The 576,716-nt window shown below is 39.6% G+C and overlaps 3 protein-coding genes across 9 annotated transcripts; 1 reads left to right on the top strand and 2 right to left on the bottom strand.

Moving 5' to 3' along the window:
- Positions 1-5,849: 5,849 nt before the first annotated feature.
- Positions 5,850-55,481, bottom strand: VIPR2 (vasoactive intestinal peptide receptor 2). Its single transcript, XM_065731218.1, has 13 exons — positions 55,452-55,481; positions 53,816-53,918; positions 42,471-42,578; positions 38,273-38,370; positions 26,374-26,471; positions 22,167-22,308; positions 20,193-20,343; positions 19,232-19,292; positions 17,302-17,371; positions 12,931-13,022; positions 10,403-10,532; positions 10,280-10,321; positions 5,850-9,415 (listed from the first exon to the last, which is right to left on the bottom strand). Exons 1-13 carry the CDS (start codon positions 55,479-55,481, stop codon positions 9,245-9,247), a joined length of 1,296 nt encoding a protein of 431 aa, XP_065587290.1. The 3' UTR covers positions 5,850-9,244.
- Positions 55,482-184,102: 128,621 nt separating this feature from the next.
- On the top strand, positions 184,103-284,318 carry ZMYND11 (zinc finger MYND-type containing 11). Of its 3 annotated transcripts, XM_065731523.1 has the most exons (16): positions 184,103-184,325; positions 224,500-224,634; positions 241,032-241,191; positions 254,543-254,587; positions 257,338-257,499; positions 265,404-265,481; positions 265,876-265,968; positions 267,411-267,498; positions 268,665-268,720; positions 269,371-269,448; positions 269,992-270,110; positions 271,796-272,003; positions 273,937-274,005; positions 275,822-276,094; positions 277,148-277,333; positions 281,925-284,318. In XM_065731523.1, the coding sequence occupies exons 2-16, from the start codon at positions 224,519-224,521 to the stop codon at positions 282,045-282,047; spliced, it is 1,854 nt and encodes a 617-aa protein (XP_065587595.1). In that variant the 5' UTR covers positions 184,103-184,325; positions 224,500-224,518; the 3' UTR covers positions 282,048-284,318. The 3 variants fall into 3 exon arrangements, with proteins under 3 accessions (XP_065587595.1, XP_065587596.1, XP_065587597.1); XM_065731524.1 differs by lacking the exon at positions 254,543-254,587 and having other exon boundaries at positions 184,104-184,325; XM_065731525.1 differs by lacking the exons at positions 254,543-254,587; positions 257,338-257,499 and having other exon boundaries at positions 184,105-184,325.
- A 5,877-nt stretch (positions 284,319-290,195) lies between these two features.
- Positions 290,196-574,007, bottom strand: DIP2C (disco interacting protein 2 homolog C). 5 transcript variants are annotated; one of them, XM_065731518.1, is made up of 39 exons: positions 573,728-574,007; positions 424,641-424,712; positions 421,180-421,347; positions 411,691-411,801; positions 396,116-396,241; positions 395,271-395,480; positions 389,291-389,422; positions 387,805-387,924; positions 386,697-386,894; positions 377,231-377,322; positions 373,021-373,131; positions 365,642-365,765; positions 364,871-364,980; positions 363,457-363,559; positions 363,011-363,075; positions 361,122-361,215; positions 360,885-361,004; positions 359,972-360,086; positions 355,502-355,641; positions 354,109-354,245; positions 351,711-351,919; positions 350,979-351,093; positions 348,451-348,652; positions 347,633-347,742; positions 346,768-346,848; positions 343,074-343,197; positions 341,330-341,451; positions 339,374-339,485; positions 339,153-339,262; positions 336,260-336,390; positions 327,166-327,334; positions 326,028-326,198; positions 318,993-319,022; positions 317,267-317,328; positions 300,981-301,038; positions 300,193-300,267; positions 298,892-299,066; positions 297,628-297,751; positions 290,196-293,459 (listed from the first exon to the last, which is right to left on the bottom strand). In XM_065731518.1, exons 1-39 carry the CDS (start codon positions 573,810-573,812, stop codon positions 293,207-293,209), a joined length of 4,866 nt encoding a protein of 1,621 aa, XP_065587590.1. In that variant the 5' UTR covers positions 573,813-574,007; the 3' UTR covers positions 290,196-293,206. The 5 variants fall into 5 exon arrangements, with proteins under 5 accessions (XP_065587590.1, XP_065587591.1, XP_065587592.1 ...); XM_065731519.1 differs by lacking the exon at positions 318,993-319,022; XM_065731520.1 differs by lacking the exon at positions 421,180-421,347.
- Between the last annotated feature and the right edge of the window lie 2,709 nt (positions 574,008-576,716).

Here is a 576,716-nt window from a genome sequence, read left to right as displayed (position 1 = left end):
TTTCGTCTTTTCTGTCTTAGTTCTCCAAAATCTTATTCTTTACTCAGAAGAGCTTTAGTTTTCTCATATGCAGCATGCCAAAAAATGGCCTATATGTCAGATGAAACATATAAGATTTCTATATGAAGGAGAGAAATAGTGAGCGTCAGTCTACAGGTGGATTATGCTTAAGTATCTGAACTATTCAGATTGTGTAACTCACAGCAAATTTGAGCAAAACTGTTCAGGTTTTATATACAGTGCAAATTTGTGGAACTTTAGCTTCATGCCATATGCATGTGGAAAGTGCTCTGAGTTCCCTGTGAAATTTAGCCCCAACATTGACTGATTCAAGAGGGCACTTCAGCAAAGCTATCACACCCCTCTTTTTTTCCCCACCTCCTGCTACGTGTGACCCCCCCCCCCCAGACCAGGCTTCCCTCAGCTCTTCCATTTTACTACCACAAAATCTTATTGCCTTAGACCCTAGCTTCAAACCTATTTATTCTCTAAATTCATATCTTTTTTTCCCTTCCAATCTCTCAAAAATCATTCTGCACATTTCTCTTGTAATATACTGTTTTGAGTTGATCTGAACTAAAATAAATAAATAAATAAAACCCACTAAAGCAGTCAACTGTAAGTCAGTAAGAAATGTCAGAAGCCACTTTCCACTCTGTGAGCCAACCAAACACTTGAGTATCCAGACTATCCAAATAAGTCACTATTTTTCAAAGCCGATGACACATTTATTGCATAAGGAAAGTTTAAAACTACTCAAAACCATTGCCAAATGCAGAGAAGAATAACTAAAATGCAGAGGAAACAAACTATTCAACAAGGACATTTTTGGGACGTATATAGAAGTAGAATTGCACTATTCATGGACCAGAATATGAATAGGTAATTGGAAGAATTTTTCTGGGCTAGTGATGAATACAGAGCACTATAAAGGGAAAAGATAGCTAAGCTAAGACTTAAAGTCTCTTTATAGGATTCAAATTTTCTTCCATAGTATTTTTGTCACCAGTGCTGTCTGTTCATCCAGGCACAACAGAACCATGTCAGACTGAATCTACAGCTTAAGCAAGTATCTGAAATAGCATTAATAGAGCATCTTATGAAAGCAATTGGCAAAGTATCAAAATTGAAGGATTTTTGTGATTCACTTATGTTTTAAACTCTCTGATTTGGAAAATTTTGTAAGTTCTTTCTAATTCATTCTGTTTTTTTTTGTTGGTGGTGGTGTTTTTTTTTAATCCCCCAAACATCATACACAGTAATACAGTTAAGATCCTGTGGTCATGTAGGAGTGCAGAGCCATGGAAGGGCCATGAGGCCTAATGCCCTAGTGTTTTAGACTTGTACCATATTACCTCCTCTAAGCCATATAAAGAAAAATCTAAAAGTGATTTTTTCTTCAAGATGCTATTAGGCTTTTTAAAAACTTCAGTCCTCTGATGAAATAGTTTTCTAGTTTCCAGATAAAATTTATGAGATACCAACCAATTCCTGACTTTCCTATAAAAATGTGCCAAAGTAGCAGAACAAAAAACCCTCCTCAAGCCATCGTGTGCCCCTGAGATCAGCTACTCAGTGTTAATCCTTTCAAACAAAATTGTTCCCTCCTCAATTAAATATTTCTGCACAGAGAGGGTAGAGTTTTAAAGTACCTTCCTACCAAACATCACAGGAGTGGGACAATACAAGTGGTGTACTGGTTTAAATTAAGTCACGGATAAAGTGTGGGAAAACCTGAACGTATCTATAGTCAGTGAAAGGGAAATGTGCCTGAGGGGCAGAGGCAGTGCAGGGCTTGCTGACCCCAGCACAGGGATATGGCTTTCCTTGCTGCAGTCCTCTCAGGTCCTTAGTGCTTTGGGGCAGGATGGGCTTTCCCAGAGGCAGCATCCCTGCTCAGGCTGGATTTCTGGCTTTGCAATCAGCCAAAATTGGGTTTTATTAACAGAAGGCTTAACTGAGGTGTTTAAAGTTAAATAAAAACAAAACTGAACTATAAGAAGTCAGTATTGCCTGTGTCTGCCAAGCTGGAGTCACTTTAATGTCAGGGCTTCAGGTAAGCAGAGCTACAGACTGTGCAGGGCTTTTAAAGGCTTGTTTTAAACTCATTAACAGTATATTAATTCCACCTGTTACAAGTCAAAATGATACTTCCAAGAATCCAGGCTCATTAATTTCTGTCCTGTAGTCACAGGACAGGATGCTATGGTCTTTACAGGCAAAATCATTACAATGATTCAAAATCACTAAAATGATTCTCTGAAGATGATGTGTATGTGATAGAAGCAGTGCTTTTCTTCATGCTCTTATTGAAGAGTAAGGGCAAGGTAAGCATTGTCTAAGAGAGGCAATATGGTTGGGATACTTGTCTGAATGACATAAACTAGAATCTGCAGAAATGACTTAATGATCATTTTCTATAGTGCTTAAATTGTATTTTAATTCTTAAATTCCTTCTCATGAATATAGTGCTGCATAACACAATATTTCCCTGTAGTCAGGACCCATTATTAATTATATTGTTATAAACTTGCTTATTGATTCCTTCATTATTGCAAAGTATTTTCATATCCTACAGACATAGGCAGAAAAAGCCCAAGGCACTAATTAGGAGCAGATGAAGAATGTAAGCAGGAAACCAGGGACAAGCAGTGGCTGATGGTATTGCTGAATGAAGCCCTTCAGAACAGAGCAGCTCACAGCCCAATAGACTTGTATTGAAAGCAGTGTCAATTACAAAGGCACCAGCTCAGAAACAAAGGACTTCAATGCCAGGCATAGCTCTTAGATTTCATTTTCCAAAGCCAATATTCACGTTTAATTGCATAACCCAGGTCACTGATCATATTTGGTGGCATATATCTAGAAAAATCTTTATTTTGACTATGCTAAAAAAACTATAACTAGTTTGATTCAATATATGTTTACTTATTAAATGCTTTGATACAGTATTTCAACATAAACTTCATGTCAAATAGGTCACTATATAGCCCAGCCTATGTTATTAGGAAACGATGAGAATATTCAAATGCAGTTCATTATAAACAATAATAGAAGATAATTAATAGTGAGAACTTTATTTTCTTTGTATGAACACGTAGGATCTGACTACTTGGACCTTGCCATTAACACAATAGCATGTGCAGCACAAGGAACTCCCTGAGAGCAAGGATAACTTCTATTTCCCCATGAAGGTACTGCCCAAACTCTACTGAGGGTGCAGCACTGTAGGAAGGCTACGCACGGTCTCTGCCCTATGTAGCACCACACAGCTTTGGGTTCAGGCTGCTGCTTTTCCTGAGCGAGGATTTGGTTCCTACCCAGTGTAACTGAACACAAAAGTGTTCAGCCTGATATGCTGACCACAAAGGTTTATCGATGAGCCAGGAGAGGATGAGAGCTCAGCTCTCTCGAGGGTCAGAAGACCCCTCCCAGTGACAGAAATTTCTGTGATGCCCACAGATAAACACAGGAGTAGAGACTCCCCGGACCACGAGGGACAGCAAAACAGCTCTCTTATCATTTGTTGGCACAAGGTATTGTTGCCTGGAGGGGTACCACGCTTTGCTGGAGTGGCTTTTGCACATGCTCACCTCTCCTGTTGGCACCACTGTGTCCTGCTCCCACTTATCCCTGTCCATGTGTCACTCCCACAGCAGGAGCAGCCTTAGCTTTTCACTTCCCATGCAGAAAAATTCAATTTTAATCACACTGCTGAGAAACCCTCAACTACCAAGGCCAGAGAACAATTTTCAGTTCTGAAGATCTAGTTTCTGAGTGCACTTGGTTTTCTAAAGAAGACACACTATAGATACATGAATACTATCTCTTTAGGGTAAGAAATACATGATATACAGTGCTCCCTCTACAGAAGAGGTGCCATAATCTTTATTGTTGTCGTAGGCCCTTTAGGTGGTTGTAAAGGTTGTCAAAATAAAGAGACCACTGTGAACAAGGAGGTGTTACAAAAGGAGGAAAATGAGTGCTCACCTGTCTCCAAAGATCTAGGTTCACAAGGAAGAAATTCTAAAGGAGGGATTTCCAACAAGAGATCCTTCCTCAGTGGCAGTCAGCCCTTAAATGAGGTCTCAGAGGAGTGGAGCCTGGCTGATTCTGGAACCTGAATCACCTTCACCTGTGTTCCCAGGGCTGACCACATTTTCCCTTCAGGTGCTCATTCAGTGGTTCAGGCTTTGACTCAGCAGTTCCCATACAGTGGTGCTTCTCAAAGACAACCAGACAGCACACCTAAGCAAGATACAATTTAAAAATAGCTGCCAGCTTCACAGGTATTGACATATAAAAGAAGTTCTGTGCAAAATCTTCAAAGTTTTTATTCTCTGACTCCTTTTCAGTTCATCATGGTGTTATTAACTACTATTGTCACTGTATAGCATAAAGATGTAAACGCTTATTTGTTCACAGCTTTATATACAACATCACAGAGAAGGCTGTTATGTGTTTGACACTGGAAACAAAAAAGAACAGAAGAGTAAAACCAAAGAAAACATACAGTGAAGTACGAAAAGGAAATCTATTTACACACATTAATCTGTACATTATCATATTCTGTACATTTTGTAAAAAATAATCGCATTCATTTACATCATCTTCAATCGTTACTGTAATCAACAGATAAAAAGTTATAAAGACAATGAAAGAATTTCAAAACAATACTCATTGTACTAATGCTCCAGGAGAAAAAACAAAAACAGAAGCTGCAGGTTATAAGAAATTTACTACAGTGCTCTGGGAAATAAAGGATCTGGGGACATCTCAGTCTCTGTTTTAGCTGACAATGGAAATGGTACCAACTTAGTGTCATCGCTGAGCAGAACCAGATCCAACACAGAATGATTAAACCAGATCAAAGAATGCTATTTAAAAAGCTGATATACTCCTACACCACACATGTCAGAATTTATTGTTTCAGTGTTTTTTATTTGAGCAACAGAACAGTACTGTATGCTACCTGCTGCTATGTGGTTACGTTGAGGTGGTAGTACTGACAGCCCGCAGCTTATCTAGGCACTCATGGTAATGTGAAGGAACTTTTGTTCACGAAAGTATTTCCTGTATTACTTTGCACAGACAACAATTGCTCAAACAATAACCCTAACTACGAAGTAGCTTTCTCTACAGGCTCCTTGCCAGTTGTAATATTTAATGTTTAATGTTCATCAAAGTTGTCTGAAAAAAAGAATTGTAGAAATGAGCGCATACTTCATTCACAATCTCCTCGCTAAAATGGACAAATTCAGTGTCAACAGGAAAAGCTTTTTAGCACTCACAAAAACAGGAGACAAGTAATGGCACTGTCTCATCTCAGCCTTCATGCTTGGTGCGTGAGACACGTGCACTTGGCAATGACTCATTTCACAAGCGGTCAGACAGACTGCCCAGGTTGCTGAGCAACTCTCAGCTCTCCCCTTCATCATGTGAAAGGCAGAGAGAAGCCTGTCTGGGTGTGTCAGGATGTGAAGGGCTTCACAGTGGGCAAGCTGCCTCTGACTTGACTCTAGAAGGCTTTTTAAACTGCCACTTTTGTGGCTAGCACATTATTGACACTACAGTACAGTCCCAACAGACGCTTACACTGGGTATCCTCACTGCCTACACACAACGCCCATCACCACCATCACCACCACCACTGTTTGGGTGCAGTCTGTTGAGCTCACGTGCTATGCACGGAGTAGCTACTTAAATACATGTCAAAGTCAACATTTCATGGAAACCAGCACTGCTCTGAGTGACTTAAAGGATGCTTTCCACAATCTTAATGTTATTTTGCAAAGCACATTGATGCACCTGAGCCAGACTCCGAGGTCAACATACTATAACAATGTTACCAATTTATATGGGGAAAAATCAGGCCAGCAATATTCCCACGTTATGCCATTAAACCAGATCCTGCACAGCAGCTGAAATGCCTGCACAGATAATGGTATGACCACGTCAACTTCGAGTGGGAGTGAGAAATGCGGCTCTGAAGAGATACACCAGAATGTTTCACTTTCCATGGATGAAACTATTCTAAATTTGAATGAGGCACAGAAGAGAAACAGGCAAAAACATCTGAGAAAATGCCACGTACTCAGAATTTTAGAGATCTGATGTTTAGTTTCTCAGAAAATTAAAATGTTTTCAAGAGCGATTCAAGTGATTTCACTTAAAGAAAATTTCTCATATTCAAGAGCACTTTGGTTTAGTGTATGACCCATCTACAAAAGACAAAATGGCAAACACCCAACACAAAACAACTCCTGAAAGCTGAACCCAAGCAAATCAATATAGGTCATAAGGCCATTGGGTTTATCATGGAAGGCAGTCAACCACCGGGACACTCCACCAAATGAACTAAGGATCCTTCACTGCCTTCATGCGAACATTTATGGGAAGATAAGTATTGTCAATCAACTTAGGAGTATCTAGGTATCACCTATTAGAAACACAACTAAACAGACTCTTCTGGAGAGAATCAACTGTAGACATGGGGTGAGAAATCTAAGTTCTGTTCAGTTCAATTCATTTCAACTGAATTCTACTCCACTCCACGCTACCCTACCCTACCCTGTCCTCAGACCATTTTATGGTAAATACAGAGAAAAGCGTGATTCAATTTATGTGCCCTAGATGCACAGGAGAACATGGGATGAATCATCAACTATTTCTTTATGTCCAACATGGAAAGCACTTAAAACAAGCCTTTAGCTTAGAAACAGACATTTGGCTTTTTAAGGACACAAAGAAGGGCAGATAAATTTCCCCTCAATTCATCAAGCACCTAGCTTAAATCATCATCTCTGAAGAGAAAAATTTAATCTAACTCTATGTATTTAGAGTCTGGTCACAGTCAGCAACTGGAAAGTAATCTGTCCATGCATCCCTCAGGCATCAGCAGCAGGTAATGCTGATAAAAATCACTCAAAATGAGTGGTGTTGCCTGCTTGGCCCCAAGGCAAGGAAAGTTCAACCAGTAAGCACAGTACAAGAGTGAATCTTCTCACCATTCTTGTTCAGTTAACCCAACAGCACACACGATGTGCTACTGGCTTTTCAGTGGGAATACAATCCAGCTGGGTTCCTGCTCTGAAGCCTTTATAACTCAGTTTGGATCCTGATGCAACCGAAGTGAGAAAGGCAGTAAAGGAATGTGGAGGAGGAGAACTAAGTGACAAGGCCATATGGGCAGGCATATGCACACCTGCATTGCTTCCTCCACTGCCTTCCCTGATTCTACTGAGTACAAACTGTGTTCAGGAATGAGAGTCAAATGTTGTGTTGTTCTTTTGATTCAGAAGACTCACCAGCAGGCTCATTTGACTCCACAGCGTTGTGCAAAATCTAATGCAAAACAAAGCTACTTCTGTGCATTGTAAAGATGTGAAACACTGAACAAACACTGGAACAAATCATCAAATTGATTTTCAGTTTTTGCATACACTTGAGCATACAGTGCACCTGTGTGTGAAAAGGCAGATGGAAGTGAAACAAGTTTAATGATGATGGGATGTTTTGCATAAAGCTATATGGATATGGGAATCTTCTGGAAGTAGAAATAAGTGAGAACAGTGCCCGCTTGGTCATTACAGGAAAATGCTTGCATAAAGCACTGAGAAGGTTGGTGTCACACAACATTGATGAGTGCTGCCCATGGGGCAGTCATGGGGCATGTCCTGCCTTTGATCTGACAGAACCATGTATCACTCCAGGGTAACTCCTTTACAATAAATTGTGTTTGACCAACGAATAACTAAATCAAATCAGAACAAGAAGTGTACAGACATTCTGATGACTGCCAACAGTATTCCCAGTAATATTTTCAGGAGTGTACATGAATGACTGCCAAGACATACCCTTGCCACTATTCTTCCCTTTCCCTGGCAATATTACTGACCTTGGATTCTGCTGGCTTCATATGAACTATCATCTGAGATATCAGGGCAACTGCTTTTATCAGTCAAGAGTGCTCATGCAAATCTCGTTATTTAAAGTTGACATGGTTAAACATAACATGAGAAGTAAACATCACTGGGTTTCTTTCTTTTAAAACTGCAAATGTTCTATGTGTATTTGTAAGAACTTGTCAGATCCCTGTCCTTTTTTTACAAAGCAGCTGCACAGGAGGCTTGGTGTTACTGAGAATTCCTTCTATTTATGCCTTTTATGGTCAGTTTTAGGGATTGCATTTAATTTTATTTTTTTGAGTCACGGGCACAACTGAATTTTAAATGAACTCAGATAGATACAGAATAGAATCACACTAAGAGAATTTATATTATTCCTTAAATGGGAGCTCTAACACTACTGCAATATTTCTTGTTTCAGCTGTGAAGTACGTAGTTCCAGAGATATAATTCAATGAAACTATTCAATAAAAGTGATATTTTTAATGGGTAATGCTCTTCAAGGGTGTTTATCTTATGACAGACTGCTCTAGCAATAAAGCACCTCTTTAGAAAACTGTTTAATAAGAGATCAACACAAATCTATTTGATTTTAAACAGAAGAGTACAACTGGTGATTAGAACAGCACTACTGGCAAATGCTGATGTTTTAATCAAAACAGTAACAGTAGCCTTGGACTGCAAATGCAGCCTTAAGTTCTGCACCAAAACATAAAAATGTGCACTTTCAAAGGGGACAACAGGTTAGGAATTGAACTCTGGAGAAAGTCCTCTCTACAATTCATACTATTAGCTAAGAAGCTTTACTTTTTTTCCTCTCTGTATAAAGTTAATGATTTCCTGGCTTAGCACACTAAGCTTCCAGTGTGGTTAATTATAGACTCACATTTCTTTCTTTTTCTTTAGCTTTCCATAATTAGGAAAGAATTTCCTAATCCTTAAGGAAAGAAGTATTACCTTAAGTATAAAGAGAATGTAAGGTATTTTCCTGCTCCACATCATAACCTTTTCAACGTAGACCAAAGCAGTCTGCACTGAATAGGGTCCCACACATCTGTTTCACTGACTTGCTGGAGGCAAAAGGGACCTTCATAGTAAATGAGTTTTTGAAAACTTATGGCTAATACAAGGCAAGAGAACATCAAAATCAGTATGAATGCCACTAAAGAAAAGAACAGAGAGCATGTATGGGGCAGGCTGACTGCACAAATTGATTTCCCAGGTACCAACATAGAAAAAAGCAAAGCAATAAATGGTACGTTTCAGAAAATACCACATCAAGCTGCATATAATGAATATATCCCACAGTGTTCACATGTTTTGGGGACCTAGCTGATTTATATCATGGTGGTCTCTGTCTGCATGAATGACTGAGCCCTTGAATTCCGATGCAGCTGAGAAACGCTTTCTGATCCATTTCGAGAAATCGAGCTGTGCAGTCTGTAGTCTCTGCCTGCTGTCTGCTTCCAGCACAAACTCCGCCATTTTCTTTTCAGCTCTCCTTGGACCTGTGTTAAAAAGAAAATGAACAAAATGAAAACATACCTTTTACCTGAGGAACTTTTCCACATTTATTGGCTACAAAATGGGGACTTCTGGGAACAACTTCTAACCTGTTTTTACAAAACAGAGGTGAAGACTGCACCTACAACGTTCGTAAGGAGAAGCTCCATGGCCACCTTTACATTCAGATTTATATCACCTGCATTGCCATTAGTGGCTTCTATTAAAATAGAACCTAGCTATTAATCACTTGTAATTAAAACATCAAATCATGTGATTAGCCTCAAATCAGGCATCTTATGAATATCGAAGATCAGAAGAGCAATAGACTAGAATGTCAGTTCCCAGTGCAAGCAGGTGTCTTCTTCAGGCAGATTCCTCCTGTCACACACTGAATGCTATTTAACAAATAACACACCTCAAAAAGTAGCTGACATGCTGACATCAGTAATAATTCCTTCCAGCATCCTCAGTTGAGATTAGAAAAGCTGAGGACTTCTGAAAATCTGCTGTTGTTTTGGGGTTAGATTAGCTCAGAACATTAAATGCTTACTAAATTATGTTACAAGTTTTGGATGAATTTCTAAGCTTATTGCAACTCACTTGGACAGTTCACATAACTTGTGCCAGGGCTAGAATCAGATCACATTAAGTAAAGATGCACTGCCATTTGCAAGGAATTAGATTTCAAATGGCTCATAACTCTTCACCCAAATACACTAATTTATCCTGCTGCACAGAAACGTGTATTCTGTAAGTAGGAATGCAAACATTGTCTAAAACAGCTTCATGTTATGTACAGTGTAATTACAGAGGTGCTTATTTATACATTTACTAAAAAATATCCTCAGTAGAAAACTGAGACTTACCTCACTGTTCAAAAAACAATACAGGACCGCAACAATCAACCCCTAGAAGCAGAAAATATTCATAACTTGATATGCAGCACTAACCTAAGTCATTAAAACTTGAATAAAAACTTGAAAATTTACCTGAAAAGATCCCAAACACAGCTCAAAGATTATTTTGTAATTATTGGAACTGCGGTCAGGAAAGAGAGCAAACACTGTGTAGTGAACTCCAAATAATGGAATAAGCAACAGCGTGGATTTTGCAAGTCTCCTGGGTAGATGAAGCAGAAAAAGCCAGAGTTTAATGATGAGCTCTTGCTTGAGTAAGATAAGAACCTCATGCAATGTCATTTAGATAAATCTTATATGACTTCCATTTTATGAACAGTTAAAAGAGATATTTACTAAAAACTGTTTTTCTTCAGACCTTATGAATTAATGTCTGCAGCTCTACTTGAACTTGCTGACCTTGTGCTCTTCCAAAATCTGGTGGAGGCTCCAGGAACTCTCTAAATCTAAAGACCCTTTTTCCACTGACCCCTGGAAGCAGCAGGGTGTAGGACCTGTCTGCTGCTGTGCCTCTGACACACATCAAGTTCCCAGCCTGTATTCATGTTACATTTTTGGGGAGGGAATTTTTACAGCATTTTTCAATGAAAATGTTCACAAATTATCGTGAGCCTCACAAGAGGTTACCAGGTCTTTAAGGTCACCTTTTACCTTGCATGAAGTATTGAGAGTGGAGAGGAATACTTCCTTCCTGAACAATTTTACAGACAGTTCTTGTGTAAAGGTAAATTCTACATGCTAAATTAATACTTTTACATTCATTTCTTTTAAATTTCCAACTGTAAGGCTGCTTGTACAATTCACATGCAAAGTATGCAAGGAAATGCAGTCCAGAATAATCTCAGCTGTGAGATTTTAATCAGAAATTTTTGATTTGCCCCCAGGTTTACAACTATAACGATAGTCAGAAATATATACCCATGAAAAAAATTTAACATCATAAATTACATAATGCAATTAAGCACGAGACACTACTGAAGTTAAGAATGAGAACTTTTCATTATTAAGTACGACAGCTTTGACAAACTGCCTGTGAAACCACTGAAATGATGAATTGCTAATTATCCCTTATCTGTCACTCATTTCACTCTAATGACATCAGTTTTATGTATTGTGGAGGAACAGTCATGCATGATTATGAATGTCTGGTATCAGATAAAATTCAAGAAGTTGTAATGTTGAGTACCATAATTCATCACTGTCTTGGTGAATCCAACTGGATTCAACAATGAAAAGAAGCTGCTGAGATTTCACCTGCTTTATTAGAATAGTCAAGGTATTAAAAGCAGTTTTGTTTTTTCTGTGTCAGTCCTCATGCCCTTCCTTCACTCACAGGGTTCCAGAGACTGCATCTGTTCTTGTGGAAATAATCAGTTCTGACAGCAAAACTTCTTAAGAATAGTAAAACACCTCATACTTAAAAGTGATATCAGTAAGTGGTAGCAACAGGGTTTCTCTGGCAGAAGTTCATTTACAAATTTTCTGGATTTCCAAGTGAAGTGGAAAATGGATTTTATTGCATTACTTTCTCTGTTTTATTGGAGGAAAAAAACAGACAAAAATAGCCTTATTCTTCACTGTATTTTAGAAAGCACATTTGCATTGAAAAATGAGCCTTCCAAAATTTTAAATTGCCCTGTAGAAACAGAACTTCTTGAGAAGGTTAATCTGCTGTCCCCATGACTATCTGCTAAAGACTACCGAATCCAAACTTAACCAGGCAATCGATTGCTAACAGCAAACAATTTGCATGGCTGAACAACGAAGGACAAGGTTGCTATTACAGAACTGGTAACACTACAGTAAACTATGGAAAGATAGGAAGGCAATGCTTCATTTTCATAAAATACATAAATACCACAAGGAAACAGATGAACATTAATACAGGGAAACAAAATTTCTTCTCACAAGAAAGAAACTTGAGCAGATTTCCTGCCTATATAAATATATACATATACAGATTTCCTGCTATATATATATTTATGTATCTCAATGTGCTAGACAATACTGTGGTGACTGTGTAATTTCATCTAGGTTGATTTAGTTCTCTCATGTGTTCAGTTAATTCAATAAAACAAAAACAAAAAAGGAACTGTGTACATCTATGAAGCACATTTCCTTTAAATAACTTATGGGAACAATTTCCTTCCAACTTCCTCTAAAAATATATATAAATATTAAAACAAAAAGTGTTTTGTAAATGAAAAAAACAAAGTTTTTAAATAGGTTGAAGTAATACATTTTGATATTTCAACAACTTTTATGTTGTTAAAGGAAATATTATGCCTCCTATTTTTTTTTTGCATGAGCATATTCCTCCATTGAATTAAACTCAAATTCAAGAGTAGCTTGTTGGTTCTTTATGAAACTGCCTATTTTTTACTGAATTTGATTGAAAAAAATGTTAACCTCTATTTCAACACAGTGTTAAGATCTTCATTATCTTCTATGATTCTATGATTAAATCATGTCTAAAATTAGGAGGTTTGGAATTAAATGTAATCATACTTTCACAGCAACAGCTAGTAGCAGGTTTAAGCCCAGTAGATCTCATAGATATTAGCTTGGTTCTATATAGAATGCCTAAGAATATGACTCACTTGTACTGTGACTGGTCATTTCCTCCAACATCTGGAGATCTTAACTTCTGGAGCAAGATCCTTATAATACTGATGAAAAGTATAAAATTCACCTGCAAAGAAAACAAATATAATGGTGATTTCAGGCTTCTCCATTTGAGATGCAGCACAAAGAAATGCTTATCAAGTCAGAGTAATCAACTCAGCAGTCAGCATTGTATACCTCCTGCCAGAACACATTTACAAAGTTAAATTTATTGTCTGTTTGTTATGTCCAGTGCACTTCTACATGGCTATTAGTTCTTGTCTGGCAAAGCCTTTTAATGCTCCAGTTGTCCGCAATGCCCTCCATCTGAAATCTCAACTGAAGACAGTTTTCTTGAGAGGATGGGATACTGGCTGGGATCTAATGCAATCAATGATTGTCCTGAATTGTCATTTGGATCTATGATTGGAAGCCAAAGGACGACCTGAGTCCTGTACACAATTCTGATCCCCACTTGCCTCTCATCTTGACATTTATTATTTTCTGTCTGGATAAGGAGGATAGAACGTTGTTAAATAGGCAATCTGTCCACTTCCATCAAGCACGGAGAAAGCATCTCACATATATCTGTCTGTCTTGGACACTGATGAATACATTATGACTAATGAAACAAGACCCTTGCAGTATAACATTTTATCCTCCTAACAACATTATAGTATAGAGCAATAGGATTATCTTCTTTCATGGAAAGAGAATGGAGGAGGCACTTGGATTAAAAAAAAGTTATGATCAGACCCTGATCAGTCTAGAACATCCAAGACTAACACTCAGAAGGATTCTAAATCTCACTCACACAGTTTTTTCATTGGCTTCTGGCATCTTGCATTCCCTACCTGTTCTGTTCCTGGATATTTTGATATATTAGAAAATATAGGGCTTTAATGAAGTAAACACACATTTTTCAGGCAGATGATGAGTTTGAAGTTTGACTTGATTACTTCTCTAAATGTAACAGATAGCCGCCAGTACTCTCGTCAATTAAATCCATGGAATTAAATACCACAGTATAGCAAACAGATCCAAGGATACACATTAAGTACAGGTATTTGCACTGGAGCTATTATTTGAGAACAAGAACAGAGCCTCCATTTCCTTGTGCATTTGTTAGCCAAAAACAAACAAACAAACAAACAAACAAACAAAACCCAGGAGAAAATAGGAAAACTATTTACATTTGCACAAAAGCAGAATTACTTTTTGTTCTTGACGGACCTCACTAATTTCTACCATAATAAACTGTCATCCTTTTGTTTCCTGAAGCATCAGATCACCTGCAAAACTAGATGAAGTTGATTCATATTCTTGACTGTCACACACACATTACCTTTATGCCTATTTTCAAATGTGTCACTTTCACTCTATAAGAACAATTCTGGATTAATGAAAAATATACATTCTTGTTTGGAGTCTGTAACATTCCTTGACACTACTGCGCTTGCAAACCCAGACAAAGGTAACATAGTGTCCTCCAGAGGTCCCTGTCATCCTTAATCATTCTGAGATTCTACAAAAATCCTTTGAGTCTGATGTCTTCAAATAGGATATAATAATGCATACCGTTTAATGAATATCTAAGAATAGTAAAATAAGAATATAATGTTCTTACAGAAAACTGTAAAACAAAAACATCTTGATGCCTCTTTACTGGAGTACTATTAAGATGCTGCTAATTGTTACTGGCTGACTTGCTGTCAGTTTTTGAATCTACACACATTGCCTGAGTGATCATTTAAACTGCCTTCATGTTGCTTCTTTCTGCTATTTACTTTGTTAACACTAGTTGTGATATGAATTAACAGGATGAACATTTTTCATCTGCTTTGAAATAACAGAAGTTCAGCTTCCATCTGAATACCACTCTTTCTCAAATGAAAGAAGTTTATTACAGTGGAAGTATGAAGAAGGCAGTTGTGGAAGCAATTTGCCAAATGGGTGGTACTCCAAATTAACTGCCTGGAATAGGAATCTCTAATTAAACAACTCTGAAATGTGTACAGCATGAAGTATGGAAACCTGACAGTTAACTTTTCTAAAGCCAAAACTGTCAGGAGGTGATGCCAGAGAAGGCTTCTGATACACTGCATTAACTGCAGCTATTCCCACTTTGAAAAGTGACTTCAAAACTTGCTCTCACAAAACTATTTAGTATTGGATAATAAACCTTCTCACTAGTGAAATGTGTTTGGAGGTAACACAGAAATCAATGGAAAACAGTGATGATTTTCAGCACCACCTATCCTCTGTGCTTTCCTTCCATGTCATCATGTAAGACAGTCTGTAACAGTTTTGAACTGTTTGTGAATGACGCAGGAAATCATACCTTACTCAGAAATGCCAAGACTTTTGCAACTCCTTTTCCAAGAATTTGCAGTGATCTATTTTCACTGATGAGCAGCCCTGCCTGAACTCATTATTCTAAGACTTAGATCTTCCTTTTTTTTTTTTCTTGAAGGTAAATGGAAATACTTATTTATGTGTATTGAAAATGCTTTTCCATGAATGCGGTATTTTTATGCATCAATGACCAATTCTACATTAAATTTCACTATCTACTTTTACTCTATGAATCTATGAATGCACTCTGCACAGTAGTAAACTTGAATGGCATTCTAGATGCCACAGTGATTGTAATGACTGTAGGTTGACATTATGTATAGGTAACAATATGTGTTACTTATCCGTCAGGAAAGGATGAATATCACTGTCTTGTATAACTCTCTGTACTTCTGAAATCTCCTGTCACAGTTTCCCAAATGCAAAATGTAGTTGAACAAACTGGTAGAGAACCATCTAATTAGACAATAAAGTGGTTTTACATTGTAGATGAAGAGTCACTTGTTCATCGTTTATTGCTCTCATCCCTAAAACATGCTGCCTAAGACAAGAGACATCTCTAGAAGGTGACAGTGGACTCTAAATATGCACACCTGGCAAGCCAGATAAGGTCATCTAGAAAATATGTCTTTATGCCTTACAATCCCATTGTACCATACTAGCAACAGAAGCAGTAAAAAAGACAGCATGGCTGTTCCCTTGCCTCCATGATTCTGGTCCACATGTTATGATAATCTGGACTTTTACTGACTAACTAGTACTCCACTTCCTTATGTCCCAACGCATTTCCTATTCATCTGGAATTCAAGTCTTCAAACAAATACTTGGACAACTTCTGTCTCCTCACCTATGACTTCTTTGGAGAAGTACTGCTCTCTGGCATGTAGTCACAGCTCAGATAGATGTTTGAATAGGACCACCATAGAATAGGCTTGTTCAGGTTTCTGAAAACACCAAGTGGTTTGTTTTGCTTTCATCTTTCAGTGTAATTTGTTTACTCTGGACCATCTCCCATTCTCCAGCTCCTCTGAGGTACAAATATGTCCCCCTCATGTTGCAAGTTCTGTTTCATATCTATTTCTTATATACTAAAACATTATTTTTTTTACTTCATGCCATTTCACACTACACTGCTTTCTATTTAAACACTATAGAATAGAATAGAATAGAATAGAATAGAATAGAATAGAATAGAATAGAATAGAATAGAATAGAATAGAATAGAATAGAATAGAATAGAATAGAATAGAATAGAATAGAATAGAATAGAATAGAATAGAAATTCTCTCAAAATGATTTTCAGTGAGCACATATTGCAAGGAAAGCCCAAGTGTCAATTCTGGGCTAATTTTGACTCTTGAAATTTCATATAATCTAACAGTGCCTAACTTATCTGACTAAAATTTTAAAACTAAAGCATGTGCTTTAAATGAATTAATTTGCATTGTGACTATTTTCAGAAATGGACACAAACAATAGATTATTATGCACAAATTTAATTACACAGTCATCACAATGAACAAGAATTTTATTATGCTACTCCAGTAATTCTAATGAGCTCCACATAAAGCCCCATGAAGCATTCTCAAACAGTATTCTTTTGCATTAGGCTACCAATTAAAGAAAGATATACACAGCTGTATTTTTTATGGTTGCAGTGATATCAGATTCTCAGTTGCAGAGCTATCTATTTACAAGCAAAATCAAATCTGCAATTCATTGAAAAGTGTAATTAGATTTTTGCTTCCCCCAGGCTCATAAAGAGGAGGGATGTTAAAGAAAGAACAACACACAAATAAAAGCAACTGTTCATTTAATAGGAGGCAGATGAATTTTGAAGGCAACAAATCTTAATGGCCTCGGCATCTTACATTATAACATGTCTCCGACTGTGAATTTCTTCTCATTAAAACAGTACTCTTGCTTGTTTGTAACTAGCAGTAAAGAATAATGGCTATATGCACTGCACAGTGCTGAACTGATATATAATTCATGCTTCAAAGTTTACTTACTATAATAGAAATTAAAATTGGTATTCGTATAACCCACCAAGGACCACCATGCTCATTTGTATCCCAGCAACTATAAAAAAAAGAGGGAAAATTGTGTTGACACTAATACCATCTGGCAAACAAAATCTATGAAGAGAAGTATTTGCTATACACAAGTCCAAAAACATTAAAATCACAAATCCTAGAATTTGTAATTTAACCTTTTTTGCTTTTTATTTTTCTTTCTCTGTTTTCAATACATATATTCAAATCAGCTCTAACACTAGGGACCAGACCATTAGAAATTATGGAAGATGTTGATCAAACCAAGTTAGTTCTACTTTGTGTCTGAACACTTTTCCAGTAATCACTTAACAATAACCTCAAGGTAGCAAGAAGATCTAAAGCAACTGACAGATACAATTTAAATGACATAATTTCCCTGTGGGATATTTAGGTTATGGATGGCTAGAACCGGTTTAGGAAAATATGAGACTGAACCTGAAACCTTGTCTGAAAAACTGAAAACTTAATTTTCACTGTCAGGTCAGCAAATCTGTTCTAAATACTCTGAGAATGAATGCTCTGAAAAAGTAATTTTCAGCAACAGTAACAACCCACAAAGTTTCTCTGAGATGGTAAGGATGGATGAGAAAGGAGTTACCCTTCAGTTTACAAGTTGGAGGTCTTGCAAAGAAAACGAATTATGTGGGATGTGATTTTTCAGTTAAAAAACAGTACTGAACAAAAAATATCAGCCAGATCCAAAAAAGTGGAGCATGATAACTATCTGTCTCACTAGCTAGGAACGATGCCTCATTCCTTAGGGTGAGTGGAAGCAAGTCCAATTTTCCTAAAATTCTGAATCTCATCTTCCCTTTCCATGCCAAGAGTCAGGCCTAGCCCTAGTTAGTCATAGCTAGACCTAAAGACATGTTTCTTACTTATGTTTACATTACATCACTTCTCTTCCGGGAATATAATTTAGAAATAGTGAAATAATTCTATATTCAAGCCTATTGCATTGCTAGTTAGTAAATTCACCTATCTAGAGAAACAGTTTTTATAATCTGTACCAATTATCAGCCCTGTTTTCTCTTATGTTTCATGTATTGCCCTCCATCTAGTAAAGTGACTTGTTAAAAATAATGTTCTAACTAAAATCATTGTTAAAAATATATCCTGGGGGCAAAATATCTTGGGCAAGCTTCATGGAAGAAAAGGATCTGTTAATTGACAGCCAGTTGAACATAAGCCAGCAGAGTGCCCAGGTGTCCAAGAAGGCCAATGGCATCCTGGCTTGTATCAGAGATACCATAGTCAGAAGGACCAGGGAGGTGATCACCCCTCTGTACTCAGCACTGTTGAGGTCACGTCGTGAGTACTGTGTTCTGTTTTGGGCATTTCACTACAAGAAAGACACTGAGGTTCTAGACCATGTTCAAAGAAGGGCAATGAAGCTGGTTAGGGGTCTGGAACACAAGTCTTTTGAGGAGCAGCTGAGGAAAGTGAGACTGTTTATTCTGGAGAAAAGGAGGCACAAGCGAAACCTTATCCTTATCTACAGCTTCCTGAAAGGAGGTTGTAGAGAGGTGAAAGTCACCCTCTTGTCCTGCATAACTAGAGACTGGACAAAAGGTAATGGCTTTAAGTTGAGTCAGGGCAGGTTCACATTGGAAAAATTTCTTCTCAGAAGTGGTGAAGTATTGAAACAACCAAGGAGGTGGTGGAGCCATATAACCCCTAACCACTCCCGCACTTTGCATTTCAAAATAAAGAGCATTTCAAAATAAAGAGGAAGCACAGACGGCATGCTGGAAAGCTTCTAAACATCTAGCATTTTGTCTCCTTTGAAAAGCAAACTACTTTTGTATGGATGCCTCCACATACAAAACATGACCAGTATTGGCACAGCTGAAGGCTTTAAGTTTTTTCTCCCCAGCATACTTACCCAGTGTCCTCTAAAATAATCCGTGTCACTGTCCATGTAATAATGAATATGGTAGGAATTCCTGAAATTGAAGCAAAGAGAACAATCATAAGAAAATAAGTTCAGACTAGTAGTAACCATTTATTTCCTAAATATTCAGCATACAACAAACAGTTTAGTGAGGGAAAGAGACCCATCCGATGAGCTAGGATGTAAGCAATGAGTTAAAATTTTAGCAAAAAAGTAGTTATATTTCTTATAAATATATAGTTTAAATCACTAATACACAAACCACATGCCTTTCTTGGGTGTCTTTCAAGCTGTCAGAGCTGTAAGAATACAGATACAACTTATGCATTCCCAATGTACTTGCAAGGGCTACAATACAAAACTGAAGAGTAGATCACTTCATAAGGATCCATTCCCACATAGTGGCTTATTGTAATCTCCAAGCAATACCTAATGTTTCAGGATCACTTATTACTGAAAACTTTATACTACTCCACCCATAAATCACTGCACTTTCTGTAAATTAAATGAACAAGTGTTTTTAGAAACAGATGGAAAATACTATTGGGCTTCTGAAAAGGCAAGCAGCACAGCACAATCCATGGCAGTGCAGCTAAACTTTCTCCTCCCAAATCAGGACAGTTCCACATCATCCTATTCCTTAAACAGCCCCTGGGCACTGACAGGAGCACAGACAGGAGCACAGACTGGCAGAGATCAGAGATGACCAAGAAGTAAGCAAGCAGTTAGCATTCTGCAGGACGGATGAGCATGGAGGCTCTGTACTTATTCCCCCAACCATGGCACAATGGCAGTACCTACTCTGAAGCTGAAGAGGGAAACTAAAGTTTCCAAGGAGTCATGCTCATGGATCAATCATCCAGCAGAAACTATCATTACATCCATGTGTAATACCGAACCCAATACCCATATTAAGATATATTATTTAATTGAAAGGCATTTATGTTCTTACCCCATCCAATCAGCAGATAGACTGTGAAGTGTCTGTTGGGGGAGAATATTAACACAAGGAGGATGTGGAGGTAAAGTCCTTCAACTAATAGCCAATAAAAGTTTGCCATAACACCATACTGGAAAAACACCAAAATAGCTTTGCAGCCCACCTGAAATGTGAAAACGTGACAAAGTTGTTGCACAAAAGATGCTATATTATTCTGCTATTACATACTATGTATCTTAACTCTCCATGTAATGCTACTCCCAGATTCAGTAGATTTCTTTTGCCTCAGCCATAATCATAGCAAGCACACTGAAAAGTTTAGAAAATATCATAATATAAATGCTGTAAAAGACAGTGGTTATCAATAAATGCATAAATTTTCAACTGTTAATGAATGGATATTAGAATAAGTGATTGTCTACTAAGCAGTTAATAAATTAAAATTCCATCTGCCTTCCTAACACAGTAAAGAATGAAATTGCTTTATGAGTTTTTAAAGCTAAACCCAAAATTGAGAGAAAATTATAACTTTATACACTGAATCTTCTAAGCAGACTTAGAAGAAGAAGCTGAACAGACTTTTAAAAATATTTCCCCTTAGAAATGATACAGTGTCTTAATTAATGAGACACATAAAATGAAGTCCCAGTATACTTATAGTCTCTGTGCTAATCTTCTTCAGAATTAATTTTCAGAGGTCTGCTCCACTGACGTTTCACAGTGCTGGCTGCTGCTACTTTAGCCCTTCTCAGCAGGATTCTGGAATGTGTGAATTGAACATTACAACGTTTCTGCTGAGACTGAGCTGAGAAATGTGATGATATAGTGAATGTAACAGACTAAATAAAAAGGACTAAATGAAACTTAGTTTCTGTCTGCTTTACTTTTTTCCCTTCTTTAAATACTAATCATATCTCTGCTGCTTTTGTTAAAATTCCAAGTACATCAAATACCTAGGCAGGTAATACAGGTTTAACACATCGCACAGCTGTACATGGGACTCTCCCGCTTTCATCCTACCTCAGCATTTTTTTTTGCTGAGCATGAATTAAGGAATGTTCTTCTGGTCAGGTGAAGTCAGCTGTACCAGGGATGTCCCCTCCGCTCCTCTTACCCATACACAGCCTTCTGGTCTTGTGGGAGTGTTGTAGAGAGACAGCCCTGATACTGTGTCAGCACTGCTCTGTTATAGCTAAAACACTGGTGTGGTATCACTACTCTAGCTAAAAGTGCAAAGCATAGCACATCAGCAGGGTAAGTTAAGTGTGTCCCAGACTTAACTCCAGTTAACTCCCACCCAGACTTAGCATACTTACCAAGAATGCAAGTAACAATGCTTCTGCCACATCCAGAAAGTATGATAAAGACAACTGCAAATATCTACTTCCCTGACTCATTTCATTCCTGGACCCCTGACGGAGATGCTGGAACATTTCCAGAAAAAGGGCCTTTTACACTTCTCAGCAGATGGCACTCCTGTCTGACTGAAAATCTCCCTGGATTAATGTAGTGGCTTTATTTAGCTATAGCTGGCTGTGATTTGTTTTGGTAGATGACCTGCTGTCTGTCTGCACATAGACAAATGAAGCAAAAACAACCTCTCTTTCTTCCACTTCTCTTACTTCTGTCTACTTCTAACAAATCACTTATATTCTCTATAGACCTGCCTACACTGACAGCTTGGTATTCCTAAATATTTACAAGCATCAGGAGGACAATTTAGTGACACAAGAGTATTAAATCAGGTACAGAATCACAGAATCACAGAACTGTAGGGGTTGGAAGGGACCTCAAGAGATCATCTGGCCCAACCCCCCTGCCACAGCAGCTCCCTAGCCCAGGTTGCACAGGTAGGCATCCAGGTGGGTCTTGAACATCTCCAGAGAAGGAGACTCCACCACCTCTCTGTGCAGCTGTGCCAGTGCTCCATCACCCTTACTGCGAAGTGAAGGTACTGTGAAAGTAACAGTAAATAAGGTTTGTTACCCATGAGGTTTGGTCCTCTGGACAATGAGCTGTGTTGGAGCTGGAATACAGAATATCATCCTTGACTAAAACAGAGATTGCTCTTAGAATGAAGGAGAGGAACAGGTTCAGATGGATGTAGTTCCGAGTACAGTGAAGTTTTCTAAGGAGAGATTTAAAAACAGTCATTTTAGATATCAAGACAGAAACCCTCTTGAACAGACTTCTACTCATTTCTGGTTGTTTCATAGTAATAAGTACCTCAAGTAAAAGCCTACCCTTCCCTCCTCCATCACATTATCAGAGCTGCTGCATGTTCCTTTAGCATCATCTCAACACTGTACAAGATAAATAATCTCTTACTCCTTTTCAGTATTGAAGACCAAAACATCCAAGTGGTGTTTCTCCCTCACTTTATCATAAGTTGACAGTAAGCACTGATTATCAATTCATTCTGCATCTGTGCTGTTTTTTTTTGCAAATAAAACTTTTATTAATCTGTATAAATTTCAGACACTCTCTCATCAATTTTTTCTTGGTTTTATTTTTTTAATTTCTTTAACTCCCGCATTTCTCCATATAATGCCTTTTTATCTTATAATGTGTTTCAGTGCCAGAACAATCAACAATGCATGCAAAGCATTAAAACGCCTACCCTTTCTGTCCAGTGAGACGTAAAAATTCTCTTCTTTAGTTATGTTTAGTATTCTTTAGCAGCCACATGGAAGACTCAGAAACAAATGAAAATAAATATTCCAATTTACTGAATGAAGGTTCAGGGGAACTTAGTTCTAAGTTGAAGGTTTTCCAGTTAAAACTCACTCTTTTCAAGATATTCCCTTGTAACAGAAATTTCTTTTATCAAATCCCAAGAAAGCAAGCTATTGAGAGGGGTTTTTTTGGGTCCAAATCAGAACTGTGATCTGTATTTGGATATTAACAAAAAGCCAGGAAATTTTAGGAAGCTGAGCAATGAAAGAATGAAGATGAAATAGGATTTTACAGCTAGCACTGTGGTATGCAATGCCAGCTTCTAAGTGGTCTTCATGTTTTCATTTTTAAAGAACACTTCTCCAGAACACCAAATAACATGCTCTGAAATGACTAATGCAAGCACAGTTAGAGAGAGCATTGGGAAATAATTGACAAATCCATCTTGCTAGCCTGCAGTTTGGCAAAGGACATAATACTAGGCTGAACTTAGAGCTGTTGTTAAAAAAACACTGTGGCTATATGTGTCCTTTGCTAAAATTGGTTCTGAGAAAAACTGAAATACTACTATTATTTTGGATAGCACCACACTTTTTTACAGAACTCAATACATGCAAAAAACATACAAGATGGGAGTGGAAGAAAGTATTTTTTGTGACTTAGATTATTAGCTTTTCATCCTCTTCAGTATATGAAATTATAACGTTACATCTACAAAAGGCTGTCAAATCAACATTTCAGAGAGGGTGGTCAAACAATCTTTTTTATTTAGGACTAAGTATGATGATTCAGAGCATCAAGGAAATGCTGTTTTTAACAGTGAAACAAAAGCTGCTATCCTGTTCCCTGTGACTCATGATAGAAAACTATCCTGAATCTTGACAACTAGTTGATACACATGAAAACACATCTTATAAAAACGATTCTTATTCATACTTTTCTTCTTGGTAAGACACACATATTAGAGAATCTGACATATTTTTTTTGTAAGGTCTTGCTATACCACATTAACTTTGAAGGAAGTATTGTAAGAGACACATAGTAAGTAACTTCAGTCTAAGTGTTACACAAAAATATTCTGTTCAACAATTTGTTTTTACTCTGAGTTGGAAAAATAAAGTGAGATGCATCTTCAGAAGAAATTTAAAAAGAGATGCATGAAACTGCAACTCATCCAACAGTTCTGTCTTTTTTTTTTTTTTTGCTTATAGCTGGTATTTCAAACAATTTTAGCAAAGGCCTGAGGCTGTATCTGTTCTGCCAGATATACTATATAATAGAAGGTGGAAGTTAAACAGTAGTACCTGACAAAGAATTTCCACTTTGTCATGTCCATGTTTTCATTCATAAAATAACACTGAATATATTTATGATTAAATGCAGTATAATTAGAACATACATATACAAATCCAGAAAAGCATAAATTTAATAATCTCTGGTTTTAGTAGTATCAAAATTTAAATCCTAATTCTGCTGAATGAAGTCAGAGTTTTCACAACCCTACTGCGTTAGTGACATCTGATTTTGAACTCACTTATTAACTACCCAGCCTCCTTTAGTAAGGGTGATTTGGGAAAGTTGTCTGCTGTGCTTTTTAAATTTAACAACGACAGTTGCAAAGGGGAATGTATTTCAGGGGTGAGTGAACTGCCTTTACAAATACTACATTGAAAGCTCCTGTAAAGAACCATTGGACCTTTGAGGGCCAAGTATGCTTTTTGGACAGGAGGTGTAAACAGTTGAGTAGGGGAAAGTTAAACCTTACAGAATTGTATTTTCCAAACTCTGTTCTTAAAAAACTAACCAAAATGCACAGGTTACCATATGTGTCAGAGATACACAGAGACATATAGCCCTTTACGTTCACTTTTGTCATTGACGCTTCACAATTGCATCAGCTGCAGTCTAACACAAGAAGTGTCTCTGCTACATTCAGATGTCTGTAACATAATAAAGTTTGAAATGTGTTACAAGGCTTTAGCAATTTTGAAAATGCATTATTTCTGTATTAGAAATAGTGTAGCCAGCAGGAGCAGGGAGGTGATCATCCCCCTGTACTCAGCTCTGGTGCAGCCGTACCTTGAGTACTGTGTTCGGTTTTGGGCCCCTCACTACAAGAAGGACATTGAGGCCCTGAAGCGTGTTCAGAGAAGGGCAACAAAACTGGTGAGGGGCCTGGAGCACAAGTCTTATGAGGAGCGGCTGAGGGAGCTGGGATTGTTTAGTCTGGAGAAGAGGAGGCTCAGAGGAGACCTCTACCACTTCCTGAAGGGGGGTTGTGGTGAGGAGGGGGTGGGCCTCTTCTCCCTGATAAATAATGACAGGACAAGAGGGAATGGCCACAAGTTGCGCCGGGGAAGATTTAGATTAGACCTGAGGAAACATTTTTTTTCTGAAAGAGTGGTCAGGCACTGGAATGGCCTGCCTAGGGAGGTGGGTGAGGCACCATCCCTAGCGCTGTTCAAGAAGCGTTTAGATGAGGTGCTAAGGGATTTGATTTAGTAGTTGGGTAGGGATAGTGATAGGAGGGTGGTTGGACTAGATGATCTTGTAGGTCCTTTCCAACCTAATGTACCTATGAACCTATGATCTGCCTGTAGTGTGTGGTAGTAGAAACATGACAGAGACTCCACTTCCTTCAAACATATTACAAAATATAATCATGGGTCACGTACTCACCCTCTAAATATTTAAATATTGAGCAAATTTTACAGTGGTTTGTAAAATTTATTGCATGCCATAGGAACAAGTTAGTCAGAGTACTGAGACTATGCAGTCCTCTCCACCTAGCATTACATGTAATTTTTTCTGCTTATCTGCGAGATGCATTCTCTTGTTCTTCTGTGAGTGGAAATGGAAAGTAATGTAAGGTTAATAATGGAGAATATAAAGGCTTTTTTATTAGACAGAATTGAAACATAAGGGGCATGAAGGTTGATAAAATAAAAAAAGCTATGATATCAACATTTTCCTCTTCCCTTTGACAGCTGAGGATTGCTTTCCATCTCAGAAAATACCCAGAAATGAGGCAAAAACAGCAGAGAGTACTGCCTTTCCCAACACTGCCTAAGAAAAACAATGCACACCCAGCAATATTCTTCAGCACAATCACCCACACCTTTACAAACTCTCTTGGACTACATCTGATGCCTGGAGACCACTCAGAAGTTTCTGGAAAGTGTGGCTGCCCACTTGTCTGCTGCTGAGACCAGCATCCTACTTATTTTCAAAGCAATTTAATGTATTGATTTTTAAAATGCAATAAGAATTGTTTTAAAGATTGATTCCTAAATGATTATTTTTTCTTTACATAGGTTGTAATGCCTATATATTTTTAAAGTGCTTTGATTTTTTTAAATTGCTGGTGCTAGCAAAAATCCTGTTAGCATTACGTTACTGTCAGACGTCTGAGAAAAATGAAAAAATGATATGTTTTTAAAAAGGTTGAACAATCAGTTAGAAGACAATGATTAAAACTGTCTTATTATTGGTGTATTTACTAATGAAAAGTACATACCTGAAAAGGCAAAGAATTATACTTCCTGTTGTAAGAGCAATCAGAGATACGCTGTGACCAAGGGTATAAATTGCCTTCACCCTTACATAGAAGTTGACCTGCACAAAAATACACATAAGCGGAAACCACTTATTGATATGTTGAATTGACTGAAGTGATATAGTTTTCTATTAAATAGCCTTCAAGACTAAATAAATATCATTATTTTCATGCTTTGCTCTATTGTACATGATGAGAATGCATTACACCTTTATTCCACCATATTTCTGCAATGCAGTGTATCAAACCAATTGATACACTGAAAATTCAGCCTAAGAAATTCACTCACACAAGTTGGTAGAATTTCAGCTTATTATCCCATGTCAATGAGGTCACAAAAAAGTAACTGATTAAAAAATGTTCATAGACAACTGAAATGGAAAAATGAGCCACAGTTTGAAAGAATGGATTATCACTGAAAGAGACAATCTCTCAGTCCTTCTGCTCCAGTGTACTTAGTCATGCATTTTTATATGAGTTTAATTTTCAGGACGAGTTTAAGACCCATTTATTTTAAAGACATGTTTAAATTCCATTCACTTCCTAATCTGTATGTTCAAATACTTGTCACCCAAACAACCCTTTCTCATTCCTTAGTTTGTAAAGTTAGTTGCTGAAACTTGGAATTTATCAACAGAGGAAAAGCAGACTGAAGTGTGCAGACTGACCATTAACTACAGTTATCAGCAAATTTGCCAGCAATGTATTACATTAAAACCCATTCGGAACGACAATGATAATGCTAACTACTCTCAGAATTAAACTGCTTGTTCACTTGTGCCTACACTGAAGTGATTAGATTGACAATATCTTCCACAAAACTAGATAAAATACTGAAATTATAGCATTTTTTTTGGTGTGTGAAATTGAAGTTTTTAACAGAAATGTAGAATATGTTAAATAAAACAGACAGAATTGCTATTTCTACTCTGAATATTTACAGCACTCGTTATATAGCTGCATCTGTACGAAGTAGTAAGAAAGTGATACCTGTAAATAAACTGTTAGAAAAGGGAAAAGCAAGTGACATATTATTTATTTTTATAGCATTTAAAAGACCAAATGAAGTAGAAACTTCAGCAATTACAACTCGTGATGAAATTAGCTGGACATTCATTTAACAAATAGACTAAATAGAATGTTAAATGAAATGATGACTGTTGCAACTGCAAGATGTGATTAAAGGGAAAAACAAGAGAAACATCTGCAGTAGTTCTTAAGAGTATTTGCAATAATTGTTTTTATTTGAGCCAAAAGTAGTACTCAAGGTGTCACAGGAAACAGAAATCCCTCTTTTTTTTATCAGAGTAGGAAACAGTGATGACCTTTAAGACAACAGTCCTAAAGTATTAAATAATGTATTAAATGTGGACTTTATGAAGTTTCCAGTGCAGTTGGAATGACCATAAGGAAGTTTTTCAGTTAAAATCCCAATGAATAAATAGTGCTATGAAAAACAAACAAACAAAAGGTAAAAGGTTTTTTTACTGCTTTCTACTTGACTATAATGAGTATACAGAACATTTGGGGAGAATAACTGCCTTCCAAGAACACTCTGTGGACATACAGTGTAGCCCTATTTTATCAGGCATTAGGTGTCTATACAGAGAACATCAACATCTAACAGGATCTTACAGCATCTTACAGGATGCGCAGCATGTACCTATGTAAACAATCAGCAGAGAGCACAATGAATATATTTCTGCTGCCAATGAAGACTTCCCACAGTGATTAATTCCAATGTAGCTACCCAGAGGCTACCAGCCTGCACTTGGACGGATGCAGATCACCCAGCAAAGATTCTTTCCTTTTCCACACAAACTGTTTTTGTTAAAGAGGACTCTAGTTCAGTGTTTCTTGAGGTTATTTCTAATGCATATAATAAAGAATATTTTTGGACAGCTCTAAAATCTATGTCCAGAGACAAGCACTTCCAAGCACTCCTTTTCTTTCTTTTTTCTTTTTCTTCTTTTTTAATTTTATTTTTTATTTTTTTGTCATAGAAAAAGGAGATATTATCCATGCATTTTTCTAGTAATAACATCATAAACATTTCAAAAGCAACTACTACAGCCCATGGTTCCAAGAATGCTGCAAATACACTGGACACTCTCTTTTATTCAACGTGCCCTGCCCTGCAAAATCATGGAAGAAGAATGCTCCAACAAATGACTTAACAATTTGGCAGCCTCGTGATCTATCATCAGTATTCTAGGAGGTGAAGAATTTTATTCCCTGACCCTGTGCCCATCAAGCGTTGCAAAAACACTCTGCAAAGCCTGGACTAAAAACACAGCAGTTCCACAATATGTTATTCTATTTGTTATTGTCTCATTGGCATTTGCAGGCCCCATTAAAATACTTTTCTATGGAACTTACAAACAGAAATCTGGAGGGTCTCTAAATCAAAACTTCTTAACATCCACCATGTAAATATTGTAAATTTGAAGGAGATAAATGTCACTTGCAAAACAAGTTGCAATGACAGCAAATCTGTGCTGTTTAAATACTGAGTAGAAGTTTTCGCATTCGGTTTCTCAGAATAAAAAGATTAGGATTAGCAGATACGCCCTTTAAATAGGAACACTGATGCTCAACTAAATAGAAGTCATCACATTGCAGAAGAGCAGCAATGAAGCCTCTTCTAGTATGATAAAGCCATACACAAAACCTGGTAAGAGCAGGGAGACCACACGGGGAATACTTTACAACGCTCTCGTCTTCTTGGGAACCACAAAGTAACTTAACAAATCCTGTTGCATTAAAGCAACCATTGCCCACGTGTAATTTGTATTTGCTAATACTCTTCAAAGGGTATCTTCATTGACCTACTTCCTGCATTCAAAAAATCTAATGTTGACATTTTTATTAGGCTTTAAAATACTTTTTCTGAGAAGCCCATAAACAACTCTGCAGACATATGAGACATGGGAAAACTTAGGAAGCTGACTGTAATAGAAATACTGTTATTTTGATGTAAGAATCCATAAAAATATTTTAATTACTGAAATACATTTGCTTGCAATAAAGATACTAGCAATTGTGTTTATGTAGTTCTGTTGCTAGTGACTACTTATCCCACATTTACATGACAGATCAGAGTCCAGTAGCTACAAGAAGTAATTTCAACTTGCACATTTCCTTTCAACAATAAGGTAGCTATTCTTCAATGTTTGACACTTTTGAGAACTAGTTAATCTGGTAGCTGGCTTTTACCTGACACTACATATAACATTAGTTTCACAAAAATGAATCTTAATGGTCTTTACTGTTACTTCACCCAAAGGTTTTCCAGATTCAAATGCTATGAGTATGTGTTTTTATTCTTTTGATTGACTAATCCAGGCTCTGTAATGCACACAAATGCAAGCATTACTACATTACTTACTATCACATATATAAAAGTACATTCATGTAAGCTGTATCAGTACCATCTTTTTTAATGTCTTAAATCATAGTCAGTTGAAATTGTGCATTTTACTCATCTGTATAGAATACTTCCGTTAATTAATGTGTCCCTTCTAATACATAAGGGAAAACCAAACAGAGAATAACATTCTAGCTACAAAATATCAAAGCGTTAAGAAACCTGTTATTAAATCACTTTTTTGCTGGCCAGACTATCTAAAGTGCGGCTACAAATTCATTACATCGCAGTGAGCATGCCAAATTTAGCACCAGCTGATTTAAGATCAGTACATGAGATAAGAACAGTCTTGTTGACAATTGTGGATGATGATTTACCAAGTGAGACAGGATGAAGATATCATCTCATCCGCCACAATCCCATGTTTAGTATTTGACTTTATCATCATGCTTAAACAGCTATTCTGACACTCATGGCAACACATCAGCCCTCCTTCCACATCCAGAGATACCGATTACAGGAAAAACTCTAGACAAAAGAGACATTCAGTTCACCCCTAAGTAGACATCACTTTCTGGTCAACACAATTGCACTGACATAATTAATAAACAATACCTATTATCTAAATGTAGTCGACTAGTTCTATTTGAGATGCCCCTTGCTATCTAAGACATCTGCTTGGCAGATATGTCATAGGATCTCTTTGCTGTAATGACAGTGACGCCAAATGGTGCAGTCACATCATGCCATTTCCACATACTAGTGGTAAGTTATATACTTCTCAAACATACCTACCCTTCAGAATTTTGACTTGCAAGTTGAATTTCGCCTTTTAAAATAAAGTGTTTAAAATATATAGTAAGTTTATGTAAACGATTTAAAGAATTCAATCTGGTTAACTGTGCTGGTTTGGAAAAGATCCTAAACCCCAAGAAATTTGTTCCAGCACCAGCTCTAACATTCTGATCAATCAGTTCAAAACAGGTAAGAAAATCCACTCCGTAATGTGGATGTTTTCATGTCTGACTTCCATTCTGAAGAGATAAGAAGAAATACCTTAATTTTCAGATCAGTTCTGATGCAATTCAACAAATTAATTGCTTATAAAAATGTCAACACTTGTGTCATCATCTAATTCACATCTATGTTTTGTATTTTTCTGACGTTCCTACTCCTTTAAAAGGTCCAAGTGCACCAGATCTACAGAGAGACTGTATAGCCTCCTTAATTTTTGTCTTGACTTAGAAGTATTCGTTTAGAAAATATGTAAATTGTTTGGTGCCAAGTATATCACATGTATAACTATGTTTAGTCTGCATTGCCTTTGCTCATTTTTTCCGTATCTTTGCCCATCTTTACTTCAGAATGATTTGCACTGGTCAAACACTTTACGCATCGTTCCTATCCTGGACACACAATTCATTACGTTTGCACAAATACAAAAACACAGAATCAACTGAGTTACAGACTCTAAGGACCCATGGTCATTGTACTCTTTAGATGGCATGCACCAACAAGTTTGTAGGAATGATTCTGGACCAGAATTAATTATTGGGTAACTGCAGCCAGACTAACGTTCCCGCAGGAAAGTCTCAGTTCTGCTTATATGTTCTGCATTACTTCATATCAAGAACAACTTGAACTCAATATATCTTTTCCTTTCTCTTTTATTGGAATCATAAGGGATTCAATTACACACAGTAACAACTCTGAAATTTATCTGCTTGACAAAATTCAACTGCTATTTTTTAATGGAATAAACTTTTGCAGAGCTGTATGAAGTTGATATTAGGATAAGTTTACTTTCATGTAAACATTCTTAATGTCCAGGAACACAGAGTTACTGTTTTCTTCCTCAGTATAAGCTAGAAACAAGTGCAGGACAGTACAGTAAAGCAAGAGATACACTATGCCATCGAATTTTGCAGGGATGAGTTCATCTGAGCAAGTTTTCTTTATCACCAAGGAATAAAAGCAGCAGTGTTATTCACCTTCTCCTACAAAATATCTAAAATAATTAAGAAGGATAAAAAAGTAAAAACACCTAATTTTTCATCATTAAACACAAAGGAAACCAAAAAGTCCAGAGCAGATGAAGACTGTAGCAGAGTCTAAAGTTGGGCAATATTTCTCTGACTCAGGTTTTCCTCCACTGACTTGGTTAGCTTTTCATCAGGCAATAAAAGCATTACACATTCTCAGGTTTTATTCCTATTAAAAGTTTTTCCTTTTTTTTTTAATTTTTATTTTTTACAAACTTGTTTTAAAGGCCAGCATTTGAAACTTAGCACTTTCTTGCTTTTGTCTGGAATTTTTTCAACTGAGGTTCAATGCCCACAGGAATTCAGATACCATAGTTCTGTTTTCCCAGTAATAATACCATGAAAAAAAACAGCTCTAATGTATTTGTAAAAAAATAAAATCTAAATAGCACCCAGTGATTAGGAGAAATGAATAAGGCTTCCTTTAGCTTAATACATATAACAATGTTATTTAATTCTAAAAGGTATGAAGCTCAACAGAACTAGTCATTCTCTCTTAAGACAGTCAATGGAATAGAATACACTCCTCTATGGTATGATTCATGTGCTTCATTGTGCTTGTGATGATTCAAAGAAATCATGATGAGACGACTTGCAGCCAGGCTCCAAAGACTACATCTCCTTTGATACTACAGAAGGCATGGGCTGTCTGGATTATATGCAGATGAGTACACTGTACAGTCTAGTCAGATAAAGTTTGTCTGAATTTTGACTGTTAGTCACATGAAAGAGTGTAGCTTTCACTTACTATTAAAAAAAATCTCAGCTTGGCAGTGAGTCCATATGTTACCAGCTGTCATTATTATTATTGGTAACTACTCACAGCACTGTAGTGCTGTCAGCATATAACAGAATGAGCATGTATCTAAAAGTTGGCAAAGACTAATGAAAAAGAAGATGCTACTGTTTGTTACAAAGAAATTACATGGAAGTGAGAGAGGACGAATTTTTTTAAAGGAAATTTAATGAATCACAGAATTTCTTGAACTGGAAGTGACTTTTAAATATTAGCTAGTCCAACATCCCTGCCATGAACAGAGACATCTACGACTAGATCAGGGTGCTCAGAGTCTGGACCAGTCTGACTTTGAAATTCATACGAGGACCCAAAATCTGGACACTATACTACAAATGAGGTTTCACCAGCACAGAGTAGAGGGGCAGGATGACCTTTCCTGCCCTGCTGGCTACTATTCTTTTGATGCAGACCAAGATATAGCTGTATATGTGGGCTGTGATGGCACATTGCTGGCTCGTGTCCAGACTGCCATCCACCAACACCCCCATAATCATAGAGTAGCCTGAGTTGGAAGGGGCCCCTCAAGAATCATCGACACTTGGTGAACGAAGTCCTGAAACATCAGGTGCCAGCAACAACTTATTAAGCTATGCTTTTTATTTTTTTGTCACAGAAATTTACAAAAAATATGGATTTGTGTATTTTGTTGCATAATTCATACAATATATGGGGGCTATATATAGTGGTGTACACACACGTTATGTATATTATGTCAGTTATATTCTAAGGTAATTCAAATAAACTTGTTTTAAATATAATTAAAGACAATGCTCTTCAATTCAGCTTAGTACAGAACAACACAGTTTAACTGATTAAAACTTTTGCATAGACAGAGTTTGAGACTGTTTTAATTCATTTTGTTCTGTTGCCATTTACATTCATTCCAGGTAAGACACTGGTGAAAGGACCTGCCATTCTCACTGGATCTAAAATGAGCACAGAGCACATCACGAGCACAGCTCCAATTCTAGATGGTGTAATTTTCAGATGTTGTTAATGTTTAAAATATCCAGTGTTCTTCTCTTCAAGGTATCTTCCAAAAGACAGTACTGCAGAATGGTATTACAGCACTGTTAAAGAAACCCATTATACGTATTCCAAATTTGTTTTTTTCTTAATAGCATGCTACATGTGTTCAAGGAAAAGTTTTTGATAAAAAGGGTTAAAAGCACTTCTCTAACACGTTTTTTATCTTATAATCAATGTCTTACAGATATGTTGCCTCTTAGTATCTCAATATGTTTACTTCCAGAATTGTGCCTTCAATTTCCCAGTACATGAATCTAAAACTTAAATAGGTAGATGATGAGAGAACAGTATCTTTATAAGGTATTTTTTTATTTGGTATAGAGGTGTATTTTATTTTTACTCCTTCCCATAGGAATAAAATTCTATATGTTGTTCTTTTTTTTAACCAATAAAATACTCTACATGGAGTTCTTGACTGAACTGTTCACAATAACGCCTCCACAATTTCCTAGGGATTTGGTATCTAATTCATAAGCTCTCAGTGTTCTTTGTTGAGGACAAACTTTTCCTTTCAACTAGCCACACCAACAGAGAACCTACTTCTCAAACTAATGCATGACTAATGCATGCTTTAAGTAACAGATTAATGCTAATCTTTTTCCAACAGGGTTCTCTTTCAGTTTGCTTTAATCCGTGGACAATCAACACATAATAAAAGAAATTCCCACTGTCCTCCCACAGGAGAGTATATTAGCTTACACACATGCCCCATCTTTCTCACTTGAAGAAGACTGAAGAAGAAATTTGAATTCACTTTCAGAAATACTGGTCTGTAATCACATCTTGTGAAAAAGTAATGAAAAATGCAGAATGTAATGTAAACAAAAATAGCATGAGTCACAGGCACACAAAAAAGCATTGGCAGACAGCAACTATGCATTACATTTTCTTGAAAGGTACAGATTCAATTTAGACTCAGGACAAACTATCCATTAGTCCAAAGCAATGGTCCACTTCACAAACAGTAGCAATGCACCTGTTTTCTAAAGGCAACTACAGACATTCATGACAGTGTTTGTCTGAGTCAGTGCTGACCTTGCTGCCTTGACTCCAACTGTTTTGGGAAGTGCAGCCAGGGTGGCATACTCAGGGTGTTATCTGAGGCAGAAGCCAAAGAATGCATGCTTCAAGATGCAGCCCCTTTCAAATGGAGGATAATTCTTTCACAGATGATGCTTCCACATAGGCACGTGCTGCAATAGTTTCACTGTGTGTAACAGCACTGAGGATTTTCCTCTCAGTGAATCTGTCTTTGTATGACTCAAGTGTTTGAATCATATAGCCTGTGATTTAATAATTGTTACCACAATTCACACTAAGATTAGACTAAGTTGTATTAGCTGACCCAGTTGTTTTTTTTTAAATAAAGTGGCCACATTTCAGTCCTTTGCATTCATGAAGCAGTTTGATTTATGTTAGTAATGCTGACAAAGGGCACAATACCCTCTGAGGACAGCCTGGACTCATGCATCTAAAAAAAAGGTCAGAACTGTCGACATGAAATTAAAGGTTATAGTGAGGTTTGGGCTGGGTTAACACACCTTGACATGTTTTTCCAGTACAGTCAAATCAAGTTACTCATTTTCCCACTGTGGTGCCACAAGCTCAATGGAAATATACAAGAATTAAAAAAAACAACAAACAAACAAAAAAACACACAACACACATTTGAAACAACAAGATGAAACTAAAGTTGACCTTGAAGGTTAGCAGTAACCAATTTTCTTATAGGAAAAGGATTGGAAGTATATAATAAAGGTTTAAATACACAATTTTTCGTGACAACAACTGTTTGTTCAGAGATATACTCGTCAAAGTGGTCATCTATAAATACAGACAAAAGCACTAAAGGCTACAAATGGAAGATTGAACCAAAAATTAAACATTCTATCTAAAGATTCTGTATCAGCAAATCATTGTCAATTTCAAAATGTTGAGCTAAATCTATCCTTATAGAGCCTGCATATATACCACATGACATAAAATATTCAAAGTTTTGAGTAAAATAAAAAAAATTATGGAAGCAGTCAAGTTCTTCACATCCTGAACAATATCAGTGAACTTAGAGGATAACCTTCTTATGGCATCTTATTTAAACTTCCTTATTCAAGTGCAATTCCAACCTAAACATTTAGTCCCCATTAATTAATTAACCATTTGATACTAACTCATTCATCTCTTTCTATCAACTTTCTCTGGAATAATCATATCAATATATGCATGCATGCATATATTAAATAATATCAAATATGTACAGAAATATACATATTTTAAATATATAAGTATAGAAATATGCATGTATCCTTTGAACTAAAGATACAAGTGTATATCTTAAAAGACTGAAAAAACACCAGAATAAAATCTTAATTGAGTCTATAGTGGAAACTAATTCAGTAGGGAAGATGCAGGCACCAATCTGTAAGAGAGACAGTTTCTACCTCCTCTGCAAACGTTTTCTTCAGGGAAAGAATATGGAAGAATATTTAAGGCTTATTATAAGAAAAGTATTTTTACATTTTTCCTAAAATAATATTTATGTATTTACTGTAACTCTGAAAGTAACCTCAAGCATTGCCTGAAAAATACATTGTCACTCAAAACTTTTATGTCCAACTTCTTTTGTTATTTCGAGAGTTAGGATTTCATTTTTAACTCTTTCTGTTGAATTTCTGTGTCAAATACAATTGAAATATACTGATTGAGGAAATGCTTTTTACTTAAAGATACTACCACTAACTGATAAAATTTGAATTCAAGAAAACACTTCCTTTCTGTGTAACAGTTGGCATTTAAATGCCTTCTGAAATCTCAGTACTGAATGATATTTGCATTTTTTATATTCTCTCCCATTTAAACATTTCACTTTCTGTTTTACTTTTCAGATATTATTTTGATAATTTCATCCTTTCTTAATTACAAAGAAAAACAACACCACCACCATGCCCAAAACAAACCAAAACCCTAAAACAACTGCATATTCCTATTGTAGTATTTGCACTGAATCAGCTTCTCGTCTGATACGTCTGCACTCTTGTGTGGCTTTTTTTTTTTACTTGTCAGTTTTAAGGTTAAAAAGGAATTACTGTTATGTCTCACTGAATTAACCAGTTATGATCTTCAGGCAAAGAACATCCTCTGAGCAATGATAGTGATACTTCAGAAAAGAGGACAGTGGCCCCCAGGCCAAGTTGCTTGAAACGCAATCCATGCTTGCAGTTCCACTTTCCCTCCCTGGAACATGCTATGTATTTATGTTCTATGCTATCTATGGTAAATGGCTAGGATATTCTCTCAATCGTACTTTTGTGAACCATTTTCTCCCATACTTGCTCTCCTCATCTGTTCTGATTTTCATCTTCCATGGTTTCTTATTTATTCTTTATCAGGTTTATTCAAATGTCACTGCTACTACACACTTCCAGTTTCTCTAGCTTAATTCCTCTAAGTACATTAAACTTGCATTTCAAATTGCTCCTTTAAATAAGTAATAACTACTTCAAACAAGATCTGCTTTTCTATTTATACTACTACTTCTCTTAATTATGTACATCTCACTAATTGAAATTTTGTCATTTGTTAATTTGATTTTTAAGTCTCAACCTATTTTGACTCCTTGTGACAAAGTCTGGGTTGACAACATTGTTTTAAAAGGCTTATTTAGCAGTAACATGCAATTGATCCCAAGCAGTCAGATTATAACAACATTTTGAAATGTGTCTGCAGAAATGATAGGAAAGCAATGTATTCTAATCACTATTGCTCGTGTTCAACTACAGGTCTTTAAAATACTGAAAGAAATGGCAAGAACCACGTCTTAACTAGAAAGCCAGCACATCTCTGCAATTCAGCTGGATTAGGTCTGTTAGAGTTGTTCCATATACATACTACAATCCAGGAAAACCCAAACAGTGCAGAATGTTTATTCATGAAACTACTTCATGTGCTCATGATAACAAAACTATGATACCATGATCTCATACTTGTAAACAAAATCTTGTGCTGCTAGTGTCAGCAGAAAAGTTGGTAGAAAATAGGTAAAACATAATGGAAAGAGTATTCCTCTCAGCAACAAAGGGGAAGAAATAGTTTCTACAAACTGAACAAATTCATTTTTCCATTTGTATTATGTTTACGATGTCTTGATAGTTTTTTAAATCGTTTCTAATTGCCAATCCAATTTTAAGTCTAAAATAAATCTGCAATAATTCCAATGACCTATATTAATTCTATTTTACTCATGATAACTTAAGACACATACCAGCAATCAAGTGGTTCACATGTTAACAGATTTACTACAGCACTAGCATTTGTTATAATAGAAACTTTTGTAAATAACACCATGCAAAACATGTGCACAAGCCCTATCAGTATTAGAAATGCAAATGCATTACTGCACTTAACAACTGACCATAGACTTAACTTTCAAGTAGAAAATTCAACATTTCTGCTTTTGTCCTATATGACATTTGCAATCCAAGCACATGACAGTCAGTGCTACCAAAAACATTTACATACTGTTACTAATTCTGTCAGAATAAAATAGGAATTATTTGGAAGCACATTATGTCTCATAGCTATTTTGAGCATCAGCATTTAAATGAGTTAAAAGAATGCTCTTCCTACCTTATAATCGTCCTCGTAGTCATTATATCCACAAGTACTCAAGATATCAGGAAAAATATCTGACCACCCATTACTGGTACAATTTTTGCTAATATTTCCTGTAAAGCAAAATTTGAGAGTTTAAATCAGAGGGATTCAAAAGGCTACTCAACAATGAATGTTTAGCCAATCTAATTTTGTTATCCTCTGGAAACATGCTGTTAATATACTCTATTTCCTAACTCTCCTATTAAAGCAACTCATCTGTTTGCTCTCATATGCTCTTCATTAACTTTGGCTTTTACCATTGCTCTGAGTAGCCTTTGCACTAAAGATATATTCCAAGTTGTGATGGCAGGCTTTTGCTCTGGTACAACAGCTATTCCTAAATGTAAACAGTTACATTTGCAAAAGCCTGAAATATTTTGCTGTATTGTCTGAAGTTGTCTGGAAGGAGGCTTTCAGCTCACTTTTTATAAAGAGGATAACTTGTAGATAAGCTAATATGACAAAGAAGTAATTTAAGTGAGAGTTATTCTAACCTGTTACTTAAGCTTTCCCAAGAAGGCAATACCAAATGATCTCCTGAAGAGTTAATAAAGCTCTTAGATATTATGGTAGTGAATTACTGCTACAGCAAACATCAGTAGAGTTGCAATTTAAAGGTTGAACTATGTGAAAGGTTGAAGAACAATGGCATAAATACATATGCTGAATCTTACCCTTTGCACCAGTTACTGACGTAGTTATGGAAGGTACAGAAAATGTGCAAGTATGATTGGAAAGGAATTCTGAACAGTTTCAGAAACGATTTTTTGATCGAAACTGAGAAAAGTTGACTTCTTTCCCATGTGACGTTACTCAAATGAGATTGGGGCTATCTATAATACTATTCCTTAATCTAATGTATATATACTAAACATCATCCAATATGGAACAGCTTCAGAAAGAGAAATCTGAATAACCTGATGTTAGAATAAAGAAAGTCAATACAATTATTATAATTAACTTTTACAATGTTAAATCACGAGCAACTGCCCTTCATCTTTCTTACAGCAATTTTTATATCCATGATACTTGTATTTTTAATAACATATTGTTATGGTTTGGAGTTTATTCCTGGTCTATAACTAACTTGAAGATGCCAGTTTTCCATCACCCAGGGGCAAATTAACATGCCAGAGATCACTTTAGTTCAAGAATAACCAAACACATTTGTATACATTCCAAACTAAAACTTCTGTGACTTCTATCCTGTTCCTCAGTTACTTCTTTCTTTGTCTTCAGCTGAAAGTCGTACATATGCGACAAAGGGTTAACTGACAAACCACAAAACCTCTCTAGCTTATAACCAGACCTTGACATCAAACCACAGCATCTTCCTGAACTGCAGGACCACTTCTGCAGTTTGGCACAGACATATTTTTAAAGGAAAATGTGACCTATTTATACAATCTAAGTGCCTTTGCTTTACAAATACATCAAAATTCTCTAATTATGCAGAGCAGAGGAATACGTTAAAAGAAGCATGAACTATGTCAAAGGCAGTTTTGCAATAAAAACATTCTATGTACTCAAGATGGCTAACATTTTTTCTTCTGTAAGATATAAAGGCTATCTAAATTAAAGATAGTTAGACAATGTTCTGTGGAAAGCATTGGATATTTCAATATCATCTTCCCATGCAATTAATATTTCAGATTTTTCAGATTTAAAACAAGTAACTTAATTTGCCACATTTATTTTAATCTGAAACACTACTGAGTTACTGCATGATATTCATATACTTACACTGTCCTGTAATACAGGGGCAGTACAGGAAAATACAACTGTTCTTACAATAAAAAGTGATTCAATATGAAGTGGAGAATTAATTTTGTGGCATGCTTACACTATAATCTTGATCACTGCAGAAGAAATTAACAGCCAGTTCTCCTAAAGCTGTAAAGATGAGCTCACAGAATCACGGAATTGTAGGGGCTGGACTTCTGGATATCATCTAGTCCAACCCCTCTGATAAAGCAAGTTCCCTACATTAGGTTACACGGGCTGGTTTTGAATATCAACAAAGAAGGAGACTCCGGAGCCTCTCTGAGCTGCCTGCTCCAGTGCTCTGTAACCCTCAAAGTAAATATTTTTTTCCTGATGCTTGTACGGAACTTACTATGTTCCAGCTTGTGCTGGTTACCATTGTCCCATTGCTGCACAACACTTAAAGTCAGCCTGAACCACTTGATTCCTACCCATTAGGTATTGATGAGCACTGATAAGATCCCCCCTATCTTCTCTTCTCCAGGCTGAACAGTCTCAGGCACCTCAGCCTTTCTTCATAAAGGAGACACTCCAGGCCTCAAGTCATCTTTGTAGAGCTCCACTGGACTTCTAGAAGCTTTCTGTCTTTCTTGAACTTAGGAACACAGAACTGCACGCAGTGCTCCAGATGTGGTCTCACCAGCAGAGGAGAGAGAAAGGATTGCCTTTCTCACACTGATGGCTGTGCTCTTTTTAATGCAGCTCAGCATTCTATCAGCCTTCTTGGCCACAAGGGCAGGCTGTTGGCTCATGGCCAACCTGTTGTTCACCTGGACACCCAGGTCCTTCTCTGCAGAGATCCTTTCCAAAAGGTCAGTCCCTAGCCTGCTCTGGTGCATGTGAATCACAACTATTCCTTTAAATTCAAAGTTTAAATTAAGAAATCTGTTTAAAAAAAAAAGATACTTAAAAAGCCTACTTGTGATTTGGAAGACTTTCATGAAAAATAAGATAATCTATATATTCTCGTAGAAAAATTTGAATTCCTTATAAATTCTGAGAAAAATCAAAAATACATCTCACTAACATGGCTAAATAAAGTTAGATTTCTCATTTAAAGATATTTTGATCATTTCCTGCCAAAAGAATCAGGAATTGGAATGTCTATAAAAAGTAAGTAACCTTTCGGTCCTGATGATCACATGCCAAGTGAGATAGGGTTTAAAGTATTGTGAAGAGTTTAGAATTAAATATTTACTGCAGTTGTTTCATAGGGAAAAAAATGTTATTGCAATATATGATAGTAACAGTTATATATTTATTAATATCAAACATTCAAACTCCACAAAGAGTAAGCATGCTCTAGATTCTGGCAAACAGAAGCAGCATGATTTAAGTCACATAAAAAATTTGTAATGTTTACTGGTTTGCCTTGTCTCATGCTAGGACCTTAATATCTTCTACCAAGTAAGTTGGATACTCGATTTCTTAAGCTTTTCATAAGTTCTGGTGAAGATTACACAAATTTTCCCCTTTATAAACTGTTTAGATCGTCCATGATAAACTAATCAAGATTCACCAACTCCATGAATGAAAACCTTTGCTGATCTTTAGGTCATTTTAGTTATCTGTTTTTCACAGGAAAAAGAATTAATCAACAGCTTTGAGAACAAAGATATTTTAGTCATATCTCAAGTTACTGTTTATGTAAAAAGTTCTATTTTTATAAAGGTCTCCATAGAGATCACAAAGACAGAATTAAATCACAATATAAATTTTTGCATCTTTCACCACTTTTTCATGACAAAGATTTCTCACCTGAGCAATAAGGATAGGAATTTTCCTGCTGCATTTTGAGATACATACGTGAAAAGCTATGTGTGCATTATCTATTTTTAAAACCCCACTGAAAAGGTAAAAGAGGAAAATTAAACTGCAGTCACATGTATCAACAAGATGGTGCAAAAGATGGTAGTCTTAGAATAGGTCTTGGAAATCTTAGAGTCTGAGGAACTAATTTCAAGTTTCATTAAAAAGCAGCATAAAAGGTTTCATAATGATTCCCTTAAATCTTAATAATGATAATTTTAGCTATTATGTGTTAACATTGGCTCCTAACTCTCATGAAGGCAAAGCAGAGTGCCTCGCCTAAGGACAGAAGGAAAAACAGGTATGTAATCTGATGGCAACTGTTCAAGATGTCAGTCAGAATCAGCTGCATTACTTATTAATCCATTGCCTACAGCTTTGATGAGCTGCACTGTATCAGAATTTACATATGTTTAGCACCTAAATAAAAGAATACCAGATGGATCACAAAAACAATTATTTGGCCTTTTCATGATGTATCGTGAACAGTTCTGTTGAAAATCTGTTATTTAAACTTTTTAAAAAACTAAACATTAAAAAGAAACAGGAAAAAAAATCGAAAGGAAAAAAAAAAACAAACCACTTTAAAGTGAAATACCTGGTTTTCCAGAAAAAAGGCTAAATATTTTTGGGCAAGGGACAGTGACAGTCTCTCCAATCTTTGCAGGACGCCAACAGGTGATGTTATCCCAAACTCCAACACATCCTGAAACAAAAACAACAGTAAGAGACATGAAAGTTCAGCCTGGTTCTAACACACTATATTAGCCATACTGATAAGTATCTGAGACTGGAAGCTTTGGGTGAGTACTTAAAGACAGACTAAAGAAAGTCACAGAGATTATATTTTCTTTGAAGATATTAGGGGAATTGTAAGACTCTAACAATTAAACAGCTTCTTTTAAATCAGTCAATATACTTGTTTGCAAAATGTCCAATCGAAACCATGTTGTGCTAAGGAATGATAAAGAATGTAGTAAGTAACTTCTTAGTATTAATGTAATCTAGGATCAATTCCAAAATTTTGAGCACCCCTTAATCAGTTAAATGAAGCTTTTTATGCACAGTAATTAGCAAACTGAACATCATAAAGTATTTAAGTAACTCATTGGACTCAGCAATACTAATATGATGGAAGTACACTGTGACTGGAAAATTTTTGGACCAATAGGTATGGAATTATAGAATCTCCTAAAATAAGAGATTCAAACAAAGAATGCTTCTGTATGTTGAATTCAGGAAGGGGCCATAAAAGTTCATAGGCATATCTGATGGTATATAACGACTTGTCACAAGTAGATAGTATTTGCTAAGGCTTTGCCCATGCTGATGTCTGCATAAATGTTCTCCAGAGAAATTGCTTGCTCATGGATATTTCCTTCACTCTTAAAACTACACAGCTCCTACTGAATTCGGGAAGATGATGACAAAAGTAGGAGATTACTAATAGGAATACTTCACAAACTTTACTGTGCAGGTAAGTTACATGTAATGCCTTATCCTCTACTGCCTTGTATATTGCAGCAACGTTTCTATCCCAAAAGGTATGCAACAGATTTATTATGTTCCCTGCATCACACAACTTCCCAATGTAAAGTGGGAACCTGATCAAGAAAGCCAAATAAGTTTCCATGGTAAGCTAGATCCTCTCCTACATCCTGCCATCATCACCTACTACTCCATTTGTAATAAAGAACCTGCTTTTTTTTTTGCTTTATAATGCTTGCCATGGCAAGTCACTTTACGTCACTTTGTCTCTAATGGCAGCTGATAGGCAGGTAAGAAAAGGGCAAAGAATTATTTCTTGATTATTCCATCTCCCATCTTCTGTACTACCTCATAGGTAATTTACCAACTGCTAAAAATTGTTTGTGGGCAACTATACAGTATGTCTCCTGTGAAGTAGGCTGCAAGGTGGCACTGAGTATCCAGGCTGTCCTCCAGAAACACATGGCTCTGAGCACAGAGGTTCATCCACTGTACTTAAGAGTAAACCCAACTTCAATCGCCTCCACAGAATGTACTGTACAGACTTGTTTAAATACATGTATTTCTGAAGCAGACTCCTAATAATGCTCAGAGGAATTTCACCCTCAAAACATTTACTTCTTCCCAAGAGTCTGAAGTTGTTGATTTAGTTGCAGAATCTAGTTGTTAAGTATTTGTATTTGTTCTAATCAATCCCACCCTAATTTGCTTAATGCTGACAAATGTTGGTTTGTCAAGATTTCCAATTACTTTGAAGGGGACTATTTACTTCAGTTCATTTAATAACTCTTGACTCCTCGATCAAGAGATCTGAATTCTTTCAGCTTTACCTTATGGTAAGGGAGACTTAGGACTAGGAACTATGAGAATGGCACTCTTTCCAGCTGCACTCCACAGCCAGCTGAGAAGTTCCTGTTGACAGCTCTTTCAGGTTTCTGGTCCTTAGAGACTGATGCAGAGTGTAAGAACTCCCTGATCTTTGTAATCACTCCTTCTTTTTCCTGATAATCCCACAGAGTTTGTCCTTTCCAGCATATCTGCCCCTACAGCTGGTTCACACATTTTTGGCTTGTGAGTTTTTCTAAAATCTGTTTTACCTGTATAACTTATACTCCCTCTGGATTTTGTGCCTTTTTTTTTTTTTTTTTTTTTTTTTGACTTGTCCTTTTATACATAATTCAAAAAATAAGGTTTCGTATCTGAGCAAGTCATCTTCATACCCTTCAGATTCAACAGAACTTAAAACATGTTTGGGTGCTTCCTGAGTTGCTGTACTGGATTAAAATTATGCCTTACTCCTGTGATCTAACGCTAGGACTTATGCAAAACAGAAGAATGCAAACCCCAGCCAAATCAGGTCATGCTTCCTTTCCAATTGATTTAAAGCCAGAAACAACATCAACAACATCACATACAAGTAATCAGAGAGACAAAGAAACTGTTTTCTTCATCTGCCACCACTCAGAACTGTAGTGGGAAAATGACACTCTTTTGGCTTGGATGGATGCACTGCCTGAGCCAGCATAAACAAGTTCTGGAATACACGATAATAATCAGCAACTTGTGTGACTTCAGACCTTTTTATTTCACCCCAATTTTCAGTAACAAGTGAGAACCGAGACATCAAAGCATTCATGCACATCCATAAAAGCTGACTACATTCCCAAATTTTCTCTTCTGTTTAATAAACACTCTGTAAGATGGTGGATCTGCTATAGTAATCAGCAAACAGCTTAGAAGTCTTTATCAATTTGTACCATGCTACTATATGGACGAGGCAAAGCTTCTGCTAAAAAGGCAGCTGAACAATGTGAACCTCAAAGTGCCATTAGTAACTTTTTACACACACATACACAAGAACTAAACAACAACCAAATCACTAAACTCTTATTCCAGCTTCACAACATAAAATCTCTGGTCCAAGTATTATTCCCATCACAATCAATCAGCACAAGTTGTATCGCATCTTGAAGATAGCTTGGTAGGAAGTAAAATGGCATGCAAATTTTTGATGTTCAAAATGCTACAAGTCACAAACAACTTTCAGGGAATGTATGTTTTGCCTCAGCTCTTCCTCAGTATTTTAGGACTTTAGAGACATTTACTGCAGAGAAAAGAATGATAGTTTTTTGTACTCCTTCAATCAAATAGATGAAATAACACAAAAGATGCACTTCTACAGAAGAATACATTCAAATGCATCAACATCATCAGAGTGAAGCTTGAGAGCCTCTCATCAGAATTCCAAGAGCATTAAGCCTATATTTACGTATATTGACAAGTGTATTTATTATTGTACAGGAAATCTGAAAAAACTGCTTAAATGTCCTAGAAGCATTTGTATTCACTGATTGACTGTAGTGTGATTTTGAAAACTGGTCTACAGCTGAAAGCTGAAATGCTCCCGTTACTGCACACTGCATTGCTAGGCCTCTAAAGTACAACTGTTAAACAATACACACTTTTCTGGGCTCTCAGCTCACACCTTTTCCCATTTCCCTTTCCAATTACTAAGTATTTTTAACAATATTGCAGTTGTATATCATTTTCTTACCAAAACTGTTTTGCACAGGCAGGATATAGTGAACAAGTCCATAAGCTTACTAAGCCTGCCTTTTCCCTGCCAGCTTTCCTTCATTGTACAGCATAAGCTTAATCTTGCACAAGTGAAAAGTGCAATTAGTTTCCTGCTGACCTTGGAAATTCAGAGTGCATACCTAGTTGGAATTGCAGGACTTTAAGGAGATACTGCTCTTTACCACTGTCTCATTTTACAGTTACCACTGAGATACATGAAATACTGTCAAGAGGGCGACAAAGCATGACTGACTTCATTCCAGAACATCTGAAAATTGGTCAGATTAATTGGTCTTTACCTGTTTTTGGCCCATGACTTTAGAGCAGCCCATAGTGCCATAAATATCTATGCAATTGGAAAACAAACATAAGGTATTGGATATGTTTAATTTGCCTCTGTACATACAGTATCTGCCTTGATGAGTTGCTTTCTTCACTATTTTCTGTCCAGCCATTAAGACATTCACTATTAGGACTTCTGGAATATTATCCATCTCTGCCACACTTCAGAAAATTGTTTGGTATGTTCATTCTCTGCAAGGTTTGCCCATCTCCTACCATACATAGCCTGATTCCTACTGTCTCCAAAGGATATTAAGCAATTCTGATATACATTTCTAGGTATATAAGAAGGTTTTAAGTTTTAATTTTACCAGTAATTCCAGTAAAAATTTTTAAAAGTTTATTAGAAGCATCTCACATTTTAAATAAAACTTTCCCATTTCCATGATCTCTATCAGAACTCTCTTGCACCCTACATATAACAAACTCTTTCCAACCTCTTCATTTTGATTATTTATTTCCCTGGTGAGACACTATCAGAATATCCAAGGAAATAATCAGTCTTCCCAGAAAACCTCTCAATGACTCCCTCATCAGCTTGGGTACAGTGTCACTACTGTAATGCTCTTTATTCTTCCTCCAGATGGTATTGCTGATTATATTCTTTGCTAGTGGAAAAGATGTAATTTACTTGATTTGAATGTTTCGTCTTTAATGCTTGTGATATATCTGCAGATGCCTCATAATGAAAGGAAATTTAAAAGACTATAATCTAAATTTTGTTTCTCATTTGTTTGCTGCTTTCATATAGCCATATTCATCATCGTCCTACCTGAAGCTTGGTCTTTGAGCAAGACGTTTGCTTATAAATATCACCTCTCACAATGCAACACTAGGTTTGCACTCCAAAATGTTGTACATATATATACATCACGCGCATATAATAACCACTAGATGGCACTTTGCATTTGGATTTAAAAATTGCCAATAGAGAGAAGTTTAGCTTTTTTTTTTTTTTAACTAAGTGTTCATGATACATGAAACAAAGTGAAAGGCCTTTGAAAATCTGCCAGAAAGTTGTCAACTACTCTATGGTTTGTTTTTCAAGCAGGGAAACATTTTGATTTTTGTACTTAACTTGACAAAGCAGAAGCAATCTCACCTCTTATGGGCAATGTTTTCTAGACTGTAGGTCTGAAAGACACATCACGTAATTTAGGCCACAAGAGAATTTATGAACATATACAGAATGAAATTCTTTCTACATTTTAATACATTTTAATAATAAGAAAGAAAGGAAAAGGAGGGGGTTGAGAAACAATGAGCTAGCAAATTGGAAGCAAAGAAAACAGAGCAGAACAGCTTAAAGGAGTAGTAGGAAGACAGTGACAAAAGCCTTACTGCTCAAAGTTACTTTGCTAAATTTTTTTCCATGTACTTTTGCCTAGGACTTGAATACATCACAGAGCCACCTCAGCTGGGGATGCCTCAAGTCATCTGAGGAGGGTACCATCCCAGCTCAGACCTGGGCTTTCAGCTGTGCTGCAGGTGCACACCTTCTGCTTCCATGCCCGCGTCTGCCTCCACCTGGGCCCTGACTCACTGCTGTGGCCCTGCCTGGCTATTCTAGAGCTGTCTAACGCTAGTTCCCAGCACCAGGCTTGCTCCTAACTCCCACCTATGGCCTGATGCCCTCCAAGAGGTGCCTGATGTCTGCAGCTTGCTCTGCTCTGCTCCATGGCTAAAGGAAGAACAGGGCCCAGGAGCTGCAGAACAATGCTCGCGTATGCTAGAAGACAGGCTGCAATGCTGTCCAGAAACATCTCCAATACGCCTTCAACTAAAATACTGTTGTGAAACATGCACAGTGTATAAAAGCTCTGGTTAGTCAGCAACACAGGAAATGGAAACGTAAACTCTTTAAATTACTGATCAACAGAAAGGAAGCATGCACAGCAAGCAGAATTTTGGAAGTTTACATAGACTATACCAGATTTAACTAATAAAAATAAAACAATAGATCTTAATTCCCTACTGACCTAAGATTTGCCATTTACAGATTCTTAAAAGCCAGTCCTATTACTGAGAATATTAAAAGTGGAGTTACTGAGGCTTCTTGGAGGATTACTCAAGTTTTCACTGAATGGAACATGTAAGAAGTACATTATTTCCTTTCTGAACAACAGTTGCCACCGGAAAATCAAAAATCTATACGTCAATTTTATTTTTAAGGTAATTAACATATTCTTAGATTGATGTAATGAAATATGCAAGCTTTTCCATTCAAATTTTCTACAAAGTAAAACTCACTTTCCAATTACTTACAATGCTCTTTGGAAATAACAGTACATGTTTCTGTGTAAGCAGACAGCATTGCCATTTCACTATATGTAAATAATTGTCCAATATATTGGAAAAAATATTTTTTTTCCAATATATTTTTCCAATAATTTTTTTTAGTACATTCAGATAAAGTACTGCATAGTCAGAGCTGCAGTATCGTTAAATATCAATCTTGTCTTCCTAGAAAATTCAACAGAAGATATTAAAAGTAAAGTACTGGAGCTATACATTTATGTTAGTTAGGATTAATTCTCATCTATGAGCTATTTGTTATACTAATTGGTAATTTTTTAGAGCTTTGGAATTCAGAATTGCTTCCTCATGGTATCTGGATGTCATGTAGAGTAGCCAAAAATGTCTCTATCAGGAATCAAACACAAAACTATATGGAGTAGATGTTTCTTTAAGAATCTTCCAAAGAGCAGAATTAATTCCCTTATGGCTGTACAACTTATTTTTTCAGGGCTCCAATTATCAATATCCATTGCTCACTTTCTACTTACCTTTCGGAGCACAGAAATTTTAGACCTTCAAAACTGCAGAGTATACCTGTGGCTACTTGATGCCTCCCTCCTTTGAAGAAATGTTTGTCACTGTCACTCTTAGGAACTTCATGATGTAGGGATTGGAACAAGGTTGACCAGGACATTTTCTTGGTCTTTGCCATTTATTACATGCTGGTTAGTTTTCAGTAGGAAATTACACTTCCCATACCTTTTTTCATTTGAAGTGCTTTCTCACTTATGGTCTATCTCCTCATAAGACTAGCCAGCTATTTTCTGACCTAAAATAATAAAGTGTAACTTCCACCAATGGCCAGATTTTGGTAACACCATAGACAGAGTTTTACATGGTTCCATTAACAATGACAATTCAAATAAATAAAACCATGAGGAACCAAACATTCAAAGCAGACCCCTCAACTCCTTAAATATGTTTAAAAACTGCATGATCCAAAAAGCAGCACACGTGTACTACAGCAAGAAAGGCAGCAGCTCAGATCTGAAAAAGCCATAGTGATCCTTAACAACCTAATTGTGCTGTGTGAAAGAAGTTCTGCAATCCAGTTATCATTAAATTCTACACAGAATGCTACCTAATATATATAATGCTAAATAACTGTAAGCAATGCTGCAGTCTAACTGAGTCATAACCCGAACTACTGAGCTGATGACCCTGCCCATGGCAGCAGGTTTGGAGCTTGAGGATCTTTATGGTCCATTCCCACCTAAGCCACTCTAGGACACTACTGATCTTACCTTGCAGAGGGAACAGCTACAAAAACAAACCACCTGACAGAAGACCCTGATGAGTCTGGGAGGATCAAGAAAGAAGGAACTTTGAGGTTCCTTTCACACAGCAAGAGAAAGACCTCATCCAGCTTTATGTAAGTCTCCACCATATGCAAGAGAAGAGATTGATCTTCAGGTTGGCATAGTTACAGTCAGTCCTTCATTTGTGCAATTCAAAGCTAAACACCTGTTCATGTGTGAGTTTGAAATGCAAGACAGGCACCTTCCTTACTGGAGAAATAACCATAATAGCAGAGGTCAGTTAGACAAACTAGCTTTCAGACCATTAGAACATTCACCCCACCATTCTGAAGAGCTTACAGAGAAATCTGGTGTTGGAGTCACTGCATGAAATTCTACTGGCTGTGTAATTCAGGTGATAAGACTATATCTTATTTATATATAAATTTAAACTTCTTTTTCCAAAGCCATTTCTCTTTCCATCAGCATTCCTTCCCCAGTTTTAAGATGTCATATCTAAAATACATATGCTGTCTGGCAGATAGGTCTCACAAAAACACATTCTGGAACACAAGATCCAAAAGGACTCATTTAACAGGATAGCCATTCAGTCCAAAAATAAAGTTAAAAATATCTGACTTTTTGTTGTAGAATCCTGTTACTATTGATTTTTTACATTTTTTTGATTGCAAGGCTTCATTTTTCTTTTAAATGAACACAAATGAATGAATCATCTGCCCTCCAAAAACAAGATCACAAAATACCTTACCCTACCTGTTAGGCTTCCAGCTTAGGTGCATCTGTATCATAGGTGTCAAATTTTAGAAATAAACAAATGTGGATGGAAGCTAATGCTGTCTTCATTAAATAAACAACTCAGTTTTCTAGAGATCACTACACAGGCAAAGGCCATGACACAGATCTTTGGAGAGTGACTTTTTTTTCCCCTACATGGAGCATGGTGCTTTGCACTAACAGAAGACAGGCTAAGGCCTGAAATTCCCCCAAAGGGTGAGAAGTAGAAAGCCAAGTGCTTTTAATAACATTGTTCAAAGGATATTTACAGAGCATTCACACAGTGCTTCCATGCAAAACCCACTGTTGCCTTATTAAACCATGAAGTGAGCACAGTCTTTGTGGACTTCATAGCCAATCATTTTAGACATACTATGGAAATTATTCCATGAAATTCTACAGCATGTTATGAGGCAAATGACTACAGCATCATTATATGATGTAAAAAATATACCAATTATCATTAAATCTTTCCTCTCTGTGTCCCTACCACACAGCTGAGAATCTTAAGTATATATACCTTACGTAATACCTGTCCAGACCAAAGGAAAAACTGCCTGTGCCATAAAATCCAGACCCTCCTAAATTAATTAGTGGCGAAATTTCAAGCTCAAATTCTGGAGCGTGTTACAGAGAGATGTGAAGGTTTCTCAGCTGTTCCGAAAATGAAGAGAAAAATTTTAAGAACTGATAATTTGATAATTGGTTCCCAATCCTCCCAGTGAACCTTCATTTCCAAATCCTAGATGTAACCTTGGGTTTCACTGCAACTTTTGTGAAGCAGGTAGCATTTACTGAAGTCAGAAAAGTTTGACAAGGATTGTATAATCATCTTTCTCATTCAGGAAAAACTAAAATGGATTTTGTGGTTTTATCATAATAAATTATGTTTCAAGTGCAATACAAGTTTTTGGTGCAGAGCTAGGGCTTGGACTAGTTCCAGCTTGCCAATTTTCATTAGTAACTCCTCTTTATCAGCAGTCAGAGTATTGCTGTGACAATCTGCATGTCTCTGTTTTAATACTTATTACATCTCCATATGAATACAGAGTTTATTAGGAAAGTAAGGACACAGAAAGAATTAATATTTTAGGAAATACAAATGGATGCTTTCGACACAGACTTGTCTAGACAAGTTCTTAGTAAAGGTATCTATAACATGAAGCACAGGATACATTCTATCATACCAAGCATACAGTTTCTGAGGGTTCATTACAATAGGGGCTTCATTCCAATCTCCTATGAAGTGGAATAGTCCATTTGTTTAAGCCAGGCATTCAATTACATGTATAAATCCTTCCACTGACATATTATCTCTACCTGCAGGGCTGAATCAACAGCATCAGACATACAGTCTTCTTCCAAAATGCAAAGTTCTTACAAAGCATTTTGCCTTCAGGAAGCCCCTCTCTTCCCTGCTCTAGCAGAATTATTTCCAGAAAAAGCTCTTTCTTCCCCAAGGAAACCCAAAATAAAACTGGTCTGCATGACAAGGATTCCCTTGGAGGTGCCTAGTATCTGGATCACAAAAATGGATCTGGAAGAAAGCTTGACTTTCAAAGCCTTATGATAGCTAATAACGCATCTATTAATTCATCATTTAATTCATTAAGCAGGCCAATAATTATTTCTCCATCTGGGTTTACACTTGTATTATTTGCGTAACAGCCATCTCTATTATCAGTCATGTAAAATGTAAATGATTTATTTTTATTATAAATTGTTTTAATTACTGATCTGGATTCATCATAAATAGCTTGTACTAAAATACTAACTACTGATGATCCTTTTAATTATTTTATTGTACATAAACTGGTATTAGAATATTCACTGAGGAATTCATGCTTTCAAATCAAGAAGAGGGGCAGAGAAGGGATCCTGATTTGAGATTTGTGTTTATACTCAAAAGGGACTGCTGATGGCAGATCCTTGAGGTACCACCTTCAGACAGAATTCAAAACAGATTATGGAAAAACAAATGTACTACATATCATGTAACAGAACCAAGGGAAAATTACTGCACTATAAGAGCTGTGGTCTTCCAAGGAGCCCAGTTATTCTGATGACATTTACCTGGACCACAAGGAAAAAGGCAATACACAAATGAGGCATTTCAACTAAGTTGAAATGATATACTTCCAACCACCTGAAAAGCAATTGACAACAGAAACGTAATTATGTGATATCACTTTACAAAAACAAAATCTTCTTTTGGACTTAAAAACATGCAGTTGCTCTTAGATCTAAAACCTCCTGCCTCTTTTTCTACACCTTGCTGAAAACCCACCCTTCCTTTCAACATTTTACATGTTACTAGGGAAGTACTGGACAAGTGCAAAAGCAAATGCAAGCAAATAAAGCATTTCAAGAATAACTTCACCTTTTTCATCAGTAGAGGTACAAAAACTGATTACTGCTCATGTGCTCTGGGATATTGTTTACAGAAGGTAGCAAATCATAAAACAATAATACTTTTGCTAGTTTTAAAAACAAAGCAAACAAACAAAAACAACACAGAAGTTCAATAAATGCCAACTTCCAACTTTCCTAAACAGCCCAAACTTTTAATAAAGTCCTACCTCTCTTTTAGATAAAATGTGAACATGAAAAAAAATAATTATATAAAATAAAAGATAAACATTTTCTTCCCATTTCAAATTATCATTGGTTATATCTGCAGAAAAACTAAAAACACTACAGTAATATAGTAAATTCATTTTCTGAATGTAAAACTACTGTCTAATCTTCCCTTTCCGTGACTATGGTCTTCCTGGGGTCAATGTTACCTTTTGCCTACATTATCTTCTGCCTGGTAAACCCAGCAATCCTGCCACTACTGTTTTACTTCCAACAAGCTCTTGAGAGAGACATTTGGATCCAAGGCTTTTAGCTTTTCCTCAGACTTGCTCTTCCCTGTCACCACCAGCCTGCAGCTCCTCTCTCTGTGAAAAATACTAGCAGCAACAGCCTAAAGCATGAGCACAAACTTTCTCCCACCCAGTGCATGCCTAGCCTTGTACAACTCTCACCACATGCTTGCTGCAGCTGTAACTTTAAAGCTAAAGATGCATGTGTTCCAGAACACACAGAAATTATATGCACAGTACAGAGAAATGTGGCAACTGCAACTGAGCTAGCAAAGGAGATAAAGAGAGAAAAATGTGATGCTCTTGTTTTTTGTGCACTACAGTTTATCTTTTCTTACCTTTGTAGTCCACTGGTTTTGCATGCTTTAGAAGTTCCATGCACTTTGTTTCCTCCTTGTGAATCTCCAGCTGAAATCTGCATTCTGGATGGACACCATTCACCTGTGTCAAATAACAAAGAGGCCAGGGTCTTAAAACTCAAATCAAAATGCTTTGTGAAAGATTCAACTACTGGTAGTGAAAAACACAAATTGAACTGATGCTATTTTTACCCAAATATGTGCTGGGCATTGAAATCAGTGCCCATTTTAGCTTCTCACATACAGACTTCTCAGTACAAAATATTAAAGTAATGTAGCAGAGCATTCAATAGCTCCTTCCTGTAGCATTCCAAGGCCAGCTGTCATTTACACAAAAATATTAAACTATCTAGTGAATTCACCAATGCTGTTGCTTCTCTTCCCCCAGAAAAGCAATTAACTAAACTGAAGCAAGAAAAAAAAATAATACAAAAACAAACGTGCTCTTAATAGATGAAGTTAGGAAGCTGAAAGTTTAATATGAGTGACAGAACATGAAAACTGATCAACCTGTATTATCTTTGACAGGGTACATTTTGATTTTCTTCTTTTTTCCACCATTTACACTTTATCTCCTCAAGGTCTCAGCACATGATTGTTTGATTCAAGCAAGTGCTACCTGAGAAAAAAGCCTTCCTTCTAAAATCCTATTTTTAAAACAGTATTCCTTTCACTCACTTATGGCCCTGCCTCTGGTTATTTACATTGATGGGAACAGACAGGGATGGAGACTGGAGAGATAAAGAAGACACCAGAGACTGTGCTGATATCAGCTGGATTCTCAGAGATCATAATGAAATAAAACTTCAATATGTGTACTTCAGTCACAAAGAAGAGTGGTATCTTTCCTCCTTATTCTAGGAGATAATAGCAGAATCTGGTAATAGTCTACGATTCATCAGACATGATTTTTCATGATCGCAATAATTAATGAATTAGTATGTGATTGTAGATCCAAGACCCTTGGACTCAGAGTCAGGACCGAGCACCTGTTGTCCTACAGGCTCCTGGTACTCAGCTGCACAGCTGTTTAAATTGCAGCGTGGTGGCCATAAGCTTAGTAGGAGCTGCTAGAAATCTCATGCAAATGTCTCTTCTCCTCCAAACTTCTCATTTCACCACCTACAGTATCAGAACCTTACCTCCTTTTCCCATATGACGACTATTTTTATTGTATACTTTTGAACAGATTTATTCTAAGGAGTTTGTATAGATCCTTAAATTAAGATTTCTAGGAGTTATCATATAAAGTTCAGAGTTAAATTGAAGATAAGACTTTGCTACATGCTATCTGCTCTCCAGATACCTCCTATTTCTAACACGAGGCTTGAGTAATCCTAGTGGCTTGCGTGCATTTCCATTTCACATAACAGATTTTGAAAAGAAAAAAAAATGTTTTCCCAATTACAAACGTGCAGTAGATCTCTTACTCATCAAAAAGTGCTACAACTAACATGTCTGAGAAGTAAATCAGGGATTAGGAAAACTTGCAAATCTGTGACTCCGACCTCAGCCACTTGTGGAGTAATTTTAGGCTTCCTGCTATCAGTGATCTATAGCGAAGATTACATTGAGAACATAAATTTGGTTGCACTCAAAGCTAACGCAGCATCACTTTTCCAACACGGAACGTGTGCCAAACCATCACACGCTGCCCTAACGCAGAGCCCGGCTGCACCTCTCCAGGATGAGGAGATGGGGGTTCGGGTTCAAGCCCGACCGCGCCCGAAACACACACCCAGGACCCCGGAACGAGCGAGTGCTGGAGGCACTCGGGGCCGGTCAGATAAGTGCATCGCTCTGCTTTCCCAAGCGCAGGTTATTTGTACGCAGGGATTAGACAGCTTAAAAACGCAGAAGGGCACCTTAAAGATTTGCACATTCTGACTGGTTTTTACAGCAGTGCCCTCGAGAACACCCCGGTCCCAGCGGGGAACGGGAGCGCCTTCTGCCCCATCCCCTTGCAGGGACGGCCGCGCTTCTCCGCACAGTCCCCGCAACTCCCTCGCACGAGGCGCTCTCCCGCACCTGCTCCTCCTGCCCGCCGACTTACCCGGCCCAGGTTCCAGATGAGGAAGAGGAGGAGGAAGAGGAGCGGCAGGTTCCTCATGCCAGCCGAGTGCCGGCGGGCAGCGCTGCCCCGCGCCGAAGGCGGCGAGCAGCAGCCGGGTCCCGCCGCCGCACCATAGGGCCCGCGGGGCGCCCAGCCGAGCCCCTGCCCCGCGGGCGGCCGCCGCCCTGCGGCTGTAGGCAGCTCCCACACCTGCCCCCGCAGGCCGCCCGCTCCTCCGGCTGGCAGCTCCGGGCCCGACTGAGCGCTGCCCGCCGCCTCGCAGCGTTCAGCTCCTCCTCTGCTTTCCGCTCGCTTCTCCTCAGCTTTTCTCCTCCTCTTTCTCCCCGCCGCTCCCGCTGCCCCAGAAGAGGTGCGAGCCGCTGCCCTTCGACGGGACGTCCCCCCGGCGCCCTTCAGGTGCTCCCCGGGGCTCCGGGCGCGGTTCCCGCTGTCCGCCCCGGGCGTGCTGGGTGCCAGCAGCGGGCACAGGCACAAGCACAAAGCCGCACGCCGGTGCGGGGTGTGCAGAGCAGCCTCACTGCCTCACAAGATGTATAAAATACTTAAGTTAGTGAGATTCGTGTGAGCCCATGTCTGCTGACACTGAAAAAGCAGAGTTCATGAGCTGGTTTTGAGCTGAGAGTGAGAATAAATTAGATTTGTCGTTTCTGCTGTCTTTGTATGTGCTGTAATTTCAGTGGTATATATTGAGAGGGGCTGAGTGGGCTACGTAAAACTCCTCGCAGTCTTATGCCACCCAAATTAATCAGCTATAAGCAGAACCCAAGGCAATTCTGAGACAAAGCTGAAGAGAATATTGATATTTTTAAAATCCATTTGCAAAAATGTTCTTCATATATTAATAACAAACATCTGATCATAATGTCTGTGATACCATTACAAAGAACACTACTGAGCAGTGTTATGACCTGTCTGCTGAGAGTAGAGGGAAATATTAATGTAGAAATAAAGACTTCTTGAAGGGTGGCATATCATAAAATAATGGAAGTATTTTCATTGTAACAGAACACTTTGGATGGAATTTGATCTGTACATTACAGGTGGACTGAAATGTCAGATTGCATTCACTCCTAAAACAGCAGCTTTGGAGGGGAACCTCAAGCCGTTACCTCTCAGCCTCTGGGCAGAGTCTCAGGTCAAACCTCTTGGAAATGAGGAACTGCACATTGCAAGGGGGAACTAGATGATCTTTGAGGTCCCTTTCAACCCAAGCCGATCTACGATTCTGTGATTCCTGGGATTAGTGTCTGACGTTCCTCTTTGGTTTCCTGGTGGTTGACTTAGGCTAACTAGGGGTGCTCTTTCTTCAGAGCTATAAGGTATTCCTAAATAGCAAACTCAATAGCTTTTCCCCCTTATTGCAGTAATATGATGTCTCATCATTATTTCAAGTCTTTGAAAATCCTTACTTCCTCTTTAGAAGTTACCACACTTCATGATGAATGACTCCCTGCTAAGAAAACAGTCATTAAATACAATTGCTGGGTGAAATTTCAAAATCTCAAGGCTCTTCAGGTACTTCAGCAGTAAACCTGGCAGCAGACCCTTATGTAGTGGAGCTGTCAAGCACTGTTGACCAGCGGATCTGCCTTAGCAGCTGACAAAAGAGATGCCAGACACCAAAACCCAGTGTTTGATTCTTTGAGCAAATGATTTATTAGACTGCTGCAGCTAAGAGTCCTGGGGAAACCAATTAACAAATTAGTGTTAACATTTTGTGTAGAAGCATTCTTGGAAACTGTCATCATTATTCCTTCTGTGGAATGACAGAAACTTGTATCTTGGGCATAAGGCAGCCCACATGTTCTGGAACTAGCAAAGAAGTTTTGAAACTTGCGTCTGTTCTATCAGAAGATTGTCCAGAGTCAGATTTTTGTGATATTTTGTTTTCAAAGAATCCATGTTTTGAGACAAAAAGAAAAATTATCAGACATTTTCCAGACATTGCTTCTGTCACTATTCCCAATGACTCTTTGACGTGAAAGAGACAACAGATGAAAGAGGGGCGCATCAAATCCTAATATTTTCATTTAGATATAGCTAAGTATTATTTTATTATTTTTTTTTCCTGAAGAGGACAAAAAGTATTCATGCATGAAGTCTGGAAAATGAAATTCAAGTTATTTTTGCTTAAACATAGCACTGTTTAGTGCCCTGTTACGGCAGCTGAGGATGAAAAAATGAAACAAAAAAAGAACTGAAACAGCTGTATGTATGGAGATATATAGAAATTAGACTGATACTCTTATGCAACTAAGAGTGGATAGTGTTAGGAAAGAAGTAAAGAAAGGTATGGATGTAGGCAGTCAGTGTAGACTTGTCATTTCCAGGAATATCCTGGGAAATCTGGAGGAAAGATTAGAGAGATTTTGTGGAGGCTTTGTAGGTACCCTCCTGGCACAGACTACATAGATGTGGAGGAAGATGATGAAGTCCAAGAAAGGGAGAGAAATTCCTCCTCTTCAAATCAGAAATGATAGAAAAGTTTGGTTTAATTGTATATTGCTTTGAATCAGCAAGGCCTCGATGTTATAGAACGACAATAAAATAATAAAGGAAATTTTAGCAGCAGATAATGGTCCCATCAACCAATGTGAAGTTTCTGCAAACTCTCTCTGCTCCTGTAACACTTAGAAGAACCAAAAGTTTTTCTCACATTCCAGATGTTGGAAGAATCTGCCTACAAAGAAAGATTTGTATCAGTAGTTACTGTACCAATAACGAGTACTTTCTGTTCTGCCTGGCCAGCTGTCTCTTCAGGAACCTCTGATACATTGTGCAGGCAGTCAGTAGCTGGGCAGATTTTTGCAGGCATGTGGAGAAACTGACAGCTTTCTGTACTGAGGTGGTTGCATCAATCCCCTTTGAGCTGAAGCCTTATTTGATTGTGGAGTTCACAATGTTTGGAAAATGTCTATCCACAAATCATGCTCTTGTCATTGCTTTTATTGCTTAAAAATTTTTCTTTTCTTCAATCATCTAAAGAATATTGTTTATGGAATTCATATCATACAGTTGCCAAAATACCCAAACAGCATGAACAAACTTAGGATTTTCCTCAGAACATGTATACAGGCTGACTTGGACAACATGACTTTTTCAGGACTGATGATCTTAAGTTATTGTACGTTTTACCAGTTCTACTTTCTAGACCTAAGAAAGATCTTTGTCTTAGTGTAGAATGCAGTACTAGGTCAAAGTGGAAAATGAGTGCTCTTCACACCAAGTCTTCATGAGATATTCTTAAATCTCTCAAGGTGCACTCTGCTGTCATCTTGTATTGTGTTAGACTTTGTTTTCTGCACTGCATGTATTTAAGGGAAGATTAAATCAGCAAAGGAAATAGTATTTAGAGAGGGTTTCCATGAAAAAAGAAAAATTTTCTTGTGCCTTTCAGGAACTGCTGTTTAGAGCTTTTATATTGTAGAAAATTAAAAAGAAAATCACATCAATATTTATTTTCTGAGCCGCTAAAATGTGATATTATTGAACCTGTTTCAATTAATAGATTGAAGCACAATAAAGAAAATGCCTTTCCTTTGTATGGACTTTCATGCCTGAGTGTGGTCAGCAGTTTGTGTTCTGCTCATGCCCATGGATATTGAAGCCTTACCCAGGCTCCAGGGGGCTGGTGGCTGCAACACCACCCTATGAAGAGCATCATCATGTTATTGCATCTGTACCAAATGTAGTAGCTGTGGTCAGAGGTGAATGTGATGTGCAGATTCTCTGAATAAACTAAAGGAACATTAATCATTGTGTCTTATCTACCACTCCATCAGATATTCACATTCAAAAGGTCCTCCTAAGTATTTTGAACTTTTGCAGTGTTGCTGGTCATTGTGTATCTGCAGTACCCCTAGAACCCCACACTTGTTTCTTAAAGAATCAGTGCTATACAGAAGGGAAAGTTTTCTTAGGAAAGGCTGTGCTTAAGCATCATCAGTGCCCTGCTGTCTCTAGACATGAATAGTAGCTCTTCCTATAGCTTCAGGCTGTAGCTTCATGGCTGTTAGTGGTAATGCTGAACTGCTCCACCAACTGCTTTTTGTTTGTTGGTTTTCACAGTGGCCTGCCAAATGGTAGTTTACCAACAACAGTATAACAGATACATCCAAACAGTAAGCAACAAAATAATAACATGAAGAAGTCTTCGGAGTCTTCCAAGAGATCTTTATAATTTGCAAGTAACTTGGCTACTGAAGAATGTGTTTCCACACATTAGAAAGATGTTCTTTAAATATAAAGGCCGGGGGGTGGGGGGGGGGGTGGAGGAAGACTTAATTTTGCTATATATTAACTTCAGGACTCTCATACTTCAAATTGGCTTGATTAAGGAGGTGCCTGTAATAATGAAGTCTTCAGTCTGAATATAGCACACAGATGCTGGTCATTGAGGACTTTAGTGCATAGTGTATAATACTTAGTGCAAATTATGCAATTTCATACTCTCTCCCTAAAATTTGTAAGAATCTCAAGTCTTCTCTGATTTCAAAAGAGTGGAAGAAAATCTTTTCAGTGCAAGAGAACTTTTCAATTTTGTGACTAGGGTATTAGTTTCTCCTATTCCATTGTAAGCAGATTCCTTTATTAATATCTATTTCATGTGTTAAATTAATGGGTATTCTGTTGTATTAACATGGCTAGAGGAAATACAATCTGGTATTTAAACTGTACAAATAAATGTAAAATAAATAAAATAATTTGAGTAGTGGACATGCTGAAAAATACTTGACTAATGCCTTGTCACACATGATTTACTAGGTTTGATTGGTTATTAATGATTTTTGCTGATCATGAGGAAATATTTTCATTTCTGAAAATTGAAAGTAATTTTTATTCTACCACAACAAAGGACAAATTGCCTCTGTTGGTTCAGAGATATTGCAATGGTTAATTATTATTAAAAAAATTTTTTTGAAGAGATATAATTTAAATGATTAAAGTAAATGATTGACTTAGACACAAAACTCTAAAGGTAAACCCAGAAAAACTCAAAAGCTACAGAAAAATAGAATTGATTGAATGGCAGACATCTTTAGGAAAGTGAGGAAGAGTAAGTGCATAAGGGAAGGGAAATGAAAAGTAGAATCTGATTGTTTACTGAGACGTACCATCTAAACATGCATCCAGCTTATTCTAGATAGCAGTTAGTGAAGCATTTGATACAGTGTCATATAAATTGTTAGTTAAAAGTGAAATGATGGGGCTTAATGAAAAAAAAATAGCTGTTTGCCAATATGGGATTAAATTAACCTGACAAATAATGCAGATATGTAAATAGGTGGATAAAAAGAAATAACTGTGAAGTTTCTCAGAGGTCAAACTGAGGTCTTACCTTATTAATTTCAATAAGGTTTTTTATTTTTGACAAAACAAAATTCTTCTGCGATTCAAGATGCCAGGATCTGGATATCTTATGAAACTGTATCACCTGGAAATGAATTACGACAAAAAGGCTGGAAATTTAAGACAACAAAATGGAAGGTCATGCTAGAGAATAATGAACAATTTTTTCTACCATAGGCTTAAGGGTAATAGTGGGAAGTCCTGTATGTACAAGACAATGTATGACAAATAAGAATATTAATGTGAAATGGCTGTGATAAATAAATGTGATCTTAGGACATACAGGAAAGAATCTTACTGTGGAATTAGAAATGTGATGATAGGTGACACACAAATGACTGGTCAGATCTCATCTGTAGTGTTGTATATAATATTAGTAACCCACAGTCAAGGAAGATGACTTGAGCAGTGCACCTGCTCAAAGAAACGGAGACTTAAAGATTTTAGAGTAAGTTTGGTTCAATATCTTCCTAAAATACAAATCTGATGTAAAATACATTACCAGGGAAGGAGCTAAAGAAAATTTGGTGGAAAGATTGGATTATTCAATGACTTCTACTATTCTACAATCCTAGGTAGAATTTATATCCAGGTAACTGTTTAGGACAGATATTTTAACAGTGATGGAAAATAAATTGCTTTGCAGGGTAGAACTTGATCAGCCAGTGAAATGGATTTGGTGCATCAACAAAGTAGACCAAGTTTTCTAGAGGTCTTTTGTAAGTTCATGTGCTATTTTGTGGTGAGTAGTCCCTCTCCAAGCCTTTCCATCTAAATTACAGTTCTGTAGAATACTGAACACTGAATTCCCTGGCTTGTTACACAGGAAAAAAGAGTTTTTTTTTAATATGAAACACCTTTCTTTGAGGAATATTTCCAATTTTCATTAAAACAAAAACAACAACCAAACAAACAACAACAACAACAACAAAAAAAGAAACTAGGCTGTGTGATTAAGTGTTGGGATAGATAAAATTTTCAATTTAAGGAAACCATAGATTTTGCTGGAAAGGTAAAAAAAGTGTCAGTCTTTGCCTTCTGAAAACTTTTGTTTTAGCAAAACCTTCAAACCAAAGCAGATTTTAGGCTAATTGACAAAAATTGGATCTGGGTCTTCATTTTTTTGTAATCTGGATGTATTTTTATTAGGAACTTTATACTGAGCTCTTCTCCAGCAAAAGATGGTGAAATGAGACATTAAGACTTGTACTGAAGGATGATATAAAAAAGATGAAAAATCCACACCACCTCTTGTCTTGGTAAAGGAAGAGGAGGAGAAATTGAATTAATGTATCAAAAGATTGAGTGCTATTTTGCATGATACAAAATCCTGAAATAGAGCCATAAAAATATGTAGTGAACATTTAGTTAGAATAAGTTACAGTTTGAGGTTGTATTGATTATGAGTATTTGTATCTTTAGGATAGAATGTTTTTTATCCTGTGTGGGTTTTTTGTTTATTCGCTTATTTGTTTCCTTTTAGATACTTCAGGAGGAAGACAGAAGCTTAGCATACTTCAAGAATTTAGAACACCATTGTGTCAAACTTCTAACAACCTCCAGCCTAATGGGGTATATTAAAAGCAAGAATTTTAGAAAGAAGGGATATGAGATTTCAGTATCATTATCAATATTAGACTGGATTTCTATTGCTTAACACAAATCTACACAGGAGATATGAAAGGAGAAATTTCATCTTTAGTGTAATCAAACTTCTAAACAGTCTAAAATTGCTATTTCCATTAACAGAAAAATTCAATAGCATATGACAGTAAGAGCATTGTCCAGCGTAATATGATTTGAATGACGCTCTAATCAGAGGTGGATTACTGATGTTTGTATGTGGAATTTCCCCACGTAGGAGAAAGAAGTACATGTTGACAAATCAAACTCCTGTAATCCACAGGAATGTTTCACACACAAAATCAATGCCACCCACTATAGTTGCCCAAGTTAAACAGTAAAGTAGGAGGAGGCAGGGCAGTTGTGACACAGGCTGCCAGTGTTAATGGGTGAGGAAATACCAGCATTCCAGGTAAGTGGGGACATAGGAGCAGATGTGTGCTCTGTTCTTTGCAGCTTACTTGCCTTTGTCCATTAAGGTCCAGATAGCTTTGTGAAAAACAGAGGCCTACTTGAGCAGAATTCATTTCTAAAAAAACCTTGAAATCTGAGTAAACAACATTAGGGTAGGAAGAAGTAGCTATGAACCTTGTGGCATAGTAGTGCCAAGTTTGCTGGGGACATTGTTTTCATCTACAGCTTTCCCAGAGAGGTGGTGGAGTCTCCTTCTCTGGAGACGTTCAAGACCTGCCTGCCTACTGTGCAACCTGGTGTAGGGAGCTGCTTTGTCAGGGGGTTGGTCTTGATGATCTCTAGAGTTCCCTTCCAACCCCTACAATTCTGTGATTCTGTGAATCCATAGTCTGACCTGGATCAAGGCCATTACTGTGACTGAGCAGGAGTGGGACTGAAGGTTGGGTTAGATTATGCTCTTCTCTGTCCCTCAGTGGTGGTGACAAGCAAGCCTCTTTTCTATTTGGTTATCCATTTTCACGAAAATGGGAGGAAATTTACATCTTTGTTACTTTCTGTCAGGTTGAGATAGGCTGTTTTAAAAGTTGTTAGAAACAGATGGGCAGAAAATGACAGCCACCCATAGTTAGATGCTCACGTAACCCTGAGTTTATAAGAGAACTAGTTTAACAAAACAAAAGCAGGTCCAGGACTTCCTGCCAGCCAGCTGATGGTATGGAATTCTCCAGGGCACGTCTGTAGCTACATGACTGGCCAACTTCAGGAGGCCACATGGAGGATGACTTTGAGAGAGAGATCCTGGTGGACTGGTTGTATCTAGGCTTATGTGGCCCTGGACACATGGATTTTTCACTTCCTGGAAAAGTGCATTAATTTCCATAATGTTACACAAAATATGGGTATGATACAAAGCATTTCTGAGCCTGAGTCATAATTTTTTTTATTTTTATTTTTTTCAGAAATATATGTATATGGATTGGATCTTGTCTCATATTCTCTGACTCCTTCTTTAAGAAGTGCTAATCAATGCCTGAAAATCTAACTTCAAAATTTCTTTCTCTGACTCTGCAGAGGTGTTGAGTATCCTTGGGTTGAGAAGCTAGAGTGGATAATGAGAACGCTCAGACTGGAGTCATTGGGCACTCAGGAGAAACTGATTCTCATCCCTTTCCCCTTAGCCTTGCATTTGTGGCTGAACCCTGTTCTCCTTAAGATCAATGGCAATAGTCTCATGGACTTCAGCTGGGAGCACAATGAAGCACTTGTCTGTGGAACCATGTAAATACTTCTCAAAGCTTAAAGATCTATAAATCATTCTGTGGTGAGCAAATAGCTGAGTTATGATCAAAAGAGAAATGATGGCACAGTTCATCTCTTCTACATATCTTTGACAGCTGTAGTGTGGGACACCTTATATGCTCAGGAAAGACAAGGACTAACTAAACATGCCAGCAATTAAATAATTAACCACTGAAACACTAGTTCAATTTTTCCCTAGTCAGAATGCTATTTTGGATTAGAAACATAGAAATTAATACTAAGAGATTCCATTTCCCTGCTTTAATATATACTGTTTTTAATGGAATTGTGCAGAATGATTAGTGAGAGGCAAATGTCAAAATACCAGACAGAAACTGACTCACCAGACTCAGGACTTAAATTAAGGTCAGACTATGAAAGTATAATGCATTGTCTTTATTGCTTTGCACCTTATGTAGTGATTTACATTGGAACAAAATGACTGAAGTGGATTTAATGAGCTATTTTTGTAAATTTGGTAGTATTTAACATATTTCTTCCACAGTTGTTAGAGATGACGTGGCACAAGGCAGTTAAAACAAGACAAGAACCAAAAACAAAGAAAGCAGCTCAGATTGTCCTAGACAATGATTAAGGAAAATTGGAGAGATACTATTTTATTTTTTTTATAAGGCCAGATTGTGATGCTGGAAAACAAGCACAGTGTTTGCCTTCACTTCCTAGTCATTCTACATTTATCCTCTTTTTTTTTTAATTTTATTTTAAGTGCATTTGCATATACCACATGTCAACAAACCTTTAATGTTGATAGATTTTCTTGTAAGGCAGCTTTCATCCCTCCATCCCAAAGCTTTGATTACATGGACTGCCCTAAAGTAAATGAGCTTCAAATTACATTATGCTTAAACTAACTGCATCTACTCACTTTAAGTATTTCAGTCCACAGTGGCAGAAGACAACATGAAAGGTTGTAAGATCAAATGCTAACAGCAGCTTTAATGCTGTACTAAACTTACGAGTGGATGTTATTACTCTGTTACTGAAACAGCCCCCAGCTCAAGTCCTGTAAGTCTTTGGTGCAGTTCTGTTCCTTAAATGCTATCCATCATGCGCTGCCAGTGATTTGCATTTTGGATGTAGTATGGTGATGAATTACAGGGTTTGGATTCCAAGTATCATCAACTTGTGCTCTCACTGTTTCTTGTTGTTTTGTCTTCTGACCTTTCTGCAATGCTGTCTATCCACAGTGTACTAACAGGACACTAGTTAGCAAGTGGCAGTCATTTTACTTTTGTTTCCTTAGCAACTTTTTAAGATCATTAACCAACTCCCACTTGTCAAGCGGTACTGCTAACTTACCAGGTTATATCTGGATTTCAGAATACCTAGTAGATATTGTTTTGGCTATGATAGACACAGCCACTTCATTACTACTTGATTTTGAATGTATTGCTCATAGAGGTCACTTATCTAACAGAGTTGGAAATGAAGAGCTTTTCTGTTGTTTCTGGAAAAAATAAAAAAAAGAAGTGTTTCTGAAAATGAATGTTATGTTCTGCTTTTTTGTAGCTACTCTGAATGTAAAGGGCTTGCCATTCTGCCAAGATCTGAGTGCACTGATTATGTTAATGATGTTGGGAAAAAGGATGCAGACATGACACTGCAGAAAGGCTGCATAACAGAGTAATCAAATTCAAGGTGTAAGCACAGAGTTGGAGAAGTACGTGATTGGCCATGGAATGATAAGATGCAGTTAATGTTCATGGAATTATGAAGTATGGACAGATTTTTAGAATGATCCTCAACAATATTCCAGTTTCTATGGAATGTGATGCCCTTGAACCTTATAGATTAAAGAATCTATGATGCCTTTAGGAACATCCTCTATACTGATGTATTTGAATTGTGATAAAAGCTACGTAAATGAAAATAAATCTGTTATGGCTGTACAGAAGGATTGGGAAGTTTAATAGGAAACACAGAGAACCCTCACAAGGAAGAAACAAGCCCAAATGAGAAAAACCAGAAAGATCATTAAATTCTGTGGAATGCACATGAACAATCAGAATAGGACCAGAGATGAATTTCCAGATGGTAGCAATACTAATAGAAAAATCTTTTCCAAACATTTCGGAAGCAACAACATCCTTTAGAGCACCAGTACAACAAATAGATGATTAAGATATATAAACATTTTAAAAAAGAGAATCCATAGAGAGAAAAAAAAAAAAGTAGGTTATTTATAGCTATCTTCTCACCAGAGGAGTCTAGAGAACTCCTCTTGACAAAAGTTTCATTATAAGCAGTGCTTCAGTAAAATCAAGATTTTGGTAGAAAATCTGTAACAAAACCACTACCAGAGGGTTCTAAAGGAATTCCCAAGTGAAATTTTCTCACATAAAAATTTTTCGGTGGAGAAGACTGGCAGTAAGTTAATACAGCACAAATTTTTAAGCAGTATTCCAGGATAGTCATGCTGGTAGCATAAAGATGAATACTGAATGACTGGTGGTACTCTGTCTCAAAAAAAGACACGGGGACATAAAATTACAGTATCAAACTAAAGACAGGAGTAACTTTTTTACACGCATTGCATGAACAACAGGTGGACCTTTCCAAAGGATCATAGAAGTTCGGTATCATAAAATGGCCTGGGTTGGATAGGACTTTAAAGTTCATGGAGTTTCAACCCCCCTGCTATGGGTAGGGTCGCCAACCACTAGACCAGGCTGCTCAGAGCCACATCCAGCCTTGCCTTAAATGATTCCAGGGCATCCCCAACCTCTCTGGGCAACCTTTTCCAGTGCATCACCACCTTCTAAGTGAAAATTAAACAGTCCATCCTTCAAATCCATACCTCTTCAATTTAGAGAGAAGGATGTGTCCAGGAACCATGTCAAAGGCTTTGCAGAAGTCCATGTAGATGACATCCATCACTCTTCCCCTGTCCACTAATGCCGTCACTCCATCATAGGAGACCTCCCGATTGGTCAGAATGTGAGAGTTGATAAAATTTAGTACTGATTAAACATTTTAAAACCTAATGGAATAACATCCTATAGTGAGTTAAGTACAAATATGTTAGAAAACATAAATGACTGGATTCTGAGGTCTCTTATGATTCTGAGGTCTCTTTACTTATGAAAGACCAACTATCTTTGTCCCATTCTTATGCTCTTCTGTACATCTTTGCTGTTTTCCATTGTCCAGCACAAGATGTTAGAATGGCATGGAAGTACTTGTGTTAGATTTTATGTTCCAACAGTTTCCATGTGAAAATATATCGTTATTGGTTCATCTGCAAGTATTTAACAGTAAGAAGGCAAAGAAGACAACATTCCTTCTCCAGAATCCTCCTCGATATCCTGCAGCAGTGCAGGATCTGGAGAGGTGAGAGGCAAATGTATGAGGCCAGATTCTTCTCAGTGATGTGTAGAAATAGAACAAGGAGTAAAATAGAACAAGGAGCCTAAAACTTGAACAAAGGAAATTCCATACAAACTTGTGGAAGAACTTATTTGTGGTGAGACTGACAGAGCACAGGAACAGGCTGCCTAGAGACGCCGAAGAGTCTCCTTCTATGAAGATATTCAATACCCATCCGGATGCTTATCTGTGTGACCTAATTGTAGGGAAGCTGATTTAGCAGGGTGGTTGGACTCAGTGATCTCTTGAGGTCCCTTCCAACCCCTGTGATTCTGTGATTCTGCAATTAGCAGTGGTGCCCTGAGAATGAACAAGTGAGGAAATTGCTGGATTTTTACGTTCTCTGCAATTCTACTGCAATATGTTAGAAGAAACTGAAAATGGATAACGAAACGGAGAAGGGCAGACAGAGTAAAAACTTTCATGTTGGTTAATTTTATTTTATTTCCTTTTTGTTTTAATCTTCATTTGCATACACTTTTTGTAAATGTGAAGACATGAGGAAAGATCTTGCTTACTAGTTCAAAGTGCACATTTATTTTTGACTGTCAAGACTATTCATAACTTTTTATGAAATTATGTTTTCCAGTTCTTTAACATAATGTTTTGGTGTCCACTGAATTGAAAGCTGTATATATGTATTTATAAATATGTCCACAAGGATTATCACCTGCAACGGAGCTATCTTCAACTGAATACCATCAGTGATTTGGAGAGTCAGTGAATGTAATCCTTAGAAGGCTTGTCATAGCTTTACAAAAAACTGGAAGGTAACTGGTTTGGTAACACCAAATTAATTACTTGGGAGCATGTAGCTTTCTACAGCGATTAAGTGACATAAGTAACATCAAAGAACTAATTTCTTCCATATTGGTATGGGAACTTGGGCTACTTCTTCACAGACCTTAACATTTCACAGTTTAAGCTGGTATACCTAATACAGAAATGGAGGGTATGGAGTGTTTTAGGAAAGTCTGTGCACACAGCAAAAAGGTTATTTACTTCTTTGAATTTTTTTAGGCAAATGTGTATTAGGTGAAATCTATTCCTACATGAGAACACTGTATGTTAGGGCCTTCTTAAGAAGTGTAATAAGATATTATAAAATGGTTATTTTTTAATCTTCATTATGACAGTGTGACTGACTTTGATTCGATTTTTTCTAAGGACTATCCAGATCTCTCAAACAGGTTTGTTTGTTGTTTTATTTTTAAATTAAGATCAACCTGGCAGAGCTTAACTTTAAATAATATTGAATGGCTAAAAGGAAAATTTTAAAAAAGAAAGAGTCCTCAGTCCTACTAGGGAAGAAAAGAGAAAATGTAGTTCTGAAAATTCTGGGCTCAGGTCTGGTACTTGCTGACTGCACCAATGAGAAGAGTTGGTGTATTGCCAACTCCTGTTCATATTCCTGGAAAACCGTGATTTGCGTAAGCTCTTGACAGTGTATTTCTAGGCTTTGGCCAAGATTTTAGGATTCCATACTAAAAAGGTGCTGCAAGGTGAATCAGCCTTAACACCACAAAACTGGATTAGGTCCTAAATCAAGGGGTCAAACTGTTTACTTAACTTCAAATATTTATACTTCAAAAATGTATTTCAGTAAGAAGTGGTGTATTATTTAGTAAAGTTTTCTCTGAAATCGCCCAGAAAACAGAAATAAAAATTAAGTTCCTGTAAGGTCAGTATTGCTAAGATGAATATATATCCTTCTTTATTATTTCTGTTCCAGACTGCTTCATTCCTTTGTAACAACTTTCTCTGAAATATATTTCTAATTTCCAAATCCTTCCTACTGAATTATAAACAAATTGGATAAACAGCTCTAAAGCCAGTTCCATCCACAAACAGAAGATGGAGAATTTCTCCCCCGGATTTCAAACCATATATTCATGTATCAGGTTAAAGAAGATTAAATGCATTCCTTAATGCTAACACAGGTCCTTGCTTCCAGTTCCAGTTTCTAGATGAAATGAAATAGTACCAAACTTTCAAACAGAATATCTGGGCTAATGACTGATTATAGGAACAAAGATTAACTACTGGACAGCTTTCATGCCTTTCTTCCTGATCTGCAGTCACTTCAAAAAAAGTATGGTAGACTGAATACTGCAAAATTCTCATATTAACACTTTGTTTCATAGCACTCTATTTAATTCACATTAAAAAAAAAGGCAACTGCCATGCCAAAAGTTCGATCAAGTCATTCTTAGTTATCAGTACCTCCAATGCAACTTCTGTTGCAGCTACTGTATTTCCATACAAACCAGTAGGGAAAGAAATATGCAAAGTAAACTTTCTCTTAGCAGCTTCCAAAATGAGACTGCACTATTTCTTGTGTACTGCTTTTTATTTCTTTATTTCATTGCATATACATAGGCACACAAGTGAGCGAACTTGGCATTTAAAATATCCTCCACTTCCCATCCTGGTTTGTGAAGGATCCTCTCCCCACTGCTTCCTTCCCCAGAATGCATAAACATATGAAAACAAAGTGAATTAAAACTATGAAATTAGTAAGATGGCATAAATTCAATACTGTCTCAACATAATTTTCATTATGTTGCTTTCAGTTTCACATCATCTGATCTCAGAATAATAATAAAAATTGTTTTCATGGTTCCAATTCATAGCGTACTACCTTGACATTTTTATTTTAGGCTAATATCTGTATGGACATTTCTTTATAATAATTTTCACTTACTGACGCTGGAGAGAAACATTTGTTCAGTTATAGCCCGTAAAGCTTATGTCACCTGGGTCTTAGACATTTAAGTAAGAAAATTTCTCATCTCTCTTGAACTCACATACTATAATTTAATATGAAGGCTTATCTGGAGATACATCTGCAAATTTGAAGCCCATTCATTCAATTTTAGCTTGCAAAAATTATATCTGTTTCTCTAAGGCTATAAGTTCTTTGTGACAGCATTGGTGATATGGATCTGCTATCTGACATTTGTGAAAATGAGCATTTTGGATGAGGGTTATCTGGGGACTTGGTTTGTCTGTCATTATTGTCCTCTTTAGAAACTCCCATAAATATCAACTCTTATCTTGTTGTCTTGTTTTGTTGGTCATTATTTTTGAGAGATTAGTTTTTTGTTCTAAGCTGTTAGTAATTGTTGCTTTTTTGTTTTTGTTTTTCAAATGAGATGACAAATATTTTTAAAGGGTTAGTCAGTTCTGCAAGTTAAATAAGGAATAATAAAGAGCCATGAAACCCATAGAGTTCTCTTTGGAATAGTTCAATTTTCACTGCCTTAGGTCTTGAGATTTTGCTTCTGGTCTAGGATGTGTCACTACTCATCTTTCCAGATGTTTTTTACAGTCTGCTTATGTTGGAATAAAAGGGATATAACTTCTGTTGTTGTTGTTGCAACTTCATTAAATCCCCATAGTATAAAGAGAGGAACTTCTATTTTAACTCATTCTATCCAGCAGTGCAAATCCTACAGGAAGAGCTGAGGTTTCCCATAAGAATCTGGTGTAACTGATTCAATTGCTTAAACATGCCCTATTGAAACAGACAACCAGACTTCCCAAAGTACAAAACTTTTATTCTAGATAAAAGTATGAGCTTATAGGACTTTAAAATTTAAATAGGATCTTCAAGAAAACAAGTAACAGCAGGACCAATGGAAGAGATTTAAATAAAATAAAAGATTTTTGTCAGGATTTGTGTTTAGATTTAAATACAAATATGAGTGCAGGGAACACCTGTGGAAGGAAAACCTTGAGTGCATTCATCAGTGCATAATATGATAAAGTTCCTACTGACACTTTCCCCATGGTTAGAACACTTCTAATATTTCTTTCTTCTTTGTAGGGAAGCCTGAACTATGATAGCATTCTTCTCCTATGTTGGATGATATAGAAATTTTTCCTTTTTAATTGAGCTCTCTGTTTTCATAAAACTTTTTTGAACTGAGCAACTTCTCATAGTTGTGACCTTGCGGGATTGTACTTGAATGCAAAAACCTCTGTCCTCAATGTGCTGTACTGCATACAAAAGTCCAATGTAAACAAAGGTAAAAATGGCAGGAATCAAAACATTTTTCTGGATACCACCTTTTTAAAAAAGTGAGAGAATTGATCTATACTGCTCTAAAAATACACATCCTCATCTTTAGCTTTATTTTAAGCATTTACCTTAGATACCTACAAGGGCATATGTCCTTTGCAGTTTTTGCTTTCAGAGCTCGGCTGAGAGGTAGTTAAGGTAGACCCATTCCCTTGGTGTGACAAAGGAGAGACTGAAATTAAGTGACAAAAGAACAAATTAGTAAAATAACAATAGCAAGAAAATCTATTCTGTGGAAGACAGAAACCATATAAAAATGGTGATCCTGAAAACTCAATTTCAGCCATAACTTACCTTTGAACAGAGAGGAAACACAGTCTGTATTCCTGATTATGTGTTCCCCACCTCATGACATTTTGTTTCCACTGTCCATAGCATCTGAGGTCTTAATGCATAGTATCTGAGTGTTAAGCAGCTTTGTGAAGCAATTGTCCCAAAAGCCATTCCAGATTCAAAGACCAGATGATCTTTCATCTATTGCCCTTAATGTTGAGAATCAGCAAAAAGCAGTAAGTTAGTCAGTTTTGTTTATTCTGAAGAAAGAAATGGAATGTGTGTCCCAAAATCCACGCAAAATCAAGCTTTTCTCCATTTTCTTGATACCTTACCCAAAGATAGATAAATTCTTTGGAATATCATATGTTGCTTCACTGTTCAAGAACTGGGAACCTTCTGGCTCCAGGTCATAGCTTTTGTTTCTGAGGCCTTGAACAGAGTATATCTGAGACAGTTAGCTGAGGGAAAAAAACACATTAGTAAGAGTATTAGTGAAATATAACCTATTTTGTCTAGTTTCTATTTTATCCAGTTTTTATATTTTTTCACATTTTTTCCCCACAATATTTTGTATATAAATGCTCTAATAGGAAATATTTTGGCTTTGGTGTAATCATCATTGTGTGCCAGAAACTGAAATTCCATTGCAATTCACATTTCTGTTTGTTTCTGTGAGTGGAGCTTTGAGATGCATTTCTCCCATGACATACTATGCTGTTTCTGAGAAAAGTTAAGAACACAGTGCATCTTGAAAGTTATAATTCAACCAGGTAGCCTTACTTATAGAAAAGAATGAAAGAAAAACATACTTGAAATGCATCCCCTTGATAAAGAAGTTGGCCTTCACAAATCAAACTGTACATTCAGTCTCAAATTCCTTTGTCAATAAAAATAGTATTTTCTGACCTTTGCTAGCAGCCATCTACTGAATAGCTCATTTAGGAATGGGGTTGATATCCTGAAGTAAAGGCTGATGTTCATCTAATAGGATTTTTGTTGGTGGTGGTGGTGGTATTTTTTTCTGAAATAAACGTGTAGCTGAACTGAGACTTGTTGATTTAGAATTTGTTACCTGTTCAAGAGGTCATGCACTGATGATATTCCATTCATTAAGACATAACCTGATTTTTAGTTATCATTGAGATGCCATTAATATACTTAAAGTCATCACAGAGGTTCTAGGGAAGAGAATGGGAGGTGAAGAGCTTGTCTTCTTTGTAATTTAAATAAAAGCAACCAGAATTTCAGAACTGCTGAGCTTTCACCAGCGCCTTCAGTGTGGTGCTTTCTCCACTGTCACTTTAAAACATATGGAAAAATTATATTTAGGAAGAATAACTAGGGGTTGGCAAATTCTACCAAATGTTTGCTAGGAGATTCAACAGCCTAAATGTTAATAGGGAATAACTGTGTGACTGTGTCACCTAGAGACCTGCAGTCACAGCTCCAGCCCAGGGCTCCATGCTGTTAGGCACTGCTCAGACATTCATATGAAAGAACTGCCTGCAAAAAGAAATGAAGTGGCTTGTGCAAGAGCACGTGGCACATACAAACTCTCTGTACCCATTTGTGAACAGGCTTTAGAGCTGTGTTTTTGCTGCTCAGTTCCCTGAGATGGCTGTGGGTGAGGCGTGTTTTGCTTCCTGTCTGTGTGGCTGCCAGGCAATCCAACTCCATACCTCAATATTATAATATCTAACTCTTCCCTCACTCAGACCGTTAGCACTGTGTAATGATTTGCAACTATAATTTTAAAACATTACTTAAGCTATTAAGTATATCTATATGAATCATTGGCCCAAAATCTCTCTTGTTGCCCTAGGATTTTTTTTTCCTGGTAAAAAAATAAGCCAACAAGCTTAAACTGTTGCTTTGGTTTGTTGTTTTCTGAGTCCTCGATCCAAGTCCTGCTGGATCTCAGCAAAACTAAAGATGAGAGTCACTCAAATGCTCAGTGCACTGGAGCGAAAACATCTGAGGATTCTGATTTTCTAATTACACAACTTAGAGTACTAAACAAGATCTGGATGATACCAGGCTCTGAAAGGCTGGAAAAATACAGTAAATTTGAGATGCTTGAAAGTATTTGCTGTTAGTTTTATGTGCAGGAATCACTTTTATTGTGACAGAAAAAGCCCTACACATTCAAAAACAATGTTCTAAAAATCAAATCAAATAAAAAAACAGAGGAAAAGGGAAAGAGAAGAAAGGAAGTGAGGGAGGAAGGAAAGAAGGAAAGACAAGAAAGAATAAGAGAAAGAAAGTGAAGAAAGAGAAAGTAAGAAAGAAAGGGAGAGAAGGAAGGAAAGGAAAGAAAAAAAGGAAAAGAAATAAAAAAAGGAAGAAAAGGAAAGGAAGAATGAAAGGAAGGAGAGAAGAAAGAATGGAAGGAAGAAGGGAAGAAGGAGAGGGATGAAGAAAGGAAGAAAGGAAAGAAGGAACCGAAGATGCACTCAGGTAGAAAGACAAGTACTCAGAATGTTCAAAATGGAAGACATAAGGTTGCCTGTAACAATTTTTTTAGAATTCCGTGGTGTACATTACAGTTCATTATGTAATTATATTTTTTCTAATATCTTCTTCATTCTGTGCATAGAAATATAATATTTCCTCTTATTTTTGTGACCTCAGAGGTCTTACATAATTCATGCTGTCCAAACCCTTCTCAGAACAGAGATTTGTCAATTTTCTCAACATCTGTTCTGATGTGCTTGGTTTCAGAGTGTTTGGATACTACACAAATGTAATAGATTCATTTTCATAGGACCCAGCTGAGGTGGGAGGAATTATTATTAGCTCTTTGTAGGGACCTGGAGATAAAGGTTAAAAGCTAACTAATTTTGTGTGCCTGGCTGAGATGATGGGATTCTAATTGCTTCAGACTTCTTACAGTACATTCTAGCAAACTACATACTGCAATTTTAAGATGCTTTGATGACAGTGCTCCAATAAAATCAACATGGAGTTTGAAGTGATTCACCAGCCTTTTGTATCAGAAAGAAGGAAGCCAGGCTGTACTTCAGCCTCACGACACTACTTATTTTCACTTCTACCTCAAGGACCCATTTGCACCTTGAACTGCTTGCAGGCCTGTTCCTTCAATCTCAGCTCTTTTAAAAGACAACAAGAAGAGAACTCCACTCACACACAGTACACAGTGGCCCATGGTCATCATCTTGTTGGAGAGCACTTATCAGCACCTCACACAGTCCACTGGTGCTAGCAGTCAGGGAATCCTTTGAGTGTATTTATGCATGTGAAGAGTGTGTTTGGGAGAGAAGTTTTTATTGCTCCACCCTAGACAGAAAAATTTTGATCTCACCATTCAAGCATGACTGTAGAAAGAGAAGAAGCACTTTCAGTCATCTTAAATATCATTCATTGCTTTGCTGCTACCTAGAAGCTACTTTCTTCTGTTACCTAAGACATCAAAACAACCACCAAGTTCTAGCTTAAGCCTCCCTTTACTTGTAGCTCAGCCTTAATTTCAATCCAATGGCTTGCTTCTTCTTGTTAAGCTGAACTGGATAGGAAAAGGCAAGGCAAGTAAATCTCAAGTAATATAAAATAAATTGTAGCAGACCCCCACCAGCCCTTGGTTGTTCTTATCATTCAGTTTACACAACTCTACCTTCAGAGCTGTCATAAAAAAGCTTTGGGAATGCCTTTAGGACAAAATGTTCCTGTGATGAATATAAGAAACGATCCGTAAGTAATTTGTAGGTCTTGACTCACCTGGATTTAAGCAGTCAAATTGAGAAGAAACGAGCATAAACTTTGCATAATGAGAGGGTCTTTCCTTTAGTGGCATGATGAGCTTGGGAAGTCTCAAGATATCTGTCTGTGATAATAATGATTAAAAAAGAACAAAGGAAAAGTATTTAGTGGATAGAGGGTTGAATAAAGGATGAGTTGATATGTGTAAGTGTACAAGAACAAAATGGTGAGGAAATAGCCATCACGGTGATCAAAAAGTTACGTCTGAGGGGAAGGAGCCTGGATACATGGTGGTTCTGCCTGCTTGGAGACTCCAGTCTCAGCTGTAATTAGAGCCAGAAAAGGGCTGGTGAAGCTATAGGGGAATGCAGGCGTATGTGTTCCTGCCCCCCTGTGTGGGATCAGTGAGTTCTGGTGGGGCCCTTTGGTAATCCATCAATAAAGAGTGGACAGTATTAGGTTCTTCAGTGAGATATAGACCTCCTGGATCTCACCATAACAATTATGTATGTAACACCTCCTGACATCTTGTGTTTATTACCTCTAGAAGGCTTGACTTTTTAACCATTACATAAGATTAATTTTAGATGTCATTTCAAGTTGTGAATAAGGTAAAATAACATCAATAGATGTACCACAGGGAGATATTCCCTTAATAACTTAATTGAAGTGTTTGCCAGGAATTTCAGCATGTTCTTTTGGCATAAATTCAGGATTCAAGATTCTGGTGTTTTGGGGTTTTTTTGCTAAATATTCATCATACTTATATTATGTTCTGAACATTTTTTTCTCAATTTCTTCTGTTTCTTCTTCCATACTGACCCTCTATCCCTCTCTCTCTCATGCCATTACTTTTTCTTCCACAGAGTCGGCATATTGAAAGAACAGAGAAAATAAGGTAATGCTTTCAGCACCACCAAGAGAAATCGCAATTGCAAGGAAAGAACATCTCAAACTGTGCAGGTAGGGATTGCAATGTATGGGGTACAAATAAAATCTCAGGAGAATTACCTAGCTATTAAATACTAGCAACTTTCTCTTGCTGACTCATTTATCAGTACTTTGCAACATGTCCAAATTTTGGAAGACTTATTTGGGAATGGAGCCAGGACAAACCTCCAAACCACCGGAGTTCTTTAGTTTCTCAGTGGAAGGGTTCTTTTAATTTCAAATTGTGAAAGGCAAAATGTTACCAGGAACCTCAGAGTTTTAAATGGAAAATGCTGGTCACTACTGTTCTGACTGCATTAATCTCTGCTGGAATAGTTAGAGAGTTGGTTTTGTTTTTAATTTTACTAATACCACTTAGTCTTATTATCATGACATTGAAGGACTTCTAACAAGCAAACTGGTTCATTTGCACTTTTTATTAAAAAGCTAGTAATTGCAGATCATGGAAAGTGCTGGCGTTGTCCTTAGACCATTACAAAACAATGATGAGTTTGCTTTATCTACTCTCCATGTACTTCTGCTTCATTTGCAACTGGTGAGTTGCAGAGAACTAAAAGCAATAAACATCTTGTTGAGGTAGAATATAATCAAACAAAATCACTGTGGTCTGAATATCAAGAGCATTATGTTTATGGATAAATTCTGTACACGATTGAACAAGATCAGCTGCTTCTGAAGATTGTGGTGGTGAACCCAGATTAGATGGCAACTATAAAAAGGAGCAAAATAGATTTTTCCATATTGGATTTGGAAAATGAACATCCCTAAGGGCTTCAAGAAAGCAGGCATTTTCTTGTTTCAGCAGTCTTGCACAAGGAGCAATCCTTGTCACTGGTCTAGTTTGATCTCTAGTGAATATTTTCTGGGATTCAAATCATCATCATGCTGTGGCAATGCTCTCAAGGAGGTTGAGAAGCACACAACATTTTTAGTCAGTAAAAAATTCTGTGCTGAATATTTCTGTTCTATTGGAACAGAGAATAATAACCTTTCCAAATATACTTAAAGCTTCATGGAGAACTTTCCAGTAGAGATTAGATTATCAAATTAATTCTGTAAAACCTTTAAATTGTGCAGAAATTGTATATTTTAAAACTTGTTGTATAGTCCTATTGTATTCATATAACCTCCCCCTTTCATTCTTTTTAATGTAATTAAATTCCATGAGATTTTTTCATAAAGATTATTGAGCTATTTCCAGAAAATTAATTGTTAGTTTTACTTCAAACTGTCTGGACGGTTTTGTTCTAGTGTTGGAAATCCTATTCTCTACTATTTCTACCTCCACATTGAGCCTAAGTATGTATCCATGCATGATGGATGTTTTTTATAACTGTTTTAAACTGGTGGAATATTTATAAAGACGTAGAGGAGAAAAAAAATGTGTCTTCTCGGTGTTCTGCCAACACAGATGCAGCTATTAAGAAGTGATGCTATTTATGAGCACAGTAGGGTGTACTTTTTCTGGCTCCAGGTGCAAACCAGAAGGATTTCAAGTGCATCCTCTCATCGCCTGTCCCAGTCCTGATACCTGCAGTGTGAGTACAGTCAGGGATGGAAGAGGAAGAGGACGTGGAGGAGCAGGACCACGTGTGAACAGTGTCAATGACAAGTGGATGCTTCTTGTGAGAGCCGGCATCCTGGCTGCTTTATATGCCCATGTGGCAAGCCAAGACTTCAGTCTCAGTCGTTGGCTCAGTAACACAAAAAAGAAGAGCTGAAGTAGTGGAGTCAAGTTTTAAATGAACTGCTGACTTTTATGAAAGAATACAAATCATTTTAAAGCCTTTTCTCGAGTTCACGAATAGGCCAAGCTATTTGTTCTGACATAGCTAATGTGTTTTCTTTTCTTCCCAAAGTGAAGGTTTATATGAAGACATCTGTTAGCTGGACCCAAGATTTTGCTCACACAGCCTGCCTGAAGTCAGAAGAAGAGGTGTAGGAAGAAGAAAAGCTGGCAAAATGGGAGTTAAATTTTCTTACATAATATGAGAAGGGCTTTTTAAAAGGCTGATTTTCACAGCTTCAGGCTGTAGTAAACCCTCCTTAAACAAAGAGCTGATTTGCTGGATTGCTGACTGCTAGAGGTTGTTGATTGCTGCTTCAGTGCTTGCAGACTACATCTTCACTGCCATTTTGTAAAGAGGAAAAAAAAATCTTTTTCAGATACTATGAAATATTGATGTGAAATATATCAAGAAACTTCTGCAAAATCTCAGGGTTGCATATGATGGAAGTCAGTGCAGCTGAATGTTACTGTCCCACCTCAAATATTTCCTAATATAAGTTCACAACTACAAGGTACCCGTGTAAATACTTTTTCCGCAGCCCATTCATCACCATTTTGTCTACAACATGAAATGATGAAGAATGCAATGACAGTCTGAAAAGAGGGAGAATTATGTTCATTTCTAGCTACTGTCAGCATGGTATTATTTTTTTCCACATTCATTTAAGAAGTGTGCTTGTACAAAGCACTTGTAATTGCAGATTTAATTCAGAGAAAAGTTGATAATAAAAAATTAGTACTTATTATGTATATTATTATTAAAAGTCATTAACATGTTATCTCCTATTAAGATAGAAGGAAAAGTTGGGGGTGTGCAGTAGCTTCTGGCCTGAGTCTCCAGTGCTTTAATCCAGATAACGCTCACCAGAGCACTTATTCCTTTGCTGTTAAAACATATGCAAAAGGATTTGTCATACAAATTAAGAAATTATCAGCGTTTGTATTATATTTGCATTGCAACAGCTCCAGTCAGAACAAGATCATTTTATCACACTAACTGTACACACAAATGTTTCTGACCTGCAGAGCTTACCGTCTAAATTCAGACACAGTAAACAAATAAAATAAATGGTGAGCCTGGAAAAGAGGACAGGAGGGAAACAGTGATAAGAACACTTAGTTGCACTGACTATGTACATGCATAATTGCAGCTCTATTTATAAGCTAGAACTAAACATGAGATATTAATGAGGTTAGTAATCCCTGCTGGCCAGCTGCCTAGCCATTAAAGGAAGGACAATTTGTCTGGAAGGAGAGTATTCCTACACCCTGCTGTGTTGCTGAGAAGGATTGTATAAATGCCAGCAGGTTTATTCAGTTTCTTCATACTGCTGGCCTTACCTTCTTGAGTCAGTTATGCAAAGACAGCAGTACTACCTCTTATGGCCATATATTCCCTTCCATCCCCTTTAACACTGCAGCAAAATTGGACAGGTGGTTTTGCCTCTGGATAGTGAGAGTGGCCTCTCTCCCTGTTGGTCCTGCTCTCCTGAGAGACAGAACTCTTCTTTTGTTCGCATGAGCTGGTACCTGAATACAGGGAGAAATCAGTAGTTAAGGACAGCAGTCAAGAGGAGGGAATTTCAGCTCCCATGGTTGCATCCACCCTTCCCTCATTCCCCTCAGCAGTTTTGCAATTGTATAAGGGAGGGAAAAAATAAGACAAACCGCCTCTCAGTACCCTTTGCTGATGGTGGCTTTCTGTACATGCAAGGATCAGTTCAGAGCAGCAGATGTTTGAGCCATACAAAGAAAGCTGCTGGTAGGTGGGCAGTGAATTTGGAGGTGGAAAGAAGATGTGCAACAATTGCAGTCTCCCAGCAATTCCCATGGGAAGGGACTGCCCATCTCCTGGACATTCAGTGCTCAGCACAAGTATGCCATCCCAGTTTGAGAAAGCCATAAAATGTGAGCCACTGGGAGCAGCCCCAGGGAGGCATGAATCTGTGTTTGTGCTGTTCTTGTACTTTAAACTTGGCATCTGCTTCTGGTTGGATAGCAGGCTAGACAAGTCAGGTCTGCATGGGGCTGTTCTTGCATTTTTATCGTCTTGTCTTCTGACATGCTAATTTCCTATGCTCAGGAAGTCATCTAAGATCAGATAACTGACCTCATTATCTGCCTTACTCTCCAGCCTCTCATTCATGCACCTCTCTTTCAACTTTAAGATTTTAGGCAATTTTAAAAATTATTTTCCTTTTATGTTTTCACACTGCCCTGGATCTCCTGGGACTAGAATAGGAATAACTGAAATACTATGAGAAAGCCTTTTCTCAGGCTATTTACAGCTTATCGAGAAGCAGAAAGAACTAAAAAAAATCATAAAAAAAATAGTTCTCACAGGACTGTCCAACCTCATTTAGCAGATAAAAGGGACTTGAACTATTCAGACTTTTGATATGTTCTCAGGCCTGACCTTTTTCAACAGTTTATGGTTTACTAATCACAGTATTTATTTTAGATCATTGTTAGGAGAACAGTATTTGTTTCTTGCACAGTTGTCTGCATGGAAGTAAACATTATTGCCCATTCTGAACATACTATTTTATTTACAGTCAATGAAGGTATGTGCCTGACTTGTGTTCATTGTATGGTCTTCTAGAGCCATCAGAGATGACACAGGTGTTCATGACACCTTCCTCAGATTTAGAGTTTTGAATATTCCTGTGAGCCTCGGTGTAACAAAAGTCTTGCTCTAAAAGTGGAAAACTCACTTTGGAAAGTCTCCATACTGTGTTTCCATTCAGTGATTGGAAATTGCTCTGTGAGCCATAAGCAGAGCTACCTATGAAGACAAAGACAATCTTTGACCATAAAAACTCAAGAAAAGATCTATGCATACCAAAGACTTGTCCAGCCTGGTATCCAACCAGCAGCAGATGCCAAATTAAACATACAGCTCCTCCATAGTGGCTTTTCAGACAGATAGCTGAGAGGTTGTCCAGAAGATGAGAACACTCTTCTTTTGTACATTTAATGCCATACTTGGAAGCTGAAAGGAAATTGGTGCTGAAGAGGATCCAGTGCAGATAAATGCTTTAGCTCCTACATTTTCTCCAGCAGAAAATGCCTAATCAGGTGTAGCAAGAGCAGGTCCAATGTTTAGATCTTCAAGACATCTACAGTACTCAAGGTGCAACATTAGTCACAATAAATTCAGTGAAAAACTCCCATTGCATTTAGCTGGATCCATCTTTCTCTCTGGTATTTTTCCTCTGGGGCTTCTATAAAAAACAAATTTATATTACAGACTTTTGAAAGACTGACATAATTCTGAGGAAAATCCAGCCTCCTTCCACCTCTTCCTCCACCCTAACCAGACAATCGACCCTAAGTCCTTGAATCCTGTATAAAAGTGAGCTTTTACTCCTAAGTTTTGAGCAGGGCAGTTGCTGCCTAGTCAGCACCATTTTGGTACTCTTGACTGAGTTTATCCTGGTGTGTCAGGTCTTAACAAAGGTTAATTTGTCATACTGAGGATCACCTGCTATGCAGTCATACCCATTGCCTTCAGCCACATATGCGCAACTGATTATCAAGAAGAATAGAATGGACCACAAACAGTATAGGAGCACTTTTTAGCTCTACAAATCTCTTCTTAGTTATTTATGTAATGCAAGAGTGTTAAGGGCGGAGTTTTAAAAAACTAGGCCCTGTGCAATTCATCACTACCCTGTCCAGGCTCTAAAGAAAAACAGTGTAGAAAGCCAAAATGCAAGGACAGAAGGGGAAACAGCAGTATATGGTTTCAAACAGCTGAAACTCATACTGAAACAAAATAATTTCCTTTTAGGTTACAACTCAAAACTTCCCTGTTTGCAGCTAGTGCTGTCAGTGCCCACAAGCCAATTGTGTTCCCAGCAAGTCAAACACAAGCCAGTTAGCAGTGGAGCTGGGGACCTGCTCTCTTCCTTTGTCTAACAGCATAGCAGCATGGTTTTCTGAGACAAATTATCACAAAATCCTCTAGGTGTCCCTTTACGTAGTGCTACTATGTTGGGCAAAAATTATTCCAGAAGAAAATCAAGGGGTCTTGGCAGTGACAGAAAGAGTAGACAGCCTGACCACATCTGACCACACGGAAGTCTGCATTTGCAAAGATCTTTCATTGTGTATACAGCTGGAACAGAACTGGGGAACGAAAAGCAGGGATGGGAAATTTCAATGGAAATTAATGGAGAATTAAAAACAAATTCCCATTGACCTTTTTTCTTTTTTCTTTTACTTCTGAGTTGTTAAGAATTGTCCTGAGGAATGAGAAGCAGTCCCTTGAGGTTACAGGGTTACAGGCAGGATTTTCCGAAGGGAAGGTGGCAACTGAGTGCAGCAGTGGAGTGAAGAAGGACAGGCAATGAACCACAGACCATGTGGAAGCGGGGAGGAAATGCAAAGGCAGTGTGGGTAATGGCAAATAAATGTGAAAAGATGGCAGTCAAAATATGGGAGTCATAGAAAGGTTAGGCTGCATTTGCACATATTGAAACTAAGGCAACTCCCATATTTCCTCTCTGAAGATGAGCCATAGTTCTGTTTGATCTTACACTGTCCCAAGAGAAATCCTTGTCCTAATGATATCTATTCTGCTTTATTTATAGTATTTTTTTAGTTAAAAAACAGCTAAGACAGGAAGGAGTCATTTAAGGTAAGTAGCTTGCTTATGAAAATGTCTTTACTTGTTTCTATGTAATTTTTATACACAAGCATACACTTACATGTGCATAGCTGCATCTCACAAGCAGCTTTTCTCCTAAAGAGGCTCAGTAAAGCAAAAACTAATAATACTTTCTCACAGCTTTGCTTACTAACAGTGTTCAGAACAAAGAGCCCAGTGGAAAGCCCATTGAAGTTGGTGGACAGATGCCCACTGACTTCATTGAGAGTTGGATCAGGTCCCAAGTCTCTCCCTATTTAGAAGCTGGAAAATAGACTACAAATTCTCCGTATATACAGGACTAGCTGGGACTGAAACTATGAGTGCAGAAAAGCCCCACATACCCACAGTTGTACCTTACAAATGAATCTTTTGTTTTTGTCTGCTCACGGATCACTGAGTTCTTCAAAGTCAGTCAATCAAATAATGCTTCTGGTCATTGGATTTTCTGTCCTTACAAGGTTTGGCAGCTCTCAGAGTTGTTATCTGAAAGATGTAACCACCCTTTGGTCATGCCAAAATACAAATTTGGTCTTCTGCAACAATGAAAATTAATTTTATTTTTTTTTGGGAAATCGGTGGTGAGAGAGGAATTAAGGACATATTGTGAAGAAAAATTTTAGCTTCTCTTCTTCAAAATACATATTCATCAGTCCTCCAATAATCTTGAATAAGAAGAAGCATCTGTGGATGCCTCTAGGGATTAACACAAATTGGGATTAACACATTTTGGAATGCCTTGGGTTTAACACAAGTTTCCTCCTACAGCACAGTTTTACCAAAACAGGTTTGCAGAAGTTTAGAATGAATGACCAGCGGAACTTTTTGCATGACTGGGGAAGTGTTGACCGTGCTGATTCTCTTCTTGAGAATTAATTACTTTAACTATCTTTATACCCTCTTTTTTTTTTTTTCTAGACATGAATATGAGTAATAGGCAAGAACCTATCTTTCTTCTATTAAGAGATCTGAATTTTAGAGTAACTGAGAGTTTCTCCACTGATTTCATTGTGAATTTTTTTTTAATTTTAGGCTCAAGAGATGGGCTGACAGGAAGCAAAGGTAGCTCTAAAGTGGAAGTCTGAACTCTTATACATTTGCACTAGGGGAGTCCATTCCAAATCTGTTATTTTATGCAGTGATACATTAATAAAGTGTTGGAGACGTTCGAGGTCAGGCTGGAAGGGGCTCTGAGCACCCTGATTGAGCTGTAAGTCTACCTGTTCAGTGCAGGGTAGCTGAACTACATACATTTTAAGAGTCTCTTCCAACTTAAACAGTTCTATGATTCTCTGAAGGAGAAACAGAAGAAAAACCAACAAATCAACAAACTCTGTTGGTAGTCATCTGTTTTGTTCCCATTTTAATTTTCAATCATACTCATAAGAGAGCTTAATCTTCTTATCTTTAGTACACTGAAATGGCATTTTAACTGTTTTAGAAAAATTATTAGCTCTTTCACATCTTCATATTGATCATGAGAAGAGTATTATATGCTAATTGTAATGAATGAACATCAACAGGGTATGTGTGACTACACATATTATAAATGAAATCAGAATATTGTACAATATCTGGAAGACAGTCTAAGAAATAACATTTTTAATAGCATGTTAAGGAGCACGGTGACTAATATATTCCTTCAACTAAAGAATCTCTATGCAAATACTGGTTTTGTCTACTGTCTTTCATGTAGCCTGGAAAGTGTAAATGAACTGATTTCTGTGCTAGTTCTGCCTAAATGTAATGAGTCATATTTAAAGACATCAGCTGTACTCTGGTGACAGATAGGATTGAAATGCAATGAAGCCTAATATATCTAGAGCATGAAAAGCTCAGGATTGTAGTCATGCCCATAGTCATTATGTGTGAAAAACAAGCCAAAGGCTGGGAAGGAAGCTCATCACCAGCTCCAAGATTTTGAAAACTGGTCCAGCTTCTTCCAATTTGTTGTGCACAGGAGCTCACTTTAACCATTTTCATCCAAAAAAGGAATACAAGATTTTCGTTGTTGCTCACATTTATCCCACTCCTTCCTTGATGTTCTTCTCATTGCAATGCTAAAAGAACAAGGCTCAGCTCTGCATTAGGAAGTTCCTGCAGATGGAAGTGCAGGCTCTCAAGCAATCTGCAACTCAGAAGGTCAGAGAGAAGTCAGTAGACTCATTTCTAGTATAAGGAATTAAAGGGGGGGGAGAGGGGAGAAACATAATGTTTCTCCATTCAGATATCTGATTTCATAATATCCCATAAACCACAAAATAGGCATGTTTGTTACAGACTCCAATACAAATGTAGGAATTAACTCATTAAGACATTTCAGAATAAACCTCTTCAAAGCCCCAGTGTATAAATTAAAGCAAACATCACTAATCTAGAACTATCCAGTATCTACCTAGAAATACAAATATTCTTCATAATAAAGTCTTCACAGTGAGAGTGGTGGAAACTAATCAGTTCCTGCTGAACTCACTCTTAATTATCTTCTAATCAAGCTCCATTTGCTAAATGCATAATTATTGGTGTGGTTGACAAGATGGTATTGGAAGCTTATTTTAGCAAGTACCTATTAGCATGTCTTAAATATAAGGTAACATTACTGACCTTTGTTTTCACAGGCTTTTTTGTGAAGGTTTTCTTTTCAGGATGCTGATGTTCTTCTGTGTCTGAAGGGGATGTACTTTAATAGAGTTTGAAAGTACTAATGAATTAGTTAAGAGTGCTCACTCTGTAAAAATACACTTTATTCCAAAACAGCATGGGTTTTACATTAAGTACATATATATATATAGCTATATTAAGCTGTCAGTGAAGACTACACACTTACTCTGCAGGACTATTAAGTACTGGATACCAGAAATTGCCAAGTGTGTTCATGCTGCAAAGAATAGTTCTTGGCTGGAAGTGTACAGACTGATTTTGTATAGCTGAACATTTAGAATCATGAACTTGGTATTTTATTTGCATGTCATGGATCCAAGTGATGACAAAACAAAAACATCATGTCACTGAACATAGTGTTTGCCCTCAGTGCTGAGATGCCTCACTAGAGCTCTGGCCTCATCACCTCTTATGATCTGAGGAATGTAAATGGAAAAATTATGTGTCTGTGTGCTTGTAATCCTTCTTGGAGAGGAGCAGTCCTCTTGAATATATGTCTTGAGTGTAGTATCAGAGCAGTGTTTTGTTCATGAGTTTAGGGGTTATTCCTCTTCCCCACATTTTGCTGCCAATAATACAGAGCAAACACTGAGACAATAGGTTTCCTTAAATATTTCATCTGATCTCTTGATAAATTTCATCCTCACAGAGAAAGGGAAGCGAGAGTGCTGTTCATCTTTGCTTTTCTCTGTAAAAATAATGATTTATTTTGGTAAGAAATAAGATCATTTGGCAGAAAGACTTCTAGGTCATACTAGACTCGACAAGTTAGGACAGTAATAAGAATATCAACAAGAAATTGCTGAGGAAATTTCTTAGCATCTGATGATATTTTCTTAGTCTTCTAGTAACAAAGTATGTAACAAAGACTGATTTAATGGGATCCAGAGTTTATCAGGACTTGTAGGTAGAACTGTTAACACTTATCTGGAAAAACTATGACTATAATAATAATGTTGAGAGGGTCTTTAAAATACAAAACTCAATACAAAGTTTTATTAGAATGCAAACTAAAACAAGGTAACACTAAATTGATAAAATTTTGGTTTGATAGATAGGATAAAATGGTGATAAAAATGTATTAAAACCCAATTTCTGCAGAGCAGGTCTTTTACTCCAAGCTTGTACTGAGTCCAGCAAGTTTTAATTGGTAATGGGTAGAAACAAGTGCTGCCCTTCTTGGTCCCTAGGGAGGCCTTGTTACATTTTTGGAAGCACATTTATGAATTTCTTCCCTACATCTTTAAGTCATCACCAACCTTTGCTCCCTCATCTGTTTTCTGTGTCTTACACCAACCATTCAAGCCCCCATATTTAGTAGCAAAGAGGACCATACTCAGCTTTTCCTTCCCAGAAAGCAATACCTCATCACCTTGGGGCACTCCTGATAACCCATTCCAACAGGTGTCAACCAAAACAAGTATTACAGGCAACCATCCCTTTTTGCCTCCAAATCACAAGCTTTTGAATACCATCCTAATACTGTCCTAGTTCAAGCTTTGCAAGAATGTATGGCTTCAAAACAATAACATAACATAAAGATTTTGTTCTTGATATATTTTTTATCCCCAGACCAACCTGTATCTGCACAGTGTCTTGTACATCTGTATCTCACTGACCTTTTAATCTTGTCAGTTTTTTAACAGACAAACAGTCCTGGGAGGTAAGGCCAGACCACACATCTTCCATTGTAGTTACAGATCTTCTTCTGTATTATTTGTTGCTCAAATAATTTTTGCCTTCCTTTTCCCACAGTAATAGTAAGTCTACCAGAGAAAATGTTTGGAAGTAGGTGTCTTTCATGAGACAAATTAATATAGATGGGAAAACAGTTTTGGGAAAAGGTTACTTTTTAACAAAAAAAAAAGCAAGAAGTTCCAAAATGGTTAAACTGTACCAAAACACACAAAATGTTAACTGTACTTAATTTAATATTTCTACAATTACCCATTTTTTCTCTGTGTCTTGGTATTTTTGATGAAGCAATCTTGAGCTGAAAGGATGTCATTTTTTCCAGATACATAATTTGCTCAGATAAAAGTAGACAATATCTCTAACCTGTTTTCTGTGCTTTGGGATAGATTCAGCTGGAACACTAACAGCTTCCTATATGGTGGAAATGAATGTCAGTACAGAGCATTAAGGATTTCCAAAGGTCTGGTGGGCTATTGTTTTTGTTCACTAATGAGATCTACCCAGTGTGTTAGGCATATTGCTTTCATCCAATTTTTATTTTATTTGATTATCGAATGTTTTTCCTCTACAATGTTTCACATGTGAATAAAGTTATTTTTTTCAGAGAAAGATGACTATCCTTAGAGCACTGACAACCAGCCTCTGTTTACCTTTCCAGCAACTTACTGCCTTTAAAAATTCCCATAGCTACTTGATATTTATGGCCACAATTTATCATCCAAAGCATAGATTTCTTTTGGGAGGGCACACCAATGTCCTGCATAACAGAATTTCTTTTTCTATTTTCTTTCTTTCTTTTTCTTTCTTTCTTTCTTTCTTTCTTTCTTTCTTTCTTTCTTTCTTTCTTTCTTTCTTTCTTTCTTTCTTTCTTTCTTTCTTTCTTTCTTTCTTTCTTTCTTTCTTTCTTTCTTTCTTTCTTTCTTTCTTTCTTTCTTTCTTTCTTTCTTTCTTTCTTTCTTTCTTTCTTTCTTTTCTTTCTTTCTTTCTTTCTTTCTCTCTTTCTTTCTCTCTTTCTCTCTCTCTCTTTCTCTCTTTCTCTCTTTCTCTCTTTCTCTCTTTCTCTCTTTCTCTCTTTCTTTCTCTCTTTCTCTCTTTCTCTCTTTCTCTCTCTCTTTCTCTTTCTCTCTTTCTCTCTTTCTCTCTTTCTCTCTTTCTCTCTTTCTTTCTCTCTTTCTCTCTTTCTCTCTTTCTTTCTCTCTTTCTCTCTCTCTCACTTTCTCTCTTTCTCTCTCTCTTTCTCTCTTTCTTTCTCTCTTTTTCTTTCTTTCCTTTTTGGATTCATCCTCCAATATTTCTATGAATTTATTAATTTTAAATAGGAATAACTTCACCTAAGAAGGTTGGTGTCAGCCATTGTTTCCATTCTATCAGCAATTAATAGTAGCAAACACTCAAGAAGAAACAGTTCATCCCAGCTATCTGGGATATTTGAGGAGAATCTTCAGAGGGTTTTTTTTTATCCCATCACTGAAGAAAGTGTTCTGTTTTAAGCGCATCTGGATCTCTATTGGATCAAAACTAGTTAAAAAAATCAGATTATCTAATCACCCCAAAATCTTTTCCAATGACAATGTTCATGTAAATCTGAGCATTTCTGCAATGGCCTGGAGTCTCCATTTTACACTGATTGCCCTGTGTGAGACGGGAGGTTATCATTTCTTTACTTGCACTGAAGGGAACAAACTTTCCCTATGCAAAAGAAAAAGCAGCAGAGGGATTCAGAACTGGCAGCAATGACATTAACACAATATCAGATGCCCATTGCACCCAGCCACAGCTATAGTTTTGCCTCAGTAAGCAAGAAAGAAGAAGCCTGAATATGCCTGACAGGAGTTTTTGGGCTGAGTATCTGGAAATTTGATGACTAAAGCAAATCCCCAAGTGTAGATTTTTTTCCTCCTTCCTTTTTTTCTGATCATAAAGGCTGTGGATATCTTGTGCTAATACATTCCCCTTGGGCTGTTTTTTCCAGCATATTGGGCTTTGTGCCCTGGGACTCACAAAATTTCTGACAAGGCCTCAACACGTAACAGCCCTTTGCTATTAGGGGCAGTCTACTACAGCATTTTTTCCTTACCTTTCAAAAGGTCGTTGAAACTCTTGGCGGTCGTTACTGGAGAATCAGTCTAGTCAGTTCTCCTACTGCTGTTTTACAAATCAATTAAAGCTTCATAGTAAATCCAGAAGTGTTTAAATCCCTGTACACAACCGACTTTCAACAGCAAGAGGATGAAGCAAGATCTGTTACCAAGACTGCATTTACTAAACAGAATGGGATGCCCTTTGCCAAAAAAGCAGAAAAAATAAGCAAAATAAGCACCAAAAACATTAGCTGGATTTTGTTCTGAATTATGTAAACTGAAAAGAACATGAAGATTTTTCTTGCATTTTCAGCAAGTAAACATAATTTGCGTACTACATTTTGAGATGCATAACCAACATTCTATTTGAACAAGCTTTACAAGAAGATCACAGAATTTGTCACATTGATACAAATGCAGAAAGTCAGAGTTTTGGGACACAAGTAGACAGAAAAATTCCTAAAGCTCTCAGCTTTGTCCAACTGTCCAAACTGTCAATAGAACTACTACAACACTGCATACAATCAAGGGTGTATGAATAGATTTCTTCCTCTTTATTCTCTTCATATACTCTCTTTGAGAGAAACAGAAACACACAGAGCATGAATAAAGTTTTTACTGCCTTTCATGTTTCCACTCTTCAGAAACTGGGCAAGCATTCAGCCTTTGGCTGCCTGTTACTAACTTTAGCTTGTTTAGTTGCTTGTTAGTGCCCAATTAACCGATTTATCATGGGAAATGCTCCATGCTGGCTCCAGAGCTGGCACCTCTGAAAATATTTACTTCCCCATTTCTTTTGTTATTGTTTAGTCTCCTCTATTATTTTCAGAATCGTTTTAGACAAAAGAGATAGGCTAGTCTCCTCAGTGAAGTGAATGACTGATATGGGAATATGTGTAAAAAAATCTGAAGTGGCAACTTCAGAAGTAGATACTTACTGTTCTGATTTTTTCATTTTTATTTTTGTCCTTTTTTATTTTCTGTGGTGTGAGAACAATAGAATATGATAAACATAGAATCACTCATGTTGGAAAAGACCTTAAAGATCATTGAGAGATACCTTCAGTTTCATCATATACTTATTTAGGCTCATTTCCTTCAGAAAGCTGCGCAACTTGATTCTGCATCAACAAAAAGTTCTGGAATTGTAACTTGGATCCAGATTAGTCCTTAAATGTGGTTTATCTGAAGCAAGATCCATTCTCCTTTTTCTAAAAAGTAATATCTGAACCAATACGTTAACAAACAGAAAGAAAAGGTTGCAGCTGAGGAGAAAAGATTGACTTGTTTATCTCTAAGGACCAGATCTTACCCAAGCCATGATCCTTCAGAGAACTGCGCAGGATTATTTGGAAAATTCTAAACATGCCTTAGTAGAAATATGGTACGTGTACAGCTCAATGTAATTTTTTGTGCTCAATTTCTTCTTTTCAGTTCCTTCTCTCCCTCTTCATAAGAAGCCTGATAGAAAATACAATAGAAATAGCAGAATTTAGTCAAATAATATTTTCACAGGGAAATAAAAAATAAAGAAGTTATCAGGAATGAAGAAAAACTCAAATAAATTAAGTAAATATAATATCTTTCCAGATTGGAAAAAGGAAGAATGTCAAAATAATCCATTCATATTCGAGCCATATGGCACAAAGTGAAATAAAGGATGCATCATGACATATTTATGATCTAGAAACACAGGAGTTTCCACATTTTTCAAGGCTATTCACATTCAGGGACTTAGCCCTGGAGCTGGGTATATATTTATAGATATTCCGTAGAGTCTTCCAGCACAAAGTGGAACACTAGGCATACTTTCTTTATTACCATTGCAAAAACTGATGTATTCAGGGCTGATAGCAGTGATGTAAAGAGAGAAAGTCCCTGAAATAAAGTGTAAACAAGCTCTCCAGTCAGTGTGTTCAAATCATTCTGTCTCAGCTCTAGGCACAGGGATTATACATGCATAACACTTCGACTTCAAAAGAGGCAGTAATGCCACCTATATTTACTCCTAAATAAGCAGAAGATCACTTTTCCTGAATAGGGAACTCCTCTTGGAATTTAGGCAGAAAAAGAAAATGGATGATCTCTTGAAGGAAGTTCATGCTTCACAGGGCTATTACAGAGCTGCAGTTTGTGCTTATAGGGAGAAAATAAGAAAAGCCAAAGCACTACTTGAGTTGATACTGCCCACTAACAAAAAAGACTTAAAGCATGTGAACAGCAAGAGGATGTCTAAGGAAAACGTTGTACTGATACTTGATGAAGATGATCACCTAACAAATAGGGATAAGGAAAAAGCAGAGGCATTTCATACCTTTTTTTGGTCTGTTTTTAGTATGAGTGATAGATCTTGGTTTAACTGGTGCTCTGAACTGAGGGAACAGTGACTTTCCATCTGGGACCACCAAAATTGTAAGGAATTGGTCACATTGGTTCAGAAGTCATGGTGCTGATGGGGTTTCAAACCAGAGTACTGAAGGTGTTAGTGGAATTTACAGCTGAAACTCTCCTAACAATTTACCAAAGACCACAGGATTCTAGGGAAGCCCCTGCTAGATGGAAATAAGTACATTGTTCATGCAGACCTACTTTCAATCCATAGTACCAGATCAGTATCAGATCCATAGTACCTCTCAACAATGCAGACACCATTTCATTTGTATTCTCCTTCTCCAAGACTGAGGGACTTTCAGATCTAGTAATTTCTACAGGGGAAAAAAATGGGAAAAAAGAAAAAGGAAGCAAACATAAATACCAAATGAGACAGGGAAGAGGTAAACTGCAGCCATAGTGATTTATCAGTCATGCTGTCTGCCAGTAACAGAAAAGGTGGGAGCATTCACTTTGCTTCTGGTGTTAAGAGAAGTTACCAGCACCACCACCTTCTGGCACATACCTAATGGGCAGTGCAGCAATGAGCACATTATTTTCAGGGCTTTGAAGCAGAAGAAATGAGTTGTAGCCACATGGTGGTTTTAGAGAACTTCATCTGGGCCTTGAAATTACCCTGTTTAGCAGGCTACCTGCCATGATACCTCTGCAGTGGGTTTGTCTGGATATCCTGATTCCCACCCACTAGCCGAGTGTCATTTTGGGGCTGGACTTTAACACTCATCAACAAAAACTGCTCTTCTTGTCTGAATGCAAATATTTGCAGGAAGAGAGAAGGGATAGTGAGTTCTTCATTTCCAAAAATAGTTTTTCAAAAAGATAATCTAACCCAAATGATTTTTCAAAATTGCTACTTAGTAATGCCAGTAGAAGAGGCTAAGAACTTTCTATAGGAATTCTAAACTGCTACTTACTAGAATTATTACATAATTCAACCATTAATTCAGTTTTCCTAGGTATAAATTCAGGATATGATGTGTAAAAAGACCCAATTCAAGGAACATGTGAATGAAATTGGAAGTGCAAGCATGTGTGATTGATTCTACCACCATCATCAGCTTGATAAATGCAGGTTCAAAATGCCCAAGGTCAGTGACTCTGTTAGAAGGTTGAAAGGAAACTATATTCATGAAAAACAATACCTTCACAGTTGTAATGAGGGATTTTGTGAGAGGTATGCTTCTTTCAGAAATTAGTCTTCCACAAGGCATTAAAGGTAATGATAAAAGTGTAATGATCTGAGTGTCAAAACAGTCAATTATTTATCTGAATCTGAATTCTTCCATACAAACAGACAAGAGAAAGGAAAGAGCTTTTCCATTCCCGTTTCTTCATCCCATCTTGAAATTCTGTAAGTTCCCCTGCAAATTGCTATACCACAAGTAACACTGCTCTTTTCTGTATTTTCCTGTTAGGCACTGATATGTCTGTCATAACATCCCTATAGTTTAATTCTCAGAACATTAGAATTAGTGCACTGTAGGACAAACCTACACAGTTGTTAGAAATTCTTTTCTGTTCAACATTTGTTATTTTCCTGAGGCACTTGCTTTTAAATTTGTGCAACATTCATATGTAAATGAGGAAATTATACTTGAAATAAAGATTCATTTGGTCTTGAGGTCCTAAATTTGCACATGACCAAATTTCACTCAGAATGGATGATGAGTTTAGCTTCCCAGTTCATAATACAGTGTCCATGTGTTTATTCCTTTCCTTGGATCAGTATATTACATATAAGATACATGAAAGCAAGTTGCTTTACTACTCCTTGCTCTCTAATGTAATGCTGAAATCAGAAAGTAAGTATTAGCTGCATTGTTTTTTTATGACTGCTTATTAACATTTTTTTTTTCTTCAGGGATGAAAACTTCTATTCAGTTGGTCTGCTAGCTGATTGTCTTGCAAAAGACCTGTATCATTAGCAAAACTCAAGTAATGTTCTGCTGTCAGGGTAGTCTGTTCTCATTTAGTCTGTCTTAAAATCTTACAAATTCAGTGCCAAACACTGTGTTGAGAGAACCTCTCTGATATCAGTGCCAACATTGTCTGTCATTGTCTGGCTGCTTTGTCTGTGAAAACTACACTCTTAATAGAAAACCATTATGTATATATACATATATATACATATCTATAAATATATATGTATATATATACGTATTTACATATAGGTTATATAGTATTAAACGTAGGGCCTATCAAATATTCTCTTAAAACGCGTAGTACATATTTTAAACATTTACTGTATCTTTGGTTTGCTTTCTATGGTTGAGAATGTTGAAAAGCGGTTAAAATCTACCCTGCTCCTGGTAAGCTTTGTCTTTATTCTCTTAAAATGGTTTTGTTTTGTAGCAACTTTTGTTTAATTCTGTTGCTTTTCACAGTTCGAACTTCAAAATTTATTTAGCCATTATAAATTAAAATATTATAGATGAGTCTAGCAAATCTTGTTTACTATCATCTCTTCCAGTAGTTGTCTCAATTTCTGTATAATTCATGTAAATACTCTTGGATTTTTCTGTACTGCTTTTGAATTTCAGTGATTTTTGCTACACATTGAGAGTTGCAAGTTTGTAATTCTTGAGTGTTCTTGAAAAATGAATGTTCATTTTGCCTTCTTCCTTTTCATTGGGAAGAAAACTGTGTTTTCTCATTTTCACGTGGGGGGGATTGCCTCTCTAGAAACTGGGTGTTTTTTTTCAATGACTTATGATACTGTCATACAGATAATGCTTCAAGATGACGTCATGTGATAATCTGAACCTTGCTGCATGTCAGCTCTTTGGTTTGAAACTGCTGCAGTAAACGACACTATTTTTAGTCTGTTGTGGTCAGCTCTGCTTTACTTTACAGGGTGTTGTTTTCTCACAGTACATGCTTTCTTATCACATAAAGCTCGTTATATTTAATTCCAAGGATCTGGATATCCAGATATTCATGTATGTTTTTTTTCCCAAATATTTATGATACCTGATAGCTCTGTTGGGAGAAGACCAAATTACTTCATGAATATCTTTATGAAGTAAAAGAAATAATTCATGAGTCCCAGTGCCAGAAACAATTTGGACATCTATGCATCATTCTAGTTTGGAAACTCATGCCATATTTGTACATTTATTTCTATTTGTTTTCCCAGCCACAGGGTTTGAAGTTCCTCATTAAGCAATTTGCTGTAAGCTTATCTAAATAAGGGAAGGTTAAAGCTTATGTGAAAATCTTGCCTAGATTTTTTATTTAGTTCAGATTTGTTTTTTCTTGGTTTTCATTTGTTTGTTTATTTTCTTTCACTTTTTCCTTAAAAAAAAAAAAAAGTTCCCCACGGCTAGATGTAGTTCTAGGTACTATCACAAGGATGGAATGAGGCACTAAAACTTATAATTATTCACTCTCAGTGTGTTTGACAGTTACATGTTTATTCATTAATAGCATTTTTAGAGATGTAACTTGTAAACAGAAGGTCCCTGTGGCATGATAGTGAATACTGGTATGAGGTGTCGTGTGGTGCAGTGTACCAGCAGCCCAGGTTTTGTTACCAGTAGAGCCTCTCTGCATGTTCTCAGTGTTGAGTTGTGCTTAAGCTTACAAAGTGAACATTAATCTCTACTTCGTAGGAGTAACCAGTGTTTCCAGTTCTATATTAAAACGTAAGCTTTGGTTTGAGTGTAGAGGTGAATTGTATTTTTGTTCTATAGAGGGACCTAGTTGGTTGTTACAAACAGAGGTAGATGGCAGAGGTACTGTTCCCATAGCTAAGCTATTTTCAAATATTTTATAACTTTTTTTAGTACCATATTTTTGATATGAACTAGGGATTAGAAGTACATGTTTTTGTTTCTCTTATTTCTTGTGACCAATTTGTATTTCAGCTACTGCAGTGTATGACAAGAATGAACTGCCATTTATTGAAAAGAGAGTTAGATCAGTGTAAGTGAAATTGTAATGAGGCTCTTCAATATAGTTATGTTCACCATGGGGTAAGAATTATTATTATTGAATTTACAAAGGTAAAGTATTGTTTTAAGATAAAACATTTAGAGAAGTCTTCTTAGAATTCTAGATGCCAGAAAACAATTTATCCAGATTTCTAATCCCATAAAGGCCTTTTTGACCATTAATCAAGCCATAGTGGCTTTTGCCCTTCACATTTTTCTTCAGACTAATCCAAAGATACAAGCAAATAAATTACATGTTAAAATTTATGAGTACCACCTTTTCCTTTCCTCTAACTAATGTGTGTGATTTTCCCTGGAGAAATTCCCTTCTGCATAAGAAACTAAAGCTTGTAAGCAGAGAATAGTTCTACTTTCAGGAAGAAAAACAAAACCATTGCCATGGTCACATTATTTTCAACTTTTTTTTTGTTTTGAATACTATGTTTTTCATACAAATGAGGGCTTAGTAGCATATGTAACCACAGTTATCTCCTGACTGCTGCAGCTATATAATACAGTATAAAGATTTTTACTGGGTTAAATATGTTTTCTGTCAGCAAAAAAAAGTCCTGTGATAGAGTATTCTTTAAAGAATCCTCTAAAGAAAGAAAATTCACTACACAGCAGAACTTTCAGTTCTTTTGATCTCCTGGTAGATGCAATCAACAATTAAAGAGCCTATGAAGGCTTTGACTTCCATTCCCATCATTTATTTTTGAAGGAGATTGCCTGTTTCTAGGGAATGGTCAGAAAAAATAGATGTAGACTTGAGAGGGCTGTCTCAGTTTAGATGAAAATTTTCCTCAGTTTGTGAAGACTCCGCAAAGCTCAAGATAGTTGTTATTTTAGTCAAGAGTAACACTTTGGGGTCAAAATTGACCTTTTGAAAATCACAAATGAGAAGATGTTAGCAGCACTGCAGACACCTGCTTACCTGAGAAGTTGCAATGGTATTGCTGGTGGAAGTTATTGCAGTGTAGTTCTTAGCAGTATTTCTTGCATAATATTCTTTTCAAAACCAGATTGTTTGTGCAGAAAAGAGCTTTATCTTGTCTTCCAAGAATATATCCATTGCACGGTTATCAGCTACACTATAAATACATATTTTTGCAAGTGAAAGAAAGCATAATTGTCTACTGCCAGCAGAGCTGATAGAAGATAGTGATTATTTAAGTCTTGATTAGTTCTATATAAAGCCAAACTACACTCTGCCTCAAACGCTTAGTCAAGCAAGCCTTAGTTTTAATATAATATATGTAAGAATGTTACCTCTATACTGCCACTGTTTTTCCTACCATAAAGTGCTACAAAGGAAGGACCAGTCCATGGTTGCTGAAATTCCACCTGTAATTTCCCCCACATGTTAAACATGTATGTTTGGTGGTACATTCCCTGCAATGAGACATCACAAAATAGACAGCAATAGACTAGCATCTCTTTGCAATCAACTTGTTCAAGTTAATTAAAGCTTATTATTACTTAGATAGATTCATTTTTCGAAGTGGCTGAACAAGAGGCACTACATTTTCTTTGACTTAACTGGGAAAAAAAATCTTTACTGAGATCAGCTGGATATTATTTATGGAAGAAATAAAGGAAAAAAAATGCTAATTATGGATTAGGTTTGAATCAACCCTGCAGTAAGCTGGCAAAAGATTTTATTCTGTACAGCACAAAAAAAGTTTGCTCTTCTGATTTAGAAAAAATAGAATGAAAAAACGTCATTAGAAAGCTTGTACTTTCTCATTTTATCTTCAAGAGAGCTTACCTGTTGGAAGTTAACTTTTCTAAAGTAGGGGGTATTTTAATACTGGATTTTCAGAGGAATTACAAAAATGTTTACTTACCAGTTGGGTGCAAAAGTTAATATTTAGAATGGAAAAACAATTCATTTGTTATAAGCAGTTCTAATTATTCTTAAAACTACAGGATTCAGCATGTTACTTCCCTTTTGGTTGTGGCTGCTCAGTTCCAACATTTCTATTTCAAGGCAAATTTTATTTTTCTTTGCAAAGCAGAGCTTTTCCATGAGCTACAATATTCAGAGGAGAGGTTGTATTGCTCTAGAAATGAGTACTGGCCCTTTCACTGGAACCTTCAAACTATGCTTGGTCTCTGAACATGTTGAAAAAATGTGGAGGATGCGAAAATCTCTCTTGTGTCTTGAGTTAGTTCCTGAGCTTTCACCCGTAAAGAGATTTAATGGACCCAAGAGACAGTACAGCTTCATGCACTTGAGGGGAAAACAGTTTTATGGAAGGAGAGTTTTTGCTTTTGAAGTAACTCAGTGACACAGTGGAACAGGCTGGGACTAAAATGATCCTTCACAGCACAAGAAAAGAGATAAAGGAATGGAAAGCCAAATACTTGAATAAATTCATTTGACACAGCTAGATTCTCTGCTGAACTATAGACAAATACAATCACATATCTGAAAACAATTAGAAGTACATTCATTTTCTATATTTCTGTCCTTCCTTATCTGTTCTAAAAGCTGAAGAACTTCAGAGATTTTGGATGCTTAGACTTAGCCAAAATTTACTGCCAAAATTTTGATGCCTATCTCACTTCAAGTATTGGAAAAAAAAAACACCCCAAAAAACCCTAAAACATTATCCTAGAACTAAACTGGTACTACTTGTTCTCATAATTTAGAGGAGTAAGGTGAGGAGGAGTTGTTATTTTGTTCTGTTTGTTTGTTTGAAAACTTAAATATGAAAATTACCGATGACTGTGGAAATGGGAACTCATAATAGCAGCATTTTGTGTTCCTCTTCACAAGCCTAATCAAAGTATCTGATTATAACACTTCCCTTAGCACTTCATGTATTGTCTCCTTGAGAGGACAATAGATGTAATTTCACTCTTTCAGAGTAACTGATTTTCATGCTAATTTCATTGCCATTATCCATCCCACATGTGGTGGCTTTTCTATATAGATGTGTCTGACCCATGGCTTCTAACAGTTATCTGAAAAAAGTAGCTTTCAAACATAAGAAAAGGTAGAAGTCATACCAAAGAGAGTTAATAACAGAAAGTACACATAGATACAAAAGAACAACTTGGACACTACATATTTGTTAAACAGCAGCCGAGTTAGAGGAGGGTTATGAGAGCATACATGAATAATCTTCAGTGGAAATAATTCTTTTAAGCATATAATAAATTTTAACTCTTGCTGTATTATTATGTTTATCAAAAATTTCATTTGTGTAAATGTCTGAGGTTATCACAGACCTATGTAGAAGATTAAAAAAAAATGTGAATTACCATTCTCTCTGCCATTCAAGTATTACAATTACAGAAGAAAAAAAAAAAAGTGGTACCTAAAACATTGAGAGAGCAGATTGTCCCATTCAAGGAGAGCCAGCAGAAACCAGTAGTCCAGCTGGTTTCTACTAGATTCTACTGGTACTTATGGGAGAACTGTCAGTGTTACTGCTTGGGCATAGTCAAGTGTATATACCTTACAGTACATTGTCTTTTTCTAAAACACAAAGCTAATAAAGTAGAGTTGCATAAATAACGTGTGGAAGGCATGGTGAGACACTATATACAGTATAAAAATTCCTATTTTATTTTTTTATCCACTATTCAGCTACGATAAAGGAAAGAGAATTAAGTTTGGAAGGGCCCTTACTCCAGAGGAATTCAGATTTCAGGATTCCCTTCACAATGCATGAAGTTCCCATGGAACAGTTGACCTGCGCTGTTTCCTAACATCTCAGCTAATTTGGGATATGGCTGGAATCGGTTGCCTGGAGTAAATCATCTGCATTTGTTCATGTTTCTTGTAAGACAGACCCTCCCCTGATGAGAAGGCTGGGACTCTGGGATGTGAACTACATCTAGAAAACAGACTTGTGTTGTCTGTCTGCATTCATTTTGCTGAAATTTAAACCAAGATCCCCACCATATGAGATGTATGTACCACAAACTCTGATATATTTGGTTCTCTCTTAAGCTGTTCTTAAGTGAAACACCTAAGTGACTGCTGGCCAGACAGCACTTGAGAACAGTCACTGAGTGATAACTTATATGTGGGCTAGAAGACACAGGAGTTAGTTTCTGCTTCAATTTAGGTAAAAAAGGAACAAATAATCATCCTTCTTGAGACTCTTTCCTCATTCACTTTACAATACTGTTGCTACTAAACACTTCAGAAACATAATTGTCCCAAACTTCTTTTGTAATTCTTTTTGTAATTTCTCTTTTCACTGAATGGGTATGCTGCCTTGTCCATTACACTGATAGGGTTGGCCTTGTAGCATACCTGGTGGCATATAATTAGGAAAGACTAAAATTAAGTTCATATTGCATCTAAAATCTATTAAAGGCCTCGACAACTTCAATGTCTTTTTGTGCCTGTTTCTGTGGAATTGTTTGTTGTCTGTTTAGGCTTGCTATCTTGAACATGGGCTGTAACCAGCACTGCTTTTTGTGTGCTCTTGGCCCATCTCTTTCAGAAGTCTTTCTGGAAAGCAGTCCTTGCACCTTGTATGGGTGAATATCTAAGCAAGGCTAGAAGACATGAGGTGTCCTGGTGTACTCATAGGCCCCTTGTGACAAACAACTAGCTGTCACTATCTAGTCCATAGATGGGACTGTTGTCATGGAGACAAAACTACATGGAAATACTAAAAATAAAGCTGGCCAGACAAGCTTGATAGATTTTTAGGCAGAAAACCAAAGTGAGGGATTGCCATGGATATAGTTGGATTTCAGACAAGTATTTGATAAGGTAACATATGATAGTCTAGGAAGAAAATGAAATAAATTTGGATTAGACAACAACACAATTAGTCCAATCAGAAACTGGCTGACAATGGAAAATTATAAATAATTCATTAAAGAGAGAAATCAGCTGATTATTGATATTGAGCTACCTGGTTAATGTCTGGATAAACATATCTACAAAACTGTACAGAAAATAAGGTATTTTCCAAGATGTGCTTAAAAGAAAAAAAAAAACATCTGAGTGACTTCACTAAAGTAGCAAGTAACTAACATGTATCAGCATGCTAGTTGCTGAGAGTAGTGTGTGTTGAGAGGATTGGTGAAAATGCATGACCGAGTTTTCCAGCCTTCCCAACATAAACACCTTGGACTTTTACCTGCCAGTGCAACCTTTATGCAGGTAGGCCTGGTCTTATGTTCTCCCTCCAGCACAATTCAGAAAATAGCTCAAATAATTGGTTTTTAGTTTTATTTGATGGAGAATCTCCAAATCCCTTTTTACCAGTTTTCTTACCTTCAGTCCTATGTTTCCTAGCATTTCTTTCAATATCAACCAAGCTGAGTAGCATCATAACATCAGCCCAGCACTGCAGGTCCTTGGGCTGATAGCCAGCCATGTTAAGTAGTCACCCACACAAAACTATTCTCCTTTACCAAGTAGTAAATCAAGATACAGCACAACTTTATCCAACTGTATGACCAGACATGATTAAGCTAGAATCCTGATGGGAATGTCTATAGTAGAAAAAGTAATTTTATTTTTTTATTTTCTCCACAATGAGAGACTTTTGCCTAGTCTCCCATATCAACATCTTTATGGTGGAGAGCACTGTGCTAATAATGTACATAGACTACAGAGAAATATTTGGGGTAGTTGTAAGGACCCAGTCTCTCACTCTACAATTAATCATTGAAGTCATCCAACTTTTGCAAACATGAAGTAAAATAAGCACCAGCAGCCAAACTTATAAATACTTCAGCAGTCAAGACTTGTTTACATTTGAAAATGTGGTGAGATAGCCAGAATAACTGTTTCAATGTAAACCCTCAAACTGCTACTATCTTAAACAGTTATTTCACTTAATTTCTGGATAGAGGCAACCACTGAGTCATCAAACTACCTCTCTTATCACTGAATGGGGTTTTCAGACAGCCAGTTTTATTTTAGATCTCTTCCTTACGGTCTGCTGATTTATCTATTATTCACATAACTACATATTCCTCTGTCCTTGAATAATTTAGACTGTTGTGCATCTGGAAAAACACTCTTTCCAGTCTTTCCAGCAAGATCCTATTATAAGCAGATATTTGTGTCTAATCACACCTATTAGTCAACTTTAAGTCTTAATAAATCTAATATTAATACATTCACTTCAAAAATCCATCAATATTTTTTACAAAATGCTTAGAGCTTTCACTTTACACTTTATTATGTAATAATGTCGTTATTATACTATGAGAACATTCCCCAGATTAACTTGTAGAATCTCAGGCTGAAGAAAAAAATATTTGTGAACTAAAACTGCCTTCTTACTCAGAGTGTTTATTACTCTAATGCTTCATAATACATTTCTTAGAGGTATTATAAATATGAATCAATTTACAAGAATAACTGATTCTCCTAGGATCAAATTAATTAAAGAACTGAAAGATGCTTAAAAATCAACCTATTTCAAGTAGCTATTTCAAAAAGTTGAGTGTGGAGTCATATATCAGGACACAGAGCTACACAATGCACAGCTCTGCATTAAGCCTCTGTCTCCCAGGGAAGAGGGACCCATTCATCTGCCTCTGCAGGCAAGGAGCATCCTCCAAACCCACCTTGCATGAACTGTGCGCCTCTGAAAGGGCTCACTTTTCTTAATGAGCTCTGAAGCTTTAAGTGCCACTGTGCTGAATCAGTCTCATGTAGCTTTGTATCAAATTCTTGATAAGGTAATTTGTAATTCAGGTTACGTGACACTGTGCACAAACAGGAACTGATTTGAGGTATCTGAAAAATGATCACTTAATACACATCCTGCAATTCCTCTTCTTCAGTTAGATGAAGTTATGAATTTTTTAATTTAAGAATTAATTGCTTAAGGGAAAAGCTGCACAAGTTCATTCACAAGTAGATTCAGGTTGGATGTAAGGAAGAAGTCTTTTACAGTGAGGGTGGCAGGGCACTGGAACAGGTTGCCTAGAGATGTGGTGGAAGCTCTGTTCCTGGAGACGTTCAAGGCCAGGCTGGATGGGGCTCTGAGCACCTGATCTAGCATTGCATATCCCTTTTCATTGCAGGAGAGCTGGATTAGATGACCTGCTCACAGTAGGGGGTTTGAAACTAGGTGATCTTTGAGATCCTTTTCAACCCAGGCAATTCTATAATTCTATGACATCTAAAGGTCCCTTCCAGCTCTAAGGATTCTCAGATTCTATGATTCTATTCATATACCATTATGAACAGAAAACACACAAAGCAGTATGATGTAAATTTCTGGTTCTGGATTGAATGGGAAGTTCTGAATTTTATGTTAGGTCTTCCTCTTCCAGAGCTCTAATCTGCTTGGAAAACTTGACAGATTATTTGAGAAGAATTGAAAGAAGTAACTGCTATGTACTAAAATGTCCTAAGTGTGGAGTACCTAAAACAAGAGAAACCTGTACCATGCTGCATGCTTCAAGCATTAAATTAAGGGTGAAGAGGTAAGTGCAAAGTCATTTACACTAAAAATTATCACAACTTCAGTAGAATATGAACCAAAAGAAAACATTGCTTGCAGCTGGCCTCCTCTTGGTTGGATATCATGTACTTTTAACTCAGCGAACTGCAGAGCTGGTGTTGATCTGGGCCAACAACTTTAATTCTTGGGAAAAGCAGAAGAGAGCCCGAATCCACTGAAGTGAGCGCATAGCTGCACACCTGTTTTTCCTATTCACCGTAGCAGTTTTCAATCACTATTTTTTTTATGTGGCAGAACTTTTTGCTTTTACTGATCTGTTGAAAACTTCAGTGTTGACAGCAGTATTATGTCATTAGTCCTTTAAAATTATACACAGTGCAGGCGCTATTTGTTGCTTCAGACCATTACAGCGTATATGCAGGTATATTTCTCAATCTGCATCTAAGAATACTTAGGAACCAGTTGCTTATTGCTCAAGATAATATTATTCAAATATGAAGGATTTTTGTATAGTATTTGCAATGCAGTTTTTCACAGAAAAACTAACAGTTTTAATCTTTTCACTTGAAATTATTTATGGGACACTATCCAGAGGACCTTCTACCTCCAAAGATATCCTGCTTGTGCCATTTATCAATTGAGCTGTTGACATCTCCACTTCAGTGACCATAGCATTATAGGTGTATTGTTTATCCTGTGACTCTGATTTAAAACCATTCCATACAACTTCATATCGGACATAACTCAGCATAGAAGTAAAATTTGAAAAATACATTAACAGTGATACATACTCGGATACAGAGAGCAGAAAAAAATGATGGAAAAAAGGATTTTTGGTTTGTGCATCAAAGCTATTTTTCTGTGAAAATAAAAGGAATCTTGGAGATTTCTAATAACAGATAATTTCTGATGTCACTTGTTTGCTGAAGGCTTACAGTCCAAGTGTTGTTTGAAGCTGTAATACTATGAGCATAGATATCCACAACATCATATAATGCCTTCTGCATTATGAAACATGTTTGTTGTTCAAAAGTCATTGAATTTGCGGAAAGAGTGGTCCAAGTCCAAGACAAAACAGTGATGCTCCTCTCAACTAAGTATCATCTACAATGATAGCTGTATAGCGGCCTCTACTCACATTTTAAAGATTCTTGTCTTAGAATGAAGCACCTCTTGAAATATATAGAATGTACAATTATTATTATTATTAAATCAAGATTTAAACTTCAACTAAGTCATGTTTGATCAGTCTGATATGCTTCTATGATGACATGCCTAATGGGTGAGAGTAAACTAATGGATCTTGTCTTCCTAAAGGGTAAATCCTAAAGTCTCCCTAAAAGACAATTAGAAAAGACTGTTCTTTCCCTATTGGTTGTCTGCATTTATTTTTTTTTCATATAGACTAGTACATAGATTTGCATGCAATATTCTCAGCAGTGTTCCAGCCATGCCATGCATGGTGTCATTAAAACTACTCTGTCTCTAAAGAAAGTACATAGCTTCTAGAAATCCTACCACTGTCCTTCATTTCTGATAGGTGCACCATAACAACAGATTAAAGTCATTCTGTGATCAGCTAATTTAGCCAGATTTCTTTATATTTTAGTGCAAAGAGATGAACAGCAACAGCCAGTGAGCTAGTTTTTGTTACCTGTACTACAGTACAGTGTGCATTCAGCTTTCTCCCAGATATGCCATTTCAGCACTGAATAAAGAAGTTAAAAAACTGACAACCACTGTAACCAACTTACATAAAAATGCAAAGGAGACTGAATGTGGAAAGCGAACAAAAGAAAGTAAAAAAAGGAGACATTCATAGCAAAAGTTGCAAAATGCTATTTACTATGATGGTATCTTCATATGCCAAACATTATTGTACAGGTGATAACATAATGCATTTGTAATAATATATTTATAATCCCAAAATGGCATATGTATGTATGTAATGTAAATGAACTACAAGGTATTAGAAGAAAAAACATCTGTGCTAAATATTAAGATTCCAAACCCGCAGCCCTGTGTTCAAAGGAGTTCAGACATTTTTTGTAGAAATATAAATGATTCACTGTTGTATAATACAGTACACAAAGATTTCAGAGAAAAGTGCTATTGTAATGCAGCAAAATACTCTGTTCCTTTGTAATTAGGAAAACATTTTGAAATTAGCTTCCTTTGTGGCATGAGCAGTCACTAGTCTAAAAATAAACGCATTTTGGCTTTCAAAGCAAATTATGCCCTCATCTTAGAGCACAAATTGGTGTAAGTCAGCCTGTAGTTCTCATGCACTTGTGTGATACTCTGAGGTATTTGTATCCAGTAAGGAAGAAACAAGTTTCGTTTCAAAAATATTATTGTTCTCAATGACTTTCCAAAAAAACATGACAGTATTTGTATCCTGAGTAGTCCATTTCAGGAGAAAATCTAAAACTCTGGGCCTTAACATTGACTGAAAACTCTCATCACTGCCTATGTTACCAGCAGTAGTCCAACCAAGGTTTAGTTCACTGTTGAACTAAAGAAGGAAAACAAGGATTTCTATTTTAAGATGCTCACGAACCTTGTTGGAATTAAAATACACTGCAAATGTAACCCCTGAAGTGGTGGCAGTCTTTTAAATAATTTTCTGAAGTTTCAGTGAAGATGCATATATGTGTAATTACTGTTACTGCAATTCTGTCAACCTCTTTTAGGTAAAATCCAAGTTCCCTACATATTTGCAAGAGGGTACCAGGTGGCAATCAGCACCTAAAGCAGTTTCAAACTTGAAGACCCCACAGCTTCTCTGCCAAGAAGTCTTGCAGCCAACTACACAGTATTTTTAGCAGAGAAGAACATCAGACTTAAAGTCTGAGTTTTCCCAAAGTTGAGCCATACCTATAATTTTGATGTGGATTTCTCTTTATTCATGTAATGCAGAAAGAATAATTTGCTCATATACCTGGATCAGACTGCAACTGAAAGGTTTAATCATCTCATAGTGAGAGGAAATGACATTGTTAAGAAATCCTAGGGCTGCATGTTAAAAACAGAACAAAACAATCAACGTCTCCCACTTCAAGAAATTCAGAAATTAGCGGGATATGCACTTGAATCAGCAACTGTCATTGCTGTAAAACTTCATTTCAGTTTATCAATTATTATGCTGAGAAGAAGAGAACCCTGATTCCTAATCTGCACTGCTTGTTTCAAGTTGAACAGCTTAGTTTCTCCCACTGGAAAATCTTTCCTCATTGCCTGTGACGTCTACATTACAGAACAGTAATATATGGGCAACAACTTGTTCTAACCAGTTTTATTCCTGCTGCATCGGAAATACCATCCAGCCCATACTTTTCAGGAGTTTTTAACTGCATCCAACGAACAGTTAAGCAATTTTTCCCTTTTAGACTGCTGCCTTAAAGACAGAGATAGAAGACATGAGAGACAGGCAGGATGGAAAAGAAACAAAGTGCGTACAGCCTTCATGGAAACAATTGCTCATGTGCACCGTACATGAGATATGGCATAAAATCTGAGTGAATCAGATTTTGCCTTGCCATATTATATTTCACCGAGAAACATTGCATGCTACAAAATGTGGCCTTGGAGGAAACAGAGTACATTGGTTCATCGTAACAGAGCAGATGGGGCTTGCAATGAGAAGCAAAATGAATTAGAAAGTTCTGCTAAGGACCAAGAATGGCTCTGGCTTCTGCTGTCTGTTGCCTCCAGGAAGACTATCTCCATGCTCTGCAAGGTGATTTAGGATCCAGTATTTTCTATGGTCCCATTTTACAGGTATGGAGATTGAGTTCTGGAAAAAAATAAAGAATTTGCTCAGAAACTTGATCCATTCCTCAAACTCTTCTTATTCTTGCCTCTACTTCTGACTTCACAAATATATATATATATATAACTCGTCTATAAATTCCAAGAGAAAATTGATGAATTCTAAAATGTTTCTCCCTTTATGCTCATCTCATCACATCTTGTCCTCTTTTTTGTGTTTCTCCCTATTCTCTAATTACTGACTTCGGTAAACAAACACTTTTAACTCCTACTTCTTTTGCTGTTCATTCAGTGCGTTCTTATATAAATCATTGTCCTTTTCCATCCCCTTGTGAGGATCCTCTAAAGGTCTGTCTTTTCTGTTTATGTCTTATCTAAGTAAATGTCATCTACAAGCACTAATTCTTCCTCCACTCCTGTGCCTGACTTCTTCTCTGTAGTCTATCCCTGTAGATGGGTTTCATTTCTTTGAACTCAAATATTCCTGAATCAACAAACACAAGCAATGTGGAGTCTGAAAATCAAGCCAAAAATATTCAAAGAACTGTAGGGTTCAACTCATCCTACTGCTAAAGAGCATCCATAAGATAAGGGTATTGAATCATGTCCTAAATGTCCTTTTTTCTTCATTTACTGTGAAGAGTAATATCTATATTACAGCTATATAAATGTAGGTGAGATAAATCCTACCCTTGTCCAAACTAAATTCCTAGTCTGTCTCTAACACTTCGTAGATGCTTTGGCTCAACATGGCTAATATAAAACTAACATTTGCTGCTTATTTCTTCTGGGCAGAAGTATCAACCACTTGATTATGTGAGAACATGACCTGACCATCGTGATCTTGAGAATTCAGTCTAATTCTTACAGTGTCTTGCTGTCTGACATCTTTAAATATACCATTTCTGATTCATTCACTCAACTCAAACTGTTATCAGGTTCTTATCTCATGGATATGGCGTGCTTTATTATTATCATGCTTTATTATTATCATGGATGTGGCGTGCTTGCCCATGTGTCAATTAAATATCTTTGCATGGACAATTAAAGTTTGTTATTTACCCATGCCATTAGTCTGTTTCTATCTCTCTCTGAGGTTCCTCCTCTCTATTGTATCTGAGAAGCTTTCAGGGAACTTCCCAGCCAATAGTATCCTTTCTTCCCCTCAGTTTTGCCCCTGAAGCTGTCCTACAACACCAAAGTTGCAGCATGTATTTTAAGTATATCACATCTGCTCCTCCACTTGAGCAAATGTGCCAGATTGCAGAGAATTTCTGTACTGGAAAGTGCCAACAGACATGAGGGTTTTAACCCATGTTTTCAAGAAGCGTCTATGTTATGCCAGGATTTATTTATTCATATTTATTTCCTTTTTCAGCTGGAAAGAAGTTGCCCTTGCTGTGCAGAAGAGACTGTTAAAGTATAAACGCTTGAAAGTTTAAAAGATCTATCCTAAGGCAACGGACATTGAGGGAAAGGGTACTTAAGTATTAATGTGACTTTAAGGCACAAGGAAACCCCATGTTTGTTTAATTATTTTTACTTAGCCTTCTTTTACATTCTTGATTAACCAAATCCAATAACAACAAAAATTTGCTGTGAATATTATCCAGCTACCTTGGAGGTATAGGGATAATATTGCAGGTGGATTTTCTAATGTAATTTCCCTTGTGGAAACAAAGCTTTTAGTGCATAGTACACTGAAGCAAAACAAAGGTAGAAACAGATGCTTTTAAAGTGTTTCTTAAGCATACAAATAGCTTTTGTAACACAGTGCAGACTCAGAGAGTTATTCAGCAAAAGCCATGCAAAAACTGTAATTCAGCCTTAGCTGGGGGAAGCTGGAGTTCCAGTTCCCTCTTGTGAGGCAAATTCCTGATGGTAATTAGTTCTGAAAAATATAAAGTCCTCACACAGGAGCATTAAGTTGCTACTTCAGCACTGAATAACAATTGTAGAACATGGCTACCAGAATGGGCTAATTAAAGGTGGATAGAATGATTTAAAACAAAACAAAGCAAAGTATCTGTTGCTTAGCTAGCTTCAGCTTTTGAAAGCACTGCTTCAAACAATAAAAAAAAAGATTAGTAAGAGGCTAAAAGGATGTATTGGCACAAGAGACACACTGTGCTTCACTCCTTCCTGTGTCTACTTCAAAAGCACTGTGGCTTGCTAACTCTGGCTTATTTCTCCTCCTGTACTGCTCAGAAAGCTCTGATGACCAATTGGATGGTAGTTATTTCTTTTTCCTTTGATTCTGTGATGTGTCTATACAGGTGTAATGCTGCTTTCGACCTCATTACTCCCACTTTATCACAAGACTTACTCAAAACAAGATGAATTCAAAGCAAATTGAGGAAGCCTGTTCTCCTCCACAAATCAGGCATGGATGATAAACTGAAGTCATTATAACATGAAGGCTGGTATAAAGAAGAAATTAAATAAAGTTCCTCTTCAAAGAAATCAAAACACATTAAGGCAGCAAATGTAAGACAGACAAATGTAGGACCAAAATAAGAATATTTCTTCCTGGGAGAGAACTCACAAAGAGGAATTCCTTTTGGCACACTTAAGCTAATTCAAAAGCAAGAGAAATAAAATGTTCCTGCAATCAGAATAGGACCACTGAATGTTGTCACAGTGGCATAGGTTTACAATTGTGCTAATATAGTGTGTGCCATTTTCAGATTTAATCTGTTTGGATTTTCCTCAAAGTAAAGTTTGCCTTTCTGAGCTCTTAAAGCCAAGGTAAGTAGTGATAACATGGATGTAGATCCATTGCAGAATGTCCAAAGCATGTTCAGAGGGCTGGAGTACCTGACCTATGAGAGAGTTGGAGTTGTTCAGCCTGGAGAAGAGAAGGCTCTGAGGTGATCTGATAGAGCCTTCCAGTACTTAAAGGTGCCCTACAGGAAAGCTGGAAAGGGACTCTTTATCAGGGTGTGTACAGACAGGACAAGAGGAAATGGCTTTTAACTAAAAGAGAGTACATACAAATGAGACATCGGGAAGAAACTGCTCATGATGAAGCCAGCGAGGCCCTGGAACAGGCTGCCCAAAGAAGCTGTGGATGCCTCATCCCTGGAGGCATTAAAGGGCATGTTCAATGAGGCCTGGGCAACCTGATCTAATGGGAGGTGTCTCTAATCATGAACAGGGACAGAACTGGATGGACTTTAAGACCCTTTCCAACCTAAATTATTTTGTAATTCTCTGATTATACAAAGGTTTTGTTGTTGTTTTTCTCACAAATATGATCTTCATGCTCTCAAATTTATTACATATTAAGTGGATATGTGTATTAACATTAATATCAGTGTTTTAAGAGTCCTACAAGAGGTGTAAAGATGTGCATGATGTCCAAGAATGGAAAGATTAATTTGTTTCTGATATGAACAGAGGGATAATAATTTTCAAAAGAGGAAATACGGTTATCTGAGATGGAATCCCACCATTGGAATCTAGCAGCTCAGAAAGGCTGAGATTGTTGTTTCTTTTTCTGGAGCAGTATAACTACTATCCCACACTTATTTTCTTGTTATCCTTTTTGTTGATAACATTGTTCATGTACTGGTATTGAAATCCAAGTTCCCCAGATGCTGAATTTGAACCCAGAGAAATCAACTCATCTCTGAGTTGGGCTATTGTGTAACTGGAATTGAGTAAACTGAGATACCGGGCAGCACCACATAGTGCAGCAGTAACTAGAGGACATCTGTCATGAAGACAAAATATAACTTACACACTTCTAACTTTCTTCACCAATGCTGCTTGGCCATCACTGTTTCTACTCCTGTGTACTGGCACTGCAACTCTTTTGCAAACTTCGTGTCCAGGAGATTGAATGGATTGAAGGGATTTGAAATTGAGCTTGAGGTCTTATTCTGTTTTAGATGAGTAATTATTTGTTCCTTCAAGTAAGAACAAATCCTGTGTTTCAGTAAGAGAGCTATTGAGAACTGTATTTCAGTAAGAGAGCTATTTACAGTAGCCTAGGTGATTAGATGCTGTGTGTCAGCTACCTGAAAATTAGGCAGGCACCCAGCAAGGAAAGACCTACAAGTCCATTTGTCTCACCAGAGGCAGAGACACTTCAGTGTGTGGGGGCTCCACTGGGCAAAACTTGAGGATGACTTCAGTGACCAAAAGGTCAATGTTTTCTTGGTGGCTCAAGGAATGTGTGGGCAAGGGACTGCACCTAAGTTCCTTTGTGAGATACACTTTCACTGAAGCAAGGAATGAGAAAAATTGGCCCTAAATTCAGTGATTATCAAGCCCCAACCACAGATCCAGCCAAGCACTGGATACCTTCTCAACATGCAAAAGCAGAGGCTGAAACTACACGAGTATACTGAAATACACAAGATGTAGAAGATGGCAAGACTCTGTTTGTTGTGTTGCATTCAGTCAATTGTTCTTATCTGTAGTCTTCCTGCATTTAATGTGGGTGTTTCTTTTTATGAACACGTATGTGATTAGCCTCTGAGCAGAGCACACAGTGACACCTCTGAGGATGTAGCATGCTACATGTGATTTCAGTTCTTTAATATGATCATTATGAAGCCAAGTGGCAGGAGGCCAGCAATCGCTAACCAGGGTCAATAGAGCTAATTACAACTATCTGCAAGATGAACAGTCACCAGACAACAACAATTCTCTTTCATTATGGCTGAGCCCCATCCTGAATTTCATTTCAGTGCAATCTGTTCTGAACAGCAAAAAAGTTGGAATGCAACAAAATCCTTTCCAGGGTAGTTCCTTAAGCACCAGCTAATGGGCTCTTCCCAGCTATGAGATTCTTCCACTGGTACAAGACAGCCAGGACTTAAAGTGCTTCACATAAATCCAACTGACGTGTGGGTTCATTACCCAATATAACTCTCTCACTGTCATACAGACGCATCCTGACCAAGCTTTAAAGATTAACAAATTATGCTAGCATGACCTTTCCTGCACTGATCCTCAAACGCTTGGAGTTACCAAAGTGAGCAAAAACTAGATGTTTTTACACAGATGAGCTGTTCAGCTGAGATCTATAGGACTTTATGAGCTCCAGAATAATCACCAAAGTCTCCACTGGGACTCTTGGGTTAAGGACTGAACTCACTCTTGATGCATCATCATAGGTTCAAGGTCATTTCAAATTATACAGTTCCAAACCCACTACTCCCTCTGTCTATTGCAAAACAATTCTGACATATATAAAATATTTCCACATTTATGTATATGTCACAGACATAGGAAGCTCTTTCGCTATATATATGACATATTTTTTAATACATCAATGTATTAGGATGTAGCACATTAAATTAAATACACAAAACAGGACTAGCAGTCTCTCCATGTTACTTTTTTTTTTTTCTAGAAGAATCCAGGGGCCTATCTGTAATCATAGATCTAAAAAGAAAAAGATGGAACAAATAAACCATCTATTAAAAAACAAACGAGCAAACAAACAAAAACCAGCTTCATCTGCAAAATTGGGATCAGGAAGGGATATATACCAAATGCAAAATAACCTGTCTCTAGGGAGTCAGCTTACTCCAATTCTCAATGTCATAAAGAGAAAACTCATCTTCAGTGCTAGCATTTCCTTTTCAGTTCTTAAAAAGCACACAGTCAGGATAAAGAGGATACATCTTGGGGCAGTAGGCACAGAAATTGCAGCCCTGCTGAACTGGAGCCCCACAACACAGCCCCATTCTCTCCTCAGCTCTGCACAGTGCTTGATCAAGGTGCCTGAACCTCCTGGAGCTCCTACTTGCACACGCTGGCTCAAGTGCTCAAGAGTAGGTCCCATGTGTTATAATCAAGAGGATCAGGCTTAATCGAGAATAGTTTTAAAATCCTCAGGACTCTAGGGACACATCCTCTACTGCAACAACTCTTCAGGGCCAGAAGAACATGGCTCAGTTTACATCAAAATACTTTAAAACAGATGCATCTTTGCTTGGCTTCCCCCTTGCTGTCTGGAGATCCCTCTAGAGGCCTCTTAAATGTTTACAATTCCTGTTGCAAAAGCAAAGCGGGAAAAGGTGTGAGTCCAAGAAGTACAATGCAGATTCTTGCCATACACGTACCTATAGGAAACTAGTTAGTCCAGTGATTACAAGGTGACCATGGGCTGACCCAAACCTGAGAATGGCTAGTTGAGAGCATTTATAGGGGATTAAGGGAATGAATGCACATTCACCATATTTTCTGTCTTTTAGGCCAGCATTCATATCATATCACTGTCTGAACTTACAGCGCTTAACAAAAAAATGTGCTTATTAACAATTTATGTTTGTTTTTAATATGAATCAGTAATTAAGGAAGAAACAACCATAGAATCATAGAATCATCGATTTGGGTTGGAAGAGACCTCAAATATCATCTAGTTCCAACCTCCCTGAAGTATTCAGTGTGACCTGATGCAGGAGTTTGATTTTTATGAGCTCAATATCACAACTTACAAGCTTTTTTCTCAGAAGTTTTCCAACAGATGGAAAACAGGGGATGCAATACAACTTCTCAAAAGAAGCTGAATTTACTGTCATCTCAACAAGGGTGACAGGACCCTGGGGAACAGAACACTTTACGATGCACTAACAGTAGACCCTGAAACGACAACAATTTTACCTGGAGTAGCGGTAGGGTTTTTGTTTTGTTTTGTTTGGTTTGGTTTTTGTGTGTTTGTTTTTTGCTGTTGATGGAGGTGGCACTTTTTTGGCACTTAGTGCCCTGTAAGCAGGAAAAACAATTATTTTTTTCTGGAAAGTTTTTGTTTACATTTCCAAGCAGTCAGGGCTTGGTCACACATTTTAGTTTAAATACTGTGCACAGGACTTTGTTAATGGAAGTCTGCTCCTATTGTTTCAACTGTTATACCAGGTGAACTGAATCATTCAGTAGGAAATTTTGCATTTGTTTTCCTCTTTTTGATGTGTTTGCCTGACAGGAAATAGCCATACTGCCAGGGTAGAATATAGCATCTGGAAAACAGAGTAAGAAAGAAAAAAAAATGCTGCAAGTCTGTTTGGGAACGTTGCTCTTATGAAAATGGAATCAAAATAGTCCTCCATCTGGATGCATCACTGAAGTGCAAGGAAGTATCATTCCCTGCATTTTTTAAGCTACAGCTATATTTAAGTAATAAAACGGGAGATTACTGAGCTCATTGTTTTCTGTTTATTAAATGCTTTACTGAAAAAAATGGATTTCAAAGGTAATGAGAGTTGAAAGGATTTTCTTCATTGATAAAAATGGGCCTTTCTTCCTCTGTTTTCGGTTGATGAGTGCATATGAGGTTTTGAAAGACAAAACACACTGTAAAAAGTACACGCCTTCCACCTGACGAAATCCCACTGCTGCAGAGACAGGTGGCTGACCTTGGCCAGAACATTTTTTAGTAAAATTAAGCCTTTTTGCTTTAGCATTCTCCCTTCAGATTCTACTCACATCACTCACAGATCATGAAGACATCAAACCATGAAGAATCTAACAGAAAAGCAGTCTACTTGCTTCTGAGTAATCCATTTTCCACTTCAACTTTACCAACTTAAATGTCTTTGAGGATAATTCTCTGCATACTGTTAGATTGAATCCTCTCTAAAACATGTATATGGTTTAATCACTCATGTAAACAGTAAATATAGCATTTAATGCAGCTTAGAGACAATGGAAAAGGATTTAAAGGATATTTATTGACTCTGCAAGGATGGTGTCTGGACTCAGTGATATGAAACAAGTAAATGTAGTGATTATAATAACACTCAGATATTCTCTTTTAGCTTCCCACAGCCCAGAAAAGGAAAACGGTAACCCAAGTTCGGTTTTCATATGATGTGATTGTATTGAAAGATGTGTCTTGGAACTTGGCAAACAGTCCCAGGTCACAAGACTCTATGACCACAGTGCAATGTGAGTAGTTCAACTGACTGAAATAAAAATAATCATTTCCTATCCTTTAATCATAAAATGTTCATAAATAGAATACAAATAATTTCTCCAACATGCTACAGAGCTGCAGTTCAGATTTGTTAAGCGTGAGCAGAAAGAAAGCACGGAGCTCAGTGGGTTTTAGGATAAGTGTGTATTTCCAAGCACAGCACCAGGTTGAGCCATTCACTTCCACAGATGAATGAGGAGGACCCTGAAGGCGCCCTCATGGCTGTAGAAGGCACTTCCCTGGTCATATTGTACCTACGTTGGGGATCTGCTACCCTGGCTTCCAGCTGAAGGAGGAAAAGCCTGGAATATTTTGAAGTTTAAGCTACTGTTTGGATGAATCCCATTGGGATGCTGAAGTTAAGTTGCTTTGTAGTCTTTGAAAGATATTATTATCTCTACAGATCCCTTCCCACTTTGAGAAGCCAATAACTATTAAGGTAATCACCTCACTATGATTTGAGGACAGGCTGATTGCAGCTTCTTGCAAACCATGTAGAATGGGAAGGGTGGGAAAATTCATCTGGGCCTTAATTACAGAAAAAATACTGCCAGAGTTTAAAATACATTTAGCAACAAGGATAGTGGATGGGCATTTATAGGATTGTTTATATATTTATTTACTTCTAACAACTCAAAGTATTTCACAAGAAGAGGGATTGCTTTGGCCTGCATGTAAGCATGTCATGACAGCCCTGTTAATCATCCTGAAATCATCTGCTCGGGACACTGAAAATAACAGGCAACTGCCCAGCTGGTTCTTGGAAGCAGAGCCCCTGTGTTGGAACAGTGTGAAACCACAAATACTATCCATGTGCAAACAAATGTGACTTGTAGTTTATCATTTATATTCAAGCCGCCCTGAAAATGTCTTTCCTCTTCCTGAATCATTAACTTCTCTGAAAAAAAAATAGAATCAGACACATATTAGAGGTCAATAGAAAAAAAGCAAATGACAAAAAAAATTAAACAAAACAATAGGCTGTGTTATGTTTCCATGGAAAGGCAGTAAAGGAAAAAAGAAAGGCCAAAAAAAGAACAGTGAAGGAATTAAACAGAACATAACCAATATTTCGGAAAGTAGTAGTGTGTTTCTTTTCCCTCTGAAAATGCCTCCTGTGTGTCAGCAGTCAGGCCTCAGGACAGCAGGTGGGTCGTGCTGGGGGAACTCAACCCTCAGACACCCCCACTGCACACAGATGGATTTATTCTGTAAACTGCATTGGAGATCATTCTTTTCATTTCTGAGGACTGCGCTCAGAATTGCGTTAACCCAAGTGAAAAAAGATAGCTACTGCCTGCTTACAGGAGGGACAGACACCCAGAACTGTCACTGCAGCCTATATCCCCTGCATTCTGAGTTGTGGCTGACTGATTTGGTGCTTGCCTTTAGATGGAAGCCTTGACAAAGCAGCTAGGGAAAGTTACACCTTTTTTTTTTTTTTTTTTTTTTTTTATGATACTAAATTGGGAGCAGCTGTTGACTCCATTGAGGATGCTAAGGACCTGCAGAGAGATTGAGATGAACTAGAGAACTGTGTAATTGACAGGGCCTGAAGGAAAGGCACGGAGCCATCAGGGGAGGGGCTGGGGGTGAGGGAAAGGCTCTGCCCCAGAGGGCAGTGGGCATGGAATGGGCTGCCCAGGGCAGCGCATGGCCCGGAGTGCCAGAGTGCATTGAGACACCACACTCGGACACAGGGTCGGGTTTGGGTGCTGCTCTGTGGAGCTGGGGGTTGGACTCAATGATCCTTGTGTGTCCCTTCCAAATGTGGGGTATTCTATGATTCTATGCTAACCTGGTGTCTGCTGAAATGATGAATTGTCTAAAATAGTAAAAATAATACCACAGGGCAACCATAGCAGGGAACTTGTTGGACACCGCATGGTATAATAACTAAGAAAATAGGACCTGATGTGGTAATGACAGCAGATACTCAGTGTTGTAGTCTAGTGGTCCTTCTTGTTACACCTGGAAATACTTTCATTTTTTCTTTTCCGTGTTTCGAATGTGCTGCTGTCACTTTGTACATAGCATTAATACAATTGTATTTTGAAGATAAGGAGCACACTTCACATTTTTTCCACATGCACACAGTTTTGGGGGCTATTTTTATGAAGAAATAGAGTCATAATACAAACACCATTCTAAATATTTGTGATTTTTTTTTCCTGTGCTGCATTTCTATATTTTCTTTTATATTTGATTTCCATTCTGCTGGAAATTTCCCATTCAGAAAAAGAACAAAAGAGAAGAGAGGATGACATACAGCAGATACCATAAAAAAAGCAGATTGTGGTTTTCTTGCATTCTATTTTTGTCTGTTGGCTATGTAGAAATAACTCTGGCAATAAAGATTTATCTTTCTATATGAATTACAGTGAAAAACTGATGCAAGTTTGCATAGAGTTGTCGTCTTATTTACTGTGGAGTTTTTTTCCAAAGGATAAAAGAGGTGGGGTTTACCTGCTGTTCTGATAGCATCACAAAGGCATTCTTAATGAAAAAGAGAAAATACTGCACCTCTCAGATGAGGAAATGGGCTGTCTCTACACACTGTCTCTGCTGCAGCCTTCCAAGGGCTGTAACCCAGCCTGGGCACTGAGAATCAGCCCCAGTAGGAAATTCCCACTCTGCCACTGCAGTTAGAAAGGCTTCTTCATGTCATATAAGGTGGCCTTTGGCTTAGAAAATGTTGAAAAATATGTACTATTAGAGTGAACTGATCCAAATACCTACATGGAATACCCTTTAAAAGGAGCTGAATATCAATTATATCTGTTATATAAATAAAATATCTGTTCAAGAAGCGTTTAGATGAGGTGCTAAGGGATTTGATTTAGTAGTTCAGTGGGTAGGGATAGTGATAGGAGGATGGTTGGACTAGATGATCTTGTAGGTCCCTTCCGACCTAATGAACCTATGAATCTATGAATTACTGTCTGATCCACAAAAGCTTTTCGCCAGGACTAAAGGAAGTGGATGATTTTAAACATTTATTGTGTAAAATGAGGATCATACGTCTAATAAATAACTTAGCATATATTGTAGATGGGATATTCGAATTAATAATAAATGTGACAAACCCACAAATTCTATGCTGGGCAGAAGGTCGTGCTTAGTAGTTGCTGTATGACTTAATTACTGGGGCAATTTCATGTGATTGCTCATCTCAGCAGAGCAGGTGTTTGTTTCTAGGATTTTGTCAGCACAGAAAGTGAGGAGGTTCTTTCTGGTGTAGCACAGTAAGCACTTCTCAGCACCGTGGGAATCTTCAGATAAACTTATTTGAGTTACAACTGTGGACTGGCACTGGCACATCTGGTTTCTGTCATATGAGGTCTTTTCTCTGGTCAGAGTCCAGAGACACGCACATAGTGCTGTACCACAACCATAGCAGGGTGTTGGAGTGATGCTAAGAGAGCATTTGTGTAACAGAAGGTGAGGTGGGGGGTGGAAGAATGAGAGGGGCTGCCAGGAAACCTCTGCAATCACGAGCTGTCCACGCAGTGCCTTGCATGAGGAATTCAGCATCTTGGACCCATTGTAAGGATGCTGTAAACTGTTTGGTCATTTAATGTGTGAATCAGTTTGGCCAGTGCCTCTGCCACATAATGGAAACACAGTTTTAATAACAATTTTTATTTTAATATAAAAGTTTTTCCATAAAAATCCCAACTTCCCTGCATCCCGTTTTGTTTTCCACTGTTTCCCTTATGGACACAAAAAAAGCAAGAAGCAATCTTACAGACCAGCAAGAGACAAAAACTGTAAAACAACTGGTAAGTGGAATGCAATCACTTTGCTGTTTTTACCAGGATTCAGACCAGTCCAAAGCAGGTGAATAAATCAGCTGCTGTTCTGGGAGCCCTCCCCAAAGAAAGCAGAGCTCAGAGGTGTTCTCTCCCTAACTGAAGGTACTGATTTCATGCATTAAAAACTTGGGATATTATATCATTTTAAAAGCACAGCTTTTCTGATTTTAATCTAGATGGATGGCACTTTACATGATTGCAGCTTTGGTGGAGAGGAAGAAGATTAACATTTCTGTAATGGTTTTCGTGATCTCTATTATGCTATTTTTTGCTTGTAATCTTAAAAAAGCACAGAGGCACCAGCAAAACTGTGTCAGCCCCACATCTCCTCCCACGAGTATCCAAAACCCCGATCCCATCACCAAGGTGTGGAGTTACATGAGATGGCCCAAGCACATCACAGGGCATTTCTGTATGTAATCAGAGTGACCCACACTCAGGTGCTGTATTTAGCACTGCTGAGTCCTTACAGGAGCATGTCCTGATATATGATGCTTCTAAAACACTAGCTAAGGCAGTGTTTGTAGTAATTAATCTACACTGGCACACCAACACCAAAACATCGCACCATAGCTACCAATTATGTTTAAAATAATTGTAACTAATGATTTTCTAGAAGGATTCAGCTCTATAAACACCAGGATTGTGTCACAGAAGACAATTTTACATGCTCCAGTAACTGGTAGATGCTGAGAGAAGCGCCAGTGCAGGTAGCCACCAGACCACTTTATAACTAGAAAATTTTCTAGTTATAGGCACAGAATGAAGTAAAACTGAGACCAGTCCCTAAGGAAGATACAGATGCAAGAAACCAAAAAGCACATTGGTGATGTTAGCCTTTCTCAACTGAGCTGGGGTTACTTTGAAAATGCCCACATCTGAAATCTGAAATCCCCGCCCACCAGCCTCCAAGGGAGGACACAGCTTTTGAACACAGCCTGTCCCACCCCTTCCAAGGCAGTTTGCCAATGGCAGACACAGTGACAGAGAGGTATGCTGGATGCTTTTCTTCTTAGCTTCAATCGCTGTTGAGTTTGAAGCTCCCACAAGAATCATAGAGCGATGCTGCTGATGTTCCTGTTCTCTTACTCTAGAGCAGAGCTCAGCAAGCTGCCTACATTGCTGTTCTGACATGGCCTCAATGAAGAACTGGATACTTCTATTTTAAAATTTCAGTGCTGATCAACTGCAAACATACTTGAACTGAGATGCTTGTGTGGGTTCTCAGTAAAATAGCATCTTATTGACAACTGCCCACAGGAGACGTGCTTCAAGAGTTCCTGTCTCTGGGTGATTCATGCATCTCTTATAGGAGCTCCAAGTTAATAAATCCTGACATTAAATGTTTTGTCTTGGTGAATGTGATTCACTGCAAAGCTCCAGTAATGGCTCAGGAAATTCTTTACCTCTTCAGTCTCTGTGATCTTTCTAAGGCCACTGAAGCAACTTTAAAGGAATGAGGAGTGTGTACGGAAGGGGGTGGGTGAACTGCTTGGTGTCCCTATGGGGCTGAGGCTCTTCAGTTCATCAGGCTCTTCAACTAGAGATTTGAGCTTTGTCTTCATAAATTTGTGAGTGCTTCATTGTGTATGCTTGTGTACACCACTTGCCAAATTCAAATTAGAAGATATCTGTAATCTTGATTTATATATTATAAGCACCAGATCATAAACAAAATGCCACACTAGGTGCACAGTAAGAACATGAGAATGCTTCTACTACTCATTTAACTCAGTACCTGGATGCCAGTTGCTACTGACAGCACACACCAAGGAATGATTATGGGAACAGAGGCAAGAATAACATCCATGTACCTGTGATGTGTTCTCCTGCCTCCCAGCACACTGCAGTTTTGGAATTTGTTGACCCAGGGAGGTTTTTCCATCTCATTAAAAAACCTTTGAGGTTTTTGTCTCATTGCTTTGTGCTACTTAGCTATTCATAGTCTTGAGGCATAGACATATCATGAAGGAAAAAACCCAAATGATTATTCTTTGTAAATTCTGAATCTGTTACTTCCTAGTACAAGAATTAGGGGGCATTACTGCAACTGAGAAGAATGATTAGAAACAATTTCCTATTTATCTACATGCACTTCCTGATTTCATATTCTTTTTTTATGGAAAGCTTTTCCAGACTAGCAAATTTGTTTATTTATTCTTTGCACTGGGGCCATTCCATAGCTTTTAATATACCTCTAATATGTCTATGTCCTTTTCAGACTGGGACTATCCAAATGCCTGAAAGCTCAAATGATAAAACACCTGAACAGCTACAGATTCTTAGGAACGGTGCTGAAGAAGACAAAAACTGCAACAACATCTCTTTCTTGATTTGCAGTTTTTCTAGAAGCTTTAAGTCTTCAAACTCCAAGAATTATAAGGCTGATATTTTAACAGCACTGAAAGATACAGTTCCTTAGGTGAGCCATCAATGTTGCTCCCCAACTTCATCTACTGATAGCAGCTGCACTGCAGTAGCCCCCGAAGAGGGATTCATCAGGGTTTCATCTCACCAACATTTGATATCTACTTCTACAAGTCTCTTTCTGATCTGGTAACTCAGTAACTTTGTAGAAACAGGAAAAAAACAAAGCAAACAAACAAACAACAACAACAACAACAAAAAACAGAACAAAAATACCCAGAAACTACTAGGAAGCATTTCATTCAACACAGGTGAGATTCCTTCATTCAGACAAGTTAAAGTATGCAACCCTCACCACTTCATCTGAGTAACCCAGACCATTATGTCTGAATTTGGTATGCCTTGCCTTACTTCTTGTATCCTTAAAGGCCTGTGAAAAGTTTTAGTCTTAATTGTTATGGCCATACAGCAGTGAGGCATTGTACTGTAATGCCTTGTCTGTCTGTTCTGCTTGTTTGCTCACACCCACTTAAAGAAAAGAAAAAGGTTTTCCATATATTCATGCATTTGTATGACAACAATCGATGTAAGTTCTTTAGATCAAATAAGAGAACCTTTCATTTTATATATTGTCCCACATAACATATAAATCATACAATAGTATACAAATCATAGCAATACTTTGCACAGAGCAAAGTATCCACCTGTCTTTCTCAAGGCTGTCTGTGAACCTTCTTTGCCATCTGTAACAGTAAAGAAACTTGGTTCAAAATACCACTGACAATGGAGGGAGGAGTAGGGATCAACATCTGTTCACTGCTTCAACTTTCATTCATATGAACTAACATTTCCAGATTCTTGGCCAACCAAAATCTGGAGATCAGTATCCATATTATGAGGCTTTCTTTTTTTTTTTCTGCAGGAGCTGAAAAGCCCTGCAAAAAAAAAAAAAAGCTCCCTGACACATGATAGAATGATTAATTGAAGTGCTTTTCTTCTATCTATTCATTTTTGTTTCAACACGTTTTGTTTAGACCATTGCCTCTCATCCAGGAGCCATCTGTGACTTTCATGAATGACAAGTGAATTCCCAAAGAATAAATATGAAAGTGTTTATTCACTACAGAATTTTCAATCACATCAATTTCATTTACTGACTTAAATTGTAACCTCTGAGAAAATAAAGAAAAAAGAAGAAAAAAGTCAGGTATACTAATGCTGAAATAAAGATGCACAGAGAATATCTGTTTCTATGCTTGTGAAAATATTGGGAATGAGTCACAGCAGAAGCTGTTAAATGTTACTTGAGGAGATGAGGGTTCTAATAAGGGATGGATCTAATGGGTTATGTGCTCTTAATTCCTTCCTCTTATTGTTTCTTTGTCCTAAAACAAACCTGACAGTATGTCTTCTGATTATCAGGTTAATGAATGATGCATGCATTGTAAAGGTCAGATAAGGCCTCTGGTTAAAGAAGTTTCAACACAAAAGCCTGAGGCAATCTGAATTTTTTCTTGTGCTTCTGATTTCCTAACACATCCACTAAAGAGGCAAATAGACAAATAAAAATGCTCAGGGCTTTTTGTCCACAGTTGTCAACTGCTTTTTTTTCTGTAAAAGCCCAGTGGAAATAAAGGGCTTTAAACAGTCATTTTGTTAACCAGAATTTGGATTTAATAGGCACACATCTGCACCCAGAGGCACCTTTTGCACTGCTCTTTGTACACTGAGAATCTCCCATATAAGGAATGTGCAATAGACATGTGGGAGCTCATCCACCTTCCTCTATTGGTTACGCTTCTCAAAGAGACTCCTCTTTAGCAGTCATTAACAGGAGCACAATGTGAAAAGGTTTTTTAAAACAAAGAAGCAGATGATTTGAAGTATTCTTACTTGCACCTTTCCTAATGAACTTTATGTCTCTGAGTGCATACATCAGTGCATCTATTTTGAGTTTTTTTTAAAGCTTAGAACTATCAAAGCAGAAGGAAAAATATTCATCTAATACCTCCATGAACATTATTTAAATCAGTGGTTTTACAGACTTCTCAGGAGGAAGAAAATAACTCAGTGCTTCATTTCCCATTTTCCTTTTCTTTTTCTTTTTTTGAAATGCTTCTTGGTTTCATTCATGCAGAAAATGAGGATACATAAAAGCTGGTCTATCTATTGAGAATAGTGGTTCTTTCATACTTTCCCTTTTCTCCTGAGACAAGTGTCAAAAGCAGGCTCAAAAACCCAGATAGCTATGGATCTGGTTGTGGTTGGGTTTGTTTGTTGTGTGTCTGGGTTGCTGTTTAATTTATGTTATGTTATATTTATGTTATTTATGTTATTTTTGTTGGGTTTTGTTGTTGTTGTTGTTGTGTTTTTTTTTTAAGGTTTAGTGCATGTTGTTGATCTTTTTGAATAACCAACTGCCAGAAAAATACCAACTTACTTCTGCACTTCAGTGGCATTCAGGAAAGTGTTCAGAAGCATCCCAGGAGCATGAGACAAAAAGTGGAGAATTTGCAGACTGAAGGCAAGCAGCAAGGAATGAATGGGCTTTGAGATAATTCCCTCTGTTCGTAGCATACTATAGCTAAGATTAGCGTTTACAGGGTTAGACATTACAGTTTCAAACAATGGTTTACACACTAAGGAAAAAATACTGCAGAGACATGCTATACATGGACTTGATATATTCAGAACAGCTTGATTTTGGTTGTTTAAAATTATTGGGTTTTGTTCTTTAATGCAATTATCCAACCCGTCAGGACAGACTCTAGCACCTGGTTCCCCATTCAAACTGGAATATGAAACGTAGTCAGGATTGTAAGATGGCAGTGGCTGTGTTTTTAATGCCAGTCAAGGTTTAGCAAGATGTCGACAGAGAAGTGTCTAAAAAGAAATCTTGTCCTTAGAGAGTAAAGCCCATCATTATATATGAAACTGGTATCAGGCAAGAACATTTTTCCAAACCGGGTCTGTAGCACAGAGGTATTAGAAGGGCACTGCTAATCTCTGCTAGGAGAATGAAGTAATCATTACTGTAATTGAACTGTAACATGGAAAAAAAGATTCAAAAATGGTATCTGGACTTTTAAGGAAAACTTTAAAAAGTTAAATCAAGCTGTTAGATTGATTTACAAAATGAAATAAAATAAAATTAACTATATATATATAAAACTCATTTTCTTAAGGGTAGGGTTAGTGATGATTTGCAATTTTGACCTTGCTTCTTCTGGGATTGCTAATGATACATTACCATGTTTTCCAAAGGAACTGAATATTGCAAGAGCAATAGCTGAAAATGGCCTTCAGATCTTCTACCTCTGGTACTGGAAGGATAAGATTGTGACCTTGGGTCAAGTCAACGGATTGTAAATATATTGTGCTTAAAAAGTGCTGGAGAAAATCAAGGAGAGAAGAAAACTGACCCAGTGTCTAAACCTCTAGATCTGTTTTTTCTTGCACAGTAGCTCATTATATCTACCTGAAAAATGGGCACCAGGATTTATCCTTATTGAAATGTGTCCTAATTTTTAAGCTTTATTTTTTTCTTGTGATGGCCATTTCTATCTTTTTTTTTATCATACTGAAAAACCTCCAGCTAGCTCCTCACACCTTCACATCTCCAGCCGTTTAATTAACGTTCTCCCTTTCCATTCTTCCACAGATAATAAGCACAGGCTGTGAAGCATCCCCCCTGATTATCAGAGCAGAGTACCAGTTTCCATCCTGTTTTACACTTCAGCCTATCATTGTTCCATTTAGAAACTTATTTCCAAAGCTTGCTCATGAGAACACTTTATAAAGCAGTGTTAGAGCCTTGTTATAGGCACAGAGTATCTTCTTCCTCTCTCTCATTCACAGATCTGCAGAAGAAAATGTGAAAGGTCTGAATCTCATTCTTGCAGAGCCCACTTAGCCATCCCTCTGCTTTTCCCTCAGCTCCCATCATTCTTACTCTTTCCCGGGCTCCTGGGCTCTCACTTCTGCAGCCCTTCCACACAGGTCCCTTCCTCCGACAAAACCCTTTGCTCTCCATGGAATGTCTCCATCACCCTCCTGATTTACGCTTTGATTTGCATTTCTTTTTCTGTCCCATTTCCAAACATTGAAGTGCTTTTCTATCTGTTCAGACAGCTCATTTAAAGGTTCTTGTTCTTTGTGTCTAATTATATTCCACCTCTCAGGATCCTTCCTCAGTTTTCTTCTCATTGCTGTGCCTATGTTTCCCCTCTGCCTCTAGTCCCTCAGACCACCCTCTGGCTTTTCCTCTTCTTTCTCTTCTTCCAAGACCCCCACTGCTATTTCTATCATATCCTCTTGCCATTCTTGCTAATTCAAACCAACAAAGAAAAAATGCCACTCACTTCATCTGCATGAGATTATCCTCCACCACTGCAAACTGACAGATAGAAACCTTTTAAATATCTTTGTGGCTTTTGAAAGTGAAAAGGAAAAGATTAAGCTGCATTTACTGATTTAATTTGGAACTCATGAGTACTACCATAATGCAGGATTAAGTTCACAGTTATTTTTTAAAGTGCATAACAATATTCCTATTTGCTTGTCTAACAGATCACAGCAACACTGTCATAACTTTTTACAAATGACAATGATCCTAAGGCAGAAGCCTTCAAAATAAAACCTTTCTGAGTTTCCAGCTCTTGTAACATAATTATGTCTTATACTATATATACAATGGAAATGGATGAATTCAGTCTAAAGAAATAGTTCTTTTCAGAGGAAATCAGAGCAAGGGAAGAGTCTCTGCAATCTGAGAATTCAACAAAGGAAGCAGCTGATCTTGCCTACACAGTGGGAATTTCTTTTAAAGGGAAAGGTCTAATTACAGCTGGCACTTTGAAGCCAAGTAATTCTACATTGCTGAAAAGTGACATGATTCTTCTGACACTGCAAGCATGGGGCATGATGCACAGTAGTCCCCATTCTCTCACTTCTAATTCAAATTAAATAAAATATTATAGGATTATTTTAAATTTTTAATGTCAGAATTTTGAAATTTCCTTCTTGAGCATTTTGCAGGGGAGAGAGTATAGAGAATGATCAGGCCAGCCAAATGGATGGAAACCAAAGGTCTTGTTTAATCCCTTCACAATGGTAATAAACTGAGCACTCGTATCAATGATTCAATAGTATAATTTGAAGAATTTGCAAATGGTAATTTTAAAATCTGACAGACTACCTTGGGAGGTAAATTCACTTAAACAAATCATATCCTCTGAAAATAAATGTCATTCTCCCTACTCACAACAACATTCACTTTAACGTTTCCTATAACACTCCAAAGTCTGATCCAACTGATGATGGGGTCAGAAGTATGTCTGAGAAGAAAAGGCAGACCTGTATTATCTGTGAGGAAGGTTCCTTGCAGGTGAGAAACATGACAGCTCTTCAGATCATTGCGGTGAGAATGAAGTGAGGGCTGCCTGTATGGCCTTAGTCTTAGGACAGAGAGCTGTAATGTATTTAAAGCTCAGACTCTGAGTGATGTTACCCTGTAGTTTCACCTACTTTCTAGCAACCCAGAGCATGGAAGTAAACCTCCTGTTGCTCCTGAATTCCCTATTTGCACTCAGATTTATCACCAAACATCAGCTTCCATTTTGCATTGATCGATGCTTCGCAGCTGAAAGCATACTGAATGGCAGAGTCAGCCTATCTCTGCAACCAGGCTGCTTCTGAGCTGCCTGAAAAGCAATCAGAAGTACATTGTTTGCAGAAGTCCAAGCTTTAAAATATCTTCTTGCTCCTTGACAGTCAGACCGTCAAACAGCTGCACAACATCAACACAAGAGAATTGTGAAAGTTTATGTTCTTTCAGGCTGATAATAGCAAAAATTCATTTTCTTTCCCGCCTTCCAGATTTATCTATCATGAATGACAGAGTGAAAGAGCAGAAAAAAAAAAGAGAGAAATAGAAGGAGAATTGTCTTCTCTCCATGTACACAACTCAACTAAAGTATTTTGCAGTGTGGCTCAATGCCAGCACCAGAGGTGCTCACTCCGAGCAGTGCAGCCCCTAACTTGGGATGGGGTATTTCCACGAGGCAGTTTATAACTTGCAAGCCCTATGCACTATTTAAATTCAAATGCTATATATAAGCCTCTCAGACAGGTCTATAAAAAGGTTGATGCTTTTGCTGAAATGGAACACATTTATATATAAATTCAGATGCCACATCCCCTTAAGAGGGAGCATATTTCATAAGTTTCCTAGTTCAAACCAAGGAAAGTTTTGGAACTAAATTTGGAACTGCTTTCAAAAGGTGCATGATCATAACTAAGCAGTACGTCCCATTGGTGTTTTGGTCATGCCCAGAAAATTATGTCTCAATAGAACTGAAGAATTACATGCTTAGCTATCACAAGGTTCTGAAAACTGTCCTGAGGTTTCAAATATATGGAATTCATTCTCTGAAGGCTTCAACCTGTCCAGACTCGTGCAGCACCCAGTGGTAGGGAAGGCATGTCCATAGACAGAGATGAGAAGCAAAGGAATTCTCCTCTGATAGCAAATTTGAACCCAGCTCTTAAAACAGATAGTCTTAAACCTTGAGATTGTAAGATAGACTGGGTTATGACCTGTGGAACAAGTGCCTAGTTATATAATAAAATAAATAAAATGCAAATTTACACAAATGATAATGAGGAAAGAAAGAAAAGGAGAATGACTTCTCATCCTCGTAATTCATCCCAGACAAATGCCTACTGGTATTCAGTCCCCACTCCCAAGAACATCCACATTCTGTTTCAAGATATGGCTGTTTTGGCTTGTAATAAAATGTGATTTCAAACCCAAGAAGTGTTGGGTTGGATTGTACAGTGAATGTGCACTTAAAATTACTGCATTTGGGATGTGATCATTTTTAAAGAAGATAACATCTGTTTGAAAGCTGAACAAGAACTGAGCTCATGAATTTGTAGGAACTTATTAAATAACAGAAAACAGATTACACGGAAATTACAAGCATTACAAGAAATGGAGTCAAAGGTTGCTAACACTTCTGCACTACGGAGAGTACAAAAAGTGTTTGCTAGTATTTGTCAGATCAAGCTAGTGGTGATGTGTCCATACTGAAACAAAAATTTATAAAAAACATAAATTACTATATTATTTCTCCCATCTTAGCAGCTTTTCTCTAACAGTTTGCACCAAAATATCACTACATTTGAGGTTTCTTCCTCACTAGTCTTGGGGACCTATGACATTGATGTGCCTAGAAATGAAGTGCAAGATGCCTCCCAAGCAAAAATAGCCAAGGTCTGGGATGGGCACTGCAGAATAAAAGCCTGCTGATAACTTGTTGGCTTAGGAGCATCAGCCCTGCTGGGAACCAGAACTTGGGACCTGTGATAGATCCAGGGATGAGAAAAAATGTGAAGAAGGACAAGTTTGTTTTAAGTACCATGATGAATAGCATTAATGGAATGAACAGCCATTGAAGGTTCAGGTCAAGTAGAAGAGTATGCGATAGGAAGAGGTGGTGAAGGAAGAAGGGCAAAAGAGAAAACTGATACAGTCAAGGCCACATAATAAAAAGGATGATAGCTGCCAGCACAGAACACCCTTCAGTGCTGGAGAAGTTGATCACAGTTGTGCAGTTGCGCAGTGACTCTTCATACTTTATAACAAACAATGTCAGCTGCATGTAGTGACCATGTCTGCAGCTCTCAGGATTTGACCATTTTCTCATCAGAAAACAAAAATACACATTGGATAAGGGCAAACTAGAACTTGCATGTTAAGGGAAAGGGATTTCCCACTTAAAAATAGTAAATGATAAAATAGATGTTAAAAACATATTTTCTTCTATTAAGTACTTTTTATTGCTAAGATGGTCACTAACAACATGTACAAACAAATCCAGCAGTCACTTGTACTTTAATTCACTCTGTCATGATGACTGGCAAGATCCACCTTCTTCAATAATGTTGCTCTTAAATCAGTTAGTTTATGAAAACTCTAGTGGTATGCTCTCACTGAGCACTACAGGCATTACAGCTTCTATGGGACAATGCCATACTGGGTTATATTTTACTTTTTTTGCCAAAACTAAGTGTTTGTTCATGAAATGCCTAGCATTATTCGGGTCATGTGGAGAAGCAAAAGGCTTGCTTACTATTCACCTACCAGTATTCTGAAAGTCAGATGGTCAACTCTTTAACTCAGGCACAGAAAAAAGCCAAGAGATCCCCTCCTTCTCACAACCCTGTGTCTTTTCTCCATTATTTGAACCCCTATCCATTTCATAACATGTTATGCTTAGAGTTGTTACCTTTATCATGACTCTGTTTAATGGCAGTTTGCCATTTTGAGGGATCTTAAAGCACATCATAAGCCATAGGACAAATTGTTAATTGTTACTCTTTTAAGCAGCAGAGGCATCTGTTTCCTAAGGGAGTTCATCCTTTTCCATTATGTCAATTTGGGCCTAACAGCGTTGATTTTTAAATTTTGTTTTCATGAGTCTGAGTCTTAAAGTGAAAATACTTAGCAGAATGAAGAAAATTTGGTCTCTGAACATGAGATTACATGTATGACACTACTGTATTTTGGAACACAGGATTGTAAAAAAATGCACGAGCCTGGTAATATAAACAACAGAAGCTAGTTCTCCCAATACATCTTTAGATGTATTCCCCAGGATAGAGATAAGGGAACTGAAATGTCAAGAAATCTCTATGCAGATGCTGTTCCTAAAGCAGTTTGTCCTATACTGTTGACAGCAAACATTTTCTTGTTTTCCTTCCATCTATCTCTGCATTAATCCAGTACTTGATACCCCAAGGGGTCACTTAAACAGCTTTGCTTTTTAATGATACAAATACAACTGTTTTGTGATGTCTATACCATAGAGTACCTTTGAAACTTTCACAAACCTTGCCTCTGAAGTTTTTGAGTAATGACTTTGAAGATTGAAAAAAACCATAGGCCTCTTGTTGCTACCAATGCTATTTTTTTCTATCAACTTTCACTATTTTCCTGAATTCCTAGAACACTGCAGTTATTCTTTCAAAGTAGTTATCTACCACGTGAGCAAACCTTGCTGCACTTGCTAAGTAACAACTCCATTTGATTGCATGACACAATTATTTTCCTGTTAGTTACATAAAAGTCTGAAAACTACATCATGATTCTCACCCAACTGAAGCCACAAGTGTATTTCCAAAAAGAGTACAATGGTGAATTGCATTTTGTGGTAACGTTGTAGATGGAGCTAACATCTGAATTTTTCTAGGCCATGAGACCAAGAAAGGTAACCTCCCATTGGTCTGGTATCACATATCACTATTTAACGATGAATCAAAAATCAAGTTGCTTTTGAAAAGAAACTTAATCTTTGCCTAAACAATTGAATTTAAGACATATAAGATATATATCTGTATATATAAGATGAACAAATTAATCAGTATTGGTCCCAAGTAGAAAATTTACAAAATTTCCTGAAAGTGTGCCTCCAAATGCACTCTGAACTCCAGTTCTCCAGCTGAGAATGTCTGCAAATAGCATTTATTCAAGTCTGAGTCCATTATTTGGGAGAAAAAATGTCTTCCTTGTGTGTCTGATTCAGGACAAGTGCATGAGAAGCCCACGCTTCGGTCAGCAGAAGTTAAACATATACTACACAACATAAATATATACAGAAGCAATTGTAAAAAGTCTTGAATTGAGCACCTGTGTTGAAGGGCAGAATAATTTCATCTTAAAGCCCTCCATCAATTTCTACTGGATGATTTTGCTGATGGTGACTCTACATCTCTTTCTTTGTCACACTTAAATATTTATTTAAGGCAAAGCAATTTAGGTGCCCATCAAAGCCAGACAGCAATATTTAGGAGCTGCAGTGCTGAATATGCCATTTAATTTTTTATTCTTTTCCCCTACAAAATCAATTTTGCTAAAGGATGCTGTGACTAGGAGTTATGTAATTGGTCCCCTGCAGTAGTCAGCCTCTCTAATGCATAAATACGAGCTATCTAGACTGCCTGCCTGCCTGAGCCTTTAATCATCCATTTTGATTCTGCAATCCTACTGCTCTCTCTAAGACAATTGCAAAACGGACTCTATAACTTTCCTTGGCTATGTGCCTTATCAAAGGAAGAGGTGGTTACTAAACTTCATGCAGTTCCATGACCTCTCCAAGACTACCAGCATACTGCTGGTGCAGCTGTCAGCTGGCTGGTTTGTGTTCGGCTAGAAGTGCCAGTAATAATCAGCATCTGTTGCGGGTCCTCCACTACTGGGCAAATCTTCAAGTGTGCAGTACAGCTCTAAAAGAAGGCACTTAATTAGCTGCCTAGATATGGGTGAGGTGCTTCCCTTTTTGTCGCTGTTGCTGTGGTTTTGCTGTTTGTATGCATGAGCAGCAATGCCTCTTCCTGCCTCTTCTGACCACCTTGGACTAGACTTGACTAACTTATGGCTAAGAGGAAAAGCTAATCAATGCAAACTAAAAATTCGAGTTTCAATTAAAATGATTAAATTTTAATCCACAGTGAACTCACTGTCTTACATTTAACTGAGTTATGTTTAATCAGTATTTGTCCTTTCCCTAGAGAAGATGAAGTCTCAGGGAAGACTCTGCAGAGTGATGACTGTGCTGCTTATCCTTTGTTCTTCTTTAAAAACTCACAAAATTTAATGGAAGAAACTGTTGTATTTGCTTGTCTGATGTTATGTATAGCAGTTTTCACTGAAGATTTGAGGATATTAAAGACTGAAATAAATTCCAGATAAAATGAATGGCACAGGCATAACAGAATGCACCAAAGTCCTCAAGCTTCCAAAGTGGTAAAGAACCACCTAGGTCAGATCTTCACTGAACCTGAAGACAGTCCACACCCCTGTGAGTACAGAAATAAACATGGTCACTTACAAATTGAGTGACCAGAGAACTATAATGTGGCATTAGGGCAGAGATAGTCTCCCACCCCATGCAGCTGCCACTCGAGCATAAAAATTGTTGTAAAGATTTGGTACCTCAGGAAAATATTTCTGACAAAACAGATGTTTTCTGATCTCCCTGAGATCTAGGAAGGGTATACAAAGATTTCTGGGGTTTCCACAGGTACCTTTCACTCTCCTGCACTGAATAACTTCTTTCAGATGCCAACAACAGCATTGAAAAAAATGTCTTTAATGTCCCTGAACTCCCAGTAAGACAGCCAGCAAGGTCATCCTCTCTTTTATTTTTCGTGCTTGAGTCAGTTATAGTGCTCAATACAGAGCAGGGTGTTATAATGCTGTCCACTGGCATTCAGGATCTCCATCATGCAGGGACACCCCAGGTGACTCCAATCACCCTTTAGCAAGCCACTCAACACCCACAGCATTCACCATCCCAGAGAAGATGTTACATCCATCTGTTCTGGATCATTATGTTTTGAAAAAATGCACCAAGTATATAATTTATTTTAAAGTAGAGTGACCCACTGCACAGGAATGATTTCTGGAGAAACTCCCTCTGTTCCTGTGAACTGCTATTCATCCATGGAAGTCCCAGTGCATGCAGTATAAATTTATTTCACCTCAGTTTCTGCTATCAGGGATAATAATACGACACCTGGACATAAATGGAAAAAGAACACACTTTAAACTCAGACAGATTGCAGTGCTGTAGGAATACGCTGTGCTCAAGCACTACTTATTGCCAGGATTCAGTTATGTAATAGACCTTAGCTTGCTTAGACAAGGATTCCTGTGATATTTTTAGCCAGTTTTTTTTTTTTTTCCCTTTTAGTTCAGAGATTCAGAACTCCTGGTGTTTTTAACCTCTGGGTAGGCTTCCTCCCCTTGTCTTTCTCCTTTAAATAAGAACATTTTCCTCCCCTTTTTCCCTTCTGCCTGTTGAACAGTTCCTGTTGACTGGTTGTTAATTCAGTAAAACAGAAGATTGTAAAGCTCTCAAGCCATAGCTAAGCCACTTCACTCATAACAAACATCATTAAAGCTCCTTGCAGATTGAACATCTAATTCCCACAGCATTCTTAAAAAAAAATAAGAGTACAACTGTTCTAAAAATCAAACCATGCTGCATTCAGTCTTCCTGCTGCACACTTACCGCACAGACTCAGATACAGGTGCATTGCTAGCCAATGTGAAGGCCATGGAGATTAAAGCAAATGACAAGTCATTCAACACTTACACATGACCTGTATTTCTCAAGATAGCTTAAGAATCAGCATCCTACCAACATTTTATTTACAGAGATGTCAGAAATACTCTAATTTCAGGTTCGGTAATTTTTATCACAAGACAGTTTTTTCATTACCATTTTGACCATCAAAATGACAAACATCTTCAGATTCTGAGCTGAGTTGGTTCTGAGCTAGGCACATTCTTCTGATGTTTTACCCTTTCAGGGAATTTGGTTTGAAATCTTTCATTCTCAGGTTTGGGGCACTGAAAGCGAGCAATTCCCAGGTGCAACGTCTATTAACAGATCAGCTCTAAAACTGCTGTACTACAGTGAACCTGGCTCCTAGTTTCAGTATTCATTTCTTGCATATCTTGCATTATTATGTATATGCAACTATGACCATTCTGTTTCCTTCTGTACTGCTTTAGGATCTGTGACTAGCTGAATTTTGGACACTGGCACAGGTTTCCCAGGGCAGTGGTCATGGCACCAACATGACAGAGCTCAAGATGTGCTTGGACAATACTCTCAGATGTATATTCTGATTTTTGGTGGTGCTGTGTGGAGCCAAAAGTTGGACTCAATGATCTTTATGATTCCAACTTTTATCTTCCAGCTTGAGATATTCTATGATTCTGTGACTCCAATCAGCGCTCACTCACTTCACACCAAAGGTATGTTACGTCCTCTGCTATTTATGAGAACACTGCATAAACTAAAATAATAAGACAGCTAAAATAAAGTGTTACAAATCTTAATCTCTGAAAGTGGTATGAAATATTTTCCAGTAAATAAAAGCAGAAAGAACTGATGATCTAGAGCTTTCATTTTATTTATAAGAAAGACTAAAATAAACCTAGACACTCAACTTTGATGAATGATAAAATTGTGTGGTCTCGAAAATAGCTAACATAACATATGCATATGTTGGACTTAGCTGAAAATGTGGACATTTGTTAGTCTCACTTTGGTGAGGGGATTCACTGCAGATTGGGGGGCTCCATGTTAACTTCACAGGAAACGTAGCTATTTCTGTTTGTTATTACAAGAAATCATTTATAGATCTAGATTTCTCTGGAAAGAATGCTAAGAATTCAAAATGTCTCAGAGCATTATTGACATACTCTTTGGAAGAGGATCACGTTTTGTTTAAAATACAGATTCAAGAGCAGTATTTTGGCAGGCATAAGAGATTTCTTTCCAGGTGAAGACATTGAGTAATTAGTATTTTTTTTGTGGTTTTTTTTGTTTGTTTTTTGCTTTTCTATGTATAAGATAAATGTGGAAGAATAAGCACATTCCCCTTCCCATCAGAAAGAGGAAAAAGATTAGGTTCATGATAAAGGTTTTGGAACTTCTTTGGAAAACCTACCTTCACTATGTGGATCATATAAACCCAGAAAAAAATATTCTTAAACCTTGGATACTTGTGACTGAGAGAATTTTTCCTAGGACACAGTCAGATCCCTCCTAAAGTTAGCTCAGAAAAGGTGAGGCGGACATCAGGACAACGGTATGCAGAGGAGCATGTGGACACAACAGGCTTTATGGCCCACAGGACATCTTCAGCTGAAAGCAATGAGTGCTTTTGACAGCCATCAAATGGTGTAGGTTGGAAGGGACATTGAAAAACATTGAGCTCCAACCGCCTACAGTGCGCAGGATTGCCACCCACCAGCTCAGGCTACCCAAGGCTCCATCCAGCCTGACCTTGAACACCTTCAGGTGTTGACAGTCTCTGAGTCAAACTGCTCCTGAGCAGCACCAGCATCAGACTGAATCTCCTAACATCAGGCAAACATTTAACAGCTGGTTCTAGCATCAGATACTGGCTCGACACAAGGGGTAGACAGGGTAAGAGGAAATCCAGGATCCAAGTGACACATGATCCAACAACCTGCCAAAGTCATAGGTTCATAGGTTCATAGGTTCATAAGGTTGGAAAGGACCTACAAGATCATCTAGTCCAACCATCCTCCTATCACTATCCCTACCCAACTACTAAATCAAATCCCTAAGTCAACACAATACTATGTATAAACCTCATCTTAAAAATTAAAAAATTAAAATATATATTACAAATTATATATTACAGTGGTATATGAGCATTACATTCATACTGGTTCTTATCAGATGTCCATTCTCCATCCATAGATACTGATGGTGAATCTCAACACTCAGTTCAGCTGCCAAACTGTCAATTTGCTGTGGGATATGAGATGGTCCAGAACACCCCAGACACCTGTACAGGGCTGGGAAGACCTGTGGGTTTCCCATGCCATTTTGAAGCCAGACAGATCTGGGGTATCCCAGACATCACTACACATCTGTACATAGGCAACTTTGTTGAATGCTGTCAGTATTTTAGGTACAAAGTAGAATTAAAATATGTATATTTTTAATATAATTTCAAAACATTTTTCTTTCAAGTGGTGCACTAAGAGTCTTGGATGGTTTGTATGATGTCAGTGACGAACTGAAAATCTTGTTGAAGCAAATTCCTTCCCTTGTACTTTTCAGCCATTTGCCAGTCTTTGCTGCCTTGCCAGATTTCATGCTCACTGTCATTTGTTCTTGGCTCAGCAGATGAAGATTAGTTTAGAAACAAATGAAAGAAGAGTAAAATGCACGTGCTAAATAAAGTAATGTATGTTAATGGGCATCCTACAATTTCTTCCACTTTAGCCAAAATTTTCTTGAATGGTGAATGAAAGGGAGAGGATGGGAAGCAGCTGTTTCTACTGTCTGTAGCAATTGATTGTAAATTGGCCTGACACTTCTCCCAAAGAGTTTGTCACAGACATTTGATTCAGCGAATCTGCCCCAAACTCAGAGCTGAGGCACTGATCTTTCAGTTCCTCATTACAGTGACCATCCACTGGACATTCAGGAGTATTACAACCAGACAATCAAATAGCATATTTCAGATTAACTGAAAGACATTCATTTCACCACAGGTGAAGAATTTAAATGCTTAAGTAAATGTGTGGAGTAGTGACACCTCACATTGGTAGCACAGGGAGTTAGCTCTAGACCTCCATGGATCAGGCTTCAAGCAGACATGAAAAGAAAATAATAATTTGTCTCCTAGAGAAGATATTCCCCTTTAATAAACTGTTCTCTTCATGAGGTGCTGCCACCTCTGCTCAGATGTGGCACAAGGCAGATATAGCAGATGCCACAACCCAACTGCAGGGCATGCACTCAGCTAAATGAAAGGAGAAAATAAAAAGAAAAAAGTTAAAATTTAACTAATATTTAAGTTTAAAACTGTATTTTAGTCATAATTGGGTTTGACTGAAATGAGATAAAAGTAGCATCTATTGTTAGATTAGAAACACAAGTTAAGGAATTAAATAGAAAGAAATTATTTTAATGCACCAATGATTTTAAGGCATAACAGAGAAGATGTAAAGAGACACCACTTCAGTTTGTCAAAAAAACAAATTGGAATAAAAGTCATACTTCCCATAAGGAAGATTAAGGAGAACCTAAATGAGTAAATTGGTTTTCCTTTCTCAAAGGAAAACTGAGAACCATATGTCCAGATTTTGAAGTATGAGGAAAAACTAAAATAGCTGATGAAAGGATAATAGAAGATAAACAGCACAAAGAGAAAAAGAGTAAAGAAATGTATCATAAACTGCATTGCCAGAAGTTGCATAACGAACACTGGTATGAACAAACAGAGCTGGAAATGCACTCCTGCTTTCCAAGAAACTTCCAATGAGTCAGGACTGCTACATGACAGAAAAGGGGGACAGCCTTTTCCCTCTGAAGCAGTGAGCACTGGGAACTTTCTGTACTCTGAGGAGCACACGTGCTCCAAAAGCTTTTCAAACAAGCTCATGTTTCAGTCATTTTCTGTCATCTCCATGGAACTAAGCAAAACACTTTAAAAAGAGAAATAATATATTAAATAGAGTCTGGAATTATATTTATTTTTCCCAGTAAATTTGAGTGCTAATTTCAGTCACGTTTTGTTTTCCTGCATTTTCTCATTCTTCTTTTCTTTCTCAAATGAGGTAAGTGGGAAAAGAAAGAACCCATCAAGGAAGGAGGGGCTGTTCACCTAAACAAATACTGGATCAGCACTTGTCATGCCCTGAGGTACAACCACAGTGAGAGCTATAAGAAAATCAAAGGAAGATTGAGGTTAGCTACCAAAACTTGCAGCAGCTCAGTCCCCAATCTGTCAGAGAAGAGAGGAGAGTTTATTGCTGCTGGTGCAAGCATAAGAGTTGTGTTCTCCCTCCACCTGCTCCACATTCCCTCCTTGCAAAAAAATTGCTGGCTGGAAAACATAGCTCCCAGTGGGCATGAGCACTGCAGCCAGTAATTATAGGATGTTCCTGAAAGGGAATTTCTTGTGGTACATTGTGGTACAGCTGAAGGAGCTCCCTCAGTATCCAAGCACCCACCAAGTGCTCCTCTGCTTGGGCAAACACACATACATCTTTGTGCCTGGACCATGGCCGACCCATGCAGGATAGCCTGTGGTGGGGTTGGCATATCCCAAAGTGATGTTTGCAACAATGGAAGAACATCCCTGCAATGGCTTGAGAGCTGAAGGGGAAACTGTGTGCTGGATTAGAGAAGAGTTGGCTAAAGGAAGGCAGAAGAATCAGGGAAGGAGACGCCTCAAAAAATATGGGTATTGCACATCTTAGGATGTTCCTCTGGCATGGCTGGGAAGCATTTCCATTGTCTGAAGCAATAGATTCAGCGTTTCATCCAAACAGAAAGTTGCCAAAAATTTAGCTTCAACATTCCAGTTGACTGTGGTAGATTTGGCTTAGTTAGACGACCTGGCTGTTTATGTTCAGTGTTATTTGTGCTGAATTTTGCCATCTCTATGAAGCATATATGGACTTCCCACACGGAACAATGTAATTTCTTCGGAGGTGACAGAGCAGTTGGTAAGGATGTGCAAAAACCCAAAGCTGCAGGTATTCACCAATTTCTGCATTACTCAAATATTTCCATTGAATAGTAGCCAAAAATGCCTAAAAATCTACCAAATGGACAGTGGGAGAATCATTCCCAGGATCACTTATAAGAATCTGAAATGGCAGTTCTTGGGGTCTATATTGGTAGAGCATTTACAAGTTCACAAAGGAGATCAGAGCAGGCACCAGTGTGTAGCTCTCTTCCCCTGGCTGCAGTAAGTGGCAGCAGATTCCTTGGGTCAGTGCAAGAACCACAACTGAGAGTTTCATAAATTAGTTGTAAGCTGAATGAAGAAAAATATTATTTTTTCAATATCAAGGAGTTCCAGCTGTAGAAATGAAGCCAGTCAGAGTGGTTAAATATTATTCTCCAGTGACTTTCTAAATACTGTCTAATGCAACTCTGAAATTTACTTCTGTACAAACAGGATACGGACTGAGCATGGTACAGGTGATTCCACTAGTCAAGTGCTTAAACCTTGCACAACGCATCTATGTGTAAAGAGAGGTGTGATGTGCTATTCACAGGCTATAAAGAACAAGAATGGAATATGGACTCTATTATAGTGCCATGTAACGCAGCGTAAGCATATACTCTAAGTACAAAATAACACGATATAATAATGATATACAGTCATTGACACCATATATGTGTACAGTGTTATTCTTTCTCTTTTACTGCTAAGCAGTAAGAAATGTAGCAGTGAAGAATCCATCCAAATTAGAGGAGATTGTGTCTGAAAAGTTAGAGCAGTCAAAAAACAATGTCAGCTGTAACTGAACAGCTATGTCTGGAGGGCAGCAGAGAGGGCAAGAGGTGCAGACTCATGAAGCAAAGAGGGACAGCTTGCCTGGAAACTAACTGGGGATAAGTGATGTCCACAATGATGGAGGTGATGAAACGAGAGAACATACAGCATCTACAGGGAAGACATCCTGTTCTCAGGAGGTTTAAAGAATTAGATGAGTGCACTAGCACAAACTCGGGGTCTACTTTCCAACAGATTCAACAGATGCATATTTCCTAGTAACAAATGACTCTTAAGAAAGAAAGAATGAAACAATATGCCCTGGATTAAATTTGTGCAGACAAAGAAGGCAGCTGAATGGAAAGCTGGAGCACAGTGCAAATCAGGGATGGCAGGGAAAAGGAAAAAAAAGAGAGTGATATGATAAATGCAGTGCAAAGGGAGACTGACTAGAAAAGTCTAAATGATGCCAGGTGACATAATTAGTGTGAATGTAGATAAAAACTAAAGCCATTCTTCAAAATGTGAATACAAAAGATATATACATTAATGTTCCTAGCTGATGTTGTATACATAGCTGAGAAAAGGTAGCTGGAGGTAGGAAAGAGTGGGAACCTTCTGAGGGCAGAGCCAAGGCTGGGGAAAGGTAAGACTCAGCAGGGTAAGATATGAATTTGCATGCACAGAGGAGCACAGAGCTGGCATCAGGAATGTGCTGCTCACAGGAGGGAGAGGGGCAGCTGCCCAGCACTCCTCTGGTCATTGCATCCCACAAAAGCCTTTTTCTCCCACCAGCACAGCAGGTACAGCCATATACCCTACAGCTGCCTTTCCAACTTGACTTGGTGGTGGCATTCTCTTGGACAGATGTTTTACAGGTTCTCAAAGAAGAGTAGACAAGATCTTTCCTGCCGTTTTCTTACACCCTGGATCCATTCACAAGATCTTGCCCTGAGATCATCTCACAGCTGCTTTACAAGTTCTGTAGATTATTACACAAATATTTACTTTTTTGGAAGGAGAAACCAAATGCATAAGACTCGAGTCTCAAAAGCTTTATTTCTTCCAGTTTTCCCCTGCGGGGGTTTGACAGGATGAAACTAATGAGAAAGACGAAGATAACACTGAACAGCACTTCGTGCCATTAGAAGGACAGAGCATCACCTGGGAGCTGCAGTGCTGCAACATCCCAGCAGCCAGTAGAGCACAGGGAGATGATGCAACAAGGAAATGCTGTGTTGGGGACCTGTCTGGCCCAGCACTAAGCGCTGTTTACAGCAGTCATTTGAAAGCAGCCCTTAGCACATGTCAGTTCAGCCCACATGAGGTTGGGAAGCATGCCTTGCCCTGTAGGGAGGTACATCCTTACCCAATGACCTCCCTGACTTCTGCCTCTTCACAGAAGAATAGGGTTGAAAATTTTCAAGATCACTGTGCTGCTTAGGAGCCAAAGTTTCATCTTGAAGGCAATTTTATACTTAAAACAAGATCTGAGGAGTGCTTTGAATTGAGGGTTGGACCAGGTGAGCTCCAAATGTCTCTTCCAACCTCAACCAATCTGTGAACTTTGAGCATCTCTGAGTCACTGACAGCAAACAAATGCCAGCTCTGAAAAAGCAGGACCCACTCAAACAACTTGAGATTGCACAGACACTCAGGCCCCAAAAGACTGCTGACTTCTTTGGAAAACTTGTGGCCAAGTCACTGTCTGCCTTCTGGCTGTAATCACACATCACGTAAATCTGAATCAGAAAACAATACTCTTACCACACAGAAAGGGGTCAGTCTGAACTGACTCCAAGGGCTACATTTAGGTATTTCTCTTCATTTAAACCATGTGGAAGCAACATGATCTCAGATTGCTGTGAGTAAAGGCAACTTGTAGCATGCAGTAATGGATACAGTTGATAGGAGGATTGTCAATTGCTTTTCTTTCTTAGGTAGATGTGCTTATGTATTTAAAAATAGATAAAACAATTAAATTGCTATTATGGGCTATGTAAATGTCATTTTGTCTCTCACTATATCAATACTCTTCCACTGCAGGCAGATTGAATTCTACTCTGTAAGTTAACAGCACCAGGTGTGTGGCAGTGCATTACTGGGTGGGTAAAAGTGAGAAGTTCCAGCATGGTTTTAGGGGGGGCTCACAGTGGTTGCTTCTAGAGGACTGATTTTCAATTTGAAATGTCAACAAACTTTATAGTGTGATCAAATGAAGATACTACATTAAAAAAATGTATATTTTAAAATCTCTTTATTAAATTCATGCAGTTACAATGTTGTAAACTCCTTTAAATAACTTCCCACAGAACCATAAAGTCGTTTAAGGCATCCAGTAGATCTGACAGTAAAATAAGTAGCATCTTCCAGGTCAAGATAACTGCATCACCATGAAACTAACGGCAACATGAAACTAACGGCAACAGGGGTGGTTATTTCATAGCAGTCTCAGCAATTATCTTCTCAAACTTCATACAAGTATGAAGTGTAAGTGAGCCATATGCTCACTTTTATGTAACTTCACTAACCTGAATACTGATGTTTCCAACTTTATTCACATATTCTCTTTACATGAAAATACTGGTATACCATATCTTCTCAGCTAGGACAGAAGAGCTGGAGACAGAATTCAAAGTGCCACATTCAGAATAGGGAGACAAACCACTAGTCAGTCAGCTGTGAAATGTAAATAATTTTTGCCTTTCAGAATATCCTCCCTGCTTCTGTCAAAATCCATCACGCACAACTGCTTGTTCAAGCAAAAAGTAGAACAAAGTAATGCTAAAAAATCCCCAAATTTACAGCCAACCAGTGAATAGCTGCATTTTGATCATTCTTTTCATGACATCCTTACAAAAAACACTGCTTTACCAATATCAAGCTGTCTTGAGCAACATAATAGTACATGAGCTGCGGTTCAAATCCTTTCAAAATGAGAAGTTCAACTTTTTATCTTCTTTAAAACTGTGAATTTGAAGCACCTGCAGTAGCCTCATGAAGTAACCTAGTTCTTAACTGTCACCAATTAATCTGCTTTACAGGAGACTCCTACAGGTAACTGGGAGACTCTCCTTGATTTGTTGAGGTGGGAAAGGGAGAAGAGCAGCAGCAATAGGACAGAGTCAAGTCATCTAACTGCCACTGAAATGGAAGAAACTTCTGTGTAATCTTTACTGTCATCCCCCTAACAGAAAACAGCAGGGCAACATGGCTTTCTATGAGCCTGGACAAGCATGCTTCAAGAACTGTTTTTTCTCTGAATCTTCAGTCTCTATTTCCCACTTTGGATTCCCAGGCTGGCTTCTTAGAGAAATTAATTTGATTGTATTTCAAAGATGTAAGGTGCATAATAAGAACCAATTTATGCTTTCAAAAATCTAGTCCAATGGAAGCCAGATGGCCAGAAACATAGAGAAACACTTCAAACTCCTAAACTGAACATAAACTAGAAGTATGTGCACAAAATAATAATAAGTAATTATTCCTATCACTAGCAAGATAATACATAGCAAGAGTATGAGCGTGAGGTGATTGTGGATGGAATGATGATTGATTCAAGGTGATTGTGGATGGAAACTGAGTTTCACAGAATATTTATTCTAGACTCACCAATTTCAAACAAAAAGCAGTTTCCTCTAAACCAAATTTGGATTTTTTAAGGAAGAAAATACATGTTTGCATGCGTTACATGAAAGGTATAAAGGCTATAAAATCCTATTAAATTTGGATACTGCAGCATTTTTAGTAAAAAAAACGGTGCAAGCAGCTAAATCTGTTAAATAATTCATTGGGAAGATAGAAGACAACTTAATCTGAATATCAGTCCAGATATTAATGTCAGAAACAATGCCTGCTTTAACAGACAGATAAACTGTGTTGAAGCATCACTACAATAACTGCGCATAGAGCCAGTTTCCTAGATGTTAGAACTGAGTCTGCTTGTAGCCTTTCTTTTCCATGTTTGTCCTATTAGTTAGTGCCCCAGAGTATCTTCCCCTGTTACTGACAGGCTCTGGCAGGGTGTCCTTACAGGAGCTGTCAAGCTTAATGTTTTGATCAGTGACAGTGTACGCTTGCTTTAATCTTGTGCCATCAGAAGGGAAGCAACTACCATGTCCCAGAGCAGCAGCAAAGCAGCGGCTGTACATGTTAAGTGTGACTGCTGCCAACAAATTTCAGAAAACCACTTTTGTCCTGATTGTTTTTGTGTCATTTTCATTGACGTGCACAATATATTCATATGACCTACCAGTGAGTTCTGACTGGCACTTTTAATTAAGGATATTATTGTACTGACGACCATCGGAACAAGTATGGCTATCTTTTAAACAGAAACAAAGAACAGAGACATATATTCTAAATGAAAGCATTTTTGTTTAATGGACAAATTAATTGCTTTAAATTCACAGAATCACAGAACTGTAGGGGTTAGCAGGGACCTCCAGAGATCATCAAGTCCAACCCCCTGCCAGAGCAGCTCCCTAGCCCAGGTTGCACAGGTAGGCATCCAGGTGGGTCCTGAACATCTCCAGAGAAGGACACTCCACCACCTCTCTGTGCAGCTGTGCCAGTGCTCCCATCACTGCACTGTGAAGAAGTTCCCATGCACATCTGAGTGGAACTTCCTATGCTTTGGTTTGTGAAGCATTCATTTTAGAGACAAATTTATCTTCCCTACCCCTTGCTATTTGTCTCCAGGCACAAAAGTTAAATCAGGCTTACAAATCAACTCCTCTTACCTGCTCAGTCATCCCCTCACTTTAGTATTTCTGGCTCCCACAGCTGCTGTTAGGGCTCCCTAGCTGTGGTCCATCCCAACACTGTGCAACTGATTAACTCTGAAATTAATACAATTCTTCAAAAAGTTTTCCAGTACCTTCCTAATTGCATATGCATATGATTCTGCTTAACCGACAAAATAAGTTTTCATGTTTCCTCTGTGAATTAAGATATTTTTCCAGTGTCAAGGTTACCGTTATACTGTGCTTTTTTTTTTTAATAATGTTTTTAAGACTGCACATTACAATTATATTTTAGCAAGAGCTCTTAGGCTACAAACATTTTGGTCACTGAAATCATTAGAAGTTCAGGTGATGCTGGAGTTTGGAGCAGACTTTGTTACTGAACATCTTTTGCTACATAAAATCAAAGCAATTCAACCCTGCTGACTGATTTCAGAAAAAAAAAAAGGTCCACCTTCAGACAGGAGCAGCTGTGTTGAGTTTGCCAGTGTTGCCACAGGTAGTTGCTGTTGGCTGGTAGAAAAGGCAAACATCATGCATCTAAACTATGTTGGTTTCCTCCCCTCAGATGAATGGAGAATCAGATTATTTAAAAATAGAAGTCCAGCTGGATAATTCTTTTTGGCTAGTGTTAAACAACCAGATTATAAAATTACTCTTGTTCCTAAATCCACCATGGCCAATCTATTTAGTCATGGATGAGATGGTGGTGGGCAGAAAGCCAGAACCACAAAATTAAGCTTTAATGCAGCAAGAGTGTAAGTAATTGTTTTCTTCTTTAAGGGTAAATTGAAGTTTGAAAATTAGTATTAGTTGGATTTTTTATATTATTTTTGTTTTTATTATGAAGCAACCACGTTCATGTCAATATTGTAGTTAAGAGTTTCAGTGAGCTTGTGAGAGATTAATTTAGACAGAGACTGTGTGGGGGATTGATCACAGGTACTCGCTGTTTCCCTCTTGTTGTTTCCCCTCACTTCTATACAGTACCTTAAAGGCCTCTTGGGTCCTGACAGATTCAGTGCTCTGCTGTGGTCCTCACCACCCTCCTCTTTAGGTGATCTCAAGAACTCAGAAGTTCTCCCTTTAGACACGAGTTCCCAGTACCAAAGCATGTACATTTGCTCCTTAAGGCAGCAGCAGATGAGTGTACAGAGAAAGAGAGAGAAAGAAATGCTTCCCTTGCACAAAGCTGCTTGTCTGCAGCAAAGCTGGCACAAACCATGCTTCATCTGTATTTCTGCTGAGCAGTTTACCATGGAAAAAAGAGAAAAGCAAACTGATGGATTGCTTTGACTACTGCAGGCTACATCTAGGTTCTGGGTGCAGACATAAGAGGGCACCCCCTGCAATCCCAGTGCCTAGTTCTGGGTGTCACAAGGGCCTGCCAGGGGTGCTGCCCATCTTAAATTTAATTACACTTTAATTATAAATTTAATTACAAGTTATTTTCTCCTCAGTTTAAGTATGTAATTGTAATCAGAAATCAACCGCCTTTAAAGTATTGCTTCTATGCAGTTTGCAGTGCAGAGGCCATCCACTTGTGCACCCACATCAGATCAGGGAGCTTCAAAGTCATCATAACAATGCTTGGCATTTTCTGTTATTTTATTTTTTTCCCAATTGTTGTGCAACCACTCACTAATTAATCCTCATAACAATGAGAAACAGAAACGTTAAATTTATTTGGCACTGTACAATGAATAAGATGGCAAGCTGGGATAGGATTTCTGGGGAAGTGGTTCTCAGTCTTCTGCTCAATTAAACTCCTTTTAATTTTCCTCATAATTTAGTTGTTAATTTTTCTCCTAATTCTTTTTCTTTTCTTCTTTCCTTTTTCCCGCCCTGTAATTACTATCAGCGGGTTTAGTGCCAGCAATGTTGTTGACACGTTCCAGACATACAAGCATGACAAATGATTTTTACAAGGCTGCCTATAAAAATATATTGCATATCTGAGATTTGATTTAATGAGGCCGGGGCATTTTAAACTCTGCTATGCACAATGTATTCAGTGTAACTGTGTAGATTGGTAACCACAAAGTTCATCTTTTTTTTACTTGTGCTCGATATGACTGGAACTTGCTTCTTCCTGTTGCTCAGTGCAGGACTCCCAGGGTTTGTAAATGGGGGTGTCCCTGACCATGGACCTCTTAACATTGTATGGTTTTCCCCATTTCAGAGTTTGATCCTTTCCTCAATCACAGTCTCCTACCTGTACAGTAGAAAGGAAAGCACTGTCAACTTATGTTAATGAGAGGGGAATACGGTTCAGTTCTTTTTATGTCTGTTATTCGCAGGTCCTTGCTAAGGCCAATTCAAAATCAAATCCAAATTAATTTTTTTGTACTTACCAGAAATATATATTTACACATGCACACTATAAATATATAGTCACTGTGTACATGTGTTCTATCAATATCTTTATATTTAAATAATTCCAGATGTGTATGTATTTGAAAAGATAAATATAGAAAATCCCTAACAAAAATATCAGCACTAGCTGCTCCTCTTGAATCAGGCTGTCTGGCTGCCTGCAGATGTCTGTTCTCTTCTGCCCTCGTGCGGTTATTATCGAAACACATACACACAGCACTACAAGGAGATGCTCCTCACCTCTGGGGTCCCCTGGGAAAATACCTTCTCACTTCAAAACTCTCTGGCAAGAGGTATGAAACGCAACGCTCCTCCACCAGGCTGCAGTCTGCATATTCCCAGGGACCGTTCCTGCCTCCAGCGCTGCTGCTTTTTCAGCTGAGACTGTGGGGCTGCTATATGAACGTGTTCTACATATGCTCTGTTTAGCTTAGCGTATTTAATCATATCTCCCTGTGATTTATGCTTCTGTAAAAATATATCCAACATCAGATATATACAATACAGCCACATGAAATACAGGATCTTTTGTCTTTACTCATTCTGACTCAAAGAATTCCTGCAAGTTCATGTTCCTCTAGTGGGGGCCTAAAAAGAATAATAACATTTTAATTAAACTTTATACATAAAAAATAAATTTAAACTTGCCATCCCTCAAAAATTCCTGTGCAATGGCATTCAAGTTGCTATAGTTTTCCCCATAACTAGCAGAACAGAAAGTTGATCCATCCTTTGGATAATACTGAAGGAGTGTTATGCAACATCAGTGCACAAGGCCTTTTAAATCCTGCATTTGAGGAGTTGGTGTGTGAGGGTTTCACCCTCATATAAACATTAGCACTCTGGGCAAGTGCATATTTTGTCTTTCTATTGAAAATAACAAAAGAGGAAAAGGTAAACTTATGTCTTTTCATTAAACAAAGGATAAAATAATGCCTTAGAAACAGGCTGCAGAAGTTTTGTGGGTTTTTTTTTCCACCCTGAATATATCCTAAGTTTGTAAATAGTTAATATTTTCTTTAACACCAGTTAATCTATAAATATCTTTTTTACATCTGGATAACAGCAGGCTTAATACATCAGAGTGTCAAACACTGCAAGTTTCGCTTTGATTCTCCCACTTTAAGATAAGCCATCATGTGTGCCAGACAGCTGTTTTTTCTCATAGCTTCCCACATAACTAAATCTTCTGCATAGTTACGAAGCAAAAAAATGACACCAGAATCACAGAGATATATGTGCATTACTCAGGTCGAAATGGCTTCTGCTTACTTGCTTCAGCCAAGTATAAACCATGAAAAAGTACACTGACCTTGCTTCTACAAGCAAATTTCTTGTCAGAGTGTTTCGTTCCAGTAGTAAACACTCCATGCCCAGATTTTTCCACCTTTGCTGCATGTCTGAAATAAATAGCAGAAATTATGCAACTTTTATTTAAGGTGGTAAATACAATTGGCATCCATAGTTCCCTCACCTACAGAGACTGCTTTCCACAGCCTGGAGTCATTATAATTAACACACATTTTACGCTTACTAATTGGTCACAAATTTTTTGTGAGAAGTAGCAGAGATCTCTGTGTCTGCTTGTGCATACCTGCAAACACTTTGCAACGTTTACGCATTAACATTATAAAGGTTAACTTTTTAACATCCCCTAGAACTACACGGGTAAATTATTGTCATCTTACAAATATTTAGGACAAGGAGACTATGAAGCTTGCATGCCTCCTGTTTAGGCCTTGCAGAGCCTAAAAACGAGGTAGCTAAAGTCAGAAGATGATTTGAAGCAGCCAGAGGCTGCTCTGCACTGTCAATGGGAACAGTCAAGCCCTTCTAAAAGCCAATGTTCAGTGACTGAGAAGAATAAGTGCCCTCAGAGAGTGTTCCACAAATGTGGCTTAGAGGTAGATGCTTGATAGAAAGCAGGAGGAAAGAGGTACAGAAAATGCAAAGACTGCTTCGGCTGGGGAAGCGTTACTAGGAAAAAAAATTTGGCTTCTGGGAGATCTAGGAATGTGTAGCAGAAGTAAGAATTGCTTTTGAAAGTCCAAAAATAGTTTATTAGTATGAGTCTGTGTCTTGTAATTTAATTTGGATGACCAGAAACTTGGGAAGACTTTTGCAGGAGCACACCATTTTGAAAAGATGTTATCAAGAGCCTAAAAGCTTTGTAAACTCATTAGGACCTACGTGATGTCAGAAATCCAGTAAAATGGAAAGGAAAAGCAGAACTATTCCATCTGTACCTTACAATATATACAAATGTGTACAAGAAGTATTTTTTTTTTTTTAGAACTTTCACCAAACTGGTAGGTTTTACATCTGTTCATCATACTGTTCTGCCAAATAAGTGGAATGTTTAAGAGGGATCATAACTTATGCCAAGGTTTGCTGATCAAAAAGGCTTTGCCTGTTTTAGAAATAAATGAAGCTTGGTCTACTGCATGTTTTCTGCATAAGGTTGTAACTTCATCTCAGTTTAAGGAGATAAACAAAGAAATATTAATAGGTGTTAATTAATCCTTATGTAATCTCAGCAGAACGTAAGGCTCAATAGGAAGCCAGAAGCAGCCTCATCTGAGTGAGAACACTTGGGCTCTACTCACTGCCAGCACCCTAGCTCATACATTTTACATGCAATCAGTATTACATTAAAAAAAAAAAAAAAAGGTGACTAAGAAACACAAAAACGACAATTCCAAAACCATAATGCCAAACATTCCCTGCATTTCTTGTGTTAGAGATTACACACAGCTCAATTTTAAGGGGAATGCTGTGTTGTGAAGCCTCGTCCAAAAGCTGGTGATTCAGGTAGGCTTCCACACTAAGTGGAGGAAGGCTGGCATCTCATCTTTCTTACTTTCTTTGTGGAATCAACAAGGTTGTTATGAAAAGACATGTAGTGTAATCTCCTCCAACCCTCTTCTGGAGAGAAAACAGAAACAGTGTCCATGTGTTGCTGGATTCCGACTCCCTGCTAAGCATTGTGATGATCTGAGTAAGCCTTAGAGATGTGGTCTTTGATGGAGAAATGTAGGCACCTGCTGATCTGAATCACAGCAAGGAGGAAGACATGTTTTTACCCAGGGGTAAGATTACTGAAATGTTTGACTCTTCAGGCCAAAACATTAGCTCCCAAGATATCTGAGGATCTCTGGAGCATAGGTTACTGACGCCTTCTGTGAACTTTGGTCAAGAACTACTGTGGGCAGCCTTTTGTTCCCACCCCGAGTGATTTGTCCTCGTCTGTAGGAGTTGATCTTGAGTTTGGCTGGCTCCTGAATTTTATTATTCTCCTTTGCTTTGGGCCTGATACCCACTTCATTACTCTTACTCATGTTTTGTTTTCCACAATGTCAATAGAGTGCAGGGAAACTGCTCTGCAGAACTCCACCTTCCAGGACTGAATGAATAAGTGAAACCTGCTAATGCTACATTACTATTATTATTATTTCTCCAGTTCCCAGAGCTATGGGAACTTCTGACAGCTCATGCAGAGCAAAAGACTGTTAGTATTTATCTTTCAATTTAATACACTAATGAGAAAATTTCTCATAGATCTCAACAAGAATGTTTTGTTCCTCATAATGTAATGTTGACATATTTGTGGGCTTCTGTTCTGGGCCTGGATGTCAAAGCATATTAGACTTGTACATCGTATTCACAAATTTGTTTGGTAAAAAATAAATTAACACATGCTTTCTGCAGTTCTAATTGTTGCTGTGGTATTTTCAGTTTCACTGAAGTTCCACATTTACAATCAAGAACTTTGAAACTATATATATATTTTCACTAAGAGGGTGGTGATGCACTGGAACAGGTTGCCCAGAGAGGTTGTGAATGCCTCACCCCTGGAGGCATTTAAAGCCAGGCTGGATGTGGTTCTGGGCAGCCTGCTCTAGTGGTAGGCAGCCCTGCTTATGGCAGGTGGGTTGAAAATAGATGATCTTTAGGTCCTTTTCAACCCAGGTTATTCTATGATATTGGCATAATTCAGTTGAGGTTGTCTCTGTTACCTGAAAATCACCAAGTATCTCAAAATCCATTTAAAGCTCAGGAGTATACTTGAAGACAGACAAGTTCACCTGTGGGTTCTTATCCTAACTCTTTAATTTATTAAGTACTTGGAAAAACAATGACCTGAGCCATCTCACTAACTACACAGATTTAAAGACAATTTGACTACACAGATTTAAAAACAATTTGACCATCTGACTTCAGACTGTCAACTATGACTGTTTCTGCCCTCAGTCATAAATTTCACGTCAGAGTTTTCATGTCATTTCACCCTAGGTAGTAACCCCTGTAGGACTGTGAACACAAAGTCCTTACCTGCAGTGCACAAATACATACAACTCTTTTCAACTGCAGAAGATATAGTATGTTGTCAGTTGTGTACATGGTAACTAAAACCAGGATCTACTCTGACAGTAATGAGTTCTGACTGTGAAGCAGTAGTTATTTCTGTCCTAAATGACAAACTGCCATGTCCTATTATCTAGAAGCTTTAAGGCCTGACACACCCTATTTCATCTAATGAAAACAGCTTTAAAGAAGAAGGCAAGTTAGCATATGCCACTAGGAATGGATATGGTAGCCAAGAACTAAATACCACTGATTTTTTATAACCACAGCTGTTCAGCTTATTTCAAGGTGTTCTTAAATTTCAAGGAAGTACTTGACTTAGCATCCTAGTATTACCTCACCTTTCCCAGAAGATAAAAGAAGGCCATAGTTATCACAAGGATTTACCTCTAGCTGAGGAAATATTCTACCAGAAGTGTGGTAACCACAATTTATTTTCAAAAAGAAAAAAAAAAGTGAAAACTAATGCCTTTGTGCTCCTGTGCTAGGAAAAGGTGGTTGGTACCAAGGATCCAGAAGTGTAGTTTAAAGATGCTCTTCTGGAACAAGGCTTTGCAAAGCTTCATGTTTTCCTTGTCAAAATTGCCTATGCATGTCTTTGGACAAGAGAAAATTATGTCTTGCAAAAAATCTGTATGCAGAAGCAAAGAAACAAGTAATCATACACCACAGAGAAAGATTAACACTATTCATGCTGGGTACCCGACTTAGTAACTAGCAACTCATTTCTTCAAAACTCGTAGTATGAATATAGCAGCTCAGAGCCCAAGAGCAGCACATTAAATCACCAAAAATGTAGTAACTACCTTCAATTATAGGAAAAGAAACTTCTAGACCTTACCTTCTGTGTCTGTCTATATCAGAAAGACCACATCAGAGTCTACAGAAGTCTACTTCCTGCAATTGAATTGAACCAGATAGGCCAAGACTACTGGATGGACAGAATATAAGTCCTTGTGTCAGGATACAAGTCTTCAAAATGATGTTAGTTTTTTGTTTTGTTTTGTTTTTTCTTTATCTGTAGTGGAAGGGATAAATTCTGACTATCCAGGACACAATTTTCAAAAGCCCCTGAAATGTTTTTGAAAAGGTTTCTTTTACCTAACTTTTACCTTTAGCAAGCTCTACACATTACTGGTGTTAAGAATATGAAACTTACTGGGTCATATCTTCATCTATCCAGTGTGCTCTTATTTTATCAAGGTATTGAATAATTCTGTTCAAAAAATACCGACTTTGATTTGCCTTTTTTGAAGCATTTTGCTTCATCTCCAGATAACAGTGTCTTTGTTTCCATATACAGTATTTCTATTTCTATCTATAGATATTTTGGCTCAGAACAAAGTTGGCAGCAGCAATACTGTGGAGACAGTGTTAAGGTATTACATGTGCTGAAATATAATATACATCCTTCGCACATGTCATAACATACAAATTCGTTCTCTGAGACTCTGCTTGTTTTAGTTCATTTCCGATGCCTGGATTTGCATGCCCTTTGCTGGACAGACATAATAATATATCAGCTCTGAATCTGCAAATGGCTTTACTAGGATTTTTAATCAGGTTTTATATTTACAGTAAGATTCTATTGTATACTTGCATTCGTGTTTACCATCTGTGTGTTAATCAAATAACTCAGCACCCTACTTGCAGAGCATGTGGGCTAGTACAAAAATGAACACAGCTGCGAAATGCATTATTTATCTGAAAGAAGAGTCTAAGTCATAACATTTATACTCTGATCTGAATTTCCCTGTTTTTCAGGTGATGCAGACGTACTGCTGGTTAAAACTTTCATCCCATTTAAATAGCAGTTTCATTTGTGTGTGAATTGCTTGCTTATTTTTTAAAAGACAAAATAAACATCTAGGACTCAAATGAGTTTTCATAGGATTCATTAAAGAGCAAAGAATAAATCTTCCTCAGCCACAGCGATGGGAAACATCAAATGTTCTGGCTACAACTTTAGACTCTTCATACCAAGAGGTTGCATTAGATCCAATGCTCGGGGACAAATCCAGGCTCTTTTTCCACGTCCCATGTGTTCAAGAACAACAATAATTCAAGACATATGTGTTTAGCTGCTGGAAATCCAGGGACAGCTGTTTCCTCCCTGTGCGACGTGAGTGTTCCTTTCGGTCACACAACTGTAGGACTTGCTGAGGACCAAGACAGAACAAATGAAGGATCAGAGCATGTGTGTTATTGTTTGCTGTGCATTGCTCTCCCTGGTGTTTTTTTAGGGATTTGGTCTTCCAAAGGAAAATAATTTTATATTATATGGAAATACGAAATACTTACTAGTCTGTAGTCTGAGGCCAAAGAGTGTGAGAGCCCAAATGTGTAGGTGCATTTCAGAGAGTTCTGCTCTCTCTGAACTGCCCAGCAGCAAGCAACTGCTGAGACACAGTCTTCAAAGTGCCATTGCAATTGGATAGATTTATATATAAATAATTCTATTATTTCCCTTTTGAACCCTTTTTCTTTGTTGTTTCTTATTTCAGGACCATAAAAAGAAGTATATAAGAAAGTAAAACACAAGTTTTGCAGCTGTTGTTGCCAGGAAAGCCTGCAGTGAGAAGCAGAGACCAGATATGTGAGATTTTTTGTAAAGAAATCGATGCATGGTGGGGAGAGAGGCAAGAGGGAAGACAAGACTTGATTGTTCCTTACTCTGCCAGGGAAAGAGTTTGAAATAGACAGCAATTATCTTCTGGAGAAGGGGTATAGATGGGAAAACCACAGAATTATTAGAACCTCTTATTTCTCATGAAACTTAATGATAACGAGGGTTAGCAGGGCAGTAATACCACCAAGAAATAGCTCTCTCTATGAACTCTGTAAAATGGTGTTCTTGCACTGGGCCAAGCCAGCAAGAGAAGAATAATAAAGAAACCAAAGGAAAAGAAGATTAACGGAACATCTTTCCACCAAACTATAAGTGGAAGAAGTGAGCAAATAAGCTTGTATTACTGAGGTCATATTTTAACCAGCATCATTACACAGGACATCACTTGTATCCTGCTTTCTGAAACAGCTGGAGTAAATCACCCAAGAAGCAACTCATTGAAATGCAAACAAACAAAATCATCTTATGGATTGACCTGATGTATTATGACATAAAATATTTTGGCTTCTGCAGTCATCATCACTTGAGTTTACAAACTGTCATCTACTTCCAAGGTGTAAGCTTATTACCTCGAGAATATTAAAGTTCCAGAAAAAGAATATGTCTAAGATGTTTGAGCAGAATATTTATAAAAAGGACTGCTGGCAAAGTTGCTGTTGTTCATTTTATGCCAAGGAGGTTTATGGGTGAAAACCTGTCTAGTTTTTTGTGTGTATATTACATGAGAAAGATTAGCTAAATATCCTTTCTAGAGATGGATTATGTGAACTCTTAAACATTCTTAGTATTCATTTAGCAAAATAAGTCTGACATGAGAGTGCCATTAATATCTCTGGCTATATATACACCAAAAGAAAGAGAGGGAGAGAAAAACACCACAAAAAAAAAAAAAAAATGGTATTCATAATCACTGCAGCAAGGATAGGAATTTTACCTTTTCAAGCATTCACTAACTCCATCAGTGCTCAGTCTCCCTATGGAGTAGTATTTCTACCAAGTGACCTCAGATTTACATAGAAGCAAACAAGAGCAAAATATTTTACAGAAAACAGTGGCTTTGTCCCACCAGGCATCAAGAAGAACAAGAACTGTTTATCAAAACTCCCAGTTTATTCTCCTGTGAGTTGAGCGTTGTTGGGAATCTTTATCTTAACAGTGATTACCAGCTGCTGCCACTTTCAGCCTCTAAAAATATCTGGTTCTTGTCTACTCTTGCTGGATGAGCTTGCCTGTGCAGGACCAAAACCCTTATAATTTTATTCCAGATTAAAATATATATATATATGAAAGCTCTGGTTTTGCACGATGTCTGTATGAGGAGGACACACACATTCCCTTGTGAAGTCCTAAGCAGTGCAGCTGAGAGTGCAAGGTTTTCAGATACTCATGTGTGAGGAATGCAGCTCTCCATTAATTCAACTGTGGGGCAGATTTGTCTTTTGAGATTAAAACTCTCACTGATCTGATGGGAGCATATGATTTCAAAGAGTGTGTCCAACTACAACGAAAGGCACTGCTGCATGCTGAGCACTGATGCTGAACGCTTCAGCAAAATGCATCTTGCAGACATTTTTCTTGCTGTAAATCCCTGAGTTTACAGAAGTCTGCCACATAGCAGGTCACATTCTAAAAGTTTCGTGAACATAGGATGACTTATCTGGTTTGAGAAAGACTGAGCAACATTCTGGCCCCATGGATGTTAACAGCTTTGTCATTGATTTCAGCAAGGCCAGAATTTCAACTCAGTTGACTTAAGGGATATCTGCAAAAATAGGAAGTATTTAACCAGTTACCACTTTGCACTGGCCTGGTCTCTGTGTGGCTACAGATTACATCTAGAGTCTTTGTGAAACAAAATATACTGACTTAAAAGTTCTCAGTTCCTTCAATGGTACTTTCCATTTTCACCAGTAAGACTATATAAAAACATAGGTGTTTGAAGCCAGGCTGGATCGGGCCCTGGGCAGCCTCATCTGGTGCCTGATTTAGTGGTTGGCATCTTTGACCACAGCAGGGAGTTGGAACTTGATGATCTTTAGACCTTTTGAACCTAAGCCATTCTCTGATTCTATGAATGTTCTTTGAAAATTTAGTAAACAGAACAAATGAATACGAGCCTTAGATTTTATTCCATGAGAAATAAGTGGCATTAAGTGTTGCTCTATTTTTCTGAACACAGTTGCAGAGTTTCTTCAGCAAATACAGTTTCCAGCAGGAAAAAAAAAGCACAATCTGTTGAGTTGTGTGAAAACTTGAGGGCTGGCTTTATCCTCCCAAATGTAAATCCTGCCTGCCCTCTTCAGCATCTCTGAATCTTAGACAAAGTGAGTTAAGATGATCATTTACTTTGTGAATATTTCACCTGTAATACAGTAGCCCTGTCCTGACAATTAACAAGGGGAGCACCTAGTCAGATTTGTACATTAAATTCAATGGCAATAAACACCCTGAGTACTTGGAGTGTGGTCTTCCTGCAGCATGGAGATTCCACTGAGTGTTCCCCACAAGCAAGATTTGAGTTGCAAACAAAAGAGGAATAAAAAGACTCGTGTTTTTTTTTTTTCTTAAGAAACACTCCAGAGTCCTCCCTCCCAACAAAGAGCCTGGCATTCAGGACCCCTGTACACAGAGAATGTTGTGTTCTTAGGCTTGGTTTGTCTTCAAGGTTATAATGTGATGTGGGTATTTGCAGGCATTAGACTGTAGAAATAAATTACTCCTGTCATAGTAATGCTTTCTCTAAATTCAGAGTTAGTCAGACACGTTGCCTCAAGGCTCTGAAAGTTCTAAAAAAAACAGAGCATTCAGGAATAGTATTAGGGACTCAACTGCTGTTTGCTACTTTCCCAAACTTTCCCTGAAATAAATGCTGTCCCTCATAGCATCTTCCAAACAGAGTGGAAATTAATTTAATGTCAGCTACAAACCTGATAATATCAATACCAAGAAATTGGATTGGACATTTTCGGGGAAAAAAAGATTCAGTGTATAGTGTATTTTTCATCCTGTTTTTTTATCCTTTTTCTCTACGGAAAGTATTCTCATCTTGGCTCCTGACTTAGAGAAAGTTTCAGCATGTGAAAGGAAAATGATATGTTTTTCTGCTATTTTCTCTGTTTGGGTTCCTTTTAATCCTACTTGGAGAACTGATAAAACCTTTGTTTTCTATATTTTTGCACTCAGCTCAAAGATCTGACAGTGACAAATGGCCACAATGAAAGCTCCTTGGAAAATCTGATGGTATCACTCCTGCCTCTATTGGAGAGCTCCTAGACTGCAGCAAAGATATAAATGCTTTCTCCTTATGACAACAGCTCCAAGAAGAGATGGGGGGGAAGAGAATTATGAAAGAAATATATTGAGCTTGGTATTTCTGCGATGAAGATTCGTATTATTCAAAGCATTATTGCTTTTCTGTGACTCTTAACTTGAAAAGTGATGTATGAAGAATTAAATACAGCTAATCAGTGAAAAGTGGCTTCAAAAGCATAACTAGCTTCATGACAGTAATTTCCCTCAGAAAGCAGGGGACACAGAAGAAAGGTAGGCAGTAAGGATCTGATTTTTTTTTTTTTTGTGATTAACTACTGGTCTCAGTGATATATTGTAGGCATTCAAACAAGCAGAACCAGCATTGACAGGATAACTAAATGCAATTAAAAGTGCTCACAATGAAAACATTCCACACTGTTTACAACTCATGCTAGGATTTCAAACCTCAGAGAGAGAGAGGAGTGACTCCAGCGTCAAGCTCTTTTGAAACTGTGATAGACATTCAGACTTAAAAAGGTGCACATTTTTATTCTGGTTCAGCTCCCATCAATAGGTGTGGGCTTTGAGCCTGTCAATTTCTGGCATTTTGAACATCCTCTTAAATGTATCTTCCCAGAATGTAATGAATTCACAAAAAATGTGTGAAGAAGCACAGAGTGTGTGGTCACTATAGAGAGCTACCAGGGTACCCACAGCCACGCAGAAATCCCGAGCTGGCAGATATCCACCTGCCTCAGAAACTGATCTTCTACCTTGCCATCCCCTTCCAATACTGTAGGAGGTAGCTTCAGAGAAACTAGCTCTCCTAATTCTGAGAAGAATTACGCACTGGTTTAGGCAGCCCAGAGGAGAGGTAGGATCTTTTGTGCAAAAATATGATTTGGCTAAGCAGTGCTCTGGAAAACATCATTATGGCTTGGCTTTCGGCTGGTGGTTGGAAGAGATGATCTCCAGAGATCCCTTCCAACCTGGAATTTTCTGTAATTCTACCCTTGTAGCTCACCACTTCTGTTATTTGCTAAAATGCGTTGGTAGTACATAAGAAACATTACATTGTATAAAGCGCATATGTACCTGACATATGAAATCATGTTAGAAATAAGATGATTAAATTATATCCATGGGGTTCAGACAAATAAAACTGCTTGAAAGTCAAACACTCATGGAGTGAGAGTCCAGAAATACCAGTCCCAGGGCTATGTCTATCCCAGCTGAGCCTGGCCATTGCTAAAGCACAAGTCACTTTAAAAACAAAATAGCAAATTGTTAACTCGTGGAACAGATGTGATGAAAGCATCTTATAAATCTGTACAATGTAAAATTCTGGGTTATTAATGGCTTAATTAGTCAAGGAAGAGTGGGAAATTAAACAAACAGAATGTCCTTTCTGTCTCCAATGAGATAAATTGCCTGCACGAGTACACTCAGTGTTACGATGGAGCAGTGCTATCAGTTTGACTCACCTCTCTTTTTTTTTCCTTGGACTGGAGTCACTGTTAACAACACTCTGTAATGTCCTTGGATATTGAGCTTCCCCTGAGAGGAAACCTGTGTGCTGGTGACAAAATAATCTGCTCTGTGGTGCAGAGAGAGTATATTCACACATGGCCATCACATTCCCCTGGCACTGTCGCAGAAGTCCCATTGTTCCTGACATATAGGCAGAGCAGTGAGCTGCAGAGCAGGATGCTGGATGCTTTGAGCCACAGAAATTCAGTCATCATTATACACAGTGGCAGAATTATTCTCTGAAGCTCTATCCCTCATGGAGACCTTTGAGGAAATTCATGGGGACCTTTGAGGCTGCCCCTGGGACACCGGAGCATGTCACCTGCCACAGGACGATACAACAGCTCAGCATCATTGAACATGGATGCAGCTCAAAGCTTTTTAAAAGACACCCTCAATGCCACTTACTTCAAGGCAATTCAAGAAATTTAAAAGCGGCCTTTATGAAGGTCAGGGCTGCCAAACCAGGATCTAGCAACACATCTATAACACTTCACTGCCTCCAAAGGGGATGTGCTGTCACTGTAGGGTCAGTGGGCTTGGTGGGCTTAAGAAAGGCATAAAATCATCACAAAGTCCAAAAAAAAGCTATGAAGATGGTGAAGGCTCTGGAGGGCAAGACATATGGGGAGTGGCTGAGGTCTCCTTTTGTACAGATCAGAAAAGAGGAGACTGAGGGGAGACCTCATGGTAGCCTGCACTGCACTTGACTGAGGACTCAGGGAAACAAGGGTAAGTATTCAGACTGCACTTAGGGGTCAGTGAGAGATAGTCAGACAAGTGATATCAAAAGAGGCACAGCATCCTGAGGTGGGAAGAGGTATCCAGAACCACATAGACCCATTCATTTCCTCCCCATTCACAGTACTATACGTACAAGGGATGGAAGTCTCTTTAGTGCAGGAGTCACACTCTCTGTTTAATGACAGCTGTACAAATGGCATCACAGCTTTGTTCTGTGTCAGTCACAGGCAGATGTAGGCAACAAATACTGCATAACAAACAAACAAAAGCTGTGTCTGTCTAGCAGGGCAGCTTGTGTGGAAGCTCCCCATCCTTCTCCCACGACATAACATGTTGTCTGGTTATCATCTGCAAGCTGGTGATAGAGAAGATGGGGAAACAAATATTTCTTGTGTTTCCATAGGAACAATAGCCACAACCTGCATACCAGTTGTGTAGAAGAGGAGGCTCAGTGGAGACCTTATTACCCTCTACAACTACCTGAGAAGAGGTTGTGGAGAGGTGGGGGTCAGCCTCTTCTCCCAGGTAACAGCAACAGGATGAGAGGGAATGGCCTCAAGTTGCACCAGGGGAGGTACAGCTTGTATATTAGGAAAACCTTCTTCAAAAAGAGTGTTTGGGCACTGGAATGGGCTGCCCAGGGAGGAGCCACTGTCCCTACAGCAAGGAAAAGTTCTATGTGACACTAAGGAGCTATTGGGCAATACTGGTGGTAGGTGGATGGCTGGACTGGATGATCTTAGAGGTCTCTTCCTATGATTTTATGTGGCAGTTAAATGGTCCCCTGGTTTTCTGCACAACCCTCTTAATGCACCTTCTGTTCCTGTGCTGCAAACTTCTGAGGGCACCCTTCATCTTGTGCCATTAAACCACACGAAAGCATCATGAGCAGACAACAAGAAGCTGGCAGTCCAAAAGGGAAGGCTGAAGACAAGGGGAACTGGGCAAGCTGGGGACATGGACAGGTCCAGATCATTGGACAGGTCCAATCTCAAGATAAAACAGAGTGAAACAACCAAGTGATGAGTTGGGGGTGTCTTGTTGTAGTCTCAGGTGTTTCAACAGCTTCCCACCTGTATGTGCCACATACTCATACCAATCCACTCAGCTCAGGAGATGCAGACATAAATTCTCCCAAGGCAGCTGCTCAGGGGTGGGGAGATGTGGAGGAGGGCCCCAAGTGATTGGAGCAGCTTTGACAACACAGTGATGGAAACACCACAGTGTAGATGATCACTATAGTAGCATGTGATGATATCTATCACTGCTTTTAAACATCTCCAACAGTGTTTGATGTAGCAGGAGGTTCTCAGACCACACACTACCAGAACAGACTACAGAGACACAGCAGTAATGCCTTTTGCAGTGTGAGGACTTCCACACAAACTTGACTTTTGGCAATGCCCACTCCATCTGCATCTTTTACAACTCATCAGCAGGCTCAGGATACTAAGGCAGCCTGTGTAGTGGCCATCTGTACCGTGAAATGAAGAGAATTCTACACAGCTAACAGGCTGCCCTCACCAATGGGCTTCCTAATAGCCTGAGCTCAAGAAATGTGAGATGATGTGCCAGGTTGACTCAAAAATTCCAGGTTGACTGCATAAACTTTGAATTTTATATAGGCTTCGTGTACACTCATTATGGCATCCATTCATCTCATGAGCAATCAGTGGGACTCTACTCATATCAGGCCCAGCACTTTATCTGGTGTAGGGAACCTGCTTTGGTAGGGGGGTTGGACTCGATGATCTCTTGAGATCCCTTCCTACCCCTATGATTCTATGATTCTATGTTATGAACATGGAACAGAACTCTGCACGCTTCCCTTAGTCCCAGCACTAATTTCAAGAGAGGCCTCATAGACAGCAGCCTGCTGGCAGCCAGAATGCTCACTCATGGTCAAAACCCCCTCATTGAGACAGCAGTGAGACTGTCAGGATCTGAAGGATAAATAGGCAGTACTTCGTGGCAAAGGAAGTGTGCAGTGTGCAGGTACAGTGTGTGTTCTCACAGTGCCATCTTGTGACAGACAGAGGCAAAATCCGTGCCCTCACATTGTCAAACAGACCAGATGTGGTAGAACTATTTAAAAATAGTACTTACAAGCAATTTCCAGTGATATTCTACTGAAAATTACTGCATGGGGGTCAGTCTGCTAATTAGCTACATGTCAGTCATTACTTTTAATTTGTCCATCTGGAATACAGAAACTCCATGAATCACTGCAATTTTGAACATGATTCAAATAAATTCAGTGGCAATAAGAAAGTCACATAATCTCCACAAGTGGCTGTATCCCACTCTGGATCAGTGTCAAATCTGGGAACAGCAGATTGATTTCCAGAAAGAAACATTCCAATTAAACAAAGCCATTTAACTTTTCAGTTTGTTTTGTCTTTGAGGGGAGAAAGCTGTCAGAGTTTGAGGACTCAGAATGCCTTACATTCACTGAAAAAGACCTTTAAGAGCACCATTTCTCAGACAGGATCAGGCCACTGTGTTCAACAGATCTCCTGGAAGTTTCTTTGCACCCTTCTAGCTGCAAATGCTTTACTTCCAGCTCTCAGATGCTGATCTCATGCTCTATGTTGCTCTGATGGGACACTGCTAATGTAATAGATGGAAATATAAGGACTTCATTCTTAATTAACTTGAGGGGCCTGAGTCTTGGGTTGACTGTTTTGAAAACTAACACTAAAGCCATAAACTGGTATTGGCTGTAAGCCAAAGGAGGGAGCACAACCAGGGGCTACTGCTCTTACTGTGACCTAAGCAATGGGAAAGGCTCTGTATCAGCTTCTCATTCAGATTCAAATACGAGTAACCTGTTGTTTTTCAACACATGAGCAATGCTGGGATTTGAAACACTTCAGACTAAAAAACAGTAATAAATTGAACAGCAAAGACAGTCTCAGATTATGAGATGACTGAAGGCTAAAATCTATGGCCAACTGTCAATTGGTAACTTCCAGACTATTTTTCTCTACAGGAATGTATGCCTCTATTCTTAATCAGCAAAATTAGCTGCAAAGGTAAAATGATACACTTAAGAAATCAGATCCTTTCATCAGTACACCTGGAGCACTCTGAGATGTTAGACATATCCAGCCTGTCCTATAGCTCCTGCTGCTTCTTCTGAACAAATTCTTTTTTTCACTGCCAAAAAGACCTAAGGGTGCCCTGCCTTCAGACCGTCAGCAATGAAAAGTGGACTGCCCCATCCCAGAAACTCAAGTGGAGGGACTAGGGAGGAATGCAGTGGGTCAGCTGCGGTGCTCAAATACGTAGGTGCTGATGTAAAGCCCAGATGGATGAAGGCTGACTGCCTTCTGCTTCTTCAAAGGTCATTTAGAAGGACAGTCCTGATAATTTATCCAGACACTTCCCTCCTTATTGAATTCCACATAGACACATGATTTGGAATACCTCTATTATGAGATCTTAAATGGTAGAAAATATGTGAAGAAAAAAAAAAGACTTTTGTAGTGATCATTATCTTTGCAACATATCTCTGGTAATATAAATTTCAATATTCATGGTAAACTTGTACAAGTAATAAGATGTGTTTCATTACAACTTTTCTATTGACTTGAAAAAAGGTATCTGACATCTATTCTTTATATGTGATTAAAATTTCCAGCCATGTAGATAAAAAGAACTTGTAAAGTCATCTACGTTTTTAGTGGTTGTGTATACAGCATCCACCTTTCCCTGAGGCAGAATGAATATTTTGCAGACCTGAGTTATGTGACTCTTCACTGATGTAATATAAATGGGAAAGCTAATATCTGATATAGAAGAGCATAGGATTTGTCTTTTCTCACTCTCCCAGAAATCTAGAAAATTTATTGGTCTCTTGATGTCACTTGACAGTAAAATAAGGAAAATATTGTCACATAAGAAGTCCTAAACTTTCAATAGAGAATACCTGAAAATAAGGAAATCATATTCAGGCTTGACATATGGCATTCATCTCATCCAATTTCAGTTATCAGGAGTGTAGGTATTCATAGCTAAACTAGTCCATCCAGAGACATTTTATAGGGATGTTGTTCTCCTGACCTATTTTAGCTCTCTACCTGGAGAAAGACATGAATTTCTACCCAGACCATACTGACAAAAGTAATTACTTCTCCTCGGACCCTGGTAACTAGCTCAAACACAAATCCACATTTAGTTCAATGAATGCCATCCTCACTGTACAAAGACAACAACACTGATACATTAAGTAGCAGCAAATTAGAGAACAACTCTCAGACTTCTTTTAGTCAATGTTGAATCACTGTAACATCCTTCAGTTTTCTCAAGGCCTGTTGCAAAGCTTATGCTACCTAATTAGGAGCCACACTCCCAAATTCATTTCTAAAGCTTACTACAAAGGTCATTCATAGTCAATATACAGTCTTGCAACATTTTCCCGTATCTCAGTTATCTCAGAAAAAGAAAGGACATATTTGCACAATGTCTTATCTGCTTCAGTAGTGTGGGTTACAAATCTATTGAAGATTTTTATTTCTAAACAGAGAACTCTGTTTCTGGTGAGTGAAAAAGGGTTAAGGGAGCATCTTTTTCTCATCCTTTGGGAAGAAAGAGGTTTCAGAAGATAAGTTATTAAAGAAATAGCCTAATCTACTCTTTATCTTGAGTATACTATGAATATTGTAAGATTGCATTTGACAGTATTTAAACTGTAGCAACTGGCTCTTTTTTAGAAATTTTTACAGAAATGCTTTGCTGTCAGATGCAGACCACAAGAGACTGCCCGTGCAGTTTAGTGTATTGTCTCCTCCCCTCCCCTCCCCTCACTCCTCTTTGCTTTTCTTTCCTTTTCTTAAACTTTTTCTTATTTAAAACGAAAATCCCTTCATCATAATAAAGCTAAAAATGCTGTAATATTATGATCCTCATATAAAAAAAAGATCAAAATTGTTCTCACAATTCAAACAGCAATTACTGCCTTTATAGATAAATGTAGATATCCAGTCCTGAATTTCAGTTTATTAATAACTTCTATTTGTGTTGATTTTTGCAGTGGAACCTTTTGACCAGCACTCAGAAAACTGAGCAAACATAACAAATTCAGTTTCACTTCTCACCTTCAGAATTAAATGGAAACACTAACTAGATTCTAGAGGCTGGAAATCTGGAAGAATAGTCTCTTGTACTTGCAAAAATACAACCTAAGTTTTCATTTTGAGTTATGAAATCAGGTTAAATAACATAAAGCAACGCTTGAGTCTGGACAGTTTGCAACCTTGACATCAGTTTGCAGATCAAGATAAGTTCCTAGATACAACTTTGACTTGATCTACTAATTGATGTGAACACCAAAAATGGAGTTTAGCTCTCTGTAGAATTTCATTGCATTTGAGTTGACTCAACTAGCTGAAGCTACAATCTGTAAAGAATCTTTGTCCTGATAAAACAGCAGCCAGAGTTATTAAAAAAGAACATTTGTGATATGTTCACTGTCTGCAATTCAGGTTCAAGTCACTTGAAACAACAGTGCTTAGCAGTCTACAAATGGTTAGACAGAAATCTAAGATAGAATTAGGAAGATTCCATCTAATTTCCTGAAATTCAGCTTCTGCCTTAAGCTCTGTGAAGCTGTGTGTTACAGCACCTGCTGAAAGGTTTTTGCTGCTTCCAGAAAAAATCAATAACTGAAGTGCTGATTATGTAAAAACATGGTCTCCCATCTTTGAGCCAACTATTTTCCTTCCAGTACACACGTCATTATCTCAGTAATACTAATGGGATTTAGCAACACAGAGAAAATAGCTTTCTTTGGTAACTCTTTATGAGAAATCAAGCATCAGCAATTCTCATTGACCTTACCAAAAATTATCTAGTTTTGTATCTTGAACAGCATTTTTTAGGTTGCATCCAATAGCATGTTGTGGTAGGAAATCTGATGTGTGTAAAAGAAAGTGGAAATTTTTTAAAGAGATCTAAGCTAGATCCCACAAACCTTTCTGCATGCGTGGTTTGTATGTTTGCAAGTAATCACACAGACAGGAAGACTGCACAATCAGGTGGTGTCAGAGAAGAAAAAGAACAAAATGGTAAACAAATGAAAAATCACAGTGCTCTGAAAAATTATCAGTAGCACATTTTATGCATTTTTTTAAATTCCCCCACATTTCCACTCAATTCCTAATTCTTTCATCTGGTAGGGTCTCCCTCCCGCTCCCTCTGTCTGGGATATGAATCTAATTCTTCACGTACTTTCTCTTCCACTTACTTTTCAACTCTGTCCCCAAAGCTCCTGAAATTTCAGTGATTAATTGAACAGAACCTGGAGAGCTGCCAAGCCTACCTTGCTCTCATTGGTTTGACAATGTTCCTGTGCTCTGGTCATTAGTACAGCATGACCCTGCAGAACTAACTCAGCCATGAAGCAAGTTAATCAGTAAATGAATAGAGTTCTTTAACAGGGAAGTTTTATCCTGAGTTCACCAAAGCAATTATGTGTTAATTAATTCTCTGCCAGGCACAAAGTAAGACAAATATAGGAAGTATGATCTTCAGAGAAAAAATTTTTCTGGGGAGAAGGTCAAATCCTAAACTGATATAAATTGCCATACCTTACTTTACTTACATTGAGCTATTATGATTTACACTTTCTGAGGATCTGGCCCTATTATAAGAGGATTCACTATTTTAATTTTATTCCTAATCCTAATATCCAACAGACTTTCAATGCCAGCTGAGCCTTTCTTCAAAGAAATATTGAGCTTCCTCAGAAAAGTTAGTCATAAGACTAAAATTGTAAATAACAAATGCAATATGACTCTGTTTTTTATATATGCATAGCTGTCTCTTATTAGATAACATATAAATATATATCTAGTTCCTGACCTTTTTAATGTTAAATTCCTTACAAACTTATACATGTAACCTGATAAAAAAGACAGCTTTAAAATCCCTGGGAATATGTAGGCTAAGACTTGAAAGAAAGCTTTGGATTTTGTATTTCTTTATATTTGAAAAATTAACTTCTTTGAGCATAACTCAAGCATGAGCAAAACAGCTTACAAATCTCAAATGGAAAAAAATCAAGAATCTGGTTTTGTTCCTATTTAACTCTGTAAGATTTGTACTATTGATTTAAAGGGGAACCAAAGTGATTTTTAAACTGAGCAACCCCTACATAATTTTACAACCCAGTTTTTAAAAAATGTACACTAAGAGGGATATTCCAGATACCAGATGCTCCTTTTGTGACACTTTGAAGGGACTGAACATTCAGAGGATTCCAAAGTTTCACAAATAATCTCTAAAGGCACCATTATTTGAAATCACTGGAAGCAAGAGACCATCTAATCTACCAGCAAAACACTGACTGCACACATCTTGTATGTGGAATCACAGAATCATAGCACGGTTTGCTTTGGAAGGGACTTTTAAGATCCTCTAGTTCCAATCCCCCTGCTGCAGGCAGGGATACCTCCCTCTAGACCAGGCTGCTCAAAGCCCCATTCAGCTCAGCCTTGATCAGAGGTTAAGTAAAAACTGATCACTCCCAGACATACTTTAAAACAAAAGCACTTCATATACTGACCATGCCAAAGGTGCTGGCTGGTGTGATTGTCCAGGTACTGTATTTTCTAAGGAAGAAAGATATCACATTTTTGTACTTAATTTCCACCAACATTCAGTTTTATTGCTCTTCCATTGTGTTTTCAGTTCCATAAACATAAGTATGTGAAAGTGATATGAGAAAAGCATTACATACTGGACTCAGCTGAATTGCAGGAGTGTAGCTGAATGCACACTGCTTCATGCCAAAAATTAATATAGGACGTGCCTAAGGGCATATGATTAATAAAAGCTTCTCAGAAGTGAAACCCAGAAATAACTTCACTGAAAAACTGGTTGTAAAACCTCTAAACCAAGCCAAGCCAGGTATCACATAAATATAAAATCTGTAATTTTCCAATAAAATCTGTTGTTACCTTTCAATATTTTTTCTGGTTGGGACAGTCAAACATGTAATGAACAGTAGTGACAGATGTGTCTTCTCAGAAGCTGTTATTACTTCCAAGCTCACTGAAGTGCCCACAGAATGCCTATTCCAGATTCCTATCTCTGTAAGACAATGGGAATGGTACTGTTTGCATACAGAACAGAATGAAGGTGAGACAGAAAGATGTAATACGTCTATGCCTGTCACAATTACATACATGCCTGTCACAATTACATACATGCCTGTCACAATTCAATATGACAATGTGCCTATTAAAATTATTTGGATTGCATTTGATGAGGTGGATATTTTTCCCATTTCTGGTGATATCCAACAAGTAATATTTATCAACTGATGTTCTTCTTCACCCTTCATTTGCGATTGACCTCTTGTTAAAGGATGGAGTTTGCTAAGGAAAATAGTGTTCTGAATTTTAAGGTATACAGAGAGAACTATGTAAAAAAAATTAAGCACTCTATAGCCCTTCTTTCTTTAGGGTAGGAAACTGTGTCTCTAAATAGCCAGGTAGATGTATGAGTGATCATTATAGAAGTTTATCAATATACACAAGCAGTTTGATGCACAGTGGAGCTGTTTCCTGTGCTTTTTGTAAAAATGTTCCTCTAGTTTGTCTAAGGTAAGGTGTTGCAGATGCTCCTCTATCCATCCTGCCATGTACTTTCACAACTTGTAACATTTCCTTACTCTGCCTCTCTTACACACTCAAAACATGATCATATCTAGTTTACTTAGGAAAAAGAGGCAAAAAAAAAATTAGGATTCATTTTTTGTAAGGATACATAAGGGGGGCAAGAAGTATTCAAAAAGCATTTGGGAAGGAAAGCATTGCATAAAGAAAATAATGAAATGGTAAGAATAGCTTAAAAACAGTTTAATTAAATCCAAAACTGGAGTTGCATTAGTTCAGTGCATTCAGTTGCATGAATCTTTCCTTCCTGCCTTTTCTATCTCTAACCCTGAAACCAAGTAAGATCTTCAGGGAAGAACAACATTTTCTATATATTCTCAGAATTTATCACAATGTGGGCCTAATCCCTCTACGGCTTTGGAAGTAAAAATAACACATAACTCTTAGCTGTAGTAAAGTGTCAGTGTAGTAAAGTGAGCTGAAGCCAAAGAAAAGCCAAGAATATTTACAGAGACTGCTCTGAATAGAAGTCAACAAGTTTTTTGGAGTTCTATTTGGTAATATGTGCCAAAGTCTCATGTTCCTGCTTGTTTATAATTTGCTTAACACAAAAGCATTATTTTTTTTCCATAAACTTCTGAAATGGCGTGCCTCCTCTGGGCCCATACCAGCCTGCTTTTGTGTATCAAACTACTATGGTAAAGAAATGAAATGCCAGCCAGACTTTTTTCCAACTGTAACACTTTTCTAAGCAAAGGTAGTGGAAGATACTGAAAGTCATTGTTCCTTCTCTACAACCCTGTTATGCTACTAAAATAACTGTTAAAACTACTTGCTTCTATAGCAAGTAGGTTAAAGCACATTCTAGGCTCCTTCTGCTCCTTGACCATGCAATAAGCAACCTTTCACAATATTTTTTCAGAAGAAAATATGCATGTTTCTTCCAAACATTGTCAAGTTTTCTTCCTTACCAGATGGTTAAAGTAGTTCTTATCATATATCCTCATCCTCTAAATTCTTAGCAAAACATTTTGGCAAGTCAGGAGTTATAAACAAAAATGCAGACATTTACTGAAAAGCGCATAATTGAAATAAATCATATTTATGAACGTCTGGCTGTGCAGAAGAATTGATTGCCAACATATAAGCTTTAGGCCTGGGTTTGTTATCAGATGTTTATCTTGAACTGGAAAACACAGTGTGTGAATTACTTATCTATTTTTGTACCCTGCTTCTCCTATTTCTTAAATTCTTCTAAATCACAAAAGACTGAAAACAAAAAAAACCCCATCCCTTTGGAGTGTATTGGTATGCCCATTTTTTGTCACGTGGGAGCTTAAATAATTAAACAATCATCATTTGCAAATAAATCAATCAAATAAACCCTAATTTGCTCTTCAAGCAATGGAATACAAGAAAACTCTCACATTGCAACATGGGGCTCTCAAAAACTTGGCTTTTCACGCTGACAACAGTGGACTGCAGAAGCAGGAAACCTCTGCTGAGTGAGCTCTTGTTTTCATAAGTTCATAAGTTCATAAGTTCATAAGGTTGGAAAGGACCTATAAGATCATCTAGTCCAACCATCCTCCTATCACTATCTCTACCCAACTACTAAATTAAGTCCTTTAGCACCTCATCTAAACGCTTCTTGAACAGCGCTAGGGATGGTGCCTCACCCACCTCCCTAGGCAGGCCATTCCAGTGCCTGACCACTCTTTCAGAAAAGAAATGCTTCCTCAGGTCTAATCTAAATCTTCCCCGGTGCAACTTGTGGCCATTCCATGAAAGTTTTCACCTCTCAAGAAAGAGAGGTGCTCCAGCAAGGCAGACAGAAGCGAGTGCCTTGCTGGAACACAAGATGAGCAACCATCTCTCACATCTTCAGACTCAGATGATTCTTATCCTGCAAGCCACACTGGCAAATTCAATTAAGTGCTTTCACATTCTCAGCTTCAGTGCTGTTTTACTCAGGCTGACCTTGATTACTTCACTCACATCTGCACTGTCAACGACTGAGCTGGTACAACATTTCCAGCATCTGGAAGAAACAGAGGAAAAAACACGTCACATTGTCAAGACTGAGTAAAATAATTCTGCTATCATTGCTAGTAGCTTGCAGGACAAGTAGTCGATACACCTGAGAAGAAATTTCAAACAGTCTTTAACTTCTATTAAAAGGACAAAAGGAAAAGGAATCTGCCAAGATCATACCACTATCCTCACAAGAGATCAGAAACAAATCTTCAAACCACATAGTGAATGGATTTTTATAACTCATTTTCATAACTGCAGTTATGAAAGGAAAAACACAGTTTCTGAAGATGCTCGTTCAATTAAGGTGCATCTATTTTTTTTAGCATTAAATGATATGTTCATAGGTAGCAAACTCATATATCCTTATGTGCAGATATCAGACTCCATATCAAGATTTGATTTCCTTCTCATTTACATTTAGATATGCCTACTGAAGTGGATGGAGTACTCATTCAGCAATGTCTCAGCCTGCTTGAAAACTTTACTCACTGTTTCCCCCTTCAATATATACCTACTCTGAAGTCCTTCTCTATTATAACACTTCCATAACTGCAAAATGAGTATCTCCTGCTAAAGTCCCCCTTCGTCCCCAGCTGCAGTCCCTCATTGTATTATAGCCTTTGTATAAGTATTGTTACTGAAAATATTACTCTTCCAAAAATACAAATTCTGTGGGGTGTTTGTGTTGTTGTTTAGTCCTGCTGTGCTTCTGAAATAACTTAAAAAATTATTTCACATTTAAAATAAGATCCACCTTAAAATGAATGTATTACCATTGGTTGAAGCTATTTTAAAGCTAGAGGAGCACACTTTTCTTCAATATTTAAATCTCCAAACAGCAAAATTAAATCATATTATTCTCATCTTCATGTGAATGGTGGCTGAAAATGTTGAGAATGTTCTCGGAGGCAATGAGTTTAACCAATATTTAAAGACACATTTCAACATTCCTTTTTTAAAGAATGCATTTAGAAGGTCTGCACACAGAGAGCATCACCAGGAGCTGTTTCCTTGGTTAGCAAACTAGTCCCAGACTAAACAGCTGCACAGGTGGAGGAGTCAGCACTCTGGTCTTTACCATGGAGATCAGAGGAATCACTGGTTTCTGATCCTTACTCCCAATACTTTTACGGAGGGTGCTGCTGAATATACTTGCTAATGGATTTGAGAGGCATGGTGAATTATAATAACATAATCTCTAGTACTGCCTTTGGCTGGGATTATTATTTTTTTTTCATGGTAGCTTGTACTGTGCTGTGTTTTGGATTTGTGATGCAAAATAGTGTTGATAACATTGGGATATTTTAGTTGTTCGTGAACAGTGCCAAGGCCTTCAGTTACAGAGCCCAAAGACTTCTCTGTTTCTCATACTGCTCTGCCAGTGAGGAACTGGGGGTGCATAAAAAGCTGGATGGGGATAAAACCAGGACAGCTGACTCCAAATAACTAAAGAAACATCCCACACCATGAGACGCTGTCATCAGCAATAAAACCTGGGAGGAAAGATGGAGGAAGTTTGGAACATTTCAATAGATGCTATCTGTCTTCCCAAGTAACCATTACACATGATGGACCTTGGTTTTCTGGAAATGGCTAAACATCTCTTGCTGATGGCAAGAAGCCAATGCATTCCTTGTTTTGCTTTGCCTGTGGGTGATGTTTTGCTTTACCTATCTCAAACCAGGAGTTTTCTCACTTTTACCTTTTCTGGTTCTCTCTGCCATCCCGCTGGTGGTAGCTCTGTAGGGCTCAGCTAGGTTTAATCCACAGCATCTCAAAATGACAAAACCACTCATTGTGATAGAAAAGTATGCAACCATTTACAGACAGCATAATAAGGTCAGCTTTCTATTTTCAGTGCCCCACTACAACACTGCAAACAGTTGTTTCAAATGCAGACCCAGTGACAGCTTTTCACACTTCTGAGCAAACTAGGAGAATGATATCACAGGCTGTATGCACTCACTAGGAACACCCCATGCTTTATGGCAGTGAGCTCTACCAGTACTTTTTCTCCAAGATGCTCCCTCCTAGTTTGCTTTTAGCTGTTCCTGCATGAAAGTCGTGTGATTTTCTTTCTGTGAAATTCAAGCAAAGGTGCTTGGAGAATCATATTTATGTGTAATGAAGTAGAAAGCAGTGGTTTGAGATTACTGTGGCAGTATGTACTCCATGTTTGCCTGTGAGGCATGTATTTTACATTTTTCACAAACATACAGTGCTTTGTACAAAGGCTGAGACCTCCCAGACATCCCAATAACTTGCAAAATATTAAAAATAAATAATAGAAAACAAAATACTGACCCCACTGCAGGCAAATGTTTTTAATGTTTGAAGCTGTGGGAACTCTCAAGGCAACAGCATTGTAACACGGATCCCTCCTGACCTACATCCAACCAGGTGGGAAGGTTTGGGCTTCCACAGCCCTTCTCTACCCTTGAGGTCCTCTTTTAAGTTCACCTGTGTCATTCCATACGAGACACAAAATGAAAAGCATGTATTATCTCCAAAAGCGGGCATATGAATGTTTTCTTCTTTAAGAATAAAGACCCTGTTCTTGTTTCACGTGAGAAAAGTGATATATACGATTTGTGATCTTTACTGTGAGTCAGCGGACTCCCCTCACACAGTTTCACTGGAACCAGACCAGGCTTTTACCATAGCACAGTGTGGTTTATTGCTTCTCACATTCATTCAAGCATTTACAAAAGCTTATGAAGGTAAGAAGCAGGCCCCAGCTCATTTACAGCTCAGAAATTCAGCAAACTTTGGAACTTAGGAGAGCTGGAATGATTTACTGAGTTTGCAAGAAGAAAAGAAAGGACTTTCCTGTTCTGACATGCTAAATCACTTCTGTAAAATATTAAAAGTGGGCTCCTATTTCCCTTTTGCATGCCTGCCTACAAAAACAACCTGCAGTATTATAACAGAATTTTTCTAGGTTTCATTGCAAACAGAAGAAACAGAGCAGCTTTCTGAAGGCCTCACTCAAGCTACATTTTCTTAACTTCAAAGCTTAAGCTTCAAAGTCCTCTGAATTCAGAACTGTAGAGTGCAGCATCACAGAGGGTCCAACAGTACAGCTGCAATGGGAATAGGAAAGCATAAGGAATCATATGTGATTCATTCTTTTGACTGTCAGTCATACTTACAAATTTTGGCATTGCAGAGACATTAAAAATGATAAACTTCTACAAATGGTTCTCTTCAGATAATAGAAAGCATTTTAAAACTCACTGTGACTTGAATTTGCTTGGTGCCTCTCTGCCTATAGGTCTTGCTTAGTAATTTGACATCTCAGTTAATGGCCAGAAAGTTTTATGTGATTCCTTAAACTTAAAATAGTTATACCTCTATTTAGATATCTAAGTAGCACAGTCTCTGTGCATAAATGAAAAGTGGATATGCACTTGTTTGATATGTGCAGACTGAGATGTCTGTCCCTTTTTTCCTATTGCTCCTATCTTGAATTTCAGTAATATTAAGACTTCTTGTGCCTTCTAACTGAATATTTAGACTACATTGAAAATGCTGTTTACCAAAAAGATGCTATTTAATAGGAAAAGACTGATGATATTTCCCTGTGCAGAAACAATCACTGTGATTTCTCTTCTATTGTTAAAATAAAAAATTCACAAATATGCTCCTATAAGCCACATGCATGCTGAACAGTAATCTTTCAGTGCCTGTGGGTGGCTGAGACAGTTCTAATATGGCAAACACTAGCACAGCTTCACTATCCCCTCTCTATTTCATAGGACCACAGGAAGAACTCCGTATTTGTGGCCTCAATGTTTAAAATCTGTAATTTGTTGGATAAAATGTCTTACCTGCTTCCTTGCCAGAACAGTTCTAAAGAAAAATTTAATCAATTTTAATATCCAGCAGAGACAAAAGATGCAGGTGACAGCTGTTGCTATTACTACAGACCCTATTATTTATTTTCCATTTGTTCCTATTGTGCTCTTCTGAGAAATAGGATGTAGAGACCATAGGGTTTTATTAGCTTTTCTCATTTATAAAACTTACTTTCATACATTTAACATCTTCACTGTTAATGAAGGAAGGCTGTATAAGCAGAGTTAAATAAATTATTCAAATATTATCGTGCTTGCCAAGTTAAACATGTCTTGACAAGTTAAAAAAGCTGTTTAAGAAGTAGTTGCTACTACTACATTCAAATCGACTTCTCATTGCTTGACAGACTTGTAGTTGCTTTGTAGTTTGCTCACGTTAGCAGTAACAAGCTTACTTCTTTAAGGTGATGGTTACAGGAAATCTGCTTGATTTCAGGGTTCTTAATTTAATCTGAATTAAGAATGTGTAGAGTTACATAAAATTGAGCACACAATAAATCAGAACATGAAGCTAGCATAAATAAAAAACGTCTATACTGATAAACAAAGTGCTAAGGTCCAAATGCAGGCACTAGCACATGGTCACCAATTTTGTTAAATAATTAACATGGTTTCTGAAGAAAAAAAAAGGCCAAGAAGGCATCTGGGTCAGTATAAGCCAAACACTATTTCCAGTGAGCTATTCAGATGAGAACATCATATTTTGGAGGTGACAGAGTTCAGCCACCTGAATGTGAGCCATGCTGTGTCAGTGGTTTCAGGTTAGGGACACTTTTACTAACACAGACATACAGTTGTTGGTATGATCAAAATACTAACCCAAACTAACCACTCCTTTTGAAGCCTTAGCCACAACAGATTCTTGAAGCCTCTTAGCAGTATCCATGAAAACTATTTAAACCTTAAATCAATGGCTAAACTGTATTTACTGGCTCAAGTAAGGTAAATAGATTTTGTATCTAATTCAGCCTTCAACTTCATACTCCTCTTCTAACCCATTCTGCTTTACTCATTGCAATAACATCCTCTTTTCATTAAGCAAGTGTTCCACTGGTTATCCAGCACAACCACCAGCTACTTTCACAGCTACTAAACTATTGAATCATGACACATATTTTCTAGTCTGTGACCTGTGTTCCCTGCTTCTGGAAGAAAGAATGATTTATTTTCATTAAAGATGGGATGAATTGTCAGACACATTGGAATCTTTACAATACTTACAGCAACCTTGGGAGATTCCTCATTTTTAAGGACCTTGTTATAATTTTCAGTATCACACTTGATCAGGTATTCCCAGAAGGATAATATTACACAGCTGCAATACATATTGAGCTCAGGTTTGACTTTTACACTCCCAGTAGCACAACGTTAGAATTCAGAAGAATTTTTTCAATCTGTATTGTGCCATGTAAATCCAGTAGCTGTAACAAAGGTAATCAAAATGTCGAACCTCAGGAGGTACATTTTCTTAGCATACTTAGTTTCTGTGACGGCATTCAGACACACTGCCACCATTGCTTCCTGGCAAGGTCACTGCTTACAAATAGCTCATGCCTCCCTGCTTTCCTTCAGCCTGAGAGTTCAAGAATTCAGATCAGACTGAATGAAAATGCTTGCAAATAGCTTAACAATACAATTCATATTCTGCAAGAGTCCTGTGGATTATATCTCCTTCATCTGTGGACATCATGTTTCACAAATCTGTTCTATTTTATCTCTGTTATCATTGGGAGGCCTTGGATGCTTTCATTTGCAGTAGTGAAAAAGCAAGAGAAGTGCACTGCTACCACTATTATCATCTATCATCTGGGTGGGTTTACTACACTTGATCTCAGAATTCAAACAGATTAAGGTGCATAGCAGACATACAGCTATCACAAAAATGCTTTGAGATCATTCTCTTGGGAAAGATTTTTCTTTTATAACCCTTGATTATAATATTTATACACATCGGACATTACTTCCATATGGACAGAATGGGTTAATATTTTTCTTCATTTATCCTACATTTGTATAAAGTATTTGGGAATGACTTCATCTGAGCCTTCTGGCAGTTCAAGTTTTTAGTCTCAGCCTTAGAGTCTTACAGGTGTTAATTTTTTTCCCTCTCCAAATATCTCCAGATCACCTGTTGGACTTCACTACCAGGAAGCAAATACATCTTCATCTGTAAATTGTCACCTGCTAAGGAAATTCATTGATATAATTGATACAATGTTTTGTCTAAAACCTCTGCAAAATTTTCTTACTGACACAAAAAACAGTATTACTTCAGGAACATAATTCAACCATAGACATTTTTGAGAGTTGATTTGCCTTCTTATATTACTAAGCCCTACAGATTAAATTCTAAAACATAGCATATTAAAAAAGAAGACCAGGGGAAACTTACCCGTTGTCAAATAAAGAATATTTTTGCTAATTCAATCATTTTTCCAAGTGATATAATGAATTTCACAATGCTTTACTGCTAAATGTGTCCTGAAGGATACTCCCTGAACTTTCTTGAGAACTTGAAACTTCCTAAGTTTTTATTGGCAGAATGGTATTATTCTGTAACTTTTCTGAATAATACTAGAAAACTATTATAAATAGAAGAAAAAGATGACAATTTATCACCATTTCTGTCATTTTGGTTCCCAAGAACAATTCTATTTTTGGCATTCCACACTTACTCATTTTCTGTCATCCATGTTGTATTCTTATTTAAAAAGTACCAAAAATTGCTTAGACTCTAAAATGTTCAGACATTTCATGTTTAGCTTTGTCTTACATAATACATTTCTACTCATCCAAAACCAGTGCTGATACGTCTGTTTGAGGAGCTGAACTAAAGCATAACATGTCTACGTCTGTGCAACTACATCTCATACAGTGGAGATACAATGGAGATGGTGGAATCAGGAGATGGGAATGTCTCAATAGAAAAAAAAATTTGGAATTCCAATGATTTAGAAATCCTGTTTGGTCCAGAATAAAGCCGTCAAAGTTCTGATCCCAGGGGTTCTGAACTCACTGGGAGCCTTTCCAGAGTCTTCAGTGGACTTCGTATGCTTTGCCTGAGCTCTGCTCCTCTGTTCGCAATTTTGCATATAATAATAAGTTTAAATGCTTGAATGAGAGAGACACCAGTATTTTATTCACTTGAAACCTAGTAGTTTTGTTGCAAGCATGAAAGAGTTCTTGCAAGATCGGTGGCTACAGACTGCTCCTTTAGGATGACACCAAACCTTCATTCATCCACATTTGCTGAGGGAAATATTAAATAGCTGTGATAGTCCAAGGAGACTGGTGGGCTGGATTTAATGGTCTCATGGGGTCCCTTTCAAACCCTCCAATTCTGTGATATACATACTGGACTCAGTACTCTTATTCTGATCCACAGTCTTCAGAGAAATGTGCCTATTCCCAGACTACATGAAGATTTTTGCTTTTTTTTTCTTGCCATTTCTTTTTGTTTTGTTTTGGTGGGGGTTTTTTGCTTTTTTTTTTTTTTTTTGCTTTTTTTTTTTCTAAAAAAGGTAAAAAAATAAAAGGAACACATTTAATTTACATTTCAGCAGAATTCCTGAGATCTCTAGAGATTTATGGGATAAAGAAGGAAAAATACCATGGTATTTGTGCCAACATCTTGATGCTGTGCTAAATGCCTCAAACACATTATTTTCTATATGAATTCCCTACATGTGAATGTAATAATCATCATCTAGAAGTTGTCATCTGTCATTCACATAAATAACTGAAATGAAAAGGAATTTTGACCTACAGGCAAGAATTCTAACATGGAAAGGATAAATCTGTCCTTTTATATTAACAAATAAACAAAATTAGCAGTAGTCCAGCACTAAGGAGACTCTAAAAAGCAGAAAAATACTGGAAAAAAATATGTTGGTTTATTTCTTGGTGTGAAAAACTGTAAATGTAGGTATGGAACACAAAATGTATCATCAAGATTGCCAAACAACATAGATAGAGCTCAGCATATCAAAATCTGATATATTTCTTTAAGTATCTGTTTTCAAGATAGAATTCGAAGGAACTTCTGAAATTCATTTTGGGATATTCAAGGTTCCTGTTTCAGTGGAAACAGTTCTTCAGTTACCCTGGTAATAGCTAGCTATGATTTTTGAATAGCGTTCATGGTTAACGTAGGAGATATGACAAAAACTACATTATTGTTAATACGATGTTAATAAATTCCTATTTTAATAAGAAATATTTTAAGTCATTGCATTGCCATGTGCTGTAGGGCAAATACTATGATATAGGGTAAAACAGAAATATATATTCATTACTTATAAATTACACTTATTACATACCCTGAACTACATATAAGATCAAAGAATCTATGATATATTTCCTACTCTTCTCAGATGCCATCTTTTCAAAATGCCTCAGTTTAAATTCCATTTTCATTGCTTGTTAGGACATTGTCTTTCAGTTCTGCTAGTGATAGAAGGTTGTTAGTAAAAAGAAAATTATATTACAATTGTTTTTGAGCAGGTGATACTGGATGAGAACTGATTTATTTTACCCACTGTATTATCTTCAGCTCTGAATAATAGAAAATGCTTTCATATAAGGAGCAAAACCACAGAATGGCAGATGTAGGGTTTTATTTTATTTTATTTTTTTGTTGGGGGGGGTGTTTTTTTTTCGTTCCTTCATTAGCTTTCATCTTGACCATAATGGTTCAAAACTGACACAAATGTTGCAACTAATTATGGCTATCCTGTACAGCCAATCAGTGATATTTCTAGTAGGTTTATTCAAGCTGCAGATGACATCAGGGTACATCAAAGCTGCATATACATCAAGATGGCTTCATGCCAGGCCGGCTTCAGCCTGCTAGGGATCTTCAGCTCAGGCAATGTGTTTGATTTGAGATTCTGCTCCAGAATCAATTTTGCCTCTTTTGCGTAGCATCACTATTGGCATAATAAACTATGTGAGACTGGAGCTAATGCCACACAAAACACTGCTCCTGGAAATTGGAGCTTGGGAAAAAGCTGCACAGAGCCACAGCTGGATAGCTCTGCATATCATCAGTCTGGGTCCAGCAAGGCTTATTAGCTTCAGTTCAGTACTAGCGATAACCTATTACCTCTTTCAGAAACATTTTGATGTCTCCGTTCTGTACACGAAATAATTCTGTTTACAGGGAAGGCTTGTTAGTCCCAGTGAAATGCCACATGAAAGAATGAACCAGCTTGGGTCCAGCTCTGTGTCGACTAAGAAGCCAACTTTGAACACAGAAGGCTTTGAAGCGCAGGGTAGAGACAAAGTAACTCTGCAATAATTAGCTCAAAGCCACTGCTGGACGAAACCCAATCAAGCCTAGCTTGACTTGCACTCACTCAGTGCAAAGGCTCTTGGAAGTCTCTGAATGCCCCTAATGCATGCTGTGATAGCTCCTTTACCCATGTTTTTCCACTGTCTGGGAATGAGAAATCCTATTTACATAGAACATATTTTTTTCCTATTATTGGCTATGCTGGCATTTAATGTGATGCATAATGTAATTAAAATTTCCCTGCAATTGTGACATTCGCAATGTCTCCTTGCATAAAAACTCTAATTTATAATTATTTTCAGTAAGAAAATATACCATTTATTTCCTCATATAAATAGCTGTTTTTCTGGCAAATGTTATATCTCCAGTCACTGCATCCTTGTAAAAATAACCATAGATCCCATCTGACTCCTTTTCAATGCAACAACAAATTTGAATTCTATATTCTGCAAAGAAAGAAATTATTTCAGATATCACATCAAGACTAGACAAACCTGTGTGAGACAAATTCAGTATACCATTTGGAGGTACACATTAATGGCTTTTTTTCATTTCCTATTTTGCAGCACTTGCTCCTGAATCTAAATTACAATAGCCACATGACACAAAATATGATGCTGGCACAATCTCACTCTGTTGTTCTGAATTAGTGAAACAAAAAAAAATATTGAGTTTAGTTTCCTTTGGCAGACTGTATGCTGAATCAGGCATGCAGTTTTCATGAAACATAATGCTGGCATAAACACATGTCATGTCATATGTCATAAACATATGTCAGTTTACTCACAGGTAAAATTTTTAGGATAAACCCCTATTCCCAGCTGCACATGAAAATCTGAGGTGAGAACACAGTGAAGAAAAAAAAAAACACATTTTTTTTATCTCAATCTGCATCCGTATTTGGCAGTCTTTTCTATCCGAGTTATTATCAGTTATAATACCTATAAGATACTCATGCCAGTATAAGAGCAACCACAGAGGGTCAGGCCAAAGGTCCAGCACTCCTCAGTGTCCCATCATAAACAAACACCCTCAGTTCTGACTCCCACAGATATTTTTTTTTATTTGCTTGAAATTTCCCTCCCACTATTATTTACATTCTTCCCACCAAGTCACAGAATCCCTCATCAAGCTCCTCTGAGAGCTGAGCCTAGCTAGCACGGAATTATAGAATTGTTCAGGTTGGAAAAGACCATCGAGTCCAACCACAACCATTGGGTGGCCAGTCTGCATGACAAGGGCAAAGCCAGAAGGAAGCTGAAAAGGGAGGATCCTGGCTGCTGTGGGTGCCACTTCATTCCTCACCATATCCTGGTCTGCAAGAACACACCTTGAGGTAACATTCCTTCCTTCCTTGGAGAGCTGCAGTGAACAGCAGATGCTGAGGTTCCTCTGACCTGTGTCCCTCTCCACAGCCTGCTATTTTCTATTTGATGACTGGGGAAGAAAAGGAACAGCACAATCTTCTTCCTGTGAGTCTCCCATCCTCCAACTGTTTTCAGCTTGGTAGATTTCCTGATTCTGTTTTTATTAAGGCTTTGTTCCCTTCCCCTCAACTTCCTAAATTAAGTACATTGCTGAGATTTTTCCTGGAAAGAAAACCATGTTGCTAAGCTTTGTCTGATGAAAAATTTACATCAATTTGCTACATCAATACTTTTCTAGCACAGAAAGATCACAACACAGAAGCCCTGCCTCTCAGGAAACATCTTTAAGTTGTGTTTCTTTCAGCATGGCTGGGAGCTGAGCACATAGTGAAGCGTGTTGGCACCGACCTCTCCCATGAAGCCAGATACAGATTTGAGCTCCTAAATGGGTAGGTTTGGTTCAGTCAGGAGGATGGTAGAAAGTCCTGCAGGAGACGGCTGGACTCATTCATTAGTCTAGCAATGCGTTACAAAGCGCAGCATTCAAATGATGTAGCCCCGAGTCCAGTATCTGGAACCATCCAGACTCACATTTGTTGCACCTCTGAACCAAGAGAAAGGCAAAAGAAGAATAAAAATTCCTGTCCATATGTGACAGCATTAACTAGTGCTGGAATTCAGAGCGAAACAATCTCTTGGGAAGGAGTAGTATAATTTAAAAGTGTAGGCAGCAGAATTTTCCTCATGTCCAGAAAGTGTAAAGTGTAGTGGCCAAACAGGGCACCACTGGGACACAGTGCCAGCCAGACGTGCATGGTGTTTGTGCCCGCAAGTGTCCCAGCCTCCGGCTGCTTTCAGCTTCGGGACTTCCTGCACCACGTGGCTCCAACCTGTAATGGACCTCTTTTCCTCCAACCTGTTTAAAGACACCCTTTACTCAAGGCAACAAATCACATTCTGTGCTCCTGCTTTAAACTGCTCCTCCTGCCCTCTGAACTGTTTTCATGTGAAACAAAGACAACCCAATTTATGATAGACCTGACCACCACAGCAAGACTGGCAGAAGTCTAAAGAGCACGTGTAGCCTGATGTATTTCTATTGTACGTACTTTCTGCCTGAAACAAAGCGACTTTATCATGTTTGCTTTCTAACACCACATTTGTGGTGCATCTTCTTCTTCCACAGCCAAGTAAGAAAACAGATGTCTGGAACCCTTAGGATTACAGCACGAGCTGCTGGGTTTTGATCAGTACGCTCGTTCGCAAATGGAACGACTTCAGCCTGAGCCGTACTCATCTTGCTGCAGACACCCAGCTCCGTGTTTGTTCGCGTTTCCAGGGACCTTCAAGGCCGAAGACAGAGGAAATGCCTGAATTTCCCCCAGCCTCTCCTCGCCTCTCGGCTGCCTCGGCAGCCAATCCTCGCCCTGGGGAGGGGGGCTGGACACAGCCCCAACACAGCGTTTGTTTTAACAAACATTTCTCACTGCCTATGAGGAAACATGCTGCTGCCCAGCGCTCGGGGAGGGTGGGATTTCCTTCCTATTGTCTGCCTGGCTCAGCCCGCTCGGCTTCGGAGCAGAGTTCTGCATTAACTGTTTCGAGCTCTTGGTTCTTTTTCCTGATGGAAAGTTAATGGCCAAAAGAGATCTGAAAAGCATGTATACCAGAGGTCAAACAAAACGCTGGTAAATTCAAGAATCGACACTAACCAAGACTGGCTAGCACGGCTTCAAATCTGTATCTGAACAGCATAAAAAAGTCTTTCCAATACAGTTAAAATTTATTCAGAACAAACGAAAAATGCGTTATTTTTTCCTTCAGGACATATTCTGAATGTGATATAACACAGGTGGTTGGTTACCTGGGGGACTTCGTGAAGCTATCAGAACACTACAAAGCAAGACACATGAACACTCATACGTAAACTGTTCTCTTGTTTCTGTACAGGCAATTTAATTCACTGCCCATTGGCTCAGGAGAGGTAAAGCAGTTATGGCTGTAGACACTCCCTAAATGTTTGCTTTAGAATACCTTGTTCTTTCCAAAATCAAATATTTGTATCCTGAAACAAATATTTGGAGTTGATCCAAACTAGCCTTTACAAATATGTTAAGTACAACAAATTGTTGGCAAGGAGAAGATTCCGAGTAAAAACCTGTAAGCTAAGACACACCATAAAGATTCAGTCCAGCTTATGCTTCTGCATTTGCGAAACCACGGCCTAAATATTTATTTGACAGTTCTCTATGGGTCCTGAGAGATAAAGGGCTAAAACCTTTTTATACTGAAGATAGCTGAACTTCTGCCTTAAGCAAATATTTACATAGGTAAGGAAAAGGCAGTGTGTCAGAGTAATAAATCTTCTCACTAAAGAACCAGAGTGGAATCAGAGCTTTGTTTTGAATTTATGCCAAAGAATCCCCCAAGCCAACCCAGTGGTACTGGGTATCTGGCTGTTCTTGCTGGAGAATTAAAGCAGCTGCTAGCTATGCTGCTCTCCCATTTGCTTCTGGGCGCAAAAAAAATGGTGTGCCTTAAGCACACCCTCTTGCACAGACCTGTTAGCTTGAATGAACGGTTGAAACAGTAGAAATGGTAAGGATCCAAACATTTTTACTTTTATAAATGCAGCTTAGATGCAATTTGTACAGAAGTTTCAAAGAAACCGAAGGGAGCCAAGCCACCAACATCCCATGGAAACTTGGCACATATTTCAGTCAAGTGGCTTTTTTTGAAAATTGCCGATCTGAACAAAATCAGAGCCAAGCATCACAATGAAATGGTTAACATAAGGTAGCCTTTCTGTAATTATCCCGACAGCGCATCTCCTCCTGAGTACCCTTCGTACTTACATAAAAAAATAAAGCCTGTAATTTTCATTTGCTATTAGTTATTAAAAATGATACAATGAAGTTAATAAACTATGTTACCTATCACCATTCCCTGACTGCCCAACCTCTCAGGTACATTTGAAAGACGATTACCAGCACTTTTATTCCTATCTATTTGTTTTAGATAAAGTAAAATGTTCCTTCGTGTTTAAGTACACAATAGAAGTAAAGCTTTATCACTGCTGTGCAACAAACTCTTATTTGCATTTTAGTTCTTAAAAGAGGAGCTCTGATGTAGCAGTCTCAAATGTGGTTTTAGGCACCACTAAAAATCTTACATACTAAACACGCTGGAGAAACTTTAACTGTTCAGTGTGTAAACTGCGTTAAGTCTTTGAACGGGCAGAATGGTTGCATCTTTTTTATTCTTAGTAGTCCACAACTACTGTAATAATGCTAATGACTACTCATGTAAGTAAAATTATTTGCATGCATAAATTTTTACAGAATCAAGCTTTTATAAAAAATACTACACTGCAGATCAAGATTCATTATAAAATATGCTATTTTCAATTATTTGATTGTTTAATGTGTCAGAAACTTTATATATTTTTAGGCATTTAATAATAATATTTAACAAATATTATTAAGTATTTGTATGTATTTGTAAAAAACAGGATAAAATGTACAATGTTTTCATGTTACTTTTATATATATGCCCATGAAGTTGTATATTTCAGATTACTATAGAACTCGTAATCCTGCAGCGAAAGTGTAGATCCATAGCTTCGAACACACAGCCAGCCAGTTCTGGCAGAGAACAATGACTCTGTGTGCTTTAGTTTCTGTTGCTCAAGGTGAATATCCACTTTTGAAAATGTTTCCCAGTATTTCTCCAAGCCAGACTTCACGATAAGAGGAACAGGCATGTAGCAGAGTCAGATAACTGCTACATTTTCCCCCTGCAATAAGATAGGATCCCGACCTAGCAGTGTGATAGAATACATTTATAATAAATAGTTAAAGATCTGTTTCGCATGTATTAAAAAAAAATAATAAAAGAAACAAACAGCAACTCCAGTAGACACCACTAGAGTTCTCCTTCTCCCAAATATCCCTAGCACCATCCTAAACCCTGTTTACCCCAGAAACCTGAACTGTGGACAGACAGAAGAGGAGAGAGAGAAAATTCAGACACAATAAAACTCTGAGGGGAAAAATATGTGGAAGGAGGAGGCTGCAGCGGCCTGGGGAAGGGATTGAAAAGTTTCCCCTGGCTTAACTTCGCCCCCCCTGCAGCAGCAGAAGCAGCGGCAGCAGCACAAGGTGAGAGAGACTTTTAAGTCTGGGAAGGAGGGGTGTGTGTGCGGGAGGTGGGGGTTGAATTTACAGCCCCGTGGATATTTCTGTGTCTGCCTCCCCGGCTTTGGGGTGCTCGTGGCACCGCGTCTCATGCTGGGCGGATTTTTTTTTTTATATGATGGAGGATTATAAACATGGCGCCTTAAAAAAACTACAAAATCATGTACACACTGTTCCAAGGAGATGGGGGAGAAGGAACAGGGGAAGGGCTGGGCACGAGGGGAGGGGGCAATCCTGCCCCGTGGGGGAGCATATGGGGAGGGGGGAGCAATTATACTTAATAATAAAATGTGTGGGTCTGCGGGGGGTGGGGGATGGAAGGCGGGATTATATATATATATGTATTATATGTATGTATGTATATATATATATTATTTTTCGGAGTGGGAAGGATTATCGCAGCCCGCTTGGAAATCGAGGAGAAGGGGACAGCGGCAGAGCGCGTGTGATTATTAACGGCGATTATTTTCGTCCCTACGCCTTCCCCGCTCGGATTTCGGCCGCCAACAACCGGCGGTTTCCCCCGAGTTGCATCCCGCCCGGAGCGGGCCGTACAGAGCCGGGAGGCGATGGGTGGGGAGAGGGACGCGCAGAGAAACGCTCCGCGCGGGCCTGCAGGGCGCGGAGGAGCCGGGGACTCGCGTGAGAGGCGAGGCCGGGCGGGGTGTGGCGCAGCCCGGCCTCGGCCCCACCGCACTCCGGCTCCGCTCCTCCGCGCGCGGCGCCCGCTCGGCTCCTCGCTCTCCTTTCTCCCTTTCTCTCGCTTCTGCCCCACCGCACCGCATTTCCCACGCTGAGGTTGGGGATGCCTGTTCGGGGTCTCGGCCCGAGTAATGGCAGCTGCTTGGAGACGGTGGCTCCCAGCAGGCCGGCAGCGGGACCACGGCTCCGCTTCCCCGCGGGTGTAGGGTAGAAAGGGACGAGAAAAGGGGTGAACTCGGAGCCCTGGCCCTCCGCCTCCAGAGTCACGCACCCCTGCCCCCCCAAGCCTCGTCTCCGCATAACTCTGCTCCTTTCACTTTCCGAGGCGTTGTCCTCCATCCCCAGGGCTGTCCAGAGGCCTATCCGTCTCCTTTCTTTTATGAGGAAAAGATGAAAGCGTGTGTGGGGGGGTTGCAATGGCAGGGATGATCGGAGGCCCCATGTGCTTAACCGACCTTCCCTGCACAGCAGAGAAAAGTCCTCCTGTAAAATATTAAGAACTTAGAAAACTTTGTGCTTTTTTTTTTTTTTTTTTTTTTTGGCAGGGGGTTGGGGGGGAGGGGGAGGATTGGGGGCTTATCCTAAAAGCAGCAAGTTTAATTTTGCAGTCTATTTTCTGTTGTCTGCACGTGTGGTAAGTGCAGGTGCTGAAGTGAGGGGTGGCTTAAGGAGAGGAAAAGGAATTAAGAATAAAAGTCTTTGATTTGGAGCTGGCTGGTTTTGTAATTGCATAATTTGGTATTTAATGTCCTTGAATTGTCTACCGCAATCTCTGTATTACAGGAGTACAACTATTTGTTGTGAAGTTTTCTAAGATCTTGAGGCAGTGAAAAGGGCCAAAGACAGAAAATGCTTTCTTGTCTCCGTGATGCTTTGTTTTGTTTTCTTTTCCCCCAGTTTTGTTGCAATTGGTGGTAGGAAATTGCTGAATTGACCTAGGGTGATCACTGGGACAGCTGTTGGGGTTAGGGTGGGAGTAGAAATGCCAGTTTGTGGTTTAGATTGCACTACCTTTGGGCTGTTCTAGGCCTCATCCTTCAGTGGGAAGGACCTGGCATCCTTCCAACCTTTTTCTTTCTTTATTATTTTTTTTTTCCCTTTTAAATCTTATCAACCGTTCAGAGCATGCTACAGAACGCCTTTAGGGAAGTTGGCTATTTGCTGACTGCTGCTTTATACAAAAGTGAAAGTACCCTCAAAATAATTCCCTATGTGGATTGTTGGGTTACTCTCAGCTTTTCCCTGCCTAAACCTGACCAGTGGGGAACAGGATGGGGTAGGTAGTACTGCAGAGAGCACTTCATCTTTCTGATTGTGAGTTTGGTTGTACAAATGGGGGAAAGGGTTACTGTATTGATGGCTGTTTGTTGGCTGTGCTGAGGTCTGTGCAGAGAGGCACCTGCAGTGTGGTATCAGAGGCAGCAGCCACGGACAGAGAGAGTCTTCTGAAACACTCCTTTACCTGAAGAAAAATGACTCCTTGTGAGCTGGATTGCGTGATGGAAATTAACTCGTGATAAAGTTAGCTATAACTGGTGTTCTCAGTGTGCAGGTGTTGGGTGAGGGTCTTCAGACTCTGGTGGTGTGCTAGGAGAATGCTCGTCTTTGAAGTTTTATAGCATTATTTTGACAGAGGAGTGTTTTTTTTGGAGAAGTGAAGAGGATCAGGCTAATTCTGTCCATAACATTTTTCTGAGCATTTGTAAATTAATTTATATGGCACATTCATTTCAGTGTATGGATGTTCTTTATTTGTACAGACAGGACTTTAGCTTTGCTCGCGAGGTTGTGACTAGTGAAGTTTTTCCACCTTGATGTATTTCTGCTTGTTCTATGAGCTGTGGGTTGGACTGTGCTCACTTCCATGCCTTTGCCAAAAAGTACAGGGGGCTCAGTGTCCTCCACAGTGCTATAACAGCTTTATTTTTTACTTTATTATTTTTAAATCTGAGTGCAGATATTTTTAAATACAGATACATTTGAGAAAGTTTAGTCACCATGAACAGTATGACTAGTGTTTGCCTTAGCCCTTCTGTATCACAGGCCAAGGGAGTATTTCTGAACTTTTTAGGAAAAATGGGATGCTACTGAGGCAAGGAGAATTTCCTGTCTGTAACCACTATGCCCACAGTGTATGCATGTGCCAGGCTGCTCGCTGTAGCCTGGTCCTGGGCCCATTTTATTGGGGCACTGGGTGGTCTGCATGCAGTCAGTGCCTAGGTGGCTGTGCGTCCACCTGCCCTCATATCAGACAGGAGGAACTTCTGGGGAAGACTTGAGGCTTTGACAGAGAAACAGACTACACCACCTTTTCAGCCTAACATCACATCAAGTACAAATGAAATAGTGAAAGGCTGGGAGGTGTGATCAGCGTTTTCCCCTTGTTGTCAGTACAACCTACTGAGTGCTTTTCGTGACATAGTGCTCCTGGAAAAGAAGACAAGGAGGTGGATGGACAGCAGATACGTCTTTAGAAGTGACTCAGACTACATCTAGGCTGTTGTGAACTGCAGCATGGGAACCTCTGAGCTATGCTAGCTGCCATCTGTGAATTAGGATGAAATACTTAGATAAAAGACAACATTTGAAGAAGATTTCTTAATTTTAGGTCTCCAGACCGTTCTGTAAATGTCTGCATTGTCCAGTCTGTTAGAAAAATGCCTTGTTTCACACAGTTTGTAAGTCAGGGAGAATTTTGGAAGCAGAATTATTTTAGAATTGGCTGTCTGGCTTCCATCAGTTGAGTTTACAAATCTTGGACGCGATGTGCAACGCTCTCATTGTTCACTGCCCTCCACAGTTCTACAGAGAGTTTAGTTCTGGAAGTTTTTAAAAGCTTCAGACTGCGAATCCCTTCAGGATAAAAGATCTGGAAGAGGAACAGGAGTTCCTTATACCAGATGCCTTGAGGAAACTTGTGATTTTCTTCTTACGTTGACGGAAGTGTTCTTAGCTAGCTTCAGAGGGGCAAAACGTGTCAGTAAAAGTAAGTCCTTTATCTGTGTTGTAGGTTGTTGCAAGTACTAAGTAGAACTATGAATTAAAATAATCTGTCCAAACTATGTGTGGCTCACATACCAGTGATAAACTTGCTCTGTAAAATGCTGAGCTGCTCAAAAGCACTGGCCATACGTGTAAAAGACTTTTTTTTTTCTTTTTTTAAGTTTCAGGACGTGGTGTACACTCCCATGGTACTTGGAGCGTGGTGCCCTTGGTAGTCGGGCAGTGCAACATATGTCATCTTTTATATAGCTCATATATTTTAGTCTGTCAGAGTTGGTTGTGCTAAGTGTTGTGAACAAAGATTGTTCTTGTCAGATTTTAGATGATTTTTGATCACTTGAATGTAAATTTAGCTCATAATTGGGTTATTGTTCTTGTTTAAGGCTTAATCTGCCAGTTGGGAGAGTACAGCGTGCAAAATAGGTAGTTTATATGATGGGGTAATGATTCTATTTTGCAGAAGTTTCTTTAAAAGTTAACCCTTACATTCCTAAAAAAGTTTTACGTAATTTTCAACGCATTGTAAGGATGCAAATTCAGCGTTCCATTTTATTTTCTTAATTTTTAAATACAGCTCAAATTTGTCTTTAGGTATTGGAAAATCTGTTTCTGTGAAGACCTTTGTTCGTGGATGTAGTGTGGGTAACTATGTGTGGATCAACAGATAGCACAGTGGCTGTGTGTGGTGTATATGATATATTGCAGGCCTCTACCTGAGTGTGTGGGTGCATGTGGCACCCAGAACTCATGGTTTGTGTCACTGTCAGAGGCTCCGTATTTATTTATTTATTTAATTTCCATGTCCCATTTTTCTGTATAGTCAGTGAAATGCAGCTTGTGCTGTGAGACAAATACAGGTGTATAATTTGAGTTGAAAATACTTTATTGGTTGAAATGACAAGACTATAGTATTTCAAAATCACAAAAATATAAAAAATTGTCAGTATTGTTACTAATGCCCCAGCAGTCAGAATAGATTTGAATATACCTTTCTACTGTATGCAATATTATATTCCAAGAGAATATAATTGCAGAATAAACATTGTAGATCAATGATAATGACTCTTCACACCAACCCTCAATTTCAATGTCATTTAAAGAAAATTGTTAATAAATACTTTTTGCCCCAGAGACAATGAAACTTGTTGGCAGAATAAATAAATAAATGAAGTTGAGCATATCTGCCGAAATACCAATAACTTCTCACTCACCTTTTTCTGTGGGCATTGCATTTTTGCATGTGAAGAGCTGATCTCGCTCTGATAATTCAGTTTTGTCTGTAATATCATGCAACCAATTTAAGTTCTAGTCACTTTCAAAAACAAACACAAACTGGACACCTAAATACATTGCTGTTTACCTCTTAGTTCTCCCATTGTTTCCTTTTCATTTGTTAGCATGTGAAAAATAAACACAAAACCAACTTGCCTTACATTCAAATATATGGCTTTCATGCAGCTGATGTAACTCATGTTTTCGTTATGGACTGCAGGTGTGTGCTGTATGTGTAGGACCCGGAAGTGGCAGTCTGAAAAGTGGGTATTTGTACTTCAGCACTGTGCACTTACAGTGTGGCGTTATTATCTGATCTATTAGACATAGGTGGATGGGAGTGTCAGCTCATGGGATATTGTTCTTAGTTCCCTAATTTTGTCACAGTGGTTCTTACCTTACAGTGTTACTTTTTTTTTGGAAACTTCTGGAGCAGCGATGAAGTGAAGCAAAATGATGCTGCAGGAAAAGGATTAGTGGAATCCTGAAGTAGCTACAGATAATACACAAATAAATGAAATGGATGTAAGATATGTTTATTACTCAATAAATCCGCACAAAGATCTGATAGACTAAAGAGCTATATCTTTGTTAGAAAGCAGTCATTTTCTGTTAAGTCCCAGATGATGTTCAGTATTCAGTAAGAGATGCTGCCTTCTACAAATAACTCTTTGTAATTACAGATATTTCTCAAGTCAGAAACCAAGTAACAGCCATGTTTGCCGTGACCATTTGTGCCTTTTTCTGCTTTCTTGGTGGTGTTGCTGGTACAGGAAAACTTCCAAAGATAAAACTTAGTGCCTTGTGGCATAACATTACAGTGCACATATTCACATACACAAAGTGGAAAATTTACCTCAAAATTATGGGGTTTTGTGTCTCTGACATTCCTTTGGGTCATTGGTTAATCTTGAGATCAGTAGCTCCTGAGCTGCCATTAGCTGCAGGGTGAGCTTAAGCCCAAGGTTCCTGCACAGTCCCTTCTCCCCTGCTTAAGATTCAGGTTCAAAATTGTACAAAATCAAAACAAAAGAATAGATATTTCATAAAATGTAATCATAAGCTGATTGTTCAGTGATGAAAATCGATGATGTTTGCTGCAGAAAGTTCATAGTTAATAGTAGATTAATATTAATATGGTGATGGAGACTTTGGTCATGTAAGCATTTGTTTCACGTGGACATGAAAATGCATCAGCTTTGGAACATAGTGAATCAAATTTACTTTTCATATATATATATTTTAATTAAATCTTTACATGGAACTCCAATATTGAAGGAAGATCACAGTTGTAGTTAGTTCAGTTTGTCTATATAATTTTAAATAATGTTCTGTTCTGAATACTTAACTGGGTCATGTTGGCATTTTTCACACCTACTGAATATCAGCTGTATGAATGCTGTTATTTTGCATAGGTTTTTTTGTACATGCTGAATTTTACATTGCTGATTGTTCTCATTGAAGTTAAGGCAGTTTCCTGCATACATGCAAATCCTTGAAGGAATTTACAATATCCATGGGTGAAACACAGGAAATATGGGTAACATATTTCTGTTAGTGACTTTTATCATCCCACAGCCTGCATGCTATATAAAGACTTAATGAAAAGTAACAGCAACAGGTAAAAGAGGAAATGGTTATCAGCCATTTTCACAGGAACCAGACCAGCTCCGTTTTTAGCTTCGTATAAATACATTTGAGGCTTTAGGACATTCCTGAGAACCAACTGCAGGAACCTTCCCCTGTAAATGGAGTTCCAGTGTCAGTCACCTTTCTTGTGCATACTGATATTTGAAGATAAGATGGCATTGCTAACTAACATTTTCTGAGTAAAAAGAACTTCAATTCCATTGATCAACATAGCTGTCTGAAAACTTTTCTTAAGTCACTGTGACTGCAGGTGAGAGGAGTTGTATCCTCAATTAGCAGCAGTTGCCTTTGGCCTCTTGGTCTGGCTGGGATGTCGTCAGGTTATTTAAAAGCTGCTGTAAATATTAAAATCTTTTTAATTGTTTTTTTCTTTTTAAAAAAGATTGTTTTCTTTCACCGTTGTGTCTTTTTGAAGGGGAGTTTGCAATTGGGCTGGTGCTGATGTGTACTTGGTGGCATTTCAGACTGACTGATGTAAAGCAAGAGGTCTGGCTGCTATCAGTCCAGTGATTGCATCTTTCAGTTTTGTATCTTTGTCACTGTCACTTCTTGCATTGACCTGATGTGCATGGACTTACAGGAAGTACTTGTAAGAAAGATTCTTCCTTTTCCTGTGCACTTTCCACTCACTGTCTCCCAGAAGGATTCTATTTAAAATCTCCTAATTTGGAAGCATACCCTGAACTTCTTTCTTACTCCAGATGCGAGAGCTTCTCTTCTTATTCAGTTTGCATCTTATTACACCAATACAGATTATTGGTAAAGTACCTCCAGGTACCCATGCTATTAGATTTTCTGATCCACATTGACATTCTTTATCTCAACAGTTGTAAAGAAAGTTTTGTAAGAGTAACATGTTTACAGATTGCCCAAGTATAAGCCTCACTTGAGTCTCTTAACTTCTGAAGAGGTCTAGCTTTCAAATCAAATGAAGTGGGTTTTGTCCCTTATCACAGCACAGAAAATAGTGACAGCCACCAGCTGAAGCTAACCAGAGGCACAGATGCTCTGAGTCCAGGTGTGCCCAGGAGCAGGGCAGTATATGCTCTGCCAGGTTAGTGGGTAAGCAGTCATGGTGTTTCCTGGGTCACAGGGGAGGAACAGTGTCCAAATTTCCATGTGGCTTCTCTTCCACAGCAGTTGCCTTTCTTGATCAAGCTAGTAATACAGAGTCTGGCAGTGGCTGAAGGCAGATCTCAGATGTCTTCTAGAAAAGAGCCCAAAATCACCAATTTTATGACGTAGGAGGAAGTTATAGAGAACTTTGTTCCCCAACAATAATTAGGTCTTGGTTTTTGCATTATGCAGCAGAAATCGTGTTTATTCCAAAACTTTTTTTTTTAGTATTTCAAGTTCTCTTTCATATAATGGCTGAATGTAATGATTTTAAAGCCTGCTCCTTTTTGGGTCAAGCCTGTTCTGTCCTCTGAATGGCTCACAGCCTTCCTCCACAGTGCTCTTTCTCTGGTATTTATCCAGAGCTCCTTCCTCGGTTCAGGAAGGAGCCACGTGTCCCTGCCTGCTCATGCGATGTTTGATGGAGGTAAGAGACCTTGAGGGGTGAGTTAATGGAAGGCCCTAGTGGTTGTCTGCTGAGTGCAAACAAGGGCTGGGAAATGCATGTATGAAAAGGAGGAAAGAGAATTTGGGTGAGATGTGCACTAAGTGGAAGTCCAGGTACGTGCAACACAGTGTGCCTGAGAGAACCGGGTACTTTGTTGAAATAATCTGGTGCAGCACTGCTGACTTCAGTGGTGCAATATTAGTTTCACCTGCAGAAAATTTTCCCCCGATTGTCTGGAAATGAGAATATATAATGAAGTGTTTATGTATGAGTGACAGGGAGAGAGCGTGTGAGAGGGAGAGCGCATGCACGCATTTTCAGGCCTGATTGATTGTATGAAAAAAAAACCACCAAAAACCTGGAGTTGAAAGAACATTATTTTAAATTAACATTCATTATCTTCACGCGTGAGATAACAGTTCACTTTGGACCAGATCCTAGCACTGTTATATATCTTGAGCAGAGATTGCTTTTTCCTCAGATGAGGTCATTCAGTATTAAAACTGAAAAATGTAGGCTGATTTTTGACAATAAAAATGTGTTGTTTTGTCACCATGTATTACAGTAATATTGCATTATTTCTGTTAGGAACATGTGTGGATTTCTTTTTTTTCAAATAAATTGCTGCATTTCTTTGAAATATAAGAAGTAAGATAAACCTTTCCTTGGATCTCTGATCTCGTGCTTCAAGAAGCTTGCAGCCATTTTAATTCATGCTGCATTCATTGATCTATCAGATTATTTAATCACATTGCAGCTAGGTCATCTGACTGCTGGGCAGCGTTGAGTTTTGTAATATCGTTGGGTTGTTGGCTTCTAAATGGCACTTCTGCAAAAAGAATAGAAGGGGGAAAAAAACAAACAATGAAATGTTCCTGTTAACTTATAATGGTATAAGGGAAAGCACAATTGAATCCATAGTCTTATCATGAATGTTTTTTTCTTCTGTACATGGTCTAACTAGAAAAAAAGTGCTCAGTGCAGCAAACAAAAGAAGGAATTATTTTGATCTTGCTTGTCAGTTTGGCATTAAGATGCAGAGTTTTGCAACATTAAGTCATGTAATTAGGCATCAGCTTGCTATTACATATTTTTATAACATACATGGTTTACGAGCATGAAAACAAAAACCACATTTAAAACTGATTATCGTAAGTAACTTTCCAAAACTAAAAAACACCTCTAAGAATGGCTTATTCTTTAATTTTCAATAGAATCATAAAAAAAAAAAGAGAGAGAAAAGCCTATTTTATGTATTCAGCAGCAGTAGGAAACTAATTTCCTAGGCTGTAAGTGCTGCTATTGTGCTATAGTACAAGCATAATGATCTAGATACATAAAAAGAGGAGAAATGTGGCCACAACTAGTGTGTGGCAGCAGAAGAAGTACGACAGAGATGTGATGCTCTCAAGTGCCTGGTGTTTTCAGAGGGTGCTGCTTCCAATGAGATTAACCTCTTCTTGGAATGCAGTGGGCCAGCATGTATACAGAGATGGTAAATTCTCTGACAGTACTGTGCTTGGCAGCAGTGGTTTTTAAAGGGTCACCATTGTGCTTCTCAGTTATTTCCCTACAGAAATGAAAAGGAGAGTTCATGCTCTTCTGAGGTGTTGTTTTAGTTTGCTGTTATACAAGTGGAATGAGAAAGAAGTTTCGTACAAACACGGTCTTCTCCACACAGTGCTGGGAACTGTACTTCCAGCTTACGAAATGAAAGCTTAGAGTCCAGAGATACTAATTCGTCATCTGCATCCCGTGGCATTTCCTTGTGCATTCCTGATGTGTGCTCAGAGCTGAGTCAAAGGAGTGGGTATGGTCATGTTAAATAGGATTTCTGTTACTGTTCCTTTGGCAAAGATATTCTAAATGGGTGTGTATGTCAGTTGCTTGTCTTTGTTGTGTGCTCTTACTAAGCAAAATATTCAATAGTTCAATGTTCAGACAATTTTAGTAGCTCCCCTGCGTTTATTATACCAGTCTGTGACAGTTTTGGTACAACTTCTTGTCCCACTGTCATCTGGTCTCTCTAGCTTGTGATTCCTTTCTTCAAGTATTACACAATTTGTACACATGAGGAGTCTGACTATAAAAGAGGATTTTAAAGGTTTTTATGAATGCTATCCCCTGGCCAAGTGTAGTGAGGCAGTTTAAATGTGGATGTGATGTTTTTATTACTGGGAGAGTGCTGCATAGGTGTCAAATTCAGATAAGAATGCTGTGCCCATACAGTGTTTCTTTGCCTGTTGACAGGTACTTTCGTTATGGGAGGGTAACTTAGCAAGTAAGAAGAAAATACACACAACATAATCAGTGCTGAAACCTAGCTACATGGCCAAGAAAAATGTCAGCGGAGTGATGATAGAAGCAAAAAGTCTATTTCAATGTGACATCCTTGTAGGTTTTCATGGAGCTGAAGATGTCTACTGAAAAATGCTTCAAGGGCATGTGCACTTTGCTGCTGGCAGTGCAGGCTGTGTCCCAGCAGTGTGGCTGAGGTTAAGGGTGGCAGTGAGATGGAAACCCAGGTCACCTTCTTGGGGGTGCGATGGCCAGGTAGTCATCACTCCGATCAATAAAGTGAAATGCAAGGTTGCTGTGGTCTCAAACCTGTTCATGTCTACATCACTGAACTTAGGAAGCACAAGCACTCTTGACAGTTTGAAATTTCAGCCCTGTGTTTGAGCTTTACTTCAGAATTCAATTGAATTAATGAAATTAATTGTGGAGAGGTTGCCGTGGTTGCAGACGCCCACACCTCTGGTGCCATATTCTGTGATGCCATAATTTGCCTTCCATTCCAGTGACTATGTTCATTTCCTGGGTCTTAGTCTACAAGAAGCTGCAATGCTGGTGTTTGTTAACAATGCTCCTGCACCCCTGACAGGTACAGTAGGTGATGGAAAGGGGTTAGCTTATACTGCACTGCTTTGAAGTTTCGTTGGAAGCATATATTTGTGTTGGTATGGTTTTGACTCCTGAAATTAGCTTAGTGATCTGTTGGCTCTTTCCACAAGAGTGAGGATGCCTCTTGTCCTGGCCCAGTTTTGTGTAGTTGCATTCTGAGTACCCACGTTTCTGTCCACTTCCATCCGGAGTTTGCTATCATTGTTTGTTTACATAGTAACACATATTCACTTGGCAGTTTACAAGCTAACGGCAGAGGCTGAACAATCCCCACTTCTGGTTAAATCCAGTGTTTGTGCATGAATGAGCATAGTGAGGCATGATACAGTACAGAGAAAATACAGAGTAGCACTTTCAGACATATCAGTGATAGGAGAGCTGTTTTCAGAGTTTACGTAATAAAAGAGTGCAATCTGAAGTGCGAGTGTAAAAAAAGAAAGCAAAAGGCTGATGGAGAGAAATAGGATAAGTGCATCTGTGCATCTGGAAGAGACAAGAAAAGGAACATGGGATGAGGTATGGTTTGAGAATGCTTTGTTAGAAGATGCTTCCCTCAGAAAGCTGGTACAGCACGGGTTAAGCTGTGAAGTAGTGTACGCCGTTAAATGTTTGATGTATTGTGCAGCAGAAATGGACATAATTCACTGGATGAAGTAGTGCCCGTCTGTATTGTGGTTAAAACTATTTTTTTAAGAGGTTATTCTGAGAAAATAAGATTCAAAACAGTAGATGCTGGCGTTCTGCCCAGCACACAGTTCACTTAAAGACAGCAGTTTGATCCACAGCTTTACAGCATGACTCGGGCACACGCACCATGCGTGGCTATCAGCAAGGGAGAGGGAGTCGGTGTGTGTGGCAGTGTGCACAGTGCTGGGATCTGGTCAGTCACAGGTCTGTGCATGGCGTGTGCCACCTACAGAGGCACATTTTATCATTTACCACCCCATGTCTCAAAATTCTGCTTAAATTATAGTAGGGGCAATTTGCTTCAGAGTAACAGGTAGGTGGAAAAAAGAGCCCAAGCCACATCCTGTTGTGGGGAGTTGTTCTGTAGAAATACAAACTCGCCCTGGGACATTAAAGCTGCAAACTGAATCTTAAAAAATGATTAGTATTAGTAACCAGTTTTAACCTGGAGTGGATTCCAGAGTTGAAAGTAATCCAGTATTAATCTGTGCAGCATAACCATATCAGACTAATATTTACAAGAACTCTGCCAGTGTTTTTACACAAACACTTACGTCTGCTCTAGTGACGCTTCGTGCACAGCCCAGATGTACCCCATCTGACATTAGGAGTGCAGGGAAGAAAGTTATAAACAATTTTTGTTTGGAAAAGACAAGAAATAACTTTTTGAATAGTGCTTGTGAGTGAAATTGTACTCATCTTGACTAAACTGTCTGCAAAAGGAGATTTTTGGTTTTTGTTGTTCTTTTGGTTTTGAGAATTGGGGAAAAAATGATTTGGGAACATTTGGGAAGTATCTTAGAATTTGCATAGTACCATTGATGTTGCTCATTGTTAGTGATTGTTTTATTGTGACTTCAATTGCTGATAAAAGTAGCACATAATGTACTGTTCAAGGGTGTTTGTACAAAAGCAAGATGATGGGATGGTGTATGCACTCTTGAAAGTTGTGCTTATTTTATTATGAGCTTTTGAACATTCTTTGGAGTATCTACCTTGGAATTGTTTCACACAAACACCATAATATCAAAGTTTTCATCTATTATCTAGCAGAACTATACTGATTGCTTATTCTGTATTCCTTTATTTCCTCTGAAACTCAGCTTAGTGTTACCTGTTTTTCCTGGACCAAGCCCACTGGGAGTCCCATTGTGAGCCTTTGTAATAGCAATCAGCTCCTGTCATGTTTGAAAACCAGTCTTTCAGCTCTGTTTGTAGGGGAGATAGATATTACCAATTCTGTAGTGTATATCTAGTTGGCTTTTTTCTGTCACCCTCTTCCATGGAAATACACAGGAGTACATCAGTGGGGAAAGCCACCAGAACCCACATGCTGCCTATTCTGGGAATTAGATCTGTGTGGCTTCTTAATATTTCTTTCTGTTGTACTATTTATTAAAGCTATTAGGGAATATCTGCTTAAATCTGAGAGTTTAGGCTCTCATTTAGCCCTACTAAGGCCTTGCATGTGGTGTTTACTACTGCTGCTTTTACCAAGGTGACTTTTTCAGAGGCTTTTGCAGGAGATAGATGCATTCTTTGAGTGACTTTCATTTTTCTGCCTAAAATGCTGGTAGAATTATACTTTGTAATCAGCAGGTTTTATTTATTCTACAAGTTTTATTTCTGTTCTTCTGCCTCTAAAGCAGAAGTTGATTTTTACACTTTTGTGTCAGGTGAGTATGTACTTCTTTATTCACACATTCAAACACAGCAGGCTCTCCATGCATGATTCTGGAAGGTTTAGCAGTTCAGCCATTTCCACATGGACTGTCAGAGTTGATTGGAGACTGTGTCAGGGTTTGCTGTTGGACTCTGTGATGCATCGCCTGCTGTACAGTGTAATTCTCCAGACAGAGCACACATTAATGGCACTGCTAAAAACAGCTGAGATGTTGGAGGGGATACTGTCTGAAACTGCATCTCTACCTTCACTGTATGTTGTAACATCACTCACACCTGTGTGCTGGTAAAGCAGTGCTAGAGTCGGTGGTGGTGCAGGTGTAGTTGTTTAAAACTACTGTGCTCTAAGCTGTGCTTGTGGATTATCAGTCAGAAAGAGGAAAAAAAATGTGATTTGGTACATGCAGTTCACATTCATGCTTTCTTGACTCTCGTTCTCCCCCCTCCATGTAAGACTAGTTTTAAGTGGGAGAACATACAAGTAGCCCATTGGTGTGAGTGCACCTGAAGAATTTATATTTCAAAGAATTCCGCTTACTTGCATGCGACCTCTCTTTTTATTTTAACTATAAATTTAAACTTTGTCTGAACAATGAATGTGCTTAGAATAATGATGTGCTTATTAGGTTGAAAAAAGAACAAGCTTTTAATAGGAAAAAATTATCACAGGGCAGGCAGCAGGGGATTTCATTAGCATTTATAGATCGCTAAACTGCAATTTAAAAGTCACATTTCCATCTAAAAATTTTTTCCACAATAGTCATACAGGGAACATTAAAAAGCATCTCTGTAGTCTGTTTACCATTTTTCAGTGGTGTTTAAAGTCATTAAAATTGCAGAAATTGTCTGTGCAGGGTACGCTGCTTGACTGCCATTGGTCTTAGTGGGAGTTCAGTTTATTCAATAAATATTTGTTCTGAAAATCTTACCACGTATGGACCTGACCTTTGTTTTTGGACGTCGTTGAAGATCTGTCCCTTAGGATAGTTAACAGTGTTCCCTGTGTTGTTTGACTGTTTCTCCCTTATCAGTTCCTCCTTTACTCTGCTCAGGAAGGTCCATCAATCCTGGACAGGGTTTTGCTGTCATTCCTGCACGTGAGGTTCATCTCTGTCAAGAGACGTAGGCTAACAGGAGAGACTCGGCCGTGTCTTTTCACATAGTATTGTAGTTCTTTCCTGCAAGAGCATTAAGTAGTTCTTAGAATAATTCTTTTCAACCCAAAATGTTTAAGTGCTGCACAAGGATTAGTGTAATTAGCTTTGCATTTGGAAATGGCAGTGCAGAGATGTGCAGTGACTTGCCTGCAGTTAGCATCACAGGAGGAAGCGGTACCCAGTTTGGAGCCCTTCAACAACTGCAGCTTTTGAGTGCTTGATCTGTCCCTGAAAAATACCCAGACCACCATCTTCTAAATGTAATAATTTGGTGCTTAAGCAGCATGAGTCATGTTCTGGGATGCTGGCAGTGTTTCTTTGTGTGATATTTCCGTTTTGCATTCAGCTTCAGGGGCTCAGCAGGGGCTTTTGGTCTGGTTGCCATATGAAGTTCATCAGGGGTGACAAGCAAAAGCAGCTTAATGTACTTCTGTTATTTTTATCTATATTAGAAGTTTGTGATGGATCCTACTTCTGTTTTGCATAAAGACACCAAAATAATGCATTGAGCTTTAAGCTAAGTGGAGATGCCCTGGACTTCTTTCAGCAGAGTAGTTCTGGCTGTTGGATTTTGATTTCACTGGGTCAGAGTTTTGCTCCTGGTCCCCGTGGCTAGCAGATGATTTCTCCAAGGATCAGTTAGCCAACTCTTTCCCTCAGAACCTCCAAACTTAGGAAACATTTCCCCCTAGGTTTCTAAGATTCCTTAATTTGGGCACAACCAGAACACTCAGAGAAAAATGGATTCTTCATGTTATCTTCAAAGTAAGATTCTCAAAGCTCACAGTGAACTGAGTCCTCCTCATCAGAGCTTGGTTTAGAGAATTATTGTGGTCTATGGGCCACATAGGTCTGTTAGTTGGGAGAGCAGCTGGTTGAAACTTGAATGTCTTCTTGCAGAATCAGTACAAAGATCTAGTCTTTGTCACTTCTGTTTGCAGTCTGTTTATATTAGCTAGGGTTGTGAATTAGATGTTGATGTTTCTGTAAAGTTCCAACAGATAGGCTGAAACTGTGTTGTTACTTTTGCTGCCTTCTCTGTCCTCAGCTTATCCCATGTCTTTGATTAGCTTTGTGTTATACTCAGGGAATTCAGTAAACACGTCTCCAATCAGTTGCTGTGAGTTTGTATGATCTTTGTACTAATACGTCTAGAAGGAAGTGACTGAAAAAAAGGTAAAAAAGCCACTAAAGCCACGGAGCAGTATGGACATGAGAATGGCAGTACGGGCTGAATAAATGCAGACTGGGAGTTAGGTTGTAGTTTCTGATCATTAGCATATGAGATGGAAAAACCTGTCATGGCTGCATGAGAGATATGCCATATCTTGCCTGTTTTTCAGCGTTCACTGTATTGGGCAAGCATGACCAAACTTGCTCACCATATGGATTACATACTAAAATTCCCATGCAAGAGCCAAAACCCCCACACCATGTGGTTTGGAGAGCAGAGGGCTCCTGAAATGCGGGTTTGGACTCAACACTGAATGCTGGGTTGATGTTTGATTCAGCAAACCCTTTTGACTTGTTTCTTCTAAATCCAACCATTTGGCTTTATTCAACCACTTCTGCACCAGTGTGGTCCTGCTGAGTTTCATGCCCAGGGCCTCACAGGCTGCACTTTAAGGGTTTGAGGCAGGAGTGGTTCAGAAGCCATGCAAGGAGCAGGGCTGCAGCAGCGCTGAGATGGGCAAGAATAGCTCCTCGGCTTTTCTGAAACATTTGCCACTCACATTGTCACGCTTACCTGACTATGGTTCTCTCTGGCATGATTTCCTCCTGTCCAGCAGCAGTCTCAGCACTTTGCTATGTTGTGAGGCATTTGGGGCATAAATTAGTAGGGGAAAATTGCTTGAACTGCCAAGGCAAATGCTTCCATTTTGTTGTGGGGACATGTTTGTTTCTAAGGCCAGAAGCCTTAGCTGAAGATAAAATGCTGATACTTGTAGCACTAGAATAATAGAAAATTGGAATTAAGAAATAATGTGTGCTTTCTTTTTGATGCAGTGGATAGAAATAATGTGGTTTTAATAAAAATGAGATAAAGTGTAGAGTAATAAGCAAGCGGATTGAGTGAACTACATTGTTTAATGGCTCCATAACCATGGCTGGAACTTCAAGTTGATGGTACTCCAGTAGCAGCAGGAAATGAGATGGTGCTTAAACCATAGGAAGGTGTAAAATGCTTACTACTGTGACTTTTGGATTACTTTTTAAAGTGTTCAAGTGAATTTTGTACTTAGTAACTGGATGAATATTATTTAGCAGTTGAGGAACTTGTAGTAACTTGGTAAAGAAGTAACATCATCTTCCTCAAGAGAGAAATCTTCCTTGAAGTCTTCAGCAAGAGGTTTTGCTAGCAATTCCTACATTCTTCATTCAGAATGAATCTGTAAGTGATCTCTGGGAAGACTGAACCGTATTTCAGTTTATGTTTGCATACAGTCCGTTCATTTCTGTTTGCCGTGACATCAGAAATTATGTTGTCATCAATGAGCTGAGGAGTTAAGTGCACTAACATCTGGAATTGTCTTAATGGCTTTTTAGAGAACTGAATATTGCTTTTTTGCAGGCCAGTTGTTGAATGTCAGCACAGAGGGGACTTGTCCTGTAAAACAAGACCCACGCTTTGAGAACACCCTCTTGTGTTTCTTTTTTGAGTGATACTACACAGAGGTGATGTTAAACAAGAATGACTTACTCAGTTTTCACTGGATACCCAGCCTTCAGGAATGACTGTTATCTTCTGAAATACGTGGTTTTTTTTCCCATCTCAGAAAATAAAGACAATGTATAAACTGCTAAAAATACAGCTATGATGGCTTCTTTGCAGTGAGGTTAAGACACTTTCCTGGTGTCACAGTAGGTCTGTAGCACTGCCAAGAACTCAGCTTTGACATACCTGTGGGACAGACCTTCTTCAGCAGATGTATTGCTCCGCTGTTCAAGCTGGCTGCTGACAGCCAGCCATGCACTGTCATTTCTGCTAAAAACAGGTAGGACTGGCATTAGGGACAGGAGGGTTAGTACCAAAATAGTACGCGCAGTCTTTCTGCAGCTCAGCTTTTCTGTTGCTTGTGCTTCTAGACGATTCTTCCAGTGTTTATTGGGTCAGGCAGTCTTTAATCCTTTCTCAAAAAATAGTTGTATGGATTTTACAGTTTCTTTTTCTGAAGAAAAACAATAAGAAAAGGTAGATACAGAGGGGAAAAAAGCCAAAAACTTTTGTCTAAGATTGTAAATTACTAAAAATAGTGATTTTTTTTTTAAATAAATCGATGAAATGCAGGCAGTATAATTACTTTTCATGTTTACTCATGAAGCACATATGAAACAGCAAATAAATCACCTGATAATAGCAGTTTTAAATAATCAGATTTACTTTCTAATGTGTACTTCTGTTTCTTTCTCTTTTCTGGCTGCTAACTGTGTGCAACTGAAAACACAAGTCATTTTATTTTTCAATCTTTGTAATTAGCGTTTTCATGTTCAGTATATGCACTGAAAGGTTCACAGCAGTTTTGGGGTGAGTTAAAAATACAATATTCTTAATGTACTCATTGATAATAAGAAAAACTTTGGCTTCTTTCAAATGCTGACAAATAGAGCTTAAGTTGCTGCTGTCTGAGGAAGGACTTTTCTTGCCCTTTCCTATATCCCTACCCCCTGTGTATCAAACCCAAAAATAAGAGGAAATGAGGACTACCAAGAACATCACATAAAATGCTCCATGTCCCTTTCCCACGATTGCAAGAAACAAGATGCAGAGAGGAATGGGGAGGATGTCAGGGAGGTGGCCTATAACCCTTGAAAATGTACAGCAAATCATCTCAGCAACTGGAGGGACTCTTGGTGTGGGAAAGGGACTGCAATAGCTGAAGTCGCCAGAGAGGTGCACGGAAGTGTGACCAAATAGGACAGCAGTGAGGAGTTACAGCCATAATGAGGTAAAGGGTACAGAAATTTCCTCTGTGTGAGAGATTACTTGAAGAAAATTAAGCGTTCTTTCCTATGTTTGTTACCTTTTATTTATTTTTTTAATTTTTAAATAAAGATTTCCAGAAAAATACCTGATTGGGTAGAAGAGAAATCTGACTTTGAATTCCAAGAGGAAAAAGTGATTAATCTTTGGCACTCCTCTGTAGGACGAGTTTAGGTAAGGGAAAGCTGAATTTCATTTGCAGGTTTTCATAGTGATTATGTAGTTGTTGAGGAAGACTATGAATGTCTGTGTCTGACTTAACTTTTAGATGTGCTTTTGTAGCATCACAGTCATATTAAGTCATTTCATAGTGGGAATTAAATTTTAGCTGTTGCAGCCTGCTTCAGACCTTTCAGAATTACTAAAAAAAAAAACAAAAACAAAAAACCCATAAATCTTCCAACTAGTTACCTGATACCAAAGAGACTTTTTTCTTCAAGAGAAAAAATAAAGTGTCTCAATTTTCTGTACACTTGTGCATTTATCGTATAAGTAAGTCCAATGAAAAGTACGTATAATCCTTCATGTCACAATGGTTCTTTCATCATCTACCACCACCTCTGCTATAAAAGTGCAAAGTCTCTTTATTAGGCACTTTGGGTACTTTTTTCAGATTGGGCAATTCAGTATTACATGAGGGAGAAGCAATTGGTGTGATGTGGCTGCATTCTTAAGCTGTAACAATGATAAATTAGTAATGTTGCTATAGGAGTTTGCAGTGATTTTGCTCTTGATATCATCTGAAGAACTGGTATTCCTTAAAATTGTTTTGTTCTTCACATAGTGTAGAAATGTAATAGTGTGGTTCTGTGCAATTCTAAGCTGAATTATGACTAGATTCATTCCTTAGCCCAGTTTACTGGAATATATTAATGTATAGATACCACATATAATTTCTTTTTTTTGTCAGTACTGAACATTTGTATTTGATTTACATTTGCGGACCCAAGATCTTGTAACAAATAGTAGAAGCAAACTACTTCAATAGCTTTCTATTTGATCTTTTTTCTTATCTTCATAAACATTACTGCAAGCACCTCTGCAGTGAATGGATGCTTGATGTTCTGTATTCCTCTGCTGTCTTATCTGCCAGCATGTCCAGTGTCCCGCCCACAGAACATGCTTATTTACAGGGGCCGTACACTCTCGTCACAACAGAGGCTGAGAAGGGCTTTTGATTGTGATGAAATGTGAAACACCAAGCACCTTCTTTTTGGTATATCTATGCGCCTGATTTGCTCCTGTTCTGAAAATAGTATTTGTTCACTTTTGTTGTTTTGAAATGAGTTTCTGAATTTTTAGAACAGGGGCTGAGAATGGAACCCAAAATCTCCTTTTTCTTAAATCATTTAGAATTCATTTGAGAACTTGTGATTTGTTTATGCAGCCTTTTAAAATAATTTCTGTTACTGCAGTTTGAATAAAGCTCTGATGCACAATTGCATCTGATCTTTTGCAGTGAAGCAAAGAAGAACACGAGGAGAGATTGAGCAGGGTAATTTCTCTCTGCTCTGATCTCAGGCAAGCCACTTCACGTTTCAAAGGCTTAAGTTCCCCTGCATTACATTGTGGGCTTGATATGTGTCCAGTGTTAGAAAGTTCTTAGGCCATCTAACAAAATTTCAAACTTTAGGGTACTAGAAACTAGGCTAGAAGAAACAATTTACACAGTCATTGTGTCTTAGTATTTCTTGGCGAAAGGTTATCTATGAACTTAAGAAAACAAGCGTTGCTCTGGATTTTGGATAATGCTTTGTAACTCAGTTTATTTTGCATCCTCTACAAGTCCAGTACAGTGTATTTGGTCAAATTCATCCCATTATGGTTTGAATTGTAGGATTTTGTGGTGGAGTTGATTTGTGGATGTGAGATGCCTCATAGAGTGGTGCTGGGTAATGTTTTCTCATGGAATTAGTTTGTACTGAGTCATCCTGTGGAACATTTCTTTTGCCAGTTTCTACTTATTGGTGGCTACTGTTATCATCTCTCTCACTGCTGATTTCTTTTCAGGCTGCCTCCAACAAAAGCATTTTGCGTGCCTCATTCCACGGAGCACTCTCCATGTCCCACCATGTCATTGTCAAAGCTCTTCCTTCACCAGGATGAAAGCTTTTCTTTTCACATCTGTCTTAATGCTTTAGAATGATGGTGGGTATCTCAAGAGCATCTCTTTCCCTCTCAGATCAATTTGGGCATGCCATCTTCAGTGCAGGTGTGAATGTAAGCAGCAGCACTACTCCTGCTGCGTTGCTGGCAGTGCAGAGTGAACTGTCATTCTTTGTGCTTAAAATGCTATGGATGGCAGCTTTTAATGTTTTTACCTTTAACGATGCATTTGAAGTAGACATCGAAGTGCTAGTGGATAAGGTTTTTAACTAATCCAGAGCTTTGTGTTAGTAATTAAAAAAATGAGTGGTGCCACAGAACTGAGTCACTGGAGGCATAATGTATTAGAAATTTGTAGCACCTGATTTTCATCCTCTGAATTCTTTTCTGAAAACTGGTATGTGTAACTTCATATTGATACACATGTTTTGTAAGAATTTTACTTCATTTATTCTGTAAAAATAAAATTAAACACTGTTAATTTTAGTACATTTTCAATCAGTTATGAGGAGAAATCAAATGCCAGATGCAACCCAATGGACAGTTGTGCAGTGGTGAATGTATTTGCAAAGCAGCTTCTATAAAGTATGGGGGATTTTGATTTTCTCACCTAGTATCATTTTAATCATTTGCATTTCATGGATAAATGAGGCATGTTACTCATGATGAGGCAATAGGTTTCTTACTTTAGGAGAGTGCAGCCATCTAGGATATAACTTGGCCATGTTGGACCTCATTAGCTTCATGTGGGCCCAATTTCCAAGCGTGTCCAGGTGTCTCTGGATGACATCTCTTTTACTTCATCAACTGCACCATTCAGCTTAATGTCATCAACAAACCTGCTGAGGGTACACTCAATCCCACTGTCAGTGGTTATGATCAGTGATAAAGAGCACTGGTCACGAGACTGACCCCTTTGGGATGCCACCCTTCACCTTCCTCCACCTGGTCATAGAGCTGCTGATGACAGCCCTCTGGCTGTGGCCATCCAGGCAATTCTTTATCTGCCTGTATAATGCAAATCTTGAAAGGTTCTTTTTTAATTCAGGTAAATAATCGTAAGCGCTGAGTCAGAGACTCCATAAGTACTTGTTTCAAGGTGTGCATCTGTTGGTCATCCTACAGCAATCCATAAATACTTATACAAGTCGTAGATGCACATACACATCTCTTAGTCACTTTCTGTTGTGTGTTTGGCAATCAGTTCATTGAGTTATTGAATATTTTTTTTTAATCTCGGTGTGTTTGGAAATGTTGGTTCATAACTTCACACAGTTGAAATGTGGTCTCAACTCCCACTGTTCCAGGTTCCACCTCTAGTCATAAATGGCTACCAAAGGTTTGTCTACTTTCGTAACTCTAGCATTTTAATGAGTTTTAAAATATTCTATGTCTTCACTGAAGTTAAGTTTTGATTATAAAATATCACCTTGTTAACAATTTTGCCATTCTGGTGTATTTTTTAATGTAGGGAAAATAAATTTTGTTCAAATTTACCACCTGTAGAGGAAATCTATCCTGATGCTGTTTTTAGCTCAGCTTTGCAGAGTGTTTGTGTGCAAATATAACAAATACTATCTTCCAGTGTTTTGTTATTGTGCAGTACTTGAGAGGATTCCCTTGTATCGTTTCATGTATTGTGCAGTCCCCAAAAAACTGTTTGAATATACATTATACATATGGCAGAGGGCAAATTGTATTCCGCTGCCCTGGTAGCCAGAAGGTCAGACACTATATTAATGTATTTCTGAATAATTCAAATTTCGTATCAAGCTTGATTTTTCTTGGATACTACTCAAAGCACCATGCTGATTTATGGCTAATGTGTTACTTTTACTTTTTCCCTGAAAAAAACAGTGAGGGCCCATTCCCTTTTCCTCACAGGTAGAGGCATGCCATCTGAATGTTCATACCTTCAAAAACAGTAGAAAGAGTAGGTAGGATCTTGGACTCAGCTCAAATGTGTGCAGGAATTCTGCAGGAATAAGGGAACTTCGTAAGGAATCTACAAGAGATCTTTTATTGATATTATCAGTATATGCTTCTGAGATCACTTTGGAAGAATCTTCTAAGTAAATAATTTTTTTAAGGAAAAAATTGTGTATTTGCTGGGTTCCAATATGTCTTTATTTCTCTTTGGAGAACAGTTGAGTGTAATTATCTTTGGATTAATTGTTTTTTGAAGTCTTTTCAATGGTACGAGATGGATTAAAAAATAGATTACTAAAGATTTAAGACGTTGTTTTGTGTTTTTTGTTTTTTTAAGAAGAAATTCTTACCTTCTCTCAGTTACAAAATGATTTTCTCATCAGAAACCATTGCAGAAACTAAAAAAGGGAAATTACCCATAGCAATGTTGTTCTTGACTTTGCTCTTGTTAGATGAGCAGCAGTAAAGGAGGGAAATGGCATCTCTTCTCACATCCTCTGCTACCATTTTTCACTGGGGAATAGTTGTGTTTTTCTTGCGCTCGTTTTTCATGAGTATTAACTTACTCCATAGTGTTCTGTGCAGTTTGACCTTTGTTTTATGTTTTGCTTTGGAGTTCATCAGAGTGGCGATACAATAAATGCAGTTCTGCAAGATTATTTTAATTGAATGTTTGAGTAACTCTATGTGCTGCTGTAATGAATTCTATTAACTTGATCTGGAACTTGGATAGATTGTCCTATGTAGATTTCATAACCAAAAAAGTGACTGTAACATTCTGTTGGACAGATCTCAGATCACAGTTCATTTTCTTTTAGCTTTAGGGATCCGAAGTGCAGCCGCACCCTGTATTCATGCTGCTGAAGTATTTCTTCAGGCATCCTGTTAGAGCAAAGAATGACAAGTATCATAGCTACTGCTCCAATTGTCAGTCTAACCCTCTCCTGTAGGAATGTCCTTTTGGGTTACAGCTGTTTCTTTTCCTTACCTGCTTACTGTAGTCCTGGTTTGGCACTGGATTGCGTCACATCGGATGAAACTACATGGATATTGTTAGTAGATCTTCAACAATAGCTCCATCACTTTCATGCCATTGTCTGGATTTATTTTTTTTCAGCCTCATTGGGAGGATGAAGAATTAAGGGTTGTTCAGAAAATCTGTGCAGGATTAATTGTGCAGGGTGCTGGTGTGATCAGCTCCCCTCGTTCTTCCTGTGCACCTGCATGTTTGTCTGTCCTAACATGGGGCTGTCCAGCAGGGCTGCTTCAGTTCGTCTTTGTTTTATTTACTTAGTAGACAGAAGCCCTGCTTGTCTAAGCCTTTTTTTTTTTTTTTTTGCTAGTATGCTCACCTGTGTGCTTGCACACAAAAAGGAACAAGCTTGCTATTTCCATTATACTTACAAAGTAGTGAGAGTTTCTGTTGCATACCAGTTTTTGTTGCAGCTTTCCAAGAACAGTGCTCCTCTCCTTTCTGGGGAATACCACCCGCCAAATGACACAGAGTACTGAAGTGAGAACTATGTATATCTGAGGCATAAAACCTATAAAGAACAGTCTGTCATTTGAGACAAGACTGTATTCTTTCAAACGTCCCTTGGTCTTGTTTTGAGACACAGCTGATTGTGACAGAGAGCATTACCCCTTGTCTGTAATTCGTGGTCTGTGACAAGGGGAAAGAAAAGGAGCTGCTGTAGGTGGGGTTTGCCGTGGGTGTAGCCAGATCCTCGATAGCCAGCCACGCTGGTTAGTGAAAGGTAATGTTTGAGCTGGGCCATAAACCTTGGAAAGTCAGCCATAGATCACAATTAAGGGTGTGTGTTTCCTCGGTGGTGCAGCTCCTCGGAGATGGAGACTGTAACTGTTTACCAAAGCCCATTTTTTGTCTTTGGAGAAGCATTTAGGAAACCTGAACTGGGACTTATTAGGTGTATCTGTGGGAGACAAAAAGGGGGAATTGTTGGTCTCCAGGCAGCACTGACAGGCTAGCTGCTGTGGTCAGAGAAGATATTTCATTTCAAAGGATAAACTACAGGATTCAGGGTTTTTTTTTTCTTCTTTTTTTTTTTTAATCTGAAGTTGAGCTTATCTGGTTTATGCCTTATCTAATTTAACTTATGAGAATTGTAAAATCAGCTATGTTAAGCAAACAATTTATTTTGTTTTAATTCCAGTTTCTCTTTGTTTTAATAAACCTTGGTTTTTGTTAGGATTACTGTTGTGTGGGTAATTTCACACAGATGTCTCCAAAGAGTAAGGAAAAATCCATAACTCTTTAAGAGAATAGCTGAAGGGAAAAGGGTCTCTGGAACTGCTTTTCATTCCTGCGCAGCCCTGGTGGCAGGGCTTGGATTAAAGCAGTGGGTCAGGAAGTCTGGCTGCAGCTGGCAGGGACAGCACAGGAGCTAAAGCGAAGACAAAGAGACAACGGTTTAGGCCTTTAAAATGTAAACTTTAAAAATGCTGAAGTCGCGTAAAGCGTAGCATTACTAAAGAGCACAGAGGTGGTTGAGCTAGATGGTGTTTTGTTTTTAAATACTGTTGTGAAATGCATAATTATGTGAAATATGAGGCAAAATGATCAGGTTGTGTTTTTCTCCTTCCTTTCCAGCTTCATAAAGCAAGATCAAGAAATCAGATATTTTAAGAGTCGCATGTAATTTTATGAGGTATAAATACTGTTTTCAGACAGAGTACATTTGGCCTGTAGACTTCACTGTGGAGGTCATGCAGTTAAATATAGTGGTTCAATTTTCAAAAAGGGCTTCATAATATAAAAGCTAATAACAGTGGCAGCAAAGCATGCTTAGAGACAGGTAATCAAATCTCATGATTTAAGACATAAGCGCATTACCTGAGAACATCTGAAAGCCCTCGTTCCTCTCTGTCACCTGCAAAGCCGTCTGCAATTAGCAAGGTTCATTGTGGGCATTTGTAGCATCTAATCTATTTGAAGCATTACTACCAGCAGTCGTTAAGGAGAGGATACAGCCTTTGTATTTCACCATATATCAAGAGCTGTTGCGGAGCACTGCCTGGCTTTGCTTGGCTGTGCTGCTGAGTGACAGCAGCCTGCTCTCAAACAAAAGAGCCCAGGGATGCGGGGCTGCTGCCAGCGTGGGAGCACCAAATCACCCCTTGAATTGAAGGATCTCAAATTGGTTTTACGTGGTGCTTTGGGATTTAGTTCAACTCTGCATTTTGTAAATCAGTTGTAGTTGGAGGAAAAAACCAAACCCTGCGTTTCCATGCAGCATGAGGAGTATGTGCAGTTACATGGAACTTGAGCTTCTCATTTGCGAGTAAAACCTGTAGGTAGGAATTTAGATACTGTTTCTTTAGCATGTTGGGAAAGTAACATGTTTTAACAGAGAAAAACGCTTATATTTCCTCTAAATAAATAAGAGAAAGAGACAAAGGCAGCTTCCAGGTTGAAGGTTTGAATCACAGTGTTGGGTTGATCCCAAAAGTGCTTTCCCAGTGCTCTCTCTAAAGGGGACTCTGGGGGGGGACTGGGTCTGTGCCAGGGCTGGGTGCCCTTGCTGGGCTGTGCACCCACTTCTTGTAGAATGGAGCTTGTACCTGCATTTTCAGCTTTTTTTCCTGATATATTTTACATTTTACACATTTCTTTGAGCTCCATAAAAGTCAAGGTCAAACTGAAGGAACGCTTGTGAATAATGGGAGATGTTCAAATTGTTAGAGACATTAGTATTAAAGTTCTCCATTACTTATATGATTGCAGCTTCTTTTTATTGCACTTCTTTAACTGTTTGGAAGTAGTCACAGGAAGAGCGTATAGTATTCAGGAGTGGCTGAATAAATTAGATGGGCTGTGTGCTGGGAGAGTCACAAGGGTGAGCCTGCACTTCCAGCAGTGCTGCAGCATTTGGGTCCAAGTCCACAGAGTAAGAGAAGGGGCCCCCTAAGTCAGCACAGGTAATTGTCTTCTTTCTTGGCTCAGTTTCTACTTGATCCAAGTATTCCTGTAAAATGCCGGAGAAAATTCTGTAGCTCTGCTTTTTGCAGTTTCATTTTGCCTGGCTAGATGGCCGCATTTATAAAAATCACCCTTGTAAGAAAAATGAAGAAATCTCCTGCGCTGCAATTTTTTCTTAATTAAAAACTCGATCTGTCAAGAAATAATGAATTCAAAATATATTCTAATTTTCAATTTGAATAATGTATATATCAGACATTGCCATTAATCAGTTGACTTTTTCTAGAATGGTAACAATATTACTAGGGCTATAATTGAAATTTACCCGTTCATATTTTTCCTCAGAAATAGCAGAAAGAGTTATTTAAGCCTTTCTGAATGAAAAACACAACTGCATATCTCGACTTCAAACAGATGGTGTAAATAAGACATCTTCAGTTATTCAAAAATATCCATATGGAAACATATCAATGACATTTTTCATCCAAAAAAGGCAAAGTAAAGCACGACAGACAATAATGTGGTGGCTGCAGCCCTTAGCTGAGATGTGAGAAAGGCAGTTTCCAGTGGGACTCTAAGCTATGGAAGCATAAATGAGGGGAAGGTGGGGGGGTGGGGAGCTTTCTAAGGGAGAGTGCGTGATTTAACTCCAAATTTTTGCTTTGCTCATCCTAATCTCACTTTATCTTCTGGGGAGAGAAATGGTTAATTTTAGGGCTTAATTCATCTGACTTACATGTGGTGTCTGCTCTGCACCAAGATGAATTGTTGCACTGGGTAGATTGTGTCAAGGGTGAAGGGAGTGTAGAGTGATTAGCTCTCACATAGATGTCTGCACTTAATCTTTTTTTTTTTTCCATCCTCTCCCTTACATTGGAAGTTGCATTAACAAAATAATGGATTTGCTGTAGGGTGAGGGACAGGTTGGCAGTCTCTGTGTAGTTGTCCTTTGGCAGATACCCCTGTGGTACTGGAGACTCCAGGACAGGTGAAGAGAGGGTGAGAAAGATTCACATGCACGTGTCAGTAGGGTGGGTGCATTTCCACTCATCATTTTGCTGCCAGTAAAGCAGCATTTTTCCAGGGAGAGAGCTTTGTTAAAAACAATGTTCTTTCAATGTTCTTCTCTATTCTAGAGTGACTATCAGCTTCACTGGAAGGATCATAAAACGTTTGGATTGGGAGCAGTACGCAAGCATTCAGCAGCCTTGCCAAAAGTCGAATAAACATTTCTTGATTTAGGGAGATGAAGTTTCAAATGTGCTCCTCTGAGCGATCAAGCTATGGAAAAAATACTGGTTTGTTTGTCAGTGTTATTTCCTGTTCTCGAGTTGCTTAATATGCACTCACTTTTGCAACACAGAATGCAGGGAAAAGAATTCATGGTCTCTCCATCAGATAACTTGTTTTCAGAGAGCTGTTACCGCAGCAAGCACATAGGTTCCGGCTGCAAACACCTCTCTGAGCATTGCAGCAGGTTAGGGGGAAATGTTGGCACTTTGTTTCGGTTTGTTTTGTTTTTTTTCTGTGTATTTCAGTATTTGCTGTCTTTATAGAAGGGGATGCTGTTATGCAAAAGTGAGCTTTAGTGAAGTTTATGCTTTTACGTTTGAGAACCAGATTTGCAGCCTTCCCAGCACGTTTGGGGATAAATCACGGCTTTCTTCTCTGAACAGGTTCGGTAACTTTTGCTGGCCACATTTTTTCCTAAGCAATTATACTTTGAGGCCCTGCATTACAACTTCTGCCTCAAATTGTTTTTATAGAGCAACTGGCAGCGCTGCTGAGTGAGGCTTTTTTGGTGCCCTCAAACACTTCTGCTTTTGTTGAGTGCTACCTGGTTGGCTGTTACCTAAAATAGACATGTCACACATTGGACTTTTTGCTTAATACTGAATTTGTATTTCTGTGTGTGAAGCGCTAGTGAGAAAGTATTCTAGCTATTTAATCTATGGGAAATAGATGAAAGACTGTTTGTAATGCAGTCATTAAATCTATTCAAAACAGGAAGCACAAAGAAGGGGAAGAGAAATGGAAGTGCAAATGTAACTGCCTTTTTTCTTTTCTTTCTTTCTTTTTTGTTTTCTTTTTTTTTTTTTTTTTGTCATCTTCTTGTGGTATTATGTAGATCCCCAGCCAGATGGCTACTGGCTGTAAGCTGTGTGTGGACTCGCAGGATTTTAACTCCTCTGTTGGTCTCCCATCTGTCATAAACTCAGAAGCTGCAGTCCAGAGACTGACGTGAATATCAGTGGCTTTTTAGCGCACAAACAGTTACACCCAAAGACTGCAGAAATAGCATGAGCTCTTAACGAAGACAGGATGGTATCCCTGTGACAACCCTGCTGCTAGACTCAGGGAAGTCAGCTGTGGTCAGTTCAAACCAGTGCTTCGAGCAGAGGGTGGCCGAGGTGGGGGCAGCAGTCTGAAGTCTGCCCCAAAAGGAGATTTTTCTCTTGTTGGAGATTTTAAACCCACAGTCAGTTTTGGTAGGAAATTTTGTGTATTAGGATAAGAATAACAGACAGTCTTAAACAGAAAAAGTTGGTTGAAGTCAGAACTTCTCCGTCTGGAAAGAATAGACCTAAAACAGTTAGAAAGATTTAACTCTTTCTTTACTTACAGATGACCAGTGCAGGAGTCTCTACTTCTTTCAGCATGTCATCACCCAGAGTGATACAGTCTGACTCTGCTGGTGGAGGTGAAAGCAGTGGAACTAAGATTTTGTGGTATACAATAGAAGAATGCACTGGTCACTTAGATGGTGGGCACCTGCTGGGGCCTCGTTATCAATGAAATAATTAAACTGGTTCCTAAAAGTAAAAGGAGCCCTGGTAGTATGGCTTTAAGCCATGTTCCCATAAAACAAGCAGAATAAACAATTAAATTAAGCCTTTATTGAGCCTTTATTAATGGATTTGACTTGCGTGAGAATAAACATGACATTCCTGCAAGGATGTAACTAACGACTAACTGTCTGCAGAAATGCAGTCTGGTAATCCAGCTTCAAAAACTCAGCCCTGAACAAATTAACCTTCCTTCCCTTTTCTGTAGGGGAGTAGCTGAGGAAGGTCACAAGGTGTCAAACTGTGACCTGCAGTGCTGGGGAAGCGGCCAGAGCTAAGTACCTCTCAGCTTCAAGCGTCACAACAGGAGCAGCTCTGGTGCTCTGGCAGCCAACATCAGGCTCTGTATACATTCTGCATGGGTGTAAAGAGAAGATGCTGATTGGAAGTCTCGCCCTGCATTATAACACTGGACTGTTGTAATACTCTTGCAATTTTTACTTTGTATTATGCAGTAAAGATTTTCACAGGAATCAGAGTAGGAGCTATACTTCATGAATGTTTTCTGTTAGAATGGTGGTAGAATTAGTTGATTTTGGGGGGCTTTACCTTCGGTTAGTAGGCTCAAGAATGGCACACTTGTCTTTTCCTCTGCTTTCCTCAGTTTCCATAACCCTGTGGGTTAAGTCTCTGTGTCAGAGCTCTGGCTTATTCCTCTGCATTGAGGTTGAAGGAGTAAAGTCACAGACCAGGCACTGAAATAATCTGAAAATGAAACCCTGCTTCTGCTGACAAAATTATTAATCCTACGTTTCTGTGCCTGAGGGAAGTGGAGAAAAGAACAGTGTGGTACTGCTGCCTTTAATAAACCTCAGTCCTACATAATGGTATAGCAGGAAGAGCTCTTAAGTGTTCAGGAAGTAATTTCCTCCCTAAAGGGCCTTTGTAATCTGCTCTGTATCGTTGCCATCATCATCAGTGCTTGAAGAAATAGGTTTCAGATGCACTTGCAAGAGGAGATGCAGATCATAATGTTGCAAGTGAGAGGTATCCTAATCCTGCAGAGCACTCCTGTCTCTCTGGCCTGTAGCTCCAGCATACGCCATGGACTTGCTTGCCAATAGAATAGCAAACTATTGGTCAAAGTAATAACTTTCCTGTGCAAGTAATGTGGAGCAGATATAAAATGCAAGGATCATGATTAAGTGAAATGTAACAAAAAAGTGCATAATTTAATTCATCCCCAGCTGGTCCTGGAAGAGCCTTGAGAAGAATAAAAAATAGACATATGTTGTACGTTGACTTCAGGTAAGAGAAGATGAAATACGAGTTGGAAACATCTGAAAATCATAGGTACTCAAAAATGTATCAAAAAAGATCACATTAGTACTCTCAGTGTAGTAACTGACTTTGAAGGAAACTGCTCAACAAATTCAAGATTGCTGTCTAAGGCAGAAAAAAGGGGGAAATTTTTAGAGTAGAAAAGTCTGCTTGCCAGCATCTCCCATGCCGTCAGCCATGCCAAGAGCTGCCTGGAAAATGAAGGGATGTATTCCTCCTCTGTCCCCAAAGCAACTTGTAGGAAGAAAATGCTAACCTGTAATGGTACGACGAAGCTTTCTTGATGTCAGCTGTTATCTGGATTTGCTGAGAAACTGGCAGTGTCCAAGGTTCGACATATGTTCATCCTCTGAGTAGTTACTTCGGTAGATTTTTATTTCTTCAAATAATTTCTTGGCTTGTAAGTTCCTCTTTTGTTTTTCAAAACTTCCTTTTGGTCATTTTTCCCCTTTTCATTTATCAACTATTGAAGCAAAGATAAAAAGAAAAGGGTCCTGATTATATTCAGCTGTTTTCCATTAAGGATTTGTTTACTTATGAATCCTGTTATTTGGAACTGTACATCAGTTTCTTGAGGACCGTTGTTCTCACATGTCTGTAAATTGTCCTCAGGGCAAGGTTCATCCTTGCCTGGACGTGAACAGTCTGGGGGGGAAAAGTTGAGGGCTACGTGAAGTAAGTACGTACACACAAAATAAATAGCCTGCTTTTAAGTTTTTGTTTTTTGGTTTTAAATTTCAATGGAAAAAATAAATCAAAATAGATCTTTGAAATGAACAGGGATTAAGGCTTCACTAAGGAAGGATGATAGAGTTGGTTTGGGGCAAGAAAAGAGAAAGGCCGTACTGAAATGTGCATGATTAGTATAATTAGTTTCTGTGTCTGAAGGACAGAGCATATTTGGTAAGTGTATTTCAGAGGATACTTTTAAATTAGATACGGATGGCCAAGATAAAGTACATTCTGTAAAAAAAAACAGAAGAAAAGAAGCGAGGTGAGAACCAGGGAAAGGGCTTCCATTTCTGCAGTATGTTATTCTTTCTGTTGATCTCATTTTGATGAACTGTCCCACAGCTGCGGGAGCATTGCATGGATCTTTCAGTTCCATTCTGACATTCACCTTGAATTTCAGAAGCAGGATCGAAAGCTGAGATTTTACAATTTGATCCTCTCCCTGCCTTAAAGTTTCTTTTGATTAAAGCTGTAAAAGCCTGTAAGCTTTGGCACTGTTTATCTTTGGCTCATCTAACCTGCATTACAGATCAATGTGCTTTAACTCTGTAAGTTCTGAGTGTATTTCAGCAGGTTTTCAGGTCTGGTGTGCCCTGATATTTTGGGCTTGAAGTTGGAAGCCTCAGTTGTTCTGAATGGCACTTATTTTCTGGAAGTATCAGCTTTCCCTGATGAGAGTTGCCTTTGGGCTGGTGTTGCTCATGGCCTGACTCCTGGAGGACAGTGCTTGTGCCTGCATAAAGCTCTGACTTCTGGTTTTAAAAGTTGTGTAGTTGTGCTTTTATTTATGGAGAGGGAGAGGCCAAAGAGAATTACTTGGAAAGAAACACATTCAGACAGTCTTCTATTTTGTTAAGGGGCAACAAAAATTGATTCAGCTGCACTTGGTCAGTACAAATGCAGCCTGGTGGAGGAATAGCTTTTATAAACATCTGAGTGTTAAGTCGTGCTGCTAGCAACAGAACCCCAATTTGTACTTTAAGGATAATGTCATTTGGGAGTAGTTCAGAGAAAGACAGGGGAAGAAAAAGCAGCAATTTGAAACGTATCTGCTAAAAGTCAACATTCACTCTTTATTTTACCATATATCTTACATAATCTGAAATGAATTTACATTTTTTCATGATTTAGCTCTTTTTCCATGCATTGCTAATTCTTTAACTTGGGAAATGTGTCTTCATTTGTTAGCATGAAACTGACTTTGTGTGGAATTACATCTCCTGGGAATATACTATGAAAAATCACTTATTTATTTATGCTATCATACCTTATCTATTCTACTTTACTTACTGAGGGGGAAAATGTGTTGCCTCAGTACAGCTGAGGCTCACAGAATAACCAAGCTCCTTAGCTTTTAGAAGAGAAAGGAAGATGATGATCAAAGGATTGCTTTTGGAGGAAGAGCTGCTCTTCTCATTTACATTTCTGAGCATTTTCTAATATGTCTTCCACCTCTCAGTTTTAGTAGAGACAGTTGCAGAATCAAAGTGTCATCTGTTTTAGCAGATTCAGCAGTTCCAACCCTCACCATCAGCCTTCTTTGGCCATGATTTTCCCCCTTTTACGACCAAGTGAATGTTAGAGCCTGTCAGGATGCATAGCTGCATTAATAATCTCTGCTGGCTACAGGCAGGCCAGTGGACAGGAAGTATCTATTTACCAAGGGCTTGTCTATGTGGGGAAACAGCTCTACTCATTAAGAATTAACTCCTTCTATGGATTTTTGGGGAGAAATTTTCCGTTTTAGCTTAAGGCTTTGAAAAATGAAGAATGGGGTAGTGGGTGTAGAGAGAAAGCCTGTATTAGAATGCTGTGTGAGGTCAGATCCTATCCCCATGTGTGTCACCTAAGCTTTTGCAGCTGACCCCCCTTCTTGCTCCTTGTCTGTGCTAGAACATGTTAAGTTTTGATTACTCCCTAAGTAAATAAGTTTGAAGCAGACTCTTTATTTTTCAAGCATGATAGCGGACAAGAAATGTTGACCACCTTGTGTGAACCATTTATTATGTAGGGATGATGAAGTTGGTTGCAGTTGTCTTTTGTATAGCAAACTTCTGTGAAGAATCTGAGCAGTCTTCGGAGAACGGTGTTAGAGTGTACAACTGGTACAAGGACATCTTGGAAATCAGGGGCTTTGTTACTACAGCAGCAAAGCTTACTTTCATGAGAAAGTCGCATCACTTGAACAAGCTGTATTTTACAAAGGAGTTTTACTAGTGTAAGTTCCATTGTGAAAACTCTTTGGTTAGTAGTAGCTTAGTTTTGTTAGATAAACCTTAGCCAAACAACACTAAGCTGGTTTTTAACTGAAATTGCATTAATTCAGAAGTTTGCTGAGTGCATTGACAGTACATTCACTTTCAGTGGTGCTGGTTTTTTGTGCAAACAAAAACATGCATCGTTCTTGTTTTGATATTCCCGTTTAACTGTTATTTTTGTTACCAGCTGTAAAATGAATAATCACTCATGGTGTATTTAATACATGGCAAAAATCTGAAATTTAAAGCAAAATACTGTTTGTTTATCAAGACAAATGTAGAAACAGGGCACATGAAAATTGTATTGAGAGAAATATTCAGCAGAAAGTATGTGATGTGCTTCAGCTCACCTACGCACACCTGACAGTTATAGCCATATTGTTAGTAAGAACCTGGGCTCTTTGCTTTGAGTCCTTTACTTTCTTTGGCAGTTGTGTTCTCCTCTTCAAGCTTAAGTTGCTAGATAAAAGTTCTGTTCAGTGATTTCTGCCAGGTAGGAACATAGGGTCATTTCCTTCCAGTTCTTAGGACAGCATACACTATTGTTTGTGAAATTCCAGGCTAGGAATGGTTGGAATAGTTGGCTTCAGGGATAGTACAGCGTAGGATTACATTTTTAGTCCTGTTCATACGTTTGTATTAGGTAGCAAACAAAATGGCTTTGACAGCTTTTGGTTGGAGTGCGTGATTATTACTCCTTCTGAGCAGCTGTTGCTGCTTTACCCCACATTTTGTTCTACTCTGTTTGCACTGACTTGCTCTTACACTTTCTTAGAAGTTCTCTTTGTGGGATGGAGGCCACACTGCTCCAACATTTGTGTCAAGTTCCCTTTAGCAGTGTGAGTTAAGTAAACACGAAAGTCCACGTTTGGTTTCAAAAGAGAGTTCAACTATTTGAATGCTGATGATTCAGAATGTCTGAGCTTAAAAATGCAAGTATCATATGCCTTAGCCTCAGTGAAAGATACTTACTGAAATACAATAAAAATGAACTTTTGCTCTCAGTTGTTCTAGGAGGGAAAGACTGAAATATTTACCCTCCCACTAAACTGGTGATGAAAGATGTATTTTATCTGTAAGCTATAAACTTGTAGAACTTCAGAGCACAACAGAGATCTGTGTAAGGTCCAGTGACCCCCAACTCCATATCAGCTTCCAAATTCATGATCTGGACTTCAGGAGGAAACTCCTATTTAATGCAAGAACAAAGCACTAAGCATTTGGAACTACTTATACCACTGATACATATGGTTTTATACTTACTATAAAAAGTTAGCCTTTAAGAAATACTAGAGTCCATCACATTATAAAGTGCATATGTAGTTAAGTCTGCATCTAGGTTTTATAACCGCCCAAACTCCGCCAGTCTCACAGCAGGAAAGCCACAGAAACCTAGGATTGAGCCTAGCTTCTTCCTCCTGTAGTGCCTAAGACTTTTTCACTGTGTAACGTGGATGAAATAATAGCGAGCTCCAGGGATGCCATGCTGAAAGGCAGAAGCTAGCAGCTCAGCAGTGGCAAGGATCAACTCCTTAAATTGTCTTTCCATTGCAATTAACTGCATACCAGATCTCAGCCAAATGATAGCTCATAGCAGGGATGAAGTTTAACCTGTTTGGCTTTGCACTGAAGGGGATGAGCACCACAGGTAGCCTTGCTTGTAGTGAGCTACAAGCAGGAGATTTAACAAGCTACTACTTGTCAGCTTCTAATTAGCAGCTCCCATCAGAGCGGCAGCACCCAACTGCAGCGCCGTCTGCTTCAGTGCAGAGTCCAATTCATTAGTTAAAATTTTCAGAGGCGTCACATGTTGCTTGGGTGATAGTATTTATCAGCTCAAGTTTAAGATCTACCTACTTTTCTGTTGTTCTCTGTAGGAAGTTTCCAGCTAAATACAGTCCAGTAGTATCTGCTAAATTGGGCACAAACTGCAGGCCAGGAGGTTCCTTAGGCTAAATCTTTAAATGTGCTGCAAGGTGATTTTTGTTTATTTTGTGCATTTTTGAGATTTATTTTTGTGATTTTGTTTATTTTTGCACTTGCAGTGCAGATTTCCATATCCACCACTACTGCAACAGACAGCTGTAGAGCATTAGATTTGGCCGAGTGTGTGCCTAAGGACTTTGGAGTACTGCTGTTTTGACAGTAAGTCTGGTCTGCCACAGCTCTAACATTGCCACTGCATGGCAATGCACACTTTGCTAGGGGCTTTGCCCGGCTTGACAAGATAAGCATTGTTGTGTGTACTACAAGATAAAGAGCAGTTTGCTGAGCCTGCCTGCTCACTCTTTCTTATTATTAAGAAACGTGTGTAATAGTTAGCTCTTGAGGAAAGTTCTGTACAATTAAGAGGTGTACTTTTAGAAATAGCACATTCAAGAGGGAATTAAAAGATAGCAAAACCTTACTCAGATTACACTGAAAAACAGCAGGGGAGTTGAAAATGGAGAAGATAAATGATTTGCATTGGGCCCTGTTGTGAGTGAGTGTGTGTGTGATCTAAGTGTGTGAGCTGGCATGTCAGGCACACAAAACTTAACTTTATAAGGAGAATCCTTATAATCACCAGGTCCCAGGGATGCCTGCAAAACCTGAGAAACATCCTGCTGATATAAATTCTTAGATTTTTAGCAGTCTTGTTTTTCAGCCTTTCTCTAAGAAACTGCAAGCTGATAAAAAAACAAAACATGCTGGCTTGCAAAACACCTCTGGAAAATTACAGCTTTTAGTTTTTCTTCCAACAGTATTGAAAGAAATGCTGTGACAAAAGATGAGGATAAGAAACATCTTCAAGAATTTCTGTGTAAATATACATTTCATTTTTATAGTTTTAGAGCATCATTGGAGTTCAAACTTCGGGCTCTTTCAGTACTTCAGCTCTAAGACATAATTTTGTACATATACGTGCGCTGGAAATCTGTGCTTGTTCTCTTGTGTGCGTGTGTGCACCCACTCGTAAACAAATAATCAATGGTGATAAATATGGATGAAAGAATCTGTCTTCCATTAAATTTCAAGTCATTTGTATGTGGCAGTTGTGTATTTTGGAGCACTGGGAGCCTTTTCTGATGCTTGGAAGTATTGCTACACAGCATTTTAGAAACAACAATCTGACATGTTATTTCTCAGGCTTTGTAATAATGTAGAAAACGGCTTAAATATTTGTAGAAATGCAGGGAGAATACTGTTGTGGTTAGTTTTACCATGGAGGAAGAGTGACAGTGCAAAGAATAGGAAGAAATATACCACAGTCTTTTAATCTTTTTCTTTAATGCAAAAGAGTTCTTATATTTGTTTAATACTATGCAGTCAAGAGATGAAAATAATGTTAATGTAGTCAGGATTTTGGGGAAAAAATAACAAGTTTGTATTGGTGATTTTGTAAGCATGTTCCGTAAGAACCATTATTTCAGTAGTGGAGTGTCAACTCCATGTTTCACAAAAGTGACCATAAATAGTAAAGCAGATTTATATAAATGAAATGTGTTCGTAGCTCACTTTGAAACTAAAGCCTCCTATTTTTTAATTTTTTTTCCCCATGGAAACTACAACAGATACAAAGAGCACAGTAACACTGTTTGAAAGAGCAAATTCTCAGGTACAAAACATTTTTTTTCAACATAATAACCAGGGATGAATGAGAGCCTGCACCAGAGGAGGTAACCCAAGGTCGTCACTGCTGAAATGCATCACCCACTGCCTCAGTGTGCTCACATCCAATCTTAGGTCTCCCTCAGCATTCACCAAATGTTGATAGTGGGTGTAGTCAGTGGGTGCCATTTTTTCTGCACTGAGGAATTCAGTTTCCCAATTCTGCTTCATGCTCACTTCCATGTCACGTGCCGTTCTGTCAGACTGCCCCTCTGCTGCCATCTGTCACATGGCAGCAGCGTGTAAGGGGATATTGGCAGGAAGGTTCAGCCTCTGCTGCCATTGCCCCAGCATCTACCTCTAACATCATGGGCCAAAATCGTGAAATAGGAGGCATTACTTTTACTGCTGCTCTCATATGTTCTTTGAGTATAGAGTATACTCAGAGGGAGCTCACAGGGCCTTTGCAATGCGTCTTCTTCCCCCTCCATTGGCCATATTGGGTGCAGTTTTGCAGCCCTCAGAAATATTTAGGTGCATTGATCCTTCCCTCTCCTTCTCCTTTGTGCATGGGCTTCTCCTCTGAACAGACATAAGTGGGAGCTTATGTCCTGGCCCCAGAGGTCAGCTCTTGCTCTGCTGTGGGGCTGCACAGAGAATGGGGCCCAGCCTGGCACTTCTCAGGCCTGCGCGTGCATGGCTGTGAGAGAAAGCCGCCTCCTTGCGCTCTGCCTCTGGGCAGTACTCAGTGCTGCACTCACAGGGGCTCCCTATGCTAGGCTGCCAGAAATAATGGTGATTTTAAAAAGAGTTGGGATAAAAGGCACCTCTTACTTGATACAAAATAGTGACAACTGGGCTGTTGTTTCAGACTGGTTGGGAAGGATGTTGCCTCCTTGATTCTCACGTGGCCGTGGTGCAGTACGTGCTCAGTGTCTTTCCTGTTGACTGCCATCCTGGCTACTATCTTTTAAATCAGATTCTTAGGGATCAGCTATGATATAAGGAACAGTTTCACTTTTAGTCAGTTTGGCATTAAACAAGCAGTTTTATGCTTCCTTTAAGATAGTAGGGCTGTCCTTTTTAATGTTAGCGTCAAGATCTGTTTTGTGTTTTTCAGATCTTCCTTAAGAATTAAATCCTACAATTAATCATATGTTTCTCTTACAAATCAGGAGGGTTTTTTTTACTTTTAATGTCCTCAGCGTTCTGTAATATGAATGCAGAGTAGCTCACAGGGATGCAGGATCTTTTCATACTATTCCCAACAGAGAGTTTGTATGAATCATTCTTAGGTGATGGTATCTACTAGCTGTCATTCTTGGCTGTATTTCTGTCATATTTTCTTTTATCATTCCCTCAAAAATGTATTCCTGGCCTTTCTTTTCTGGGAGATGTATCCCATTGCCCTTGCTTTAAATCCCTAAGGGAAAAGATTTCTAAAGCAGAAGTGTCAGGCTGATGGGACTGCTCCGTGTCTGCAAGAGCCCTGTGCACTTCAGCTCTTCCCCTGTGCCTCCAGGAGCCAGAATTGCAACTGAACATACATCTCTTCACATCTACCTTTTTTCTTCTTTCTTTTCTTTTTTCTTTTTCTTTTTTTTTTAATGTACATAATACTGCATTTATTCCCCCGGTAATACTTGGTATACTTTATTTTATTACACCTGTGGAGTGTGTGACTGTTGCTGAGCTATCACCAGAAGCTTGACAGTTCTTTTAGACAAGCCCACGTTGGTCCCATGAACTTGAAAGTTACATTTCCACAACTGATGGGATACTCAGATCTGTTTAGTTTTTGTGAACTGTAGCGGGGGGAAATTTTGAATACTTAAATTTCCATCGTTAACATTGCACAGATGGTGCCATAGTTCTGCATATTTTATCTTATTTTAGGTTATTAAAGTTAATATTCTTCTAGTTTCAAGTATACACATGCATAGCACAGAGTTCATTTTGAGGACAGAGCTCTCAAATAAATTATAGATGTTGGTAGCAGTCATAAATCAGTCTTTTTTTTTTCATTCAGAAGGTGGTGGCACTGGAAGAAAGTTATTTAGTGATCAAAATGCATCGTTAAGCTTTTAAAAAGAGATTCCATTGCCTGTAGTAGAGCTGTAGGCGATTTATGGCTTATCTGTACTCACTGCCTTGAGCTTTTGGAAAATTTGTAAACAAAGCCAGATGCTCATTATGTTCCCATTCAGGGTTGGTTAGATGGTTAAATGCCATCAGAAGCACTTTGGTCCTGTTGGGTTTTAGGATTTTACAAAAAAATGAAATTGTTCCAAAGGGTTTTTTTTGTTTTTGTTTTTTTTTTTTTAATATTTATAATCCATGAAAATATATTTCTAGTTTCTGCATGTATAATAGATTTTTTTTAATTGTTTAAAGTAGTAAAAATCAAAATAAAAATCTGTGAATCTGTAATCTGAACAGTGACCACAGCTTTTTCTCTGTGTCAGAATTCATTCTTACAAAGGATGATAAATTTCAAGCTCACCGTTTTTTGGGGTTTTGGGAAATGGGGAAATTTGCAAATACTTCAGTTTAGGGTGACTTCTGCTTTTTATCAAATTTGATGGAACTGAGATATGAACTGTCTTTTCGTAGCCAATTTGATAAGTTATGATAATTTGCTGCCGTGTTGATAGTTTTTGCAGATTGCCTTTTGTCTTTCTATGATGCGAAGTGTACTACATATTTTTGTTTTTCATTGCTTTTAAGGCATAAGAAAACATGATGCTGTCTAATTACTTATTGCAATTATTACTTACTGCAATGTCATCGTGTAATCTATTTTATAATATACTAATGGTTTTTTTTTTCTTTTTTAATTTTCTGGTTGCAGCTGACCAAGTAAACAGGTCATGGCACGCTTAACAAAGAGACGACAGGCAGATACGAAGGCGATCCAGCATCTTTGGGCAGCAATAGAAATAATCCGGAATCAGAAGCAAATTGCTAACATTGACCGTATCACAAAGTAAGTGACCCATTCCAAACTAAATGAGGGGGAAGGCTGTTGGAAATAAGGCTCTGAGGAACAGAGACATCGAGCATTATGAGAGACTGTGAAAAAGCTGCATCATCTGCTGAGTTCCTAATTATCTAATTACAGTTGAGTACCTGAAGATCCTATAGTGAGATTTAATCTACTGAGTTGAGACTGAGTTATTCACCTTGTATTTGCTTGATATAAGCATTCGTAGGAAATATTCAGTCTTTATCATACTTGAACCAAGTTTATTGTGTTATTCTTACTTGCTAGCTTGGCCAAAAGAGAAGAGGTAGGTTTAAAAGTTTAGAGAAAATGGATATAAAATGTGTAAATAGTCTAATTCTTTAAGGAAAGGCTCTAAGTCATTGGAGCATTCTTTTCTAGAAAGCAAAGATAAAAAGGTAAGTCTGAAATCAATCTCCTTTTTTGCCTGAGCCATATTTGTTGCAATGGGCATATGATACTATTAAAGAAGGCATGAGAGGATTACACCTATGGCTAATACGATTGTTAATGTTAAAATATTCTCAAGATGTGTTAGTTTCTGTATGAACAGAGAAAAATATATGTATTGTTTATTCTGTTGAGCTTGCACTGTTCAAAATGTCTAAAATATTAAAATACCTTTTAGAATAACTTGCACTCTAACCACTGTAATAAAAACAGAGAGAGGTTTTGTGCCTCTCTGCTTTGTCTGCATTTCTAGGCCAACATGCACATCACATTTGCCAAGTAATCAATATGAATAATTTAAAAGAGCAAAACTAACTAGCTGGCATCTCTTCAGTTACCAGAACCGATGTTAACTGATAGAGAGGGCAGAGACCATGGAAGGGGAGAGTTGTAAACAGTGCAGGTGACTAATAAAGTGAAAATCACTACAGCATAGTCCACTGACAAAGTTTAGAATCTCTAGGGTGGAAGTGAACGGCAAAATTGGCCTAATAAATGGAGGAAGTGTAACAACTCAGGTTGTCCAAACATAGTGACAATGAAGAGGAGAAAAGAAAAAGGTGATGTCCCAAGTGAAATAACATGGACTTGGCTTTTACAACAAAATAAATGTGCCGTTAAGCCATAAAATACCTTTCAAGCTACTATTCCAAGCAGGCTTGAAAGGGAGATTGTATTTTAAGAAATTTCGTTCTTGAGCTTGCACTTGAGTTTCAGAATGCTTTAAGTATTATGTATATTAGTATCTTATCTCCAAGGAGATAAGTAGGTAAACTCCTGCTATACACTTTCCATTTGAATGTTTCGAATAACTTGCTGCAGGGCATGTACTGCCTGAATTTGGTAGCTGTTTATGCTCTTTTTTTTTTTCTGTATTAAAAAGAGATGAGTATGTCTAGTGGGAGATTCATCCCACTCTTATAAGAGATACCTATTTTAGGATGGTGCAAATAACATTTAGGTGGGTGAAGTTATGGAAGACGTATCCCATCATTACAAACAAGGTTGAGAAAACAATTAGGTACTGCTCTTAGTAACTGAAGGGTAATTTGATTCATTTTAAAAGTCTAGATCCAGATTGTATGATTCACCTCTAATCAGAAGAAAAATACCTAAAGTGACTAAACAGAGATGCAGGCAGCCATAGTACTTTGAGAAAGGTGAATTTCATATAAGTTTAGAAGATCATTAAAATTCATGGAATAGTTTGTTGTCTCTCTGGTGCGAGGTGTTAGCAATAAGTAGTAATCTAAAAAGTGCTAGGACATTGTGAATGCTCTATATGCACTTCGGTGACAGGTGCTATTTAGTTTTGGTTATATATTTTAAAGGACATAACATTTGACAAGGAATGAAAAGATTGAAATCTTTGTGTTGCTTTCCAATACTATACACGCTGATGGAGATATACAGAAGACTTAGTAAATGGGAATGTATATGATATGATATTCAAAGTAAACTTCTGAAGTCAGTGGGATATCAAAATACCTTTTCTTATGAAAGCTGAAAAGCTCATGTACTCTTCTAGGCAGAAGGATCGTTTGGTCAAGTTCATCAGTGCCTGGGCACATAGGTGTATTTACGAATAATAAGATCATAAACAGTGGTCGAAAGCATGAAGTACAACCAACCATATTGCAGCTAAGTGGGAGATTCCTGTATTTGTATTAAGATAATTTTGGAAGTGTTATTACTTCAACTCTTGGGATTGAGTAGCTTTGCATATTAAAACTATTTGCTAGGAATAGTAATGATGAAATCCACGGAAGTGTCCTATCCCTCAGTAAGGATTCAGAAAAAAAACTGCAAGGGTTTTTTTGGGGGGTGGAGGGGAAGGAGGAATGTATGAGGTAAGTGACAGCCATCCTATCATGTCATACAGTGATTTGGAAAAGTCAAACAGATTCATGATTTGTTTTTTTTTTAATTATTATTTTATTTTATTTTTTTGTTTGCTTGTTGTTTGGGAGTTCACTTGTTGCCAGAGACAGGTTGTCCTCTGTGTTTCATGACTTGTTACGCCAAACGCCATTGGAACACAATCTGTATTGCTGGTTTCTCCATCAGATGGTTCACTACTTATAAGTGTATCTATTGGTAGTTGTTTTCTTTCTAACTGGAAGCTCAGCATAGTTCTCTCCCTCCTCCTAATATTCACAGTGTATTTCATTTACTTGGTTATCTTAGCCTTCTGGTGCCTACTGGTAGCCACTGTGCATATCAGGGAGTGTTTATTTTTTGTGTTGAGGGAGGAAATGTTGGTAATAAAAAAAGAGGATATACAGTTTATAGATAATGAACTGTTTCAACACAGTGTATAAAAAGGTTTATATAACACGTTAAAATAATTTAGAGTGTAACCTGTGCACTTAATGTGTAATTGTCAAAAAATATTTGGGGTAAATAAATATTTCCAGAAGATACTGATAATCGAAAGTATGAAAAAAAAAATTAATAGAACTGGCCACACTTTTCCTCTAGAGAACATAATTGTAGGGGGATGGTGGAGGAGGAGCCAGGAATGCTAGAAAGTACTTCTGATATTGTCAGAAAAACCTGTAGGGAAAGAGGTCCTTTAATTAAAAGTAGACTAAATCAAGTGTGCTGTGCTCTTTAATTTGATGAAGAGGAAAAGCAAAAATGGAAAAATGCATGATTAGAAAGTGATTGAGAACTGTCTTATATTGAGAAGAGAATTTCCACTGTCAAAATTTGAAAATACAAGCTAGAGACTAGAAGCAATTAGTTTTTAAACTTACTGAATTTTTGGCAATTATTTTGAAAATTTTACTGTTTAAAGGGACGAAGAAACATGAAAGACATCTATTTATGAAAAAAATAAGTGTATGTGGAGAAATGGCAAAAAAAAATGAGACTAAAAATTGGAGGATTATATAAATACATAAATAAAAGTATTGGTAGGGATGAGACTGTAGTGCACGGCTTTGATGTCTCCAGAACCATCACCAAATTATTAAATGAAAGGAATTCCTCAATTTTAACAACTACATGTGGAGATGGATTTTTCTTGGAATGTTACTTCCCATTGAACGGAGCAGCTTGAAAACTGAATGAAGGACTGAAAACCAATACCAACAAGAAATAAATGTGGTGAATTTAAAGGAATCTGTACTAGAAGAGCAAACTGCCTTTGGAAGATCATTTTGTATATACATTATGTGTGAATTCCTCTGCTGGAACCTAGGCTCCAGTGTGTTCAGTGCATTTTTATTTAAGGTTAAAGTTCATTTGAAGGCAGTGGTACTGTGTTTTTTTAATAATATGCAAAATAAATATTCTAATTTAACTTTGTCCTAGTATTTCCTGAGTCATTCAATTATAATAATTTTTAAAATCTAGCAACAGAGATATCTCTGGAATTTCTAAACTACAGTTATCTATTGGGCTGTCTAGGCCTGATGTTGAGGTAATTTAACCTTAATATGTCTATTATTTAGATTATTATTATTGGGATTAGCTATGCTATAAACTTTCTGTATACTGTGAATTCTGTCAGGAATGCAGCTTGACAAATTGTTCATCCTAAAAGTGTGTTAAAAATTGTAATTATGCTTTGACTTTTTCAGTTCTTTCCTCATTATCTTCCATCTGTTTTGGATGTGAGATAACCTCAAAAATTGATTTTATGAAGTAAAATGCATTAAAATACACTGGAAAAAATACATACATATTTAAATGAGTAGGATAAATTATTGATATTCTGTTGCTTAGCAGTCTGGTAAGTATTTCTGTACAGACGTGTTTTTAAAGTCCTCTTTCTTAGGCTACTCCAGGCTTCCAGTTTCTTTTAAAGTGCTTTCTTCATCATTCTCTTACAGATCATTGGACTCCTAAAATTTAATTAACTATTAATTTTTTATCCTTTCTCTGTCGAGGATTTGGATTTCCTCACTATCAATTTATGTACATTTCATGATCTTTATGATTCACTCAGAGTTCATTATCTATTAAGGTAATGTTTTCAAAATACCCGACAGGCAAATATGATGTTCTAGAACTATTACATTGACAGCTTTCAGGATTTTGTCATTGTAAACAGATAAACCTTCTGGTTTCTAAACCAATAATACAAAGAATCAAAGCATAATTCTTTTCTCCCATCCTTTCTTGTATGTTTCTCTCTTCCTTTGATGTAATGCATGATTTATTTAGTTGATTGACTTCTCTCTGTGTCTCCAGTAAAGGCTCTATCTATACCGTGTTTGTGTACTGTGACAAGGAATGCCCTGGCACCTCTGGAGCAGATAGATGCCACAGTGCATTGCTGTTGGCTCATTGAATGTTTCTTTGGCCCTGACATATTCTTTGTTTGTTTTCTATGTGTGTGTGGTTCTTCATTTCTAGGAGCCAAAAATATCACAGCCCACAGCCATGCTATTCTTGAAACTTGAAGCTGGAGGTTTGTGTAGTTTGCCACTGGGCATGGTGTGAAGGCATCTGAGGACACATAGCATGCTGGAACAGTGTCAGAGTGCCCTGGGCAGAAGGAGCCAGTCTTGGAATGGTTTACATCCATGTTCCCTATGTGGTGCAAACTAACCTCCTGGCTGTGCTTTACCTTCTTTCCAGAGGAACAAGCTGTCTTCGTCCAGAAGGGAGCCTGAGAATGAGTTAGTTTTGGAATTAAACTAAGAGTGACCATAGTATGCAGGGTAGAAGTGTCCCAGCTTCTTGGGTGGGATGGCACTGATGGAAAGACGGTTAGCTAGGACAAAGCTGATACACTGTCATTTGAGAATTTGATCTAAACTACTCAAAAATGAATCTGTTTCATCACTCAGAAAGTTGTTTTACAACACTGGTGATACAAAAATGTATTTTGCACAAGTAGGTACACAGACTCTCATCTTTTTAAATTGGCATTTGGATGGAATGGTCAAGTACTAGGTGCTAAGAAGGATATAACTGTTTTCCCATATTTGTCCTGTGGACTCATTTTTGTTATATTCTAGTTTGATATAATGAGCTAAGTCAGATCATCTAAGAGAACTGAGGAGATTCTAAGTCTGTATTGAGCAGGCTCTGTCAGTTCCTTGTTGGCTTCGTGCTGACTGACATTAACCAGCATTGATGGGGTAGCATCCCAGAAGAATTACTCACTCTGAAAGATGACTTTAAAATGATGAGGTTTTTGTGGTCCTGTAGTTGAGGTGGAGTCACTAGCAGTCATTAGCAGATGGAGCATGTGGCCATTTGTCCTAAGAGAAGGATTGCTTTTCCAAACACTACTCTACGAAATTTCTCCTGTCACCCTCTAAGAATTTTTAAAGTTACAGGCCTCTCCCATCAGTAAATCTGTTTTCATTGCCTTAGTTCTCCTCCTATTCTCCTTCCAGGCTGTGTACTTAATAGAAATCAATTTCTAGAAGCACTGATTAGAGAAAAGATGAGAATGAGCAATTTGAACAGGTAGAGAGAATAATCACAAAAGCCTATAAATAAGAATATGTAATGCAATGGCAAGCAAAAGAAAAAAAAACGTAAAATCAAGGTGCTTACAGTATTACTTATTTGAAGCTCAGAAACTTGTTAGAAAAATTTGTCACTATTTATAGTACATCTGATGGAAATTTAAATCCCCCTAGTATTCTGCATCTTGCAACTAAACAGTTGTGCATAAACAAAAATAGTAAGTCATGAGGGCGATTAAGAGAGCAGATTACTCTGGATTTAGAACTAGATAATCCTGTTTTTTAACTTTACCTGAGCAGAATTTTTGTAGCACCTGATATTTCTTTGACTGAAATGAAAGCTTGGATATGTTTTTCTGCTCTGGTCACACCATTCCTCTGAATGTATCTGCCTTTTCCTTCCTGCTGGGTAGGTTTATCTGAAAACAATTGTTTGAAACAAAGCATCCTCCTGTTAGCAGTAAAAATGCATGGCTGCTTGAGTTCTTTTCTAATCAGTATTACTAGCTCCTTTTCCATATGTTCACATCATTGTGCTCTATGTTTTAAATGCGATGACGTGAAGCAAATAATGTTACTAAAAGCAACTCTTGATAATCTAATATGTGATAATTAAACATGGCCAGTTGTGCTGTGGCGACATGGGTCAATGCTGAAGGAGATGTTCAGAAAGCTTCATTTTATCATCTGGGGAAGGATGAGGTGGAATAGTCCAGGGAAGTTTTCTCCATGCCATGCAGTGTAATTGCACTTCCTAATTATGTAAGAGTAAGCAGAAGTGTGGCGTACAAGTTCCTGCCATGAGCAGCATGACCTACTTCCCCAGCAGGACACATAGCTGCTTCCAGTGACTGCATCCCTTGAGTGTTCACTTCAGTAAAAACTGAATTCAGTTTGTGTTGGGTTGGTTTTATAACAAATCTGTCTCTTGCAGAAAACAAACACAGGAACACATCACCAGATGATGACAGCATGGAAAATTCTTAGTTTTAGATACTTTATGAGTGCCAAAAACAAGACATTTCCTTCTATCTGATTCTACTAAGTCAGTCTCCACCAGTTCCCTTCATATTACTGTCCTTTCTTCCCCATTAAACTTTTTCCATTGCTTCTTCTAATAAGAAAACAATGTTTTTTTTCCTTTTCTGTTTGTTTAACATAAATACACTAAATCTAGAGTTTTAAAGCTTCTAAATTCTTAGACATAGATCATTTTAGAAAAAAAAACACAACAAAAGTGTTCTTCTGGTCAGGTTGGTTGAAAATCATTATATTCATAAAATAAAAAGTCTAAAATAGATTGGTTGACTTCCAAGTAACAATTTTCTAGTAAAATTCGTCTTTTGATTATATATAAGGTCTCTGAACTATGTGTGCATTACTATCAGTTATAAACGTAGCAATATGTTGCAAAGAAATATGAAAGAAATCAAAATTTTAATGTTTTATATGGATGTCTTTGCATTGATCTGTTCCAAATTTTTGGGGATCTTTGAAGTATTTAGATATGAAATAAAAAACTGATTGCATATATGCAGGAAAGTACAAGGAATTTAATAATCTTTTGCATCATAACTAACGCACTGCTTTACTTGCAGATTTGTACCTAGACTGACCAATGAGGTTATATTCAAAAAGCTAATAAGAATTTTTATGATCCAGATTCACAGAAATATTGCAGTGAAGTGAGGAACTAAGCTGAACATTCATATTTTGTAGGACTCTTAAGAAGGAATGTCAGACTAATGGCCATTGTGCAAGGAGTGCTCATAGTGAGATAATTTCACCCTTGTTACCTGTAGATAGAAATGGCCACTGTAGGGTGGCCATAAGGCTTTCATCTGTTTGCTACTATTGGTTTAGTCTTAATTTTATTTATGAGTTCATTATTACATCTTTTGGAGGGTATGTGGCTTTAATACTGCTCCTGCTTAAGATCTGCTTTTAGACATTTTTGACCAAGGAGAGTGGAGGCAGGGATGACAGGAAAAGATTGGGAACATTTCTTGGAAGAAGGCTGTGAAGAACATAACTGCATTTGCTCTGGGTAATGGGAAAATTAAGATTTCTGAATAAGGATCTTTGGTTAAAATGTCATCTTGAGTTTATAATATATATTATTAATTGCTCTGCTTCCCATCAAGCTCTTCTCTTGATAAGAGACCGTTTCTTGTCTTTGTGATTTCATTTAATCACATTATTACAGTATTTAAAGAAAGACGTAAAAAGAAGCTCATATATTTTAAGCAATGTAGTTTGTGATTTATTAGGGATAATTGCTCCTTCAAGATGGTAGTAAGCCAGTATCCCACCATGTGATAAAGAACATTGCTCTATGAATTAGTGGGTTTTTATCTCACTACTGGCTGAAATAGGAGAAATTCAGTGCCTAGAGTAGGGGACGATTCAGCAGGGTCTAACATCTAGCAGGTGTACTTCCAGCCTTGCCATCTTTATTTACTGCTTTATTCTGACTATGTGGATTGGGAAGGTTTCTGTGTCTGTCTGTGTAACTGTTAATTGTACCTGTGTGATTTAATGTAAAAGACTATTTTGTTGAGGGCTACAAACCTAAGCAGTAGAGTTTGAAGTGAGACCAGACTTCCAGTGTTTTTTTGCCTTGTCTGGAAATACTAACACATACGTGTCTTCTTCATACTGTTCTTTAAAAAAAATAAAAAATGGAGATCAATGATGCTGATGAGATATTTTAACAAATTTTGCTTGATAATTTTCCCTTATCTAGAAATTATCCTCTTAAGAGTGCTCTTAGGTGGTACTGTTAGCAAAACGTTTTTCTGCTTCTAGTTCAAATATCAGTGCTCTTCATTGGGTCAGTAGCCATGCCTGCGCTGAGTGTGAGCATGGCTGGTAAGTGAAATGATTGACAGCTCCAACCCATGCTTATTAACAATGATGATACATCCTCTTGTGATGTTTGCTAATAATTGCAAACTCACTTAAGCTCTCTTTACCATATGTGTTGCTATGAAAATTGTAATGTTCAATTTTTCATACTTTTCATGGATAATACAAACTACTAGTTCCAGTATAGTTATCAGAAGGATAGTAGTAGAAGTATCTCTGACTTGGAAATCATCATTCCCATTTTCATTACAAAGAATATCTGCATGAACCCTGTGTTTCTGTTAGTATTCCCGTTGAAGTCTGCACAGAATACTCAATGGGCTCTCTTTGTTTCTAATTACTAAAAGCAAACCAATTTCCTTTTTGTTTCACAAACAGTGTTGACTTTTGCTTGAATCAAAACATTTTTATGATGTTTGAAAGGGAAACTTGAAGCTTATGTTTGGCATTTTTTTGTTTATTTGGTGTAAATAAATGTGTTTTTCTATTAGAGTAAAGGATAGGAGTGCAGTGTGGCAATTTAACAGGTTGCTGTGTGGTCTAAAGTGCTCATCAAGGCTTTGTCTATAATCAGTGGAGACAGACTGATCTCCAGAACACTACTCACACGATCTATTTTAGGCTGTGGTTTCACATTCCCATTGATATAACCAGAACAGCACTGTCCTGATGGCTTCTCCAGCTATTGTGCTTTTCCCTAGCTGGTAGTTACGTGAGCACACGTGTGACAGTGGGATGGCTTTGAAACTCAGCCAAGCCAAGGCTAATCTGACCAACAGACAAACAAACAGAAAAGCTATTGTTACTTTTAACTCAGATAGGAATGAAAATTAAATTAGGTAGGCAACTCTAAAAGCTCAATCATAAAAGCACTCAAATGTATGTTTTGTAAGCATGTTTTGCTTTGAGACACTCAGTACGATCTGGCTGAACATTTCATCTGCAAAATACCAGTTAGGATATTGTATTCTATGCCATTTATTATCTGATTGTCTCTCCAGTACTTCCTTGGCTAAGTGCTGGAGGAAGTGTGACTCTGCATATACCCAAGTATTTGTACGTATTTAACAGCACTGAAGGATTAGTGCTCTTGTTGGCTGGTAGTATGTGAGCATTGCCCTTAGTAGACTTTCTGGTTGGAAAAATGGGAGTTGAGCTCTCTTTGAAATAAGTTCCTCCTTAAGAAGGTGGTAGTAGTTTAGAAAGGGAGATTTTTGTAGATGAGGATTGAATAATTCAGTACCTTAATTACTTGCTTTCTGTGGTCACATTGGTACGTTATGCAGTCTTAAGTGGATAGTGAAACTGTGTGAGAATTGAAATTATTGAAACAAGGAGTTATCTGAGCTAAAATTACTATGATTTTGAAAGAAATGACCCAGGGGATAAAGTTGTAGGAAACTGCACGGTGCCAGTGGGATCTAAAAGCATGCACAAATGAGATTTCTGCTTACCTCTATTTTAGCAGCAGGAGCCAAATCATCAGGCAGATCTAAATTTTCCTGAACTTCACTATTCCACTGGTTCACTATCAAACTTATGCATCTTTTCTATTGAAAACAAACAGAAAAACACTGTAAAAAAGTTTCTGTGCTCATGCAAATACTGTATTTCTAGAATATTATGGAGAAATTAAACACTTTTTTAAAGAACATGTCCTACTTGGGTAGTAGTATATTCAAAATGAGTACTATAGACACTGATGTCAGAATAAATAAATAAATTGCAATTTCTCTGTAGTTCAGTTTCTGTGTGTCCCCCACTTGAAAGCTTAGACTGCACAAAATGGAGATGATGTAAACATTGTGCCAGCATCAGCCCTGTCAACGGCTGCGTGGCCCAAGCAGTGTGGGAGTGCACACATGCAGGTCTCTGAGAAGTGCAAGTACAGAGAAAGAACATTAGGCTCAGTTGTTCTTACGAAGTTTAATCGATTATCACATCTTTGGTGACTGTAAGCATATCAAAAAGCAGCTTGTGAGGGGGAAAAGGTGTGCTGCCGCATCCCTTGTGTTAACTGTTTTCTGCTCTCAGACCAGCTCTCAAGTTTCTGGCAAAAAAGCAGTATGTATTTCAAATACTTTATTTTGAAACAGATATACCTACAGTGCTTAGCCTGTGTGTTTGAGAAGTTGGTTTGTAGCACATTTGGGTGGAGAGAGAATTTGAATACTTGAGAAATTGAAGCTGAGAACTTGAGAACTTAAGTTTACTTCCATAAGGAGAGCTGATTGGGTTCCTGAGATTTGGGTTTCAACGTTTTAAATTCTTACACCATGTAGCTGGATTTGTTAAAAGAAGCCATAGACATCTCTTCCATTTCACTACGACCAAGTGACCTATTCTTTGCAAATTAAAAGAAGTCTTAAAAGATGAGTGTGAGCCTTCTGTAAAACTGCCATGCTATTCTGAGTCTTCCGAATCAAAAGCAAAATGCATCAGCAGAGATAGGAACACAACGTAAAACTCAAAATAGACTTTGGGCTGCTTTCCTTTCATTTCATGCATTATTCCTTAAGGTCTGTCTCTGAATGTAGGACATTTTTACATACCTGTAGGTAACATTTAGAATTAATGGCAGCTTTTCATTTGAGTTTAATGGAATCTGCCATATTTTATCAGATCTCAGTTGTGAGATAAGCAGTGCGAGCATGGAAGGCTTCAGACCCCCATTTTTCCTGGGGCAAGTTGCTCGTCTGACAGAGAGCTGCAATGCACCTTCCTGCAGCACGGGGCAGAGGCATCCACCAGGGACAGAGGTAATTGATCAGATCACAATTACAGTGTTTGCCACTAAAATAAGCATCTGTCTACAGCTGGCACACTGTGCTGTTTTACATAAGACAGCTACTTTCTATGTGTATTTTATTTCAGTCTTTGACAGAGGTGCTTGCATTTTTTCAGTGTTTTCCTTTTGATGAGTTCAGATGGTTGAAAACAATTCTTCACGAGTCCAGAAAAATAAGATTTTAAGTTTTTGGTTAACCCTGTGTTGGCTTTCCTTTTCCTTCCCTCCTTTGCCAGTCCTGTCTTTCAGTCCACAGCACAATGGTGCTCAGTCAGTGGGTCTCAGTACACCACAGCTTCCTCAAAAAGGGCTTTCTGAGGGCTGGGTTGGCTCTGTGCATTGCTCTGTGTCCATACATATTAAGCTCTCTGGGACAGGGTTTGGCTTCATGTTGTGTCTTGTACAGCACCAAGCAAGGGAGCTGTGAGTTGTGCGACAGCTGTAGGCGAAAAGTTCACCATCTGATCCCTGCAAGTGCCAGCTCCTTCTGTATCTATTTTGCTCCCATGGTGATCCAGCTTTAGAACTGCTGCCTCCACACCCCTTGGATCAAAACAGCCTTTTTTTTCTTAAGTTTTAAGCTGTTTTACAAAGCACATGTATTAGATGCAGGTTTTGAATGGAAAGGCATGCTGAGGACTGGCTAGTTGGAAAAAGTGTGTTTTATTGCTGCTAGTTTTGAAAGAAAGACCTCACTTTCGTTATGTGAAGCCCCACATAAGTTTAAAAGCGTTTCACATTTTTGCGATTGGTATTATATGTACTAATTGAGTGCTTGCACATGCCTCCTTGTTATCCAATGATCATCCTCCACTGTTCTCCCCTAAAACTGTTCTTTGCTATCAGACACGTGTGCACTTCTGTTAGCTATGTGCACATGTGCATTTAACCAGTTATTTTGGTAGAGGCTCATTTCTGGAAGTCAGCACATTTACATTTGCATTCAGTGGTGCAACAGTGTGGAGGTTTCTTCAAAGATGGGAACAAACAACAGACAGGCTGGGGGTTCTTATCATAGTAGTAGGGCTCTTATCATAGTAGTAATAACTGTAATTTTTGCTGCCCACAACAGAGTGATTGAAAGTAGGTGATATTTAAGGTCCCTTCCAACCTAAGCCGTTTTATATGTTATGATATGATACTTCTGTGCTAAGTCCTAAGAGATTTCTTCCATCAGTTTGTAAGTGGATAAAATGCTGACATATAATCTGTGTATACTGACCTATACTTTGAGCAGCAGTTTTAAGATTTGTCAGTTGCAGCATTTGGTGAGACGTGGAATGTAATATGCCAAACCTTCTCTTCCAGCCAACAGACCCTCCTGTATTGCAGGAATTATTAGCACAGTTAAGTTGTGTTTCACAATGGTTGTTTTAGCTCCCTAGCTGATTAGGGATGGATTGCTGATTTAGGGGATTTTAGTTTGGCTCTGTTTTGTATTCTCTACCATCTGAAAGCATATTTGATTTGCTTCTCATGGTTGGCTACATAACAGCAATGTAGACATTGCAGTACACTTCCCAGTCTGTCAGCACAGAGAACTGGGCAAGAGCGTAACAAACCAGTATTGCTTCAACTCCCCGTCTCCACGGTAAAGCTAATCAGCTTTTGTTGAAAACAGCAATCAGGGATTACTTCATCTCTCTTCTTTGTTTCTTAACTTGGTGGTGCCAGATGCTTCAATGCATGTGGTGCCAGGAAAAGACCTGCACTCTCTAGATTAATAGTTCCTCTTCAACACAGAGATATTTCAATATTTTTTCCCTGGTCGGGTAGTGGGCCCCCAGTTAGAACTCCCAACATCATGCTTTCTGACTCTAGGCAGGAGTTTAACTTTGTTTTTGTACCCAGTGTTTCATATGTTGTCACTGTTTTTCACTTTTCATTATTAAGGAAGGATTTTCTGATTAAAATCCTCTGCTTAAAAAGCTTCGTAGTTTAGCTGCTGGCTGAAATGGAACACGTTGAATTTCACCCAGATCCTGCCAGTGTTGTTTTAAAGTCTTAGTGAATATCTATTCCATGTATACTCGGCAGGTTTTAATAAAATAAAAAATGGAGGTGTGGGGCACTTTTCTAACAGCAATTCTGCCCTTCCAAGTAAAAAAACATTTTCTGTCTCTGTGATCTCCTGCGAAAGCTGATAGCACTGTATTTAAAAACACTGAAAGCATAACCCTTTTGGATCTGCAGACTATATAGCCTGAACATTGACTTTGTACAAAAATCCACTGGGGATTTACCACTGCCCCCTTACAGCTGGAGTAATTGGGCAGCCAGTTTGTTTGGTGGTAGTGTTTTCACTCCAGTTGAGAACGCAGATTGGATTTAAGACATGGGAGATTCTGAGCCTTGTGCTCCTGTTCGCTTTTGCCACAGTCAGAGTAGGCAGATTAAACCTCTTAGCTCATTGAAGTTGGATTAAGGCTTTTTGTTTTGTATTACATGCCTATCTGTTCAGAAATGTGAATGTCAAATATCAAAAAACACATTGCTTACTTTCAAGAGTTTTATTGGAATGGGTTTCTGCAACTGTGGAAGATGCTACGCAAAGTACATGTTTTCTTCAGCAAGGTATGCTGAAGTGGGTGGCACTTGGTTAAGACTTGATATTTGTTCTCAGAACTAAAGCAGCCTGCTGAATAATTGTAGGGAAATCAATGCTTGCTTTGCTCAATACTTGATTTTTTCCATCAAGAAAATGGGGACAATTATAGTATCAATGCTGTGTATTTTGTGAGCCGTTACAGAAGTGTATAAATTGCAGAAGGTAGGGATTGTTGTGACTCGGACGTGGAAGTTATTAGAAAAACGTTAAAATGGAAATTCACTCAAAATCCAATAAAGTGAGCAAATATTGACAAATGTAATTTGCACTTAAAAGATCTAGTTGTGTGCATTTGCATAAATGTGTGTGTGTATGCGCTCACACACATAATGCATGGAACATGAGTCTATAAACAGTTGAGTTTTATTCCTTATTTCAGAGCTGTTGGGAGAGGTGACCATGAGGGTGGTCTTCACTCTTACTGTGAGTTACAACTTCTAAAGCATTGATGGTTTGTGTCAGCAGCGTTACTAAAAACAAAATCTGAACTCTATAACTCATATATTTTTAAATAATACTTTTGATGTAAGTTTTCCTCAGATTTACTCCTCAAATAATTATACTTTTTGTAAAGGTGGTTGTGATGGCAATCACAGAGGAATCATGGTTGTTGGAATTTATTTCAAACATGAAAGAGAGTATACTAAGCTGATAGCTTTGTCTTTGATGTGATACTGTTTCTCACAGTATCCTGCCAGACAAAATGTCCATCATACAGCTCGACAAAAGCACTGTGTAATGGGTGAACAATTGGCTGATGGGTCGAGCCCAAATCCATTTTATAGACATGGGTATGGCCTCACCCTGAGTACTGTGTACAGTTTGGGGCACCACAGTACAAAAGGACATAAACTGATGGATGTTGTACAAAGGAGGGCTGCAAAGGTGTTGAGGGGTCCAGAGGGAAAGATGTATGAGGAGCAGCTGAGGTGCCTGGGTTTCTTGGGTGCAGAGCAGAGAAAGCTGAAGGGAGGCGGCATGGCAGCTCCTCACAGGGAGTGGAGGGGCAGTACTGAGCTATGATCTCTTGGGACAGCAACAGAACCTGAGGGAACAGCATGAAGATGTGAGGGGAGGGATGGGGTGAGGGAAAGGCCCTGCCCTAGAGAGCGGTGGACATGAAATGGTGGGCATGGCCCCAAGTGCCAGAGCTCACTAAGCATTTGGACAGTGCTCTCAAACATAGGGTTTAATTTCGGGGTGGTCCTGTGTGGAGTCAGGAGTTGAATTCTCTGGTCTTTATGGGTCCCTTCCAACTTGGGATATTCTGTGATTGTATGAAATTACAGAAGTTTTTTGCTAGGAGATAGATAAAGACTGGGTAGCTGGAGAAGCCAAAACTAGGACAGAAATTGAGTTAGCCCTGTAACTGTAAGAGAGCTATAGCTAGAAAAATATTTCCAGATATTTCCAATAGATTCCAAGTCAGGACCCAGTCAATTCACTGATGTGCTAATTGCATGCAGTTGCAGTTCTCTTTGCTTCTTTGTGCTCAGTGGCTGATAAATATGTTCCTGGAGTTCTGCTGAAAAAAGAAAAAAAAAAAGAGCTGTAATGCTCTTAAAACAGGAAGATTGCCTTTTTAGAGGGAAGATACTTTTTCATTGTTTGTTCCAAGTAAATACTTTCTGTTGGTTTAGAAATAACAAATTATACTGGGTTATGGCCAACATTTCGCAACCAAATCTTGTATATATAGCCTAAACTGTGTATATATGTTTTACTAACGTCAGTGACAGTCATCATAGTATGGTCATTGTAGTTATTTCAAGAAAAGGAGAAAAAACACCTAAAACTGTGACTCTTGCTGTAGTGTTTTCATACACGGTGCATGAATTTCACATTCATTATAAGTGTGTTGTATACTGGAGTGTCATAGACTCAGTGGAACATTTCCAGGCTCAATCTAAATTGCATCCTGTGTGACATATTACAGAAATGCAAGAAGTCTCTCTAGGGGTTTAGATGGAGGGGGAAGTTTAGCAAAGACAAGGCCAAGCAGTGTTATTTTTGGGTCTTATAATTGTCTCTGTAGATTACTGTTCTATTTCTAAGTCTCTACATCATAAAGATCATTTGGAATAAAGGAGGAAATTTTATAACTAGTGATGGCTTATAAACAACGTAAAGCTTAGAATATATGTAATTTTGCATAATTTAAAAGAATATATATTTGTTGATGCATTTTATAATTTAAAACTCACAGTTAAGGACTTCTGTGCTCTCTGTGCAGGTATATGTCTCGAGTCCATGGTATGCATCCAAAAGAAACCACTCGTCAGCTGAGTTTAGCAGTCAAGGATGGTCTTATTGTTGAAACCTTGACGGTGGGGTGTAAAGGGTCAAAGGCTGGTATTGAACAAGAAGGATATTGGTTGCCAGGAGATGAGATTGTGAGTATAAAATCTTTGAGAAAATAAATCACGCTTTCTGGTATCGTCATATTAAATATGTTTTAATTTCTGTTTGAAGTTATTTACAGATGCTGTGTTGATGGTTGTGACCAGGGAAGTAATGTGCTCTTAAACCTTTTAACCTTTTTTATTCCATAGGAACTCTTTGTTCTCAAATGTGAGTTTTCAGCTGTGAAACACTGTCCAAATCTTGCTCAGTCACGCCTAATGTACACAGTGTTAACCTCTTTTACAGTTGCGTAGGAAGATAGTACATATAATGTTATTGGTATTACTTGAAGTACTCAGATGTCCAGAAATACCAATGATGGTAGCTTTTAAAATATATTAATATAAGAATCTGGGTCAGTGTTGCCTTGATCTGAATCTGAGGAAGGAAAAACTAGTCCATTTAAAAAGTGCTCACTTCCAAAAATTCCAATGTTACTCTCTTTCAAAAGAACCACAAAAAGTTATGTATTTTGTTATAAATAAACACACATTAGAAGATATGTTTTGCAGATAATCTGGAAACATGGGGGCATTCATTTAGGAAAGATTTTCTTAGTAAATTAGTTACAGGCATCCAGACATCGTTCCACTGGATATGTAAAGTAAATATCTAAATCCAGTTATTTAGGTTGAAAGTATGTAAAGGAAAGAAAAACATGTTTTCTCTGTCCCTAAAGCTAAATTCTAATGTACTCATAGTGCTGACTGAGAATTGTCTAATAGACCAGGAACAGAAGTTGTGCAATTATGTTGCCTTGTTCAGAAGCCTTCTCTCTGTGTTTACAAGACAATGGTTTCCTGACAAAAACAGTTTAGCAAAGCTTTAAAATGCTTGAACTAGAAATGGTTGCTTTGGAACATAAATTTCATTAAATATTGGTAAAACGAGCAACATTTTCCAGGCAGAGATAATGATTTAAACTTTGAAGAAAACCAGAAAAAACTCCACAGGAAAATTAACACTAAAAGGTACTGAAATACTCTTCGTTATTGCAGCCATCTCTAAAATCCTGAAAGGGGAATATTTTTTCTTCAAAATTGAAAGAAATATAAACTATCAATAATTGAAAGAAGTATAAACTATCAAAGCGTTGTGTTTCAAATGATCCCAGTCATACTAATTTGAACTATTGCAGTATGTATCACAGAATCATAGAATGGCCTGAGTTGAAAAGGACCTCAAAGATCATCTAGTTTCAACCCGCCTGCCATGGGCAGGGTCACCAGCCACTAGAGCAGGCTGCCCAGAGCCACATCCAGCCTGGTCTTGAGTGCCTTCAGGGATGGGACATGTACAGCCTCTCTGGGCAACCTGTTCCAGTGCATCGCCACTCTCTGTGTGAAAAACTTCTTAATATCCAGTCTAAATCTCCCCTATCTTAGTTTGAAGCCACTACTCCTTGTCCTGTCACTGTCAACCTATGTAAACAGTTGTTCCCCCTTCTGTTTGTATGCACCCTTCAAGTATTAGAAAGCTCTAATGAGGTCTTCCCAGAGCCTTCTCTTCTCCAAGCTAAACAAGCCCAGTTCCCTCAACCTTTCCTCATAGGAGAGGTACTCCAGCCCTCTGATCATTTTATTGGCCCTCCTCTGGACCCATTCCAAGAGCTCTGCATCTTTCTTGTGGTGGGGGCCCAGGCCTGGATGCAGTACTCCAGATGTGGCCTCACAAGAGCTGAGTAGAGGGGGACAGTCACCTCCCTCTCCCTGCTGTCCACCCCTTTTTTAATGCAGCTCAGCATATAGTTGGCCCTCTGGGCTGCTGCTGTATATAATATGTTATGTCACTGTTAAACTGTTCATTCTAATTTGTTTAAAAATCCTCACGAGAGCTTCTAAAGGGTATTTGGTTTTGTTTTCACAGTTCACCCTGGGATTGAACATTCAGAAATTCCTGCATAGCTGTTCTAGCTATTTATGTCAGTTTTACGTGTTTAGAGGTGATGTTAACTGTGTAGACACAACATAATGTAGTCTGATATTTGTAGTTATCTCAAATGTTGAATGTGATTGTTTCCTCTATTGCTAAGAGAAGAAAAAAAATCAAACTGCCTCACAATAGCCATTTCATAAAGGGTCATTCGAAAAGAAAACCCTTTTCCGTCTTAACAATATTTATCTAAACCAAATAGTATGATAACCAGTATGTAAATTCCCAGTGAACCATTAGAATTAAATTATTACTTTATCTCAGAATGAAAAGAGTTCTCTTTGACTTAGCTGAAGATACTACTTAGGTTGCAGCATGAAAAGCCTTTTGGTTACAAGTACTGATTGCTAAGCACTGCTGTATTGTGCTGTGCCCGTGTGTCTGACGGCCATCTCAGTTGTTCAGAACGCCAGTGCATGCCTGGCTTAATGGCTTTTTGCATTAGTAGGAATCAGGTTCCAATCAGAGCCATGTTTCAATAGTACACTGCTTCCAGCTTCTCTGGATCCTAATACTATATCAAAATGCTGCAGACACCTGAAGCGAAATACATTGACATGATATAAAGGAGTTCTTTGGCTGTTTTTATTTTTATTTTTTAATTTTTAATGAGTAAGACCGTTAGCACTTGACAACAGATCAAGTGTTTTCCATTCTCCAGCAATTGGTGCAAAACAGTAAAATTTGGTATGTTTCCTGCATTGGACACACTGGATAGTGTTACACATACTTTGTCTGCGCTTGATCAAGATGCAATTTGTATTTTTGTGTAATCCAGATCTGGTACTAATGACTGTTGAACCATGAGCTCAAGTTACATTTCAGTGAGGACAAACACGCAGCGGTCTTTTCAGAGATCCACTTATAGGAGATAGAACTCTGAAATGGGATTGTTAACGTTGCTGAGTTTCAGACTCAGCAAACTGTAGCACTTACAGACAGATCCTTGACCCCATTGGCAAACGTGGTTTGACTTGTACTGTAAGAGCTTTGAAAGCTCATAAAGTGAAAGACTTGAGGACTGATGTACCACATCTGTGCAAAAAATGCCGTTGGATTTCAGCTTGTTTTCTGGCACCACACTGAAAGTCAATAAGGAACACCTGTTTCAAGGAGTTAGCAAACGGAGACATTCTTGTCATCACTCCTTTGATTTTTTTTAAGTTTGAAAATTTGCTTGAAGTTTCATCACATTTCTGAAGTTCTGGACCTAAATCCTATCATTTAAGATCTGTATTCAAATAAATAAATTACTTGTCCGGTCTGCAGATACTGCTGAGCACCTCTATCTCTTACTTGCCTGACTGCAGTCTGACACAGGGCCTGAAACTATTGGTTTTAATGGTGACTGTGGATGGATTGCTAGATGGTAACAATAATTAAAGACATATGGATTATGAAAATGCAACTCTGTTTGGAAAAGATAAATTAGGTGGTTTGTGGTGTTTGCTTGTCTATTTCCAAACCCTTGTGCTATCCATATTTGGACACAAAAGAAAGATAAATGCAGTAAGGACGTGATGTCTGATATGATTTCTCACAGTCCTCGGAGGAAGGTGTTAAAAAATTTATGCTGCTTTGCTATCAGTGTTGTGTCAGAATGGTGGTTAAAAAATAAATAAATATAACAATTTTTTTTTCATGGGGCAAAATATCGTGGCCTCAGATGTCATACCAAAGAACTAGCTGATGTGCAAAGATGAAACAGTCTGGGGGCGTCAGGAAGAGGCCTTTCCACGAGAGACATTCATCTCAAAATGAATGTTCTGAAAAACAGGAAAAAAAAGAATGATCAGATTAAAACAGCATGAATTTTGTCCTCTTTTCCTCTGATGTATATGGGGGAGATTTTTATGTGTTACTAAAACTAATTTAATGTATAAAGGCAGTTGCCCAATGTACTATACTCCAGTAGATATTTTCGGGTCGGTAGCTATGCAAGAACTTTGCTGCAATTATTTCCTAGACTTGTGCAGGTACTCATTTTATTTGCTCATTTACCATCTATACAGATGTTTTGCAAATGTTCAAAATGTGTTCTCATCTTACAGGCTTTTTCATCTTGCAGATGATTAATGCATTTGACACAAAATAAATGAGAGAAGAAATTATTTTCCATTGTTCCCCAGCATTTTAGTTAGTAATTTTGCATTTTCACTGTCTGTCGTTACGTTATTATCCAATTCAACAAAATCTCTGCAGCTTCTTGCCTTGCAAGGGAAATGCCAGTCCTGAAATCTGGTAATGGACATTTACTTCTCCTTTCTAAATTCTTTATTTCTATTTCTCACAGAACTTCTGGAATTCGCTAGTGTTATTTGTTCTTGATTTAAAATAAAAACAAAACCGAATGATCTCTTTGCTCCTCAGGTTTAGAAAAAAAATTGCAAATAAGAGTTGTTAACAACGTTATTGGTGCAATAACTACAATGAAAGTGTGGTTCTTGATAAAAATAGTAATGAATGTCCTTATTGATTAATTTCTGGTTTTAAGTTTTGCCATTATTTTTGTGTACTTTTATCACTGTAAAATAGTAGTCAGTCTAATCTCGATGAAAGAAATGAATGAAAGCACCAATGCTGTGTGGCTTTGTGAGGTCTTGGATGTATTTCTTACAGTTAGTGTGCCTTACTCATTCTCCTGTTTTTGATTTTTCTACAGACAATGTGCATGAAGGTATTTTGAGCATTTATTGTGCTAATTCTTCTCATGATTAAAGTCATAAAATTGCACTGGCCCAGCAAGAGGCATCATGAATGTATAGGTTCAATTTACACGTCTTCGTAAAGCCAAGTTATATTATGTTCTTCTAAAATGGAGATGTGTTAGTAGCACAGATTTATTGTTTGCATTTGAAGGCAGCTCATCTCATAGTACTGCCATGGTTTAAAGCCAGATTCTCTGACCACACATGAAGGGAGAGGCTTCATACTTGTTTAAGGTACTTTGAGCTGTTTCTTCACTGCCGAAACAGATACAAAGTGGTCATGCTTTTGAGAGGTCACTTTTTTCTAGAAGTCTGTTTTCCCAAAATCAATCATGTAATTGATTGCTTATAGATAGAGTCCGCAGCTCTTCTGGCTGGTTAAGTCTGACTTTGGGCTGTAGTTGCAATCATTTGTGTGTGCATTCATTGTTCTCCATATCTCTAATTGTTGTTTCTCCAGTTCTTATCTTGTAAAGAGTTTGTAGTTTAGCAAAGACCATGTCATTTGGAGGGGCAGTTTTCTTGCTTTCCTCTTTTAAGAAAACAGAAGAATGTGATTTTTCCCTACACACGATGTATTTAAAACTTGCTAACTCATCCTGGCAATTTCCTGATATTTAGAATTTAGAAAGTATTGGTACTTGCTCTTAGTAACTCCAGATACTTTCAAGTCCAAAGTCTGCCTAAATTAACCACTTCTTTACTGTGTCTGCTTTATCATCATTTTAACCTTTTAGTGACCCACTGCCAGCTCTGTGAATTTGTTAACCCTAATGACCTCCAGTAAACACCCAGCAATTACTGTGATGTGATGTGTTGCAGCTTTATTTTTGAGGCTCAATCTATATGAAAGAAGTATTTTGGTTGTTATGTTTATGTTATTCTAAATTACTTTAAATTGAGCTGGGTCTCTTTCTTGCTATGCTTAATTGCATTGGTAACTACATTGATTTTTTCCATGCCAGTGCATTGCTGATATCCAGAAGCAGTGCTTTGCACTGGCTTTGCCATCTTCAGTCTCTGCATAAGTACTGAGATAATCATGAAATCTTAAGGATGGTCACTGTGAGGGTTTGAATCTTCTTTGAATGTAAAATGCACTTTAAATTTAAAAATAAAACATAACTACCAGATAGCTACCAGTTATTGCTAGCAAGCTGGGGGGCTTTTAACTTACTAAGTTGATAAATGGTTTTAAATGTGCATCCCATTCATTTCAGGTAGGAGCAGTAGAATAATACAAAATAGCAATAGTGACAGCCAGTGCCTTCATCACAAATTCTCTTCCTACTAAAGAGCACAAAGAGGAAGAACATGTCATACCAAATGAAGAAAAACTTTCTTCAGTATTTAAATATATATATATATATATACATATATATATATATATATATCCATCTGTATTGCCTTGAATCTGAAGTCCTGTTTGAATTCACCGGTGTAGAGCCAAATGCAGCCCAAACCATGGTATTTGGTTGTTCCTCTCATATTGTAACAAATAAGACAATTTCTGGGCTGGATCTTTGCAGACAGATTTTTAATTATTATGAAATTATCAGTATTCTTTAAATTTGGTGATTCACTAATGCAGAGTTAATGAACATTCTTTTGGGAGAGAAAATTTCAGACTAGTTTCCGTCTCTAATTTCACACCTCAGGTTAAGTATGAGGAAACTTTGAGGCTCAGAGCACCTATCAGTTTGATCTCACAAGGACACTCAAGGGAAATGGGTATCTGAAATCGACCCTTTCTTTGCTTTTATCTTTCCGTCCTCTAAGTTCCCATCTTCCAGAGGTTTTTTTTGCCAAAAGAATACCACTGTACCAAACACTGTGCACTGAAAGGAAAGGATTTTTCTAGTAAATAATCATCATAAATTGCACTAGTGTAAACATTTGCTTATTGCTGAGCCAAAAATAAGTGTCCACAAGTGTAATACCTTGCTGTGGATTTATGAAAAACAAATCTTTTCAAGTCATCAAATTGAAGCATAGACTATTTTGTCCTTGAGGAGCAAATTAGAACTTGAATCTCTCACCTCATGGTTGAGAAGTGTTTTACTCTTGCTGTGTGGAAGCCAAGACCCTCTTTGTCTTTACATTTACTATAGCTCATTAGGATGGCCTCACTGTCTCAACAGTGGCTTCCCTTTCTCAGTATGTGTTAAGAATTATTAACAATTCTGTACATTTTTTTCCAAGCCTTTCTTTTCCCATATATTCAGGAATATTTCTTCCCTCCACTCCAGCCCTCCTTTATTTTTCATCCCCAAAAAAGGATGTACCTGTACCTTCTGAATATCAGTACAAAAGCTCGCATTGTTTGGAGGATCTTCACACTACCAGTGATGACACTAGAAGAATCCACCTTACTGCATACCTAAAAGATGATGCTTCATTTAAACTGGTAGAACAACTTCATCAGGATCTTCATTTGCCTTTCTCAGCTTTGCCAACGTGACTTAAAAATTAGGTCAAACCAGTGCTCTTTTCTTCTTGAAGGTTTTCACTCACTATTCTGTGCTACTGACATTGTTCACAGATTTCACAGTTTCTGTTGCCTAAAGAGGTCTGTAGGAGAAAGATAATTTACTTTCAGGTTTGAACTAGGTTAGTCAACCTAGTCTGCATAAAGTTTCCAACATGAGACTCGAATTATGTTAATGCCTTAGATGAATTAGACCAGTCCATCTTGAGTTTGTTCTGAAAATATACATCTTTAGTTTTTCCTCCTCTTTTGTGCCAGCCCTGACCTGGTAGCATTGTCTTTGTTCAGTTTGTGGGTTCAAAATGCTTTGCATCTCTGACAGTTACTTTGATTCTTTAATTGTGATGTCATGCTGGACTCTGAATGAAATTTTATTGAAGCTAATGAACTTATTAATATTCACACTTCATTCACAATGAAAGCAGACCTCATTCCTTTTCTGTCATGGACAGCTGAAACAATACCATCCACATACGGCACAAGAAGCAAAAAGAAGTTGAAGATTTAAGCAAAGAGTGTAGGAATTTTTGCTGTTGGCTCAGATAAAAAGGTTAGAATATTGTTTGAGATAACTGTATATTCAGAAACATCAACATAGAGAAACACTGCAAAATCCCATGCAGAAGTTATGGTCAGAATGGCAAAGAAAACAGACACTTAAGAAGAAGAGAGGAGGAAGAGCCCTTTTATGTGCCGTACTTCTTGAAAAGAGACTTGGAACTACAAGAAGAGAGGTACTCCTTTTTTTGTGTCTCAAGGAGCAAAGCTTTTATATACATAATATGGAATTAAAAGGCACTGCACCTAATAAATACTTCACGCCATCACTGATACATCTCCCTAATGAGAATAGCTTACAGACCTCCTCTTGGCTCAACCTGAGTAAAAAATTAAGACGCTAATAGCAGAAGTGAATACAGTTTCTGAGGAGATAGGTTGTGCAAGTTTCTATTAACATTGAACTCACTTGGAACATGAAGAAGGATAAAAATTATTTTAATTTCAAATGACATTCTACTTCTAATAAGGCGGAGGAGAATGCTCCTATTGTCTCACCTGAAGTATACCTGTATATGTTGCTACCCAAAGATGATCTTCCTGTAAGGGAAGTTGAGGTTTATTCATTGCTTCAAGTAAAGAGCTGATAGGCTGGGAAGATGACCACACAGGGATTGTAGCAGTCATTTTGGCTACTGCACTTATTGAAAAAACTTCACTCCTTTAGCTCTCAGAGTTGGAGACTGGCTCTGCATTTTGGAGCCAATTGCCTCGAATGGGCCGGAACGTAACTCTAAGGTAGATGAGAGTGAAAATCTACCTGTCCTGGTAGACATCCAGAGAAGACTTTGGTGGTTCCTGCTAGAAACAGAAGACTTCTAAGACAAACTGGCAGTAACTTAATTGGGCAGATGGGCTTGCAGATGAAGCTCAGTGAAAGAAAGTCTACTGAGAGGCTGTGGAATTCACTGCAGAACCTGAATCTTCTTGCTTGTTTGCCTCAAAACTGGAAGCAGTTATCAGTGAAGAAGATTGAACTGAATTATCACAAGCCTACAAATACATCTGTGTTCAATACATATTATAGAGGAGGAGATTTTGATCTGTCTTCTGATGATATTCTGTTCTTTTTAGAGTAAAAAAACAATTTCGAAAATGAGAAAAAATAGAAGTAATGGAACAAATCTGTTGTTGGTTGGTACTTTGAAAATCCATATGAAATGAAACAAAATATAGAAATAATGTAATTGAAATTAAGCAAGATGTCTAGATCGTTGTGAGGGTATATTAACTCATTTTTGCTTTGGACTTTTTTTTGTGCTGAAGCATGAGTAATGAATGCCCTCAAAGTATCCTACAAAGTCAGGTTTTAGAAATCCATTTTTAAGATGAAGTTCAGGTCATCAAAGGAAAGGATCTATAAGAAGCAAGTGATTTGCAGTGGACAGATTATCCTGTCTCTAAAATCACAGATCATTGTAGCTATCTGCAGCAGCAGTTTTTTGAAAAGGAAGAAGATTAAGTGAAACAATTCTCATAAAGGCATTCTAGTTCCTGAAGTCTTTTTTGGCTTTGAAGGAGAGGGATGCTTGTTTGCTTGCAGAACACTTTTGATGAGCAAAAAAAACCACAAGCAAAACATGAGACTACATATCCAGTAAGTACTTCTATACGAGAAAACTACAGGGGAGAAAATGAGTTTATTTTGATGCTGAATTTACTCTGATGTATTCCTGTAATATTAAATGTAAGACATGGAATGATCTAAGAAAGTTTATAATTGTAAAGCAATTATCCTGATCAAGTATGGATCCTGTAGGGAAATACTTTATTAAACAGCTCCCTCACTGTTTACCTGCTGCAAAGATGGTAAGTCCTCTGAGCCATCAAACAATTAATAATGCCTTCCTCATTGGTGAGCCTAACCCCTTGTGATGAAGAAAAGTAAAAGCAGATTCAATGGGATGCTGAATGGAAGTTTACAGGAAGGTTCTTGCTCACTAGAGAAGAGATGGAGCCAGAGATGCTTTGCATGAATAGATGGCTGATCCAGAAGCCCACAGAGAGCCGCCCTCGCAGCAGGCTAGGATATGTGGCAAAAAACATGCAGCAGTGAAAAAAAAATGGAAATTGTTCACGTTCTCTGGCATGTTGTGTTTGTTAGACCCAGGAATTGTTTAATGCAGATCACTATCACAGTGAAAATCATTGCATCTACCAATGAGTCATGGTAAGGTTTCTTACTACATGCTATACCAGTGAGATACAGCATGCTTAAAAAAGAGACAACTGTGAACGTACTGGGTGCATTCCTGCTAGTCTTCCGAAAAAAAAGAGCCAGGATCTGCTCTGTCCAACTCTGTGGATGAATAACCACATTTGATAAAACTTTTGTTACAGAGCAGTCACTTGGGATTTCAGCAGTAAGGCAAAAGTGAGATAGATGGGAGACTTCAGAGTTGAACACACTTTAGCATTTCTACAATACTTAAAGGCTCTTGTCTGAGCCTTTTTCAGACAGCCTTTAGTATAGATTCTGATACTTATGCTTTGAGAAAATATTGATGAAGAAATCAATATTAACTGTGCATTAGCTGTTTAGAGCAAATACATAAGAATTATTTCCCTCAGATTTTGTCTTGGAGAACAAGTGCATTGTAGGAGGTGCACCCTCCCCAGTGTTTTGTTACTTTTGTGAATGATGAAGACTGAAAACTGCGCTGCGAAGTTTTTAACAATTATCTATAGCAAAGCTCATGTCTAATCAAGAAGCTTGGATCGGAACAGATGGCTACCTGAAAAAGGCAGAATGGAACTGATTGATTAAAAGTGGAAAAATTGTTTAGAGATACATAGCTATCACTTTGTTTTCCCAATTAAAGAGAAAGCCAATAAACGGACCTTGAAGAGCAGAATCTTGAATTTTAACAGCTTCTCTCTTACCTGAAGGAATCAAGCAATTCAGTGGGCCAAGCTGAAAGAACTATGGTGTTGAACTGATGGAGGTGGAGAGGAGGGAAGGAGGTGTTCCTTTTGTCTATTCCTGAATCCTACAATATCCATGAAGAAATTGAATTCAGAATACTTGTCCAATTAGGTGTCAGAGAAATGGGAATTAGAGAAACAATGGGAACTCGATCATTGAGATCTTGTCTGCTTTTCTAAAGGGTTATGAAATAGGAAGGATTTCTCTAAAGCTTCGGTTGGTGATTTGAAAATGTCTTGAAATAAATATAGCATGTAAGTGCTATTATTTTAAAGTAGTTTTTATTTTGTAAACAACTTTTTCTGCTGCTGTGGACCTACTTGCCATTCTAGATTCCTGTATTGTGACAGACTATAAGTGTTGTTATGATACAGTGTGGGTGAAATAGTACGGTGTATCTGCTAATACTCTTCCTTTAGACTAAATATAAAAGCTGTTGGGAGTTGTCTGTTCATGAGAAGACAGCTGGAGCTGTAGAGACTCTTTAAAGCACAGACAATGCACAGAGTTGACCATGGGTTTGTGCACAGGTGGGTCTGAATCAAAATTCAGTAATCTGAAAGAAGCTGTGTGTGCATGGGTGTGAATGGGCGCTCTAGAGAAGCAGTACATAGGTAAGCAGCAGAGAAACTCTGGAGAAGCCCTTGAAACAGAACACCTGGGAAAAAAAAAGTCCAAAGAATACTATGGGACAAAATGCCATACAGGAAAAGGCTGAGAACCTTGAGCTCCATGGAAAACGCTTTCCTTCATTTGCGTCATGTTGAATTTAGGACAACAGAACTGTATGTATATTATTCATAAATAAACATAATTGCGCCAAAGAAATAACTGAATTAAAATTGTTTTTCTATCTATGTGACCCTTTTTTTTTTTTTAGCTTACTGGTTGGGTCCAAAGGATAGCCATAATTTGGATGGCTTGGGAAATCTAGTTCAACAGTGTGAAACCAGCAAATCCCCATTGAGGGGAGCTTTGTGAATAGAGTTTTGCCTTTTTCCCCCCTCCCTTTTCCTCTCTTCCACCTGATAGTAGACTATTTACCGAGTATCTGGGCTACCATTATCTGGAGAAAACAGATTAACAGGTAAGAAATGAGTTATGTTAATGGAATGTGCATTTTAAAAAGGCGGAGTGGTCCTTTTAGAAGAAGTCTGAGTAAAGAGGTTATAATGTTTTCATGTGCTATGACTACATATAAATTATAGGAAAATAAAAATTTACTGTTTGTTTTTATCTCTCTCTTTTTTTTTTTTTTTTGGGTGCAATAATTACGGTATTGGTAAAGTATGGAATTGACCTAATTGTCGTAGTTGTGACCTCTGAATTATTGTTAATGTTACCGTATGTGCTTCACATCTCCTTAATGGTATGCTAATTGTACAGCAGAATGTCACATTCTCCAACATACAGATTCCCTATTTCAATTACAGCTAAGTAAATCTCCATTACTAATGAGTAAGCATTTCTTTTCCTTGTACATTTGCATTATAATGGACATTTTCTTTATGCACTAAAATTATTCTTTCCTTGACAACAACTGTATATTTCATTTTACAGTAAAGGCTACGACATGGTGATTCATGCTTTTCTGTTGGGTTTATCTCTTTTAAATTGTCAAATGTTCTAGGTAGCCTGACGTTTGCTGTCCTATGTTATTTTCCTGTTCTTCCAGAATAAATATATGTATTTTCTTTAAGACAACCTGTTTAATACAAATCATGAAAAAGTAAGCTTATGTCTCAGTCATAAGTAAAGCCATATTTCAGAATTGTTGCTTTGTTTCATTCATGTTGCTGAGAAATCTCAACTGCTATTTATGTCAGTGCAAAGTGACCTTTGTGATATAATGTTTGACCGATTTGAATATAAAGAACAAGTGACCACAAGTGACCCATATCACTGCAAGATTCCTCTCTGCTTAACAGAGCATAGCTCTTTGGCTATTAAATGAAATCCCCCAAACAGACATTTGCTGCCCTACTAATGCATGTATGTACAAAAGCAATGGGCAGCTGAGTAAAACAAATGGGGAAGGCCTCCTGTTCCACCTGAGCTATGTGGCTCTGCTGCCAGCCCCCTCCCCCCGAGAGCTGTGGGCAGTCCCTGGGTACCCCTGGACTTGGGCAGCCAGCTCCAGCCAACGGAGGATCCCCTCAGTGACCCAGAGCCTTCCCCTGCCCTCCATCAGGGAGCGAGGATATTGGCAAGCTGAGTCCCTATGGTGGATATCCTGCCTTTGTTCTGTATGGCCCCAGTAAAGTGTATCCCCTTTTGTGAAACTATCAGGACTGTGAGTTTTACTGATAAAGCGGGAGTTTCATGTTTGATCATATGCAGTAAAGAAGGAAGTGGTTTGATTTCATTGGGGTCTATGCAGTAAGTCACTTCACAGGAGCCAGCACAGCTTTCTGTATCACTGATTAATAATCATTAATATTCTTAAACATTTCCAAGTTTACCTGGTGGTGGGCGTGTATATGGGGAATAAGATGGGTGTTGGGTTCTTTCAATCATATAAGTAGCTGGGATATTGTAAAGAGACAGAGTGTGGTTAAAACATGAGGTAGCATTCCAGAAATGCAGGAGGAAATGTATGCAGCCAGATGTTAGAAGTAACATTGATTTCCTGGTCACTGTGCATGAATTCTTTCTAGCCTTGTGTATATCCTGATAATCGGACGGATTACAGTATAGATACAAAGTTTGTTTTGTTTTTATTTTGAAAGGCCTACGGTATGCAGCCTTTTTCCCAGACAGCAGCAAAAAACAAGGTGAACAATTTTTGCACTATGTGGTTTTGAATTCTGTCATATTTTCTATTACGTTTCTGTCTTCCATTAGGATAGCCTAGTTTGCTATATTAACCACCACCATCATCCATATCACTTCCAATTCTGAGTTTAGTCTGCATTATGTATGTATCTAGTTTGACGATTTCTCTCTCTCCCGGGGGCTGGAAGTGGTTACTCACACGTTACAGTTCAAGATGTTACAATGGTTGCCCTTTAATCAGTCATTTTTGGAGTGGCTGATGACACCTGGTGGTGTATATCATAAATGCAGACTTAACCGCGTTGGCAGCTGGCGGTGGATTTTGTCCTGTCCTACCCCGAGCGCTGGCAGTCAGAGTTGGAGCTCTTTAAATGAATCTGGTCTCCTGCACGAAAAAATCTCGGGAGCTCGTTCTACTCCCATTCAAACAGACGCAAACCGAGAGAAGCAGTAACATCTCACTGCTGTTGGAGCAAAATTACTGCCTCTGACCTTGCTATTGAAGCCAATAGTATAGCTTCTCACAAGGGCTATGTACATTTGTTATGTTCTCTATTAACTTTACAGATATACTGCATAAATGAATGTTTTATATATGCTTATGCACTAAATATACTGCATTAAACTAAAAATCTTTTCTGTGAAAAACCTAACGATTTGTATTTAGAATTAATGATACTTTCAGAACTTTCAATTGGGGTTACTCAAGGAAGCTTCTTTGGGTGTTTTATTTAGCATCATGGTTTCTGGCTTGAGTGCATGATTTTTCTTGCCAGCAAGTATATTTCCCTGTGTTAATTAAATTCCACATCTCTTTGCCAGCATATTTCCTAACAATGGAATATCTGGAATATACCAATAAGTAATGAGTAAGAATAAAAAGGAAAAATCCTGGAATCCTTATTCTGCTGTAAAATTCCTCATTGGTCAGAATTTCTTCAGCTCTTCTCCATTTGATTTTTCTCTGGATAAAACTTTAGTCAAAACTTTCTTGTTTAATTGGGCCTTTATTGCCTTTTTTGTTTTGTTTGTATTTTTTTCTAGTTCCATAAAGAAGTATTACAGTAAATATGAAATATCCTGATTTCTGTCAATCTGCAGAGAAACCACATGCATCTACAATGCAGTATCTTTAGTTGCTTCTAAAATATTGCAAAGAAAGGACTCTCAAAGTGTTCTGCCAACGGATTTTGTTGAAGGGGAAAGATTTTGTGTAATGAGAATACATTCTTTATAGCTAAATTAAGTGGTATTGTTTTGCCATTCTGAGATACACAGAATCAATATGTAAAATTAAGTAAGAAACAAAACCAATAGAAGAGTCAAGTTACACTGTTAATCTGAACAACAAAGGAGGTTGAAGTTCTGAGTCAGAAATTGTTTTGATTTTTTTTTTTTTGTATTTTATTGGTTTGTTTTTCCTAAGCTTACTGCTCCAACATTTGTGGGTATAAACTTTAGTGCAGGCAGTTGGGGTTGTCCAGAAATGTCTTGCATTTGTGGAGGGCTCTGGTCAGATGAGTTATGTACAGGATACAGCTGCTTCAGCATAAGGGAGTGGAGGTGCCATTTCGTAGCACTTCTTACCCCACTCCATGGGGAGACCTGACACCTAGGGACCTGAGGGGCACTGCTTCCTTTTCCATGGGAAAAGAGAATTGGACAAAAACCTGTTCAGGCCAGTGGTGGGAGTTGCTAACTCCACCTTTACAACATGGCATTAAAAAAGCTTTATCAGATTTTTATCAAGATAACTTACTGAAGAGCAGGAGTAATTTTTTCAGACATCTGAACCCATTGAAAAGTGACATTTGGACATTAAAAGGCACTGGGAGTTTAATCTGATATGTGACAGGGTTTTTTTTGTCTTTGAAGTGTAAGGAAAAGTATGACATTTCAGATAACAAACATTTAACGGTGGCCACTGGCAATTCTGTCTGGTTTTAGTGCTAAAGATTCCTAGAGCAAAATTCTGCCTCCAAATTCTATGCATGCTGCTCTCAGTTACTTCAGCAAAGCTTGTGCACATGTTTCAAAGGTCAGAATTTGGCCACTGGGGCTGAATTTTCAAGAAGGAGTGTATTAAAGACATCTGTATATCGACAGAACCACATCCTTTGTCTTCTGTAGGACATTTCAGGAATAAGTGCTATTGGGCACTGCAAGTGAAATATTTTCTATTTTTTGAATTGTATTGAGATTGCTTAGCAAAAACATTTCTTGCAATTAGAGGTTCATGATTTTGTGTATTTCTTGTAACTTAGCACTTTGAAAAGTTGTCAGCTTAAAGAGAGTAAAGATTGGAAGGGGCCACCCTTCAGAATATTACAGTTGAAAATCCACTGTAACAATCAAACCGAGGGGACATAGTCTGAGGAAATTGAATTCATTTGAAGTGCACAACCTTTTGTTTGTAGTCTAATACAGAGAGGTCGACAACAGTGTTGTACACAAAGGTAGAAAACAAACCCACTGTTCATTGTGGACAGAGCTCATATTTGAAATTATGTTACTGATCAGACACTTGAAAAAGCTAAAACTTGGCATTCACATGCTGTGTGAGTTAGCACATATTAAATTGATGAAGATCTTTAAGCATGTAGGTTTTCCCCTGTTTTTTAAGCATTATACACTTCTTAACTGTTTGTAATGTCTAATTGCTGCTGGATTTCAAGACATATCAATTTTGTTCTTAGTTCCTGAAGATTTTGACAGAATATCATACCAAAATATTTTGTATTTTTTGTAGGACTGGGAAACAGAAAATCATGACTGGTATTGTTTTGAATGCCATTTGCCTGGAGAGGTGTTGATATGTGACCTGTGTTTTCGTGTGTATCATTCCAAGTGTTTGTCTGATGAGTTCAGGCTTAGAGACAGCAGTAGTCACTGGCAGTGCCCAGTTTGCAGGGTGAGTACCTCTGAGCTTTCATGTGCTGATTAGAGGGTTGGTATTCGTGAATAGTTTCATTAAGGTGTCCAGATGGTCTGGCCAGGTTAATGGATAAAAAATGAATATTTTAACAATGATACATACCTAGAGCATCTGTGCAGAGATACTAAAATATGGTGCATGTAGCAGATGGTTATTTTTGAAGACTCCAGCAAGTTTTACTTATGCATTTGAAAGCACACAGTATACTGTGTGGGAACGTGTGTACGTATGTATGCAATGTATGAATGCAGTATATTGTGGAAATCTTCAACATGAGTAAATAAATTGCTATATAAGATGCTGCTGTTTTTGTTTAACCTCATTTTAATGAATCATAATGTATTTTTTTTTGTGTGTGTTTCGATGACCGCATTCTTAATATTTTATTGGAATCATATTTTGTATTGTAAAGCCACAGTCATGTTGCTGACAACTGAAACTAAGGGGTGAAGTTCTGCCTTTCATTTGCTCTTATGCATTTATTGGCATGAAAAAGCCAATGTGGATTTCACCCATCACTTCTGTATCTATACTGCTTTTTCTCTACAGTTGTTTTTCTTGTGAATATGGTAGGGTGACAGCAGAGTTATTTTTTATATATGTTAGAAGAACAAGCAGGTATATTGTCTATGTATTGTTAGAAGGCCAGCCATATGTCATGGAAGTGCTTGCTGGTACATCAACCAGATATTTGTCCTAACTGTTGTCACCTCCGCATAACCTCCCACATTTCTAGGCTTCTTTAAATAGAGAACAAAGCATATGAGAGAGTAAGACAAAGTTACTGATATAAAAGGCATACAGATTTGCCAGTTGCCCTTGGTTTACTGGAGTGATGGGAAGCTCCTTGCCAAAGGCTGAGGTCTAGCTGTAGGGCAGTGGACTGACCTTGAGATGTTCTCAGCTGTAAACAGGATTAGGGGTTGGGTGCTTCTTAAGCACAGAGAGGTGGTGTGGTGGTGTTTTGTTTTTTTAACATATAAATAGTTTTCTTTCAAAACAATACTTTCTGACTGCTGATACCTTGGAACCAGTTGTAATAACCTGACAACTTCTGCCTCAGAGTGGGAGCTCTCAGGATTTAGGGAGATAATGGAAATAAGAAAATTAAGCATTCCCCATTAAGTGTAAGGGAATTAAACAAAAAAAACCCACCAAGGCAGGGAATGTGCTGTTAGGAATAAGGACATGTACTGTATCCTCCTGTACTGAAGTACCAGCATTTAATTTAGCTACCGAGTATTCTCTCTGTTGGAAACAAAGAATGGTAACATATATGTGAATTGCTTTTAGATTTTTAAAGTAATCACTTTAATGATTGCTTTTTTTCATAATAAATATCGATAGCTCTTGCACATAGTTAAGGTCAGATAAACCTGATCCAATCTCCACTCTAGTTCACAAGCGATTTTAGATGACAGTTGGTGAAAGAGGGAATGTAAATGATTTAAGCCACCTTATGTGTTTGGAGGCTTATGGCATCTATTTTACAAGATGGATGTCTGCAGAGTGCACAGATCTGTGGGGTGGTCAGCTCTGAGATCAACTGGACATTCATCCTAGAGCTTTGAGATCTTTTATGGCACTGATAATAAATGGATCTTTATCTTAGACCACAGGTCATGTGTCCTTTTGCCTACTGTTTCCCTTTTTTACTATACAAGGAAAAGTTTTGGGGTCTCATATCCTTCCTGCTCCTTAGACCCTTGGCTTGCTCAGTGCTTTGTATGATGACCAACCTACTTAGGAGAATACTGCCATTTTGAATGCCATGCCATCCCTTTTCCCCTTGTATTGACATATCTTCTGATAATTACTCCAATTCATTTGAAACCCCAAGTTTACAGACTGGGACTAATGAGGTTTGCACAGACTTTAGGAGCAAGGATGAGGTCTAGATGAGAATTAGCATCCTTGTGTCAGGTTTCAGTATTCTTCCACTGCTTCCCCCCACCTTCCTAGGAACAGACTGCTCTAATTTTATTTTAAAAGAAGAGATGGCTATATTCAAAATACTGTGGTAGTTTAGAGAACCCTGGCTGATGTCCAGAGGACAAAGCAGAGCTTAACTCTCTTGCATAAGGGCAATGGGATTTACTTTGCATTATCTGCAGTAAATGTGGATGTTCAAGAGATGTAATAGGGACAAAAAAGATGTGTATATTTTTGTACTTTTTTCTTGTGACTGGACACAGAATATTCTTCCAGGGGATCTCCAAGCTCTTTACAAAGGTGAAGTGGAAATATGTTTAAAACCTAATATATTGGGAGAAATAATCTAAGAACACTTCATTCTTATGTAAAGATTGCTTCTGTAATGCTGCCAAGGTCAGCAAGCCTTTGGATTATTTGTTTCACGATTGCTGGCTGTACTAGTTCAATCAACCTGCACAGCTTTATCTTGCACACTTGACTACTCAGAAGCATTTTATAAAGGACGTTGCCAAGGATTTGTTCATAACTTTAAAATATTTTTTCTCCTGTAACGTTTAGAACGGTCCCTCACAATCTGTGCTCTGAACTCTGTTTCCCTGCTGGCAGTTTTTCCCTGCTGCATCCATAAGCAAGAATGTGTAGTTCCTGGCTCTTTTATTTTTTTAACTTTACGGAACCAATCTGAATATTTTATACCCTACATAATTCTCAGCAGGAGACAAGAGTCAAGCAAAGTTCAACTCAAACCATACTGCAGTGATTGAAGATTTTCCCTGACTGCTGACTAATCACTGTCTTCAGTGAAATAAATTGGTATTTTCATCAACATTCCTGGTAGATAGGTCACTAGAGAAAAACGGTATCAAGTGGATTTGGAGATTGGATTAGCCTTCTCCCACTGCTGGAATGGTCCATTCAGTACAGGGTTAGTGTGCTGGGTCTCTGAAGGATGCGGGGGACTTGTACGCTTATTGCCACTCTTTGGTTGGATAAAGAGAGGAAATCAATCTTATCCAGTTAACTTAGTGCCTCAAAACTACATAAAGTACTACAAAAATGCAGTAGTTTGGGTTTGTTGTTGTTGTTGTTGTTTGTGAAAATAGATGTATACAAGAAGTTTGAATAGGAGAAAATTGATCCAAGTTTGAATAACTAATTAATACCTTAATTCTTTTTTTAGTATATATATTTTTAGAAAGGCAAAATTATGCATGGTGATGTATTTTGTCCCAGAGGAATACATTTTTTATTTGTGAAACAAAAAATAAGAGTTAGTTTTGGTTTCACTTGTCACCCTGGGCTATTTTGTTGTTTTTGTTATTGCCGTTGTTGGGGCTTTTTTTTTAATTTTATTATTATCATTATTTATTTATTTATTGCAAACATCTGATCAGGCATTTATCTTTCATGCATGTGCTTTAAATTTAAACCAGTTTACCTATGGTAGTAGGTGATTCAGTATTTCTGTGTTTTGTGTATATGCAAGCAAAGTAAGGTGTGGAGCTTAAGATATTAAATGCTGTGCTGATATGTATTCCATAAATAGGTTGTTTCAGAGTTGTGGTATTGTAGTGAGCATTTCATAGGGTACATAAAAATTCAGCATCACGCAGTTCACAATCAGTAATAGGTGTAATATTACATGAGAATAATAATGGAAAGTCAGAAATTTAGAAATATGAAGGTTACTTAAGCGAAGTAGATCTAGAATTTTCTATGAAGAAAACTAAAATCACAGCCAGAACCTGTACAATAACTATATGATGAAACATATTCCATTAATAGGGTCTGGCATATTTATACAAACTATACCTATGCATTAGCACCAAATTCATCTGTAAATTTAAACCCTAGAAAAATCCAAGGGCCAGCAGGTAAAGCAGAGAGCTTATAAACAACATTGGTTAATAAATGGTAGGCTTGTACACTTAGAGGATGCACGCATGGAAACCGGAACTGCTTCTGGAAATGGAGCTGGTGACTTAGAAGGATGTGTCTGTCACTGAGCAGCCTTCACTTAATCCATCACTGAGCAGCTTCCTGCTCTGACGTGGGGCTCTTCAGCGTGCACACACCTGACAGTTGAGAGAGCAACAGCAAAAAAAGGTTAATCAGAGACTGTAAGACCTCTTTCTCAGAGTGCAAAACATAGGTAGTGCCACCATAGACAGTGTTCCTGGAGGATGGAGTGTTTCCTGGGAGTTCCCTCAGCTGCTGCTGACCTCGAGGAGTTCATGATGCCTTGCAGTGATCTGCACTGTGCGTGTCAGGGTTGCTAAGTCAGTTGCACCTTCACAGTGCAAAGTATTGCCACACTGTTTCCCAGTTAAGCACTTTTATTAATCTGGGATAACGAATGCAAACAGTAACATAAATCCAGTCTTCAGGTACCAATTTCTAAGAAATAGACATGCCCCAGAGAGTAATGCATATGTAAGGTATTTCCTGCACCTACAAGCACAGTTAGGTTGCAACTTTGGCCTTTGGGTAGACCAATAGCCAGAACCTGAGCTGAAGATGGCTAACCTCCGTAAAGGCCCCGTTTTCCCTTTTTACTGTTGAGCATGATAGAATTAGAGTCACAGAATGTTTAAGGTTGGAAGAGACCACTAAGATCATCTAGTCCAACCGTAGATCCAGCTAGTCAAACCATGACGTTACATGGGATAGGATGTCTCTTTAGTCAGATTGGGTTATCTGCCTGGTTAAATTCCTCCCCATCTTCTTGCATGCTATCTATTCATTGGGGTAATACAAAGAAACAGAAGTCTTGATGTTCTGCAGACTGTTGATCCATAGCTAAAACATCCCTGTACTATCAGCATAATTTTGGTGACGTCTGAAACCCAGCACCATATTATCTGCTGTGAAGATCGTTAACTCCATCCCAGCCAGAACTAGTACAATCCATATATTAAATGGTCCTGAAAATCTATTTGGGTTGGATTGAATCTTAACAGTGTCTTAGAAAAGGTTTGCAATAGTGTGTCTTAGTAGATCTGACTATGAGGAAAGATATGCAGTAGATATTGCCACTTTTACAAATTTATGAGTTACCAGTATTGTTTTCCTTTCCTAAACGTAGGAAATAAAAAGACCTAATTTTCATCTGTACTTGGTTTTATATCACTCTGTCTATAAAGGGACCTGAAAGTGGGTAAATTTTCTTGTCTCAGAACAGTTTGATTTTATGTAAAAGATATCCCTCATCTAATATTAACCATTCTTTAAGTGTCTAGTTTGACTAATCCCAGATCAAGACAAGTCTTCAAAATACAAAATAGTTTTATGGAAAAAAAAAACAATCCACATTTTTGATCATAGCTTCTCAGCAATGTATTAGGTATCTCCTAGAGAGTAATCTTGCTGAAAAGTGCACGAAGTGGTTTAATTATAACTTTCTACGAAGGACGAGTAACCTTGCCATAGAAAGACATTGTGCTGACACATAGGCTTCTGTTCCCTAACTCATTACCTTTCAGTTTTTAGTAGAGCAACCTGAAGATCAATTTTTTTCTTAAAAGAAATCAGGATAGAGAACCGAAAAAAAGGGAATAAATGCAAGTTTGCCTGAATTGGCAAGTTAATTGTATCATTTTCATTACTGCTTAGGATTATATTAATTGCTGACATCAATAATGACACAAAGCCAGCTATCTATCTTTCATTATGATCTGAGGGATAAGTCTGTAAACCATCTATCTTAACACAGTCTTTTACAAACTGTCTTGCCCACCAGACCATGAAAAAAGGTTCACATGAGTTTTGAAATATTTTAAAGGATGATATATTCAGAACCGCATCAGAGAGAGAAGACCAATCTCTGCAAGTTAATTTTACTGCGTCCTGCTAAGTCTCAGCCTGTTAAAATGCTATGTCATTGGCAAGCATATAGCACTCTTGCCTAAAATGACAAAATGACAGCTGCATTTCATAATGCAGAAAATGTAATGCATTGCAGCTGAGTAGGAACGTTGTTTTACTTAAAACTGGACTGAGAATTGAATTTAAGTAGAATGCAGGTTCTCGTGGCCGATTGCTTTGTCTGCCATGTTTACTTTAAACAGATATAGAGAAGGTGATTCAGAGTACGGAGTAAAATTCTGTCTGATTCCACAGTCCAGGCAGGCAGTCTAGGAATTATTAACACTGAAAATAATGCTAAAATGTGAGAGTTAGAAATATCTGCTGGCCCTATCCACAGTACTGCATTTTGCCCAACAGTGGCACTGTCCTTTCAGGAAGGAGCTATAGTGCCACTGTGCATACTGCAGTATCTGTGTAGGTCTGTGATTATGAGGCAGGTCGCATGTAATGGTGAAGTAGAAATATTTCAGCACAGCCTGCAATGATTATTCATACTGCTAAGCAGCTGAATAACCACCTTCATTGTTAGTGCTAAGTACAAATTTTATTTAATTTAAGGAGGTAGGAGGTACAAACCTGAGATGCATAGGTTGCATTCTTGCTGGAGCACTAGGGCCAGTCTGTCATTTCAGTGTCTTCAGTGTCTTTCAGAAGGAAGGAAAGCAGAGCAGACTGAATCACAAAACAAATTTCTATCCTTTTGTCTATTTATTTATTTATTTATTTTTGTATTAGCATGTAATTTGTACTCTGCTAAGTAAACATGTAACAGTAGTTGCTCTATGCTCAACGTATATCTTCCCTCTCTATATTCAGGTTCTGTTATGAATAATTCAGTAAAAAATAACTCACTTCTAGTGATAAATTGTTTGTAAGCCTCTTAGCTCTTAGTAACCCATTAGGTACCCATGTGGTACTATGTGGTGAACTGGCTCGTTACTTCATATGCATTTACAAAGTAATGTTTGCTAAGCAGCAGTCATGCACATAGTTATGTGGACCTTGCTAAAAACTATCAGAGTTTGAAGAGGCAGGTGTAGCTCCAGGGATTTGGTCCCTGCACTTTGCATGCAGGTGGTGATGGGGCGTAGGAGGGGAGAACTCAGCTTGGCGTTCACTGCGTTCAGAGCTTTGAGGAGAAGTAAACATTTTTGCTAAATATTTAAGCAGTCAAAAACCACTGCCCGACCATAAGCCTGGAGCCCATGCTGCTATTTCACTGCACTTTTGTTTTGAGGAGCTCCTGTAGGCAAGAACAAAGAGAAGATAGGAGCTGTTGTGAGACCATGTAGAACTGTGCACAGCCAGCGGCCGGGGATTGGAAAGGCTGCACTGTAGGAGAGCTAGGCACCTGAGAGCCACCCTCTATGTAGCAGCATGTTTTCAGCATGAAGGGCTTCCCACTAGCCTGAATTGGCTTTGAAGAGTAGGGATAAGACTCTGCACTAGTCCGAGATGGGGATGAAAACTACTGGATCCTGAACTGTTACAAAGAAGTAGGCTGTGCTTCAAAATCTGGATTACATTTTATGAAGGAAAAACCACAAAACTTAACAACTGCTGCATTTCTTGAGCAGTAGAAAGTACTGTGAGTTCTTAATGGGTAGAGCAGTCGTGTGTCTGAGTGCATCCTACGTGGTGTCTGTTTGCCTAGTAAGTACATACTTTATAGATAGTACAGGATATTCTTTTGGAAGTGATTTCTTATTTTACTGAAAATATTAATGCTTTGCTAATTAAAAATAAATTTCAAACTATAATGCCTTTATTCATTACTTTATTCTAATAAGACACTCTTCTATGTGAAAAGTTTTGTCAAAATAGTATGAATATAGGTGGAAATAAAACTGGTTATTTTTGGATAGCTGAAGTCCTCAGCTGAGTTGTAATTCAAAGCAACACGTATGGTTGTTATGAATTGTTAGTGTTACCAAATTCCCAGAAAAGATTTTCCCCTAAAAATTCTGATATAGTTTGATCTGGAGTTAACTTTTCAAAAAATGTTGTGACACAGAATTTTTTCTGGATGAATTTTGAAGTCAAATTTAAAATAATACGATCTTGTTTTTCTTTGACAGAGCATCAAGAAGAAAAACACAAGTAAACAAGAGATGAGCACATACCTGCGGTTCATAGTCTCTCGTATGAAGGAGCGGGTGAGTCTGAAGCAGGGAACCTTAGCAAAGTGATGTGTGCTGTAGGGGGTGCAGTGCAGCTGGCCGTGTGTGACTGCACTGGAAGGAGGCCTACAGGAGAGGGTCCTTTTACTTCTCTTGCCATAAGTAGAGCATGTATTTCAACATACACGTAGCATATCTCCTTGCTAATACTGATATAATTGTGGCAGGAACAGCTATACAATGGGTCCAGAGCTCTTTTGAAACTGATATTTTTCAGGTTTGAGATACGTGTAATGTGTAAGACTGTTTATCTGCAGCTTGTCTATTCTCCACCTGAAATGCTCCAAGCTATTACAGTTTTTTAATCTTTTGTTTATGTTTTAAGCAGATTCTCAATGCAGTAACTTGTACTGTCTCATGGTCCTTTCAGGCTATAGATCTAAACAAGAAAGGGAAGGACAACAAACACCCAATGTATAGGAGGCTGGTGCACTCAGCTGTTGATGTTCCTACTATTCAGGAGGTAGAGTGATTTCCTTGCTAACTTCCACACTGTTTCGGTGCCTTTTAACAGTGAAGATAAACCTTAAGAACTAAAGCACAAATCCTGTTTAGTTCTCTTCAGCATTGTATCAGGCATTGAATGTAGGAGCTTAAAATTTCATACTTTTCTTTATAAGTAACCAAGTGAAAGCATCTGGAGTGGTGCCTGGTTTTCAGACATAGAGTATTCTCAATTCCTTTCATGTTAAGATTTTACTAAGAGCTGCAGGTAGCTGAAATCTTCTTTAAAAAGTATGCATTATATAAGTCCTTGATTATGGCCCTTAGTGCCTGTGTTTGCATATCTGGCCCAATGTTTTTGACTATATTCCAGTTTTAACCATTGAAGCATTGTATAGATGTCAACTTCAGAAATATCTGAATGATTCATGAAGAACCAAGTTTGTTGATCACAAAAAAAAACAAGACTCACTTAACATCTGTTTTGCATTAATTGTTCCAAGAATGAAGTTCTGGAGTGTACTCTTTTTTTTTTTTTTCTGAACAAAAGGTCTGATTGTGACTCATGTAAATGAACTGCACATGACCAAACTGGATAGCATATCATTTTATTTATTGCTGCAACTCGATTGCTGTGACATGTTAACAGATATTATCCTTTACAACCACAGATGTAAAAAAACCTTTGTTTTATTATTGTTTCTGAAATACATGGATAAACAATGGCTACACTGACAATTTTGGAGACATCTATTACGGGCTGGATTGAAGTGACTGAAACTCAAAATAGGTCAGGTTTCCCTTCCACTGTGTCACCTTCACCCTCTTCACAGAGGGTCTTTTTGGACTTGATAACATCCCAGAAATTGAAGACATTTTGTTTGATGATTGGAATTCTCACAGGTGTTCTTCAAAGAACATAACAGAAAAGACTGCATTCCTTACTAGAGAAAGGATCTTACTAGGTAAATGAACTGCATGGCTCCCTGTGGGCTTTTGTTATGAATTTGGAAGACTAAGGCAATCAGCCTTCATCAGAAAACACTCACTGTCAAGTGAAAATCCTAGAAGTATAAAAGCAGTCAACACTGATTTGAAAGTAGCACATATTTAAAGGTATAAAATCTTCACCTCAGGGAATATAGCTTTATTTGAACAAGCATTCTGGATCACATCTTACTACTCCAGAGTTACCCTGTTAAAACCAAGAGGGTTGCTTTTTGGATCTTAATCAGACATCAAAGTACATATTTTACTGCTGAGCATTGCATGAAGGAACCAATGCAGCCAGTGTTCAGGTGCTAACAAACCGTGTCAAACAGCTGTAAGTATGACTTCTGTATGCTGGAAAGGCAGTGTCTGATCTGTATTGCGTAATGCAGATTTCCATGAAGGCTTTTTTGCATAAAACAGGTACAATACTTTGGCAGTTTTTTCACAATCCTGTTTTCTTTTGTATAGAAAGTAAATGAAGGAAAGTACAGGAGTTATGAGGAGTTCAAAGCAGATGCACAGCTGCTTCTACACAACACAGTGATTTTCTATGGAGGTAAAGTGCTACATTTACTACTTGCATTATTTGATTTATCTTTATCAGTAGGAAGCTCACAAGTTCAAGATTGATTTGGGTATTTGATAATCTTAAATTTAGATGGAGTTATTTGAAAGCCCTGACAAATCAGAGTAAGCTGCAGGACTTGGTTGACTGCAGGGTCTGTGCTTGCCCACTTGCTACATGCCTATTTTCTTTCTCCCTGCTAAGCCTGTCCGTTGGGATTTGCAACTTTGCAATCCTGTTTCTTCTGCAACCTAAGCCATAAGTTAATCTGTGCTACAGATTTCTTCCGGAATACATATGTTGCTCTAGAGTGGAAAAAGGTACAGTTTCTGATGTGCTGTATCAGCAAAAACATTGGCAATATCTGCCTCATTGCAGCAGCAGACACATTGACATGCCCGTAAAAACGCTGCTGCCATCAGAAAAAGACCATCAGAAAAGCTGCCAGCCACTGTGAGGGTATTTGCTGATTGTTTAATAATGTGTGATGATACACCTGGAAGGGAAAAACACCACCACCACTTCCAGAAGTCATAGCCAAGGTTCTCCAGAGCTGTCTTTTCAGGAAGGATGTGGTTTGTAATTCTCCCACAAAGACAGCTCAGGGGAACTGGGAGAAGGCTGGGACCAGGCCATGAGCAGTGTCACACAACCCACACTGTCACTAGGAAGGAGAGTGCTAATAGAGAGAGAGTGTGGTAATAGAGAAATACTCAAGTCTCAAGGGAAGTCCATAGTGATAAACAGTTTCTGAAGCATTACTCTGAGCAGAAATACTTAGGAGATTGTACCTGTGTTCATTACAGCAGTGACTGCAGAGGACCATGTTTTAGGGCAATTGTTAAGACATGAGCAGAGAAAGAACCTGGATCCATGATAGAGCACCCGTGTCTTGCTGCTGCTGCTCCTCAGATTTATATTTGTATTGTTTGGTTTAAAAGCTCCCAACGGTGTTTTTGCATTATAAACATAAAAGAGCAAGCAAATATTGAACTGATCATTAGGAAATTTTAAATGGAAGGGTTATCCAGGTGGCTGAATTATGTTTTACATTCTCAAGCAAGACAATTGCAGCATGAAAGTCAGAGCAGCTGCAGATCTTTGTAAGCACAGCGATCATACTGTGATTGTTCATAGCATTTATTTTTAATTTATAGCGGACAGTGAACAAGCTGACATAGCGAGGATGCTTTACAAAGACACATGCCATGAAGTAAGTAGCAACAAGTAACCAAGACATAGACGTGCTATTTGGTTTTTGCTATAGAGTCTAGGAGAATGATTCTTCCTGTTACAAAAACAAGGATGCAAAATTCTAGCTGCTGATTCAGAATTGCTTTTCCATTTTTTTGCAACTAGACTATCATTTGGATAAAGTGATGTTGAAGTTTTAGTTTTGAAATAATGTGGTAATTCACAATTGGACTAGAAATAATTGTACTAGCTTGTATAATTTCAGTCTGAAGCACAGTTCCTACCAATTTCTGTAATTGACATTGAAACATTTATCAGTATTCAAAGGAGACCAAAAAGTAAAGATGAGGTAGCTGTCACATTTGCTCTGTAGAGTTTTTTCTTTCAGAATGTGCTTTAAATTTTGATGAATTTAAAAAACGATGCGTTTTGGCTTTAATAAATCATTAAGCGTTCAATTAAGCCCTTCCCCCATGTTTCTGAAAGTATGAATAATGTTTCTGCATCTTGTCTTTCATCTGCTCTTAAGGCATCTCATTTTTACAGCTCACTGCACAGAAGTAACTCCACCCAATTAGCAGGCAGGGCTGAAAAATTCTGCCACTTACACTACTGAGCTCATACAAACAGGATTTTTGAGGCTTATTTATATCTGTTTTTGTTTTTCAGCTGGATGAACTGCAACTTTGCAAGAACTGTTTCTATTTGTCAAATGCACGACCTGACAATTGGTTCTGCTATCCTTGTGTATGTTGCTGACACGTATTTTTGTTTGTTTGTTTCCCTGTATAATAGCTGCAGTTTGGTCTCATTAATGCATTGAATGCTCCATTTCAGTGAGTGTGTTTCAGATGTATGATTAAGGCTTGCTTAAGTCTAGATATTTAACACAGGCAGAATGTTGGTTGAAGTGCAGGGCTGTAACATTACGTGTAATAAACTTGATTCCCAGACCGTTACAGCGCTTTCACAAGGAAATAAGGAGCTGACAGAAATAAAACCTTACTCTGGAAAAGGGCAAAGACAAGTTGAACTTTGGGGATGCTTAAGATAAATGTTTTCAGTGGACAGTTACGCTCTTTCCAGACTTCGTCTTTTTTTGACGGTAATCCAAGCAATAAATCTTACAGAGAAATATGTATTGTAAGAAGATAAAAATGAAAACAAGCATTAAATACAAACAGAAACCATATTCTTAAGAAACTAGGATAGCATTAAAGTACAATATTTGTGGTAGAAATTAGTATACTGCTTCATATCCAATAATAAATGCAACTCTTCTTTTTCCAGATACCTAATCATGAGTTGGTTTGGGCCAAAATGAAAGGCTTTGGGTTTTGGCCAGCCAAAGTCATGCAGAAAGAGGACAATCAAGTTGATGTTCGCTTTTTTGGTCATCACCACCAAAGGTAATTTATTAATTCCATGTGCTGCTTTTTAAAAACAGTACTTAGAATGAATTTATCTCATCTGTTGTGCTGTGAATCCTGGCTCAGCGAGCTGCAAGCCAATTGTTTCAGAAAACTTAAAGCTCAGGATAACACAGTGAAGTTGCCAAATGGCTCAGAGATTCCCTTTCCACAGTTTTGATAGTGGTTACTTGATGCCGTTTTAATTAAAGGAAGCAAGTGAACTTCTGTGCAGAGAACTGTTCTTTGCAAAGCAGTAACAATCTGCTAATCCAGTCCTCGGTAAAAATTGGACAAAAATGTTCTCATCTTACCAGCAGTATTGACTTTGTGCAGTGTTCTCTTCCAAGCAATGGCACTGTTCATTTGTTTTTGTCTGTTTTGTTTTAGCGACATAATATACATCACAAATATCACAGATATATAACACTGGTGGAATTCATGCTGAGAGCTGCTTGGCAGTTACAGAGAATAACTCTTTACATTGGAGACTCCACCACTTTTACTTCCAAATTCACTTGTTTGTTCAGCATCTGGGGAAGGGTATAGTGGGGTTGCTTCAGTGACTGTACTGATTTATTTGTCTTTTTGTGGTTTAATTTATATGCCTATATGTGAGCACAGGCATATAAATATTTGCAAATTAATGCATAGGTTTTGGGAAAGCTTATATTTTGAAGTATCCCAAAAAGTCTGGAGAATTCAGAAAACAGTATTCTATGAAACTGTGGCTTTAAATTACTTTTGAGCTAAGTTTAACGTGTTGCGTGGACTACCCAGATTTCCTGATAGGTATTAAGTGGACACAGCGTCTTTAATTGTGTCTCAATAAAAGAATGATTGACTTTGAGTCTGTTGCAGCTAATCTCATTAGTAGTTTTGGCATTAATTTCCCAAAGCTTCAAAGTGTTTAAGAAAGTAGTATGACTTGTGGACTGAGGTACTTTTTGGGAGCATGTGCTGGTAGAAAATGCGAAGTAACTTCACTAAGTGATATTGATGTTCAAATAATCTGACCATGGACATTTAATTTATTATATTATGTACTCCCTTATGTAGATGTGCAGGGCAGTAACTCTTTTTCTTTAATATCCAGTGCTGTGTAGTGTAACCTTTCAAAATGTCAAAAGCTGCACATCTTTCTGTGTGAGGACTGTCTCTGAAAATACCAAAGTACTTTTGGAACCAGACTACCAGTATGAATTCAATCCAAACAAGCATGATAGTCTCTGTATGAGTTCAGTCCTGACAGACAGGAGCCCAAGCCACAAAGGATCTACATTCAAAGTGATAATTTGGTACATGCCTTGCTGATTTTGGGAAAGAGGTTACGGGGCTAAACTGGATTAGCAGATGAATCTTCAGTAAAGATGTTCCTCTGTCTGACAGGGCATTTCACAAGAGAGCAGGCAGCCAATGGGTCTCCTTTTGGTGCTAGGAGATGTTTGTGGATCATCAAAAGCAAGAGAGACTTTCAGCATGCAGTGCTAATAAGTGCTTTTAATAACACAAATGTCTAATTTGTCACATTTTCCAAATGTGTTAAACATAGTAAGAATCTGTGCAAATAGGAATTGTCAGCTATTGACCACTTTGAAAAACTGCTTTTGAAGTCCGATTTTTAAGTCAAGATCTCTCATCCATATTTATTTTTTCTGAACCTGTCTGGTTTTTGAATTCAACAGGGCCTGGATCCCCTCTGAAAACATCCAGGATATCACAGTTAACATCCATCGGCTGCACGTGAAACGCAGCATGGGGTGGAAGAAGGCCTGTGATGAGCTGGAACTGCACCAGCGATTCCTTCGTGAGGGGAGATTCTGGAAATCAAAGAATGAGGATAAAGGGGAAGAGGAGGCAGAGTCAAGTATCTCCTCCACCAGCAATGAGCAGGTGAGTACCACCATGAGCACAGAATCACAGAAGTGTAGGGGTTGGAAGGGACCTCCAGAGACCATCGAGTCCAACCCCCTGCCAAAGCAGCTCCCCAGCCCAGGTTGCACAGGGAGGCGTCCACACGGGTCTGGAACGTCTCCAGAGAAGGAGACCCCACCGCCTCTTTGAGCAGCAGAAATTTATTATAGGGTGGGGTACAAACATGACATATCTTTGATTAATGTACTTTTAAATTAGCGAAGACTTACTTTCCCCATGTTTTGTAACTTAGTGACAGCAAGAATAGAAAGTTTTTCTTTTCCCTCTTTTTCTTGGATGACCTCCGAGAAGTTTCAGAATGTTTGTCATCTACAGCACCTTGATGAGAACAGACCAAGATTTCTAAAGTTAAACAGGCATGTTCAAGTTAAATGTCATGGATATCAGATGGACTGCAGCACTGCCTTCCTGAACCCTCATCAAGGGACAGCCCTGTAGCTGCTCTGCCTTTTCACAGCTGGAGCGCGTTCACTTGGGATTATGTTCTGTGTTACAGATACCTGAGCAACACCAGCCATGACACTATTAGAAAGTCCAAGTAAAGTTAGGTGCAGATGTTGCACTTCAGGAGCATGCGACCAGCAACTAATTAAAGTAATTCCAAAATCATTATGCAAAATAAGAAAAAAATATACTGCTTTAACAAATCTAATATGCACAGAGGGACAAGATAGAAAACTTTGCACTGGAAATTCCCTTATCAAAGCTGGGCCTTGCTAGTCATTCTCTGTCCAAGAGAGTGTTTTGTATTTGCAGTCACTGACTTGGCAGGAAGATTTTCATAGCTTGCAGGACACTCCACAGTAATTTTGGCAAACTCTTCCCTGGCAACCTCTTCTTTCCTCATTTGAAACCACCAACCTCTCTCTATAAGTCTGCATTTTAAAAGATCATTGTCTTTTGACCCTCTTCTCTGTCCTTCATTTAAGCTGTCTATCGTCTAATTTGTGGCTAAAAACTTAGAGCTTACAAAACTGGATGTTGCTTTAAGGGGATGCTTCTTACCAAAGATATTTTCTCATTTTTTGCCTTCTTTACCTAGCTGACCCTTTGTAGCCCCTTTTATTTAATTTTGTGTATGCACTCATGCAACATCATAGAGTGAAACGAGAAAAGAGTCACAAGTAAAATTTATGACAGGTTAACAGTTTCCCCAGCTTTTCAGGTTTTAAAGTGTCCATTTGCATGTTTTCTGTCCCATCTCACTTGTTCATCCTTCACTTGGTTAAAGCTAAAACCTGCTTCAGTGGTTTCCAAACAGAGGGACATAACAATAGCCATCAAACTCGGAGCTTTAAAGTAATCTGCAGTGTTCTTGTACTGATGCTAGATAGTACTGGATGCTTCAAAGACTCCACTGTAAGGAATTGTAAGATAATTTACCATTCACTTAAATCTTTCTTTTTTTTATTTGCTAGAGATTGGTTGTTTGTTTTAAGGCACGATGTACTAATAACCCTTCATGTATACAATAATGATGAACTATAGCAAGCATCAATAATCTCACTGCCTTTATACATGTTTTCTTTGTGATAGTTGTGACTTTCTGGCTTCAACAAGATCTGCTACCTAATTATGAGTTACTAATATCAGAATAATTTGCATGTGAAATGAAGCAGAGAATGATTACAGATAGTTTTGAAAATACACACTGAATTTTAGAACTTGTTTGCGAGTTTTGCTCCTTTATCTGAGTATAGTCACTCTGATAATGGAGAAAGTTTACTGTATGCAGTTGCCATTTAAGAACCATGTTCGACTTTCTGTTTGCTAAATTAAGTAATTGCAAATAAACACAAAGAAGACACACATCATTCATGTTACAATGAATGCTGCTCATATGAACTATAATGTTTTGAATGATTCAGTGTTCTTTTCATTATGTTCACAGCTGAAGGTTACTCAGGAACCAAGAGCAAAGAAAGGACGTCGTAACCAGAGTATGGAACTCAAAAAAGAAGTAAGCAAGCTCAATTTCATGTTTGCAGAGGTGGCAGCATACGAAAAGTCTGAAGTTGTAATAGATGCACCTTTGGATTCTTTCCCTTTTCGCTAATTTTGTAGTATTCTTAGAAATTCCAGCCCCATAGCTTTGTCCTCCTTGCTAACAAACATAACAGTACGTGCCACATTCAAGCCACTGGTATAGTTATGGTGATGTATCATGAATAAATCCACTGTCAGTCCACGAGATTTTTTTAGGGCCAGTTCTACTAGCTAAGGAAATCTGCAAACAAAAGCAGTTCATAAATATTTTGCAAGATCAAGGATGTTAAGTTCATAAAACATCATAACTGGGCTTGCCCATGGAACTTCCTTTCTTGTCTGTGCACCTCACACACTGAGTGAACTGGGGAACGTTAACCCATGGTCATGTAACTACGGAACTGTGTTATTATCCTTGTACACAAGGGGGCAGTTGCTTAGGCAGTCATAAATCTAGTGTTAGTCTCAATTCTTAAGTGTTTTCTTGTCCTTGTTTCAGCTGCATAATGATCATTAAGAAAAAATTATACACAGGACTCAGGACCCCATTACAGAGAACGGTTCAGGTATTTCAGCATCAGAGCTGTGTGGGATGGCCCTGCTGCCTGAAATACATATATTGTTGCTCCTCATATCTGGGCACTTGTTTCCTTGTTGTATCTGATCCCGCAGGGCTGTGTCTTCAAGGCACCTTCATCAGTGTGGATGTGACTGTAGCTTCCCTGGGTCTGCCAGAAAGGGAGAGTGACATCTTTCCTGGGCTACAGTTTAAGGATGTCTGATCATCTTAACGTGTTTTCTATCAAGCAAATGCTGTAATTTACTTTACGTATTTTTATCTTAACATTTGCCTTCTTAGCTCTGTTCATACTTGGTCAGCGATCCTGAAGTCAATCAGAGTGACCTATTATAGAGTAATTGATTGCTAAAAGGAATACACAGCCTTTTGGTTGGTGTGCCAAGCACTCCATCACACTGTCAAGCACAAAGGCCAGACCTGAGCAAGTCTGGTGCATTAAGGACTGTGAGCTTTGTCTGTATGCTGTTAAACGAGCTTTTAAAAATGTAAATTAAAAAAAAAAGTATGTCTGTGTCTTGAGATACTTCAAATATCTGAAGAGCAGAAACAATCGATATTACACTGTAATAACATAGGGAGCTAAATTCAATATAGCACATTACAGTAACTATGATTTCTTTACTGATAATTGTGTAGTTAAAGAAAGCTTCTGTGGTCATCCATGTCTAGTTCTATATTATTGAAATCAAGACTTAGATACTCATTAGTTTTTCATCTTCAAAGCACCTTTGAAGTACTAATCAATCCTTGCAGCAGTTCTTTGAAATAAATGGAATATTACAGACTCCTGCAGAGCCTGTTGGGCCAGAGTTAAGGCCCAAGTTTGCCAAAAAAGTTGAGGTACCTTGGCCACACTGTCTCTTCAGGAAGAACAGTAGGGGGAAGACCTGTAGCAATCCTTTACTGGTGCCGCTGGGCCTTCAGTGATTTGGCATGGTACTTTTGGGAAGGTGACCCTTTTTGCTGAGGTTGATGGTGCTTATAGGGAAGTGTGAGTGGTGAGTGTGGCATACTGATGCTGTATGTTTGCTTCCTTCAGGAGCACTCCTAGCTGAGTCCTCCCCAAATAACTTATCTACCCAGTGTCAGCAAACACCTTTCACGTTAGTTGTGCTTTTGTTAGTCAGATAACATTTTTCTCCAGAGAGAGTTGAGAGTGAACTTGTTCTGTTTTGATACCTGGATTAGCAAGTTTGTTCTTTCTCTGTAGGAGCCAGAACCTGAAACTGAAGCAGTAAGTTCAAGCCAGGAAATTCCCACAATGCCTCAGCCCATTGAAAAAGTTTCAGTCTCAACTCAGACCAAGAAGTTAAGTGCCTCTTCTCCAAAAATGCTGCACCGGAGCACCCAGACCAATAATGATGGAGTGTGTCAGAATATGTGCCATGACAAATACACCAAAATCTTTAATGATTTCAAGGACAGGATGAAAGCTGATCACAAAAGAGAAACTGAGAGAGTTGTGCGAGAGGCAGTGGAAAAGGTAACTCTTGTCAAACACCACATACACCCTGGTTTGAGGAAAGGAGGAGTGGGATTAGGGTTCTTTTTCCACATTCTTTTCTACTTTTATAACATCCACCCATCAGAGAGTAGTTAAAAAAAAACTTTTTCAAAGACACCACATAAAAATAGTCTTCAGTACTGCTTTTCAGACAATTTACCAACTGAACTTAGCAGAAAGCTCTTTTGCTACTTTTGATTGTAGTCCAGTAAACTCAGTCTGTGATCCAAAAGTGAAACTTTGTTCATTCATGATTATCCTTCCTAAGCCTTTCTTTGCCTCCATTGTCAAATGTGGTTGTAAACAATGTCACTGTTTAAATGCTATCATAAACGATTCTTTTTGTCAAACTTCTGGCCTAAGCATTAAATAGGTTGGCTGAAATGTGTTTGAATTTTCTTGTCTAACCATAACATGTCTACAAATTGGTTATCTAAGTCTGAGCTGGTCACCTTTGGCTGGTGAAAACAGGACAGAACAGAGGATGATGCGTCTGACCTCACTTAAGTACCTGTCTCAAGGAAAAATGAATTTCCTGGAGGAAGGACTTGGAAATGAACATTGGGGGTGTAGGTGTTAATCCTGTAGGACTGAGACACCAGACTTCTAGCTATCAGTACAAAGGCAAAGGAATTCCATTGACAGTGAAAAATAAAATGTTTCCTCTAATTGAACTTAGGGATGTTACATTTTGTATTTTCCGTTGTGCTCTTACTGTGGAGTCGTATGAAGTTGTAGACTTAGAAAGGACAAAATCTTTGCCTAATGAAGAATTTATAATTTTGAAACTGATGGTTAATAAAATAGACATGGAATCTGTGTAGCTGGTTTTATAGTTGCCTTGCAGAATAGGACAGTTATGAACAATTCTTATGGGGTGGAAGTTCTGTTATAGCTCTAACAGAGATAACTTTTCTAAACAGAAGAAATGTCTAATTACATGACCTCTATTCGTATAGGGGCTCAAAGAAGGTATATTTATTCCAGTAGTTACCCACTGACTTGCTTTGCTCACTCACTTCCTTATGGCAGTTGCGTACAGAGATGGAAGAAGAGAAAAGGCAAGCTGTCAATAAAGCCGTGGCCAATGCACAAGGAGAGATGGACAGAAAATGTAAGCAAGTAAAGGAAAAGTGCAAAGAGGAATTTTTAGAAGAAATAAAGAAGCTAGCAGGCCAGCACAAGCAGCTGATTTCCCAGACCAAGAAGAAGCAGTGGGTAAGTCTCAAAAATGTACTACAAGGCAATAACTGGAAATGTATAATGCAGACTGCAGGCCAATTGAAGGTGTTTTGTTCCTTACTTCCACCTGCGTTACTTTTTCACTCGTCTCATCTTCAAGGTTTTATTTTTCCTGTTTGAGCTTTCAGATTTCTTCACTACCACATTTGGACTCCAGATTCTGATTGTTTCCATCTTATTTAGGTAGTGCTAGCAGAGCCATCTTTCTTGGCCCAGCCAGATGTTGCTAATATTGCTGAACATGTAATTGTATTTCGTATCAGGCAATTTTTGCATTATGTTCACACTCCTTTGATCTCAAGGCCCTAGAGAGTACAAGATCTGGCTGTATGCATTTGGAGCTTCCTTCTAGAAATCCTGGTATTTGTATCATTTTGGCCTTTTCCTCTCAAAGCTTTCTCTGCAGCTCTTTTATAGTCTTGTGTATTTAAGACATGACTTTCTGAAATACATTTCCCTCCCTTTTTCAGTTGTTAAGCCCATGTCTGCAGCGTGGCCTACAAAAAGTGTGTTTTCATGTCCTTAAGAGAAGTGAAAGCAGGCATCTAACTTACCATTCTGCTGTAAACTTTTCCCTGTTTTCTGTTAGTTTTGAGACTTCAAGCCAAAAGCATGTCCTTCCACCTAGCAGTGCAGCATCTGCTCAGACACTGCAAGTATTTATTTCTGTGCTCCTCATCTTTAAGTGAGTGGGAACTCTGTGACTGAGGATCAGTGAGTTTGGCACACGTGCAAGCTTTGCTATTTCTTCGCAGATCTTCAGAAAGTTGAGGAAATCGCAGTGCACTGTAATAGCTGTCTACAAAACGCTGCAGGGTCAGTCTCAGCGTCCCAGTCCCATACCTTGGAGCTTTGATTCTTCCAGCTGAGGCTGAGCAGCGTGCGGGAGCCTTGCCACAAGATGGCACGCTGCTCTGAGCAGCACACAGACACCGGCTACCACTGCTACCCAGCGCAGCATCGCTTCCTTTCCTCTGCAGAGGGCTGTGCTTATGCTCGTTAGCCTTTTGGGATGAAAAGGTGGCCCCTGCAGAGAGAACTGTGTTCTGCAGGGACTGAATGAAGTGAGACAATAGGTTGCTGCCTGTAGCAGTTGTAAGTTTGGGGTTTCCTCTTTAAAGAGAATTCCTTCTGAGCTCCTGCAGCGTTTTCATTTTGGTTCCTAGTAGGGATGTACAGTGGGTGTGGCAGTGCTGCAGTGCTTGGTTCTCCATCAGTTAGCAAATCCCTCCCTGTGTACCACTCTCTGCAGACCCAAGAAATTATTTAGGTCTCAGACTCAATCAAGCTGCTGTTTGTAATGAGTCACCAGCCCCTGGTGTCTGCATGCTTTTGCTTGTGGCACTTGAAAAGGAAACTGAATTGGCTTTTCCCACCGTAAAACTGTGTCAAATTAGCTCTATTCTGTGAGGTGTTACAAGTGCACATGTGAGCTGTTGCCACTGCTCAGCTGATAAGCTGTAATTCAGTCACAATAACTGGGTCGTGAGTCCAGGCTCTTAGCTGGGGCTGGTTTGGATTGTTTCTTTTTGAAGGCAGTATTTATGAAAGACACTCCTGAGATTTCTGTTCGTCTGTTCCAGTGTGTCTTTACCGTGTCCTTTAGCCTCATCAGAGTGCCGTGGCACCACATCACTGCATCTTAGGATCATGCGCTGAATGCCTCTTTCCAAGCAAGACAATTAAAGATATAAAGAGCATTTGACAGCTTCACCTTCTCCTGTGGGCCCAGAGCTGTCAGTCAGCACCTTAAATGAATGCATTGTGCAGGCAGCTGGTTTTCATGTGCTGGGAGGGAGGGGAAGGGTAAACACCTTTGCATTCAGGCTGATGGATCTGCCTGCCAACACACAGCCTCAGGCAGCTGGAGCTGGTCCAATTACACAACTCCCCAGTGATTTTTCTTTCTGTGGCACTAATGACAGTCCCTGGTGTGTAGTACCACTGTTGTATGCTGCTATTATAATAATGATGCCTCCTTACTAAAATCTCATGTAATTAACACATACTAAATGAGTTTTGGTGGCTTTGCTTTTTAATTAGAACCAGAGACCTCTGGTTTTGCGTAATGCAGATGTCTAGGTTTGGGAATGCAGCTGTTATTATTCATACTGTATTTGTATTTTTCCTAGATTTAAAAAGAAAGTCTGATCAGATTGAAGGGATTGCTGTGCTGGTGCTTGACAGGCACACTGGCAGACATGCTGCCCCATGTCTACTTAAAGAACCACATTCTGTGTTGCTCTGATGGGTCACAGTCCCCTTGGCTAAGCCAAATTTCAGTTCTGTACCTTCAGAAAATTTGGAGTTAGTACAGATACCTCAAGTAAATAGCAAATGAAAGGAAGAAATGGAAAGGCAGAGAGTCGTGAGTTTGTGCAGTGTGATGATCTACACAACTCTGACCAGAGTGCCACGGTTGTTGTGTTTCTTTTTTAATTTCTCCTGGTTGTTTTGTTTGCATACAGACGTCATTTAAAGTGGTGCAAAGTTCGTCTTTAACCTCTGTCTGTCTCAGTAATGTTTACCTGTATATTTATGCTAACTTGCAGCAGGTTGTTTACAGTCTGAAACAAAACCCCAAATGATTGATAACATTTAAGAAGTGGAGAATACAAAGGAAAGGAGGCCTGAGGCCAGCTGGCATTTTGCCTTCTCTGCCACATGTGCTGGTACCAGCTTAGATGACGCTTTATTTCCCTTATGAAAGGGGAGATTTACATCCCACACTTATGGCCAGCATATGTAAAGGGAACTTCAGGATCTTCAAACCCGTTGTCCTCTCCTGTCTCAACGTTTTTGATCTCTCCAAGGGAGCAGATGTGAAGCTTGGGGCTGGGCCTTGTGCTGAATGCAATGGAGAGACACAGCTGTTCCCTGTGCGTTCCAGCAGATGATCCTAATGGCTCCCACAGGCTTGTGGGCAGCCAGCAACATGAAAAGGCAGGAAAGCAGGCCTCAGGAGATTGCTCCTTAGCAGACTTTTCTACAAATAAACTTCCCTGGAGCTAAGATACAAAGAGAAAATGGAGTGGAGAAGCTCCCTCCTCGTGCAGCTAAAGCGGTCCCTTTACTGGTGACGTAAAAAAGTAGTTACTGGTCTAGTTGATGTAGAAGGCAATGTTCTTGCCAAGGTGTGTAGAGTTGTTGCATTTTTGTTTTGTTTTAAGACAATTGGGTGTTATTTTCTTTGTGCTTCTCTGTTTTATTAACAATGCTTTAGTTAGACAATACATTGAAAGTACAACCTGTGTTATTCTGTGGTTTGACAGCCACCTGCACATCTCTCCATCGGTTCCCCATCATGCAGGAGCTGTTCTGGACTGAATTCTTAAAGATTTTCTCTGATTTTGAATATAACAAATTCAGAGAGACAGGTTGGAGATCATTAGATCCAGTTTTTCAGGTGCTGAGTGTGGGCAGTCCCCATAGCAGCAGTGCTACCCTACCTTGCAGGGGCTGGTCTGGGTGCCAGTACTGCACACATCAGGAGGCAGAGCCCTCTGCCATCTGAGTGCCCTGCCGAGCAGCACGCTGATTCTCTTTTTTTTTAGCTCCTCAGCGTCCATGGAGTTATTTCCAATTGCCACCAACATGGGAGCACTCTGCACGTTCCAGGACAGGAATCCTCTTTCCTACAGGGGCTGTGCAGCATGTCTTCCTTCGGGAGTTCTGTGCCATACTGGCAGCCATAAGGGCAGGAGGCCATGGAGTTATTGTGTGTTGTCCAGGCCTTGTCTGGTTTGTGAAAGGCGTGAAGCTAAAGGCACCTTCTTGCAGTAGCACTGCTGTAGTAGGAGGCCTTCTTGTCACCATTTGCAGCACTCTGGCAAGCAGCAGACCCCAATGATGGCAGCTTCCTAATATCCAACCTGAATGTCTTAGTTTAAAAACATGGGTAGATAGTGATAGGAGAAGGAGGAATTGCTTTAAATGAAAAGAGGGGAGATTTAGGTTAGGTGTTGGGGAAGTTTTTCACTGGGAGGGTGGTGAGGTGCATAGGAGCTGTGGGTGCCCCATCCCTGGAGGTGCTCAAGGCCAGGCTGGATGGGGCCCTGGGCAGCCTGAGCTGGTGGGCAGCAGCCCTGCCCATGGGTGGGGGCTGAACTGAATGATCCCTTCTTTCATGAGATCCCTGTCTTTTTTGTACCGGGGAGCCCAGAACTGGACGCAGTGCTCCTGGTGAGGTCTGACCAGGGCAGAGTAGAAGGGGAGGATCACCTCCCTCGACCTGCTGGCCACACTCTTTTTAATGCACCCCAGGAAAATACAGTTCCTTCATTGTGTGGCTGAAAGCTCTCAGCCCACTGCCCTGAGAGGTGAGCTTTCTTAAAGTCAAGGTGTGTTTTTCAAAAGCAGTAATAGAGAGTGTGGAAAATACCAAAGGATGGTACAGATCTGCTGAAAGTTGCAGCCTTTCTCGGCACGTGTGAGAAATGCCCTGCTGCATTTGGGTGCCCAGGCACAGGGAGGAGTGCTGTGTGTGCACATGGCAGGTGAGGACACTTCCCGGCACTGAGGAGGGATCCTGCGAGGGCTGTAATCTTGTCTCGTTTGTTCTCCCCAGTGCTACAACTGTGAAGAGGAGGCCATGTACCACTGCTGCTGGAACACTTCCTACTGCTCCATCAAGTGTCAGCAGGAGCACTGGCATGCTGAACACAAACGTACCTGCCGCAGAAAAAGATGAAAGAGCTGTTCCTCCACTAACACACCACCCCGATGATTGCTATTCTCAGACACAGCGGTTTTTGTTTCCAAGAAGCCAAAATTGTTTAGAATTTGCTTCCCATTTTGCACCAGCCTTTAAACACTTTTCGTAAAAGAAATTTTGCACAATAATTTCAATCTTCTGTTCAGTGCTCCTCCAAAATTTTGCCAGCGGAACAAATTGAACATCTGTGGGAGCAGGTTACTTTAAATAATTTTAAACTAGAGGATTTGTTGCATTTTCAGCAAATTTTAAAACATTTTTAGGTTTTACAGAGATTTTAATCTTTAAAAACAGCAGATCTAAAAAATAAACCATGCGAGTTTAACAAAAGGAACGTGTAAAAACTAGATCTGAATGTAAGAACTTTAGAACTGTTTCAGAAAAACGAAGCATACTACCTTGATGTAACATTTATTTCGTAACCTTGTTGAGCTGGTTTTGTTCAGCTTAATTTTACTGTTTAAAGGCATTATCTATTGGTTATACCAGTGGGTACATGATTGAATTTAGGGAACAGGGTTGACACAGCAGGTGCTAGTCCTGCGTATTTTTTCTTAAATATTTCCCAACTGTGTTTTATTTTCATTATTTCTTTTCGATATATAACTTTTATAACAAAATATTAGCTTTGATCTTGTAGTTTAAAATCACAGGGAACTGGGGTAATCTTTTACTGAGCTGGATCTTAGAGAAAAATGACTATTTAAATTTTGAAGTTTGCACATTTCATCTTTGTCCTGACATGAGTGCTTGTAACAAGAATAAGAAAAGCCAAAAAACAAAACCCAAACGAAAAACGACTACCTTTGTTCATATGTGGAATTCCGAGGCTTACAAATTTCTTTAGTGTGTCCCCCTTCAGCCTCCCCAATCCAATGTCATCCTGACTGCCTACAGATCTGGTGTCACCTGGTCCATTGTAACCTGATAACAAAAGGAGAAAAAGCACTTAAACGTTTCACAGAAGCCGTTATGTTTGTAGTAATGGGTCATTGCCTAATAATGAGCTCCATCACTGTACTCAGAATGAAGAATAATGCATGTTAATTTTCTTGTATTAAAGATGCCGTGATTTGTAAAAAGTCTGTATTTTGCGGAATGTCTGGATTAAGAAGCATTACCAATAGGAATGGATCGATAGTTGAAAAATGATTTTTTTTTTCGTTTGTTTTATATATAGATATATGAATTGCATCCATGTTCAGAGACAATTTTTTAAATAGATGTAAAGCTTACTTAAATAGCTTTTCTTTTCAAGTGTCTCCGCATTTTAGTTCCTTCTTTCAGAGGCAGGTCTTAGACCGAGTCGTACGCCCATTAATCATCCCGCTATTTTTTGAGAAGTTAGAGGAATAATTTGTAAATATTTATTTAGATCTTTGATATTTATTGAAAGCAATTACATGATGGAACGATGGAAGCTGAAGAATCAGGAGGAGAGCCTTTGGAAAAGTTTTCTCTAGGATGTGTCAGGGTCATTGTAAAGACGAAAATATAACCGAGACTTCTGTGAACTGCCATTGGAATCCTGATCTTTTTTACTTACAGTGGTGATAGAAGTTAATTGACTAGATACTGCCAAATAACGGCCAGCACGGTGTGGAAGTGAAGCGGGAAGCGGATGGGAGAACGTAGTTCGTAGACGGTAACTGTATTACCACAGCTACATTATTGCCTGATAAGTGTGTAATTAACTTTTGTCGCCTCTGTGTTGTGACTGTAAAACACTTCACAACTAAAAACCAACCTTGTTCAATTACTTTACAAGTTCCAAAACTTCGATCCACCCCTATGAAAGCAAGTTATTGTGGAAATATTTTTGGTGTAAAATCATTCCAGAATATGTAATATTTAACTGATAGCTGCATGAAAGTAAGATTCGTGTTACTTTGGCTTTTTTGTCTCTGTTGACACGGTTGCACATTTCCAAGTTACTACAGCGTGAAAACTGTGTGTTTTAAAGAAAAAAAAAAAAAAAAAAAGATTGTGGCCTGGTTTTGTATAAGTTTTAGGTAAAATTACAATTGATTGTTTTAGGAATCATGATTTAAAATTTAATTTTTCTGCGAATCATAAAGCTATATTAAAGTGTTGAGCTTAGCCACTATGCACATTGTAATTATTCATTGTGGCTGTCCAGTTTATGATGCATTCTGGCATTTTGTAAGCTGCTCTGACTAGCAATATATAGAGTCATTTAATGTGTTAACATTGGGTAATAAATGTATTTAAAAAAAAAAAAAAAAAGCCTCTTGCTGAAAGTGTCTGTGTTAATTGTGGCCGTGCCCAGGGCTGTGGATGGGGTGAACATGTCTGGACTCCCTGGGACCTGCTGCAAGGGGGCGAGCTGGGAGCTCCGTGCAAGGACTTGGGCATTGAACCGTAGCTCTCGGCACAACGATGAATTTTTTCAGCCTGTTTGGAGCCAGCAGCCCTCAGGGGCTGTGTCCATCGAGCGCTGGTTTTAACACCAGCTTCTGTGTGACTGCAGCTTGTAGACCCCCTTGGTCTCACCCATGGCCTCGTTTGCCCCTCACCCCAACCCCATAACCGCCGACCCAAGCCCAGGGTGGGTGGAATAAGGTAATCATACCTGGAGGAAGGATCGTTGACCTACTGGAAAACAAGATTTACCCCATGGATCACAGCACAGCCCCCATCTGCCCCAGCAGAATGGGCACGAGGGGCACCGAGGGAAAGGATTGTCCTGAAGCTCTGTCATGGCGTTGGGCAGCAGGAGGGATGCTGGGAAGCAGTTTCCCTGTGTTTCTCTATGGGAATTAGTAAATATTTAAAATATTTGTAATCACTTTTATTATTTCGCTATCCAAAGTTCTCTGTTCTTACATGAGTCTCAGTGTTTTACCAAAGGGTTCAAAAGTTAACTCATTCAGCTTGCTAAAACTTGATTCGATACAAATAACTAGCATAGCTCACACGTTGCAAATTAATCATTTACCACTGAAGTAAACCAACAGAACAGGACCAGGAAAAGGCAGCAGCCCTCTCCAGCTCCTTTGCCAGGCCTCTTCCCTTCTGCAGAACCGCAGGCAGCCTCTGAGCCCAGCACCAGCAGCCCCGCAGCAAAACCCCCGTGTGATGCTGCAGCAGTGAGCGGGGTGTACTCCAAGGCATTATTTCTCCTTTTATTGGTGTTTTTCCATCATCATCGTTATTATTATTCACTCCATCTCTTTGTTTTGCATAGTAAGTTCTCTGCCTCCTGCTTCCTTTAGGTGGAGTGATCTGCCCAGCTCAGGGCTTGTTTGCTTTTCCAGCTCTTAAATGGGAATGTGAAATATGTTTGGGATCTGTTACCGGTAGTCAGGGGCTACCCAGCCAATTTTAGCCTCACCGAGTGCACATATGCAAGCTGTACATATGCTGTCCAAATGCTTTCATTAATCAAATTATGGAGGGGAAAGTATGAAAACCAGAAAGGCCCTTCCTTCATTGTTTCATGTTAAGGAAATTCAATTGCAAGTGGAAAGGAGCATCCATTTGAGACAAAGATACAGCGTTTCTTTCAAGTAGGAGATGTTTAAAGCTAACGTAAAAAAAACAAAACAAAAAAAAAAAACAACAACAGCAAACTACCCTGGACCTTCCAAAAGCCTCTTTGTGTGTGTGTGTGTGTGTGTGTGTGTTTTGTAGCAAAACAGATTTGCAGAAGCCAGAAGGTTTAGAAGTACTTAATACGCTGAGTAGTGCTCCTTCCAAAGGAGCTGCTGGGCTGCTGAAGGTTCCAAGCTGGAAAATCGGAGCAGGAGAGCCCGGAGCAAACTCAGGGAACGGGAATTTCTGCTGGCCCCACTGCCTGGGGCTGGGGCCAAGCACTGCGAGATCACTGGCAAATGGCGATGGATGGGCTGAAATTAAGCACAGGGGCTGCTGTGCAGATGATTCTCACATAAAAGGAGACTGATAATTAAGGATGATACAGAAGAAAGGCTGAGGACTCAGGGCAAATGGGGGGAGGGAGCATGTGTGGTACCAGAAGGGCAGGGTGTGTGTGTGCTCGCACAGCCACCGGCCAGCTGCTGTGAGCTGCCAGGCAGTGGAAGCTGAGCTGGTGTAGAGCTTCCACAAGAGCTGGCTTTGCCCCAGAGAGGTACCTAAAATTAGCCCTGAATTCTGTGCAGTTGAGCTGGGCGTGTGACACGCTTCAGTGGTGCTTGGGAAAGGACTCCTGCTGCAGAAAGCTATGGCTATTCATAAAGGCTATTAAAAAGAAGAAAATTCCTTTTTTTTTTTTTTCTTTTAAACCATGTTGTTGATGGGAAACGTGCCTCCTGCTGGCAGCTGGCTGCCCCAAGCACAGCACAGGGCCATGTGTGGCCCTGCCTCGCCCATAGGCCGCAGCACTGCAGCAAAGGGGATGTGCATTCATCCCTCAGAACAGGGACGGACTCATTCGTCCCTCAGAACAGGGCCTCCATGGTCATCAGTGGCCTCTCTGCAGACACCAAGTGAATGGGGCACCCATCTGAGCCCCCTCCAGGATTTCCCCTGACCCCACAGAAACTGCCTGGCCCACCAGAGCCTGGTACCATGGGCTCAGCACAGCTCTACCAGCACAGAGCAGCAATGCAGGCTGCTTCTCCAACAAAATCACAGCCAAAATGCTGCCAGCCCAGCTCATGCACTTTGACAGCAATTTCTTTGCTGACACAACACGTGATCAGGCTACTGAGCCCTTCCCTGGATTTCACAAGTCTGTAAAGACCACGATTGCCAGAAGCCTTTTGTTTTGGTGATGCAATTGCTCGACAGTTCCCTGCAGCTGCCAGACCCAGCGGTGCTCCAGCTCTGGGCTCCCAGCACTGTCAGCCACGGTGGGGCTGCTGGCTGAGCCCTTGGAACTGCTGGCCTCCCAGCAGGACATACGGGGTCACTCTCCGTACTGAATGCTCCACAGAGATGCAACCATCTACCAGTCTCCTCCAGTCCATCTTCCACTCCCTTCCACTTGCTGCAACCCCTGCTTGGGGCAGCAAAGCAGCGCCCAGAGGGTCCTGGCCTGCAGTGATCCTTAAAAAGAATTTTTAAAAAGGTCTGAATTTTGGTTTAGAAAATCGTTTCTGGAGGTTGGGTCTCAGCTCCTCCGTGCAGGAATTGTTGTAATGTTTTTAAGGTGGTTTGAACTCCCACTGCTCAAGGACTGATGAGCCCTGTGAGCTCAGGAAGCCTGGGGGATTGTCACCAAACAGTGGTGCTGGGGCTGAAATTCAGTGTGTGTCAGCAGCAGGAGGAAGAAGAGAAGGAGGAGGGAGAGGACCATTTTGTTTTGCTTTCTGTCCAGATTCTGCAAGAATCACAGAATTGTAGGGGTCGGAAGGGACCTCTAGAGATTGTGTAGTCCAACTCCCTGTCAAAGAACTGGACACAATACTTCAGGTGAGGTCTGACCTCCCTCAGCCTGCTGCTCACGCTCTTTAATGCACCCCAGGATCCCATTGGCGATCTTGACCATCAGGGCACACTGCTGGCTCATGGCCAGCCTGTCATCCACCAGGACAGCCAGGTCCCTCTCCTCGGAGCTCTTCTCCAGCAGGTCATCCCCCAGCCTGTACTGGTGCATGTGGTTATTCCTCCCTGGGTAGCTCTGAATCTCTACTACAGGACTTCACTAGGGCTGACTGCACAACGAGTGTGGAACTGAATCCAAACCTGAGACAATGTGATTTTGCAGGGGACGTCATTTGTTCTGACATTCTTTTATCATCTGCATTTCATTTTTTCTTAGTAACCTTATAGTCCACTGTTCAGTTGACTCAATTCTGTGTTCAGAGCAGGATTGCTTCTGTACAAGGCCACGCACAAAGGTCAGGAGAGGTTTTACAAAGGATATTCTTGTCACAAGCACTGTCCTGAAGGAATGTTAGCCAATTTTTGCCATTTATTGAACTCAAGCTTACTGCATGGTTGCATTCTCCACCCTTTCAGGTCATGTGCAGTCCTGAGATTTTCATGTGCTCCCTAATGGGACCATGTGGGCACTGTGAGGCAGCCCGCTGCTCCTGCAGACCCTTCCAAACTCGGGACATTCTATGATTCTGCTTTCAGAATATGCCTCATGCCCTCACCTGGCCCTGTGTCCCAGTGCCTGCACTGCAGCAGCATGGGCTGAATGCTCTCCTGTGATCCCAGCCCTGAGGTGCTGGGTGAGGATTGGTTGGGCTCTGTGCTCCACTCCCCATGATACTCCATGGTGTGAGAGTTCCATTATGTTTTTGCAGTAGAAGCTTCTAATATCATAGAATAGGCCCTTAGTAAACTTATAGCCTTCTTACACAGGCTGCACAGGGATGCCTTTCATACTAAGTTGCTGAGGCAGAGACCAGGACAAGACGGGGCAAATGTTTTGCTTAAAAGCAGAAACTGGAAAGTTTTGACTAAGATAAGGCAAATCTGCAGGATAGGCCTAACACAGAACAATTGTGACAATCTTAACCTCCAGCACAGGGCAGAACAAACATGATAATCTCTAGAACAAATGCAACAACCTTATAAAGTTTTGCCCTCCTACCTCCAGAAAGAAGCACAAAATATACCTAAAAACAACAGTTTGGTAACAGAGCTAATCTGGAAATATTCCTTATGAGGAAGGGTGTTGAGAAGATTGTGAGCCTGGGATGCTCAACGAGGGAGTAACAGAGAGACAGTAACGTGTGTTGGGAGGAGGGGATGTAACGGGGTGCACGTCTCTGGCAAGGCGTGTGTTGATTTTAATAGTAATAATATAATAACATAATAAATTATACTGTTCTTACTATTTTTATAAGCCTACAGCCCCATTTGCCAAAGTGATTTTTAAAATGTGTACTCAAAACATTTGGACCTTTTAAAAATCCTAATCACCATTATTAAAAATAAGAAACAATTAAAAAATAATAATCCATCTTTCTTTTTTAAATAAAGCTCTCTATAAAATGTCTTCCAGAAGCATTTGCTGTCCTGCCATCCTCCTCTCCCACCCCCATCCTGTCCTCGCCCTCCCACAGGCTGCTATGGATGTATGGGACCTCTATGGGCATAGTGGGTGAACCATCCTCACGAGTGTGACTCCATCTCAGCCCCTCGCTGCCATCACCCCTCCTGGAGCCATGAGAGGAGTGAGTCTCTGTTTGTTCTTGTAACCTGTAGAGCTTTGCATATAAGGAAAAGTGTTTGACAGTGAGGGTGGTGAGGCACTGTAACAGCTTGCCCAGAGACGTGGTTGGTGCTATGTCCCTGGAGACTTCCAAGGCAAGGCTGCATCAGGCCCTGGGCAACCTGATGCAGCTGTGCATGGCCCTGCTCACCGCTGGGGAGCTGGAATAGATGGCCCTCAGAGGTCCCTTCCAACTGTAAGGGTTCAATCACTGTATGATTCTCCTGAGCTACCTGGCATGTGGCCATCGGAAATTGGATTTTGTACCCTCAGCTTTTCAGAAGGGCAAGCTGAGAAACGTGGACTCTGAATCTCACTCTCTGAAATCCCATTCTGAAGGTGAGGGTAGGTCCAGCCCTGTTGGAAGCTATGAACCAGAGGAGCCCCCAGGTCATGTTATTGTTGGAAAGGGCCGATGGAAACCAGCAGATCACAATTCTCCGTGTTTGTGTGTGGGCAGCCAAAGCTGAACGAGGGGTTGGAGCCCACGTGTGGCACAGCAGCTGCCCGTGGATTTGCACTGGCTGAAGCTCCAGCAGAGATGCAGCACCTGCTCGGCAACTGAAGTGACAGATTCGCGCTGTGCCGGCAGCAAGACCTTGCAACAAAAGTGATGTGACAAATCTGAGGAGTTTTACAGTACTAATGCTTGTTATTGCTTCTCACAAAATGTTACCAAGCTTACAATAATCTTTACACTTTCAGCAAAAATGTGAACAGTATATTTGAATATATTAAAAAGAATTAAAAAAACATTTCACAAAAACATTTGTTGCCATATGAAAGTCTTTCAGCAATAAATGCCCACACCAGTATTTAAACATTGTTAAAAGTATAATGATTTGTACTAATAAATTATGCAACAAGAGAGGTAAACAAAATAAAATTACAGTATAGCTCTCAGTGTTCCTCTGCCGAGCTTATGCAGCTCTGGGAAGCTCAGTTTTAGATGACTAATTAAGAAACTGATATTTTCAGAGCAACAAAAATAAAAGCTTTTATTTGTTCATTTGAATATAAAACAGGCGTTATCACAGATGTACAAAGCGTACTGGTGGTTTAACATACAAGAAGGTTGCTGTCCTTTGCACATAAAAATTTTTGTTTGAAACTGTGATTGGCTGAGTTACATGAATTTCTCTAACCAGTCACCACACTCTATGAAATAACGCTGCTAACATTCAACTGATAAAAGGGACAGTCTTCCCTCGGGTAAAGTGTCAAGCAGGATTAAATATATATAATAAACAAGCACCATGAGGAATCTGCTCCTGTTTGATTAGTTTTGTGTTTCAATGTTCATTGTGTACCCTCTGTTTTGTGCATGTGCATCAAGTTGATTACATGGTTTTGTCTGACTCCAAAAGCACAAGGTCACAAGACAAACATTTTATACATTCTCATGAATGGTTTATCTACAGTACAATTTCTAATACAGAACAATCCTTCTTTATTGCTCAGTCTGATGGTGCTTAAATGTTTCCTGCCTTTTGCTTGCACAACAAAACCAGAAACCCGGTTTCTCATTTCTCTTAACTCAGAATTTAACAACCACAGATGACAGGTTGCAGAAGAGAGCTGTTATTAACTGCGCTTCGCAACTGCATTGCAGTTCTTTTTTGTTGTTTTTTTCTCTACTAATGCAAACTTGGCTTTATGAGGGTTAAAGTGATGCCTTAAATGACAGCTAGATTTGTTTTGCAGTACTGAGATCAGCGGCAGCAGGACTTCACAAGTTAGTTCACACACTGCAATTACGTTTGTAGTCAATGGACATCTCGTCTGAAACCTCACGGCGACTTGCCATCAGGAACAGACTTTACTCTGTTTAAAGGGAGCAGAAAATGAATTTGGCAAAATAGAGGATGGGTCTTCAGAGCATGAATAGGGCTATTCACAGGACAGTGATGTCTGAAATAAAACAAGTGGTAAAGATGCTCTGTACTGTACATGCAGACCGCAACGTCCCTACCTTTTAAAAAGATTTCAGACACCCAGCACTGAGACTTCAGAAGCCAAACAGAACTATTGTTAGCAGGGCTCCATCTCTTGTCCAGCGTTCTGCAAAGGCAGACAAAATACGTACGTCCCTTGGATGTGACACAATCGTGGTTACATTTGCCCTGCAACAATCTTAGTCATGCATATCTGGTAATGAGAGCCAGCACACGGACACCATTTTGGACAATAAGAAAAGCACTCTTGGACTGCAGCTGGTAGATCCCACTCTCCATCACAAACAAGGTCAACTCAGGTACAACCACGCGGAGGAACGGGGAAGTTTTTTAAAAAAAGGGTTGTGGAGTGCAGGGAAGACAACAGAACTGGGGAATCAAACCTGTCCTTTATCCAAAGGTAGTAAAGTGAAGGCAGCTGTGATGCATGTTTTCCTACTCCTCGCCCACTGATGGATGACCTCAGGTCTGAGACCCCGGGACTTCGCTCTTTCAACAGGCAGTTCGGTTCCTCTGATGTGTTAATTGGTTTAGGGACTCGTTAGCAGATGCACGATTCGTGTTGGCTGTAGTGACTGTACACTCCTCTCCCGTTAGGAATAAATTAAAGACCACTGAAACAATCGTTTCACATAAATGTAAACTGGATGCCTTGGCCACCGAGCTACGTGTCCTAGCTGAGAGGCAAACTGATAACTGTGCAAATAACCCCAAAACGTTCCATTATAGCAATAAAAACACCAACTAAAACAATGAAAAAATTGTGCAACAAAGTTCTGCAGCTAGACAACAGTGCTACTCCTCAACCTGCCTTTTCTAAGTCTAACAAGTGTATGCACATGCCAGCACGAATATTTATGGTTGCCTCCATGGCAAAGAAAAAAAAAATTCTTGTAGTGCATTTTTAGTCTTAAATTCATTCACTGCCTTAAAGGCAGCAATAATTCCACTTGCTGGTATCTAGAGGATTCTTTTAGACAGGGATACTCTAGCAATCCAGGATTGCTTTGTTCCAAAAATTTGTGAGTAACATTTGATTATCTACAGTGGGAGACACCATGCAAGTGACAAGTACTGCATTTTAAACTTTAAAATCTTTTTTTTTGTCATTAGTGAATTTATATTTCATATATATATATTTGATGTGATACTATCCACTCAAGATAATACAACACTTTGTTTTTATATTAGCAAACATTTCAAGAGTTTAATATTCTTGAATGTTTCTTCTCTTTTATACTTCTAAAGAGATCAAAATAAATTAAACGTTTTGTACATAATTACAGAAGAAGTAGTTAACTTATTTTATCATCTTTTTTTCGTTTAGTACAAAGATATTTGCAAGTTCGTTGCCGAAATACACCTTATTTATAAATGTCTTCCATTCTAACGCTAACGGCAAAGGCTCTTTGGCCTTCGTGCTCTCAGCGTCTCCGCCAGAAAGCTGCAGATTTCTGATCTAAAGGTGCTACTTTGGGTATTCTCCTCGTACCACGACATCGTTTCCTAAGATGTGGGACCTAAAATGGCTTACGTTAGCAACAGGCCTGTGTTCGTCAGCTTTCTGTATGACACATCGAAGCAAATGAAGAAAACGACTCTTTGTGGTAATCTGCAAATTGTTTTTAAAAGAATCCATTCGGAGGGCAAAATAAAAAGAATTAAAAACAAAAAACAAAACCCTACTTCAGCTTATTAATGTCAAATACAAAGCCACATTTACTCAGAAAGCAGTATTGTCCAATAAACAAAAAAAAAAAAAGAAGAAAAAAAATAGTTTTCAATGGGCTTCTCCAACAAACCAAAGGGCCTCACCCCATAGTCCTTCTTCTCAAAATTTAGTGGTAAAGAAAAAATTTCACATTTCACTTCCTGCCAATCGCGACTGCTTTGAAAAGTCATAATAGAAACAGTTCCATTCTGATGAGTGTCAGCATCTTATCTGCACGTTTGTTTGTTTGTTTTAGTGGACACCAAAAAATTTTATACATCTATAGTAAAGTCCATGGAAGCTTTAAGGTACAAGACTACATGTTGTAGGCCACATAGATGGGATCTAGCTGGTCTGCCAAAAATCCATCTCGTAGGTGCATACGTTGTTTCTCTCCACGGGAGTTGATAGGAATTACACCAATGTCCACCACCACCACCACCCCTACAATAAGGTAGTGCTCCTCCAGGACCACATTGGTGACCAAAGGAACCAGGTCCAAAGCTTCTTGCTCCGATCCATCCAGCTCAACTACAACGACCAATAAATTTGTCCAGGTAAACACAGCGCTGGAAACAAAGAAAAAGAAGTATTAGTTTTTGGGCTTTTTTATCCCACTCCACCTTATTTGCTGCTTGTTTCTACTGTGATGTCTCCTTCTGCGTGCTTAGGTGCAGGACCTAAGTAGCAAGAGAGAAGGTGTGTACGGACAGGGCAGAAAACCAGTCCGATGAGCTCTCTCTTTGACATCACTGCCGCATTAAGATGTGGGCTGCACTTGGCAGAATCTCAAGTCTCATCCTTGCCTGCTGTGTATGGGGACAGCAGGAAGCAGTGCAGCTCCCTCTGAAGCAGTGTGCTGTCACATCAGCGCTGTGCTGGTGGTGAGCAGCGTGTGGGTGGTGGCTTTTCTCTGGGTTTTTCTGAAGAGCAGCCCAGAGGAAGGAAAGGAGCTGAACAGAAAAGATGGGGATACAGCACTGTAAGGAAAACAGGCCTACCTGGAAGATAAACTCTGCCCAGGAAGGGGCTTTTGCTGGGTGCTGTGCCAGCAGGGGACATGCCTTCTGCACTGGGATGGCTGCCCGCCAGGCAGGTCACAGCTCAGTACAGAAAAGCTCTGATTCTTCTGGATCAATTGGTTTATGTAGAAACCATCTGCTTTATTTCAGTTGTGTTTTATTTCTGGTGGCCTTAAAGGGACAGGAGTTTTTACATTCCTTATTAACAGGTGAGATGGTGAAAGAAATATCATTACCACCGGTGTCACTTCTCTGCTGAAAGAATTTTGTATGGCCCCCACATTTTGGCTAAGCTATTGAAACAAACAAATACATTCTGTTTCCTGCTTCTGGGCACCTTTCCTTTGTCCCTCCACCACGGTGGGTGGGAGGGTGCAACACTCTGGTGTGTTCTTCCCTCCATCCCTTTCCCCTCTTCTCAAAATTCTCAAGTGCCTGAAGTCTTATGGGAGGTCAGCAGGACTGAGGATCCACAAAGTGCAGGCTCATTCTGGCACATGGTTAAGACACCAACTGTGGTTATTTCTTGCTGTAACTTTTTCTGTAGCATAAATAATTATATTTTACACTTTAAACTCATATACCAAATCCTGTACTCCAGCCTTCTTTACCTAAAAAAATCAGAGGATAATAGTCCAGAACTCTTGAGCATAGGTATCTGAAAGTTAGAATATATTATGCATATAAGGTAAATTCAAAAAAGAGCTATTTATGCTACGGTCAATGTTTGTCTGAGACAGAAGCACGCTGTTCCAGTCTATTAAAATTCTGCATATCCTTGTATGATGGAAACACATCCTACTTTTTGCCCAAATGTTAGCTATGAAAATGTGACACGTAATAGAATCGATTTTAGGTGAAAAAAACTTACTATTAAAAATACATATTTCATTTTCAGCTCCTGCTCAAGTACAGTTTGATTGAGTTTTTAGGCACCTATGTGCTTACTGATCTGGAAAAGTAATGGGTATTCAAAGTAAGGTTGTTTTTTGACTTAGCACTGCTATTAAATGAATTTCAATTTGTAACTATGCTTTCATATAAGTTCAAGTAAGCTACATCTTAGTTAATATTACATATGTTTTTAACAAAACAGCTTGGGAGGTTTAATTAAAATATTAGATAGCAATTGAAACCATGCCTCGAGCCTACTGTTACTTGTTAGCTAGGAAAGCAATTAATGGAAAGATTCAGTAGCAGGTCCCTAAAACATAGTCTTGGAGAAGCTGGTTTGTCTCAGTTCCAAAGAATCATTCCAAAATCTTCATGAAGCTGCTTTTAATTCCAAGTACCACTGACACTCCTACGAAAATCAATTTAAAACTCATCAATTTAAAACTCATTTCATTTGTCAAGATTCCAGCTCAATGGTGACCACTGAAAATACAAAGAAATATTGTCCTTTACGTTCCCATCAGCTGAGATGGATTTGCACTGGACAGCATGTATCACCTGTATTACCCTTCTAGCCTGATACAACAAGAAAACAAATAAGCAGACAAACATCACACAAACCTAAGCACCATTTTCTCAAGGAATAATGAACTCGCAACCAAGAGGTGTAATGTTGAAACACCAATATTTTGCATTTCTAAAAATACTTTCAAAAATGCTTGGTGCAGTTATACATCACAAAAAGAAAAAAAAAAGACTGTGTGCTTGTTACACACTGAGGCAGAGGAGGTCCAAAGTCATAGATGGTACTGTTAAAACTTCTTAAGAGAAGAGAATAATTTTAAATGAACTTCAAATCAGACTCTCGATAGCAGAAGCTGCACAGCAAGATCATGTATCAGTCATGAACTGCATGCTTTCCTCTGAAGTCTTACATCATAGAGGAGTGTATTTCTTTGAAGCTGAGGCTATTTGTACCATTTGCTGAATGGACACAGTACCTTTTGTTTGCAATAGGCATCGATGGGCTTCAGTTCTTAATGTGCCATTGTAAGTGAAACAACAGTGGACTCCAACAAAACCAAAGGCTCATGTCCCAGCCCAAACAAAAGCACATATACAGAGAGATACTTTACTGGCTATTATTTTGTCAACAAGGGGTGTTTCTCAAAGACAAGAGAAGGATCTGGAGGAGAAGCTGAAAGAAAAGCTGAGTGAGAAGAGACAAAGTCAGGACAAGGACTATGACAGAAAACTCTACACTGGTGACTTTTGTCTCTTTGAAGATCTGTTTTTCTGAAGGACCACTTCAGCTCACCAGTAATTTCTCCTCCTTGAGAAAGAAACAACCCTAACAACTTTCAGTGTTTGCCTTTGAGCAAAGGGTAATAATAGCATCACATAATGCTTTCTGAAATCTTGCTGGTGGTCTAGTAATTATTGGCATGTACTTCTACCTTCTTGAAGAAATCTAACGGCTTTTCTCTTTGATTCTCCCAGCCTACACCAACCCTTGTTGTCCCTATACCACTCAAGATGTGCATGGTAATAGAAGGGAAGCATGGAGAGGGATTCACAAAATGCTGTCAGTGGTCTTGAGAAAAGGAATACGATTTAAGCCTTTTTTACCGCTGAAATCAGTGATGATCAATTCTGCAGTACTGCCCAGGAGTACAAACACATTTCTGGCAGTAGGTACACCTGAACACTCAGACTTTGAATCAGTGGCCATCTATAACAGAGTTTCCCTGAACAGTTTTCCACTCACTGTTGATAAAAATATGAAACATTTGAAAGGAACATTTCACAGCACCCGTTGTGGGTTTTGTACTGGTCTGTACAAGGACCCAGAATCCTCTACCCTTGTCACAGCCAGCACAGCAAGGTGATGATCATGTTGCAGGGAGTCTCTATCAGGTAAAACCCCAGATAGAGTCATCCAAGCAATTAACAGCCTTAATTATATCAGATATTCGAGCAAAAGGCAAGGCATTGTCACTGAAGAAACCAGTATGGTTGCTACACTTCTTTACTGCTCCAGGCCACACCCTATAGCCAAGACTGGAAAGAAAGGAGAGTCACATCCTGTACTGGCAGACTTGCTCTAACTGCTGAGACTGTTGTTTTTGGTTGAAAGGAGAAGGGCTGAGCTGAGGATATCAGATCAAGCCGATACCATTACCTGATTCAATCTTTTGATGCAAAAATAATGAAAAGCAATTTGGTCTCAAGTTGGCCTCATGAAATGATTACCTGCTGTGTGCATTTGATGATGTGATACATTGATACAGACAACATCATTATTAACTCATTGATTTACTGCTTCAATTTCCATTGTGACCTTGATTTGATCACTGCTTGATTTATTAATGACCAATTCAAAAGTAACAGCGCGTTCACTAATAATGTTTATTACTGTGTTCATTTATTTTAAGTGTCTGCTTGCTTACTCCTTCTAATAAGAGAACTCGTAAACCTAGAGATCATACCAAGCTTTTTTTCCTGGTTAGAGCAGGAAACATTCACTGACCTACCTGAGAGCTTTTTGGTTCTCTCAAATTGAAAGATTAATCTTTCACTCATATTTAAAAACACACACCAAAAAATGAACATATTGAATGATCTTAACAGAAAGCAATCCTTCCTGATTAAATTTGCTCATGAAAAGTTTCATCCTAAAGGTGTATTTACCACTGAGTAATAAATCCTGTGACCATCCTGACAGATCATTTCCTGGATCAATTGCAATACCCAAGCAAAACCCCAGATATTATAGATATTCCAGCTTTATATAAGAGCCATAGTGTTACATAACCCTTACCATTCTGTGATGCTCTTGTGTGCTCTAATTACAGAGGTCTCAATATCGATCGGATGATATCTCATCCCTCGTAACTCCATGGCTTCATCTAATGCACCCACAACATAAAGTGCATCATGGCGTTCTGGTAGTAAGGGAAAAAGAATAATTAACGACTCTGCCCTCCCGAACATCAAATTACAAAAATGATCACATTAATAAACAAGGAAAATACACAGAACAGAAACTACCCTTGAATTTCTGATCCCTCCAACTGATTTTTAAACTAGTAATAATTCTGTATTACTGAAATGTAGCAGAAAGCAGAAGAAAGGAATGCAGAAACACTATTCTCATCTGAAGAAGAGAAAGGTATAAGTCTTAACACAAATACAGTGGGACATGTTCCTGTAGTCCTTAAGGTGGATGCAACAAAAGAAAATCATTCTTTTTTTAAGGCAAAGTTCTAAGCAAACAGCAGACTCCTTGTTTCTCTCTCTTTGTTTTCAAAGACTTGACCCTCACAGTATGGAATATGTTGCTCCAACAGCCTTGAGGTCAGCACTGATGCTTTACGGTGTACTACAAAAGTTTTCATCAACTAGAAATATGTGCAGTGTGTTAGATAGCAAATTGCTCGTTAAGACAAATGGCAAGTTTTGAAGAGTAATCCCCTTGTAATATGAATTTTTATTGACTAAAGAAATAAATGAGGCTGAAATTAGACTTTTTAAAAGATATCAGGCTGATAATAAATGCATAAATACATCATCCATAAAGGAAATCATGTTTGCTAATAGACTTAAAAGCAGATAACTGGTTCTTTCTACGTTAACTTGGAAAGCTTCATGGTGGTAATCACAGATCATAGAATGCTTGGATTGAAAGGGACCTTAAAGATCACCCAGTCCCAATCCCCTGCCATGAGCTTGCTGCCACCCATCAGATCAGGCTGCCCAGGGCCCCATCCAGCCTGGCTTGGAATTACCTCCAAGTATGAAGTGTCCTGTTCCACTGCCTCACCACTCTCTGAGCAAAAAAATTCTTCCTAACATCTAACCTAAATTTCCCCTCTTACAGTTTAAAGGCATTCTTCCTTCTCCTATCATTATTAGACTGTGTAATCTTGCTCTTTGTTTTATTTCTGGACTGTCGTAACATGCTTTTTTTGTAGATCTAGTACCTTCACCAACAGAACTTGCCAGATAACACAGGCCAAGAGACACAACCAACAGCATCCAAATTATATGCACAGATTCTTGGCAGATTAGGAGAAATCCCTTACCTCCATTTGCATCTGTAAGCTCTGTTCTTCGCAGGAACCCCAGATAGCCAGTCCGAGCCCAAATAGTTTGTGTGTCTCCAAAGCTGAGTCTTGAATTAAAATGATCTGATTGCAAAGATTCATCTCCATATATGGTGAAGTACCCACTGGCATTGTGAGTGCTGTGAACCCATATCTAAGTTAAAAGCAATTATACTGGTATTAATTAAGGTAGCTTTCCAGAATGAAGCATTATTGAAAATTCTTGCTGCAAATATTTTCATTCATAGCTAATAAATGTAACACGAGATAATGTCTTTTAACACTGTTCCTGACCCACTTGTAGGCACAGTCAAGACCCAAATCTGACCTCAATGAAGTCAAAGTGCAGAGCTAAGCTGTGCTAGTCCAGCACTGGAATGTAGGTAAGCCCCAGACCGGCAACTATGGTTGTTCTGAGCTCTCTGGGCTATGGCAATTCTCAGACACTCTTTTAGACACAGTGCTCTTCCATAGTCCCCCTGAACCTGGTTCAGTGTATTTGGTCCAGCTGGACATCATCCATGAACATGAGACAGACAAACAGATACCTCCCACAGCACCAGCGGAGTGGGAATGGTTACAACGTTAGAAAAGGAGTTTGCATTATTTTAAAGGGAGAGGCCAGGGACCTTCACATATGGAGGGCTCATTTCAGCTAACTCGAGACACCATGGAAGTATTCACAATTTCATAGTGATGAAATCTTAAAAACAAATCTCACAAATCAGACTTCAGTGTTAATTATGACTAAGCAAATCCCTCATTTTGTTAATTAGATCTTTAATTGCTCATTGAAAATAACATTTTACTTTTTTTCTCTCTCTAGAAACTTTTAAATAAACTGGGAATACATATAGCCTTGCTCAACTCAGCTAATGAGAGTACTTCGGTGCACTGAAGCACGATGACTATAAAGAGGATAACATTGAAACCCCTCTAGCTGAAATTAGACTAATCAATAAACTTATTTTTTCATTTAAGTTTTCATCAGAATCAGTCAATCACAAGTGGAAAATGTAGTTAGAGAAAGCAGATTGTTTTCAAATTATTTAATAGACTTGAGTTATTATTAGCATCTATCAAGTACGCCGATAACATTTTTAATTAAGAAACAAGTATCCCGCTACACACTTCATACACGATCAAGGTCTGCATCATTCAAGCTTTTTTAACCTAGCATTTAATAAGATGTATGGTAGGAAACTACTGGCATACACTTTGATAGCTTTATCCCTGTGATTCAGTTCCAAGGATGCAAAGGTGAAGTTTTCATGACTCACCTCACCAAGATGAGAATCTCCTAAGGGTCCCTTAGTTTCTGGATTGGCAATAATGATACGTACTCCAGGCAGGATCTATTGAAAGAACATATGAAGCAATGAGAACAGAGGTACTTACACATCATAAGCTGAATATTCTTCCCCAAACAACCTTCAAAACAAACTAGAAGGCGTCCTTAAAAAGCTGGTGTAGGCAGCACACAATCTCTTAGGAACGAGACACTCGCCAGAGTGCTCCATGTAATGGGCACTCAAACACTGCAGAGGTGGACAGATGCTAAGACCTAAAATAGAACAGGGAGCATCCCCTGGCATGAACATTTGCAAAGATACAATTAGACAGATTCAGATGGGCACGGAGAGTGCCAAGGGCAGATTGTGAGCAGGGGCTGCCTCCATGGCTGAGGGTAGCGGCTCCATCCTCCAGGCTGTGTGTCCTGCACAGAGCTGAGTGTAGCACCAATATCTGCATGTTTCACTGCTGGGCCCCTCAGCCTGTGCCCATTGAGGTGCTGCACCCCTCTGCCAATGAACAGAGGCCCCCAAGTAAGACGTTGACGCTGAGACTTTGCTGAAGGCACATCTGTGGTCCGTCTGTAGGATGGGATGCAGCTTCTGAGCAGTGAGTCAGGTCCTGCCACTGGGACTCCAGCAGCAAAGAAAGGCCTCTGGCCTGTGCTGCTGATAAAGCCTTTGAGCGCTGCAATAGCTTGAAATGTGAACAGAAATGAAATGCACAGAAAATATTTACTATAAAGGAGATGTTTAAATCTTCTCTCTGTACTTACTTTTCCTGACTCCATGAGGGGCAAACTGTGTGGAGATCCTCTTTCTACTAAACGAACTCTGTAAAATACATGTAAAAATAATACAGATAATAGATGGTTGTGTTTATTTGCTTTCCATTGATATTTATCTCTAAAGGGAATGGTTGATGGTCACAGAGATTAATGCTATTTTTGGAACAGATGAAGCTTATATCCTCCAGAACATTCTGAGGCCCAACACTTAATTTTTGGCAAGACGTACAGCTTGGAAAATAATAAAAAAAAGATGGCTATGAACATTTTCTTAAATACTAAATTCTTCAAACGTAACTGGTGCCTCTTTATTTATTTTGACAGACTTTTGTAAATGGAATTCCTAGCACAAAATTACTCCCAACAAAAGGGATCTAAAACAATGATTTTCCACAAGAACATCGTAAATGTCAGGGCACAGAAACAAAAACATGTGAGCTGAGTGAGCAACCACATTCCGTGAGCGGGTAATAGTTGAAATCAAAGTCATCTCTAAAGAGCCCGTAACCAGAACTCAGCATGAAATCTGCCTTAGCAATCTTCTGATTATTTTCAATGGACAATGTTTGATAAACATTTTAGTAACAAACAAAAAAAATCATCAAATGAAAAATGCTGTTGCTGTTGAGGTCAGACCCTTACTGATGCGACACTCTGGTCTGCTCTCTTCCTTTCTTAGATAACTCATTTTCCCACTGAAGGAACAGCAATGGCAGCTCTCCTGGAGAGGCATGATGGTCTGGAAGGAAATTTCTGATTTAATATTAGAAAGAGACTCTGAAGTCCTAAAATGGCTGATCAGCTCAGCCAGTAGACAGGGAAGAAATTTCGGGTAACATCCAGGCATTCCTGTATCCTAAGTGAGATACCTTAAAAGCTGTAGCAGAACCATGAAAAACTTAAACTTCCCACTTTTGCAAATTTTCATAACCCACACAACTGATCTAAATCTGTTCTTCCATCAGACAAGCAGTTCTTACCCCTTTCCTTCCATCAACTGCCCCATTATAAAGAAAAGAACACTGAGATATCAAAAAATAATCTTCTAACAGAATTGTCGATACAAGAGAGGGCACAAGAAGGCATAATGAAGTATGTGGAAAACTGCATCCAGTTAAAGTGGTCACAGAACTGCAGTTAGTTAGGAGCTGTCACGAGAAATCTTTTCTGGACTTTTCTGACACCTTTTTATATACAGAGCACAGCAGAGCTCAGTCTGGGGAGGGAGAGATGAGACACAGAGAGACCTCAGCTAAACGTCCCTTGGGGAAGAACAAAGCTTAGGCAATTTCTAGCCCCTACACATTAAAGGAGATGGAAAAAGATCTTCCCTTCTTTTTGTACTATTTCTTTGCTCCAGAAATTATCTATAAAAGCTGGGACTGTCAAGGTCATGGCAGGAACAGCGAATAGTTTAATCTGCCGTTCTGGGGAGTCTCTCAGCCTTGATGGATGGGGCAGGGCTGAGCCCTTAGGCACGGCAGAGCAGTGTTAACAGCTTCTCACACTAACAGCAAGAGATACAACCCAAGTTTCCAGCAATTTCAGAGCTCTTTTCCAAGCAATTTTATTTTATCACCCTCTTAAACCTCTAGTGTGTTACATGCACATGTGCAAGTACTCATGTTGCCTGCAACAGCTGAAAAGCAGCAGAGCCACCACCAGCACCACAATAAGAGCACTGAAGCTGCAGCATCCAGGTGTTCCATGAGGGATACAGATGTGGGCCAGCAGAACCTCAGGAGCTTCACTGTAACGTGTATCGGAATGGCTAAAGTCATGCTGCCCCATAACAGACATGCCTGCATATGCCACACTTGAACTGCAGCTCCAACAGCAAGTCTAAGCAGACATAATTAGGAGTATGCAGCAAGTGGTTTAAAAATAACTGCATGTTGCAAGAAGCAGTTGTTAATTAATACCTCTATTTCTGCCTATTTATATATAACTCTGCTCTGTAAAATCTGTATTCATTTAGAAACAGAAAATGCCTTTAAGCGAGCTCTTCCACACAGTTGACATCTCTGAGTTTCATTGTGCACTTGCAGACAGGTAGCTGCTCTTAGGAGAAGCAGTCATCATCTCACACCCATGGTATCTCCTTTTAGCAGTGACTTCATCAATTATCTACCAGTATTTGTCAACTTAGTTTGATTTTTAAAGAGACTATTAAAAAAACTCCAGCCATGTATAGAGGTGAGAAAGATGGTGTGACAAAAGGTAGCAAGCACCTTATTTGAATTTGAGATTGGTATAAAAATAATTTCATTTCGATAACAAAACCACTCTGGGGCAGGAGAAGTATACATCAGAGCTGTTCAGTTCTGTGAGGATTCCACTGCCCTTCACTCCTTTTCTGCTTCAGAACATGCCTCAGAAAGGCTGCTGTGTTCCATGCCTAGTGGGAACTGCACATATTAAAGCTCAGAAATCACATAAAATAAAGCTATATATTAAATAGTCATTGAAGTGACTCCTGAAAATGAATTAACATTCATAATTCTGACCACCTCCTTCCCTTGTCCTTTCCAGCAGCTGTGCCCCCCTCCTGCCTTGCTGTTAGTATTAGCGCATTTTTCTAGCTCCCTTCTCCACTTATTTCCTTTAATCTCCTCTGAATTTTAGCACACAAAGATCCAGAAGGTGCAATTTCTCAGTTTCCAGTTCTGTTAAAACTCCCCCACGACGTGCTTTCCTCCTCACATCCCTACAGAAATATCACAGCAGTGCACTAAACATAGCAACTCTGCATTTTGGGAAGGTTTTCTGCTAGGGCTCTTAACAGAGCTCAGAAACTTAAGACTCCACGTCAAAAACTTTTGACTAAGCTTGCAATGCATTTGGGAGCATGCTGTTAAACCTCTAACATCTCTGAAATAATAAGATATTTTGCCACAGAGAGATTAAGAAAAAAATAGAAGTGCAACATTAGATTCTGATGTTACCATCTCCTATGTGCATACTTAATTTTAAGTGCATAACAGTCTTACTAACTCTACAGGGACTAGTATTGCGAATAAATTATGGACATTATGCAATAACTTTTAAATGAGTTTTACTCCGTCTCGTCATAAAATAATTCAATTGTTCTCACTGCTCCACCAGGAGATTTCCATTTTCCACTGACAAATGCAGGCAGCACACGTGGCCGAGACCTTCTGTACCTTCCCTTCCTTTGCCAGCAGCTCCAGATGTGGGCTGGCAGCAGTGGGCAGAGCCCAGTGAGCATCACAACTGTGATAAATGCTGAGAAATTCCACCCCTGGATCACACCACTGATGCTGGCTGGGGAATCACAGCTCCTTCTGACTAAGTTTCTCAAAGTAGGAACTTCACAAATAATCGTAATGTGCTTCCAGTCATCAGAGCTGCAGGAAGTGCAAGTTCCTTTTCTTTGCAGTACTCCACTATTTCTTTGCTGGGAGGAAAAACAAGTCTCTCACAGAGTGAGTGCAGAGCCCTCCTGCTGCCTTCTGTTGACTTCAAGTCATGCTGGGAAGGGCAGGGAGAGCATGGCAGTAGCACCAGGCTGGGCAAAGAGCCTGGAAATCAAGTGGGTGGGATCAAAGCAGTGCCCTTGGGCGTGAAAGCTATTTTTGCACCTTCTGGTGGTTTGCAGCCAAGCTGAGAGGAAAAACAGAAATGAGTGACCGAATGTAGGGAAAACATGGAGCTTCTCTCCCACCAAAACATCTCACTGGGTGGAGAAGAGAAGATGTTTAGGAATCCTTGTACTGTTATGAAGCTATGAGCAATGATGATGTGCAAGGAATCTGCAGTATTTCTACAGTAGGGCATGGGAGAGTATCATTTTTAACATTTTCTTCTTCAGTTTCTAAGAATCAGTGTTTTTTTCTTAAGAAAAGATCTTAAACTGGTGCTCTGCAGTTGAGAAAGCTGCTTACATTTCAAAGCCTGCCTAATGGGATTTAATAGGAAATGTAGTAAAAACAACACTAAGTGCGTAAGTTCTTTTTCTCATTACAATTTAATACAGTGGATATATTGATTTTATCTCCTTTGAATCAAACTCTTACGATGGAAAAGCAGGACTGAAATCTCTTCTTCAGAATGAAAACTGGCAAGCTACAACCAACCAGCACTGTAGTGAGTAATGAAGGTGATACTGAAATATGGTAATGATGCCTTTCTGCCCAACTGTTCACATGGAGTTGCTGATTATGTTGAGGTTCCTTTACCTCCGAAATATATTCCACAGTTAGCTGGTATTCTCACTAATCAAATTGTTTGTCAGCAGAGCTATTAAATATTGTTTGGGGAATCTGAAGGGCCTGGAACATGCATAGTGGCAATAACCAATGTTATGATGCAAAGATTGGGAAAGCCTTCAAACACAGCTGTGTTGTTGCACTGGGAAAGACTCTGGGCTCTGAGATTCTAATAGAGATGGAAAGAAGCTATTAGGTCATTCAAGTCTTTCTTCCTGCCAAAAAAGGCTTACTCCCTGCAGTGCACTTTGAATGCTTTGTCTACTCCTGTTACAGCATTTCAAATGATGGGGCTTCTTCTACTTCCCTTCAGAATTAATTTCTCAACTAAATGTATTTCATTGTCTTTTTACTGTCCTGTTAGGCAGGAATTTTTCTTAGCTTCCTCTTATTAGTTCTAACTACCTCCCCAGATTAAAAAAATGTTTCCCCTTTTCTTGCTAAATATATTTCAGGTAAAGACTTTGGCTTCTACCTAACACCACTTTGGTAAATTCTCACACCTTGAATTTTTATCTTTCCTTTACAGCCATTCCCATGAACTGAGCCTCATACCTGCCATCTATCCCCAAGCCAGTGTGCAAAGCATCCTCTGCAGTCAGCCAGGTTGTACACCAAAGCATCTTCCATCACTGAGCTCTCTTTCCCTACCAACACTTTATTACTCTTCCTCCTGCCTTGAGCTTTGCAGTCACATCAGCATGGAAGTCCACCTTTTTCGTTTCTTAAATGTTACCTACTCTGTAAGAATGGTTAAGTTTTTCAGTAGCTGATTTTTCACACTTGAAAAACTTCAGCAACAAAAACTACAGAAAACCAGACACGATGTGATGTAAGTACAGTCTAACATATACTGAAAATACACTGAAAATATAAAAATATCAATGCATATCTCCTAAGTCCTCCCCTTAGCCAAAACTGTTCTGTGGCAGAAGATACGATGGGAGACCTTAGATTTATTTCAGCCTTACGATTTCTTGCTGATTATCATCTTACATTACAACTTGAACTTGTGGGAAAAAAAGTGGATATTTTCTTCTCATTTAAGAAATATGTTTTGAAAATTGTTGTGTATTAAGCTGGAACAAAGAGGTGAACAATTAACATAAGTCATGAACTGACTGGAAAAAAAACATCATGAGTAAAACTTCAAAAGTTAGTTAAAGCAGGGTGCTTTGACCATCTCATCTTTTTTCTCAAGCTGTAAAGATCTGTCAAAATTGACACTTCCAATTTCAACAAAATGTACTTTTATGGTGAATTTCGTTATAAATGTTAACCAAAATCTAATTTAAAGCCATTTAACATCTGAGGTATGTAGTTCTGTGTAGCTGTATTCTATAAACTGGTGACTCCCAGTTATGACTGAAATAGGCAGGAACTCTCCAATGCCATGAGCCACCACCACCTGTAACATCTCTCGCACATATACCATGACTGAAAAAACTCTGAAGCTCAAAACTTTCAGAACACCTTCTCTTTACTCAAACAATAAAATTTCTGCACATAAACTATTCTGGAATTTACAAGTCAGCGAGCTCATTGTACCCTAAAACTGAAATATTGATCAATGAAGACCATCTGACACTTTCCTGTTCAACCTACAGCAGGGAACTCGCTTTTAGTGGAGGAGTTGGACTTCATGATCTCCAGAGATCTTTTCCAACCCCTATGATTCTATGATAAGCTTCAAGGTAAAGTTCCCAGTTAAAATTGACAGAAAATGACATAGGTGAACACTCTGACTTAAGGGAAAATCTAGATTATCAAGAAGACTTTCTGTGCACCATTCTGGTTTCCTCAAAGTAGTTCTCATCATATAACAAATTAAGATAATGGATAGAGACAACTGAGACTGAAATAGGGAATTTTTGGATCAAGGCAAATTTTAGCCAACAAAATGAACAACCTTGAAATCTACTGTATGTCTAGGATGTATTTTAATCCCACTAATTCTATTACCAATAAGTTCAGTTAGAGAATTAGCACAAAATCACTTCCTTTAATGTAAAGACTTGCTTCACTATAAATCTAAATTATGTTTCATGTCCCAGTTCCCTGAGGTCAAAAGCAAACAGCTTCCTATCCTGAAGGTGGCTGGATAAAGGAGCAGAAGAGGTTACATAAAGGTTTAAAACAATGCAGAAAGTTGTAAAGGAATGAAAATGAGCCATGAGCTCAGGTTTAGGAAATGGATATTCAAAGCTTCAGAGAATTAAAAAAGTAATTTTGTCATAAATAGCTGTGGGCAAGTGTAAAAATAAATTCCATTTTTATTTCTGTTTTCCTCTTAAAAGTACTGCATGACGTTCAGCCTTCATTATATGTGCACCACATTCATCACATTCAATTTGTTTAGCTCTGTGTAAAGTCTAATATGTGAGTACTTCAGGTGGTCTGGGACTCCAGGGAACCCAGTCTGCCCCCCGGCCCTATCTCACACTTGCCATGTCCCATCAGAAACAGCATCTCATTTCTCTGAGCTTCAGGTTTGTATCTGTAAGAACAGGCATAGTGTTGCTTTCAGCCTTCAGCTTTTTACTTAGATTACAAACCTTCCAGGACACATTGTGTATTGCTAATTGTTTCTACAGCACTTTTCATAACCACAGTTGTGAGCTGATGACTGTTTAATATAACATATTTTTTCTATTTTGTAATCCTTTATCTTCACTGTTCTAATTGAGAAAAAGAGACTCCACGCATAGGGAAAACTTCCATTATAATGAATTTGAAATGTGACATTCTTTTCATGGCATAGAGTTACCCTATTTGTTATTAACAAATGATGGAATATTCATGTTCTAATTGACACAATATTTTGAAAGGTGAAAGTTCTGAAATCAAGTCCTCCTTGGTAAGTTTCCTTACGGTGCTTCAAGCTTCCAATTCCACATCACCAGCTGATGCATGCGGCAAGTACTCCGCATTATTAGAGAAGAACTTGGAGGAGTTCCCTCTCCCTACCAACCAGCAGAGACATTTCCTGTGCACGGAGAAGTTCAACATATGGACATTCATTCAGTGGAATTAAAACCACAGATGGACTGAAAGAAAGAGAGGCTTTGCTGAAAGAAAGCTCAGTAGGCTGCAGAGCCCTGGATGTTGAAGCCAGTCACCGAGAAGGGACCATCCTTGTCACAGGAGACTTAAAGGGAACCCTGGATGAGCTTCACACATCTCTCCGTGTAAATAAACTCATCTTCTGCATAAAGATGCTTATAATACATAGAAACTTCAGAAGAATATGCAAGGCTTGAAGCAGTATATTAAGAGCCATTGAATACTGCTACTTGAAAGAATATTGCATCTCTAACAAAGTTAGAGAGGAATCCTTATATAAATATAGGATGCTTTTCTGAGCTCTTTTTGTCACACTTGAATTACTCAGAATTCACACAGCCACAGAGTCTGCTGACAATCTGAGCCCAGTGACTGCCTGAGGCTGGGGGACTGCAGTGGGTCACAGAGGTGGAAGCCCGTTTCCCAGGGGTAGGCACCAGCACATCACCCACTGCTGAATTATTTATGGCAAGGAACTGTCAGTGAGTGGGAGAGCAAAAGCTCCATCCTCCTGTGAAGGATGGCAAGGGAAGGAGAAGGAAAACACAGATGGAAAGCACTTCAGGAGATATATATCTTACATACATCTCCTAGAGCACATGGCAGTGAGGTCTGCAGAACATACAATGGCTTGCTCCAAATTTCACAAATGTTCATTACATATTTTTACACATTTTTCCTTCCAACTCACGTGTTCCAATTGTGCAGTGTGCTCTAAGGTAGCAGTATGGAAAGCAGCACGTTTTCCTCAACTACCAAAGCAGTCTCTGCTCACTGTTTAGTCCTCCATTAGTATAAAAAATCTTCCACAGAATGGTGACCTGCCACCTTGCTTTGCCTGTTCCCATCTTCTGTAAGGAACAAGGATGCCAACAGAAGCTCAGTATGCTGAAATGGGTAATGCATTTTTTTTTTAAAACATCAGATTTCTTGGGGAATAAAAAGGTTGGAGTGTTTTAATAAGCTGGGATGTTACTTGAAAACTAATAAACGGTTCGCAAAAACAAAACTTGAACCATTTTCCACCTGGTTCTATTATTAATGTTTGGAGAATGACATGCAAATGGCATTTGCAAATAACTGAGTAAATGTACAACTGCAGCACACCTACTTTCCTGGAAAGCTAAGGCTTCTGTCTTCCTTTTGTCTTGGTACAGTCACGCATGTCTTACAGTATTCACTAACTCCCCCAGGGAAATCTAACTGGAATTTCTCAGTTTATAGTTAAGGTATAAACCACATCCTCTTTCAAAAGCCACCACTTGCTCCGGCTCTTATTGTCCCATTCCACTAAACTCAACGTTCTGTTCCCTCGATGAAGACTTTATCAAAGAAATACAGACATTTCAAGGGAGGAAATAACCCCAGAGCTAGTAATCCATCCGTAGAGAGTGCAGAAATAGCTTTGTAAGAGTCCCATTCTCCACATAATTAAGTCTGTCTGTCTGATTAGGACAAGAGTGGGTGAGTTCCCATCTGAAAGCTATGGGATGTTTGTCCCTTTCTCCTGCCCTACAACAGAATTTGGTTTGTGCCTGGAAATGTATGGCATCTTTAAAAGCCCTTGACATCTGTATATTTACAATTTTTGTTACAACTCTGGATCTTCTCATATAAACAGTGCAATCCCTTAGACAGTGTTCTAAACAGTTTGCTCCCCTTCAGCTCCCCAGGTCATCAGCTGTTCTCCAAATCACAGCAGAGGGTTGCAGGCAGCAACACTTCCCCCAGAGCAGGCACACCAGGACTTCACCTCCAAATCAGAAGTTGAAGTTTTGTTATTAAACTCATCATGCAGAATGAACACTTCTTTTTGAGAGATTTGTTTGCTATAGGTCAGAAATACTGCCAATGGGATTTTGGGGACAGAAATAAACTTTAACGCCTCTAAAATGACAAGGCTGGATTTTCACCTGAGGGAACATGAAGAACAAGCAGGTTTTTGCCAGTACTGTAACAGCTTAAACTTGGTAATGAGATTCTACAAGATAATGGGCACAATACCTCAATCCATACACTTCTACAAAGAATCCTCAAAACTAAACTGCATCACAACTTAGCCTAATTAAAACATAGAGGGAGTCAGGCTTTATTTTAAGGACCTCAACACTTTTTCCACTCACAGTGGAGTTAACTTCTCTGTTGATTTTATAGGCATGAAAGGCTTTTCATTCCTCCCAGAAAATTTGTCCCTGGGATAACAGAAAAATAACCAAACAGCTCCAGCAAAGGATCATCTAAAAAGAAGCACAAATAACGTGTGAAACTTGGAAGAAAAGCAGCCTGTACCAGTTGACCCTCAGAGCTCAGGATGACCGCAGCAGCACTGCTGGAGGTGGCACCTGACACAACACAATTTGTAAAAGAGCTTACTGCTTAAATGCACTGGTGTTATTTTGAGGCTGGTGATTTGTCAGGTCACTGTTTGGAACAGCTCCCCAGGTAGGTAGGTACCCAGCACTTCCAAACTCAACCAACTCCACACGCTGCACCTACCGAATCTTGCAAAAAAAGTGACCATGTCACTTCAGAATCCCACACAGAGTGAATAATTGAGGACTGGCATTTTCTGCAGCCTACAAGTGGATTCTGTGCACTGTAACCTACAAGAGTGGGCAAGAGCACTACCCCCCAGAGCATGAGGGAGCAGTTATCAAAGTTTCTTTTTGTCAACCATTGGTAAATTGCTTTCAAGTATGGTTAATCAATTAATGCTTCACAAAAGGTAACTATTTTATTGTCACTTGTCATTAGCATGGCTTTTTCTGACATGTTTCCCCCCAGTCTATTTTCTCTTGATGCAACCATAAAATGTTATCCTCCGTGCTGTGACTGTGCTGCAGTGTGCTGCTGTGGCTGTAGCTTAGATAATAATTTCCCTAAGTAGTTCTTTTGTCTGGTAACCCTGCAATGAGAGTACTTTTCAAGGGAGATGGAAAAGAAGCATTCAAGAACTAGAAAAAACTCCTGTGGTTTTGTTTCTTGGTATTACTCAAAGAAATGTACACACAACACGGAAGTTTCAATACAATATGGTGCAGAATGATAAACCATTGACAGCTAGGATAAAAGGCTATTTTTCTTCTCCTGCACAGAGTCTGAACTGCTGGAATATACTGAAATGAAGCCAAAGCCTTCACTGATTCCTTCTGACAGAGTCTGCATTTGAAAGTGGGCTCAGTATATAAACAATCTATAATAATAAATCCTAAGTAACTGTTTTCACATCCCTCTGAAACTCCATCACTGTTCTCTTATTTTCTTGGGGAACAGAGCTCTAACTGTCATTCTCAGAAATGATCATTGTCAAAGGAACAGTTTTTCCCAATGAGGCTAATAAAGTTCAGAGCTCTCTGAATATCTCAAAGTCCAACATGAAAAATCAGATTTAGCACAACATACAAATAGCTTCCTAGGAAATTAAGTCTACTAATGGATCTAAACATATACAAAGACCAGTTCTTTTTAGTTTTGAAGAGATTTGGTAATTTATATCATGCCACAGAGATGTCAGAGACCACATAAATAGACAAGACACCTTTTTTTAAAGATCCACTAACTGCTCATTTAATGAATACAGAGGGAAATCTGAATAAAATAATTAATTCCAGTGATGGAATGGGAACATTTTAGTGAAATATCTTTGATATCACGTCATACCATAAGTAACTGCCAGAATAAAAAATGAACCTAAATACATCCTATTGTTTCTACCTGGTGATGTCCTATAACTGGATTTGGCTCCCTGTTTGGCACCAGCTGTCTTTGCCACTGAGCTTGTGAAAAACTATCAAAGTTATCTCATTATCTCAAAGGAAAATGTAGCAATCCAGAAAAGGGTTTGATAGATTCAATTCTTCATTTATTTGACTGTACTGAAAAAAGAAAGAAAGAAAAGAAAGAAAAGAAAGAAAAGAAAGAAAAGAAAGAAGAAAGAAAGAAAGAAAGAAAGAAAGAAAGAGAGAGAGAGAGAGAGAGAGAGAGAGAGAGAAAGAAAGAAAGAAAGAAAGAAAGAAAGAAAGAAAGAAAGAAAGAAAGAAAGAAAGAAAGAAAGAAAGAAAGAAAGAAAGAAAGAAAGAAAGAAAGAAAGAAAGAAAGAAAGAAAGAAAGAAAGAAAGAAAGAAAGAAAGAAAGAAAGAAAGAAAGAAAGAAAGAAAGAAAGAAGGACAATCAAAAAAATCTAACAGTCTTAACTTGATGAAATTAAAATCATTTTAATTTGGGAGGTATTGAAACTCAGTGACTTCTAAGGTCCCCTCCAACACAAGTTATTCTGTGATTCTACCAATGTTAATTCAATGCAACTACTATTTCCCTAAAGAGAATACTGGAATGTAAAGACAAGATCAAAACGTAAGGATATCCATGTTCATGAAAACAGAGATGTTATCTTAGGGAAGGTTATGGAACAGATAATCTTGAGAGTGATTATATGGCATGTGCAGGACCACTGTGGGACCAGGCCTAGCCAGCATGGGTTCACAGAAGGCAGGTCCTGCTTGACCAATCTGATCTCCTCCTGTGACTGAGTGACCCATCTGGTGGATGATGGAAAGACTGTTGACATAGTCTACCTAGACTTCAGCAAAGCCTTTGACACTGTTTTGCACAGTATTCTCCTGAAGAAACTGCCAGCCTGTGGCTTAGACAGGTACACCATTTGCTGGGTAAAGAACAGGTTGGAGGGCTAGGCCCAGAGAGAGCTGAATGAATTTAAATCCAGCTGGCAACTGGATTTGAAGGGTCACCAGGTCCTACAGAGCAATCTGAGCAGGCCGCATCACTGGGCTAGGCCAATGGGATGAAGACCAAGTGTTGGGTCATGCAGCATTGGTGGTGAGTGCACAGTTAGACTCTGAGGTCTTTTCCAACCTTAATGATTCTATGATTCTATCAAATAAAACTAAGAACAATTTCAATTAACACTCATTGGAAGTCTTCATCCTTCCCCATTAAGAAACAACCTAAATACAACTTGCAGCCAAAATAACAATTGAAAATCCAGCTCTACCTCCTGAAGAACATTTTAAAGATACCTATCCCCTGCCTATGTGAAAGGAAGATTCACTTTGTAACGTACATGAAGCCTAGTCTCAGTTTGATCAAGAGGCTAGTTTTGTCAACTACCTCATATTTCTGGTAAGATTTTAACTGCTGTTAAATTATTCACCTTGTACATTTTTAATCTTACAACCATTTGTAGATACTGTTTTACAGCATCCTGGATAAAAAGGATGGTGGGGCTTGAAATGTGCATCTCTACTGCCAGAAAAGCGTGGAAACGTTACAAATGCACACATATTTTAAGTATGTGGTAATTTGGTACAATGAGAAAAGGACCTCTGTCTCTTTTCTTCCAAGCATTTCTGAGGTTTTAGTGTATTTAGTTAGGTACCTTGTGCTAAATGACCTGAAAAGCTGTCTGAGGAGGAGGAGAGGAGAGCATGAGTGCTCCAAAATGACGACAGAAGGCTCTGAAAAGCACGGGAGCACAGACAATGTGAAAATAATATGAATATATTTATGTTTTTTCTTTCTTCCTTCTTCTTTTTTTTTTTTTAAAGTTGTTTTCCCAGAAGTACTGGCAGAGAATTGCAGTGACGTGGTGCATGCACATGGGCATGTATACATGACCTGGGCTGCAGAGTGAGTTAGCAATTGGGCCAGCACAGCTAGCCAAGAGTCCGGCATAAGTGTGGTGAAGAATTCATGCACCTATTCTGCCTCTTGGATCCGAGTTAACCTCTATAAACTGCATTATACTCTAGTGCAGGTACTTACCAGTCACCTGTTGATAACTTGTGGATCCTTTCTTGCCTTATTTTAATAAGCAGCACAGGTGACACTTGCCTGTCTTTGCTGCTCATTCTTTCTGACATTATCTTTCTTGCCCACCCTGAGGACAATCATTTTAGGAACACATTGAGATGATGAATAGAACAATCTTGATGACCAAGAACAAACAAGGACTGCATACTCTTGATGTCAGGATGTTACTCAGTTTCCCAGACAGAAGTATCTAATGCCATCTGAGAAAGCACAGGGACACCTGATTAGTGTTAGCAAATTCACCAGGCAAGCCCTGATGGAATAGCTGTAGCATTAAAATTGCACCAGATGCTCACTGTTAGGCAATTTCTTTTCTAGTATCAAAACCAATGCCTGACAATGCCTGTATGATTGCACTCCTTGGCATGAGTTCCTGAAAGTCCAAGTGTGTCCATTTTACGAAATGTAAAATAATAATAAAAAAATAATGCATTATGTGCGTAGTGCAATTTTTCCATACCACTGGGAGAAGCTGACCTGCAAAGACTCAGTATGCTCTCACAACCAATCTTTCAGTTGCTGCTTAGTGATAGTGGCAATGACTTCCACTAAAATGGTTACAAACAGCAAGTGTGAAGAGATTATGTCAAATAAAGTTGTTTTGCCCCCTAATTGATCGCTCACTAAGCTAATTCTAACTTTCAGTGGATTGAGTAAATGAGGCACAGCTTTAATCCATCGAATTAAAATCCGCATTACCACAATGTGAGAGTGCAACTCCAATGATCATCTCTTATGTTCTGAAGAACTAGTCACTAAACATAATCATGAATACACTGGTAAAGTCTGATGTTGATAATGATACCTACTTCTCAATGACACAGTAAGGCAAGGAAATAGTACACCTATCCTATATTTATGAGGAGTAAATCTTATTTTCTCTATATAAAGACATACAACTATATTTTTATTGATTAAAATATTGTCAGTGTTACAAAACTGTAAATCACAGAATCACAGGGTCTAAAAGGGACTTCTGGAGATCATCAAGTCCACCTCCCTGCTAAAGCAGTTCCCTAGAGCAAGTTGCACAGAAAAACATCCAGATGGGTCTTGAATATCTCCAGAGAATGAGATTTATCCTTCGGCTTTATCCTTACTCCTCTATAACTACAACTTTATTTTTAATGATTCAATACCTCCTTCTCCTGTTCTCAAAGGGCACCTACGGATATCCACCTACCTTGTGTTCAACTTAGCTTCAACCATTTAAGAGCACTGACATGAACACAAACACCGTGGGGAAATAAGTCTCACCTTAAAGACTCTATTAAAAAAAATAAATGTTAGGTTTAAGTTAGTTGTGTAAGCTTCCTTCCTCAACAGTATAGAAAGAAAGGTATGTCAAAGGGCAATGCATCCCATGCTGATGTATGTCTGAAATAGCTGCATTACACCAGTGGTCTGTGTCCCTTTTAACAAACCACAGAAGGAGTCCGGGGGACCACTTAAGGCTTGATGAGATTCATCCTAGTTACAACATTAGTTTTACTCTTTGAGAAAGAAATGCTACACTTTTTTTTACTCATTTTTTTTTAAACATAAATCTTCCAACTTCTCATGTAAACCCACTTTTCCACAGTGCACTGCAGAGATGTCATACTCATGTTACAACAGTGCCAAAATCCTTCTTTTCCTTCTGCTGAGTATAACCATGCCTACACAGCACTGCAGTTGTTGGGTCAGGTAGTCCGAGTTTGCTGGGTTTTACAAACAGCAGCATCACAAAGAACTGATCAAACATGAATATTACTTTGGTAACAGTGTGTGCAGAAGGAAGAAAAAAATGGTGGGAGTGTCAAGTATCTTGCAGTTCCTTTCTTTCACCTGCCAGGTGCTATAGGAAAATATCTATATTTATATTTCACTTAACTATTCTATGCTCCCTTTATAGCTAATGGAAGCACACACTTGTGAGTCCAATTAATCTCTTCTTAAACTGAACACTTAGAAGAGAACAGGATAATAACACCCTAAAACTAACCATTGTCTCTTCACTACAAGGGTCCTGGGCATGCAGCTCTGAACTGGATGTCTATGCAAGTACAAGACAAATCCCCATCCCTCTCAAGACTGGCACTGTGACAGAATAAAATATATGAAAGAAAACACTGAGTATGTCCACAATGTGTGTTCTGAACACAAAGAAGCTTGGTTCAAGTTAAAATCCGTGTGTTGCCTACAATGTGTGCCTACGAGCCTCTGTTGTGGCTTGCATTTATGAAATACTGAGACACTCGTGAGACTGTGGGCTAGTGCCAGTACTGCCCTAAGCTCTGTACCCTACAAGTTGACCCAGTCACTTTATCTGTATCAAAGTCAACACTTTCCTAAGGGGAATAAATTCTCCATGGTGAAGCTTTTATGAAGGGCAAAAGATTAAAAGCAAAAAAATTAAAAAAAAGAGAAGCCCTATTTTGGATTATGATTTTTTTATGGCACCAAGACTGGTGATCACCATCAATGAAATGCTCATTGCCTCCAGAATTAACTGAAAGCCCTGTTTTGTCAGAAGAAAATGTTGAGTAGAGACTACCTGCTATGATATTGGAAAAGTGAAACAGACGTATGTGCGTATTTTCTAAGATTATGCATGAAATTACAAGCTCCCTTCCATCCAGAAGATCTCATACATCTCCATACTAACACTAATGATAAAGTTTAGTCATCATTTGGTATATGATTATCGAACATTAAAGTCAGAAGACATCCACAGTTACAGAATGTGGTGGCTCACAATGTCTGAAGTAAATAATAATACCTCGCAGTCTCACAGCATTAATAATTACAGCAAAATCCCCCCACGGTCTCCTTGCTGGCCTTGCCAAGGAGAAATACATCTATGAAGCCAACAGGCCCAACAGGAAGCCATTTCTTAGGGACTGTCCATCTGAAACAAGTATCAGGGAACCCTGAGAAGCTGGGAAACTTGTAAGTTAACAGCAGTTCTGCCAGATGCTTCAATTTTAGCAATGGTACCATCAATTAATTAATCAAGTAATAAAAATAACTATTTCAGTTTGCTGGTAGGAACTAACACAAACAAGTCACAAGGATTACAAAGGTTTCCAACGTGAAGAGTGCCGAAGTAGCTTTCTTGCTGGAAACTCTTGTTTTTTGTTTATTACAGAAAAAGAAAAAGGTGGTTCCGACCTGTCATGCCTCAGTGCCCTCATATCAACATAGACAGTGGTTGGATCTGGTCCAGACGTTCCCTGTAAACAACAACATCAGCTAATCAGAACTTGGAGGCTGGGAGGAGAAAAGAGATTTACCCCCTGAATAACTGACATTCATTTCACTGCTAATTATACCAATCAAATGACAAGTTATATTTAAGCTGTTCATCAAACAAAGCACAGCTTCAGATTCAGAAAGAGCACCTGAAATCATACCTACCGTCAGGTACTTGTTACCTTGTGGTTGGTAAAAACACCAAGCAGCTATACTATTTAACCAAACACATGTAAACAGAGGTTTTATTTGCTACAAAAGGCCAAGTAATCAGCACGTGGGTACATACAAAAATGTTAAACACATTTTGTCATCTAAAGGAATGCAGAAATGGTTGAGGAGACACAGTTTAATGGCAGAAGCGCATGGAACGTGAAGCATGATTTACTGAGAATCTTCCATACATGCAACAAAGAATACATTTGAAGCTAAAGATATTAAAGGTAGCACGCATGACATGAACCAGTGTGGACTGAAGACCTATAAGAAATTATTCTGCTCCTTTTCAGTTTTCCACTGCATAATTTAAACCCCTTGTATTATGTCATGATATTTAGTTACTTGAATAACAGGAGACTAATTTTAGTTTACTTTTGTGCAGAGATGACAGTCTTTTAGGCCTTTCCATCCATAGTTTTGCTGCAGTTTTGTAACCTGATATGATTTTCCCTTCTCTTCAAACCCATCACTGTAGAACACATAAATTTTCAGTGCTGTAGTCTAAGGCTCTTTTCTCTGCTGCATAGTTCACATCACTGCTAAGTAGAAAGCCAGAAGAAAAGCACAACTTCATTTTGGAATACTGGAACTTTGGAAATCATCTTTTCAGCAGATAAATTCACCTAGCCCTAGTGAGCTACAAGAGCAGGAACTCCTTCATCAGATGCTCAGATCTTTTTTAACAATGCAGATAGCATCAACTCCCAGTGACTTCTATCCTAGTGGGACATTTTGCAGTGTACAGTTCTTCCGATAAGGAATGTCAGGTGGTAAAAAAATTTCATGTTTCTGCAATGCTGGTCGGTAGTTTCTCAATTTGTTCAGCATTAGAAATTGTGATAAAATTAAATGAATACATAATTTTGTATCTAAAGGGGAAAGAGCTATCACTGCCAACTGATACTTGCTGTACAGACACTGATAGTGACCCGTCACCAGAGGAGAAAAAGAGTAACAGAGCTGCACATGCATGTTAGCCTCTTTAGCTTGTTATACACAATACAAGATACAATATCCTCTCTAACTATTAACAACACGATTTTGAGTCTACTAGTAAACTCAGCAGTGTAACAGACTAGTGCTGAGTGGAGAGCTTATTTCAAATAGATGCAATGTTAAAAACAAAAACAAGGAAATAATTGGTTATCTTTAAAAAATAAAACTAAACCTGAATTGGTTTATAAAATAATGGAAACAGTTGAGTTTGAAAACCAAAGACAATCACTATGGTATTTGTTATTTTCAATGTGAATGAAATAGTTACAACAGAAAACTGATGAAACCTGCATCCAGACAAAGCTGAAATGGACTCATATACAGTTTCATAGAAGGATCTGAAAATCCCCAATCTCCAGACTCAATTTCTAGTCTGTCCCACTGTTGGAAGCTGATAGGTGGGTATTGAGGGAACATGAAAATCCCCTACCTGCTCGGCCAGCTTCCCCAGCCTGTGAGGCTATAGCAGCAGGAATAGCAGGGATGAGGGAGAGAAGGAAAGAAGGTAACACAAGACGAAAATAATAGTAAAAAATGGGAATGAAGGGTGGGAGGAAAAAAAAAAGAAGAGAATGCAAAAAGCAGGGAGTAAAATAAAAAGAAAAACAATGTCAAATACAGGAATCTTACAAATTAATCATTATACCATTAAAGGTTAAAAAAAGTAAAAAATGAGGTGTCAACATTTTAGTAGAGCAACAGAAGAGACAGCTGTAGACTGCTAACCTTGGACAAACAGACTTCAATGGTTTTAGGACACTACAGACAATGTTGTTAGTGGAAAACATGTGTCTAGCATACTGATTTATTTCTTTTTCTTTATTTCCTTTTTTTTTTTTTTTTTTTTTTTTGCGTGTGTGTGTGTCAACAAGTTGGTAAACATCACAGCTTTGCAATTATAATGTATATCCATTGGGACAGAGATTCCAGGTCTGTCATTTCCCTACTAGAAGTTTGTAAGAGATGTCCTGTGGAAACCATAAGAAAATTCTCTTTTGGGAGGAAAAAAAAATTAGTATACAACAGAGAATGATACTTATACCTTATTTCACACAGATTAACCTGCTTCTGGAGTAAAATACAATCAAGGTTTCTTGCACAATCTACTTACTACAAGACAATATGGAGTACCTTCATAGTTCAGTAAGTCTTCATTCTTAGTCTATTCACTACTATCCACAGTGTAATACTTACATAAAACTGTAAAATTAAAAACCAATAGAAACCCATCTGTTCACCACAATCGATAATGCAGGGAAGAAACAACGCACAGCGATGACTACTCCTACTCTGCTCCTGTGACATGGAATACCTAAACCCAGATGGTTGCTGTGGGACTTGCCTTACTGAGAAAATTAACAGCTCTGAGAGCAGTGCCATCCCACATCCTTTTCATCAGACTTCCTAATTCCCACGAAGTTAAAGACTACATGAAGCTGCCACAGCAGCATCTAAAAATAGGTGTATTTTGAATGTGGGGGAAGATGAAGCGTTTTAAAAAATAGAATGGATCTGCTTAATACATTGCCACCCCAAAATAGAAATATTACTAATAATCTAGGTTGAAGACCGTATTGTAACTGTAGCAAAGCAGGAGAACTGCTGAAATTCATCAGTTATATAATTCATTGCTTATGACTACTCTGTAGGTCCAGCGAGAACTTTGAGAGTGCCAGAGCCTCGTATGGCTTTTAACTAAGGCTCTAAGAAAAAGTGGTAAACCTGAAGTCTCAGCATCGTCTTAAAGAAGCAGAATTCAAGGCATGAGTGACTGACTCCATTTGTCAGTGGACAGTTATTTAGTGAAAGCATCTGTCATGCTGCTAACAGGAAAACCACAATATCACCCCTGTGGTATCTGATACTTAGGACATGCTAGGTAGTATTCAGGGAAATAAAATGGGCTGGAGACCATTTTCTGTCTGAAATCTCCTACATCAGAAAGAAATGCCCATGCACAGAGTGCCACTGGGGGACCATCCCTGTCCTGTCTGAGTGCCAGGCATGTATGCCAGGCATTTACTCTCTGTAAAAACACTGCAGATTGGAACTGCACCAAGAACTGCCAGGACAAGTTAGCAGGAAGGGATGACCATGTGCCAGCACTCAGCCTGTTTCCATTGAGCCAAAGGCCCACCTGTGCATTCTCCCCTGCTTCCCTCCCCAGAGTTAAAAACCACCAAACAGGCAAATAGAAGTCCCAAGAGTTTAAAAAAAAAAGTTTTCTTTTGCTACCTAGGGTTGTGGCCTCAGTGTTTACACTTCTGAGTCTACTCCTGCTTAGTGATGCTCAGAAACAGATTTTTTAGATGTATACTTAGCAATTTCAAGTAGACAAGCATAGCAGCTGGAGCTGTGAAAAGAACTTCATAGCGTGACTCATAAGAAAGGTGGGAAAACAGAATCAGAGGGAACTCACCCAGAGCTACGCCACATTGCTAGGTGTGAATCATACATCTGATAAAGTGTATGCACTCCTGCATCACTCTCCTCAGAGCAATCCCTTGCTACTTTTAATATGGATGATTCTCCAAAGAAGTGTGATATGTTACTAAGTAAAAAGTAACATTGCCTTTAACCCTTACATTTACTAACGAAGTTCCCTTTGCTAGATGGTGAGGGATTAATTTCCTGTCATTTCAGCTGTCACAGAATAAAGTGCGACTTGTAAGGAAGGAGGTGTCTCCTGATGGTGATGAATCTCATCCCAAGATGGGCATGGTAAGATACTGGAGGAAACTCTTCAGAACCATGTCTTTGTCTTTGCTGACTATAGATGGGCAGGTCAGATAACTTAAATGGAGCCTAACTTAACGGTGACTTAAATGAAGCAAAATGAATCCTCCTCCTCTGCCTGAGGAAGAGCAGATTACTTAGTATATTTTAGGAATAACTGAGGAAAACTGAATAAATTTTTTTCCTTAACTGAAATTAACTGGGAGGTTGAAAAATTCTATTTATTTCAAGTGTTTAAATGGAAATTAGCTAAAATCCTAGAGAACCATCTGTGCTGTTGTAAGAATGAAGCTACTTTTCATATCTATTTTTCTCTCTCTTGGGATTGCTATGATGCTAGATAATGAGAATTAAAATATGCTGGATGCAGTCTTTTCATCTCAGGAATACATGAGCAATTATTGGTGACTATATGGCCATGAAGTCAGATATTAGTGGTATTTAATTCCTAAAGGTGAAAAAAAATATTTATTTTCAAAATCATACCTCTAAAAATCTAGTCCAAAGCAATTACATCAAAAGAAACATAGCAAATTTGCTCTAAATGTGAGCAGAAATGAATACAAATTATACTGCACTACTAGTCTGTCAGTGATCCTAATCCTGAAATTATAATTCATTTGGTAGGCCAAGGCTCTTTTGTACTAAACAGATTATGATAATGATTTCCTTTTCAAAGTACTTTTTAATAAAAGGTCAAATTCTGCCATGAAGTTTTATACACACACATCTCTTCTTCTCAAAGCGGTGGAAAACAGTAAAGGCATTTAATTTATCTTAATTCTTCCCCAGAAAAGGAAAAAGGAATTTATATGAAGAAGGTATCAAAGACAAAGATCAAATCCAAGCTGCCATAGAGGCATACCATGGAGAAGAAACCCTGGATAGATTTTATGCCAGTAAGGTGTCACAGTTGAACAGAGATATGTTTAGAAGAGTAGACAGAAATTGAATGACTACAGAATAGGCAGGATAACAGTTATTGATGTGAAGTATGGCAACACTGGCTAACCTCACTGACTATATAACTTGGAAGAAAAAATGCAAAAGTAGATGCTATTGACTCAAATATCTTTTATAAGTATTTTTATTTAATGTAAACATGAAGAATACAGAAATCCTGATCCATTTCTGGAACTTATCAGAGACGATGCTAATTTAAAGAACACTGCTGACCAGGGATTAACATTCATTCGTTCCTCAGCCCAGAAAACACAAGAGCCCACAAGCTATTCTGGAAAATCACTAACCATAATCTTCCAGACCAATTGGAAAGAGCTTTCAGGCTAATTCAGCATCGCCTTTGGCAGTGCCTACCACCAGATGCTTCAAAGGATGCAATTCTATATCTTTATATTCTCTATCAAGATGACATGTTTTACAGTAATGCTTATAAGCAACATCTTTAGCTATATTTCACATCCCTTTAGAAGTTGCCAAACTACCCTTGGCTCAAATGCTTCAAAAACCATTCCACTTGGAAGGGCAATGTTACCAAATATAGACTTTCTGAAGTGACTTTTTTTTTTCAATCACACTATTTTTTTAGATAGTATATGGCTCTAGTTTGTCCAAAGGACTGAGATGTAAAATCTCAGTACAATGAAATGAAACCTGACACTAAGCTATATGATCAGCCAGGCTGTTAATCACCTCACACTAAGCTCACATTGTGCGCTGGTCTGAAATTCATAGTATTGTCAATAATAATCCTTCAGTGAGTTATCTACTTTTACAGTTTGTTGTAGTACACTCTCCCCATCCTCTTTACTGCTGAGCATGACTTTATATGGTAAGGAGCATCCCTTGGGAGTGCCCTAGCCATGTCCTCTCCCAGCTTCTTGCACTCCCCCAGCCTAAATGCTGGGTATAGGAGGCAGCCAGAATAAGAAACAAAATGCTGCTGTGTGGCATTGTCCAGCAATTCTGAAACCACTGGTGTGTTATCAGCACTGTTTCAGTCACAAATCTAAGGCACAGCACCGTAAGGGTTGGTATGAAAAAGTTAATTCCATCCCAGGCAAATCCAGTACAACATTATTTCCAGTGAGGCTTACTTGATAGCCTGGGCATTGACTCTGGCTTAGCATCATTACCCTGAATTTGTTACTTGTCTTGAGCAAATGTCTTATCTACTAGGTGAAGGTGCCACCATTTAAGAACAGACTAGAGACTCCTGCAAGTCCACAGAGGAGACTTTCATTAGTGGCAAGCAAACTTCTGGTTACATGAATAGTGTACATACATAGTGGTCATAGTGTAAATACATAGTGGTCTTTTCCTTAATAATTCTATGACTTTATGATTTACATGGACCAGAAGCCAGTCAGAATTCGTGGTGCTTTTCAACACAGCCTCATCACTGCTGCCCAGGGGAGCTGGTGTACCCCATCTTCGTCTGTCAGAGAAGTCAGAGCAGTTGGCATGGATGTAGGCCATCATTTCTTCCTTTAGTCTCCCCTTTTAAGATACTCAGTTGGCACTCCAAAATGGCTGAAGATACAGGAATGAATGAGAAAACTATTTTTTTTCAAGTAACTAGCTCATTTTTCATCTTTGTTTTCCTTTTGCACTTAAGGGAAAGCAAGAGAGTGAACCACAGGCGTCTTTGCTACCCACTGCATTCCTCCCTGTGAGTGGTTCAATTTGCTTGGATTGCTGACTGGGAAAGCACGCCAACCTGTACCTGCTAACTGGCCTATACTGGTTTCTTCTGAATTGTGCTGTCTCTAAATTTCCTAGATGTTATTTGTGTTGTCTTCATGGCCTTGTCACCACACAGCAATCTAAGTACACAGAAGGAAATAAAAGAGGCCTGTATCCTTGCAAAGAAACATTAAGTAGAAGAGAATTCAAAACTTCAGTCAGTGTTTCTTTATTCTAAACCCATGACTGAAATATATGGAAGACCGCTGCTTGAGTTCATTCAAGTTTCTGACCTAAAGGATATATTTTTCTCTCAAGAGTATTTCTAAAGTTTTGTTTTTTTGGGGGGGGGAGGGAAGATCCTTCTGTTCTGAAGCATCCAATAGTTGTTTTTGAGATAACAGGAAATTTTTGTGAATTTCTCAAGAATACCTATGGCAGCAATTAGAATTTCAAACTACAGAACTCTGCCTCTGGAACAAGGAATAGCTTTCAACCCTGCTCAATTTTGCCTTGTCATCTGTCTGATGATAATAATTAAAGTTACCGTGGACCAAAGGGATATTGTGGTGACAGACAGAGAAAAAGCAGGCAGTGTTGGAGAGGTGGCATATCTCCTGCATTCATTTTCTGATAAGCTTTACAACAAAGTAACTTTTAGCCAAGGTCTGAGAAAAGCTGTAATTCTTCAGCAGTGTACAGCAGGGCAAGAGTTCAGGCCACGCAGAAACACTGGTCTATGCTGTACTCATCCCCTGTATTTGTCACATTTTTCTGGATACAATAATGGATGACCATCAGGAAAAGAAGAGCAATTGCCTTCTTTGTAGTGTCACTGGGAAGATCTGGTTCTGCCTTCCATATCAAAGTAAGTATGTATGTCACATGCTTCAGAAATTCCTCAGTGTATACTAAGGACAACTGCCAGATTTAAAACATGGGACACACCACACAGAGCAGAGGTAAGTTATACTGGGGAGACAGTGAGTTCTAAGAGGTGAGAGACATGGCAGTGTCTAAATGGATACAGAACTTCCCAGCCAGTTCAGAAGATTTCTCCTATATGATTTTAAAAGATTAATTGAAAATTATATCAGAGTAAGACACTTGTGGCATTATTATGGGAGTAGTATGTAAAGTTCTGATACCAGATTTGGAAGGACAGGAAGAGATCAGGATTCATAAAAATGACAAGAGATCAGGAAGAAACTCTTAAGGTTCTTTATCTATTTACCAAAGACTAAGTTGTATCGTAAAGTCAAGAGAGAAATGAAATTCTTTACTCTTGATTAGAAAAATGTAATAAAACAAAAAAATGGTGGAACCCAGGGCCGTGTAAATTTACATTAGAAATAAGGCAAAAATAGAACACCTTATAAAAAGCCAAGTTTACTTTCACCATTTGGAGTCCTGAAAGATAAAGCTACAGCACAGACTAAAGCTATTAGCTTAGTACAGCCATCACTGGGTGAAAAGCTGCAGGCTATTAGAATTTCAGATCAGATAGTTGCAGTGCTCCATCTGCCCTTAAAATCATGATTTGATAGAGATTCCTGGAGATTGCAAGTTAAATCCCGTATTTTCCCTGTTTACTTTCTTTCGATTAGTGAACAAAGCAGAATGAAAGATGCTGCAAAGTAATTTTTCATTGTAACCGATAAATTATATGCAGAAAGTATACATACGGTTAACAGTAAGAACTGGAATTATTTCCTAAACAGAATAAATAAATTTTGTAATATATTAACAGTAAGCACTTGCAAGCAGGATTTTACATTACGTTACCAAATACTATTTGTGGATTAGAGAGTACATATTCTGCCACTACCATGCATTTTTCTGAATTATGTTATCAGTGGGCAGGATAAATGCTATGAATGCAACATGAGAAGGATGAATAGAGTTCCCTATCAAATTAACAGAAGTTACTACCTACATGTGCAAGAAGAACATTCAATACTAAATGCATATTCTTAATATGCCTACAGAGAAGCAGCCAAAGGGAACTCAATGAATGTTCCTTAGTGATAACCACTTTCTCTAAGCAACCCTTCATTCAAGCTTAGAGAGTGAAAAATCTTACCTGCAAACAAATGGCCAGGTTAACTCTACAGCCGAGTGAGGTGCTGACTGCCCGTGGGTGGAGGCCAAGGTCTTTAAATAATTTTGAAAATGACTGAGTAAGAGCTATCCGAGGTCGTTCTTCAGCCACTACTACACAGGTCCGTACACGTGAAAGGTCCAGTCCTCTTGCCTAAAAAGCAGATAAAATGTTAACAAAGGCCACAAATGGGCAGATTTAGAAAAAAAAAGTCAGCAGCACTTTCAAGAAGAAAAGAGGCAGAATTGCTGGCATAATTTCAATCTTTCCTGGGAGCTAGAAGGCCAGATGACAGTCTAATAGCTGTAGAAGAGTAGACATACTTGCTTGGCATTTCACTGTGAGCATTCAGGAAGAGTTGGGTACACTTCTTCTGTAGGGAGGCAAGGCTATCTTGCAGTATTAATTCAGAACGCCATTTAATAACAGCAAAGAGGAAGCATTTCCTAGCCTTGGAAAAACTGATCAGGAAATTATTAATAAGGTGGTAAGGGCTGGAGATAACTTAAATGTCAGTACCCAAGATCCAATTATTTCAGTAACACACTGGAAATTCTAGATGATTTCAGAAGTGTAACTGGCTACCTGCCTTTCATTTTGGCTTTAAAAAACTCACAAGATATGCTCTCATTCTCCATATAGTACTTCTTTGTACGCAATTATTTAACTAGAAGGGCCAAACCAAATTAGTACCTCATATAATCGTGGAATTCATAATGCATAATAGCCAATATACAGTGTACTAATCCTCAGTTATCATGGACTTTTACACCTGTTTGCCAACATATGCCTGTTAACACAGACCGCAACACAGATCAGAAAGACCAGGTAAATAAATGTTTTTCTTTGATGTTTAAAAGCCCTGTGATCTGAATCAGAGGACTAACATTAATATACAGCCTTTGGCAAGGAATAATAATCAGTTCTGTGGCTGCTGCCCTTGCCCTTCAACTATTTCCTCCTCAATGCATACATTTAGCACAGCCACTATGGGTAGAGAAGACTCAAGCACTGTGTGCACTGCAGATCATAGAATCATAGAATCATAGGGGTTGGAAGAGACCTAAAGAGATCATCAAGTCCAGCCCCCAAGATGATGCAGAAGGACCAAACCACGTACCTTCAGCGATTCTGTTTGTGAACCGAGTCCCTTAGTACAAAGCTCCATGACCGAATAGGAACAAAAAGTGTCTCTCACTTTGTACTGACTCACAGCAAGAAGCCATAGAGCAGGATTGGTCTCCAGTTCTGAGGGAGGAATCAGAATAGACTGGTGTCCTGAATAAACGCTGTAAAGATACAAGATTCGTTAACACACGCTAAGTGCCTGTGCCTGCAGATGTCTACAGGCTACGTGGTGCTGGAACATAAAGATTATTAAAGTACACGTTGATCCATGGTACTGCCTTGCAGTGCTCTATAGGCCCAACAGTTTAACATCATGGGCCAAATTCTGCCTTTTGCTGAACATTCAGAATCTCTGAGGACACAAGAGGACTGCAGGCAGAACATGCTCCTAAAATACTACTTTACTCAGAACGCCAGTGGACCTTGCTGTTAGAACTGTACTGAAGTGAGCAAGATAGCTGGGGTATCAACGGTGCTAATAAACAGCATTATGATATCAACAAAAATTATGTGTTGCCTACAAATAATTAAGATTGAATAATTACCATTATAAGATACCTTGATTAAAAGAGTACTTGATTACTTAACATGGAAATAACATCTCTCCTGCTGAGACAAGCAAGTGGATTGCAATCATTTTCAGGGGAGTAAATCTGTCCCCAGTTTAATAATACCTGGGGCTTTAAATTTCTACTGTGAAAGTTTTATGAACTTTTAAAACTCAAATATCCTACATCTTTTGTTTATTGGATACCCAAGGAGCACCAGTGTTGAGAAAAGGCAATTACAAAGGTCCCTGAAGGAAATAATTATGTCAGAGCTAATTTCTGTGCTACCCAAGATTCTCCCCAAGGGAAAGAAAATCCCAGTTTGATGTCTTTATTTCCTATGGGTCCTACGCTGTTCATTTATCTCAGGCAGTACCATCACTTTTACAGTCTCTTTCACATCTTAATCTGTGATTTGTAGATACTTCAGGACAACATCTAAAGTATCAGGTGATCACTGATCAGAACAGTCATAGCATAAACCCCCAAATCATAGAAGTTCTGAAAAAAGACCATAAAGCTCTAGAGATTTATGATGCACAGGAAAGAAATTCATTTGTCACTTGAAAAACTGAAATGCCCGTTTGCTAAAGCAAAGCAGTCATTTTCTAATCCAAGTGCCCGAGGTCAGACACATAATGGCTCTGTATTTTCAGGAATTTGAGCGTCTCTGTAATACTTGACATTCAGAAGAGTCACATCTGGCAGTTTTTGAACATGCAATACTCATCTGGCAGGTTTTGAACATGCAATGATCACACAACTTTCATTCTTGGCAACTGAGTGCCTCCTACCCCCACACCCAAGATCAGAGCACTTTCAAAAGTTGTGCAGTTCAGAACAATCTTTGTGCAACTTGGATGTCTTTACATGTAACATATATGGGCATAAGAGGTGTACAAGTCCAGTTACAACAGAAATTAATAAACCAAACTGTTTAGGTCTACACCGGAGTAGGAGCCAGAGGATGTCACAGAATATGTATGAACCACAGTTCAAATAATTTCATTTATCATACAATAAGATTTGGACTCTGACTGCTTGCCCACATACACGCCACTCTTGATGATGCATGAGCTGTGAGTTGCCACAAAGAGACGTGCTCTCAGATAGAGCTGACATAACTACTTCAGCCCTGGACAGTCAGATGAAGCATTATGCTTTCATGCTGCTTTTATGGAATCAGAATAAAGTACGACTGAACCCTGAGTATGCGCTTCATAAGTCTGTGGAAAGAGATGTTAGCAAAGCTACCAAAGCCTGAAAAGAGTGTGCCCTGAGTTCAGCTGACAGATCAAACCCAGTGAGGGAGCAGTAACAGATTTATACTATAAATACTACTTCACTCTTTCTTTCATAGCCAATTCCATTAGATTTTTTGGGGAGTACTAAAGGGCCTTAGATCCTCGCAAATATAAAGTTAGTGCCCACAAATGATCAAGGTGTATGATCTGTCTGGAAAACACACAATTCTTACACATGAGAAGCTAGATGTTCATGTAACCAGAAGAGTAAGAACCTGGGACGGGCTCCAACCTGTACAAATATGACATACTGAGATTTGGTGTCAGACCCTTCCCCCTCCCTGAACTCTTCTCGTTGCTGCAACCACTACCAAGAGGAAAAAAGGCCTGCACAAAAAGAAACGGGCTGCCAGGGGTCAAGTATGGGAGAATTATTAGACTGACAGAACATTCCAAAGTAATAATTGAAAAAACAACCGAAAGAACAAACTGCACTGAAAAGTGCCCACACCAACTCCAGAGTAATAAGGGAGAAAAACACTGCCCTGCTTTCAGTAGGAGAACAGAACATTGATTCCAAGTGCAAGTTACCAGTGAACAGTCCAAAATGATGGAATTTGGGAATACAGATTTATAATAATGACAAATCTTCCTCAGCAACACTGAGGAAGAGGGATGAACTGCTTCCCCCTCTCAGTAACTCAAGCTGGACAAATAAGAAACATACTTTTGCTCACTCTTAACTTATCATCATGAGCCGTGCAGTGCACCATTAGGAACCTGGATTTGGATGCAGAACTACGTCATCTTCTCAAGACTGTGGGAAATCACCACACTTACAATCAGATCAGGCAACAACATGCTTTGACTACAAACATCACTCTGTACAGATAGATAAGTGAAGATACTGCCAGTACCTTTTCTGAGTTTTATAACCCCTCAGAACTAAAATGCAGAGCAGCAGGGAGGAAGCTATCTATTGTGCCGAATCTCAGATGTGTGCTGTTCTTGTCTACAGACAACGTAAACCTATAGAACGATGATACTATGCTGGGAAATTTGATCATCAACACAGGCTTTGCCTACATAGCTGTGGTTTAATAAGCCATGCACATCACCTGATCCACTAGAGCAGTTGGTGGAGCTAGGAGAGGAAACACAAAGACACATTTCTGGGGTGGATGTGCCAGTTTCACAGCTGAACTGGTTTATGCAGCACCTGGCCATCATGATGTCAGGCAGGACTTGGCTCACCTCCCTGAATTAATCTCAGAAACATTTTGTGAATCACTCCAAGCAACAAAACATTCCTGGTAGCCACAAATCCTTGCAGTTTTTCAGACATTATGCTTCCACGTTAACCCTGCAGATGCTGTGTGTCACTGATGTTCTGGTGGACAGAAGCTGAAAAAGAAAAGATCTTCCCTTGTATCACTAGTTGAAACTTGTCTACCACTCTAGTGTTTTCAAACCACTGTGGGGCATTACAGGGTGTTTGCTCAGTATGAAAACCAACAATCTAGCAGGGGACCATGTGCCTGAGCAGACAGCAGCAGTGGAAGGATGCTTTGGAGGATGCTGCATAAAGCTGGATGTGGTCCCAAGCCCATAGGAACTTTTGTCAGTGTTGTCTCTACATAACTCTAGTTATGGCAGAGATGTGTTGCAGGTATACATGCAGTAGATTGAATCCCGAAAACAAAGAGAGGAATGAACAGTGCCATCTCACCTTCATGAGAGAAAGATGGTTTGTTATGCTGTCTCTTTGCTAGTGCTGAAAGCAACAGCATTGAGAACATTGTGGCCTCTGGAGGGATCAGATGGGATATTAGGAAAATTAGGGGGTTTAAATATAAATTTTGTAAGCTAAAATTACTATTCTGAAATTGAAACAGTACATGAGGCATCAGAACAATTTCAAAATTCAGTTATATAAACACTGGAAAGGAACTGAAACAAGGTCCTTTCTTCCACTTCTGTAGAAATCTGTTGCTACAGGAGTAACTATCTCCTGATATGTCTTATAACAGAAGCAGATACAGTGCAGAACTGCAGAGGCTTTCTGACAGAACAGGGCGTCTGTTTATCAATCTTCATCACTTAGGAGTCACAGAATCATAGGGGTTGGAAGAGACCTCAAGAGATCATCGAGTCCAACTCCCCTGACAAAGCAGGTTCCCTATACCAGGTAGCAAGAAAGAAGACAAAAAGGAGAGCATCCCTGCATTACCCTGTCAATGTGACTTTTTGGGATGCAGATGATGAATTAAATGTTATGGTAGCTGAGATAGAAATGCTGTCCTTCTTCAAGGGATGGAGTGAAAAAGAGTATTCGGATGGGGAACAAAGCCTTGGATTTTGGCAGTAAGTGAAAAGCCTTGTCTGCCTGCACTGAGCAAGGGCTGCCCAAGGACAAGAATACTCCAGGTAAATGCACCACAATGTATTTTGCTATGATGGCACCATCTGATCACACTCTGGTTCCATGGCCTGGCAGGCTGCTTGCCTGCATATGGAGATGCTTGGAAGGACATCTTGGCAATTAACTGTTCCACTGAATCAAAGGTTTACCCCATGTTGTGCTAAGGCCGATTAACAATAAAGTCTGAGGCTTTATTATAGTTCCAAAAAAATTCAGCAGGGCAATAAATGTTGACAAATGGCAACTGCAATTTGGAATTGTATTCTGGCAGGCTATTAACTTGCTGCTGCCCTCACTTCTGGTGTCCTTCTCCGGTGGTATGAGCTGCTTTTCTAACTGCAGGAGGTAGGTAGATAGCATCAAGTCTTACAAGTATACGCATTTCATTTCTGCATTTCTAGGGGTGATATTTTGCTTTTGTTGATGAGGGACAGATAGGGGTATTCTGCAATTAATGGCATTTTGTTGGGGCTAGTATAATTCAATTGCCTTGCAAATACCACTGTCTTTGAAATGAGTCAGCTAACTGAGAGAATCTGAATGGGACTGAGGAAAAACCTCCACAATCATCTGGACCAGAGCATGTAGGCCACAAGGGAGACTGTCTGGGTATATATCTCACCAAGGCATCATAGAACTTGGGCCTATCTGTGTTCAGCATCATTTTAAAACAAAGACCCTTAATTTAAATATCTCTGTTTCCAATTTGTGTTGGAAAAAAAAAAAAAAGCAGCTGAGACCATCTTGCCTTGAACTAACAAAGTTTTTCAGAGACCTTTGAAGGTGCCTTCAGATCTTGCCTAACTCCCCCAAAAGTCTGCACACGGAAGTCACCATCTGAGATTAGTTGGATGTTACTGCCATCACTGTCATTTCTATGGGTACTGACATTAGAGACACCCTAACGTAGGCAGAAGTTAAACACGTCCAGCCTAGTTCACTGCAGTACTGCATTTGTTAGCCATTGCTCAGCCTTGGGCCTGCCCCAGTTGCCCATACGCATTAATGCCTTCAGTCAGGCACAAAGTTGTGTTCATATGTTGGGACAACTTAAGGCTTTCAGTTGCTCTTGAACCTTCAATACTTTTAAGGGAGGTTAACAGACTTATTGCAATGCAGAGAAAACGCAAATTGTCTCTTCCACAAATTGCCAATGGCCACAGGAAACTGGCACACTCCTGTGTGTGGCAGATGCACTGTTAGATTTCTGAATCAGTTATCAACTCTGCAATTTCTGAGAGATGGCTATGTCCATATCCTGCATTTCCCATGATAGTATTACTCTTTGCTGATGCGTCACTTGGGCTTCTTTATGTAAACCTGCCTTTAATTTGGCATGAGTAGGCTGGAAATTGGGTGAAATGCTCATGCCTGGCAGATATCTTCAGGTTAACCAGGCACACCAAAGTTCTGTAAACTGCAGTTCTCATGCCAATGCTGTGATCCTTTCCTTACATCTTGCACAACCCCACCTGTTTGTTTAACAAGAAACCCCAAGGTCTCCTGTTGCAGAAACTACTCTGCTCACCACTGGGTGCTTGTGGCTATGTAATGGGCAGCAGGAGTGGGACAGGAGGAGGCTGCCTCATCACATCTTACCTGGAAAGCTTTCCTAGGACAATTTCATAGCATCCACACTGACCAGATGGCCACTGTGGACTGGAAAGTCCAGTTGCTTTGGTCTAGTTTGAGCCTTACTGACTTCCACTATTATAATCACAGTTTCTGATCATTATTAATTTATAATTTATTTTAAATTATGAATTTTGATAATTTTCATTTCAGAATAATTCTATTTTTCAACGTAGAACCATAATGTGAGTAAAATGGAGGGAAAATTCTTATTGTATCACATCTCTCAACAACTATGAATTATGTCCTTACTAATTAACTGTAGAACTTTCTATGCTGCTGCACAGTCATCAGTGTTAAGATAGGAACATCTTAATTTCAGGAGATGTTTCTGAGCAGCTGGATTTAGTTTCATTTATTTTTACATTGAAAGACATTTACGACCTCCAAAGAATACAATATCTTTAAAATGCAATGCAAGGAAAGTTAGAATATTCTGATCACCCTCTCAGAATGGATAAATAACACTATTACAGAAAAAAAATGAAAAAAAAATATATTTTTAATTGAGTCATCAGTAATGAACTGTTAAAATTAGAAGGTCTGGATTTACAAACTCACATTGTGCTGATGACTGTTGTCACACCCAAGACGTTCTGTTCTATGACAAAGGCTCCGGGGAAACCCTGCTGGAGCATGCAGCCAGTTTAGAGGGGCTGTGGTTCATCCCAAATTTTTTAAAATGTATTGCTCTGCTTTGCAAGGTTTCTTTTCTTTATTATTTTATACCTTCTAGGCCATAAAATAATAAATAATAATTAAAAAAAACTTTGCAAAACTATGCAATATATTCCAAACTTACCAAAGGGCTGGCTTCATGCTCCAACAGCTTTCCTAAGCAGATTTGACCTCACAGATGGGTACATTCTGGGGCACTGCATAGGAGCAGGCCAGAACAATGTTTAAGCACCTACAATGAGGACAAAACATTAGTTTTTCTTTCATTGCTCAGTCAATGCCTCCTTCAGTCTAGTTAACAAAGGAATTCAAATGTACTCCTCATTTTAACTGCAACCAGTAGAGTTGGTTGCTTTCTCTTCCTGCTGGGTTCCTAAAAGAAAAAGTTCCTATTTAACTCTCAAAACCTCATAGCTGATGAAATATTGAAGATTTCCATGTGCCATAAGAAGTATTAATTTAGCTAATGGGACTGGTGACAGACAAGCCTGGCTTTCCAGTAGAATCCTCTGAGGTAGAATCTGGACTGAAAAACATTGGGAAGTATTTTGATATGCCAAACTACAAAGATTAAACTGCAAAATTGCAAGTTTTAAGTTATGAAAAGCAAGATTCTAATAAGCTCCAGGATGTCTTTTTTTGCTATTACAGAGCACATCAAATAATAACCATTTCTAAAATAGTAATGAAATGGAGATTAAGTTTGTAAGAAGAATTAATGAAGCTGTATCTGATGTCAGCTTTCTCTACATGGCAGTCACAGTTCAAGCAGCCTGCAACCTTTCTGGTTTTATAGGAACAGAATCAGTAATAAAGAAGAGATAGACACAATGGTTCACAAGATTAGAATGTTGTCCTGATTTCAGTTCCTTCTGCTCCCTCTTTTCCTTTCTTTTCTTTGAAAATGGTATGAAATCTTCTATTTATTAGAGTACCACAGACCTCAGTTCTTTCTCCCAGAAGACTGCTGCCTTGTTCATAGACAAAGTTCTGCAAAAGGCTGACATTATCAGTTCTGGAAAGGACTTAAGGGCAGCAAATGCTTGTTCATTCAAAATATTGTTCTTTGGAATAAACAAGAATTTCTGTACTGATGAGTCTTTGAGTCACCACAAAGTAGTTGTTTTTTTGACATGTCAACATCTGTCTGTATTCTACGGATCTATAATGATGTTCCATACAAGTCATTACTGGATGTTCCATGTTACACATTGCCCCATTCTCCTTAGTCTCAGAGTGCTCTACAGTCCTTCCACGGTCTTAACTGAATGCATCCCAGCAGATTTAGCTTAGCCAATGAATTTGACAACTCAGCACAGAAAAGGCCTAAGAGCACTGATACATGAATCAATAAAATAAACACACAGCTGACTTCAAAATATCAATATTAAAAAAAACAATAACTCACAGTGATTTAATTAAAATCTCAACATTGTGAAAATGTTTTCTGAGTTTCTTAGATCTTCAGTATTTTTGTATTACATAAATAAGACACTGAAATAACACTTATTCATGACAAAAAATGCTATTAGGGAAAGTATAGTTTAAGTTAAGGTATACTGATCAAGAATGAATAGGATAATAAATACTGTTAGTCTTCGGCCCATTTCATACTTAATAAAAATGTTTTAAAGGGCAAGGACAATGATAGGACAATAAAGCGCTGTTAAATGAACAATACTTGCTGAAAATAAATTGCTGCAGCAGTTCTTAGATAATGTTTCTATCAAATATTTATTAAATTGGTAAAATTCTTATCCAGGGCTGCAGCACTTTTATTGCCCCTGGATTATCTTAATTTCAGTAACTAAAACCAGCAGTTCTGTTAATACCAAAGAATTTTCCATGGATAAAGAAGCTGGACTACTGTGACCTCTAATATGTCTTCATAAAATTGTGCTCCATTCCCATAGCTTGTCCTTTCTGCCTCTATATCAACTCAGCTGTCTTAAAAAAATCGAAAGAAGAAGAATTAAAAAAATCAATGGAAGTGCTTTCAGTGCTGAACTGTAACTTCCCTGGAGTACAGAGACTGACAGAATTGTGAAATTTCTAGAATTCCTCTTAATAAAAAAGTTGATTCACATTTAACTAGAAATATTTTTATAGCATTGCTATTGCCATAGGAGTATCTTTCTGTAATAAAACACTTCCACAACTCTATAAAAAAATCACATTCATACGTCTCACATACAAGGAATTCCTCCAATATCCACTTGTGCTTTCAGATTACAAGAATGAAAAAGAGGAAATCAGGAAGCCACTTCCTTAAAGGAACCTTTGTAGAGTACTGTCTTCATCAAATAGTCAGACTCAGCAGAGAGAGCAGTGAAACAGCAGGAGTCTGATGGACAGGCATGCTGATTCTCTGCACTCCTAAGCCTTAAATACCTATGGCCATGTCCCACTCAAAGCAAGTATATTCTTCATACAGCATTCTCCATACAGCTTCTGGCCTCTCTAATTGCCTGTGTTACTCCCAGAGGTACTATCCTCCCATCCTGATTGTTGTGCTGTAGTAAAATGGAAGCAACATTTCAAAAGGACGAGGAGAAAGCTCACCTGCAGAGGCACCAGAGGACAAACCCAAGTCCACAGTATGGGTCCAGACAGATAGCAACTTCTCTGGAGGGATAAAGCTCACACTGCAGCTTAATAGAACGACAAAAGGCACTAGTGGCTGCATGAGACATCTGAAAGACAACAGCAAAGTAATTAAAATGATCAACTATGTGATTTAGAACACTCATTCCCAAACTGAGCCAAGTGTTTAAATCAGTTACAGGATGAAGAAAACAAATAAATATTGACTTTGTGCTCAGTGTAAATACACATGTAATTTATAACTAAAAAAACAAATTTTCCTCCAAGAGGACATCTGAATAACCATGGAAGGGATGGAGAGACAGAAAGGATGATAAGTTTGAAGTGATTCAGGGAGAAAGCTGTGTGTGGTTTAAAGATGTGCTCCAAGCTGCACGCAAAGCTAACGATAACGAGCTAAACTTTCTGGAGGAACAAAAGGAATGAATAACTGCAGGACATGAATGTAATTTGAAGTACTTTGTTGATCTTCAGCCATATATTTCAAAGTGTGCATTTATGCATACAATAAAGACAGAATATTGTCAATGCACTTTTGAAATTAGAGGGGTTTTTGTATGCAAAATGGTACTAAGGAGCAAATCATTCAGCAATCTCCAATGGAAGTAAACATTCTGTGAAATGTCTTTGCTAACCAGCTCCTAGCTGAGAAACAGGTTTTTTGTCTCTTTGTTTCTTTGTTTAATCTTGGTAAGAAAGCTCTCTGAGATAAAACCAGTGGAAAAAAGAAACAGAAAGAATTTTTTCTGATGCCTTTTTTTCTAGTAATTTTAAATCTCCTTACTGACAACACCTAAACACAACCATGTTAGGATGTTTCCCACAGACTCACCCATTCTGGCTTAAAAGTTCTAACTACAGTGGGAAAACAATGACCTCTTTCAATCCTTGTCCTCTCTGCTAAGAAGCACACCTGTGTTAGGACAGCCTAGATAGGACTTGATTCATCTAACCTTTGATCTCTGCTACATACTGGCCTAGTTTCCTTAAACACTATTACAGTCAGTGGAGGAGAACAAGCATCTAATAGGTAAAATTTATTTGATCCTTAATAAATAGAATAAAGTCACTCAAGAAGGGACTTTTCCTCCGTTGTCTGTGAATGCCATAACTGAAGCTGGATGTGCTCCAAGTGATGCACAAAGACCAGCTCAAAACAGGTGTCCACACTGTGAATATCTGCAGTTTGAAGAGATTAGTTTTCCTCTAGCTCAATTAAGACCATTTTTTTTCCACAGAGGATTAAACTGAAGTCTGCAAGACAATAAACTGGTGTCATTCTGTGATTTTTTTACGTCTTACTGTGTTCAAGCTAGGGAAAGAGTTGAGAGTAAACCTACATGGAATTTACTACTTCCAAAGTGACTATAAAACATCTAACAGCTTTTCAGAAGCCATGTAAATTGCTTAGCCATTGGTTTTGATCAATCACTGCTGCATTTTCACAAGACTTGTGGCCTCTGATGATCCATTCATAATTAATTAATCACTGGCAATGATCTAGTAGATGGCACTATTTATACAAACTTGCTGAATTAGCAATCTAGAGAGTGTATGACTCAGATATCTGGGGCTAATCAAGAACTCTATGAGATTTTTATCTGTATTTCCTTTTAGCCATATTAAGTAAAAGTTCTTCACTTTACCCTGGCTTTGACTATCTTTAAGGCTGTCCCAATATTGACTCTGTATAATGTAGTCAGTTCTGCACATCTGATAAGGTGGAATTGAGATCTGACTTAATATGGATGGGTATGTCTCAATCGTTTAAGACTCCCTGTTGAGGAAATGAAGACTTATATGACATTCACCGTCATTCAAAACTAGATGTTTCAAATAAATCAGAGGAATTACACTCTGAAAGTATCTGCTTCTGTCTGTTGGCGATCGAGGAGCCCAATGACTAGTCCATGTCTAGTGGGTATGGTAGCTAACCATCTCAAGTTAGATGGTATCAATCTAGGAATGCCTGATATATAACCATAATGCCATTTTGCCATTTAGCCATTAGTCAACCTTGGGCAGCTCACTTCACTTTGTGCTTCAAATTTTCCATCTAAGAACTGGGTAAATGATGTTTTCTTCGTTTATAAAGAATGCTTACAGCTTCTGAAAATAGATGATGTCAAAGTCACCATAGTCCTTGGATATGCAACAGTTATGAGTAAGGAAGCAACAGATAATAATAAGACAGGGATTTTACCTCTGTCTGTGCATTGCTGAAACCAACACTGGAATAACATGTGTTACATGACAGAAAAATCAGCTTTGATAAACTGTGATGAATGCTGGAGGAAATGTCAGAATATTTATTTGAAGAGATTTTGATTGAGCTCTTTAGAGCTCAACAGGATAAAGCTTATCAAACAAATACATAAACAAATTGTTTGCTGATTACAATAGTCTTGTACAAGGTAAACATACCAGAAATGTAACAGTTCCCCTAATTAAATGAAGAAGAGAATATTCAGAACTAGTGGCCAGCAGCTGCAATGAGGAACAAACATTAGATGGGTTCTGGAGCAAGTCAGAAGAGGGATGACCAAATCTCATTTCCTTCATAAAACAGAATGAATAGATGCTTCTGCTAAAGAATGTTTCAGATATACAAGCTACTAGGCTATCTGCAGGTTTGTTGGAGCAGGAGAAGAGCTAAAAATTTCCTGCACACTGGACAGCAGTATGGAAAACCCAATAAAACCACTTTAAAGTAATCAAATAATGACTGTAAGGGAGGAAGCAATTCAATTTCTATTACCACAAATCAACAGAATTTACAAATATGGAGCAATGTACTCCCTGCCATCCAGGCATGGGAGCAGGAATGCCAACTGTGAAAAGAAGTTCCTACCTTTACCCCTGCTAGCATTCCAGTTGTGGAGACACTGAAGTCTAGGTAAGCAAGTGTTTCAGGGTTTGAAGGTTTGTAGATCTGTGCAGGCCGTTTCTTTGGCAAGTCGTCTAACAAAAAGAAAGAAAGAATGTGTGTATCTTACTTCAGCAACAGGAAGACCTCTGAATGCTTGACAAATAACAACAGAAAGAAAGCAGAGCCCTAGCTTTGGCACTCACCTGTATCTAGTACTGGAGGCCACGTTCTGACATCCACTGCTGCTGCCGCCTCTCGCGACCGTAACAATTTACATATTAATTGTGTAGTCATTAAGCAAGCAGAGCGGCTCACCTAGGAATTTAACGAACAAATAATATCACAATGGGATACTGATTAATCCTTCAAAAAATGAGCAAGACCATGATTTATTTCATGCCAGAAAAAGGACATAGATGTATTAGTCTTATATTTTCTAATCAGAAGGTAAAAGGAGCCACAAAAAATTCAGTTCACAAAGCAGACGAAGTCATACGAGTTTTACAAATTACATTCAAACTGCACTTTGAGCAGAGTATTGTAATGAAACTAAAGGCACCTTAACAGTGAGAGTGTGACTTTCCAGCACATTATATCACTTCTCAACCCTGGATGCCAGTACAGAAGACTGTGACTAGAACATTTCCTATATCATGAGAATATATTTTAGTTTATAAACAATGTTTTAACATAAACCAAAACCTAGCCTGACACTTATATGAGCATTTTTTACTGCCTTCAGTTAAATTTATGTTAGTTGCATATTCTTGATTCTTGCGCTAGTGATAAAGCATTGGGAATTCTTTGGATATTGTCAAAAGTAACTCTAGATAAAAATTGTGCAAGTTCCTCTAAGAAATGGAGAATTTACTGCAAATACCATATTCACTGAATTTCAGATGATACATGCCGAAGCTACTTTCCTTTTAGATCTACTTAAAAAAATATTTTAGTAGCAACTACAAGAATACTTCTTTCTGGTGATAAAAACTCAGTATTTTAACTTCCACAAGGTAATTTCTCTCCAAAATGAAAGAAAAAATTGTGTAAAACAGAGCTGAGTGGCTTTTAAGACAGATTCGTATCACTAATAATTTCCAATATGTTATTTATAGTCAATCATGACATTAAGTCTTGAAGAGAAAATGTTTGCAAGTCAGCTTAGACCGTCCTACTTATTCAACAAGAAATCAATCAGACCCAGTTTGCCTATTAGACATCAAAGGAGAAACAATAGAACTCATTTTATACCACTTCTACAGCTTCATAGCTGATGCTTAAAAACTCCAAGCGGCAAAACACTAAATAATGAGAATCCTGAAGACAACAGGCCAATTTCTCATACCTCTACTGACATTTTATAGCATCTGATACTGTGAGGAAAGAACCAAATTATAACTCTCTCTCGTTCTTATTACTTGAAATTATCAATAAAATCAAATCTGTTTAAACTTCTGCTATTTCAGAGATTCAGAATTCAATTCAATAGATTAGGAACTGTCAGGTACAAAAGGTTATCTATTTGCAACAACTTTATTTCCTTCAGTAACATGCAGAATGCAATTACTTATGAACATCAAAGATAAAATGTGATCAGATGAAGCCAAAATACCAAAATAAAGCCTTAAACAAAAAGTCAGAGTAATACTTCCCCAGACAAAAATAGAGCCACCAACCAGTACCTTCACAACATAACTTTGTAATTGTTTCAAACTGCAGAACAATTGGATTTGCAGAGTTAAGCACAAGCCAAACTAAGCTTTCCACTGGGATTTTTATTGATATTGAGTGTAGCATTGCCATGTGGGGAATCCTACCATGCTTGGCAGGTTGCTAAACTTCCTGGATGGTGTAGAGGAGGACAACTGCAGTAAAATGTTGACTGTGCAAGTCAGGAGGTTGCATGCTGTCAAACAATGTTGACTCCGAAACATACTGAAATGCTGAAATTCTGGAAGGAATACAACCCCTCAGTCTACAACAACACCTAATTAACTGTAACCCATTATCACCTATTTAACTGCATCCCATTATCACCAATTTAATGGTAACATCCCCCACATCACCCATTGAACAGCAACCCATTTATACTGGTCCCAAATACTACACAAGTCCACTGCCCATTTCATCTGCTTGAGCACTTTCAGATGTCTGCTCACCTCCACAATCATCTTCACTGTAGGTAACGTTGTCGCTATGTTCTGGGGATGTGGAGGTCGAACTGTTATTGGCACACAGCCTGCATACAGGCAACCATAAAATGCAGCAATCAGGTCTATTCCTGCATGAAGAACAAAGCAAAAATCCTCCCCTGAAAATCAAATCATTTAATCACAGACATCTATGTCAGCATAAATATTATTTGGGACTCAACTCAGAAGGTTAAATGAGTGACTAAGTCCTTTAACAGACTTCTTTTTCAGTCCCTTCTCAATATTTGTTCAGCTTCACTGATTACTTTCAATCGCACTTTCTCCTGAGCATGAAAAACCAATGATGACACACAAAGCTGAAGCCAGATATCATCATTTAGGTGAGCCCTACTTTTATGATCAGGAAGTAACTGGTAAAAACACTGATTTCTACAGACAAGTTATCTTCCTAAATTTCATATATACACAAATGAGTTTCAGGAAGTGGGGAGCCCCAGGAAAAAGATAAGAGAGTAGTATGCTCCTATCAGTTGTATAATGAACATCTGAAGGTTTATTAGACATTTACTTTCTCATGCCATTTTTAACTTCAGATACACACTCTGACTTATCTAAACGAAATTTCATAATAAAAAAAATAGAGCCTTGATTTTGAATGCCTGCCCCTAACATAAAATTAAACATTCCTCTATATAAATATTGACTGCAGGTGTCAGGTTGTGGACACTTCAGGCCATAGAAGGAAGCTGAACTGACAACAGCACAAAGACCCCGTGACTTCTATTTGATAGTTCTTTCATTCTGTACACAAGTTGTGCCAAAATAACAGTGGGGATTGTTTTATTCTTCCAATGGAAATAGATATGGAGTACAGACAGGTTTACTGTTTCTATGATAAAATGAATTGTACATGGCAAGTGAAATGCAGGAAATAAAACCTCAGTTTAAAATACACTTTTTTTTTGTGGAAAAGGCTTTCTCATATTAACCATAGAGAAATCACACTTAAAAATGATAACGATTTAACCATTCTTGCAGTACCTTTCAACTGAAATATCACACTCCAGACTTAGAATGAGACTGTTTATTCCATCAAGATATACAAAATGATAAAGATAAAAGAGCAGCACCAGATCAGAAATAATTTTAAGCAAATGTCAAAGATGTTACTGGTTAATACAAGCTTAAAGTCTTTATGTCAAAGTAGAAAAATTCAAACCAGACAGCTGTGTAGGTTAATGGTGTACACATATACAAAATACTGATTATTACTGTTTATTTCTTAATCGTCTGCTATTTATTATATTTATACTCTAATAACATTGACAACTTCCTAGATACTGCTGATTAATTCTCATGAAATGCTGCACTTTCAAGAGAGAATTTGACAGGTGAATCTAAGAGTGCTCAGGAGATGGAATATTTTAGCAGATCCATGTGCTCATAAAACTGTGTTTCTAGCACATTAAAAGTGAAGCAGTAAATTACTGTTTAGATTTGACTGTTTATAGGAGCGGGATTTTAAAAGTACTGTTTAATCTTAATCTGAACCCGTAGAAATAACATCTATGTTCATACACATAAATGAACAGAACATCTTTTCAATACATTTGAGAAATGCACATAGGACAAACATTTTGTGTGTTGCCAGTTCACCTGGGTTCACAGGCTGGTAACACCTGTGCTGCACTGTTCTACTTGCTCACAATAAACTTTTGGGAGCATCAAAGTGCTGAACGTGGTTCCTTACCTGGTGGGTAAACCAAAGCTACGTGGTCTCCATCTTGCAAATGCCCCCTTTCCATCAACATGACAGCTATCTTCTCAGCTCGCTTATGTAGCTGGACACACGTTAATGAGTTGGCTATTGTTCCCTGCACAGGAAGAAAGATAAATGTCAAAGAAGACAACGCAATGTGCTGATCTTTTTTCTCCACTGCAGCATAGAAGCTACTGGATGAGGTACTGCAGTTTTCTCAAGATAAAATCTGTCACACCTTAAATAAGGAACTTTCAGCCAAACTGTAGCTGGAGGGAAAAAGGATGTTTGTCAAGAAGGGAACCTTCCCCATTCCTCTCTCCCATACTTAATGTCCTCATAAGTGCTTCCTTTCTAACCAAGGGAGTCACAGCAGCATGTTAATGTCATGCACATGTAAACTGTACTCCTTCTCTTGCTACTCATGCCTCCTACAGCCAGGAAATAGCTTTTCTGGTCTTCTGCAGCAATCCAGAGAATCAGTGGAAAGCAATCCTGAAAACTGCACCTCACTGTCAGCACCTTGGAATGAAGCCAGATGGCACTGGGGAAATACTTTCAAAGATGAGACAAAAGACATCAGAGAAAACAATACTTTGTGACAGGAGAAAAGAATTAGTCTAGAACAAAAGCTAAGCACATGCATACAAATGAAACAGAAAAGACATTGACTGAATTTAAATAACTCCGGTCAGTAAGCCAAAAAAATAAAAAAGGAAAAGACAATATCCTAGAGTTTGGCAATTCACATAGCCCCACCTCAAACTTATCAAACAGACATAGTGTTTTAAACTGGATATTTGATGTGATTCTTGAACTCTCTGAAGAGAAATATATGTGTATATATGCATACACACGTACATACATGTACAGAAATATATATGTATGTATCACAGAATTCACTGCAAGAGCTGACAGCTCTGAAGAGAAGTCAAAGAACAAATGAGCAGTCAGGAGAACGACTGCTCCCAGAGCTGGTCAGGCCAGGTCTGGGCTGAAGTAAAGGGCTGGGGCAGTATGGGAAAGCAATGCACTACTATATCTCCTCTGGGGAGAAAGAGGATTTCAGTCTCCATCACTGCTGTGATACATCTGGCATATACCACAAGCACTTGAAAAAGAGAAACTGAAGAAACTGACAGAAAAAAAAAAAAGCTAATATATTTTCCTAAAAATCAGTGCAACAAAAGTACAATGCGCCACAATTAAAACATACTGCATCTTGACAGTAATAAGGTCTTCTGTTTTACAGAAATATTCTTTGAATTATATCAAAACTGGGCAAGAAATACTAAGGATTTGGCTTGATTGCTGATTTCTATTCACCAACAGAATTCCTCACACCACCACAGTACTTACTGATCACAAGCTCCAGAGAGCAGAGAGAGCAGCTGGAGAAACTGGACGTAGGGTCACAGTGTGTTATTATGCATCACCTGGCATTTAGAAATGTTACACCTCACACACTGTCCAGAAAGAACACAAACTAACCAGAAAAAAGTGCATTTCAGACAATTTTAAAAGGTTCTCTGTATTGTTCTACTACGAGAACTTTTTCTAAGGACATATGCAACTATAGGGACTCTTCCATCCAACCATGGACTTCCATGGAGCTTCCATCCAGACATGGCCAAAGTGATCCGAGGTCTGAGCAGCTGCTCACGGTACACACTCCATGTACATGCACTCCCTTCTTTCCAGAAACTTTCTGTTTGCATGGTCATGGGGAGATGGACCTTTTTTTTCCCCACACACATCAGAACTACAAGCTTTACTGACATAAAAAGGAAATTGCTGCAAATCATATGTATTTGGGCAAAGCTCATTTAAGAACTCTGGCACTTCCTGCAGGTGCACAGGAAGAAAGGCAGTGTTTATATTAAGTGATGGGAAGAACTGTGCAGTTGGTGAAGAATTGTGAAACCCTTTGGGTTTCATCCATAAAGTGCCTGTAATTGGTAGGTGCTGCATCAGAAGACACTAAAAACAGGGCAATGTGCTGAGTTAGAAATCTTATTTCTCAAAATACTTGGGTTACAGGAAATCTCTGATCTCAGTGGATTTCTATCAGCCATCAACTGTGAGATGTCTGGATGTTTGAGAACAATGTGTACACACATGATGCAAGGAAGACAAAAAGGGAAAAGTTACAAACGAGAACTGAGATTCAAGATGGATAATAACATTTGCATAGGCTAAAACTCACCTGCCACTCCTTCCCATTAGATGGTAGATCTTTCCATGAAACAATAAACCTCTCAAATTTCACAAGATGCTATATTCCACACTGGGAATATCAAAGAAGCAGAGAAACTTTCAAAACTGAACTGTTTTTCACTTTTAAGGAACTATCAATTATTTCATTAATCCTTACTCTCCACATTGTGTCCCTCTTTGCCACTGGCTGAACTCATCTGCCAGCATGCAAAGTCTGGCATTACCTAAAGCTCAAAAACAACAGCCATTGTGGAGGAGAAGAGACTGCACTGTCTCTATCTCATAACATCTCTGCTCCTAACTCACGGGACAGAACAATCCATTGATTCAATATTGTAATACTGCATCTATGAACAGTATGACCTCTCAACCTTTCTGCTTTGTTGCAGATAACTAAATTACTAGTTCACTGTTGTCTGTAAAAATGGTAACATTCATACAGCACTAGCTACGACTTTGAATTAAAACAAATTAGCTTAGTGACTCATGTGTAGCCTCGAACTGCCTTCCATACCACCACTATAATATGGGCTAAGGGAGCATATCCTGCAAGTACAATAACTGTCCATAGCAGATGTTCACAAATTGATGGAGGTTTATGATACCACCTAAGTTGTTCAGGGACCACACAGGCTGAGAACAAATGCCAGCTATTCCGGGTGGCACAGGTGTATATTTCAAGCCTCTCCTTTCTGCAAAATACCTCCCATACTAAGTACATTTCCCAGTTTAGACAGACACATCTACAGGTATTAAAACAGAGTGGTTTGAAATCAGGCTTTCCTGCTCTGCAGTGGTCTTGGGAATTATGGGTTTGTCATCTACAGTTGTCTAAGAACTACAGTTGTCTGTCATCATCCACTCAGTAAACTGAAGTCTGTACCATTTGATATGAAATCAACCATTTCTGATAGGCAATTAAATTTTGTGGCAGGCTGGACCAAGCTATGCAGAGAGATGCACTAGAGATCCTCTGCAGACTTGTCTGGATTCTGGACATCTCTTTAACTCCTTTTCCCATCCTTGTATTTCTGTGCAGATGGTCCAGTCTCAAAACTCATAATCAATATTTCATGTAGAAAAAGTGCTTCTATTTTGTTAGGCTCATGCTTTACAAATTAGAAATCAAGACTGTGAGCAGTACTAAGGACTGCTCTTCAGTATGAGAATGAACACCACTGAAATAGATTTGCATTTGCAGCTCACCCATAACGTATGTGGTAGAAACAGAAAAGAGAAATGTATAAGATGGGGTGCCTGACACAAAAGCAATCTGTATTTTGACACCTGGCAATGATTATTCTTTTTTCCTTTCTGCCTCAATGGACACTAAATATAGCAGCTAAATATTAATGGAAAAAGAAACAGAAAGAGCCATGTCCAGTCACAGCACAAGCAGGTGCAGTTGGAACACAGCATGCCACTTGCCACACTGCAGCTTGTCAGAGCACCGGTCTGCACTGCTTACCCTGCAGTTAAGTAGCGTGTAAAGCACATGGTCAGGAGTGGTCTGAGCTCTCCACTGTAAAACTTCTGAGAGGAAGAGGAACTAAAAGAAAGCAGAGTGACAGTCATGGCACTAAATAATTTCTCAGCTTTAAAAAACACATATTTCTTTCTTGTGAATTTATCCTTCTTACTGATATTCTAAATTTTACATCAATAACTACAAAACACTACATACAAATTAATTCTCTTACCATCACACATAGAGCGAAGTGCTCTAGGCACAGCACTAGAGGCCTCTTTGAAACTCGTCAATGCTGGGACAGCGATGCATTCTACATATACTTTCAAAACAATAAAGCAGTTCTCACTAATCTCTCAGATTATCAACAATTTTTGTTGTTAATCTCACTCTCTTTTCCTAACTATAAATAGATATATAGATATATAGACAGATACCATTTAGAATTTATTTATTTTATTACTCACATAAGTTCCCAAAAGAGTTGAATTGAAACACAGTTTTACAGAATCAAAATAATAATAATTAAAAAAAAAAAAGGTCATGACCATATATGCAAATTAGATTCCTTGGACTTCACTCTACCTAGTAATAAAGACATAACAGAGAGTGATTTCTGATTAAAGCCCCACTACCACATTCTACCATCTATTTTCTGTTGTCCCATCTATCCTGGTAAAATAATCCATAGAATAGATATGAAAAGCCGTGATCTCTCATATTTATTTGCAAAGAGCATCCTAAAATGTTTGTTAGTACTAAAATATAATAAACCAATTCTGAAATAATAATGTGATCTACATAGTACTAAGTCTCCTGATGCTAATTAGACAAATAGAAGTCATATTAGAAAAGTTCAACTTACCTTTCTGGCTTGATCATTGTCTTCTATTTGCCCCAGATCTCTACCACTGGCCTGTGCAATTCTTTTTCCAGAGACCAGGTTCCCCACCATCACAGAGGCAGGGCCAATTTCTAGAACAAATCAGACATGTTAAATGCAATAGAAATTCTTTGCTTGGGGATGGAAATTATTTGTATTCCATTTGTACGACAAATTTCCCTCACTGCTATCCACAGCACAAAACCTTGAGCACATCTCTGTTGATACAAATTTTGGTTGATGTGCCTGGAAGACACGCAGGTCTGGATTCACCCTATCTATACTACATACATATTAAACAGCAGAGCTCATCTTAAAATTAGTATGGTTTTCCCCACAAATATACTTAATGTAAGAATAATGCATAACCTCCCTCCTACAGTAAAAGACTTATCCGAATTCTTGGTTTTAATAGATTCACAGCCTGTTTTTAACTATCCGTTCTTTGTTATTTTGTGTGAACTACTTCTCTCTTGTCCTCTCTACTTCTGTATTGCAAACTTGGCTTACTTGGAAACTGTTTTTCTGTTTCAGTCTTGGTTTATCTTCTTTGAACACTTCTTCACTATGTGAAAAACTTCAGGTGCGGTTCAAGTAGTTCCTTTTAGGGCAACTGAAACTTTATCTTTACTAATTTACTACCTTTTGAACATACTCTTCATAGATTCTGCCTAGTATATTTAACATGAACAGCTGATGGAGCTGATTCTCACTTCATTAACTGTTATTTGTTTTTACTCTCTACTGCACCATGAACACACACTATAAAGTCACAGTTCCTTTGCTCCCACTCATCTTACCTGGCTGTTTTTGCCTTGGTTTAGGCAGATTTGTTACACATGTGTGGGGACACATCAGCACATTACAAGGATGCAGCGATCCTTCCAAGAAAAGCTGTTTGGTTTCTGATAGGTGTATTCCTCCCAGTGGTGTCTTGGGAAGTGTGTTGGCTGGTACCAGTGCTAAGCAGTAGACTCCCACTTGATGAATACTGTCAATAGCCTAAAACAAGCAGGAAGTCAATTCTAACGGAAGGCTAATTTTTCATCATTATAATAAACATGTTATTATGAATTGCTGCATTAAACAACCCTAATAATTAACTGGCAGTAGAAATACACTTCAGTGGTGCCTGTGATAAGGAGGTTCTTTTCATTGGGAACAGGTGGATGGAAATGTAATGCTAATGTCGTTACACTCATTCCAGAAGATAAAAAAGGCCAACAAAAGCCTAGTTTTAAATACATGGAAATGTATTAAGAAATGCACTCCTCAGGCAAATGATAGTAGCATCCTGGAGATTTATCACTAGGATGTCTGAGAACTCATGTGAAACAGATTTTAACCTGCACAGTTCTCAGAATTAAAGTTAGAAGTGTTGCTATCAGCTTAACATCCAGTCCATCCTGCAGAACAAAGAAAAATAGTGAATGCTGCACGTGTATCACAGAGCAGCTACTGATGTATGCAGGTTATGAATTTTTAATCTTCCAAGATAAAAACTGTTTTGCACCCTAATTACTGTGTAGAAGATCCTCAGGCAGGAACAGGAACTTACGTAATTTAAGTGAAAACTACAAAAGTACTGACTTGAAACAAAATCTTTTGAATGCAAACCTGAAAAATAAGGATTTTTGAATCTTACAGTAACCATGTTCATTGTCTGAAAAGTGGAGTCAACTGCATCTCTTTCAAAAAAATCAATCATGTTTGGTATCTAAGTAATTCATTTACCTAAACATGAATATGCATGCTCTTAGACTTTAATTCCATTCACACTTTATCTGGTTATTTTCCTTACACTGGGTGCAAAAATTGCAGCCAGCAAATTAGAAAAGCAACTTCCGACACCCAAGCAAACTGGGAATCAAATCAGACAGCATCTCTAATGAGAAGTTAAATCTTCAGAAATATAATTTACTTAACTTGCACCTTAATTTTTAACCACAAGAGATGTGAATGCATTTGTTGCTTTAAAGACACAGTCTATATTCTGACAATCAAACACTGATTTATAGTTATGCACTTAAGTGTAGACAAAAAAATTACTGATTACTTCTGCAGTCACTCTAAATAATGCTTTGCTTTTGTCTTCTCTTTGCTTTATTTTTATTGATTTGATTGGAAAGAATAATAAAGCAGTTATTTGTTTTACAATCATTGCAGTTTTAGTAGTGGTAGCACTGGATCACCTCACTGCTGATGTACATATTCCCTACATTAAAGATGAGCAATAGTTAGATATGCATGACAGCCAGGAAGCAACATCTCATGTTTCCAGCAGAAATATGAAGAATCAAATCCCAATCCTAATGTTATTTGTAGGTTTCTAAAGAGTAGTGATAAATCATGGGGTCTTCACTTGACATTAGCTTGAAAGAAAACTGTTATAGGTAAGCAACTACCCTAAATCAAGCACACCACAGCATGGCTACTTGAGGTGCATGGAGAGCAATGTTCAGCTCTGGTGGGATGAGGGTTGTTACGCACGAATAATTTCCACACTGTTTGCTTTGATAGCTAACTCTGTGGCACACTACCTGAAAAAATGTCATGGGTCATTCAAAATGGTCACATTCCCATTCTGGAATTTGGCACATAGCTGAAGAAGATGAATGACTTTTCACAGGCAGTAAACAGAGTACCTGAAATCTTTATATTTTTGTTCCATCAAGAAAACTGATTAGAGATGCCAGAACTTGCAGAGTCCATATCTGCTATATTGTTCAAGATAAGATAACTTCATGCTCTGACAATATTCTCTCTCCTGGTGGTATGTGCCTTGCGTGATCCACCAGACAGCTGCAATGGGACTCCTTGTACTAGGTGTCCTCTGTGTAGATAACCATACCACAGATGCCTACAGCTGAGCTAATCTAACCCTACCCCTCATTGCAGTGGAAAGAAAAAGTCATTTTTAGGCTGTTTTTCATATAGTTTACTTTAGACATCACCATGGTCCACTAGAAACACCTAAATTCTCTCCCCATTTATCAAAAAGAAATGCATTTATTCGTTACCTTTTTGTAGTTATGAATGACTATATCCTCATGACTACTGTCTTTCTTGCTATTACTTGCTTCAATTCATCCCTGCTTTCTTACAGCATTTTAGTTATGTTTTACACACTGTACATACGTGGTCTGAACAGGAACTGCTGCCCATAATAAACTAATTTTATGTATACTAGGTACTTGGAAGTTTGACTGAAGCTGTGCTCACAATCACTCAAACACAAATGTCATGCTACTTCGAAGGTCTAAGAGTTCAATTAAAAACAAAAAAAAAGCAGGAAAAGCAGTTTCCAAACATAAATAAAGAGCATTACCTGAAGTACTCTACTCATCCACTGAAAACTGTCTTCCTCTGTGGAATCTGGCCTTTGCTCAGCAACAATGACTATCCTTTCATCGTGCAGCACACTCACTGAAAACACTGCTATTCTATAGGAGAGAAGGAAGAGAATTTATTGCCAGGATAGATGACAATAAGATCCCGCCTTTTAAACTAACCCTCTGTAGCAATGATTTTGTTATTTATTACTCAGAGGACCGGTGCATTCATAAGCATGTTACTTAAGGGGAAAAAAGCAACAACAGTTTTAGATAACTTCTGAAAGAGACATACAGAATCTTGTTCTGAACTCATTAGTAAGGGCATAATCACAGCAGAGTTCAAGAAGTAAACCTTCTCAGGATAAAAAGAGAACTAAGTTTGTGTCTCACCAAGGCTGCTCTTAAGCCGTTATGTAGCTGCCAGCACAAGCGCCTTCTTTGGTCATATCTTAGAAACAAGTAATTGCAGCAACTTCAGAATTAACCAGCTGTTCTGAAAATTTTTTAAATGACAGTTTTGGATTTCAGTATTTAAAGTCTACCTCCAACTACAACTTAGGTTTCCCTCTGCTGTCTCCTGCCTCTGGTCATGTAAGTACTAATGTAGAGAAATTACAATTTCATAGCATCCCTATTTTATCAGCAGATTAGGCAACGACTTTTGAAAGCATTTTGGGTCCAAGCAAAATAGAGGATTATACTTAATATAAGAAAAAAGATCAAACCTGCCCCTGTAGACAAATTTCATTGGTTCCACTGCCAGTGCTGTTGCTACAATGTCATCAGCATTATGTCTTCTTCCACTGACAACCATCAAACCATCCATTTTGCCAATGACAAAGACAAGTCCACCTGGTCCTATGAAGCCTAGTAGTCCAGTCCTTATAAAAGGATATTCAGTGATAGGGCCACCAGAACTGGTCATAGGAAACACCTGTAAGACACAAACACAGGTTTTCAATTCTGTACACTGAAATGACGCTGCTTAGTATTTCAGATGTGGTTTTTCAGACAGCTCCTTTGCAGTGAAGTAATTCTCTGATGATGCTCTTTTCTCTTCTCCATCCAAAAACAGAATGCTGAGAAACTCCTGCGCTACATCATATAATTTTCAGTAACTGAATTTTGTCAAGTTCAGGCTCACTCTGCTTACCAAACACATTTTCCCTAGCTATGGCTTTGTAAAGAAATTCTGACCTAAATCAATCAATCAGTCAATCAAGGTAAATAGTATTGAATTAAAAAAAAACCCAAAACATTGCACTAAGCAAAATTGATCTGAGGTGCTATGCACAGAGTACCTCAGTAAGAAATCACAAACTTGACAGTAGATGTTCTTTTCAGTATCTCATACTCAACTTCAAGGTAGTAAAGAGAAATAAACAGGCTTGAAGTAAAGCTATTTTAATGACTCGTGATGTTTTTATCTAAGGTCAATTAAGTCCTCATGATACTTGTTTTAATGTCTAAAAATGAAAAAACAGTGACTCTAATCTTTTGAACACCAAATGTACAGATAACTTCCATTGGACAATTTCTACCCAGGCCAGTCTATTCTGTTTTTCTTATTACAGCTAGCTTGGCATTATTCTTCTGGTGAGCTACTTGGATTGCATCCTGACACAAGCACACTTTTCTACTCTCTCTTCTTTAAAGTGAAATAGTCTAAATGCAAGTTATTTATGATAATGGCAAGTGGAATACCATGACTACATAGAGTCCTTCAGGGCTCATCTAAAAATAAAGGTCAAATTCTGCTGCCAGATGCCCATAGGTGACTCCTCCTGAGCAGATTTAAAGCTTATAAATTCCCAGCCATAACTCATCTTGGCAACACAGAACTCAGACTATTACCTGTAACACAAATTACACAATAAAAGAGTGCCCACTTGATGGGAGTTCTTAAGAACATGCTTAACTTTAAAAATGAGTAGTCCTGCTGACTCAGTGGTAATTCATTTGCTTACAATTCGGAATAAGTCTAAATGCACTGTTCAACTGCAGATCCAGTTATGAATTATGAATGATTTTATAATTACAACAAGTACCCCAGAATGAACGTAAGTACCTTTCTATCCTGAAATATGTCAAATCTGGGATTATCATTCACAATGGGTACTGCTAATTGCTCTTGTAGCACAGTAATCAGTGATCTACAAATTTCAGGTCACAATAGTGTAGTAGGATTCTTGGCATCAGTTGCAGAATGGATAATTATATCTATCAGCATCCATTAATTATTTAATTGCATTATGTTTACAATATTCTGTTCTGCATAAGGGAAGCTGAAACCATTTTGCAGGAGATATTAGCCATGAGTAGTCTATAAAATATGGTAATACTAGAAAGAATATTCGTTAAGAGAAATGTAAATACACTTTTCCTCAAATATTAAGAGATAATAATCAGAACATGAATGAATTAAAGTCTCAGCCGAATATTTTTCATAATTTCTCTGATTTGTCCACCATTTCAAACTGGCTTCAAAAGAAGTTAATGATAACAAGTGAGCAGGTACAACAGAGCTGTCCATACATCAGTTGACACTACCACTGAAACATACTGGAAGACAGATTACACAAAGCACAGAAGCTTTCACCTAAGGCTGTTCAAATAAATGCAGGTGGGGGGCACTAATTAGGAAAAGTTATCTTCACTATTCAGATACGTCTTGAAGGCTGTGTCTGTCAGGTTTCTATATAAATGCAAGCTTTAAATGCAGGCTGGGCTGCAGAAATGATAGAGGCAGCTTTTAAGGTCATAGAACAGTTTACTACTGCTTGCAACAATCCAATTCTGCATGCAGTTAGCTGATCCACATTATTACCTTTTGAATTTGTTTTTCTTCCTGCTTTCCTTGTGACTGCTTCAGCACCTGGTACCTTCTTTTAAAATTAAGAAAAAGCTCCTGAGAGCCAGAACTAAACTCACAAAATGATCTGTTTTTGTACTTAATAAAATGTGTTTCAGTGAGGTCCCAAAGGGAGTTTCAGCTAAGGTCCCAAACCACGAGCAATGATTACTGCTGATATTCCAATATTGTTACTGTCAATATTTTAAGTGAAATAATACCCTTAGAAAGTTAAAAAGGAAGGATTTTACATAGCATTTTTGCCAGCTTACCTCAAAAGTGTTTTTGGTCATGCCCGAGAGTCCATAGTACGAAGTACCCGTTGCAATAGCACATACACATAGTTCTCCTATTTCATCTGTTTTACAGAGCTGAGGAATTCCATCTGGCTTTACTGAACACATTATAGCTAGGGAAAGAGCAAATGACTTTAAAATATATTATAAAACTAACTACAGAATAATATAAACATTGCAAGGAAGACATTGGTGGAGTTGTTATATGTAGCCACTAATCAGCAATCTGTCTCAGACCCTAAGATGTTCAACATTTGCAAAAAAAATGTTACTTACTTACTTATATAATATTTACAAAATAAATGCAAGATCCTTACGTAAACTCAATCTTTTAACAGAAAACAAATCCTAATCTCCCTTGCTACTTAAATCTCAGCTGATCTGTAAAATTGTTGCCAAGTGTGACTATGTTCCCATATTTCTATCAAAGACCAGACTTGGTCCAGTCAGAGGAAAATGAAACACTATACAGACATCCTTGATAATACTTACACTGCCAGGGAGGCAAGTAACCAGGAAATACACTTTGCACTAAGTAGCAAGTGAACTATGAAAGACCAAGATGTTTTAGCAGACTAATACCACTGTTTTGCTAAGAATTTATCAGAGCTCAGACTGGTCTTGCAGAGAACAAATGTGAGAACAAAGAATCCTGAATGACTTTTCTCTGACACCAAGGACAAATAAGTGTGCACCTTTCATGAAACTGTCAGAATACAGTAAGAGGTGCAAGACACTACCTATAGAATAATATTTGATACGATTGCTATTAGACAACAATCAATCTCATCTTCCTGTATTTTAAGTTACTCAACTGAAATTTTTTAAGATGTATAATTTGTGTTTGTTCACTTGGTATATAACAGACATTATGAAAAACTACAGTGTTACCCTTTTCTGGTCTCTATAACTTATCACCTAAAATTTAGCTCTTATGAAGAATCTTATCTTCATCTTTAGAAGCACTAGCTTCAGGGTGAATCCAACACGAACTGTTCAGTCATACCTCCTCTTGCTGATGACTGAGTGATAGCTCAATATTTTTGGAAAAACATTCTGCAAGCCCTCAGACAGCGATATGGTTGATGCATAGAATTTTCTCAACTTTTTCTACTTGCTGTACCTCACATTTGCAGTGTGAGGTTGTTTAAAGCATGCTGCTAAAACATGGGAAGAGATTCACAGTAGTAAACATAGTTAAGAAATCTTGGTTTTCCAAACCATAGTTTCAGAAGGTAAGGCTTTTAGACTAATTTTTACTCAAGTATGCACAATCGAATCCCAAAGCTTTCTATGACTTACTACGTTAGTAATTAAATCAATAAATCCACTCACAGTAAGTTTCAAACAAAGTTCTTTCAATTCTTACCTCCTGGCATCACTAAACCAACGTCCTGGACAGTCAGAACAGACAGCTTTTCTTCAGAATCCACCCGAATCACTCCATACGTGAGACCATGCATGGACAGAACTCCTCTGCCTGGTGGCTGATTGCTGTCATCTGTTGGCCTGCAACCATGGTTTGTAACATTATGCACTACTAGGCAGATGTAAGCATGTATTTAATGGATTAATATTGTAAATACTCCTGAGTTTGAGAGTTTAAAACAGTGGGTTTTTTTGCCATTTTCAAGTAATGACATCTTGCAACATTCCTACTTAGTAGTTACCCCCAGATATGGGGTTGCAGAGATGAAAGTAATGCCTAACATTCACATAGAAAGCTTGTATTTGTTTTAAAATAGACTTACAGACTGCTTGATTAGCCAAGGAAAGAGTTTTTGACTTATTTTAAAAATACTGTAAGGCAGTGTAGACAGTATAGAAGGCAGCTGCATTCTAAATATTTGGAAATAATTAGTAAATAACTTGACAAAGTCTCTGTATATTACGTTCTTACTTAAATGCAACCTAGAATTAGGAAACAAAGCTCACCTGGTGGAATAAAAGCCCACCTCTAGTACACTGGTATGAAAGCCAAGATTAGAATGCAAATCTTTTATCTTTAACTCACAGATGAGATTTCCCACTCAAAATGCTTAAACACTTACAATTACTAGGCAGAAGAAATTAGATTTTAATAGATTTACTGCCAAGTCTGTAGAAACTGCAAGGACTTCATCATCTTTATTTTAGTTCGTGTAACTTATTTATACCTTTTTTAACTTTCCCCCTGAAAATGAAAACAAATTGCAGTTTCATCAGTCCTGGACAAAATGCTGTAGATGCAGTCACTCAGTAACACCTCAGTTTGCTCACATTCTTTCCTGATGTTCTATACAGTCTCACAGCATTAGCACAAGCTGTCAGCTTGTTTCGATGTAAAACCTCATGCTGTATCAGTGAATGCAATGATTACATACGTACAGTGTGGCTTGAGCAAGCAAATGTTGACATACGCTAACTATTAAGTCAGAGGAATATGTCAAGACATTTCATGTGGAAAGATCGTACACTGGCCTGTTCTCTGAAATGCATAACTGGAGGCTAACCTGATGCTGACTGGACTATGGACAACGCATTCATGTAGAGTAGCTAGACTCCAGGTATTTTCAAAATCTATAAACTTGTCAGTAGTCCTTTCAAGATTCTGCATTTTTCCTAAATAGTCCATCATAACACAACTACTTCTTCACAGATAATGTCCTTTCATGTGACATTTCTTCTACCATACTTGAAATACTAGATGGGCCTTAGCCTTAGCCCATGTTCACATAAGCACTATAAATTTCAATTAATACCTTTTACAAGGCATATTTCTGAAGCGACACTGTCAACACAGAAGGATGTGGGCACGCTTGAAAATGCATTAGAGCACAACAAATGGTGCTGGCAAACAAGCAGCTGTGATAAATAACATTCTCATCATGTCTAATGAACTTTCAGCCACATTAATCAATCAACTTTCCCTAACCCTTGCTCCTCAAAAAGCAAATTTTACTGCTCAGGACATCTTCAATATAAAAAGAGAGTGCTGGTCTCCTGCAGGCACACAAAATGCTCACACCCTGCTGTGAGTAGAGACCATCTAGACTTTCCTCACACACATTTTTTTTTGCGTTACTTATCGCATCCAAAGGCCGCTAAAAATAAAAGAGTGAATGCAGCTCTGAAGAGCACTGGCTGTTTCTTTCATAAATAAATAATAATAAAAACACAGTAAATTTTAAGATAAATTATTATTTTTTATTTAAGTAAAAGACAAGGTAGAGAAGGTAGGAAGAGAAGCTAGATGCACAAGGCCAGTTTGGATAAGGTTGGGTATGTTCAACAGAGCTACCCTTGGTGTGGCCTGGGCTGAAGTAACAGCTGTCCCAGCTGAACAGGGAGCACAGTGCAATGGAAGCAGAAAGATTCAGTGCCAGGCACACATGGTCCCCAGGACAGGATCTCTGAGGTGGATCCCTCAGTGAATCACCAGTTAGCTCAGCTTGAGCCTCCTCTTGGAGGCAAGCAGTTAGATGACACCAAGAGGGAACAGGGAGGAACAAGGTGTTGGTGTGAGCAGGGAGTTAAGCACCCTGGCAGCACAGCTGCAGCAGGCAACATGTCAGAAAGCATCCTGTGAGCCATAGTCCTGCAATGCAGCAGCTTCTATTTTGCCCTGTCCATGAAATCCACTAGGGTTTTAAACATTCAGTATTTTTCATGCCAGACTTGGAATTCTATCAGACTAGGCAAAGATGAATTATTTGATTGAGCTAGGAACAACTAAACAAAGGTATAATTCCATCTACTTCATATGCTAAGCACATTTAGCAAAGCCAGACAAACCTACCCCTTTAGCTTCCTCAGCCACGAAATAAGGGCATTTATCTACTTCCAAGTTGCTTTGTTCATACTGAGTAGTTACAGAGCATTTTAAGAACAGTTATTACTGCCATTTAATTTGTATCTCTATTGCTACTTTTTGTCATCTGTTAGAATGGCAACAGACCTGTACTTTTGCATTCTCTTACGCAAGCAGGTTCAGACTCATGCAGTAAACCAAATGGGAATACCATAAAGAATTATTTGCATGAGATATTCCTTTAAATATTAGATTTTATGATTCATCTCTAAAAGTAAAGTACCTATTAGTCTATTACTGACTGTCTTTCTCTAAACTACAAGTGTATTTCAACAGAGAATTGGTTTTGTTACACATCCTTGCAGGAAGATCAGCAGAATTACACTATAGATTTTGAAAGAGTCGGAGCATTAACAGGGGGCTCTCTGGATCTGTGCTCTGTGGGGAGTCATTTTAAAGTATACTTTAGCTGTAACTCTTTGGAACTTGCATGATAATGACTTTACTGTTGCTGGAGATGACTTGAATAAAATGAAAAATACTAAAGATCCAAAGTTCAGCTGGCATTACCCTGCCATTATCAGGACTTAAAAAAAAAAAAAAAGTAAAAAAAAGTAGATATGTGTTCAATAACATTCTCTGTAATAAAAACGTCTCTGTAATTACTTAGTGAGGCACTGAAGGTAAAAATGCTTTTTTTTTTGAATTATCAGCTGCTTTATGTGCTAATTTTTTTCTTTTTAATGTGAGCCTTCAATGCTGGTTAATTTGAAAATGAACCTCTAGTGCTTCACATGGATAGAAGCATAGAGTTAAGTCTAGAAAGGGCAAACCATCCACAGCACACTGAGACCCAGTGAGTTCTCCCAGTGCATAAACTGCGATCTGGGGCAGATTTTCCATTTTGAATGCAGGAAATGAAAACTCTCATTAATCAGTGTTCAGAATGAGCAGTGTATGCTGCACATAAAAGCAATGGTTGCTTAAAAAGGGTGGAGGGAGTGAAGAGCTGTGCAGTCTACAGCAGAGAAAATGCATGGGATAAACAACTCACTCCTTGCTACTTGCTGAGAATGAGGGAAGGGCTATTGCAGCTGAGCCATGGGCCCTTTGAGATAGCACAGAAAGAAAACTGATCTGGACAGGATAAGTCACTGATGGACAGCTTTCAGGCATTTTAGGTTAATGATGTGGCTGCAAGGCAACCACATGGCACTGTGTCTTTCTTCCTGTGATGCTTTGTTGGAAAGCTAACTGAAAATCTGGTTAAATTGCACTTAGTATAATTTAAACTTTGTGGCAGGAAGTATTTTACTCAGTTCTATTACAATGCTTTACAGTTTTATACTTCATGTTTTAACATGAAAAAAAAAATCATCAATGGCAATAGAAATATGAACTTAAAAACAAAGTGCCTACTGTTCAAGGTATAGCTTTTTGAAAATTCAGCCAAAACAAATGAGTTATGGTATTTACTGTGCCTTACAACACCTCAGGACTGGTGGCTGCTTCAAAAGGACATAATGCTTAATTGTTTTATTAAGAGTTTCTCAATTTTATTTTTAGGTACAAATCGCACAGACTCAAAGAACATTTCCAGATGATTACTGAGAGTTTATGACTGGTTATAAAGTGCTCATTAGACAAAAATAATCTGCAGAATGCCATAATTCTCTTTAAACAGACTGGTTTAAAGTACAATTCCTCTTATTAGCGATTCCATTTAAGATCCCATACTTTAACAAATTTTATGCTTACAATGGCATTTTTCCATTTCCTTTTACAGAATTAGCTTTTCCATTCTAGTCTATTTAAAATCAGAAAAAAATACAGGAATGGGAACGTTATAAAGTACTCTTTAGATAGTAAGTTAAAATTACTAAGTTTTAACTACAAAATCCTGTATGCCAGTTTGGACAAAAACAAAATGAAAACTAAAGATGTCATTCAGATGTTAAGTAAGGAGATGCAACCTTGAATGCATTTTTCATTTCCTTCCATGTAACCACACATAACGTACACTGGGTTTGTTTCAGTGTAAAACAGTACCTTCGGATAGCCACAGTGAGAGCTTCTGGTGAACTAGCGCAGGGACAAATGACCTCCTGTCTCAGACCTTTACTTTGGAAGACATTGAGAAATGCATCACAGGAAGAAATAGACCCTGGGGGAAGTAAAAAAAGATGTCAGAAGAGAAAACATTGTCTGATTTCTGAAGTGATGCTATTCAAACTGTGAACTTAATATAGAATATGTTGAGCTTTCTGAATGAAAAAATTAATAAGAACCCACTAGGAAAGAAGTCTTACCTGATACAACTATATATATTTGTATACATTAAATAAATATTAATTTTTTACCATAAAATCCTTTCACTATGCTTACACAGAAAAGCCATTAATGACAGATTGATAAGGTGACTGTCATTACAATTTTGCTTTTTAGGATGAGTCAAATCAAAGATTTAATTCAGAAACACAAAGCAAGCCACTACAGAAAGGAAAACACCTATGCCTTGAAATCTTAAACAGTGAAGAGAAACAGCTTCTACAAATACTTGTCAGAAAGTGATCCAGATGAGGTTCTCAAGACTAGCATAAGTATTCCCCCCAAGTCCCCACTTCATTCTGTATCTGAGAGTCATTATTCAGAAGAAATGTTCTGATCCTTTCTACAGCTTATTTACTTTGATTTTTGTACATGGCTGTCATGTTAAACAAAACTGGATTTGCTGCAACTTACGTTATGTGGAATATCAAGTTTGCTTCAGGATTAGCTAAAGAAAAATATATTTTAAAAAAATTCAAAATTAATTACTGTTTCAATAAATATCAAATAGATTGCAGTAGACAAACCTAATACTTTGTTAAATATTTCAGCTATGGTGATTGAAGATTGAAACTTTAGATGCAAGATAGAAAACACACCCTATTCTCTGCTGGACTGCTGAAGCAGCACTTACATGGGTTGGCACCATCAGCCACTATGAGCATCCGCAGTGAGGAAAGGTTGATGTCTCTCTGATCTCGATGTGCCACCAATGCCCAGTGCATGTCTCTGGATTTTACACAGGCAACTTTTGCTGCAATAGGAATGAGAAGATTTCTAATGCACCATGAGGAAGCTGTACAGCATTAACAACAATTTATTCTTTTGATTTTGACCTTCAAATACACATTTGTATATTCTCATTCCTTACCTTTGTACTGACACACTTTCTGTATCCATGACAGTGGATTCACTTTCATTAAGGAATATGGAATACTTATAACATGCATCATGTTCATGACACTCTGAAATCAAATAAGATAAAGGGGTTTTATACAACAATATTGACAGTTATTTACATTGTTTATGGGCAGAGGCATCTATGACTTTTGCTCTGTATTTTTTTTATATTCAGTGCTGGCATTTATCTTTTCCTATTTAGAAGCTTACATTAAGATGAAATGGAATCACCATTTTTGAATTTTTTAATTAATGATTAAGGATTTAGACTAATAACATCTTTGAAGAACTAAAAAACAAAATTAAATAGGTTTTCTTCCCAAGCAATTCACTTCAAATACAGAAGTAATAGTAAATGTTTAAAAATATGTACACCTACAGGACAAACAATGCTGTGGCAGCTGTGTAGGTTACTATTATCCCTAAGCCTGCCACCCCTTGGTATATTTTTGATGACTTCTCCCAACATGTCTGTTTAAAGAAATCTATTTCCATGTAGAGTTGCTAGTGGGACAAAAACCATTTAAAAGAGCGTAGTCCAAGACAGTGGACTCAAGGACAAAGTAGGAACCAAATTATTTTAATAAATAAAAAAGAAGGCTTTTATTTATTTATTTATTTTCAAGTTCTGCTCTAGGTAGGTCAGTTCCAGTATTTTCAAGAAGGTTATGAGAAGCTGAAGGGTGAACAGGAAAAAGAAGCCAATGGCAGCAACACAGATCTAGGCTGATGCAGTCAATTGCTTTAGTAATTTCTCACAGGTCATTTTCAAACAGCTTGGAAATGACGTGCTGTGTGCATTGCTTTTGTTAGCACATAGAAACATCTTTGGAGGGCAACATATCTCTCCTTATCATAGATTGAGTTAAATAACCTATTTGTTTTGGAAAACCTAGGTTTAAGAAAATTGTTCCTGACAGAAGTAGGTGTCCCATTGGGTTAGCCATCTGAACACTTGCAGAGCCACAAATTATGGTTCTCCATTCATTCTGGCATGAATTTAGGTACACAAAAAGTGCTCATATGCAAGTCACAAAAAGAAAAAAAGAAGTTCATAGCAAGATAAACAGCAAAGAAAGGCATGGAAAAGGCTATTTACATGTCAGCTTCCAACAATGATATAAACTGTTTTTTTTTCCTATAAGATGTTTATGGACACTAAGCCTAACAGGCTCTTCCAGCTTTACATGTGTTATTAATGCCCTTTGGTATTAGGAGCAGTATAACATTGAATGGGAAAAGTATATCAGTTCCCTGGGAATCATAGCATGTATGACCTGTTCATCATGGCACTCCCAAACAGTGACCCTGCAAAACTTGTCAGCACTTCTTAATGTGATCAGCAAACAGCTTTCTGTCATACATGAAAAATATGGGAACTGGCTCCTACACAAATTGAGGAAGAGATTCAAACAGCAAGGAGAAAATGTATGCAGCTTAAAGTATTAGAAACGTTTTGATGTTTGCAGAAACACCTGTTGGTGGGAGTTCAGATAGACACATTGGTGCGAATACAGCTACACCACTGGGCCATATTCTTATAGAGTTAAGTACTAACACTCTTCACTTGTTTCTGCTTTTAAGTCCAATCTCAAAAACACAAACAAGATCAGAATGAGATGGTAAGCAAGAGGCCAGAGTACTTGATATGATCATGAAGACACACTGGCGCCTTTACTGTGCACATTATGGGTAAGTATACTAGCAGAGGATTGTGGGTTGAAGTCACATATTTTTTGCTTTCAAAGCAGAAAAACTTGTATTAGAGGAAACTGTAGGACATCCCAGTTTGTGATAGTAATAGGCATATAAGATTAGTTTATTTTCAAATATTCATAGAAAATAAAAGAACATACTTACTGTAAGAATCCCATGCCATAAACCAACATCCTTCTTGAAATCTAATACATTCACAATTGTTTCAGCTGTCCAATGAAAACAAAAAGAGTTGATATTTTAGAAAATGGCATCGACTCAAATCAAACACACTCAAAGGAAGGAAATAGAGTGCATTTCAGCATAACATGACTGATGACCTCAAAGCTTAACGTTCACAGTAAGCCTCCACTGTAGGATTTGTCTTGGCTAGGACATTATTTGTCTTTTCTTTGTACCTCTCATAAGGATATTTTAAAAGTATATTTTCTGAAATTAATGAGGAAACCCCCCCCCCCCTTTTTTTGTTTTTAATCTACAAGCTTTTAACACAGATCTATGTATTAGACAGGAACACAATGAGAAACAAATGGCAAATTACACAAATTACAACTCATACTTTCATACAATCAGGCAAATGTACTTCATACCTTCTGTGTATCCACATGCCTGGGTCAGGGCTTGGCAGTGCGTCAGCAGTGCAATCCTTGTCACAGTCACCCCGAGCACACTTCCATCTTTACATGTTTTGTACTAAAAAGAATCATGTAGAGAAAGTCAATGTATAATAGTTGCCCTATTTCCATTATTTAATAGTTGAAAGTGTTTCCTATGTAGGTGAATAATGGACACATTTAATGACGCTATTTTAAGAAGGCAGCAGTACTGAGAAGGTTGGGAGGATTTTTTCAGACAGGATCTCTCTTCTTGACTGAAACCTGGCTCGATATTAGAAATCCATCTGTTATTTGAATACGGGCATTGTGGAAAAATGATTCTAAGAATTCTGACCATGTTAATGACTAAAGGACTGACTAAATTTGGCAGAGAATAACCTAGTTCAATCTGCTCAGTGTCAACATGTTAGATTTTATAGGCCAGCTAATAAACCTGAACTTCTTTCTGTGGCATACATGGTTTGGATTAGGAGCCGATCACAGAATCACTGCTGGATTCTATAATTATATATTCTGAAAGACACAAGCTCTTTGACTGTGAGAGTATGAGAATCATGAGAAAGCATCATAGAAAAGATGCAGGAGATCACTGCTGACGATCATAGTAACTTTTGCAACTTCAAGCAAGAGTTTGAAAACTATCAGTCCCAATTAAAATAAATTAAAAATTTTGCTTTCTTCATGATTAAGATAAGCAACAAGATTGAAAATTGAGTTATTTCTGTTTCTCAAACCCAGTGTTCTGACTGTGCAAAGACAGGAAATATCTTTGCTCTATTCACTTGGACTTATTCCCTTTGAATAGTCATTTAAACTCAGTACTAACATCACTGAATTCAAAACATTTGAATTTACACAGAAGTGGAAAAAAAGAATGGAAAAATAATAAAACAGAAAAATTAAGCCTAACAGTATTGCTAATTTTCCCTTCCTGATGCTGGTCTACAGGGAGAGTGTGAGTCACAAAGCAGTATGTGACAGACAAGCTTTTGAACAAGAAGTTCCTTCTTTTGCAAAGGGTCTGAAGGCTGTGATATAAGAACTGAAGCTTCCTTTTGAAACTTGTTGTCTATACATCTCAATGCTGATGGGCAAGTACACACTGTGAATGAGACTTAGGTTGCTCAAGGCGAATTTAATGTAATATTGTGACAGTTGTGTAATGACATAAACCATCAATGTTAGAAACTCCTGAAATACTATTTAACATTTCGGTAACTTTTCTGAAATCAATCTACAGTATAATTTATTAGGAAATACTACTTACTAACAGACTGAAACAGGATGTTCATTGCTTCTGTGACCAGCAAATGAATACTTATCTTCTCCTAAGCCAGAAGTGCCATATGCAATGATTCAAAGAGAAAACAAGTCTTAATTAACTCACCTCGATGTAAGCTGTGTCATTGTTTGCATCCTTGATATGTGGGAACCAGTCACGAGGAGGCTTGGAGAGATGTTTAGACTCTGTGACAAACCACAGCAGCTTTGGCCAGCCTGAGACATAGTCACAAAGAAAAGTCAGCTATTATTGAGCTTCTGCAGCATAAGACACGACAAAATTCTTCTCTGCCAAAGTTTTCTCCCAAATGCCCATGTCACCATTATCTAAACATTTCTGCTTTTAAACCTCAGTGTAGCATGAGAAAAAAGATTTTCAGAACAGCTTTCTTAACACAGCTACCAAGTGCTGAGGAGTGCTGACAATCCCGGAAGAAATAGGCAGGCAGTTTAAGCTGTTACTGACCCAAATAATTTATCACCATGCTCTTATCAGAGGTTACTGTCCCTACCTGTTAGCTACAGGACTGAATCATCTGAAGATTTCTCATCTACTATAGCGCAAAATCTGTTGCCAGAATGTAGCTAGGGACTGAAGAAGACTTTGGTAGCCCAGCTGAGCTGGCCAAAAAGCAGACTGCATGCTTTGGCAGAGAGAAGCAGAGAGCAGCAGTGCTTAACAGTGGCCCAGTAACGCTCAGCTTGGCAACAGCATCTTAACAGCCATGGCTGCTGCTGTGCCATGTGATGTGTTGGGGGTCCTGGTTCCATGTACATTGGATTTAGCATTTAATCTCAGCCATTCCAAGTAAACAAATACAATGACTATTGTAGTAAATTATACATGTGACATCCACTGTAAACAAGAGTTAGGTACCTTTAAACTGTGGTATCTCCCCAGTGGGGCTTTTAGGCAGTCCTTTATGGCATGCGTCACTTGTCAAGGCCACAGTAACTCCACAGCTTCCAAGCAAAAAGCCTATCTGTTGACTTCCTGCATCCTGATAGAAGTCAAAATAAAAACAACACACAAAATTGATCAGAAGTGACTGCAGGCTGGAAGCATTTTTATTCTTTGGCACATTATCTTGAAAGGGAAATGTCTCTTTCCTTGAAGCAATTTAAACAATTAGAAAAACCAATCTGTAAATTAACAAAGGCATTCCACAGCCTAGATATTTACTCATCTGTAACAGTTTAAAATCATACAGTACACTGAAGGCATCAGATGGTGTCTGCTCTCTGGACTCCTCAGAAATGAGGAGTGGCTGATACACCCATTTACACCTGTTACCCAGGGACACCTGGGCAGGCTGGAGACAAGGGTGGCAGAAACATCATGAGGTTCAAAAGGAAATGCAAAGTACTGCTCTTGGGGAGGACGTGCTGGAGGCCGCCCAGCTGGAAAGTAGATCTGTAGAAAAGGACCTGGGGATCCTGGTGGACATCAGGTTGGACATGAGTCACTAATGTGCTCTTGTGACAAAGAAGGCTACTGGTATACTTGGCTGCGTTAGGCAAAGCTGCCAAGCAAGGTGATCCTTCCCATCTACTCAGCACTGATGAGGCCCCATTTAGTGTTCTGTGTCAGGTTCCGGGCCCTCCAGTACAGCAGATGCATAGACAAACTTTACAGAGTACAACAGAGGGCCACAAAGATGATGAAGGGACTGAAGCACGTCTCCTGTGTGGAAAGCCTGAGAGAACTGGGATTGTAGATACTGGAGAGGAAAAGATTCAGGGGAAATGTCATCATAGGTATCCACTGACAGGACCCTCACCCATTCTGCAGTTCTGTGATTCTGTGACAGTCCTAGGAAGTAATACAGACAATTCCTCCTGGAGAATGCTTTTAACTTCAGAGAACTTATGGCAGATGCTCAGTGGTGACAGTATCACTATTTGTTGATCTAATCTGATTTGTCAATAAACATTTCATTGAGCAGTTGTACACATCTCGGGAGCACTTCAGATAGTCAAGTGCCCATTAGAGAAAGCACATTACACTTTACTGTCATCAAGAGGATATGGGCATGGAGGCTAAAAAGTCATGTAATGATTTTCAAGTCTAGGCCATAGCTGTTCTTTAAGAGCTGCTGTGCTTCCACAGCAGTATGTCAGTTTTACATATAGTGTCCTGTCATGATTCTTTCATGAACTTTACATCTATCCATTAGGCTCCTCAGCAGAGCAAAGCCACAGAAATAGATGCACATGGATGAATTAACCCTTTATTTGCAGAATGATTCTAGAGAAAACAGCCTACAAATCCTTACAAGTTCAAATTAAAATATCTTTCAAATCAAACATAAAGCACACTTAACTACGGGAGCAACCAGAAGTACAGAACAGTTGCCTCAATGTATTGATTTATTCAAAGCAAGACTGCATGACGGAAAGAAAGCCCCAAAGTACATCTAATTTTTAATGCAGATTTTTGTAGACAAATAAACAAATCTAAAATGAGGTATCAAGGAGATCAGAGGAAAAATAAAGTAGTATTTGTTTTCTGAAGCACCTCAAAATATGCATATAGAACCAGATTCATCAAAGTTGGAGAAAACTCTGTTCTGTGCATGCTTGAGAAACTCAGTATCCTTCTTGTAGTGAGACTTGAGCTGAAAATAGAGTTATTTGTGTGAAGCAGTTAAAGATTCCATATGGGCTAGGAAAAAGAGCTCTGACTTCAGGAACATCAATTTTAGGGACCAACTATTAGCATCTCTTCTTAGTAACGTAAAACAAACATCCACAGTGTTGAAAAGTGCCTTGTAAGTAAAAAGAAGAAATCAAATCAGCTACTGCTGAAAAAAAAATAAATTCCTCCTCCCCCATAAATGAAAGCATGTTTCTGCCTTAAATGGAATATATAGCAAGACATACAGTTTTCTCAGCAGCACTATTTGCTATTTTGGTAGTTAATACTAATCTGCTACTTTTGTAAACCCTCAGTTGCCACTAACACTTTATTTTGCCAAATTTTGCAGGGGTGGAAAAACCTCAGAGACCCAGCAGTGTCCAGGTGAAACCACTGAAACAGTGCAGTCCAACCCACAGACAGGGAGAGACTTGCCTCCACAACTCACAATTTGAAATGGCAAGTAAGGCAGGTGGAAGGCAGAAGATACACCTAAGTATTGAAGCATGAGCTCTGAGACCAAATGCTGACTTCAGAGCTATCACTTTACATTTCTAGAAGGCACAGCACTTGTCGAGGTACAAAAAATGAGGTCTGCACAGCTTTAGACGATGTCTGCACACACCCAGAGAGATCAAGCCTTCAGATGAAGCAAGCCAGAAATCCTCTCTGCTGTAGGCAGCCATTCAAAGTTCTCTACAGACTTTTATTAAAGGTTCCCTGAAGATTTTCACCACTGCCTGGAGGCAAATTGTCTTCTTCCTGCTGCAGAGAGTGATAATTCATTGTCAGGATAAAAAATCCCACGTGTAGCTGCATTTCAGTATGCAGTTACTGTCATTTCTGTAACGCTTTGTGAGAGGATTTGTGTGAAGGAAAACAATTATGTTCCTCTCTCTGAGAGTGAGAGCACACGTCCTTATCTAATATGGAAGGAAGGAAGAGACAGCCAGTGCAAAGTCTGGGCTGATAAAGGTTACTCCTGTCCACTTCACGTTCCAGACTGGTTTCAAAATGAGAATTAGGTGTCAACGCATCGCAAACTGAATCTTGTGTTTTGTTACAATGCTTATCTGAACTCCCTTTGCCTTTACCCTGACAAGCATTTGTCTGCCAAAGATCAAATAGGGCGCCCAAAACAAAATGAATTGAGGAAACCTTCCATTTAAAAAAATACAACTACCAAAGATGCTAATAAAAAATTCAACACAACGCAGATGTAATTTCCACAACTGGCTTTAAGAGGCAGAAAACAGCTGTCTCATCAGAGAGAGCGCTTTGCTATCTGGCTATAATTTGCATGTGAAAACTACAACTACAAGCGGTCTTAAAGTCCAAAAGTCTTAATGAAAGCAGGACAACAGTTATTTCTGGCAGGGGATGTTGGATGAAATGTGACATTCTCTCTAGGAAACTACAGTGTCCTAAACTTGAAAGCATAAAAAGAAACCGTAGACTCTAAGGGACCAGAGATGGTGGCCAGCTGAGTAAGGGCCCATGCCCAGTGCCTGGGTGCTGAGGAGTGTGGGGAGTGGGGGTGGGCACAGAACAGATGTAACTCCAGCAGAGGGCACCAGGGGTTCAGCTGGGGCTGGGGCTGGAAGGCTGTGCCACCAAAATATAACCATTTATGCATGTTTTACAACCAGTAGAGGCAGATGCGTTGTCAAAAGATGTATACAAAACTGTACACATAGCAGCATATCAGACACAGCATAACAACGACTGAAACAGAGAGGAAACACATCTCATTTTATCTCCTGAAGTCCTGAAGATGTCCAAATACCAGAAAAGACACTGAGGAATATTACCATTGGAATATAACTCTGCCATCAAATGAAAGCGTGGAGCAACTTCACTCTCTTTAAAAAGATATGCTTCTCTGTCTGCCATTAAAGCTTTAATAATCAAAGTTTTCAGATTACTATAAAGAGCTCCTGAAAAACCTTTTGTACTCTTTAAGAAATATCCATTTGATTTTTTTTAGAAAGAACTGTCCTGGAGCGGGTATTTCCAAATTTGCTATGAAATAAGCAAGTGCACTTTAAATTTGTGTTGTCAGCCAGAATGTGGAGAAGCACACTTAGCTTTAAGCCTAACAGGCTATGAAACAGTGACTGAGAAATAGATTTTTATATGCTTTCATGTCATATCCTGCTACAAATCTTCACCACCTATGACAAGAAGGCCATGAGGGTCTATGTGGGAACTCCATTCATGTACTCATAGCATGTGACTGAAAATAATTACAAATGTGCTTGGAGAACAAAAACGTTACTTTAAGATGAAAACAGATTAACTCCTCTGGCTGTATCAGAGTAGAATAATAAATTTCATGATGTCCATCAAATGGAAAAAAAATATCCTGAGAAATATGAAGAAAAAGAAATTGGAAACATATTTTCAAATCTTCCCATAAGGGGAATAGTGAACCACCATTTGAACTAAAAATTGAGATGTCAGAAATTCTGTACCATCAGCTTTGATGGCGCATTCTATAGAATTCACATCCTATCACACATACAGCAAAACAAGTCAGAATACTCCAGCCTCCAGTAAGATAAAAGTGACAGTTCTGAAGGAATTGTGTGTTGTACACAACACTAAAAAGGGACCCACACTTCACTAATTTTGGGAAACATGTAGAAATACATTTTGGGGAGAGGAATAATCTGAAAAGCCATAGCCCTTAATCCAGGTGATGAGGATTAGATACAAGAAAAACTTGGAAGCTACTACAATATAGGCATTTCAATTGTGTTATGGCAGGGAAAGAAGATAAAATAAAACGTGATGTTTATTCTATTGCTACAATGACTGTAGAATGCCTGAATACCTCTAGAATAACAAGTTAGTCTTCATGTAAAAAAAAAAAAAAGAGTTTAGGATTGCACTTCTTAATTTTAGATCTGATTTCCTGATTCCAAAGAGCCCAAACCATGCTGACATGAATCCCAAATCCTGGATCCTTGCTAAAGACCAGGAAGTGTTCTGAGAATAAACAAAACGGAAGACGTGGTGTCTGGGAATCCTGGCAATCCATCCCAGCTGCCATGTCAGACACATCTCCTGAAGTTCTCTGGGGAAGTAGATAACTTATTTCTAGGTCAACACAAAGATGCAATACAGAAGGAAAAAGCAAGAGACGGACTCTCAGCTAGTAATGAACCTGAAAATAAACTGTCAAAAGCTAAAAGAAATTACACTCATGATAAAAAGATAGGGAATACACACAAAATATATGGGCTGCAGAGTAATACGTAAGCCAAAATGCTACCTTGCTGCAAACGTTACTGTTCAATTTTGAGCTGACAAGCATAATTTGCACAGAGCTGTGAAAAACTCTTCCTTATGAAAATGTAGAACATCATTAAATCTATTAACTCACATTTTTATTATTAAAGATGAGCTCCTAATATAACTCCCTGAAATAGCTCATCCTACAGTGACTTGCTATTTTGTAAGCCTGTATTAGCCTATAATATAATTATTGGTCCACTTGTTGGTTTGCATTTGTCTTCCAAAACACAAACCAAAAAATGTACCCTGCCAGAACTTACTGAAGTGTAAAGAAAAGAGAACAAATGATGGTAAATTATAAAAGAACAGTCTAGGCCACTGTGTGATGACACAAATGACATCTTCCCACGGATGCCAGAAGCAGACTGCAGCCATTTGACCATGCAGAGGTATTCCTTCTGGGACTACTCAGAACATGATTTTCATCTCATTGCTTCCACTCCAGTTCCTGCTCCATATAAACAAATGCAGAAATATTTGTAATAGTATATGCTGTGAGATTGCATAGTTTTATTTATAGATAATATATCATGTTGCTTTTTAATTATACTGCTGACATCTTTGTTATTGTTTTATCAATGCAATATTTAAACATTATGGAATGGTCCTGGCAATAGTTAAACAGACTGAGTCTGTAGTTATTGCCTTATATAAATATATATGAATCTGCATGTGTAAGTGCTTATTTTATACATATACGTATGCAAGTATTAAAAAAAACCACAAGGTTCAGCCAAATTAGGGTAAGTTATTAATTTGACATAGGGCATTTAATCACAGAAGCACAGAATCCTTAGAGTTGGAAGGGACCCTTAAAGGTCATCTAGTCCAACTCCCCCGCAACCAACAGGGACATGCACAGCTAGATCAGGTTGCTTGGACAGCTGGATATTATAGCTTACTGGATGGATTTGGTATCAGATGTTCTAAAATAAATACATTTTACATCTATCCATGTATTCTGAAATGTGATTTCAGTTTGGAAAATAAGTAACAAGGAAAGACATAGTAGATGTCTTTATCCCTAAAAGATGTGTTGATTCTTTTATGTAGAATGCAAGCACAGCTGCCTTTGTGAGTACTCTGATCTTCCAGGGTATGTAGTCTACTTGCCTTATTTTGTTGATGCATGGAAAATCTCTGGTCTTTATAGAAATAATGCCTCACTTTATGTTACTACTTCAAATTACCTTAAAGTGCCGCACTCAAATGTGAAAGCACAGTGATAGCCTGATGCAAATGCAGTATGTTTCTGCTAAGATCATTACACTCATTCTACAGTCAAGTCTACTCCTCAGCGCTCTCAAATACAGCATTTTACAAATAAACTAGCATAAGCATGTAACCCAAAGTGGATTAAAGAACACACGTTGCATGGACAATTCCAGACCAAACAAAGTTAGGTATTACTGGTGCTAACTTATAATAAAGGGATTATATAAGAGATATTTGTGAGAACCTTAGAACAAACATTGCTTCCAGCCATGCTAAAATTAAGACGATATGACAAAAAGAGCTTGGAATAAATAGATAAATACATTCTGCTATATTTACAGCCTCAAAGGTGTGCATCCTCAGAAAAAAATGCATGTTCAGCATCAGTGTAAGCTTCCCAGCTGTGGCTCACCTACACCACTAAGTCTCCCTCCCCTCATATCCCCCAAGCATATTTTCAATCTGAAACAGCCACACTTGCCTACTGACACCTTCGTAGGCACTAACAGTGGAATCTGGATCAACACTGCATCTGAAAAGCTTTTTAGCTATGGTCAGTTTTGGTTATGAATTGGCTCTGTGACATGAATTTCCAATCTCATTTTGCTCAAAAGTCACCCTTGGCAGAGATGACAGCGGTGACAGAAGCTTCAGGATACAAATGAAGATACAGACACAGGAGAAGACATTTCCCCAGATGCTCTGAAGTTGCATACACAGAGCTAGTGGCATTATAGCTTTGGTTGCAGGGACAGGTGGAAAATGAGCAATTGCTGCGAGTGGTTCTTTGTCAGTGGCCAGCACTGGCATACATGGAGAGTCTGCAAAGATAATTACATGTAGGGCTGTCAGAGCTTTCCTCTTGCAAAATTTTCTTCTCCTTTCCCAGGCAGTCCTCCTGCATTTGCTGAAACTGCAAGCACATCTTGAGATTTGCCATCACAAGAAAGAAGGAACTATATATAACTCGTCACACAATGTTATCTTTGTATCTGTATATTCAGGCTAGTTAACCACAAAAATATACTCAAAATTTAGGTTCAGTCATGATTCATTCTGACAAGTTTTAAAATGCAATATAGAAAAGAAATGTGATTCCCCACCTTTCTTGTAAGTGGCACTTCAATAGGGACGGGGACAACTTCCGCAAGCAGGCAGCCATAAAATGCTACCATGAAAGCAGCAGGATCATTGTTAGGGAATACAAGTGTTACCTGAAACAAAGAGACATATGTTAAAGACTTCCTGAATTGCATGTTTTATTATGGGCTTCTACTGACAATAGTTGGAGTTTCCATGCTTCCTTTTGGAGAGGTGATTACAGAAACATTTCAATAATAATCATTCAAATACCTAACAAAGGATGAATGAGGAATCAGGAGGAACTTCTTCTGATACATGTCCCTTTTGTGAACGTTTTCACTTAGGTCGTAGTTAAATATTTTCATGATGCATTGTTTCCTACACTGACAATACCTTTCATCTGATTCTCAATTTACTGATTGCTTTGCAGATATTAAATAACCAACCAAATGGAATAATTTACATTCTAATTTAGTATTTCCTTTAAGTTACTGAAAACAGTTCTGATTACCCAGACCTACTATATCATTATGTCAATCAGTAACAATTATGCTTTGTCTCCCAAGGCTTTCCCTCACACAATAATTTTATTTTAGGACTGGACTGTTTCCAAGCATAGAAGTTTCTGTGTCATTAGCGAACACAATCAAATGATGTCTAGAGAACTGAATGTCACACCCAGAGCTGGCAACATATCGTAAAGCTGGTAAAAGAGCTGGAAGGTATGTTCTTTGACGAGAGGCTGAGGACAGTTGGTTTGTCTAGTTTGGAGAAAAAGATGCCCAGAGGTAACCTCATGGCTCTCTACAACTTCCTGAGGAGGGCATGTGCAGGGGGACATGCCAGTGTCTGCTCATGGTAAACGATGGCAGGATGTATGTGAATGCACAAAGCTGTGCCAGGGGTGGGTCAGACTGGACATCAGGAAAAAATTCTTTCCTGTGAGGTTGCTCACACTGGAGTAGGCTTCCTAGTGAAGCAGTTGATGCCCCATGCCTGTCAGTGCTCAACAGGCATTCAGACAATACCTTCAATAAAAAATGCTTTCACTTTTGGCCTTGACACACAGTTGGACTCAATGATCTCTGTATGTTCCTGCCAAATGAACTACCCTACCCTACCCTACCCTACCCTACCCTACCCTACCCTACCCTACCCTACCCTACCCTACCCTACCCTACCCTAGATAAAATATTCCACATAGAAAATCACCAGCATGCTCACTTGGTGCCTATCTTCCCTAAATGTGCAAAACTGGGCAGCTTACTTCTACAGACATTACAATCTCTTTAGATCTTCCAGGTACAAAATGGATGGGGATATGTGAGTGTGTTGTCTAGATAAGGATTTAGTAGCCTAGAGAGTCCACACCTCTCCTTGCCATCAATTATTTTTTAATGACTTCAGGGGCTGGAACCTGAAGCACCATGCAGGAGGCATTGCACAGAATTTTTATCTTAATTCCTTTGTGTCTGCACACAAGGTCAGACTGAATTAACACAGCACCTTAAAAATTGCTGGAGCTGTTAAAAAGTCTTCAGTTTAAACTGATTTGACATCAGTAGGAATTACATGTTTCAGTGTCTCAGAGCAAAACCACTATTTTTTATATGCAGTCCAGGATTCAGATACTATAGATTTGAAGCGTTTTCTGTATTTTCTTATGGCATCAAAACAGTTGCCTTCCATAACTTCCTTCAAACTAGAAAGAATCAAACTATGGCCAAGAGGGTAAAAAAAAAAAAAAAACTGTTTTTAAGCTGAAGATTTTAACTTCAGAGAAAATATACTGCTATCATGTCTGTATTCTAGGACATGAACAATACAACTGCTTGAGATGGCTTTGCAGTTAATGCAAATTCTCTGAGCACAAACCATAAACATCCGCAAGGGAAATGGAAGGAAGAGGTTTTTGCTAGGTACACTGCAGGGACAGCAGAGTTTGCTGAGCCCAGCGAACATCTGAAAGATGTTGAAGGATACCAAAAGGTACACTGAGGATTGTTGGTTTTGTTTTGCTCTCTGTTTACATACACACAGTGAATCTGTGGCTGAGAATCTTTTCAAAGGAGCTGACAGAGGTGAAAAACTCCCACTGAAGTCTAGAGGGAATACGGCACTAACTTCCTCTTCAAAAGACATTAATCACTAACAGAGCTGTACCAAATAAATAAATAGTGCATGTAACAGCCAAAAGGGATAAGGCTGAAGGAAAACAAAATACACAGTGCACTGTCAAGATACTGGTTATCTGGTAGATATTTTAGAGAGCAAGCTTAATTTCCAGGCAGTTATCTGAGGTGACACAAGGCTGAATTTCTGAAGTTCCAGTAGAAGGCAAATGCAGTTCTTCAAGTACTATGATTACATCAGAATCAGAGAATCAAATACAGGCTCATACACTTATTCTTTTGGCTCAGACAAAGAAACTAAGGAGTGACGCAACAGAAGCCATGAAAAATATAGACAGTATTGATAGAAGATGCTTTTCAAGGGGAAAAGGCCTTTCTGAGTTTTAATTCATATTAACATAAGGAAATAATAACCCTCAGATCTGAAAAGATCACAAATATGCATCTGTATTTCATTTAGTATTTCAGAAGTACCTCTAGCTGCTGTCACACAAAATACATTATTTAGAATAAAAAGTCACCTTCAAAGAGGTCAGAAAGCTTTTATGTTATTACAGCAGGGGGATAACAGCCACAATAACAGCCTAAAAAATCAGTAGTACCATAACACCTCATCTTCAACATAAAGTCATTTCAAATGATTGTGTTTCCGTTACATAGAGATGTTAGGCGAGATGTTTTTACAACACAAAGCATATGCTTTCAGTGCTCAGCTATAAACATTTGCTTCACTATAATCTAGCTAGACTTATTTTAGAAGAACTGCAATTTGTTCAGTATGTGTCCTGCGCTAGCTGAACTTCCAGCTTTCAGACTGAATTATCTACAAACCCTTTCCTAACGCTAGGAGATGTCAGTGGTTGCTGCACTAAGTTAATAGAAAGATGGGTGGTTGGTAGACAACACAGAGAGAGATGCACATGTCACTGCCCGTTTCTGAACTTGACTCCTTTTACAGCCTTCTGGGTGGATTCTCACAATGTCTACATTTGAACAACTTGTTTCTTCTGCTGTTGCTTAGACACATGCTTGTAAAGCAAGTAAAAGAGATTCTTCAGATCCTATTGCTGGCTGAATGCTGTCATAGGAAGCAATTTAGATTAGGGATCTAAAGATTCTTTAGTTAAATGCTTTATGACTTCTTTCCAAAAGAAACAAAGGAAGGACTATTAGGTTTCACCTTTAAATTCTTTTTTTTTTCTTTTTTTTTTTTCACTTCTGGGAAGTATTACTGCATGCTTTCATTTTTGAAGCCGTAAGAAAAATATAATGTAAATTGACACATTTCTCACATATGGCACAAGGGGACCAAGTGAAACAGCAATCTGAGGACTGCTATCACACTTTGGAAGAGGAAACCTTAATTTCACAATCAAAACTTGAATTACAAAGTCATTACTAAAATGTGAATTTCTGACAGCTTTGTTCTGGAATCTCTATTCCACAGCTTTAAGCCAATTCAGAATGAGACCGGTGGAAATTTGGATACACATTCTGGCAAAGAAAAGGAGTAGAATGAAGGTAGCACACTAGCTCTGTAACCCTTACTTGCCCTCCGTGCATGTTATCCCTTCACCAAGATTCAGCATTAAGCAGGAACTGAATCAGTCAGGAACAAGAAATGGAAATATTCTTCACATTACCAGTCAGTGCAATTTACTTATTTAACTGCTTGCCAAAATGTGCTTTGTTTGTTTGTCTTAGACCACCGCAATGTTTTCCTTGTTTCTACCATCTCAACAACTATGAAGTCATTAGCAAGTAAGTTTTACCCACATGACACCTCCAGGATCCATCTGCAAACTTCTGCTAAACAGACAGCTTCTCTATGTCCAAAAATCACTTTCCATGGGAATGTTCACTGCTGATGTTGCCACAACTTCAAGTTACTATTCAGCGAATACTAGCTCAAATGATTTAAAATACAATCCAAAATATCTGTCTGAATGATCAGCCCTTCCCTGAGTAAAAGGCAGACTGCCGTTAACCCCCAGCATTTAACTTAATTAACTTCCTCTGGGCACCTCGAATACCTCAATCTCTCTTTGTTAACACAGCATCTGAACTATTAGCAATTACAAATCACTGAGATACTCACCCTGTCTCCAGGTCGTACCATTGGTTCTTGTTTTGTGCCTAATTTATGTAGTATATTGTAAGCAACCTTCATACTTCTGGTCCAAAGTTTGCCTGTTAACATAAAAATTGTAAAATTAACTGTAACATTCTGCACGTGTTTTGCAAAGAATATCTGAGCAATGAAAAAATAGTAGGAAAATTTGTATGAATTTTCCAACTAAATATGATACCACTGCTGCAACTTATGGAAATATCTAAATGTATACCGGATGCTTTATTTAATCTTCAAGACAGAAACATTTTTATACAAAAAGAAAGAAACACAAAAAAAAAAAAAAAAGAAGAAAGAATAGTTTTCCTCAAGGCAGATGTAGCTATCTTACTCTGCAGCAAATTGGACCTGAACTCCCAAAGTCAACTGCTAGAAGTGGTTGGAATACGATAGACTATAAGCAAGCTGCATTTCAGTCCCGCGTGATGCAGGAGACTTCCCTCTGTGAGTATGACTCAGGGATCATGATGGCATTTCCCCCACTCCAGCCCACTGAGGGTAAAAGGAAAGGAGTCCCAAGAAGAAACAAGAAAAAAAAACACAAATCTAACAAACAGAAAACACCCCACAAACCAAAGGGGCACACTGAAGCAGCAGGGACCCTCTGATCCTTAGTGCATCTGTATGCTACATTTCACTTTTAATTATGGTCCTTCGTCAGTCTAACTTGCCTTTTTCCTCTTCCTCCTTCCTAGAAGTTCTTTCCCTCAGTTTGATTTCACTTGCCCCTAGGCATCCCTTCATTTTATCATCTCTCTTCTCCCTTGCTTCATCTCTCCATCCCTTTATTTGGCTTATCTTCATGAATACCTCACCCAATATTCCCTTAAGAAAAAAGGACCTCAACAAGATGTCAGTGGGCCCACTGTGCCTTTCATGAACCCTTCAAGTGACCAGCATATCCCATCTAGGCAGGCTTTTTCAGAGAGCCTTTGTTTACAGACCTTGTTACTTCCATTTGAACAATACCTAGCGTAACAGACTACGTTCTTGGCCGGCCCTCAGCTCTGTCCTGAAGCAGTATTCAGCCTGACAGTAATGAATCTTTAGTTCATGCCCACCAATAACTTAAATGATAATAGGTTCTGACAACAGATTACCTATGGGGTTCAGCAGTTCAGGCTCCCAAACAAGCAGTAATTGCTATTTATAACTGAGTCAAGCAGTTGTTCCTCTACATTCTGGATATAAAATGCAACACTGTTGTATTATTTTAAGTGTCAATCTGATATAAAAGCAACGTACAATGAGAAGGTCAGATTTTCTTTTTTGACTCTTAAGGAAAATTGGAAGGGTCACTGCTGCTTGTTATTGAGAAAGCCCTATGTGCAAGTATTTCTTGTGAAAATGGCAGTATATTACGATCACATTAAGCATCGCCAAATTTTTAACATATTAAAAATTGCTTCAGTATTTGGATGCTCAACTGCCAAAATGTTCAAAACAAAAATGAGTCAATCCTGTTCCACTGAAAGCAGCATGAGTACAGGAGTAACTGTACAATTGAAATACCTGCATTTATTGAAAAAAAGTCTTTAAAAGTATCCCTGTTGCAACAGTCAACACTTAAAAATGACAAGCAAATAGAATAAAACCAAAGCGTCATAGGAAAGCAAACACTCCTTCTCATAAAGGTTTCCAGCATTAAAGTTTCAGTGGTGATGATATTAAAAGAACAATTAGTGGTGATACAGAAACGTGGAGAACAGAAATCGAGAGTCTGGCAAAAGTCCTGAATTTGGAGAACCATCTTTACATGAAACACTTTCGAGCTTAAAAATGAACTCTGAGATCTTAATGCCATTTCTGATTGACATTAAGGGGGTGCTGTGAAAATTCTCCTGGAGACTAAATTTGTTACAAGTCTTAAATTTGCATTTGTGACATATTCACACTCATTTTTCATATACTGAAATTGCCACCTTATGATATTTTTTGAGATTTGAGCTCCAAAAAGCTGTTCATATCAAAGCATTTATGTGCATTCTTTCAGAAGTACATGGGTACATGGTACAACTATGCTACAACCATGCTAATGATCAGAGTAAATGCAGAGATTAAGTTCTCTCAAGGACTAATGGGCTCCTTTTCTCAAGGCTGTGCATGGTCAAGTCTTTAAAGACATTCTGTCATGATGCTCACTTATTTCAGCTTTTGAATCACAGAGCATATAAGCCTGTCTCGCTACTTCTTCACCTTTCTATTCAAGCACACTTTGAACTGTACAAAATAAGCCTATGATCTTTCTTTTCTAGGAGTCTTTTTCTCTCTCCACAGCCCTTTCCTGCTCTGTTTACTGTTGGAATAGTGCACCATGCCAACTAACACACGGGCCACAGGTACAAAACCATGGACAACAGAACCAAGAGAGCACAGTTGGCACTGAGCTGTGCCGGAGCTGGAGCACAGGGTCTCTGCTGCATCCCTCAGTGCTTCCACAGCCCCAACCCAGTGTGCCTCTGCACCCCAATATGAGCAGCAGAGGATCCCACTGCATGCGGGACAGCCATTTTGTGCACTGATCCCAGAGCAAACCTCACACAGAGCTTGGCCAGGATTGTGCTCAACAGGAAGCTCGCCATTTCTCCTCCAGCTTCATCCCAGAAAAGAAAGGGCTGCAAAGAGAGCAGCAATGCAGGAACTGGAGCCAGGAATGCGTGAGTCACCGGGGCCAGGGCTGTGCTGCTGGATGGGGTGCTGCTGGAGGCACACTGAGCTGTGTTTGCTTTGCCACCTTGGCTGTTTGGCCTGCCAGTTCACCAAGAAACACAAAGGGCTCCATGACCTCAGGATAAAAGCCCTCAGGAGCAGGGGATGTTATAAAGAAGGAAATCTTTGAAGCGCTTCCTTCCTTGCTTCTGCCTAGGTTGCAATTCAGCGTAATTCTTCTTTTGTAAACTTGAGAGATTAGACGTTGCTGGGAAAAAGCTGAATGCTAAAATCTCTCCCGCAAATCCCAACGAGGAGACCTTGCCTTGACCTCAATATGGTGCGCATCTGCCCTGGGCCGGAGGGCAGCCCCGCAGAGGGAGCAGCTGTGCTCCATCCGAGGCTTTCACCTCATGATGGCTGATCCCCGTGCAGGGGAAACCCACCATGAAGGCACATGGGCTGCCAAGGAAATCTTGCCGCTGGGGGTTGCTGAGGATATGGCTTTTTCTCGTCAGTTCAGCAGGTCTTCCTCAGACAAACACGCTGCCAAGTCATCTACTAAGTTGGCTTCAAGACAGGACAGAGGTAGGAGACTCAAGTTTCAGGCAGCAGGGACTGAAGTAGCTCGCATTTCAGCTCGTAACAGCAACACTGCTGTAGCAAACAACAGTTCTTTGCTTTCCTGCAGTGATGGAAAGCAAGATCCAGGTGGGTACCTCCACCTCCAGCCCCACTTCTGCTTCCAGAGCCTGCAGTGCTCCTTGTCTTCACTGCCCGGCCGGGTCCAGTCAAAGTGCCCTTCCATCTGCTTTACCAGGACGCTGGATGCCTGCAGTATTTGTTTCACCTGGCTCTGACATCCAGCAAGGAATCACAGAATTGTTTGAGTAGAAGGAAACTTTAAAGGTCATCTGGTCCAATTTCCCTGCAATGAACAAGGACACCTACAGCTCCATCAGGTGCTCAGAGCCCCATGCAGCCTGACCTTCAAGGATCGGGCATCCACCACCACTCTGGATACTGTTTCAGTGCTTCACTACCCTTATTACAAATAACCTTTTCCTTGCATCCAGTCTAAATCTTCCCTCTTCTAGCTTGAAACCATTTCCCCTTGTCCTATTGCAACAGAACTTGCTAAAGAATCCGTCCCTTCAGTCTAATCTGAGCAGTTGTTTCTTTAGTTTCAAAACAAAGGCTTGATCAGCATTTGGAGAGGTAAGGCACTAGCAAGAGATCTTTGTGTTCAGTGGCACTACCAGGGTACCTCCAGAGGGGGCAAGGCTCCTGCACATCCTGTGCTTTATCTGTCACTCACACAGAGGTGTCCTGGGTAGTAGTCTGCATTAAGGACCTGTGTTTTTCAGTTTTCAGGTCTGCAACAATCTCCCAAACAAACCACACTGTTCAGTTTCCAACAATTTTCCTGAATTAATTCAGGAAAACAAGCCAAACTTGACAAAATTCATCAAACACACACCTGGCCACTACTACAAATTATATTTTTCTTACCTCCCAATGAGCTGCATATTTTGGTGTTGGCTTCCAAAATAAAATCTTAGTACCTACAAGATACTAAGAAATCAAGCTTTTCCCTGTATCTGTCACTGCCTGACTTATTTCTAACTGCCTAAGCATTTAGCGAAATAAATCTTCTTACGATGAACCCATCTTCCTTACCCACTCCTGTCATCTGTCCCAAATATTGCTGCCCCACCTGCAAGCCCTAGTAGTGTGTTCATGCAGTGAGGCCAAGTCACCTTTAATACTCTCCCCACACCTGCAAACCAAGCTCAGCATTCCCAGTGCCCAGCAAGTATCAGCAAGCACGCGGTGCAGCAGCCACGACTCTGAAGCTGAGCCATGTCCTGCAGACATCAAGCATGCAGATAGAAGGAGAGGATGAAAAACATCACCTCACCTCCTGGCAGATGTGACAAACATTGTTAACATCTGCATGGGGCAAATTTCTTTCTTTTATTTTCTTTCTTTTTTTTTTTTGCTACTTGAATTATTATTTGCTTATGTAGCAGCAACTCTATAGCAATTACCACTTATTTTAAATGCCACTTGTAATCAGTCTTGTTCTATAACAGCCTACTCAGAGGGCAGTGTCTTTTACCTACAAAAATTTGCAAGCTAGAGGGAATTAATAGCTAGTCTCATCTGGTTAAGCAACACATTATGAGGGTAAAGGAAACCACCAGGTCTTAAAAATCAAACAAAAAGGGAGAAGTCAATAAAGGATATATACATTCCATGTGATAATATAGTAAAGCCCTTTCCCTTCACAAATCAGCAGGACTACACAGTTGTGTTGAATGTAAAGAAGGCATAAGAGAAAAGCAGCAGAGGGAGAAAAATTGAAGACAAAACAAACCACAGTCAATTCCCTTACTGAATTCTGTATGCTTTTAAGAACCACACAGCACTAACTCAGCAAAACCAAACTCGTGGTTGCTTACCAATCTCCGTGCACAGCAATTGCGAGACTGCCAGAACTTAACTGAAAATAATGGTGTCAAACATTCATTCTTTCAAGAATACAATATGACATTTCTTACATTAAATAGAAAAAAGGAAGACATTAAATATGGTATAAATGCAGACGTCCTAATGCAATGAAGGTAAAGGAGCACTTTTTTTCTGTGCTGCAAAATGATGGTCACAGTTCTGCTGCTCTGCTAACACTTTCTTCATAAACTAATTAGATCTATCTTAAGCAGCATGGGAAACAGTAATGTTTTTGGAAAAATACCCAAACAAAATAACAAAAACATTTACCACAGAGAATAAAAGCCTGTAGGCGCACTCATAATAAAGGTAATATTGCTTTTACAGTGCTTGGTACTCCAGTAAAAACACAATTTTGTAATACAGATATTTTTTTATTTTCTTTATCATAGAACAAAAGCATTAAAGCATTAAACAATCATATCACTGATTGATAAGGACCTGTCTCTGACCACTCTTACCTCTGGAAGCAATGAGTCATTTCAGAGATAAGGACAATCTGGTTATGTAGCTACCTGGCTAGGAGCAGAGTTCCCTTTCTCCTCCTGGTAACTGTGGAATTCCTGACCCAGAGATCCCGGCCACAAGAGGACACAGGTGGCTGAGGTCTCACGCCAGTTTCAGCACCACTTAGGGATGGCTATTTGCAGTCTCTAGTTGAGTTTCAACCATTTCAAAGTACCCCCTCTAGAAGGGGTAACACCACAGTTAAGACAGCATGAATGTTGCCTCAAAATATTCTAAATAAAGTGTTAGATTAAGGCGATACATTTGTCTGAGTCAGATGTGGTTAACTGGTACTTATTTTGTTGCTTTTCAAATAAAATAGCTCAAAACTTGTGTATTTCCTGATTGCTTTTGGCTTTTTACTTTTTCCCCAAACATTCTGATCCTTCTCAGAATAATCATTCTACAGTCAGGAAAGTAGCTGTGATAGCACAAGTACTATACAGGCTTTAACTGTAACAATATAACTTTAATTTATATTTCCGTTCTAAGAAATCACTGTTTCATTTCTAATACCAACAATATCAAAATGGGCTGTCTGACTGCTCTGATTAACTGTGTCCGAGCAAGAAAATGCCCTCCTTTTCCTCACAGCATATCTCAGAAACCTGTCTAGCCAGAGTTTAGATCTTTATAAAGCCTTATAAAGACGTATTTCCCTCCTTTATCTCAAACATTTCAGTTTATACATATTCAGTGATTTGATTTACAAAGGGACTGAGAATAACTTAACTAAGATGTTCTTTGCTTAACCAAGTTCCCAGAGGAACAAAATACTTGAGAAATAAGAAATAATGTTGCATTCACTGGAAGGAGTTAAAGAGCTCTGAGTATACTGAGTAACAATTACAACTGGGATATCAAAAATAATTTCAAGAATTTAAGCAAATTATTTCAAAAAATTCGCTTAAAAACATCAAGTCTGGAAGAAGAGCAGCCATTCATTTCCTCTATCTACAACAAATTCAGTCTTCTATCTACAATCCAAACATACTATAGAAGACATAAGTTAGGAAGATATGATGAAAAAGTCACAGGAGATAAAAGGAGGTACAAATTAGATGAATTTCTACAGGAAAGGGGAAGGCAGAAATTATTTTAGGCTAGAGCTGGAAAAATTACTTCTTTAAACTCACTGTCCCTGTGAAAAATGACCTGCAATTCTTAGACACTGAATGGCTGCATAAAACTGAAGAAACACATGAGTTGTTTATGATACTGGGGGTACAGCCCAAGTGACAGGCAGGAGAGCAATATTATCTACACTGATCAAGAAAGGAGGAGTTGAAAGTGCTTGGTATGAAGGGAATAAATACTCTGTCTCAGGCGTAATGTGATTTAGCTGACAGCTACAAATCTGTCACAGAGACATCCCTGGAACTCAGACTAGAGAGAAGGAAAGAGGTCTGGAATAAGCAGGTAAACCTGGGATTTCTCCACAAGAAATGGGAAAAGATGCTTTATACGAAAGAAGTAGGGAAGAAAAGATATACATTCCTGCTCAGAAAATGGAAGGATGAGTAAGAACTTTCATGCAGACGTGACAGAGGATATGAGAGGAGATTGAAGCAGTAGCAGTAATACTACAGAGTAATACAGCAGAGAGGTAATAGTAATGAAGAAGAGGACATAACTTGTCAAGAACAAACCTCTCAAGACTTGTTATTATTCTTTAAAATCTTGATTATTTATCAAAACTGTGAATATATGAAAAGCCTTGTAATGGTGTTTCCTTTAACTGGCACAGAACACAAAAGTAACAGTGAGATAGAAACTGAGAGGTTACTGGAAAGTCTCACTGTTGGTATTTTAAAGTTTTAGTCATCTGATACAAAGAAATGCATGCAAAGTCATTTTAATACCACACGGTAGGATTGTGGGTAGACTCCTGTTTCAAAAGGGGCCAGCTGTAAAATGCACAGGGATAAAAAATGATGCTTCTGAGTTCCTTGCTGAGATCAAGGCTTAACTTCTTCTAATTTTCAACTTTCTAAAATGCCACAATTGCTAGAAAGCTGTGCAGAACCAAAAGGTGGCATTGTTACAGCAAAATCGTTCATAAAGTCACAAATAAAATGACAAATCTGTAATAATAATTATCCTACAAAGGCAGTTGTAAATTAAGAAAATTAGTAAAGAAAATCATAATGTGTTATGCCAAAAGGAAAGAAAAAGAATGTCAGCTTGAAATCTAGCTAGCAGATAATTCACTCCATCTTCTATGAACTGCGATTTGTCATTTCTTTTATCTATTAAAATAAAAACACTTCTTTTTTTTAACCTTTGGAAACTATTAAAAGCAACAGAAAAAATAAGTGCAGCTAAACAATAGTAATGAAAAAAGCTTTAGTCTAATTTTTCTGAGGATTTAGACAGCTTAGAAGAGGGGTTCAGGAAGAGATAGCTTAGGGGAGAGAAAGAAGCTAGGTGGCTTCATGAGCCCTTTGGAGGAGCTCCTCAGGTCCATCTGTTCAGCTTACTGCTCTTCAGCAGAAGCAGGACATACACTCTGACTCTGGACACAACCTCATATTCAGAAATGGTCTGAATCTCACTACCATCTTCATTTCCAGTCCTATCAAACTAATTTAGGGCATTCAGTAGATGATATGAATAGCTCTTCTGCAAACATATAATTGCAAACTTAGAAGTTCTTTTCTATTTCCAAGTAAATGCCCTTAAGGGAAAAAAACCAACACTGATCAGTAGTGAATTGTGTGCCCCCTCATTGAAGTAACTTCTTAACTTTGAGGTTCCCAAGGGAAAATGTTTCATGCATGACCTTCAGTTCCTAAAGTTCTGGTATGCTTTAAATGCCTCTAACTGTATTTGCAATCCCAAACTTCTTTTCCACCAAGGACCATCACTCAATCTAAATCCTGAATGGAAAGGAGCATTCAGCACTGAGCAATACCTCTATGTCACCGTATGCAAAACTATTCTCTGCACTGAATATTTATTATTAATATATTCTCTAGGTCCTAGAGAAGACAGAAATAACAAAAAGCAAAATCACTTTCATATCCATACCAATAACATACAGAAATGTTCTGACTCGCTTTCAAAGTTTTGTTATTATTCATAACAATCCCTTTGAATATCTCCCACATGTATCCTTAACTTCTTAAAATTAGAAGCTACTTGACAAATAGAACCTTACGGTTATTTCCATGTGGCCTTTCTTGGTGCAATAGATTATCATGAACAACACACTGAAATGCATCAACATACCAAAGATCACACTGAAATAGGTCTTGGCAAATCTATTTGAAGGGAGGATGTTTGCTAGCTGTACAACTATGCACCAGGAGGAATAATTCATATTACACTTACTGCAATATCTGTAGAACCCAGGAAAAAAATCCTATTTTATCTTCTTCAGGAAGCTGGTAAATTTTTTACACCAGGTTCTGCGTTTTCAGAACAAAACTTAGAAATATCTGAGGGCAATGGATTTAGACCTTAATCTTCAGGAAAATCTGCCCTAGTACACATTTCTATTTAAAAGGTGGTTTTAATTTCCAGTCTATGATTCTATGAATGTATCGGCTCAGCTCTTTTCCTCTTTGTATAATAATTCATAATATAACATCTCAGAAACTCATACATGGACACCAACAGCTTCAGAATATTTTTCACCCTACTCACATATGGAAAAGATGCATCATTTGAGTGCTTTTTCCACTACCCATTTATATATTTACTATACATACAGACACTATGCACTATTTGTACAAGCACAAGGAATTCAAAGAAGGCTCACCGTAAGTGAGAATATACAGTGGTTTTCCATTCGTATCCATAGTGGTTAGGCAAGGAGCTTTTGGTGAGATGGTCCCCCATCGCTGCAAAGCTGCTTCCAGGGAAGGTGGCCAATTTGTTACCACACCTAATTGTTCCCCACGCATAGCCAACATCTGAGCTCCTTCTGGCTTTGGCTGGTTTGGATCTGGCTGTTGAACTTATGATTATGAAAAGATATACAGTTACCATGTACATTCTATACCTTGTGTACACCTGTGTAACCAAGAGAATAAGTTACCTTTGCAAAACTTCCTGAAAATAATGACATATTAGAAGGTCTTGAGAAGTAACAGAGAAATAAAACAGAATAGCTAACATTTAACTTCAACAGAGATGAAGCAACTGAAACACCTTAGGAATGCATGTGCTTTCTTTATGCTAGCTCCACAAGCAGGGAAAGAAACTGCTGAGGCAGCATGCATATATTCATCAACCTTTCTTTATTCCTAAAGAGAGATGGAGAATACTTTTTCCTGTCAAAAATGCAATAATAAGATGTACTGTTGAACTACTGAAAAATTGTACTCCAGTAAGTCATCAGTAATGCATTGATTTAAGTCAGGCTTTGTTAGAACTTTCTTATAACCTGCTACAAAGACAATTTAAATCACCATATCCTGACAAATCTTAATTCTCTAAGCACTGGCCTCCTTAAAAACAAATTTCCATTTATTGAATTTATCCTCGTTTCTATCTTACAGATAGCTCATTTTTTAGATGCTTTGATGTGTAAAACATTTTGCATGCTCCTGCACTGACAAGTTTTCTCATATTGGTGTTCAAAAGAAACGGCTGTAACACACAGCTGAACACTCTCAGAACAAAGCTTTCCCCCACTCTCTTCTGCAGTTACATGGCAATCAGAACCACGAGCAAACAACAGAGACTTTTGACTCTACTGCACTATATCCAAGCTCACTACAAGCAGATTCCACTGAATATCAACACTTTTTGGTACTTGCCAGTACAGGGAGGGCTTACTTAGCTCTCTAGGAAATGTGCGAGACAAACATTTTACAGAGTTTTAATAAGAGATCCCCAAACCTTTTGAAAAACAGTCATTTTACCTTCTAACAATTCCTCAAAGTCATCTACAAAGAACTCTCGTAATGGTGGTCGTTTGGGCCGTTTTAGTGTATTGACCAGCTGCTGAATCTTTGCTGACACTCTGCTGCTCACTGGTACTCCTGCAGGACAGGGATCAATGGAGACATCAGTCGACTGCTACGCTGAACACCACCAGACGTTAAGTGGGGTAAGAAAAGGGCTAGGGCTGCAAGGCCACAACTACAGTTTCATGCCATCTCGTGACTGCAACTCAAGTTAAGTATTCAACATTAAGACATTAAAATCATTTCAGCAAAAAGGAACAGTGATGCCTAGTGTAAATAAAAGCAATACAGTACACAGTCAGAGTGAGCTTGCAAAGTTAGAGGGGAAAAGCACACAGACCAGGAGAGAGAAGCACAATGAAAAAACGCTCCCTACGGTGAACGCTGGTAACTTCAGAGAACGCTTCTAGGTGGTAAGAAGATGGGCAGTGGCTCTCCCCATGATTACTGCTTACACCAACATGGACTGACAAGAGTACTTGAGCAGACAGCAGCTCTGCAGGGAGTGTGGGTTGTAGGCTTTGCCCCAGCATTTATTCTTAATTGCTCTTTACACTGTGTAGACATTTGTCCAGTATCCATCTTCAACATGACCAGCATCTTTGTATTACTTCAGCATGACCCTGCATTCCCCAGAAGTCCCTACAACCAATTCTATCTGCCAGCAATCTCCAAGGGCACCATGCTTGTCCATACATCACTTTGAAAAATACAATTATGAACAGCAGCATGGGGCAACAAGCACTTTTATAACATAATCCCACCAATCATCTCCCCACTTCCCTTTCCCTGGTAGAGTGCAAAATCTCTATAACATTCATGTCACCTGACCCTGAACTAATAGCTTTCTGTCACTGCATTGCAGAAATTTCAACTTCCCACCCTTCTGTAAGGCTGGCTATCACTCTTCTACCAAGTGGTTTTTATAGCTGAAGCTGCTGTGTTTAGATGTAATACACTCGGTCAACAATTCCACACTTTGCTGAGATATGGTTTAATATGTTTAAGAAAAGAGGAGCAGTAAATAAGAAAGGGTTTACAAATAACTGTTTTTCAAAAAAAAAAAAATACACTCAGAAAATGAAACTTCAAATATGACACTTTTTAAGATGTAGCCTTCCTATTATGTCATACTCTTGGCCCTTTAAAAAACAGCCCAGCTGTAGCCACACAGCATGATAAGAGTAGAAAAGCAGATCTAGAGAGATCTGCTGCTTTCATTTGCCCAGTGATTGCTACAGGGAATCAGCCCTGCTGATTAAAAAAATATTTCTTTATGTCAGCTTCTTGTATATCAGTTTATTTTAGGACTCCAAAGATGCTGTAACTTTTTACGTGTCTTTATGTCACAATTGTCCAGAAGAAACAAAGAGCAGACACATACAATAACTTTTGAAGATTACAGTACTCAAAAAGAAAATGATTTCCATTTACGACATACCATCACCGGTTTCCATAAGTTCTGCATTTCCATACTTTGGTGCCACCCGTGCCGTTGATCCTTGTGGTCTTTCTACTTGTATTGAGTGTTCTGAAGTGTACGTGGTAACATCTGGAGGGGCAGAATGATTTTCTGTGAAAAACAAGTTAAAAGGTTTAACCGTGTGCCTCTAGTATTGAAGGGCAGAAAAATAAAACAGAAAGAGCATTTGATTTTTTATTCACCATCTAAACAGGCACTGAAGTTAATGCACAAAATGAATGTATACAACTATAAAGTACATCATAATCTTAATATATCAAGTTTCCTTTGATTAAAACGAGAGCCATATATCTGCAAGCATTCAAGCAATAAGCTAAAAAAAAAAAAACAATATGATTAGGTTGTTGGTTCTCCATCAACATTTAATTTTATACTAAGTTAAAGTTTGTGGACAGCTTCCAGTAGAAAAGGACCTCAAAAATACACTCCTCACAGATGATTGCTTTAGTTTTTCAAAATAAAAACAATATGGCATGCTGTCAGTCACTAGCAAGCACCAATGCTCATTGCTTTTATAGCCTATGTGTTTTGAATGTGTCACTTTCATTTGAGAAAGGAAATCACTGGTTTGTTAAGAAAAAGAAACAACAAAAGAGCAACCACAGCAGGGTTGGAAACTAGGGGAAAGAAATAAAGTGGAAAGAAACATGAACTTTGCATTCTGCATGGACACTTGCTTGTCTACTATTTTTAGACAGAGCTATTTCAATTCTTCCGCACAACAAAGACTTTCCTTTCAGAAGGCAAACACAATTTGATCTGACTCATTCCAGCACTCCTAAACAATTCCACAGAGCTAATCTTTCTCTTTCATAGCCTGATAGCTCAGCATGCAATCACAGTTTGTTTTCACATGTTTTCAAGTCTCAGTGTCTATTACCTATGTACTGCGTACTATTTTTACCCTTTGTCTAATAATTTTTTCCATGTTTTTATCAGCTTTGGGTAGATGGAGATAAATACCATGAGCAAACAACTTCTCAGTTTATTGACATAAATGATTCCCAGCAGCCTCTGAGATACAAAACAAGATGAGTCTTCATATTGCTGCCACTGAAGGAAAGAGAAATGATCTCCATTTTATAATAGGGAAAGAGTCAAGACATGAAAATTCTGGAAAAAAACAGTACTGTGCAAATGCTACATTCAAGATGACTTTTTTTAGTAAAGATATTCTATGATGTCACAAATCTACTGAATCACCAACTTCCATTACAAAGTTTTATCTGAAATGTAACTATCAAGCATTTCCATGGGTCTTGAACTTTGGGTCACTGTAATTCTTGTGCATTCAATCACAAATTCATGCACCATCAGCAGAGAAAAAGAGTCTTCATGGCTATAAATATAGCATACAGTTGCTATATTAGATGTCTATTTTGCATATGTCAAATTTGAATGCATTATTTGACAGACAACCATCATGAAAAATTAAAATGATATTAATGTCTATAGTTGTTATTTAATATTTAAATGAACGAATACCTCAGACACTGCTGTAAGTGGCTGAAGAAAATACGAGATGCTTTACTGTGCCACTCATTTTGCAACCAACACATGTCCAGCTGAGCCTTTTGATTCCAATCACATCCACTCTTAGCATTTTACTGAAAGAACAACTTTATATTGTGTTCTAAGTGACCAACTCAAGTATAAAAATTTGGACAAAGAAGCTTATACTGGTAACTATTTGAATAATGTCTTCATTTTAGATGCCTTGTCATTTATCAAGTGTTTTAGACTCAGCACAATTTTTGCCCTTTCTTGCTAAGTGGCAGCATTTTATAGATTGCTATTGAATTACCCAATAAATAAGTCAATTAAAAAATGCTGACGTTTATCTTTTTATCTTCTACTTATATTGCAGTGCAGTTTTGCTATGCAAAATGGAGAGAGGAACATGACTAAGGAATGCATTGTACTTAGCTAGCTATTAGAAACATGAGAAACTATTCTTATTAGCTATAATTGTTTGCATCTCTCCAGCGAAACATTTCCATCTTTGAGAGTTTACAAGGCAAATTGGATTTGAGTTAAAGTATCTCCTTTCAGGTTTTAACATTGATAGGATTTCTTTAATGCATAAGAGAGAAGACACGTGACCTATAGCAACACAGACCACCGACGCTTTCCCTTCAGATCTATATAAATGAAATCAAATAATTCTTTGTGACACATGGCACTAGCAGGGTGAAATAAACTGGCAAAGAAGCATCCCATTCTTTTGTAAAAGGATTTCCTTTTGAAGAAGCACCACTGGCACATGAAAGTACCCAAAATGAGTTCTATTCCCTACACTGTCACCACAGCCTGGACAAAGAATGGGGTTTTTAGCACAGTCTGTACATCTGCTACCTATGTTTCTATTAAGAATCCTTATTTAACAGAACAATAAGGCCTGTCTTGCCCTATTTCTGTGTAGGATCTGCTAAACAGATGTCTTATCATAGCAGTATCTACAGTTGTAGGCTTCATCCGTTAGATTTACAAATCCTCAGTCAGTTCCCTTTCAGAGTCAGGCTTGGAGCAATGAAAATCATACAGACGAAAATTTGGTCTGAATGACTTCTAAAGAAAATGTTAATTATTACTTGATGCAAAATGTATTCTTTTGGGGTAGAACAGTCAATGCAGGTTTAGATTATGGATAAAATCTGTCTAAAGCTGCTTGGTCACGTGTCAAGTATCTAGAAGTAATGTTTGAGGTTTAGTTAAGAATAATCATCCCGATATATCTGTTGATTAAAAAGTAGGAACTGTGACATCTGTATGACTTCAAAGAATTTTCTCTATCAAACATACACATTCTTGCACCTCCTCTCCCCATCTACTCCAATATTCTTGCAGCAGAAGATCACAGACTGAACAGCTGTTTCCAATTAAGACCCCTCATTTCTGCCACTGGAGTCATATAACCTATCCCATTTCACGAAAATGAGAAAGAACCAATAATTCAGGGCACAGTCATGTACGGACAGAGGGTGTATGCTGACAGAGCCCCACATTCAAGGAGAAGCAGAGGTAAAGGAATAATTTCCAGTGGAACTCTAGAAGCACAGAAAGCACTATATATCTGGAGACTCCAGGAATTCAAAGAACATCCCTACAATGCTGTACTTGCACAGTAGTACTGTACTGTAGATCAGCTCCCTTTTGCCTGTATTAATAATATCCAAGTGACAGAGGCTATTTTAAGCCAGTCTTTTGTATCATAAGTTAATACCCCTCCTCAGATCACAGAAGGATTTTAAGGTTGCCAGAGTTTTAAGGTTGCCAGGTTCCTACCCCTCATGCCTTATGGCACATGTTTTTATACTGGTTTTAACAAAAACTTACATAGCTTTTAATTGGGATAGAGGCTGTTGATTTTCAAACAGAAACATATAAAGGAAACTTAAATTAAGAGTACCTAAAAAGATCAAAAGTTTTAAGTGAGATATTCAACACTTTAATCTATATAAATTTATCATCACTACATGAACTTTCTGAGCCCTGGGATATGTTTTCTGACCTTGACTTTTATGTATGTATAGGTTCAAAAAATATAGAAAAAATATTACCAACCTTATAAACACACCAAGTACTGACTCAAAAATGTAATGAGGATTAAATATTTTCTACAGCTAACACTCTAAGTTCAAGAGTTACCCAACACAATTTTGAAATCTATGCCAAAGTTAAATTTTTAAAGAGAATCCATCCTCTATTGGGCCTTTGACCATTATAAAGTAGCATAAGCCACAAAATTAAATAAATAGTATAACATAAAACACATATCATAGCTTATTCAAATTAACTAAATGATCCAGAAAAATGAACTTTGATTACATCACAATCAGAGCTTTGTATCAAATCTCTTCTCAGAACTGCATCACAGCACTTGCACTTAAGTGCAAGTTAAAAAAAAGCTTATTTTCATTCTGTGATGCACTCTGGAGGACAAATCCTAGTGGATATCAGAATGGAGGAGGTTTTTCTTTGTTACCATTAATGGGCTTTCCTATTCTGGAGGACAAATCCTAGTGGATATCAGAATGGAGGAGGTTTTTCTTTGTTACCATTAATGGGCTTTCCCATTGTCCCTTAAATTTGTACTTATCAAAATTAGCATCTTCAGAGCATGGCAGTATATTTTTAGATATTTACAGACAATTTCTTTCATGTAGGCTGATGTGTCTCTGGAGAATAACTCCCAGGACCAAACAGACATCAAGCCATGGGAATACTCCTCAGTTATCAACTGTGCAGCTTCTGTTATTTTTTCCGATGATCTTAGCAAGAAAGACTGATGGTAACCTTAAGTTCACAGTCTGAAGCTGTAAGCAAATATCAGTTATATTTTGTATCCAAATGACCTTTACATACATACGTGACATCCACTGTGGTACTAGAGAAGCAATTTAAGGTAACTTAGTGTCAGAATAAAAGTATACACTGAGGAAAGTTTATCTATTTCCTTCAATAGAGAGATCTTTCCAGTCAACAAAAAAGAAAAAAAAAAAGTAAAAGAAGTAGTGTTTTGCCCCTTCCAAAAAATGCTGACATCTTAATTTAGCTCTGAAAAGGCTGTATTATTTACTGCAAACTCAGTGATTATGAGAGAAGACTTACAGTGCTACATTTAAAATTACTGAAATGTCACACTATAAAGCAGCTATATTTGAAGACATATTAAGACCTGGTGTGTGAGTAATGTAACCTTTTAAGAGTTTGGATAAATTTAATTCTGTACACCATAATTTCCTCTAGCATTTTAAGATGAAGTCAGAGAAAATAACCAAATGCAATGATTAATGTGTCCAGGAAGGTATGTATTTCTGTAACAAGGTTCTAAGCTATTCATTTAGCACAAATTTAAGAATACAATATAATTTCTTCCCCTGTCTGCAATTCAGCAATTCCATATCATGGAACTGCTCATCTGAAAATGTAGGTGTTACATCAAGCTATAATGACAGGAAAAAAAAAAAGAAAAAGATATGGACTACTGTTCCAGAATACAAAATCTGGAACATTTCAGGTGTTTTCATGTATCTCATTACATATATTTGAAAAGGAATGATCAGCTGAGGAACGCTCAAATAAAAAATGCATTTAGTATGTGCAATGGAACAACATCCAGGCTGCTTGATCTGTTCCAATGCAGAGTTCACCAGCCCTTTATTGAGAGAGCCCAATAAACAGCCACAGCAAGAATGCACCCAAAGCAGATATTTCGCATGATTAACAGCAGATACTGGACAATGAAGACAGAACAAGCCTTGCTTTCCATGTGGTTAATCTAATATCACCTTGTTCAAATGAAGACCAATGGCAATAGCTCAATAACCAGAAACAGTTGATGCCTGTGAACCTCAAGCCCGTAATGAACAGAAAGTCTTGACTTCATAGGATCTTTCCAAAGGACACACACAAGCTATTAATAACAATACCAGTTCCTTTTTCTAAATGTACATAATAGTCTTACTTAAGGGTTATAACAGTTAGACATTCCAGCCCAAGTATTCTAGATTCCATTAATAAGATCGACTCTTAACAGAATTACCAAAAATCACTTAAGCTATGCAATTAAGCTATTGAAGATGTAGGAGAATCTTATGTGCAAGCAATTCCAAATGCTTCATGCATTTATTTTCCTTACTTTAGTGCTAAGTAATGAAATTCATGTGAATGCATATTTAAGATACCTGGGAGTCAACAACTAAACCTAGCTTGTCATAGCAGAAATTTACCCCTAAATCTTAATTGCTTTCTTTTCAAAATTAAGAACATAGGAATAGATGTCCATATTACAGACAGAAATTGAAAAGAAAAAAAAAAGGAAAGGAGAAAAAGCATTAAGGAAGACTTTTGTAAGGCTTCAAATAGCAGCATCAGCTGACAAGGAGAGACAAAATTCACATTAAACTGAAGATACTGAAAAGATCAGTATACTAACCTATATGTGTTTGAGCCATAACATCAGCTAGTCTGTGTGCAGCACCACTGCCTCCACTTTGTGTCGAGGAGGAGGAAGTGGTTGAGGTGGTAGAGCCATGGATTGCTTGACTGATCCAATGTTCCATGTTTATACTCCCCTGACTCGAGGTAGGAGTTCCCTGGGAGTCACCCTGCACAGAGCCTTCATCTTCTGATCCAGAAGAAGTATCTAATAATTAAAAACAGCCTGTTACTTACCATGCTTTTGTTTGTTTGAAGTACAAATTAGGCACATTCATCTCACAAATCTAAAGAAAACTGCCATTAAGAAAAACTCATGAGGGCAGGCAAACACAACAAGGAAAGTTTCTAAGAACCCTGAAACTAAAGTCAAGTGCTAAGTGTGCACTGAGAGCTTTCCCTCACTAATACCATGGCTTGTTTATTGCTCTACAAAAACAGCTAAGGATATAAAGTTTCTTCCTTTACCATGCAACTTGAGATCTTCTGAAGATCTCCAACTGCATATTAACAATAGAGTACACACAAAATATTTTCCCAGGTTCACTTCAGAGTCTGTAAAAAGCCCACCTAACAGTAAGAAATTGAGTCCCAGCTGGTTCTGGCAATGTAGTAAATTCAAAGAGAGGTGGTACAACAAATTGAAAAAATAACCAGAAGCATGAAAGATATGTTAATCACACACTACATTACAAGTTTATCACAGTTCAAACACAACTCAGTGTTATGCTCAGCGTGTTTTGGACAACATTTTTATTACTATCTATGAAAACAGGTAATTAGTTCATAGCAACAAAAACTGTCTAAAAATTGTTAATAAAATACACAAACAAAAGTGCTCACCTGGAGGTGTATAGGCATCCATTGATGTTTGCACCACCAACGAACGTCGCTTTGAGGGCATGGGGACTGCCATTTTCCTTTCTTTATGTTTAGCAAGGGCTGCCTGAACTGCTTCTGTGTGGACATCTGGAAAGAAAGAGAGAATCAAGGTAGTGTTCAAACAGAAAAAAACTGTTTGGGTATTCAGTGCATCTGCACACAGGTTAGCTTGTACTCCAGTGAGGTTGACAGCACCTATGAGATGATGAATGCCCAGGAACACATGGGATCTAAGAGGGGCTACACCAGTACTCCTCATGGTAGAAAAAAAGGTAATAGAGAACTGAGTGCTGCACCAATAAACAAGCGCTTTGAGCTGTACCATTCTCCCACAACACTTGCAGTGCTCGAGGAGTAGGAATCCTCCTTCCTTAGAGCACATCTCTGCTTAACAATGTTTTAAAAGAAGCTGGCACTTCAGCAACAATTACTGTTTTCAGTCAGAGCGTGGTGTATAACACTGTTTTGGAAATGAATGAGATTTCTAATTTATATTGAAGTCAAACACATTGAGTGAACAAGAACATCTGCTTGAATGGTGAGAGGTACAAAGCATCACAGCAGAAATGGCAGCAGGTCCCCCAGTCCCAAATCCTTCTCCTGCCTTTGTCACTTGACTTGAATTGTGACAAAAGAAGTATCATGACAGGTGGCCAGATGTGCAGTGAGAACCACAAGCACTCTGAGCATGAGTCTTCTTCAAAGGTGAGTTATTTACACCCAGCTGGTCCCCAGTATGAAGCAGGTCTACTTCTCAAGTGAACTTCCCCAGTGCAGAGCTTCTCGACTCCTCATTCATCCATGCAGCTTATCCAGGTTAGAAAAAAAGCCATTTATCATGTGTATTTTGATAATTTGATAATATATATAACATATGTAACACATTTTGATAATTACCTTGTTTGATGCAAATCTATTAACAAGTATACACTGAAAAATACCTGACCTCCATTTAATATCTTGCCCTATTTGTGTATTTCTATGGTCTTGGGAAAGATGTGCATACACATACTAAGCAAAACACATGGTACACAACAGAAGTCACTTGTGGTTAAACAACTCACACACAGTGACCATCTGGCACACGACTGGATGAATATAAGATGATGCCTTTTAACCTCTTGCTGTTAGCTGTACAAATTGCAGCAACAGTTGTGTGCACAACTCTGCTATGACCAGTGGTGAAACAAGAGCGTGGTAATGCAGTCTAATCCAGAGTGATCCCACTTCTGCTGCCTCTGCTTGGAGGCTGCCCTTGTAGGGTTGCAGCATGCAACCTATTTCCTACTCGTGCAGAGATGTGGTGGCAGCTCTGACTGGGCAGTATTCCCTGAGAAAAGCAACATACAAGAGGAGAGTATAATGTGTACCAATGTTACTTAAAGAGCTGCTAACTGGACCACGTCAGTGTACGTGTGCTGCTGTACACAGACTGAGAAGAATGACTGGAGGCATTAGATGACACATAACTGCTGCTAAGCTGCAATGGCTCATCTGTAATAGTGTTCCCAGGACTTAAGCACCTGTCAGTGGAAGCAGGGGAGGAGTAAATCTAAGAAAAAGAACTTTATCAGCTGCTCCAGTTGTTTTTTGCTTTTGTTTTAAGCTGTGAAGAGAATGAGTAAGTCAAAGCAAGACAAGCAAGTAGAAGAGCTGGAAAAGAATACTCAAACAACAATAGAAGAGCCATAAGGCCAACAGACCAAGACAGAGGAAGATGACAATGACAATTGACATCACACCAAAAATGCTTCTATCCTGTGAAGTCACTGCTTTAGAGCAGAAGGTTTAAATTCTTTCTTATAATTAAAACCTGATGAAAAGTTTGATGTGAAAAATATCAGACTAAGGGAAAAAAAAGCAATGTAACTCTTTACCCAAAGGCATGTCCTCAAGATAAATTCCTGCCTGCTCACTCCACACCAATCCCATTCATGTGCTCAGGACTGAACATAATCACTGATAGTCTGCATTTCTTATCCAGCAAATGGAGGAAATTCTTGGTTTTCACTGAAAGGACAGAAATTAGATTTCAAGCATCAAAACTGACCTTCTCTATTTTTTTTTTAAAGCTCTGCAGCAATCTTCTGAGGAGAATAAATGTTGCTGATCAAGACAGTAAGAATTACTTGCACTTTATTGGATTTGGGATTCTTGGGTATTTTTTGGCTACAAAGATTAGGAAGGAGATGAGGTATAACTATTGAGTTCTTCAGAAGTTTTTTAAAAGAAGATCACTGAAAAAAATCATTATTAAAATGCTTAGTGACAGCTGGACAGTGAATCTTAACTTGCTCATTCTTGGATTTCTTTTTAATGCTTTTTTGACGCAAGAACACAAACCTCTCAGCATAATTAAAACACACTTCGCAGGGTTTTGATTTTCAAACAAATCCACAGGAGTCCGGGGATTGAATTGTTTTCTTAATAAAGCACATGCCTGACATGTTTATTTGTAATGTGTTACTGTGGAATAAATCAAACGGGGCTGTTAAAAAAAATAAAAAAAAAGAAAAGCAGGAAAGCTTAAACAATGGAAAAGATAAGAAACTCTGACTAAGCAATAGGAAAGTTGGGGAGAAGGAATATGCACCCCTGCTCTGGCTCAGCCTGCAAGGTTGGCTGTTCTGATTGCTCAGAGGCAGAAGGTTACCAAGAGAAGACAGGCCAGATGTTCAGAAAAGCCTATGGACAGACAGATCAGAGATGGTGGAGGGACCACCAGCAAGACTTCTGGTGAGAGAGGAAAAAAGGCAGCAAAAACAGTGCAGCTTGGGTGAAAACTCTTTTGACAGTGTTCAATCCAAGGAATAAAAATTCTTTTGGTGAAATGAAGTGTATTCAAGTACATAAAAACAGGCTAAAGATAAGATACAGGGAAGAATATAATACATTGAAAAATCTTTTTGAATGAAAAATTATTGATGGGTTCTGAAGGTGCTCTGCAATCCATTTAGACAGTCTGGTATGAAGTTGGACTTGTTAACAAACAGAACTGAAGCCATTCACACCCAGAGACTTGGTCCCAGACTCCCAAAGAAAGCAGAGAGATGGAGGAGAGCCCAGACTGGTACTTAACAATTGCAGTTGAGAATAACACACCAGTTCCAACACATCTACCCTGTAACCTAGGGTTGGTGACTAGAATCTAGGCTAGACATGAGCCTATAGTCTAGGGAAAGTTTGTTCCCGCCAGTATCAGCTACAGGGATGTGTTTCCCATACATATACTTTTAAATCTAAATTGAAACATCCATTTCTCAGCAAAAGGTGACTGTGGTGTTTTGCTTTTTATCAATGTGAGGAAATGTGGTAACTCTTTGCCTTCAGCTGAGTGAAAGATTGACCACAGTGCCCAATATATTGCATATGGATTCTTCTTTCTCAGCACTTGCCCACAGTCCTTGCAGCTACTGACAAAACACAAGGAGACTTGCAAAGAGAATTTGTAGAACAGTGATTGGAAGCTCCCTGTACATTAAAGGGAGGAATAGCTGTGAAAAAACACTAGGGAAAAGCATAATGAGGGTGAGAAGCCATAACCAAGTTCCCATGAGGCAGGAAACTGCTTATCCCACCAAATCCCACCAGCACAAAGCAGTCTGCATTCTCCACGTATCACACACAGCATCTGCAGTGAACATCATATCAGAATTTCAAACTGACTCTGGCAGGGTGATGGCCCTTGTCTTGCAGTTCTGACAAAAGCGTCTGAAATGTCTTCTCAGTTTACTCTGGCTCACTCAGTTCAACTGAATCCATCAAATTGTGATTGAGACTGCTTTAAAATACAGATTCTTCATAATTTTTCCTGAAAAAGAAAACCCTTTAAGTATGAAGATTTTGCCTGGAGAAGTCACACAGTTTCCTCATAGTGTGGTATGCTACAATTTCTCACCCTTTATAAACTTCTAATAGTTTCACGCACAGATACACCTTGATGCAGTTGCACTCAAGCCCTGTGAAAAGCCCCAGGTCTATATGGAAAGAAACTGCTTTTAGGTGAAATGTTCTTTTATGTAGAAGTCTGTGACGTTCTAACTGCACTGTTAGAGCTGATGAAACGAATCCAGGTCTGACCCTTCAAAGCACTCCTATAGCTAACAAAATCTTTACTGTTCCCACCTGGCTTTTCCAGAAGAAAGACTCAAGAGGAAATCTAAAGCAATGAATAAAAAGTATCACCATCACTATCTACAGCAGTAGGGGCCACCATGCAGTCCCTTATCTGCCATTCTTCCCCACTGTTTCAAGCAGACCAACGATACATTGAATTCAATTTGTATGTCCTCAACAAATCAGTAAACAGGAAAAAATAAAGCGACATGCTTACCTTGAGCTGCTGCAGAGTACCTAGTGTTCATTATTCACCCCAACGACTACTTGTTACAGCCTGCCTGATAATTCCTAGCAAATTTTGGCAAGTCTCTTGCATTTAAATATGTATTTGTATTTGTTTACTCTCTCCTTTTGTTTCCTACAGCTGCTAGAAAAGCATTCTTCTAAAGCATATGTTCCTTGTCTGGCAGAGAGCATCCCTCTGACCATACACTCCACCAACAGAGACATCCCATTCCTGACTTGGGCTAGATATAGAGCCTCTCAGAGCTCAGAACTTCAGCTGCATTTGCTCCACAGGCAGGTCAAACACTCACCATGCTGTAAGCAATCTGATATCACCTCATGGGTCACAGATCCGGGCGGTAGTTCAGCAGGGATCACAACACAGGGCGCTCCAACCATGGCAAGCATCAGCTATATTAAACATCTCCACATTATAAAACTGTTCCTCACAGTCACTAAATAAAACACATCGCTAGACAAAAGAAAAAGTGTCTTCTGTTGTTCTTAAATGAGACCTTGCAATTGCATCAGGTAGTTCTCTTGCACCCAATCTGTCACTCAGACCTGTTTCTTCCTAAGACAAGAAATTAGACCAGTTGGTAGTTTTGCATTGCTAGAATCAGGACAGAAGTCTGTTCCCACCTGTGTTTCAGATTAAATATATAACTTCAATTGTCTTTGCCCCAGTCTTCAGTTTCCCAGTAATTATAAAGCCCTGACACTCTGTATGTTACTTTGCTTGCTTTTCTGCTATGCCAAAAAATGTCATCTTTGACACTCAATTATTGGGTGTTTAAGAAACACAAAAATGGGAAAACAAGCTGTTGCCAAATTTTTGCTGTACAGATGCAGGATGTTCTAACAGAATTCCAAGCACAGTCTGGTTTTCTAGATCTGTAGCAATTACATTTCTATCTCTCCCTTCAGAGAACTTAACCCTGAGGGAATAAAACTGCTGGGAGACATATCTAAATGTGATCTGAATTCATTCCTTTCATCTCTTTGTCCCTTTTGTCTCATGTAAATCCTCCCCCTTGAGCTACTTTTGTCTTTTCTTGAGTGGGTCTTTGGAAACAATCTTTCTTTCTTTGCTTTCCTAGCCAATTCCTGCTAAAGGAATGGTACGACTGGGAACAGGACTCTCCCACTGACTCCAACAAGGTTCAGCATCCTTACTTTGTGTGGGATAGTTCACAGAGTCACAGAATCAGAGAATCATAGAACAGTTTAAGCTGGAAGGGACCTTTAGGATCACTTGGTTGCAACCCCCCCCCCGGCCTCACTACCCTCATAGTAAAATATTTCATCCTAATACCTAGTCTAAATCTACCCTCTTCTAATATAAAGTCCTGTCACTACACTCCTCTACAAAAAGTCCCTCCCCAGCTCTCCTGTAGGCCCCCTTCAGGCACTGGAAGGCCGCTACGAGGTCCCCCTGAAGTCTTCTCCAGGCTCATGAGCCCTAGCTCCTTCAGCCTGTCCTCGTAGGGGAGTTGCTCCAGCCTTCTTAGTGGCCCTAGATCGCCTCTGGACTCAAACCAACAGCTCCATGTCCTTCTCATGTTGGGCGCCCGAGAACTGGCTGCAGTACTCGAGGTGGGGTCTCATGAGAGCAGAGCAGGGGGCAGAATCACCTCCCTCGACCTGCTGGTCATGCTTCTCTTGATGCAACCGAGGATAAGGTTGGCCATCTGGGCTGCAAGCACAGGTCACTCAGGATGACATCCCTTCCCTCTAGAGTGTCAACTGCACCACTCTGCTTGGTGCCATCTGTGAACTTGTTGAGGGTGCCTCATTCATGGAGTGACACATTATTAAGATAAAGGAGGTTGGTGCTCTGTGATAATAAGTTTAGAATGCCAAATGATTTTTAATAAGGGGTTATTTATGTACATATAACACAAATTTATGTCTTATTTATACTGTAGGAAAGGATCAGCCCTGAAGTCAGACATTAAACTAATGAGTGAAAATACAAATAAGTCTCTGCTTCAGGGAGGTCAGCACCTGGGGCTGCATCAGCTGTAAGAACAAGCAGAGACAGTTTGCAGGAGGCAAGCGGAACAAGGATAGCTACAGATGCCCCAAACAAACTGCAGCAGCAGAATCACATCAGCTTCTGTGTTACCACAGGACAGCAACTGAGACAACGAGAAATCAGCCTCCCAAAGGCCACGGACACTCACCATTAAAGGCTGAAAATTCTAGATAAGGCAATGCTAAGTATAGCAACAGTAAGTGAAGTAATTATACAGAGGAAAGGTTGGCAATTGCTGCTTTACAGGAAACTAGTATTTGAAGGCATGAAAATCTCTCATGAGTTTAATCAGACTTTTGTTGTAGCTGCCATGGAAACGAAGGATATACTGAGAATTCATTTCCTAATACGTGGCCTGTAAATACTCTGAGTAGAGATAATCTGGAAGCTACAACTGTTGGAAATGCAACCGGAACACACTAAACAGGGTGAGACACAGTGAACGTGGTATCATCGGAACAGATCACAGTTTGGGTTTGTCTTCTGATTGTCCTGGGCTGACAGCACTGGATGTATTTTCAGGCATACAAACAGCAAGAGATTTCACAACAATTGCTGTTTTTGTCCAGCACAGATTGGTCCTTGCAAAATCATCTCACTCCTTGGAACACAAAAATAAGTGAGTCCATATAACAAGGGATCTTTGTCAGAACACTTTCACAGCATCTCGGGGCGTTAAGATGGGAAAGCACACGGCCTGAAAAGTGTGACACCTCATTTCTCTCCAGCTGCAAGCAGGTGTGCCATTAATTCTGAAATATGGTATTCACACAATGAATACCCAACTGAATGCAGGAACATCTGCTCTAATAAGACATCCATTTATATGAGGGCTGTGGAGGTTACTGACAGAAACAAACTGCTGCTAACACTTCAGAACACTATTTTAGTATGTAAGTTTCAGTCTTTGGGACACTTAAACTGGGTTACTACTGGGTCTTGGGTTTTACTGGAAATGTGGATGTGCAAGGGGAAGTTCTGCTGACTTGTAGTGAATTTGGGACAAATTCCGTCAACCTGAACAATTTTTGACAATGAAATATCAGCTTTCTAGTAAACACTTGCACTCCCACAAATGTGCCATGATAAAGTCCTGACTCTTCCAGCAAACAAATTTCAATGGTGCAGGAAACCTTGGTCTGGGCAAAGGGCTGTGCCACACAAATACATCCTTCAGGTGCTGCTGAATAACTACAGGCGCAAATGAAGAAAGTGAAACGTATGCCGTCATGTGCTCAGAAGGCTTAATTCTGAAAAAGCATGGCTATCATTTTGCAGTTTGGATCACAGTAGTGATAATCCATAATCCTGAATGGAAGAAAAAAGCTGAATATACAATTGGGAAAGCTGCATGGAGAAATCGTGAAATGCAGAGGATACATGATGGAAACAAAGGATACAAAACTGAAGACTGAACTTATGACTCCACTGCTAGTTTTGCTGGAGGGCATAGTTTTTGCTTGACTTTGGAGCTTTCAGGTACTATAATAAAGTTGATATAGAAATGTTTTTTCTCTAAACTCTGAAATTTAAAATTATACTAACTCTAATCATAAGTGAAATAAAAAAAACATGCGAGCCGCCCACTAATAACTTCCATCCCTCCATGTATTTATTATCGCATTTGTAATGCAATCTGGAAGTCAGCTTCGCATAGTGACTTCATCTCAGGCCCCCTTATTATGTGATCTGAAGTAAATCAACTTTCTATTCATTTCTCTCTGGAGATCCTTGAGTAATTTTCCTCAGGAGTTCTGCAATTATCCTTACAAATTTTTCCGCTGGGTCAAAAGCAAGGACATGGCCATATGAATTATATCTCTGCAAAAGTTCACTTTCAACTCGTTTTTCCCCTGGTTGAGTTGTAGGTTGAAATTAAGTTTAATAGCAAGCTAAATCAAACAGGAGACAAATTAATTTCTGATTAAGTGTTCTTACAGTTCAGATTAACTTTTTCCAGTATCTCTTATTCAGCTGAAGGGTTAATACTTTTTTTTTTTCTTACACTGAGCAGCTTTAATACATACATTAAGTCCTGCCAGGATACGTAGTACATTCATAATCTTTTCTTTCTCCTTATTCTCTGGAGTAACGTTAAATGGCAATGGTTCAATAAAAATAATTCCTTTTATCTTCCATTTCCATTCGTTCTTCCACCATGTCCTACAAGTCCTATATTCTCATAGAGTAATTCAGTTTTGTCTTCCATTCTAACTCTTTTTTTTTCAGTTCTAGGAAGAATACAGATTGAAACCCTGAACATCTTTTCAAAAATGCAAAATATAAACTACCCATATGTTTTAGAATCTCTGTAAGGTAAGCTGTAGACATGCAAAAAGTCAGCAAGCTTTGTTGCAGCTCATGCTCATGCTTACCTCATGGTCACTGAGAACAAACACGTGGTGAGGTGTGTACTGAAGTGCACAGAGCAGAGCAGCTCAGCTTCCCTGGGTCTGCTGCCAGCCCCTCTTCTAGGACTGGAATCTACAGGGAGTGTTGTTTCGCTTCTAGCTCCCCTACTTCAAATGCCCCTCAACCCTATCTTGGAATGATTTGTGTTGAAGTTTAATGATCTCATGCTCAGTATAAGCCGCTCAGTCTTTTCCCTGTTGAACTGCAGTGTGGGAAAGGTGGCTCCAGAATGTGAGCTGGGACAGAGTTACAGTTAGGATGCATTTGTTTTGGCAATATTTCCAAAAATCTCCTATATTAAGATGCCTTTTAAAAGAAATGCTGAGTGAGCTTGGAAAATGAACTGTTCTCCGCAGTGGTGGAATCTCTGGGGCAGGGGCTGGCAACCCTCCAAGAATGGTGCACTAGGCTGGATTTTTCTTTCTTGTCTTCAGAGGTTAAATGAATGGGAAAAAATTCACCATGAGTGAGTGGAAGAAGGGAGATCCTTGCGCCCAAGAGTAAGGGTGCCACAACCACCCATCACCAGCAGTGTGTTTCCTCTAGGATACCAGCTGAGAGATGCTGATTCCACATATGGTGTTTCTCAAAACACTCTATTTCTCAGCTGCCAACCTTATGCTGATCTGGTGTATGCCCTTTAAAATCTGTCCATGTGGTCCATGTAGCACATGTGCTCCCACTTGCTGGTCTTCACTCCAGGATTATGTGAACACTGAGACACAAGTGGTGCAAGTTCAGCTATGCTGCTTCTTCTCACATCACTTCTGGCATCTGCAAAAATCAGTTCTCAGAGCTCACTGGTCTCATTTCCTTAAGCACTACAGTTGTTCCAGGCAATGCAAAATGCTGGACATCTTCAAGGCCTCTTAGAGATCTCAGGAGAAACAAGAGACTTAACAAACTTGGCCCAACTTATCTCTCATATTCTCATTTCATCAGAGCAGAATTCTACAGCAGAAATCAGAATCAAGAGACAACACCTCATATGTGTGAATCTGATCATATTACAGAACATTTCCTAGCATTTAATGATAGACTTTTTGTTTCGAATTGTTATGTGTGCTCAGATTTTGTCTGCTTATGTCATCCTTTTTTGTTTGTTCTTTAACTGAAAAGCAACAATTGTAGAAACTGTAAAAGAGAGACTCTGGTATTCAAGAGAGTGCCTGGCTTTCAGCACCAGGATGGAGAGCTAAGGCTTTTTGCTCTGGAGTACTCTTAAAGGCAGCAGGGAGATCCCTTTGGAAGAACGAAGTTGGTAAGGACTTGATTTTCATTTCTCCAAGTACTGAACACCCAGCTAAGGGTGGGTAGCATACTTGTTCTCCAGAGAGGACTTTTGTAAGTGCTTGCGGTCTCTGACAGAGAGTTCTGCTCTGAACAGCCACAACTGGCTGAACAACATCGATCTGATGGAGATTCACTGTGATCAAGAAAAGCTTTTCTAATAAAGAGGATCTGACCTTTTTTACCCATGGGGTATCGCATTACAAACTGCCACAGCTGCTGTACTGAGCTGCAGCCTTTATGTGGCAGTAGAGCCCAGCTCTGCTTCAGACAGCACTGAAGCTGGGTCAAACTCGAGCAGCAGGGCCACTCTGGGACTGGCTTACAGATCACCATTTTAAGCACCCAACAGCGTGACCTTCCCTCCCAAACCACGATGGACCATATCATGGTATTTTAAATAACGGTGGCAGAAGCTTCAACTTTTCCTGTGACAGATTTCATTGTCAGAAGGAACAGGGAGCAAACAGGTCTCTAGTGACTGTAAGGAAGACATGTAGTGCCAGCATCCTCCATAAATCTCAGTAATCTACTGAGTTAGCACAGTTCATTTAGATAACATGATAAGACCATGAAGGTTAAGCCATTCAGGTTCCCTCCTTGTTTATGCCACTGCATAATTCATATGTCCTCATCTCAATGCATCACACCAAATCCATGGATATGCATCTTCCACAAGCAGTTGAGAAACCTAGTTTTTAAACCACATTAAGAAAATGAAGCTGTATGTCCACCTGTGGCTACATCTACATGACCCAACACTGACTAAACTCTCTGTATGGGGAGGAGCTGGACTCCTCTCCCTGAAACCCCATGACAGGACATGCAGGAATGGCACAATGCTGTGCAAGAGGAAATCCAGACTAGACATTAGGAGGAATTTTTTAATCATTAGGGTGGTCAGACACTGGAACACCTAATGAGGTGCTTGGTGTCTTATGCCTGCTAGCATTCAAGAAGCATTTGGGCAATGCCCCCATGAATATGTTTTAACTTCTAGCCCTGAAGAGAGGTCAGACAGTTGGACTCAAATATCTCTGGTGGGCGCTTTCAACGGAACTATTCTATTTCCATGCTATTTCTAAATCTGTGCCTGATTTTGCAGAGTCACGTAACTTGAGCCAGATGGAGCCAAATGCCGACCTCTATTCTGCTCAGAGGCCAAAGTCAAGTACAAGTCAGTCCTCCCCTGATTGGCTTTTCTTGCCTGAAAAGTCACTGGTCAGAAAGGTCTCTTGCCAAAAATTAGTGATCCAACCTACGAAAACATATGGATTCTGTGCCAGCTTGAGCCTCCAGCTAATGTTATAGTATAGGCACAGGCTAAGGAACAGCAGCTGCTGAGAGAAAAACATTGCCATGATCTACATTTGGCAAATCATTCCAAATACTGCTTCTGAGTGAGTAAACAGTGAGAGAATTTTTATATTTAGTAGTAAAAAAATAAAAATAAAAATAAAAATAAACCCACACAAATCTTTTTGAATTAACATCAGCTAAACTAGCTGCTATACTTGCATAAATAATATATTTCAAGCCTGAATTGATTAAATTACTTAACTTATGGCTTGATATAATTCTTTAGACATCTGACAAACTATCGAAGTTGATAAGATCATGGAACTTAATGATTTCAGTATCATTTCCTTATAAACAGTATCCAGGGAATTTTAAACTTTCCAGTTTTAAGGAATTAGACCTCATTTCCCATGGTCTAATTGGCTGAATTCAAAAATAAAACACGATGCATTGTGAACACTTACTAAAGAAATAACTTCCATAATCTCAGAGTCAGTTTTATTGAGAATATAAAAAATCATAGAAATCAGAACGATAGTGCCAAAAATTGTTAATGAAATAATAATAATAAAAAAGGCTGAAAAGGGAAAATGTCACAGCCTGATTATTTTCCATAAGAGAGCATAAGTTGAAGGTGATATTAGTAGCAGTAATGATTTTGAGCTTCCAAAGAGAGTTCATTAAATAATCTTTGCTGACGTCTAAATTTATGTAAAAAGCAAAGGCATGGAAGGAGACCTGGATGATTTTCAGGATGTCAGACTTCCAATTAGGAAAATCTTAAAAAGAAGAGACAGAAAAGGACTTTGATCAGAGTTTCAGGAGAGGATTTGTTTTCAATGTTAATTTAAATGAATTGTTCAAAAATAAATAAATAAGTAAATAAAAACCTGACTAGAAGCAAATTACTTATTTGTTAAAGACTGCACATGCATTTTGTTTTGGGCTCTTTCCAAGAAGATGTGACCAAGATGATAACAAGCACTGAAACTGGGTAATGGCTAGGATGGAATAATCACAATATGATCAGAACAGAGATGCAGAAGCGTTAAGCACAGCAAAACAAGCTAAACAGAGGCTTCTCACTGAAGCGAATCTGAATCTGAATACGAGGTAACCACAAAGAAATCCGACTAACAATTTCGTAACCTGAAGTAAAAGAGTCACAAGACCAAGAAAGTATTGGGGCAATGCATAGAAGTGGATAGTATAATCCAGAATAGGAACACTGCATTCCATCTTAGCAAAGCTCCTTGAAGACTAATTGTATATGTGATGAACTGAAAACTCCTCCACATTGAGATGGAAGCTTACATTTACCTTTATTGAAATTTCCTGCATACAGTTTTCTTCTGAGTGAATGAAGACTTGGTAGCTGTTCAAAACAAGTTGCTGGAGAGCTTGGTGGCTTACTGAGGAATCATGTTCTACAGCAATCAGTGTAGGAATTCAAAAGTCTGCCAGAAGTCCCCCCAGTTGCCATCAAGCTTTCCTATTTTAACACCAAGGACATTTTCAAAGCAGCAAAGGAGTTGTGAATTCAGAGCATTACCCTGATTCTTCTCAGCTGAGATTCCTTGAGAATGAACAAGTAACCCCTTGTGTTGAATCCCATACTCTTTATTTCAGCAATGCAACTGGTGCATTTATTATTCATACGTATTACTACAGCACTTAGCCCTATTCCTAAGCCTTTTGTGCTATTCAGTGAACAAACCCAGAATAAGATCCTGAATTCCCTAAGGTAGGGATTGTTGGAATAAAGATAGCAGCTGGATACACAGATAGCAGAGAATGAAGCCTTTCTGCAAGTATGCTCAAAACAATGAGGCAGAACTGATCAGCACGGAAAGTTATGGGATCAGCACATCGGCAGTGGTTGAGCTCTTCTGAGGTAGAAGGGTTCACAGCCCCCACAGCAAAGGAGATTTTGAAGGCTGTGTGTGAAAGGAGTACTGTGGTAGCTTGTAGAGCAGTTCCCAAGTGTGTTTCTGAACACACATGTAAACTATGGCACTTGGTAAAAAATATAAAGAATAGCAGTGGCAGTGCAACAGGTATGGGTAAGGAGGAGTCAGGATTGTACACTGACAGGAATCAATGGATCATAGAGATAGGCAGATGATCTTTTGTCCTTTTCTCTCTAAGCTGCTTCCCTAAGATAATTATATTATTCTCCATGTCTTCCTTTTAAGGCAGCAGGCAGTAGCTAAAACCAAGAAGCAACAGCAGCTCAGAGCATTCATGCATTCATTGGGTATCAGGGATGTGCATCATGGCTCCTTCTGCCCATCCACAGACTGACTCATGATCTTGGTTTGCAAATGGTAAGCATACCTCAAGAGGACTTCTTTCAATGAACAAACACAGATATTTTTAACAGAACTCCTCTGAAACTCTTTGAAGACACAGGTTCATGAACTAGACAATTCCAAGAATAATATTTCTATCTGTTAAAAAACAGTTTTGACAATTTTTAACTTAGGATAAGCTTCTAGTTTATTAATCAAGGAACTACTATGCACATCACACAGCCATTAATCAAAGAAAAACTGGCAGCATCTACAGTGTGAACTCAACGTTTCTAAGGGGAGAAGGGAGTTTTCAGATTTATCAGAGTGGTCTGGACATACGTGAAGTTTCTTAGCCAACATTTATCACTTAATTTTCCTTTAAGTCAGACTAGCAATCTTTTTGACTAATGAAATGAACTAGTGATATCTTACAAAAGGTTTAATAAGGACTTCTCTATAGCTTTCCAGTTGTGTCAGCACAATGAGTCTGACAGCGTGCAGCAAGTTATGTCTGCCTGCTCAAACACAATCCAGAACTTCCAGAGGTGGCTCCTCCATGTCTTCCACAGATATCATTCTCTGGCTTTTAATTCACAGGTCACAAGGATCCCTATGCCACAGTGGCTGACAAGTGCTGCTGTCCACTGCTCCATTATTCCACAACTGGAAGAGAGGCAGTGGCAGAAAAAACAGACCCTGTAGTCTGCCTATCATCTGAGAAGGGCACCTCCCCTGCAGCAGTCTCTGTAGCAGTTTAAACAACAGCTGAGCCCAACTACCTCTCAGCCAGTTAAGGTGCAGCAACAAGCACATTATGCCTTAAAAGATAAGAGCAAAGAAGTTTCGGAGCTCGTTCTTCTTTCAGTTATATAGTAATCACTTTTTGCACACTGTAATATATTGGAAGAACAGTGTGAAGAGACTTTGATCCCATCCTCAGGAAATCTACCTCACCGTTCACTTCTCTAGTCCATACTTCATCAGTTTGTCAGGACGCTATGGGACACAATGACAAAAGCTTTACTAAGTCCAGGCCTACAACTGCTCTTTTTTCAAGATCCAAAGCAGTCATCTTATTGTAGAAAGCTATTAGGTTGGTCATTATAGATTGACCAATGTAATAAGGGGACTTAGTAAGTCCATGATGACTACTAATTACTTCCTTGTCTTTCATATATTTCAAAATGTTTTCCAGTACTCTTTGACACCTTTCCAGAGATTGATTGCTGACTGGCCTGTAGTTCTCCAGATTCTCCTTGCCATTCCAGAGTAAGGACAGACACTTGCTTTCAAAGAATCAAAAGAGGCCTCATAATGATATTGGTTAGCTTCCTCTGCATTTCTGGGTGCATCTCATCATGTCCCGTGACCTTGTACATGATAGGTTTTTTTATATATTCCCCGTCCTGATCCCTTTTCACAGAGCATGTGTTTTCATTGCTCAAGACCTTCCCACTAGTCTCTGGGGCCTTGGATTCTTGAAGACAAATCTCACCAATAGAGACCAAAGTAAAAAAAAAAAAAAAAAAAAGGCATTACATGTCTTGGTCTTTTCATTGTTCTTTTGTCACCCACTGTCCTGCTCCATTCAGCACTGAGCCCACATGTCTTCCTTCTGCTGCTTACAGGCCCTTAGAAACCCTTCTTGTTCTCTTCACGTTCTTTTCCAGACACAATTCCAGATATGCTTTGGCTTTGTAAATTCATCCTCCTATGCTTGGAAAGTGTCTCTGCATTTGTACAATGAGAACTTCTTTTGCATAGCTATTACGAGAGTTTTCAACAAAATTCTTTTAAAGAGAACAAAAACAGTGACTTCTATTTTTCATTCCAGTTCTCTGGTCTTCAGTTCTACTCACCCGATCTGTAGCGCTCATCCCGTGACCCTGAGGACCTGCGACGGTGATATCTGGAGGAAGAGGACGGAGTAACCGGAGTTCGACGTTCCTGTGGTAATGCCTGGTCCACTCCTGCATTAGTAGAATACATAAATAAAGCTCATTCTGATCGAATTCCAGAAATTTAATAGTGAGAAGGAGTTCAGCCTATGCTAGAGATAGAAAATTAACACTCTGGTCACATCAATTTAATAAACAGCATTTGCCACTACTCAGCTTTTCTGGTGTGCTTATATTCCTGCTTCTCCAACAGGACATCATACACTCCGTAAGAAGAGCATGTGGCCTGTAAGTTTGGGGTGGATTTTTTTTTTCCATGCAGGTGACCTTTCATGAATTAGCATTCAGGGAATATTTTAATGTCTAAGAAATGCAAACACCATTGCATTGAATCTGGAAGCTTTCCTGTAAATTGGTTAAAGACAGCTCCTAAAATGATTTAGCAAGTTTGTATGACAAATGTTTTCCTAAAACCTCATGTAGTTAGATAATACCAGTCTGTGACAACACCATATAAAATTATATGAACTAGATGTTCTGTGAGAGGAGTATTATTCAATATCTATAGGCATTTTCAGCTACCAAACGCCAGAAAATTAGCAGTAACTATATCAAACCAGGCTGAAGTAGTAATCTTTTCAGAGGAAAAAAAAAAAAAAGAAAATACTTCAGACATAACATATACTTGCAGCATGTCTGTATACTAGGTCTAAACATCCAGTATGGTAGATTTAAATGCTGTATTCAGCTCCTTGCCTTACAATTTCCTTTTTTAGAGCACAGGTATTTTTGAAGTCTCCTTCAAAGATGGCAGTGGTATAACTGCAGCACTGTTATACAGACACTTCCAGAAACTAATTCCCCTTCACAGCCTCCCCAGAAGAGTGAAGTGAATTACTTACATAGAACAACTCAGGCAAACAAGAGGAAAAGAAAGCAAACATGAATATGTAACAGTGGTAGAATATACCACCCTCTTCCACAGAAGAACCTGAGTAAATAAACCCAGCAAGCAATGTATATAGCTTAGATCTAATAAATCAGAACATTAGGCACTATGAGTCACACAGGGAAAACAAAACAGAAGAACAAACACACAAACAAACCAATCTCACAAAAAAAAAAAAAAAAAAAAAAAAAAGTAAAACAAGAGACCCTAATTCATTCTTTTGCCTTTTATTTTCTGCCTTCTTTTTAACTCTTAAAAGCAGCTACATACTGTGTAACTGTAGGAACAGAAGTAAAACTGGCTTCTTGCACTCAGAGTTGATGGTACAAAAGATCTGTTAAAATGATTAATAGCTAAGCTCAAATGAATGATTAAAAAATGAAACTGGATTCAACAAAGCCAAGTTTGGAAAAGGATTCAATTTTTCTATTAAAACAGTGTGAAAACCTTCTGTTACTATTTCTGAACTATTTAATGCTTGTTTATTGGGGTGAGTTAAGAATTTACTTTTGGGTAAACAAGAATTTTTTTTTGTCGAATAAAGATCAATAAAAAATGTTACATCGACTTCCACAAATCTTAATTACACTTAATGGACTAGTCAAGATGCGTCTCTTCAAAAAGTCAGCATTACACCATGCATTTTTGTGATGCAGAAACTGAGTTGAGAAAACAATTTCTCTCTTAAATCTCTGGGATACCACGTACATCAAGTCTGTTGTGATCCCATAGAGAAAGGCCTGCTTGGCTAGAAAGCATACTTGGAGTAAAATCTCACTGGGACATAAAAGACAGTGAATCCATAAATGTTGAGACTGCAATTAGTAATTCATAGTCCTAATTCAAATAAAACGTCTTCATTCAACTGCTCTTTCTCCACACTACACTGCTGAGTAATTTCACTACAGTACCGCGTAATGCCACTTGCTCTCAACTCTTTACTTTCTTTCAAGTACATGAATGTAAATTCTCAAGCACTTGAAATGATCTGAAGATATATTTTCTTCTCACTAGTGGCTTTATTGGGTCACCATGAGAATCACCAATATAACTAACAACAAACATTAACATTTACATTAATTTTGATTTAAAATATACCGAAGATGATGTTTCAGTCTCCACAAGGCACTAACCAGATCTCAGTCCTTATCCGTGTTGTCAGTCTCATTGTACAGTAATATCAGATACTTTCTGGAAATCACAAATATTTACGAAAATTGTGGCTGTGTCACAGAGTTTTGGTGAAGAAAGCAGTGCCACAGCTTCACTGCTTGTGTATAGCAATGGCATGTGGACAAGAACACACTAAAATTATTAGGCGTTGCTACTGAAGTACATCATGACCAAAGAGAAAACCAAGACTGAATGCAGTTTTCCAACAACAAAGCCACAGACAATAGGCCTTATAAACACTGAAGGGAATTAAACTGGAAGAGAAGCACCAAAAAGATGTGCAACTTCTGTAGTGGGCAGACTTTTCAGACAGACCTGATAGCTGTTGGGCAGAACTCACTGAGGCCCGTGGTGTTCTTCTCCTGGCTGTTTGGCTATGAGAAACCTCAGCTGTCTCAGTCAGCTGCAGCTGTGAAAAAAGCCCTTTTCCAGGACACAAAATGGCAGCACAGCCTCAGCCTCTGACACTGGGATTGTGGATGACAGCAGAAATCCAACCAGCCAGGTAATGATAGTGGCCTGGTCTGCCCAAGTGGGAAAGGCCCTGCCCTGCTCCAGTTCTCTCCAGAGTCTCGTCCTTCCTCATCTTATCTTAAAATTCAGACACTTCACACTTGTTTACCTCCCTCCTACTTTGTATGTGCTTTTGTTAAAGATAATTGGTGACAGGACATTTCTTTAACAGTTAGGAACGAGGCAACTCCAACATACTGCACTGCTCTGCCCTTAAGGACACCACAAGCTACACAAGCGAACAAAATAGCTTCTGCCTTTTTAACTCTGCAGTGAAACAGAGAAGCAGCTCTGCACCGGCCCTCTGTGGGGAGACCTCTCTTCATACTAAACTCTCTGTTGTTTGAAAACACAAACATACAGCTGCACTTTAGAGAGATGGTACAAAACCTTACAGAAAAGGCTGAAGCAGGACTTGCCTGGCACCACAGGGACTCATACCTTCCCTGCACCTTGTGCAAGACAAGGTATGAAGCAGCTGGAACCTACCTGCCATTTCTGAGCGATAGGTAGAAGTAAAAGCCACACAGAATTATGAACACCATGAACTCAGAGAAATACTGCCATAAATAGCGAAGCGGCATTAACAGCTGAACTGTTCACCTCCATGAAGGCTCTGGCAATACAGCGCAGTAACAAGCATCCTTTTTTCCCTTGGAATTCTGAACATAACTAAAACCCCAAAATTGATGGCTTTCACAGCCAGCACACAGGGTCCTTGAGTTAAGTGCTAATGCTTGTTGAAGTGCAGCTTCACCGAAACCTATTCGTGGATCAGTGGATGTGGTGGAGTAATGGGCCTTGTGAATTCATACTTAGATCAATTCCTAAATTTAAGAAGGCAGCAGAGCAATGAATGGCTTTCATTAAAGAAAGGACAGTGTCACCCCAGTGTCCTGTAGACAGACACAACCCCAATCACTGTCAAAATCACATCATTCTTAATAATGCCATAGTCCACCAAGTCTTGCTGCTAGCAAGACTTAGAAAGGTAAGCACAATTAGCAGCGCTGACTGATTACAAGTAACAAAGAGTTTAAGAGAAATACATATTAAAAATACATGCCCAGCACACATTTATTTTATAAATAAGAGGTCAGTGCTTTGTGCTCATCGTATTGCACACAAGTATTAGAAGGTGCACTGGAGCCAACAGCCAGGCTCTTAATGCAAGTATTAGTTCATTTATCTAACGCCACTAATGTGGGATTCAGCTTGTAGATTAAGACACCTATATTTAGGTGTCTAGAAGGAGCTTAAGCTGAGCTCCCATAACGAAAAATAAAGACCTAAATCAGGACTCGGGAGTCAAAACAGAGGTGCCCAAAGTCTTATCAGATGTTACAGAGTATGACACCTTCCTTGACCAGGATCTCATCTGTCCCCTCTTAGTTGTTTTCTATGCCCTCGCCCTGTGCAGATGTCTCTTAATACCTTAGCGAATCTTGAACAGCATTAGATACTTATGTTCAGGCAACTTAGAGAGCCCACTGGAGCCTAAAAAGCTATGCAGGTGGTCAGGGGAGGTATCTGCTTCAGAATAAGCTGAAAAGCTCTCTGGGTTTCATCAACTGAATTAACTGCATCTCTTCACATAAGAATGGGAGCTTCAATACCACGTTCATAGGCAGACAATTGAATGCAGATATATCAAGCTACAAATCCTAATCTGCAAGCTGGATCCTACCTTTTGTGCATTTAACTAAAAATACAAGAGGCACAGTAAAGCAATGCAAGCATACCACTGCAAGCTAGTTTTTTTATGCATAGAAGTCACAAAACTGTCAGCTGGGAACAGTCTTCAGTCACCTCTTTCTTTCCTTTTTTCTGCCTTCACCTCTGTGTTACTCCCTTCCAGTCTTTACTACTACTACTTTTTTTTTTTTTTTTTTGTAGTTGAATTATAGTGCCGTGTGTTGGTGATGTTGCAATAGCTGCATGGCTCTCTCCCCAACAGAGGACAACTGTTTCCTCTGACAGCTGACAAGTTGCTTTGATGTACCACTTACTCCTATGACTAAGTCAAAATTTTGAAACTGAAAATGTTTAAAGTTGAAATGTCTAATTGATAAGAAATATTAGGCATTCTAGTCTCAGGCTGCTTTTATTGTTCTAAACCTAGCTGACAGTGTATAATCCCAGGAGAAACAAGACGTAGAGCAAACCCACTAACTCCAGGGCTGGAGGGAAGGAAGGCCAACAGTATGCAGTGCAATTTTAAGAAATGTTATTTACGTTCAGTTCAAACTGTTTCCTGGGCATCTGTGCAATGGCTCCTGACTCTACTTTAAAAGCAAACCTAAGGGATGAACACACCAAGTATTTTGTAAACAGGTTAAATGTCACACTGCTCCCATGGAACTTGCTGGCACTCCATTCTTCCCAACAGATGTTTATAGAAACAATAAATTCACTGGAACAACCTAATCCAAAGGTGATTTAAAAGGTGACACAACTAACCAAAAACAACCAGGAAAGGTAGGCCACTTTTTGCTAGATAAACCTGGAGAAGATGGAATTTCTGATTAGATACGTTTCATTAACAATCCATTTTTCACAGGTGAGCTTCCACATTTATTCTCCCTACTTGGTTTCAAACAATACTCATACCTCAGATCTATCTTCTTCTTTCCTTACTACAATCCCCATCTTGCGTTCCAGCATTTCTTTGTATGTGTTAAGCCCTCAGTATAAAATTAGCATGGCTAAAAGAATCACAGAATTACAGCACAGGTTAGGTTGAAAGGGACATAAAAGATCACCCAGTTCCAACTACTGTCTGTGGGCAGGGACACCTCCCAGCAGATCAGGGGCCCATCCAACCTGGTCTTGAACATTTCAAGGACAGGGCAGTCTGTTTCAGGGCCTTACTAGCCTCATCATGAAGAACTTCACTGCAGATCTGTCCACTCTGAGCATTCTGTTGTAAATTCTAGCAGCTTTGCATTTTGACAGTGGCACTCAGCTCTCCGCATGCCACCACTCAGTCCTGCTCTGTTCAAACCTAAATGATGTTTATTTCAAGTCCTACAATGGTGAGCAGTGTATTTTTTTCACTGCTCACCTCTGATTGAGACAGCTTCTCTCACTCATTTATCAGACTTTCAGGCAAACACCTTGATATTCTGTTTCACAGATGCTCGCCATGAACATCATCAGTATTTCACTGAAATTCTTCACATTCTTTGAAGAAGATTCCGTCTCTGATGTGTACTAAAAATATTTTCCCTCCCAAAACACCATCATGCTAAGTGCTGAAATCATTAGGCACACTGCTAGCTGATACACTAGCTGATTGCATTGAGTGCTCATTTCTTTCCTTATACTTCTTCCCTTCCCATTTTTGTCTTAAGGTGGATGCATTTTTCTCCATGTTTGAACACAGTTCAGAAAACAAAAGTGTCACCATAAAACAAAGAATGTTTACAATAATAAATGGGCTCTGTCAACATGGCAAAAGCAAAGCAACAATACAGCTTTAAGAGATGGCACCAAGGGATAGTTCTCAGGTGGTCTAAGAACTTCCCTTTTTAAGCAAATAGGACCCTTCGAGGAATCCATCAGTTCAAATCAAAACAATTCCTCAAGCATGATTTACTAAACTTTAATCAGCATGCCGTGATTCCACATCTCTAAAACACCTTTGTACTGTTTTCAAAAATGTGTCCAGAAACTGTAAAATGCATATGCTTTGCAACAAGATCCATATTGCTAGCCTACAACCATGCCTCCAAATGCCCTGTCATGCCTAACCCTTGCTGAGATCTTTGAGAATTAGGAAGGCAGAACACTACTTATTATTAATAAAGTGAACATGAGGGATTTTTTCAGTTCTAGGATCAAGCTTTGTTTCCTTGCAATCTTTGCATTTGCAAAAGATTCCATTTCCTTGCAACCTTTGCAATCCAAATAATGACTGTTGAAGAGGAAATGAAATTGTTAACTGCAATGTTTACTTTCAGTGCCCAAAGTACCAGCAGCAGGAATATTAACTGGAGACACACATACACACAGTATGCAAATACATGGACATACTACAGATATGCAAAAATACATCTCATTAATAACAGGATACAGAAGATGGTTTCTGTTATTCTATAGAAAACTGTTCAGGGACCTTCTATGGGAGCATATTTATCTGCTCTGCACTGCATAGCTAGAAATTTCCTTGCAGCAGCAGTGCTGTTGGGGCTTCAGCAGCAGGAGATGCAGCACTGTCTCCAGGCCTGCAAAAGGAGCAGCAGGTGCCTTTTAAACACTGTATCTCACAGGTTTATTAGTGATAATAAAAAAGCACTGGTGACTGGTGTACACAGTTACAACTGAGCTACACTGGTGGTATCAATGATGGCAAATTACCAAAAGTAATCTGGTGTAGACACACCACTTGATTAAGAGAGAATGAACCACCCATGTCTAAGCTGTTAGAAGCAAACCTTAATTGATAACAACATTGTCTCTCTGTTCTGTGAATGAATAATCAAATTTCCTAGCAAAAGACTGGAAGCAAATTGAGCAAAAAAACAGCTTATTGGGGAGGTAGGTAATTTAATTATTTTTCTTCTACAGAGGGTTTCTCCTAATAGCACGCATGCATCTGTCCACATGTTATCTTACCCAGAACTGACTGATCTAATCAAGATAATCTTCAGAAAAGTATTCTGAAATGAATGTCTGTTTAAATGGTTATTCCTTCAGATCTTGGCTGTCAGGGCTCCTCTATAGCAGCAGTAAGAGAAAGGTCATAGCACAAGAGAGAGCGAGATGCATGTGCAGATAAAAGGTCCAGACTCACTATTCATTATTTTTAGCTATCTGACATACGGACATGCTAAGAAAAGAAAAATCACTCCCTGCACAGAATGTCTGCAGCTACAAACTGACATCCCAAAGACAGTGCTTTGAGAAAAGAAAGCTGTAATTTGGTCTCGTTAAGTTAAAGCAGGTGGAAATTTAATGGAGAAGAAAAAAGAGGTTCCCCCTGTCCCCTCTCCCATTACCATTGCCAAATGCAGCATATCCGTTTTGGATTTCTGAATGTTGGACAGCCTGGCTGGGATGGTACAAATGTCCTTTGCATATGTGCAGTCTGTGCAGCATCTGGATGTGTCAGACCTACAGTGCATGCACTGCGCAGCCAACTTGCAGATGTGCAGTGGATCCATCAAGTCCCCCATGTGTCAGACTCACTGCGTATTTGCTGTGTAGCATATGTGACAACCTACTCTCTGGGATTTTCCTGTCTAAAATAGAAACCTTAATAGTGCACTCCCACATCACCTGATGGAGTATCAACCACATGGCTGCACATCTTACCCTTCTGAATTAGGATTATACTAATTCCTGAAAAGTAGCAGCTCTCCTTTTCTAACATGACAGCATCCCAATGAGCACAACACAAAGACCTCTGCTATATGGATGTATATGCATGTATTTTTATGTGTGTGTAGAGAAATATAAACAACACAGTCAGAATCCAATACGGATTTCCTTTCCAGCATAATAGCAATTTTTTTTTTTTTTTGAAAATGAGAGGGTATGGGCTTCTCAAAGGGACTGTATTTTTACAGTTATGTCTTAACTGGAAAGAATTGTAAATTTAGTTTTCCTTCTACCCATCTCTAACACTACATCAGGACTGCTTTGTGACAGCATGGACAAGCACGCAGGAAAGAGTCCATGTGCTCACATAATTTGCAGCAGAAAATCTACTGAATTGAGGACCTGATAACCCTCTGCTAAGAGCCCAGGGAGTAGGAACAGACCACTTGCCCACCACTACTTTCTTCTCCTATGAAGAAAGGCTAAAGGAGCTGGGTTGGCTTAGTTTAGAGGTTCCAGGGAAGCCTCACTGTGGCTTTCCAGTACTTGGAGGGAGCTTATTAGCAAGAGAGGGACAAACTTTATATACAGTCTAACAGTGACAGGACAAGTGGGAACAGCTTTAAATTAAAAGAGGGGAAATTTAGGTTAGATCTTAGGAAGAATTTTTTTACTCAGAGAGCGGTGAGGCACTGGCACAAGTTGCCCAGAGAAGCTGTGGCTACCCCATGTCTGAGGTGCTCAAGGACAGGTGGAATGGAGCCCTGGGCAGTGTGAACTGGAGGGTGGGAACCCTTCAGGGTGCTTGGAACTGGATGGTCTTTAAGGTCCCTTCCAATTCAAGACGTTCTATGATTCTTTGACATCCCCAGACGGCAAGATGGGTGACTGCTGAAGGGCACAGCTGTAGAGGCATGGTTGGGGCTCTGTCTTATGTGCCCACACTGCAGACACATGGCCCTGCAGGAAGACCCTCCCAGGTATGCTCTACCAGCCTGGTGCCTGCTCCTAGATGTTGTTCTGCTTATGAATGGTTTGGAGTTTCTGTAATCGATTGAGTTTCCACAGAATTACAGTCTCTACTTAGAAACTGCATGGAACTAGGGGTGCTCCGATTTTTACAGCTTCCTCCTGATTCTGGTGGACTTGGACTCTTCCAGTGCTCTGTAAAAAGACAGTGCCAAAAGGGCAAGAAGAAACACGTGCCTTCCAGTGTTTCACCAGCTTATTCTATGTTCCTCCTCCAAAGTGTCCATGGCACAGAAGCTAGGCTTGTTAACACATTCACATGCCACTGAAATTGATTATTCCTTCTTGTCACTCCACTCTTAGGCACGCAGAAGTTGGTTACAGCCTCCGGTTGCCACTGTCCCGCCTTGTCACCGGCAGCCCCCTCGCCTGTCTGACTGATGCAGATATCTACCAGAGACTTCCAGCTGAGGCAACACTTACAGACAGATATGGACTGGAAAAGATACATTCATTGTGCTCACCAAAACGAAAATAAAAGAGAGGCCGGTTTCCTGCCGTGCTGGCTGCTCTCTCTCTAGCGGCCGCTTCCCGGATGTCACAGACCCCAATGTTGGCAGTGCGGAGCATTCTTCTGGCAGCTCCTTCACTGTGTTGCAGTCTACACCGTACCGCGGCAGCTCCATTCGCTGCTGTAACAAGTTGAAAAAAACTAATTAATTCACGTTTAGTTTTTTTACATTTGTTACAGCAACGAATGGAGCTGCTGCCCCCATGCAGTACAGCACACACGCACGCACACGCACAGACACTACAGGACACTCACGGAGCCAATGAGGTCAATGTTCCACTCTGCCAACATGGGCGTTAGGAATGTTAGCAAAAGTGCAGCAAGAGGACTTGGATGTCCAAACAGAGGGAAACTGCCTTTGGATTTCCTTAAGTTCCTTGAGTGCAGTCACAGAACACAAATCCCAGCCCTTCCCTGGTACCTTCAATCCCTGCAGAAGAGCCGTGCCAATTTCCATACTGTTTGAAAATCTCTCTTCAACTTTTCCTCCTTTTTAACAGCAAAAGCTAAGACCAAAGCATATATAATCTTGCAGTTCCCCATCAAAACACATTACAACTAAGAAACAAATGACTAATTTGATCATCTGTATGATTGATCAAATATAAACAGAGGCTAATGAAAGATAGCATCTGTTATCTTATTTCTTCTTGTAAAGGATTCATCTTCCCCTTCCTAGTGAACAAGGACCTCAGATGAATAAGGTCTCAGAAGGAAAATATCAGACTACAGTTTCAGGTTTTATCTAAAAGGTAACAAACAAAACAAACAAAAACTACAAAGACAGCGAAGGATCAAGCACAAATAATATCAGTTTCTGGAAGAAAATACTTTAATACAGTAGAAGCAATATCTTCCTTTACAACGCAATAATTCATTTAGCCATGAGCTAAATGATTGAGCTTGATGCACGTACAAGAAAATAGTGGACAATATTTCAACAGTCTTTTCCTCTCCACCCTGCCAATCTTCCTTCACTCATCCCCACATCCCCAGCGCAGGATTTCCCAGGAAGTGGTATAGAGAAAAACATTCACCCTGATTCTTCCCATCTTTACAATGGCACTAGATCTGCTGCATTGTCAATGGTGACTTCTTTAGATTACTAAGTGGATCCTACTATAGAACTGACTTACTCAGATTTCTCTGCTGTCCTTTTGCTGGAAAAATGTTAATATCACAACAGAGACTTTGAAAGATAAACATCACAGAGTTTTCCACTTTCTCTCTTCCATTATTACATGCGTGATGAGTCCTCAGCAGTATCAGACAAGGATACAGTTTGACCAAAAAGACTATGAGCTCTCTGGAAGAAGAGAATTTTCTACTGAGAAGAAAGAAATGTACAACTAGCTGTAGAGGTGAACACTGGTACCAACCACAGCACTGTGCTGAGGATTACTGTTAGGTAAGTCTCCCCATAACTCAGTATGTCTCAGTACAGGATGTGAGAATGCACTGTGAAGACTACAGTATATTTGATAGTTTAGCCAACAAATATCCACAAATTTAATAACTGAACTTCTGGGACTGTAGCTCCGTTGATCTGATTTGCTTCTTTCTCTTACTATCTCCCAACAGTAGATGATACAGTCATCCTAAAGTCAGGCATTACCACTTCAGAAAGAAGAGGCATCCGTAACACTGATGTCTTTTGTGGAGTTTCCACCAGTGAAGCATACCAAATGAAATCCAAAGGTCCCAAAATACCATTCTGCTATGGAGCTAGCTAGTATGGTCTGAAACTAATGCCTCCTACTTCAGGATGTTGCCTAACAATCTCAGAGGTGGATGTTGTGGTATAGCAGAGTTTGAACTTTCCCACCAATATTCCATTACATTTTGTTGCCGTGTGACAGATAGAAGCAGGAGGGCAGTCTGACAAAAAAAAAATAATTCCTTCATGCAGAAAAAATAGCACCCATTGACGTTCACTGATGCTTGTTGACTGCTTATGGAGACCAAACAGTGGATGTGAGCACTTTGAGGCAGTGGGTGGTACATTTTGGCAGTGATGACAGCAACATGAAAAACATGCTACATTCCAGACAGCCATGCAGATTTTTACGAGCGCAGCATGCAGGCTCTTGTTCACTGCTGGCAAAAATGGATAGCTAACAGTGGTGACTGTGTTGAAAAATGGTGTTTTGTAATCCAGAATTTTCTCTATCAAGTAGTGCTGTGCTCTTTGTTTCTGTTGTAGTTTCCATGGAAAAAAAAAAAAAAAAGGAAGCTTTCCTTCTAGAGACCTATATGTATACCTGAAGAAGCCAGAACAAGGCAGTATCTCTGCAAGAACAGGTTAAATAGAAAACCATCAACACTATATAGGAAGAACATGGTAAAAGAAAAAGTGAACTAGTACACAGGTCTGCAGTAAAAATAGGGCTCTGAGGACTGAGGAACATTTTTTCTCTGAAAGAGTGGTCAGGCACTGGAATGGCCTGCCTAGGGAGGTGGTTGAGGCACCATCCCTAGCGCTGTTCAAGAAGCATTTAGATGAGGTCTGAGGGATTTGATTTAGTAGTTGGGTAGGGATGGTGATAGGAGGATGGTTGGACTAGATGATCTTGTAGGTCCTTTCCAACCTAATATACCTATGAACCTATGACTGCCAAGTGCAAGTAGAGCCTCCACGTGAGACTGCACAGGAGTGCGTGGCATGATCCTAAGAGGATGATACAAAATGGAGGCGTACAACTGTAAGTAAAACCACACAGACAACGTCAAGATTCAGAATCTCTACAAAGCATGAATTCTGAAGAGTTCTCTTCTTGTTTCTGATAAACGCACATAGGAAATAAGTTAAATGAAGCAATAAGTAATTCGATATTTGATTTCATTTGAAGATTTTTGTACACTTGTGGGAGGTACATGCAATGCATCCCTAAATACAGAGACCTACTGTTTATAAAGGATCACTCAGTCACTCATTAAAGGACAAACTGAAGCCTAAGGGATGCTGCTGGTCTCTCTGGTGACTTCAAAAGTGAGATCAGGGCAGGAAACCCAGATGTAGAGAAAGGAACTATAATGTTCCTTTCCTCTTTCACTCAAGTATACCTCTGTTTAGAAAGCCTTACTTGGCATAGGTCTCAGTGAGTTAGAACATCATATTTTCTTCTGTATTTTTGCATGACTTAACAATAAACAATGTCTCTCTAACAACCCTAGGCTGATTTTATTTTCTGGACGTGACTGCCAAACCCACAGCAACGTATGTAAAAAATGTCCACATGTACCAAAGCAGACATATATAAATAAATGTATATAAAATGGATGGAATAAGCTTTTCCTGCATAACAATAGCTTTGTTTAAGGCACATAATTTTTATAAAAAAGATGCAGATTTTTCTTGTGGCAACTACCAGTATGCTTCACGTCTTCATATATTGCAAACACAGGAACACGTACCGGGAGGTTGTGGCAGGTAGGCCCCAATTAATTTTGATCTCTTCTTTTCATATCCCTTCTGTGTGATGTCACCTGCCAAGAAAAGGAAAGGAAAATCAATAAGACGTGGATAAAGACAAAATCTAGCTGCTTAATGGCAGCACCACGAGCTTAGCCACCACTGCACTGTTTGTCTGTCTTGACAATAATAACGAACAAAGGAAAGCACAGTATGATCATTCTACCCAGAAAAATAAAACTCATTTACGCCAGAACCCTTCTGACAAGTAAATACCCAGCCTTGATTTATTCCAGCACTGGAGTCCAGCAGCACAGAGTTTTAAAACCATTTTGATATGCTGTCACATAAGCTTTGAAAAGCTACAATGACCTTCGTTAGGTTAACAAACAATGGATTATATGGAGCGCGTGGGCCCATGGTGGCTGGCAAAACACATCGCTGATTAGCATTTTCTATCATTAATGGGATTTTCCTAATCAAGCATGTAAAACACAAAAGATTTGAAACTGCTGCTATATTATTTCCACAATATAAATGTTTTAGCTGATTTCTAAGCAGCAGTGAGATCAACAGAAAGAAAACAAAACAAATCTACCACAGACACACTAGAAAATAGTAGCTTAAAGGCTCTTTGTCTTACTTTAAAATAGGATCTTTAATTGATCATGGAGACAAACGTTTGAATTTCTTACTATTAGTGTAACCCTTCATTGTGTTTGAAGTTTCCTTAGGTAACTTCTAACATAAAGTTTAAAAAATGCTTTTCTACAAACACGTTCTAAAAGAAAGTGATGGATAATTAGATAAGCAGGACAAAACAGGTGTTTCTAGTCTTATTAGAGTTCAGGAAGGCCTGATCACTGGAATATAGTCCTGGCATTGGCACTCAAGAGTAACTTAAACCTCCAGATTCTTCTTTCCAAATGTGCAAGCGCTTGTGCTCACACATATACATAAATACTAAATTCAGAACAAGCTATTCTGAATGTTAAAACGATGAGACAAGCTTTAAAATTACGAGATTTTTAAAATGACACCATGCTCCTTGCCATTTCAGTAAGTGTGTCTGCTTTTGCAAAACTTATACAGCTGAAGTCCAACACTGGACTTGTAGACTTGAAAAAGCATGAGTGAAGGGGACAAAGCACAAAAAGAAGGAGAACTTTGGCAGTAACGTCCAGCCAAACACAGGGGTGTGTATCTGCTCTGGCTCTTCCATCTCAGTGTTCAACCTTCACCTAAGGAGACCGTTTGCTAAGAGGACTGCGTGCCCATTTCAATCCCAGCCACTCTGGTAAATGGATGCTAAATTAGTAACAAACGTATAGTGGGAGCTTTCTGTGGGTGGGTCTGAAGTTGATAACTACATCAAAACACCTTCAAATGATAACAGTTGTTCCTCAGAGGAAGATCCCTTCTGGGGAATGGTTGCAATAAGCAGGCAAGATGCTCCGGGCCTCTCTGCCAGCATCCTGAGCCAACCTCTCACCCTTTGTTAAAAAAAAAGACAAAACTGCTTAAAATAACACCTACCCTGTACTACCATATCTCAAACTGCTCTACAAGAGAAGTCAGCTAAAATAGCTGTATTATCAAATGAGGAAAGTGAGAGTAAAGCACTTGAAATGGTAACTGTCCCATATTCACATGAGGAAGCAGTAGACTTGGCAAGAGGACCAATGTTTTTGAAGTTCAAACACACTGACTCTTTAAGCACATTTATTCCCCTTTTGAACACCAACATCATATGTTCTAACCAGTCAGCTTCTCACAAGCCAGACAGTAACTAAAGATATCTCTTCATTAAGATGTTTTCATTAACAAATGTATTTATTTCTATCAGAAAACTATAAAATATGAGCAATTTTTTTTTCCTTTTAAGCTTTGCGTTTTAAACTAACTGCCATTCACTTCTCTTGCTCATCAAGGCTGAATTCTTACACATTCCAGACACACACCTTAATTCAAATAAAAATCTGCTATTATTATTTCGTGATTGCTTTTAGCGAAGCATAGTGATATCCTATGGATAACCATCATTCCATTTGGGACGTACAGGGTGGCAACGCCATTTTAATCATGAAACTATGAGCAATAGGTCCTTAGGTACGGCACACACGGTAGTACACACACGCAAATCAATACTGTGCTAAAGTCATGCACATCATTGCCCTGGCAACCAAATCTTAAAAAAAAAAAAAAAAAAAAGCACCTTAAAGCAAAATACAAAACCACCAAAATTTTCACTGTGGTATCAGAACTGTATTTGTAAGATGCCAGGGAGCTGGAAGCAGAGCAGTTGCGCGCAGCCCTCTTCTCTCCTGCTGGAATCCTTGGCTCTTGCCTCCCTTAGCCCTGGTACTGCTCTCAGGTCCCCCAGTCCACTCTCCTCAGCTCCACCCCACAGCCTGCCTCCTTCCTGCTCCATTGCATCTCACTCCCATCCTTCACTTCAGCACCTCCAAGAACCAGGCTGCTCTCATCCTCCTGGCAAGGTCCAACTCCTCAACAGTGACTGGGCAGTGTGTTTTTACCTTGATTTTTTTCCAATCCATATTTAAAACTGATTAGTGAGGACTAGTGAACAAGCATGCAGCAACCAATCCTCCTTCCGCTGAACAAGTTCATTTGTTATTTCATACTTTCCAGACTCTTCAAGCACAATGGGAAAAATACCAGTCCTAAACTGAAAGGGACAGCACAAATGGAAGAGTATCCAGCCCTCTTAGGATGAAGGTTGCCCGGTTGAGCTAAACCAAGGCTTGGCAACTACATATCTTATTCCCAACTCTTTATTTTTTATTTGTGCCCCAGCTTCTGTGACTTTCAGCCACTGCATGCTACATTCATTCAGTTGTGCTCCCCACAATTGTTACTGATTGCACGACACCGGAGAATCACAGAATCATTAGGGCTGGAAAGACCACTAAGATCATCTAGTCCCATCAACCCATCCCCACTGTACCACTGACCACATCCCTCAGTGCCATATCCACCCTTCCCTTAAACACCACCAGGAACAGTGACTCCACCACTTCCCTGGGTAGTCTGTGCCAAAGCCTCACCACCCTTTCAGAGAAGAAATTCTTCCCAACACCCAACCTGAACCACCCCAGCACAACTTAAAGCTGTTCCGTCTTGTTTGAGTTCTAGCACAGCTTTACAATGATATTTTCTCTTTCATTCCACAGTGTCAGATTTCATGTTTTTGACATGGAAGTACTTCTGCAAGAAAAGTATCTCTGTTTTATCACCCTTCTTTGAAGTTGTTAAGCTTTACAAGCTGACAGTGCTTGGGAACACGACCACCACAGACAAGTAAGGTGCTATAATACTTCTAAGAAAGTGTCCTGCCTGAAGTAATGTAGATACATTATGAAAGTTTCCTTCTAAATTGAAATGCTTATTAGTCAATCTACTGTTTGTGCTCTGGAAGTGACATGTCCCATCTTGATGGACTGTTACCATGCAATGTGAAGTAAAATTTTTCAAGAGAAAGATGATTGCATTATATATATAAAAAAAATGAATTTCTCCAAATCTTGCCTTTTTCCAGGAAAATGCCAGTACTTATTAGTGATCTCAATCTTCATGGATGAAGCACAGGTGAAAAGTAAATGATAAAAGCAGGAACCACAATTACGTTGTTTAGTGCAGTGAGCACTCAATGTAATGCTCGGTGATCTCAAAGCCTGACGGGTGCTGCCGGTTCTCAATACACACGCGTGTTTTGAAATGAAATTTCAGGCTGAGACTTTAAATTACTTTTGGGCACTTGTGAAAAATCTGTCACAGGAAATAATGCAATCAATAATTGCTCTCAAATCCACAGACTGAAAAAGGTCGTTGGTGAATGCTTTCCCTTTGCCCATGATTTTCTGCCCTCTAAAGATTCAATTTTCTGTAAGACTTGTTTATTGCTGATGACTCAAGTTCAGTGTCAGCATCTTGGCAAGAGGGATTTGAATGAAACAAAGCTCCTCATAAAGAGAACTGTGAGTCACTTTCTTCTCCCACTCATGATGCAGACAGTTTCCCTGTCTGGTCTTCCAAAAATACGCCAAGAGACAAAGGATTTCATTTTGGATGGTGCAAATACAGAGATATAAAATCTGCATGACTCTACTTCATGCAACATGTGCAGGAACACAAAAAACATGTACGTCAGAAGCTGTTTTCTTTTCAAAAAGATCTTCAACTTCCTTCACAACTGAAAAATCTAATTAGAGATACGGTGAGGAAACAAATGGCAAACCGTGGCACTGGTCAGAAAAACTAATGACCTTCGCACACTTTCATTGCAAATAACATAAATTACACTACTGCTCAAGCGCCTCTAAGGGAAATACACTGCAACCTAAAGGCTCACCCACACTGAGCTATATTCTCTTTTCCCCTTAAGGATACATTTTGTTCCTGTACGTTGCAAGCACAGCAGAAAATGGCTGAATTTTGGTGACAGATAAGCATCTTCTGTGTACTTCGCAGCTTATAATGCTTTCTAAAGTGGCTTTCAATTCAGGAAATTATATTTAAATATACAGCGCTATTAACAGATGAAATAAACCACATTAGGACCACTAAAACAACAAAGACACAAGGCCTTGCTTCCTGCTCAAAATAAATACTCTCTTCTCATTCTCTGGATACGCACATGAGATATCTGCCATATAATCTACTCACGTCTGAGTAGGAATTTGAATGGTACACTGGAGACGAAGCAAGCCAGCAACACATCATTCTCCACAGCACACGTTTCTAGGATGTCCACCTTGAATCCCTGAGCATCCCTTCCCCACCTTCCTGCTCACGTCCTGGTCTCCAGCACTGCAGTGCCCCAGGCCTGGCGGGACCCTGGAGCTGTGCGCCAGCCCCACCGAGCTCCGGGAACCGCTGCGATGCGTCGAACGACTTTTATGGCCTGGATTAGTGTAACGTAAACAGAGGCCGGTTTCATGGGGAAGGTTTCCATTCTCTGAGTCAGAGTTTATTTCATTATTTAAAGCTTTAACGAACACTTTACATAATGAAAGCAATCCTTGCCATTTTTGGAATTTTATGGCTGTTGGGACCCTTCATAATGTTGTTTTCCTTCCTTTATTGCTTTATAAGGCTTATAGGGCACCCTTGAAGTGTATATCCTTTTTGCAGCTGCTGGAAGCTCATCTTTCATCTCCCCACTCGCTTTCCTGTTGCCTATGAGGCATTTGCTTGTTCTAGTTATTCTCCCCGTCTCCAACAGAAACCTGGTAGAGTCAGATCTTGCTGAAGATAAGAATAAAATACAATTCCGAAAAATACGCCTAAGGAAACATTTTTGACAAATGTTATTTAATAGACAGGCTTTATATTTCAAGATAGAAATGTTCCCTAAAGAAAGATAATTACAGCAGTAATTCCACTTATCATTATTTAGAATGCAGAGTTCAGAGGGAAGCAGCCAGTTCCGCAGTGAGCGAGCAGCACTGTGCTGGGCACTGCACCAGGTTCTGTCCTGATGTTTTCTCAGCCCTACAAACATCCTGGAAAAAATGGAATCCTTGAGGAGGAACATGTAATAATTACATGAAACAAAGCAAAAAAAAAAAAACATGGTCTGAACCAGCCTGAAATCATAGTTCCTCCTCTGTCCAGGGCAATGCAGTCAAGGTTTCCAAAAGGGAAAACTTGCAGTAGCCAAGTACATTTCTCATTTTGCTGCATCCCTAGGAAGCAGTCTATGCTCCTGATCTTGTATTTTTAACTGCTGTGTTCTTTTTGTTTTTGTTTTTCCACTACTTTGATCATTACTAAGCTTAACCAAAATTCCAAATGGGTTTAACTTTGGAAGAGTACACAGATCTTCTAAAAAGCAACAGATTTCTAAACCTGCCAACCATAAATTTGCTTCCGGTATTGTGTTTCAATGAAGTATGGCTGCAAAACTCTTGACAAATTTCAATTCAGAATAGAAGTCTGGCACCCCTGTTTTCATACACTAGATAAGAGAAATATAAACAGCTTTGATCTGGTATACTGCAACTTCCTCCTTTTATATTTGGGGTTCATCATATAACTCTTGTATTTGAGATTAGTGATGCTAGTCAATAATAGAAGTGCTTCAGCAATGATCAAAATAATTTTACTGTATCCACTGTGGGTTAAAGACATTATGTTGATGTAAAAAATAATAAAAATTGTTATTTACAGTAGTTGTAGAACTATATTAGAATGCCAAAATCTCTTCCCACAGTTTCTGTGAATATAGAACCTCTTATGGGCAAGAAAAACCCCACCCTTCATACAAATACACATTTCCACATACTTGGACAGCTGGGTACCAACCCGGAAATGCAGGTTCCTTAACTGCCACTGGGAAACTGAAGTAGGAATGTTCCTTTTCGCACAATTAGAAGACCACAGGTAACTGTGGAAGAACACTGAGGAGCTGTAAGTAGCTGTGATGGGGGACCTGAATTACCATTATGGCTGTGCCTAGTGACCATTACATCTTTAAAAATGTATCACCAAGGAGATAATCTAATTCAGTATCTGGTATACCACTTTAGCACACCATGTTTTCTTATATGATGCTACATGATTTTGAAGAGAATGGAAGCTAGCATTTGTGAGGCAAAACAACCGTTTTCCATGGCAATATTCATATTTTTCCATTGAAAAGCTCCAAATGCCCAAGTTTAATAATGTGAACTATGTTATGTGATGGTCTAGAAAACCTATGTAAATACACAAGTTACAATGGGCAACTCTCCTAATCACCTAATCCACACCCTTTTCGCTTCAATCCCAACTACAAGTCCTTTTGCACCCAGTCAGTAGTAACCCAAAGTTTTTTTTCAAGGATTGATTTTTTTTTTTTTTGAAAGGAATCCAAGTTGTTCTATTGTGAGTAGATTCCTTTAAAAAAAATCAATCTAACAGAAACCACCTGTGAAGTATAGAAACATATTAATTTTAAAAGCATAAAAAGGGGAAATACCTCCTCAGACGCCGTCCAACAGCATGGTGTGCAAGAACAGCAGAGATCAAAGCAAAGAGTCTTCCTCTGAGTGATGTGCACTCTAAGAACACCACGAAGCACTTGCTTACACCCTTCCTTTTGGTCTCAGATTTTTAACTATTCTGGGCAAAACATATCTCTAAACAAGGCAGTTTTAAGGGTTCCCTACTGAGAACAGCCTCTGAGATTGCCAGCGGCTATCTCTGGATTTACTTAAAGGGTGAGATGTTGGTTCAAATTATCTCTGGAGGAGAAAGAAAGTTTAGTTTTATATGCTACAATATCGAGAGCATCCAATGAAGGCATTTTCTCCAATAGTATTTTGTGAGACCAATGCCTCTGAAACTAACTTATTATTTGTTCCTTTAAAGTACCAAACAATTTTCAGACATTTTTATTTTAGCTCAAGTCCGTCCCCCACTCTATTAGGCTGAGTCTCAACTTTATCATTTATTAATTAGGACCTTCTCATGGGTTTGTAAATCATTCAGACAGGTCTGCAAGAATTATCTGACTGTCTTTTCCGGTGATCTGAAAGCAAATAGCTTTTGCTCCTCTAGTTTTTGGAAATGCCAAGGCACTTCTACACACCAGCTGGTGATCTTCTGAAACTGCAAATCCCAACTATACATTTACTTTATTTGTTCAACTATTATATTGAGGTAAGCAGGTAACAGAAGATTGTTTTTCTGTAATCATGCATTCTTCACAACTAGCTAAAAGCTTAAAAAAAAAAAAAAAAAGCTTTATATTCTGCTGATAACCATTATTCTCCAAACCATTTCTAATAAGTTACAGGCTTCCACAAACATACACCTCCTGGAGCTACTTCCTTTCTTACCACTCTGAGATAAATAAGTATTCAATGCAATTAATTTGCAATTCAAAGAAATAAGAGTTCAGATTTTGACCCACATTTGGGCCTCAAAACTAAGGTGATGTACATAGAATAAATTCAGTAGAATAATCTAATCTCCAATGATAAATATTAGAAAATACCTGTCCTGATAATGTAAATTAAATGATATTTGACTCTGGTCTAAAGAAATAAAAAAATTGATTCCTTATTTTACAGCTTGCCAATGCAATTTAGGCTGTTACTTTAACCCATATTTTGTTGACAGTTTATTTGATACAGTAGCCAGATATGATAAAATGAACATCTAATCAGAGGTACCTGTGATACCTGTTAATAGGATATGCAGATCACTTCTTATGTCCTACATAAAAAATTACATTTTAAAATTGCCATTTATATAATTTCTGCAAGAACTGAATACACATAATGCATTTTTTTCCACTTTCAAAAGAAACAACCTAAAATATATCCCTGCCATTTTCCCACTTTTTCCAGAAGGATTACAAACAGCAGAATGATTTAAGCACACGTCATCTGCTCAATCAACTCTATTTCAATGCGTTACTAAAAGAACAGAAGAGCACTAAAGCAGCTCACTGCTTCCCTGCTATGTGGGCAAAGTGTTCACGAAGCAATGAAAATATGCATCCTTCAACCAAGGCCTTTCTTACCAACAGGCTGACTCAGATTCTAACCTCTTAAGCCTGTGAAACAACTCAAAAGGAAAAACACTTGCACACCTTCAATTACCTCAAGGCACAATCAATGTGCCTGTTCTCTACGGCTTTCACAATATTTGACAATTCCATTTTTGCCTGCTGTAGCACCTCCGAAGGCTCCTAAAGGTCTGCAGCACTATTACAGACATGATGTGACAGCTCATACTGATGTTAGCACACAGCAGCTGTTCTCATAGGAGGCATTACCCTCTAGTGACTGTGAAATATGGCACTTGGAAATCTGCAAGTTTCTGCTAGGTTTGATGCACACGCTTCTGCACAGCACAGAATGCAGACCACCATGCTCCCATTCTTCTTCTTAGAGATTTATTATGTTTCACCAATTTCCAGCTTGCAATTACTCTTGGTCAAGATAACAGAAATTAGCAACGTGAATAGAAGTTTAGATTAACGCATCAAAAGATGTACCTGAGCTGGCAGCTTGCTAATTATCATCACAAATGTTTCCTAATTCACTGGTTTGCATGCATTACCATTGCAGCCTGTTGAACTGTATGAATCAGCAGGTTGATCAGCAAACGTGCCAGCCTGGTGATCAAAGGAGCACTAATAACGTCCTTCACAGAAGCAATCAGCCCATTTATAGGTGCAGTACTTTTAGAAGTGTAGACAAGCAACAAGAGATGTCATTCTGCACTTTGTTGCTAAACCCCAGCTGAGGAGTGCACCAGCAGAGCACGGGAGGGCAGCTGCTCTTACAGAATCAAGAATGTCAGAATTGAGGCAGGATTTACAGCCCCTTGTAAATATTCCCAAGGCACCAACCTTTTGGCCTGCAGCCGAGCTGTGCCAAGGGCGGCCTTGAGCTGCTCGGGCTCCAGCTGGCCACACTCAGGACTGATGACTCTACAACCACACTGCAAAGGTCTTTCATCACCATTGCTGTTCAATGCTCAAAAGGCTTATCGTATATTTTAATTTATCCTCATTAATCCTTTGCAATATCAGATATTGCTCATCCTAGCACCATCACTGATCAGCTGCTGTCCATCTAAAGCTTTTGATGGCCGAGGCTCACATCAGACATTGTAATTGTTCCTGTAGAGCACACAGGCTGGAGTATTTCACTATCTGGACCTCTTAGGAATGCCTCACAGATTTCATTTGATGTCAGCACTACTGGATATTTTACATGCGAGACAGTAAGCATGGTTTCTTACCGTGACGGTACCACAGAGCTTGTCTCCCTGTCTGAACTTTTCAGCTCTCACTAAAATCTTCACTTTCATAATTCAAACATGGATAGAACAAAAACAATCAGACGCTTTCATTCAGTAGCTAAAAGGTGATTCCCATTCTATTTACATAATTCAAACAGTAAGAGGCACTTGAATACTTTTACAAGTCGGATTGAAAGATGCAGCATCTCTGTATTCCAGAACAGAAATAACGGTTTTTACCCCCTCTGCAACAATGCTGTGTTTTGGACAGCTGAAGAGGCAGTCATTAATTTTTATGACTGTTTGAAGGACTGGAAAAGAACGTAAGAAATACAGGAACTGTCACACTGGATCCTGTCCAAAGTTCTTTCTCTTCTTTCACCGTTCTGAGTGGTTGTTACTTAGAGGGTAGAAGAAGGTAAAGAGTTTCGAGTGGGAAATGTAAATAATCTGCCCTCTTTCTCCTCTAAGTGTCATTTGATCAAAAGCTGCTGCAGGCTCACCTCAACCACAGGGCACATTACAAAAACGTTTCAGCTAACTGCAACAGCTCTGAGTACCTTTTGCTGCCCAAATTAAACTGGAATCCCCATTTGAATTTTGCCAAAGTCTTGGCTGAAGTCTTGGCCTCAACACCTTGCTATGAAGAATTAATTCCACAATGTAATTACACTCTGCGTGGATTTGCCAACTTTTAATTTAATTAAATACTCCCCTACCCTCTGCCATGAGGAGCTCATGACATACTTTCTCTGCAGCATTCGTTATTTGATGCACTTCTGTCAGTTTGGCTCCTGACAAGGCAACAAATGCCAGACTTTCAACAAGCTCAAGATTCTTTCCATGCCATTCACTATTCTCAGGTCATTCTCAAGAGGGGAAGGCAGTGGTATGACCGGGCCCAGTGCAATGGCTCCAGACCTACATGGGGCCTCATACTGCACCCAGGTGCCAGCACACACCAGCTCTCTTCTCACCCACCTGCTTCCATCTAAAAAAACCCTGAGGACAAATTATTATCCCAGAGTGCATTAAAAGCTCCAACAAGCAGAGATTATTAACATTTAACTGAGAAAAGCTGATGGATCTAATTTTATAGTAAGGGTAAGAGTCAGGTAATAGAAGTGCTGAGGTTTAAAAGAGAAAATATATTGAATTGTTCATTCTGATGCAAAGGTTCTACATAGAACACATTTTTGAGGGCTTCATGAAACAGAATAGGAACAGAATTTCTCCTTCAAAAAATACAGTATCTGTATTATTTAATTCTCTATCATTATTAAAAGCTTTTCATATGGCACTTGTGATTTCAGCAGCATCTGTTATGTCATCCTTAGGATCGCTTTTTTGTTGGTTGATTTTCTCTTCTTTATGCTACCCTCTGTTTCCCTTGGCTGCCTAGTTCTGACTTTGAAGAGCTCTGATGTAAAACCTCTCTCTCTTTAGGATGGCACAACTTTGGAGCTTTCCAAATATTCTCACTGTACTGAAGCAGAGTGCCTTGCACACCCTTCTCAGTCTAAGCCTGTCATTTTTGAGAAGAAAAAGCAGAAGAAAGAGCAAGAGAAGTTTGTGAAGACAAAGGCATAGCTTGGCTTCCTCAAAGTTAGAAAGATGATTTTAGCTAATAAAAGAAAGAATCTCATTTTCCCTTGTTTCATGTTAGGGTTCTGTTCCAAATCTATCACTAGCAGAGACAGCACTGTACCATGAGCTAAGCAACCCTTTCCCTCCAATTTCTCTCCAAAAAGTATTAACATAGTGGTGAATGTGTAAGCATTTCCAAGCATTTCAGTATTCTGTGATTTTAAATCTGATAAGTTTCATTTTTCATCTTGTCCTGAAATGCAATACATGAGCCCCTGCATATAATACAGAACTAAGCCCAGAGAGCAATGGAGGAGCAACACAGAACAGCAACGTCTCACCCCCAGTGGCCACCAATTTATTGCTTATTTAAGAAGCAGGATGAAACAATCTCTGAAAAATTTCATTTAGAAGAAAAAAGCAATGCAACCAAATCTCCACAGGCAAACCACTTGTTGTTTTCTTTAGACATGGTTACTTCTATACAAGAATGCTTCAGCCCAGGCCCGGATTATTTGTATATTCAAGACATATCCAGGTGAGTCTGGCTGATGTAGTGAAAATTCAGGGAAACTCAGGGGTGTATGTCCCCTGCTTCAAGTGTCATCACTACTAACAGTACTGCTCTCAGCAATAGCACGTTTCATTGTCAATAGTGCAACGTGACAAAGTGCTATTTTACTGTCAGTCCAAATCTGCTATGGTACTCCCAGTCATAATGGCCTGACTACCTGCAGCATCTGTGGCTCTGAATGCACCTTTGCCTACCAACACTACAGGTGATAATGGACGTAGGGAAGAAGCATGAACAGCAAGGATACAATTCTAAATATTAAAACAAACAAACAACCATATCAACTACAATGCTTTCATTAGGCTCCTACCTGCCAAAACCACCTCTGTAAAGCTAAAAGCTTCTAGGAGCAAACATCTGAATGTCTTTTTGTCAAATCATTCTAATTCACAACACTGAGACTCTGATTTCTTCAGACCAAGGATCTACAGTGCTTTAGTGCTGATCTATTCTGTAGTTTCAGAGCTGCAGAAGGTCACACACAGCCTGGAAAAAACACTTTTCTCTGCATCTCTGTAATATAAATAATGGGTAATGACAAACAATACATTTGTAACTCCACTATGGAAGAACATTTGCCCTGAGTTTTAAAATCAGGCCATGTAACCTTTACAAGCCATATGTCAGGCAGCCCATTTAAAAATCACAAGCTCTTGCAAAGTCAGGTGCTGCATAATGGCTGATGCCACAACCTATGCTTTGCATACATATGTATGAAAAATAACAAGAAAAAAAGCAGGTCAGCTGATTTGTCCTTTGGTCACCTAATCAACAAGATGATTGGATCCATTTTTAAAGTACCTTACTTGCTCCCACAAAAACAAATGCTAATGAGCCTGAAAAATGTGACATTATTTTCTGATGTTAATGAGTTTTCCTAATCTCTCTGTACAATTTATATACTATTCCTCTGAACTCTCTCTCTTCGTTGTAAGTGCAGTTCCAGAGCAAATTCTGAGATTTACACTCACATTTTATAACACGACATAAGGCAACTACTCTGACTTACTCCTGACTTCACAGACAACAGAAACCTTCTGTCCAGACCACACTCAGCACTCAGGATAGATGCAAAAGAGACGTACTAAATTATCTAAATAGAACTCCAGAGAGTGGAAAGACATTTCCGCACACTTCAGAAACCACATAAAAAAATCTTGGTCATAGGTGCAGACAGCTCTGTCACGTTACTCATCGTGATTTTATCTCACAGGGAGAAAAGCACAGCAGATGATTTATCCCTGACCTCCTAGCTCTTTGGCACCTGACCACAGGCTAACCGATGGCAGATCACTGTTCTATATAAATGAACCTTCAGCTTCTCCAGAGAAAAAACAGGGCAATTCAGAATAAACATGAACTAAAAACATATTAAAGTCATCCTTTAAACCAGGGGGAACACCATTTCAGAAAACAGTTTTACAGAAGGACAACTTTTCAGGAGAAATGGTATTTGAGATCCTGACTTCCTAATACATCTAATACAGAAAAGTATTCCACCTTTTTGTATCTGCATGCATTTTCAATACATAGGTCCCAGTAAGTGGCATGGAGATGAATTTCGCTAAAATTGTTTTTCAAAGCAAATATTGCAAAAGCCGTGGAAAGTACAGGCTCAGTACAGGCTTAACACATCCATCTACCATTTACAGGATCTTCTTGACAAACAGTAGCCTGTGTCTCCTTCAGCCTAAGGCTGAAGTGCAGGACCACTGTCATTGCTCCTCTCTACAGAAGACTGCAACAATATCTCATTCAAATATTTCAGTTTCAAACGGTAAACAATTAACAACAGCATCAGAGCATCACATGCTCTTTTTACACTTCTTTTAGTATATGAGGAAGTAAAGTAAGTGTAACTTGCCAAAAACTGCATGGACAATCCTATAGAAGATGGAAACCTCCATGCAGACTTCCAGCTGTTACCCATCCTACTAAACTAACTTAAAAAGTAAAAGGTCCCCAAGAACACAATTCTTTCCTTCTTTTCTGATGACTGAATGGATCCTATGTTCCATCTTTTTGCCATCACCAGTCACCAGGCTTGCCCTGTATTAGCAAAAAAGAGTCTAGAAAATGTATGTTCGATGCGACTGGACTTAAATTTTCTATCTTTCTGCAGTGTAGAGGCTGACAGTTGCTTGGGCCTCACTGAGCTTTCTTTCTGACCTACAAGTACTTTCTATCAGGTACCCAACACCTACCATGGTCCCAGCAAAGTTGGTTGCAGGTCATTACTAGCTCACCCATCCCCTTCCTGGGGAAAAGCTACAGGGTGAACAGTGATACCATTAATAGCAGAGATTCACGTTCTCTGAAGAAAGGATGCACTAGTCCCGAGAGGCTGCATTCAAACCTCTCCTCCACAGAGAACACCATTAAACACTGAGCTTTAGTAAACATCACTACCTGGAAAAAGAGCAGTAGAACAACATGAGAAGTCACCATACTCATCCCTTTTGTACAATGAACTACCTTCTGACATTTGAGAAGAGAAAATTGTGAGGACTGTTGGGATTAAACCCATGAAATGTAATTAAAAATAGACAGAAACCTAAAGTAAAAAGATCTTAAGGATCATTAGAAGCGAATAGGGTACTTCATACGCCCAACAACACATAAATTAGAAGTATGCTCCACCCATCAGTGTACTTAGTGCTAGTCACCTTGCCTCAGAGAGGATGTGTCAGGAAGTAGAATCACTGAATCACCGTGGTTGGAAAAGACCACTAAGATCACCTCTTCCAGCCGCCAACCCATCCCAGCACGCTCACTAACCGTAACTGCAGTGAGCGTGAGCAGCCCTGTCGAAACCTTCCTGTAAACTGAAAGTCTAAGATGACAAGTTCCATAAAACTTGATGAATGGAAGGCTCCAAGAGATGTGACATTTCTATAAAACGAATGGCAAGTAGATGGTAATACAACTGTTTCCCATTTAAAAAATAGGAAAAATGGGTACCCCAAGGAAACTATCAAGCAGCAGACTTACAGGAAATAATTATAGAAGCAAGTGCTTCTCTACGTAGCACATAAATCCTGCATGGAACTGCTTGCTCCAGCATGCTGTAAAGGACAAAAGTAAGATGGATTACAAAAAGGGATAGTCATATTTATAGAAAAAGGAGGTCCAGACATATGTGAGACCAGACCTAGAATGACTTATGTCTCTTATTTTAAGGAACTAGCAGGCTATCTGGTGGGAAGATTCCCATTATACCTGCCTTGTGCTGTATTTTTCCCCTTATCATCTATAACTGATGGATGATGGATCCGATGCAGGCTGCTGACTAAATGAATGGTCTGAGCAACACAAGATAGCCGTTGTGGTGCTGTTCTCCCACTTCCTGGCTCCTCTCCTCTGCTAATTCCCTTTTCAGCCATGGGAACTGTGAAGAAGCTGCTGTTTGCACCAGCTAATCTTATCATTAACACAGATAAAGATCAGCAGCCATTGAGCAGGGAGCCTCATGGAGAAGCCTGCAGCCCCCAGCAGAACCTCTTCTATATGGACCTCAGGTACAGCGTGGGTGCACAAGAAGGCTGTCACCTGCAGCCTCCTCCAGAATCTCTCTTGAGCAGGGTCTGGTAGGACAACAGTGAAAAGAAATGAACCACGTGGATGCATAGATACCTGTGCCAAGCAGCCAGGATGCAGGTCAAGACAAAGCAGGAACAAACAACACGCTGTTTTTTCCAGGGCTTCACTGCTAGGGAATTGTTTCTCTCCTTCTCAAGGAGATAATATAATTCACACTTTTTGGCCCCCAAAAGTAGTTTGTTTGAGGGACAGGAATTACCAGTGAAGCACAGCCATTTATGTCATTGCAGGCAGAACTGTTTCATTAGGTGAGAAGACAAATCAGGGATACTGGGCACAGGAATTCCTGCTGCATTTATGATTTGTGTGTACACATGTGAAGCCCTAGCATGGACACTGTGGCAAATACAGGAGAATATAAAGTACATATTAATCACCGACTGTACTTGCAATCTAAACTAGCAGGTATGCTTATTTTATGTATAAACATATTCTTGAAGCTGCAGGATAGCAACTTAAAAGACAAGCAATTCAAAGCTTCCCTGGTTGACACTGCAGGTAATGAGATTTTTTTTTTGCCTGACATCCTGCGTTTCATCTTACCTCGTGACTAAATAATTGAGTGCGTTTTTAAAAACATATATTAGAACTCCAAACAGTAAGCTGCGTCTGCCCTACATATTTTGAGTTTCCAATTTAAAAATAGACATTACAGGAAAAAAAATATTTCCTATTCAATTGTCAACAGAAGGAAGTTTATTTAATTCATGAAACAAAGACTTTTGAAGGTGAGATGCACGCAGCAGTAATTGTGAGATCTCTTGAACTGTACTATTAATTCTGAGAAATGAGATTTCAATTAAGAAACATTTCCCATCTGACTCTATCAGTTGGTAAAGCAAACGACAGCTTCAGGCAAATCGGTGCGGTGGCCATGACAGGTAACCTCACAAAGGATGCACACCGTGCAGCTCAATTAAAATTGGATTGATTGTGGGTATTTGCACATCTATACAGCACAGTTTGATGGGAAAACTTTCTCATCGTAAAACAGAGACGGCTGTGATCTTCATGCACAGCCAACGTGCGAGGACTCAGTTTCATGTCGTAGGTGTTTTGAACTCTTTTACAAAGTCTGCATAGAGCACAGATAGGTGGGCAAGGCAATCGTGGAAGCTTCATCACCTTCAGTTTACAATTGTGCTACCAAAATGCCACAATTCTGGCTAGGCATTTCCTTCATCCCATTTAGAAAAAAAACCAAAAAACAAACAAAACACCCAGATCAGCTATGTCAATTATAAAGCATTTCAAGGCTTTCCTAAAACACGGTGTTGGAAAACTGTCAAAGTGCTTAAATTTCAGCAGGCTTCTCAAAGGCCCTTTGAAGTCTGCAGAGGAAGCTTGCAGAGCCTCCAGTGCTGCACCTCCCACAGTCTGCCTGCAGGATGGGGGACTCCTAGGGAGGAGAAACATTGCAAGGACTGGGGGGAAGAATGGGAAAGAAAGGATAGGAAGGAAGTTAAATGCAGTGGGTGTGCAGTCTGGGATTCCACCTTTCCACCCCTACTAAGGGAAAGCATTTTCTGAACTTCTCATGTGTGGGATCCCTGGTTCAGGTAGTGCCCATCAGACAAAGCATGCCAAGAGAGCACCTCTTTGCTGTTTCCAAAGAAAAGAGAGAGCTGGGAAAACCTTTCTCTGCTGTACATTTTCTGCTTAAGCTAAAAAAATATAGCAACCTGCTGAGCACGTGAATTGGTTTTGAAGCAGTCAACATAGAGGAAGGTGCAATTTCCTTGAGTATGTGTATGGATCCCTGCAATGTGAACAGAAGGGAACGCTCATATGATGCTGAATAAAGCTCTGTTAAGGAAAGGAGATCTCCTTGTTCTTACGTACAATCCACTGATGTGGCTTTTAATTTTCTGGTGTAAAAGACACTGGTTCATATCTGCATGCAAACCAATGCTACTCCTGCAAATTAAGCCCACGTCAAGAGTCCTTGTGTCTGGCTGTCTGCATCAATGCCCACACTGACATTCATAACTGTTTAGGGACAGAGTTATTTAAGAAAGGGAAATAGCTGCATGCAACCTGATGGCATTGTAAAGTATAACATGGACTGAGAATGATGAGAAAGCAAAGATGTCATCTTTTAGAGCCACCTTACACTGGAATGCCAGAACTAAAAGAAGGTGGCAACAAAGCAAATGTATTTCACTGGCTTTAACAGCCTTTTAAGACACCTCGTCCCCTTATTGCATTAGGGGAGATGGGGTTGGATCAGGATGAAAATGTTATGGCACTGGAGAATTTGCAAGTTATATATCTAATAAAGTCCATAGGATTTGGAATACTTGTAGAGCATTTGGTTTCTTTAATACTGTTTGCCAACCTCTTCTACAGTTTACTTAAAAATTAAAATGGGCAACCAAAATAGAATGAAAACTAAAACTTCTGCCAAGTTCAAGACTGTTAGATCTTGACAACTAAAGACAGAGAGCTAAAAGCATGTCTGCGTTCTCTTGTTGAGAAAAGAAGTGATTTTCCAACCTGCACTGAATTTAAGATTTAAAAAAAGATTTATGGCAGACAGCAATAGCAAGGAGCACAAGGAGGTCAGGAGCACTGAAGGTTTTGAGCAGGCAAAAGAAATCTATAAACCATTACCAAACTATTTGTCTAGCACATCTGAAACGGAGAGCATGCATTTATCCATCACTGAGGCATGAGCCACTTAAACCAAACGGTACACGTTCCCAAAAATGACAGAATGACAGTATTGCAGGGGTTGGAAGGTCCCCCAGAGAGCATCAAGTCCCACCCTCTGCTAAAGCATGAACCAAGTCAAAGATCTACCAAGAAAGAACAAGTGAAACCATGCACAGGGATGATGCTCTTCCTCTGTGCATCTCTGGATCAAAACAATGCTGTTACAGAATTTGTTTGACCTCCCCTTGTTCTGTGTGAGACAAGAAAATATTAGTTTATAGTTTCAGTGTTCTGTTAGAAACGTTATGTCACCTACACAACTTTAGTCTTTCTATTGCTGGGCAATAAAAATATTCACCTGAACAATAAATAAAAAGAGTGCAATAATATTTCAGTCACCAAACCTTCTTGTAAGTAATCTACAGTAATAAAATTTCACTATGGGAACACACGATGCAGTTTTACTCCATGAAAAACCACACACCTGTCAGCACCTCCTGCAGACAGAGATGAATACAGAGCAAAACTGAGGCCAGGAATATTTGTGGGAAACCAACCCCTACACGTGGAAAGCAAAAAGCATATTTCTGTGCTCTAGGGGAACCTACTTGAGCAGGGGGGTTGGACCTGGTGGTCTCCAGAGGGCCCTTCCAACCTCAGCCATGCTGTGATTCTGAGACTCACACAGTGTACCAAAGGCCTTTTTCCATGCATTTCTACAAACAGCCAGAGCACTAGAATTGCTTCCATGAACATCCCAACCCTACCGTGCTCCCTTGGAGTGCTCTGCAAAGCAGGCTGGTGCCTGCAGGCCAGCAGCTCCTTTGCAACACAGGCTGTGCCAGAAAAGCCAGGCTGGGAATTCACGGTCACGTCATGGAAATTTCCCACAGCAGCTTTCACCATGGGTAACAATAGAGCCCTATGAGAAATGAAAGCTTATTTTAACTGGGTGCCACGCCAGCTCACAGCACAATGGATCCTTTCAGTGGAGGCGAGGTGCGGTTTGCTGCTCTCCATGAGGAGGAAGGATGGCCCTTTCTCCAGGCCCAATGTTTGGCAGAGAGCAGGTGACCTGGGGATAGGGGATGCCAAAGCACAGATCCACCTCAAAACACAAGCCAGAGAAATAGAGCTTCTGCTTGGAAACGAGGTTGCTTCCATCACTGCAAACTGACAGCTCCCCACCAACAAGGATGGGGTTTTTCTCCCCACGTCACGAGACAGAGCTGCAGAATGACTGTTGTTAGCACAGCCTTTCCCAAAGAGAAGTCCAGTCAGCCCGTTTAGGCTCTGGGTCAGCTGCCTTTGCTGGGGAGCTTGGAAACACCAACAGGATCAGCCCAGCCCCACAGCAAGCATCTGGTAGCACTCATGGGACTTACCCAGTGTCCACCTCTCTCTGCTGCAGCTTGAGGAAGCTATCAGCGTGGGGGAGGCACACAGTAGCAAGAGAGGAACAACACAGTGCTCTGCATTACAGCTCAGGGCACTGGCAAGGAGAAGAGCAGAACATCCTCACCTCCAAAACCTCCTCAGGAGGAGCCTCAAATTGTCAGAAACAAAACAGAAAATGAGATGAAGGAGAACAAGGTGGGCATTTAAGTCCTTCAGAAACTGAAGAAGGGAGAGTTTAAATTTGCATTCACTCGGTTCTAGAGTAAAACACCACGTGAGAACACAGTGCAATGGAACGATTCACATCCCACCATCCCCTGGACAGCTGCTCAGAGCCCGCAGGAGCTCCCACAGCATGGCAGCACGCGCTGCTCCACGACCCCGGCACACGGCCTTACAGCCGAGCTTCCAACGATGCTCTTTTCAGATGAAAGCTCTTTTCAGGACAGTTCGTGTCCACGAAGCAAACCAATAGGAAACAAATTAACTTGCAGTAAAAGAATTTAGTGAGCACACAAACAAAGACATTTGTCAAAGCCGTGTTTCAGTGCCAGCAGTGCCACTGGAATGGTGACCTTGACATTATGCACTGCATCTGCAGCTGAGCACGCATGACTTCCACACAGGTCAATTATTCAAAGGCAAAATGTACAGTGCCTCTGTTCTTCTGTTATTGTTTCATTGTACAGTATTTAAATATAGCACACTGTACGTCTGTGCCACCCGTTCCAAAAGAATCTGCTTTCCATTCCATTTCCATTAGCAAGAGAAAGCAGCAGGAAAGAGACCTGCAGTCCTCGGTCCCGTTTTCAACCCGGTTTACTTGAGCTTTGCTATTTTAAAGCTTTATTTATGTAAGACTGATTTAACTAAATATTTTAGAAGTCACAGCTGAAGATTCCATTCTGGCATTGGTTTTAATTCCCAGTGCTTTGATTTCTCCACCGGGTGTTTTAATGAATTCTTTATAACGGATAATTGTCTCACTTGCCCCTTATTCACTGTGTGTGTGGTGCTTTAACTATTGCAATGACCTCAGTGTAATCCATTATGCCAACAGGCAAGTGATAAGCAGAGTGCCTCTAACACGGGTGCCAAACCAAACAACTTTTGCCCTTGAGCCAAACTCTACTTGGTCTCCAAAATGCATTGTAACCTTCATTTAGGTTCAGCATTGTTCCACCAGCTTATATCTGTGGGTTTTTTTCCTCTTAATTCGCACCTCCAGATTCAGAAGAGAGTTGATCAAATTCAGCAGTGGTTGAAAAGACATGGAATTAACGTATCTTCAAGCATTAAAAGGTAAAATATATATATACACTTTGTGTGTGTCTGATTTTCCACAGAAGCACATCCACAGCTTTTTTTAATCAATTCTTCTATTGTGCTCATTTTGCAAGTGTTCCACATTAGCTAGACAGTTTGTAAACAAAGGTAATTAGTTGATAACAAACATGATTGAGCCTAAGCAAGCACAAAATTATTTTCAAGATCAGGACCCAAATTAGGTAATCTGGATTCAGGTCATCATTAAATAAAATTTTAAAACCCCACTCTTTTTATGGAAGACTGAAATAAACTTTCCTACTTCCCTTTGATCTTCTTTGTTCTCTTCACCCTACTGCTTTACAGTTGACATTGAAAAGCAGAAGTCTGCATTTTTAGGTAATTTTCCACAGCTTTCTGGACTGAAAAAATCAAATTACAAAAAATGGTGGCTCAGAACTTATCGCCCTCTCTTCTGCACACTGCCATAAAATGCTTTTCCTTAAAGTACCAATATAAAAGTAATACACAACTTTATTTTATCTTGTTGGCAGCCGCACATACATCTTCAGACTGGTTAAGGAACAAGTCTTGGGGGAAAGGCAGCAAGATGTTACTTCACTCTGTACAACAATATCACATTACAGAAGGGCAACGTTGATGCATTTGCATATACACCACTTCTCTCAAGTTTCTACCCCTCTTCTCAAGCCCTTTCTGTGTGTATATGGGTTACATTTATGCGGGGCTGTGCTCAGCAGCACTCAATTCATGTCTGCCTAGGTATATACATATGGCAAGCAAGTGCATCACTAACATTTACAGTAATTTATTCTTCCTACAACCAAGTGCAGCTTGTAAAATTTAACATACATCTTCCCACTAACCACTAAGATATTTGTGCTCCAAATTTCTGCTCACTTAAAGAAATGATATGGAATTAGAATTTAGTCATCATATTAAGTCTTCTGCTTTGTTAGAAAGGAAAACATAGAGACATGCCAGAGTTGACAAAAAGTTGACAAAGGAGCACTATGTGCTGCTTGTGATGCTACGTGTAGATCTAAACAAACTCACAACTCTCTGTAGCCAAACCAAACAACTCCAATCTGAGGACTTCTGATATGGCATAAAAATCTGTATATATAGATTTGTCTGGTGAATTTTCCCCTAGTCATTCCAACTTCAAAAATGCTTAAAAATCTCAGTTTCAAACTTCAATTTTTTTGTTAAAAAAAATTATACACCAAAACTTTCTTCCACCATCCGATTTTCATCCAAATTTGAAAATAAAAATGCATTTTCAGGTATCTCTACATTGGACCGGTGCATCAATATTTACAATTGCAATGTGTGTCCCATCCCTCACGCTTCCAAGCAGCTTTAAGAGCAGTAAATCACTTCAAGGAACTCTTCAAGAAGAGTACAGGTGTCAGTGAAGAAATCTTTACACTTACTGGTACCAAAGCCACACAGACCAGTGCTCCAAACCCACCCAGCTCAGTTGCGGCTCACTTTGATGGAACTCTGATGTTGATCACTGTAGTGTGAACTGTAAGCTGGTCAGACAGTGCTCTACCAGCTGGAAAGAACAAAACCCACACCCATTATTTTTAGCAGGAAACAGAAAGCTTAACAAATTCTCATTTGGAAGAAAAAAAACCAAACACTGAAATGTTTTTAAAGCTGCTTTTTTAGACTTTCTTTTCAAGCTTGAAATTTCAGCATGGAAACATTCTGACCTCTGCGAAGGATTGCAGCTGCCATGTTTGCAGCATGCTGAAGCAGGCCCAGATGATGCCCACCTATAGCTGGCAATGGCTCAGCCCAGGAGCAGCAGGTGAACAGAGCAGCACTGAGCAGCTGGGGCAGAATGGCTCTCTATAGCTACGCGCCTATACAAAAAGCGCAGCACTCCATGCAATTATTCCCCCTCACAACAGCCACTGCAGTGCATAAACAGTGGATGGTGCCATCGATAACTGGTGCTGCAGAAATAGCTCCCAGAGCTCTGTGATATAAAAGCAGGCATATTTGAAATCAGTCCCTCTTTGTCCATCCGGGCTCAGAACGGTGCCTGGGCTCACGTGCTCATAAAACACCGGAAACATTTTTACATTGCCAAGTTGCTCAACTATCAAACACGTATATCTAAATCTAAGCATTTCAGCATCATTAAACCCAGCAGCCACCACACAGGTCTCCCCATTACACTATACCTCTTAGATACTGGACTCTGAAATGCCAACACCTCTTGTTCTTTCCATTGCTGTTTCCTGAGCAGCAGCGTTATCTGCTGGGACAGCTCACTATTTTTTCCCTAAGAAGCTAATATTGTTTACTTTGTGATTTATCTTTATCATTTAGAAAACAATCTCTTTCCATTATGCATTTTTCTATTGATAGAGTTCTCCATTATAGCCATCATGTGATCAATAACAGAATTTTTCTTGGTGTTTATGGCAGTCCTATCCTGTTTAAGTGTTCCACATTCAGTTAACGTTTTCCTATTTTTCAGTTGGTTCTGGCATCAGTTTGCGTGCACGCCTCACTGCACATCTGGTACAAAACAACATAATTCCAAGCAAAACTTGTTCAGAGGCAACTTGTTCTTAGTCTATGTGTGGTGGAAGGCAAGAAGAGCCAGGAGCCACATGGTTTGTGCTCCCTGCAGCAGCTGGGATGAGCTGGTGAGCCCAGTGCCAGCTGACTGCACACCCCAGGCAGCAACACATAGGACCAGCAGCCTGCCCTTGTCCCTGTGATACTATGGCTCATCCCAGTGTCTCTTTTTATACTGGAGTTACAAACACTATCCTTCTCTGTCCAGAAGTCCCAAAGTAGTGGAGAGGAAAGGAAGAAAGAATAGAGAGGAGCTTCTCCAGGCTCCATCCCCACAGCAGACGAGACAGCCTGGAAAGCAACGGATGAAACCCAGGAGATATCCCCTCCTTAGGTCAGTGGCCCTGCAAGCCTGGTCCCAGGGCAGGTTCCTCCAGTGCTCACAGTGCTGCCTGTACAGCCTGCAGAGATAACTGACTGTGCATTCTCTGAAAGGAGCCCACATCCGCACGTAGAGGGAAGAAAAAAAGCCAGCTAGGCCCTAACACACAAAGCATTGTATTTGCTAGTTTTCTTCAGTTCAAACCACCTAGGATTCTTACAGGTCTGTGCACTGAAGGAGATCTGCTGATCTCTAGTAATTAGATACAGGTCACTCCACAAGTAATGCCTCCTACTTATTTCCATGGAAACTACAATAGATACAAGGAGCACAACAAAACTACTTGATTTGATAGAGCAAATTCTCATCTCTGAAGCACTATCTTTCAACAGTTACCATCATTAGCTGCGCATTTCACCAGCAGTGAACAAAAGCCTCCGTGTCCCACTTGTAAAAATCCTCACAAGAGGAGGTGACCCACTGTTTCATTGTGTTTGACCGTGCACTGCCTCACTGTGTTCACATCCACTGTACGGTCTCCAATAACGTTTACCAAGCATTGATAAATGTCATTGGGTGCCATTTTTTCCACATGGAGGAACTCAACGACACACCTTTGCTTCATACAAACTTCCATGTCAGTTCTCAATCTGTCAGACGGCCCCTCCACTGCCACCTGTCACACTACAAAAAAAACCTGAACCCAATGTTGGCAGAAAGGTTCAACCTCTATTGCCATACCACCAACATCCACCTCCAGCATCATGGGCCAACATCATAAAATAGGAGGCGTTACTTTCAGAGCAGCCCTTCTAGTTGAATTAATGAAGTCCAGTTAAAAAAAAAAAAAAATATATATATATATATATATATATATATATATATATATATATATATATATATAGGAAAACATATAGCTCTTTTACTTGCACAAGAGCCCAGCAAAAAGAGTGATTTGTAAATATCTAATGACTCCAACAGGATGAGGAAAAAGAAGTTATCAGCTGCCCGGTGAAAGCATTAAGCAAATTTATCATTTGTTTTTGCTGCTTTAGTATTGTGCGGACACAGACAAAAGCCAGATGCTGGTACAATAAACAGTGTAATCACTGGAACCAGCAGCCAGACATTCCAGTTTTGATCGAATAGACAATCCTGCATTATGTCATACAGGTGTTTTACTTTCCAAACTTGTTCCTGCCTTCATTTTGCCCTGGAAAGGTCAAATACGCTAAAGCATGAGAGCTTTTCTGCATTGCCATCTTCAAAACACACATTTTCTGTGGCCCTGTTACACAAACCTTTGGAAACCTCATTTCCTTGCCAGCAAATTGCCAACAGCAGGGTAAGCAATGCAACCTCTCTCCCAGCAGATATGAGACTGAGTCCTTGCCAGGCAGGACAGACGTGCTCATGTATCCCACACTATGTTGTTCCTCTTACAGAACTCTTCACTGCAGCAGCAACAAAAAAAACCAACTGACCTTGAGTCACTCTGGGTATCTTCTGAGTAATGGTACTTAAAATGTGACTCTAACCCTGCATGGCACAGCCAGCTGGGCGAGGGACTGTCCTGCTCTGATGCAGCCTCACCTTCAGTACTGTGAGCATTTGGCCAACGTGATACAAGATGAAACTATCACAGTGCCCAAAGGAAGGCTAGAAAGATGGTGAAGGGTCCAGAGGGGAAGACGTATGAGGAGCAGCTGAGGTGCATGGGTTTGTTTGGCACAGAGCAGAGCAGACTTGAGGGGAGGCACCACCGCAGCTGCAGCTCCTCACAGGAAGCTCTGGGGACAAGGACAGAGCCCAAGGGAATGGCACAGAGCTGCCAGGGAAGGGACAGCTGGGGGTGAGGGAATGGCTATGTCCCGGAGGATGGCAAGCACAGAACGGGCTGCCCAGGGCAACGGGGTGAGCTTTCCAAATACATGAGACACTGCCATCCCAAGGTTGCTTTCCAACCCTGCCTGCTCAGCCCACAACCCACCACTACCACTGCTCCTGCCTGCTGCCAGTGTCCCACAGAGGAAGGCATCAACACGCAGGTACTTAGAAAATGTAAGCAATACATTTAAATCCAACCCAAACAACGCTCTGCTGCATAACTACACTGAATAACACTTCCTAACGTGCCACTGTGTTTCTTTCTCATACTTTATACTTCAGAGAAATCTGCTGTGGGAGAGGCAGAAAAGCCAAGTGCAGTCAAACCCCTGCATTCTCACACAGAGGTCAGAAACACAATTTCAGCAAACCTTGGTCCTTTTTTCAATTATAGTTCTTACTAATGTACAAATATAGCTTGGCTAACTTCTATAGAAAATTAAAATAAATTAATCAGGGTTCAAGTGAAGGGGCTGTTATCTTGCTTTGTACAGACTTCATTTAACGGTTTCTGAATCATTAACTGGAAAGTAAAATTGCTTTTTATAAACTCAAATGACAAAGGATGGTCAGGACAGCAAACAGACTTCCAAGAGACACCACCTCCTACCCTGGCTACGTGGAACCAGTCAGAACGAAGCCCTGAGGTGCTCCTACCACCTGCAAAGTGAAGAGGATGATGAGTGATGTGTGGCCGCCGGGAATGCAGAAAGGCACTGGCATGCTGGTACTTAATGGAAGAGTTTGGACTTTAAATTTTGCTGTGGTAATCCTGTCTGTGCAAGTGTCTGACAGCCCGCAGGCAGTTCACTGCGTGCATTTGTGCCTTCAGTGCCTTGCAGAAAAAGAAGTATCTGTGTTAGAAATGGAAAGCACCCAACAGGGAAAAAGATTTATTGCTTCGAAGACTATTAAAAACATTCAAACAGCTAAGTAAAAAAAAAAAAGTAGAAAGATCTGTGTTTAGTAGTAGTCTGCAACTCACTTCAAGTGGCCCTTTTATTTCTATACAACATAAAAAAAGTGTTATAATACTACAAAAAAATTACAATCTCCAGAAGATAAGGACCTTGGGAAACAACCACGTAGATGCATTAAACACTGCTGTTCTTTCCCAAAACTGAAGAAGGCAAAGGTTGCTCTGAAATACTAAAGCCATGCAGATTAATATCAAGTGGCAATCCCATGTTAGCTGCCAGCGTAGTGTTAAGCTGCAAGGAAACCTAATAAATGAAAGTGAATGTATAAATGCTTGGTGAGATGCATGCTAGAAGGGACCAGCACAGGTCCCATGAACTAGAGAACATAGGAAGCAGATGGCTTTCACTTTTGGACTAACTGTTTCAGCTCTGTTGCACTTCAGAAAGGAAGGTGTTGGCTTTTCTCATTCGGTCATGAGTTCAGATTCGCAATACTTAATTTCAGCCATATATACAACTGCAGGAATGACTGATGCTTCCTCTGGAATCAGCAGTAAGAGACAGGCACCTTCAGTTGGTGACTCATAGGATCCTAAAATAGGTTTTTAAAACAGGGATCTCCAGGGATGATTCAATATGCATCCAGTGACTAGGGCTGAATTTAACAGCTAACGTTCAATTAAGTAAATCCTATTCCAACCTACCAATCATGGCACACGAATATTTGCCAGGCAGAGAGCGAGAAATAAAGCTGAGGGAATGAGGGAAAGAGCTTCATTTTTTGGCATGCTCCATCTGTTCAAACTAAGGCTTTTTTGATTCATGCAGATACATTCTATTTGGAACAATCACGTCATTTCTTTCTATTCCAATAAACTGCCTTTACATCTTTGATTTTCTGTCTCAAAAAGCAGCCAGTTCCTACGAACTCCTCCTTACAACTGCTTCTCAAATCCAGTTTGATCCGGCACGTGTTTGTTGTGCTCCTGACCTTGGAAGAACTCATGTGGGTAGATCACCCCTTCCCCGGGAAGCTTTAAGAAGTCCAATGTCTCTCTGTCCACAAATCTGAAGGTGTCTAAGCTAGCTACCCTAACTTCTGACAGATTACAGTGGCAGAATAAATAGACCACTAAAGAAATAATAATAAAAAAGAATTACTAAATGTACTAAATGTAGAATACGTGCAACTACAGATACACAGCTTAACAACCAAATGACTCTTCATTTTATGTAGCAGAGCTGAAGACTTCACTAAGTAGGTTTATTACATACAATTAGCATTTATTTCCTCCTGAAAAGCTAACTCTTAATCACATAATTTATGGAAAAGGCCATAGGATAGGTAACAAAGTGAGTAACATAAGCAGATTACACCTAATGCAGCATCTATTATAAATATTCATTTCTAAGGATATAGAATTAAAAACAGAGCCATAAAAACTGTATGATTACTTCACATGAAATGAATGTACAGAAAAATGCCACAGATCATAATTTTAGGGGGCTTGTTCTCTATGGATGTCCATGCAAACATTCAGCACACCTGCACAGAAACACTGAGCTCTCCACTCTTCTTTGTTTATGTAACTTCAGGTCAGATAGAGTCTGTTTTGCATATTTTCTTCACTAAAAACAAATCAGCTTTGTGTACAATAAACTTGCACTCTGAAATCTATGAAGGCTGCAGGATTAACAGATTCAGCAAAATAAAAAGGAAGCATTAAGTATCATCAAAAGCGAAGAAACAGTCAACAGCAACATTGTGAAGTGAGAGATGGTTCTACCTGGTATTGCAACAGCAAACATCCTCCATCGGTAACAGAACTCCTGGGACCTACTAACATGGCGCTGATGGAAAATTAATGGGCCTTGCACAGCCCTCTCACCTGCAACGGCTGAGCATCACAGCAAAGACCTTCATTCCACAAACAAGGCGCATCACGCAAACTCAAAGGTCTCATTGTATAATCTCTGGCAGACGAGACCTTCATGGTTTTGTGTTTTTGTTTTTTTTTTTTCTCTAATGTGCACAGAAAGTTTTACAGAACGCACTGTAGGCACGTTTCTTCCAAATGCCACGAAACAAAGCCTTGGAAAACAGGCAGAAAATTCTGCGACTCCCTAAGGAATACAGATATCAGTAAGAAAAGAAAAACATAATCTGACAAACAGATCAGAAGGCAGGGAAATAGGCACATAACGAAGTGAAGCCAATCACATGCTGCTGGAAGGCAGCTGGGCCCGCAGCAGAGCAGAATCCATACCCAGCCCCAGCCCTGCAGGCTCAGCCTCCCTCCACCCAAGGGCAACCCAGGGTTGGAGCAGGACAGAGCAAAACGTGCCCGGCAGCATTCTTCGAATGCAATGAGATGCAGCCAGATGGCTGGGAGGCACAGCCAGGACCCGACAGTGCTGCTGGAACCAGAAAAACCCTCTTGTGAGGAGTGTGTAGCCATCCCAGCTGACCCGGAGACCAGCAGTGCTGCTGGAGTACAAAGCCAGCACTGCCCACCAGTTATCGCTGTGTGACACTGTGGGCTTTTGCACTTCAGGAAGCACTCCCTGTTAGGGGAGTAACATGGCAGCTATTGTCAGCATTTGACTGCTGAGATATTAAGATAATACTTCATGACACAGCCATACTAAATGTCATTCCTCATTCTTCCATGTCACTACCAGTAAATCAATACCAGAAAATAATTTATTGCTGACAGAAAAGTCCTCCTGTCTTTTGACTGACATAAATTAATGAGCTAAATAACATCAAATTACCTGAAGTCAACTGCTATTTGCATTAGTCCTGCAGTGGTCACGAAAGCACACGGGATGCATACCTGGCAAAGTTCCACACCAACAGCAAAGTGCAGTTTACACATAAGATATAAATCATGTTATTTTAATTGCAGGGAGTTTCATTGCTCTGGCTGCACCAGTAATGCACAAACGTCATCTCAGCAACATAAGTGATGGTTAAGACAAGAGTCAAGCTGGAAATAAACACAAAATGCATGGCAAATGGCTGATCCTTGAAAAAATCCTAACGTTGCAAGGGATGGGCTGCACTCTGCTGACCTGGAGCTGGAGTTCACCCTCCCAGCCCAGCTGGGCTCATACCTCCTAGAACTGGCTGCTCATGAAAATCAAATCCCTTTTATTGGGGGGGGGAAGGGGAGGGGGGATGTTAAATGGGGAAGACCCATTTCCAGCTCTCCATAGCTCAGAATGAGGATGTTCTGCCACATCAGGCACAGTCTTGCCTACCTGGCACCACAGGTTCACCCCAAATTACACCATTGCCTCTTATATCTAAAGAAACACCACAGCCCACCTCCAGCCTGAACTATATGCTTTCACATCAAAATAGGAAGGCTCTGTGCAGCAGGTGACTGGCTGATCTGACTGGAGGAGCAGATGACAATCCCAGTGCTGGGGGCAGAGCTGTCACTCCCACTAGGAAAGGAGAACTGCCTCCTGCCAAGCCCAGCACACAAAGGCTGCCCTGTGACACAGGAGGCAGCACACACAGATAAAAGGGAAATTCAACAGCCACACAGCCTGTGTTCCTACCTGCACCATCAAAAAGGGAGGAAGAATGTCAAAGAGCTGCAGCATTCAGAGACAGGGATCACAAAAAAAAATAATGCAGTTTTGTTTTTTTTCCTTCCCACCAAAGAAAGATTTGTGGAACCACAGTCTTGGCACCTTGCAAGTATTTTGATCCCCCACAGACAGTTCCACCTCCCTACAAAGCATCTCCCAAAGTTATTTTTTTCTATGCAAGCTAAGAACAGCTTATAGAAAATCCACCACTAATTAGCCATTTTTAAATACTAAACCTCAGACAGAAGAACTGCAATCAAAATGAAACAGTCACGCTTCAGTGTTATCCTGCAAGCAGTCCTGCCTGAAATTAAGGAAGCTAGCCCCTTCACTGAGCAAGTAACCATCTCTGCATTATTAAATTACAAAGCTGCCTAAGCGGAAACACTTTAACATCCAGAAGTGCAGCTTGTTACATCCCACTACATCAGCTGGCCAAACTGACATCCTTGGTGACCCCACTCTTTACTAAAATACAGTCTCCAGGAGAAAAAGTATAGAAGAGAAAATAGAAAAATAAAGCAGTTCTGTTGTGGAAAAAGCAAATGCAGAAGGGGGAAAAGGCAGCAGAGCCATGCCAGCCAGCACAGCAAGGGGACAGCGGAGATGCTGAAGGAGCAGGTGGCAGCCTCTGGAGCCAGCACGAGCAGAAAATGGTTCCCTCTCATCAGGTAGAGAGGGGCAGACTGGAAAGCTTCAAAAAAGCATTTCTCTCTCAAACCCACGCACAGGTCCCACACCCCATCATCTCCAAAAACCCTTCCAGACAGCTCCCCGCCCAGGATTAGTGGGTTTTACTTGGAGCAAATCAAGAATAACAGTTGAGAGCACTGCTGCATCCAAGCTGTGACTATACAGAACGCAGCTGTCCCTCACCATGGTTTTTTCACTATCAAAAAACATCCTATGGAGAGGCAATGCAGCATCCAACTGTAAAGATCCAGTTAATTTTAGCACTGAAAACTCCCATCTCGGTGCATACAATCACACACTCCGCCACCGTCACGACCTTCCTACTATGTACATCCAGCTCCCTGTGCTTTGAAGAATCCCTAATTCCCTGTTAAATACAAGTTTTCCTACAACCTTAGCACATCGTGTACCTTCAAACACCATTAAAATTAGGAGTGAGCTTTCTCGACCGTAGGCTTCTCAGTTTTATGGGCTGCAAGAGAAATGTCGAGTAGGTAACACTGAACACGTGCATTAGTAAATCTGTTCAAGTGTTCAGTTTAAGATCCACGGAGCAAACACTACCAGATGCATCATTCATTACTCCAAATGAAATTACCTACAGAACTTAAAAAAAAATACATCCAAAACTTCTGTAGCAGACAACAGAATATAGATCATCATTTGCTCTTCATGCTAAATTAATAATCTACACAATTAAACGCTCGCAATTAACAGGGGTTTATTATTTTTGCAGCGCACTTCTGTAATTGCTAACGTAGTATAAAAATCCTGAGAACCATCTGGGGGTTCATTTGAGAGATTTATTGAAATTCCACAGAGCCTTACGACAAGTACCACCAACACGGAACAATGTCTTCAGGAGGAAACTACAGACAGTTAATTACGGAGCAAGGTCTTAATCAAACCTCTCTATATTCCCTCACAATAACAACGGAGATGTTTGGGCACTGCGCCAGGAGAGTATCTGTGAATGTACACGTTCTTTTGCTTCTTCTGAAGAAATGAGCTTAAAGGTTCATTTTTAGCTTAATGCAGTAATTATTTGAAACCTCAGACACAAATGAAGTGCTAAATGCATTTAAAGTTCAAACACCAAAAGGAAAAAAAAAACCAACAATGGGATAACAATGAAAAAGACCATTTTTCAAAACACTGGGTGAAATGACTCCCAAGGTGTGGTCAAAGTTGGGTACCTTCCTCAAACCCCTCAGCTGGAATCTCCCAGCTGCCCTGCCCGCCCACCCCTCACAGCGTCACAACAAACACCATGCTGCAACCACAGAAGTTCCCCACTGAACTATTAAATACCTTCAGTCACATAGATACATATTCAGCCACATCTGGCCTAAAATACTGTATTCTTCCATCTGTAGTCTCTCTTTAAAAAATGTATGAACTACGCCAAATGCAAAGCACTTTTCTGCAGACAGTGCCAGCAGTGCAAAATTCCCCTTCCCCGCTGCCCGGCCGATGGCTGCAGCCGTTGTGGAGCGTGGAAATAAAGTACAGAAGCTTTCCAAAAACCAACCTGCTTAAAAATGAATGCAGCTCCCTGCCTTTTTAAGCACACAGATTCAGTCTAAGTGCCCATTCGTTCTTCCATTCTTGACTGACCAATATGACGTGTTAATCTTTTATCTTTTTTTAAAGAAACAAACTGAACGTTTTAAAAGTAGGGTAACAAGAAAGAAAATTTTAAGGAAAACAAAGGGAAAAAATTTGCCTAGCAACATAAGTTTATGCATTTCTTCATGATCGTTGTGTACACATTCATCAGCAAGATTACTTAAAATAAGTCAAAGAAAAATGACGCAACTCCAAAAACAAGACGCACTAGGAACACAGCGCTTTGCCAGTAACCTTGAAAACAAAGCTCTGAGCTGCAACCTGAGCTCTGGAAGAAATCAGCCAAAATAGTTACAGCAATTACCTGCACTGCACTGACATCACCCAGAGACCCTGGGAGCTACACCCCGTGCAGCCCCAGTGAGCTCTCCTCATTCTCATGGAGGAATTACTATGGCTGTGGCTGAGGATTTCTGGGGCAGCCAGTTATTCTCATTGGCAATTTTTCCTTCGGGAACTCAAATTGGCAATGATCTCAGCAATGCCAGTGGGCAAAGCAGCACAGCTGAGTTGCACAGCTCTGGTCCTGGGTGACACCACTCCTCTTCGGAGAGGCCCCAGCCCTTGTTCTGCTACTCACTTCTTGTGGAAATGCCATCATCCTGCTGTCCCTGTGCCCTACTTATGGGGCTTTTAGCACAGCTCTAAGAGCAGCTGAGCACTTTCTGCTCATGGAAAGCTGAATGGAGACAGAAGATGCTCTATGTAAACTGCGTGTGAAATGGATTTTGGAAATACAAACAGGAGATATATTATGAGTGTTCCGATTTGCCTGCAGCAAAGTGGTACAGGCCTACCTACAGAAAACAGTGATCTGGCTGCAGTTTATTTCAAAATAATACCGGAAAAATAAGAAGCAATGGAGAAGGCAGAAGGCTAAATGAGGTGACAAGGGTTAAACCTGTGGTGCTTTTGAGCAGCCTGCAGGGACCGCCAGACAGATGTCCTGACACAGGGCCACAGTGCCCCTGCACACCGCTCCTGCCCACCGCTCCTGCCCCTGGCACAGCAGAGAGCTGCTTAAGCTCAGGCTTAACTTCAAGCCCTCAGCTGACCCCAACAGCCACAGCTGAGCAGAGGACAGGCTGCCATCCCACTCAGCTGACAGCCAGGCACCAGTGCAGCACTCACATGCTTAAAATTAGTCGTGCTCAAGTGCCCTGAGATATTGGTTCCATACCATTACCGTTGTTTCACTGAATGACTAAGTGCTCGGCCCACGGGTATTCCGGAGCAATGAGCGAGGTCCAGACCACTGACAGTCCCAGCACAACCTTCTCTTCCTAAAAAATGTATTTATACTTCAAAATGCCATGAAGTTACAAAACAGCTTCGATTCATTTACAACTCCTCATAGCACCATCAGCACCTCCTGCAGGCTGTGGTGGATGCACAAACATGGATACATGGGGCAGCCAGCACAGCTACAGGTGCCCAAAGCCTGCTCCCTTATCAGGTATCAAGTGGAGCCCCACCTTCCTGGTTCACCTGCAGTAAAGCCAGCTTGTCTCAAAAGCGCTTTGGTTAAAATTCTGCTTTTTACCTTGTCACAGCGTTAACTCCTACGAGTTTCTCTTTGTGCCTGTGTAAATTTATTCCTGCAAGATTAAAAGACGCAGATGCCTGCTGGAGAGGGAGACAAGCACAGCCTAACTCAGAGCCCACGACTGCTGCTAGCACTGGATGGGGGATGAGGCCCCACCAACCACGAGCCCAAGTGCTTCAAGCAGCACCCAGTCACCTGCTCCCAGCTGGCAGCAGCTCCATGCCCGCACCATCTGCATTCCCCTCTACTCTGGGCTTTTCTGGCTTTGTTGCTGCTGTTCTTATTTCAGTCATATTAACAAAAATTTATCATAGGAGCCTGCAATTCAGGAGAAAGTGAAATAGTCAAGCGCATGCTCACTTTGTGCAAGGAACTAGAGTGTTCTTGTTATCATGCATTCAAATTTAGTAAATTTATCTAGAAAGAATTTTCCTTGAAAATACACAAACTCAAATGAAAAGAATGGCACTGATGTTTACTGAAAATCCCATTTTGCTGTACCACTGTTTCATACTACTCCAAAAAACCCACAATCTTATGTTGTCCAAGCACAGCTCCAACTTAGCATTTCTAAAGCAATGGTATAGATGTTTCCTGCACATCTCCTGATGGTTTTTGCCTGGAAGAAAGATGGAAACCTCTCACAAATCTGGGGGCTCCAGCAACACCCCAGGCTCGTGACAGCAGGGTGGGATCATGCAGAACTCCCACCAGATCTCATAAAATCTATCACTAATTATTATGGCACTAGAAATGAATTCCTTAGCTTACAGTTACACTTCTATTCAAAATGAAGCATTAATTTCTTCTTTTCCACTGCTGAGCAACTTATTCACAAAAGAAAAAAAACAACAACTAAAAGACCAACAACAGAGCGATGCGGGGAGCAGGAACACTGACCACAAACACTACTTCTTAACTCAGGATCACCTAAAAGATCAATGGAACATAAATTATTTGTGAGCCTTGCTATTTCTGTAAACACTGCTGAAAGGTACATCAAAGGCAAAGCAAAAAGCCCACGAAAAACAGCACCAAATAATTTCCCCTAACCTACTTCAGTCGCCAGTGTTACTTCTAATGGAAATAAAAATATTTCCACATGCGTCATTCCGAGACTGATGCTGACAGTTTGAAATAATCACTTCTCACGTATTAAAGGTAACTCACAGTGTGATGATATCTGCCTGAGTGTTGTGCTGTGTAGAGCAAAGTACGGTATATTAAAACCTGTATTTGTGCTTTCACCCATCCTATCTTTGCACCGCTTTGGCTCAACATTACCATACATATTTCTGTATTACAAGATGCTGTCTACGGATATTTGGGGGCTGACCTGCTGGAGGGGAGCTCTGCAGAGAAGAACCTGAGTGTTCCAGTGGCCAACAGGTTGGCCATGAGCCAGCAGTGTGTCCTCGTAGCCAAGGCAGTCAATGGTACACTCGGCTGAATTAAAAAGAGCACAGCCAGCAGGTCCACAGAGGTGATCCTCTCCCCTTTACTCTGCCCTGGTAAAGCCACATCTGAAGTGCTGTGTCCAGTTCAAGGCTCTTAGTTAAAGAAAGGCAGAGAAATTTTAGAGTCCAGTGGAGCATCACAAAGATGACTTGAGGCCTGCAGCACCTCCCTAATGAGGAAAGGCTGGGAGACCTGGGGCTGTTCAGCCTGGAGAAAAGATGACGGGGGGCAGTGGGATCTTAACAAAACTTATAAATAATGAAAGAATGGAAGCCAAGTGGGGCCAGGCTCTCTTCAGAGGTGTGCAGTGACAGGACGAGGGGCAGTGGGCACAAACTGTAACACAGTAAGTTATACACAAACATGAGGAAAACTTCGAGGGTGACAAAGCTTTAGAACAGGCTGCCCAGAGAGGCTGTGGAGTTTCCTCTGGAGATATTCAAAACTCATGTGGACACCTACCTGTGTGACCTGCTGTAGGGAACAGCTTTGGCAGTGGGTTGGACTAGGCGATCTCTAGATATCTCTTCCAACCCCAATGGGTTCTTTGATCCTGTAATTTTCTAATAAACAATATTCCTCCATTCCAGCTATTGCCATCTGTTAGAACAGTATGAACTTAAATTTCATCAATCCCTCTCATTCTTAATTAGTTGAGGCGTACTCCACATGCATACAACTTACACAGCTAACAATACAATTCACTGCCTGTCAGTTAAATCTATTGCATCGAGAAATCTTAAAGTCCCTGCAGAATTCAGGCCTTAAACTCAAACCAGAACATATGCCGTAACTTAGGACTGAGAGATGAGCATGTTTATCTGTACCAGTCATTACTGCTATCTTCCATTTAGCTTCATTTCAAGTTTCATACAGATAGGGAAGTTGGAGCCAAGCTTCATCCCTTACCTGCAGCACGTGGACAGACCCAGCTTTAGAAACCAATGCTGCTTCCTCATATTCTATGTCAACATTGCATTTAGTGAAAATTGAATATCAGTATTAAACAACAAACACAATCCGTACACATGCACTGGACATCTAAAGTTACATCTGCCTCTCTTCTCAGATATTAGAACTACTGTGACTTCCAGTGGCACAGACTGAAGGAATATTTATGGATACAAAACAAAACCTGATGAATAATTCTACGGTCGTGTTCGCATTCATTGCTTGGTCAAGCAAAAATAGCCTCTATCATGATCCTGCTTTGTGAAAATGCAACTTATCATAATGTGTGCACACTTTCAAGTGCATAAGTATCATTTTCAATTTCAATAAAAGCACGTATGTAAGGATTACACTGTTATGAGCACTGCAGTGCAGATCTAAATAACTCAGTCTGCCAAACTAGTGTTACTATGGAAACAAAACTAATGTGCTGTGACCACATCTCCTACTGCATTACTTAAGACCATCTGGTTAAAACAAATATTTCTGTGGCATAGTATTTGTTCTTGTTGCATACTGATCATTTTCTATCTTTTTTTAAAAATAAACAAATACATTCTTGTTTTGATACGTTTATTTTTTTATTGTTTTATTCTGTTTGGATTTTCACTACTCAATGTGATTTTACTTATATTTTCATAACTGATGTTATGAGTAGATTCATTGGTCTCTAAGTTAGTGACACCAGGACTTTGTGTAGGCACAACGCTCCAAACTGCCCAGTTCTTCTGAAACATTTTTTTTTTTAAGAGGTACTTCTGCTCCTGCACCACACTGAGAAGATAAGCACTTCACACCAATTGTTCTCCACTGGGAATGCAACCATGTTGAAAAGCGAAGCCTTGCTGCAAGCACGGTGCTCTCAGCCCCCAAGCTCCAGCCTCTTGACTGCAATGAATGTGAAAAACACCTTTCGAGTGAGCTGGCACCTCCTCCAGATCTCCCTTCCAGCAAGAGCCAGAGCATTTTCCAACTGTTTTGTAACTTAGAAGCATTTTTCAGACTAACAACTCAATCCTTAACAGCTTCCTGGATTTTTAACGGTAACAACTTTAACATTCCTATTCAAGATACGCCATCACAAACAATTGCAATAAAAAGTTAACACTTTTACAGCTAAAAACCAAGCCATCAGCAACAACATCATGGAAACTGAAGACCACCTTTCTCATCAGTTTCTTAAACTGTAAAAAGCAGTTTTATTCCAGGGAAATCAGTACATTAATAAACAGTTGAACTAGAAAACCAAGCAGACCCCTTTGTTGTTTAAGCACTTCTACGAAACTGTAGAATTCTGTTCCAACTCAATATGAACTGTATATTATATTCTCCCGATTGCCCATTACAACGTTCAGGTATCCACAAAAAATGAGAAAAAACAAACAGCCAACACTGCTCACAGTACAGTCCTCTATTTCAGCAAGCTCACAAAACTCTACAGAATAAGCAAGAACTGCAAAGACAGGCTGCAATCCTGAGCTGCATTATCAGTTTGAGGACAGCAAGGCAAATACTCCAACGATGAAAGAAGCTAAATGCTGTATGTTATGACTAGGAAATATTAACAGCAGAATGCTTCTCTTCCCACCACAGTTCTCGACTATAGAATTTCAGTCACTTTTTTTAGAGCTCTTGGGTGTTCCTTAACAACATGACTTGGAGAAGCAAATTCATTGTGGCATGGATTACAGAGGTGTGAAAAGTGCAGAGGTTAATACTGGTGAAATGACTGAAATCTTCTTTAGGCAGCTTTGTTGTATAAGGGCTGTGAGAAGTCAGGCAGGAGAAGCTTTGCCCAAGGAATGCAAGGAGCCAGCGCTTCCTTTCCGTCAGCAGGAACCTGTGCTCCATCTGCACAGGTGAGCAAGAGCTTTGGCAAACATAGAGCAGCTTAAAGGACTCATGGATGATACTTTAAAGAAAACTAAAGACAATTAATCTACTACTACACCCGTGTGCACTTGCAATTTTAACTACACATTTTATTTAGATGTAATATCTTGGTAAGTAAGAAGTTGTAAAGCCTTAGATTATATGAGCTGTTGTATACAGCTTTTGAAAACTCCAGCAGGAAGTTCAGAATTCAGCTCAGGCTGCCATCATTTTATGAAATATATTCTGCATAAAAGTATTGATGTCCTAAACAATGTGCTTCAGAATTCCACCACTGGAGATGGAAGAAGCAGCTCTGGGTACAGAGCTTCCGCAGATCCCCCAGCACAGCTGTTTCTGGAAATGCCTTTACTCAATCCAATTGCTACTTTATGCTTGAAAAGAACACTGGGAGAACATCACCCTTTTAAAGACCACAAACTTAAGAAAATGTAACTTTCATAGTTCACAACTACAACTCAGATTGCCAACCATGTATCAGTCAAGCATTCCTCATCATTAAGAAATCAGTAATTGCAGCAGGAAATAATTGAGGAAATTGGCCAATATCTCTTACAAAAGATCAACATTATCATTTATAAGGCAAACATAAGAAAGTGAGCATCGGAGTATAGCTGGAGCTCAAAGAAAACAGCTCAGGAGCAGAACACAACATAACTGCGTGCTGACTACAGAAGACCTTCACAACCTGTGCCACACACAGATCGCCCTTCTGTGGGAGCTTCTCACTGAGCTGCCAGCTATAGTGGTTTAACCGCAACAAGACCAGCACCATAAGAAAACGTTAAAAAGAAAGAAGAAAATGGAAGTCTTACCCACCCACAAGGATTGAGGCTCATGGGGAAAAACTCCACAAAGGAGGAATCTCCAACAAGAGATCCTCCCTCAGCCGCAGTCAGCCCTTAAACAAGGTCTAAGAGCAGTGCAGCCTGACTCCACCCCTTCTGGTCACACAGGTGAATTGCCTTCACCTGTGCTCTCAGGGCTGACCGGGTCTTTTCTCCAAGTGCTCAATCAGTGGTTCAGGCTGTGACACAGCAGTTGCCATACAGCAGAGGACATCAGCAAGGTGAGCTGCAGGCTGTGCAGGAGCAGCCCTTCTGCAAGAACAGACCTGCTCTGGTGCCCATGTGCTGCTGGCTCTGAGGCAGTGCTGGAGCTGCCCATGTAGAGCTGTTCTGGCCTCTCTCTCACTTCCAAGCACTTCAAAGAAAACATGAGAGTCAACTTGCTTCACTGTCATCACTAATGAATGGTGGAGCTGCTGCCACCTGATGGATTTGTGAAGAGGCAGGAAATGGGACAGAGGAGCTCTTCCTACTGAAGGACACTGTTGGAGTTATGTTTGGCTGACAGAACAAACATGAACGTTAAATAAATTCCATTGTACGGATAATTGGAGGGTAGATTAAGATAACTGAGAGACTCTTACTTCATGAGACAGGAAAAACATCCAGCAATTTTTATTGTCCTTACAAGGCCACACCAATACCCGGAATATTTAACAGAAAAAATCCCATTCTGCTTAACTGTTTCCATCAACGACCAACACAGTTTGTGCAAGGCAGTGGTGACATAATTACATGTCACCTCTTAGTATGACCTTCACAAAACTAAACTACAGCCAGCATCCCTTCTGCTCCCAACCAAGCACGAGCTCCTAGCAGCGCTTCATGAGCTGTGTCTGAAGGAAGGAGGCAGGAACAGGCACCTCCTTGGCTCTGACATGGCTGAAAGGTGATCAGAGGGGTTCCTGCACCTTGGTGTCCTTCATGGCATGGGGAGAAAGGCAGAGGAAAAGCAAATACAGATGTTTCAACACTACCGCAGCTGAATGACACCACAGAAAATCAAGAGGTGTACACCATCAAGGTTGGAAGCTCCCAGTAAATGTCTGCATCAGCCCCCTCCCCACCCAGAGCAGCCCCACGGCCAGACAGACTCACCCTAAAACTTGTAAGGGCAGATCCAGTTTCTTCAGACTTAAGATTACCTTACAGATTCCTCAACCCCATTAAAAATAGCTCTTCTAGCACTGGAACACAAATGTTACTGTATTTACAGTACGTTTTGGCAAACTTCCCAGGTAAAGTAGTCAGTTTTATTACAAAAATCTGATCAGCTCTGATTTCTCCTCCTGACACTGCTTTGATGCAGTGAGCGTATGCATGAGCAGGCCTGGTATTGCATTCTACCAAGCGTTTAAGGTAGCTTCTTCAATCTTGAGCATCACAGAACCATCACAGAACTACAGAGTGGCTTGGGCTGGAATGGACCTCACAGACCACCAGTTCCAAACACCTGCCATAGGCAGGGTTGCCAGCCTATATAGATCAGGCTGCCAGCCTATATAGATCAGGGTTGCCAGCCTATATAGATCAGCCCACTAGATCAGGCTGCCAGGGGCCTCATCCAGTGTGGCTCTGAACACCTCCAGGGATGGAGGGAAAAGGCATTCCTGGCTTCTCTGGGAAAATAAGACACAATAAACACCCTCTAACACAAAGCTGGAGATGAGCACAAAGGTGCTGACCATGAGCCCTCCATCCTGCTCCCTTGCTCAGGGACATTATTTAGAGGAGGGTTTTTAGAGTTAGGGTAGTATAGTTAGCTCATGGTTGGACTCGATGATCTTTAAGGTCTTTTCCAACCTGAGTGATTCTGTGATTCTATGATCCACATCCACTATGGAGCTTCATCTTCCCTGGAGGTGACAGGGACAAACCAAACCTTCCAGTTTCTGCCACCTGCTCTGCTACCTCCAGCCCTGGCACTCTGACTCAAAGCACCTCCTGTGCTCTCACCAGCAATCTTGCTTCAAATTCCTTGTACTGATGAATAATTCAAAAAAGCATCACAACCAAACTGCCTTCATGCCCCACAAAGCACTGAGCATATACTTATGTGGATGAAAATGCTGCCTGACTTTTGCATCTTTGCCCTCTCTTTTCCTCCTCTCCTGGCTGCTGCTTCTCATTATCTAAATTTAGACTGCCAGCCCTTCAGTCCAGACAGCATGTCTTTTTATGTCTCTGAGACAAACTTACTTCTGTCCCACTTTCCATTTCCATTTACCTTTCTTCCTCTTCGTGTACTTCTCGTGTTTACAGCACTACCAGAAGCTCAGTAACTCAGTTTCCATCCATGTTTTTTGCTCGGGGTAAGGACAAACAGCACAATGGAAGTAAAGGAATGCCTGTGCTAAAAAAGCCCTTCGTAAGACTCACACTGTTGGATCTGCACTTGAAGGTTTTCAGACACTACCAAGTTAAGTCCACTTTCTTTGCAAAACAAAAATAAAGCATACTTTCATCAACAGCCAGAACCTAGGTCTGCACCTGAACCCTTAGGAGGGACTCCACCTGCTTCTCTCTATCCTGGGTCAGAAGCAGCACAGCACGCATGGGGCACCCAGGCCACCCCAAATCACATGGGGACATCTACACAGCACTGAGGGCTCTCCCAGGATTACTGTGGTGTTCCTGGGCATAGGGCAAGAGTCTCACACAAAAAGCTTGAATATTTGCAGACAAATAGAATTCAGAATCATTGTCAACAAATTCTGTGAAGTGCAAAACTAACAAAGAAGTAAAACAAACAAAAGAAGTGTTTTAAAAACTGTGTATAATTTCGTCAATTTTTAGCTTCCCTATTTCCATTTTCTTGGGTATATGCAAATAGCTGCAGATTCAAAATGCTGAAAATCAGCTCCTGTCTGATAGACCAGTACATGGGAAGTTTCCTTATTTAATAATAAAACAGGAACACCAAGTTTCTAAGAAACCTATATGTAATAAGAACAGTAGGTGCCTGCTTAAGCAAATAACCGCATACCCTCACTCAGAAGCCACCCCTTACTGAATAACATCTCTTAGGCACATACTGTTAATTCTTGCTAAGAATACTTTAAAATAGAGAAGGATTAACAGAAAGCTAAATCTTCAGTGCTTGACACATGCGAAGATCACCAAGGAAACTGCAGTTATCTGAGTCAAATAGCACAGTGCTTAGATTTAAGGAGAAAGCATGCATGGATTCTCAGGGAGCTTTGGTTTGTTTGCATTATGATGCAGCATGTTCAAACCAATCTCTCCAACTTAGAAAATGCATTTATTAAATACTTAACATACTTGTGCTCTTCCATGCATGTAAAGATGACCCTACCATGTAAGTACTTAAGTAAATGGCTTGCAATGGCCTTTGTAAGCATGGCTTCCTTCTCTCTGCTCGATGCTTGGGTCACCCGAAGGGGAACATGAGCAGCCATGTTTGACTGATCGACAGCCTGATCCGTGTACATCAGTATTTCACTGCATGCAAACACGTTCTCTTTAAAAATAAATCAGGTTTGTTCATTTTTTTCCGTTTCTTTAGAACATAACCCTTCCCAACCAGACTGTGAATTTTGTCTCTTCAGGTCCACACAACTGCTTCTTTCCTGGGACTTCTTCAGTGTTGGGCTGACAGTCTGTGTATTTTTAAAGATACGTCATCACTATTTCAACCTTTGGTGCTTAAAAAATTGTAAAGACAGAGCTTTATGTATAAAAAACCAGAAAGTATCAAATGTCTGCCCTTAAACCTTCCAGTTCAGTCCTGGAGGGACACACCCAGGGAGTGACTTTCCGGGAGCACGACACAATTTGGGTAATTACAGACAAGTCCCAGTGTCCAGGAGTATCTATTTCTAACTGTTAACATTCCACAGCGTGCTTGCTTTATTATAAGCTTCAGCTCTGCAGCGTAATCACCAGTGCTACAGCAAGAACTATTTGGGATCATAAGCTACAGTGGCATTTTCACTTTGCTCCCACTGACTGAAGCAGCTCTGGCAAGCCTTCGTCTGCAGTCCATTAATGCTCAACCAAAACGTTCATGTTATCCTATGTTACGTTTTGAGCAGACAATAACAAATGCAGATACCTGCCCCTGGACTGTCTCCTCTGCTGAATACCTGTATGGCTCCAGGCACCAACAGCTGCAGCCCTTTGGTCCACTGTTAACAGAGAAGTCTGTACATAAAGCACGCCCTGCTCCCAGCAGACCCAGTAGAACCTGATGGCAGAATGAATGGAAAGAGTAAAAGAAAAGAAGGGGAGAAGTGTAGCAGAGTGACCAGAAGAAATAAAATTTAAGTAGGTAAAGATAATAGTGGGCAATATTTTTAATACAGATTTAAATAAAACCCTCACATTACTTATCTTTTCCTGATCTGTTCTAGGCCAAAATGTCTTGGTCAGTTCTTGTAATTCTTATTCACTGTGTGAAATACTCATACAATCATCATTCTAGCATATAATGTTAAATGTGTCCATGTGGGTGTTTGTCTCAAAGTCTCACCTACTTTTAGAAACAACCCTGCCCATTCATTTCTGCAAAGGAGATTAGTTATGAGGAATAGTTGCTGAGGGAAGGAGCACTGTGCCCACGATACACCCATGGACATGCAAAATCAAAGAGGTCACAATAGTGAGGAATCAGATTTTCTGATTAATGACTTCCAAAGTAATCTCTTTTTGATGGCTGACACTTCAATAAACTGATATCTGCCCAAGAAGAGAGACCAAACGAGGCTGAGGGTGTCCACACACCGGGCTGCAGAACTGGGGCCTCTGATGAAGATGCTGAGCCTGATTCCCAGGCAGACCGCACAGCGATAGTGCTCTGCTTGGATCTGGGACACCCATCTCCAAGAGTGCACTATGGATGATGGGGCTAATGCTGTTGAATATCTATTAATAACCTGAAGAATGGTACAAAGTGCTCTCCTGGCAAGTTAGCGGTCTGCCTCCAAGAGGCAATAAGCTGAAGGGCAGCACCGTTACTGAGAGGCTGGAACCATCTGAAATTCAGGAACAACAGATGCGAAGTCCTGAGTCCAGTATGGAACAACCTTATAGAAGTATACAGAGCAGGGACTGCCCAGCTAGGAAGTAGCTTTGCAGAAAAAGATGTGAGGCTTCTGGTGACACGAGGCAGCTGTGTGCTCTTGTGGCAAAGACAAATGACTGCACGTGGGCTGTGCTAGCAAGCATAGCCAGTAGGCTTATGGAAATAACTATTTCCCTCTATCCAGCATTTCTGCCAACACTTCTGGAGTGCTGTGCTCTGCCTCAAACAGGACTGTAAGATGAGCGTCACGGAAGGCTAGTTCAGTCTGATGTTTTAATCTGCTCAGCTTCACTGTATCAATGAACAATATTCCACTCTACAGACTTGCACTGGGGAAAAATAAGTGGCCGTAGGGAACACAGAATCTGGGGGATTCTGATACAAGACAGTATTTAGGAGAATCATTTACAAGACGTAGGAATCCTTATGTTGACTTCTGCAACACATAATTAATTCTTCGGTCTGTTTGTGTGGTATTCTATTCAAAAATTTGTGCAAAGCAAAACTTGACCTGACAGTCTCTCTAATCATGGAACACAATGTGTGGAAGAACAATCTTCTGACCAAGAAAGAGAAATTACATGGTTTTTACATGTGCAACCATATAGCCAGTCTCTCTAATCCTAAAGATTAACCAGTCTTTGGAACAGATGCGATGAATTACTTCTGAGTTATTCCCAGGACTTAAACTGTGTACAAAACAATTACAAGTGGCAGGCAGGAAAGGCAAACAATTAAAATATTTTGTTTCTATACAATTTCTGAACACCAAAATGGCCTGAATTCTATTAATTAGATGTCCACAACAATTTCTACATGCAAATTGATTCGTTGCACTGTTGCCAATTCCTTCAGCCACAAATTGGTCATTCACACTGAAAAGCAGTGCTGCATCTGTTTTGGCCAACCCACCAGGACCAGGAGCACAGGCTAACATTCCCTGACATTGGTAATAGGAAAGCACCGACGTTATTTTACAGTTTTCAGTACTGCAACAGTCAGCATTAAAAAATAATCTTAGCTCAAATGATGAGACTGATATATAACATAGACAAATTCCTCCTCTCTTTCTTCTTTTTGCATATACACAAACTGACAAACGTATCTTCACATCTTAAGGACTATTGGTTTGCTAGAAGAGAGACAGAACTTAGACCTGAGCACAAGGAATTAAACCAAAAAGGAAAAGATCCTAAATCCACTCCTCCTGAAGTCACCAGACCTCTGCAGTAAGGGTTCACTCCAAGCCAAATCAGCAAGGTTGGCAAAGTGGCAGTTAAACACAAAGCCCCTCCCCATATACCTTGCACTCACACCTAAAGTTGATCCTTCTGTTACCCACTGATGTATGATAACTGTCAAATGGCAGAGAGTGTCAGTACATACAGTATGTAATACTCAGGGAAGGGAAATAACTAATTTTCTGTGGGTCACTGAGAATTTTGCCAAAATGTCACAGCCAGTGCACTGTCACAGTCACTGTTGTGCAAGACAAAAGCAAATGGTCTTCAATGATGATGAAAAAGCAAAACCATCCTACCTAAGGAACACAAATAATGCATTTAAAAATTGATTTTCCAGCTCTCATTTAAAGATACAGTTAAGACTGTGCTTCTGTATAAGAGCGAAAATGTGTACATTAGCACAGGATTTTGTTGCACTGCATGGAAGAAATGACAATGAAAGCAGAACAGGGAAACTTACATTTCCCATGGGCAGGGCATGTTCTCAGAAAGTTAATTCACGTATGGGTGGTCTACACCACAGTTTACCATTCCATAGCATACATCTAATCCTTAAATGTAATAAATAAAACTGAATTTAATGAAAACTATCCCTGGTGCATCCTAAAACGGATGGTAAAACCTCCCTTGAGAATGGGCAGGATGAAGCCTTTTTCTCACAGCTGATCCAGGAAAGGCTGATAAAAAGCTACTAAAACTAGTTCAAAACCCTTTCTGTGCATGAAATTTCTGTACAACCTTAAAAAAGTCACAAAACATCTCCTTTGCATTTTGCTCTGTCTGTGAATAATGGCGTTTTTCCACTATTACCTTAGTACCATTACAACAGTAATTACATTATCACTTGCAAACTGCTCACGTGCTGCAGAGACATGGGCCAGAAAAGCAGCATGTTGAGGGAGGATGGCTGATGCTTTCACGACAGAGGAAGCCACCTCCTCCCCCAAGAAGTAAACCATCATCATCATGGACCACTTAAGGAGCCATCACAATTTCTGCCCAAGTGCCGCTTTTAAAAGCACGCAAGGCAAATGAGTTTGGTATTTGTTCATAATTAGAATAAAAGTGTTGTAAAAATTTGTGACATATTAGAAAAGTGCACTGAAGCAAAGTCTGGCAGACATCAGAAAAACGTGCCCATCTGGCTCTGGCCCCTCCAGCACGATCACCGCTGCCAGGAACACGAAGCAGTAATTACAGCTACCCGGTGCATGCAGCACCCACATGCTTCCACCTTCTATTTTCTGTATTCACAAAATGAAGACCTTTCTGCAGCTGGAGTCTCCTCCAAAAGCCAGGGAGCCCCAACCCTGCACTCAGCAGGCATCTGGAGCCCACACGGAAGAGAGGCCTTCAAACCCTTCTGAGTCCCCTTCCCAAACACAAAACTCATAGCTTGGAGCTCATCTGATCTGGAAAATCAGCTCCAAGTGCAGGCAGTGGAGTATCTGCTAAAAGCCAGAAATTACAGGAGACAAATGTAGTATTTTCCTGTCTGGGATTATCAGTGCAAATTGCTGTTTTGCATGTATACATTCATAGCTGGAACCTATGCAACCACAGCAGGTGTCACAGGAGCACTCCGATATCTAGACATAATCCTAGACATCTCTGATTAATAAGGGCATCTGGTACTGCTCAGTGCTACATCCCTTTCCTGAAAATTGGTGTGTGAGATGACAAAGCCAGGAACACATGCGCTGCAAGTGGTATCACTAATGGCTCTGAGAAATGCTCCTGTCTGGGAAGAACAACAATGGATGTCTGCAAGATCTCAAGCATCTATTATCACGGGAATAAGTAGTTTCTGTTGTCAGATTCTACGGGAATAATGTGTTTTAAAGGGGAAGTTATTTCAAAAGAACAGCAACTCATGGATTAGGAAAAAGAAAATCCCAGCAAAAGTAAATTTCCCACTTCTGTCAGTGAAAAAAAAAAAAAATCTGTCTCTTGCATTTCATTGCAATACCATCTGCAGTGTTTATATTCAGTATTATATTCAGAAATTTGATTTTTGCTCTTCTCATTGCAGCAGTCTTCATAGCTGCTCTCAAGGTTCTACTATGCAGGAGACACAAATGTTAAGATGGGTTAGAGAAAAAATGCAGAACCGATGAGCAGGAAAACAAAAGCACTGGTTTTGACAGGACAATCACTACAAGTACTAGGGTAGAACTGTCCTGGCTAATCAGTATTAGCATATTTACAAAGTTTGTTGGCATACAACCTTATGCAATATACGTTACACTATGACATTTTGTACTTCTAAGGTTCCTGGATTCAGCATCACATAAATAACAATGACCTAAAATAAAAATCTCTCTCTTACATTCCTAAGTGTGGCCACAAGTGCACGTTTATTTCCTTCACTTCAAGCTCTGCAGAGAAATTGTTTCAATTTTCTCAGTTAAGCAGTAAACAAAGAATTAGTATCAAACATTGGGAGATCAATTTTCATGGACCCTATTGCTGAAAATTTAAATGCCAAATACTGCAGTCAATTAGTCTAGGCTGGAGTATTGGAGAGGGGCAAAAATTAGGTTAACAAATACTCCATAATATTATCTGAATCATACAGAGCAGACTTCCTACAAAGCTGACTTTGAATCTGCCCATTATACAAAACAGGTGCAAAGAGTGCGTGGGAGAGGTGAATCCATCCCTCCCCAAAATGGCAGTATAAAATAAAATTAGGATATAAAATTTGGGGGTGTCTCACAGGGCAGTTTTTAATTATATACTTAGCAGCATCTTTGCATATAATCATTACCTCAGCCTCCTCGTTTGCATGTATATATTCTTTTGTGCCATGATCAACGAACAAAGGTTAAATCCTACTGAAATTCTATTCAGCAGTGAAAATTGAAAACAGCTATTTTGAGGCTTCAGGCTTTTTTGTATTTTTTGACTGTCTGTATAATCTGCTTAAAATTCTGGTTACTTATTAAATCATATATTCATAGCGTGACACGTAGACAATTGCAGAACACAGGTGAATTAGCAAAGATTTAAAGAAGAATATAAATAGCTTCCTTTCAATGGGTACCTCCCATGACACAAGGAGAAACAAAATGCAATCTCCTACTGACACCAGCTGCCTTCAGCAGCTCTCCCAGATCTGCACACCGCTGCTCCCTCGCCTAGGTTTGGATTGCAAGGAAGGGTCTGGTATTGTTGTCTAGTCCCTTGCTGCTGTACTTGGGACACACAGAGCTGGCTTCCTTTCTGTCTGGACAGTTTTGGGTTGGTATCCAGCCTCAGTGTTGGAGGCTGACTATACCTGCTAGTTGCACAGGGCAATTATTCATCAGCACATCTTCACGCAAGAAAAGTGTTGTTTTGTGGGTTTTTCCTCCTTCCTTGCTGAGCAGCCCTCTAAAGCCAGGCAGGACTGCTCAGGCTGGGAAGGCTTCCATCTGCCCTTGGTGCTCCTGAAGCTTCACAGGGCTGAAGTTCTCAGTATGTGGGCTATTTTCACTGGTAACCCTGAGCCAAAGTAGAATCAGGGAATAAAGGTGTTGTGGGGAAATACAGGTATTCTAACAGAACGCTGGATGTTATTTTTCACTTTGATTATTTTTCTTGTAAAAGATGACATCTGAACGAGCTCCAGCAATTTCTGGAGCAAAGAGCAGACACCTTGCAGGCCAACACCTTGAAGCTGAACCTGAGCTTGGCTTTCACTGCTGCGTAAAAGAGAAGAGCAGTAACCCAGCTGCTGCAAAGAGCTGCAGTGTGTGTGCATCAGAAGTGCATCACAGCACTTCACTCCTCTTCTGTTGCAGTTAAACCCACATATTCACTTCATTTTGAGGCCACACCACCCATGGCAGCACGCTGAGGACTGACACACACCGATGGGGGAAAGCCGTCACAAAGAAATAATTATTTTCCTGTCCTAGTTTTGTACATCTCCCACAACACCTTTGCATTAATTTAACAAGCTCCAGGGGAGCGGGGGCTTAAGCTTTGAACTCTGACGCTCATCTCTGTACAAAACACATTGCACCAGGGTTCAGTTAAGTGGTCCCACCAGAACCACAGCCCAGAAGGAGCCAGCCCAGCTACCACAACGCAGAGACAAGGAGCAAATTGGGTTTCAGACTGGGGCCCTAGTACATAGAAAGCAGCTCCTCTCTTACACCAGCAAGACTTCAGCTATGTGACATCCTTTACAGCCTCCAAATCACTGCCAGCCTCCGAAAGATGCAGAACTGACTAAGGAAATTTCTAGCTGAACTGTCACCAGAGCTACCAAGAATACAGGCAACGCTTCCTCTGACTTCAGATTTACAAAACATGACATTTGATTTAGGCTGTAATTTCCTCTTGTTTCTTTCTTCTCCTAAACGGAAACTGTCAGGACCTAACTACGAGTGTAAAATTCTAGAGTAAGACCTGGAGAGGTAAACTAAGGTATAAATGAAGCACTGTGAGACACACGGTAAGGAAACAGCTCAGCAGTCCTTCACATGAATGAAACACAGGCATTTCAGGAGCACTTCCAGCTGATCCTTATGACATACCACCAACGAAAGGAAAATGGTTTGACATAAGCTGCTGACATACAAATGCCACACTCACACTGTTGAGAGCACTAGGAAATATTCAGAGGTCCGTCTAACTTCATCCACCATCCCAGCCTCCCAAACTGCCATCTCAACCTCACAAAGTGTGTCAAACGCCAACTGCTGGAAAAAACCTCTTCCTGATGATGACAGATTTCTGAAGCAGTGCCTGCAGACGGCTGGTTTAGATCTAGCTCCTGGGTTAGTAACCGCTTTTCGATAATGAAAAACTTTACCAGTTTAAATCAGTTTAATCTGCAGCCCAGCAGGAATTTTGGGTAACAAAGGATGCCATTTTAGGTCTTCCCTCCAACGCTGTAATGATCTGGAATAGCGGAATGAAAGTATTTTCTGTCATGGGCTCACAATCTCACAATCTTAAAGATCAGTTGTGAAGGAGTAGACAGACCCTAGTTAGTTTCAAGGAAATGAAATGAGACTTAACTACCCCATGCATACTCTAAAAGCACACTAAAAGCCATTATAAGAAAGCTGGAGGGGCTTCCCTTACTTTGAGGCAGCACAAACCCATTCTGAAACTTCCAGAGGTCAATTCTGTCTAGTTCATTAATACACACAGAGGGGATTAAAGGGATTTTTTCTTTTAAGTTTAATGTTTTGCATCTCTTCTCCAAAGCTGCTTTAAAGCCTCGTGTTCTTTAATAGTGGCAATTAGTAGTATTCAAATTAGGTCAAATATTTCGCTGTACTGTATGCATTCAAAATCCTTAGTTTTTCTGCAGCGTTTCATCACAAGTCTTCAAAATACCACTAAAGAGAAATTACAGCTCTCTTAAAATCTTCTTTCAATCAGGTTTTACCAACTCTCCCTTTTAGAAAATGTTTCTTCCTCTTCACTTGCCTGGTAATTTCCACGCCCTGCTAGCCATAAAACAAAGATACGCTGAATCCCCAAAGGCTTTCAACCTTTCCAATCACCAGAACTAAAACGTCAAAATAAAGAAGTTTTATCCTTAAAGAATACTGTTTAGCCTGCCAAAAACTGCGTATTTAGAAAAGCACTTCTTTCTAAGCAGCAGTCACAAAGTTTTCTGAAGTACTGACTCACTCTGTGATAAATGATACACCATAGAAATGGAAAAGTAAAGGAGTTTGAGCCAGATCAGGAATTAAAATAATGAAGATTTAATATTAGGAGTATTTGACCATTTCAGTGGTTTCATATATGACTAAAAAAAGTCTTTTCTAACAGATTACTTTTCTAACTATTGCTTATATTTATATAGACAGAGAAACATTTAACAAGAAATGTTTGTTCTTCTATAAACAGAGAGCATTTTTATGCTCACAAGCTGAGATTACAGTAGAGATCTTGGCATGCCAAATACTACTGCAGTTGTGCAAGCATATTTTTCAAGAGGAAAAGACAGAGAAGCGACCCAATAGTGCAAGTTTGGAACAGACTCTGACCAAAGCAAAGCCACCAGCGTGTCTCCACCATGCATAAGCAAACTGTGCCTTGGGGTACATCAGGAGGCCAATAGATCATGGGAAGATCCCCACTGACTCATCCACTTTGGCCACATGAAATACTGTGTCCGTGTCCAGGCCCCTCCCAGTTGAAGGGGAATGTGGAAGGAGGGAAGAGGGCCCAGAAGCTAATCAGGGCCTGGGGCACGTGATCAGAAAACAGAAGCTGAGCTTCTTTAGACAAGGGAAGGTGAAGCTGGCAGTGCCCTACAACTACTCTGAAGACCTGTATCACACCTATGCAGAAATGCACAGAAATGGTATTAACCCTTTATAAATTAAAAGAGCAAAATGAAGTCTGTGGTCCACAAGGACAAGGAATTCTTGCTTGATAAAAATCATTATATTAATAAGACTAAGTCCACCCCAAGCACAGGAACAGTCTGTCAGCAGAATATTCTCTTGGGATGGAAATGGCTGCCACCATTTCTCCTACACTACAGCCTACTCCCTACAGAGAGGATGGCAAAGTTCAGGGTTTGTCAACAGAGCCATGGCTTAAGTCAGCAAAGTGATGTATTTGCACTTTCCAAAACCCAAAAGGCTGTTGGGATTTCCACAGACAGTTAGTTGTTTCACAATGTAAACACATTAAAAACTACGAAGTGGGTGAATTAACTGAAAATTATTGTAGTGTAAGAAAAAAATGTAGAGCCTAATAGGATATGCTTTATCGTTTTATGGTGGAAATCCTCTGGATAGATTCCTCCAGTACTCCTTCTACAGAAAAGAGCTGGAGAGCGGAAATGAGCAGCAGAGGACTCCCAGCAGGATGTAAAATACAAGGTGAGGCTCTCCTGCAATGCTCAGCATTAATAGCTTCTTGGAAAGAAGGAAGAATTCGAACAACATCCTATTTCTGTCACACTCTGCCAAGATTCTATTTTGGATGAGGATGTTGGAGCACTTCATTTTACTCCACCAACTCTCTGTCCTCTTTTAAGGAACGTTTCCACCATATGGAGAAGTTGTCACTCACAAAAGCACAGAAAAAGTCATCTGGTTATTCAGTCAACTGCTGTTTTCAGAAACGATGAAACCCACGATCTTAGAACTGGCTGAAGGAGAGGGGCACTGCGAGCAGGGCTTCACCTGCAGCTCCAGAGGTGCTCTGGCATTCTGGCTTCTTCAAAAGAGCAGCTGAAATTGGTTCAAAATCTCCAACTACAAAACTGTACTGCCCATCCATGTTCAAATACCAAGGATCTGATTTCTTAAAATGACTGTGTCTGCATTTAGATAGCTTTCCACCTTAAGGAGGGCTGCAGATACTCAGTAACATCTGAAAAAGAAATCATGGAGCAGATAAAAACTCACCCTGAAGGCAGTGTGCCATGCTGCTGTGCTACTGAAGTACTGCCTCTGTTTCTCATCCTGCCACTCTTAAAACTAACAAATGCTTCTAAATCCTTCTTCCCCTTTAATGGTTATCAGTATTTTTCTGTTGGCGACTGGAAAGGCACGTGGGCATGTCTCCTGCCTTCCAACATCACTTCTGTGCCTCAGAGTTTGCTATGCAGCACTCTCTGAAGGCTCACAGAAGTGCTCCTGCTGCCTTCAAACCTTGCCTCCGTGTTCAGATGAAAGAAACTCAGCTACAGTGCTTTGCAGCACACAAACATTACAGGACAAGCAAATTTATTTTACATGGAATACTGAACATAAGCACCTCAAAACATGGAGAGGAAAAGGCCAAGGGATCCAAAATTCCAGAAAGACAGAAGTACACAAAATTTACCTTCCTCTAAGTAAAATTTAACTCTCTGCATAAAGCACACACAGAAAACAACAACAACAAAAGTCACAGTGATGTATGCAGTGACTGAAGCCTGATGTTGCAGACACTGAAAGCTCAGTGATGAAGCAGATGGCCCATGCAGCCACACTTCCCTGTCTTGAACACAGAAAAATATCCTCAAGGATTGTGCTTCCCCCTCATCGTGACGACAAAATTTTATTTCAACGCTCTTTTATAATTTCAGAGAGAATCAAGTGTCAAAAAATGCACACTATCAGGAAAACAGTTATAACTTGTACCATGTAAAAAAAAAACCAACAGAAATAGATCTCTAGTAACTGAAGGGATTCGAAGAGGATTCAAAGAGGCAGCATTTCTTGTCATTTCTACCCTAAATCAGATTACATCACAGCTGAGATTAATATTTTTGGTATCTGAATGGAAACAAATTTGGTCTATTAAAACTGTGCGATGGCCTCAGGCTTTATAAATAACCATGTCACCTCTCAGCCAGTTGCAGTGTTGAGCACCGATTTGGAATGCTAAATTATTCCATCAAAAGTCACGTGCTCGCAGGAGCACTGCAAAGGGAACATTAAGGTGAAGTGAAGGTTAAACAGCAACCAGTAATTTCTAGCAGGAAGGTGGCCGCGTGACCTTGCAGCTCTGACATGCTCTAATTGAGGGAAGCACGGGCTGGAAGTTATCAGATGTTGCTGACGTTCTGCACAGGAGATATTTGTCAATGAGACACGAAGCTTTTCACATTTACAAGGCCGACCAGGAAAGGCAACAGTTTGCATCTAAAGGTGTGATACTTCCAAAAGGTGTGGTACTTGTAATTATTATCTCCATGTAATAGACACTTTACCACTGAAATTACTTGCTTATGCTCAGCTGATGTGGAACTCTTTCTTTCAGTGAAGCCTTAATGCACACAGCTGTTAAGACTTGCTAAGAATATTTTCACCAGAAGCCATGCTGCTGCTTTGTAGTATTTCCCTTAAAAAAAAAACAACTTTTTATAAGAATGATTTTCCCAGCGTGAAGTGATTGAGATTCCAGCTTGCTTTACTATCCCAAACTTTGCCTGGTATTTCCTCCCTGTAACAGTACTCTCACAATCCCAGCACGAAGGTGACTTGTGCTGATGGGAGGATGCAGACCGGAGCCGCTGCGTGCCGTTCCCCACTGCTCACACTCGTGTGTCAGAAAAGATGCTCTGGGAAGCTGTGCCTTACAGAAAGCTGAAGAGATGAGGCCAGGACACTTCATAGTGAGATTTCCCAGGTTTAACAGTACGTATCCATCCCTGACTTCCTAGGAGTCACTGTGCTTTTGTGACTGCCTGCAGTGTCTGGCAGCAGGCTCACCCCCCTTCCCCTTGCTTCCTGTTCTGTCGCCCTGCCCAGGCAGTCCGTCTGTCCTTCCCATCCACACCTCTGACCATATCCAAATCCAGTCACTATTTCAGAGCGAGCCTGAACACAGTGGGAAATGTTTTTCACAGTGGCATCTGCTACCAGTGGAAATTTTGGGGTAGCCAAAATTAAAGGAAGCTCCACTATAGCTTCAGATGGTATTTCCATTAAGCTTTATTACCTCTAACTTATTCAATGTCCTTTAAAATATTTTAAAAAGCTGAAATGTCTCTGATTTACTTTTAAAGTCGACAGAACATGTAGCACAAGCTAAAAACAAGTTCTTTAACCAAAATGACACTTCAAACAGCTCGTTATAATTTGACAACCACTTGGTTTTCATTCAAATCAACATTTATTATGTGTAAAAAAATACTGCAGTGCAGCTGGGGATGACCTATGCTTACATACTCTCAGCCTGATTTGCTTTCTGAACTATTAGAAGTGGGAGCTGCGAAGGACCTGAAAACATTATTTTTACAATAGGAAGATAAGCTGCTGATCACTCCAACCTTAATAAATGCTGCCAGAGTTGGTTCTGCCCATCAGCCACTGTCTTTGCTTAACTGGCAGTCTCACTCAGCTGCACTCAGCAGCACGTCCCTGGAAAAGCAGTTTGCAAGCCTTCCTGAGAAGGAAATTAACACAGTGGCGATCACAACGTGCACTAAGAACTGAAATGTCACCTGCTCACAGAACAGCAGAACAGATCATACTGGTCTTCCACTTCTTCAGCAATTCCTTCTGCTAGCTATGTTCTCCTATTGACAAGAACTATCAAATGAGCATCCTGAGCAAGCAGAACTGTGCACGAAATACATAAATAAAATTAAGATGTTATAAAGTAGAAACCATTCAAGTTATTTTTCAAGTTTATCACCAACTGTTTTTTCTAAGCAGATCATGCATAACGTAACACAGAAGATCTCAATAAGCCACAGTGTAAAACAGCTCTTCAGAAAGAGAAAGAAGTCCAACAGTGTCCACCTTTACCTCCTGGGAAAGGTGGGACAGCTGTGTGCAGCCACAGCCAGCCCTGCTCAGTGCCCCCGGTCTTGTGAGGATGTGTGTGTGGAGGCAATGGGGTTCCAGAGCTAAACCACTAGTGTGTGCTGTTAGTGTTTGCTACCCTTTATGTTAAGGAGAAAACACAGCCTAGCAAGCAGCACAGCAGAGTTCCACCTCCATCCAGAAGCACACGAGCTGCAGTCCCTCACGCTTCACATCCACAGTTTCTGTACAAAAACAGTGTCTGCAGATGAATGCTGGTTGCCAAAAATGTGACAGATTCAAACAGACAGGCTCTCATAATTACCAGAGAAAGCTGTATACAAAGGGGAAAAGTGAACTATGCTCTTGATGTAAAAAAAAAAAATAATAACAAGCAGCATATATGAAAACAAGACAAAGGAAGCTGTTGTTGAAATGAGTATTGCCAGTTCCCAGAATACTGGATTTTCTCTTTCCCTCCAAGCTTCAGGCGTGTAACTGAATACTATTTTTTGTAAAAATAAATAAAAACCAATCTGCATTTCATTGGCATGTGGGGAGAAAAAATAAAAATGCGCTCTTCCTCCACCCTCAAGAACAGCACCCAGGAATCTACAGAAGAGCTCAATGCCCTCAGGAAAATACCTGAAATGAGAGAAAAGCACTGTGCAGTTACTGAGGACATGGAGTTCCCAGCTCCACAGCACCTGAGCACCACAGCAGTACCAATTAACAAACAAGAAAAGGGCATCATCTGTTACAGCCAGCTGCCCCAGATCGGGATGTGGGGATGTTCTGCTGCTGCCATGAAGCAGCAGAGCTGCAGATTGGCAAAGGGACTGCATTCAGACTCTGATTCTCCCAGAGGAGCCACCTGCACACCAAGGGTGCAGAAGGGCTGGAGCTCAATGCTCCTTAAGGCCTCTTCCAACCTGAGCCATCCTATTATTAGATCCCATGGCCTTTCCTCCAGGGAACGTTTGGGACTCCGTAAGCAGCAAGGAGAACTTGCACCATCCTGCCACTGGGCAACATCTACTGCATCCCACGCTGATTGTCTGCCAGTTTCTCTACTGATTTGAGAAAAAACGACTTTTTCACTTCCTAGTCCTGCCCAGTCTTGAGGTCTCTTCCAACCCCTACGCTTCTATGATTCTATAATTAACACAAACAATGTGTTTAGCCTCTGAGCCCACCCAATTTTACTTCTTTTTATTTGGAGATTGCTCCTTGAAGTAACTCCAAATGCGACAGCCGCCACTTAGCACCCTCGCAGACATACGTGCTCCGTGATCTCTGGGGCAGTTATTTCAGGTTCGTGCTGTTACCTGTGAAAGCCACCAGGGCATGGCCTCCTGCCAGTGTCACAGCATTGCATGCTGATGGAGAGCCCGCAGACACGGGCTGCCAGCAGCCAGCCAGCCCGTGCCAACACGTGCACACATTAACCACAGCCATTTCCCCTTCTTGACAGGAATCCCTCCCCAGGAATTTGCTCTACGCTAATGCCTATAACTAGTTTGTAATGGCACGGACTACACAGAAACGAAATAAGTTTATCAGAATAAAAAAATAATTCCAAGGTCAAACCAACGCTTTGAAGATGCATTAGGAAAAAGAAAGAATTCTGCAAACACTGCTCTGAGCTTTGGACTGCCACATATTGCCTAAGAATAGAAAATACTTTATGCTGATTATATCATATATTGCTCAGGCTCTGAAACTTGGCCCTGAAGTGACAAATGTAAGAGACTGGGACAATTCTTGATGCTCTGAACTTCCACACCTGTAGAGTGAATACAATGTGTGCCATTTGCTCAGAGCATCACATGTTAACAGCACTAAATAGGCGGCCTTGGTACATTCACACAGCATCAAAGGTTGACTTGGTATTTCAACATTTGAACGGTATGTTTATTGGGTTGCGCTGTTCAAATATTTTGGCACATATGTGGCAGAATTTTGAGATGCAATGCATAACACTGATGTAACAGGATTTTCTGCAAAACAGAAAATAACCTGGCACAGTCTTCTCTCCATCATGTCAAAAAGAAACTCAACCACGGTATCTTTGCTACCCTCTGAATTAAAGTAGAGGTTTCAAATGCTCTTCCTTCTCAAGTTAAAAAAAAAAAATACAAAAAATCCAGTTTTCAGTGCCAGCTTCCTAATGTACAGTTTGGAAGTATTTCTCATTTATCTCCTTACACCCACAGCCACATACGGTACACAGAAAACACAGAAAATAAAAGAACAGTACAAGGTATATGTCATTGCAGAACATAAAGAAATTGTGCTCCAACGGAGGAAACAGAGCTTTTAGGGTTCCTCTGATTCTGATGGTTTCAGCTCTGCTGTTTTCCATCTCTCTGTTCTTTGGTTCAGCCTTTAGAAGCTGGTGTGGGAGGCACTATCTATTAGATGGAGATTTTTCTCCAGATCGTAGCCAAAAAAAGATGACAAGAAAATAGAAAAAAAAGCAAGCAAGAAAGAAAATTTCATGTAAATAGCCTCAAAAGATTTGATTTACAAAAGAAGAAACCTGCCAACCAGAAACTAAATCACACTTTATTTATTCTGAAACAGAATTAAAATGAATAGCATCATTAAGAGCATCTGCTAAGAAATTAGCTAGCATCTGTATAGTCTGAATTTCTGCTTGGGAAGCTCCTTCTTGCCCGTGCCTTGTCCATCCCGCCTGCAAAACAGACACACACGCTGGGTATGGTCCTTCCTTTCATACTGCTGAAGAAAACTGAGGTCTGAGGGAGAAAGGCACCGAAAGGGGTTCACCACAAGAAATGAGATACGAGTAAGAAAAGATATGTGTACTCAATGGAGAGTGACAAAAGGAGAATGAGGGTGTTCAACAAATGACTCATACATATATATATATATATACATGAGGAAAAAGCTCACCACTTCTAAAATCAACAGTAAACAAATCACTCCCCTTATATGACATTTCTGGGACTGCCAGGCAAGCCCAAAGATACTAATAAAATTATGTAATAGTTGAGGCTGGAATGAAATACAGCAATAGCTAAATGACTTTACAGAGGGGATGCAAGACTATTAGCTAACAAAAGACTGACCATGTTTGTAAGAATAAACAGAACCAACGTTATATTTAACTTAGCCTTAAAAGCTGGTACTATAAATTCCAAATAAAGCAAAAGGAACACAAACCTACTGCCAAGCTGTTGGGCAGACAAGGAGGGTAAGGGTTATCTCTGTCTTATTCAGTTACTTAGGAACTGCATAAACAACCCCTAATGATTTGGGTTTTGGAGCAGCATGCAACAACTGCAGTATGAGGAAATCATGGAGACAGCCTTGAGCAGCAGTGGAACAGCAGCCTGAGACCGCCCTGTGTCTCTGAGATCGAGAGACAAAACCAAGGACAAATAAGGACATCTTCAACAGGAAAGAAAGAATTATTTTAAAATCAAGATTTGAAATTTAAGTTAAAAAATACAGGCAGACAGAAGGCTGGAGTGCATTTCTTTTAAGACTTCAGAGATCCAAAGGAATGAGTGAACATCTGCTTCATAGATGGCAGAACAAGAACTGGGTCTCGACCTATGAATGACCCCAGGAACCTCTGATGTTACTTAGCACTGGTTTTTTTAAGCTTCTCTTTGAATAAAGAAGCTTGCCCGTCATCAAGGGGTTAACTCCTTCTGCTCATCTTCCTCCTCTGCCTCCCACACAAGACCAAACTGATTTCATAAATGAGAGCTGTCCTCCTACGTAAGATATATATTAATGAAATCACTTCTCCAGGATCACAGCTTCATCTATACTATCACACCAAGCCGTGCCAGGGGCTAAGGGTAGCTGGCATTATCGGCTGCTCACCACACTTGGTGCTGGCACCGCCACCACTTACAGCAGTGTGGCCTGTGCCTAGTCCAGCTGCTCTAAGGGAGCTGGAATACCCTCCCACTGTGATCAGATTCACTGCTGAAAATGCATCTCCCAAGACAGAGGACATTTAATTACCACAATTTACTCTCCTGTTTTTAAGTATCATACCAAACATGTTTTAACACCTTTTCCTTGGGACTACACAGTGTGAAAGGGAGCACTACGTTACATATTTTTGGATCAAAATATTCAAGCAATACACACATAACAAAAACATTAACTGGAAGCAAAGATAACTTGAAAAAACACTCTGAAAATCAAACTCGGAGTGAAATGGAGTTTTCATCTTCCACATGACCGGTATAACACGAAGTGACTTAACTCATCTGACAAGATGGATTACAGCTGGCCCTTATCTCTTGGCCTGCTTAGCAACATGAAAAAAATAAAATAAATAAAGTAAAAAAAACCCCACAAACAATGCATTAATTGATGGTGAAGAATGTTTTTCTTCCTAATGGTTTCCAGCCAGAATTTTTGAGCTTGAGCCATTTGCCAAATAATGGCTAGCATTTTTGTACACGTTACTTCTTTCATGTGACAAGGAAGTGTAATTTTTCTTTGAAAACATACTCATTAAGGAAGCAAAACCCTTCCCCCTCTGCAGAAGCCTTTGCACCCCATTCATAAGCGTGACACAGTATAATCACTTCTAAGAGTCTGGAGGAACTGCTGATCTTTTGAAATTCCCCCCAGCAGAAGCACTTGCGTCTCTGTGATGCCCTCTATTATACCAGGCATACCCAGTATTTTAAGGTTATTAGTAATGCAATAACCACCACAGGCCTCAATCAGGTTATAGTTAGAGTTGTAGTATTTCATAGTTATTCTGTGAAATACAGAAATTTGAAGAAACTAATGATTATCACAAATAACTGAAAGAAGCAGGCATCAGTAATATAGTCATAATATTACATAGGTTGATTTTAAGCTCAGGAGTCAGTTGGAAGTATTTCTTTTCTGACAAGTTTTCCACTTTGGTAACACAGAATTCTTCTTTTCTAAGGCACTGCACAAAGGAAATGGCAAATGACTGTGCTCTACTCCCTACCAGCCTGAGCACACAGGGATGCTGGTGGATGAAACTCAGTGTGGATAAGTGAACAGCAATAGGCACTGCCTGACAACTGTAATTCTCAGCTACACTACTAACGTGTGGATCTCCAGAAGTCAAACCCAATGCGAAAAATATGAATGTATCTATACACTGTATGCTATACTTCCTAGAAACAGAAATAAATACTTAGCTAAAAAAAGAAAATCAAGACAGCATGTCGTTTCATGCTATGGAGTGCCTTAGGTTAAACAAACGTGCCTACTGGTGTCTAATTTTTCTTGTGAACCACAGAGACACAGCTCAGGCCACAGAGGTCTAGTCAAGAGCTCAATATCGAGCTGACACAGGAGCTGAGCTGCTGCCAGAGCACAAACCAGAAAAATGGTGGTTCTTTCTGTTACAGCAAACTGGCTCCGTCTCCCTGCTTGAGATTCACCCCAGGAGAGGCTTAGTTACAGCAAGTGGAAATTGGAATCGAATTTCTTGCCTGAAACTGAAGCTGGAGGTGAGTTTTACAAGGCAAGAGATAACTTTATGAGTGTGCAGGCATACGAGAATCATTTGATCACACTGTGAAAACACAGCTAAAAACTGTGCCACTGGAAACTGCTGCTCCCAGTGTGAATGGCAAAGCACAAGGATCCAGCCTGGCCCAGATAGTCCCTGCTGCTGGTCATTAAACAAAGACAAGTCTGGTGTTGTACAGTGTGTCCCACATGGTCTAATAGGGATAGGACCGGGGGAATGGATTTAAACTCAAAGGAAGTTGGATACTGGATGTTAAGCTCTTTACTCAGAGGGCAGTGAGGCCCTGGCACAGCTGCCCAGCGAGCAGGGGGTTCAGCGTTCTCCCCAACCTAAACCATTCTGCAACCCTTTTTGTAGCAGCCTGGTGCTGACAGGCCCTGCCATGTGTGGCATGACACACCTCAGCACCTTCCTGCACTGCTGACAGCTGTCACATAGGGCTGGAGGCAGACCATGAGCAAAAGGAGTCAAGTGGGCAATAACTCCACCATGGAGTGTACCCAAACCTGAGGATCTCAAACCCCAACCCTCACTGCGGTGGGTGCCACAAACACTGTGGGCTGGGCAGGCCTCTGAGGCCTCCCAAGCTTCCAGGTGACTGCAATGTATCTGGGAAACACACTCACTCCTGTCAGCAACTCTCTGAGATACTGAAAAGTTCATTTTCAAGAGTAATAAATATATTTCATAACGATCCCAAGGGAGTGCTGCCTCCTCGCTGAAGCTACTGTACTTGGTGAGGAAGCAGTGTGACATTTCTTCCCCAAAGGCTCTGAAGTGATAAGGAGAAGCTGCAGTGAAATCAGCCTCTGCAGAGCAGGTGCTAGGAAGCAAGGTTTGGATCAAAAAGTCCAACATTTAGAAATCCTGAAATGTAAATGTTCAATTATTTGGAACTGAACCAAGACTGATTCATAGAGAACAGAATTTGTGAAAGCTAATATCCAGGCAATTCTTTGACATATAGCAACCAATATAGCAGGTACATCCTCTTACTGCCTTCACATAATGTATTTCCCTCTGAAAATGGACCTTCAACTAAACAAATTCAGTCTTGCTGAGATGCTAAGATACTTCATTACTATTTAGCTGACAGTGAAATCACCTTCAGACCACTCTAGAAATTCCAGTCTTGAATGAGCTCATTTGAGATACACAAGGAAGCAGCAATGTATAATAAGATCTGAGAGCTTTGCCAATTTAAGAATCAAGAAATTAACCACCAAAATTTTAAGTTTAGGTTACCAAATGATGAAGCTTAACAAAAAATTCAACTGATTTCTCTTGCTGTTTTGAACTGTAAGCTTTACACTTGGGTAGTGTTTTCAGTAGTTTTCATATAAAAATTGTTTTGCTCGTAGTGGAAACAGATACAATCTCATCACTCACAGTGTGGGTTAGGTGTTAAGAAAAATGTTCCAAAACTTCCCTGTTCATTCCTCTTGACAGCTTGGTGTGGAACTCATACTCAAAACCTACACTGACCTGTGCTAACCCTACTGAAATGGTGCTACTCACAAATTCCAAGTTCTTGAGAAGAAAAGCATGACCTACATGTGCTCTGAGCTGCATTATGTACAGTCAAGCCAAACTTAGTTCTAGATGGGGATTCTCACATCTTCATGGATGCCTAGGCTGCAAGGTCAGCCATTTCCAAGGGGAAACAGCAGCTTCCAATGGCAACAAATGCGAGCAAACTTAGGAGATTTATCTCCAGATCTGGAAGATCAGCACCACAGAGCAATAGGGGAACTAACCTCAGCACCCTTTTAAGTGATACACAATGGTTTGAAAATTGTACTTTTTAAAAGATGATAGTAGAAATTTGACTTATTATATATTACTTTTCAACCTACAAAATGACTTTACAAAATGTAAAACCTTCAGCATTAAGCTCTGTAGTTAGCAGCAGCCTAAACAGCAAATGGAGAGACAGACAGTTTGCGAAAGATAATTACTTTGTTTCAAAGCCCAATCCTTCCAGCAGCTGTTCAGCAGTAGGTATTATGTACTCCCTGGGTACAACAAGTTGAGGAACTTCCTTGTATAATATGCAGCATTAAAACAAAATGTTAGTCAAAATTTCTGACGTTTCAGCTCAGTCAAGATTACTCACATGCCTAAAGTCACCTATCTTGGAAAGTCAAGACCAAGGCATGTGTTTCTTCCCAAACGGTCATATTTCTGTACCAGAAACCTTCAGCAACAGTTGTCCTCTCTACCTTTCTATCGGAGCTACCATCTATACTTTCCCATGATAACATCATGAGATGCTCATATGTGCAACAAACAACAGACTGCATTCATCTAGAGTCAGACTTATGTCTCTAGTCCTACCAATCCCATTGAGAGAAACGTCCTCATAAACCTAACGCCAGATATACAGCTGATGAGGGAGAGAAGGGCACAGGAGGACCCGGATGCCAGCAGGCCCTGCTCAATTGCCTGGGCTTGTGTTCCTCAGCACATCAGCGGTGGAGGCACCAAGGTCTTCCACACAGAGCTTGATTATGAGTGGAGGCTCCTGAATAAATGCACTGTAGTATGATTCAAAGCATGCAACAGAAAACGCACTTCATCACATTTTGATATTGCTGAGAGCAGTGAAGAGTACCTAAGCACAACTGTATAAATGGTATCGGAGCTCATAAACTTCAGTCAGTGCTGCACTGATAAGAAAAGGCAGGGCAGATGTCATCCCTGAGCATCATCCCCAGAAGTAGACTGAGATTACATATAAAGAAAACATCTGATCCCTGAGACCAAATTACTGCAGGAACCTAACATAAGCAAGTCAAATAACATTTAAAATTGTGCACGTGTATTGGTATCCCACAAACAGGAGTGCATTGGGTATGGGGACACAAGTGGAAACACCCTCCACAAGAACATTTCCCCACCACTGCCTGGAAGCTGAGCTTTGTGCTGTGTGTTTGCCCAGGATTGTCTAACTCCAGGGTCCCCATGTACAGTAAGGCTGAAAAAAGGTCTTAGAAGTGTGAACTGCCTGTTTAGTTCTATCTTTTTTACCTGAGATTTGAAGGTAACATTTATGTGTCCTAATTGTGAACTCCTTACTATACAGGTGATCAAGCAAAGCTATGGTCATGAACTGCAGTCAAGCATCCATTAACTCGTGGGAACAACAGCATTAACAGCTGGAGTTTGTTTTGTGAAACAATGCTGGAGTCATTTTTCCTGATCCATCAACAATCCCACTGGAGTGAATACACAGAAACAGAGAGAAATTCATATTAAATGGGAAAAAACGAGATGAAAAAGGTGAAAAGATGTGACATGAAGAAGTGAAATTTTAGCCTGAAGATGAACATATTAAACATGAGAGAGAAGACAGAGAAATCAAGAGAAAGAAAGAATGAAAAAAGATAGAAGGATTGATGAATGTAAGACTGAAAGACAGAAATACAGAAGAAAAATAAAAAGGAAGAAAGAAAGAAAGACGCCTAAAGTTATGCAGAATTAATGCTTTTTGAATGGCTTCATTTTAATGAAGAATGAGATAAAACTCTGTGATTGTAGTGATAGAAAATGAGATGATCTAAGGTTGCTTTCTAGCTTTAAAATCTAAAAACCTGTGAACAGAAAAGTAAGGAAGCTGGAGTGGTAGCAAAGGAGATAAAGTTATGCAAAATTTGTGATTTCAGGCAGAGAAAACACTCCCAAAATAGTAAGAAAACATGTCTGACATATGCATATACGCGCTCCCTTCTCCACGAACCGCAACAGTACTTCTGTATTTTATGTAGAATTTGTCAGGACAGAAGACAATATAAAAAGCTCCAGCAGGATCCAACTGAAGGGCTTCACAGGTGCTACCTGCATGGTGTAAAATGGGAGTGCTGAGCAGCAGTGCTTCTTCAGCACTGCCCAGGCTGCAGACGGGGAGGGCACAACCCCGGGTTCCCTGGGGTTTCTGTTACCCTGCCTGCCCACCTCGGCCCTGCTGCACTATGCGCAGGGTGTGCAGAGAGCCAGCAGTCAGCAAGCCAAGGACTGGCCCGAGCCCAAATCGCTCCAGCTATTCACAGCTGCTGGATAATCCCCTGGGATCTGCAGACAGCTGGCACAGGTTGGGCACCCACCATTTCTCAAACAAAGAAAAATGTTTGGGGGATGATCAAGATTTCTGACAGCATAGTGGCCAGCAGCACAGCGTCGGCAGCGCAGCATTACATAAAGCAGGGGGAGCAGCAAGTGCTTAGCTGCACAGCCTGAGCGTGAGAGCTGCTGTGTGAGCATGAAGTGGCATTGTGCATACCTTCAGCTCAGTATGTTTATCGCAGATGAGGAGGAAATTTATCTCTGAAGTTAAAAATTAAGACTGTGTGCAAGGCAACACTTTAAAGCTACTCTGTTTCTGGCTGTAAAAACCACCACAGCGTATGTACTCCTGTAACAGAGAACCAGGTTTCTTGCCGTGTGCTCCAAGGCCCCCAGGAGACATTCCTGTAGGGCTAAGACTGAAGAAGACCCAGCAATGAACTACACACCAAGCTCTATGCCAAAGTAACCAGCAACAGTGCAGCCACAGCAACAGGCAACTGAGCCAACAGGGAGCTGCTTGCAGCAAAGAGCTGTGCTAAGCCCTCTCCATTTTTATTTTACGGGCGATGTCTCCCACAGCTACGATGCGCTTGTAGCACATGAGACACGTGCACCCTCGATAACTCAGTGCCCTTTCCCAGAGATGATGGCTCACGATGCACTATAGGCAGCTGCCATAGGCCACGCTGCCCTGTGCCGCTCTGCTGCTGCCCCTGCCTCCCCCCAGCACTGCTGCACCCCCCTCTCAGGGACCAGGCAGCATGGCTCTGCCACACTCCTGCCCCTTTCCTACACTGCCTGTCCCACATAAAGTACTGTATCTAATATTTCAGAACTTGTCCACAGCTAGATGGGAGAAGAGGGGAAAATTATCAGCATTTTTTTTCTTCACACAAAATGTTTAAGGTTGTTATCGTGCAGTTCACCATCCATCAATTAAAAGCAAAACCAATGGCTATGCTGTGCTTGCACAGACAAATATATGCAAAAGCCCGAGGCACATGAAGCTGCAGTCATAGGAAGGAATTAAACAGAACAGAAACGGGAACAAAACTCCCACATCTGCACTCTTCAGTGAGCCCTGTCAATAATAGCTCAGTTGTTTCCTTATAAGAGGACTGCATGGAGAGTTTGCTATCAAAGCAAACCCTAATGCTTCTAAGGCTGGGGAAAAAATCTTCATTTCCCAGCCTTCAGCACTTTAGGGAACAGTTCTCAAATGAAACCTTTTGTGTCAGCAGACATTTGGAAGCTCGTGCTCTCCCTTCTTCTCCCAGATCACCCACCACCACCGTAACACTGCAGCTCCCAGAACTGCCCCAGAATCACTATGCACCGTCATACAGTAGGTATGGGGCACGGACATGAGGGCAGATGCTGTGGCTGAACACAGAGAGCACCAGGATGGAGGGCCCACACGTGGACTGCTGAGCTCACGGCCCTGTGCCGTTCTCCCAGCAGATACACACAGCACATGAAGGCTTCTGGCTTCAGGATGGTGAGCTGCCATGGTACTCTCAGTAGGCAGTAAGACCCAAATCACATATGACTTGAGAAATTCAGAAATAAAATGAGAAAATAAGCAGGTTTTCCCCCCATCTTTTGGTTCCAGATGTAAAACTGTTCAACTACAAAGCCTGCGGAGCTGGGAAGCTGACTTACAATTATACCCTCCCAGATTCAAGAATGTACTCAGAGTTCCAAGGCTGAACGGTATTTAACTTCTGCCCACATGTCAATAGCTCTGCTGTGATATGTCATGCTTATTAAAAAGAAAACCAAAAAAAGAGCAGATTTTTACTTTTATCCTACTGCAAAACAACAATGAAAAAGGAATCTTTCCTGTGTTCTGAAGCACCCCATCTACAGAAATGTATAATTAAATAGGAAAACAACTGTAACAGTAGTAGTCTTAAAATGATTCATTTATTTATGATGAATAAAACATGATGGAGAGCTGTCATAAAAAAGATAGAGATCTAATCTGCTAAGACATGCTGGTGCATTTCCTGCTAATGTCAGGAAGAATAAAGAGTCGTGCAAAACCCAATGAATTTACTGAGGCTTAAGTGCCGCTGTCATGTAAAAAAAAATACAACAGCAACAAGCACAAAAAAAACCTACTTATGATTCTGTATTTCACATCCAAAATGAAGATGATGGGGGAAGATGATTAAGAAAAGGCAGAACACATGAGGAATATCCAGAAAAACAACAGAAAATTTGGAATTATGTTCCAGATGCAGTCCAGACCCCTCACCAGCTTTGTTGTCCTTCTCTGAACACACTCCAGAGCCTCAGTGTCGCCCTTGTAGTCCTCATACATCACTGTAAACATACAACCACTGCTGATCCCAGGTAGGACAGAGGAGCGACAAAGGTCAGTCTCCCCAGGCCAATCCACACCCTATTTTCTAAGAACACTGAAAGTCAAAATAAATCAGTTTCTGCAGTCCTAAGTGAATTGCTTTTGACCTCAGACTGCTTGCAGTTTAAAAGTCAATAAAACTAAACTTCTCTATTGCTACTATAAATTCTGTGTCTGCTGCACCACACCTCAGGATCCCAACAATGCAGCTGTACAACAAGCAGTAGCCGAAACCTAACTTCTCAAAATGAGAAATCAGCACATTGCCAATCTGAGATGAAACACACAACTGCAAATACAAACACAAATTTGCAAGTGCAAATATCAACATTTTACATCCTTGTACATAGTGATGGCTGAGCACACTTGTCAGAGAAAACAGGAGCAGAAATCATTCAAATACATTTTCTTTTGGTAGGAAAAAAAAATATAGAACTTCTTTTAAAAATTCCTGGTTAGCAAAGTCATACTTTACTTTTTAGAGTTTGGGGGAGGCAGGGAGTTTTCAGCAACAGGAAAACCAGTCTCATCATCTTAACAGTGTGCTAATGTTCAGAAAAGAGACAGAGGAAACTGCCCCTTTCGAACAGACACGCTCTGCACGTGACATCCATATCATTCATATTAGCTCTGGTTGCTCGAGGGGTAGAAATTATTTTTCTACTCATTTCAGCTCTTTGCAATGCAAAATACAATGCAAAATGAAAGCGTGAACTAGATTGCTTCTGGCTTATACATCACTAGACTTGTTGGTTAAACTCCAATTGCAGAACAACTATTCCTGTTTGCAATGCATGAGCCATGAAAAACATGGCCTGACATTAAATTCACAGGGTTGGCACCTTGGCATCTGCAGACCTTGACAATTATTCATAGATGATGCATATTTCAGATAAAAATGACTAAAAGGTCTCAAATGAAGAGTTCCACAATACAGTTTCCAAAGAACCAGGAGTCAGGGCTTTGTCACACGTTAAAACATTCTTTTCATCTACAAAACTCTTCCTATAAGTAGCAGCAACCCAGAAAGCAGACTGGACAAAATGCTAGACTTCGACACAAAACCAATGGCTTTGAAAACAAGAAGCCAAATGCACAGCTCTGCATAAGGACCTTGTCATAGTGCAGTGACGGAGCACTGGCACAGCTGCACAGAGAGGTGGTGGAGTCTCCTTCTCTGGAGACGTTCCAGACCCACCTGGACACCCACCTGTGCAACCTGGGCTAGGGAGCTGCTTTGGCAGAGGGTTGAACTCGATGATCTCTAGAGGTCCCTTCCAACCCCTACAGTTCTGTGATTTTGTGATCTGCAGCATACATTTATTATAGGAAAGATTTTCTCAGATAAGTAAACTTCTTACACTGCGCTAGTGAAAAAAGCCTCCATAAGAAATCAAATCCAGACTGCTGTCTACAGGGATGTTTTCAAATAAATAGTTTCTGAGAAAATTTACGTGCTTATTACACTTACAAAGGATTGTGATTTCCTTAAGGACTTGAAACGTTAACTGACTTCCCCAACTGGTTCCAGTTTCCGTTATTTTTGACTGTTCCAAGAGAACAAACAGGTGCCTTTGCTCATGGCTGTAGCAGTGTGACACCCTCAGAATGACTAACTATTAATAAATTACAAATCGTTTAGCTAGGAAGAAAGAAGACAGGAATTGGCTTTAATTGGGATCACTACGTTTGGGAGTAGAAGGAAGGCTACAGTACATGACATGGCTTTGAGAAGAAAGTACAAAGGAATCAGTATCTGGCAGGCAAATGTGATGCACATGTGGTGAAGAAGCCTGCCATCCATCTTCTGAGAGGGAGAGCTCTTTGTTGTTCTGCTGGGAGGTTTCTGAGATGGCCAGCTTGCAGACTGTGTAGCTTCCAAGGTAAAACGTTCACGTATCTCACAAAGCTATGCTTGTAAAACCCAAGGAGATGTGGGGATCAGCCCCGAAAGCAGGGATGCTCTGGGTTGCCAGGGCAACCCCATCACCCCAGACAACGAGGACGTCAGCAGCATGCTGCAGCACATGGCAGGTACCTGAGTGAGCTCGTCCCTCTGCTTTCCTGCAGTGATGCAACCACAGAGCGGTGCAGGTGACTGCTGCTAAGGTGTGAGTCAGTGCTCCGGTGTATGTTGTCAGCCCCAGAAAACCAGGGATGCTTAGCAACAGGTCTCACTGGCCTTACCCATGCAAGTTGCTAACTTAGGTGAGAAGACGCAAGAACAACAAAACCCAAAGTCAAAGCATAAGAAATTATCTTTCTGTTAAATGCAGAGCAAATATGGACACAAACATACAAAACCTTATTATTTTCTTTTTCCTTACGTGAATACTCGTGCAGCAATTTGCTTTCACCCTCCCAAGAAGTAAATACACATAGCACACACATTCCAAGCCTGCAGCCTGACCTCTGCCTAAATGCACTGCCTTCTCTATCAAAGCAAGGCTGCAGAGCTCCACTCAGCTGCACATACACAAAGATTCAGATGAGCGGCAGAATCAGGAACCAGACAAACAAGTTGTGCTTGCGTGCCTTGCAAGTGAATCCATAAAGCAAATAAACTGAAGTCACATCAGTGGCTAATGCAAAAATATAAAATTTGTAAGGAATTATTACTCCAGAATGTAGTTATGCTCTCCAACAGTCACCAATCCCACAGCATTACCATTGTGAGAGTATAGATTACTCTCCTCTTGCAATTTGCTCACTGGATGTTTTGGATAAATATTTCCCTGCAAACATTTCCAGAAAGCTTTCCAGCTGAGAGGAGTTCCTATGGAGTAGAGAACATTAAACATTCAGAATTTTGAATATTAAAGTTGGTACAAACAGCCTCGTGATTTTTTAATCTTGTCTATGTTGCTGCTGTTCCTGTTTAAAGACTTTCTTCCAAAAAATAGATACATTTAAAAGCCTTGGTTTGAACCCTTCCAGAGGTTTGATCAGATCTTTAGCAGTGATCAAAAATACTCAGGCACCAAATGGTTTGTGCTGAAGAAAGAAATAACGCCATCTTTAGAAAATTCAGGTAAATCCACATTTATTTTTTTCAATGTATTCGTGTTAGAGAACAATTTACACTGAGCAAGAATAGATGGGAGGAGGAAAATAAATACACTGTAGAGAAGTCTATGAAAGAAAGGTCCAAAATGTCACTTAATTTTCCTAGTAGCAAACTGTACCATCAGTTTAGGTTAAAATCCTGCATGTTATTCCCAGTTATGGCTAGGACTGATCACATGCAGCCCATTTTGCCACGCAGACTTTCCCAGTTGTTGAACAATTCTGTTTCTTTTGATCTGAAGCCCAACAACAATTTTATCTGTACTTTGGTCTCCTCTTTCTTCCCTTGAACCACATTAAGTCAGTTGGTTTACATTTAGGGCTGAAGGTCATATATCACTACAAGTCCTCCTGCAGAAATGTCACAGACCACACTACAAGGCAAATTAACTCTTCTCTTTCAGCTCTACTTGAAACTGAATGGATGTTGCGAGTGTCAATATTTACTTTCTGTCCATAAAGACATGTACACCTTCCCCACATTTCAAATGTTATATAGCTATACAAGCTACTACTACCAATCAACAAATAAAGGGATTTTTTAAAGTTATAACTTGCAATATCTATTTATCAGTTGTAGGAAACCAACATGAAACATGAGCTGCTATCCAGAAAATAACAATACAGCTAACATGTAGATTCACACCATTTACAGATTATCAGCCAGCTCAGCTCCACTTTATCTGTATGGTAGTGACAATTCTCACATTTAGGCAGCAGACACTCCTTGCTCTTCCAGTTTCTTCTGGTTTGTCAGAATTCTAGAGGCAGTGGGGGGAAGAAAGCCACCCCACAGGTCCTGCATTTGCCACAGTTCTCACCCAGGTTCTGGGAAAGAAGCCTCCCAGCCCCATCAGCATCACTGCAAATCCCAGCACGAAAGGCTTGCAACAGCCAAGACCACTAAGATCAGCTACTCCAAGTGCCAGCCCATCCCCACCATGCCCTTTAAAACATGTCCCTCAGTACCACATTGACCCTGTTCCTGAAAATCTCCACCTCCCTGGGCATCCAGTTCCAATGTAGTGCAGCTCTTTCTGAGAAGAAACTTATCCTAATATCCAGTGTTATCTAATTCTGGTTGAAAAAAACATCTACAATGAAATGTTGATTTATCACTCTCCACTTCTGAGAATTACCATAGAAATCATTCCCTAAATCATCATCTCTGGACAAAAATCCACTGATCTGAACTAATTGGCTCACAGAAACTTAGATTCATCCATGCATTAGAAGTTACTGTCCTCAGCTGCCAATTTTTTTATGCTTTCCATAAAAAAATTATCCCAGTGCAAGAGGTGGCAGTAACCCTTCACATTTGTGTTGAACAAGATTCTATTTGGAGAGTTGGCAGGAAGGCAGAGCCACTGCACTAGGTTGAAGTCAGATTTTTTTTCACAGTTCATCGATCCGTTTTTGGCTTTCTCTCTCCACTACATTTCCAACCTTCCCATTTCTGCTGGTTCTTGACTAATCAAGACTCCTCATCTTCCTACTAAAACCTTAAGAGAGAAAAGTTAATTACTGAGATGATATAGGTGACATTAGGGTTTTTTTTTATTGTATTTATTCCAAGTTTATTCCAAGTATTGTGAATTATATACTATGATCAAGGGTGATCTCCGCCTTCTTTTTTCAAATACAAAAATAATCAATGCAAATACTTAAATTGTACTGCGAAAGTCATTAATCATTCCTGATATTAAAACTAAGATCTCTGCTTTGAGGAGAGGTTAAATGACAGTACCAATCCCTTCAGCAATCATGTCCCTTTCATGGTAAGTTTTCTGGTATAGAGCAGCTGTTTTTATTATTATTAATGCTGCACATTGACTAGAAAAATCCGACCTGAATGGGATAAAACCAAACCAGCTGTTTCATCCCCTTTCATCTATCCACGTCTCAAAGGGGGCTTTGTGCACTATCGGTTTCCAGCAAAGAGCTGAAAAATCACATGTCACAACGTGGGCACGACATATGTGGGTCAGCCAGGAACCAGCAATCTAGAGCACGGCCAGTGGAAAATCTCTGCCCATCCCATCCTCCCCCACTTAATCTTACTGGGCTAAACAGACAGGAATGAAAACAGCAATCGCTCCCTCTTTATTTCTGTCATAAATAAATAAATAGATGGGACAGGAAGCTTGACCAATGGTAGATGGTACTCTGAAAGAAAAGGTAAGCAGTAAAATTAGAGGGGTATAAAAGATTTAACTCATAAAATTAGGAGAAAAAAACAAAATCCGCTACTTTAGATCCATTACTTCTACACACAATATAGAACTCCTCACCACAAAAAAATCCCTCCTCCCAGTCCTTTACCCCCAGCCTCCTTAGCCATGAGTTCTGCATATCCCCAAAAGAGATACATCAGTGCTGCCCACGAACTCAAGATGACACAAGCTCTAAAATAGAACATTTTAATTACATCCCACTTTTAATTTCACTTATGAAGAATAATTAGAGAGTAAAAGAAGCCCACACGAAAAAAATAAAAACATCCCACAGGAACAGAGTAGAACTCACTGCGATTCAAGTGTAGCACCCATCTAATGATCCCAGATGTGCTTACTGCTAAAGCTTAGAATTAGTCAGAAAGGCATAAATACAGACTGGGCTCTGCAATGGTTAATTAGCACAGTTCTCACTAGAGCAGACATTGCTGGTACCAGGAGATCACATGTGAAAAGTACATTTTAACCTATTATTTAACCTCGGCTGTGACACTGTTCAGGGTTCCTCTCAAACCGCAGAATTACATTTTTACAAAAAGCAGTTCAATACATGATGTTTTGTGGCCTCATCAAACAGATGCTTATTTCAAACAGCAATAGCTGCTAGAATGGAATGCAAGGAACATACTGGAGCTGCTGTGTCTCACGTACGTCAAGTTGTAGCTATAACAATTAACAGTATGGCATCTCATATGTCCTTCACTCAGATAAGCAATCAGTCCACTTTATAACAGAGCACAGCTGTTAAGTGAACGTACGCAATGTATCAATGAATTCATTAAACAATTCAAGAACAGTCTTACTGCCAAGAAATTAAAGCGCACGTTCCAACAGCGCACCGCCACCTCACGAGCACGATGTGAGGCGAGAGGCCCTGCCAGGCCGCACAGCTCCACGTCCCCATCGACAGCACCAAGCGAAGGAAGGAAGTTACATTCACACCGTTATTCCCACGAGACAACAGAGTGTCTTGATGAATTACCATTATCTACATAAAATGTGATTTCTGTGGCAAGTCAGCTTTGTAAAACTGGCCTTAAAATAACCATTCTGCCCCAGGCCAGTGCACTGCTCCATCTCCAGATGCCAGTGCCCACCCTCCCCAGCAGCCCACTCTCACTTCTGCTCTCACGTGTGCTGCAGTGGCTCCTTCATCCTGCATGGGAACTCTTTCAGGCACAACAGCATTCAGGTCTTGAATTAAAGCACCTAAAGAAAGGCTTACTGAGCACTTTTATCAGTTACAGCACTTCTGCAAAGTCTCTCATCTCTGAGTTATTGGTAATTGTTCAGGTAATAACTGTAAAAAGTGACTTATTTGGGAAAATCGCATTATAAACATTAAGAACAACTTCTTCACAACTTCTTGCCGTTTCTAATACACTGCAAGGGCCAATCTCCAAGTTAGGAAAAAAATGAAACAAAATAATGCACTTGCAGAGCTCCATTTGAACAATCCCTCTGCAGCAATCACTCTTTGCAGAACCAGAGTTGGTGTTACAACTCATGACATCCTATTAAAGCCTTCGAGACAGCAGAAACTCTCTAAAATGTATGTTATTATAGAAAATCTCTGTGTTGTAACTAAGAACAAGCCCAAAACTATGCCACAGATATGAACTTAGTCTGAACTAGCCAGAAATTTGCATCTGACTGTGCTTACAAAAAAACTGATTATTAGCACCATGAGACCACGAAGATCATAATGAATTGTAATTACATTAGAACTCACATTGATAAAAACAAAAGCCAAAGGTTTCAAGAAGAGCAGATAAAATTCTAATGAGGGACAGTAAATAATTTCCAAGTTTGCATAACAGCTCAATCTGTTATGAAGACTGAACACCTGAAAGTGTATCTGCACGTACTGCTACACAAGAAAAACAGATAAAAATTGTAACAACCCATGTTTTTCTACTAGCTACTAATATCATACAAGTATTAACACTGTATGATGTGGGGAAGCATCAACGGTAAAATACACGGTTTCTCTTCTGAGGGTAGCACTATTTAAAGGTCAGATTTTCATAGCTCGAATGAAGTATTAAAGGGGAATGTAATCCAACCACCTACACACATGCACATTTCCCTCCCTAACCTTCTCAGCCCAAGTCACAGCTTTAGGAAATGAGGCTTAAAGATCAAGGCAGCCTCTGGCTTCTGCTGCAGACATGTGGGAAGGGGCAGTGGGTGAACCCTGGGCTTCAGACCCAAAGGTGCTGTCTTCACACAGTACAGCTGCAACCCCTTATGCAAATGTTAAGAGCTGTAAGCGTATTAGTAAGCAAATTCTACACATGCCATCCTTCTCTCAGCCTTGCTTGAAGCCTTCGCACCACACCACTAAACTTCTGATGTACGGTCTTCCCAGGCTGGATCTTCATGTGATAGCTGCCAAAGACCCCTGCCTTGCTTACTGTTGGCCATCTGACCTGCACAAGATGGCAGCTGAAGACCATGGCCTTATCTGCCTTCAGCCACCCCAACCAAAGCTCCACACCCACTGCCATGGGGCTGGCTTTGGAGGAGCTAGGCCCTTTCCCATTTCCATGCCCCTGTCCCAGCAATGACATCCCTCTGAAGCAGAGATGTGTCACCCTTGGCAGGTCCCTACTTCTCTCCAGTGACTATAAATAGAGCCAGAATAACGAGTTGGGTCTGAGGCAGCTGGAAGTCAGACGCCCAAGTTAAGGCAGATGAATCCCACTTGTCATCTCTGAGTCATGGTTCCTCCCCAGCTTTTCACCTGAGGCTGCACAACTCTATAAGGCTGTACACAGGAAGGATTTAAAATTACATTCTGGCCAAGAGCGATCTGAGAAATGGAAGATACAAAATTTGACAGTTTTATCATAAATAGCCCTTAGGCCTTCTAAAAAGGAATCTATGCAAGAAAAACAATTACTGACAGAGTACTTTATGTTTTAATGGGAGTGCAGACCTCTGAAAATTAACTTTAGAACGATATTGTGCAGATATGTTTATTGGTCATCAGTGATAAAGATAAAAGTAGCATTTAATTTGGCTGCCAGGGCTGAAACCTCCATCACAGAACCAGAGGAAAAGTTGTGATCTGCCTGGCTTGCACAGCCTGTCAGCTCCATCACTAATGCGGCATGAGCTTTGCAGTCTTAAGGGAAGTAGAAGTTGTGCTAAAATTTGCTCCAGTGACAAAAATAAGTAGATGATACTTGAAGCTGCATAGAGAAAGCAATTCCGTTGTAACAATTTAATGCTGTCATTTTAATAGACTATAAATAGATTTAAAAATATTTACCAAAGGCGGAATTCTGCAGGGTTGAAGCTCCCCAGCAGTGTTATGTAAGGAAGGCCTGAAGAACTGAGCACCGAAGTGAACTAATAATAAAGCTCTAAAAATCATATATTCCATTTTCACGCACTCTATTTGTCTTCTCAATTTTTTAGACTAATAAATTTGCACTGATATTTCTCTCATTGAATAGCATCCACAAATCTCCAGTATCTGATGATCTTAGTTGGAATGAAAATTGGCACTTGCAGCCCCTTCATGCCAATCTTCTCTCACTCACTCTCCCAGAAAAAAAAAAAAAAAAAAAAAAAAGTTTTGCCTTAAAGTTAATTAAAATTATAAAACAGCAATTTTAACTGAAACATTCTTCAGACAACAAATCAGAATTTCTCTGAAGTATTTGTGTTGTGGTAATTTCATTTCATTTAAAAGATTCACAGTACTTGAAATATTTTGCTAAGTAGATTTAGTCACCGGCTGCCATGACACCTCGGTTTTGACTCTCACTTCACCCATATCCCCTTGCCCTGGTGTCCACATGTCCACCACTGCAAAAGAGATGTTCAGCAGCATAGACTTAAACTGAAACTGTCTTCAAGTCCAGAGGAATACACAAACAAGACCTCTCACGGTTAACTTTGCCCTTCTACATCCACGCAGTGAGGAATCTGGGCAAGCAGCAAGGAAATGGCTAGCAGCAACATGATATTCATGCCATGGAAGGAAGGCTTAGCAAAATTTGCCCAAGCCACAGGATCCAAGTTGCTGCTGCTGAGAACTCCACAGGGATCCTCATTGTTTGTTGGCCACATCCACCCCCTGCAAACCCAGGAATATTACCAGCACAGCAGAAGGGATGTTTCAAGTCTCAGCTCAAAGACTACCTACAACTCTTTCCACCTCAATGACCCCTAAAAGTTGTTTGCAAACACCACATTTTCACTTGCCTACAAGAGCAGGACTTCCAGGCTGCCCTCCATGAAATACCCCAAATCGTATGATAAATGGCCAAAGCCTTCTGGTTCGTGTCTTCAAGGGGAACAGCATGTAACTCAAGGCTTCCTCAGCTGGACCCACCCTTAGGTCAGCCCTGATGGTATGAGTGAAATGCTGAGGTACAAATGCCTGGCTTAAGGCTCTGGGACAAACCAGCTCTTGGGTTTTGCCTGCAACAGATGAGCACAGAGCCTTCAGCACAGTCTGTCAACTAGCTACAATATTGAGGTCAGATAATGCCAGGAAATACAATAAAACCAGAGACTATTTCTAAATCATCATTTTACACAACAGTCTATTGAAAGAGGATATAAAGTCTGACTCACTGTAATCTTCATACATTTAATGGATTTTTCCACACTCCAGTTAGGCTCCATACCAACAGGAAGAAGGTTATTTTCCTCAGCAAAGATCATTAACAATTCATACACGGCAGTTTCCACCATATGTGGCTCATCAGCTGACTGCCTTGATCTATTAACCAGTCTAGTGGTGGGGTTCTAGCTTAAATGAAGAATACATTTATTTTATACTTCAAATAATATTACAGAGAAGGATATTAAAGCCATTGTCTGTGAAATAAATGTTGATTTTATCCAGAAACATGGTTGTTTAATCATCCTATACCTAAATGTATTGCTCATTTTTTTCCCTGTCTCTTGTGTGCTTGCGGGGGAAGAAAGAGATGTGGGAGGACATTTGCAAGACATAAAAAGCTTCAGAAGTCTCCAATTGGTACCATGCACTGACAAAACCTTATTTCAATTGGCTAGAAAACAAGATAAGAGAGAAAAGGGGGGAACATTGATAGTAAAGAACAGCTTTCTCATTCCTTTCCAATCACTGCTTAGTTTACCAAAAAAGGGAGAAAAGGGTGAAAAAACCTTTTTCCATCTACACAGAAGAGACTAGGTTTTAATCAAATACTTATTTTAGCAACTGTATGGATTTCAAAGCATTTTCCTACGAATCTCAGTGTCTCTCTGTTACACATCCTCTCTGCACTGAATCACCATTTTCTAAGTATCCAGGTTTTGGTTAAAGATGAGCTATTAGAGGAAACACAGCAGAAAAGGAAATTACGGTTCCATGTCAGCTTTATGCAAAGTTATAGTTACTTAAATGAATCTTTTTTTTTTTTTTTTAGGACTGAGAAAAGAATGTGCACCATACACTTCCCAAAGCACTTTACATTACATACCCAAAGTCATATAGAGGTGCGGCCACTGATATAGCACTGATGTCAGCTTTTTTCTAAAACATATACATTTCATTCAATGAAATTATATTTTAAATGTGCATAGAAAATCTGCTCTTGTCCAATTCCACAAGGAAAATTTACTCTGTCAAAAACATAGAAATATCCGCAAAAGAATGATGAACATTGTTTCCGTGCAATAAGATCTCTTCTTCCAGAGCAGATCTACTTTCAGAAAACAGTGACAGAATCATCCCCCGCCAATAGGATCAAATATGACCTTCAGTTATTATGTCTACCTCCAGATTCCTAATCCCACTCTTTGAAACCTGTGTCTACCTCAGAAAGAAGATAAGCTGAATTACTCCAAAACCAGTATTTAATGGTTTCTGTACTGATAACAAAACATACAAGTTCCTAAGCTGTATAAAGACACTGCCAGCAAATATGTAAAGGAATTCTGGCTGTTTCCCTATGACCTTCAAATGGCCAGAAATACAAATCTTACAAACACAGCAATGGGCCATAAAGGGCCATTTCAGCTCCGTTGGTTTTGAGAAGAAACTTGGTTTAGAACAGTACACTCACAATCAGAAATATGGGGAAGGTTCCAGCACAGGGCCCTGCTCCTCCCCTGCTATGCCACGTGGGGGACTACTCACTGAGCCCTCCGCTTTTCATCTGCCCGTGGGATCTATATGTAGCTGGGAGATCTAACACAGCATTTTTAGTTCAGTGCTGCTCTAGACAAGCAAAACCTGAGTTGAAGCCATATTTCATTAAGATGTTTAAAATCATTCATCTCAACATGTTTAAGAGAAGTGGCCCAAAGATGAAATGATTTTTTTGCCCTAGATACCAACAGAGATTTGAGTGCACTAATTATTCATGTGGTGTTCTAACACATCATTGCTGTAGTCAGTCAACTTCACCATCTGTATTTTTCAGGTGTTATTCTTAGGTGGTACCAGTGATGAGTTTGGTGTATTACTAAATACGTGTCATCAAAAGGAACCAAATAAATCCTGACAGTCCTGGGAAACACAATATCATTATTACATCAAGACTTAGGGAATTCCTTTTCTGGCACAGAAACATATAAATAAAAAAAAATAACATGGCATCTTGTTAGCAAGATGAAATCTGCTTGGTGGTCACAAAACAGAGGTGAAATCAAGCAGAGTCTCTCTCTGAATGGGAAGGAAGACTGACAATGAGAGCAATCAGGAGTTATTTGTAAGTGGATTGGCTGCTGCTTCCAAAAGCCTAAGATATGCAAGATAAAAAGATTCCAGTAAATCAAAATCATACTGTTTCATTAATAAATCATTTCTCCTCAATTTCAGTTATAATTGAAGTGGATTTTACAATATACACATATCACATAAGAGAATCTCCTCTGGGTTAATTTGTAGAAAATATTTATCTTGCTCCTGGTCTCAAGCAAAACAAATGAAAGTTGTATTTTAGCTCCAGTAAAAAAAGATCAAGTCCGTGAGAAGGGTAGGCTGCTTTTCCCTCTTCTCTGAGCACTGAGATTTTCAGAGTGACTGAACACTGACAACATTATTTCAGTAGCACTGAAGGAAGGACCTTAGCCAGGAAGTCAGGCAGCTTCCACAACAGTTTCATGGATTTGAGATTTCATTTTGGATTGCTCCATCCTGATTCAGTTGGAACCTGTTTGAAATTCAGCCTTTTCTTTGCCCCTGCACACCTGAATTGCTTCAGCTGTAACAGCCATTGCATTCTTCATCTGAATGAGTACCAGGGGAGGGGATATTATTCTGATCATGCAAACAAAAGCATGTTTAAATCAGATGTGATCAGAACCATGAAAGCAGAAAAATGTGAGCTGGTGGAGGCAAGATTTTTACAGGTAGCTGACCTCCAGAAGGGAAATGGCATCCCGAGGTCTGCTATCAGACAACGCATCTGATATGTAACAAAACAACACTGAAAAGCTGTCCCAGAACACTACAGCATGTGCAGGGGTTGATCCAGAGGCTCCAAGTGTGACCCCGTTCTGCAGGCCTGCCAGCTGGGAGCACATCCCCACAGCAGCCACCAGGGCCAGGCAGTGAGTGGAATCTTATCTCTATGGGGCCCATACAAATGTGTCACCTTCATCCTGAATGACAGGACTGAAGCAGGACTGGCATTAGGTGCATGCTAACATCCTTAGCACTCAGATAACTTCTCAAGGTTGACAGTGACAATATCATTTCAGCAGCTTAATTTATTGCTTGTGTGGGAGCAGACTGGGGAAAAGAAAAGGCTATTCAGCAGTCTGGACGTCTCTCTCTGTGAGAACAGACCAATGAGCAGCCCAAACCTGCAGCATTTCAACATCCGTACTGCCTCAGACCAGGAGCTGGCACTCCTTGCCAGTATGTACTCGTCTCCTAATGGGAAGGTCTGTGTCGAACAAAACATTAGTTCTGCACTCATCTGAATCAACACTGCAGACAGTTTATATTAATTTTGCACTAAAAGCAAACTAATTAGCTACGTTTATTACAAGCGACATCACGCACTGCACTTTCAGCAGCTGTGCTGCTGCTTCCATTACTCCGTCTCCTCTTCACAGCTCAGGTGGTGCAGGGAAAGCCCCAACTTGTGCCGTTTTTGAAGTGAACACTGCAGCATGGAGACAGAAAAACGTGACAGAAAACAATTCAGGGTAATCCCCTCCTCTAGCCCCATCAGCTGTTGTGGGTGAGGAGTACACGGGGTTAGCGGTCAGAGTTACCCAAGCATTTAAATGATTCCCAGCTAAAACAAAGCATGATTCCTACAAGCTCCATGTAGTTGGTACTCGTTTGACCAGTCCACCCTCCCCAATACGATAATTAACTCGCATGGTGAAATCCCAGCTGAAAGGAAACCAAGAGCGATACCTCATTACCTCGAGGCCATAGTGACCTTTAATTCTCCTATGTAGGCTCCACAAATCCTGTTCAGACTAAGTCCCTTATTATGAAATTACGATAAGCACTTTGTTTTTTCCAGACTATTGTTTCTAGAAATCAGTTCTGGAAAACAAATCCTACCCACATAGTCTGTAGGGATTGGCAGGCTCACAATTCAGCTCTTCCCAGAGAGCATAAAATCACAATCAACAACGTTCAGCTGGCATCCAGTGCTCGCTGCAAGGAAACAAAGCTGTTGTTCAAGTATTGCATGGCTATTGCTTAGCTATTAAAAAAAGCTTGTGCTTATAACTGAAATACAAGATTATAACCTGGGATTTTTTACCTAATCATCTGTCCTGGTAATTTGTTCTGTTTTGTGTGCGTCACGGTTCCTATTATTTCTTAATTTGCTGATCTCTTGATGAATAAGTTCACGGTATTCAAAATTCATATCAATTATACAGTGCAATCAGTGGTGATGGAGAATTCTCACTGGAAAAATCAGACCCAGCTCTCCAGCACCTTCCATATCCCTCGGCCCTTCCTTGCCCCCATCGACAGCCACCACCTGCGGAGCAAGGAACGAGGCCTTGGTGGGCCAAGGGGCAGCCCCCACTCCACCTGAGCTGCAGCTGCCCTTAACCCATCCGCTGTGTGATGAGCAATTTCATTCTTTCTAGGAAGGCTTTTAGGCCTATTGCCAACACACGCTTTCTGTTGTTTCTGCCTCATGGTGTCACCGCCACAACACGTGGGATAACCAGAGATCAGGACCCTGTCGGAGCCAACGCAGCACGCACACAGCCCCCGCTGCTCCCCGGCCAGGCCCACAGCACCCTGGCAGGCAGCCATGCCCATGGGCTCAGCGGTGCTCAGCACTGCAGCATCTCCCACAGCTCCACAGCTCCTCCCTGCAGCCCGCGTGGCTCATGCTGAGCCCGGTGCATCCTGGGGTGAAAGTCTGAATTTTCAAGGCAGATTAGATACACTAGGACTCAGTTTAATTACAGGTTCTGGGCACTAATCCACAAAGACAGGTGCAGAAAACACAAGCTTACTGCTGTTTCAAGACTTTGCAATGGGCTGCCAGAGTCAGTACACGCTCCGTTCAGTGACACGGCCCTCCTGCTTCTGGGCACAGCGAGTGCAGCAGCACGAAACAGCAAACCTTCACCTCTGAGCAGCGCTCAGAACCCAGCCCAGGGAGAAACACTTCTGTCACAAACCCAGCTTCTGGCCCTCAGGTTACTTAGCTTTCACTTCGTATATTCATTTTGTCAGAGGTGTTACAGGTGAGCTGTACCACTGAAATAGCCGGGGCTGAGCACTCCTACCAGTGAGTTTCATCCATGTGCCACAGTGAAATTAATTTCCAACGCGTACAACAAATGCTTTCCTAATGAGAGGCTCCTTACCATCACACTGCCAAATGAAGCTCGGAGCACACATCTGACGAGCTGTCTGGGTTCTCATTCTCACCCCCTGCCCCTCTGCTGGGGAGTGGGAAAGATGGAAGCTGTTTTCCAGCTCCTGCTGTCCGGATTGAGAGACTCGACTGTATGGCCACTGCTCTGGCTGAGCAAATACAACTCCTTCTGAGGCCAGAAATCATAACTTGGATCATTAGGCAGAGGAATTGCTACTGAAGAAATAAGATATTTCTCCCCTCCAGCGGCTGAGCCCAGCACCATGTTCCCGGTCTTTGCCAGCTCAGGGAACACCCCCCATTCAGCTCTCAGGTGGACTGCCAGGCCAGAGAGCACAGGCAGCTCTGCAGACAAGGCACATGTGAATTTCTCATGCCTTCGTCCACTCCTGCTGCACAGACACATGCAGGATGGAGGACAGTGTGTATTTCGGGGGAAACCTGCAAAGCTAAGGTCAGACAACGCCTATGTTTACACTATGCTGAAGCAACAAATTACAAGCTCGCCAATATAGCTCCACAATAAATCCCCCTCTTCCTCCATCATAATACATCCATGAAGCCTCGGAATCTATAACCTACAATTCTTTCTTATATGCCAGTGAGATCCATCTTCTTAATATAAACTTCATTTTATTGCCATTAAAGCATTTGAAGGAATCCCTAAATGCATCTGATGGGGCAAAACCTATTCTGAAGGGGAGATAATTTTTCGTAATCTGAATCTCTTCTCTCTCCCTCCTGACCCACAAAGCACAAGTATGCAGTATCTTCAAAACACAACAATGCCAGCACAAAAATTAAAATGAGTTATTCTGACCGCTGAAAGTTGCAGATTGACACATTATTACAGCTTCCCATACGCATAATTTCCTCAGTCAGCCCCTCAACATGTTTTCAATTATGCAAATAATTTACATAATTAAGTTAAATTCAGTACATTTTTTTCAACTGGTCAGAATTAGCATTATCTTCAGAAATTCTGCTGTCACGTTGATTTCATTTCTGTATGCTCAATTATGGCAACCCCCTAAGCCTCTCTGGTTTCATTAGCTTAGTTTGACTCTCCTCAAGCAAACCTAGGGCAAATTTTAGTGTAGTTCAGGAGGTAAGAGGCATTCTGAATCTATTATTTTACTAGCATTTCATCAGCATGGTTGGGAAGTCCAAACATAAATATACATCAGAAAGACTAAGCTATATACAACCACTACAGTTTTGGCATAAACGAATGACTGTGCTGCAGCATCCCCAATCCCAACCCTTTCTTTGGGTAACATTTTGGAAATTAGGTAACATTTCTTCATCCAAAGTATATCCTTCTGCTCCTTTTTCACCTAACCACACCTGGCCCACTGGGGCGATAGGGTTTACACAAACCTCTTAAGGACTCATAAAGCACCAATTAAAATCTGATCTTTCTAAACCCCTGTTCCAGTCCTTCCACTTTCTTTTTAAGGAGATGGGCCACAAGCTCTTAAAAAGGATCTAGCTGCTTTACTACTGCCCTGGTAAGTCAGTAAGAGATACAGATTGCCATCAGCAATCTCTTGTGTTCAGCTGATGCCAACTCAGAGAACAATTGTGAAGGGCTGAAAGACTGACTTAAAAACGTCTTGATAAACAAAGAAATGAATAACCCTTGAACTATTTGTTTGCTGAAATGTTGCCATAGCTGATATGCTAACCGTGCAAACATTCATTAAATCTAAAGGCTGCACGATCCATACAGGATGCACCACTAGCTCCATAAATTAACACTCTCCAGAGCTCAAAAGGGCAAATGGAACAAGAATCCGCATTTTTGTTTCAATTGCAGTGTGTTCAGTTGAGCTGCTCACAAGCCAAAGAGTGCACTCCATTGATACAGAAGTCCCAATGAAACCAATAGATTTATTTCTGTGATAAAATAAAAATAACTCAGCTTACAGAGGATTTTTCTCCATCCAAGGAGAAATGTTTTCTTTAAATATCATACCAAAATGTAAATGAAGCAGTGGGCTGGTAGCATGTAATTTAAATGAAGGAGACTAACATTCAGTTTTGCACGCCAAGATGCCAGGGTGCCTCCTATAGATGTGAGGATGAGAAAGGCAATGCCAGAGTATCACCGTGGCAGCCAACAGCTCCCTTCAGAATCAAAGAATCATAGAATGGCTCAAGTTGGAATGGAGATCAAAGATTACCTAGCTCCAACCCTCTGCCATGGGCAGGGTTGCCAACTACTGCGTCAGACACATCAGGCTGCCCAGGGCCCCATCCAGCCTGGCCTTGAACACCTCCAGGAATGGGGCATCCCAAGCCTCTCAGGGCAGCTATGCCAGCACCTCACCGCCCTCCTTTTAGAGTGACAAGGATAAAGAGTCTCTGCTGTATTTACAGAATCCAAATCACAGGGTTGCTCTCCCAAATTAGTCATGAGTATCATCTGCCAAGAACAGGGCAGCATGCTGGGCAAAGGGCAGCCAGCCCTCACTGCAGTGCTGCTTTACACATCTGTGATACCACTCATGCCATTCGTGGAACATCCTCAGTGTCCACTGGCTGTTAATTCAGAGAGGTGCACTCTGTTATTCCTTTCAGAATCATCATGCCTATAGTATACCCAGCTAGAGCTGAAAGCAGTGATGGTAGAATTATAGAGGTCCAGGTGGTAAGGCTTGGGTACATCTAGCAATCTCTTTTTCCCCAGGGACAAGTGTGGCCTCAGAGGTAAACCAGCTAATCTGTACACAGCAAAGATCTCCAGACACACCTCCAACCTGCCTTAAGTTTCAGCCACGTCTGGGCCGCATGACACAAAGAGCACACGCAGCAGTTCCAGACCAGACCTCCAGAGCTGCAGGCAAGCTGTGCTGCAGCTCAGGCAGGGACCAGGCCGGTCTCTCTGACCAGCATCTACGTCAACACCTTGCAAGAAAATTCTGCTCCTCTAACAATAAAACATCAGTCCCACGTGACAAAAATGCTGCAAAATGCAAGGACTATCCTATCAACATCGGTAAGTACAGACCTTCAGGACTGAAGAAAAATAATGCATGCAGAGGAACACTTCCTGCAGTCATCCCTGGGGACTCACAGCTGCCCTGCCACCCATGGGACCCCGAGGCACAGCTGCTGGGATCACAGCCTACAGGGACACTGCTAGGGAACAGCTCCAAGTAAGTTTGGGACCAGGAACTGCTGGTCCATTCGTTTTCCTTTCTGGACATGTCAGGAGCTCAGGAAAAGAGGAACATAAGGCAGTAATCCCAGATGCAGACCAACAATGAACAAATAGAATTTTGACATTTTTTCTTCTAGTAAGAAAGCCTTGAAGGAGAATCAGCTACAATGCAATGCTGTCCCTGTGATGCATTTACCCACAGACTAGGAGTTGGCTAACTGTAAAAATTCTAATGCAGCTCTTTGCCTCTGAAGTCAAAAGTAAAAGGACTATAAGAAACATTATATTCAAACATTTTTTTTGCATAAATTCAAGTAAAATCCTTCTCTACTTTGCTGGTTATATATACAGTACTTAAATAACTGTGACAAAAATCACATATCAAGTTTCCTGGATTTCTAGGATACATAAGCATTCCAATCAAAATCCATGTCCCATTTTTCTACTGTCTAGCCATATTTAGAGACACTAAGTCAGTCTTTCTAAGGCCTGATAAGAAATTTTAACAGAATTAATAGTGAATTTCTCTGGTTGTGTCATAATTATCTGATATCCACTCCTAGACAGGAGATGGGGAGAGGCACTCGTGGTCCATAATTCACTTTGACTTCTCAGATGTCTAAAACTGCAAACAGATGAATTGTGTCTGAGAAAACCCATACCTCTCCACTGATTACACGTGGATCCTGTTATACAATCAGAGGTAGTCACCTACACTATCTTACGTGGAGCTGTTGGAGCAGGTCCAGAGGAGGGCCACTAAGATCAATCATGGTACAGAGCACCTCTTCTATGAAGAAAAGCTGAAGGAGCTGGGCTTGTTCAGCTTGGAGGAGAGAAGGCTCCAGGGAGACCCCACTGAGGCATTCTAGTACTTTAAGGGAGCACAGAAACAGGAGGGGGACCGACTTATTACAGAGTCTGATAGTGAAAGGGCAGGGGGATCAGTTTTAAACGGAAAAAAGAGAGATTTAGGTTAGATGTTAGAGGGAAATTCTTTTAGCGGAGGGTTGTGAAACACTGGAACATACTGTGGATGCCCCATCCCTGGAGGTGTTCAGGATCAGTTTGGATGGGACCTGGGCAGCCTGATATTGTGGGTGGCAACCCTGCCCACGGCAGAGGGTTAGAACTGAATGATCTTTAAGATCCCTACCAACTCAAGCCATTCTATAATTCTGTATCACTCTCTGCACGATCCACAGCTTCAGTAGCTTTGACAGACTGTACCCCAAGACCTCTGCATTGCCTTCAGCCGAAATTAACCATCATCCTCCATTCAGTTGACAGGACCACTCTGCTGGCTGGCAAAATAACAACTGAACAGACTCCTCCAGTTCTGCTAGGTTAGGGCTGAGCTGTCGCAACCAGCTCACAACTACAGCGTTTTGTCCTATGGAAAGTCTGCAGCTCACACAAAAATGTATCTTTTGCGTTCTTGATCAGAAAAGCATTTGAAAATGTTATACAGCATAGGAAAGGACAAATATCTTCAAATCAAATTTGTTATGACACTAGTGGGTCCAACCTGGGGACAGCAGAAGCCTACACACTGGGTCACCCACCAGCAGTCCTAATGTAGGTATTTTGCTTTTCTTACCAATGCTATATATGTTATCATTACCTCTTACTGAGTTTCAGGTCTGAACACAAAATGATTACAAAATTGAGGCAGTTTGCTTTCGCATAGTTAGTTAGCTTCATAGGGAAGCACTACCTGTTCTCATGAGGCAGCGTCCCAGTGCATACCTCTATGTGCAGAATATTCCCTCCCAAAGCTTACAACATGATGTTTCTGTATTGTCCCAGCAGCCAACAGGCAAGTCAGTATATGGCATATTTACATACACTTCTAAGAAACAGGTAAAGCTATACACACACATTAGATAAAATAAATAGATCAATGGAAACCATAAGTGGAATTCTCCTAACGTGATGGCCTGAAGAGGCCTTATCCTACATGATGCCAAGTGCTCCCTGTGGGTTGAAAGTGACTCTTGTCCAGCCAGGAGATCTGTCAGCACTGCAGCACACACCTCCTCCTTCCTCCTCCTGCAGTGTGTCTGCTTGCCAGGGCTTTCTCTGAAGCTGGAACATAAAACCTTTGGGGTTGATATTGTTTCTTCTTAAACATTTGCATAATAAATTGGAGTAAAAGGACTTGATTCTGACTGCAACCCTAACAAATTCTGTGTTAAACATCAATAAATATCAGCATTGCAGATTCATATGGTACCTCAGAACAATTCAGATTATTGCAGGGCTCGTCTCCTTCATCTCAACTCAGACATCCTCAAGATGGCTGGAAACAGACACATCATTTTACTTTCCACCCTACCTGTTCATTCCTGGGGGAGATAGCACTGCATCTCATGTACCAGCTTTCATTTCTCACATCTGTTTATACTGTAAACAACTATGACTGCTATTGCCTCTTACTCCTGCTTCCCAAAACACAAAATAGCAACGGTTGGAACTACACACAACTATAATTAATTAAGAATCGACACCGTTTACCTCCAGACCAGAAAAACGCCCAGGAGGCCCCACAGGACCAGCTACCTTCCTCCCCCCAGCAGTATGTTCCAACAGAGCAAACAGCCCCAGTAAAACTGCAGAAGATGGAGCAGAGGACTGACAGGGAGAAGAAAGAGAACGCCAATGCAGGAGCCAGTCAGCCTGCGAGTCCTCTGAGGGAAACTATCAGCACTCGTGATAACAAATATCACTCTGCTCCCAAAGAGCTGAGAGAGGTGACACGCAGCCAATGTGTTTTTTAGGGTTGGGTTTTTTATTTTTTTGGTAATTTAAATTCTTGGGTTGCACATAAATCATGGCAGAAATGTGAGGACTTCTATTGGCTAGGAACACACTCATCACCACACAACATGATTTGAAAGCATTAAAACAACAGGTCTTGCACTGGCTGGAATACATTACAGAAATCACAGCTCCACTTAAGTAATGAAGTGCTGTAAAATACCTGGAGAATCACTAATCTATGCAGTGAAAGCCAGACAAAAAGAAAAATGTGTCTTACCACACAGTAAATGAATTCCAAGTGTTTAGAAAACCTTTATGAACAACAGGATCTGAATGCCAGAAATCCATGACAAGGAAATGGCACCAAAGGGCAGCACTGAAGGACACATGTCCCACCTCAGTGCCTGAGAAGCTCAGACTCCTCTGGTCTGCAGGCCTCCGAGATGGCACTGAGCTGGTAAAAAGCCTCAGTTAGAGGCAGTGCCCTTGCTGCCCCCAGCACAGGGAATGAGGGGACAGCTGGGTCTGTGCTGCACGTGGAGCAGCCAGGACCGGGGGAAAGGATGGGATGGACATGATGAGCTGGGATATTAGGTGAAGGGATAAGCTAGGTAAAGTACCAAGGCCCCTTGCAACAATGTACATTATACAGATGGTAAAAATGGCACAGTCGAATCTATGTAACTGAAAAATCCTGGATTTTATTCTCCCAGAGATCAAAGAGATAGAAATTAAGCATCCTTCGTGTCTTATTATGAGGATGCAGAGACTCTTATCCATTAAACCCACAATGTCTCAACTTCAGAGCACCCTGAGGCCAAAGCCCTCTCTCCCAGTGCCAATGTGCAGATCAGCCACCTCCCTGCTAATGTTATATAAACGCTAACTGCAGAGATAACGAGAGAATTCGATTTCTATCTGTGACAACATTGGAGCAGTGTGCACTGTTCCCCCCGCATTCCCAGCTGGCAGCTGCATATTGTTTTTCCACTGCTAGATTCTTGAGACACTTTTTTTTTGCATGGCTGGCAGTTCTGAAAAGATTTCTTGGGATATAAGCTGTCATCTGTCTTATGTGAAAATTAGGTCATGTGAGCTCCTCAAATACAATTCTGCTTAAAATAAGTTTGGCTAAAAACATACAAAATGATAATAGCTGGGTGCATTTAAATCGAACACAACTACAAGCAAACTCTACACTGGAGAAGATACAAGATTCTGCAAGGCAGTTTCACCACCATTTATGGCATTAAGTGCTTCTTAATCTTACAGCACCCATGTTGAAAGACATTTGAGTTCTCCTATTGGAATTACCTATTGGGACAGAGCAGTTCTGATCTCTGGGTGCATTTTCTGACTTCACAGAATAGAATCACAAGGTTGGAAAGGACCTACAAGATCATCCTGTCCAACCATCTACCCATTACCACTGCTACCACAAGCACTAAACCGTATCTCATAGCTCCTCATCCAGACACATCTTGAACACTGCCAGGGACAGTGACTTCACCACATCCCTGGGCAGGCCATCCCAGTGCCTGACCACTCTCTGAGAGAAAAAGTCTTTCCTTGTATACAATCTAAACCTCCTCTGGTACAACTTGTGGTCATTTCCTCAGGTCCTGTTAGTTGCCTGGGAGAAGAGGCCAAACCTGTCCTCATCACAGTCCCCCTTCAGGAAGTTGTAGAGTGCAGAGAGGTCGCCCCTAAGCCTCCTCTTCTCCAGACTAAACCATCCCAGCTCCCTCAGCCACTCCTCGTAAGACTTGTGCTCCAGAACCCTCACCTTGTTCTTGAAGTCTTCATGTGAACCCTTTGTTACTCACTTACCTTGCTGAGGAATCCCTTGAGCATTCCTTGAGCATCCTTTGCTAAGCAATGGATTCTCCACCTGGGCTGCACATGCCACATCATGCCCCTCTGCCTTTCCTGCTTCTTCCAGGCTCTAACGAGGAAAAGCAGCAGCCACCACAGACACTTTTCCATTCAGTTTGGCTTTACTGCTGCCATACAATTTTTTATGCCTCTGCCTAAGGAGCTCTGACCCTTCCAGCCTTTCTTAATTACCACCTATTTTCCAGGTCACTAATTGGGTTTTGCAGCACTTGATTCTTTGCAAAAGTGCTGCCAAGATCAATCCGTTCCCACATCTCCTGTTTCTTTCATATTTAAGCTTTAATGAATCAAAGTCTTTCAAACTTTCTTTTGAAACCGTTGCTCCAAGAATACATACAAAATATTATTATTACATTTTGAATCTTTTAAAAGCTTAACAGAATATGGTTCCCTTTTATTAAATAGTATGAAACCATAGGGTGGACAAGTGCACCTTTTGATACCCAGAGCCCAAAGCATGTCAGTTTTGCCCAGCATGAGTACAAGACAGGAGATTAAAGTACTCACATTTCTACATTTAAAAATATATACAAGCAGAAACTTCACGCACACTTACAACAAAGGACTGTGAATAGTGATCAAATGGTCAGATCAAAAAACACAGCATTTAAATAGTTTCTAACATAAATCAGTTTCATCCAGTATACAGGATGATGTGGTCGAGACAGTTTTCATTCAGCCTACAATGACTTGCAGTACACTGGTTATGTTTCCAAGAAAGCATGGTCCCACTCTCAGCACAACAAAACAAACACAGGAAGCATTTCCAGGCACCACAGTGCTGTCAACCACGGTGCCCATGGTTAGGCCTCACCACTGCCTGCAGTGGGAATCCTTGCACACTGAAGCTGACACAGGCTCCAGGCTTCAGCACATAAATCAGAGCACACTGCAAAATCCCTGTTCTATTTTACACTTCTGCCAAAATTGCCTATTGCTGCAGACTGCTGGCCATGGGCTGGGGGCCTCATTTGCCTCAGATGCCATCGCCTTTAGGCGCAAGACTTGTTTCAGATGTACAAAATTATTCCAGTGTAGCATGAACAAATGCAACATTTGTCTTCCCGACATTGTCATTTAAGTACAGTGCTTAATATTCTTAAGCCTGAATATACTCATGTTGGGAAATGTAATTAGAAAAAGAAAATACAAGTCAGTTGTGACTAAGCAGGCAATTCAAAATGTTTAAAAACTGGCATAAAGCAATCAAGCAAAAGTATCCTGTTTGGGACACAGTGGCACCTCTGGCAGAAGGGACACCGATGTCCTTTCTCAGCAACTGATACACTGCATCTGTAAGAGCAGAGTTCTACAGGAGCAGTCTGAAATAAGGTGACATTTTCCTTCAGTTCTGGACTACCAGGAAAACATCCCTATGAATATATCTGGACATCCCATTCTCAAGATCACACTAATAAGGAAAAAACACTAGACGCATTTGACTCGAATCTTCTTTATCACTAGGAACTGTTCTTGCTTTGTTTTCAAACAAAATAACTCTTCAGTGCCCAGTTACACTGCAATGCTTAATGCTCAGAAAAGACTTTGAGTGGGCTTATAACACTCACTAAGATCTCCACTAATCACTGTAATTAAAATACTATTTAAACAATTATGTTGGTATTAAAACTATTTTCCAGTCTTAGTTTCAATGCTATTAATCCATTGTTAAGTTCCTTTCTGTAAAGAAAAGTTCTGTTGAGAAACTCCTTAATCACGCAGCAACGCTTACAGTTCTAATGCTGACAATGAAGTTCTTAACAGGAAAATCCATTTGCTTTACATTCCATAACAAGGAGACTTTCAGTCCCACCACATCTCACTGCACCAAGCATTATTTTGGTTGCAACACACAGAATCCAGTTCTAGACAGATACACTCATAGAGGCCCAAGTAACTGTGTGGTCCTGTACACCCATAAATAAGGAATGACGAAAGGCTCCACCTTTCTCTCTGTTCAGAAGGGGCAGAGCTCAGTTGTGAGCTGGCCATGGGAAACAGAGGATCACATCTGCAGATCAGGCTGCTGCAGCATTCCCATGTCTGGATGAGAGCAGATGACTTCCACACAACATGATCAGTCAAGAGCACCATCAATCTTTCCTTGTTTTCCTGCCATTAATCTACGCTGAAATCAACAATGCAACTTCAGAAGTGTCACTAATACCAAGAGGGAGGCGGCAATCAGAGCATTCTGATGTCTGAGTTCTCAACTCCTCCTCAGCCTTCAAAGCACATCAAAAAAGGCTGCTTCTTAAATACTGGTGGGCTCTGTCTATAGTTACATTCCTACTAGAAGATTACTGCGATACGCTTTTCCACACTGAATTTTACCTTGACTGAATGAAAATAAATTAGTCAAATGCTGAAGAGCAACCAAAACTCAGAGGTTATGACAGCTGCAATGCTGCCTAAATACCTCTGCCATTTTTTAGACCTTGCTGAAGTCTCCTGGTTAACTCACTCCTTCCCTTTTGCAGTGCCCGCCACATGCTTTGCACAATTTCAGCCACATCACCTTCAGCTAAGCTTTCCATTGCCAGTGAAAAACAATTAACAACATTCAAAAGTCTGAAATGTTTATGCCTCCATAAATTACAGCTTTCAAACACAATAACTTAGTTATATTAGTTTGACTTTTAGCTTCTGATTCCTGCCTCACAACTTCTATTATAGGTTCAAAAATTAAGACAGCAGTAATACTTGTAATATGGTATATCTGCCACCAGAAAATCACAATTATTTACATTCTCAACCTATTAAGGAGGTTTTTATTAAGTGCAAAATGCCATTCAGAAATAAATAGAACATAATTTTGTATCAGGAGAGCAATATGAACAAGGGTAATGAAAAACAGAAAGCACATTTCTTTTATTACACTGCCTTTAATATTCAGGTATGGTTGCAATCTCCTTTGTTGTGTGCTGTGAGTACACTAACCCCTGAGGGGTCCTGCTACCATCACACTTCCAAGAAGCAAAGCAGAAGGCTCAAAAAATTTGAGATGTTAAGCAAAAGTGAGCTTGACATTCTTCCTACAGCGATGCTACCCAGCATTTGCCTGCATGTATGGACTACATTTCTAACATTTGAAAAAAAGACCCTTAAAATAATGGCAATCCACTACTAGTTAAAATAAGAGTTAATTCAATGTAAAAACTAGTTAACAATATGGCAGTAATTTCCAGCAGACCTGGAAAGTGAAGATGTTTGGTGGATGATGCATCAGGCATTAAATCATGCGTACCACAAAAGAAGACAGAACTACTTTCCTTGAAGAGAAATCCATTTACATCACGATGAGTGAAGCCAGGCTTCAGCAATTTGCATCCCTGCGCTCAGTACATTCAGTAAAGTGTCCAATTTTACTTTCATAAGGCAGCATAATATGACGAACCTCCACAAAAAAACTCATCACAAAGGAAGATGTCGGTTCTATAAGGACCTTCTGCACTTAAATACACTGAATAGCCCTTTCAGGCAGGCACACAGCACATAGGGGCAGGCACGTAGCAGGGGGTTGTTCCAATGGTGCAAAAGAGTCTGAGGCAGCTATAAGAGCCTTCATGCAACCTGCAGACCTCAGGCTGGACTGACAGCATTTAATGGATAACAGTATTAACACCCCTCGTGAAAAGGGAGGAAAGGAAAGAGAAAACCTGGAGAAGATTGTAACATTTATGGGCTGTTGAGTGGGCAAACGATCACTTACATGACATATGAAGTCATGGTGGAAGGACACAGTAAAACTGTTACTCTTATATTCGGATGTTTACAACGCTACCAAACCCAAATCTGTAAATCTCAAAATAGAAACACAGCCATGGATCTGCACAGTTTTGTTTTGCAAATCCCGGGAATGACATCAGTGTGAGTCACAAGGCATGCTCCGAAGAGGCAGCAAGGCAGCTAAGAAAAGAACGGGGAGGTGGAGAGTGCACCCATTCAGCAGCCCTCCAGCTCCACGCCTCAGGAATCATTTACACCTTTCTGTTCCCATGCCTTCGTTTTCAGATGAAGAGGATATGCTATATTTAGATCAGATCCTTTTCAAATGTTGACGGCATGTTGGATGGAAAAGAGGCGTAATTATATGTTAGAACTTTAAATGCAAAGGGTCTGAGAAAATACATGTCAGCACACTACAGATAAATAAATCGCTTTTAGAAAACCCGGTTGGCTCATGTTAACCACATGAACTGAAGGAACCAATCTCACTGCTTAACCCTATGCTTCAAAACAAACTTGAAAATAAAACAGCTTATTTTCATCATATAGCATTCCCAGAACACACAGAAGCAGCAACCAAAGTTACTTCCTCAAAAAGGTTCTTCGTATCTCAACAAGATCAAACTTTACTTACATTACTTTTTACCCTGATGAAACAGAGGAATGGCACCTCTGGTAACCCTATAAAGCACGCTCTTTCTGTTTTGTCTTTTGTTGGGCCACATGGACTCTCTGAAGTCAAATTAAAAAAAAAATTAAACAGAACCCTAAAAACAGAGGAGAAAGTTGCAGCATAAACATTTGTTATTCTTTGCAGAAATCAGCAGCTGGGTTAAAGAAAAAGTGACAAGGTCCAGGGCCTACAGGAGCAGCAAACGTATTAAAATGTACACATCACTACAAAGGTGTGCACTGAAACAGCTGACACAGACACAGTCCTGCACTAATTCAAAACCTTCAGTAGGAGACAGCTGTTTTGAGCGTGCATCTGAACCACAGCCTTAAACTGCCTACATGTACTCCTCATTAAACAAATTGGTTACCTGAATAAAATTACAAAGTACAAGTAAATTTGAAAAGACACAAGATGCAGTTCAAATTCTGAATATTCTTTCTGACTGCCATTGCGAGGTAAACCTCAGTACTAAATAAACCCACTCAGTCAGCTAACCCTGACAAAATCATAGTGGGGACCTCGGGCTGGGAGGATGACGACAGGCAGGAAAAAGAGCGCTATGTTTCCTCTCCAAGACTTCCATCATTTTTTCCATCCTCGAGTCAAACACAAAAACTAGGACAGTTACATTTCTTTATCATCAGATAACCATATAGTGAGGCTCACTGAGTGTAAAAGAGACATTCCATCAAATGTGAAGGTTTTTTTGTTTTGTCAAGGTCTTGGATAGACTCTCTTTGAAGCTTTTTCAAACCCTGAGCACCAAAATATCCCTCTTCAAAAAATAAGACATAGTATCCTCTGCTTGGAAACAGGTTGGAGAAGAGTTTTCACCACTTTTCAGATGAATCTACTCTTAAATGCTGCTTCCCAATTTCCTGTTCCGTCATTCTGGAATCTGAACAGAAAAAACTTAGAGTACATCTCCCTGTTTTGTTTCTTTTTAAACCTTTGAGATATTGTGCAAATGCATCACATTCTCACTCCTCCTCTTCATATTTCAAAGTAATTGTAGAAAGCTCAATGGAGCAACAACATACAGAAAAGTAGGTAGTTTAATCTTCACAGTTGGACTGGATGATCTTGGTGGTCTTTTCCAATCTTAATGAATCCGTGATTCTGTTGATCAAATGAAACCTGGAAATATCAGGCACATGTACCAGCTTGCTCAAAACTCATGGCTCTCCTAGCTCTTCATTGCTTTTTCCCATTCTATATACTGTAGCTTACTGAGCAGGAACTTCTGTTGCTTACTGTGCCAGCAACTTCATTAGAACGCTGAAGATTAGCTAAAGGCAAAAACCAAACAAGCATCCTCTTAAAGGGATAGGAAACCAGAGACTGGAGCTCCACAGCTGTCTGAAATATCTTTTTTTTGTACTTATGGGATTTCACAGGACTTCCAGCCCAATCATTTACAGGAACAAATCAACTATCGTATTGGATCAAAGTGAAGGACCATCTAATTGTGAATATTTTCTCTAGCAATTTCATACTTTAACTTACTTTTGGAACTATTATTCCCCTTCCTGTAATCACAGAAAACTCAGAGGGACTCCACTACATTATCCTTCAGCAGGTTTACAAAGCATCCAACTAAATGAAAAGGAAGGTCTTTTCCTCACAAACAAAATCATTACATTTTGAAAATCTATGCTGCAGAGGCCAAAAGTATAAATGGTTTTATGGGAAAAAAAAAAAAAAAAAACTCAGGGGAAATAAGCTCACCACTGACTATTGAACAAGATGATGAAGCTAAACACCATAGCTCTGGCTGGCCAAGGGCAGGAGGCTCAGAGGTTCACTGGGGAAGGGATCACCCTGGGCTTATCCCTAGTTTAATAGCTACTGGCCAGGAACATGCTGGGATGGGCTGATCCTGCTTAGCCACTCCTAAAGCTGAACACAGCACTGAGGAGGCTGTCCCCTGAAAACCATATTAATTTTACATATTCCTGGGCCAGGATTTCTTTTTCTCAAGTTCTTAATAGCTAGCATGAACGCAGGCAGCCAAAGGTGCCAGGAAGGTCAATCAGGTCTCTGCGAGGAAAAGGTTCTTCATCTCTCCCATTTGTTTAAGTACAAAATATTTCTGTGGTGGGAGTGTCTTCCTTATTTTGACCACAGTTCAATTCGGAAACGCAGGAAAGAATTTTTCCTACTTGTGCTTTAGCTGACTTTACCAAGTTGAGGGAAGACCCTCCAAGAATTTTAGGCGAGCCATGCAAACAGGCTGTACCAACACACGCTGCCAGCTGAGTAATGTCCTCGCAACTGTTTTGCTTATATGAGACCTGTCTCATGACAGTTCGCTACCAGTTCAGAGTCACAAAACTCCTGGGGCCAACAGATAACCTTGGGGATCATCACTTCTAGCCCCAAAAAGACAGCGACCCAAGGGACCTTTCTCAGATCTTTCTTAAGGTAAAGAAAATGCCACCAACAACAACGCATAGCATCCTCAGAAGACAAAGCATTCAACACACAAAAAAACCGAACTAACTGGCATACGGTATTTCAGAAGTAGTCCTACAACACCACACAGCATAAAAATGTACCAACCCTCTTAAATAAATTAACTATTGTATAACCCAGTATCCTTGGAGAAGCTGTCTCTCTCACACAGATTCTCAAGCAAGCCATACTTGTGCTCCACCGCTTCCCCACACTTTCTTTTTGCTTCAGTTCTAATCCTGATGAATGAAAATTAGTAGGGAAATAGCAATGTTGTCAAACATCTATTATTCCTCCTTGAAGCTGTAATGGGAAAGATGTTTTCCAGCTGTTTCAGGGTGGATAATTTTTTAAAACTGAGTTCCTTTAATCAGCCAGCTCAGCAGTCAAGCACAACCTTCCTGTACCAAAGCACAGCCTTGCTTCTCAAAGGGACAAAAGGCAGCTGGAAGGAAGTCAGGTGGCAAAAAATATGCTGCTCCAAGCCTTCAATTTCAGCTCCCCCTCTTCACCAGCCCAGGCTGGATATCTGTATTTTTCCAGAAGAATAAAACTATTTGAGAACTTGAAAATGTGATCTAAGACCTCTTAGATATCTCTTAATTTCTGGAGATAAGTACTTCAGTAATGCATAGTAGGAGAGAAAAGCTAGAAGAAAATGGAAGTTGAAAGAAGAAAGCAAAATGCAACTGGTCACTGACCAAAACTAAGAGAAGTTTGATAATACATTTATTTATTTTCTTAAGCTTCATTTACGTATAGAAATACCAACAAAACTATGATCCATATCACAGTGATGAGTTTACTCTTTTAAGATGCAGGGAAATAAGTTCACTCCCACCCCAACAGACAGCTTCCACTGTAAGTTCTCACATGGTGCCAAAAATCGTCCTAACATTTGAGCGACGAGTTACAGCAGGGTCAGATTTTTTATTCAGAAATAACATTCCAAAGTGCTACTTCTGATCTGTCCAATTCTTCTTCTACAGCAGCTCTTTGCTCACAGGATGCTGACCTACGAAAGAAGCAAACAAAACCAGAAAGGTGCCTTTTGCCACAAGCCCCAGTCCCTGTGTCCCCATTGGAGGCAGATCTCAAGGGCACTCCTGGCTCTCAGTCTCCCCGCCACGCACTGCAAGTTTTTGCTTGCTAAACATAGCCTGTCTGTAAGGGAGGAAGTGGGTGCTGGGATTTGCTGTTCCACTGTCATCAGAATAGTTCCCACATGCAAAGCATCTGTGAATCAGTGATTGATTATAAAAAAAATAGAGGGAAATTCCAGCAAGAACCTGAAAACAAGGCAGTTTACCTAGAAAACTGGCATAAGCATAGCTACCGGGGTGCTGAGCCAACTAGGTCAGAAAAAATACAGAGATCTTTGCCTCCAGACAAGAGCTTCATCAGAGCTTCATGCTTTCCCTTGGAATTTCCAGGCACGACCCTGTGGGTAATGCTTATGTGAGGACACAGAAGCAGACGATTTATTCTTAGATAACCTTAATCCTCTCCTTCACAGAAAATGAAGACTCTGTATCATGTAGCGTGGTGCTGGATTTGGATGGGGTGCAGGAAGGACACGAGCCAAATGCCTCTATTCCCTTACAAAGTATTTTAAGGCAATATTTTTAATAACCACAAATTTTGAAATAGTTCTCCTGCCGCTGGCAACTGGATTGCGAATGAAAGGTGGAAGCAGCTGAGGTAACAAGAGTTGCCGAGTAATCTGACTTGGACAGGATTCAACACACCTAAAATTGGTCTCAGTGATTTTACATTCCTGGCAGGAGGTACTTGATTAAGAAAACCATTTTTCACAAGCTACTGCTTTTAATAAGTAGCCTGCTGCTTGTAGCCTACAGAAATCAGTATAGTGAGTAAGAGTGGGTGAAGCACAAGAGAGTGGATGACTTACAGTTATTATTAGACATCTGATGTCAGAGTGATGGTGGATACCGCTGTGGAAACTTTGCTCCCAAAAGCAACAAGGTGCTTCAGAAGTTCAAAGTCGGACTGAGATCCTCAGTGAGTCCAGGGAGAGCCAAGGGTGGATGGAGGCATCTCCAAAGCACTCCTCTGTCCTCCAAAGAACACACACCCCCCTCTGCTCCTCTTGAGGCCATATTTAAACAAGACAGCACTGCAGCACTCTACTGCACCTATAAAAGAGTTACAGGACAGCATGCCTGGCACTACAAGAGTCCCATCCTACTCAGCCACAGGAGATTCAACGTGCTTTTGGAGGGCAGCCTGGATATATCTCATTTGCAAAAAAAAAAAAAAAAACATTCCTCTTTGACAAAGGAGTAGATGCACCTTCTCACATTTGGCATCACCCACCGACATTTATTTGTCAAATAATAATTAAAAAAAAAGCCTTAAAGAGAGGATGGATAATTTATCTTCTAGGAAAGAGTCTGATCTTCTCAAGCATTTCAAAAGCTTACTGAAAACATGAGAGCAGCAGGATGAACAGTTTGCTGGACAGCCATTATGCTGATAGAAACTGACTTAATTTTGAGAGTAGCACGTGAAGCTTGAGCTCAGGTTTTCTATTAGAAATGAATGAGCTTCAGAAAAATGGAATGCAGACAGCTCACAACAAATACGTTTTTCTTTCACACAGAGCAGAGGATGAGTGAATCTTGGCAATCATTACTTCTGTACCAATTCCTTCCTTCTGAAGAGGGGAACACATTCTGTTAAAGGCTGCCTGCTGGGTGCCAGGCTGTGGGCACCAGCCCTGCCCCGTGAGCACAGCCTGCGGCGAGCACTGCCCCATGGCTGCCCTCGCATCTTCCTGTCCTTTTCCAGCTCTCCTCACTTCTCCCTTCCCTCAAATCATGAACAGAATTTGCCTGTCAGCACACACTGAATTAAGCAGTCAGCTTTGTATCTCATCTTCCGCACACAATCACGCGTTTGTCTTCACAGAGACGTGGGGTGAAGGCAAAGTCAGGAGACTGATCTCCACAGTCAAGTAATCACGATAATTTTAGCTCATAAACCCACGTTCAGCTCCATTCCTGCAGACTTACAGAAACTCCTAAGCTCTTTCCTCAATGGGAAGGGCTGGGAACGTCACCATCCCCATTGTGGCAGAGGGGCTGCCAAGCGCATGGAGAGCACAGGGCAGCAGCAGCCACCCCACACCTCTGCTCTACAGCAGACTTCTAGCTGTTGCTTGATGCTTTAAGTAGAGTTAGCTCCCTGGCTTACTTTTACAAGTTACCCAACACTTCAATAGCTTAAATTCTATTAATCTGCTGGAGTCATTTTTGGCGAGTAGCAGAAACAGTGAATCATCCCACATTATCCCAGAGAGACTTCATAAATAAATCCTTCTATCCAAGAAGAACTTGCTGAAGGCTTTTTATATGAAGGAAACTATTTTGGTCCTGTACATAAATAACAATGATTCAGTCCAATAAATGAACCATTTGCTTTTTTGTGCTGATCTTTACGAGAGAATGACAGGGCTGGTACATTGCTGTACACAAGCAGATGTCATTCACTTCCCTCAGCAACTACTAGAAGAGAAATAAAAAGTGGCAGATACTCTTTTCTTCTACAGGTTTCCAACCCAGCCCTATGTATCCCTTATTTTTATTTTTATCTTAAAAGCCTCCCAAGGCAGAGGTGACTCAGCAGTCATTACCTCAGATTTCAGCATATAATTAGAGACTTTATAACGATTATGTCAATTAGATTAGCCAGACATCTTTAGCGATCCTGATTATACCCAGATATTACATTTCAGACTAATATGAATTGCAATCATAGCCCATATTTACATCTTAGATGAATGCCAGATAGAAACATCAATTAATTTGTATATATTGTTTGAAAGACCAATTATGATTGTCAAGCACAGCGCTAGACAGTATGGAAGGGGTAAACAATCTGATTCTTTTCAAAGGATGAGTTTGCCAGTTTCCTTCTTTCTGATACATTTTGAGAATTGTTGCTTAGCTATTTTGAAGGTGGAAGAACAGAAAACATACTTACTGCAACAAAAACCATTGGCTTTGTTAAGAATGTTAGAGAAGCTTAAAACCAGCAAGCCTATACAGTGCATTGCTGAAGGCATATTAACTCTAATAAATAATCTTTATTAGCAAAGTAAGCTGCACAAATTTTGCCAAAGTGTAAAAGTCATCAGACAATAAGCATCTGTCATGCAGTGGTGCAATACATCATGCAAAGAATCTCAAATCCATTCATTCAGTGATGAAGATCCTGCCCCTCTGTCTATGATAGGATTTCCGAGTAATGAATGGGGCTTTCTCTTCAGTATAATCCTTTCCTGATTTAGGTCGGTATTTTACTATGTAATTCTTCTGTTCTGGAACAGAAACAATTTCAAGTCTCACTTTGTAAAAAATAAAGTACCTATAATTCTGTCTGGTTGACATGGGAGTTTTGTATGTATTGAATTGCTTTTCTTTCCGAAAGACAATACCAACAAACACTTTCTCTTTGCTACCTAATGTTCTTATATACTTACTGGGTAAAGAACATCTATGAAATTGCAGCTGACACACAAATACCACTTTGGATGATCTTACACTCAGTCGGAGCTCGTGGAAAACGAGGCAGTGTGTCAAGATGCTTAGTGGCAATTTGGATATCTTACTGTTCTGAGCAGGACTAAAAAAGGAGCTGTTGTACAGAACCAGGAGTGACAATGCACACTACTCTTTTTTAAAAGGAAGAAATAACTGGACCCGAAACAAATTTCTTACCTAAGAACCTTCCACGAGCACAGAGATTTTTCCTCATAAAAACGTATTTTCTACGCAAGGTCACAATGCTGAATCTCGCTGGGGTTACCCAACCCTCCAAACATTCTGCCTAAATGACTGCCACCAGAGCACAGCCCGTTTTTGGGAACCAGAAGGAAAGCAAGAAACACCCTAAAACATCACTACATAAAACACTTGCCAATTTCATTCCTTCTCCTGTCCCTGAGTCTTGGAGTGCAGCTCAGCCTCTTCCAGTTCGGGCTCTTGCTAACCCGCAGAGCAGGTGACTGCAGCCCAGCAGTGCCCCGCACACAGATGCCACAATGCAAACTTGCTTTCCATCTCTTTTTATACAGAAGTGTAACTGCACAGCTTCCTGTGCATAGCCAGATGTGAGCCTAGGCTTGGGTACTGGAAAGTTTTAAAGGGAAAGAGATCTGTTTTGACATGAGGACTGGGGAGCAGTATTTTTAGAATTCACTCACACTACAGTATCTCCACCAAAAAAGGAAAGCAGCAAAACATTTCTAAGCTGAGCTATCAGTGTATTTGCACTCCGTATCCCTGACTCATTAAAATCTCGATTTGCTCAACTTGAATTTTCCACACAGTTAAACAATGCTCATCTTGCTTTATGCATTTCTTATCTTGGAATAAAAATGCTTTGGTTCATGTTCTTCCTGTACAAACTCTACATAACTTTTATTATTATTATTATTATTATTAAAAGCAATTTTCTGGTATCACAATTTATACTGTAGCACCATTCCGTTCGGTCTCATTTTCTTTTTTAAATGGATGAAGAATATCAGATCAGACTGGTGAGCTGTTTGGTTCAGTATCCTACCCCCTCCAATGATGACTTACAAATGCTTCATAAAATTCAAGCAGCCATTATACAATCACCTGCTACCTTAATGTGCTATTGTAGAAACCTCCCCACACTGCTCCTTCATCTGCTACTGGTGGTAGCCACAGGACACATCCATCACCGCCTCAGCTTACTTCACTTGCTCTAATTGGCACGCACCTCTTTTCACTGACTCCATCTGAGTGTTACTTTCACTGCGTTCAGGATATACGTTTCCTTTAAATATCTTCACAGATCTCACAGTGTAACGTTGGTGCACTGTTTGCTGCTGCTTCGTTATGGTTGCACACAGCCCTGTGCAAGGTGCACACGGCCACAGCCGTCACCTTTGCGAGGGTGTCCTGCTCAGGCAGACCTCGGGAATGGCTCGGAACCAGAGCTGGGGAGAACCCAAGGTTTCATGCAAGCAGATGGCACATTCACCACCAGGCTTAAAGAGAGGCTGAAATATGTCCTGCTAACAAGTCACTTGAACTGCAGAAGTGCCCAGCAGCCTGTGGCTGGTGAAGCTGACCTACCCACATTTCTTAGATGCACAGACCACAAGTGCTGCTTATAACGTTTCAAACACAATAGTAAGAAATTCGATGACTCCTAGCTCCTGGCCCTTCCCAAAATCATTTTAAATGCTCAACTGTCCAACCGTGTATAAAATGGCCTTGAGGCTGCAAAGTAATTGATGACATGTAAGTCATACGAGTGAACAGTATTGACCGTGACGCTCTCACGGCGCGTTCTTCTCAAGGTACGTCACCCTTCAGTTCACATGGAAAGCTCATCTTTAATTTGGAAACACACAAAACACACTTTCTAACTTACATCCCATGTAAACAGTACACTGAAAGAGGACACTCACACACAAGTTTATGTGTGTGAGAGTCAGATATTGTGGAGCTTCTTTGTATTAAACAAAGCAAGGTAATAAAAATACCTAGAGAGTGTGACTGCACCCTGCTTACTTGTGAACTGAGCCTTCAAATAAAGTGAAAACAAATTAGGATAACAAAAAAGAATTACAGCGTCTTCTAAAAACTATTAAAAATCCAACCAATGAGTCACACATTGACACTGGATACGAAAGATAAAACAAAAGATGGAAAGCAGGGAAGAATTCAATGTTTAGACAAATTTCACCTCTTCACCAAAAGCATGCAAATGGAAGTAATTAACCAGATCTCATTACCACGGTTCACTCTAATTATAGTCTTGCTTTCAGTTTCTCTCTAAATCTGTTGAAAACGACATCAAATACTGAGGTCAAACCGAAATATTCTAGCCTTTTATCCACAATCTGCTTTTCTGTAAAATTAAAATGAGACAAAAGTGCTAGATTTTATGACAGCCATTATAAGGTCTGAGGGTCCACTGACTCAATCAAAGTCCATATTCTAATGTCAGTTCCTCCCTGAATACAAAATTCATCACCATTGGTGAATCATTAAATAATGTATGATTTCTCCCCACCAGAATGCCTGAATGTCTTCACAGAATCATCTTTAGCTTCTTCTCTTAGGGCCAGTAACTAATGCAACAGGAGAAAAAAAATCTCAAGTGTTCTGGAATTTAACAGTTCTATTTAGGCTTTGATGACAAAGCTCTTGAGGATATGATGTGTAGGGATACTTTTTCCTTAATAAAGTTGGAAATCAAGTGTGAATGGATTATAAAAAATTGCCTCTGTCTGAAGCAGTTTTACAGATCCATTTTATAAAACTGCTTCCACAGACAGCACTTCCCCACACAAAGCCCAGGACTAAGAGCAATACAGCAGGCATTGCATTGGACGTCAAACCACACCATGCACTACACGTTAAGTACTCTGCAGCAGGCAGCCAGCTTCTCACTGCGTCCCCCTAATTACTCAGTACAAGCAGGCACTATCTGCAGTTTCTACACTACTGTTTATCCTCTCTCACCTTGTTACTGCTTTCCAACTAAATGCAATGTTTTGCCATCCTACATTAAATTTGTTAGTTCCAAAAGCATTGTCTTACTATGCCACCTGCTACACAAAGCAAGCATGCAGCTGTTGCTTGGCAAAGTCTGTGATGGGCACTAGAATATCTGCGTCAGCCATGCATTCGCACTTGGGTTTTCTTGCCACTCCCAATTATTTTAGCCTTCCTTCTAAAATAAGGCCAAAAAACCAACTTCCAAGCTCAGAGTCTTGAAATGAAGGAAGAAGTAAAAGTCTAGTTCACTCAATTAACATTGATTCACCCTTTGGAATCTTACTGGCGAGACCTGAACAGAATATTTCCATTAATTTTGTTCACATTCACGGAGAACTTGAAGCAGATCTCCAAAAATCATCCAATATGAGTTTTGGAAGCTCTTACTTCCTATTTGGAAGACATGTTTAACAGGGGATTTAGTTGGTTTCGTTTTGTTCTTTGTGTTATGTGATTTTACCTACTACTTCTGCAGCACTGAAGAGCAAAATAAATTTTCTGAGAAATGTTACAGTCTTTATAACCCAACAGTAATGTCAGTCCTTGATCAACAAACATCAAGAGACTTTGCACAGAGCAATCTCCATTGTCAAGTTCAAATGTTCCCTTTTTCATTTGGGATGATTGTTCCTTATGCAATTATTTGCTCTGTTAGGCCCAAATTTTTGATGGCTTTCTCAGACATCATCAGCACTTCACTTTAAATAAATGGCAACGTTGCCTAAGTAAGAAATACAGAAATTCTCTCTTAAAGCTGCTGGCACAGGCACACATTATACACTCAAATCCATTCAATGTTTTCAGTGATCCGGAAACACCAGTGAGTATGAATCTCTGGACTCGATCTCCTCTTTTGAAGCAAGAAACTACTTACTAGGGCATTTTATATCTTTCAGCCCCACTGAAGGCTTGTCATCCTCTGGACCTTTCTCCGCTCTTCTTTTACCACTGGCAGCTCAGTATTACATCTGACAGCTCCTCCAAGAGTCTGAGTTTGGTGTCTCTTTTCCCTATTTCCAAAACAAGGCATTTAATTTTCTCCCCCAAAACTGAGCATTCTCATGTTTCCTTGTTACATTTTGCTATTTAATCCGTACTCAAATTTTACCAGTTGTTCTCCAGCTCATCTCTACCAGCTGACCACAAAGCTCACATAGCAGTCCCTACCTCGCACTCCCCATAAGAACAACTGAGGTAGCCCCAGGACCTCAATCATGAAAGAGCACGTCCTCATGAGCTGGGGCCTGGGACAGGAGGCTGCTGTATTTTGAGCACCTAGCCCTAGGTTTGGAGTGAGTCATGGGAGGAAGCTTCCTTCATGCCTTTCCTCTTTCGTTTTTGAATCTATGTTCAAAAAGTGAACAGCCAGAACCAAAGATGCTCTTGAGAAGCCCTGAATTCAGTCCCTGGTCTGTAAATGAAAGCCTTCATACCATTATGTGGGTAAAACAAAAGAAAAACCACCCTGAAGTATCCCTTCAGTTTTCTTGGACAGAGCAGAGAGCCCCACTTTGTCTCCAGGCCCTATTCAGCACTGTTCAACAGGCACATTCTGAAAGCACAGTTCTCCTGTGCCACACACGAATTCCTGACAGAATAAGTTGTATGTAAGAAAGAAAAAACAAAGAGAAAACCTATTCTTCTTTTTTTCTAATGTGTTTTGAAATCACAACCAGACATCTTAGCTTTCAGGACGAGGTTTAAGCCTGGATATCCGAGCAGAAGTACAGTCCTAAAATCGCAGAGACAATTGTGCAGCTGGCCACTGTATGAATGAGAAGTAAGCAGAACACTTGGACCCAAAGTCTGCTCCTCTGGAAACAAATCCTTTAATGTTCATTTGCAAACTAACCTCTCATTGGGTTCTGGCTAGCACAGCAACCAGCGTACCCTGCATCTGCCAGCTCCTCTCAAATTAACGCAGGTCCCATGACACTGAGTAACAGTGAGCAAGGAAATTGGCCCGAATAACTGCTCGCAGCTTTTAAAGAAACAGATAATGGGTAATTTGTAGGAGCTGGTTGTCAGTTTATATATTTATTTTCTTGGATGCAAGCTAATAATAGGCTTAAGCTTGTAACTTGCACTTGGAATAATGATTAAAGCAGCAAGCTCCAGAAGTTTCTGTCTGCAGAACTCCCTTTGTTGAACTTCTCCTTCAGTTACAGCAAATCCTAGGAGATATCTTAGGGCTGGACAGTATGATTCATGGCTTTTTTGAAATGGGACAGTTAATGCACATTGGCTACATTTTTTTCCAAAGAGCTAAGATCTGACACAACACAAAATCACCGCTGACCCACAGGAAGTCCCTGACGCAGCCACTGATGAAAAACATCTCATCAGACACATTTGGTGAAGTTACAGCTTTAACTCTAACCAAATTTTGGCCATTGTAGATGATAAACTGAAGCCCGGTTTAAATCACTGTACCCTGTACAAATACTTTCTGAAAACTGCTGAAAACATAATGTCCTACTTCATCTTCTTAGTGATCAACACCTCGGAATTGTACAGAAGACAATGCAGGAGATTTGTTAAAGAAGTTAATATAGAGCTATTTGTAAGCCTAAAACGGTGACTTGTCTTCCAAAAAGGAAATTAATATTGAGGGGTGATGCAGCAAGCAGAGCACCGGTGAGATAGTAAAGATCCACACTCCTGAAGAAAAAATTAAGTAGTTTTCACTTTCATAAATCTGTGATCAATAGAACAAAGTGTGGAACACCTAAACTTGCAATGAGAGAGGCAAAAATTAAATCTCCAACCTAACTAGAGCCATCTCTTCACATTAAATTTTTATTGTCTTAATAGGACTTGTTTAGAAAGAGTAACCAACAGTGAATACACAGGAAGTATTCCAAGAGATTTTTATACTGAATTAGCTCACACCAAACCCTTCCCCAGCAATTTAGTGGCCATACAAGAGCTTCTTTGCCTGTTTTCAAGACACTGGGATAGAGCAGCAGAACAGCTAGACTTTGGTCATATGTGATCATCAGATGAAGCGTTGGTTACTCCACATAAACAAATGTATTCATCACAAGAAAATCAAAAACATAATGCTTAACAAAGTGTGAATCTTACTGTGGAACTAAATCATGAGCTCTTTCAAATCACTTTTTCCACTGATTAAAATATGCACTGTGTAAATTGATAAACCAGAGAAAGGAGTTAGGAAGAATATATTTTTGAACTGTTTTTTGGTCACTTTCACGTGCAACTTTTTAAGTCTGCAAATAGAAGAAAGACTTACGTCTCAGGAAAAGAGAGTAGCAAGACGAAAGGCAAATTATGCCTCTTTTCTTTAAAAGGCACTTCAAAACTTTGATACTTAATTCATACATATAACAAATACATTTTAGATCTCTGACACAATATCACCACAGAAGAGATTTCTTCTGGTCAAATGAAAAAATATAAAGCTTGGAATAATACACAAAATGAAGTAGTAAAATATCATCTTGAATTGTTACAGTGAAGTCTTTATTGCAGAGTAAGAAGTGAACCTTGCTTACACGTTACAAACAGGTATGTGTTTATCTGACAATTGTGCCAAAAAGAAGTTCATGATTGCAGCAGTAAAGAACTGCTAACATTAGTTATACTCTATAAGAGGAGTACAAACTAACTTCATCCTTTAGCCACAGAGGTTACTTCAAAGGCATTAAATGCAGTAGAGAAGTGGATGTGTTCATCAGAAACTTGCTCCACAGGATGTGCTCAGTCTATCACACATGGAAGCACACTTAGGACCACAATGAATGGAGCTGCTGGCTTATTCCAGGTTACAACATTTTTCATTTCTCTCTGAACTAAAAAAAAATAAGAATAAAGGAAGTAGATGAGGTACGTCACCAAACTCTTCATATAAATGGGTATTTGTCTTTTCTTATTCAACAGCTCGCTTTTGTTTACCTTGCCCTGCATACACTTTGTCCCAAGTATGACAAGAGGGGCCAACCCAGCCACGCTGCTTCCAATGAGATTCCTTCCCCCTGCTGAAAAGCACGGTGCTCTGACACCATAGGGCTACAAACCAGCAGCTCAGTACTCAGAAAATGCAGCTTCACTCTAACCCTTACAACCCAGAATCACAGCGTGTCCCCTTGGTACAGCCGAGATTCAATACACACATCCTTAACCTGCCAGCAGTGGGATCTCAAGGACACAAAGCCAAATATCCTGGAAAACAGGGTTATGCAGGAAACCAAGCAGAACACCCAAACGCTCCATTGCTTTGCCATGTAGTCACAAAGCCACTGTATTCGTGTTAGGTGTAGCAATGGGCTCAAACAAGGACTGCACCAGATCAACACACAGCGACCTCCAAGCTGCACTGCTGTGCTCTTCAGGACATACCTACAGCTGTTATAGCTAACACAATTTCACACTGTCTCTAATTTTCAAAATAACGCATTTTCAATGGTGCATTTTTTTCCTTGCCATCTTACATGGGATTTGCATTTCTTAGAAGTAACTGGCTTCTGTGGACTCACGTATTTCATTTGAGTCATACATTAAAGCCATCTCTGCTGCTTAACAGCCATCCCCTTTTAATAAGATCCACCAAGAGCCACAAACAAAAGGCATCAAAATAAAGAGCACAGGTTTGCATCTAATTTGATGCAGACATCAAATAACAATCAAATACCAACGCTTCAAAAAGTAGCACTGAAAGCCACTTCTTTTTTAAAGTCTTAGCTCTTAGTTTCCAAGCAATCAAATGCAGCCAAATATGATAAGTGAAGCTCTACAAATACAATACCTAGGAAAATGATTGCAGCACAGAACAGGTAATTTGCATTCTATATTTAGCCTGTGTGCATACGTTACTGCTGGCAAGAGGAGCTAGTAGAAATGCCTAAAAGCATTTATACCTGAGCCTGGGCAAAGAACTTCTTCACAGTAAATACAAGATGAAATATTTAAACAGATGAAATTTCTATTTAGCAGGGGCTTACATCTCACATTTTTCATCACTGATTATCACAAGTGTATAACAAGTTTCATCTTAGTAGATGGAAATAGCTTGAAGCTTCCAGCTTCAGAGAAACATGAAATTGTTGGCTCGTTCTGAATGAAAAAGTGGACGTACCTTCCTAGATTGGTAGACTAAAGATAAAAGATTGGAACCCTCTCCTCTCTCTGGAGTGGAGAATAGAAGCATGATCACTCAGTGACACACAGATCAATACATTTACTATGAAAAAGAGGGAAAGCAACAAGCTTACAGTGGTTAAGGAAGAAGGTGAAAAATAAATGTGGCTGAATCAACACCACGTCTTTTCCTCCTTGTATGCACCTAATCTGGATAGGTACTAGTTTTCCCCTAACCTGAGAAGATGTAAAAGCTTCTCTCTTGTAAAATAAAATACAGACAGTGCTTAATGGGATCACCAAATGTGAATGAAATGAAATATGTCCTTTATTTCTAATGCATACTGGCTGTACTGCCCCTATCTCTTTCAGTCACTGTGGATTCTTTCAATATCTGAAAATGTCCCCACTCTGTTCCAGCATTTCAGAAGAGAGAAAAGCAGGAGGCATAGCAACGTCTGGAGGGCAGAACAAAGCATGGCAATCTGCAGAGGAAGCCACCTGCAGCCTCTCACGGCTGAGGTGCCATGGCATACAAGAACCAGTGTTGGGGCCCAGCCAGAGCTGCTGTGCTGGGCAAAGCCATGGGGTCCCTACACCCATGGGACAGATCCTGAGAAGTACCTGATGACAACCACACAGCAAACCAATGAAGCCTGCCTTTTCAAGCCATTTCTTCAACTATATCTAATGTAGCGTCAAGCACACGACGAGAACAATTAGGAGAGGAATAATAAAAATTCAAACACTTTTCCCCTAATCTCTTGAGCCTATAATAATCTCAGAAACCACTTACAACAGATGTGTTGTAAGCTGAACTGGCTCAGACAGTGCAGAGATGTAAGATGGTGCTATTCTTCCAGCAGACCCTGCAATAAAAACCCCCCAACGTGGTTTCAGCTGAAGTAACCAGCAGTCACTGGGGCTAGGCAGCCTCACCATTCAGAACATCCCACGTCACATCTCCAATTTGTACCTTCTGCCAAAACGTCCTTGTAGCGTAGGTGCAAGGAGACAAAAATATAACCTCTTATTTTTGAAAAGAAAAGATGAAACAAAGAAAATATGATTTAAACTGAGGAAATTAGTTCATCAGATCTGTAGAAAGTAAAGAATAAAATACAATAGAACCAACTTTCCACAGATATCAAGTCTACTTCATAAAACAATTTTTGCCAGATTTGCTCTTCCCGTTTGCCTTCAGGTTTGTTACCAGCTATGGCTCCTAACACTAATGAAATGATGAAGAGAAGGGAAATGTTGTTGCTTAACTGCTTTTTACAACAGGAATAATACACAGAATGTTACATGATGCTGACTGTGTCCTCTCACAGAAGCCCCAAGGAGCCGGCAACCCTTTACCAATATGGTATGGTACTGTCTGGCAAGTTATGCAAGGGTACAGAGCTGAACTGCAACAGTCCTTTCACAGCAGTGCTGACCTGAACACACCTCTGTCAGAGTGCTCTTGCTGCAAAGAGGTCATCTGGGATTCCCTTCCTGCTACTACAAAGACATCTCAGAGCTGACAGCACAAGGACTTGTTCTAGACAGCAGAGCCATCTTTCTGAAGGCAGGAGGTAGAAATGCTTAAATGGGTGTTGATGATGTCAGATTTAGAGTGACTGAAACCATCGTAGTGCACTCACAGGAGACAGAAAACAACAACTGAATCACCATAGTTCCACTCAATATAATCATTTGGATTAGACAATTCCCAATCTGCACTGTCAGAGTTTTGATTTCTGCTAATTGGAAAGGTTTATTACAGTTACACACATCATGATACAGATCCTAATAACCTAACAAAGAAAAGTACTCACTCAGCTTTACACTGAGTCTTGCCTCAGCCATTCTAGTTTCATTTAGAGCACCCGATGTAAATCTATCTGCTCCTACAAAGTATGAATCTTCTCATTCCAACAGGCAAAGTTTGAATTCAAGGTTTCTGTAACGAGCTTCTTATTCCATCATGATCCTGCCGCTACTTATTTCCAAAGGCAACACAAACACTTTATAAACGAACTAGTTACCAGTTCTACTTCATCACAGTATCAGAGAAAAGTACTCATTCACAAAATTTCTACTGAGCTAGTGAATGGGAAAAAAATGCCACAAATAAATAAACCCTACTTCTGAAGGAAGTCTACAGCTCAGACAGGAATTAAGAACATGTTTATGAAGGCTCTCTATCCACGATCTGTTCCAAGAAAGTCATCTATTTATTTAAGTTCTACATTCACTGAAGATGCCATCTTCAGAAACAAACAGGAGTAGCTTCAGAACAGTAAAGCAACAGAAATGCAAGAGCTCATTCTGCCTGAATGTAATGAATTCTGTAGAGACCCTATGGCACAGGGTGTTCTGTCATTCTGAAGTTGTAAGTAGAAGTGTTGTACATTTTCCATGGGAAACATAAAATAAAGTTCACACCTTGTCTTCCATGACTAATTAAGGTAACGAAATAATAACGAAAGAATTTTCACACTCCATTGAGCCAAGGATCTTTTACAGAATAATCTCTGAAAATTTTATTTGGAATCATTACAGAGTTGTATTATGCTTTCAGAAAGTCTGCAACATGTAATTGGTAATGGCTACAATGCCTGCTATTAAATAATGGACTTAAAGAGCTTCTCCTAACTACTACATCCCATGCTACAAGGAAGCCCTCAGTTCATTTCTGAATGGTTTGGGTACAGCCATCGAGTCCCCATCCTTTGGTATGGTTTGTACCAACCAAAGTGCATGTGGCAGCGCATGTAACTGCCTCTTACTGACATCAAGGGAAAAAAAAGATTACATACCCAAGTCATTATTGCAGTCTCCTGTTTACAGAAAAGCAAGGGGCAGTATTTCACAGTTCAGCACGGTACAAGAGCCCCATCACCTTCATTATTAGCTGCACACACTGATGTGGCTTGGAGAATTTTCACTCTTACCAGCGACACTGGGATCACTGAGACGACATTAGCACAGAGGTTGCTTCAGGACGTCCCCAGGACCACATCACTCCTGAGGGTGCCATCCAAGTGTCACCACAACCTAATGCACTTATTCTCTTTAAATATTTACTGTCAGAGAAAAAGAGGAGGGACTGCAATTTCAAATAAAACATAAGGAATTGCAGCACCACTGAGCTACTGACACTGAAATTCTGAATAAAACTATCATTGCTAAACCTATCTGGAAAAAGACCTTTTGTTCTCAAACTTTCTCCTCCTTTTTTCCATAAAAGTTAAAATACGTACGGAGTTCTAGAACTTTTTAGTTAGCATATTCTGTGACAAATGAACTGAAGATCCAATCTTATGTTTTAAGCAAGATATTTTTAGAAATATAAAACTAGAATTGCAGAGTAAGCTAATTCATCACTGCAGTGTACAGAAAGAGATAATAAAAGGATGCAAACCACTCTGCAAAGCTCTTCCCTTGGTTCTAGCATCCCTACCCTGTCTTTATGGCACTTAGGTAGTATTTACTCCAGTCTGCACCAGGGTGGACTGGGAATCATCAAGCCACAGACCAGAACTACAGCACTATCAAGGCAGCGCAAACTGGGGAGAGTGGAAGAAGGCAAAGGCAAGAAGTATGGAGAATTACCACCTGCAGTATTCACTGTACTCTGTCAAAGAGACAGACCAACATCTCTTGGAAGTAAGAGCTGTAGACAACTCAAGAAAGGAGTGAGACATCATTGCATCCTCCCGACTACAGAAATCAGCTCTAAAGAAGAGTTGGAATTTCAGATAGACTGCTTTGTTTAAACACGAGGCATTGTTACTTATTATTTAATCAATAAAGAATGCTGTCAGTGGGGTAAGATAAAACAAGTAATCCCTATATATATTCTGAATTCAGAAATTCAGAATATATATATATATATATATTTCTGGATTTCTGAATTCCCCCTTAAGGCCACATAAACAACTATGTAGCACGTGGAGGTAGATAGCTCAGGTTCTGCATTCAGTCACAGAGCCTACAGAAGATATCCCATTGCTGTCATGCCCACAGGCTTTGAGAACTTTCTCTTGATGTGTTCATAATGCTATTTCCACCAGCAAAGACAGTAGTACAGAGCAGTACAAGGGTATATTCAGGAAACAATGCTACAGTGACTGGGCCAGCCAAATCAAGTGCCTAATTTTTAAAAGGATACAATGATATTTTGCAGGAGGACTCTACAGGTTACCAGATTTTCATTGAGTTCATACTCAAATATCTGTTATACTCCCTGTAATCACGCACTACAGTCATTTGTTTGCTTGACTGCACAAACCACAAAGCTGTCAAATACATTAAGAATTTGTAAAACAGCATAAAAAGCAACAAGGAGAGTATGAGAAGAGAGTCGTTTTTATCCATTCTGAACTGCAAGTGCATCCTGTTTATTTTACCACAAACAAAATTTAGTTTGGAAACTAAACATTACCTATGGACTGATTTCTCGTTTTATTCAGAAAAGTTCCCAGTTTTGAATAAACTGGATATCCTTTTGCAGTCCTCAGGCACAAGTAAAACAGCTATCAGGCAGTAGCCTGAAGGCACGAGTCACTCAAACTACACATCACTTTCACAGAAGGAGTTAAGTAAGCTTCAGCAGTAGTCCACAGTAACACCACAAATGATGCCACAAAGATGAGGCAATCAGGAATTGCAATGCTTCTAAACATAAGGCAGAGGATTCCTATGGCAAGCTTAAAATTAACAGGATCCATTTTACTCATCTGATTTGTGGAGAACAGTCTCCTAGGAAAAGAAAGCATCTGCTTCTTTGTGAAAGCTCCAAGTTTCCAAGGTTAGAAAATAGAGCACAAACTTGAAGAAGGCTTCCCATGTAGTAATATGTAAAATGCAATTCCTGGAGCCTTCCTTCTGTCAGATAATAAGCCATTATTAAATATTATCAGGAGTCTCCGTAGGAAATGCTAAAGATTAAATTGGTCTTTCAGCAGGAGTCTGAAAATAAGGAAGTCCTGCGCACGGCAAAACCCCTCCTCATTAGGAAGACCTGTTACAATGGTACACAAATTTCTAGCATCAGAGGGTTACAATCATGACAATAATACAGGTTGCTTCAGTTTTTATTTCAGCCTCTTTACCAGAGCAGATTTATTTCCCAGCTAACACCAATTAACCCAGTTAAACAGAATTAAGCCATTATTTGGGGTGGGAGGGAATAAAAAGAAAATACAATACCCTAAAGGGCTTTCTTCTAGGATGAAGTCTTCCAAAGTGAAAATGCACCAGAGCGTGACAAAATCAGAAGGAAGGAGGCCAAAACATTAGCCATGGCATGCTGATTTAGAAAGACAGGTTATGATAATTGCTTTTATACAGACCACTGTGGCATAACAGTATTTGAGATTAATGAGTAGAGATTAGATTTGACAATATCAGTTTCACCTGTTGCCCTGCCCTGGCTCAAATGCACATTTAGAACAAGCCGTCTTAAAATACAGCAAGTACCAAGGAGACAAAAAGGCCCTTGGAGATCTAAAACAGACAAAACAAGACACAGATGGAAAATTGATCTTCTGTCCTTCATCGGTTTGTCTGAAGACAGAAATTGACTTCCTGCAAGTTATTAATTACACCTCCCAAGCAAAAATTAATCCTTTGTGTGTGGCTATCACGTTATCTTTCATTACGCAGAGGACTGAAATCACACTGCTCTAGCTCACCTCACCACATTTCCTGCATCCTGGGAAGGGAAGCAGTGACATACTGCCCACATTAGCCTAAGCCATTAACAGTGGCATCAGCTACTGCTGCTATTCTTACTTCTGCATTAATTCCTCTGAGACATAAGGCCCAGTTTTCCTAAAAGCAGCCATTCACCAAGGAAATACAGACAAAAAAAAAGGGACTTCACTCATGAGGTAAATGCAAATGAAGCACGGACATTTGGACCTTGTCTTCTGTAGTGAATGAAGGAACAGGAGGAGCTTTGAGGAACAGCAGTGCAGTAGGTGGCTCCTAAGGATTCTTCTCAGCAGCAGGTGTTGCCAGTGCTGGGAAATGCCCCCCACAGCTTGAAAACACCACAGCAAAGGCATTGATGGAGCAAGCAGGGATGGCCCCGCAGAGCCTTGGGCTGGTGGTCATAAAGCCCCTCCCAAGCCAGAGGGCTCAAAGCCAAGACGTGTGCACCATGGTGCAAGGCAGGCAAGTCACCAGCAAAGATTCAGGATAAGTTTCAAAAAAATAGCCAAATTCTTCAAAGGAGAAAATCAAAGCTTGTCTGTACGCTACAGATGAAAATTCTCCTAAGTCCCATGCACAACACTATGGAAACAGGTTTGTTACAGGAACCTTACACACCTTACACAGCTATTGGAAAAGCCAGTTGTTACCATCCTGCCCTTCATTACATTTGTCATTACCACCCTCTGAGTCACACACTTCCAGAGGCATAAGACAAATAGGTATTACAATTCCTCTCCATGGAAATTTCCAAATGACTACGAGTTTTCAGGCTCTGTATTCCAGAAGGACCGAAATAACTCAGAGTAGATTTTCACATTCCCCTTTTGTCCATACAAAGCTTTACATATGCACCCTACAAATGATGGCTTGTCAGTCACTCATGCTCACAGACACATTTCTCTTCTGCTGGCACAAGCAGGCTACATGCAGCCACCTTGTCTGTGCACTGGTGTAAAAGAACAGCGTACGAACATCTCCCTAACATTAGAAAACTGACTGCAATGGAGGAAGAATTGAACTGACCAATTATCTCAATATGTGGTTTGAATTAGCACTAACTTGTGGCAGTCTGTTCACTTGCAGCTTTCAGATGAGATCTGAAATATCCATACCCTGGGTCTGCTTTGGACAAAGAAGATAGCTTAGGGCTTTTTGGAAAAAGAACAGATTCCTGCCTTGTTGTCCTTGGCTGCTGCAGTCCTCTGAGGTGGCTCCCATTCAGGAAAGCGACAGGCTCACAGGCTGGGAATTAGGATGGAAATTGTCAAATGAATGCAAATATTGCTGCAGATCTTTTAGATATTAGCAAAAAAAAAATAAAAATCCATTTTTTTTTCCACAGATGATTACCAAAAAGCACCAGTCTACCCAGCAGTTCTTAAAAGTGAAACAGTGCTGTAATGCAAATCCCAGTAGATACATAGGTTGTCCCAAAAGTAATGCCTCCTATTTACTTCCAAGGAACTACAACCATTACAAAGAGCACAATAAAACTGTTTGACAGACAAAATTCTCAGTTCCAAATCACTGTTTCTCAACACAGTCACCACCATGACCTGTGTGTTTTCACCAGTGATGAACAAGGGCCCGCATGCCACACTGATAAAAGTCTGCACCAGCAGAGGTGACTCCAGCCACTGCTGAAATGCACTACCCAGCACTGTGCTTACATCCACTCTTTGGTCTCCAGAAATTAGTTTCATTTTTTCTCCACTTGGAAGAATTCAATTCCACCCCTCTGCTTCATATGCACTTCTGTGTCAGATGTCGTTCTGTCAGACTGCCCCTCTGCTGCCGTCTGTCACACGGCAACAACGTGGAATGGGATACTGGGTGGAGGGTTCAACCTCTACTGACACTGCACCAACATCTGCCACTGATGTTGTGGGCTATAATAAAATAGGAGGCATTACTTTCAGAGCAGTCCTCACAGAAAATTAAAAAAAAGGGGGGGAGGAGGGGGGAAAGAAAGAATGAAAAAGGAAAAGAAGAAAAAATTAAAGAATGAAAGAGACTGTGTTACCATTTAAAACACAATCTATCTGAAAAGCAACCAAGAAGTAAACCATAGATTGCAGAATTTGGGGAGAATTGTTTAATCCCTTTGTTTAACAAATCACACAGCTGCTGTCTGGTTGGCCCTTTGTAAGGCTTCCTAAGTGGACTGATCTTTCCACCCCCAGCTCCTTCTGTGCAGTGGCCACAACCCAGACCTTAAGGTCTGACCAAGACTCCAAAGAGATTTATGGGAAGTGGCAGCTTCAAAATTACATTTCATGGCATCTCCTTACTTCACGTATAGCAAACAGTATGTGAGCAACCCCATGCTTTTAATATCAATTCTGAAGCATCAGGTTCAAACCCAAAGAGTGAAAAACATCATGCTCTTGTTTTTAAACATGGCAATTAAGTATTTCAAGTTACTGGTAAGCCTTTGCTGTAGCTTAGAGACAAAATGGGGTATGGAACCAGATCGGTGCATCTGAAATCTTTCCATCTTTACCAAGTTGTCATTTCCTACTGTTAATCATCTGCCTCAAATATAATCCAACCATTTACATTTGCAGATGCCTGAATCTCTCACCTTCACTCAAACCCAAGGATCAGAGCTCCTCTCTCAAGCCACGGCGCTGAGGATTAGGGCAGGTGCAAAGTAAGCCCATTACTTAAAGAAGAAAGAAAAATCACTCTGAATTAGCAGCTTTAGCTGCCCAAATCGATATGCTTGCATCCCAGTGACCCCTGCAGTAGTTTAGAGGTGAGCAGCCGCAGAGTCTAGGAGCAGGAATAGGCCCCCACCCCCAGTGCTGCCCAGGTGGAGCTCAGCCCCCACCAGAGGCTGCAGCTGATGAAGCCATCTCAGGTCTGCCCACCCACCACTGTTAGCTCCATGGAGATCTACCTTCAGCTCGGTTCTGAAAGCCAACTCCATTTCCTTTGCAGTGGGAGAAGGATTTCTGCACTACTTCATTTGCACTGGTTAGTCATGCACCAGGAAACAACACTGGAAAAGGTGGGGGTGGAAAAAGGGTACAAACAGCCGTGAGCAGTCCTAAATAAGCAGCAGTTCTCAGCAAAATGCTAGCGGCCAGAGAACTCAGAGGGAAAAACAGCAGTGAAGACACAGGGCTCCAGAACCCATGACCTGCTTGTAGTGCCTGAAACATCTGTTTAGAAACCAAGGAGCAAAAAGCGACCTCTACATTTACAGGAAAAAAATGCTTCTCTTGTTCTGACTAAAAGGTTTTCTTCAAAGGACAGGCAAATTCCTAGCACAATGTCACTGAACCTTCACCGTGGTTTTAGTGAAAATAGTCCAGAAATGATATATCCTACAGACACTAAGTGTATTACAGACACTGTTTCTTCACGTGACATATTAGACACTGTCAGGGCATCTCTAATAGAACCAGTGACCACACACTGTATTCAACATCTGCCCCTTCAATAACTACCTTTACTTCTACTGACAGCCATTGATAGGCAGTTGTGAAATTCTACTCACTGGTGTGACTGGCATACATATCTATCAGTATGTATCTAATATCTATCTAATCATATATATCAATTTAGGTTTCTTGTTTACTGCAATTATATATATATATATAATGATTATACATATATATATATAGTGCTTGATTTAGAAAAAATAAGTTATATAGGCCACATTCTCAAGACAAAATAACAAGCCCCTCCAAACACAGCTGTAACCTCCTGAGCCCATCTGCAGGACACAGCACAGAACCCACCCGCTCCTTTTTTTAAGGAAGGCTGCAGCTGGTCTCCAAAGGGTTCTAAATTAAGGCAGGAATGCAGCACAAAATGCATGTGCATGAATTCAGATCTCTCCACACCCACTGAGATACATCTCCAGAGAAACGAGAGCACTGCAAGTGATGGGGAAATGGGCACTGCGCTACGTGATACTGGGATCAGAAAGCTAACTCGTGAAACATCTAAATGTGTTTCACGAGTTAGCTAGTCTGCTTTGGAAACTCTCAGTCGTATCTGCTTGATAAGAAACCTGGAATATTAAATAACCCATATGCTAAATTATAGCATGCTTTCTTTTACAAAGCAACAACATTACAGAAAGTCAAAAGGACACAACTGAAGACTGCAAAGGGTGTTTACAAACATATCTGTAAATAAAATGAACAAAACAGAAAACTCTTTCAAAACGACCGAGGTCTCAAAGTAAAGCAGAATGATGTTCCCAAACAGACCGTGTTTACACCTTTAAATATCTTTGCCTGTTGGAATTTAAAGATCAGATTGATGCATGTGCTCCATATGGAAAGACAAACCCAGCAACCAGCATCCAGTTCCCATACCACTTGCGTGCTCTCGTTTTATTTCAGTCGCTGGAGTAAAACAAAGCCTCCTGGAAGCAAAGTGCAAAGGCTGCCACTTCTCAGAGGACCTTGCTGTTGCAAGCAATCCTGCCAGCAAGCTGCAGCTTCACAGTGCACCCTGCCCAGCCCTGGCTTCTCAGTAGTTTTGTGGTGACCATATCCCCTGGCAGCACGGCAACAGGAATTCCTCTCCCTCCCTGAGCTCTGCAGGTTTCACTTTGCTAGCAGTGACACATGCAAAAAGGCCCAGCAAGAAGTTCTGCTCCAGGAACTTCCACTGGAATGCCAGAGCTCAAATATCACGCTCTAAATCGTAATTCAAGATGAAATCTGGATAGGTACACTGCGGTGGTATTCATACCAGCGTATATCCAAATCACCATTTATTTATCTGCATATATAAAATGATGAAGGATAAAGAGTTTGGTCCTTTAAAAAAAAAATCATGTTAAAATTTAACAGCAAAAAATTCCCAACTTACTAAGCCATTCTACAGTCGGACTGAATAATGTTGAGCTATATTGATTTAATGATATTTCCTGGAACTAAAGCTACCCGGTATGTTATTATGTGTTTACAGAAAATAACAGAACTAGAAATCTACTAGTGCAGGTTAATCAAACTGTCAGCAAACCTTCTCTGCTGCACAGCATAATCCATGCAGCAATCTCAAAATACATTATAGAGCATTTTATAAACCAAATAAATTCAGCAGATTTTATTTTATAAACCACTGTCCACTGAACAAAGCACTGTTGCCTCTAAATCACTACAGTTATTTTTTAGGACTGAAAAAAGTCTCTTTAGCAGGAGCAGGATCTGCTAAAACCTCACTCCTTGTACCAACAGATAGAGTGAGACACAAAGCAGCTTCAGACCACAGCTGTGGCACAACTAGCAGGCAATGGGGCCAAGCATATCTGTGTGGATATTTTAAAAGACCATTTTATCTGCTTTTTCCTAACAAAATTGCTTAGAAAAACTCAAATTCCTTCAAAACGAGGGAGCAGGAACTCCAGCAGGGTAAATCCCACCCCAGTCAGAGCTGCCCAAATGCTGGTCCAGTATGTCTTCTACCTGCACTTACCATAAGAAAGCTGGAAATGCAGAGACCCTGGTGTCCAAAGGTGTTTCAAAAGTGTTCCAAAGGTGTGCAAGTCCCTGCAGCCATTACAGTATGCCTCCTACTGACTCACACCAATAACACCAATTGCAATCAGGGCTGACCTGCAAGTCCTGTCCCAGAGAGAAGCTGATACTCTCTGAACGTGGATATTCAAATATCTTGCTACAGTCCCCATGGGCTGCCTTTACCTCTTGAGCCCTGTTCGGACAGCCTGGTGACAAGTCTGCAATGCTAAGCACTGCACAGGCCATGAATCACACTGCGGTGGTGGTTACTCACACAGAAAATGCATGACAAACTCATCCAACGTGCTGAACTCAGTAGATCTCTGTCCTATAAGGTAACTAAGATTATTAGTTTAAATTACAAGGCAGTAGGCTTGCATTCAAATTTTAGAGTATAATATAGGCCTTGGTTCAAGTGTCACTGAAATCAGTGGAAAGATTCAGAAATGCTTCCGAAGGCTTTGGATTGAGCTCATGGAATTTACCACCTCATTTCAGACTACTCATCATAAACCAACGACCTCCCAGCTAGAAAAGTCAAAAGAAGGGACTACAAAGGCCTCAGATTACATCATATGGATCCAGTCCTCAGTACCTACTCATCTGGTCTTCACAACGCTGAGTCCTTGACCTCTGTGTTTCTGCACTCCTTACCTGGATTTACAGACAAAGGTCCCTCCACATATTTTCAGGCACTTTGGTGCAGGACACCAGAACACCCAAATTCACACTTCTCACCATACAAATCTAATTCTACATAAGTTCATCTCTGTCTCTTCTCCTGAAAGTTGGTGACACCGGGCCAAATATTACAGGAAACTTCATCCCAAAACCATCACAATACAAGGGCTGCTCTGAAAGTAATGCCTCCCACTTGATGATGTTGGTTCACTTATGTCAGACATGGATGTTGGTACAATGGCAGTAGAGGTTGAACCTTCCTGCCAATATCCCATTACATGTTGCTGCCATGTGACAGATGGCAGCAGAGGGGCAGTCTGACAGAAAGGCACGTGACATGAAAGCAAGTATGAAGCAGAAGTGGGAAACTGAATTCCTCCATGCAGAAAAAATGGCACCCACTGACATTCATCGACTCTTGCTGAACATTTCTGGAGACCAAATAGTGGATGTGAGCATAGTGAGGTGATGGCTGGTGCATTTCAGAAGTGGTGACAGAGAGGTAGAAGACAAGCCATGTTCTGGATTGCTGTGTGCACAGCTGTCAAAACACAAAATGAAGAGTCTCTAGATCAGCTCATCCACACAAAATGGTGATGAGTATGTTGAAAAACAGTGCTCTGTAGCTAAGAATTTACTCTATCAAATAGTGCTATTGTGCTCGTATCTGTTAATAGTTTCCATGGAAGTAAATAGGAGGCATTATTTTCAGAGCAAGCTACAAATATATACAAATTCTGCCCATATATATAAAAATATGCTACATAAATTGTGAAAAAATGTATTCTAAAGGATAAATAGCAGCATCTCTTTGTTGGACCTAGTTTCAATTTTTTTTTTTCTTTTTGCAGCTTACCGGAGCTTCTATCCAAAATGTGCAAATCAAACATTGTCTTGGATTTTAATCTTTTAATCTACACCATTTGATAAGGATGATGGGATAGTACGGATCCAATTTGGGCAGATTTTCTCCACTAGAGTCTTGCAGAACTGTTCTCCTAAATGTCACAAGATTTATCATTTTCTATCAGATGCTTCTCTCCTCCCTCTGCCTATCTGTTTCTGAGGCTCCAAGGACACACTGAAGGAGAAACAGAAAACTTCACGGAAATGAAAATTTAGTTGCCACACAGGGGGCTCTTCTGATGTCGCTGCAGAGCAGAGAGCTAAGGTGGCATCCCACGAGCTTAATCCAAAGAAAAAGTTTTCAAGATATGTAATTTTTCATCTACACATTTCAAGCCCAGCTCATGGTTTTTTTTCACTTCTGTAAACATAAATAAATAAATAACAATAATAGTAAAATCCATTTAAGGATCAAAAAAACTTCCAGTCTTTCTAAAGATTAAACTCTCTGCAGACTTGAAATTACAATATCACGGGTTTCTAAACAGTAAGGCACTGTCTGCTGGCTGCATCCACAGAATACCAAAAAGGCACACTGCCGCTCTGTACGAGCACATCGCACTAGGAAGCCACACATGCAGCATGCAGTACTTCCAGGATGTTTGCCCATTCTGAAAACAAACCACAACATGAGTTTGTGTGACCTGAGAACATGTGAGCACAGGCTCCAGAACATCACGCTGTCATTTCTTACTTGGAGTGTATTTTTAATATTTGAGGACAAAGTGAGACATATTTATTCACTGAGAAAGTGCAAAAACACTCACTGTCACTGCATTTCTCCCATTATGTGATCACTCCAATATTTTCCTCCTGTCACAATAGCAATAGTACAGATGACTTGAAAAATTAGGATGGCAGGCAGTTTCTAACAGCAAAATGATAGCTATTCCTTCACCTGCTGCTATCTGATCAAGTGTCAAAGATGTAATTTCAATGTAACCCGAGGTCTTCCTCCAATAATTCAGGCTCTGATTAGAAAAAAGAAGCTGACCTATTTTAAAAACTCCATATCTAAATGTTTTTTTTATATTAATGTACACTATTCGCATGCATTTTAAAATGAGCTTTTTACTTTGCCTCAATTCTGATGAAAATTGTGCTTGCATAGAAAGTATGTCTTTAGAAAAACACACAGCTCTTTCAGACAGGACACCATCATATTTCAAAGTATAGTGAAAGAATCAACAGATTTGAGTGTGACTTTGGAAGCAGGAGAATGTCTCACAGCCACAAACTCGCAACTTTCAGAATTAAATGTATTAGTTGAGCAGGAAGTGGGACTGAAATGGATTTCATGGTATGCCTTTGTTAGTCCTGACTGCATCTGAGAATCGCTCTGAACATTCATCAGGTTTCTTCAATATATTAGTAAGCATTTATATGATTTCAAATATATGTCACAGTGGCATTTTTGTGATCTCCTCTATTATGTCATTTTGGGAAACATAAAAAGGGAGAAGAAACAAATGAGCTCTGGAGCTCAAGCACACTGTAAGACATCTGAAGCCTATCCCGGAATGAAGAAATTCAGTTGAAGTTTGAGGGACTTTCTGTTAGAATAATCTTCAGGTGGTATCATCTTTGTAAGGGAAAGACAACTGCAAGTCCAGCTATCTGCAGTCAACCACATCAGTGTTTTGGCTGCATCCAAGACCTCAAAGGACATTCTTTCAATGGGTTAACATGGAAATGTGGGCACAGAGGGAATTTTCTAGAAAGGACACAGCTGTATCAATAAAACATACTTGTGAACAAGAAGCAATTTTCTCAACAAAATTACATTTAAGCTCTTGAAGCTGAAAGGGAGGAAAAAAAAACAACCTATTTTAACAGATGCTGTTGAGATTGCTCACAGACAGGGAGTATGCAGCCCGTGCTTCAGCCTGCTGGCAGCATCCTGCTGGAGCTCACAGCCTATGGTCAGTGGAAGCAAAGAAGTGTGGTGAAGCCAGGAGCAGAGAGGAGAGGGCTCTGCTGTTAGAGCCAGGTGCTCCTTACGTTGCAATAGCTACCTTGCTGCTGGCAAGGATCTAGAGTGCTTCTTGAACAGCTCTGCTTTGTTTACAGCCTTGTTTCCCGAATGTGAGAAACTAACAAATAAAAAAGGCCATAAGGAGCTGCACAAGACATGAACTCTTTTGCCCTCGCTGTCTTTAAAAGCAGCACAAGCTAAGAACTACCCAATAAACACACTCTGAGCTTTCTGCGACCACTCCAGTGCCAAGCAAAGCCTTGCATGAGGAAATAGTCTGAATTTCCCATTCCCATTTTGCCTATGGATACAGTCCTAATCTCTAGTGCAGTGCAGGTTTGCTCCTTTATTACATCTCCGCTTCTATTATCTCAGTGTGACTCATTTCATATAATTAAGTGCAGCACACAGCATGCAAAGCATTGCAGTGCAGCATCTCCATTTGCTTTTGCAATTACAGATAGAAAACAGTGGCAGGCTACACTGCAAGCCTGACACAGGGTGCTTCCTTGAACAGACAGCTAACAGATACGTTTATGGCATGTTCACTATAATTCTACCTTTTCATCAATGCTTCCTCCCTCTCTACAAGAGATTCTGCACTCCTTCTAACTGACCATACGTATACACGTGGCACAGGCACACATTATACCACCAGCACTCTAAGTAAAGAAAAAACAGCAGAACACATTTGCAAGCCTTGGTCTCAACCATCCTAGATCTCTACTGTAACTTCTTTATAGGCTGAGGGCTAGGAAATGCACATTACAGTGCTTGTAGCACCCTGCATGCCTTCCAGAGAAGCTGCAGTGCAAGCAGCAGTGAGAGGGACACAGCTCACACCAATTCCTCTCTGCTGCCACCCACCAAACTCCTGGGATCAGCCCCAAGGTCCACTGGATTGGATGGAGCCTTTGGCAGGCTTCACTCAGAAGTTTCAACCTGGGAGAAACGTGCTCTCAAAACCCTGTCTGAAAAGGTGACTGTATTTCCATCATTGCATCCCACTAGCATCTGAGCCCTGCATTCACCAAGAGCAAGGATGCTCCCAAGAGCATAAACACAACGTAAAGTCAAAAGACAATTAAGATTTCCCCATACTTCTCTATTCTTCAAGCAAAATTCCAAATGTGAACCAGATAGATTATCTAAAGGTCAAACAGTTTCTTCACAAAACATTTTAAGCCAACAGTCATAAAAGGTGCAGAGACACAAGCATGGTATTTCACAGTGTAAGCTATTTCCCAGCAGTGGTGGCCAGAAAGGATTGTTGCATCTCTAGGCTATAAGTAACTGCACTGGTTATTTAGGATGCACACAAGATTTACTTCCATAGGTCACTGTGCAAGATCAAGAACAATGCCTCACTTGCTAGCAAACAGTGACACACACAGGTCCCCTCCCACCCCATGTGCAGAAATCTGCTTGCCTTGGTTTTGGAGGAGGAGATGGAATTATTTGTAGCACTGTCACATACAGTATTGGTGAAGCCAGATTAATGCACATACTCAAAAAAAAAAAAAAAAAAAAAAAGAAGAAGAAAGAAAGAAATCAGTCAGTGAGAGCCCAGGAAGACTGAGAGCTTACTGGAACTATTTTCTGAGAAACACAGCAGGATCCAGAACTTCCCAGTAATGGCTCCTCGGTATTTCTTGGTATTTCCCTGCTAGGCCTAAGTAGCTTCACCTAGCAAGGAAACACACGTGAAACCTTTGTCTTTTGGAGAACAGTAACTTAACAGAAGTATTGCTGTAGCCTCTAATGTCAATATTTAATCAGTTAAGACGGAAAATAAGTACAGGTGTTCCCACATGGACCTCCCCCTGTGTATGGCCAAGGTGTGCTTCTAGAGCAGCAGGCTCTCGTGTCAGTGAATCAACACTTCCACGTCAAACAAAACCCATGACAAATGGCCTAGCGTTAATGTCAGCACACGGCCCTTCTCTGAGCAGCTTTCTGCTCACATCCAGGTGTCACTCCTCCAGCGGATCTCAGCCAGCTGACTCCTGCACTAGCACAGAGCTCCTATGTGCACCGCTTGTGGGATCTGCACCATGTGCAAAACTCTCCTTTCTGAGTGGGAAATGACAACATGGACATCCGTGTTGTTCGCATATTTAACAGTCTTTTTTAAACTGAAAATGAGAAAAGAAACATGCAGATTCAAGCCATCCCCAAGCCAGTCACCTCTGACTAATGAAGATTTAGAGGAAACTCCAATGAACACGAGCTTCAATGTGCCCAGACCTTCAGGATTGCTCCCTTGAAACCTGCTGCTAAGGCATCAGCTCCCAGATGGGTGGGACTGCCAGGCCAGCACTCAGAGCACAGCACACTGCTGCTCCCAGGGCTGCAGGAAGGTCTCTGTACCACCGTCAGAGCATGGACGTGTTATCCTGTGGCTCTGGGTGCACGTGGCACACAGCTGAATTTACTTTGTGGATGTGCTGTAAGCAGTGATAGGAATAGGAAGAAATAACAGCGTAGCAGGCAGGATGCGTACTTAACACCGTAAGATATATAAGAAGGAGATGATAGAAAATTGTGTCACATCAGATCTTTACATAGCTAACTTGGAGCAAGAGAACGTTGCCCAGAACAAGCCTGGAAAACATGACTGTCAGTAAGAATTTTTCCCTCGGTATTTCTGGCCTGATACTGTGTGGCACTGTTTTCTGCAACACAATGCACTATTTCATACACAAAGAGAAACACTGTCCATTGAAAACTGACATGTGGTAGGAACATTCCTCTGCAAGACCGAAGTGATTTAACAATGAAATTCAGAATTATGTCATCTCACCATACTGTCTCTAAGCACATGAAGCCCAGTTAACCAACTTGTGTTTCCTGCATCACTGCCAGCCCGCTGCTTTTATTTCAGGTTGATATACACACATGGTTGCTGCTAAGAATTAATGAGAAACACTAAGTGAGCGTCAAGGTACGCGCCGTTGTTAAATGTGCCACTGTGTCAAAGGCATATTTTAATGCTGCATCATTTTTGTGTACCCAGGCTAAATTTTTGGCAGTTTGTGCCAATGGGAGTGGCAGGGGGATGTTCACAGCAAAACTCACGAGGGGCATCGCAGCCACCCAGGATTGTGAGCATTAAGGAAAATTCGGGGGTACACTGCCGGGCTGCTTACTTTGTCACTCAGCCATAAGCAAAAAGCCGTGACTTTATTGGCAGACTGCAGTTAATTATTAACTTTATTTATTATTTTACACAGCAAACAGTAACAATTCATGAAAAGCAAACAAATATCCATAATATCTGAAACCACACATCTATAATACTAAACCCCCCAAACTGCAGATCTCAGAATTATACTCCATTAGGCACATTGTTGCAGTAAGTGGCATCCATTTAGAAGACAAAAGCAAGCCAAAAATATACTTGTCCACAGAGAGATTCAACATGAGCAACTGGAACGAGTAATACAGCAAGTCATGTAAACCTGAGATAAGAATGGAAGCAAGATATGTCTCCTTCTTTTTTTTTTTTTTTTTTTAAGACAAACAGAAAAGATGTATCAATATGAACATACACAAGTGGCCATACCAGAAGCACCAGAATGTTTGTGCAACTCTGCCACTGCCTCACTCCCAACATCCTGGGGTGAGCAGCCCAGAATCGACAGTCACCCATCCAACAGCACTTCAATAACTTCCTAAATCCGAGTATATCTTTGTGCTATAATTTATACTATAATAATCCCCCAGTTTGCTCTCTGTTTTGCAAATAGTATCACAACAGTTGAATTACCTTAAGCTGTTTGGGATTTTTTTTTTTCCAACACAATTTCAAACTACCCACGGGGGTCTGACTGGCTCAGTTTTTCCTACAAGCAATTCTCGTGCTTTAGTAATAAATTCCGAGTCCTAATAAAATTTAAAAACACAGTATGAACATGCAAGAATCTGGATTGAAGGGACTGTTTCAGAGAAATGAGAAGGGAGAAAAAAAGGAAATTGTAGTTTCCCCAAAAGATTTACTCCCTGAAGTCACAAATGGCTTCATCCAGCTTGCTTCAGCATCTGCATTGCTTAAAACTGACACAGTTTGGTTTTAAAGGGTCATTTCCCTAGTCTTCTCAGATATCTGAAGCAGTTTTAACATTATGATGCAACCTAAAGCAATAGCTCAGAAATTGGAAGGACGATCCCGTGATGACATCAGCTCGTGGTTGAAAAAAAATTAAAAATAAAAATAAAAAGAGAAACAAATGACCGAAGTACAGAATGTCAAAGGCTCTTAACAAAACAAAGTTTTATTAGCACATCTGATGAAAAGCAAATGCTCATTTTGGAAACTATGCCACACCACCAGCTGCACATCACACCACCAGCTCCGCGTTGCACTGCCAGCCCATGCCACACCACCAGCCCCACAGGCTCAGGAACTCTGCATCTCGCAGCACTCCTCAGAGACTGCAGCAACAGCCAGAGGGATGTTCACCCTTTTTCTTGCAACAGAAAGTGTGAATGCCAACATCTGAAACCTCCACATCCCAAGGCAGTGTTCTATTTACCACTGTCTTAACCTTTTGTCAAACAGATAACTTCAAGGAAATGTGTGCTTTATTTACTTTCCCATTAGGAAAGAAGAACAGCAAAGGGCACAGCAAAAGCCCCACAGGTGGGACAGAATCCAGGCTTGCTTGTGTTCTTTGACTGACATTCTTTTCTTTGGGAAAAGCTTCAGTTTTAAGCCTTCAGTTGTGCTGTCCGTTCCACAACAGCCATTTCCATTCACGGCTGAGGCACTCAGGCTGTCCCTGTGCTGGGAAGCACAACTGGGCAGTGCACGGAGTCACGCGCTGCTGCTGCCCCACATCGTGCCCAGCAGTGAGCACTCTCCCTAACACAGTTCAGGCCCATGACAGCCAGCACTGCCCCAGATAACGCCTGGCTACAGCTCAGGGGCCAGCAGGCAGCACACCGCTGACAGGAGGCAGTTGGGTTCGGGCCATATGCAGCGCATGAGCAGAGCCACGGTGTGAAGTGGGCTAAGGCACCAGCCCTCCCTGAGCAGTGAGTGCTTGGAGGTCCAGGCACTGCTTTCACAACACACAAAAAGACGCACACACCCCACGTAGGAAGGGCAGCAGATGGACTCAACTCTTGCTTTACGCAGCACAGCGTAACTATGAGAAACTGGGGAGAAAGTGGTCTAAGGCGTTGTTTTATCAGGTGTAACACTCACATACCTCACAAACTTGAACTCTGGAACAGAAATGAGACAGTGGATGTGTAAACTGTCACCTGATGGTATTTAAACTAGAGATGGGCTTCAAAATTTCTGAAGTAGAGAGTGGAAGAGTCACATACAAATCTTGGAGCACCAAGTCACACATTCCCAATTTAGCTGCATCTTTTTTGGTAAAGTTATTTGCAGAGACATGCTCATTCTAGCTGGGATCCAGCTGCCACCATTCCCCTCTGACACAGCCACAAATGCCACTGTCCCCATGGCAGGAGTGAATGAGCGCCTCCAGGTCCTTCAATCCACAGGACATCATAATAACGACAGCATTAATTAACACACACAACGGAGAATTCACACAGCTGGGCAGCAGAACATACCTGTGGTCACCCCAGGTCTGCTCACAAGAGAAGGGTCCGTGCAGGCAGCTGGGGAGATGCCACACTGAGAGATTCCCGAAGGAACAGAACACGTCCGAAGGTAAACTGAGCCTCTCGTGCTGAAGAACAGATGCTCGTAGCTTCATTACTAAAAGTGTTCCAACTTTATATTTTTCCTGTTGTCCACTGGAGATTATTACTGTTTTTTCCTTCACTGTCAGTGCCAGATAGAAAAAAGGGCAAGAGGGAATAAGGAGAACCATGTGTTTTTAAGACTGCAGTTCCTGCCTATTAAATGTTATGGCTACATCCAGAATGCTATTTACCCAGCTATAAAAGTGGGAATATTTAGCCCAATAAAAGGAAAATTTTTAAGGATCTTCAGGCTTTTTAATTCTTCAGAACTTCTCTTGCAATGTATAGTATTACAGTATTATAATCAAATATTGTTTAGACGACTTTTAAAAATATGAATAAAATTATTCCAGATGTGAAAGTCTTTGAGGCCGGAGAACTCAATACCACATCACTACTGGAAAGATCACAGAGAAGAGCTGCAAAAGCAGGTTTTGTGTCCTCTTCAGAGCTACTGGAATTCACAATGCTGCCTCCAGCACAGCCTCCCAAATGGCTGAGGTGCCTTACACAGTCTCAGTCTTCTTCACATTGAATCCTCTATGGCACAAGTTTGCTTCTTCTATGGCTGTTAGGGCACTCTTTCTTTTTGTTCTGCCCAGGCAGAAGCTCTCTCCTCTTCTAGCTGTGGGTCTGTAATACAGCCCTATTCAGCAGAGTCCCTAACCATTTAAGCCCGAAGTCTATGCCCAGTTTCAACTGCGTGTTTCAGTTCCAACTGACTTAAGTATGACTTGAACCCATAATAAAAATAATATGTCCCATGAAACTACGTTTGTACCTTTACACTTCCATAAGGAAAATAAATATAAACGATTGTTTTTCCAATGTTGCAACAGTACTCAGATACACATTTTTACTATGTGGACATCTTTCTGCAATTTCCGGTCCAGCCAGTTTTGCATGAGACACTTCACAATAAAATGCCCCCAGAACCTTCTACAACACATATTAAAGAAAGAAAAGCACTAGCTCTTGGTTTTCAGTTGCAGCATGGTGCTCCCACAGTAGTGATTCCATCTCTTAAAGTATAATGGAGTCCAACTTCAATACAGTAGGTTACATTAACCTCAGCCTTGTCAGTAATACATCACATCCAAAATTAATACTTCCTTAAGAAGCCACATGCAGCATTAGTTTCCTAAATATGAGACCCTTATCTATGACCTGAGGATGAATCACTGCTGGAAACATCAAGTGGAATCGAAGTACAGTTTTTCCCAAGCACAGGAAAGGATGGTCATCTGACAAGCACTGCAGTTCATCCAACGCATCTAAGGGCTGAGATAGGAGTAACTGGGAGCACCTTCTGTGTGATTACAGGTGCTAGGGAACTCTTCTGACGTGAAGCAAGTACTCACGGAGCTATCAACCTACGATTCTCTGAAATATCTCAGTTAAAAAAAAAGAAATCCCAACACTGCTAGTGTCTGGAGCATACTGGCAGACCACCCATGTACATCTTGGCAGAGATGTAAGTTGAAGGGCACACATTCACCTGGAGACATCTCAGGAGAAATGCTCCTGGATGTCAGCAGATTGCCTGTGCAGCCACTGATACAGGTGGTAAAACCACTGCAGCTTTGCTGCTTATTTGCCTGCACTCAGGCCCCCAAAAGCCAACTCTGCTTCTGTCGCTGGCAGGGAGGTGTGAGCATGTGCTTACAGCAGCTGCCCAAGGACAGAGGAAGGGGTTCGTTCAGGAGCAGCATTCACCTCCCCAGCAGTCTGATTTCACCTAATGCTGCTGAGAAGTCTTTGAGCCAGCTTTGGATTTCAAAGCTCTTTCACTTCCATCCAAAGACTTTGTATCTGCATCCCTGTCTGCCAGAGTGAACTTTCCTCTCATTATTTTCCCCACCAATTATAAGGGTCTGAATTTTCTCCAGTTTTAAATTTGGTTCAGTGTGAGCCAGAGCATTTTGTAACAAAATATCCCTACAGAGATCACTGGATCCTGAAACAGGAAAGGCACAATGTGTTAAAATAAGCCTCACAATACGCACAATAAAGTTTTACTTCATTCACTGTTTATTTTGATGTACTAAGGGTTATTACCATTAATTGTTCCAAGCCAAAAGACATTGTTGTAAATTCAGCAACAGCAGCATGTAATTCACTTCATGTGACTGAGCAGAAACATACACATCACAGAAGCAATTGGAATAAAGATATTTGTTAAGTCCGTATCACAACAAAAGCTTTGGTGATTCATTAGAAAGAGCGTAAGCCAGCACAAAAGCCAAAACAGTACCAAGAAGTAATAAACAGAATAAGATTAAAATTATTGTCTCATGCCAAACAGTTGAGGCTGAACATTGAGAAACCCCCCATATTTTGCCTCGATCCAAAGGGCCTCCTAGTGACAGCCATCTGCCCCGTGTCCCTCTTGACCTCAGCAGTTATTTCAGGAATTGGAAGCACTGTGGGGAAGGGGCTCACACTTCTGATCCACAAAGCAGAGAGCAGTCTGTGACTCAGGATGTGGGTAACCCGGCGTGCCTATCGCTATGGAGCTGCTTCTGCAGATACCATGCCCTTAAGTGGGAAAGTTTGCTCATTTGAGGAGTCAGTGTGTGCTTTTCCCTTCCCCATCTTCTCTACGTGCATATCCCTTTATACCCTTAAATATACCTACGCAGAGCAACACACAGCAGATAGAAATAATGAAGTTGTTGTACTACCTGAGTTTTATAATGTATAAAGCAGCTTCCTTCCATAGCAGCAGAAGTAAATCACTGCCTCCAGAGATGCTTCCATACCTTAATTTTTAGGTTCTCTAATGTATCACATCTGACCCAGCTACTAGCTTTTACATGGAATATGCAGGCCTTGTCCACTTCTGGTTTTATCCCTAAATATTAGCTATTCCATCATGCAGAGTCACTTTCACCCTCCTTACACCACAGGGACGGGTGCAAACAAGAACACTGCACTAGGCTCTGCAGACATTTCCTCTCAACCCAAAAGTCTGCTCTGCTGTTCAAAGCACGTGAAACGCCATGGTGGAGGACTGGAACAGAGTGAGATTTTACACAAGGACCTAGCTCCTTGCAGCCATTACATTTTCAAACAGATCAAAGAAGCAAAATGCAATAGGAAAACAGTGATACTTCAGACCAAGTTGAGTAGATGAGAGGTTTCCTGAAGAAAACAACATGATGGATGCTAAAAGGAAGATGAAAGAATGGCTTTGAAAAGCTGCCCGGTTAGATCTAGTTTTTCACACCTGAGTTACAGACTCCAACGGGGTAAACAGGAAAAAGGTATTTCAGTCCTTGGCTGGTGTTCACAGAATTTGATCTATGAATCACACGTATTAAGCCAATGCTGGCAAAAAGAAAACCCAACTGTTCCAGCCTTGCTCGGCCCTCCCTGCTTCTGCCCTCTTCCTGCCCTGCTACCATGTAGCAGCAAAGGCAAAGAGAAACAGACTTACCATCAGAGTGTTTTCAGAGAAGGGCTGTCTAGACCTGCTGTTATTAAGGACAGAACCCAACGGCTGTAACCCCTCACTCCCTCATGGTCACTGGACCACGCTGGCGCAGTGCACCAGGAGCTGCCCTGGGACGCACAGGTGGCTGTGCTGGCTCCATGGCACATGGCTGCTGGCAGCTCACTGCCTTGCATCAGCCTCATGTTAGATCTTGGGATCACACGGCATTACTCATGTGGTGTCCAGTTCTGGGCTTCGCACTACAAAAATGACAGGGACCTCCTGGAAAGAGTCAAGCAGAGGGCCACAGAGATGATAAAGGGCCTGGAGCACCTCTCTTATGAGAGACCTGGGTCTGTTCAGTCTTGAGAAAAGAAGACTCAGAGGGGATCTGATCCTTGCCTATAAATATGTAAGGTGCAGGAGGCAAAGGGAAGAGGCTGGACTCTTCTCAGCAGTGTGTGGTGATAGGATGAGGGGAATGGCCACAAACTGAAGCACAGGAAGTTCCATATAAATGTGCATGGGAACTTCTTCACAGTGCAGTGACGGAGCACTGGCACAGCTGCACAGAGAGGTGGTGGAGTCTCCTTCTCTGGAGATGTTCAAGACCCGCCTGGATACCTCCCTGTGCAACCTGGGCTAGAAAGCTGCTTTGGCAGGGGGTTGGACTCGATGATCTCTGGAGGTCCCTTCCAGCCCCTACAGACCTCTCTTCATTTACGAAGAAAGTCATCACCCAGAATCTCTTAAATCTCAGAGACAAATACACAAAATAAGAAGCAGATATGAGCTGTTCCACTGTCACCCACCTAATGACCTAGCAACACTAAATATATCCCAAAACATCATAAAAATTAATTAATTGATGCTTTAAGATTTTGCTTTTTACACATTGGTACCAAAAATACTTTTGATCCCTTCATTTATACTGACTCTGTTCTTTAAGCCAACAGTGAAAATGCCAAAGATTTGCTTTTTCCATGCAAGAAAGAGATGCTCACTCCATCTGTGACAGTTGGGTTTAAGTTAAACTGTCAGTGTCAGCAAGACTGAAGCACATGCTTAAAATGCTTTGCTGAATTGGGACCATACCCTACATAACTTCCTTTTGCAAAAGCTATGTCCAGCTGCTCACTGAATAGTCAGGAGACGATGTGAATATGGAAGCTCTTTCATATTTAAAAGCTGTGTTCACAGCCCAAAAATATCACCCTTCTCTCTTTATACATCCCTTCCACTGAGGAAGAGAAACCTGGTGGCTGGAGAACAGCTAGCAGCACAAGGACCAACACCCAGCTGAGGACCGCAGCCACCTCACAGCTTTCAGACAACGGTTTCTTGTGGTGCTTCCACAATGCTAAAGTATTTGAAGACTGCATTCCTGCTTGGGCTGGAGGGCTCACTACTCAATTACTGGCTTAAAACCAGATGCAATATTTAACTGAGTGATTCCAGTGGCAAACAACTCTTAATATAAATTTCAATAAAATTATAAAGGATCTCAAAAATAAAAACAATAAATGAGCTCAACAACTCTCAAGGTATTTTCATACATAAAATTGGTATTAATAAGTAATCAAGCAAACTGATTTTCAAAGCCACTGAGATCTGGGCATTTTTCCTAATCCAGAAAGAACCAGAGGAGCTATTCTTCCAGAGATATAAACAGACATACACTTCCCACATACAGGTAAACACCAGGAATCATTCCACTGACAGTCATACACCTGAATGATGATGATAATGACACCATTAAAATCATCACAAGCAGCCTTACCCACGCCTGAATTACAGATCATTTACATAAGATGTAAATTTACCACCCGATCAAGTTCGGACTGTAACAGAAACACGAAGAGAAATGGCTTCAAAATCAAATCTATGTTCAATGCATTGTGCTTCTCCTCTCACAGTGCACGCTTTGGTTGACTGTCACTGTGCATGTAGCATCATTATAACTGAAATTTAAAAATACGGTGCCACAGAGGATCTCAGCTGAGGAGCCAGCAGAACAGGCACTAACTGCCAGAAAAAGGCTTAAAATGTCACAGGGGGGAACACTCGTGGTGTGACATCCTGGAGAAAAGTAAACGGAAGTGCAAACTCACTGAAAGGTGGAAACGTTGGAGGTGTGACACAGAACAGCTGAGGTTGGCAGGGAGCTCTGGGCCCGTGTGCCCCATTCTGCCCCAGCAGGAGCACTCAGTGCAGGGTGCCACCCATGTCCAGGTGGATGTGGGAGACCTCACAGGAGGGGACCCCAAAGCCTGCGGGCAGCCTGTGCCATTGCTCCAGTACTTGTAGAGTAAAACAGGTTCTCAAACAGCATAGATACATAGAATATTTTATTCAGCAGCAAAACAGGATTCAGATTTTTCTGTGCACATCCCTTCCCAATGCATTCATCCCTCCCTCCATCCGTACTGCTCACACTGCTGCTCTTAGTAGGATCCGTTTACCGAGCTGCACTATGCTGGAAGTTGCTGGACTGATCCAACTTTAAAAAGATAAAAATGCAACTTCATCAGAAAAAAATAAATCACAATTTTCTGTTGTTTCTTTTGAAGTTTGTTTGTTTACTGTTAAATCCAAGCACTACTAGAACAACAATCCACCTGATCCACCCCCAAACAGCAGTGAGGCAGCTGAGACACTGCATGGGGCTTTCAGAAACCAGCTCCATCCACACCACTAACAGCCTCAGCTCAGGCTATGCAGGGAGCTGCATTCTGTGGGTGCTCACATTAGTACAGAAGTCTCAACTGAGCAGAACACTTGCACTGAACAGAGAAGAGGTGTGGGATACAGCAATTATATAACCCCCAATTCTTCCCTTAATATAGGCCATGCTTGAAAACACATGCAAGTAACATGACTCAGCCTCAGCTGGCACTGAGTCCAATAGCTAGGAAGTTAATACAAGCCATGCAGAAGGCCCTTTATTTGTCTCTTCTTTTTCATATGAACATGTGAAAGAAGACACACTCCAGCATTTCAGAGACAGTTTGTAGCCATGCTGCAGGTGGCACACCATGCTAAACAGCAGTGTTGGGCAGGGCAGAAGCAGGAAGCTTTATACAGAACCCAGAGCAGTAACTCAGCCGCTGACAGACACACGTATACAGCCCTGCTGAACACAAACAGAATCTTTCTCTGGTGTTGGGCTATTAGAGAGATAAGGCTCCATTTTGGTTTTAAAGGACTTAAACTGACAAATGATCTTGTTTTTCCTCACCCTGCTAGCAGCGGCACAGGACAGGATGAATCTCAGTGCTTTCCACTGCTTATATAACAGGTGTACTCATGCATATGCAAAGATGATGTGAAGATAGTTTCTAAACCATACTTGATGCCTGAACAACTTAAATGGCTTTTACCACATAGAAAGCATTGCAGGCTCTTTGCAGGTAGTTCCCTTTTAATTTTGGGCTACATAAGCTGTATTTTTATTTAGTGTGGGTTTCACATGAATAAAAAGAAGAAAAAAGAAGAAAAAAAGAAAAAAAGAAAAAAAAAACACTGCATGGTGATACTATCAATGCATTTTCAGATGGAAAATTGATGGCACAACTCCAGATCAGATTTCAGGAAATTTAAGATGCACCTTTCTCTATAAATATCTCAGACTGAGTGTACAATGTCCTAATTTGGCTCTAAGCAAATATAAAGTAGAATTAAAAAGTTGTAACAGCAACAAGAAAGCAAATAAAGATCATGATGAGCAGAACAAACATACTTTAGCCAAGCATCATTACAATCAGGTTCATGAGTTTGTTACTCCAAGTCAAGTTTTAATCAACTGAAGAATAAAGAATTCAATTTTGGTCTGACATGTCTCATGAGCATTCTTCCACATAGAAAAAAAAGGTTATTGCAAAAGGGCATAACATGAACTATCTACACTATGCTCCTGCATGAAAGCCTGCTGTTTGGGAGCGCTGGCAGACAAACAGGCAACGAGGGAATTCTGCTCATGGAGCTGAAGTACAATGGGTGGGGATGGCTGACTTACCATGGTCTGCAATACTAGGGCAAGAATGCTCTGGAGAGAAACCCCAGAAATCAGATTTCAAGGAAACAATGCGGAGGAAAAAGTGCATAGAGGTGAAGGCAAAGAAAAAAATTAAAGCCAAAGGAACACCACAGCCTGGCCTTCTCCCTGTCACATAGGAGAAGGTAACACTGACCACGCACCATCTTTGACAGAGTGCCAGAAGTGCTAAGGAGCTTTTGTGATCGCAGTAGCTTCCAGGAAATAGTAACACCTTCTGAAAATAAGGACTGGTTTTCCAGTCACTGAGTGATCTGTACTTTCCCAGAGGGAGTACGTTTTGCCTGCTGCTCCATCTATGCGAGTAGTCTGCCTGAAATGCAGTGTTCTCTTAGTAGCAGGAAGGACCAGACACAGGGAGTGTCTGTCAGGTTGTTCCTCTAACACACACCCGATCACAGATCCTTAAATATCACAGATTGTTTCTGACTGTTTGCAGGCATAGCTTTAAGGGGAAGTATACCCAGCAGTGCAGTCCTGATGCCAACATCATTTGCCATTTATTTTTAGGTAAACTGGACTTCAGTCTGAGGGAAAAAATAAATACAAGAATTTCTTCTGGCAGGTCTCAAACTCCCTCCTTATTTAAGCCCCTAGGAATGAAAGTTCTGCTTTTACATTGAGTGTAATGCTATACTTCTCTTTCGAGGAGACTTACAACATGACCTCAATGGTAATTTCTGTTGCAGTCCTCGTTGTATCTCAGTACAAATCCGTGTGATCCCAGCTCTGGGCAGTACGACTGCACTACCCATGTGCTGGGCTCAAGAGTGGAATGCAGAGATGAAGAAGGATGGTGACCCACCCATGACAACCATCATAAAGTGTTTTCATAAAGAGTCTGGAGAAAAACAGATGTCGTGGTGTTTAAGCGGTTACTTAGGTGCTTTATTCTCTCAATCCTAATGTGCCTTTCTGAGCAATTTTTTCAGTGTATCATTTATTTGCTTGTTTACTTATTTACTTAAATAACAGACATGCCTCATCTATCAACCACCATTTTCATATTATTTTCTTCCACAACATCAATGCCAGCAAAACTTCCTTAAATCTACACAGAAGTATGGGGAGGGACTTCTTTGAGCACCTCAGTTACAGAAGGTCTACAACAGAAGTAAAAAGACAGAAAATTCAGATCAACAAGTTCTTCATATTAAAACAAAACAAAAACATCTGTTAAGTACAGTTGGCTTTTTTCTCCCCAGTTGCAGTCTAACTTAGTCCTAGATATTCATTTTACCAAAAAAGCAGTGGAATCTGTTGGTATATGAGGCCTGGAGTTATTTTTAATATATCCACAAGCAGAACAGTTAAGGAATAAAGTCTGAAATTGCATTTATTACTTAGCAGAATTAACTAATTATAATAACAAACAGACAAAGTACAAAGGAGGCAATATAAATATGCAATTTATGTAAGTTAGACCTAACGCTGTAGGTTACACTTTCCTATCAAAATAAACAAAAAAGCATTCTGCTGGTTGGAAAAACCAGATCACCACCTAGGAATAATAAAGAACACTAACCAACAAGAGGACTTTTATGGCTCAGAAGCACAGAGGTCCTGGACAAAAAAGTACAAAGAGCTGATGCATGAACTAAACTAGAGCACTCCCAGGACAGAGAAACCTGTACCAAAGGAAAGAAGCCCAGTCTTCCTGCATTTGTTGTTCTACAGGAGTACTACAGACAGAAAAATGTTATGGACTGAGGTACCAGAAGCTACCAAATGTCTCAAGTGGATCGGTAGTCAATGACAAAGTTTAACATCACTGTGCCTGTCTCTGGGTGAAGGCATCCCCCATGGCTTCATCATTCATTCACTACAGAGTGACTGCACGCTCTGCGGAGCAACAAGCAGCTCGCACACTGCCCTTCAGAGCTGAAGGAGGACTACCAGGCCTGCCAGGAGCACCAGCCTTCTCCAAAGTACCATCAGCAGAGAATATCAGCTCAGGCATCACTGTGATCAAGAAGAAAAAGAGCGTGTGGACTAAGTAGGAAATGTCCTCCCTCTACTACACAGAAGAAGAAAGGACAAACTTCTGCACTGCTCAGCGGGAGGGGACTGCCTTTCTCTTTCACTGTTCTCCAGAAGGGATGGCCTCCAGAGGTCAAACAGACTTGCCTTGGGAAACTCTGAATGAACAAACTGTTTTCACAGACCTTCCAATGGCAGCACAAAGACACAAAAGCTTCCAGTACACCGAGATGTACACCTACTGTATGCAAGCTAAAACCAAACAAATGACTAAACCAGGAAAACAGTACACTAGCTGTCTTGTCCCAGCTCATTTCATCGTTGAGTACCTCACGTCCCTGAACCATTAGGGAATAGGATGAATGAGAGGTTAATCTTCAGAGGACTTGACTGCTTTCTTATTCATCATTTAAATTATTTAAAAGTACTATACTTTTACATAAAAGCCAATGATTAGGCTGCACATAGTCAATATTTAGGGTCCTTTTAAAATGTTATTGTTCTGCCACTTCATGCTTAGGTAGAAAACATAAGTAGCCCATATGGAAGCAAGTATTAATACAGTGACTACATGTGAGATCCCCTCAAACTGTGATTTATTTACATCTCTATGGGGTTCGATATTGATTTGTTAAAATTACTACTGCAAGTAAAGGTCAAATCTTTGCTACTGAAAGCATACAAAATCTGAAATTCTCAAGTGCTGCGTTCTTTCAAGTTACCAGGAAAGTACAGTTCCTAATACTGGACTAAACTTCTACAAAATGCCATTATGGAAGTCCCAATTGCACTGCATTTCTGGTCAGGAGTAGATTCAGTGGTTGATGAATTTATCTACACGTGCATAGTTCTTACACTCACTATTTCTTAGGAAGGAGTCTTATATCAAGTGTACTTTATAAAGCCATTGAGTCTTCTTTTATATGTGTTTCAATGTTTATCTAGCCCCACTAATACTTTCTGTCTTATCTCCAATCTGAATTTGTCTAATTTCCTTTCCCGGGAGCTGGTTCTTCTCATGTTTTGAAGCGCTAACATAAACAACTTCCCACTATCAGAAAATACTCTTCCTTCCCCAACACAAGGTTTGTCAAGTAACCCAGATAAACACGCCAACTTTCTCCTGGTTAACAAGGTTCATTAGGACTGCTTCAATTCCCTCCGTCCTACATATCTCTTCTTAACTGTTTTATCATCTCAAAGTCTGTGATATGAATACTTGTATCACTGAACTCAGAGCTTGTAAAAGACAGAAATGGAATCTTGGGACTGGAATGTTCAATTGCATTAGCAGTATAATATTTATGAATACAGATTGCAAGACAGTTTTTCATCTTTTAAGAAAATGAATCAGAAAATTTAATTTCTGCTATTCCCATTGCTGTTACTCCAACAAAAAAAACCAACTTTCTCCATTACAACGTGGAGCTGATTAGAAGTAGAGCCAATTAAATCTATTAATTTGCTCTCTTTCAAGTAAAAACCACTCTGAAGTCCAACAATATTTTGTCAATTTTCCCCCCTGGAAAGCCAACCCCTCCTTTCACAACACACAGACACAAAAATACACCACCTTCAAAATAACACTTTCATTTTTTTAACCAAAACATATACAGCAAGTGAAATTGGGATCTTCCTGAGAAATCAGCAGAGGGGTTTGCCACTGTCATTAAGGAAAGGATTGGGTCATCTCTGCATTTTTATTTAACTGCCGTTTGTTCATCCTCAGGCATCTGTCAAATGAGCCTAGCGTTAGAAATGCAATTTCCATTTCAAGATTCTTCAACAAAGCAGAGCTGCTCACATCACCACCATGCCATTTTATTTGTTTTTGCATTTGGGTAACATTTCTTTCTACAAGGATTAGAGAGATAAGGCATGCAAAATTCTACTAGGATCCTGATCATCAGCTGGGTCCATTTTTCCATTAAATGGCAATGGATGCAGTATCCTGTAGCTATCCTGCTGGTGCTGTGTTTCATCCAGAGGGGCCACACAAAGTGGATGGTCCAGCCCCAGGGTGCCTCCAGGCCTGGCTGTGTGAGAAGGCTGCTGCCAGAGCCTCTTTGTCTTGCCTGGATGTTTATGGGCACACAGACATCCACACACCAGGAAAAAGACCCTCAGTACACTTTGCTCAGATCGCCAAACCAACCAAAAACCTTTGAAACTTCAATAATCTAGGCAGACCTTCAAGCAGCAGCCTACCTGTGAAACATCAGGCTTCAGTACCCACGCTTCAGTATTTGTCACAGAGTTACAAAACACCTTCCTGGCTTCTGAGCAGCTCCTACCAGACCGGACTTACCATATATATGTGTGTGTATGTATTTATATCGCAACACATATCAAGCCTAGATTTAAATAGATTTAAATGAAGAAATAAATGTCAGATCTTCTGGTTAATTTGGAGGTATGGACAAACACAAGACTTAATACTCACTTCTATTTCCCATAAAAGTAACAGTATTTTCAGCAGTACCTCAAGAGAAGGCACTGCCTCAAACACCCTAAGAGCTGACCTGTTAACAGTTCTAGTTCAGCCTTTGCAAAGCATACAGCACTTTCACACCTCCAAAAATCGCAGGAAATACCTCCTTCCCATTCAAATTATCAAGATACTATGTAAGAATTGTTTCTCTCATTCATCCAGCCAGTTAACAAACGATATCCTTAAAAAGAGGCCACTGAGACAAGACATCATATACTCTACAACGTTAGCTCTTGCTGTAGAACACTGTGACAATGATATACACACCGGCACTTAACAGAGCTCTGAACATTACGGGTTAGATGTCAAACAGATTGCTACGTCTATCAAACTGCCAAGAACAGCAACAGATCCGATCCTCAGCCAAGGGACTACACCAAGCAATGTGGATGCTGTCCTCCTTCCCTCAGGCTCCATGCACAGGCTGCTCTGACAGCCTCCAACCGGAGCATGGCCGTGGTCTTCCCAACATCTCTGGCTCAAGCTGAATTGGTTTCAGTGTTCCTAGGTTCTCTTATTTATTGCAGAAGAATATTATGTCACCATTATGCTTTATGCTTGTTTCACAGTTACACTAGCAATAATACTAGCAATTAGAAATCGTAGCTAACATTACTGGAAAAAAAAAAAAACAATTAATTTACACAGGTCTAAAACAAGTGACTCCACCAAGTGGAGCTACATGAAAGAAGTTTCAGGTTTTCTTAATGTTTAGTTCAGCAACCCAAGGAAAGACCACGAATAACTGCAGAGAGCAGCTATGTTCTGGAACATATCAGCACCACCATCCAGGACAGAAAGAGTGGCCATCCTCAACCTTTAACAGGAAATGCTGCTAAGAGCCATGGAAACACCACAGCAGCCAACTTCACAGCCTGCTGACTGCTGGCTGCAGGTGGGATCTCAAGAAGAAAAAGGAGGTGGGGGCAGAGAAAAGGCAGAATGGGATCGTCAGGACTCAGCCAAAATTGAAGCTCACCCACTGGGAAGGTTGAGAAATATACATGCATAATTTTAAACGGATTAAGAGTTTGTGTCAAATCTGTTATGTGCTGTGGTGAATTCTTGCACTGCAGTGAGTCATCTTGCCTCACAGTTGCTGGGGAATTAAAGCAGTTCTTTTTAAAAAATTATATGTCCTGCGTGATGCTTTATACAAATAGCCTCTTAAAAAATTAAAATGTGGGCAGTGCACTTCTAAGCATAGAAAAGCTACGGTACATTTAGGATTCTCTGTATCACACCACAAACATCCATTCCGAGATATGAAAACCGAAATAAGTCTATCGATGTCCCCTTAGAGAAACATTGATCTTTCTGCTGCTCTCCTCTCCCAGTCAAAATCCTTCATCACAAATTAGCTCATTACATCTGCCTTTTGTGCACCGGGAAAATATTTTGTCCTGAGAAAAACTGAACACAAAGGATTTTTTTCCAAACCTATTTTTTTTTTCCAATATGAAAGAATACCTGCTTTGCTAGAATAAAGACTATTCAAACCAAAGTGACAGCATTCCCCCCATAACGGAATAACAGGCAGGTCAATATCCTCCTAGAGAAGAACAGCACGGTGACTAACAATCAGATGTACACACTGAGCCGTTGCTTTGGCAAGGAGAAGCAGCATGAGGCTTCTGCTCTCTCTGCTGTGCAGCACCAGCAGATAGACACTCCCTGAAGCTCCTTATTACGCATGTTCCTGTTGTAAATGCATTGCTTACTGCCTGTTTTGCCTATAAAACTGACGCCCCACTGGCAATTTTCACACATCCTTGGAAGAAGTTGTTCAAGTACGTCTGTTGTGTAATACAGTAAAGATCATTCGAACCATCTATTAAGTGTAACCCTTGGGCACCAATGCTGCTCAACATCAGCTTGCAATAAAGGTATATTTACAGCATGCCTTCAGGACAGTTCTTCTGGGAACATCCTGGAGATTTGCATAGTCTATTTTACAAGGCACTACAATGTACTTCAGCTGAATGAGTGACACCAAATCCTTTTGACACTACAGTATCCATTAAAAGCCCTTAAGTAAAATGAAGTAGGTAGATTAAATAAAAAATGACTTCAGTGCCTTTAAATGCAAATTGTTATTAACTCATGAGTGAATTTAATCTGTTTTTAAAACAGATCAAACAACTATCCCTCATATGTGAGCACCATCCAAGAAACAAAACAGCTGATGAGAGGAGCTTCCTCTCATGGAGGAAGAAAAGCCCCTGTTGCTATCACTCTTGATTTTATCACAATTCTCATGGTAATTGGTACATTTTCTTAAAGCCTTAGGTCTAGTATCTAATGTGAGGATTTCAGCATTTTATCCTTTGAGTCTGTGACTGAACTGAAAACACGAGCCAGCTGTGCCCTAATGACTCAAAACAGCCAACAGTCCGTACATGTGAGTACTGAATTTCTTAGCTCACTTCTCACCCAAACTCAGACAGTATGAGCCCTTTGTCACTGTGCAGGTTGCACCCACTTGCTCAGCAGGGCGCTATCACTCAAGGAGTGAATTTTAAAGGATGCCTTTGTGTTACTGACATTTTCACACTCTAATACCTCTCCGTGGGTGAAGAGCAAGCAGATGTAGTATCTATACGAGCAAACTGCAGATCTCTTGCCCTGATCCACTGACTACATACAGATGTGCAGATTTGCACGGATTGCCCTCCACACAAGAGGCTGCCAACCATATCTTCCTCCTGAGTGCAGCGGCCCTTTCACTGACAGTACTGTTCTGCATGGCAGGGGCTCCACTTGCTCCATCAGAAGGGGGCATTGTATAGTAACAGACACCAACAGAAGATAGACCTTCAAATTATACATATTAAACCTGACCAGACAGTGACCCAATCAACCCAAACAATACTAATGCATATTGCCAAGACAGCAGATACAAGGCAAGCTGAGGACCAAACAAATTCACTGAGTTCAGGTCCAGTGCCTTCAGTAAGTAACCATTCGTTAAAGACCACTGATAACGTTTTGAAAGTACTCTTCGGAGAAGAGCTCAAATCTAACAAAACCTCCTATGCCTTGTACATTTAAAACGAAAGAGGACTGGACATATAGAACAGAATATGTGTAGAACAGCTCAGAACAGGATGTTTTTCACATTTTCCATGTAGCGTCTGTGGCTCTTTTAACTGTTTCAGCTATTTTTTCTGACACTTGGATACAATACTGGAAGGAATACAGAGCATCTTTTCCCAATTATTTCTGCCTCGGGAAGTAATTGGAAGAGCAATATAACCCCGTGCACCTTTAAGCTGAGGGGGAAATGAGGAAAGTATTTTTGGGCCTTTTTTAAATTATTTTTTTAATTCGTAAGAGTTTTTAAGAATGAAGGGGCTGTAAAATTACGTTTTTTAAAAGTATGTTGTCCTTATTTTTTTAAGACTTCTGGTTTTATTAAATGAGCTCTCCAGTTAACAACCCCCAAGCTATTCTAAAAAACCGAGATGATTCATCTATTTCCATCCAGTACGATTTTATACATAGTCAGAAAACTAAAGCCTCGTAAAATTCTAAGCAGCCCGAAGAACGACTGCAGAGTGACACTCTGATTGCATCAGCCTAGAAAGGCTGCAGTTTGGAGCATTGCAAGCATCAGTACGCTCAGTGGAAACTACTACAGAGTGTCAAAAAACACGTATGCAACATGCCAGCCTTAGACACATTCAGTCAAGCACAGCAAAACAAATCTCTTCTGAGTATCTGGCTGGATGAGGAAGATTCCACAGCTTACTTCTAATACTCTTAACCAATTTCAAGTGCTGCTGCATCTCTACATTTTTATCAACACAAAGGCACTTTCCGCTCCCAAAATGAAGTGAAAACACCATACAGAAGTGTGCCATTGCTGCCTGAAGCTGAACATAAAATTACATACCAACACATAAACTTGAAAGCCATTTTCAGCACTCACTCATCAAAGTGCCAGGCTACCGACATAATTCACTCTCCCACACGGGAGAGGCTACAGGCACACGCGCTCTGAGGACGCTGCAAAACATTTCTGACTCTTAACTGATCTTCAGCCTCGAAATCACAGAAATGAAGCTAACAAAATCTAGAAGGGTTATCCTAATTTGCATCCATAGTACATTTTAAATAGCTATGTTTCAAACAAAAAAAGCACATTCAGACCACAACAAAAGGGAGGTAAAAGGCATGTGGCTTGCCCACAATAACCAATGGTTTAGAAGTGCCACAGAAAGCATTTCAGCAGAACACAAAGTAAACATCTTTCTAACTCCTCTCCAAACCAGTGAGCAGCACACAAATGCCCAAATGCCCACAAAAAAGGCACTCTGCCCTAATCTCTAAAAAGCACATGCTACCCATCCAGCAGCCACTGCATGAGCTTTTGCTGACAGCATCACTGCTGCGAAACTGCCCGGTGCACAACTGAATAAGGAAACCAGAATTTGGCTACATAGGAAAAAAAACCACCATGATCAAGTTTATATATGTAATGACTGTCAGCAGAGTGTACAATTTCAGCACCTGTGTGCAACTGGCCCAATCCAGGGCCTACACTAGGGCACAGGGCAGGTACAGGACCTTGGCAGGAGACAGACTAAGCTCCTGGCCACCAAGCTGTGCTGCAGTAACCCAGCCACTGCTCCCCTCTCTCTTTCACAAGGCAGTGGGTTTCCTTTAGAAGCTGCTTCTGAGTCATCTCTGCCCATAAAAGTTTTTGGCACCCAAGAACAAGGTTGCTTTGGTATCTGCAACACTTGCGGTCACACAGAAATACAGCACACCACTTCAGACATTCAGCATTTTAAAAACATTCTCCCAGCACATTTGATTCAGGACAGCACTTTCAAAGGGTTCACAAGGCAGACACATCACTTCCAGTGCTATCAGGGAGGCCCATGGCTCAGCTCAGTGCATGGTCACCCATCTGCTCCCTCCAACCGCTGCTTGACTCGAGAAGGCAGCAGGGACATCTCGGCACACCAGGAGCACCACACACATTAAGCCTCTGTCCTGATGACATTTCTGCTCATGCTGGAGCATCTTGCAGTCTGTGTGCACTTCTGACACCAGCGGGAGGCCTCACACTGGTCAGGTTAAGCACATGTACAAAGGGCTGGACATTCAGGGCCTAAAAATGCACAGAATAGCCTTCAAAGTCATTTAACTCTGGGTTAGTATGGCCAGACTATGGCCTGTTCTCCACAGCAAACAAAATCTGTACTGAACCTACTACATTGTAGTAGTCATTGTTTTGGGGAACAGGCACCAATTTGCAACATCTGTGGCTACAGTTCGGTGCTTCAACCAACAGAAGACTGAATTTCCTCAGGCACAGAGCACAGCTATGTGCTTGACTCAGAGCACACCAAGAACAACCTGGGGGAAAGGTGAGAAAAGGGGACTCCAGCTCTTCCTGTACCCCATCCCTGCTCCAACCACTCCTGCTCTGGGCTATCACAGGCAGAGAACATGAGCCGGGCCATCCCCTGGGTGCAGCAACGGCGGCACAGAGGGAAAGACACAGTCAGAGAGAGGTAAACTCATTCCAGCTCCAGAGAAGCTCCAGCAGTGCAGATACAGATGCCCAACCACATCCCACCTCCTCAGAACCTTTCTGGGCTACGCTTGCAGCAACAGCACACCGAATTAGCAAAATTCTGACCCATTTCAGTGGGTTTGGTTTGGGTCTTCTCGGTTTAACCACCTGGCACGCAGTCAGTCATACGCCCAACACCAAAAAGCATAAAGCAAAGACACGAGGTATGCGCTGCTGTCCCTCCCAGCGCTCAGCAGCACCCCACAAAAGGCCACACCGCCGTTCACTGCTCTTCCATAGGGTTTTGAGGGGAGAGGCGGGTGGTGCTAACAGAGAAGCGGAACCCCAAGCAGCTCAGCAGCTCGCTTTTCGCCCTCAAAGCGTTAAGCACAATGTCAGCGGCGGCACCTCCCCGCCGACGGAACGGGCCTGGGCACACCGCGAACCGTTACCGAGCCGGGCAGGAGGAACGCGGCTCCGCGCACCCATCGCTCCCGGCATCCGCGGAGCGACGCGCGGCGATGCGCTGCAGCTCCGTCCGTGCGGATGAGAGCTGGGATCGGTCCTTTATGGAAAGGCACAGCAGCCACGGCTCGGGGGCTGCGGGCCCGGCAGCCGCAGGAGAGCTTCCCAGCGGCGCCGCGAGCTCGCGATCGAGCGGGGAGGGGAAGGAAAAAAAAAAAAAAAGATGCCAAAACACATATGCATTGTGAAGATGACCTTCTCGCGGAGCTTTTCGGTACCGCCGACACGCGCGCGCGGGCTCGGTGCCGTCCCCTCGCAGCCCAACCCGCGGCACCGCGGATCCCGCTCCGAGCGCCTTTTCCCGGCGGCACTCGCAGCCCCCGGGACCGCTCCATCCCCCCGGGATCGGCCGCGCACCGCCGCGCGGTCCCCGCAGTCCCCGCTCCCACCTCCGCCGCGGCGCTCCCGCGTGGAACGGAGCCGCCCGAGCCCCCCGCGGCGGGCAGGGACGGGGCGAACGCGGGGAGCCGCCCCTTTACCTTCGGAGAGCTCCAGCTCCAGCTCGGCCAGCCGGGCCCGCACCTCCAGGGGCAGCGACACGCTCTCGAGGCTGCGGTCCGCCATGCTCGCGCCGCGGAGATGGGCTCTGCCCTCCTCCCGCTCTCCCCCTTTGTTCGCAGCAGAAAAGGGGCGACGGAGAACGGCGGGGCCGCGCCGGATGCCAAAGTCCTCCGCCGCCGCCTCAGCGGGGCATGCACGGGGGAGGCGGTCCGCGCTGGGGACGGGGCGCGGAGGGAGGGAATGCGGAGATTTCTCCTCTCCTCCCCTCTCCTCCTCCTCCTCCTCCTCCTCCCTCGCCGCTTCCTTCAGCGGGGCCCCGCCATGGCCGCTCCCGCCGCCCGCTCGCGATCGCTCCGCATCGGTTCCCGCCGCGCCCGGCCCGCCGCCGCCTCCCCCCCCCACCCCCCCGGCCCCGCGGCTCTGCCCGCCGGTTCGCCGCGCCCCGGCCCGCTGCTCCCCGCCCGCCTCGGGCTGGCGGCGGCGCCTGGCGCTGCGGTGCCGCTGCCGCGACTGCTGCCAGCCGGGCACAGCGCCGCTGTCACATCCACGTGACCGCGCCCCCGCCCGCGGCCCCCAGGGGGCGCGCCACGCACGGCGGCTCCGGGCGCTCCGCGGGGCGCAGTGCGCTCGGGTGCGGGGCGGGCTCCGCGGGGCTGCGCTCGCGTTCGGCGCCCGCTCGCCGCTCCTCCGCGGCTCTCCGCCCTTCGAGCATCCGCCGCGGATACAGGCTGGGGATCTCGGTGTGCTTTGCCGTTTATTTATCCCGACAGCGCTCCCTGGAAGTAGGTCTGCAGTCCCCGCGCTGCCGAAGCGGAGGGCAGCCCGTAATTCGCTGTCGGAGGGACCGCAGCGCTCGCGAACCCGAAATGCCATTTCCTTCCCCACCTGCTGAGCAACTTTCTGCACGCACGTTTCAGCTGTGTGCCCTGCACCCGGATCTGTGTGGAAATTCTGATGAGGAGAACCGCTGTGCACGGTTTCGTTAGAGGTGAGCGTGGTCCCACTGTGCTAAAGAGGAACACCTCCAGCACGACACCACGTCCGTGCTCGGCACCAGTGTTGCCAATGGGAAAGCCTGCATGGAAGGACTGAGCCACCAGCACTCACAGTCACAGAATGGCTTGGGTTGGAAGGGACCTTAGCGCCCACCCACCCTAAAGCCAACCCTTGCCGTGGGCAGGGCTGCCACCCACCTGGTCACACTGCCCAGGGCCCCTTACAGCCTGGCCTTGAGCACCAACAGCATCCCAGCACTCCAATGACACCACTCCAGAGTAAGAGGGAAAATGCTTTGTGATGCTTCCCTTCAGGTCAACAAATATGTTTAACAAGGAACATCCTCCTTTCTTTCTCTCCCTCTGTATATTTACTTCTGCTTTGTTTAGTTTTGGAAGATCTCCCAGCAGAAGGAAGGAGCCGGCACTGCACCACCTGTTGTTCCATTGCCTCTTGGAAATCAGTGGCAGAACAGATCTCACAGGGAATGAGTTCAGTGGGAAGAAAGAGGCACTGTTGTCCCCAGGTCAACCTTGGCTTGCTGTCACAATGAGTAGAAGACACGTGGGGAAGGAAGAGCTTAGTCAAAAGCTTAGCTAAGCTGTGACTACCCCAAACAATATACTTTTTTAACACGTTGAGGAACAAAACCAAGTTACATCATCCTGCCAGCTGTGCTGATCCCGGGGCCGGCAGCTCCTCACGCTTCAGCTGTGTCCAGGCACAGCCCCACTGGCCAACTGCAGTGTCCTTGGGCCGGAGCAGTGGCACTCTGAGCCTGAAGTGTGCAGCATCCGTTGCTTTGTGGTGCCACCCATGTCAGCGTCATCGATGCTGATTTCTATTAGCCGCTCCTGGGCTACTCCGTAGTGCACTGCGAGATCACAGCCATCTGTTTAGCCTCTCCTAGCAGGGCCCATTACTTTTAACAGCATGGCAACACGCATGCCATGTAGGGCTGTGCAAATGCCTCCCCACCAGCACTGTGCTATATAAGGGTAAGGTTTTTGCCTATTGTTGAGCACCGAATGCAGACAGTCAAAAAAATCATCCGCGTCTTCCCTCGTGTCAGGACCCAAACAATGAAAAGCAATTAAATCCAAACATGCCCCAGGCTTCCTACCTGAGAAGCCCAGTGCTGTTTGTTTGCTGTTTTCTGTGGGATGAAATAGGCTCAGGCATCAGTGTTGTGCAGGAAAGGCCTTCCAGCACCAGGGCAGCAGCACGGGGGAGGCAGCAGCAGGCTCTGCCTATCCTGCTGTGCCCCTGCTTGCATCTCCCAGTTGCACCTCTGCTTCCCTGCTCTGTCTGTGATGGGAGCTAGTGGTTTTACTGTTATCTGGATGTTGCACAGTCCCTACAGGGGCACTCAGCTCTCTCTCCACCAAAATTGTGAAGTTACATGAAGGGACCCTAAGGAGGAACATCCTAACATTCACAACATTTCATGTGGAATTTTCTACGATGAGTTCCATGTTTCAGGGACCAGATACATTTACAGAAAGAACAACCACCTGCAGTGGGAATCCATCGGGTGGGAATGGAAACACCTGAGGTCTGCAGCATCCCTGCCAGGTGCTGTGTTGGATGGCAGCTCCTGGATGGTGGTCCTGAGGTGCAGTGAGGCCATGAAGCTTCAGCAGGCCATGAAGACCCCAGCACAGGGACACACCTGGGACCATCCTCGATCAAAAACTCCTTTTGTTCCAACAGGGCTCCTTTCTTGCCCGAGATGAGATTTCTGACTTATGTCCAGGTTCCAACAATGAAAATTCAAGCACATAAATTTGCATGATGAATTTGATGAAACAAAATTAAAACACAAAAAGAGCACATCATGAGGTTTGACCTATTTGGTCTTCGTTGATGAATCCTTTCAGATCTGTAGATGAGAAGCCACATCCTGATCATCTGCCAGAAGAGGCAGCTGGAATTTTCCTCACTTCAGGAAAAGCAGGACAATATTTGTGA

Source organism: Cyrtonyx montezumae, unplaced genomic scaffold (assembly GCF_038088225.1).
Source record: "Cyrtonyx montezumae isolate F1298 unplaced genomic scaffold, pur_monq_1.0 scaffold_14, whole genome shotgun sequence".
Lineage (NCBI taxonomy): Eukaryota > Metazoa > Chordata > Aves > Galliformes > Odontophoridae > Cyrtonyx > Cyrtonyx montezumae.
The sequence above is the reverse complement of the archived record's forward strand: the minus strand, read 5'-3'. Positions and strand labels throughout refer to the sequence as shown.

What these genes read in the sequence shown, in the direction of transcription:
- ZMYND11 (XM_065731523.1), top strand. Translation starts at nt 224,519, where the DNA reads ATGGCACGCTTAACAAAGAGACGACAGGCAGATACGAAGGCGATCCAG. An exon ending in AGACAGCAGCAAAAAACAAG is followed by an intron (nt 254,588 to 257,337) that starts GTGAACAATTTT and finishes TATTTTTTGTAG; the next exon opens with GACTGGGAAACAGAAAATCA. An exon ending in TTTGGTCATCACCACCAAAG is followed by an intron (nt 270,111 to 271,795) that starts GTAATTTATTAA and finishes TGAATTCAACAG; the next exon opens with GGCCTGGATCCCCTCTGAAA.
- VIPR2 (XM_065731218.1), bottom strand. Translation starts at nt 55,481, where the DNA reads ATGGTTTGGCACACGTTCCGTGTTGGAAAA. An exon ending in ACTACGAGGACGATTATAAG is followed by an intron (nt 26,472 to 38,272) that starts GTAGGAAGAGCA and finishes ATTTTTGTGCAG; the next exon opens with GTCAACTTCTATGTAAGGGT. An exon ending in ATTATTTTAGAGGACACTGG is followed by an intron (nt 17,372 to 19,231) that starts GTAAGTATGCTG and finishes TTTTTTTTATAG; the next exon opens with TTGCTGGGATACAAATGAGC.
- DIP2C (XM_065731518.1), bottom strand. Translation starts at nt 573,812, where the DNA reads ATGGCGGACCGCAGCCTCGAGAGCGTGTCGCTGCCCCTGGAGGTGCGG. An exon ending in GGAGATACCACAGTTTAAAG is followed by an intron (nt 364,981 to 365,641) that starts GTACCTAACTCT and finishes ACTATGTCTCAG; the next exon opens with GCTGGCCAAAGCTGCTGTGG. An exon ending in GAATGCTAGCAGGGGTAAAG is followed by an intron (nt 336,391 to 339,152) that starts GTAGGAACTTCT and finishes GTTGTCTTTCAG; the next exon opens with ATGTCTCATGCAGCCACTAG.